Below are 576716 nucleotides of genomic sequence, written 5' to 3'. Positions count from 1 at the left end.
ATGCTAGATGAAGACTAATGGGAGTACCTGGAGGCAAAAAGACGTTCTTTTAGTGATACAATATTGAGAACATTTTGAGAACCGACTGTTCCGATAGACTGTAGAGTCTTCTCACTGCCACCAACATACATCTCGTGTAAGGGCTGCGAAGAAATTTAAGCGAAATCAGCGTTCATAGGCAAGCACTAAGACCGCCGATTTTCCATCGCTCAGTTTTCAGTTGGAACAGCAAAGAGAACGACTGGCAGCAGTAGATGGTATAATTCACCACGCTCCTTATGGTGGCTTGCGATTTAGGTATGTATGTGATTTCTGGCCTTCCCCAAGGTAGTGATACAGGCCTTCTGCTGTTCCTTATCCCTATAAACAACTTAGGAGTCGATCTGAGTAGCCCTCTTATATTGTTTGTAGATTATGCTATCGCTTATCGTCTAGTAACGCCATTAGAAAAAAAAATGCAAAACGATTGAGAAATGATGCCTGCATGGTACGAAAATTGGCAATTGGCACTAAATAATGAGAAGTGTGAGGTCACCCTCAAAGTGCTAAAAGGAACCAGTTAAACTTAGGTTACGCGGTAAATCAGTCTATTCTAAAGGCCGTGCATTCAACAACATACCTAGGAATTAGAATTACGAAAAGCTTAAATTGGAAAGAACAAATAGAAAATGTTGTGGGGAAGGCAAACCAAAACTACGTTTTATTGGCAGAACACTAGAAAATGTAACAGGTTTACTAAAGAGACTGCCTGCCCCACGCTTGTCCGTCCTCTTTTGAAGTACTGCTGCGTCGTCTGGGATCCTTACCAGAGAGGATTAACGGAGTACATCGAGAAAGATCAAAGAAAAGCAACATGTTTTGTATTATCGCGAAATAGGGGAGAGAGTATCACGGACGTGCTACAGAATTGGGAATGGACACTATTAAAACAAAGGCGTTTTTCGTTGCGGCGGAACCTTCTCATGAAATTTCAATCACCAACTTTCTTCGCCGAATGCGAAAATATTTTGTTGACGCCGACCTACATAGGAACAAACGATCAGAATAAAATAAGGAAATCAGAGCTCGCACACAAAGATGTAGGTGTTCATTTTTTCCGCGCTCTGTTCGAGACAGGAATAATAGAGAGTTATAGCGAACACGATTCGATGAACCTTCTGCCAGGCACTTAATTATGATTTGCACAGCATCCGTGTAAATGTAGATATATAGATAGAGATATAGATACAGCCTAATCTAGAAGTAAGGACTAAAAACATTTCGGTCAGACAAATTCAAACGTAGGCACTGGATGCACTGAAAGCGTGTGGACAAAATAATATGTTTAGTCGCTAGGCTTTGGACTTGTGTGTTACTCTCTAACACCTTCCCCTGTCTTGTGCTATCCTTTTCGAGAAAAGCTAAATGTTAATAGTAATAGATGCTGAAAGTCAATCAGAAGTGCTGCTGTAACCCATACGTATATATGATATGTATTATTTTAGTCTACACTGCATTTTCTGTACTATTTCATGTGGAGGCTATTTTCACCATGTATTTGTTAGTACAATTATTTACAGGTTCTCAATCCCAAACAGTTGACGTAACATCAGGTTCATCCACACGCAAGGTGTCGTTACGTACTTCCACAGTCTAGCAAAATCGCCGGAACCAAGTCAGCTGTTTTAGTAGCAACTACGTTATTAAACAGTCCATACAACAGCGCTGCTCTGTTAACCCAACAGGCAAACTATGCTGCTAGTGACATGGTTACGATACTGTCGCTCGAACACACAGCTGATAGATTCCTTAAAGAGGTTGTAGAAGAATTCTGTGATCAATTCAGGCACCACATATTAACATATTGTGTACGCTGGCTGAAACATCATCCTAAGTATCGCTTGTTTCACTTTTACCAATAAAATCGCTGCGTATCGATACGTATGGGAGGGCGTTGCACCTTGGTATACTTTTCAGGATTCGTCTTGTATTAGAAGTTTAATACATTTCCACATTCTATTTTTATATACAAAATTTCCAGTGTGGTGGTGAAATTGTGAATTCATACCAGCCAATGACCAACTCATTTTTTATGAGATGTTGATTCAACTCTCCCTAGTTTGTTGTTGTGATCTTCAGTCCTGAGACTGGTTTGATGCAGCTCTCCATGCTATTCTATCCTGTGCAAGCTTCTTCATCTCCCAGTAACTACTGCAACCTACATCCTTCTGAATCTGCATAGTGTATTCATCTCTTGGTCTCCCTCTACGATTTTTACCCTCCACGCTGCCCTCCAATGCTAAATTTGTGATCCCTTGATGCCTCAAAACATGTCCTACCAACCGATCCCTTCTTCTAGTCAAGTTGTGCCACAAACTTCTCCCCAATCCTATTCAATACCTCCTCATTAGTTACGTGATCTACCCACCTTATCTTCAGCATTCTTCTGTAGCACCACATTTCGAAAGCTTCTATTCTCTTCTTGTCCAAACTAGTTATCGTCCATGTTTCACTTCCATACATGGCTACACTCCATACAAATACTTTCAGAAACGACTTCCTGACACTTAAATCTATAGTCGACGTTAACAAATTTCTCTTCTTCAGAAACGATTTCCTTGCCATTGCCAGTCTACATTTTATATCCTCTCTACTTCGACCATCATCAGTTATTTTACTCCCTAAATAGCAAAACTCCTTTACTACTTTAAGTGTCTCATTTCCTAATATAATTCCCTCAGCATCACCCGATTTAATGTGACTACATTCCATTATCCTCGTTTTGCTTTTGTTGATGTTCATCTTATATCCTCCTTTCAAGACACTGTCCATTCCGTTCAACTGCTCTGCCAAGTCCTTTGCTGTCTCTGACAGAATTACAATGTCATCGGCGAACCTCAAAGTTTTTACTTCTTCTCCATGAATTTTAATACCTACTCCGAATTTTTCTTTTGTTTCCTTTCTTTTGTTTCCTTTTCTCACTAGTTAATAAAACCAAATCTTAGTTGAACAAGAGCAGCGAGATTAATAGTCATTGCTGTCATAACACAACGTAAAACTATGTTGTAATGATATCAGACGAAAGAGTTCAACGCTCGCTGTTTTCACAAAATAATAAGTAAATGATCTGCATCAGGGAGGATTGACGGAGAACATCGAAAAAGTTCGAAGAAGGGTAACTCGTTTTGTATTATCCTGAATAACGGAGAGAGTGCCACGGATATGATACACGAATTTGGGTGGCAGTAATTAAAAGAAAGGCTTTTTCGCCTCGGCAAGATCTTCTCATGAAATTTGAATCACCAACTTTCTCCTCAGAGTGTAAAAATATTTTTTTGGCACTCACCTGCATAGGGAGAAACGATGATCATAATAAAATGAGAGAAATTGGAGCTCACACGGAAAGATTTAAGTGTTCGTTCCTCCCATTTGCTGTTCGAGAGTGCAACAGTTGAAAAATAACTAAAAGGTGGTACGCTCTGCCAGGCACTTAATTGTGACTCGCAGGTTAACAATGTAGATCTTGATGTAGATGTGGATCTTGGACTTGGTCACTGCGCTCAAGGACGACGCTGACACAGTGAATTTGAATAATTGGATATTCAACAAGATATTATTTTTAATGGGTCATCTAACTAGGAAATGTTGTAGGACTAGTTAAAGGATCTTGAATTTTAAGCCAAGACTGCTCTGTATGTTTCACGAAACTAACAGTAAACTGTCAGAGAACAGAGTGGTCTGAAAATTAAATTAAACTGACCAATCACGGAGCTAACTCTTTGGGAGTTACTTAAGTTTACCTGATAGATTGCACGTTAACAAAACACTAAAATCTTCATCTGTGTAGCCGTGAATTAAGAGGTTAACAAATCCTAAATTAAGGGGTGACTATAAATCAAACGGGCAATACAGGTTGCAAATTATGAGCACACGAGTACGTGAGCTGTTCAGAATTTGGATCCCACAACAGTAATTATGAACTGACTTTCCCCCAAGAACACTAAAGAGTGCCGAACAGCACCAGACAGCCATTAGGACGCGATCCTTGAGAATTATTACGCCAGACGATAGCCAACTGCCGACTGTTTCTCTCTTCCCAAAAAATGGTTCATTTGGCTCTGAGCACTATGGGACTTAACATCTGTGGTCATCAGTCCCCTAGAACTTAGAACTACTTAAACCTAATTAACCTAAGGACATCACACACATCCATGCCCGAAGCAGGATTCGAACCTGCGACCGTAGCGGTCACGCGGTTCCAGACTGAAGCGCCTAGAACCGCACGGCCACAACGGCCGGCCTCTCTTCCCATCTCCGCATCCAAAACAACTCTAGACGGAGAGGACGACACAATGCTGTTGCCGTTGTAAAGGACGAGAACTGTTGAAAGAACAGGAGATAGCACATAAAACTTCCCTGCTTATGCGTACAAGATGCACATTTTTAAACACGAGGTTGGTACTGGGCCGAAAGAGTTTCTTTACGATTGGTCAGCCTTACGTACCAAGAACGCTAGAACGAAGCAGTTATATTAGCAGAACTCAGTTTTTACAGTGAACGTAGCGGACTCTCCCATGATTCTCAGTTTATGGTCTCTTGCATGATGTTGACGTTAGTACATAATGGCAAAAATGTAAAGCTCTGCTGTTCTCTGGGGACTGTGCACTGACGACAGGAGATGATTCCAAAAGCCATGGAGCAGGTCGCTATGTGCCTTCCGCCAAAACTTCCCATATTCTCAATGAGGCTCTGTTCAGCTAATAAGATTCAACGACTGCCTTCCGCATACAAAAGAGGCTATAGAGACTTTTCGGGAAACCCAACACTCCAGGGTGAAGGGCGTGAAGACAACCTTCCTAGGCACATTGCTCCATTATTCTAAAATTACCACGAAATGGTGGTAGAGAATTAATGAATATCGTAATTAATATCGCATTGCGACATGTGACAGTAATGTCAGAAAATGATGCCGTTCACTTTTTAAGTACTGCAGTCCTTTTCTGAAACTACAAAATTGCTCTTGAAAATTAAACCTTCTCCAAACGTAGAAACATTATCCAAGGTACAGCTGTGGAAAAATACTCTATTGAAAGTTGAGAGCAATGCAGTCGAGACTGTCTCTTCAAATCTGTTTAGTTATTGCTCTGTTGAGCACTAATAATCAGTAAGAGAAACCTAATCAAGCAGTAGTATTATCAGAAATCAGTTACAAGTGAAATACATTTTTAAACTAACACAAAATTCTATTTTAAAGACAGGTAACATTGTTAAGATATTAAAGAAACTCTGTTCATTAGCAAATATCACATGTCCCGTGGTAATAAAATTTATTTTCAAGATAAAACATGTTGCACGACTGATGAAGTATGGCCGTCTTTAGTGTTCATTCCTTCATATGATTCTAAAATCAGTCACTAGAATGAAGTACCGACCAAAATCAACATGTGTCCCGAGTTACACTATCCTCTAGGTACAACTGAAATACTGTTACGAGGGTACATGAAGCGTTACTGGTTGAGACGTTTGTTAGCAGTTGCCCGTCTGTTTTATGTGTGTGTTGGTAGAAGACTCAGGAGTTTGTGCGAGGAATATAAGTGCGGTTCAAACGCGCGTTCGGCCTGCCAGATTTAGGTTTTCCGTGGCTTTCCTAAATTACTCCAGGCAAATGCGAGGACAGTTCGTTTGATAATGGCACGGTCGATTTCCTTCCCCATTCTCAACACAATCCGAGCTTGTGCTCCGTCTCTATTGACCTCGATATCAGCAGGATGTTAAATAAAATCTTCCTTCCTTCCTTCCTTTGTTCGAAAATGTTGGAGAACTAAGGGAGACAAAGCCCCAAAATTCGGAGAGCGAAGACTTTTGGTCGGTAATCCAGAAAACCATATTTGAAAATATATATGGTTTGCTGTTTACTCTCGTTGACAGTATGTATGTGCACGAATTTCTTTTGTGGCCAAGCAAACACTAACCAAGTGCGCCAAAAGTTTATGACCAAGACGAATTATTCCCATATATCATCAAAAAATATCACAATTACCATGGTAAGCGTAATTTACACATAAAAGTAATTTTTTACGGTTTCTGATTCCTATGAACGTCTCTTTATCTACATCTCGAAATGTGTTGTGTTCTTCTAATCAACTATAATTTTCTGCAAATTTAATTAGCAATGATGTGGCTACTGCTGAGGCGATACATATTTTTTATCTGAAATGGCTTTTATTACATCTTAATGTTGTTATCTATCTTACGTAAATTCCGAATATATTAAGCTGATCTTTGAGTAATTCGAAGAGGTAAACTGACAGTGGTTTCTTTTATTAAATGCCTTTTAATAACAAAATATTCTGTATTTGGAAAAACCTTCGTTTTTAACATTTTTTGCGTTCTTGCAGCATTTACATGCGTTCTTCGTTCATCTGCAGTGATGCAAAATTTCCAATATTTTTCTTTTTTTGCATTTTCCCTCTTATACATTCGTATTTGGAATGTCTGCGTTTATTATTCTGTTCTTTTGTGTTTATTCAAATTTTATGTCGAATTATGGAGTAATGGAAAGTGTTCGGAAAATATGTGGGTCGTAGAGGATTTTCATTCGTGGAGCATTTGGACTTCAGTGAAAACTTCAAACCTGACAGACGAGTATTGACTAGAATTCAACATGTCAGAAAACGTCATATTTTAGTATTCCAGAGCAATTGTGGGAACATGCTTGGGTAAATATCAGCAGTTCAATCAGTGTGAATTTATATTCAGTGAACTCAGGGAACAGCCACAATCGCATGTTTTCAGTTACTCAAAGATTAGGCACCAGAGACCTTACTTCATTAGAGGCCTTCTCCCACTTTTAAAACTTTTGGGCAGACTCTCCTATTTGAAATGTACATTACTTTTATTATTACATTTTTTATGTGAACATGAACATATCTACGAGGCTTTTGTTTGCTTATGTGTGGGAGCTGTGTAGCGTTACAGCCAGTATAAAGCAATCACTGTGGCACACATCTGGGAGCAAATGTGAGTAGTGAATTACATCCATCGCAACTTATGAGTACACTGGGCTAATCCCAACCCTAGTATCATTTCTCTTCTACTATGTATTATAGGGGGCGACTACAAAGTTTCCGTCTTTGGGCGTTACTGCAGCGTGCGTTATCTACCGGAACGTCTTGGAATTCGAACATCACGGCCAATCGGAAAAATTGGGAAATTTGTGGTAAAGTATTATGGGACCAAACTGCTGAGGTCATCGGTCCTTAAGCCTACACGCTACTTAATGTAACTTAAACTAACTTACGATGTGGACAACACACACACCCATGCCCGACGGAAGACTCGAACCTCTGACGGGGGAAGTCGCACGGACCGTGACATGACGCCCAAGACCGCGTGGCTACCCCGCACACGGCCTATCGAGATTGCTGTTAAGCGTTCCTGCAATACTGCTGCTAGCCTTGGTCGAGATCCCACGACCGTCGTGCGAATATCAATTCGTTGGTCCTACTCAAGGGCATGCAGTATCTCAACGGCTCCACGCGACCAGCGCCCGAGAGGCAGAGGCATTATTTGCTCGGCAGTACTGGACTGCACAGCCAAGTCAGGTCCACTGAGCGACGAAATGGGCACTGTTGCAGTGAGACAGGTATCTGCATGGACAGTGCGACGATCTTGGGAACATCAAGGACTGTCAGCACTGTGACCTTTATTGTGGCATCCCTTGATGCAGCAGCATAGAGACGTGTGCCGGCAGTGGTACAGTCGACAATAGCAGCGGGCACAACGGTGGCACCACGCCCCATTCTCAGCTGCCCTTGTGTAGAGGCTCTAAGGAGAACGAACGTTGCCAGATTTCTTTCGACAATGGCATATGGAACCAGCCTTACCATATCGGTATAGGGTGCCATTGTGAACACAACACAATCACCTCTACTTTAGATTTGGAAATCATCTATTACATTTGCGTTGCGACAAGGCCGATGGCTGTGCTCTGTGCCCTATCCTCGAGATCTCCGTGACACTACAAGAAGATAACACAAGGCCGCATGTTTCCTGCGATGTCCTAATCAATACCATACAGACGGTTTTCGACTGTTGCCCTGGCCAACAGATTCTCCAGGAAAACATGTGATCAAGGATTACTGAGAGACTGGCACGCGACCACTCGTCAGTCACAACAATTGGTGGATTGTAGCTCAGAGCTGAAGCGGCATGCCCAGCTCTACGTGCAGGTTTCTGCACCCTGTGCACTCCCAAATCACCTAAAACTTGCAAGTTACCATTTAAATAGCTCTTTTCAATATTTAGTTTTGCCAGCGGCCTTTCCGCAGCGGTAACACCGATTCCCGTCGGATTAGCGAAGTTAAGCGCTGTCGGGCTTGGTTAGCACTTGGATGGGTGACCGTCTGCTCTGCCGAGCACTGCAAGCGGGGTGCACTCAGCTCTCGTGAGGAAAATTGAGGAGCTACCTGACTGAGAAGTAGCGGCACCGGTCATGAAAACTGACAATCTGCCCACGCACTCCTCCATAACCGCACCCGGTAAAATCTATAGACTGAGGAAGACACGGCGTTCGGTCAGTACCGTTAGGATCTCCCGAGACCTGTTCGAGCGGAGTTGGAGTCAGAATATTCAGTTTTACTATTGATATATTTAATTTAAATCTCGCAACCTGTTCTTGCTGTTGTAATGCAAAGATGATTCTGTACCCAGTATCGACTACGAACATTGCCATATTTGGAGGATTAGTCTGTGAGGCTTGGAGAAAGCACTCTCTGTGTGCTTCCAGTAGTACGGAGGAATGGGAACGCTGCCCGCTCACAGAGCACGTTGGGTCTTGGGTTCAGAGATCGATTTCTGTTCGGCGGTGCAGACAAGACGCGTATAGAGTCGAATACGGCATGTAGCTGAGTTGCCGCTTGGTGAAATGGTTTCAGGTAATTGAGTTTTGCATAGGCAACAAATATCTGCAATATTATACTGTCAATCAATCACGATGTACCTGCATTTCATGGTTTAATTAAAGTGACGATGCTAACTAGTTGTGACTACAGGGAGTGGATGTGAATTCCATGTGCCATTACCGACTCCTTCCCCTTTGTTAGAGTAGTACCTTCGAGGCACGCTACATAATATGTTCACAGTCAAAGAATCCGAAGAGTTTTATAGTCACTTCAGTTACTCTTCCCTTCATTTTAGCACTGTAAATGGTTTGTGATATTTTTGGAATACGTGTTTATTTATTGAACACGTATTTGGACTTAAACAGCCACGTGTTGCATGTTCATTGATAGGACGTGTATTATCATGTTAATTTGCTTTTATTAAGTCAATAATATGAAGTGATATCTAAACATTCTCCCTCATTGCAATTCCCCTGGTCACTTATTTGTTATTTAAATGCTTTGGCGTGATTTCCATTCTGCAGCCCTTATGCGATCGCGCGTTGCAAATCGCGGTCTTTGCCCCCAGTAGGTGTTACCGTTTCGTCAGACATTTGGCACTAAAGCTAGCAGCCACTATTTCGAATATATATATATATATATATATATATATATATATATATATATATATATATATATATATATATATATATATATATATTTGGTTCCGAGGAAGTGTACACGTGCTTGGAACATCTTGATTATAATTACACTACGGCTCATATCCATATCGCGTAACTGTGGGCTATAAGCCACGTTGCTAAACCATCCATTATTGCTAATATAGTACAGATGATTCATCAATTAAATTCACTTCCTTCTTGCTATGCCCGATACTTACTGCTGCTCTGTTGAAGTATCTCTGTTAACGCGTTGCAGTCACATTGCGTTTCAGAATTGTATGATTCGAAACTTTGTATACGAAACATCACAGCTTTTCAAATCAGGGCATGTTAGAATTTACGTGCACTAGTAATCAAACTTTAAACGGTGCAGGGATCTTACAAAAATGAATCACGTATTCTTATTACCATAGTGTACACATAAATACGTATCGGCGATCACAGACCCTGAAGATCACGCGTGTTCTAGTCAGACTGATAGACTACATCCATAATTAATTGCGTGGGTCAGAACTGTGTATACGAAAGGGCATAGCTTTCCAGATCAGTACATATTAGGATTTACGTTCACTTGAAAGAGTACTTTAAACGGAGTAGGAAGCTTTCAAAATTTAATCATGTATTCTTGTTGTTACAGTGTACACATAGGTAAATATCGGAGATCACGGACCCTGAAGATCGTGCGCCGACCTAATAGTTTATACTTCACGGTGTGTAGGTGTAATAATTAAAGTTTTGTTATTACTTTTGGTTTAACGGCCAGCAGTAAAAAAGTTTCACGTATTTCTGAACGGTGTAACAGTTCTTTCAAAATGACCACGTAGTTCCTCCCTATGTCATTATTCGTATAGTATCCTTCTTGTGATCTCGCAGTAGCGTTCTCGCTTTCCTGACCACGGGGTCAGGGATTTTCACCTGCCCCGAGACGACTGGGTGTTGTTGTGTCGTCTTCATCATCATCATTAATCCCCATTACGGTCGGAGGAAGGCAACGGCAAGCCACCTACATTAGGAGCTTGCCTAGTACGGCGGTGCGGGTCTCCCGCATCGTTCCCCTACGCTCTGTCAAGAAGCATGGGACTTTGTTTCCATCCTTCTGAAAGTACATAGATGTCAATAGAACACTGATTTCTAATACCCCCTCTTATTTGCACAACAATTCTACGAATTTCTTATATTGAGGGGAACGACTCCTGTATTCAAGATGGCCGAGGGGTTCAAGGCGCTTCAGTCTGGAACCATGCGACCGCTACGGTCGCAGGTTCGAATCCTGCCTCGGGCATGGATGTGTGTGATATCCTTAGGTTGGTTAGGATTAAGTAGTTCTAAGTTCTAGGAGACCGATGACCTCAGATGTTAAGTCCAATAGTGCTCAGAGCCATTTGAACCACTTTTATATAGAAGAAAATAATTCAAACATTTGACCTTGAACACAAATGGAGAAATCTGAAGCGGTATACATGTTAACAATCTTCTCATGCTTTTGGGCCACAGTTTTGTAATAATGTTTGAATGATATTTCCGTCATCCGACTGTCCAAACTTGGTTATTTTATATTACAAACAATATTTCTGCAAAATTGGAAATTTGTGGTAAGGACCACAACTGCTGGGGTCGTCGGTCCCTAGGCTTACGCACTACTTAATCTAAATTAAACTATCTTATGCTAAGGACAACACACACACACACCCATGCCCGAGGGAGGACTCGAACCGCCGACTGGTTGAGCCGCGCGAACCGTGACAAGACGCCCTAGACAGCACGGCTTCCCGCACGGCATTATTTCTGCCTTTAGCCATTATAAAGTACAGCAATGACGGGTACAATGGGACTTAAAGTGAACCTTATTAAGATCTCGTAATCTGGGTGTCCCAGTCAGTAGATAACTACAACACCACACAAATATGTGTCAGAAGGTAGGAAACAAGTGCTCAGTTATAGAAAAATTGAGCTACAGAATAAACATCAGTTGTTGTTGTTGTTGTTGTCGTTGTGGTCTTCAGTCCTGAGACTGGTTTGATGCAGCTCTCCATGCTACTCTATCCTGTGCAAGCTTCTTCATCTCCCAGTACCTACTGCAACCTACATCCTTCTGAATCTGCTTAGTGTATTCATCTCTTGGTCTCCCTCTACGATTTTTACCCTCCACGCTGCCCTCCAATGCTAAATTTGTGATCCCTTGATGCCTCAAAACATGTCCTACCAACCGATCCCTTCTTCTAGTCAAGTTGTGCTAAATGGTTCAAATGGCTCTGAGCACTATGGGACTTAACATCTGAGGTCATCAGTCCCCTAGAACTTAGAACTACTTAAACCTAACTAACCTAAGGACATCACACAACACCCAGCCATCACGAGGCAGAGAAAATCCCTGACCCCGCCGGGAATCGAACCCGGGAACCCGGGCGCTAAGTTGTGCCACAAACTTCTCTTCTCCCCAATCCTATTCAGTACCTCCTCATTAGTTGCGTGATCTACCCACCTCAACTTCAGCATTCTTCTGTAGCACCACATTTCGAAAGCTTCTATTCTCTTCTTGTCCAAACTGGTTATCGTCCATGTTTCACTTCCATACATGGCTACACTCCATACAAATACTTTCAGAAACGACTTCCTGACACTTAAATCTATACTCGATGTTAACAAATTTCTCTTCTTCAGAAACGATTTCCTTGCCATTGCCAGTCTACATTTTATATCCTCTCTACTTCGACCAGCATCAGTTATTTTGCTCCCCAAATAGCAAAACTCCTTTACTACTTTAAGTGTCTTATTCCCTAATCTAATACCCTCAACATCACCCGACTTAATTCGACTACATTCCATTATCCTCGTGTTGCTTTTGTTGATGTTCTTCTTATATCCGCCTTTCAAGACACAGTCCTTTCCATTCTACTGCTCTTCTAAGTCCCTTGCTGTCTCTGACAGAATTACAATGTCGTCGGCGAACCTCAAAGTTTTTATTTCTTCTCCATGGATTTTAATACCTAATCCGAATTTTTCTTGTGTTTCCTTTACTGCTTGCTCAATATACAGATTGAATAACATCGGGGATAGGCTACAACCTTGTCTCACTCCTTTCCCAACCACTGCTTCCCTTTCATGCCCCTCGACTCTTATAACTGCCATCTGGTTTCTGTACAAATTGTAAATAGCCTTCCGCTCCTTGTATTTTACCCCTGCCACCTTCAGAATTTGAAAGAGAGTATTCCAGTTAACGTTGTCAAAAGCTTTCTCTAAGTCTACAAATGCTAGAAACGTAGGTTTGCCTTTCCTTAATCTTTCTTCTAAGATAAGTCGTAAGGTCAGTATTTCCTCACGTGTTCCAGTATTTCTACGGAATCCAAACTGATCTTCTACGATTTCGGCTTCTACTAGTTTTTCCATTCGTCTGTAAAGAATTCGTGTTAGTATTTTGCAGCTGTGGCTTATTAAACTGGTAGTTCGGTAATTTTCACATCTGTCAACACCTGCTTTCTTTGGGATTGGAATTATTATATTCTTCTTGAAGTCTGAGGGTATTTCGCCTGTTTCACACATCTTGCTCACCAGATGGTAGAGTTTTGTCAGGACTAGCTCTCCCAAGGCCGTCAGTAGTTCCATTGGAATGTTGTCTACTCCGGGGCCCTTGTTTCGACTCAGGTACAATCGTCAAATGTGCAATGATTACAGTCTGAAAATATACTCAGTTTTCGTTTAGCGACTGTATTGATGTTTATTCCGTGTCTCAATTGTTCTATGGTTGGAAACCATGTTTCATATCTGTCTGCCATACATTTTTGTGAATTTGTTCTTACCTACACCCTGGGACACCCAATTTAACAGATCCTGACGACGACTTCACCTAACGTCTAATAATACCCAGCACTTGATAATGATGTAAGTCTGGAATCATGATTGTAATATAAAATAAAGAAGTCTGTGCAGTACAATGGCAGAAATATCATTGAGACAGTGTACTTATAAGTTAGCTAAGAAGTCTGACTCGAAATCAGCTTCCACCTCCACACACAGTGTATTCCTTACACACCGGCAGAGCGCTGTTGGAACAATTATATTACGATAATCGAAGACCTGTGTTAGTAACACCCTCTATTACACAGAGTGCCACCAATTACTGTCTGTGCTGTACGCCCGCTTTAATTTCATTCCATCGCCGCCGCTCACTGTGCACCAAGAAGTTCAATACCTTGGATTCGCTCCCATGTTAAAGCAGCGTCGGTACCAGCGTAGGCTCTTCCTAGCTACTGCACGTCGCATGTTAATTGCCTGCAATATACGCGACGCTGGTCTGCCGGACGCATGATACATTGGAGTGACGTATCTGTACCGCGCTGTGGGCCGCTCTGCTTGCGTATTTATACGGCCCTTGCTGATTTATGTTCCGCTTACTTTCTGGCGCTACATCGGCGACATTTATGAACGTCAGTGTAGCGCAAATTGGTAAGTTGCGTGCCTGCAGATTAGATGGTCACTAAGTAGCGCCAATGCACAACAATTCTTGCCTTTACTGCAGCCGACAATTCCACCGTACGCGTAGAAACTCTGAACCGCCTTGAGGAGCGGGCTTCTGTCGTAGTGGCGTTCATTTCCTACACTACTACCGGAAAAAGATTACGTCATCGCCCTCCTCTTCTATAATATGCTGGAACGGCGGGCTGCAGTTTGTACAACAGGTCGTATCATGTATACCTATTGTACACTGTAATTATGCAGGGTGAGTCACCTAACATTACCTGTGGATATATTTCGTAAACCACATCAAATACTGACGAATCGATTCCATAGACCGAACGTGAGGAGAGGGGCTAGTGTAATTGCTTAATACAAACCATAAAAAAATGCACGGAAGTATATTTTTTAACACAAACTGAAACGTCCCCTTTTTGAACAATTTTACACGACTGTGCTTAACTGACACACAGTATTTTTAGCGCAACGCAATCTGACTTTCAATAATCTCTACAAGAGAATGGCCCTGACTAACATTAACCTGTACTTTTCACAAATCACTTACCTCACAAAAATCTTGGTTACTCCCCCTACTGCAATACTGCAAGCGCCACTACTGCCAGCTAAATAAAGGATTCAAACTATGGAAGGCACTAACTACTGATAGGGATAGTTAGCAAATGAAAGATATTAATAGAGAACAAACAATGTATTTACCTTGATAGCATCATATATATATATATATATATATATATATATATATATATATATATATATATAGCAGTTCATGACAAATTTCAAAACTCCGCCATCTCTCTCCCCACATCCACCACTGCTGGCGGCTCACCTCCAACTGCGCAACGCTACGCGCTGTTCACAGCCAGCTGCCTAACACTACAATGGCGAGTATTACAACAATGCAAAACAGCCACAGACTGCACACAGCACAGCCAGTGATTTTCATACAGAGGTGGCGTTACCAATAAAAAAAACCTAAATAGCCTACTTACATAGTCCCCCAGTTCATGACAAATTTCAAAACTCTGCCATCTCTCTCCCCACATCCACCACTGCTGGCGGCTCACCTCCAACTGCGCAACGCTACGCGCTGTTCACAGCCAGCTGCCTAACACTACAATGGCGAGTATTACAACAATGCAAAACAGCCACAGACTGCACACAGCACAGCCAGTGATTTTCATACAGAGGTGGCGTTACCAATAAAAAAAACCTAAACAGCCTACTTACAAAACCTACGTTTTTTTAAATGGAACACCGTTAGTTTTGTTAGCACATCTGAACATATAAACAAATACGTAATCAGTCCAGTTTTTTGCATTGTAAAATGTTAATTACATCCGGAGATATTGTAACCTAAAGTTGACGCTTGAGTACCACTCCTCCGCTGTTCGATCGTGTGTATCGGAGAGCACCGAATTACGTAGGGATCCAAAGGGAACGGTGATGGACCTTAGGTACAGAAGAGACTGCAACAGCACATTACGTCCACATGCTAACACCTTTTTATTGGTCTTTTTCACCGACGCTCTTGTACATTACCATGAGGGGTGAGGTACACGTACACACGGGGTTTCCGTTTTCTATTACGGAGTGGAATAGAGTGTGTCCCGACATGTCAGGCCAATAGATGTTCAATGTGGTGGCCATCATTTGCAGCACACAATTGCAATCTCTGGCGTAATGAATGTCGTACACGCCGCAGTACATCTGGTGTAATGTCGCCGCAGGCTGCCACAATACGTCGTTTCGTATCCTCTGGGGTTGTAGGCACATCACGGTACACATCCTCCTTTAAAGTAGCTCACAGAAAGAAGTCCAGAGGTGTAAGATCAGGAGAACGGGCTGGCCAATTTATGCGTCCCCCACGTTCTATGAAACGCCCGTCGAACATCCTGTCAACGGTCAGTCTAGTGTTAATTGCGGAATGTGCAGGTGCACCATCATGCTGATACCACATACATCGAGGCGTTTCCAGTGGGACATTTTCGAGCAACGTTGGCAGATCATTCTGTAGAAACGCGATGTATGTTGCAGCTGTTTCGGCCCCTGCAATGAAGTGAGGACCAATGAGGTGGTCGCCAATGATTCTGCACCATACATTTACAGTCCACGGTCGCTGTCGCTCTACCTGTCTGAGCCAGCGAGGATTGTCCACGGACCAGTAATGAATGAACCGTACATTCACTGCCCAGTGGTTTGTGAAACCCGCTTCATCGGTAAACAGGTAGAACTGCAACGCATTCTCTGTTAATGCCCATTAACAGAATTGCACTCGATGATTAAAGTCATCACCATGTAATTGCTGATGTAGCGACACATGAAACTCGTGAAAGCGGTGACGATGCAGTATGCGCATGACACTACTTTGACTCAGTCCACCGGCTCTCGCAATGTCCCGTGTACTCATGTGTGGGTTCATGTCAACAGCAGCTAACACACCAACTGCACCCGCTTCTCCTGTGACGGGCCTGTTACGGACCCGTTTGCGTGCTACGACCATACCTGTTGCATACAGTTGGCGGTAGATGTTTTGCAATGAGCGGCACGTTGGATGCTCTCTGTCCGGGTACCGCTCTGCATACACCCTGCAGGCTTCAGCTTCATTTCTTCCACACTCGCCATAGATGAGTATCATCTCCGCCTTTTCAGAGTTCGAATACACCATGGTCACAGTTCCTACAACACTACACTATCACAGACGTCTGGTAACACGGTGTACTACAGCTGGTCTGCGTGCGGAGACTAATGCAGAATGACAATAGCAGCAAGCGCTACATGTGGACACTGCGACAGCTAGACCAAACCACAAAAGTGCACTACAGCCACACTCGTAAACACGGTCGTCATCGTAAACATGTCCCTGCAGATGCTGCTCATTGACCGTGGCCCGTGTTTGTTACAACACGCAACTGAACGTCGGAGGTTTCAGGCGTCAACTTTAGGTTACAATTTCTCCGGATGTAATTAACATTTTACAATGCAACAAACGGCACTGATTACGTATTTGTTTATATGTTCAGATGTGCTAACAAAACTAGCGTGGTTCCATTAAAAAAAAACTAGGTTTGTGTTAAAAAACACATTTTCGTGCCGGCCGAAGTGGCCGTGCGGTTCTAGGCGCTACAGTGTGGAGCCGAGCGACCACTACGGTCGCAGGTACGAATGCTGCCTCGGGCATGGATGTGTGATTTCGTTAGGTTAGTTAGGTTCAATTAGTTCTAAGTTCTAGGCGACTGATGACCTCAGAAGATAAGTCACCTAGTGCTCAGAGCCACTTGAACCATTTTTGAACATACTTCCGTGCATTTTTGTATGGTTTGTATTAAACAATTACACCAGCCCCTCTCCTCACGTTCGGTCTGTGGAATCGGTTCCTCAGTATTTGATGTGGTTTACGAAATATACCTAGCGGTAACGTTAGGTGACTCACCCTGTATATTGTCAGTCTCAAATGGTCTCTAAGAACTCCGTATACACGTCGTCGATTGCTTCAGGTTAAAACGCTTTTGTAAAATATAGCCTAAAATGTTACGTAATAAAGTTTGATCTGGTGGAACATAACAGACACTTTTGGTTACAACAGCAGAATTCTGATATGAATGCATGGTGTCTTTTTTTCAGACTTCTCCGAAAAACAGACACGACGCATTCATGTAATCGATTCGCCTAATGGGCAATGAATCCACAACCTTCAGTACATATGCATGTTTAAGTTCAACATCTGGCGGTAATCCAGAATTAGCGAGCATGGAGGACATGTACGAGGACAATGGATATGTGGCGCTAGATTGGAGTGTGGGTCGGTCAGGGAGTGTGCGAATTTGCGACGAACACTGCCCGGGTGGTTCAAAAATGGTTCAAATGGCTCTGAGCAACATGGGACTTAACATCTGAGGTCATCAGTCCCCTAGAACTTAGAACTACTTAAACCTAACCAACCTAAGGACATCACATACACCCATGTCCGAGGCAGGATCGGAACCTGCGACCGTAGCGCTCTTGTGGTTCCAGACTGTTGCGCCTAGAACCGCTCGGTCACTTCGGCCGGCCGGCCGGCCGGCCTGCCCAGGTGGTACAATGGTTAACGCAACTAGTTAGTAAACAAGATATCACGAGTTTGAGTCCCAGTCTGGCACACATTTTCAGTCGTCGCCGCTGATTCCACATGAAGTCACGATGCAGCTGACATCATTAGCTCCTTCCTTTTCTATTCCCTTCCGTTCCCTGCCGTACACTTCTGAACCCTTCCGTACCCTTCCCTTCCCTACCCTTCCCTTTCCTTTCCCTTTCCTTTTCTTTCCTTCCCTTACTTTCCCTTCTGCCCCGTCTGCTTTTACTTTACATAAGAAGAGTACTGGAAAGTCTACGTCTCTGTTCATAGCACTCATTCATTCACACAGAATGTAACGGGTGTAATCCCAGATATTTTTATTTGTAAGACCTTAACATGCACACAATTAATCCTACATTGATTGTTTTTCCTCTGTATCAAATTGTCTTCCCACTAACACGTTACAGACTTAGGAGCTGTTTTTTTTTTTTCTGCTCAGTCGTAACTGCACCTTTAAGTGGCTGCCAATACAGATTAACCGTTCTTGCATCCACACTTCCACACTTCAACACCTGATCTTCTGCCAGGGGAAAATGAGCAGTAATGCTTGCTCTTGCCACGTGCACTTGGAGGTGTGCCCGACCTAAAATCATACGACTTGTAACAGCTATAGTTATTAGTCTGCAAATAAAGTAAAAACTAATATAATGTTGTTTAGTACACTATCCTCAGTCATCATTAAAATTATCTGCTCTTACACCATTTATAAACTTTATTTATCGTATCAGTTCTCATCGTGAATTTCGAAATTCTCCCATGTGGTTTCCTTTGTAGAATTTATGTCTAGTAGTGCTACTGTATTTTGGAAGTTGGAACCACTACCTACTCGCAGTGATATCATAAGGTTTGTGGGAGATAGGCGACATGAACCAATCCCAACAAAGCTGACAGTAGACTTGATCAACTTTTGACACTCTTCTACGTAGAGGTATTTCAATCTAAAAATATGCTTCAGTTACTGCCAATCAGTTAAACGTCGATAAAGCTACGTTGATGACTCTCAGAATGTTGTATCTTAACAAAATCAGATTTCAGTTTCTTAATCCTCCGATGGAACGGAGTCATCTGATATACACTGTGTCCACAAATACACCCTATCAGTTCAGAAATTCAGAACTGGGGAACTCATACAGAGAGAGAGTCGCCGTTTGTTGTAAAATGTTTAGCAGCTCTCCAGGATTTTTTTTTGTTATGCCAGAATTATAGAAATCGTAGAACGTCAAATTAATAACCGAATTCTGCCCATTTCAGCATTGCAGCATCAACAGTTCTGATAGTTTCATTGATTCGTGCACGAAGGCTAACAATGACATTGGGTGATGGACCGCACAAAATGAAACAAGTGACATCGGGAAAAAACGATGGCAGTGAAAAGGAACCATCGCACCCATCCACGTCTCAGAAAATGTACTCTTCAGCATATCACCCACATTTAAACTCCATTGTGGGGGCTGCGTTGAAATGCAGCTTGAAACACAGGCGGCTCTATCTATTTCTTCGAAGTTCTTGAACCACCTCCTTACACTTGTTTTTTTCCGGTGGTGCCTTCCCACACCGGCGACGATAATTCTGCAGTACATTCGTAACAGATCCTGATTCTGCATTTCGATTTCTCCTGGTCTGTCGCCATTTAGATGGACTCAAAGCCAAAACAGCAACAAAGGGCAAAGGAAAATATTTTGAGAGCTGCTACATGTTTTACAACAAATTACTATTATCAGTCTCTAGCAGTCTCCATGTATTAATTTTCTGAAATGACAGCGGGACTCTGAGATGGGTACATCTAAATAACACTGCGTTTGATTTTGGTTTTTACATTTTTATGCTGATTTTTTATGTATATCTTAAGTCTTTCAAGCCCCCCTCGATTTAAGTTCAATCAGTGCATTATAAACACTGTTTGTAAGTGATAAAAACTAGCAAACTTTGAAGGAACCAGAGTGTAATGTGGGTGCGCTGATGTGCTATGCCACTGCCTTCAACTGAGTCCTTAAGTGACTTACTGTATCAGTTACAGGACATGAAGTAGGGAGGACATGTAGTGCAGACATACACCAACAAGAAATGCGTTTCCCAAAAAGGAGAAATTTTTTGACATCGAATACAAACTTACCTGGGGAGGGTACAGTAAGGAGTACATTCTTGTATGTAAGTGGAACGTGGACGATAATCTGTTCAGACAAGGAAAGAGTACAGCCTTTCTAAACTAGTGCTACAGAAGAATATTTAAAATTAAGTGGATAGATAAAAATAATGAGGAGGTACTGAGTGGAATTAACGGCGCAACTTGACGAAAAGAGGAAATCGGTTGATACGACATAACTTGAGGCATCATGAATTAGGTAATGGATGGAGGTCTGAAGGGTAAAAATTGCAGGGAGTGACAAAGGCCTGAATACGGAAGGATTCAAGTAGTTAGGCTGAGGTCAAGAGGCTTGTGCAGGACAGATGGCCGTGCAGAGCTGCAGCAAATCAGTCTTCGGAGTGAACACCACAATAACAACTTTACAGAAGCTCTCCTGCAGGAGAGAGCTTCTGTAAAGTTTGGAAGGTAGGAGAAGAGGTACTGGCGGAAGTAAAAGCTGTGACGACGGGGTGTGAGTCGTGCTTGGGTAGCTCAGTTGGTAGAGCAGTGTGGGATCCGTACCAGATATGGTTGATAAAAGAGAAAGGCAAAGGTCCCGATTTCGAGCCTCGGTCAGGCACACAGTTTTAATCTGCCAGGAAGTTTCATACCAGCGCACACTCCACTGCAGAGTAAAAATCTCATTCTGGAAACATCCCCCAGGCTGTGGCTAAGCCATGTCTCCGCAATATCCTTTCTTTCAGGAGTGCTAGTCCTGCAAGGTTCGCAGGAGAGCTTCTGTAAAGTCTGGAAGGTAGGAGACGAGGTACTGCCAGAAGTAAAGCTGTGAGGACGGGGCGTGAGTCGTACTTGGGTAGCTCAGTTGGTAGAGAACTTTCCCGCGAAAGGCAAAGGTCCCGAGTTCGAGTCTCGGTCCGGCACACAGTTTAATTCTGCCAGGAAGTTTCATCATTTTGAGCTTTTATTGCATTAATGTGGTATTTAGAGGTAATCACGCTGTAACAGCATGCGTTCTCAGAAATGATAAGTTCTCAAAGGTACATGTATCACATTGGAACAACCGAAACAAATGTTCAAACGTACCTACGTTCTGTATTTTAATTTAAAAATACCTTCCTGTTACCAACTGTTAGTCTAAAATGCTGAGCCATATGTGACTATTAGAGCGGCATCTATCACAAAGCGAAAAAAGTGGTCCAACTAAAACATTCATATTTCTGTACGTACTACACGAATATGTAATAAAAAATGAGGGTTCCTATTTTTAAAAACGCAGTTGATATCCGTTTGACCTATGGCAGCGCCATCTAACGGGCCAACATTAGCGCCATCTGGTTTCCCCCCTTAAAGCTAGACAAGTTTCGTTCTTTGTAGTTTTTTCGTTTGACGCTTATTTCGTGAGATCTTTGGCCCGGTCACTATCAATGGACCACCCTATATACAATTCCAATGCAAAGAAAACAATACAGTTCGTAAGTCACTGCTGCAACGTTCGGAGGACTGCTTGTCTTCCACTAGGGCTGCGACTAGAAGATGCGATGCTTGTATTTTGTTCGTGTAGAGGCCGCCCCTGTGTCGGTGTCGTCCTAGAGAGGGGTCCGTCAGCCTACCATTGGCTGACGTCGTCTCACAGCCCTCTCTGCTCTTCCATTCTTGACTGTCGTGCCGGCAGTTGACGTTGCGCCGGAACAGGAAGAACTAGGGTGCATTTACTTCTTGATGCAACAATTTACTAACAGTCGTATGATTTGTAGAAGTTTATTTTATTTTATGAACGTCTATGTGCTACCAGTTTCGCCATTACATTGATTCCATCTTCAGGCCCCACTCGTCATAGTCGTAAAATCGCTATACGCGGAAGGAGCCGTCTGATTGGATTCGTGAATCCATCGTCCTGCAACAGCTCTTGGTGGCCAGGCGACACAGACTGTGGGTAGAGTATCCTCAGAGTAAACGGCATACTACCTGATAACTTAAGTAAATCTCTGTTTCAATGGTCTTGCGTCTGCTTAGTGTTACTTATCATTATGTTGAGATTCGTCTAGTGTGTGCTATAGAATATGTAAGATATTTCAATGTCTGTGTTGTTAAGAAGAACGATCTACATCTGCATCTACATCCATACTCCGCAAGCCACCTGACGGTGTGTGGCGGAGGGTACCGTGAGTACCTCTATCGGTTCTCCCCTCTATTCCAGTCTCGTATTGTTCGTGGAAAGAAGGATTGTCAGTATGCTTCTGTGTGGGCTCTAATCTCTCTGATTTTATCCTCATGGTCTCTTCGCGAGATACAAGTAGGAGGGATCAATATACTGCTTGACTCTTTGGTGAAGGTATGTTCTCGAAACTTCAACAAAAGCCCGTATCGAGCATCTCTCCTGCAGAGTCTTCCACTGGAGTTTATCTATCATCTCCGTAACGCTTTCGCGACTACTGAATGATCCTGTAACGAAGCGCGCTGCTCTCCGTTGGATCTTCTCTATCTCTTCTATCAACCATATCTGGTACGGATCCCACACTGCTGAGCAGTATTCAAGCAGTGGGCGAACAAGAGTACTGTAACCTACTTCCTTTGTTTTCGGACTTAGGATTCTTCCAATGAATCTCACTCTGGCATCTGCTTTACCGACGATCAACTTTATATGATCATTCCATTTTAAATCACTCCTAATGCGTACTCTCACATAATTTATGGAATTAACTGCTTCAGTTGCTGACCTGCTATATTGTAACTAAATGATAAGGGATATTTCTTCCTATGTATTCGCAGCACATTACACTTGTCTACATTGAGATTCAATTGCCATTCTCTGCACCATGCGTCAATTCGCTGCAGATCCTCCTACATTTCAGTACAATTTTCCAATGTTACAACCTCTCGATATACCACAGCATCATCCACAAAAAGCCTCAGTGAACTTCCGATGTCATCCACAAGGTCATTTATGTATATTGTGAATAGCAACGGTCTTACGACACTCCACTACGGAACACCTAAAATCACTCTTACTTCGGAAGACTTCTCTCCATTGAGAATGACATGCTGCGTTCTGTTATCTAGGAACTCTTCAATCCAATCACACAATTGGTCTGATAGTCCATATGCTCTTCCTTTGTTCATTAAACGACTGTGGGGAACTGTATCGATCGCCTTGCGGAAGTCAAGAAACACGGCATCTACGTGTGAACCCGTGTCTATGGCCCTCTGAGTCTCGTGGACGAATAGCGCGATTTGGCTTTCACACGACCGTCTTTTTCGAAACCCATGCTGATTCCTTCATAGTAGATTTCTAGACTCCAGAAAAGTCATTATACTCGAACATAATACGTGTTCCAAAATTCAACAACTGATCGACGTTAGAGATATAGGTCTATAGTTCTGCACATCTGTTCGACGTCCCTTCTTGAAAACGGGGATGACCTAAGCCCTTTTCCAATCATTTGGAACGCTACGTTCTTCTAGAGACCTACGGTACACCGCTGCAAGAAGGGGGGGGGGGGGAGGTTCCTTCGTTTACTCTGTGTAAAATGGAACTGGTATCCCTTCAGGTCCAGCGGCCTTTCCTCTTTTGAGCGATTTTAATTGTTTCTCTATCTCTGTGTCGTCTATTTCTATATCTACCATTTTGTCATCTGTGTGACAATCTAAAGAAGGAACTACAGAGCAGTCTTCCTCTGTGAAGCAGCTTTGGAAAAAGACATTTAGTATTTCAGCCTTTAGTCTGTCATCCTCTGTTTCAGTACCATTTTGGTCACAGAGTGTCTGGACATTTTGTTTTGATCCACCTACCGCTTTGACATAAGACCAAAATTTCTTACGATTTTCTGCCAAGTCAGTACATAGAACTTTACTTTCTAATTCATTGAACGCCTTTCGCAAAGCCACACTCACACTACATTTCGCTTCGCGTAATTTTTGTTTGTCTGCAAGGCTTTGGCTATGTTTATGTTTGCTGTGAAGTTCCATTTGCTTCCGCAGCAGTTTTCTAACTTGGTTGTTGAACCACTGTGGCTCTTTTAAATCTCTTACGATCTTGCTTGGTACATACTCATCTAACGCATATTGTACGATGGTTTTGAACTTTGTCCACTGATCCTCAACGCTACCTGTACTTGAGACAAAACTTTTGTGTTGTGCCGTCGGGTACTCTGTAATCTGCTTTTTGTCACTTTTGCTAAACAGAAAAATCTTCCTACCTTTTTTAATATATTTATTTATGGCTGAAATCATCGATGCAGTAACGGTTATATGATCGCTGATTCCCTGTTCTGCGTTAACTGTTTCAAATAGTTCGGGTCTGTTTGTCACCAGAAGGACTAATATGTTATCGCCACGAGTCAGTTCTCTGTTTAACTGCTCAAGGCAATTTTCAGATAAAGCACTTAAAAAAATTTCACTGGATTCTTTGTCCCTGCCACCCGTTATGAACGTTTGAGTCTCCCAGTCTATATCCGGCAAATTAAAATCTCCACCCAGAACTATAACATGGTGGGGAAATCTAATCGAAATATTTTCCAAATTATCCTTCAAGTGCTCAGCCACAACAGTTGCTGAGCCAGGGGCCTATAGAGACATCCAATTACCATGTCTGAAACTACTTTAACCGTGAGCTTCACCCACGGCAGTATTCCTTGGAAATGCAAGCGTGTCTGAAGCATCAGGCACTTATGAAGGGACAGGAACCTATGAAAGAAGGAACAGGTACCCATGAAGGAAGAGGAACTTATGAAGGAGGGAACAGGCACTTATGAAGGAACATGCACTTAGGAAGGAATAGGCACTTTTGAAATACATCTGTACTGAACCGGGATTAGAACCCGAATTTCCTGCGTTAACCGCTTTGGTTATCTGTGCACGACCGACGAGACAGACCCAAAATTCCATACGTTCCTGCGTCCCAACCTTTACTCGTACACACATTATGCAATTCCCGTATAGGCTAAGACACTCTAATTGAAAGTCGCTGAGAAGAATTGGTGGATTAATACGATATTGTAGTGCATGGGTTATCAAAAGGATGATTTGATGTTCCTTCGGATCAGGCACTCCGGTGACTACAGCTGTTACGAAATACATGAAATGTGTTCGGACTGGCGAATACGAATAACCATAAGCTGTATTAGGGAATGACGACAGTGGACGGGAATTCCATAATATGTGTAAGAGTACAGGTTGTTGCGCAGGCACGACTATTTATGGACGTTTGGCCGTGAATCCTGTACGGATAATCAAAGCCGTTAAGCACCCGCTCGCGTAAAGCTGGAAATCGGGAGACCCAGACCGTCACTAATTTTCCTTCTAGTCATTTCCTTATACAGGTGATATTTGTTCGTATTAGCAACTGTAAATTTAATTTACTGTAGAAAATGCACGAGTTGGGTCATAGCGTACCAAATGCTTGTGCTGGTGGAGTTATGTTACCAGTAACTTTAATAACTCTAGATGTGCTAGAGTTATTTTGTGTGATGTGACCAAACTTGTTATTGATGGTTTTTGCCTCGTAGTTACTCTTTTGTGCTGCCTCGTGTTGAATGTGTGTGTGTGTGTGTGTGTGTGTGGTGGTACGTGCCGATCGGCAAATACTGAGAGGCTTTAAGGACGCCGTTCCTTCAGAGATTTGAGCTACGTTACTGAAGGTAGTTGTTTTAGGTGTTTTAGGGAAATGTCCTTGTTTTAAAAGCTATAGAAAAATTTTAATCGTGGCAATGCGTTGTCGTGTTCCACTACCATTGAATGCTCACAGTATTTTCGCCTGACTAATCTGCAACGTTTTCGTAAGTAGTGTGTTAGCTATAAAAGGCTGAGTTATATAAATAGTCTTCTGCTCCAGGGTAAACTGTTGTGTCTGCTCGCTTTCCGACCGCAGCCATTCAGCAGTTGCACCTTAGCGACGAGCGACCAGGAGGCAGATGTTACGAAGACAGCAGCAAACTATTTTTAGTTAAGGATTTAAGTAATGGTAAAATCTGCTCATCGGTCTACCAGTCAATATAACCTAGCCCTCCACTCTCAACCACGTACGTGATCCAAGGTCCAATATTTAACTCATCAGTTCGTTTTCAAAGCAGTAAGACGTTTGAAGTTGTTTCATACACGGTAATTGGTTTATTTAATGAGTCGTTTGTGCAGTAAAGGGTTACAGCTATTGAATAGTCCTGCAGCTGGGGATACGTATAGATGAAATGTATTCGCAGTTGCGAATATGGACAACCATCAGCTGTATAATGGCATGGAGACAATGAAAACTTATGCCGGACCACGACTCGAACGCTGATTTCCACCTTATCGCGAGCGATCTCCTTACCATTAGGCTATGCGCGAATGATTGTCGGCCAGTCCCAAACTGCTATTGTCGTCAACCACGTGTCTACAACATGTACTATTACATCCATTACAGCTGAAAGTTGTTTGCTCGCTTTCGGCGGGCTAATACGATAATGCAGTGCCTGTGTGTGATGTCCTTAGGTTAGTTAGGTTTAAGTAGTTCTAAGTTCTAGGGGACTGATGACCTTAGCAGGTAAGTCCCATAATGCTCAGAGCCATTTTTTTGCAGTGTCTGTGTTGTTCAGAAGTGCAATGGGAAGTTCCTTCGGACATGCATGCTCAAGGGAAAGGGACATTCACTTATAATGTCTTTCACGTACGGCAGTATACATAATGGACGAGCGAATGTAGGTTGTAGGCACATGGTTGACGACATCAGATAGTCTAATGTTACGCCGACCGCTCGTGATAAGCGGGATATGCGGGTTCGGTTCCCGATCCGCGACAAATTTTCATTGTCCTCATACCATTATACAGCTGATGGATGTCCATATTCGAAATGAAACCCCATTTCATGTATTTGCATAATGGCTGTGTTGGCAGTACTAGCTGTCCCTTCGGACATGCATGCACGTCCGAAGGAGCTTTGCATCGTTCTCCTGAACTAAATACACTCCTGGAAATGGAAAAAAGAACACATTGACACCGGTGTGTCAGACCCACCATACTTGCTCCGGACACTGCGAGAGGGCTGTTCAAGCAATGATCACACGCACGGCACAGCGGACACACCAGGAACCGCGGTGTTGGCCGTCGAATGGCGCTAGCTGCGCAGCATTTGTGCACCGCCGCCGGTGGTGTCAGCCAGTTTGCCGTGGCATACGGAGCTCCATCGCAGTCTTTAACACTGGTAGCATGCCGCGACAGCGTGGACGTGAACCGTATGTGCAGTTGACGGACTTTGAGCGAGGGCGTATAGGGGGCATGCGGGAGGCCGGGTGGACGTACCGCCGAATTGCTCAACACGTGGGGCCTGAGGTCTCCACAGTACATCGATGTTGTCGCCAGTGGTCGGCGGAAGGTGCACGTGCCCGTCGACCTGGGACCGGACCGCAGCGACGCACGGATGCACGCCAAGACCGTAGGATCCTACGCAGTGCCGTAGCGGACCGCACCGCCACTTCCCAGCAAATTAGGGACACTGTTGCTCCTGGGGTATCGGCGAGGACCATTCGCAACCGTCTCCATGAAGCTGGGCTACGGTCCCGCACACCGTTAGGCCGTCTTCCGCTCACGCCCCAACATCGTGCAGCCCGCCTCCAGTGGTGTCGCGACAGGCGTGAATGGAGGGACGAATGGAGACGTGTCGTCTTCAGCGATGAGAGTCGCTTCTGCCTTGGTGCCAATGATGGTCGTATGCGTGTTTGGCGCCGTGCAGGTGAGCGCCACAATCAGGACTGCATACGACCGAGGCACACAGGGCCAACACCCGGCATCATGGTGTGGGGAGCGATCTCCTACACTGGCCGTACACCACTGGTGATCGTCGAGGGGACACTGAATAGTGCACGGTACATCCAAACCGTCATCGAACCCATCGTTCTACCATTCCTAGACCGGCAAGGGAACTTACTGTTCCAACAGGACAATGCACGTCCGCATGTATCCCGTGCCACCCAACGTGCTCTAGAAGGTGTAAGTCAACTACCCTGGCCAGCAAGATCTCCGGATCTGTCCCCCATTGAGCATGTTTGGGACTGGATGAAGCGTCGTCTCACGCGGTCTGCACGTCCAGCACGAACGCTGGTCCAACTGAGGCGCCAGGTGGAAATGGCATGGCAAGCCGTTCCACAGGACTACATCCAGCATCTCTACGATCGTCTCCATGGGAGAATAGCAGCCTGCATTGCTGCGAAAGGTGGATATACACTGTACTAGTGCCGACATTGTGCATGCTCTGTTGCCTGTGTCTATGTGCCTGTGGTTCTGTCAGTGTGATCTTGTGATGTATCTGGCCCCAGGAATGTGTCAATAAAGTTTCCCCTTCCTGGGACAATGAATTCACGGTGTTCTTATTTCAATTTCCAGGAGTGTATATTGCAGTATCCTAAGAATACGCATTGTCATGCTATCTGGTAGGGCCATTTCACTTACTGTTAAGTGACAGTAACGTGATTTCAGCCACAAATATCTGAGAGGAAAAGCTTCCAGCGTTCTAGATTGTGGAGTTACGCATGATGGTTGAAAACGAGACTCAGCTAACTCTGAATATTCTCTACTTCGTCATGTTCCGCATATTTACTGTACTCTACGGGCGGTTGGGGCGTTGATTTGTGTGGACTGAGAAGAACTGTGATTCTCAGCGTGATGGACGTTTGAAAAAAGAAAAAAAAGGCCGCGGGGTGGGGGTGGGGGTGGGAGAGGTTTAAAAATAAAGGAAAGCCTGCGGGCCGTCAGAGGTAGTGGCTCGGACGCGTCGGCACTCTTTCAGCCATTCACGCGCGCGCAACTTCGCGCAGCGCATTTGCATGTGTGCACGCATTGTGCGCGGCGCGGCGCTGGCCGGGTGGCCGCGGGAACTCGTGTCCGCTGGAAGCTGTGCTCGCCGCCCGGCGACGCCATGCATTATGCATGTCACTCCGACCACCATTTGTCAATAATTTGTACATTAACTCGCGGGCCCTCGCGACCGATCTCGCCGCCGCTCCCCACGCCACGCCACGCTACCCGTAGGCGGGCGCTGTTTTGTTATTCATGCCCATCCACCCCGGCTCTCCGTACTCCCGGAGCCGCTGCGTTCTGTCGCCCCGTCCAGGACCCCTACCCCCTGACCAGTACACACGTGCAACTGGCCCAATTTGGCTAATAACGCGATCTAGGTCAGGGGGCAGGCATGTGTTACGTCCCTACATTGTTTGCCTCAGCAGTTGTGATGCGTGAACGCCCCAATAGTGCATCTCTGTTACTTTATCGATTTTTTTAAATGTTTTAATAGTCGAACAAGGCTTTTATTTCGTTTGTTGCCTCTGTAAACTCCCTACCGGACTTCGATATTATTCCGTTGTTGTTATGGCCTTCCATTCGACGACTGGTCTGATACAGCTCTCCACGCTAATCCATTTTGGGCAGGTCTCTTCATTTCTGTGTATCTACTGCTTCTGATATACATTTGCCTTTGTGTATTGATCCTGTAGCCACTATGAATCATGACACAAACGAATTAAAGACATTAGCTGCCACTGGGCATTGATTTAAATCAATGGGTAAAGTTGAAAATTTGTGCTCGTTCGGAATGTCCTACCTACTAGGAAGATGCCCTCATCGAAACGCCATTTTTTTTATTTCGCCAATCGACAGGAAAGGGGAACTAAAAAAAGGATCTATTTGCCACTGCCTCTTGTCTCTTAAAAAAAAAAGTGACATAGGCGCCTGTCTATGCCTATCCCAAAATGATTAACCTGGTCTTAAAAGGGGTAGGAAAGAAAGAACGTAGGGGACGAGAACACACAGAGGAGCGATGAAAATGAAGGGTGTTTTTAGGGGCTTTTTTCATTATGTTATTTCATTTTTTCATGTACGGGAATTCCATGAGTCTCTCGCACCTTCGAATGGTAGAACATTCAAATGTTTTTTCTCGAAAATTCTAAAGTAGATTCCGTTTATACTTTGTTCAGAGCGTCTTGTCGGAAAAATGAGCATCGGCATCTCAAGGCTGGACGTTCCAGCTGAAAGACGCTCCATAGAAAATTGGAAAAGAGCTACTTCTGTCTGGGCTGGGGTTGCGAACAAGTGCACAGGTACCCCTAATAACCGGTTCTAGGCGCTACAATCTCGAACCGCGCGACCGCTACGGTCGCAAGTTCGAATCCTGCCTCGGGCATGGATGTGTGTGCTGTCCTTAGGTTAGTTAGGTTTAAGTAGTTTTAAATCCTGGGGGACTGATGACCTCAGAACGTACATCTCATAGTGCTCAGACCCATTTCACCCTAATAACCCAGTTCCTGCTTCTGGTCGGGGCCAAAAATGTAGCACACCGCATTACCGCGTATCCGGTTCACAGCTGTGGCTGAGGAAGTCGGGATGAGGGATACAGTTAGCATGGAAGGTCACGGCCCTATAACGTCACTTCTTAAACACCACCACTGCTAAATCAATTAATTATCAATTTTCTCAAGGGAAACATTCATAAAACAGCTAAGAGACAATCAACACGTGGCCATCTTTCAAACAATACCAAAATATCACAGAAACCTTGCTTCTCAAGCAAGGTAACAAATTACAATTGCCCTAACGTTACTTTAAAGAGATGAGCCACAGAGATTTCAATACTTAAAGGAACAATAAATTACAATCGGGAAGTGATATAAAGAAATGTGGCACAGATCATTTATTTAAAGGAGCAATAATTTGCAATGTGAAAGTGATTTATGAAACGCTCACCAGTTCGTTAAAAACCCAAATAACAACAGCAACACAAAGCTACAGTTTAATACAATTCATTCCCAAGCAAATGAAAACAAAACATATTTTTAAAAATATATACATGAAACACAGTAAATGTTTACCAAACGGGCAGTGACGCCAGGCTGCCCAGGGCAAAAGGTGACTCAACTTAAAACGCCGGAAGCAGCAGACCATCCGTCCAAAACAACACCTAAACCCCGGGGGACAACCGGAGTCACTTCCCAATAGACGACACGTCACAGCTTCTGTGCAACGAAGCGGGACTTTGCGTCGCTCCCACACACCCCAGCTCGCAGAAAACTGGAACACAAACAGACTTCAGAAGACACGGCAAACACAAAGTAAACATCCATTAATGTAAGTTAAAAGATCAATAAAACAACAAATAAATGAAGGAGCAATGCTCTTTCACTAATACTGAGTGAGTGTATGCAAATAAATTCACGCGTATAAAATTCTACGTACAAATGATTGCCTTTTACAGAATACGAGCCTTTACTAATAACTGAATAAGTGCTTTCATTAGAAGTGACCCAAATTTAACGGCAATATATAAGGTATGTCGATTTGATGGCAATCAAAATACACTGAAAATCTCATGCAGACAATACATAAAGTTCTGGGTACTGTCCCAAAAAAAGAAAAAAAAATTTAACACACACACCTTCGAGCTAATCAGCTTCCTCATAGTAATCCAACCAGCGGATTTTTAAAAGGAAATAGTAGCTGCTTGTCTCCATGCGGTTACACACTCTGCCGGCTGCTTTAACTATATCAACACGTACATTAGGGTAACAAAGTAACAAGTACACACGCTGCAACGCAAATCGTTCAACGAAACGAAGGCACCAATATCATCTATACCTTCGATGGAGAGCGTTGTTCGAGATGGTGTCCAGGGATGGGTCTCTCCGAGAAAACAGGCACCAGAGCAATGCGACGAGCAGCGCCCGGAGCTGACATCAGGCAGGTCCACCAAAAACTCGCGAGGTAGACCCCCGGTACCGCTGCTAGCCGAGCACGCGTGTTTTCCTCTTTCGTCCACACAAGCACGTCCTTGCTACTCGTGACGAGTCCAACAAATGCTGTCAAATGGTTCAAATGGCTCTGAGCAGTATAGGACTGAACATCTTAGGTCATCAGTCCCCTAGAACCTAGAACTACTTAAACCTAACTAACCTAAGGACATCACACACATCCATGCCCGAGGCAGGATTCGAACCTGCGACCGTAGCGGTCGCGCGGTTCCGGACTGCAGCGCCTAGAACAACTGCTGTCCCGAGCGCGAAAGCATCCTCGAGATCACAACAGGGCATCTCCGGAACATGGATATATAAACAGTTAGATTCTGCCCTTTCCACTCCCCGAAAAATAAACAGAAGGCCACGCTCTTGCAGGCAGCCTGCGAAATATAGAAATTTGTTTGGGGTGGGGGTCGCAATCTCGAAAAAACTGGGCTGGACATAGGACGATGATCAGAGACATTACCGTCATTAGTGATGACTTGTAGCTTTTCCAGTACTTACGAGAGAGTTTAGGATTTTAGTAAGGACACACTGTCTTCCACCTTGACGAACGATGGTCTTGATGGCGGCCTAGCAGGCCACACGCGCGAAGATGGAACCAGTTCGGTATTAAATATCGCTCACAGCCGGCATGCACTCAGCGAAGTACTGGAGGTTTATGTGGTGTGATTCGGACAGTAATGCTTTTCCGTGAAATAGATTTACCCGTGGTCTAGGGGTAGCGTCTTTGATTAATTAAAAGCAACGGTGGTAACATTAAGAGTGCAACGGGAATTCCACTGTTAAATGCAGAAGAGAGAGCAGATAGGTGGAAAGAATACATTGAAAGCCTCTATGAGGGTGAAGATTTGTCTGATGTGATAGAAGAAGAAACAGGAGTCGATTTAGAAGAGATAGGGGATCCAGTATTAGAAACGGAATTTAAAAGAGCTTTGGAGGACTTACGGTCCAATAAGGCAGAAGGGATAGATAACATTCCATCACAATTTCTAAAATCATTGGGGGAAGTGGCAACAAAACGACTATTCACGTTGGTGTGTAGAATATATGAGTCTGTCGACATACCATCTGACTTTCGGAAAAGCATCATCCACACAATTCCGAAGACGGCAAGAGCTGACAAGTGCGAGAATTATCGCACAATCAGCTTAACAGCTCATGCATCGAAGCTGCTTACAAGAATAATATACAGAAGAATGGAAAAGAACATTGAGAATGCACTAGGTGACGATCAGTTTGGCTTTAGGTAAAGTAAAGGGACGAGAGAGGCAAATCTGACGTTACGGCTAATAATGGAAGCAAGGCCAAAGAAAAACCAAGACACTCTCATAGGATTTGTCGACCTGGAAAAAGCGTTCGACAATATAAAATGGTGCAAGCTGTTCGAGATTCTGAAAAAAGTAGGGGTAAGCTATAGGGTGAGATGGGTTATATACAATATGTACAACAACCAAGAGGGAATAATAAGAGTGGATGATCAAGAACGAAGTGCTCGTATTAAGAAGGGTGTAAGACAAGGCTGTAGCCTTTCGCCCCTACTCTTCAATCTGTACATCGAGGAAGCAATGATGGAAATAAAAGAAAGGTTCAGGAGTGGAATTAAAATACAAGGTGAAAGGATTTCAATGATACGATTTGCTGATGACATTGCTATCCTGAGTGAGTAGTAGAAATGAGAACAGCGAGAAACTTAACATCAGGAATGATGGTCACGAAGTCAATGAAGTTAAGGAATTCTGCTACCTAGGCAGTAAAATAACCAATGACGGGCGGAGCAAGGAGGACATCAAAAGCAGACTCGCTATGGCAAAATACGCATTTCTGGCCAAGAGAAGTCAACTAATATCAAATACCGGCCTTAATTTGAGGAAGAAATTTCTGATGATGTACGTCTGGAGTACAGCATTGTATGGTAGTGAAACATGGACTGTGGGAAAACCGGAACAGAAGAGAATCGAAGCATTTGAGATGTGGTGCTATAGACGAATGTTGAAAATTAGGTGGACTGATAAGGTAAGGAATGAGGAGGTTCTATGCAGAATCGAAGAGGAAAGGAATATGTGGAAAACACTGATAAGGAGAAGGGACAGGATGATAGGACATCTGCTAAGACATTAGGGAATGACTTCCATGGTACTAGAGGGAGCTGGCAAAAACTGTAGAGGAAGACAGAGATTTGAATACGTCGAGCAAACAATTGAGGACGTAGGTTGCAAGTGCTACTCTTAGATGAAGAGTTTGGCACAGTAGAGGAATTCTAGGCGGGCCGCATCAAACCAGTCAGTAGACTTATGACAAAAAAAAAAAAAAAAAAAATAAGGCGGCCCTGTGCTTGTTGACCTTGCGGAGTTATCCATTTGGGTATTGATGATTACATTTGGTTGGTTATTTTGCAGGAAGCACTATGCGTTTGTGAATGGTGTTTGCTCTTGAGATTTCACTTCTCATTAGTACTGTCTGATATGCTCTTTATTTGACCATTGGCAACTTTTATTACGCCGTTCTAAAATTAGTACCTAGTTCGGAATTAAACATAACTGTTCCCTACCTTAGCATTCTTGCCTCCTTGTTGAAGGTTTTCACAACTGAATGCTCATAAAGGGAAATAAATCGCTTATTTCATAATCATAATAATAATAATGAGTGTATGGCATTGGTGGCCAGGAGACCCCTCGCGAGGCGGTTCGGCAGCTGCTTCACAAGTTCTTTAACGCCACGATGGCAACTTGCGAATGAATGAGGATGAAATGACTATGAAACACACACAACACCCAGTCATCATGAGGAAATCCCTGACCCCGCCGGGAATCGAACCCGGGACCCCGTGCGCGAGAAGCGAGAACGCTACCGCAAGACCACGAGCCGCGGACGCTTCTTCTAGAAAAGTGCAGTTTCATTTAATAGTTAGATGTCTCTCTTAACTGAAAAGTGCTGTCGTGTACTGGCTGACGTGTGAATTTCGTGCTTCACTATTAACTTTTAAAGTTGGGCCTACCCCTGTTAAATTTATACTTAATAATACCTTATCCGTTTTGCGACTTATTTCATTACCTTTTAAAAGTAAGTTCGCATGTTGGCATAGGGAGCTTCATTCCTTTTGCTAATCAAGGGGACTTTACTTTTGCAACTCAAGGGTAAGAGCACTACAACGAAAAATACCGCACCTCACATCATCCTCAAACAATTACGCTAACAACTACACCACGAGCTGTGCACTTCGTAAGTTCTACGTGTAATACTGAAACATGATGTGCAACTGATCGGACACGTAAGGACTATAATAAGTCAGGCGATTGGTGGACTCTCATTTATTTGGAGAATTTTAAGGAAGTTGAAAGATTCAAACATTGTGAAAAATAGAAATAAAAATATAAATATCGTGAAAAATTTCGTTTTTTTTCAGAATACTTGCATGTCTGAACACATGAGTGACATATTCTTTGGCTTCCACAGTTGGTATTATTAAATACAGCTCAGAACATCTAGGTGTGGTGTCACCGCTAGACACCACACTTGCTAGGTGGTAGCTTAAATCGGCCGCGGTCCATTAGTACATGTCGGACCCGCGTGTCGCCACTGTCAGGATCGCAGACCGAGCGCCACCACAAGGCAGGTCTCGAGAGACGTACTAGCACTCGTCCCAGTTGTACGACGACTTTTCTAGCGACTACACTGACGAAGCCTTTCTCTCATTTGCCGAGAGACAGTTAGAATAGCCTTCAGCTAAGTTAATGGCTACGACCTAGCAAGGCGCCATTTGTACCATTGCATGTATCTCAAGATAGTCTCTTTTGTATCATCAAGAATGCGGTATACCAAAGGACGATATAAAAGTTAAGTGTTCTAGTAGCTACGTTCTTTTCTTTATCACATTCATTACGAATCCTGTTCCAGACTTCGCGCCAATCGGCGTGTGTGTACGTGTGCCCTGTCGGCTACCCGTCACTGTGGACTGGCTGCCTTGTCAGTCCACTACACTAGGCAAGCAACCGCAGTCATTAGCGGCAAGAATCGAGTCTTGGGGAGGGAGAATGGGTGTTGGATTTTAACAGAATGAGGATTCTTACTGTTAGATGAAAAGTGTATCTGATAAAACCTGCAGTGTCATGTCTTGCACGTCTGCGTGGACAGTGAACCAGATTTTCAAACAGAGAGAAAAAGCTTAATTTGCTGATGCAGCCTGACAGTAAGATGAGTAGGTAAATTGATGTGCAGTGATTTCTTTCAGCTCATCATTTTGCAGTGCAGGTAGAGCCGACTTATTCGTTACAAGGCAAGAATATATTGTGGTGCCAAAAAAATCTTTCCACAGAATTCTACTAACAGCGGTCATCATCAAAATGTCATGTAAATTCAACGAACGCGGTTTTATAACAGGGCACATATATAATCGTAACATTAAGTCATTGTGTGCTTGCTTTACAATAAAGTCATTGTGAGTATTCTAGTGAACCATTCTTCATTTTCAGTTTAAATTACAGTCGAAAACTTAATTTACAGAGATCCGTTCATGTTCAAAAGTAGGGTGGCAAAGGCGATTCTAGACCAGACATTGTAATCGGAAACTAGAAGTACTTGCTTCCTCAGTGCTAGCCACATATTTGGCTAACACGCAGTCTGTCATTAATAATTAAAAGCATGCCATATTCAAAGCATACTATTTTCAAAGAAACCGCATATAGAACACCAGTCTGACCGGTCTGAGTACTGCTAGGGTGTCTGTGATCCCCACCAAGATGAATTAAAGGAAGACATATAAGCAATTCAGAGGGTCCCTGCTACATTTCTTTTCAATAGGTAGCAACAACACGCAAGTATTATGCATATCTTCCCTGTAGGGAAACACTGCTGAGAAAATTTAAAGAACTGGCAATTGAAGTTAACTGCAGAAACATCCGAATGCCTTCAACGTATATCTGGTGTAAGGACCACGAAAGTAAAATAAGAGAAGCCGGTACTCATACGGAAGCATACAGAAAGTCGTTTCTTCCTTGCTCTATTTGCGAGTGGAACACGAAACGGTGTGGCTAGTTGTGGTGCAAGGAACTCTCCACTAAACAGGTGCTTGTGGAATATGTGTATACGTGTATATATTCCCTACGCTCTGATATTAGTTAAGTCTGCAGTTGGGAAGTATGTCAAATGCCTTCCAGATATACAGGAATATGGAAGCTGCCATCCACGGTTCATAGTATAAATATCATCTGGCAAAATGGCATGTTGAGTTTTGCGTGATCAATGCTTTTTATCCCTTCGATATATGTATATTTAATTTGTTTATGTATCTAATAATGTGTGTTAGAGCTTTTTTCACGGTCCAGTCGTAGGAATATTTATTTAATTTAAAGTTATTTAAATGTACATCGAGTATTTCGAATGTGTTTCATTATGTTTGTGTGGTGCGTTGGCTTGAAGACATGGAACGATCGCTATAGGCAGTCACAGCTCTCGTGAATGGGGAGACTGGATGGAAGAGGTAGATGAGTGCTGAAAAGTACGGGAGAGGTCACGGGAGTGAGTGCTGGACGCGGAGCAGCGACGGGGATGCACCATCGCGGGAGAGACTTGGAGAGTGTGGAGCGGTTTGCACGTGGTCGCGGGAGATAGAAGTATTTCGGAATGCCGACTTGTGCACTTGTGTGATTTCCATGGCTTCTGCAGTGAAGACGTAGTATGCGCTTAGAAGTGAATATCTGGCGAGCTATGTTGTTGTTCATAACTAATTACGTGAAGTAGGAATCTGTTGTTTCCCTGTTATTCAACTTATATTTTATTTAATTGTTGGACTATCGACACCAGTAAGTGTTTTCAGAAATATACCACGTTCTCAAAAGTACTTCTACCATCGTACTCACAATTTAAAGTCATTTAAAATAGTACCTGCAGATTATATTTCATTGCAATCTTTCATTTATAAAATACTATGTTGCATTAAAATTGCCGATTGATAGGTACCTTCGGCCATTCGATTCATGTGTATATTCATATTGTATGCTGTAGACTCAGCAGCATTTGGCTTGTAATGAGGCAACTACTTATCCCAGACCCTAGACAACGAAACCAGCCGAAACGTTTAATACACTCCTGGAAATGGAAAAAAGAACACATTGACACCGGTGTGTCAGACCCACCATACTTGCTCCGGACACTGCGAGAGGGCTGTACAAGCAATGATCACACGCACGGCACAGCGGACACACCAGGAACCGCGGTGTTGGCCGTCGAATGGCGCTAGCTGCGCAGCATTTGTGCACCGCCGCCGTCAGTGTCAGCCAGTTTGCCGTGGCATACGGAGCTCCATCGCAGTCTTTAACACTGGTAGCATGCCGCGACAGCGTGGACGTGAACTGTATGTGCAGTTGACGGACTTTGAGCGAGGGGGTATAGTGGGCATGCGGGAGGCCGGGTGGACGTACCGCCGAATTGCTCAACACGTGGGGCGTGAGGTCTCCACAGTACATCGATGTTGACGCCAATGGTCGGCGGAAGGTGCACGTGCCCGTCGACCTGGGACCGGACCGCAGCGACGCACGGATGCACGCCAAGACCGTAGGATCCTACGCAGTGCCGTAGGGGACCGCACCGCCACTTCCCAGCAAATTAGGGACACTGTTGCTCCTGGGGTATCGGCGAGGACCATTCGCAACCGTCTCCATGAAGCTGGGCTACGGTCCCGTCTTCCGCTCACGCCCCAACATCGTGCAGCCCGACTCCAGTGGTGTCGCGACAGGCGTGAATGGAGGGACGAATGGAGACGTGTCGTCTTCAGCGATGAGAGTCGCTTCTGCCTTGGTGCCAATGATGGTCGTATGCGTGTTTGGCGCCGTGCAGGTGAGCGCCACAATCAGGACTGCATACGACCGAGGCACACAGGGCCAACACCCGGCATCATGGTGTGGGGAGCGATCTCCTACACTGGCCGTACACCACTGGTGATCCTCGAGGGGACACTGAATAGTGCACGGTACATCCAAACCGTCATCGAACCCATCGTTCTACCATTCCTAGACCGGCAAGGGAACTTGCTGTTCCAACAGGACAATGCACGTCCGCATGTATCCCGTGCCACCCAACGTGCTCTAGAAGGTGTAAGTCAACTACCCTGGCCAGCAAGATCTCCGGATCTGTCCCCCATTGAGCATGTTTGGGACTGGATGAAGCGTCGTCTCACGCGGTCTGCACGTCCAGCACGAACGCTGGTCCAACTGAGGCGCCAGGTGGAAATGGCATGGCAAGCCGTTCCACAGGACTACATCGAGCATCTCTACGATCGTCTCCATGGGAGAATAGCAGCCTGCATTGCTGCGAAAGGTGGATATACACTGTACTAGTGCCGACAGTGTGCATGCTCTGTTGCCTGTGTCTATGTGCCTGTGGTTCTGTCAGTGTGATCATGTGATGTATCTGACCCCAGGAATGTGTCAATAAAGTTTCCCCTTCCTGGGACAATGAATTCACGGTGTTCTTATTTCAATTTCCAGGAGTGTATTTCAACTCTGAGTCTGAGGGTACGTAGTTGAGGGCCACCACATCATTTCATTTTATTCCGAACGCCCGCATGCACAGTGCTTAGAATTGTGCTCTACCACAAATATAGTTAAGTAGTTTTGACACACTACATATATGATGTCGTAACTGATAGGATTACCGGTAGTATTGAGAGCATCGTTATGAAAGTAAACATAAAGGAATGAGTTAGTAGAGTATCTGTGAGACTATGAATTCTCTTTGGTTTTTTATTTACTTAATTGTTTGTTTTGCACGTATTTAGAGCAGAACATCATATAGTGTTAGTCCATTGCTTTATATCATTAACAAATATAAATAGGTTTTAACAAATAATAAAAATGAGCTTATCACGTAACTTCTGCGCTATTATGGAGTCAAGGCAATCAGTTTAGATGCAGGTACAGTTTACACGAACTGACATAAAAACTATATATAATTATTGTTATAGCTTTGTTCTCAACAGAACATTCGTCATGATCAAAGGCAAGAGATTCCTGTTATTATTGATGAATGCGAAAGTTATTATGAATACCAGGAACTTGCTGTATATAACTTCGATGAAGTACCGAATCGAAGTGTGATATATATATATATATATATATATATATATATATATATATATATATATCCTCACCAAAAACGTTATATATATATATATATATATATATATATATATATATATATATATTATTTTACGTTTTTGGTGAGGAAATTGCGTTTTCTAGCACTATACAATAAATCTGTATTATTTCCTTTATTTCTGCTGCAACGTCCCCCTGTTTCTCGTTACAAATCAACAATTTTCGAATAAATACAGAATCAAATACTGACAAGTCCAGTTTTGCTATAAACATGGACAAGACAATTACTATATAGAACAAAAATGTCCCATCGGTTATGCAGCCTTTTATATATCCTCACTCAGTTTCTAGACGGATTATTGCTTCTGGTTTTTACGGCAATCTATTAACGCACTGAAAACACATGTAAAGAAAGTGATCTCTATGAGGTAACGCTTGATAGCTGCAACGTCCCCCTGTTTCTCGTTACAAATCAACAATTTTCGAATAAATACAGAATCAAATACTGACAAGTCCAGTTTTGCTATAAACATGGACAAGACAATTACTATATAGAACAAAAATGTCCCATCGGTTATGCAGCCTTTTATATATCCTCACTCAGTTTCTAGACGGATTATTGCTTCTGGTTTTTACGGCAATCTATTAACGCACTGAAAACACATGTAAAGAAAGTGATCTCTATGAGGTAACGCTTGATAGGTATGCAACGCACCTATCACACCGATAATGCAGGTATGAACGTAACTAACCAAAGCTACTAAGAAAATTATTGTAGTCTGCGCTTACGTATGATAGTCTACGGTAGTTTTACAACTCTAAATAGGACATTCCGTCGATTGCCGTTTTGTCTCCTGTTCGGTGCGATGCCGCCAGACTTCTCCTCCTATCACAATCCACGATAGATAGTCATCTCCACAATTCACGTAGTCTTCGGAAAGTTTCCTGCACAAAGGCTTCCGTTATTCCTTCTGGGCATCCGTCATGATTCTCGGAACCAACGTGATGCAGCGACGCAAACCATTATCAAGATCAACTGTGTAATACCCTGGCCACAATCGCTTTTGCTACCACTCAGATTGACAGTTCAGTCAGTCTTATGTGTTTTTCAGTCAAAATTGGATTGTGAATACGCTGTTTATAGCCAGTAGACTATGCAGTGCTCGGTCTACGGTCAACGAGAGGTTTCGCGTGTTCGCGTGTCCACTGTCACCATGTAATCTGCTTGTCAAACGTTTCGTTTTACTGGCATCAACATCATCATCCCCATACATTTTTTATATCTCTTGTGAATATGTGTCACTGCCTCTTTCTCATAATGCTGGAGCTCTGTAAAAGCACGTTGCTTCAGATGGACGTAAAGTGCTACGACAGCGTGACTTACAGAAACAAGTTGAATTACGTAAATCTGAAGTCAAGCAGGAGTAATGTCTGGATGCCCTACGCAAATAGTGCAGATGTAGAATAGAACAGAAGCTGAATTTATTAAAGTAAAGTTCGTGTATTTCTTTTGGACTGACCCTCTTGCTGTAAAGGATATGTAACTAAAGAAAGGCTTGGGAAATTCTTATAATTTTTTATAATTTGTCGCATAATTTAGATGCTACATTATCGAGAAAGCAGCTGGAAGATGCAGTACAGATTGAAGAGTTTAGAGGTTCAAAGAAATAAATGATGATGTAGGATGCAGAGTGCATGTATAGCTTAGCCCCATGTAGGAGAAGTTAGAGGACGCTGTCAATCGACAGAAACAGCAATAAAGGAAAATGCAGTGGCGTACAGTGGCTGGAGTGGTAGTTCCCAACTTGCCTCGATTTCCGTTAGGCCCCGTGTACACCGCTGACCCCTGGGTGGCCAGAGGACTGGGCCAGTCGTGTGCAGTGCCACGGGGGCACGGATTGATTACATGCCGTCATTAACGGGGCATTAGCGCCATAATGCGGATTGTAACATTCCGTTCCGAGTGCGCTAATGGTTATTAATGGCAAACGATCTATCGATCAGAAGGGAGGGGTGTGGTAGAGGCCAGTACTTTATTTTACGGCCGCGCAGAGGCTGACATCGGTTCTGCACGCAGCCTGAATAACGCGCCGGAGTACAGATCTGAACCAAAACATGCTACCGGGCTGTAAAACGAAGCGATGGAGGTCATTCGGGTTCTGTAAAATCTGTTGTTCACGCCAGTCCGGAATAGAAATCCCACAACTCAGCGGTTATAAGAGAGTGTTAGAGCACCTTATCGATTAACGCTGAAAGACGATAGACAGCACACAAAAAATTGTATATTTTGTTGTTACCTTTTTAACCTATGGCTTGCGTGTTAAAAACATGAGTGAGCTGCACTTAGCTTGATACGTAGCCGAACGGATCCTACTGACCTACATTTAGCTGTTGGTTTGCTTATAAGTCTTCAGGGCCTATAATCAGTTGTTCTTTGCTTTTCAGGCTCTGGATTCAACATGGACTAATAAGTATCGTTTGTGCTCCCTCACAGAATGTTGTGTTACAGTGATGCAAAGTGAAAATAGAAGGCTGTTTTTCTTATCTTGGATCATATACATCCTAATATGACCCATCCACACTGCAAGGTATCAACACATTCGAGAAGCAGAGATTCTTCGTCCTGTGGATGTTGGTGGGACTTAACATCTATGGTCACCAGTCCCATAGAACTTAGAACTACTTAAACCTAACTAACCTAAGGACATCACACAACACCCAGTCATCACGAGGCAGAGAAAATCCGTGACCCCGCCGGGAATCGATCCCGGGAACCCGGGCGCAGGAAGCGAGAACGCTACCGCACGACCACGAGCTGCGGACATACCTTGCAGAATTTTCGCCCGATGAAAGTAGTTAAATATACAGGGCGTTCGAAATTTCCTGTTACAAATTTCTAGCACTTGTAGAGGGGAGTGAGTAAGTAGTACTTTGAATAGTATCTCAAGTCCGGGAAACGTCATTCACCGACGCTATAGATCGTCTAAATTATAGGTGCCGACGCCTTTAAATGTACGTATATAACAGGTGATTCCGTGTTGATGTAGACGGATAAATGTATCAACTGGAGATAAGGGTCACGGTGGTTCTGAGCACTATGGGACTTAACATCTGTGGTCATTAGTCCCCTAGAACTTAGAATTACTTAAACCTAACTAACCTAAGGACTTCACACACATCCATGCCCGAGGCAGGATTCGAACCTGCGACCGTAGCAGTCGCGCGGTTCCGGACTGCGCGCCTAGAACCGCTAGATCACCAAGGCCGGAAATAAGGGTCACGGATTCGGGAACGAACGAGTAGAAAGTTACAAGCGAAAGCTACTCTGAGACCTCTGAAAGTGGATTGAATGACGGTACTGATGTTGCTAAGAATGTGGGGTACCCAACTTTCATAGATGGTAGTATGGACCATAACAAAAAAAAAAAAAGAAAGGATGGTAAACATGCGATCTAAAATCCATCCTGAGGAGCTGTAAACACTTGCTCATCTTCACTACTGCGAAACACATCTCCTCTATTGGACAAGTGCTCGTAGCTCTTAATTTATGTATTTTAAAACCCATGTTTACTAGACATTTTTGCTAGTTTTGGTCTGTACTATCGACCTCTGAAAGTTGCCTCCCCTACTATCTTACCAACAACGTTACCGGTACATTTATTTCACTGCCTGAGGTACCAGACCGATTTCCACTTATAACTTCCGACTCGTTTCTGGTGGAGGGATCCTTATCTCATACTGATACATTTTTCCTTCTCCATCGTCCTTAAAACTTGGGATCGTCATCAGTGAATCACCCTGCAAGTGCATACATCTACAGCCACCGGTACTTATCACTTCGTTGGATAATGTTTCCGGATGTGGGTTCCTTTTCAAAACGCCCCGTATTTTCTTATTCCAATATTAAACCACAGTATTCACTTTTTGTGCGCATTTCCTCACTTGATTCAAAATTGTACGTGCACTGGAGTTATCAGTTTGTGCACTTTGTTAGGAATCTGTACACCTTCATTTTCATATCGCATACATGCCTTATTTATAGTCGGGATCAATTCTAGGCTGGCCGGTTACTTACCATCGTCGTATTACTTCTGGCAGCGATAAAAGTAAAATTTGATCACTGCTATACCACAAAATTTAAAGGTTTCTGCGTATATTTAGCTGGAATGGTTGTTAAACATGTACTTTCGCCATTACTCTGCACTGTACTAGCATACTTACAGTTTCTGCATACTGCACTGCAATATCTGCCGCTCCTCCTTAACAGAGCGATGTCGCCGAAGCACACATGTTCCTTAATCTATGTCATCCAAGCATCTGTGACCCACACAGTCCTGTTTCGCTATGTGATGGCGCCCTTGTCGGCAAACTGATCATCGGTGGATCCACTTCAACTCTCTGTACGACTGAATCAGTGAAATGTTTTTGATAAAATTCTACAGATATACTTATACATGTGAGAAATGGTTCAAACGTCGAAGGTCTGTCACAACTGAGCACTGCTTTGTAACTACACTGAAGCGCAAGAGAAACTGATATAGGCTTACATATTCAAATACAGTGATATGTAAACAGGCAAAATACGGCGCTGCGATCGGCTACGCCAATATAAGAGAGCAAGTGTCTGGCCAGGGTGTTAGATTTGCTTCTGCTGTCACAATCACAGGTTATCAAGATTCAAAAACACTCTTAATTGCGTTTATTATTATTATTATACCACCAACCGGTTTCAACCCGCTTCTGGGCGTTTACACCATTGGTCGACTGCTGGTGGTGTCACTCCTGTCTACATAACGGCAGGAAACTATGCCTAATCAATGCGTTATGTAGACAGGAGTGACACCACCACCAGTCGACCAGTGGTGTAAACGCCCCGAAGATGACCGCCACGTCGGGTTGAAACCGGTTGGCGGTATAATAATAATAATAAATGCGATTAAGACTGTTTTTGAATTATTGATTAATCATACTAATCGCTGCTTCTCTCCACAACCATGTTGTCCAAAAAACAGGTTATCAAGATTGAACTGAGTTTGAACGTGCTGTTATAGTCGGTGCACGAGCGATGGGGACGCAGCATCTCCGAGATAACAATGAAGTGGGGATTCTCCCGTACGACCATTCCAAGAATGTACCGTGAAAATCAGGAATACAGTAAAATCTCCGATACCGCTGCGGCCAGAAGAAGATCCTGCAAGGACGGGACCAACGGCGACTAAAAGGAATAGTTCAACGCGACAAAAGTGCAACCCTTCCGCAAATTGCTGCAGATTTCAATGCTGGGACATCCGCAAGTGTCAGCGTGCACGCCATTCAATGAAACATCATCGATATGGGCTTTCTGAGCCAAGGCCCACTCGTGTACCCTTGATGACTGCACGACACAAAGCTTTACGCCTCACCTGGTCGCATCAACACCGACGTTGGACCGTTGATGACTGGAAAGATGTTGCCTGGTGGGAAGAGTCTCGTTTCAAATTGTATAGAGCGGATGGACGTGTAAGGTTATGGAGACAACCTCACGAATCCACGGAGCCTACATGTTAGCAGGGGAATGCTCAAGCTGAGGGGGCTGTGTAACGGTGTGGCGAGTGTGTGTTCCGCTGGCCACCAACTTCCCCAGACATGAACATTATTGAGCATATCTGGGATACCTTGCAGCGTGCTGTTCAGATCTCCACCCTGTCATACTCTCTCGGATTTATGGACAGCCCTGCAGAATTCATGGTGTCAGTTCCCAACAGGACTACTTCATATACTAGTCGACTCTACGCCACGTCGTGTTGCGGCGCTTCTGCGTGCTCGTGCGGGCCCTACACGATACTAGGCAGGTGTACCAATTGCCTTGGCTCATCAGTGTATAAGACAATCCAAAGTATATCCCTACCATGGGACTGGAAATATTTAATTCCACACAACTTACGTTTAAACCCCAGCTGTCTTTTAGCAACGACTTCCATAATCTTTGCAAATTCCAGTACATCGAGATAGCACAATAGTTAAAATTTGAGCAGCTCAGGAATTCACACCAAATTCACATGATGCTAGGTCTCCGTACACTTGACTTTGGGTTTACATACGTCGAGTCGTTGCTGTGAAATCTCATAAATCCTGCTGCGAGGTTCCACTGTACTTGGCCTGTTCTCTCAAAAATTGTTCATGACCAACTGCAGCTGAAGAAAGTTTAACTTGTTTCTCATCCACGGACATACTAAGTGCTTCGTGAATGCTGTGCCGTATGAAGGTAGTAACTGAACAAAACTGTGTGTATACACTGCGGCAAAAAAAACCACCGCAACAAGATAGAAAAATGAACATGCCACCTCCAGTTCTGAATACCTACGATGGTTGCCCAGAAGTAATGCATGGCAATTTCTTTTCTCAGCCGAGGACAATTCTGCGACTGCGGGACGTTACGTATGTATTATTCGAAGTCTTCTTAGTACGAGCGCCAAGTTCCCTTCTGACAGATAGCGTAGCTGAAGGACAGTTTCAAAATGGCTTCTGTAGCTGATGTACTTTACAAGCAACGTGCCGCCATTCAATTTCACATTGCAGGGAAAGAAACTGTAGGGAATATTCACAAGCGGCTGTGCAAGACCTACGAAGCATTTGCTGTCTACAGAAGTACAGTTAATCGCTGGGCACGGACGATGAGGTCATCAGAAGGCTGTTCGGGGGAGCTTCACGATTTTCAGCGGGCATCCACGAGTGTGACTCCTGACACAACTGATCTAGTCCGCTCGGACTTGCAATTGTAAGGGCCATTAAAGGATGTCTTTTGTAGAAAACATTTTGAGGACAATGAGCAGGTGACTGACACAGTGAAGCACTGGCTTCGCCACCAGGACAAGGACTAATACCTCGCTGGAGGAAGACCATAGAGCGGGATGGGTATTACGTGTTTAAATAGTGTGTGAAGATAAAACACTATTGTTTCGTGTGTGTAGTTCTCGTTATGTTCAATAAAGAATTACTAAAGAAAAAATTTTGGTGCATTTCTTTATGAGGAACCCTTGCACTTAACTTACTTGCGTCCGTCACACGTAAAGTTTATTTCACCTGTGACTGCCTATATATATCGACACGCCGTTAGACAGGATGTAACATACACGGAAGAGACTATACATAGACTCCAGCCAACTATGAATGTTACTACGTGCGCAATACTTCGTATGGTCAATGCGTTTGGGTGAAATAATGGCGCTAGACAATATTTTCAAAGTATGTATATTACTCCAGTTGATACAATAATTTTGTGAAGGATTACGCAAAGTGTACCATGACCTAGAATGCTCCAAAGATTTGGACGGTAATCGTAGCAAAATCGAACATAAAATAATACATGGCTTTTACTAATTTTAGAATGAGTGCTGCTATCCTTGTCTCGTTGAGAGCGCCGAACGACCCCCCACCACCACCACCCCCACCCCCACCCCCACCACCCATCCTCCCACACACACACACACACATCTACTGTGACGTTAAGGCGTCGCGAGTTCATTCAAACAACCTATTAATAAAACAAGCATTTTATACAATTGTTATTATATGTTCGTCGAAATTTACTAACTTCTTACAAGCAATATACGCTACTGACCACTCAAAATGAAACACTCTGAAGGAAGCATCCATATTAGGTGAAATTTGCAGCTTGCGTTTGCGGCTACGAAATATGCACGTGATAAGGATTTCAGAGCGGGCGGTCTCCACGTGCGCCAGTAGCTCCACCAAAGTGGGGAAAGTCAGCCGTGTGGACGTGCTGATGTTGTTCTTTTGTGTGGTTGTCTTGCGTAAGAGGGTTCAAAATGGTTGAAATGGCTCTGAGCACTATGGGACTTAACATCTATGGTCATCAGTCCCCTAGAACTTAGAACTACTTAAACCTAACTAACCTAAGGACATCACACAACACCCAGTCATCACGAGGCAGAGAAAATCCCTGACCCCGCCGGGAATCGAACCCGGGACCCCGTGCTCGGGAAGCGAGAACGCTACCGCGAGAAGAGGGTTCAATCTGTATCGTACAAGACAACGAGTATCTTTCGAGAACGTTTCTTTGAGTTCGACCAAGGAAGAATAGTTGCCTACAGCGATTGTGGATTATCCTGAAGAGAAATCGGTGATCGTGTCGAACGGATCCAAGCAACTGTGACGCGGATCTGTAATCGCTGGTTGCAGAAGCGGACGACGGGACCGATTGCACTCACCTGACTGCACCACTACGTGTGGTGACAGACATATTACGCGCTCGGCTGTGATGGATCACTCTGCCGCATGACGAACCTTGTCACAACAGATTTGGTCTGTTGCGCAACAAGCAGCGTCCGTGCGTACCGTCCGACGCCGTTTGCAGTAGAGTGGAGTGTCCGCAAGGCGTCCATTGCTGCGTTTATCACTGAGTCAACGTCAGAGGCGTTTGCGCCGGCTATAGCGCAGTCAGCGACGGACATGGACTACCGAGTGGAACGACATTGGTTCTACCGACGAATCCCTATTCTGCCGGCATCACCTCAATGGTCGGATTAGAATATGGAGCGTGCTGAACTGTAGCCTTATGCTTCGGCATACTGGTACTGCACCCGGTACTGTGGATTGGGTTGGTACTGTATTCCACTTGTAAGAGGTCCATGACTAAGGAATTTATTGTTAGTGCACTCGAGCGGATGTAATTTCGATGGATTGCTCACGCACTGCCTGCGATATGTAAGCTACAATAGAATCGCAGACCAGAGAGCACTGTCGGCAGCAGTAGTGGTAGTAGCTCGCAGTCGGACGGTTGGGCTAGTCGTGGAGAGTGATGGCGTTCCCTCAACGACGTAGTATAATGTAAAAGCATCCACGCGCATATGTAATTTGTAAAAACTGATTTTGTACTGCTGTTATATCAAGTACCATGTAAATGTTCTTAAAAATCTTTTAATAATAATCTTTCTTATAAAGATAACTTTTGACAGTCATTCATCTGAACTTAGAGATTTTGCTAATTTCTCCTATCCATGGTCATCCCTATTATCGAAAAGAAAAATCAGTTTTTTCTTTTTATACACAACAAATTTAGTGGTAGCATTGCATTGGACTACGTCAGAAAAATTTCTTATAGGAGCAGATATATACCGCGTTATCCGGAGACATCATTGAAGTAATAATTTTCAGTTTGTTCAGAATGATCTTTCAGGACCATGACGCAGCACTGCTGACGTCCAAAATTTACCAGTTTAAATTCACAGTCAGTTAATTATTGAAAGGTTATATGTGAGCCACAATTTTATTGAGAGGTTAGTCCCATTTTTATTGCGAGGTTACGGAAGTAAACCTGTTGGGAGGTTACACACTCCAGCAGCCTCCTAGTACTCATTGCCGTTACACTAACCAGCCAGCGTTACATCTCTGAAGCTTTGGAACCTGTTGTCCTCCCATACCTCTAGGCGTTTCCGACGATGCCACACCTGGTACGCAATTTTCAAGAGTTCTTCGTTGCCCCTCCGTGTTTGAAAGATCTCGCATATGAAAAACGTCTCGACGACGATTGCGGAACGAATGACCTGAGATAGACCATCCCCGATACTACAACGGATCAACTTTGGCCATATGTGGGAACAGCATGGGCTACTATACCGCAACAACACATCCAGATTCTCTTTGATCCAATGCCGAGGCGTGTGACAGCGGTTGCAGCCAGCAATAGCGGCAAAACTCAATTGCATCATCTTCTGCACTTCACATGGGGCTGTATTTTCAATCATGTGATCTTTGTTGAACGTGTTATCTCCCAAATCAATTTGGTTAATATGTCTGTGGTTCTTCTTGTTGCGTTTTGAATCGCCAGCACTGTATTTATAAATTAAGAATTTAATCAACACCTTAAGAGATCTTAGGTGCGAGTAGGGCTCGTTCTCTGACGGTTGCGAACAGGTTATTTATATCTTTAGTTCACCTATAGGTTTTGATGAGTGAGTTTGCGAGTGTCAAAATATGTGACATAACTGGCCATATCTTAATGTCTTACCTCACCAGGAGACCGTAAGACCTTAGTATTTGACATTAATTTCAACTTGGTATTCCTACAAGTAAGGGAGAAAACAGGGTACTAACAGACGAACTGACGGACAGCAAAGTGATCCTGCGTCGGTTCCGTTTTGCCGACGAGGTACGGAACACTAAAAAGGAGAACGAAAATTATGCTTGCTAGGAGTCAGATTTTTTTTTTCAAAATTTGTGCTGCAGTAACATCATAGTACAATGTGAAATGAAATGAGGTTCTCTAAGGCGCTACAGTCGTGGACTATGCGGCTGGTCCTGGCGGAGGTTCGAGTCCTTCCTCGGGCATGTCCTTCGGATAATTTAGGTTAAGTAGTGTGTAAGCTTAGGGACTGATGACCTTAGGAGTTAAGCCCGAGCGAGGTGGCGCAGTGGTTAGCACACTGGACTCGCATTCGGGAGGGCGACGGTTCAATCCCGTCTCCGGCCATCCTGATTTAGGTTTCCCGTGATTTCCATAAATCGCTTCAGGCAAATGCCGGGATGGTTCCTTTGAAAGGGCACGGCCGATTTCCTTCCCCATCCTTCCCTCACCCGAGCTTGCGCTCCGTCTCTAGTGACCTCGTTGTCGGCGGGACGTTAAACACTAATCTCCTCCTCCTCCTTAGGAGTTAAGTCCCATAAGATTTCACACACATTTCAACATTTTTGAAATGAAGTTCAAAGGTCGGTATTATCACTGTCAGTCTATCATGTTTTTTCGAACAGACTTACAGCCTTGAGAATTTCAGCCTTCAGTTGCAAGGTAAAATTTTATTAGTTCACCTAGGTTCCGATGCCAGTAGTGGTATCTTCTTCAGAACCTCTAAATTAACCCATACGGATATATATTACACATAGGAATACATCATCAATCCAACGATTTTATAATATAGAAAATCGTTGTACTTACATAAATTAAATTAAGGCCTACTTTGACGACCAAACGTTGGCCATGTCACAGAATAAAATTAAAACAGAATAATGACGCATTGTCATAAGATTATGTCTGTCAAAATTAAAAGCATTAAGATAAACGTAGACGGAGCTACCCCGGCCAGGAATAAGGGTCACACGTAAGCGACAAGGAAACTAGGCGTCGCGACCAGTTCCGCGGCGAGGCTCGGCCAGCGATCAAGCGCACGCGCAAGCGCTAGAGACAAGCTGTCTCAAAACTACCTAGAGCAAACGTAAATTGTAAACAAACTGTGACGGGAAGCAGTCCTACAAATGGACAAACCTACCTATTGGTACAGTACAATAAACAATTTACCTGATAACTAGCTACAAAGTCAGGGCATGTAAATTTACATTCAAATATTATAATAAGAGGGCGAAACCCCACTACAGTAACTAATAAATTAGCATGGGAAACATAGCCTTGACCCGGCCACCATCGTAGTTTGAAAAGCGACTCAATCGAGCTCTCATGTCCAGTAATTGTTCGTATCGAGAGTGGGCACAATAAAGACTTGTCCGAACATCTTGGAAACGTCCAATCATTTTGTCTCCAAGTCACTGGATTTACATAACTAGCAGACCCGCCAGGCACTGTGGTGTCACCGCCAGACACCACACTTGCTAGGTGGTAGCCTTTAAATCGGCCGCGGTCCGCTAGTATACGTCGGACCCACGTGTCGCCACTATCAGTGATTGCAGACCGAGCGCCGCCACACGGCAGGTCTAGAGAGACTTCCTAGCACTCGTCCCAGTTGTACAGCCGACTTTGCTAGCGATGGTTCACTGACAAATTACGCTCTCATTTGCCGAGACGATAGTTAGCACAGCCTTCAGCTACGTCATTTCCTACGACCTAGCAAGGCACCATTATGAATTGCTATTTATCTTGTGATGCATGTACTGTCAGACCGATGTTCACCAATTATGGATTAAAGTTAAGTATTCCAGAAGCTACGTACTGTTTTTGCTACTATAAAGACCTTGTCATTTTCCAGACCTCACGCCAGCCTGCGTGATCTTTAACGCGTGGCTTTCGGCTTCACCTCATAGTGGCTTGGCTGTCTTGCCAAGTCACAACAGTTGGCGACGAGGCCAATTCGCGTTCGTAACTATACTTTCTGATTTACTTGTGTAATGGCTTCGCCACAATCTCCAGATGTACTGTCCGAATTTTATCGCTTACAGAACCAGCAGACGCAGGCCTTGCTGGATGCCCTTGGACAGCTCGTCCAGGGTCAACGTGCAATGCAAACCGATGCGGCGGCAGCCGCTCCACCACTCCCGCAGCCACAACACGCAGTTACACCACCTTTTCGTCCTTTTGATGCGGCACTGGAAAGCTGGACGGAGTGGTCACGCCAATTTGGATTCCATCTCGCCGCCTACAGAATTCAAGGTAACGAGCGGCAGCCTTTTTTGTTGGCATCCGTCGGCGTCCAGACGTACCGTGTGATAGTGAAATTATTTCCCCGACGCGACGTAGCAACCCTGTCCTACGACGAAATTTTGTCTGCATGAGATGCATATTTCAAAGAATCAGTCAATGTAGTTGCAAAAAGGTATACCTTCTTTCGTACACAATGTACGGCAGGTCAGACTAATAGAGAGTGGGTTGCAACTTTGCAAGACCTTACTAGGGATTGTGCTTTTGAGTGTGAATGTGGACTCCCTTATTCAGATACTATGGTACGTGATGCAATTGCACAGAACGTTTCTGATGTTCGTATAAGGGAACAGATTTTGAAACTGGTCAGTCCCTCCCTTCAACAAGTGATGGACATATTGGATCGGCAGGACACACTTGACTTTGCTCAGGAATCATTTGCACCTTCGCCAGCCATGTGTCATGTTACCCGGCCCGCCGGGCGAGCTGCACGGAACAGTAAACAGCCCTCGCGCCCGTCCGCGCAGCTGCCACCAGGCTCTCCGCCACGTGTGCTGCGCAAGCAAGCAAATGCAGTGGTAAAATCACGCCCGCGGTGTGCTACTAGACATTCGCGTGAGAATTGCCCGTCACGCCAGGCTATTTGCTTCTTCTGTAATAAAAAAGGACATGTTCAAAGTGTTTGCCAGAAAAAGCTCAGCACGGACACTCACAACCATTCCAGGGCCTTTGCTTCGCGCCGGAATCGGAGTCGAACCAAGGATACTCAGGCTCGTGATCCTTCGCCCATGGAAATTCATGTAGTTCATTCCACTCCGCCCAGTGCCACTTTCTCTCTTAGTGACTGTGTTTGTCTCAAAAAATGGTTCAAATGGCTCTGAGCACTATGGGACTCAACTGCTGTGGTTATCAGTCCCCTAGAACTTAGAACTACTTAAACCTAACTAACCTAAGGACATCACACACATCCATGCCCGAGGCAGGATTCGAACCTGCGACCGTAGCAGTCGCACGGTTCCCGACTGCGCGCCTAGAACCGCGAGACCACCGCGGCCGGCGTGTTCGTCTCACAAAAAGTGTGCGTCGACATCGCCGGAAATCCTGTCATGTCGCAAGTGATTCTGTACCAGTGTCAGTTCACGTTCCACGAGACAGTCGCTCTTGTCGTCAACAGGACAATAAACTTTTTGTGGATTTGGACATTAATGGCACAGTGATACCGTTCCAGCTCGATACCGGAGCTGCAGTTTCACTGATCAATCAAGACACGTACCAACAGTTGGGCACACCTCCATTGCGTGCCGCAAATGTTAAGCTCAGTAGCTATTCCGGTCAGCATATCCCTGTATTAGGACAGTGCAACCATCTTGCAACATACAAGGGACAAACAAACCTTTTGTCATTTTACATCCTTCGTTCTTCTTCTGCTGTGAACTTGTTTGGTTTAGATTTATTTCAGTTGTTTAACTTGTCTATAGTCAATCAGGTCCTATCAGTGAACCAGACTGTGCCTTCTGCCAGTGTTTCTCGTCTATGTGAAGTGTTTGCAGACATTTTTGCACCGGGCCTTGGTTGCGCTAAGAACTATAAAGCACATTTGGAACTGAACGTAAACGCGCATCCAAAATTTTTCAGAGCACGCAATGTTCCCCACGCATTGCGTGATGAGGTCGCAAGAACATTAAACAATTTGGAATCACAATGTGTGATTGAATGTGTACAGGCTTCTAACTGGGCATCACCCTTAGTAATTTTCCGAAACCTTCCGGAAAATTGAGACTTTGTGTGGACTTCAAGGCAACAGTGAATCCCCAACTAGTGATTGCTACTTTTCCTTTACCCCGCCCGGAAGATCTTTTTGACAAACTGTGCCCGGGTAAATATTTTTCGAAGTTGGATCTAGCAGATGCGTCCTTGCAAATACCGGTGGACGAAGAATCCCAGCGCGTTTTGGTGGTTAACACGCATCTTGGTTTGTATCGATTCAAACGACTGCCATTCGGGTGTGCATCCGCCCCTGCATTGTTTCAGCAATATTTACAAACTGTTTGTTCGTCGGTCCCTACTGCAGCAAACTATCTGGACGATATTGTGATCTCCGGAAAGACGGAAGAAGAACATTTAGTCAATCTCAGAACATTATTTCAGGTCTTGCGACAAAATGGTCTTCGCTTGCGGAAGGACAAATGTGTGTTTTTTGCTCGTGACTTACCCTATCTGGGACATTTAATCAATTCCAAAGGCATACATCCCAGTCCCGAGCACCTCCATGCCATTCAAGACTTGCCTTCACCGCAGAATTTGAAGCAGCTACAGAGTGTGCTGGGAAAAATCAATTATTATCATCGCTATGTGCGCCACGCCTCTTCCATTTCAGCTCCGCATCATCGCTTACGCCGTAAAGGTGTTCCGTTCGTCTGGACGACGGAATGCGAACGCGCCTTTCGCCAGTTGCAATCGGCGTTGCTTTCCACTATTTGCCTTACGCCATTCGATCCCCAGAAACCCCTTTTGTCGATGGTGGATGCATCGGATTTCGGGATCGGTGCTGTGCTTGCGCACAAAGATGGTTCGCACGATCGCCCTATGGCCTTTGCGTCCAAATTGCTCTCGTCTGCGCAAAGAAATTATTCACAGATCGAGAAAGAAGCATTGGCTCTCGTATTTGGTGTTACTAAGTTTAATGATTTCTTGTATGGTCGTCAGTTTACCATCATCACAGACCACAAACCTTTGACGTCGCTTTTTCATCCGAACAAGCCTGTACCTCCGCGTACAGCGCAGACATTCATCCGCTGGTCTATTTTCCTCTCGCAGTACCGCTACGATATGTTGTATCGGTCCACTGCTAAGCACGGAAACGCCGATGCGTTGTCCCGTTTGCCTGTTGCTGAGGATAGAGCATTCGATATCTCCGAACTTACTTGCATGTTCATTGATTCGGAAACCGATGATGTGGTAGAATCGTTTCCGATTGATTTTCGTCGTGTAGCTACAGCCACAGCTGCTGACCCTGTCCTTGCTACCGTTTTGCATTTTGTTGCTACGCAATGGCCCTTGTCAAAGTTACGGATCGAGGATCCGTTGGTTCGCCGATTTTTTGCCCACAAGGAGAGACTTTTTGTACGACGTGGTGTTTTACTGTTGCGTTCTGATAATGATCAGTCCAGGGTCGTGGTCCCACGTTCGTTACAGTCCTCTGTCTTACAGCTTCTCCACCAAGGACATTGGGGTATAGTGCGCACGAAACAACTTGCTCGTCAGCACTGTACTTGGTTCGGAATCGATGCTGCGATTACGAATATGTGCTCTTCTTGCATGGCGTGTGCTGAACAACAATCCGCACCACCGCGGAAATTCTTTGCATGGCCGAAAGCCACTACCCCTTGGCAACGCTTACACATCGATTTTGCTGGTCCATTCTGGAATGCTCGATGGTTGGTTGTGGTAGATTCATTCAGTAATTTTCCTTCTGTTGTCCGGATGTCTTCCACGACGTCATCTGCCACCATCCAAGCGTTATCCGCTATCTTTTGTGTTGAAGGTCTTCCACAGACTATTGTTTCCGACAATGGCCCACAATTCATGTCCGCGGAATTTCAGTCATTCTGCAAGGCCAATGGTATTCAACATCTGACGTCCGCGCCGTTTTCGCCGCCGTCAAACGGTGCCGCTGAACGTTTGGTCAGGACTTTCAAGTCACAGATGTTGAAGTTGAAAGAGTCGCATTCTCGGGAGGACGCGTTATTGCTCTTTTTGTCTTCGTATCGCTCTCACCCCCGAGATGGTCGCTCGCCGGCTGAGTTGCTCCACGGTCGTCCTCATCGAACCTTGATGTCTTTGCTACATCCGCCGCATCAGGTTCCTGTGCAGCGGCAGACACCTGCTTTTGCTCCGGGCGACGTTGTCTACTATCGTAACTATCGAGGTTGACGGGGTTGGCTCGAAGGGCGCATTCTTTGCTGCCTCGGCCGCGCTATGTATCTGGTTTTGGGGGCCTCTGGTGAGGTGCGTCGGCATCTCAATCGGCTGCGCCTCTGTCGTCGCACGGGTTCTGCCGCTCCCCGTCTGCTTTCAGCGACGGTGCCGTCCGGTCAGCGCCCTGGGGACCCATCTACTGGCTCGCCTCAGCCCCAGGTGTTACCGACGCTGCCTTCCATTTTGCCCCATGGCGACGCGCCGCCGCCTGTTCTCCCGCCGGCGATGCCCACCGTGGACGAGTCGCTGCAACCGCCGGGCGCCTCCCTGGGTCACGCGCCGCCGATCGCTTCCCGTGACCAGTTGTCCTCCGCCATGGACCTCTTGCCCGCTCCGGACCACATGGCGTCTTCGTCCGTCGGGTGCCCCGACCAGATGGAGGTCGACCCTTCGGCCCCTCCTGTCTCTATACGGGCGCATACACCGCATGTTGGCGTGCACCCTGGACTAGGTTTTCAGGCGTTTCCTAGCTCCCCTCGGACCGAATGGCAGGGTGCGGGTGGCACAGCCTCGCCTGTTGTTAGGCTCCACACCTCGTCGCATACGTCAACATGAAGTCCTCCCCACGGCGGGCGGAAGCCTTATGCCACAACCGTTCGCCGATTTGCGGGGGAGGAATGTGGTGTCACCGCCAGACACCACACTTGCTGGGTGGTAGCCTTTAAATCGGCCGCGGTCCGCTAGTATACGTCGGACCCGCGTGTCGCCACTATCAGTGATTGCAGACCGAGCGCCGCCACACGGCAGGTCTAGAGAGACTTCCTAGCACTCGTCCCAGTTGTACAGCCGACTTTGCTAGCGATGGTTCACTGACAAATTACGCTCTCATTTGCCGAGACGATAGTTAGCATAGCCTTCAGCTACGTCATTTCCTACGACCTAGCAAGGCGCCATTATGAATTGCTATTTATCTTGTGATGCATGTACCGTCAGACCGATGTTAACCAATTATGGATTAAAGTTAAGTATTCCAGAAGCTACGTACTATTTTTGCTACTATAAAGACCTTGTCATTTTCCAGACCTCACGCCAGCCTGCGTCAGCTTTAACGCATGCCTTTCGGCTTCACCTCATAGTGGCTTGGCTGACTTGCCAAGTCACAACATGCACATATCTAGCCTTCTAAAGATACCAAGGGGGACTGTTGGTGATATGACTGTGAAGTGAAAACGTGAGAGGACAACCACAGTTAAGACAAGGCCAGGCAGACCCGTTATACTGGTTGATATGGACCATCGAGAATTGAGGAGGTTACTTCTAAAAGTTAGCATGAAGTCAAATGAAGGAATCGTCCATGAGTAGCGAAGTGCTACCAGCAATCCAGCTAGAACAATTGCTGTGGCTATGGAGTTAAAGACAGTGAGGTGCAATGGTCGATCAACTTCTCAGAAACCATACATTTATGCAGTCAAAGCCAAGCGAGGGTTGAGGTGTAACGACACTTCAGGTGTACGAGGTGCATTCAAGTTCTAAGGCTTCCGAATTCTTTTCTCCGGACTGGAAAGAGATAGAAACATGCGCATTGTTTGAAAAATGAGGCCGCGTTCATTGTCAATACGTCCCAGTGATGGCAGCAACATACGGCAGATGGAATTTTACCGCCAGCGGCGAGAATGAGAACTGTTTTAAATACTTAAAATGGCGACGTTTTCCTTACTTGAACAGCGTGCAATCATTCGTTTTCTGAATTTGCGTGGTGTGAAACCAATTGAAATTCATCGACAGTTGAAGGAGACATGTGGTGACGGAGTTACGGATGTGTCGAAAGTGCGTTCGTGGGTGCGACAGTTTAATGAAGGCAGAACATCATGTGACAACAAACCAAAACAACCTCGGGCTCGCACGAGCCGGTCTGACGACACGATCGAGAAAGTGGAGAGAATTGTTTTGAGGGATCGCCGAATGACTGTTGAACAGATCGCCTCCAGAGTTGGCATTTCTGTGGGTTCTGTGCACACAATCCTGCACGACGACCAGGTGGATGCCACGAATGCTGACGGACGACCACACGGCTGCCCGTGTGGCATGTTGCCGAGCAATGTTGACGCGCAACGACAGCACGAATGGGACTTTCTTTTCGTCGGTTATGACAATGGATGAGACGTGGATGCCATTTTTCAATCCAGAAACAAAGCGCCAGCCAGCTCAATGGAAGCACACAGATTCACCACCACCAAAAAAATTTCGGGTAACCGCCAGTGCTGAAAAAATGACGGTGTCCATGATCTGGGACAGCGAGGGAGTAATCCGTACCCATTGCGTTCCAAAGGGCACTACGGTTACAGGTGCATCCTACGAAAATGTTTTGAAGAACAAATTCCTTCCTGCACTGCAACAAAAACGTCCGGGAAGGGCTGCGTGTGTGCTGTTTCAGCGAGACAACGCACCCGCACATCGAGCTAACGTTACGCAACAGCTTCTTCGTGATAAAAACCTTGAAGTGATTCCTCGTGCTCCCTACTCACCTGACATGGCTCCTAGTGACTTTTGGCTTTTTCCAACAATGAAAGACACTCTCCGTGGCCGCACATTCACCAGCCGTGCTGCTATTGCCTCAGTGATTTTCCAGTGGTCAAAACAGACTCCTAAAGAAGCCTTCGCCGCTGCCATGGAATCATGGCGTCAGCGTGGTGAAAAATGTGTACGTCTGCAGCGCGATTACGTCGAGAAGTAACGCCAGTTTCATCGATTTCAGGCGAGTAGTTAATTAGAAAAAAAATCGGGGGCCTTAGAACTTGAATGCACCTCGTAAAGACGCTATAGGTGTAAAGATGCTTGCGGTGAAAAGAGCGAAGCCATAGGACATTGGATGACTAGATACGGGTAATGTGGTAAGCATTATCGAGATGTTCAGACAACTTGAGTGTCCGAGACGCAAGAGAAGATTTTCCGTGACGATGTGAATTACTGTTCAAGTTCATCATTGAAGTACAGAGACAGTGGTACGACTGCATAAGGGCGTTTTTCGTGGTTAGGGAGTGGTACACTCAAGAAGAGACTCAGTGCATCTTAGACAAATGTTTGCTGCATACGGTAGAGGGACAGTTCGGAGACGATGATTGTATCAGCAGGAGATCTCACCCTGTCATAAAGGACTTTTTGTGAAGCAATGGTTTGTGTGAAATGACCATCCTGTCGGCAATAACGTTCATGTATTTGTGGTCTAGCAATAGCGTCTTTGATCAGTAAACAAAACGTCCTAGGTCCCGGTTCCGAAATCCACTACAGTTGAATAACTGAAGAAGAATCATCGACGATGGTGGCCGATGACTTCCGCCTTAAGAAGTGACCGTCATTTAGGCAACGACAGAATGGAGGAGCAGAGAGCGGTTCAGGACACTCCCTTGCCCTTTAAATGGGGAACTGCCCCCGAAGGTGGAGAAATTAGCAATGATCCACAACATGAGGACGGAGACGGTAATGCAATCCACAGCATCAAACATAAATCCCATGACATGTGGCTTGTAAGTGAAAAAGCGTCGTGATGGTCTCTCTATTGCCAAAATATTCCGGACTAGTCCCCCATTCGGATTCCCGGAAGCGAACTACCAATGCGGAGGTGCCTATGAGAAAGAGATTGAATATCCATCAAAAGGATAATGTACGAGTCGGGGCGTGGAATGTCAGAAGTTTGAGCGTAATAGAGAACCTTTAAAATCTGGAAAGGGGATTCCTAAAGCTTAATCTACAAATAGTGGAGGTCATTTAAGTAAAACGCAAAGAAGACGGGCAATTTGTAATATTAACAACAGCAGAAAATGGTATAAGGGCACTAAGATTAGTTGTGAATAAGAAGGAAGGGCAGAGACTGAGTTGTGTGAATACTTCAGCGAAGAGGTGTTCTTATCAGAAATGGCAGCAAACCAGCATCGATAACAAGCCCTTGTAGCAAGCCGAAGATGAAGAGGTAATTCAGTGCGTAAAGGAAGATGAAAATATAATAGTCATGGGGGATTGAAATGCGGTTGTAGGGGAAGGATTAGAAGGAAGGGTTACCGGAGGATGTGGGATAGTTACTAGGAATGAGATGAAAGAAGAATAATTGAGTTTTGCAATAAATTTCAGCTAGTAAAAACTAATACTCCAATCAAAAACTACAAGAGTAACTAGACTTGGATAAGGCCGGGGGATACGGAAGATTTCAGTTGCATGACATTTTGGTCAGGGAGAGATTCCGAAAGGAGATATCAATTTTAAGTCGTAACCATGAGCAGAAATTGACAGTAGGGTCAAGTTTAAGAGACTAATCAGATTTGGGATACGGATGTACTAAGGAATGATGATATAAAAGTAAGGTTGTCTGAGGTTATACATACTGCTGTAAAGAATGCATAGTAGGCACTTCAGTTGAAGAAAAAATGGCAGTCACGTAAGTTGGAAACAAAATATGGAAAAAAGAAGGTAATTGAGAGGAACAGAAGCACTTGCAGTTTATCAGTGAAAGGAAATACAAAAATGTTCATGGAAACTTAGAAATACAGACATTCAAGTCACTTTGCAGTGGAGCGTAGATCATAACAAGAAAACTGAAATGAGATTTTCACTCTGCAGCGGAGTGTGCGCTGATATGAAACTTCCTTGCAGTCTAACACTACTCAGTTGGCAGAGCACTTGCCTGCGAAAGGCAAAGGTCCTGAGTCTGAGTTTTGGTCCGGCACACAATTTTAATCTGACAGGAAGTTTCATATCAACACACACTCCACTGCAGAGAAAAATCTCATCCTGGAAAAATCCCCCAGGCTGTTTCAAAGCCATGTCTCCGCAACATTATTTCTTCCAGGAGTGCTAGTTCTGCAAGTTTCGCAGGAGAACTTCTGTGAAGTTTGGAATGTAGGAGACGAGGTACTGACGGAAATAAAGCTGTGATGACGGGTAGTGAGCCGTGCTTGGGTAGCTCAATTGGTAGAGGAGTTTTCCGCAAAAGGCAAAGGTCAAGAGTTCGAGTTTCGGATGGGCACACAGTTTTAATTTTGCAGTAAGTATCAAAAATACAATCGATTTACTTTCGAAAATGCCACCTGCACCACGTTATGCCTTCTAAGACATAAGCATAAGATGCAACATGCAGATATAAGCTAACACATACGTAAGAAACAATATTATCCTCCTTTAATCATCTTTACAGGAACACTTGCTAATTGAAAAACGCCGAAACTAGCTCGTCGTGTAACTGGTATCACAAAGAGTTAAGAAATAAGTAGTACAGCAAAACTATTGTACCTAAAACGAAATATGTCATCCTTTCAACACTGTTTGAATGATTCAGCCTAATTTCTGTTTGTTAAGTAGGATTCAAACTAATTTCATGAAACTTAAGTATAAATAACGGAGCCGAGGGCTGTAAAATGAAAACCGCTGAAAGAATGTTTTGCATTGCCCATGGAAAAAGGTGTGGTCCCTATAAGACCGTTTAACTCCAAAACTTTCCGCTGAAGGAATACGGGCGCTTACCCACGGGACCATAGAACGAGGATACCCAAACGTCGACCGCCCACTGCACTCATTCGCGCTGAAAACAGTTTAAAAGGTTCTTCAAAAGTAGCGTCCACTGCAATCAGTCGTGCTGAAAACAGTTCAAAGGAATCTTCAAAAGAAAAGAAAAGGGGTGTAGCGCATTCCTAAACAGTGGGAGTAATGTGGCGAAAGGGAACTCATCGAAGAACGGCACAAGTATGAGGACAGCACTGGAAGGGTCACTATCGATTCAGGGAAGGACGGACGTAATTAGCCGGTGATGCACGGTCTGTAATGCCATTCCGCGTTATCAATGCCATTGTCCAGCACGTGGATGCCCTCTCTATTCAAGACTGGCGAGTTACGGTAGCCGCCATTGCCTCAGAGGTCGGACTGAGCGTCTGAAGTATTCACCCTGTCATGAAGGACAGATTGAAATTTCGCTAAGTGTGCGCCAAATGGGTGCCTCACAGTCTCCAACCAGAACAGGGAGCATTTCGAGTAGTACTCTAACATCCGGAACGCTATGTCAAGTAATTGGATAAGTTACTGTAACAAATGTTCGCTGGAGACGAGGCGTTATGTATCAGATTGAAGCCGAGTAAAAACGACTTTCTCCCGAGGAAACATAGAGAATCATCGTCACCCATAAAGCATTATATCCATTTTCTCTTCCTTTGGAGTCTCAGTTTCATTGTTTCGTCCACGACTGAGTGCAATGGACGGTCGATAAATACACAGACACAAGTGGTCGCAGTCTCGTCACGTATGTGTCGGCCCATGTCCCTCTAGCTGCAGGTCAGGGAGATAAGCGCTCTTATAGGGAACTCACGTTCTTCCAGTGGGAAATAAATTACAATCCTTTCAGCGATTTTCATTTTACAGCATGCTACTCGTTCCAATTCGAGTGCATCGTATATGTCCAGGATGGTTACAAGAACTAAGCAGTCACACTCACCGGCAAGATCACAACAACAACAAAAACTATCAACTGGCGATATTTTATTCGTATAGGTTGTACAGAGTTTCAGGGAGAGCATAAGGGAACAATTGACAGGCATGGGCGAAAGAAATACAGTAAAAAAGGAATAGGTAGCTTTGAGGGATGAAGTAGTGAAGGCAGCAGAGGATCAAGTAGGTAAAAAGACGAGGGCTACTAGAAATCTTTTGGTAACAGAAGAAATATTGAATTTAAATGACGAAAGGAGAAAATATAAAAATGCAGTAAATGAAGCAGGAAAAAGTAATACAAACGTCTCAAAAATGAGATCGACAGGAAGGGCAAAATGGCTAAGCAGCGATGGCTAGAGGACAAATGTAATGATGTAGAGGCTTATCTCACTAGGGGTAAGATAGATACTGCCTACAGGAAAATGAAAGAGACCTTTGGAGAGAAGAGAACCACTTGTATGAATATCACGAGCTCAGATGGGAACCCAGTTCTAAGCAAAGAAGGGAAAGCAGAAAGGTGGAAGGAGTATATATAGGATCTATACAAGGGCGAGGACAATACTATGGAGATGGAAGAGGATGTAGATGAAGATGAAATGGGAGATACTGCGCGAAGAGTTTGACAGAGCACTGACAGACCTGAGTCGAAACAAGGCCCCGGGAGTAGACAACATTCCATTACAACTACTGACAATCTTGGGAGAGCCAGTCCTGACAAAACTCAACCATCTGGTGAGCAAGATGTATGAGACAGGCGATATACCCTCAGACTTCAAGAACAAAATAATAATTCCAATCCCAAAGAAAACAGATGTTGACAGATGTGAAAATTACCGAACTATCAGTTTAATAAGTCACGGCTGCAAAATACTAACGTGAATTCTTTACAGACGAATGGAAAAACTAATAGAAAGCGACCTCGGGGAAGATCAGTTTGGATTCCGTAGAAATACTGGAACACGGGAGGCAATACTGACCCTACGACTTATCTTAGAAGCTAGATTAAGGAAAGGCAAACCTACGTTTCTAGCATTTGTAGACTTAGAGAAAGCTTTTGACAATGTTGACTGGAATACTCTCTTTCAAATTCTGAAGGTGGCAGGGGTAAAGTACAGGGAGCGAGAGGCTATTTACAATTTGTAGGCAAACCAAATGGTAGTTATAATAGTCGATGAACATGAAACGGAAGCAGTGGTTTGGAAGGGAGTGAGACAGGGTTGTAGTCTCTCCCCGGTGTTATTCAATCTGTATATTTAGCAAGCACTAAAGGAAGCAAAAGAAAAATTCGGAGTAGGAATTAAAATCCGTGGAGAAGAAATAATAACTTTGAGGTTCGCCGATAGCATTGTAATTCTGTTAGAGACAGCAAAGGACTTGGAAGAGCATTTGTACGAAATGGACAGTGCCTTGAAAGGAGCATATAAGACGACCATCAACAAAAGCAAAAGGAAGATAATATAATGTAGTCGCATTAAGTCGGGTGATGCTGAGAGAATTAGATTAGGAAATGAGACACTTAAAGTAGTATAGGACTTTTGCTATTTGGCGAGCAAAATAACTGACGATGGGCGAAGTAGAGAGGATATAAAATGTAGATTGGCAATGTTAAGGAAAGCGTTTCTGAGGTAGAGAAATTTGTTAACTTCGAGTATTGATTTAAGTGTCAGGAAGTCGTTTCTGAAAGTATTTGTATGGAGTGTAACCATGTATGGAAGTGAAATATGGACGATAAATAGTTTGGACAGGAAGAGAATAGAAGCTTTCGAAATGTGGTGCTACAGAAGAATGCTAAAGATTAGATATGTGGGACACATAACTAATGAGGAGGTATTTAATAGGATTGGGGAGAAGAGAAGTTTGTGGCACAACTTGACTAGAAGAGGGGATCGGTTGGTAGGACATGTTCTGTGGAATCAAGGGATCACCAGTTTAGTATTGGAGCTCAGCGTGGAGGGTAAAAATCGTACAGGGAGACCAAGAGATGAATATACTAATCAGATTCAGAAGGATGTAGGTTGCAGTAGGTACTGGGAGATGAAGAAGCTTGAACAGGATAGAGTAGCATGGAGTGCTGCATCAAACCAGTCTCAGGACGGAAGACCAAAGCAACAACAACAACAACAACAACATTACGCTAGCGGCCGGTCCTGCATGACACGGATAGCATTAAGTATCTCCAACCAGACGGCTTGACTGGCGTAGGTTATTTTGTTTGCGGGCCGTGAATAAAATTCTGATAACAACGTTAAGTACCTGAATATCTTCACTTTGATATAATTTACGAGATGTAAACAGGAAACGTGCATCGAGGCAAGAATGTTACGCGTTGCATATACAGTTGGCATTTGGACTGGCATATAATTGTTATGATGGGAGCACATTATGACGTAAGTAATATGCTTACAACCAAAGTAAGTATTGTATGTGAATCATGAGTGTACGTGTGTGTGACCGATTCAGTATGTAAGGAAGCTGGAAGAGGTGACACAAATAATAGAAGAATAGGAAAAAAGAACAGGCGTGCTGTACATGTTTAGCACATGTCGCAGTAATCTCCATGTGAAGCTTAGTACACACTGTGATGCATTGTTGAACCCTATTCCCGCAATTCTTAGTCGTGGACTCTTAGACGGACATCTTCGCTGTCCCTCACAAAGAATCGTATCCACACCCACATCAAGGAAAGCAGAAACCTGAAAGTTGAGTCATCGGCTGCGCTGCTGAAAAAATGTACAATATGTAAACGAAACAAAGTTGCTGAAGTACTTTTTCGCAAACCGCAACAACCACATATTCTGGATTCGTTTGTTTTTTCGCAATACAACACTTCTCAAACTATTGCAGGGGAATTATTGGTTCAAAGTATATAACTGTTTCAAAGTTTATCACATCGCAGCCTGATACTGAGGTTTTGCGTTACTGGCCATTACTTCCAAACTGAGTACATCACGTCCCATTATTCGTATAATTTGCAGTGAATTAAGAGCGTGATTTGGAAATAGTAACCTGAGGGAAGCAGATAGTGGTATTTAGATTAAAGTTCAGTCTTGATCACGTTATGTCTGTTTTAATGAGTAACCGGTTTCGGTTTTTTCTATAAAACCATCTTCAGACCCATTGGCTCCTTTGGGCTGGTAGGTGGAGCTCCCCTTGCTGCTGTGCAGTCAACTGATCAGTTGACTGCACAGCAGCAAGGGGAGCTCCACCTACCAGCCCAAAGGAGCCAATGGGTCTGAAGATGGTTTTATAGAAAAAACCGAAACCGGTTACTCATTAAAACAGACATAACGTGATCAAGACTGAACTTTAATCTAAATATAACAATTAATTGATCACTGTATTCCAGAAATGTTTACCAAAATTGTGAGATAGTGGTAGTCTGAAACTGTCCTCATATTTCGAAATACGTCCCTCAATCATCTATAGAAGTATTACGAAATCTTGTGTATTCATTCACAAGAAATTTCGAAATTCCATCCATCATTATATAGATGTAGATATAGAAGAAGATCCTGTCCATGTATTTATCTTTTTTAAAAGACTAAAATCTCTTTCTCACCAGTGGAGATTCTTTTACCATTCTTCTGTTTAATTTGAAAGTGTGCAAACAAATAATATGTTTCGTTCCAATATGCAGAGAATCGTGTTCGCGTCTATGTTTGTCTTAAACAAAGTAGAAAGCTGAAAGTTGAGTCATACTCTGCGCTGCTATAAAACATACTCTATGTAAACGAAGTAAAGTTGCATACCAAGCTCCGTATCACTTTATTCACAACAAATTGATGAAAATGGCTAGCCGGGATTCAATCCTTGAGCTTTTCGCTGTCTAGCCAGATTTTGTGAATTAATTTAATTCATTATTATTCAGATAGTCTGGACCAAATATTTGTAAATGTTGTACAAAAACCTTGCTCGTGAGTCAATGTATCTATTAGTTAAAAGCGTATCACTACCCCTACAACAGTCCCTGAGATTAGCCTGCACATACAGACCGACACGAGAAACCGACATCGATTTACATAGAGAGGGATATCAACGTATTGGGGAACTTCTCCGTCAACTTTTAGCCTCACCACTACTCCCATCCACTCCACCCCTTCTTATGTTCCAACAGCCACTCCTAACCCACAGATTTTAAGCACCAGAAACCTATTCATATACCACCACATCCCTACCTTCCGCATCGACCAACTTCTTCCCATCCAACAAGAGACTCCCTATCCCAGGGAAGATCCTTCCAGTCTTAGAGCCAGAAAAGTGCATCTTTTAAGTGCTATCAGTGCGTCAGCATAATGTTATACATGTTTCTAAATGTATCCTTATTGTCTTTCGTTTCATTATTACTGTTTATAACTACAAGTTGTCTCTTGTACACATGAAGACTTCCATTTTATTTCACCTTTGGTAAGTTTTAAACTCACTGTTAATATCTCATCTTCCCGTTTTTAGTTTTTCAACTGATTCAATTTTTTTCGTCATTTGGCTGAATAGTGGATTCACTGTACCGCTGTTAGTCTCCGCCCCCCCCCCCCCCCCCCCGCCCTCCCCAGCCTTCCACTGCCCATTGGCGGAGGAAAGGTAAAAATGCTGGGGATCTTATTGCACAGCAATCTATTCCCAGGCAAGTTGGGAGATGACGTTGGGGTATACACATCGTTACACGTAATTCTGTAAGACACACTACAGTTGATTCTATATATGTTACTGTTTCGAAACAGTGTTCCGTGAAGCTTATTGCAATATTTAGCAATTGTGCAGTTTCCAGAGAGTCTTCAAACAAGTATTGCCATGTCCTTCATAGCGAGCCGGCGGCCGGTGTTGCGTTGCGAAACCCATTAGGGCCCTGTCAGCCGGCACTCAGCGCTAATCATGCCGTGTCCGCTCGGTCGCTGCCCCACAACGCCTGCCCCACGACGCGGACCCAACAGTTCCTGCGGGGCCATGACACGTTCCGTGCTCCGCATACCGCCACGACGAGCTAGCACCGACTTACGCGGGGGATAGGAGCATTCCACTCCCTCACATCTCATACGTTCGTCGGATAAATACATTACTTCAGAAACCTAATGCAACGGTTTATGGATGTCCATCTTATTGCATGGACGTGGGTCATTAGCCGATGATTACACTACAGAGCCAAGAATCTGGTACATTTGCCTAATATCGTGTAGGACCACCGCGGCCACGAAGAACTGCCGTAACACGACGTGGCATGAACTCGACTTATGTCTGAAGTAGCGCCGGATGGAAATGACACCATGGAATCCTGCAGAGTGTGGCGTCTGTGTCTCATTGGAGTATACAGTACTCGCTGGTGATGGTTGTCCCAGTCGGTATGACGTGGAACGGCGTCCGTCGCTCACGACAACGCCACCCTGTAACTAGTGAGAGAACACAAACTCCTCGCCCGATTTGGTCATTTTTCAGATACCGTCTTTCGCAGCGCGTCAGAATGTGTAAGCGGCTCTTGCTTCATCATTTTATTATGTCCGGTTAGATAATGGATGTTGAATATTACTAACATAATGTCTTGAATCTTCAATTCATCACCCAAGTCGCGGTCACTTTACGGAATTGCGAGGATGTTAAATTGATAAGTTGTTATTCCGTCGTCAAGACGTCGCTACGTCGAGTGTTCAATAACTACAAGACGTAATTCCAGAGATAATATATACTTAAGCATTGCTCAGAATGCGTCGTTATCTTGGGACAAATCAATGACTGTTCACTGTCAAATAACCATGAATTCACTTTTCACTTCATAATATTATAAGAGTCAATTAATTTTCACTAACACACATGGTAATGTCTATTCAATTATGTAGACGACACGAAGAATTAAAGTTTGAATTCAATTTTATTGTTTCTTGTAGTTAATTGTCCCTATGTTGAGCACGCACACCGATTTCTCATTCAGGGAATTGCTTCCGTTTGCATCAGTAATCCTGTAGTTGACGACAATTTCTGATAACTCGGCGCAATTGTACGTTCTTCGTGTTTGCGATTGTTTTTTTACCTACTCCAGACTAATAATTGTTTTTCTGCCGGCGGTGTTTCTTTTTCAGTGCCCTTGTATGTCCGTGCTTATTCAGTATCCAGAAGGCTAAGTCCCATCACACATCTCACACGATTTAACTTCACCGCGAGTCTCAGTCACCCGTTACCTTGCTAACGGTAAAAATGACTTTGCTTTAGTATGACTTCTGAATAATACTTCAGTCTATATCGCAAAACTTTCAAACTTCCGATTATCTTGAAACGATCTAGTAGCGCTTACATGCTTGCTACGATCGCAATAGTAGTAGAGAGCGACTAGATAGCAACTGAAGCTAACATTTCCATTTCCGAGTTACGTTGCAGTCACATCGAACTTCCTTTTCGATGCGGCTACAACTCTCTTCTATGATAAATGTAATCTTTGGCCGGTTTACCATCTGGGCTTTAACCTTCGATATTCATTATTTTGCAATTCCTTCTTTGATGTTTTTGTTGCGTATCTTATCAGATTCTTTCATTCAGTCTCTATTTCATGATAAATATTATTATTCACATGACATTCCTTTTGATCAAATTATCACAAGTGTAAAATTTGTCGTCAGTAGCTGCCGTCACTGCCAGGCTGACTCCTACTTCTTTTACAACAAAGGGTTGTTTATTACGGTTTCTGTAATTGGCGTGCTACAAGAGCTGTCCATAAATCCGTAAGAGCTGTTCGAACAGCAAGTTGCAAGCTATCCCAGGAAAGCCCAATAATGTTCCTGACTTGGGAGTCTGGTGGCAAGCGGAAGTGTTGAAACTCATAAGAGTGTTCCTGGAGCCAATCTGTAGAAATTCTGGATTTGTGGGGTGACGCATTGTCCTACTAGAATTGTCCAAGCCCGTCAGAATGCCCAACGGACATGAATGGATGCAGGTGATCAGACAGGTTGGTTATGCACATGTCACCTGTAAGAGTCGTATCACTCCACCTGCACAATCCCCACACAATTACAGAGTCTCCACCAGCTTAAACAATCCCCTTCTGACAAGCAGGATCCGTGGATTCATTAGGTTGTCTTCACACCCGCGGAGGCCGAGCGGTTCTAGGCGCTTCAGTCCGGAACCGCGCTGCTGCTACAGTCGCAGGGTCGAATCCTGCCTCGGGCATGGATGTGTGTGATGTCCTTAAGTTAGTTAGGTTTAAGTAGTTTCAAAGCTAGGGGACTGATGACCTCAGATGTTAAGTCCCATAGTGCTTAGAGCCATTTGAACCATCTCCATACCCGTAAAAATCCATCGGCTCGATAGAATTTGAGACTCGTCCGACCAGGCAACATGTTTCCAGCCATCGACAGTCCAATGTCGGTGTTGATGGTCCCAGGCGAGATGCTAAGCTCTGTGTTCTGCAGTCATAATGAGTATACGAGTAGGTCCTCGGCTCCGAAAGCCCATTTCGATGATGTTTCGTTGAATAGCTCGCACGCTGACACTTTTTGATGGGCTAGCACTGAAATCTGGAGCAATTTGCAGAAGGGTTGCACTTCTCTCAAGTTGAACAATTCTCTTCAGTCGTCGTTGGTCCCGTTGTTGCAGGATCTTTTTCCGGCCGCAGCGATGTCGGAAGTTTGATGTTTTGCCGGATTTCTGATCTTCACTATATTCTCATGGGATGGTCGTACGGGAAAACCCCCATTTCATCTCTACCTCTGAAATGCTGTGTCCCATCGCTGGTTCATCGACTTTAACACCACGTTCAAACTCACTTAAATCTTGATAACCTCTCATTGTAGCAGCAGTGATCGAGCTAAAAACTACGCCAGACACTTGTTGTCTTACATCGGCGTATCCGACCGCAGCGCCATATTCAGCCTGTTCAGATATCTCTGTATTTGAATAAGCATTTCTATACTAGAGCCGGCCGTGGTGGCCGTGCGGTTCTAGGCGCTTCAGTCCGGAACCGCGTGACTGCTACGGTCGCAGGTTCGAATCCTGCCTCGGGCATGGATGTGTATGATGTGTTTAGGTTAGTTAGGTTTAAGTAGTTCTAAGTTCTAGGGGACTGATGACCTCAGATGTTAAGTCCCATAGTGCTCAGAGCCATTTGAATCATTTTGTTTCCACACTAGCGTCTTATTCGCTTCAGTGATAATGAGTAAAAGTACTACCACAGCTGTATCCTGTGAATGTCTTTATTCTATCACACGACTACTTTCTGTGACATGTTACCGCCGTCCTCAGCTAGCACCAATACCGATAGAGGATTTGATTTTTTGGCGCATTTACTGTGGGAGCCTTGTTACTAACACAGGAGTCTGTACTCGATACCGTGTTGTCTCCTGAAGGAAGATGGACCACGTGTGCTAGTAAAAAGAATGCCAGAATGCCACAGTAAATGCCCCAAAGAAAATTAAAGACTCTTTTGGCAGTGTCTGGGCCAGAGGATGGTGGTAGTGTGCCGCCGAAACTAGTTGTGTGATAAAGCCATTCTCAGGATACAGCCATGGTGGTACTTTCTTCATATAACTGCAAACACTTTCAGTGATAACTGTCCTATTCGTCGTCGTTAACTCACCAAAATATTTACTCAAATCCAACAGACGTCAAGCTAACGCCACGCAATACCATATCTGCACTTGAAGATCACGACGATGACATACTTCATGTATGCCATACTCAGATGAAACCAATCACTGATGATTAGATCCTGTGGAATTACAAATTTACGTACATTTTGGCTGGTACATGTCACTTGCTGTTCCAACTATCGGGGAATATTGGAAAATAACGCACAATAATTTAATTACCAAAAATTCTACATCATCAACGTTCTCAACACATTTCTCTCATCGTGGTACGAGTTTCAACATGCCCCGTTCGTAAAAGTTCGTTTGGTTGGAGTATAGCTATGTCCGGGCTGCAGATTTCACTTCCAGATCTGTCACAAAACGTTGACCGGACAGTACGGTGCTAGATCAAGACTTTGTGGTGGATGCTGGAATGCATCCCACCTAAATTTGGTGATTTTCTCACGAACGGGAGTAGCAACATGGGGACGGGCATTGACATGAAGATTGGCACCGTCTGCATTAATGTTGTGGCGTTGTCACGAAGTACACGACACAACGTAACCAAAGTTGCAGTATTCTTAGTGTTTAGCAAAGCTCCGAGATTCTGTCGGTTTGCAACTGTTACGGCCGGCCGCTCGGAGCGTCGCAAATTACATGATTCTGTTGGAAGAATGCACACCACCTCGAGACATTGCTACTGTCTATACAGGCGTCCCCATACACGCTACGCATGTGCCTGTAAATTTCACTTGGTTTGTGCCCTTTGACTCACGAATATCGATCCACAATTCGCTGCTCTCCACAAGTTGATGACAGTAACATGCGGGTAATATTTGTTTGGTAGTTCAAGCTTCTCTCACTTGAGCTGCATATGAAAGCAAAGTGCCCTCTGTATAAAATTTCGATATTGCAAGTGCTATATCAGGGAGGAATAAATTATTGTGCGTTACTTTCCGAGCCTCCCTCGTATTTCGAGACGGTTCGTGTGGGATTACGATCAAGTGATTTGGCGGGCCAGTTAATGGGCGATAAGGCGCGTGAGTGCTCTTCAAACCACAGGCAGATTATATCGGTTTGTTTTACTTGTTACTATTTCAGCGAGTGTGCTTCTGCGATGTTGTTTAAATTTGGTAGCCAGAATCACATTTACAACGCACGTCATTATAATTCAGCCTCTTACATGATTATTAAGGAATAATCAAATAAATGTACATGCTGTCCCGTTAAGTTCTTGATTTCACCTGGGAGTTTGCTTCTTGTTTTCTTCTGCGTGGTGATTCTAGCTGTTTATGAACATCTGTCTGTTTTGTCCACGTATCCTCGCTGTATTTATTAGTGCTTAAAGACATTACATGATTACAAAAGTCACTCATTCCTCAGGGTATATTCGAATGGTGGCTGACACCGTATTTCGGGCTTCACAATTTTTTTATGATAACGCGGCACCTTTCTTGTTTTTCCATGAGTACAGACCTGAATAGTTAATGTCATTCTTAAGCGACAAATTTGGCTCGAAACAAATAGCCTTTCTGAAATGTAATAATAAATTTGGGCAGAAGGTTGTAAGGCACCCCTTTTTAACAGATAAGACCGCATTTTATTTTATTTCCAGTTTTACTATTTCATTTATGTGAAGTGAATGTATCAGCGTTGCAGAACGTATGGAGTAAAGAGTGAGCGGAAGGTTGCCACACTTCCCAGCAGAGGCGGTCGGCCATCTTTCACCTTGAGAAGCAATGGGATGAGGTGCCGATAAAGAAATCGCTCGTGACGTCATCAAAGAGGTACGTAGGGACCGTTCAATCATTCTGGGGCAAATCAAGTAATATTTTGTGGTGTCACCGCCAGACACCACACTTCCTAGGTGGTAGCTTAAATCGGCCGCGGTCCATTGGTACATGTCGGACCAGCGTGTCGCCACGGTCAGGATCGCAGACCGAGCGCCACCACACGGCAGGTCTCGAGAGACGTACTAGCACTCGCCCCAGTTGTACGACGACTTTGCTAGCGACTACACTGACGAAGCCTTTCTCTCATTTGCCGAGAGAGAGTTAGAATAGCCTTCAGCTAAGTCCATGGCTACGACCTAGCAAGGCGCCATTAACCATTTCAAGATAGAGTCTCACTTGTATCATCAAGAATGCTGTATACAAATGATGGAATAAAGTTAAGTATTTCCGCAGCTACGTACTTTTCTTTATAGCATTCATTACGTATCCTGTTTCAGACCTAAACTGGCCTGCGTGAGCTGACGTGTGCCCTTTCGGCTTCCTCGCCTTGTCTAGACTGTCTTGTCTAGACACAACATATTTGGCGACTCGGATCAATCAGGATCTTGTTCTTTCTACTTGCTTTGCCCCAATTTACTTGTGTCATGGCTTCGCCACAGTCTCCAGATGTACTGTCCAAATTTTATCGCTTGCAGAATCAGCAGACGCAGGCGTTATTGGATGCCCTTGGACAGCTCGTCCAGGGTCAACGTGCACTGCAAAACGATGCGGCAGCCGCCGCTCCACCGCTACCGCAGCCAAAACATGTTGTTGCACCCCAGTTTCGTCCGTTTAACGCGGACGCGGAAACATGGACGGAGTGGTCACGACAATTTGGATTCCATCTCGCCGCCTACGGAATTCTAGGTAACGAGCGGCAGCCTCACTTATTGTCTTGTGTAGGGGTGCAAACGTACCGTGTGATAGTGAAATTGTTTCCCCGCCGCGACGTAGCAACTCTGTCCTACGAAGATATTTTGTCAGCGTTAGATGCCTATTTCAAAGAAACAGTAAATGTCGTTGCAAAAAGGTATACGTTCTTTCGTACAAAACGTGCGGCCGGTCAGACTAATAGGGAGTGGGTTGCAACTTTGCAAGGCCTTACTAGGGATGGTGCTTTTGAGTGTGAATGTGGACTCCCTTATTCAGATACAATGGTACGTGATGCAATAGCACAGAATGTTTCAGATGTTCGTATACGGGAACAGATTTTGAAACTAGTAAATCCCTCCCTTCAACAAGTGATAGACATATTAGATAGGCAAAACACACTTGACTTTGCTCAGGAATCGTTTGAAACTTCGCCTGCCGTGTGTCACATTAACCGGCCCGCCAAGCGCGCTGCACGGAACGCTAAACAGCCCTCGCGCACGTCCGCGCAGCCTCGGCCTAGCTCTCAAACACGTGTGCCGCGTAAGCATGCCAATGCAGTTCTGAAATCATGCCCGCGGTGTGCAACTAGACATTCACGTGACAATTGCCCGTCACGCCAAGCTATTTGCTTTTACTGTCATAAGAAAGGACATGTTCAAAGTGTCTGCCAGAAAAAGCTCAGATCAGACAATCACAACCATTCCAGGCCCTTTGCTTCGCGCCGGAATCGAACCAAGGACAATCAGGCTCGTGGACCTTCGCCCATGGACATTCATGTAGTTAATTCCACCCCGTCCAGTGCCACTTTCTCTAACAGTGACTGTGTTCGTCCCACACGTGAAAGTCGCTCCTGTCGTCAGCGGGACGATAAACTTTTTTTCGACTTGGACTTTGAAGGCAAAGTGATCCCATTCCAGCTTGATACCGGAGCTGCAGTTTCACTACTCAATCACGACACGTACAAACAACTGGGCAAACCTCTGTTGCGTGCCGCAAATGTTCAGCTCACTAGTTATTCAGGACAGCAGATCCCTGTGTTAGGACAGTGCACTCTTCTTGCAACGTACAAGGGACAAACAAAACTTGTGTCATTTTACGTCCTTCGTTCTTCTTCTGCTGTGAGCTTGTTTGGTTTAGATTTATTTCATTTGTTTAACTTGTCTATCGTAAATCGGGTCCTATCAGTGAATCAGACTGTGCCTTCCGCCAGTGTTTCTCGTCTTTGTGAAGAATTTGCAGAGATTTTTGCACCGGGCCTTGGTTGCGCTAAGAACTATGAAGCACATTTGGAACTGAAAGTAAACGTGCAACCGAAGTTTTTCAGAGCGCGCAATGTTCCCCACGCATTGCGTGATGCGGTCGCAAGAACATTACACGATTTAGAATCACAAGGTGTAATTGAACGTGTGCAGGCTTCTCTCTGGGCCTCACCCTTAGTAATTTTGCCAAAACCTTCCGGAAAACTGAGACTTTGCGTGGACTTCAAAGCTACAGTGAATCCACAACTTGTGACTGCAACTTTTCCTTTGCCCCGCCCGGAAGATCTTTTTGACAAACTGTGCCCAGGTACATACTTTTAGAAGTTGGACCTAGCAGATGCGTACTTGCAAATACCTGTGGACGAAGAATCCCAGCGCGTCTTGGTGGTTAACACGCATCTTGGTTTGTACCGATTCAAAAGACTGCCATTCGGGTGTGCATCCGCCCCTGCATTGTTTCAGCAATATTTACAAACTGTTTGTGCGTCGGTCCCTACTGCTGCGATTACGAATATGTGCTCTTCTTGCATGGCGTGTGCCGAACAACAATCCGCCCCGCCGCGGAAATTCTTTGCATGGCCGAAAGCCACTTCCCCTTGGCAACGCTTGCACATCAATTTTGCTGGTCCGTTCTGGAATGCTAAATGGTCGGTTGTGGTCGATTCTTTCAGTAATTTTCCTATTGTTGTCCGGAGGTCTTCCACAGACTATTGTTTCCGACAATGGCCCACAATTCATGTCCGCCGAATTTCAGTCATTCTGCAAGGCCAATGGTATTCAACATCTGACATCCGCGCCGTTTTCGCCTCAGTCAAACGGTGCCGCTGAACGATTGGTCCGGACTTTCAAGTCACAGATGTTGAAGTTGAAAGAATCGCATTCTCGGGAGGATGCGTTATTGCTCTTTTTGTCCTCGTATCGCTCTCAGCCCCGCGATGGTCGCTCGCCGGCTGAATTGCTCCACGGTCGACCTCATCGAACCTTGATGTCTTTGCTGCATCCGCTGCATCAGGTTCCTGTGCAGCGGCAGACTCCTGCTTTTGCTCCAGGTGACGTTGTATTCTATCGCAACTATCGAGGTTCACGGCGTTGGCTCGCAGGGCGCATTCTTCGCTGCCTCGGCCGCGCGATGTATTTGGTTTTGGGGGCCTCTGGTGAGGTGCGTCGGCATCTCAATCAGCTGCGCCTCTGCCGTCGCCTGGGTTCTGCCGCTCCCCGTCTGCTTTCAGCGACGGTGCCGTCCGGTCAGCGCCCTGGGGACCCATCTACTGGGTCGCCTCATCCCCAGGTGTTACCGACGATGCCTTCCATTTTGCCCCATGGCGACGCGCCGCTGCCGCCGCCGCCGCCTGTTCTCCCGCCGGCGCCGCCCGCAGTGGACGCTTCGCTGCAGCCGCCCAGCGCCTCCCTGGGTCGCGCGCCGCCGATCGCTTCCCGTGACCAGCTGTCCTCCGCCATGGAACTCTTGCCCGCTCCGGACCACATGGCGTCATCGCGCGTCGGATACCCCGACGCAATGGAGGTCGACCCTTCGGCCCCTCCTGTCTCATTATGGGCGCATACACCGCATGTTGACGTGCACCCTGGACTAGGTTTCCAGGCGTTTCCTAGCTCCCCTCGGACCGAATGGCCGGGTGCGGGTGGCACAGCCTCGCCTGTTGTTAGGCTCCCCACCTCATCGCATACGTCAACATGGGGCCCTCCCAACGGCGGGCGGAAGCCTTATCACACGACCGTTCGCCGATTTGCGGGGGAGGAATGTGGTGTCACCGCCAGACACCACACTTCCTAGGTGGTAGCTTAAATCGGCCGCGGTCCATTGGTACATGTCGGACCCGCGTGTCGCCACTGTCAGGATCGCAGACCGAGCGCCACCACACGGCAGGTCTCGAGAGACGTACTAGCACTCGCCCCAGTTGTACGACGACTTTGCTAGCGACTACACTGACGAAGCCTTTCTCTCATTTGCCGAGAGAGAGTTAGAATAGCCTTCAGCTAAGTCCATGGCTACGACCTAGCAAGGCGCCATTAACCATTTCAAGATAGAGTCTCACTTGTATCATCAAGAATGCTGTATACAAATGATGGAATAAAGTTAAGTATTTCCGCAGCTGCGTACTTTTCTTTAAAGCATTCATTACGTATCCTGTTTCAGACCTAAACTAGCCTGCGTGAGCTGACGCGTGCCCTTTCGGCTTCCTCGCCTTGTCTAGACTGTCTTGTCTAGACACAACATATTTATTGATAAATATTTGCTACCAAAAGTTGCCTTTAACCACTAAGACATAAGGAGACTACTGGGCATTAATACTGTCTTTCAGTAATTTTACAGTACTAGCGAACATTGATATTATACGCAAATGAATAACTTTGTCATAATCGTAGACGTACGATCTCAAAAATAATAATAATAATAATAATAATAAAAATGTTTCAAATGGCTCTAAGCACTATGGGACTTCCCCTAGACTTCCCATAGACTTAGAAGTACTTAAACCTAACTAACCTAAGGACATCACACACACATCCACGTCTGAGGCAGGATTCGAACCTGAAGCGGTTCCGGACTCAAGCCCCTAGAGCCGCTCGGCCACCGCGGCCGGCGTACTATCTCATACGAACTGTACCGGTTGTACGCTCAAGTTACAGACTGTGTGTCACAGCAGGCAGTTGGTGATAAGCAGACTTTCGATCTAGTCATGCGGTAGATCACGCTCTCGTAGCTTTAATAGTTAGCTTATAATCAGTGTGAACATGTACATTTTGCGGTGTTCCTTAAATAAACACACTATAGTGGCATCCACTATAAAATTATTTGCACAAGGAAACTTCCTCTCTCCTTACCTTGTCAGTCCACCTAATTTTTATCATTCTTCTGTAACGCCATATCTCTAATGCTTGGATTCTCTCCTTTCCCGGTTTTCCCACAGTTAGTGTTCCACTACCATACAATGTTGTGCTCCAAACGTACGTTCTCAGAAATTTATTAAAAAACTAGAAACCCGCCTCGATTCCGAAAAAAGCACCTAGTGTTAAGTTCCTCTCAGAAATTTCTTCCTTAAATTAAGTCCTACGTTTGATAATGGAAGACCTCCCTTGGTCGGGAATGCCCTTTTTGATAGTGCTAGTTTACTTTTTACGTCCTTGTTCCGTCCGTTGCAGGTTATTTTGCTGCCTAGATAGTAGAAATCTTTAACTTCATCTAATTCGTGATCACAAGTCCTGATGTTAAGTTTCTAGCTATTGTCATAATTCAGTAAACAGAAAAGATCCATAAATTAATTACAAGTGCTATATATTCACTATGGGGCAACGGCCTTGCCGCTGTGGATACACCGGTTCCCGTGAGATCACCGAAGTTAAGCACTGTCGGGCGTGCTCGGCACTTGTATGGGTGACCATCAAGGCCGCCATGCGCTGTTGCCATTTTTTGGGGTGCACTCAGCCTCGTGATGCCAATTGTGGAGCTACTCGACCGAATAGTAGCGGCTTCGGTCAAGAATACCATCATAACGACCGGGAGAGCGGTGTGCTGACCCCACGCCCCTCTTATCCGCATCCTCCACTTAGGATGACACGGCGGTCGGATGGTCCGGGTAGGCCACTCGTGGCCTGACGAGTGCTTTTCTTTATATTTTTACTGTAGTATTTCTCAGCAATAAGTCACCCCCCGGGAAAATCCTAGGAAAGTATTTTTTCCCATGTTCTCAGTTCTGCAGAACAGGGCGAGTGATTCTGACGCAATTTTTTTTCTTTGAATTTCTTAATAAAACAAACATATCTGAGATGTTCCATTGGACTCTGACTAGCTACTGTGCTTGTCTGGCCGTAAGCAAAAACTTTGATTTAGTTTAACGCCCTGCATTTTGCTCTGACGCATCTCAACATGGTACATGCTTGAGTTTACGCTCATTTTTAACACTCTTTCGGATTCCGGGGCAGTCCCCTCATCGTCCTTTCAGATTTCACCTCACAATCACGATCAGAATGTGCGCCGAGATTCCCGTGAGAGGTTAAGACGAGACAATGGGAGAGCTGTTCCCCGCGCGAGGCTGCCATACCACCGTCGACACACCCCGGCCCGCAGCTCAGAAATTAATTACCAGACCTGTCTGCGGGCGGACGCAGATTTCACGTCAGACTGCGGGCAGACGCTGATCGCTCAAGCTGCTCGACGGCTCCGAAAATAGTTAGGCGCTCCCCCTCCCTGGTGCACGCCACGGGCGGATATTCCAACCGGCAGAGCTCTATGATGAGACAGAGAAGACCCGAGGTCCCTGCTGCTTTGTATTGAATCTGGACAGGTATAGTTTTTACCCTATACTTTGAGAACCTTATTCCTGATCCATAACACTTCGAAAGTTGGGATTCTAAGCCGGTACTTAATAAAACTATGAAATATTATATTTATTAAAGAATGAAGTTTATTTACTACAACAATGTGTCCTCCAAATGCATGTTGAATGTACGTTTAGTTTCCAGTGCCACCTGTATAGTATCGTGCAGACTGTGGCAGCCTTCGCTCGCTCAACATCCAAGGAACTACGTTACCTGTAACATCTTGTAGTTCGGATTATAAATGAGGAAATAATAGTAATTTATTTCACCTGATGTAGTTGTGACGGATTGTTTTTCCTAACCTAATGATTAGGTGATATATATCGTAATTTCATCTAACTACAATATGTGAGAAGCAAAGTATTATTGATGTTGACATAAGCCTACTACAGGCTGAATGATCTTACACATATGATGATCCACAGATTTTACCGACAACTACACTTGCATTCAAAATTCATCTCATGGACAAACTGTTGTTCTAGTAAACTGTCATAGATGGAGAATACTGATTTACCTAACGTTATGGAGTACTGACATAAAATCGCAACGTCATAGGTGTTATAGAAAAAATAATAACGCGTTCTCAAAGTAGACGTGAAAACGCAACCTTCTCACTCCAGGTCACATTCAGCGACACTCACAGCAACGTGACAGTAAATGAACAAGTGCAGCAAACAACACGTAAATGTTTCGCTGGACTTAAATATGTGTGAAAAACTTGGTGCACCTTTTACAGCCTCTCATATACAAAGACCTTTAAATTGCTTTAGCTTTTGGCAACAACACCTGACATGTTGCAGCGAGCTGATGTCATTCGCCATTTAAGGATGTCATTCGTGGAAGACATTTTGAGGACAATGAGGAGGTAATTCACACAGGACAAGGATTGGATTCCAACAGGGCATACATGCCCTTCTTTCGCACTGGAGGAAGGCCATAGATTAAGCGGAAAAATAGGGTGTGTGGATAAAATACCATTCCTTCGTGTGTGTAATTCCTATAATGTTCAATAAAGAATTCTTGAAGAAAAAATGTGGTGCATAACTTTCCGGGCAACCCTTGTATTACGAAAATCCCTATCTGTGAACATGCCTTATGCTTTCATCGAGAATATATTTTAAGAGTTTATTCAGTCATCGTTGTTAACTAGTAAATAATGCAAATATAGTCATAAACTACGTAACAAGTAAAATTTCTAATGCAGATTCTGTTCAGAATGAGATTTTCACTATGCAGCAGAGTGTGCGCTGATACGAAAGTACTAAATGCAGAAATTATTTACATAATTTAAAATATTTGCTGAAAGAACCGTAATTGATGAAATGATACGATATTATGAGGCATTTTGGAAATAAGGACTGAATTTCTGACGAAAGTGTAGTGTCATTTTCTGGGAATTAGTGACGGAATTCCAATTTTGTTTGACCAATTTATTTTGGTGTTATTCAACAACAACATTTCAGAAAGGCGAGCAGTGTGGTAGTGATTGCGTCTTGAAGAAGAAGAGCTATAAGTGTATTGCATAACAGTATTAATTGTCTATTTCGCAATTTGTAGGTAGTTTTGTGACCTTGTGCGGTAAGGACCTCTTATACTTCTGTATGTTAACGGAAAACGCAAATTCATTGAGAACTAATGATGGGTGATTAAATATGGCTGCAGCAAGCAGATGCATAGAGAAAAAATTCTTTCTCCTGAATTCCCTGTACCATTAATTTAAAAGCTGTGACTGTCATAAATACAAGATGTCACTATACCCCATCAGTCCAGGAAGATTTCACACTAGATCAATAAAAATTAAAAAGAAAACCGTTAAGATGGAGATTTCAATGTCTCAGTTGTTACACATAGTTTCTCCCATTACTTGCGTAGACAACACAGAATGCTCATAAAACTTTTGGAACTGTTAGATAAGTCGTTGTTTAGGATGTTATTCAACTCTCGCATGTCACATCGGCTTTGAATGTACGCTATGTCGTCAAAGCTTTCACCCATTCTGAATGTTTCTGTAGCTTGTTGTTGTATGTTATGTTCATATTGATAACACCAGGTCTCGTCACATGTGATTTTTTCCAGAAAAGAATTGCATTTGATTCGCACTTCCATAAAATGAAGGCAGATGACCATGTGTCGTTGTTTTCGTTCGAGATTCAAAGTGTGTGGGACAAACTTTTCACAAGTTTTTCCTTCTTTAAAACGTTCTGGAGCATACCTTGAACACTTGATTGAGAAATGTGTCACCACTGCGATTTGTGACACAAGGAAGTTCGTACAATATGGACGTGTAACCACTACTTAATACTGCTTGCCGTTGGTGGGGAGGCTTACGTGCCTCAGCGATACAGATAGACGTACGGTAAGTGCAACCACAACGGTGGGGTATCTGTTAAGAGGCCAAACCAACGTGTGGTACCTGAAGAGGGGCAGCAGCATTTTCAGCAGTTGCAGGGTCTACTGTCTGGATGATTGACTGAACTGGCCTCGTAACACTAACCAAAACGGCCTTGCTGTGCTGGTACTGCGAACGGCTGAAAGCACGGGGAAGCTACAGCCGTAATTTTTCCTGAGGGCATGCAGTTTTACTTTATGTACAATGTTGATTTACAATTTCTACAGAAAACAGTGACAGTTATAACGGTCGAGGGGCATGAAAGGGAAGCAGTGCTTGGGAAGGGAGTGAGACTGTGTTGTAGCCTATCCTAAGATGTAATTCAATCTGTATATTGAGCAAGCAGCAAAGGAAACAAAAGCAAAGTTCGGAGTAGGAATCGAAGTCCATGGAGAAGAAAGAAAAACTTTGAGGTTCACCAATGACATTGTAATTCTGTCAGAGACAGCAAAGGACCTGGAAGAGCAGTTGAACGGAATGGACAGTGTCTTGAAAGGAGGATATAAGATGAACATCAACAAAATCAAAACGAGGATAATGGAATGTAGCCGAATTAAAAGCGAGTGGTGGTGAGGGAATTAGATTAGGAAACGAGACACTTAATATAGTAAATGAGTTTTTCTACTTGGGGAGCAAATTAACTGATGATGGTCGAAGTAGAGAGAATATAAAATTTAGACCGGCAATGGCAAGAAAAGCGTTTCTGAAGAAGAGAAATTTGTTAACATCAAGTATAGATTTAAGTGTCAGGAAGTCGTTTCTGAAAGTATTTGTGTGGAGTGTAGCCATGATTGGACGTGAAACGTGGACGATAAATAGTTTAGACAAGAAGAGAATGGAAGCTTTCGAAATGTGGTGCTACAGAAGAATGCTGAAAATTAGATGGGTAGATCACATAACCAATGAGGAGGTACTGAACAGAATTGGGGAGAAGGGAAATTTGTAGTACAACTTGACTATAAGATGGAATCGGTTGGTAGGACATGTTCTGGGGCATCAAGAGATCACCAATTTAGTGCCGGAAGCTGTAGCCGGGCGGTTCTAGGCGCTTCCGTCTGGATCCGCGCGACCGCTACGGTCGCAGGTTCGAATCCTTCCTCGGGCATGGATGTGTTTGATATCCTTAGGTTAGTTAGGTTTAAGTAGGTCTAAGTTCTAGGGGACTTATGACAGCTGTTAAGTCCCATAGTGCTCAGAGCCATTTGAACCATTTTGAACCAATTTAGTATTGGAGGGAAGCATGGAGGGTAAAAATAATAGAGGGAGACCAAGAGATGAATACACTAAGCATATTCCGACTGATGCACGTTGCAGTAGGTACTGGGAGATGAAGAAGCTTGTACAGGATAGAGTATCATAGAGAGCTGCATCAAACCAGTCTCTTGACTGAAGAGCACAGCAATAAACACTGCTTGCTAACAACTGACTTGTCCAATGTGCATACGTTGATAACAGTTGTTAAGTACTTCACTGACGTAGCTTAGTTGCCAGAAACAAAGTTAGACTCGGAACTTTTTCGACTCAAGATATATATTGTGGAGGTTAACATGAGTATTGCTTTGGAGCATTAGCCCCCAGTCACAGTTGGTTGGTTGGTTTGGGGAAGGAGACCAGACAGCGTGGTCATCGGTCTCATCGGAGTAGGGAAGGATGGGGAAGGAAGTCGGCCGTGCCCTTTCAGAGGAACCATCCCGGCATTTGCCTGGAGTGATTTAGGGAAATCACCCCAGTCACAGTAGTTTATGTCAGAACATAAAATGGACTTCGAAACAAGTGTAGCTTTTGATATTATGGAGAGTTAATTCCGATGGTAACTAAGGTGGTTGTAAGTTTTTGGTAAGTTTCTATGGGACCAAACCGCTGAGGTCATCGGTCCCTGGGCTTACACATCTACTTTTAACTAACTTACGCTAAGTACAACACACACACCCATTCCCGAGGGAGTATTCGAACCTCTGACGAGGGGAGCCACGCGAACCTTGTAAGAAGCCTAAGACCACGCGGCTGCCCGCGCGGCTCACTTAAAGCAAGTGCCATAGAAATACGTACAGTTACATCACATGTCGTAAGCTATAGTCAGTGATACTGTATTGTACAATATACAAGTTGTAAAAATGTATGTATATTTTTGCCACAAGATCGATTTCAACCAAACATGGTACACATATCCATTACTGTAACGTAGGCAAGAATCGCCGTGGGGCAAGCACCATATAACTACCATAGTTTAGGATCTACGACGTCATAAAATACTGAGATGAGTGAAAAACTGCCACATTGTACAAGACGTTTAAATGTATTACCTGTTTTTTGTTAATTTTATTCCAAACACATTTTGTAGACAGTATTCACATATGCCGCTAAATCTGTCTACAAAATTATATCGTTGTGTGACGTGCAGATCAGGAAATACGAGCTGATAAACACTGGGATAAGCGAAAATTGCTGCATCACTCACGACGTATGATTATTTTTTATGTTACTAACTCTATTTCCAACGTAGTTTGGTCCGTAATTCACATAAGCTGCTAAATGTACTCAAACAAACATAACATTGTGTGACACATAGTTCAACAGATTTAACGTCATAAACACTGAGATACGTGAATAAACTGCGCGTCATACATAAAGTTTTAGCAAATTTACTATTCACTAGGAAGTTACCCTAACATTCTAGTCAACTTAAGCAAATCCTTGATACTTGGCAGCGCTTTTGCCTGCTTTCAGGTGCAAAGGGCAAACGGCTACTGGCGAAAACGATAGCTGTCTCTAAAGCTACGACAGGCGTTGCTTAGAAACATTTACAATATTGCCATGCAGACACGTGAACCAGCTGTCCCGTTTTACAGATTATTTAATTAACTTGGATTCTGTGCTTGTATGTTTCTCCATGATGGAAATTCTTTGTACGATTGTTTCATGATTTCAAAGATGTTTTTACAAATACGGAAATGAAATGTTTTCGACACTTCACTACACAGGAGAGCTTCTGTCAAGTTTGGAAGGTAGGAGACGATGTACTGGCGGAAGTAGGGCTGTGAGGCTTGCTTGGGTTGCTCAGACAGTAGATCATTTGCCCGAGAAAGTGAAAGGTCCCTAGTTCGAGTCCCGGACCGGCATACAGTTTTAATCTGCCAGTAAGTTCCACTTCACTACACAGATCATTTCGTTTCTAACAGGAAATTAGGCCGGCCGAAGTGGCCGTGCGGTTGAAGGCGCTGCAGTCTGGAACCGCAAGACCGCTACGGTCGCAGGTTCGAATCCTGTCTCGGGCATGGATGTTTGTGATGTCCTTAGGTTAGTTAGGTTTAACTAGTTCTAAGTTCTAGGGGACTAATGACCTCAGCACTTGAGTCCCATAGCGCTCAGAGCCATTTGCACCATTTGAACCAGGAAATTAGCAAAATGAGTACCTAGGCAACGTGCTGTTTGTCGGCTAGCAGGAAAATAAACAAAAGCTCAAATTTAGCTCTGGAATTCATTTTAACGATAGCTTTTTGTATTATTCTCGCTTAGAACCACGCTTAGGCAGAAGGTAGCGCTGGCCGTCGTGGAAATGACGATGCAGTAAATTATTACAGACGTGAAAAGGTCACACGTGGCGACACCGATGCCCGGCAAGCCACAATTTATTCCCGGGACCGTAATTCTTGTCCTGCGGCTGACTTCAGTTAACCTTACATTTCCAGGTCTAACTTCTTGATGACATTCTTCAGTGGGAATAAATCATCCTGAAATCGTGGGTCTGAATGCGGTGGACGTCTTCCTCGGCGGTGGGCCCCACACCACGGCCGCAAGCGGTGACGGATGACCCCTGGCGGCCGCGCGTTAAAATTGCAGGGGCTTCCCCACCGCCGCCATTATGCGGCGAGCGTTTAAGCGCAGGGCCAGGGCTGACCGCCGCAGACTCGGCCTGCCTCGGCTCGTCTCGGCAGTTGTGCATGATTTACGGGCCGGCCGCGGCGATTATGCCTCATTGGGAGAGCCGCGTCTATTTCGAGGAGGTCCGCCGATTGCCGCCGGAGAAAGAATTTACGACGCGGTGAGCGGGTGCGGCGTTCGTGCGCGCACGCGATGTCACTCACGCTGGCCGCGTAAACTGACGTCCACTCCCTCCCTCCTCCAACCTCCCACCCCCCCACCGGAAGGGTAATTCCACCCCCTGCCGTAGCCGCAGTGACGCCTTCCTTCTTGGAAGGTACATCCATTACGTGTCTCACTGTCACACAAGGTCGAATGTTTCTGCTCTCATTTTCAGCTACACCTGGAGGAGTAACCTTCCCTTAGGCCGATGAACTTTTCTCCAGATTCTGCAGTTGGCTGCCTCTTTCAATATCGTAGTTGGAACATACTTGTCAAATTACGATAGGTTCATATTGTGTAGTTCAATACATACAGCAGGAGTATAGCCATGAGACAAATTTATTTTATTAATAAAGGAAGTGATACCATTCGTCCTTTGGATTTGCAGTTCAAGATAATTCTGAATATTTTGTGAATAAAGCGATCAAGATCGCTGTCAAAACTATCTGTATCACGCAGTTTTCGTTACTGCCATCATCAGATAATTGTAATTAAGGTGGGAGAAACGTAAAGAGTGGCAGACATTTGTCGTAAAACAACAACGTGGAAAAGACTGGAAATTGAAAACTCAATGAAATGTAAAAATATTAAATATTCTGAACATGTATCTGAAACAGTGTTAATGATTGGCTTCGCAGCCACAATGACGACATTATCGACAGATACGAAAAGACATTTCTGAAGTTCAGAAATAGGGTTATTAGTAATAAAAATAGTGTCAGCATTTAACAACTATGTGAAGCATATGTTTTACGATATAGTACCTAACAAAACGGACATTACTTTCGCGCAGGCCGAGAATTATTTGGTATATAAAGGCCTTATGTACAATTTACCATAGCAGCTTAATAAGGTTCCTGTAATTTGCAACATTATAATCGATCTTAAAGTTCGTATGGAATATCTTCGGTTAGATGAAGTCGATCAACTCAGATATGCACATGAAAGCAATAATATAATAGGTAAATAAATTGCTTTGCCACCTAACGTTCGTTCTGCCAAACTTGGTTTAGTAAAAAGTATTAATAGTAAGCTGAAAGACAATCATGTTTTAATTTCCAAAAGCCACAAGGGTAACAAAGTTGTTATTGCTTATACAGTGGAGTACACTGATAAGACTGTAAAGTTTTTGAAGGATAATGACATACCAGAGGCTATTGTAGCTCCAACTGTGGACCTACAAAAGCAGATTCGTCATGGTTTATTTAGTACAGAAAAGCTATTCAGCAAGTTTCAAAAACCGTGCCTCATAAATATGTATCCGAAGCCTCCCATACTTAGAAGTAATTCAAGCTGCATAAATAGAGTTACACGATTCGTCCATTTCTCACTGGGATAGGCAGTGTCCATCACACACTGAGTAGGCGTCTTCCTTACAAAATTAAGGATTCATTTCTATATGGAAATAACTTTCTGATAAAAACAGTGAAGATTTAATCAATAAAATTCAAATGAATCAGCGCACAGCTGACAGTGGGTTCATTTTTTTGATATTGGTAGCTTATAAACGAATTTTTCTGTGGGTACAACTATATCTCCGTAGAGACGTGTCTACTACAATATTAAAAAATGACTAAAATTCCGTTCGCTGAACTACTCAGTTTAATTAAAGGTGTTTCAAATATAATTACTTCACTTTCAACAGAAAAATGTACACTCAACCTTATGGTAGTGTGCTCGCTGATATTTTGGCCGATGTTTTCAACGCTCTTGAGACAAAAGTTATCAATTCCAGTCCGAAATTACGTCAGAAATTCGTTTTAAGTGCGATGTGTTGAGGATATTATCAATGCCTTCGACGGTATGATGACTAGTAGGAGTTTCTTTTCAATGCATTCAATGACTTCCATGGAAAAAATTGTTTTACGAAACAGCTTCAAAGTGAAATACGTGAACTCGATTTTCTGGATATAACAACTTTTATTGAAAATGATTTGTCAGTTTCAACATCTTCCGTAAATAAACATACTCAAAAAATGCCGTCCCTACTGATTCGACTCATCCAAAACGGCAAAAACTAGCGTGTTTTACTTACTTCACACACTGTACAGTCAGCAATGCTTTTATCTCTTGAAAATCATCAAAATGAGGTAAATGTGATTATCGAAGTAAATAGTTGACGTGACCAGGCATGGAAGATCATATCTTTAGTAAGAAAACTTTTAAAAAATGCTCAACGTCGAGAAACAACACTTCTTTCAGTAATACAATCGATGGTAGTAAATTCAAATCTATTACATTCTTGGTAAATAATTCTTACAGGATTAACAGTATTCTAGACAAAAATTATAACTATATTATTTCCTTCTCTACATATAATGGTTTAAAGAAATGCATTTGCATATAGTGAAATACAGGTGATTGGTTTTCCAATTCTAAAAATTGTCCTTCAATGTTTGCCCATGTTATGACATCGGTCAAATAACCAGACCTGTGAAGATAAGATGTGAGAGCATCTCTTAACGAAGAAAGAAATTTGTACATAATTCAGTGTTTGCCGCACATTTATTGATGCCAGTCAAACCCTCAAATACTAGAAAATTTGGACGACACAGTTATTTTGCATATAGAAATCAAAGGACGCAAGTTGGATCTTCTGGAAGAGCTAGAGATCTCCAAACGTCGAGAGCTCAGAGATGAAAATTTACTGAGTGACCAGCTGCATCTTGCCTGCAGACAGTTTTTCTGTAGGCTTCAAACCTATACTGTGCATAAAATTTACATACAGTTGCCGGTAGCGTTTGCGAGTTGCTCATATCTCAAAATTCTAATATGCATTATTTTTGCATATTTGTTCGTTTCCCCAGTTTTATATTTTGTGAAGATATTGATTGTACCCACTCACGTTACTGTATGTTTTTTGCTATACAACAACCCTTACACTACTCTCTTTCATCGTCACATGCATTTATCACAGTGTGCTCAAGCATTAACTTTATTTCTGTTGCTACGACAATGTACTTGTGGTTTGAAAAGGCTTTCAATGTACGTTACCATATGTTACTTTACACCATCGCCCTGTGAAATTCTTCATTTCTCGCTGTTCTCTCACAACTCCCGCCTACAATGCATCTCCTCCTATTGACCGTTTATGCAGGAAGCGGACGCGTAACCTACCTTGTTTCCGTGGTATTCAGGCTCTCTATTTCCTGTTAGTTGCCAAGCAGATCGCAAGAGGACCTAACATTTTACTTTATTGGTTGCAGTTGAGGATTTTAACTATTCTTACTTAACAAGCCTTGATCATAGGGGCTAGCATATTTAATAACGTATAAAATGATGTGCACTGACAACATATTTTCTTTGAAGAAATGAGAAATCCTTCATTATCTTGTGTTTTTCCAACGGTATGGCTCATTAAGTACTAGTTTCTATTCTTGTGATTATGTTTTACGATATTTGTGATATTCCTACACATTTGTGGGGATCTAGTCTCTGCAGGAAGCATAATTTTGACATATCTGATTCCGGGTTTGTAGCTATTGATGCTACATTGTCTTCAGGTTACACGTAAGATGGGTTTACATCTGTTAAAACCGTGGTCAGAGGTTTATTTACTTTACAAGTATTTTTAAAAGTACAATCACCAAAGCTTAGAATTTGCAGAACATGATTTTAATATTGACCCGCTCCTTGCTTTGCAAGTTCCAAGCCTCTTTGAAGACTGTTTTCTTCAAATAATTTTTTTTAAAATTTTTATCTCTTTTATTTATCAGCTTTGTACGTTAGCATTGTGCAACCAATGCCTGTTACTCTTCGGTTGCTCTCACTGTAACTGCAAGTATTTGATGATGACACTAGTCGAAACGGCGTGATAAAATAAAATTTCAATAGTTATCTAGACGGTTTGTCACAAAAATTTTAGTTACTGAGTCTGCAAACAATAGTCGGAAGATCAGATGATTGAAAGTAAGTCTCAGTGTATAAGGGGCACCAAACATAATTCCCAAAGATGCCACCACTGCAAAAACGATGGCTTCTCCCTGAATGGGTATGTAATCGTACTGAGCTTGGATGACCGATATGTTTATATCATTCCAAACCGCTGCAGATCTACAGTATCCTACCAAAAAATTTCTGAGTATTATTTTATTCCGTGTGTGTTTATTATTGTGTGTAACTGACGTCAACGTGTACCTATGGGGGTAGCTTCACCTAACAGCTGTAAACACAAAATGTGCGTTCGAACAGACAGTTGTGAGCTGGCAGTAGTACGTAGGAGACGTGCTACCGTTGTACATCAAGGTTGTAGTGTCGCAAATTACAGCGGAGCAACGTCTCTGAATCAGATGTTCAAGGTTTTCTTTAGAATGTTTTGCAGAAGAGAAAAAGGTTTGTAATGATACTACCGCACAACTTGATTCACGAACAAACACAACGACACAGGGATATCTGCCGGGACTTGATTGCAATGAAAACGCTGACAATTATTTCTGGAAGAAAAATATTGGAGATGAAGCGATTTGGTTTTATCAGTACGAACCGAACACAGAAGGCCAAACTACTCAAATTCACGCCAAGGGTCAAAACTTTCACCACACAACCTACAAGCAGTGACGATGCAGACGACAGGTTTTAACATCTGATCGGCCAGTCGACTGTCTTTCCGTTCAGTCGGGTTTTTCAGGCGAATGTAAAAACCAAATGAAAGTGTCTCTGCAGCCATGTCAGCTGAGTGAACGTTTCTCACTCACCCTGCGGGTCTGAGAGATATCACTTAACAGATAACAAACGGACACAAGTCTCTGACGGTTACGTCTGTTATACGAATTTTTTCAGTCAGTCCCTGGGTTTCAATTATCCACTTTACTCTTCCATCATTTTCGGTTGCACATGAACCATGACTAGAGTTTCCAAGTTTTTTAGAGACAACCAACGTATATAATTTCGAGAAGAGGTAAATGAAATGAATAATTCCAAAAATTTTAGTTTGTTTGGGAAAACGTCATTTTTCATGTTTCGTATTGAGTAACTTGAAAGGAGACTATTTTGTTTGCCATGAGGATTTTCGGGTAGTTTTGGCCATAAATGTGAATGAAGTTGCGAATTTGATAAATGTACTCAACCTCTGAATCATTATATTCTTTGGTCAGAGAGGTTACTAATGTTGATGAGAGTAGCATGTGTGTTAGACTGTCTGGCTACAAACTTGGTTTGAAACGGATGTAAGCTGCCTTGCCATGTAAAAGGAAATTTTGTAATAATGTGTTTTGAGGAAAAATTCTGAGGAATCGAGATGATATGATTGCAAGAATGACGAAGCCAATTTTAAGGTAATGCACTCTTCTACATCTGTAATTGTGTAGTTTCTTATTATCAGAATACTGTGTATGATTGAAGTTTGCTGCGGATATTTTATAGTAACTCACATTGACTTGTCTGGTAGTTGAAACAAGTGTCAAGGAAAGCAATTGCGTACAAGAGTATTATTAAGAAATATTTTTACTAACGTGTCAATGTGTAAGAACTTCATGGAAAGATATATTATTGTTATGAATGAAGCATAATTATACCTGGAGTCTCTATTCTCATTTAGCAATAGTTATGTTTAGTTCGTTTTCATTATTTACTTCCATGACTATGTGTGCATACTCGCATTGCACATCGCGAGTTGCGTGCTAAGGCATTATGAAAACTGGTATGATACCGTGTTCCACTCATATTGCAAGTGCGGCAAATGAAATTTGGTTTTGGGAAGTAAGACCAAGACGAGCGTTCTGTGCGCACAGTTATGCCTACAAATTTAATTATCATCAGAGTTCATGTTCGTTGTAAGGTACATTGATTCTCACAGTGTGTTTGTGCAAATAATATCAGTGTCAGTTCAGAGGCTTAATGCCTATAAAAGATTCCAGTAAGTGCTGTCTTGTGAGTTTTCAAGCAGTATTATCAGACTCTCAGATGCCTTACATTTAGTCTTGATTTGCTGTTCAATTGCAGTAATAGTGCTGGTTCAGTCATTTATTTGCAAGACCAAAGATAAAAATTGGCTACATTCACGGCCATCATTTAAATCTGAGTTAGTTTTTCAGTCAGATGGCTCATGTAAATTTCGTTGAAATCGGATTGCTTTCTCGCGGCCAGTTGCTTGATGAGCTGACTAGTCTCGATTTCGCGTCATGTAGCGTGATTTCAGATATTTCCGTTCAGAGCTAAATGTTCACGTGGTTCTGATGCTATTCATTCAGGTTTATATGTTTCGATGTCAAAATGGGTTGTACACATTTCTCAGATACTAACCTGAACTTAAAAACACAAGCTTAGAAGTTTAACATTAAACTTTCGAATTCTCAGCGGGTAATACTGGATACTGTACGAGCTACGAGCATCTACAGATGTGCTGAGGGCCACTTCATATGGGAGGAGGAGTACTATTTATATGCAGTTTGTTAATATTTACAGTCGTTTCCCTCAGTTGCTATTTCCTACAATGCTTTATCATAAAGATAATAAAAATTACGTCTTTTGTAACAGAAAAATTATGTTTCATCGTGAAGATAATAAAAATTCCGTCTTTTGCAAATGAACTTCTATCCTCGTATCAGGCATGTTTCGCCTACTCATATTAGACACCTTCTTTATTTATTCGTACATGTCTTGACGAGATTTGTCAAAATCTTTTCTTTAAACTTAGCTATTTCTATTTATAACAATATAGAATGTAAATAAAAAAACGTTCTGAAAAGTAAGTTCTGTGAATTGTTTTGTTCTACTCTCAACCTTGGTTAAGGTATCACGCGTCTTGCAAATTACACAGTCAACTTTCCCGCTTCGCTGACGCAAATTGCAACCGTCTTCCGCTAGAGGGCTCCGAATTTTAGAGAGTAACTTTGTGGTGTGTATCACAACTATGTCGGTGCGAGGAAAACTGCGTGCTGTAATCAAGTTTCTAACCGCAGTAAACTTGTCTCCAATTGATATCCATACGAGAATAAAAGCTGCGTTCGGTGAAGATAGTATTGACGCCAGTAATGAGTGACGGTGGGTTGTTGGTGCTCATAATGAAGCTAACTGTGGTGCTAATCTCAGTGTGAGTGTCAGATAGAGCTTGGAGAGTCGCCTGAACTTATAAAACACCTTCGAGGACTTTACTTTTGTAGTGTCGAAGCGGTGCGAGGAGAGGTGAATCTGTCACTCCGTCGCTAAATTCCAACTTTCTGAAGTGACGGTATCAACAAACTAGTCTCTCTTTGGAAGAAATGGGTTTGTCGCCAGGATGGCTATGTTGAGGAATAAATATGTAGACAAGATGAATAAATAGTGTTTTATTTGAACAGCTATAAGAGTTTTCACATAAAAGGAAGGGTGATATTTAAATAAAACTGCAAAATAATCATCACAAATCTCGTGTCAAAGTACGTATAATAAATCTTTTTATGTGTTATAAACCTCTGAAGATGCCTGAACATGAATAGGCGAAACATATATGGTAAAAGGAGACAAATTCAGTTGCAAGAGAAGGAATTTTTATTATCTTTATGATACTTACTTTCCGTGTCCGGAACTAGACTTCAGACTTCCAGAAATCAGCAGCCAATATGGCCTTGTCATTTGCGTCCCATAAGTCATTCATTGTGCAGGGCTGATCTAAATATGGACACATAAGCAGGTGTTAAGTGTCCTGGACACAACCACACAGACAAAGAATGTTCGCATTCTCTTTTAGGAAACCCCATTGCTGCAGGTTTGTCTTGCACTTTGCCACTTCTACCCTCACACGGTTTAGGGTTCTCCAGACTGTGTATGGTAGGTCTCCACCAGGCGCTAGTTCTTCTTTTACGTCTTTATAGGGGTTTCTCACGTCGATTTTCCACCTTTTCAAACGATTCTCTGCAGCCGACCCTTCCTGGGATCGGGTACGTGACAGGAAACTCTTCGTCGAACAAAGCCATCGGTCTGCAAGCTGGTGTCCATATAAAGGGTGACGAATGTCCTTTTCTTGCTCGGCTTTTTCGGCTTCGGCAGCGATGTCACGTCGTATGTTGGGCGGTGCGATCCCCATGATTAAGTACTTCTTGTGCACTGGGGTTGGCCTCAAGTATCCGGTAACAATCGGTGCCATTTCATTCACAGCGACATCAACTTTTCTCGCGTGTGTTGATGCAGACCATACTGGAGCGGCGTACTCCGCGGCTGACACACCGAGCGCATGAGCTGAAGTTCTCAGGGCTTTTCGGTTTGCACCCCATGATCCGCTGCTTAGCTTCCAAATGATGTTGTTTCTAGTTGAGACTTCTTCCTTTGTGGCATTACAATGATGTTTATAGGTCAGTGTGCGATCCAACGTGACACCAAGATATTTGGGCGTTCTTCAATGCTCGAGACGTTCATATTACATTTAATTCACGATTTGCCTCCCTGTTCTTGAAATGGAATGCAGAGACCTGCGTCTTGGAAGGGTTCAGCCTTACGGGGTTTGCCTCATAATACTGGGAGAGAGCTTCCAAGGTACTGGTTAATTTCTCCTCTACATCCATAAAATTGTTACCTTGGGCTGCAACTGCAGTGTCATCGGAATACATAAATTGGCGCGTGGTGTTTGGCACTGGTTGGTCAACCGCAATCGGGTGCACCCCAGGCAACGTTGATCTATCAGCGGCTTATCCTTCAACAACCGGAACGGACTTCTGAGAAAATCTTTATGACAAAACGTAACCTATATAAATACACACCCTCCTACTTCTCTTACACTTCCGGCAATTTGCGTGCGTGCCAACCAAGCGAGACGATGCGAAGCCACGCTTCTTGTCAGCCAGGATATCAGCCGTGTGCAGGAAGTAGCTGCTACCGAGCGTCTGTTTCTGTAACTGGCGGCTGCAGCCAGGGAACGATAGGCGCCACCTCTCCGTTACTCCTGCTCTCCTGGACGGCAGCGCAGATGAAGTAAGACGCTCCCAGCGACCCAGAAGGGCGCGCGCGAACGTGGATGGTGTCGTCAGACTGTTTATAGGGATGGAAAGCGAGAGACTGGCTTCAACTGTGAAGATGAAGTACCAAATGAGAGCAGTAGTTCTTCATGCCGGTGAAACACTGTACCTGCTACTTTTAAAGGCTGTAAAATGTAAACAAGTTTGCCGCGTGGATGAGTAACATTTCTGCTATAGTTGTCGATTACGTCATTCTTCTGCACAATACATTCATCTTCCACACAAAGAAATGGTTCAGTAAACGTTTAGCGTTTGGATCGAATGGTTTTTTAATTAATGGATATAATTACACCTTTTCAATCAAACAGATTGCAAACAGTTGCTGAAATTTCATAAAATTCCTCTCTTCTTTACGTTCCCATTCGAGAACTATCCCCAAGTTTTAGCCCCAACGATGCATACTTAATTAGTTAGTAACTTGTTAATTGCACCTACAGCATTTTAATCCACACCAATTTATCAGTCAGTTTTAAATGATGAAAGGAAAGATCAGTCTATTCAGTTCACAGTTAAATGAGCGCTCTACGGTATGTGTACCACAGTTGCATAAAACTGCTTAAATTCATACCATCAAAGTAGTGCTGACTGGTTTCACTCAAAAATATCAATGGGCGTATCAGTCGACTACAACACTAAATAGGCGTTATACTTGAAAGAACGATTGAATGTATGGTTCAACCCACAGAAAATCTGCAGAATGATTTCATTTGATAAGCAAAAATGAATAATTCAATTAGTATGCAAAATTACAACGGGATATGTCTACTGTTTCCATTCACAGACTGATTTCGCTCAAAAGAGTGAATGAATAGTCCAGACGCCTGAATCGGTTGTTTCCTTTCGCTTGCTCCCATAGACTCTTTTCACTCGGAATAATGAATGAACAATTCAACCACTACGTTTCAGTATAAAAGTACAACCAAATGACTCGCTTCCCGCGCCCGGGTTCCCGGGTTCGATTCCCGGCGGGGTCAGGGATTTTCTCTGCCTCGTGATGACTGGGTGTTGTGTGATGTCCTTAGGTCAGTTAGGTTCTAGGGGCCTGATGACCATAGATGTTAAGTCCCATAGTGCTCAGAGGCGTTTACAATCAAATGAGTCGATATTTTCAACAACCGACTGAATCGATTCTTTTCAGTCGGTTGTTCGCGCCACTACCCACAAGGAAGCCCATGTGGCAGAAAAGTTGAGGGACATTCCAAAGGAATTTTCTGAAATTTCGTATGGTTTTGTAAATTTTCTGTGCGTTATACTCGAGCAGGCGTGTGTGTGTGTGTGTGTGTGTGTGTGTGTGTGTGTGTGTGTGTGTGTGTGTGAAGGTATGTGGAACACCTAAAACATTAAAATCACCATATTCACGTTTTTCTACTTTTTTTTCATCCAGAGTGGAATCTTTGTGGACTGACAGGATAGGTGTAACATAATTCATAAATCGCTGCTCAGTTCAGTGTCTTGGTAATTCATGGATAGACATTTTAATGATCGATAGAGATGAAGAACGGAGTGATCAGAGCAACACATTCTATTTCAACATACGTCAGGAAAGAACGAGAAACTTCTTGCGTTATCTCGTTGAAAAATACGAGATGGTGGCCTCACCACTGGTCTCAACATGTCAGATGTGTAACGGCTAGTGTAGAGTCCGCACACGATACGGTGACCGATGCACAGTGACCAATGTTCGAAAGGGGAGGTCGGCGCTGTTTGCCAACATTCGGCTGGTCGGCCATGACAGAATTTAGGTGCACGCCCTTCAGTTTTTCTCAGACGATTTTACAGGAACTATATGGCAAAAAAATTCATTTTCGCTTTACTTGTAGCTTTATATAACAGGCTGATTATGAGATGCCCATCATTTCGTTAATGGTCATAGTTATTCTGATATTTAGGTGAAAGTAAGACACTGCGCGAGATTGGAAAAAGTTTATAATTAAAAATAGGGGTCGCTACGACTTTGTGTTCGGTGAATATTACATAATATGCTGCTGTGTATGAAATTCAGGCAACGTACTGAATTTTTCTTTAGATCTGGATGGAGGTCTCTATCTGTCACTAATCTCGAGACGATTGATCTTATGTAGCACGCTCATTTGCGATCGCTCCGTGCCAGCGATAAAGCCAGAGCGAAATACCCACCACATTCCGTGTGGTGTCACCGCCAGACACCACACTTGCTAGGTGGTAGCTTTAAATCGGCCGCGGTCCATTAGTACATGTCGGACCCGCGTGTCGCCACTGTCAGTGATCGCAGACCGAGCGCCACCACACGGCAGGTCTCGAGAGACGGACTAGCACTCGACCCAGTTGTACGGACGACTTAGCTAGCGATGCACACTGACGAAGCCACGCTCATTTGCAGAGCAGATAGTTAGAATAGCCTTCAGCTAAGTCAATGGCTACGACCTAGCAAGGCACCATTAGTATTACATTGCATGATCTACAGAGTCTCACTTGTATCGTCAAGAGCGATGTACAACAATGATGGATTAAAGTTAAGTATTCCAGCAGCTACGTACTTTTCTGTATAGCATTCATTACGTATCCTGTTTCAGACCTATCTCTAGCCTGCGTGAGTTTAACGCGTGCATTCGGCCTCCTCAACCAAGTAGTGTGCGTAGTGTTGGCTAACTGCTAACACTACATTCCGTATGTTTCATAAACGGTTTGAGATAATGAAATGAGATTTTAGAAAAAGATAGCACAGAAAGAAGAGAATATTTTTCGTGTGGGTATTATTCAAAGCTTCATTATCTATTGTGTTGTTCCACTAACTGAAGACTTTTTCGATGAAACGATGTAATTTTCAAGGGCCCCGATAGCTGCAGGAATGAGAAATGCTGTGCCTCTTGGAACGACATAAGTAATGATGGCTCAAATGGCTCTGAGCACTATGCGACTTAACTTCTAAGGTCATCAGTCGCCTAGAACTTAGAACTAATTAAACCTAAGTAACCTAAGGACATCACCCACATCCATGCCCGAGGCAGGATTCGAACCTGCGACCGCAGCGGTCGCACGGTTCCAGACTGATAAGTAATGATATTAGACGTTTATTTAGTACGGAGGATGTGCTTTTTCATAAGATACTGACCTTTCTTTTCCTCAGTTCCTCACTTAAAAGACTTAATCACTGTTTCAGAATACTCTCCCCTACCTTGCCATCTGCACATCTACCAGCCACAGTACTCTGAGCGAACTCCACAAGTGAGTGGCAATTGGAACCAGAGGTAACTAACTGTGTTGTGTAGTCCTTATATCTCCATACCTTCGCACTAGATGCTGGAGCCTTTTTGACAATGAATAATAGGAAGCTTGCAATGTTAGAGAGGTAAGACTATGTAAACTCCGCGTGTGTCGGGAGAAGAAGGAAGTTAAAACATGGAAACAACAGAAATTGGTAGTTTTTAATCAAAATTTCGCCACTTGTGACACTCCTCTGAAAGTTATAAATGAGTAACAAGTTAGATGAAAATAAATCGCTAACTTTTTGGCGGAATTCATGTTAGGTATTACTCAAAGCAGTGTTGACAATTCTTTCTGAATGGTCATCATGCAAGTGTGAGTGTGGAGGGGCCCGCTTAATATTTACAACAAATGTGTGTGTAGGCTTCAGTTTAGTATGGCACTTCCTCTCCAGCGCTCAGTATATCCACTGCATCTCCTCCCCACAGCACCACACCACTACCTCACGCCTACCCTGCCATCTGCGCATCTACCAACCACCTGACACTGCATGTGAGTGGAAATGTGAACCGGAGGTATCTGTATTGTGTACTCATTGTCACCCCATACTAATGCGCTTGATGCTGGAGCCCACTTGACAATGAATAATAGGAAGCTCGCAACATTTGTTCCCTTCAGAGCCTCTACACTCGTATGAACCCATCGTGAGGCTCTTACGAGAAAACGACGTGGCGGCACTCGTTGGTGAAATGTTATCTGTGGGCACGTCACAGTTGTTGCATCGAGTGGAGCAACATCAGCTTTCGCTGTGCTGACTGTGTAGCTCCAGGCGTCGTTGCTCTGCCTCTGTCGATAACTTAATGCAAACAATCCAATTTCACGACTTAACGCATGCGACGAGGATGCACACTCCCCCGTGGTCGAATGAACAATGAAGTCTGTCGCCTCACTGGTAGTCGGTGGTGCCGTTGAAATACACTCCTGGAAATTGAAATAAGAACACCGTGAATTCATTGTCCCAGGAAGGGGAAACTTTATTGACACATTCCTGGGGTCAGATACATCACATTATCACACTGACAGAACCACAGGCACATAGACACAGGCAACAGAGCATGCACAATGTCGGCATTAGTACAGTGTATATCCACCTTTCGCAGCAATGCAGGCTGCTATTCTCCCATGGAGACGATCGTAGAGATGCTGGATGTAGTCCTGTGGAACGGCTTGCCATGCCATTTCCACCTGGCGCCTCAGTTGGACCAGCGTTCGTGCTGGACGTGCAGACCGCGTGAGACGACGCTTCATCCAGTCCCAAACATGCTCAATGGGGGACAGATCCGGAGATCTTGCTGGCCAGGGTAGTTGACTTACACCTTCTAGAGCACGTTGGGTGGCACGGGATACATGCGGACGTGCATTGTCCTGTTGGAACAGCAAGTTCCCTTGCCGGTCTAGGAATGGTAGAACGATGGGTTCGATGACGGTTTGGATGTACCGTGCACTATTCAGTGTCCCCTCGACGATCACCAGTGGTGTACGGCCAGTGTAGGAGATCGCTCCCCACACCATGATGCCGGGTGTTGGTCCTGTGTGCCTCGGTCGTATGCAGTCCTGATTGTGGCGCTCACCTGCACGGCGCCAAACACGCATACGACCATCATTGGCATCAAGGCAGAAGCGACTCTCATCGCTGAAGACGACACGTCTCCATTCGTCCCTCCATTCACGCCTGTCGCGACACCACTGGAGGCGGGCTGCACGATGTTGGGGCGTGAGCGGAAGACGGCCTAACGGTGTGCGGGACCGTAGCCCAGCTTCATGGAGACGATTGCGAATGGTCCTCGCCGATACCCCAGGAGCAACAGTGTCCCTAATTTGCTGGGCAGTGGCGGTGCGGTCCCCTACGGCACTGCGTAGGATCCTACGGCCTTGGCGTGCATCCGTGCGTTGCTGCGGTCCGGTCCCAGGTCGACGGGCACGTGCACCTTCCGCCGACCACTGGCGACAACATCGATGTACTGTGGAGACCTCACGCCCCACGTGTTGAGCAATTCGGCGGTACGTCCACCCGGCCTCCCGCATGCCCACTATACGCCCTCGCTCAAAGTCCGTCAACTGCACATACGGTTCATGTCCACGCAGTCGCGGCATGCTACCAGTGTTAAAGACTGCGATGGAGCTCCGTATGCCACGGCAAACTGGCTGACACTGACGGCGGCGGTGCACAAATGCTGCGCAGCTAGCGCCATTCGACGGCCAACACCGCGGTTCCTGGTGTGTCCGCTGTGCCGTGCGTGTGATCATTGCTTGTACAGCCCTCTCGCAGTGTCCGGAGCAAGTATGGTGGGTCTGACACACCGGTGTCAATGTGTTCTTTTTTCCATTTCCAGGAGTGTACATCTAGCGAACAATAGATATGGAACAGTGGAAAGGTGTGCAGCGTGCCTTTGCTTCAAAATGGCTCTGAGCACTATGGGATTCAACTGCTGTGGTCGTAAGTCCCCTAGAACTTAGAACTACTTAAACCTAACTAACCTAAGGGCATCACACACATCCATGCCCGAGGCAGGATTCGAACCTGCGACCGTAGCGGTCGTGCGGTTCCAGACTGTAGCGCCTTTAACCGCTCAGCCACTCCGGTGCCTTTGCTAGAAGAACGTATTGCAAGAACAGAATTGTAGACGCTACGAGTCGAGAATTTGCGCGTCATTTCACCATCAGATGGTTAAATCTAGTTCCTCCAGTTCATGCAGTCAACATCTAGGTCATAGAGACTCCAAACCTCATGCATTGGAGACAATATCTAGGTTGTGCGAACTGCTTTCGAAAGAAGCTCACAACGCTCTGTTTGATTGCACGGGAAGACAATAGCTGTGTGTTTGGAGTGTGTGAATTAAAGTCCCTTCCTTACAAGCTGCAAATTTTTCAGCCGAACGCATGTTGTAAGGTGGCTATACTTCAGCATCTTACAAACACTTATCCACATACTTTTCCATGATCTATAACCACATTAGGTATTATTTGATAGGTAGTACATCGTGTATATGAATATTTGAATGAGACCGACATTGTTACATATGAATTGTAAATAATTGCTAACGCTTATTGCACGAAACATGACAGAGTCTCTTCATTATCATACTAGTACAGGTTGGAATGCCAGTGGAAATGAGCTGGCAAAACTGAAGCCTTGGGTTGAACACCTACACAGGTGCGTTGGTCCTGCTTAAACATAGGAAATGGCAAGACTGACGTCGTAGCACCTAAGCGCTGGAGCACAATAGAGTCGCGACCGGCCGGTTTTGGAGCCGAACCGGAAAGAATATACTTCGGAAACGCTCATATACGCTACTCCGCCAATGGATGTGGAAGAACTGGTAGCTTGTTCACACTGCTCTTGTTACTGTAGATGCATTTTTTGTGCCAAGAGACCAGAGCTGTATGATCCGGCGAGGTGCACATTGTTTGGACGGCGACGGAGGTCACTTCGAACATCTGTTGTTCTGAGGACATGTGGTCATTAATACAGACATTAATATTATCATTTGTTGCTAACGTGTGACGTGAAAGCGCTCATATCACATGTAGTATAAATGACAAGTAGATATTGTGATATATTACTGTGCTCTCATCTTTCGCATTTAGAAACTGACATTGTTTTTGTGGTTAATCTGTCCTATGACAGGTCATTAGCTTCAACTGTCAAATTCTTATTTGTCTAACCATGTATTTATTATGTTCAGCATTACAAAATATTGTAAATTTAGGATACACGTGCCCTAAGAAATGGTGTATGTTACAGAATAAAATGTCAGAATGAAATTAGCAAAAAAAAAAAAGGGCGCCCCAACCCAGGATCGAACCCTTGACCTCCTCCACACTAACCCAAAACTATATATATTGCACCAACGGCACAACACAGCTGATTTGTGCTGACAGAGCATTCACCACACATATGGTTACAGTGTTGCCAGACTGAAACTCCTTAAACTCCTTTTTCTGCCGGTTGTACCCGACAGACCAAATTTTGGGACGGTCCTCTGATAGTGACCAGGTCAGATATCCCACGAAATAAGCATCAAACGAAAAAAATACAAACAACAAAACTCGTCTAGCTTGAAGGGGGAAAGCAGATGGCGCTATAGTTCGCCCGCTAGATGGCGCTGCCATAGGTCAAACGGATATCAACTGCTAATTTTTTAAATACGAACCCCCATTTTTATTACATATTGTTGTGGTACATAAAGAAATATGAATGTTTTAGTTGGAACACATTTTTTGCTTTGTGTTACATGGCGCTGTAATAGTCAGAAATGTGTAAGTACGTGGTATCATGTATCATTCAGCCATTGTGGACGGTATTTCAAAAATGGCTCTGAGCACTATGGGACTCAACTTCTGAGGTCATTAGTCCCCTAGAACTTAGAACTAGTTAAACCTAACTAACCTAAGGACATCACAAACATCCATGCCCGAGGCAGGATTCGAACCTGCGACCGTAGCGGTCTTGCGGTTCCAGACTGCAGCGCCTTTAACCGCACGGCCACTTCGGCCGGCTGGACGGTATTTCCTTCGTGATACATTACCCGTGTTAAAATGGACCGTTTACCAATTGCGGAAAAGGTCGATGTCATGTTGATGTATGGCTATTGTGATCAAAATGCCCAACGGGCGTCTGCTATGTATGCTGCTCGAAATTCTGTACGACACCATCCAAGTGTCCGGACCGTCCGCCGGATAAAATGGTTCAAATGGCTCTGAGCACTATGGGACTTAACATCTTAGGTCATCAGTCCCCTAGAACTTAGAAGTAGTTAAACCTAACTAACCTAAGGACATCACACACATCCATGCCCGAGGCAGGATTCGAACCTGCGACCGTAGCAGACGCGCGGTTCCGGGTCCGCCGGATAGTTACGTTATTTAAGGAAACAGGAAGTTTTCAGCCACATGTGAAACGTCAACCACGACCTGCAACAAATGATGATGCCCAGGTCGGTGTTTTAGCTGCTGTCGCGGCTAATCCGCACATCACTAGCAGACAAGTTGCGCGAGCATCGGGAATCTCAAAAAAGGCGGTGTTGAGAATGCTACATCAACATCGATTGCAGCCGTACCATATTTCTATGCACCGGGAATTGCATGGCGACGACTTTGAACGTCGTGAACAGTTCTGCCACTGGGCACAAGAGAAATTACGGGACGCTGACAGATTTTTTGCACGCCTTCTATTTAGTGACGAAGCGTCGTTCACCAACAGCGGTAACGTAAACCGCGATGATATGCACTACTGGGCAACGGAAAATCCACGATGGCTGCGACAAGTGGAACATCAGCGACCTTGGCGGGTTAACGTATGGTGCGGCATTATGGGAGGAAGGATAATTGGTCCCAATTTTAACGATGACAATCTAAACGGTGCAATGTTTGCTGATTTCCTACGTAATGTTCTACCGATGTTACTACAGAATGTTTCACTGCATGACAGAATGGCAATGTACTTCCCGCATGATGGATGTCCGGCACATAGCTCGCGTGCGGTTGAAGCGGTATTGAATAGCATATTTCATGACTGATGGATTGGATCGTCGAAGCACCATATCATGGCCCGCACGTTCACCGGATCTGACGTCCCCGGATTTCTTTCAGCGGGGTAAGTTGAACGATATTTGCTATCGTGTCCCACCGACAACGCCTGACAACTCGCGTCAGCGCATTGTCTTTGCATGTGTGAACACGGCGGAAGGCGAACTACTCGCTGTTGAGAGGAATGTCGTTACACGTACTGCCAAATGCACTGAGGTTGACGGACATCATTTTGAGCATTTATTGCATTAATGTGGTATTTACTGGTAATCACGATGTAACAGCATGCGTTCTCAGAAATGATAAGTTCACAAAGGTACATGTATCATATTGGAACAAACGAAATAAAATGTTCAAACGTACCTACGTTTCGTATTTTAATTCAAAAAACCTACCTGTTACCAACTGTTCGTCTAAAATTGTGAGCCATATATTTGTGACTATTACAGCGCCATCTATCACAAAGCGAAAAAAGTAGTCCAACTAAAACATTCATATTTCTTTACGTACTACACGAATAGGTAATAAAAAATGATGGTTCCTATTTAAAAAACGCAGTTGATATCCGTTTTACCTACGGCAGCGCCATCTAGCGGGCCAACCATAGCGCCAGCTAGTTTCCCCCTTCAAGCTAGACAAGTTTCGTCCTTTGTAGTTTTTCCGTTTGACGCATATTTTGTGAGATATTTGGCCCGATAACAATCACTTGGCCACCCTGTATAGTTAAGGCTAACAGGCCATGACCTTCTTCTTCTGTGCAGATGCACACGCATTGTTCGAACTCTTACAGTACTCGGTCAGATTGTCTGCCGCAAATACTGAATGTAGTGGTAACGGGCACTACGAAGGTAGTATGTAGACATTAAGTTGGGGATGTGGGTCTCACGGGGAGAGTACAATCGATAAATCCCTGTAGTCGTACAATCCTCTGTCCCCTAGGTGGCTCAGCTGGATAGAGCGTGTTTCATACAAGCGGGGGATCCCGGGTTCAAGTCCCGGTCGGACCACACATTTTCAACAGTCTCCGTTGATGTACATCAACGCCTGTCGGCATCGGAGGATATTGATTTAATTATCACTTCTCGGGTTTCTTTTCAAGTCGTTGTCAGGAGTAAAAAACCACTGATTGCCGGGGCTGTTCCGTTTTCCACTTATACACCCACCACTGCAGTCTCAGGGACCCTTCATAGAGTGCCGAAACGACGGGGAAGATGAATTGGGCAACCCATAGCATCTCCGATCCGTAATGGGACCGACTGACGTCTTGTGGCGTGATGGACCGTCGCCACGTTTGAAACTGCCGCTCCCGCCTCCCTACAAGCATCAAGCGTCCGTCTTTGCTTCCTTTCGATATCCAAAGTCTACCTCCACTCCACACTAATTGTGTGTCCATGGTCGCTGTTAAAATTTTTGTTGTTTATCCTTATTTCAGGCGCTTTCTTTACAGCTAAATCCCAATATATTGACGCATAGACCAAGATTTCATGTTTCAGACTGTATTTTGTGTCCGTCTTCTAGCTAATACTCAGCTAGGGCTGATTTATTAACCTTCCTTTGTTCAATATCTCGCTTACGCTAGATACAATGCTCTACAACTGTGCGAATTGTCTGACCTACTTAGGTGCTTCCACATTCGAAAGGAATACCGTACACACCAGGCGTGTCTAGAGCTCCGTCATCTGTAACAGGGCGCAGCATACCTCGTATCAAGGGGACGGGCCGGAATACTGTCTCAGTCCCTGTCTCTGCAATACTCGTTCTAATTCGCTGCTTGTTGGCCGACGGTATGGCAGAAAAGCAGCCGGCTTAGCCTCTTCTGCCGATTCACAAGACGTATTCCTTCGGTGGCATCTGACAGTGTTTGTAACGTCTCTCTTGCTATAACCATTCTCTCCGTAGACGTGTCTTAGCTGATGCAATTCAGACTGTACCGTGATGCTGTATCAGGAAGGCATAATCAACGCACCTTAGGATATAAGAAAGCCGCAACGCCACAGAGTTTAGAGATCAATCGTTAGAGTGCACCATGCAGAAATTCTCAACTGTTAGGGCCAGTGGTGATCCCGTCGCTGTGCCATCCGTCATTTCATAATATTCGTTGCCACACAATAACTATGTCGTCATTATAATGTGACACAATATCTCGAAGATTCCAGTTGGGAACTACTGGGCCAAAGTATCCAGCGTGTAAAAAATGACACTAACATACACAAAAAAGCTGTGTTGAACACATTAGTACAAACAGGAAAAGTTATTTATGACGACGACCACCTACTGCTTGAATTGCAGTACTTGAGACACGTGATCAGAAAGAATGGTTATAGGAAAAGAGATATTGAAAAAGCTTTAAGGTGCCACCTGCGTCGTGGGTGGCTCGCGTCCCTGCCATCATGTATTTTACACCCCGTTTGTAACGTACTTCCACCTCACTACGTTAATTTAAATTACTACTGTCACTGAGTTGCTGCTTTGCCTCACCGTGAGCGGCGTTAGCAGCGCGTATCGGTATATCCCCTCTCGTATTATCTTTGCTCGACTGCTATTACTTCCCGGCTGTTGTTTGTCGTAAGGAGCCATTTCGGGGTGCGAGTTCGGATCTGTCAGTCAGTTGGAACGCGTCTGGAGCGCAGTCCGGACCTGCCAGTAGGCAGTTGCAGTGCGACACTAGTGCAGTTGGCTTGCAGCAGCAGTGAGGTCTATGTAGACATGGCTCGCCCGACCATTGCCGCCACGCGTCACTTGAGCCGGGCCACGGTCTTGGTGGATCGTCGGTCGATCTTCCTACCGGACGACGCGTTTTGGCTCGTCGATAGTTCATGAGTCGGCTTTGTGTGTGTGCATCGACTCCCGATTTGTCTTCGTGCATACTTATTTACTGATGGGCATCGTTCAAGTCTTTGTGCAAGTGTTTGTCAGGTTGTGTGTGTAGTTGGCTTTATTTCCTTTGAGAAGTTATCTTAAATGTTGTCGGCGTACTGCCTCTGAGAGGTCGGTCGTCTCACCGGACTACGTCTAACTGACTCCCGAGTGCCTCTGGGCCCCTTCATTTAACAGCTTTTGGAACTTGTGTCGGTACTTTCTTGTTGCAGGGATGCCGTTTAGCCAGTGGGTGTGTTTCCTCCGCATGGTCGGGTCCGAGGCAGTATTTCCGCCATCGTGTGTCTGGAAGTGAGGGGGAGACGCACCAGCAGTGCAGTCGCGACGGAGCAGCAGTAGCGGACGGACCAGCAGTGGTTCAAAAAATGGTTCAAATAGCTCTGAGCACTATGGGACTCAACATCTTAGGTCATAAGGCCCCTAGAACTTAGAACTACTTAAACCTAACTAACCTAAGGACATCACACACACCCATGCCCGAGGCAGGATTCGAACCTGCGACCGTAGCAGTCCCGCGGTTCCGGACTGCAGCGCCAGAACCGCTAGACCACCGCGGCCGGCCCAGCAGTGGTCGATCGGTAACTGCGGACCAGGGAACTTATCTCCGCGCGGTGCCGTCGGCTGGGTCCACTGTCTGTCCCTGCGCAGTGTCGGAGCGAGTGTGGAGCTGTCCGATCCCTACGAGCTTCGTGGTTCACCGACCCAGGACGTCAAAGCTGAGTATTGGTTTCAACTACCCAAGCCACTTGCATTCATGTTGTGTGGTTCATTTTGGTGGTTCACTGTTGGGGAGGTTTTCCAGTGAGCAACACCGAGTGTTTCTATTGCTGAAATTTAGCCGCCATGCGGTGCAGTTAACTATATTGGTTGACTACAATTCGAGTGCACCAGCGGAATTTTCTGCCTTGGGGCCGTTAGTATTCTGGTTACCTGCCCTGGCCACTGACGTAAATTCAGGCAGTGTTCATTTCTGATGAAGTTAACTATATTACCGTATTTCAAATTCAAGTGCTCCAGCGGAATTTTCTGCCTTGTGGTCGTTAGTGTTCCGGTTACCTGCCCTGGCCACTATCCTAATTTCAGGCAGCCTGCTTTCCTCACCTGTTGTCGCTGTCCAACATGGTGTGTAGTTTTGACAGCTAATAGGTACTTCATTGAGGATTATCACGTTCGTAACCTTTTGTGTTTTGAGTTCTCATTTACTGATTGGTGGCAAGCTCGTCGTTGTGTTTGATGGTCCGTGGCTGTCCCCTGGTTGGGGTGTTAAGTCCCATAATGCTCAGAGCCATTTGAACCATTTTGAACCCCTGGTTGGGTTCCGACGGATCAAGTGTTGTTAGGCTCACCACCAGTCTCACCTAAGTGAACGAGGGCAGGCCAATCTCCTTGGAGGGCTCTGAGTGCCGTTTTCTATATTATCCATGTCGCCGGTGTTTAAATGTCTGTTTATAATCTATCATAGCCAATGAATTAAAGATTCTTGTTTTTATTGGACTTTCTGTATTTCACAATTTGGTAAATCAGTTGCGGGCCTTAATCCACTTTAAACCTTATTCTTGAAATTACCCTTTAAGCAAAAACATTGCGGCCTTCTGCCTTAAAAAATTATGGTAATATATTTAAAAATTTTCAAATTTAATTCTGTCCCTCAGCCGCTTGTATTGCACCTTTCACATGTTTGTTCTATCTGCTTTTGCGCTCAGCCTGTCCAGCCTAGCTGTGATTCCATATATATTTTAATTATTTTATTTGATATTTTAACTGCATTTTTAATTTGTTGACTTTTAAGATTTCTTGTTTGGAGGCCATCAGCCGTGAAATAATTGCCTTTTTGAAACGTGTAGTTCTAAAGGTTCCGCTATGTGCCGTTTTCGTTTAAAGGTGTTTTTAAATGAAAATAAATTACAATTTTGAGTGAACCTGACAACACCTTATTTGGCCCTTTTCACAATCCTAATCATCTGTTCAGCCCCGCAGGTTTAGCGGGCGTATCGCCACCGAAGGAAAACGCTTTGTTCCAGCGCGTCCCCAAGATGCGAGGTCTGCTGCATCCTGTTAAAGAAGACGCATCTCTCCGTGTGCCTTTTGTGTGTGGTATCCCAAGTGAATGCGGCAGTTAGCACAGCTGCAAAAGGTTGTATCTAGCACAAGCGACGTATTAAACAAAGGGAGCTTGATAAGTCGTCAATAACTGATCATTTCCTGGGAAACGGACAAAATACACCGTCTGAAAACACGAGATTCTTGGCTCATGCGTCAACATATTGGGATTCCGCTACAAAGGAGGCGGCTGAGATTAGCATAAACAGGAACCAGGGGTACATACTTAGTAGGGCGTGGGGGAGGGATGGCTTTGAATATCGAAAGGGAGCGAAGACGGGTGCTTCATGCTTTTCGTGAGGCGGAAGCGGCAGCTTCAAAGGTGGCGCCTGTCCCTGGCGCCACCTGACGTCATTACGGCCCCCGGCGATGTCCCACGGCAGGCCGGAGCTGCCATGAGTACCACAAATCAGCTTAACGCATGTGTCTTTCCGGCCGTGTCTAGTTTGTGTCACATGCTGCAGTAGTACCTGTATAAGCGGAAAGCCCTACCAGGCCCGGCAGTCGCTGGTTCTGTACTCCTGACAGCGATAGCGGAGATAGCCACCGAAGACTCAAGAATTTTATTCGAACTGACGCGGTTTGAAAAGCGAGAAGATTTTATTCTGACATGCCGCCGCGAAAAACTCCGAGGACACAATACCTGCAGAGTCAGTCGAACGCCGAGTCGTCCTGTACACCACACCTCATCCCGATTTTGAAATCCCGCCACCTGCAGTGTACGGAACTGCTGTCGAAATGAGACTTTGTGGATGCAGCTTTCGTCACTTGAGGCATGCGGCGGCCAGAGACGAGGTCTTCTCGCTCGTAACAGTAGGGGGGAACTAGCCAATCTTTTGGGGCTAACTCTAGCGGTTGTGTGATATTCTTCCCCTGTTGTATCACTGAGGCGTGCAGTCACACATATAGAGGCTGTTGTGATGAGATCGGTCGGGCTGTCAGTATTCTTCCACTTATCGGAAGTGCTTGAAGTATTTTCCTCAGTTGATCGATAATTAGTGGATAGTGAATTAATATTCGGGAGGAGGACGGTTAAAATCCGCATCTGGCCATCCATATTTAGGTTCTGCGTTATTTCCGTACATCGCTCCAGCCTTCGAAAGAGCACGGCCGATTTCCCTCCCCCTCCTTGACACAATCCGAGTTTGTTTTTCGTCTCTAATGACATAGATGTCGGGACGTTAAACCCTGTCTCCCATTTTTCCTTCGACCGTTTGTGTAGTAAGTTGTTAATTGACTAAGCATCGGCTGTAGTGTTAGATTCTACCATCAGCAGTACCGGCTTGCTGACACCTGTAAGTTTTCACAGTGAGTTCAGTGTGTGTTCGTAGTCAGTCATGCATCTCATATACGGAAGTTAGTTTTGGCTCCATGTTGAGCGTTTCTGCAATGCCCTGTGGCTGATGTGTATTTCGTTTATGTTGTTTTTTACGCAAACAGTATGCAGGATTAGTTACTAATATCGATCGGTTTCATATTCACTAGTGAGCGTGTGGGTTCCATCTGTGTTTAGGCACCATGCTTATGGGAAATCCCTTCGGCTCGCTTTGCGTGTTTTACCCAGTGACGTGCAATGGCTAATAGGACAATAGCGTTCACTGGACGTGCGAATGGCCCGGACATATGAGCTTCGATTGTACTGACAGCTGTACACAGAGATCGTTTCGTTTTGACAATGTCATTGTGACTCTGAACTTCTTGCTTGTACTAGTGATTGCAACATTCCTGTAGCAAATTGACTCACCTGCAATGCAATCTGCACGAACAGGATGCTTCGGGAATTGGAACTCCTCTTGATTTGTTTTCTCAGCTGTCATATGTCTTTGTATTTCACGTAGAGACAATTGGCGAGAGCTATGTCCGAGATACCATCTTCACTGAAGAGCCAAAGAAACTAGTACACCAGCCTAATATAGTGTAGAGCCTCCGTGAGCACGTAGAAGTGGTGCAACACGACGTGGCATGGAATCGACTAATGTCTGAAGCAGTGCTGGAGGGAACTGACACCATGAATCTTCCAGGGCTGTCCATAAACCCATAAGAGTACGAGGGGGTGGAGATCTCGGCTGAGCAACACGTCGCTAGGCAGCCCAGTTACGCTCAATAATGTTAATGTCTGGGTCTTAGGTGGCCAACGGAAGTATTTAAACTCAGAAGAGGGGCCCATGGATTCATGAGGCTGTCTCTGTAGTGTTGGCAGAAGAGCCAACACCGTGTTGCTAGAGGAGGCCGAAATGCACGCGTTTAATTACACGCAGACTGGCGTGAGGTCTGGAACAGGACAATGTCTTGAGAATTGCAAATAAAGTACGTTGATGATGTAATATTAACTTTAATCCATAATTGGAGTACATCGCTCTTGATGATACAAAAGTATAATAACCTCAATATAACTGGTATTGGCGCCTTGCTAGGTCGTAGCAAATGACGTAGCTGAAGGCTATGCTAACTACCGTCTCGGCAAATGAGAGCGTATTTGTCAGTGAACCCTTGCTATGAACGTCGGCTGTACAACTGGGGTGAGTGCAAGGACGTCTCTCTAGACCTGCCGTGTGGTGGCGCTCGGTCTGCAATCACTGACAGTGGCGACACGCGGGTCCGACGTGTACTAATGGACCGCGGCCGATTTAAAGGCTACCACCTAGCAAGTGTGGTGTCTGGCGGTGACACCACACTCTCCATACTCGTACACGTCCATCCGCTCGATACCATTTGAAACGGGACTCGTCCGAGCAGGCAACATGTTTCCAGTTATCGGCAATCCAGTGTCGGTGTTGAAGGGCCCAGGCGAGACGTAAAACGTTGTTTCATGCAGTCATCAAGGGTACACGAGTGGGCCTTCGGCTCGAAAGCCCATGTCTATGATATTTCATTGAATGGTTCGCACACTTACACTTGTTGATGGCCCAGCATTGAACTCTGCAGCAATTTGCGGAAGTTTTGCACATCTGTCACGTCGAACGATTCTCTTCAGTCGTTGTTGGGCCCGTTCTTGCAGTATCTTTTTCCGGTGGCAGCGATGTCTGAGATTCGGTGTTTTAACGAATTCTTGATATTTACGGTAAACCCGTGAAATGGTCGTACGGGATAATTTGCAGCTACCTCGGAAATGCTGTGTCCCATCGCTCGTGCGCCGACTGTAACACCACGTTCAAACTCACTTAAATCTTGATGTAAATGTAGATGCCGTGTGGCTAGGGCCTCTCGTCGGGTAGAATGTTCGCCTGGTGCAAGTCTTTCGAGTTGACGCCACTTCGGCGACTTGCGTGTCGATGAGGATGAAATGGTGATAGTATGGGCAACACAACATCAAGTCCCTTAGCGGAGAAACTCTCTGACTCAGTCGGGAATCGAAGCCGGGCCGTTAGGTATGACATTCCGTCGCGCTGACCTCTCAGCTACCAGGGTCTGACACCTAAATCTTGATAACTTTCCATTGTAGCAGCAGTAACCGATCTAACAACTGCGCAAGACACCTGTTGTCTTAGGCAGGCGTTGCCGACTGCAGCGCCTTATTCCGCCTGTTTACAAATGTCCGTATTTGAATACCCATGTGTATGCCAGTCTCTTTGGCGCTGCAGTGTAATTAGCTAGCTGTGTTGTACGAAATTGTTTTTCTCTTTCTGTTTGTTCGACGAAGGCCCGTGCATTTATGTTTTCGCCTTGTACTGGTCTGAATTGGCTTTCAGTATTTTCGTCGTGTTTGGTATTAATTGTGCAAGGGTTGTATTGGTGTTTATCTGTTTAAGTTGTCGCCCTGTGTTGACCAGTTTGACGTGCATTCTGCTGGTTGGTTCAGAAGAACGATATCCATGCTGCTTGTGTTAGGTCAACTTCTTTTACTCTATTTAATTTTGTGTATTATAGGCACGGGTGAGTATTTTGAGTTGTTCCCTTGCTTTGCGTCTAAGAGTCAATGAACGTTTGTTCGTTGTCAAAGTTTTCCGCTGTCCTCAGTGGATATATTGATGGGTGCTGTGTTATAATGTTAGTTTTGATTAGGGTAGTGTCTCCTTGGTTATAGAGGGATTAAGTCCCCGCTATAATCTGAAAACATAGGCTAAGCTACGACTAGTGCTAATCACCATAACAGAATTATCACCCGATATTTTAGTATTATCTTGTGGTAAACGCCGACGGGCATAGTTTTAAGTGACGTTAACGGTGAGCGCTTTGGCTCATGTAGCTTGGGTGTACTCTGAGAGCGGCCGCTTCTGTCTCCTAATTTGTAGTGAAGTTCAGTACTAACTGGGAACGTAGAAGTGTCTGTATGTAACTTTTTGGTTGTGAGAGTCTGTTCCGTATGTAACTATTTTGTTGTTAACATGGTTTTTAGCAGTAGTGAGTGATGCCATCGCATTTCATATTTTGTGAGACCAGAAATTTTGAAGTCCCTTCTGAGTATTTATTCAGTAAATTTTTTTATAATTAAATGTTTCCCCGAGACACTTAAGTCACTTTTTATTATCTACGATAATGATTTAAGCAGACTGGATGAATTAAAATTTCCTCTGCGGCCGAGACTCGAACCCAGGTGTTCTTGTTTGATAGTCAGAAATGCTTTTTTTATCATTGGGTTTGGTCGTTGCGGACGTCACATGACATCCGTTAAAGTTCATTTCCACTGAGTTTTTTTATTACAGAGGCTAATCAGCTCTATGACCAAACACGCTGAGCTACCATGCCGTCAAAATTAAACCACCACAGCGCGGTGGTCAACTTTGCTGCACGATCTACCTAAGCTGAGTGTATCCGTGTTGACGATCTTGCTGCGGTGGTGTCATTTATGCATAGCTAGCAAGAAGAGACAGGTTCGAGTCCCGCCTGCAGTACAAATTGTAGTTCATTTTCTCTGCTTCAGTCATTACAGAATATTTTTGTTCAGAGTTAGAATACTGTTCGAGAGGATGCTATTAGAAGGTTTTATTTCTTAGTTTTAATAGGTTGTCAGCCAGTGGTGTTAGCTGAAGTGAGACACATTGGTTATACAGATCTCTGTTTCAGAGCTTCAGCTTTCCATTGGTTACATAACATAAGCAGTCGAAGAGCGCGTTCCGTCGTGGCTACCGGCGTCACAAAGGTCGAGATTGGAAGATTCTCACATTTGACGTCCACAATACTCCAATAACATCCGGGATTCCAAATTGACGTCGGATATGAAGACACGTTAATAATGTTTGAATTGGGAAAATAGGAAAGAGCTCAAAAATAAATTTATTTCAGCCCAACCTCCCTCAGCCTTAGACAACCAGTGGTACACTCACCGAACGCTTTTCCTGGTACTATTTGGACCACCTTGGGTATTCATTTGGTGATGTATACATGAACAGGTTGAGCGTTTTCATTAGGAAATAAGAACAATTCGAGAAAGGTAACGTGGGTCATGGGACTAGGTAAGATGACAGACTACTGCTGGAGTATCCACAGAGAAAAAGAACATGTCGTGGAAGAAACCACAGAAACGGTGTTTCACCTGCCTGATGGAGAACATGATTTAATTTATGTTTAATAATTTTGCTCGCAGTAATGAAATAATGCTACCAACAAGGAAGCTCAGTCGTTAAGAGCAGTGGCTTCAATCTCGATTCGACACACAATTTTAATCTGCCGAAAGTTTAAAAACCAGCGCTCGCTGAGCAGCAGAGCGAAGGATTCGTCTTAGAGACATTAAAAAATTTTGAAAGGAGTGACTAAAAAGTTTCGTTTCGACAGACTTGGGCGATCTATGACGTGGGCCTGGCAGGTGTTTTTTTTTTTTTTTTTTTTTTTTTTTTTTTTTGTAATATCCGTTTACCTCGCGCAGATCGTATCAGGCACGAGCGGCAGAGGGGCTGCAAGATGGTTGTAGGCGCTGACCGGCGACCGGTGGCCCTAAAGTGGGGGTGCGTGCGTGTTTAGAGGGTGGCCACCCCGCTTCATTTCCGTGACCGCCACGTGCTAAGGCCAGAGCGTTCCGTGCGGCCAGCGAGTCGCCACCGCCGGCAGATAACGCCGTTATGCGCGCGCGTGCCGCGGCCGCTGCGCCTGCAGCTAGGCCGTCCCGGCGAACGTCCGCCGCTGATGCCATCGTGGCTTGTTTATGGCGTGCTAAAACGCGCACAGGGACCGCTTCAATTTCGCTACGTTTCGCGTGGCGTGTAGTTAATAGGAGTGGTGAAGGGGGGGGGGGGAGGGGGGGGCGGGGGACGGGAGCAGGAAAAAGGAGGCAGACCTGAGCTGGTGGGGGAGCTGCGATAGCGAGTGCGTATTAAACCCCCTCTTTAAGGGCGTGCTTACCGGGAGTATGCTGCGCGTTAAGTAAATTTACGCGCAGCTAAAAGCCTTAGCCGAATTTTATAGTACGTCTCGTTGCCATGAATGTCACTTGGAGAGCTTTCGGAGGGGAAGATTTCTACCGAAGATTGGATGAATAGACTTGCATGGCGTGAGCATTCGTTACACGAGAGCGGCATTATTTACATTCTGTGTTTTTATCGTCGCTCCAGTGCGGTACAGTTTTTGGTTAACGGTTCTTTCTTCTACTGTATCTGCGGTGTACACGAGGGGTAAGCATAAAATCCGTCCAGCGCGTATACAGGATGACTCACCCATACCAATTAAATAATTCTGATATGGAAAGTGTTATTGGAGTTTTGTTTTCACAGAACTGATGTGAAACCTAAGTCCAGCAATTGTAGTTCATAAGCGGATTTTAATGATTACTAATTTAGAAGTTCACTAGAACCTAGAAAAAATATTGGTACTTAAACTTTCTGTGCCCCCATTTTTATTGTCAGTGGCCAATGATCCCTTAGAACTTGTGATTTCCCAAAAGAAATAAATGTTATAGTGATAATCAAAATCTTTTTGTCGCCTACAGATACGAGCCATTGGTTACACTTTTTTCTAACGTTATAGCACACCAGCGACACATATCTCATAAGACTTCGCTGTGAGTATTTTAAGTCAGTCGTGCTTTACATGTCTGTACCTACGTAGCGAGGTGGAGGTGAATAACAAGGATTATAAGAGGAACATAAATAATACTATCAAAATGACAGTGGGTCGGACGAGCAGGGTAGGGTGAAGAGAGGGAGGGAAAATGGGTAAGTGTAATGTAGTTTTCAATTACAACAGTACAATGACAGTACCTGTTCATCTCGGTGCAACCATTTCAACAACTTGCTGTCTGAAAATTATGGAATTAATCTGCAAGGATTTCATTTAACGTTTATCGACTGTCTCTGAAGGCCTCATTAAAATACTTTTGTGTGTACTGCCGTGTCATAAAATACTTAAAATAATGAAATAAAACGATATTTCGAGCAGCAAGGTACAGCGGTATTCTCCAGGGAGAGTAATTAGCTGGAGAACTGTTCCTTTAACAATTATCTTTTCTATAGGCCAGCGACATCATATTTATTAGACAAATAGCAATAGTGGCTATTAAGAGACAGGGAGTGACATGTAGCAGTCTGTTTCTAGGTTGCACGGCTTGCTAGCAATTGGCTCAATGCTGCTGTCGTGCAACAATCTGCGGGGAGCTGTGTTTTCTTGTTGTTTGTAGCGAAGAAACGACACAAGCTGTACTTACATAGTTTCTTCAGGTAGTCGCGGCAAAGTGTAATGAGGGCGCTGCACTGATTTCACATGCGGCCCGTCAGACTAGGACTGCTGACTGACAGAATGACGGGAGTCTGTAGTCGTATTCCTTATCGACTTTGCTAGGATGCTTCAGGATCTCGATTGCGTTTCTTGTATTCACGGCTGTCTTGCAAATATTTGTGCTGCTTCAAACTTCTTAGCCTGCATACATTCACGATGGTGCTCCGCTAGTGCTGTCTATTGAGCTGTGCTAACCGAGCGTACCACTTATCTCTGCTATGACTGCGCTAATAGGTCTTCGGTTTTCCCCTTTCTAAGCGGCACCACATTGGGATTTTCAGGGTTTTATTCCGCCCGCAGTGGATCCTACTAAATCCTGGATCTGAAAGCTTCTTTTCGGTGCACCCTGACGCGTTTGTCGCCTCGTTATCGTAGCACCGAGAGATGTTCTGTTATATAGGTTTCTGGTTCTGGCTCCCTACCAGATACAGTAGCTTTTTTCTCATTGTTTTACTGTCGTATCCGTTGGTTCAGGAAGTGTTAACACAGCGCCTTCAATTTTAGCTTGATATATTCTTATCACGGATGCGGTGGGTTCCTGTGGTCCTTATGCGTGGGATGAGAAACGTCTGATCCGCCTCCTGATGTGATTCGGCGTGTAGGAGCCATGTGGTATGGGACAATGCGGAGCGTCGCTTCAAGCAGTCATTAATTTATTTCATTGGCCTCTCTCTATGTGTCACGACGATGTTTAGCCGCTTGGACAGTACTGATGTCCATTCATCGCTGATCGTCTTTGACGGCAAATTTTCGACTATTCGAGATGCTTCCAGTCTTGTCAACCTACGTGTGCCTCCCTTGTTGGTTCCTTAAACTGCAGTTGCATAGCAGCTCTTTTTTGCGTGCAGCCGTGCCAGTGTGCATTTTTGTCGATTTTGTTCCAGTCTGTCACCGACAGTTTCGGCGACGTCGACAAATGATCCTGGATTAGCACTCAGTTGTTGGTATAGAAATTGCTACGGAGCTCGTGGATGCTTTCCTTCAACATAGCACGGCTGTACTGTTCGAAAGCGGCTTTCACTTCCCCGATACACAGAAGGATTCATATCCTGAGTTACTCCGAGACGGCTTGATGTCCCGGCATCTCTTGAGACACACAAAATCATTTAGAAGCTGCCGAGCGGTTCTAGTTGCTACAGTCCGGAGCCGCGCGACTGCTACGGTCGAAGATTCGAATCCTGCCTCGGGCATGGGTGTGTGTGATGTCCTTATGTAAGTTAGGTTTCAGTAGATCTAAGTTCTTGGGGACTGATGGCCTCAGATGTTAAGTCCCACAGTGCTCAGAGCCATTTGAACCATATAGAAGCTTTTCCTTCGACTTCTTCAGTTATTCCTACATCCCATTTTGCTAGTAAACTTTCAATACATGTTTATCACCGACATATTAACTTCTGCTCCTGTGACCGATGCCAATCTCATTAAAATCATCCCGTATGTGATGCTACGTTGTGCGACGAGTGGACGACATTTTCCACATTACGCCGTTTGGAGAAGCGCAGATGCTTAACTTCCATCAGCATATTAACAACTAGCAAAGAACATCTAGTTACAATCGAAGTCATGAATGTAGTGGCACAGTAACAGTTCAGTTCCGATCCTGGAGATGAAGAGCTACACAATTCCCAACTGCAAACTGTAGCATAAGGTCTACTGGAAATCTACACATTCCATCTTGTCACTAGACGCAGACTCTCATCGTCATCCGGCTCAGAAGTGTTCCTTCCTACACACGTCGATTACTCGTACCCACAGCCTCAGGGCTAAAAAATTTCAAACCAGAATCAGTTTGCGGAAACACGCATTCCAAAGCAACGCATACGACAATAACATCTACATCTACATCTACATCCATCTACATCCATACTACGCAAGCCACCTGACGGTGTGTGGCGGAGGGTACCTGAGTACCTCTATCGGTTCTCCCTTCTATTCCAGTCTCGTTCTCTATCGGTTCTCCCTTCTATTCCATTCTCGTTTTGTTAGTGGAAAGAAGGATTGTCGGTATGCCTCTGTGTGGGCTCTAATCTCTCTAATTTTATCCTCATGGTCTCTTCGCGAGATATACGTAACGAAACACGCTGCTCTCCGTTGGATCTTCTCTATCTCTTCTATCAGGAGGGAGGGAGGAGATTAGTGTTTGACGTCCCGTCGACAACGAGGTCATTAGAGACGGAGCGCAAGCTCGGGTGAGGGAAGGATGGGGAAGGAAATTGACCGTGCCCTTTGAAAGGAACCATCCCGGCATTTGCCTGAAATGATTTAGGGAAATCACGGAAAACCTAAATCAGGATGGCTGGAGACGGGATTGAACCGTCGTCCTCCCGAATGCGAGTCCAATGTGCTAACCACTGCGCCACCTCGCTCGGTTCTCTTCTATCAACCCTATGTGGTACGGATCCCACACTGCTGAGCAGTATTCAAGCAGTGGGTGAACAAGCGTACTATAACCTACTTCCTTTGTTTTCGGATTGCATATCCTTAGGATTCTTCCAATGAATCTCAGTCTGGCATCTGCTTTACCGACGCTCAACTTTATATGATCATTCCATTTTAAATGACTCCTAATGCGTACTGCCAGATAATTTATGGGCATTAACTGCTTCCAGTTGCTGACCTGCTATATTGTAGCTAAATGATAAGGGATGTTTCTTTCTATGTATTCGCAGCACATTACACTTGTCTACATTGAGATTCAATTGCCATTCGCTGCACCATGCGTCAATTTGCTGCAGATCCTCCTGCATTTCAGTACAATTTTCCATTGTTACAACCTCTCGATATACCTCAGCAACATCCGCAAAAAGCCTCAGTGAATTTCCGATGTCATCCAAAAGATCATTTATGTATATTGTGAATAGCAACGCTCCTACGAATCTCCCCTGCGGCACACCTGAAAAAGAAGATCTACTATTTTCTGCAGGTACTCAGATACAGGAAATGTTGTAGGAAAACAACTCTCCCTGGTGCACTTACCATAAGCCAAGGGTGCCAGTGATCGAGTTGTTCAAGTGTTCTGTCAAGGAGGAATCAAACCAATTTTCCAAAAAGGCTGCAGGATCTAGGATTTTGTTGGGTCCGCTAGGGATGCAGTAAAAAGTCTTCAACGCCGCAGTTAAATATATGGTACAATGCGAGGGTGACTGTGTGTACAGCGACGAACCCGGAAGGCCTGTTATCACAGCGCATCATAGTTAGAGCGCTATGTTCGTTTGTGGCGGTACAACAGATCGGCACTAACGGAGTACCTTCGCAATTGTGTGCAGGTTGGCAGAACTGATGAAGGACAGATATTTATACGAGAGCCGTGGATGCGCATTTGAAAAACACCAGGGTCAATCTAAACCCAGAAACAGCATGACAGCTCCGACAGGGAAGACTACTACAAACACCAGGTGCACTGGCTGCCAGGTTCCCGGTACGACAGGCAGACTGATGAGCAGGGCAGTCACCTTATCGGATACCTCCGCATACCTTCGCAACTGACTTAAAAATCTTAGTGTGCACAATTGGCATCGGTTCCAAGCCACGAAAAAGCAGGAAAACAAACCTGCAGGAAGTTAATCACTCATTCTCAGCGAATAGCCAATAGCCAGCAAACTGCACAGTCTACAAGCAGTCTCCTCCTTCTCTCCAAACACTCACCAACTTTAGTTCAGGACCTGCAAAACCTAAAGGCTGTGGTCTAATGACGCCTTTAGGAAATCTAAATACTGAAGCACCCACCCCACAGCTAAGTAGCCTTTGCCCATGGAACGCTGTCACGAGGCTGCCGAAACATCGGTTTATTTTAGTATCTTAAGTACTTTATGAGAGCCGGCCGGTGTGGCCGTGAGGTTCTAGGCGCTACAGTGTGGAACCGAGAGACCGCTACGGTCGCAGGTTCGAATACTGACTCGGGCATGGATGTGTGTGATGTCCTTAGGTTAGTTAGGTTTAATTAGTTCTAGGCGACTGATGACCTCAGAAGTTACGTCGCATAGTGCTCAGAGCCATTTGAACCATTTTTGAACTTTATGAGAGGACGTGGCAGTGCACCCATTCGATAATCAACATTACTCATAAATTGACTTTTCTTGAATCGAATGCAGCTGATTGTTGTTTTCATGTGCAGGTAATAGGTTCATCACTGACAATTTGTAGTATTTCTTCTAAATATGAGTGACGAATTTTGTCTCGTTAATGACCAAATAATTACAGTAGAATCTGAAGAGGTGTTTGAAACTAAGTACATGAACTGTATTCAGTATCAAAGTATATAATTTTTAAGCATCTGTGCATAAAAGCAAGAATAATACAGTCAACGGGAAACACTAGACAAACTTAAAAATTTCACAGGGACGAATCTCTGGGACTGGTCTATGTTTTCAGAAGCTTAGATTAAGTTTATATTTAGACATATCCAGTGAAATAAATGTCAGAATTTATTGAGTGTCGAGATTATTTGATACAATTATAAGAACTCGAAATGGAAAAACTAGCATTAAATAGATGAAAAAGAGATAGAAGTATAGCAGTCCCTAGAAGCTTTTATGCATCAGTGATAAACCCTGACACAGGAACGAAATATAATGATCTAGGCAATAGAAATGTGATTTGTCCACCCGACTTTAGGACTGTGTATCTCCTAATTCTGCACATTTTATAATTTATTTTAATATATACACTTAGAAAAAGGCCACTTACACAATTATAATATACTTTAAAATTCACAGTTCCTCTTGACTGTACAAAATATACAATTTTAGAAATATAGCGACAGTTTCTGTAGAATTATTTGTTGTTTTCAAGAAAATGCACAAGTGGCTCAGTGATGCTGTAAATAAATAATGCGGGTGGCTTAAGTCCTAAGGATTCCACTATTTTGCCGAATACCTTTCCACAATTTGCAGAGTAAATTTATCTCTACTTCCTGCATGAAATCGCAATCTCTTTAGAAAACATGTGCATTTATGGTCGAGCAATTCAGAAGCAGGTAGTATTCAAGAAGAAGGTAAGCTTTTTCTCGTTATTATTGCTGCAGCGTTCATCTCTCTGTACGAACGATCTATGCCTCTTATCCAACAATGATTAAATATCTTTGTTGTGCTGTCAATGATACGCCAACTTTGCTCATCGTTATATTTTTTTTCTTCTATGGTCTATATAGCTTTTTCTTTCTTTACCTCTTCTGCTACTTATATCATATATTTCTCTTGTTCCTCCTCACGTCAATTATATTCTTCTATAGGTATCATTATATCGGTACCGCTACTATATACTTCTGTCAGAATATGTTATACAACGTGAAATATCTAAACCACAACGTACATGCTACTCCTATACCCCTACACGAGGTGAATAAAATGTATTGAAAATACGACTGGTGTGGCTAGTTCGAATTCCACGTCTGAAGGAAGTTTTCATTCCCGCTGTTTGGCAGGCAAGGTGTTATTGTAAAGCTGTTTACCACTAGATTTGGCGTCCAAGTCTTGCTTTAAATTCTAAACCTCTGTGCACTATCTCATGACTTCCATCTCATGCCTTCTTGCTGGTGATCCATCTCTTGGAGGGGTACATTAAGGGGCTGGTTCGTTTTATGGTATTCGATAAGAATAGGCTGTATGCCGACAGTGTGTTTTAGCCTCTCCTTTCTCACATCACCATACAACCAAGAAACGACGTTACACTAGACGCCCAACGATCTCAGTCGCCTATATTCAACTCCTACATTTAACTCACAGCTCTGATAGAATGTTTGGAACGGGTCACCGTACGCAGTAGAAAAAGGCCATTACCGGTTAGGTGGCTTAACAATCTCATGAACGACACGTCCTCTCCTCCCAAATCGAAAATACTCTTTCTTTCTTTCTTATTGCTAATATTATTGTAACACTGTGTTCAACATAGTAATACATTACTGTACCTTTTCTCAATACGTCAACGTAATGAGTATGTAATGATATTTTTTTCATAGTTAATGGTATCTGAAACTCTTTTTAAATACACACTGCAATACTGAACACAATATAAATCTCGAAGCATGCTTGATTAGAAGTATGAAACTGCTTTAAAACCTTATCGGAAATTAGAAATGAAATAAAAGTGTTCTAAAGGGAATTAGTCAGTCTGTAGGTGCAATCCGACCAGAAAGTTCAATCTGCCCCTATGATTTGTAGTTACGTATCAAAGCCCAACTTCTGATAGGGTACGCGTACACTCACCTTCTCAGGAGACGGTTTTGCTAAGCGTTGATTGCACAACACAATCCTTCTGTCTAATTTGCTTTGTAGATCAGAAGCACAAGATGTAAACAGTTAAGACGGCTTCCTGCGCGAAGATCATCCTGTGGACAAACGGAGAAGTGAGCCAGTGACCTCCTTATCTCGGCCCCTGTGTAGCTAACCGAATAACGGAGGGAACGGGATTGGATTACCTGGCGGCGCGGCGCCTGTGATCCCCGCAGCCCTTAGCCCACAGCCCTCAGGCCTAACTAACTTTGGGCTCGCGCCGCGCTCAGCTGCACTGCGTCTCCAGAGCGCGACACGCGGCGGACCGCAAGGCGCCCCTTGCGCGTAGGCAGCCCAGCGGCACAGGCCGCTCTCTCACGCCGGCCGAGCTTCGAGCTGCAGAATAATCACGGCCCGGCCGCAGTGCTAATTTTATTACTCCGATTACTTTCCAGGACAAACTTAATTACGTTGTGACGCTCTTTTACCGCTGGCCGGGGAGCAGTAAACGCCGCGTATCGCACCTGTTTCGATGGCGGCTGAAGGGAGGGTGACGCAGAGGGAATAAAACACACGTAGATCACACGAGGTTAAAACAATACTGTAATAGTGCGTCATATTAATACAGGGCTTTGTAATTCTGATGAAGTCACTCATAAGCCGATACATTTCAAATCGATTGCATCAGGTGAGAACTGCTCTGAAAACTATAATCTAAAATTCTGCGTGAGAGTATTGGTTCTTATTTCACGTAACTAATACTTTCGGGCACAACTTTCTTCGTATAGTTAAAGTTTGTTTTAGAAATTGTTTGCAGGTGTACTGTCATGTATTTGAAGTTAGTAACTTTACAGATACTGTACTTCTTTATTTTTTTTTAATCTAATAAAGCGGTTCCAAGCTGTTGAGGTACCGCAAAGAACATGTGAAAATACCGCGACTTTGTTAAACAGTTTCACTTAAATGACGATGTTTCAATCATAATTAATTATTTAAAAGATCAATTGAACACATTTATAGGACTTGTAATCCTACACCTAGACAAAATCCTATTTTATTTTCGTAGTCCTCTTATGAAATGGAATCGTTTGATATAAAACATAACAACATTCTCTTTGATTTTTGTGTAACGATTTTTCTAGTGGTTTTTATTTCCATAAGCTTTTAGCCATTCCAGCTCATTTTCAACCCGATGAAATCAATTTATGAGAAACGCAATTTGCATGTGAACAGGCACTTTCAGTATCATTTGACTGCACTGAGTTATCTATATAATTAATTTTATTTCGGAGACCAAATACACAAACATTAATTAAGGTTTGGTTTGTTATTTGAAGTACTTTTGAGGACGTTTAAACAAGGGCAGAAAACGACCAGAAGGTAAGTAAATCCACGGGAGTTGTGAATTTAGGATTGTATGTTATTGGTTGGGGCCTGATGAAATGCCATTTCAGAACATCTATAGCTGGATCTCACTACGATTTAGTAACTTTTATTGTTTCTATATGGTTACAAACATTATTTTTGGTTAGATCAGACTATTTTATTCCCACTAAAGCATTAAATTAAGGAGAAAATGTATGTACGTAAAATGAAACCGTAGAAGTAAACAAAAAAAAAAGGGAAGGGAAATTTCATGTATTAACCAGTGCCAGTAAACCAGCAGTGTATACGATGGAAAATAATACCCTGAAAGTTGATGTAAATGAGAGGAATAGCAACAGAATATCATGGACAACCTCCAAAATGGGCCAATGTTTTTTGAAAAAACACAATAACAGATTGTAGTCTTATCAGTCGATTTTGTTTAATATCGAAATTGGACTGACCTGTTTGCTTGCACCAGGCTAGTGCAGTATTCGATTTAGTTCATCAGACCCTGAATTCTATATAAGGCAACGAGACAAAATAGTTGTATTTTTAGGAGGACACTGCATTAATGGTTTATCTTTATAGCACCTTCTTATAGCAATGAATGAGAATGAAGTGATGAAAAATTTGGGTTTCCAACATTTGGTTTTCAAATGAAAAATTGCATTAGACGTTTACAATATAGTGTAATTGCTTGATCCATGAAATTTCAGCTCTTGGCTTTACTCTTCAGATGGACTCAGAGTAGTGGTGGAATATCATTAGTACGCAGTCAGATTAACGTTTATGGCTCAATTAATGTATTTCATGCCTTCCAAAATAATTTTTCCCATGGGACTCTAAATTTGGTGGGGATCCCAGCCAGTCTGTATGATATACACTGAATGAAATGTCATTGTAACTTTAGCACCAGGAATAAAGTCTATACATAATCCATTGAGGTACAGTTAGGAAACCGTCACAGATTTGATAAACTGATTATTAATAGCAAAATATTTCTGAGTAGTATATTTGATCTGAAATCATCTTCGGTTCACAAAACAGCTACCTAACGTTACTTACCCAGATCTTACACATTAATTAAAATTTTCACAATGAGGTTTAATTTCTGTATAAATTTTACTTCCGTCGCAATGTTGGTTTTTGTGCCTCAGTTCCTGTGTATATTACTTGTACCATATTATCAACAAAGACATAACCCCAGTAATGATGGATTCTAGCGGTCATATAAGTAGACAGACCTCGTTGACTAACTCGTGTAATGTACGTTACTGTATAGTTTAACAAATAGTTTGAATGACTCTTCGTATGTGTAGAAACAATAACTCGAACAGCTTGAAAGCAGTTTGAGAATGTCGCTTAAAGCTAAAGGTTTACTACATTTTTTCGAAGACATATGTTAGAAAAGATCGTAAAAGAATAGAAAAAACTTGAAAGGAACGCATGTGCTATTATTGTATCATTTCAATTCAAGATCGATGCTTTCTCTGATTGAAAAAAGCGTTTATATGTCTTTCGGAGTGGCAAGAAGACTGCTGTGTTATAAGGTCAATGGTTGTTCCTTTACAGAATATGTGGACTTCGTGTGTACCATTAGCGTTATTATTCTCATATTTAAAAAGCTAATTCCATTATTTTTAGGATCAACAGTTTAAAGTTGTTATGCATGATATGAAAAATGAATAGGGATCACTAATTTTTTCAAATTTACATTGATGATCATTTTGGTATCGTCTACATATTTTTCGTAGCATACTACCTTTTTTTTACAAATCATGACAGTTAATTAAAAGTTTATTTTCCAAATTATCTAACAATATTTCAGCTAGTGTCGCTTCCAAGAAACAAGCCATGGCAACACTTCACTTTTATTTTTAAATTTTATTATCCAAAGAGAACTAACTGCAAAACCATAAAACCTACAGTAGTTAAGTAAGTTCTACAATTCGAGCTTGTCCGACCTTTTATTTCTTTTATTGTAACAGATTGTTTTTAATGAGTTTTACTGACTCAATCACAGGCACAGTTTTGTGTAAGTTAATTAGGTCTGGAGTAATAAATTTGGGTTTTCGTGGTGTGCTAACATTTCTGTTTAAAACAACATATGCATCCATATTCTTTATAGAATAACTATTAGTGAAGGTGTAACTCATATTAATACTGTTATTTAGATCGTTACTAAGTAGATTCCCATGACATCCTAAGTAGTTAACAATTGCGCAAATCATGTATGTAACTTAGGCTGTTGTCTTAATTTAGTTGCACTGGGGTTCACTGTGACACAAGATGTTTTCTCTGTTTTTGTGATAAGAAACCCACATTCACAGATAGCATTGGTAATAGCTGCTTGGAATGCATCATTGGGACCATATCCACTGTGGCTGTATAATTCTCGTTAAATAACTTCTAGGTTTTTTGAGTATAAGTATCTTATTTGATGAAACATGCTGGCAGATTAAAACTGTGTGCCAGACCGAGACTCGAACTCGGGACCTTTGCCTTTCCCGGGCAAGTGCTCTACCAACTGAGCTACCCAAACACGACTCACGCTCGGTCCACACAGCTTTACTTCTGCTAGCTCCTCGTCTCCTACCTTCCAAAGGCAAAGGTGCCGAGTTTGAGTTTCGGTCCGGAACACAGTTTTAATCTGCCAGGAAGTTCTATATAAGCGCACATTTCGCTGCAGAGTGAAAATCTCATTCTGGATCTTATTTGATAATCACTCTCTCCATGTACTTTTGAACCAAGTGCTCCACGACCACATAATTTTCGATTGACATCTTTTATACAATAAAATCTTCTCGATTTTCAACCAGCGTCAATTCCAATAAAATTCTTGATCTTTCGATGGGCAGTTCCGCCATCATCCTCAGGAATAAAGCTACTGACTGCCGGGGCTGGCACTATTTCCCGTTTATATACCTACGATTATGGCCGCTGGGACCAATCAGAGATGGTCCAACAGTTTCAACCTGGAATCGTCAAATTATTCCGTCATGTTCTAACGACAACGTACTTCTTGCATTGCAACGAATATTATCAAATTACGGATGGCACAGCAATGGGCTCACTATTGTCTCTAGCAGTCGCGAATTTCTTCATGGAGCACTTTTAGCAGACTCTGAACTGTGTAGTGTTGCGTCCATCTTGCTTCCTTAGGTACATCGATGACACCTTCCTGATACATCCTTACGGTGAAAATACCCTGTGGATCTCATGAAGTGTGTCCATTCCGATGTCAAATTTACCATCTGGACGGAGAAGGTAGGCTAACTACCGATTTTTAGTTTTTTAGCTGAGCGGAAGGCGGGAGTCCGGCTTTGTCAGTCAGTGTACAGGAAACCGACAGGCAGTAGTTTTCACCACCCTGTACACATGGAAGGGGTCTTGAACACGTTAATAGACAGAGCCAACGTTATTTCTGAATTGCAGCTTCAGTGAGAATGGCTACAGCAAAAGAGACATTGCAAAAGCTTTCAGGTATCACCGAAGAAGGCTTTGCTGCGATACTATGGGGCAACGAGCAGCAAGTCAGGACGAGTTCTGCAGAGACATGGATTGAGAGCAGTGTTCGGCTCGCCCGCAAGTTACGAGATATGTTGGGTCCTGCTGAAGATGACATAGCTCTTCGTGCGGCTGGTGTGTATGGTGTCCCTTGTGAGTGAGGCAGCATATGTATATAGGCCAGACAATTCGCACAGTTGCAGAGCGTTGTACCGAGCACCAGAAAATGGTTCAAACGGCTCTGAGCACTATGGGACTTAACATCTGTGGTCATCAGTCCCATAGAACTTAGAACTACTTAAACCTAACTAACCTAAGGACATCACACACATCCATGCCCGAGGCAGGATTCGAACCTGCGACCGTAGCACTCCCGCGGTTCCGGACTGAGTGCCTAGAACCGCGAGACCACCGCGGTCGGCCGGGCACAAGAGACATAGTTGAGCATTCACTCGTAAACGGACAAAAAATAGAATTTGAGAACACGAGTGTCTTGGCTCATGCGTCAACATTCTGAGACTCCATTATAAAAGATGCGGCTAGGATTACAAGGAACAGCAACAATTTCAAATAGGTTCCAGGGCTGCACACTGAGTAGGGCTTAGAGGCGGGCTTTGGATGTCGAAAGGAAGAAACGGCGGTCGCTTAACGCTTGTAGGGACGCGAGAATGACAGTTTCAAATGGGGCGCTAGGCCCTCGCGTCACCTGACGATGTCCCGCGACGGGCCACAGCTCCTATGAGCCGTCCACCGCGTCGTTTTGGCCCTCTCTGATTGGTACCAGCGGCCATAATCGTAGGTATATAAGCGGGAAATAGTGCCAGCTATGGCAGTCAGTAGTTTTACCCCCTTGAAGACGATTGCGGAGCTAGCTGTCGAAAGCTCAAGAAGCTTATTGGAATTTACGCTGCTTGACGACCGACAAGTTTTTATTGTATAGAAGATGTGAATCAGAAAATATGTGGGCATAAAGAGGTTACTTTCAGAGCAGATAAAGACAAAGTTGTGGTGATTACCAAAGAAGTTACTTAGACTGAAGAAACGTCGAAGTTGTCTGAGATACGGCTCCCAATGACACACTATGTGATCAAAAGCATCCGGACCCCTACCCACCCCCCCCCCCCCCCACCCCCCAAGAAAAATGTTTTCCATGTTAGGTGCATTGTTCTCCTATTTACTGCCAGGTACTCCATATCAACGACCTTAGTGTTCATTAACCATAGTGAGAGAGCAGAATGAGGCGCTCCGCGGAACTTACGGACTTGGAAAGTGGTCGGGTGGTTGGGTGTCACTTGTGTCAAAAGTCTGTAAGCAAGATTCTCACACTCCTAAACAACCCTAGGTCCACTATTTCCGGTGTGAGATTGAATAAGAAACGTAAAGGGACAGATAAATCACAAAAGCGAACAGGTTGACCTCGTCTGTTGACTGACACAGACCACCGACTACTGAAGAGTTTCGTAATGTGTAATAGGCAGACACCTATCCAGACCATCACAAAGGAATTCCAGTCTGCATCAGGATCCTTTGCAAGTGCTATGACAGTTAGGCGGGAGGTGAGAAAACTTGGATTTCATGGTCGAGCGGCTGCTCATGAGCCAAGCATCACGCTGGTAAGTACCAAAGGACGCCTCGCATGGTGTAAGGAGCGTAAACATTGGACGATTGAACAGTAGAAAGTCGTTGCGTGGAGTGATGAATCACGCTGCACAGTGTGGCGATGCGGTGGTTGGGTGTGGGTACGGCGAATGCTCGGTGAACGTCATCTGCCAGCATGGGTAGCGCCAACAGTAAAATTCGGAGGCGGTGGTATTAAGGTGTGGTCGTGTTTTTCATGGAGAGGGCTGGCACCCCTTGTTGTTTTGAGTGGCAGTATCACAGCACAGACCTACATTGAAGTTTTAGGCACCTTCTTGCTTCCCACTGTTGAAGAGCAATTCGAGGATGGCGAATGAATGTTTCAACACGATCGAGCACCTGTTCATAATGCACGGCCTGTGGCGGAGTGGTTACACGACAGTAACATCCCTGCAATGGACTGGCCTGCATAGGGTCCTGACCTTAATCCTATAGAACAATTCTGGAATGTTTTGGAACACCGACTTTGTACCGGGCCTCACCGACCGACATCGATATCACTCCTCAGTGTAGCACTCTGTCAAGAATGGACTGCCATTTCCCAAGAAACTTTCCAGCATCTGATTGAACGTGTGTCTACGAGAGTGGAAGCTGTCATCAAGGCTAAGGGTGTGCCAACATCATACTGAAATCCAGCATTACCGATGGAGGGCGCCACGAGCTTGTAAGTCATTTTCAGCAAGGTGCCTGGATGGTTTTAATCTCATAGTGTATATACCAGGCAGCTAATAAGCCGCTGGACCTGATGGGATACCAGTTCGGTTTTACACAGAATACGCGAAGGAACTTGCCCCCCTTCTTGCAGCGGTGTACCGTAGGTCTCTAGAAGAGCGTAGCGTTCCAAACGAATGGAAAAGGGCACAGGTCATAAACGTTTTCAAGAAGGGATGTCGAACAGATGTGCAGAACTGTAGACCTATATCTCTAACATCGACCAGTTGTAGAATTTTGGAACACCTATTATGTTGGGGTATAATGACTTTTCTGGAAACTAGGAATCAGAATGGGTTTCGAAAAAGACGATCGTGTGAAACCCAGCTCGCGCTATTCGTTCACGAGACTCAGAGGGCCATAGGCACGGCTTCCCAGGTAGATGCCGTGTTTCTTGACTTCCGCAAGGCGCTCGATACAGTTCCCCACATTCGTTTAATGAACAAAGTAAGAGCATATGGACTATCAGACCAATTGTGTGATTGGATTGAAGAGTTCCTAGATAACACAACGCAGCATGTCATTCTCAATGGAGAGAAGTGTTCCGAAGTAAGAGTGATTTCAGGTGTGCCGCAGGGGAGAGTCGTAGGACCGTTGCTATTCACAATATACATAAATGACCCTGTGGATGACATCAGAAGTTCACTGAGGCGTTTTGCGGATGATGCTGTGGTATATCGAGAGGTTTTAACAATGGAAAATTGTACTGAAATGCAGGATAATCTGCAGTGAATTGACGCATGGTGCAGGGAATGGCAATTGAATCTCAATGTAGACAAGTGTAATTTGCTGCGAACACATAGAAAGAAAGATCCCGTATCATTTAGCTACAATATAGCAGGTCAACATCTGGAAGCAGTTAATTCCATAAATTATCTGGGAGTAGGCATTAGGTGTGATTGAAAATGGAATGATCATATAAAGTTGATCGTCGGTAAAGCAGATACCAGATTGAGATTCATTAGAAGAATCCTAAGGAAATGCAATCCGAAAACAAAGGAAGTAGGTTACAGTACGCTTGTTCGCCCACTGTTTGAATACTGCTCAGCCGTGTGGGATCCGTACCAGATGGGGTTGATAGAAGAGATAGACAAGATCCAACGGAGAGCAGCGCGCTTCGTTACAGGATCATTTAGTAATCGCGAAAGCATTACGGAGATGATAGATAAACTCCAGCGGAAGACTCTGCAGGAGAGACGCTAAGTAGCTCCGTACGGGCTTTTGTTGAAGTTTCGAGAACATACCTTCACTGAGAAGTCAAGCAGTATATTGCTCCCTCCTCGTATATCTCGCGAAGAGACCATGAGGATAAAATCAGAGAGATTAGAGCCCACACAGAGGCAATACCGACAATCTTTCTTACCAGGAAGAATACGAGACTGGAATAGAAGGGAGAACCGATAGAGGTACACAAGGTACCCTCCGCCACACACCGTCAGGTGGCTTGCGGAGTATGGATGTAGATGTAGATGTAGATCCGTGGATGTGATTTTATTTTCACAGAAATATAAAAAAATCCTGTGGGATGGATTCCCAAGCCTTACAAATCTGTAGATTTTTGCTGCCTGGGCTGCTCTCAAACGCAAAATCGACGTTTTGGAAGCTCCCCCATGTCGCCTGCTGTTGTCACCCACAGCGGTCCGCTTCCCCTCGCCGCCAGTTACTGCTTCTCTTCGCCACCTGCAACTGTTGCCCGTCGCCCGTCATGCCTGTTGCCTGCCGCTGCCTTCTGCTGCCCATTGCCGCATGCTACTGTTGTCCATCGCCATCTGCAGGTGCCCATCACTGCCTGCTGTTGCCTATTGCCGCCTGTTGCTGGTGCCGGTCGCCGCTTACTTCTGGTGCTGTCGCCGCCAACGCTCGGTGCCTGACGCCAATTGCTGCTATTGGCTGTCGCCGACTGCTGCTGTCTGTCGCCACTGCCGCCTCTACCGCCGCTGTCGTCGTTCGTGAGTGTCGCGGTCGCTGTTGACGTAGCCGTCACCATCGCCCTGTCGCCATCCTGTTCTGTCCTCGTCTCACTGACATCTGGTTAGCCCCGTCTCCGTTTCCTCTCCCTGTCTCGTCGACACCTGTAACCCATCGCCCACTGCGCCATCACCCCCACAGAGCCTTCACCTTCACGTCCAAGTACCTCTGCCTCACACGACGGCCATGCTTTCCTTCATCTCCCGCTCCTACCAGTCCCATATCCCTCCTCCCAGGTCACCCTCCCAAAAAGACCCCCTCTCCCACGTTCCGAACTCGCCTCCATCTGCTCCATTAAGAAACTAACATCAATCAGCGTTCCTTCCGACCCCCATGGACACCAACACTCCACCTGCATCCTCACCCCCGCACTGTACACGCTCGTCCTGTCCCACTTAGATCCCAAATTCTTCGATGCCTGCCCCCCCAACCACAAATACGCAAATATGTCCCCAGTAGCGCTGTTGCTTAACTTATCCTTACAGAGACTCCATCCTTAACAGATACCCCTCTTCCTCTTTCCCAGTGTCAGATATGGCCCCCATGCATCTCTCACACCCTCACTTACCGCCTCCTCTCCCAACTTCAGTTATTTGCCACTTTCCAAGGTGATTCCACCCCTAATGTCCTTGCATCCCCCAACCTCCCTGGTCGTATCGCTATGGTAGTCCTAGACACTACTGGTAGCGACCACCTCCCAGTTACTCTCACTATCTCCTGGCCTATTGTCCACCCCCTGGTCCCAGCCCTGCTGCCCCAAAGATCGTCCATGACTACACAGTCTACTGTTCCTTCCTCTGCAACTGTGACTGGGATGCAGTCCTCTGCCACTGTCAATTACAATGACACATATGCAACCTCTTAACAGCAAAGAAACGCCAGGCCTAGTACCAGACATGTACACAACTCAACGCCACCGTCCCTATCAACTCCTTCAAGTACTGATCTGCCTTCCACCGCTCTTCTGGTAGCCATCCCACACCCCACATTACCTCCTTCTCCATAACAAGTGACCCTTCCCCTAAAACATCGTCCGGGATAACCATTTTGCTTCCCACCTCTCTGAGGTCTTCTCAATTCCCAACGATCCCCACTTTGATTACTCCGCCACTGTCCCACCAATCCCCCGCCCCCCTCCCCTCCAGTTTCCAGTACTGGGATCAGTTATCCCTCCCAGTTTTAAACACTCCTATTACAGCACGTAACATCAGACTCACACTTCACTCTAAACGCAACGCTGCTCCTGGTCATGACTGCATCACCTACTTCCACCTTGAAGGATCCCCTCTCTTTCCTGGCTGCCGTTGTTACCTTGTATAACATCATCCTCTTCACTGGCTTTTGCCCTGACCTTTGGAAGACTTTCCATGTCCTGTTGTTCCTCAGGCTCAGCAAACCCTCTTCTTACACCTCTTCCTATCGTCCCATCTACCTCATCTCTCTGTTCAGTAAGGTCTTCAAATCCATCCTTTCCTGCCAAATTCATAACCACGTCAACCAGCATCAACTGCATCAAGGAAAAGGAGAAGATGTGGAAGTAGGATAAATCTTATAGGAACATTGTGGGGGACAGGAGGCGATCAAGGACTTGGAGGGCTTTATAGGATCCAGATGGGGTGGAAATCGAGGTGACAATGGAACAAAAAATGGTTCAAATGGCTCTGAGCACTATGGGACTCAACTGCTGAGGTCATTAGTCCCCTAGAACTTAGAACTAGTTAAACCTAACCAACCTAAGGACATCACAAACATCCATGCCCGAGGCAGGATTCGAACCTGCGACCGTAGCGGTCTTGCGGTTCCAGACTGCAGCGCCTTTAACCGCACGGCCACTTCGGCCGGCGACAATGGAACAGAAAAGGTTGGGATCGATCAAGGATTTGTAGGTGTGTAGGATGATGGAAGCACGCAGTCCCAATGTCTGGCCAGAGAGGAGTTTCAGGAGGCAGTGTCTACTGCGGGCTTTGTGCTGTATTGCAAGTAGATGCGGAGTCCATGTGAGATGACAGTTCCGCATCTCGTGGTCGTGTGGTAGCGTTCTCGCTTCCCACGCCCGGGTTCCCGGGTTCGATTCCCGGCGGGGTCAGCGATTTTCTCTGCCTCGTGATGACTGGGTGTTGTGTGCTGTCCTTAGGTTAGTTAGGTTTAAGTAGTTCTAAGTTCTAGGGGACTGATGACCATAGATGTTAAGTCCCATAGTGCTCAGAGCCATTTGAACCATTTTTTTTTAGATGACAGTTGGGGATGAGAACAAGGTATTTCAGAGAAAGTGTAAGTTGGATACGATGACCATAAATGGTAAGGTAAAAGTCCTGCACCCACAAGGAGGTATGGTGTGCAGATCACACCCAAACCATGTACTTCACCCACAGACTTGAACCCCCTCACCCCCTGGTGTCTCCTATCCTGTCTACCCCCTGCCTTTAGTTGTGCCTTTACTGGTGTGTCCCACCCAACCAATGCGAGTTCCAGCGCTTACCCTCCCAGATAATAAGTTTCACCCTGATATCTACCCATCCTACCAACTCTAACCCCACCTCCCTCCCATACCCAGGGCTCCCTCTCCCCTCCCTTCCTTCCCCATGAGCGATTTTTCCTCACTCCAGTGCCCCTACCTTTCCGGTGAACCCCTTTTATGTCTTTGCACTCATGCGTTGCTTGCTTGCCCTCTCCCACACCAAACTCTCCTGCCCCTTGGTGCGCCACCTGACCCAAGTTTTTCATCCCACCCTCTCCAGCCCCCTCCCTGCTGCCCCCTCCTCATGCTTGTCTCCTGTCCTCTCAGGCCTCCCCTCTCTCTGCAGGCCCCTCTCATTTGCTGTCTCACTGCTTTAATCTTTGTCTTGTGAGCTACATCTATTACAGTCTTTTTGAAGTGACGTCATGCTGGTGTGAATTTTAATACTGTAACCTAGTTTTATCTCCTGCTTTTGACTTTAATCTGTTTTAAGTGCTCCGCACGTCACCAAATGTGTTTTTATCTTCGTGTGGGACTTTTTTACCTCTGTTCCACAACGACCATCTCCATGTTAGCGTATTTTTAAGCCCTATTGTCTCCTCCTCGTAATATTCTTATATCCCCCTTTTATCGCCTCCTTCTATGCTTTGTGACATCGTTTTTGATTCATGTAATGTCTCTCGGATGAAGAGCGACAGATTGTGCCACTGACAGCCCTCCCTTGTTCGTATGGGACAAGGGAATGAAATAAAAATAAAAAAGACAGCGCCAGCAGCTAGTAGTTTTACCTTAGACGATAATGGCGCACCTAGGCATTCGAAGCTTGAGAATTTTATTTTTTATTGACGTAGTTTGGAAACCGAGAAGATTTTAATCAATAATGCCGCTGAGCAAGATTCCGGGGACAGATATGTTTTATAGTTGGCTTATTAGAAATTTTAGGTTTTGATAATTCTTCCGATTTAATCTGTTCACACATTATTCTCGAAACCTTGCTGACTTTATGGTTACGTTTTGCAATGGAAATTCTGGTGCAATCTAGTGCTACCATAGCGTGTGCTGTTATCCTTTTCACGTTAGTTCCATTTAATTCAGGTGCAATATTATGTTTACATCCTTCTTCTATTAATTCTCCTTCGTCATAGCTAGAACAAATATTAGTAAGATTAACTGCTTTGTCATGAAATGTATAAGTGAGCCTAACTAGAAGTGGTTATTGGTCATTGGCTTGGAAAGAGGGTTAATCCTTTTCCTATGCCTTGGTCGGATAATGTATGCTTCATCGATAAAATCATTAAAACTTCAAGATTTAAGTCAGCACAAATATTTTCAATTATTTCCCTAAATTAAGGTGGGCAATATTCGACTGCTTTTTTAACAGTGCCTCCTTTTTCGTTTTACACATTCGTTTATCTCAAAGCCACTAAGTACTTCATTAACAAGAACACAGTGGGCCCTAAGTTGCGTTAGTTCCTAAACTATATAAGGAACGTCGACCTATGTGAACTGTGGTGACTACCTGCACTACCACACTATCAAATTACATAACTAATGAGAAAATGCACTTCTGTATCAAAAGAAATATTCAATTTTAACCCAACATTGTAACTATAAATTCTGAGTACCTTATGAAGAAAGTTAAAGGCCTCTCTTTTCCACACAGTGTAAAACTGGTATTATTTGTTATTAGAAGCTTATTTTCAACAATACCAGTCAATTAATGGCTCACTATGCTGGTGTCAAGATGTGCAAGCAGAAGACACAAGGCTGGCCCCCCTGACATCATGAGTTTTTCCTAAATCAATGCCTAACTTTTACATTGTGTCGTCCAACACTTGTTTAATTTCTTTCCATCAACTGCCGTAATACTAATGTTTGAACAATGACTAGCTTGGGAGGAGGAGACCTACTGGCAGGTGTTTCGTAAGAGGCATCAGGCCCCGCTGCCACCGGTTTCAGTTTCAGGACCGCATAACACCTCCTAGCCATAAGATCCGTCTACGTTGTTCCATACACATTAGCGTCACGTAACGGCAGGGTGATAAACTACAGCAGGTACGGTCCAGAGACGAGGTAATGCGTACTTAAGGCTAGCCAGCTCACCGCAGGCGGCGAGATTCTGCGAGCGGCGGCGATAAACACAGTTTTTCTTACAGTTTTATTATTTTCTTATACTCCCCTAATACGACCTCCCTCGGTTTACAGGCAGTTAGGACGTGTGTTATCTGATTATTTTCTGCAGTTGGGCTGTCCACAATAAACAAGAAGAACCTCTAGCGCCGTATCGTGGAGCTTTTTATGGTCACTAAAAACATCTTTCATTGGCTACGTGGGCGAAAAAAAAACGAATCGCCGTCATAAGAACTGAATTTAATTACAGAATCTCTGACAGACTTTTAAAACAGCAATCAAATTGCAGTCTGCTGTAGGTAATTTAAATCCGTTTCATGCACAAATTGGAAAGTCATTTACTTTAATAAAATGACGAACTGGCCGGATATGTTCGCATCGTGGCCAAATAATTCAATATGCCTTTACACAGAATCTAAATCAACGTTTCATGTGCACAGTAACTACCGCAGAAAAGAAGCGACGAAATATTAAAAACATCCAGCCTTTTTCTCTTTGAAACTTTGTTTCGTAGTACTGCTTTATAATAGGATAAATAAATAAGTACAAAATCACGGTATTGGGATTAAGTCGTTATGGAAGTTTTTCTGTCAAATACCTGTGAGAGACGCACAAAGCTGACGTCAAAATAAGCGAAATTAATTGGAAAAACATATATATCCAAAGTTCTGTCGATCAATCTGGAAGAAGCTAAATTTTATTAAGATAAATGTTTCTGCCTATATCTTTTCAGTAAATGAGAGAATACTGAAATAAAATTTTCTTTCATAAAAATTTGAATTAGTATTTAAGTTATGAGAGGGCAAATACATTACGATTATCAGTCCCATTACGTAACTTCAAAGTGCCTAATATGCCTACCGTTAGCCACAGAATTGCTAAAATTTAAAATGATTATTTTCGTTGAAACTTAGAATGAAAACTGCGTACAATTTTTATGCAGCTGTTCCTGCCAGGGCGTAAAATACATCGTTCGCAGTACTTCAATAATTGAACTTGGCTTCGAAAAGATGTGATTGTTGTCTTCTGCAGGAGATGTAAATTTTCTTTTTATAACAAGATTTATACTTTAAAAAGATTCGATCTGTGGCTATTGGCGTGTAATCGAATGTTCTAGTTAACGTAACGCTATCAAATTCTGCTGAACTACCAAGAGATTCATCTTAACATTTTTCAATAGGATACAGCATCACTCTTCTTGAAATAAAACAAGTTATTATCCACATCAATTATTATTCAGCTAATGAATTACACTAGTGGATTATAGCAGACGCTTATGTGCTTCGCTCAAGATACCGAAGGGAAGGAAACAATAGTTAGTAGTCGCTTTTTATCGTCCATTAAAGATATTAAGATATTGTACAGTTCACTGATACTAGATCAATCACATCCTTACTTTGATTTTCATAGAGTTACAATTCATGTTTGGAAAAATGATAAAACTAATAAGTAACACTGTCTAATGCAGTAGTCATAACCCAAAATTTTGCAGAGAAGTTTCTATGTCCATTTGGAGGCGTCACGTTACAAAAATACATCAACATGATCATCACTGGTCGGCAATACAATATCACTTTCACATGCGAGTTTTGTTTTCTTGGACAGGAAAATACTATCTTTCGTCATTCGAACTTTGGAAAGATCAGTTGCTCGGCGAGATCCTTTAGTAATTTAACAAAACAAGAAGTGTATCATTTGTACAGTTTTCGAGGTACAGCGTCATAACCATGTACTCTGTAGCAGTATATAGTGTCTAATAAAGCGTAATGGAGAAAGGAAGCAGTGCAAAGGATATAATTCGGTAGCTGAAATAATTATGGCTCCTCTCTCTTACGTGTGATTGTGGATTCTTAGTAGCCATTCCAGTTGATACGAAAGTAGACTTGGAGAAATTCTGGGTGACTATTGTAATAAGGTATGAGAGGAATGGGAAAGCGAGTAGTGACTGAGGACGTGTCCATTTCTAATTGCATCGAGGACTCCTGCAGTGACACATCCAAGGACATTAGGTTGCGTTACGCCAGGGACAGCTGTGGTCTGATACGTGTACTATGTCAAATCGGAGACAATGCTTAAAGTCATGGTTCTGCTGGATCTCTGCCAGTGATATACAACACAAGTTTAGGTCAGCGGTAATAATAAAAGAGGTGAAAGGTATGGTCTCTGTAGGTGAGAATGTCACAGGTGATTGGGCTATTCCAAAGCCACCCGGAATTTCTCCAAATCTACTTTAGTATCAACTGGAATCCACAATCACATGTAAGAGAGAGCAGCCACAATTATTTCACCTATAGAATGATATCCTTGGCACTCTTGGCAAGGGGGAGGGGTTATCTGTACAGCGGAGGGTATAGCAGGGTGTTTGGATGGTGTGATATGCCTGGAGGAAGGTGCCATTTTAAAATAAGTCATGGAAGTGGGTTTTGACAGTTCATGAGTGAGCAACCTTGTATTTTATTAAGAGGAACGGGTGTTAAGAGACAAGATGTATTGATGTTGGTAGACGAAATGAGTTATGAGTGGCTTTGTGTGGGTTAGTAGTAGAGAAGGTTTAGAGCAGCTAGAGCATGAAGTGGACACAGTTGTGGGAGGAGGTACGGTGAGTGTTCAGAAGGAACATGGAGCATGCAGCCAAGGATATTTGTTTAAGGATGTGTGGTAGTCAGAGTGGGTGGTTGTCTTGGAGTATGATCTACAGGAACCATACCTGCAGTGGTAAGAGGTGGGTGCATAGAGTTTTTGGGAAGAAAAGATTTACCATGGGACAGATTGGCACAATTAGCTCTGTTTTGGTAAGTTGGGGCATGACTTTACACTTAGAGGAATAGGGGGGTTGAGAAGCTGCCAGTTCTGCATCCAGGAGGGGAAGACAGGTTAGGGCACTGTTTACAGAAAGGAGTGGTTTTACAGTGCAGGCAAGTGGGTGGGTTTTGCAATCTGCTGTGAGGTGATCACTATTTCGGAGATAATTATGGAATAAATAGAACTGGGGATAGAATTTTCGGGGTCCGTGGCATATTAGGACTCCCTCTTTTAATACATGAATTATTGTGGAGGAATATTCAGTAAAATATGGATAGGATAGGTAAGGAAAAGGTCTTCATTGACGCAGATGTCTTTTATAATTTCTATATCAGCGTAAGGGCTCAACTCGGTTTCCACTTCCTCATGTGTGAGCTTAGGATTGCCCTTTGTGTAAAGGGTGGTGAGGGTGGCAGCATGTTGGGTGGATCAGTGTTGTTAGGTCTAGGGTGTGATGGAGAGAGGTTGGCTTTATGACTAAAGGTAAAGCAAGGAATTTCTTGGAGGCCAGTATGAGAGTTAAAAATTGGGACCTTATGAGGACTATTCTAGGTATTACTTGTTGTACTGTGTCGCTGAATACAGATTTGTCTGATTTAGTTCGGTTTTGGTATTTTTGCAAGCATTTTAAAAAATGGCTCTGAGCACTATGGGACTCAACTGCTGTGGTCATAAGTCCCCTAGAACTTAGAACTACTTAAACCTAACTAACCTAAGGACAGCACACAACACCCAGCCATCACGAGGCAGAGAAAATCCCTGACCCCGCCGGGAATCGAACCCGGGAACCCGGGCGTGGGGAAGCGAGAACGCTACCGCACGACCACGAGATGCGGGCGCGAGCATTTTAATTGAGAAGGTTAGTTGAGGAATGATATGTGGAGCAATGTAACGTTGTTGAGGCTTATGTGTGGGTGGTGTTGATCACTGCTGTGTAACTTGTTGATGGGATGCTTGGGGCTTCCTGTATTCATGTTGTTACCTGGCAGTTTATGATTCTTGATGTGGTTACTGGTGATTGGAGGCCGAAAGGAAACTGGTATGGAAATGTTGAAAGGGAGGGATAAGCTTTAGTGAAAGTTGTGGTTGGAGGGCGAGTTGTTAGCAGAGGAAAATGAATATAGAATGTGGCTGCGTTCCATGTGGTAACAGTGGCAGCGGGAGATGAGGTGGTGTACACGATTAATGTTATGGGGAAATCCATCATGGTAGATGCCAATGAGATCGACGAGCGGTGCAGACAGCATTCTAAGTGGTGAAGAGGCGACAGTGTAGTACATGATGGGAAGGTGGCCTCCAACAAGACATCGGTTTACAGTGGAGATGGTAGAATGGATTCGATGCGAAACACTCGGCGATGACGGCAAGGTGGGCGACTACAAGAGAGTGGTGAGCAGCAGGAGGATGAGATGTCACCAAGGTGATGTAGTGCAGCAATGCTGGCAGGACGAGGACATACAAGGGCGATGATACAGCGCTGATGACGGGAAGAAACGAACGGTGACAAACTCGAATGAAGCTGTTTTGCAGGTAATCAGTTCCACACCCAAGGAGTAGTCTTGGAAAAGTGCGAGTAGTTGCCTGTAGTCTTCCACTCCATGGATGTTCCCTATTCGTCTCTGCATACCACATCACATACCCACTATGTTGGTGGGCCTTGGTCACAAAATGTTGGGTCACTAGCGCATGCTCCACATTTAACTGTACAGAATAACTGTCAGAACACACACGGCATGTGGGAACACTGCCATTGGAGAAATAAGTAATGTTGGGGGCTGGGGAATGGGATAGGTAGTTTACAGCAATGCAGTCGTTACCACAATACAGAAACGGAGTGATTTACGTCCGAAACGGCATGATTATTGGCCTTTGGGCCAAGGGTGGAAGCATTTCCGAAACGGCTGGACTGTTGTAACCTCCCCCTCACTTATCGACCTTAATGACAGTGAAAAATTAAACCGCGTGTACCTAATGGAAATTTGGGAAAGCAATCGTCACCGAAGTTAATCTGTCGGTAAAGAGGGAGGAAAGGGTTACATCTAAATGAAAGGAAAAATGCAAATGAAACTGGTGGAAATTAATTTTGAAAAGGGGTAAAGTTAATAAAGAAAGTAAATGTGCGGCCATTACGTTAACAATTAACTAGTGGTAATTAGATATTTGAGATTTGGGGGAAATTACGGTCGCCAGTCCTAAGGACATTTACTATAGTAACTGAAAAAGAAAGGTTATTACACATATAATTAGTACTAGAAGCGTGGCAACTGAAGGTTGACACGTGTAGTGTGAAAATTGAAAGTTTGTCAGAAGTAATAAATTTCGCTACACTCTGGCTTAAATTAGCTCTAGAATTAATAAAACCGGAAAATCGAAAGTTAATTTAGTGACTGAAGTTAATAGTGAGCTTTCTTTCTGAATCACATCGAAATTCAGTAAAATACGGTTAGTCTTGGACTACCTCAACAATCATTTCAAAAGCAACTTGACTCTACGCAATTTAGAAATAAGAGATTTAACTTTGAACTTGAATTAAATTATTCTGAACAATTAACAACAGCAAAATTTTGTACGTACCAAGCTGAGCTGCCGTCACAGGTAAGCTAAAATACGGTAACAAAACTCGCACTCTTAATTTGTGCTTGTGTAATCTAAATATTGTAGCCAGCTATGAATACTTTAACTGAACTTTGAAATTAAAGCAGTGAAATCGAATTATGATGCTTTAATGCTGGCGTTTGAATTTCAACGACACTCGGGTTCATTTCGGAAAAGGAAGGGCCCTTGCTTGGCAATGCAATTAGGACAATGAGCAACAAAGGTTCATGCTAAGTTGCTGTAATTTTGTGATGCAACAATTTTAAAAGCTGAGGTCTGCCATACAGTTCTGAAACTTTACGTGCTTTTAGTCTTCCTTGTTGGTTGATTGAAGGTTTGAAGTGGCCGATCGAGGAGGTGGCGACAGTCACTCATTGTCGGCCGTCGCTGTTGCAGAAGCTGGATGATCGCGCGCCTTCTTCTCGACACGGTCACCAGGCGAAACGGGCTCTTGATGTGTGCCAGCTAATGCTTCCCGTCCGCGACACCGTGCTAGAAACTACCATAGCCAGTCGATCGCAATTACATGCTGCCAAACCCCGAAAGCCCGGCAACTTGCGGGAGCGTCACAAAACACACCTGCTCAATCGCACTACTCCAATCAGACCCCCTCTCTGCCCGCGCTCCACGCGGCAGAGTTAACACTACCAAAGATCCTACACACTTTCGTTCTTCACACGATCTATCGATGTATTCGTTCGATAGCATAGTTTTCCCTAGGCAAGACCCAGCGTAAAATACAAATAATATTTACAAAATAAACCAATTATACATCGACATAAATGCATATATATATATATATATATATATATATATATATATATATATATACAAATATTAAAACAATTACAATATGTAAAGACACAGAAATGTTATATCTTCAGGTAACAAAATAAGGAAAAAATTGTGGTACAATAGATGGAAATAGGAGGATATGCATTTCCGGCGTTACACTGTAAACCATTCACGTGCCGCTGTGGTTAAAGTATGCCTTGTATAACCAAACGGGGTGAACAAACTGGCGCGTCCAAAACCGGAACTTGGCAACTGTGGTGCACCATGGACGATAGACCGCAGGGATTAATCATGGCTGCGGTGACGTGTATGGACGGAGAGACGTGTGACTGTTTATTAACTGACCACCCAAATAAACCAAGGGGCTACCCACAATGTCTCCTCAAGGGTAGATCAGCGAACTTTGTAGCATATTGGCCCTATGCAGTGGGCGCCTGGCTCATGCACCCATGCTGACGGCTTTTGATTGGAGGCAAAGACTGGAATATGCACAACAGTTCCTGAACTGGACGTCCATTGAGTGACGTCAGGTGGCATTTTCAAATGATAGATGGCCGTTGGCGTATGACGTGAAATGTCCCAAAGCCAACACCCTGCAACAAACGGCCAGAGGGTGCAGGCCTGAGGAGGGATCTTATTCTTTTTGGTCTGGGGAATGCTTTTCTCTGGGAGACCTCATTATTGTAGAAAGCACATTGGATCAACACAGATCAATGCAGTTTGTTCTCCTTTGACAGGATAGCATCTACCAGCAAACCAATACAATGTATCTCACAGTACGCAATGTGTGTGCTTGGCTAGAAGAGTAGCACCAGGATGGGTTTACCGTACTCTCTTGGCCATCAAAATTCCCATATTTAAACCCAGTCGACAATGCGCTGCAGTCATGGGCTGTGCTGCTGGTCCCGGCGGAGGTTCCAGTCCTCCCTCGGGCATGGGTGTGTGTGTTTGTCCTTAGGATAAATTAGGTTAAGTAGTGTGTAAGCTTAGGGACTGATGACCTTAGCAGTTACGTCCCATACGATTTCACACACATTTGAACATTTGGGCAATGGGCGGAACGACCTCAGTCAGGCTGTTCACACCTTGGATCCGCAGCCGAAAAACCTAAGGCAGCACTGGGGTCGATACGGCTTTACATCCCCTTTAGTTTTCTCACTGGTCCGATGCTGTCCCCCACGAATCCCTCTCCTGTGCCAACCTATTCATCTCAAGTAGTAACTGAAACCTACGTAATCAATTATTTGCTGGATGTATTTCAGTCCGTATCTTTTTCCACTGTTCTTATCCTCTAGTACCATAGATATTACTCCCTGATATCTTAAGAGATGTCCTACCTTGGTGTCCCTTCTTCTTGTCGGTGTTTTCCATTTGTTTCTTTCCTCGCCGATTCTGTGGAGAACCTCCTCATTCCTTGCCTCATCAGTTAACCTAATTTTCAACATTCTTCTGTAGCACCACAGCTCAAAGGCTTCGATTCGCTTCTGTTCGGGTTTTCCCATAGTTCATGAATCTGCCGGCAGTGAGAGCGGGTCGCGAGTAGTGACTGGATAGCTCAGTCGATAAGACGTTCTTCTTGTCAGTGTTTTCCATTTGTTTCTTTCCTCGCCGATTCTGTGGAGAACCTCCTCATTCCTTACCTCATCAGTTAACCTAATTTTCAACATTCTTCTGTAGCACCACAGCTCAAAAGCTTCGATTCGCTTCTGTTCGGGTTTTCCCATAGTTCATGAATCTGCCAGCAGTGAGTGCGGGTCGCGAGTAGTAACTGATAGTTCTGTCGATAAGACGCAATTCCCCGCTATATGCTGTTCCGCACACCATTCTGAAAAAATTGCGCGAAACTTTGGTACATCAGTTTAAGAGACGGGACTGGAAATTCTTTGCGAAATTTTGGTATATATGTTTACGACATAACACCGTCTAAAATGATAAAGAATTTTATGCAAATTGTCATTGGTAGCGAAAGCCTACGAACTTACGTGACTGGAATGTTCTTAATTTGCAAAGTGAATGCAGCGAAAACTAGGTTAGACGGACCGTCCGGGTTGAAGCGTTATGCTGAGGGTAAATGTCATAAACTTCAGAAATTGGGAAACTTCAGCTATAGCGTGAGGTAACCTTTGAATATACAAAGACCATATCCTACAACATCAAGGTAGGGAATATTATTATTAATAGAGAAAACTGACTAGTAAGTATAAGACACATAATGAAAGGCGCGTCGGTAAAGATGGATTTACAAGCATTTCCAAGATACAGAGTTGGCCAAAAATGTTGAAACAGTGCAAGAAATGTAAGCTTCAACAAAGATACCGATGCTAGCCAAGCCCGCCCATTGCGCTGCTGTGTTTGACCACAAATGGCACCTGTGCAGTGTCTCCAGTGTATTACATGTATCTCTCGTAGTTACAAGAGTATTCTGTGTAATACATTGTGCCGGAGGTAAAGGAATGCGGACGTTGGCATATTGTTGGTGCTCGTATGATGGTTGCTGCCGTAACCGTTGTACCCGAGGTGTTTGTAGTCTCAAGAGGAACCATTTCAAAGATTTATACCGCATAGAGGTTAAGTGGAAAAAATCATGGGCTAAGTCACAACAAGGGAGGAACTCTGTGTAGAGTAACAGTGACGGACGGTCATTCAAGAGAACTCTGACGAAAAATAAGGGGACTACAGATGCAGAAGTTGCTGCAGAATTCAACGTCGCACACACGAACACTGCCAGCACCAAAACAACACGAAGGGATCTTCATAAGCAGGAAATTTCAGAACGAGCCTGAAATACAACTCCATACAACAGAGATGCAAGTGCACGTAACAGGAAAACGTGGTTCCAAAGCCATGAAATCAGAACTATGGAGCAATAAATGAGCGACATTTAGTCGGATGAGTCATTTTTGGCACTCTTTTCAAATTCTGGCCTTGTTTACAACCAAACAGTGAACACTGGTGTGGCCTCGGTGATGATTTGTGCGGCCACATAGTGATACTCCATGGGCGACGTGGTTCATGTGCAAGGTCGCACTACTGCCAAGGATCGTGCGACCATTTTGACTAATCAAGTCCATCCCATGGTACAATGTTGGTCCCCCAATAGCAACGCAGTGTTCCAAGAGGACAGGGCCGCTGCTCAAACAGCTCACTTTGTTTTGTGAGCACGATGCTGAACTGTCTGCGCTGGCCACCACAGGTTCCAGATCTCAAAACTACTGAGACTCTATGGCCTACTATGTAGAGACTGGCGAGTGATCGCTGTCCCCCCAGTTTGACCAATAACCTACATTATAAAGAAATACGATACTACTTCCTCACATTATATGTCAGAATTTACTGTTCACTCTAGACTATTAATGGAGGTGCTCCATGTACCGACCCTACTTTTGGGAACAACACATGCGTCTCTGCAATTAGATTTGGAAACTTTTTTAAATTTGTGGTAAAGACCTATGTCACCAAACTGCTGAGGTCATCGGTCCCTAGGCTTACACATTACTACTTAATCTAACTTAAACTAACTTACGCTAAAGAAAACACACACACCCATACCCGAGGGAGGACTCGAACTTCCGATGGGGGGAGCCACACGAACCGTGACAGGAAACATCAGACCTCGCGTGTAATTAGATGCGAATTCTTTCAAGCACATTCGGATCACGTCGGAAAGACAAGACAGTTCTTCAACCCTAACAAAGGAAGTGCTTTACACTTGACTTTTGAGATGAATCCAGTGAGAATAATCCGCAGGATTGAGGTCTGTGATCTTCGGGCTCAAGAAACAGGCCCGGCTGATCTATCGTTGTTGGAACATAGTGACGCATTTTTCTTATATCAGCATCAGAATGTGCCCGTGGCCCGTCATATGCATACCATATTCTCCAATGTTGCAAAGGGTGGAACTTCTTGGAGGAATGTGTGGTTCATTGAGGTGTTCACCTGTTACCCCTAACCACACGTTCAGTGACTAATATTACTGATGCAGACACATGTTCAGCAGTGGGCTTATATCAAATTGAGCACAATTAAATGGAACACTCAACCCTCTGAGTCGAAACAATATGAAAAAATTATTATTTTAAAATTTTTCAAATAATTTATCTTTATTATGATAGGAAGCAACGATTGGAAGAAGAAATTGGCTAAAAGTAAACCATCAGTTGTTTTAAGGGGGTGATAGCATTTTGGAAAATAACTGTTAAATTTTTCATAAAATTAATCTTTAATATGCAAGTGAGCATTGTATATAACACGAAATTCGCAGAAAGTAAACAATACGTTGTTCTGAGGAATTGGTTTTATGGTGTAACCGCTGGGACATGGTTTTCAACCGCCCATCATTTCATGTTGTATATTTGAAACCAAATTCTCATATTTCCTGGACAAACTTCCACCTTTCGAAACTTCCATATACTCTTAACGCATAAAAGAAGTTATAGTACTAAGTAATAAGGATAAAAACAGATGTTTCATTTCCATAATACTCACAAAAGTAGTAGTCATAACTCAACTTTACAGTAACTTAGATATACCTAACATCCACTGTCAATGACGTCCTGAATACGGCAACTATAAGAAAAATGCATGTCAAAGTCTCCTAGAACCACGTAGCGCCGATTGTTGCTTTGAACGCTGTGAGTGAGTGCGAGAACGCACGGCATTCGTAAAATACCTCAGTGTAGCACTAGGCTCGGACACAGGTACTTAAAATAATAATAATAGTAGTGTGAGGCGGAAATCACTGGTACTCCAAGGATTAATACAAAAGCTTACTTTTCTGCTGCCTTTGTTGTAACTAAGACAATATTTAATACTGACGTAAATGGCGACACGGAACACACATTTACCATTCACTAGTTTGAGGTTCGCCGATGACATTGTAATTCTGTCAGAGACAGCAAAGGACTTGGAAGTGCAGTTGAACGGAATGGACAGTGTCTTGAAAGGAGGATATAAGATGAACATCAATAAAAGCAAAGTGAGGATAATGGAATGTAGTCGAATTAAGTCGGGTGATGCTGAGGGAATTAGATTAGGAAATGAGACACTTAAAGTAGTAAAGGAGTTTTGCTATTTGGGGAGCAAAATGACTGATGCTGGTCGAAGTAGAGAGGATATAAAATGTAGACTGGCAATGGCAAGGAAAGCGTTTCTGAAGAAGAGAAACTTGTTAACATCGAGTATAGACTTAAGTGTCCGGAAGTCGTTTCTGAAAGTATTTGTATGGAGTGTAGCCATGTATGGAAGTGAAACATGGACGATAAACAGTTTGGACAATAAGAGAATAGAAGCTTTCGAAAAGTGGTGCTACAGAAGAATGCTGAAGATTAGATGGGTAGATCACATAAGTAATGAGGAGGCATTGAATAGAATTGGTGAGATGAGGAGTTTGTGGCAGAACTTGACAAGAAGAAGGGACCGGTTGGCAGGACGTTTTCTGAGGCATCCAGGGATTGGAGGGCAGTGTGGAGGGTAATAATCGTAGTGGGAGACCAAGAGATGAATACACTAAGCAGATTTAGAAGGATGTAGATTGCAGTAAGTACTGGGAGATGAACAAGCTTGCACATGACAGAGTAGCTTGGAGAGTTGCATCAAACCAGTTTCAGGACTGAAAACCACAACAACAACAACAGTTAGTCGATCCCTGTACTACTGGAGCGTTTTTCGCTTCTGTTATAGTAAACGTTTGTCCCGTGTCCGTTATCAACATTAAATGCTATGCACCCAGCAGTCAGTAAGTTCTTGGTGAAAAAGGAAGTGTACAAATTCAAAGGTTGAATTTTAATTAAAATATAGTGTTATTTAATCACATAGAAAATGTACTCGTTTTCTGCGCTAGATCGCACTGGCGATGCGACGCCGCGACTGAAGAAGGCGAGAAATTAAGCCCCAATACCAGCAATTAAGGCCGGCAGCACACACGAGCCCTGGCCTCCCGTCGCGCCTCATAATGCAGGAGACGGTCACAGCCGAGGGATTCCCCAAGTGCCTCCGGACAGAGGACTGCTCTTAAGGCGCACACCTCGCGCTCCATTATTGATCAGCAGGTGGCCGGCGGCCGGAGAGCGAGATCGGCAGTCGCGTCGCGACGCGGGCGAAGCGGTCTGTGTGCGTTGCTGCGGTAACGGAGGCCGGCCGGTATTGTGACCTCGCTTCATTATTACTGGAACTTCCACGGCGCTCTGCCATCCACGCAACCTTCGGAAAACCGTGCGATGACCACTAAGTTGCTCCCTTTTAGTACCATTCTGACTGACTCAGACATTCACAACCACAAAACGAAACATTAAAACATCTATTACGGATAAGGAAAATTATTCATAGAGGAAAAACGCTTTTGCTTTATGATTCCACGATCATTACGAATATCTTGTGAATAAAACTGCATAGATCGCTTAATAAATCTTATTAAGTATTAAGCTGTTTCATGTAAGGCCATTACCAGATACGAGGGACGTTCAATATGTAATGCTGCCATTTATTTTCAGAAAATTTGAAATTTGTCGCAGGACATCCTGGAATATTCTCCTTTAGCAACCATAGTTTAATAAAGTGCCGGTAAGTGGCTGTGCTATACGAAGCGTTCAAAATGGGCGTCTGTAACGGAAGTGGGTTCCCAGCGGAAAACGTGAGAATCGCATGTATTCATAGCGGTTTGCAGAATGCCTACGGAGAGTCGGTAGCGACCAAAAAGTACGATGAGTCATTGGGCGAGGAGTCTGTCATCATCGCAACAAGGACGAGTAAACATGTCGAATTGCCCACTTGCCGGCCTCCCGCAAACAGCTGTAACTCTTGCAACATTGAAACTTGCTTATACTCTCTTTCTAGGTAAGCAACGGATCATAGTCTAACACCTCACTGCACAACTGAACGTCTTCGTTGGTAGTGGTGGCATACCCATCCACCAGTTGGGGTACTCAAAGGTGTGTTCCCATTGGGCTCCTTGCAACCTAACAGTAGACCATAAACAGCAATCGCAGACGACTATGCGGAATTGCTTGCTCGTTACGCGTCTGATAGTAACAATTCCTTGTCGAACGTCATCATAGTTAATGAATTATGGGTTCATCACTTCGAACAGGAAACAAAACCGCAATCCATGGAGTGGCACCACGCCATCTGCATTATGAACAAAAAGTTCAAAGCCGCACCCTCAGCCTTCAAAGTTATCGGGACGGTCTTCTGGGATTCAGAAGCGGTTATTCTGTTTGATGTTCTCCCTCATGGTGTGTAGATCAACTACGAAATGTCTTATGCTATCCTCAAGAAACAAAATAACCGGTTTAGTATGATAGTCGCCACGAAAGTACAAAGGAAATTCTCCTCCTCCGTGACTACACCGTGCCTCACACAAGTCTGCACACACGAAAGTAGCTCACAATACTTCATTGGACTGCTCTTCCGCAACCACCTTACAGCCCGGATCTCGCACCTTCCAACTTCCATCTATTTGGCCCAATTAAAGATGCACTCCGGACGAAGCAATATGTGGATAATGGCGAGCTTATTGATGCTGCAAGGTGTCGTCTCCGACGTCGACCAGTAGAATGGCACCATGCCGGCATACACATTGTGGGGCGGCTGGTGGAAAATTTACTGTTGTATAAATGTTTTAATGTTGAAACATTTCACGGCCGATTAACCATATATGGGGCGGCGGTTAGAATTAATTGTTATATAAGTGTTCCTATTATTTATGCTGTTGTTTTGCTGTTCTCAACACTGGCTCTCTAACTACAATATTGGCAACCAGAGAGTGATTATCAAAACGTGAAGCCTGTAATTAGAATTCCTAGTGCCCACTTCATCTGAGAAATACACTTATAGCTACAGCTTATAGCTCTGAGAAATTAGGAGATTGTCTGGGATTCATAATCAAAAACGATTTTCTAAAAATAGTTCAGTATATTCTGAAAGTCACAGATAAAAAGAAAAGAATCCACACAATCTAACTAACAGAGCAGTTCAGAGTCTAATGCGCTGATGCAACTATAACTGTCCTAATTAAATGTTTAACTGGATGCACGCCATAATTTGATGATAATGTTCATCAAACGTCACGCTAAATAATGCTAGAATGTCTGTCCCGCGACGGCGCGTGAAAATACAACATACGCAAACTGAAGATCGATCATTAAAGTCATCCCAGAATTAACACTTCACTCGAAAATGATTTCATGGTTACGCGTATCCCGAGTAACTTAATACGGCATCCGAGGCTGTTTATAGCAATGATACCGACGCGACGCGACTCCCGACACAGATGGTGTGCTATTCAGCGTCTGGAGAGAACTGGGGCCTTGCTTCCTCGCGCAGCGTTCTTATATATAAAGCCGCGGTGCGGACTGCTGAGGGAAGGCCTGATCAAATCGGCTCTCCCAACTAGCCGCTGGTATAATAAAGCACCACTTTAAGTTACCGAATAAATCATAGCTTCTTTTGCTGATGGCCGATGAAGCTCTTAATTTAAATGTGCATTCAGCACACAGGTAAGTGATCATAATAAACGTTTGACGTGGCTAAGTTAAATATTTTGGGCGAGAGAATTAATTTAATTACACTGCACGCAGTAGACGAGCTCTGAACTTGCCCTTTGGAGATACGCTATCGCTATAGTTTTATAGTTATTCAAATGAAACTTCTCACATCTTTATGGTTATAGCGGATCTCCATTCTACTTAAATATAATCATCCTAGCCTTATTTATTAGCCTACTTAATCTATCTTGCTTCCTTAATTTTTAAGAGAAAAACCAGAAAATCATGAATTTCAACTAAAATCTTAATTTGTGACATCCAGAAAACTGTTTCTATTAAATAATTATGAAAAAAGAACTTAAATAGAAATTTTTAAGTCTCTAGCTCTTTTCTGTTGCGCCAATGATTTTTACAGAAAAAGTCCAAATTTCGAAAATGGTTAAAGTTATCGAACTGATATTCAACACACATTAATTTAGTATTACTCCTGACATGCTAGAAACATTTCAGGTTATTTACTTGATTTTAAAAGTATTGCGCAACATTTATGACGTCAGAGCTAGTTACAGCAGACTGGCTGGAACACAATGGAAACACTGATGTGAATTTATTACGGCGTGAGTAGGCTGCTTCCCTACAACATCCTGACAGTAAGGTGCCAGTACACCGCCGCACTGAACGAACGATGAGAAACATATAGTTTTATAGCCGAAAGAGTGGGGAATAATACGATGTGTTGGATCTTGAATAAAGTCAAGCTGCTTTCAGAAAAAAAAGTGTGTTGCGTTACTTATTGAGCCCCTGGTATCCTCAATTAAGAGAAGATAAAGATCGACAGGCCTGCCGGTGTGGCCGAGCGGTTCTACAGGTTTCAGTCCGGAACCGCGCTGCTGCTACGGCCGCAGGTTCGAATCCTGCCTCGGGCATGGATGTGTGTGATGACCTTAGGTTAATTAGGTTTAAATAGTTCTGAGTCTAGGGGACTGATGACCTCAGTTGCTAAGTCCCATAGTGCTCAGAGCCATTTGAATCATTTTTAAAGAGCGACAGGTGTTTGTTATACGACATCAAGCAAGAATAGATGTATTCGCTGACAATGAAACTTGCTTGGCTCGTTTTGAACCTTTTTGATGTCTGAGGAAGGCAGTAACAGAAATGACATGATAAATAAAGTAATTTTATCGAGAGAGCCTGTTTTATTAACAAAACAGCGCCAGTAACTAGGTCACTTTACTTCGACCCATACCTGCTCACCTTCTCTCCTCGCAAGCTATCACTCTGCACGTTATACTATTTTTATTGTCCTGTTCTTAGCTTTGTGCCGTTTCTGCAGTCAGGGGGGAGGTGGTACAGAAAGTATTTTAGATTCCGTTTATTTGCTCAAACTCGCAATTCTCGACGCTGAAAGAATATTAAATTCCGGTTCAGGTGAGACCGCCCACAACAGCGGCCTAATATTAAACCCCCAGTACATTTACTACAGCTTATTATATTTAAATTTTACTACCTGGACCTTTGAGCGTATCTGACTGCTTTGTAATGACAGTACTTCCTTGCACGTAACCTAAAGTTCAAATTCCCTCAGAGTAATTATAAATTCCAGAAAAAAAATGCTCCGCTCAGTTCTCGTAATTATCCTTCACATAAAATAAAAGTTTCCCTTGTAAGTAGGCTGTTTAAGTTTTTTTATTGGTAACGCCACCTCAGTATGAAAATCACTGGCTGTGCCGTGTACAGTCTGTGGCTGCTTTGCATTGTTGTAATGCTCGCCATTGTAGTGTTAGGCAGCTGGCTATGAACAACGCATAGCGTTGCGCAGTTGGAGGTGAGCCGCCAGCAGTGGTGGATGTGGGGAGAGAGATGGCGGAGTTTTGTAATTTGTCATGAACTGCTATATATATGATGATATCAAGGTAAATACATTGTTTGTTCTCTATTAATATCTTTCATTTGCTAACTATCCCTATCAGTAGTTAGTGCCTTCCATAGTTTGTATCTTTTATTTAGCTGGCAGTAGTGGCGCTCGCTGTATTGCAGTAGCTTGAGCAGCGAAGATTTTTGTGAGGTAAGTGATTTGTGAAAGGTATAGTTTAATGATAGTCAGGGCCATTCTTTTGTAGGGAATCTTGAAAGTCAGATTGCGTTGCGCTAAAAAATATTGTGTATCAGGTTAAGCACAGTCTAGTAAAATTGATAAAAGGGGACGTTTCATATGTCGACCCTTAGCCGAGGATACCTCACTGGAATCTTCAGATTTTTTTTTCTTGTAGTTTGTGTAATTAGTGCAGATTTTGTTTATTGCTAGCGCGTAATTGTAGAGAGAATCTCCTTTGTAGTTGCAGTCTTTCATTGTTGTACAGTAAAACAGGTGTGGCACGCATGTAGATTTGCACCAAGTATTTCGCAGCTGCAATTAACTAGATATTATTTTCAGTGTTATGTTAATGTGTTCTCTTATTTTTGCTCTTCAAATTGTGCTTTTCTGTGTTGTCGTGTGAAATACTGTGACAATAATGGCGTGTGAAAAACGTAATACTAGGCTCCAAAGTAAACTGCGAAATGACAGTGAAAACGAAAGCAGTGTGTTAGCGCCACCGAGTAATGAATTAACTGATGTTCAAAGTAATAATTTGGTAATTGTGCATAGGGAAATGGAGCGGGCGGCAAACAATGGCGTAGACAGTGAAACAATTAGTGAGCAGGGAAGCATTATCGATCGGTCGGTCGGCAACAGCTCGCCCCAGGAATCCGAAATGACAGGACACAAATTCGCAAATACTGTAGATTCAGGTTTTGGGTCATCACCGTTTTCTCAAGTAAGTCAAAACACATTTTCTGCTTGTCAAAATGTGAATGTTGCCGGTGCAAATGCACTGCCGAAAAGTGTAGAGAAACAGATTCCAGACACTAACACATTATTATTGCAATTAATGCAGCAAATGAAACAAAATCAGAGTCAAACACAGCAACAGTTAGACGCAATGGGACAAAATCTTCAAAAGTTAGTCACAACGCTTGAACAAAATCAGAAACAAATGGGAAAAAATCTTCAAAAGTTAGACACAATGGAACAACACCAGAGACAAACACAGCAACAGTTAGACGCAATGGAACAAAATCTTCAAAAGTTAGACACCACACTTGAACAAACACGTGAGGATTTAACTACTGAGTTACATCACATTGAATCGAAATGTCAAAAAGTCTGTAACGACGTAAAAACACAAATTTGTGAGTATTTTCAACCTATTTTTTCGCGGCATGAAAATGCACTACAGAATCACGAAGCAGCCATAAAAGAACTGCAAACTAGTGTTCATGAAAATCACGAGACCTTGCAAGCTAAATTTGACTCAGTTGCATCTACCGATTCGGTTACGCAACTTGCAAAAACTCAGGACAACTTGAAGGACACAGTAGATTCGATTTCAACACAAATGGACACTCTGAAACTTGGTTCAGAAAAACACACTGAGGAAATGTGTTCACTATCGGAGAAAGTAGCCGAACTTTCGGATCAGGTCACTAACTTATCTACAAAGGTAGATGATGATCTGAATGACACAAGACCTGTAGCCTTCACTGACACAGAAGAGTATGAACAAATTAGAAAATTCAAACAAAATCAAAATCAAATCAATACACAGTACAAAAGAGAAATCCGGGAAGTACAAGATCAATTGACGCAGGTAATACAAGAATTACATATTTCAGAGGACACTCGCGCTCCAGTACGGGAAGAGGGACATAGAAATACGGAACAACCACAAAATAATAACACAGGACATTTCGGAAATTATGAAAGAAATTGGCAAGGCGCATTGGATTTTGAGATGGAACCGCCGACACGACGTAGCAATGACCGATATGCTACTCGCCGACACGATGATTTTGACTATAAGCTGTTTATTACTACACGCAAATTTAAAACATTTAAGAATTCTGGCAACGACATTCATCCACAAGCGTGGCTCCATCAATTCTCTCATTGTTTTCCTCCCAACTGGTCATTAGAACACAGATTAGAATTTATGTGTGGCTATTTAGAGAATGAACCAGCTGTAAGAATGCGATCGGTCATTCACGATTGCCACAGTGAAGGAGAATTTTACCATGCCTTCTTCTCAGCATATTGGTCTCAAGCCACACAAGACCGAGTAAAACATGGCATCATAATAATGAAACATTTCGAACAATCTGAATTCTCCAGTCTTGCGAAATATTTTGAAGACATGTTGCACAAGAATCAGTACCTGTCAAACCCATACAGCCCCTCAGAACTAATCCGCATTTGCTTAATCAAATTACCTGAACATTTACGACATATTATTTTAGCAGGACGTTGCAAAGAAGACATTGAGGCTTTTCAGGGACTGTTACAAGAACTAGAAATCGACACAGACTGTCGCGGGATGCGAAAACAGGAAAACAATCACTACAGGTCACATCCGTCGGAATCCCGCGATGAAAGAAATAATAACTGGACACGACAAGGCTATTCTTACAACGCAAATCGTGACCAAAACAGACACCACCCGTATGACAACCGTTGGCAGAGTAAAAATAATTACAGAGAAAGATCGCATTTCCATAGTAATGACTATCACAGAGACAATGAGAGAAACATACATTATGGGAACCAGAACTATTATTATCAAGGGAGACAGAATACTTTCAGACGCAACAGTTCAGCGCACAGTTACGATTCAGGGAGAAATTCTCCACCACATGACCGACAAACAAGAAACTATGAAATCTACCGACATGACGACAGACGAGATAATCATAACGACAGACCTGAATTTCATCAGAACTGGCGGGATTCAAACAGAGCAGGGCATTTTCGACAACGTGAATTTGTAGAAGTTAGGTCTCCAAATCCCAGTAACGACGCGCGCCAACAAAGAGACAGACAATGACTCGCACAGCAGGCAGCCGCGTGCGCCCGCTGGCACCGAGAAAAATAACATAAGACGCTAGCCTTGAGAAAAATTTTAACATTCTTTACCGACGTATACCGCATGATAATTACGTTCAAGTTGAAACTCTGAGTACTGTGAAGAGTAAAGGTTTACACCACATTTCACATGTAAAACCGTTTATTGAAAGATAATCTGCTTTATAACTTAGTCTTTGCCATACAATGTTTCATTTCACGTTACTAGTATGCTTTGTCAGACTTAAGAAACTGTTAACATGCAACAATGTTTGAAGTTAAACATCCAGTCAAGAACCAAGAGAACTTATTTAAACAGAAATTACGAATGTATTGTTATAGTGAACAGACGACACAGTGTTGTATTTGTACATTCTTGCTTGTTAGCTGCATGATTACGTAACGACTATAAGGCTCACATATTTAGAACATTTACCAGTACTGTTAATGAGATTTCAATGCAATATTTTGGTTTATTTGAAAATACATTCTGAAATTAAAGTAGATACTAGATGACACAGAGGTTAGTTTATGTGACAGCTACACGATTTTATCACGATGCTACTAATGTGTGACACAATTCACCTTGTTGCTTTTGCGGTGTATCTGTTTTACATCTGCACAGTTTTTCTGAATTCTTCTGGAAAGTAAAACATGTTTTAGTAGTAACTTTTGTGGTATAGCTACAAGGAGGCAGCCTTTTCCGTAGCACAACAATACGTTACAACACAGTACTTTCCTGATCACGGTAAGGTACGTAATAACTAAGATATCTATACGCAAAGCATTTCACTTTTGTGTATCATGAGGTAAGTACATTGACTTCTGCAGAACTTAGCTTTCGGAGGACGATAACTACGACACTTCCACAGAATTATCTTACAACAAGACGCACATTTAGCGCTACAGGACACGTATTTGAGTGATTAATCTTATACTTAAAACACTTAATTACAAAGAAAGTTTTCCGTGATACATTTCATTCCATTGCTGTAATTTGTAACACCTGAGGGTATAATTACATTTATCCTCAGGGGGGTACACGCTTACTATGTGTACCATGTGTGTGGCAACCACAAGGAACCCTAGCTAATATGGTATTTGCTTATACAACTTTACACATCGGTACCATATTTCTCTAACACATAAATTACACAGCTATCCGATTATTTAACAAAGAAACAAACATTTATTTTACTGCATCAGTGACACATGTTTACGCAATTACACAGTTGGATAACTTCACACTTATGAAACTGTATTTTGTCTGTACTTTGTAAACTGTTCATATTTTTTCGGAACCATTGTGGTACTATGAGAGCTTTGAATGATGTATTTGGTATGGGATCATAATTTTTAAAGTGCGTTTGAGGTAGATGACACCATTGAAATGAGCAGAGAATTTTTTTTTTTAGGTTTTGATATTATTGCAGAAAGCTACGACGATTGAGAGATTTGACTGAGGTGTTATGATGTTATTTTTACGACGACGATGTGTATTATGCTGTTGAGATATGTTTATGATCAATAAGATGATGCTACCGTATATGAGGAATTTGATTATGCAACGGATTTCTAAGATGAAATATTGAAGACGTGTCGACGAATATGTATATGTGTAATAAAGTAAGGAATAATGAGTAGTGGTTAGGGGAAAAGGATGTTGGAAACCAAGAATCGTACTTTAAGAGTTATGAAATGTGTGTAAATGCGTGAATGTACCACAATGCCTACGGAAATTTTTCGGACACTGTTATATTCATACGATTTTGTTTCTACAGATTTGTAACTTGACCTATGAAATTTTTATATGAGACTGTCGCTGTAGCGAAAACTGCTGTCGTAAATATTTCGTTAAGAAAGGTAAGTGACCGTGAAGTAATTCGTTGTGAGCGGCCAGGTGTGCTAGTCGCCTTGAGAAAAAGCCATTAGTGTGTGGCGCAGGTGGAGAAGAAGAAAAAAAAAAGGGGAGGCCATTATCCTCGCTATTGACGTTCCTTTGTAGAAAGCATCGCAAATGCGACACGCTCATTACTTGGAAACATATCGTACTTTCTGATATTTACTGAAATGCCTAATGAAATGACAAGAAATAGTTTGTCTACACACCTCATTATGACTACTGTCTTTCTAGATGAGATATTTTTTTACTACTTATGAAATGCCACATGGCTATTGAACGATGTTCTTATGCTTTGCTTTGTACATAGTTGCTTATTTCATTTGATATCTAGCTTCCAGCTGTGTTGCAGCATGGGTTTTATAAAACAAAAAATCATTTGCTAATGTGAACACTTTCTGTCAACAGATCTATTAAATAATTATTTTATGACCCACATTCTTCGAAAAAGGAGCTCTTGGAATGGAAAGAACAATAAGAAGGGACTAATAACAGGAACTGCATACATAATTTTCTTTTCAACTACTTGGTAATTTTTTTTTTCGTAGAGTAAGTTTTTGTGATGCATCACTCTAGTGTTAAGATGTGACGTAAGTTTTAAACATGGCCATTTTTACTGTAATATTTTTTCTGCTTGAGCTATGTCATGTTTAGGTATAAGTTGCTGCTGTTTGTCAGGCATAATGTTACTGAATTTGACTTTGTATTACGCTGTTCAGCCAGTTTTACTACTGATTTATTTTTCTTGTTTGCTGTGCATTGCCTCTTATTAGTTGTAATGTTGAATTGCTTGGTAATTTAGATTTACTGTAGCTTGCTTTGCCAGCTTGAAATTTTTGTCATTGATGTTTGTGTTACTTGATTTGTTCTGCTGCATTGCCTCATCCCTTAGTTTAGCATCTGAGCTCAGTAGATTTAAGTTAGCTTAAGAGGGGGGTAGACTATATAAGGGAACAAGTTGTGATGAATTGGAAGAAATACATTGAAAATCTATAAGAAAATAGTTTGGCCAAAACAGTATTCTGAAAGAGGATATGAACCAAAAAAAGTAGGGTTTAGGGACAACAGGTATAGGTAGGATTTTCTTGGAAATAAATGATGAAGTAAGATAATGGAAAATAACTAATGAGGTAAGAAATATGTGAACATACACTCCCGGAAATTGAAATAAGAACACCGTGAATTCATTGTCCCAGCAAGGGGAAACTTTATTGACACATTCCTGGGGTCAGATACATCACATGATCACACTGACAGAACCACAGGCACATAGACACAGGCAACAGAGCATGCACAATGTCGGCACTAGTACAGTGTATATCCACCTTTCGCAGCAATGCAGGCTGCTGTTCTCCCATGGAGACGATCGTACAGATGCTGGATGTAGTCCTGTGGAACGGCTTACCATGCCATTTGCACCTGGCGCCTCAGTTGGACCAGCGTTCGTGCTGGACGTGCAGACCGCGTGAGACGACGCTTCATCCAGTCCCAAACATGCTCAATGGGGGACAGATCCGGAAGTCTTGCTGGCCAGGGTAGTTGACTTACACCTTCTAGAGCACGTTGGGTGGCACGGGATACATGCGGACGTGCATTGTCCTGTTGGAACAGCAAGTTCCCTTGCCGGTCTAGGAATAGTAGAACGATGGGTTCGATGACGGTTTGGATGTACCGTGCACTATTCAGTGTCCCCTCGACGATCACCAGTGGTGTACGGCCAGTGTAGGAGATCGCTCCCCACACCATGATGCCTGGTATTGGCCCTGTGTGCCTCGGTCGTATGCAGTCCTGATTGTGGCGCTCACCTGCACGGCGCCAAACACGCATACGACCATCATTGGCACCAAGGCAGAAGCGACTCTCATCGCTGAAGACGACAGGTCTCCATTCGTCCCTCCATTCATGCCTGTCGCGACACCACTGGAGGCGGGCTGCACGATGTTGGGGCGTGAGCGGAAGACGGCCTAACGGTGTGCGGGACCGTAGCCCAGCTTCATGGAGACGGTTGCGAATGGTCGTCGCCGATACCCCAGGAGCAACAGTGTCCCTAATTTGCTGGGAAGTGGCGGTGCGGTCCCCTACGGCACTGCGTAGGATCCTACAGTCTTGGCGTGCATCCGTGCGTCGCTGCGGTCCCGTCCCAGGTCGACGGGCACGTGCACCTTCCGCCGACCACTGGCGACAACATCGATGTACTGTGGAGACCTCACGCCCCACGTGTTGAGCAATTCGGCGGTACGTCCACCCGGCCTCCCGCATGTCCACCATATGCCCTCGCTCAAAGTCTGTCAACTGCACATACGGTTCACGTCCACACTGTCGCGGCATGCTACCAGTGTTAAAGACTGCGATGGAGCTCCGTATGCCACGGCAAACTGGCTGACACTGACGGCGGTGGTGCACAAATGCTGCGCAGCTAGCGCCATTCGACGGCCAACACCGCGGTTCCTGGTGTATATTTTTCTTCAAACCAATAGTCACAGTTCTTTCCTGTTCCACACTACTCTCTTCAAGCTATGAATCAGAACTAAAAATTATTGGATCACATTTGTGTCTTATTTTCAAATAAACGTTACACGCACACACACATACACATTGTGCCTCGTTTTTGCCTGTCTTTTAAAAATGTTCAATTCTATGGAAATTCACCATTAATTGTAATGAAGCGACTTGGCCTGGCGCAACATAGCAGTTAGTCAATCAGTTACACGTACACAAAACTGACTACACATAGTTTAATTTAATTTTGTCTTGATACCAGCTTGTGACTGCCTGACATGTTATGAAGGCCGGAGTGATATCGCCTGTTGTAACCACGCACGCAGTCCAGGTCGGGTGCTCTTACCTTCCCCAGCGCTTCCGAATACCGCATGGTGTCGTTACAAAATCTCTTTCTAGTACAGTTCTATAACAGATTAACACAAGATAAAACCACAATCACTTGTGATTTCGACCGAATTCTCAAGAAAGTATTCCATATATTCACCAACTTTCATCATTTATAACGGGAGTAAAATTAGCGAATTAACGGTCGTCGTTGATGAACAGCTGTTACAGCTGTTCTTGCAGCACATTTTATCTGTACTAGCTATATACTGTTTGAATTGCTGTTAGATAAAGTATGGGAAATTAAACATGAAAGGCAACAAGTACTATACGAAGAAAAGCGCAAGTGATAACACGTGATTGTTAAAATGATGGATCAGTGCACGAGGGCACTATAGAGACCAATATTCCGCTTTCAGTCTGGATGGGTGGGAGGGCGTTGAAACTTTTGGACCTCTCTATGGATCTGTTAACATCTGGCCCGGTCCCATTTGTAACGTGTTTCTTCTATAAATGGGTAACAAAATTTGACTCAGCGCTTCCTGTATCTTAGCACAGCGACAGTGCAGTCGACCTTAGAGTGAAGCAGAAAATTTCTAAGGCTTGCGGATCAAACAGTGATGAGCCGAAGCTTTGTAAAAACTTCCACAGGCGGGAATGAATAGCGCCTGGTCGCGTCGGGGATTACATGACGCGGTAGAGAAAATACGAGCACAAGGGTGTAACAGCCGAACTGCGATTTATTTTGTCTGCAGTCTCTCTGGCGTGCACCCGTGATCTGGGGTTAGCGTCTTTGACTATCATCCAGAACGTTCTGGGTCCAGAGTTCCCACCGAGCGTCTACTCAAATTATAAATAAAAATCATCACTAATAAGGGCCAAAGACTTCATTCAGGCAACACCCTTCTCAAAGAGGACGGAGGAGAGATCGGGGTTTCAGGACACTCTCTTGTCCTTTCGGTGGGAAAATACCAAAAAAAGGCGCAAGAATCAATGGAAATCTCTACAATAAAGATACGTAATGCGTATCCACAGGGCATACGTTCGCTAAATGAAAAAGTGTCATGATAACCTCCTCCCTCACCTCTCACCCCAGTGGCAAAACTTTCCGGACTAGTAACCTCTTCAGATCTCCGAGAGAGTACTGTCAAGTGGGAGGTGACCAAGAGGAAAAGACTCAATAGCCAACGAGAAAGTAACGTTCTACACGTCGGGGCGTGGAGCCAGTCGGTGTGGCCGAGCGGTTCTAGGCGCTTTAGACTGGAACCGCGCGTCCGCTACAGTCGCAGGTTCGAATCCTGCCTCGGGCATGGATGTGTGTGATGTCCTTAGGTTAGTTAGGTTTAAGTAGTTCTAAGTTCTAGATGTTAAGTCCCATAGTGCTCTGAGCCATTTGAACCATTTTTATTTTTTTTCGGGGCGTTGAATGTCAGAATTTTGAACGGTTTTGGGAAACTAGAAACCCGGATACGGTAAATGCTAAGGCTCATCTTAGAAATAATGGGAAACAGTGAAACGACATGGAAAGAAGACATGGATATCTGTTCAAACGAGCAGAGAGTAATATCACATATATCACCATCAACAATTTTATTTTTATTCACCTTCTCATTACTTACTGTAACTCAGCCGTTTCTTTCTCATTCCGTGATCCATAATCAGGTTCAAAATGGTTCAAATGGCTCTGAGCACTATGGGACTCAACTGCTGTGGTCATAAGTCCCCTAGAACTTAGACCTACTTAAACCTAACTAACCTAAGGACATCACACACACCCATGCCCGAGGCAGGATTCGAACCTGCGACCGTAGCGGTCGTGCGGTTCCAGACTGTAGCGCCTTTAACCGCTCGGCCACTCCGGCCGGCTCCATAATCAGGACCGGCTGACGTTTATACTGCCTGGCCAAGGCAGTAGTTGAAGAGTAGCGGTGGCTGTTTTCTATATACTCAATCAGTTAGTTAGTTACATGCTCCATGAATCATTTAGCACCATAGATCGTAATGATGTAGAACAAGCCATTTTACGATCACCTTGCAAACCTGGTTTGTACATACAGGGCTATTACAAATGATTGAAGCGATTTCATAAATTCACTGTAGCTCCATTCATTGAAATATGGTCACGACACACTACAGATACGTAGAAAAACTCATAAAGTTTTGTTCGGCTGAAGCCGAACTTCAGGTTTCTGCCGCCAGAGCGCTCGAGAGCGCAGTGAGACAAAATGGAGACAGGAGCCGAGAAAGCGTATGTCGTGCTTGAAATGCACTCACATCAGTCAGTCATAACAGTGCAACGACACTTCAGGACGAAGTTCAACAAAGATCCACCAACTGCTAACGCGATTCGGCGATGGTAAGCGCAGTTCAAAGCTTCTGGATGCCTCTGTAAGGGGAAATCAACGGGTCGGCCTGCAGTGAGCGAAGAAACGGTTGAACGCTTGCGGGCAAGTTTCACGCGTAGCCCGCGGAAGTCGACGAATAAAGCAAGCAGGGAGCTAAATGTACCACAGCCGACGGTTTGGAAAATGTTACGGAAAAGGCTAAAGCGGAAGCCTTACCGTTTACAATTGCTGCAAGCCCTGACACCCGATGACAAAGTCAAACGCTTTGAATTTTCGGCGCGGTTGCAACAGCTCATGGAAGAGGATGCGTTCAGTGCGAAACTTGTTTTCAGTGATGAAGCAACATTTTTTCTTAATGGTGAAGTGAACAGACACAATGTGCGAACTGGGCGGTAGAGAATCCTCACGCATTCGCGCAGCAAATTCGCAATTCAACAAAAGTTAACGTGTTTTGTGCAATCTCACGGTTTAAAGTTTACGGCCCCTTTTTCTTCTGCGTAAAACACGTTACAGGACACGTGTATCTGGACATGCTGGAAAATTGGCTCATGCCACAACTGGAGACCGACAGCGCCGACTTCATCTTTCAACAGGATGGTGCTCCACCGCACTTCCATCATGATGTTCGGCGTTTCTTAAACAGGAGATTGGAAAACCGATGGATCGGTCGTGGTGGAGATCATGATCAGCAATTTATGTCATGGCCTCCACACTCTCCCGACTTAACCCCATGCGATTTCTTTCTGTGGGGTTATGTGAAAGATTCAGTGTTTAAACCTCCTCTACCAAGAAACGTGCCAGAACTGCGAGCTCGCATCAACGATGCTTTCGAAGTCATTGATGGGGACATGCTGCGCCGAGTGTGGGAGGAACTTGATTATCGGCTTGATGTCTGCCGAATCACTAAAGGGGCACATATCGAACATTTGTGAATGCCCAAAAAAACTTTTTGAGTTTTTGTATGTGTGTGTGCAAAGCATTGTGAAAATATCTCAAATACTAAAGTTATTGTAGAGCTGTGAAATCGCTTCAATCATTTGTAATAACCCTGTACAGTTGCGTTCAGAATAATCCTAAGAACTGATTCAGATGTGTGTTAGTAATTCCTACCCACCACCTCATACATATCACAGTAACAGAAATTCTTCTGCTTAATATAATGAAGAGTCGAAGAGAAACTTTCTCAGTGTGTTAAGATTTTATTTTTAATGTGGAGTAATGAGTGCTACTTTTCCTTCTGTAAATGGTTCAAATGGCTCTGAGCACTGTGGGACTTAACTTCTGAGGTCATCAGTCCCCTAGAACTTTGAACTACTTACACCTAACTGACCTAAGGACTCACACATATCTATGCCCGAGGCAGGATTCCAAACTTCGACCGTAGCGGTCGCGCGGTTCCAGACTGAAGCGCCTAGAACCGTTTGCCCACTCCAGCCGGCTTTCCTTCTGATATTGTAATTATGTACCCCATTGTTCCTTTTGAACTGTAGTAGATTATATACAATGAACTTCATGAGGGACTAATTATAATGGGAAGCAGTAGTCAGACTACGCCACTCCCTAAAAAGGTGTCTTACAAGATGGTTGTGGGTGAGTAGCACATACCATTCGTACATCAAGTTTTTGCACAATGAAATCTTTCTTTCCTAAAGACGTGTTACCGCAGAATATCAGTCCATATGACGTTATTGCATGAAAATATGCAAGACATGTCAGCTTACTGATTTTCCTCTCCTCATGATCTGCAATGATTGTAAGCGCCAATGTAACTGAACTAAGTTGTTTCAGGAGATAAAAAATTTGTTTTCTCCAATTTCAGTCGCCATTAATACGCACCCCTAAGTACTTTGAAGTTTCCAACCTATTCAGTCACCATGCGTTACACGTACTATTTATGTAGTACCTCTAGATGTGCACAACTGCATATGTTCTGTCGTTTTACAAGGGTGAGTGAGACCATTCGCAGAAAACCAGTCAATGATAGTTTTAAGAACTGTGCTTACCATTTCGTCTATTTCTGTACGTATGCTTGGATTGATTACAATGCTAATGTCGTCATTAAAAAGAACTAATTCTGATGGTTGTATACTAGATGGAAGATCGTTTACATATTTGAAGAACAGTAGTGGACCAAGAATGAGCCTTGTGGAACCCAATACGTGATTTCACACCAGTCAGATGTCCCTGGACTACATTGGTTGATTTCTAAGTACAGCTTTCTGCTTTCTTTTGGTTAGATACGACATATCCATTGGTTGGTTACACCAGCAATTACATAAGATGTTAATTCATCTAGGAGAATACTGTGATTCACACTGTAAAATGCTTCAGAGAGTCCGCAGAAAATACCGATCGGTGCTATTTTTTTATTTAACAATTGTAAAATCTGGTGAGTGAACATGGAAATGGCATTCTTAGTAGATCAACCCTTCTGAAACTCAAACTATCATTTGCTAAGGATACTAGTGTTTCTGAGATGCTATTCTACGATGCATCATCTTCTAAAAAATTATGGAGAATGATGGCAGCAGTGCAACAGATCTTTAGTTATTGACACGTCTCTTATCATCTTTCTCAAAGAGGCGCTTAAGAATGACATATTCTAATCTCTCTGAAAAAATTCCTTGTGTTAGTAATGCTTTACATATGTCAGATAGGATTGAGCTTATTACAAGGTAACAAATTCTTATTAATCCATTGGAAATACCCTCAAAATTAGATGAGCTTTTATTTCTGAGAGAACATATAATTTTATTAATTTCATAAGATGATGTGGCACATTAGCTGACGAAATTTTATGAGAGTTATATTTTCAACAAACTGCTGTGATTTTATATAAGCCTGCTGGCTTTCGCGGCCGTTGTCACTGAAGTTAAAATCTTCTGGGTTATTAAGCCGTGTCATGTTTCTTCTAAAATGATCGACGTTCCGGCCCCTCTGCTGGGATCTTCCTCAGAATCTTCTGGTGTCATATCCATCCGATGAGGTATTATAATCACTTGTTCCGGTCTCTGTCATCCATCCACCTCTTACTAGATTCTCCTAGTTCACATTTTTCCATTCGACAGTTCTTTAATATTTTTTTTTACTCTGTTTTCTATTATTTCATTAATATAGCCCTTCCACCTCATTCTACTTTCTTCTGTTTTCTCAATATCTGAAATGAACTTTAAATCTGATTTCATTGTTTCATTCCTTATTTTAGTATAGCCCCGTACATATCACATGAACATCATCTCTGTTGCCTGTATAAGTGTTTCTTCTGTTTTTGTTATTGTCTATGATTCAGAACCATATAGAAGATTAGGTACAACCATAAATTTATAGAGTTTCGTTTGTGTTTCATTTCTTGTTATTCTTCCAAGAGTTCTTCCAATTCTTCCACAGAGAGTCTGAAAATTATTGGTCTCCTTCCCAATGTCTTTGCTATTGTTTAAACTAATATCATGTCCTACAAAACTGATGTAGGATACTTGTGCTAAAATTTCCTCATTTGTTATTATTTTTAAAGTGATTGGATTCTTTCCTTTGAATGTATTATCAAATAATCATTTTGGCTCACTTTATATACTGCTCTTTATGAAGTTCTGTTTCCTGTATAAATATCTGGCATTAGCGAATACTAATTTATGCTATGTCATATTTCAGTTGCTAACTGCATCACATACTTCAACTTCATAACTAGGGCAAGAATACATAAGCTAAATAATGTAAGTGTCAGACTACAATTTGATTTTTAAAATTTCATTCGCCACTTTTGAATTTGAACTTATAACTGTTTTGTTAAAAATGTACAGACTGCTCATAGTATTAATCAGGTGTTTAAGAAAACTAACTTGTATAATATTTTCCACAAATGGGTCTTTTTAACTTGTTGAAGACTTCCTGATAATCAATATAAGCTAAATGTGAGTTGAAGCTAGATTACCCATGTTTATCACAAATGTCTATGATGATAAATAGATTATCATTCATGAATGCTCTTTTCTGAAGCTTGATTGTGCTTCTGAAATCATTTCATTAGTGATGGTTTGCAATATTTGATTAAGAATTTCACTGTAATTTCTATACTCCACATTTAGTTAACTCATTCCCTTATAATTTCCTGCGTCTTTCATAGTGCCTTTAGGAAATCTAGAAATAACTTCAGCTGTTTTCCACTCTTGAGGTACAAAACTGTTCTTTATTTAAAAATGGGAGAAAACAACATTCTAAATGGTTTCCTCCATGTTTCATTAAGTGAACCTGAATTTCATCTAGCCAGTTGGCTTTGTTAGATGTATAGGTCTTCTTAACTATTTCATATCTGTTTGATATACAGACTTATCATCAGTTTTTATGATATAAATATCTTCACCGTCTCCATTATACCAGAACTTTCTGTAATGTTGTATCCATCAATTTTATATTATTGTATTAGTGTTTACAGTATTTTTATCCATTTTATTCATTGTTTTATAAGTTTAAAAACTGTATTGTCTCCATTGAATGTCATGTTCAGTTTTAGCCATGAATCCTTGCCAGCATTCACTATGGTATCTTTCTTAATTTAATTCATTTCATTTTTGTTTCTATATGTCCTGGAATTCCTTCATTTGTGTTTGTAAATGGCCTTTATATATATGCTTTAATATTGGAGAATACAACTGTATTCCGAATTTTCAAATCCTTAGTACCTTGTTAGCTATTTTCAACTTTGTTGATTTCAGTCTCTCATATTATTCATTAACAATTTCTTTCGCTAACCCATTTACAGTTCACATGTAGGTCTTTGAACATACAAATTCTTTATGGTTTCTTCTTGGGCAGATGAAATTTAGGCTTTCGAATTGTTTTGAAGGAAATTGGCATCAATCAGAGAATATATAATTACCTCTAAATACATTGATATATCGAATTTGAAAGCTTATTTTTATTAGCTGTTACATAATCAATTATTGTGTGTGAAACTGTAACATTGTAGATTTATTCATTTACTGATTTCTGTGGGTGGTATTTGCAAATTTTAACTCATTAAGTGTAGCAAAATGTGTTAATGATTTACGATTTTCATTTAAAGTTATTCAACCAAATGTGTTCACTGTATTCACTAGTGGCACTTTTCCGATTCTTACTGTCCAGTCCTCCAATATTAAAAAATAATCAGTTTTGTTATATTTATTTACTTCGTTTTGAAGTTCTTTGTAAAGTATTTCAGAAGCTTCACCTCTTCCTTCTTGAGGTGCATATACTCCTGTGACAAATAAATGTCCCCTACCATTCTAAATGTAGTACTCACTGTCCTTTCATTTATATACTCATAGGAATCTATCTTTATTTCGGCTTTCATGTGTTAGAATAACAACCTCAGCTCACTGCTCATTGTCCTTCTTTGACTCAACAGCTAAAATTTTGCAGAACAATTGGAATTGCTTTCACCCTTAATACTAAGGTGTAATTATTTAAATCTTTTGTTCTTCTCAGTTTCTTCTTCACATCTGCTATTATGACAATATTTATATTTATTTGTTTCAGATTTCCTGTAAGCTTTGATTCCTTTGTATTAAAAGTTCCTCTTATACGCTAGGTACCTACACATAAAACATCTTAAACATAAACTTATTTTCCTACATCATGGCCTTTCCATCAGCTCTAAGAATTATATGGCTTAATCTGTAGAAACTTATGAGAGCTAGCTACAAAATATATGTATCATACATCCTCCATATACTAACTCTTCTTCTTCCTGGAACATTTCTATTTTTGGTGTTAATTGCTCAGTCATTTGTTATACATCCTTCTGAATTGTATATCTTTCCATATCTGTGAATGAACTATGTCATCTTCCCTCAGACATACTTTTCCTTTATCCAGTGTTACAGAATCTGGAAGCAGCAGGAAATGAAGCTATGACTGTCGAAAATGCAGCTCATCAATAGTCAAGAAGCATAGAGTCATTAATGGTTAAAGAAATGCAGTGGTAGTACCCGACTGAAGTATAAGACATAGAACATTCGCATTGGCCACAACATTGAGAATTTCATCACTGCCACTTATAATACTTTATTTTATTAATAATAATAGGTGAGCCAGCACAAAATGCATTCAATTAGATGAATCTGAAAGGATTGCTGTTACATCTCCATTTAGAAGTCAAATATGTACAGGTGCGGTTTATAATAGGTTTAGGTTTAAAGATCCTAGTCATTTCTTGGATGCCTGTTCTTACATTTTCGAGAATGGAGTTTGTCAAATCAACAGCCTTCCTGAAGTCAATTTTTGTAACATGCAAGTTTCTCTCACCCGACTCAGGCGAAGAAAAGAAATGTATTTCGAGGTGAAGAACTTGTTTTTAATGAAAATCGTCATCAGTGATGATTCGTACACAACTAATGTTACTAATAAGCTTTTAATGAATCTTGAAATATTTCAAAAGAGAGATTCTGGCTGGGATTTAAGGAAACAGTTCAGTTGCATATGAACTTGGAAATAAGGCTTCTTATGCAGGAGTGTACACGAAACTACTCAAGCTGATGGTAGATAAACATGCATTAATAAATGATAAATCAGAAGATAATGCTTGTTTTAAGTGGTCAATTCTAGTAGGATAATATCCAGTAAACTAACATGAGACTGCGAGTGAGCGTATTGGTAATGTGAAATAAATTAAACTTTGCAAATATATCATACATGTTCACATATATGCAAAGAAGACAATGGAGTCTCTGTAAACGTCTACAGTAACAGTAGTCAGATTATGAACGGATGATTGTGGATGACAAGGGAGATGAGAGAGGTTTCTGAGTTGAATCCCTACACATCACAAAGCAGCATTGCAAGCGACATATAGATCTATTATTATTACAGATCACTATTACAGATATATGTTATTTCTATTGTATAGAATACTCGTTTTGGATACCACATAGTAGCACAACTGTTTACCGTGAGTCCATCGCAACTTGTAAACGTTTTCTGTGTTATTTGCATTCCAAAGAAAATTTAGATGCTGCTTTCGTTGACTGAACACAGTTTAAAGCAGTCAACAGTGCCATGCCCAATGTCAGGAACGAGTTTACAAAATTTACTAAGTTCAGAAACAAATTGAACTTATATAGGTTAAACATGATCATAGGGAGAGATCTGTTATTACTAAACAGGAAAAATTTTAAGCAGCCAAGGTCGAATGGTATTTTTTTTTCTCATTTCACATTGACCGGTTTTGACATAATCTTGCTGTCATCATTCGATTTATGGAATTTTTTTATCTTGTATACATGTCACGAATACAATGAGAGTCGGAAGTTTTCTCATTGTATTGATGGTATGTATGCATGTGAATAAGAAATTCTGATGATGAAAGGTACATTCTGCCGTATTTGGTCATTGAGAAGTAAAATAAAAATATCAAGCGGTCTTGAATGCAGAAAATTTACCTGTTTACCAAACTGGAGGTTCCCGTTGCCATTTATGCTGATACGAACTGCGTATTAGAACCAGTGCTAGTTTCAGTCATAGCGGTGGTTCTGATCAGTTATATTTCCGCACACCCTTCAGCATTCCTGCTACATAGTTTGTGGCTATGACGTTGGAAATCCCGACTGGCGCAACAATTGCGTGAAATGAGTCACGAAAATGCCATACATAGTTGCTGGGGTTTTATTACAAAATCAAAAGATGAGAATGAGATATGAGGAAGAATCAGCATTTCGCTCAGCCGAACTGTGCCATATTTAAGGATGATGTAAAGCACAGAGATCACTGCCATTTCACCGGCTAATACTCATGACAGCTGCCAAGTTGACTACAGACCTTACTGTACAGTCCGCACTTTATTCAACAATCTTGGGTTTTCCTAAGTTAAATCTGATGCCTACAAACATGAAAATGAATAACTCATTTACAGAGAGTAATTCAGGACGAACAAGAGGAGGAGATTAGTATTCAATGTTCAGTCGACAATGAGGTCATCAGACAAAGAGCACAAGATAGGAAAAGGGCAGGGTGTAGAAGGAAAGTGGACATGCCCTTTCGGAGTAACCATTCCAGCATTTGTCTTAAGCATTTTAGAGAGACAGTGGATAAAATAATCAGGATGGCCAGGTGTGGGTTTAAACTGTTGTACTCCCAAAAGTAATCCAGTGTTGCACCAAGAGGAGAGATGTAATATCAATTACACATTTACCAATTGACAAAATTTTTTGTGGTGCTGCCTTAAAAAAGTGCGTTTCTTACCTCAGATCTGAAGAGCTCAGGATAATGATGTAATATTTTCCCAAATATCAGGAGTTTAACTTAATCAGATATGTGTTTTCCCATGAATATTTGAAAAGCGAATTGTTTCTGCTAGATGATCACTATCCAGAATTGAAAAGTTTTCAACTCTTTTTTACAAGTGAAACTACTATAGAAGCCTAGTGCCAAAGCGATTGTTGTATTTGGAAAGTTTTCAGGTGTATATGATATGGACCATGCTCATTCCATTATTTTGTCAGGCTTGGAGTGGGATGCTCTGGAGAAAACTTCTAAAGACAAACTCGATCTCAGAACCGATATTCAATAATTCCAGTTTGCTGAAAGAGGCTTCCTTGCTCACAGGCTTCCACCAGCAGCAGTTATGATGAAACAATTTACGAATCTTACATCATTTATCTTGACGTGAAGAGCCTATGCTGCTGAGTGATTTCGCAGTATGTTTTGATAACCTGTTTGAATAGGTCCTTCTTGATGTGGATAAGGTACCTCACGCTTCCAACGTAAGAGATATTTTAGAAGTGGATCTTAAATACACCGAGCTTGCTCTCGTTTTTCATATACAATTCTCATTACGTCTTGAAGAAATGTCACCACATTAAAACACCGAAGAAATTAATATCAGCCTTGTATGATAAGAATAACTGTTTTTCATTACAGAAATATGAAGCAATACTTACAACATAAACTGGTTCTTAAAAGAAAGATTCATTGAATTTTATCGTCAAGGAGAGCTGTCTAGATGAAGCCATACATAGAGGTTAACCTGCAACAACGCATGAGAACAAGCAGTAATTCGAGAGGAACTTATCCAAACTAATGTATAATAGTGCGTCAGCAAAGACGACGCAAAATGTGTGAAAGATGCGGGACATGAGACAGTCAACTTTCTTAGTGTGAATATTTGTGCCATCTGCATAAATTGCTGAACCGAATTCTCAGAGGAGCATTAATATTAATGAAAATTTTGCGACCGCTGAACTGAGCAAGTTTAAAGTAGTCTTTGATAAACCCATTACAGGAGGAATTGTCATTTTGAATATTTGAAAAACCCTTCTATTACACTTTCATATGGATATATCTTAAACAGGTTTCCACCACATAATGTTAAACTGCGCCACACAGACAGTTAATCAAGACATACAGGTTTAAAATATCTACGAGTATGTCGGGGGTGATATGAACACAAGATTCGATACTCTGGAAATCCCGGCAAATGACAGGTGTGATATTCTACTGCTAAACCAGAAAGAGGCTCGTTTGATGAAAGACGATCTTGGTGGTGGAAACAAAATTATGGTCTGTAGACAGAGTGAAGTTGCATAATGAACAGAGTGAAACGTAAACAATGTTCTATTTCACAGACGACTACAGGAAACCAGTATTGGATTAGGTAGCACAAACAACTATGCAGTTCAAATGGTTCAAATGGCTCTGAGCACTATGCGACTTAACTTTTGAGGTCATCAGTCGAATAGAACTTAAACTAATTAAACCTAATTAACCTAAGGACATCACACACATCCATTCACGAGGCAGGATTCGAACCTGCGACCATAACGGTCGCTCGGTTCCAGACTGTAGCGCCTAGAACCGCACGGCCACCACGGACAGCCAACTATGCAGTACATGATTCACTGCAGCAGAATATTGTTTCTGCTAAGAGACAACATAAACGAGCTTTTCTGCACTAGACGACATATATCTCATACTTCTTTGTGAGATAAACACAGTGTCTTTGGGGTCAGTACTGGATAAGGTAAACGGGGTGGTCCTTTGATCGTGACCGGGCAAAGTATCTCACGAAATAAGCGTCAAACGAAAAAACTACAAAGACGAAACTTACTAGCTTGAATGGGGGAAAAGGATATCAACTTGGTTTTTTAAAATAGGAACCCCCATTTTTATTACATATTCGTGTAGTACGTAAAGATATATTAATGTCTTAGTTGGACCACTTTTTTCGCTTTGTAATAAATGGCGCTGTAATAGCCACAAACATAAGGCTCACAATTTTATACGAACAGTTGGTAACAGGTAGGTTTTTAAATCAGAATACAGAACGCAGGAACGTTTGAACATTTTATTTCGGTTGGTCCAATGTAATACATGTACCTTTGTGAACTTATCGATTATGAGACCGCATGCTGTTACAGCGTGATTACCAGTAAATACTACATTAATGCAATAAATGCTCAAAATGATGTCCGTCAACCTCAATGCATTTGGCAATACGTGTAACGACATTCCTCTCAACAGCGAGCAGTTCGCCTTCCGTAATGTTCACACATGCATTGACAATACGTTGACGCCTGTAGTCATGCGTTGTCAGTGGATCACGATAGCAAATATCCTTCAACTTTCCCCACAGAAAGAAATCCGGGGACGTCAGGTCCGGTGAACTTTCGGGCCATGTTATGGTGCTTCGACGACCTATCCGCTTGTCATGAAATATGCTATTCAATACCGCTTCAACCGCACTCGAGCTATGTGCCGCACATCCATCATGCTGGAAGTACATTGCCATTGTCATGCAGTGAAACATCTTGTAGTAACTTCGGTAGAACATTACGTAGGAAATCAGCATAAATTGCACCATTTAGAATGCCATCGATGAAATGGGGGCCAATTATCCCTCCTCCCATGGTGTCGCACCATACATTAACCCGCCAAGGTCGCTGATGTACCACTTGTCGCAGCCATCGTTTATTTTCCGTTGCCAAATAGTGCATATTATGCCGGTTTACGTTACCGCTGTTGTGAATGACGCTTCGTCGCTAAATAAAACGCGTGCAAAAAATGTGCCATCGTCCCGTAATTTCTCTTCTGCCCAGTGTCAGAACTATACACGACGTTCAAAGTCGTCGCCATGCAATTCCTGGTGCATAGAAATATGGAACGGGTGCAATCGATGTTAATGTAGCATTCTCAACACCGACGTTTTTCAGCTCCAAGATTCTCGTGCAATGCGTCTGCTACTGCGACAGCAGCTAAAATACCTACTTGGGCATTATCATTTGTTGACGTTTCACATGTGGCTAAACATTACCTGTTTCCTTAAATAACGTAGCTATCCGGCGAACGGTCCCGGCACTTGGATGATGTCGTCCAGGATACCGAGCAGCTTACATAGCACACGCCCATTGGTTATTTTGATCACAATAGCCATACATCAACATGATATCGACCTTTTCCGCAATTGGTAAACGGTACATTTTAACAAGGGCGATGTATCACGAAGCAAATACCGCCCGTACTGGCGGAATGTTACGTGATACCACGTCCTTATACGTTTGTGACTATACTGCGCCATCTATCACAAAGCGAAAAAAAGTGGTCCAACTAAAACATTCATATTTCTTTGCATACTGCACGAATAGGTAATAAAAATTGGGCTCCTACTTTAAAAAACGGAGTTGATATCCGTTTGACCTAAGGCAGCGCCACCTAACGGGCCAACCATAGCGCTATCTGATTTCCCCCTTGAAGCTAGACGAGTTTCGTTCTTTGTAGTTTTTTCGTTTGATGCTTATTTCGTGAGATATTTAATTTGGCCCAGTCACTATCAATGGACCACCCTGTATATATATATATATATATATATATATATATATATATATATATATATATATATATATATATATATCCAATGTACTTATATATATATATATATATATATATTGGAAACTTATATATAATTTGTTTGTGATTCAGTTATGTCCTGTTTAATTTCCCAGGTAATGAGTGTAGATATATTGAATATTGAATGTAAGAACTTCATACAATTTAGACTCTTAAATATCCCATTTTAATGCCTGTAATGTATGTAATGGGCTGTGTTGATACACAAAAGCGTCATGTGTAGAAAACTGGATGTACGATAACAGTGGACTTAATAACGTTGTTTTGAAATGTTACATCACTGTATGGATGTACATTATATGAAACATTTATTGTAAAATTTTTAATAAATTTAATCTGTAAAACACTCTGTGTCTGAGGTTTCTCCTTCCCTTCCTTGATGTTTGCATTTTTCTCACTCCTTTTCGGCAAGGTGATGAATTTTTTAAGGATCCTGATCCGTTTCCACAGCAAGTATATACATTTTTATGGACAAGTTGAAACTTTTGTAGCAGGCTGATATGTTGTCAGAAAAAGTTGACACTCTTTTTTGTGTATGTTGATACACTTTTTGAGGAGGCTGTTGCCATTCTGGAGCACAGTGATATATCTTTGTGGCAAGATGATACATTTTCAGGACAGGTTCATGCGCATTCAGGGTAAGTTGTTACATTCTTTTGGGATAAGCAGATATGTTTTTGGGCTAGTTGGTAAATATTTGGGAGGAAAATTTTGTGTGCATATGTGAATGTGTGTCTGTGCTACATAGTTTTTGATAAATAGTGTTGGGGAACCTTTGTACAAGGCACGTCTTAACAAAAACTATATATTGCACTCTGATTGGCTGAAAAACACTTTTTACCAGTACTATCTGCGTATCAAGTAAAGTGATTAGCTATTTAATTTCAATGGAATTAAATGTTTCCCAAGACATCATCTCTGTTTCGTTTTAATTTATGGTAGAAATACTACGTTGTGACTGGTTGTTTCATTTCAATGCTGGTTAAGAAATTTTCCACAACCACCATCTTACAATGTTAGTGCCATGATTGGCAGATTTATTTTTAATCGGTGCTAAAATGATATAGCGCGACCGCCATCGTTCATTTGTTTTAATGTTTAGTCAAAATGCTAAGCTGTAGTTAGTTGTTTCTTATTAATGTATGCCAAAAAATTTTCAAGTGACACTCTCTTGAATATTATAAGGGCTGTGGTCCGCTGTTTCACTTTCAGTAATTGCTAAAATTATTTCACAGCATCATAAACTTTGATATTTAAATTTATCACCAAGCACCACCTTGGTTCTTAAATTCCCCACCATCAGCGATCTTGATGATGTCATGCATCCTGCATGTAGGCAAACCCCTGCAGGCGAAGTGACAGATATCGTAGTGTTCTGGCATTCGCATAGCTATACTACTTCCACTTATGAATATCACTCCTAGATGCATTTACGCGTCTTGATGATATCTGGAGTGGCCTGTCTTAGCTGCCCCACTCTATATGCAAGATTACGACATCTGTTCTGATTTAAAATGGTAGCTACAATAAATGAAAATAATTACTTGCCTTGTGTGAGGTTGAATATCCTTTGGTGTTCTGCATGCAGGATGCCCAGCAACACTGCTTTCTTGTAATCATCAAACAATGCCCAAACTGGTCTTTTATCTGAGGACCCTGTGTTACCTGACTTCAGCAAATCTTCAATGTTTATTTCCGTGACTTTCCTCGTAACAGACAGTACATACCATAAGTCACTGAACCTTAGGACTTCTTTCTTGAAGCACAAACCTCAGCCCATTGACGGTTGGTTCTACCAAGCAACTGGGCGTTGAGTAGTCTTCTTATAAATCTGTGTCCAGCATGGCGGCTATTTGCCTAGGCGCGTTCTCAATAGGGGTTGCTGTGTCTTCATTCATAGATTGTAAAATTTCGTCGGTCCATTACACTTCGTTAGACACGCTGCACGCGCTCATCATAAGTTGTAAGTGCCGTAACTGACTAAAACAGCTATGTTTAAGGATTTTCTAACTTTGTTGGTACAGTAGTAAACCGTTTTTGACAGATAGGCCTCAAGGAACGCGTTACAACTGAAGTGCGTGTGCACAAAAATGTTGTAAGGGTGAGAACATCACTCGAACAGCAGTTCGCTATAGTCAATCACATTTGCGTTGATTCAAGTTTCAGTTAGGTACCACGCCGCTTCAGTACAAAATTATTGTGTTATACTACAATGTGGAGGTTATGCTGACGAACACTTTACAAACACAAACACAAACACACTTGCGTATATTCTGAAAGTGCTTCATCCAAAATACTCACTCACACTTCATATGTCCTAATGGAAGTTATATGATACGTAAGGTGCTTTGCCATAGATGCACACAAAAGAATCATGTGTTTACATAGCCGTTAAGAGTGGTAAAAGAAGGTAGACGATTTAATATTCAGAACTATTATGATACGTTCTCTATCACGTATTGAAATCTCCAATACTTGAACATCGAAAAATGAAGTGCCGACAACCTATGCCCTGTGTACCAAACACATTTCATGGTAGATACGACGTTTGAAAATGGAAACGTTTTGCGAAATCGCATGCTGGACACGGTCATGTTTACATGTTGCGTCTGGTTTGGAAATCAAAATATCGTTGTAACCAAGTCTGTAAATAAAGTTGTACTTTGAAATCGTTATTGCACCAACTTTCCTGTAAGGGTAACTATATAGTCGTCTGCCGCTGTTAGCAGAAAATTTGAGATAGGCTGCAAACTTTTAATTGCATCTCTTTGAATAATTACGACTACCGACTTCTCTTATTATATAGAATCTGTATTTGTTTAACGCTACACTTACAAGGAGAACGCTAACAGGTCGGAATGAAAGATGTAGAGCTAGATAGACATTTTTTGCGTAGAGAAAGTAATGGGAAAGTGGACATTCATAATGATGACGCCACTGCTTCATTTAACGATACGTCTACATGTGTACTCAAGGTATTCACACATAATTTTGATAGGGACAAATGCGGCTTGATGCGTTTAAGTTGCAGGTTTTGTAATGCAAAACTTTTGACATCAGAGGCTACTGTACGTGATACAACATTCACATTTTCATAAGCGAAGAGTTAATTTTCCTACATTGACACAAAATTTATTTTCCATCGCATTTCATTAAGGACGCGCTTTAAATGATCAAAAGAAAGAAGATAAAGAATTGTTTGAATAATGTTCGTAGCTAAAATAGAGCATTTTCTACGATCCGTTATGAGGACAAAATTTCAGACAAAGCTCCACGTAGAGTGTATCACTTTAAGATACACAAATTTTCTTATCTTCAGTCAGGTAGAATGAACTCTACATTTGTTATGCGCAATTATATATTTATGATGTAAGACACTGCTGTTTGCTATAGACTGAATTAAGAGTTTCATTAGTTGTGAAATACTGATGACAATGTAGTGTGTGAAACTGCTGTTGAATGAAAAACACTAATCCTTTTGTACATTCTTTCACTCCAATGAAATATTATTGTGCAAGTTTGTAATAAGAAAATAGAGATATTTGTGTGGTTATTACGGTTTATAAAATGTTTAGATCCTTAACGTTACAATAATGCAGTTCAAACTGATGTAGCCGCCATTTTTACCACAGTTGAAGGTGAACGCCACTCTAAATAAATATTGTGTGCTTTTTTAAAACAGCTTGTACAGTCAAAAACATCTCGCTAATAGATTCCTAACCGAATCCATTAGCATATCAATTGTCATTTCCTAGTAGGGATACTGGACAGTGAGTTAATTTGTTCCATAATACTCCAAGTACCTCCATTGCGAGAAACCTTAGAAGTAAAGTTACTTTGTTGCAATATGCATGCTATCACCTTTCTATTACATATAACTTCAGCCTTTTATATCATTCACAAAATTATTTTTGCAGCGGACAGTTGGTGTTTATGTAGATAGTGAAGGTGTGGCAACCCCATTTGATACTGCAAAATCAGTCTGTTCTTAGGTCAGAAATTTGTAATTACATAAATGATCACTTACTGTTAAACTTGAGTGATACTGAAAATATTGCAAGAAGAGCTATTTTGCCTTTTATTATTTAAAAGATTTCCAAGGAGTATGTATCGAAATTATTTGAACAGAATGTCCATTGTTCAACAATTCTATGAATCTACATTAACAGTTATAACAACTTGCAATCCTAATTGGCCAGAAATTGTTAACAATGTTTATCAAGATGAACCTCGTAATTTCTGACCAGATGTTACTGTAGGAGTATTCAAGGATAAAGTAGAAGAATTATTCAACGGAGAAATAACCAAATATATCTTTGGTAAAGATCAGGCTGTCATTTACAGAACTGAATTTCAAAAAATTGGGTTGGCACATGCCTGTATTTTAATCACTTACTGTGAAAGGGAGAAAATACAAGAAACTAGTGATACTGATAAATTCGTATGTGCAGAAGTTCCAGAAATTCGAACACACTGTAACCATACGAATATGTCGCGAAACATGTGGTACCTGGACCCCCTAATCAAATTTCTGTTTAATGTGAGAGATGGAAAATGCACCAAAACATTTCCTAAGGAATGCTGCGAAATCACATAACAATCAGTTAATGGATATCCACTGTACAAATGGAATGCTAATGGTGTCAGCGTTAATGTCGTGGACAATCACTGGAGAATCGTTACGTTGTACTTGAAAATTCATATTTACTTGTTAAATTTGATTTACATGTGAATGTTGAAGTTTGCACTTCAGTTAAAAGTGTTAAATACGTTTATACCTACGTATATAAAAGTGATGATGTGCAGCTACAAAAGCAGACAATGGAGGACCACATGGGAATGAAAAGGTTCAGATTGATGAAGTGAGAAATTTTTTTAATGTCAATTATGTCGGATTAGCTGAAGTGGTATAATGTATCCATGAATTTTCAAAGTATGTTCAGTCGGTCACAGTCATTAGGTTTGATATTACTTTACCATGTAGATCAAATGTTTACATCACAGTAGGATAAGAGCGGGGCGCAATTGAAAATATGAGAAAAATTATTATTGTTCTTTGCAGTAAATGAAATCGACCCATTGGCAAATGTTTACCATTACACTAATATTCATTTGCACTACGTTTGGATAGATGCTGAAAAAATGGAGGAAGGGAGTATATGATGGTGATTAAATTACTGCACTCATGTATGTAGTGCCTTCAAGAGACATAGAGCTCTTATATTATTCCATATATGTGGTCCAAAATCATTCAAAGATGTTAACACTGATAATGGAATTGTTTATAATACATTTACTGAAGCATTTCACTCTCGTGGTACTGTTCCAAATGAAAATGAATGTTGTGAATGTTGAAATGAAGCAAATTAACTGAATTCACCAAAGTGAGCCAAATGAGTCATTTATTTGGAGTAATTTGTGCAGTGCTTATACCAGCAGATGTTTTAGAATTGTGGCCATAATTTAGAATTTTTCCTTGCGGAGATTTCTGAAGGGATACAATGAAATAAATTCTTATAACAGAGAAGTATTAAAAATTGAATATATCTTGAATGATCATAATTTGATATGTCATTTACTTGAATTACCTGTTCCAACGTTAATACCAGAATTTTCTGACGTAGATATTTTAGATTGAATTCATGGGGAGTTACAATGTAGTGAATTTTTTGAAAGCACTAATAGTGAACAACACACTGCAACTGACCATATTGTTTCTGAAGTTTGGTACCATAACACTGGCTCACTTGTGTTTTGCATAACTGCTCATGCAGGTTGTGGTAAAACATTCACACACACTGCAATTATTCATAAATGAAATTCCCTGAATTTTTTTGTCTTGAAAAAGCCTTCTGTTGCATAATTTCACCTCCTGTAATCGGGGGCAGAACCCTGCACAGTACCTTTACTGCTCATTCCAGTTTTGCAAAATTGAATGCCCATTATAACATCAAAGAGAAGCTAAGGATAATATATGAACTGATGTTCATTGATTCTTCTTGATGATGTTTCCATGTGTACACTTCAAGTATTGAGATTTTGGGCATATTATTTAGAGATTAGTGTACTTGATGGTGTGCCATAATAAATAATTTGAGATAGGGAATGCAAAATTAATAATTACTATACAGCAGAGTTTTTGAATTCTCTGTCTGTAAATGGCTTACTGTCACACAAATTACAATTCAAAATTAACTCGTTATTATAAATATAAATACTAAAGAAGTATTTTAATGAAATTGCAATGAGTGTCAAATGCCTACTTAATAATGATATTTGTTGTCAATTCTTAACTGGAATCACACAAAATAAGAAAGTTTTCATTCCATGTGTACATATGACTTACATGGGCAGTTTTTCACCTTTTCAGTTTCAATTAGCACAGTTCCCAATTAGTCGTTTTGCCATTAATAAGTCACAAGAAGGAACATTCGAAAAGTTGGGAATTAATAAGATGACCAACATTTTTAGGCATTGTCAGTTATATGTTGCAACAAGTATATTAGATAATATATTACATAGTTGAAATTTTGTATTTGTGAACATAGTGGCCAAGAACATTTAGCGAATGTTGAAAGGATATTTACTGAAATTTTGTTTTTACTAATTTTTTATATCGTCAAATTGTAGACTAAAGTAATTTTTCCCTCATTTGTGTTTTTAATTCTCTCAGTCATCATATTTGCCGTTTCCTAATACCCTCCTGAAAGCATTCAGATAAGACCTAAAAATCTACGTAGTGTTCATGCAAGAACTAATAATCTGCATATGAATAAATTCCAATTATTTACATTTTAAAAAACTGAGGTTTGTTACTCTATAAACATACTTGATCGAATTACGACCACAGGCGATACTAGTACACACTGATTTGCTAGAGGCTACGGCGCACTGTTGTCTGACCATTATTTTAGTTATGAGATCCGCATATTCCAAGGAAGCTGCACAAAGTTACACTTTTATTTAGTTGTTGTACTGTCCAAAATTCCGGCCCGACACAGATGTTAACAGATATCGCAAGACCCTGCAAATTCACCTGAATTTAATTTCCATTTCTATAAGTTTCGGATACTCCGTGCTATGAACTTGCAATCCAGTTACTTGTCTGATCATATTACAGTGATATTACAGTGTTAGTGCTAGCCTGGCATATGGCCTGTTAATATGGGTGCGTTTGAATTGTTTCTGAGGTCAGTCACCTTGTGTTCACCAGATGTTACTCGAATGCACCTTTCTAAGATGAGCCAGACTCTGTTACACTATTAAAACGACATTAAAATCATATTTTCACTTTGTAGTAACGCCACCGTGCTTGTATAATGCACCGTCCATCCACACGTGTTATACCTGATTCACTTTGCGTCAGACTGGTGAAGCGTGGTCGGCGACAAAGCTTCAAATGAGTTTACAATACGTAGCTACGATAAACATTGTGAGTGCGAAATTTGAAATGTTCAGAAGTAAGAAAGCTACGTCGGAACGACAGTATGATTTCAAGCTTCTTCGCTGTTTTCAATTTTTTGTGTTATGAGCATTTAGATTAGGGAAACTACGAGAATATTTTTCCATATAAGAGCAGCATGTCAATTCCATGCCTTCCCCTCCCTCCCCTCCTTCCCCACCCCACCCCCCATGTACACAGAGACATTAGTCACCTTTGCTTGAACATTTTAAGTGCAGTGATCGTCGAAGTTTTGTCGTTTTGCTTTAAAAAATAATCATTGTTTAGCTTAAAGAATGTGCTATCTATGAAACTAAGTAGAAAGAAAGAAAATAAAAAATGTATGTTCCTTTTTCTTTTTAGTTTCAAAATGTATTTTTAAAATTCTGTAAGTAACAAATTATTTCACTTTCCATCGCAATACGTGGGAAAGAATACAAAATATATCATCTAATTTGGCCGCGTGGGATAGCCATTGGTCTATTGCGCCATGCCACGGTTCGCGCGTCTGCCCCCGTCGAGGTTCGAGTCCTCCCTCTGACATGGTTGTGCATGTTGTCCTTAGAGTAAGTTAGTTTAAGTACTGTGTAAACCTGGGGACCGAAGACCTCATCAGTTTGGTCCCACTGGAACTTCCCACAAATTTCCTAAATTATCTGATTTTATACTGGCATCTTTAATGTAAGACAGTGATTGAATGGATACGTTGTATATTGGGTGTGTAGAAACCTCGGCAGTAAGCAGTTATTTTCAGAAAACATCCAATGAAAAAAATTGAAAGCTGATAAATACGGTTAAAATTTTTGTGTGTGCAAGTGAAAAGAAGAATCGAATGTTTATCTGCAATACGAAAGAGATCTCATGCAATCGACTTGGGTTCGCTTACTGATGGCAGCACCAGTACAATTAAAATGGCACGCCACTCTGAAATGGCATCAGATGGAACCTTTCGCCCCAAACTGTGAGCTGCATGAGACTTATTCTTTATCTATATATAGAAATTTTAATAAAAATTTTGTAATTATATATACAGGTTAGATCACAACTAATAATGAAAACAGACACACCTGAAACTGGGCGATAGATACAAAAACATTCCAGAAAATAAGGATCATGAAAGCAGCTGTTGTATAGACAATTGTAAAAGTGTAGTTACAAACAGGAAATGACTTCGGTATGAAATACTGTCTAGAGCTATAAATGTTTTTGAACTGTTAACTTTCTTATAAGTCTTCATCGTACTGGACTCAAATTTCACCACCCATTGCATTCCTTGACCTTGCGGAACGCTGGTTGTTTTTTGAAACCTTATAAAGGCATTTGCTTGTAAATTGGAAACTGTATGTGCCAAAATCATTTCATAGCATTCGAAAAGCAAGTATTTTTATTACAATGTCTCCTATGTACTCCGATTGAGAATCACCTGTGTTATTTCACTTTTGAATACGAACACTATCTGTGTAAATGATTTTCAATCAGTTTGTTGCCAATTAATCTGAACTGAATCAATCTGTAAATGAAACTGAATACATATAATGGTTGTCATTAATAGTCAGAGTGGTTTTGTCATGGAACAATCATACGCAATGGCTACCTGTTGCACATCAAACTATGCCTTGTTGGCAAACTGCACCTACTGAATTGAAGTAAATTTAAGAAAAGAATACTGTTCCAGTTTTAGTCTCCATAGATTCGTTTAGGGCCTAAAACTGTTTCTTACCTCTGCAGTGGATAACCAGGAACTACTCTGTCTGCATACTGCAAGAACATGAAGTGCCAATTGGCATGTTCCTGAAAAAAAAATGACCATGCAGCACACTGCCTTATCTTACTTTATTATTATGCACCTTGTATGGTAAATTCGACTTTTATTGTCTTTCAAAATGCAGTTCGCAAAGCTGCAACTTCTACCAGTTTTACTTCCCTTTCATGTCCCTCGACTGCCATATGGTTTCTGTACAAATTGTAAATAGCCTTTCGCTACCTGTATTTAACCCCTGCCACCTTCAGAAAGTGAAAGCGAGTATTCCAGTCAACATTGTCAAAAGCTTTCTCTAAGTCCACAAATGCTAGAAACATAGATTTGCCTTTCCATAATCTATCTTCTAAGGTAAGTCGTAGGGTCAGTATTGCCTCACGTGTTCCAATATTTCTACGGAATCTGAACTGATCTTCCCCTAGGTCGGCTTCTACCAGTTTTTCCGTCCGACTCTAAAGAATTCACGTTAGTATTTTGCAGCCGTGGCTTATTAAACTGATATTTCCGTAATTTTCACATCTGTCAACACCTGCGTTGAAATTATTATTTTCTTCTTGAAGTCTGATGGTATTTTACCTGTCTCATACATTTTGCTCAACAGATGGTGGAGTTTTGTCGGGACTGTCTCCCCCAAGGCTGTCAGTAGTTCTAATGGAATGTTGTCTACTCCCGGGGCGTAGTTTCGACTTAGGTCTTTCAGTGCTCCGTCAAACTCTTCACGCAGTATCATATCTCCCATTTCATCTTCGTCTACATTCTCCTCCATGTCCATAAAACTGTCCTCAAGTACATCGCCCTTGTATAGACCCTCTATATACTCATTCCACCTATCTGCTTTCCCTTCTTTGCTTAGAACTGGATTTCCGTCTGAGATCTTGATATTCATACAATTGGTTCTCTTTTCTGCAAAGATCTCTTTAACCTTCCTGTAGGCAGTTTCTATCTTTCCCCTAGTGATATATGCCTCTACATCATTACATTTGTCCTCTAGCCATTCCTGCTTAGCCATTTTGCACTTCCTGTCGATCTCATTTTTGAGACGTTTGTGTACCTATTTGCCTGCTTCATTTACTGCATTTTTATATTTTCTCCTTTCAGCAATTAAATTCTATATTTTTTCTGTTACCCAAAGATTTCTACTAGCCCTCATCTTTTTACCTACTTGATCCTCTGCTGCCTTCAGTATTTCATCCCTCAAAGCTACACGTTCTTCTTCCACTGTATTTCGTTCCTCCATTCCTGTGAATTGTCCCCTTATGCTCTCCCTGAAACCCTGTACGACCTCTGGTTTAGTCAGTTTACTCATGTCCCATCTCCTTAAATTCCCACCTTTTTTTAGTTTCTTCAATTTTCATCTACAGCTCATAACCAATAGATTGTGCTAAGAGTCCACATCCGCCCCTGTAAATGCCTTACAATTTATGACCTGGTTCTTAAATCTCTGTCTTACCATTGTATAATCTATCTGATACCTTCTAGTATCTCCAGGCTTCTTTCATGATTCTTGAACCAAGTGTTATCTACGATAAAGTTATGCTTTGTGCAAAATTCTACCAGGCGGCTTCCTCTTTCATTTCTTACCCTCAATCCATACTCACCTACTATGTTTCCTTCTCTTCCTATCCCTACTATCGAGTTCCAGTCACCCATGACTATTAAATTTTCGTCTCCCTTCACTATCTGAATAATTTCTTTTATCTCATCATGCATTTAATCAATTTCTTCGTCATTTGCAGAGTTAGTAGGCATATATACTTGTACTACGGTAGTGGGCGTGGGCTTCGTGTCGATCTTGGCCACAATAATGCGTTCACTATGCTGTTTGTAGTAGCTTACCCGTACTGCTATTTTTTATTCATTATTAAACCTATTCTGCATTACATCTATTTGAATTTGTATTTATAACCCTGTAATTTACCTGACCAAAAGACTTGTTCCTCCTGCCACCCAACTTCACTAATCCCCACTATATCTAACTTTAACCTATCCATTTCCCTTTCTAAATTTTCTAACCTACCTGCCCGATTAAGGGATCTGACATTCCACGCTCCGATCCGTAGAACTCTAGTTTTCTTGCTCCTGATAACGATGTCCTCTTGAGTAGTCCCCGCCCGGAGATCCGATATTTTACCCAAGAGGACTTCATCATCATTTAACCATACAGTAAAGCATGAAACTTTCCGAAGAATCTTAAGGCAATGTTATTCATCCACGAACGAAGTGGCTTACAAGGCGGTTGTTCGGCCGATTCTTGAGTACTGTTCATCAAAGTGGAACCCGTACCAGGTAGGACTGACAAAAGAGGTAAAGAAGATTCGAAGAAGACCAGCGCTACGGAGATCACTACAGAGATGCTCAAAAAATTCCAGTGTCATGCGCTACAAGGCAGGCGCTGTGCATCACACAGATGTTTACTACTGAAATTTCGGGAGACTTCTTTCCCGGGAAGAGTCGGAAATCCTACTGCTTCCTCCAACATACATCTCGTAAAATGAACAGATAAAGAAAATAGTGACTTACCGAAAATCATTCTCCCCACGAACCATTCGCGAGTGGAACAGGGAATGGGTATCAGTTAGTTGCACTACAAATACACTTCGCCACACACTGTCAGGTGACTTGCGGAGTATTGAAGTCGATGAATAACGGGTCGTTTGAGGGCCCCAATCGGTTTTTGCTTTTGGTATCGTATATTTTCGTCCGTGTAAGGTTTTGCTGCTAATTACGAATACACCCCAAAAACAAATTCTATTATTGGGAATCTCTGGTGGCGAAGTGGACGAATGTGCCGCTTTGTCATTAAACCGGTCATGTTTGCAACAGACTTGTAATATGCTCTCCGAACCATGATGCTAGACATCTGATTCTGTGCGTTTTCGTTGTCTCAATAGTTCTTGAAAGTTTCTTAATCTCTTACTCGCTAATGTACCCGATTATTATAATGAAACTGACAGTGATCCGTGTGCTGTAGTTCGGACTGTATACATCGTATGGCACTGAAACATCGTAGGTAAGTTTATTAATCGGTACACTCATGAAGTAAGCTCTAAAATGGAAAATAGTTCCATTCCCTGTCACCAAGTGAAAGGTTCTGCAAACAGTCATAATATGATGTGGGTACAGGAAAAGGGGGGAAGCGGTCACACACAAGATTATTACCATATGGTCACAAGCCACAGCGTGTTATCGTTATGGTCTCCCTACTCAACAACATGCTGCATCTGTAAAATGAAATTGTCCACAGTTGCTCGCAATATATCCGGTGTAATCAGATCGATGTACTACTTCAGATCAGCAAGAGTCAGGATATATCACTCAGAGGCATGCTCTTACAGATATCTCCACCCCAGAAGTGGCGTGTCTTTAGGTCGGAGCATGTGGAAGGCTACACGTGTTGAAACTGCCTAGAGATTACGTGGTCATTGACGAAGATTTATAGAAGCAAGCTTTCACCTGCCAAACGACATTTGGTGTCACACTATCTCGCATGAAAGTAGTGATACGGACACAGCTGCGATCTTGCGAAGCTGGAATCACGTGTTACACGTTAAGGTCCTTACAATCTCCAGAAGTCACTGTACGAGGTGCGGCTAGAAAAAAACCGGACTGATGCTGGAAAAACATTTATTTACAATTATTTACAATTTCATGTTATCTCCTTCAATGTACTCTCCTCCTCGGTCTCTACACCGCTCCATACGAATTTTCCACTGTTCATAGCAATGCTGCAGATCATTTTCGGTAAGTCCATACATTACTTCCGTCGCTTTTTCTTTTACTGCTTCAACAGTCTCAAATCTAGTTCCTTTCAAAGCTGACTTGACTTTAGGGAAAAGAAAAAAGTCACAGGGGGCCAAATCAGGTGAGTAGGGTGGATGATCTAAGATGGGAATGTTGCGTTTTGCCAAAAACGTCTTCACTGACAACGCACTGTGAGCTGGGGCATTGTCTTGGTGAAGGATCCATGACTTTTTTCTCCACAAATCGTTCCGTTTTCTCCGTAATCGCTCACGTAGGGTAGCCAGGACGCTAATGTAGTAATGCTGATTCACTGTTTGTCCCTCTGGCACCCAATCAATGTGCACGATCCCTTTGATGTCAAAAAAAACAATCATCATTGCCTTGAATCACTGGTGTCTTCGCGGCCATCTTTAAATCGTTTAAACGACTCAAACACTTGTGTTCGCGATAAACAATCATCGCCGTACACTTGTTGTAACATTACAAACGTTTCACTTGCAGATTTTCCTAGTTTGAAACAAAATTTGATGTTAACACGCTGTTCTTTCTGTACACTCAACATTTTCCGACGCACAGACAAAACGTCAACTACTTAAAACAGACGCCACGGGCAGACTGAGTGCAGGAGGCAGATGAAACTCGAGCAGTAGGCGGAGCGAGAGTAACGTGACAGGCCACGCGACTTTCAGCCTTATTGCATTCGTTTTATTGTTTCACCAGCACTAGTCCGGTTTTTTTCTAGCCACACCTCGTATACGTAACAGGTTTAAGAATTGTCACGACCTTGAAGAAAAACTGACCGATAATGAAGGAGCCTGTGAAATGACGCTATACAATCACATAAGTTGAGTGCGGCGGGTGTTCCAGCACAACATGTGACGGGATAGAACCCCATACCCGACATTTCCGTCCATTCACGACATCGTGCAGAGTAAAATGGCCTCATCCGTGCCAAGAATACTCCCCGGCCAAATGTCAACGATTTTCATACGTGCCAAAAATCAAAGAGCAGTCAGGGAGTTGTACCCTATATTGGGCCTTCATTTGATGTACGTTATGCATCTACTAGGGATAGTTGTATAAAATGCGCCGCAAAATCTTTCGAACTGTTGACCAGGGGACAGACAATGCATGTCACACAATTCGAACGCTGGCTGCAAATTTGAGGCGTACGCTACACGGCCGGCTATAGCTAAAGCAACTTCAACATCTGCCCTGGGAGTGGCATGCTGCACCACCAAATTCTCAAGTTTCTTCAAATTTCACAATCGTATTCTTTAGCCAGTTTACTGACATGGGGCCCCTTCGGAAACGTTTTCATAAGCGACATGTCGCAATGCAGCGCTGTTGTTGCTACCATTCTGATAAAACAACTTTATCAGGAATGCATGGTCTTTCTTATTAATAGTCATCACGTTTCGAATGGAAAACTTCAGCTTCTTAGCCCTTTACACGAACAGTAACTTGACCAAAGAAATCAACACGCATCGCAAGGTGACAAATAGCATACCGCCGTCAAAACTGTAAAACATTTCATATTCTGAATGCTTACAGCGCCATACTTTCACTGGTGGCAGAAAATGAAACTATTATTGTTTTCAGCATACTCCGCCAGCACGCCGATTAATGAATATACCTACGAACTTTCACCGTCACGCAGTGTACACTGTAGCACTTGGAACACAGTCACTTTATAAGAATGCGTGGCGCCTATTCTTTCTGACACCAGACATTCATATAACTGACTCAGCTCGATGGGCAATGAATACACAGCCTTCAATGCGGATGCTCACTTACCTGCAATCTTCAGAACTACTCTGAAATTAGCGATAGTGGATGAAATAGATGGGGGCTGCAGGTATGAGTCAGCCGAGGAGTGTGCCGAGATAATCTACGTATTTGTGATAAACACAGTGTCTGGGTGGCGCAGTGGTTAACGGAACCACCTAGCAGTGGGAGACCCTGGTTTCGAGTCCCATTTCGGCAAGCATTTTCTTTCATCGACAATGATCCTGCATAAAGTCTTGATGCAGCAGATAAAATTAGTTTCTTCTACTCCCTTTCCTTTCTCTCCCCCCCCCCCTCCCCATTTTCGTAACACTCTGTATAATGCAGATTACACTGCATTCCGCCTCGATTCCGTTACCATTTACACTGCATTTCGGTCAGTGTTAGATACTAGTATTCAGTCTTCTTCATTTTCAGTCCATTTATTCTTCATCGTATTTTGGTCTTGCAGCTTTCAAGAACGTTCACCAGAATACTACTAAGTAACACAAATAGTTTTTAAAAAATGTAAATGATGATTCTTAACGTAAGTTGAATGTTTGGCTAAGAAGTTCACGTTAAGTTTGGGTGTGGTACAAGAATACTATTAACAGTAACAAGGGCGAGAACAGCCCATGCATCACACACCGTATGCAATGTGTTAAATAAAAAGTATTGAATATTATGAGCGATGGTAGTAGTCATGGAAACAGATCGAATAAACATGGGTCGGAGAAAGCATACTTTCTGAGATGGGAGATGCTGAAACACGTTTGTTGCAGATATGAGTACAGTCGTTAGTGTACGGTTATGTTAATAGTAACAACAGAGTGTTTTGACGTCTTAATGTATCCTAGAACTCCAGTTAAATATCAGAATTTTCCACTAAATTACTAACATGTCTGGGTAAGTATCATTGTGTTTTACTTACTGACTAGCACCGCCAGTGGGAGGCCTAAGATGGGGGAGCAAGTTCTACATTAATATAGGGGTTCCGCAAGGTAGCGTATTAGGACCAACACTGTTCCTGACATACATTAATGACTTTCCCAGTAGTTTAACTCATGATGAAAAAATTCTCTTCGCAATATTATAGTCCGGGGAAAACAAGAAAACTCCTTACCGAGAAAGCAAATGAAACTCTCAAGGAAGTTTATGATAGGTCAATAAGCAACAAAGTGACATTGAACATAAAGAAAAGTAATGCCATGAATTTCAGTGTGAATAGGCAAAATGGCAAATTTATTTGAACTTCATAATATTTGTGGAAATTCTTATAAATCCTTAACGTGTTTAAACCATACTGTACTGTAAAACTTGCGAAAGTAATTCCACTACGTTTCCACGACCAAAGCGCTGGACTGATTTCCATGAAATTTGGTATGAAGGTGGCTTGATCCCTGGGGTAGAATACAGGTTACATTAGACAGAAAAACATAAATAAGGTCGACACTTAAAAAATGTGAAGTAAGGAATGGAAGAAATTCTTTTATATAGGTGAACGTAAACCATGTTAAAAAATTATTAAATATGTGGCATAATGTACACCCTGTATAATGTATGGCTACTTCAGTAGCACGGTGAATGGATGCACGCATCGGCCACATCCGTCCGCATGCACCGCTCGATAGCAACACTGTATACATGCCCTTTCATCACTTGTTGTGATAGTTGTGGAGGGTGGGGGGGGGGGGGGGGGGGTAACATCTACGCATCGTGCTACGCTTACCCATACAGAAAGACACGGTAGAACAGTTGACGTTATTCCATGTACAGTACAGTAGTTGCTTACCGTTTCTCATCGTAACAAAACGACTCACATGCGAAAGTTGTCGAGGGGGAACAGCGGTTATGATACCCACACTCAGATTCCCTATTCCACCCTGACCGGTCCGCTGTAACAATCGACCTTAATCAGACAGAGACCGTCTGTAACTATTTACAAAATTAGCTGAAAGGCAGCGATTTACTTTGCGCTGTATGGAGCTCCAAGCCATATAAATACCAACGAATGGCTTCAGCTCGGTGTGGGATACCTGAAGAAACGTGAGGTCTCTTTTTGTCACAAACGATATTATCAAGTACAGAAGTGGTGTTGCATAGTATTACCACTATGTCCTCTGGTGTGAATCAGTTTATATCTGACGCGACACATTTCTATTGGCCTTAGGAGCCCCATCTCCTGCAGATGGAGGCAATACGTCTGGGATTCTGTGAACAATTCTGGAGAACGTCGATACCTTGGGAAGCCACGACTGCTTTCATTCAGAATTTCTAGAGCTGGGTCGTCCTCCCACAATTCACGCATATCGGTCGCAAATGAGTCCCATCCAGCATCGATGGCATACTTGATGTCTCTATAGAACAGGTCAGATCATCTGGTGGGTAACACAAGCAGATCTTTCTTTGTACATGTTGGTTTCTGTCCTCTTTTCCTGCAGTCGCAGTTTTGCAAGTAACGGTCTTTTGCGACTGTAATAAAACCCTTATTTACACGCGTTTCGCTTTATTTTAAAGCATCCTCAGTCGTTACTGTAACAATATGGTTTTTAATGATGAAGTCTTTTCGGGTTATCAGTCGAGTTAAGACGACACTTCTACTGAAGATACAAGTAGGAAACTTGTTGAAACGTTGCCGCTGAACGACGCCTTGACTTGGCTGATAGTCTGAGAAGTCATCATCACCCAATTTCCCCAAGCAAGTCTAAATTCGCAGATAAGGATTTTCTTGTAATTCTATTTGCTAGGTTCATATACAGTCATCATGTTTTAACTTACGACTATAAACAGTATTAAATTATTTTAGTTACTCGTGGTTTTTTTCTTGTCTGCTTCATTCTTAATGTTCTTCTAATCTCATGTACTATATTTTTGGCGACAACGTTTTCACTGAAACGAAATACATTTATGTTTTTATGTAGTTAGGTCCACGTCCAAGTCGCCATCTCGTATACATTGTTTTGATACTGAGCGTTGCGGTCTTTTGTTTTGTTTAGGTGGTAGTTCGAGCGTTTGTTGTTGCTTTCTCTCTCTCTGCGTGCGCTATTGTGTGTGTGTGTGTGTGTGTGTAATGGAAACTAACATGTCTTAACCACTGTGTATGGTTGGCTATGAGCACTATGCGACTTAACTTCTGAGGTCATTAGTCGCCTAGAACTTAGAACTAATTAAACCTAACTAACCTAAGGACATAACACACATCCATGCCCGAGGCAGGATTCGAACCTGCGACCGGAGCGGTCGCTCGGCTCCAGACTGTAGCGCCTAGAACCGCACGGCCACTGCGGCCGGCCACTGTGTATGTAATTAATAACTTTACTATGGTACAGTGGTCTATGTGATAGTATTTTTGTGGTTTCTAGTGGGTTTGTTCTTTACCTACTATGTGTTTCATTAGTTTAAGTAACGTTTAGTTGCTATAGTTTGTTCGGTTATTCATAAGTGCTTCTTTTCTGTGACTGCGTTTTGGATTTGGTAGTTTTCTTGTAGAGTTAGAAGATATTTCTTCTTACTGGATGTGTTTCTGGAATGGTAGGACGGTGGTTTTCTTTCCGGTGGTGTCCTGAAAACATTGAAATATGTCACTAGGCATCAACATTTGCAGGACATCTCCGATCAGGAAACCACCACGCAACCACAGGAACGGAAAATCTGTTGATACAGCATTACAGAAATTTACGGTATGATGGAGACATTGAAGAAGGTGATTCTATAAAAACTGATAATATCTGTGTGGATGAATTAGACATACAAGAATTAAAAACAGCGCTACATGTAAGAAAATGTAGAAAGGACATTGGCCTAGTTGGAATTAATGCTAAATTAATAAAAGACGGTAAAACCATTATACAGTTTTACTTTATCCATTTTTTGAATTTATTTTTTTTTTTTTTTGTTCGGAAGAATTATTCCGTGCCTGAAGAATGGGACTGAGTTAAAGCTACTGCTACTCATTTTAAAAAATGCAATAGAAAAGACGCGGGCAGTTTCTTACTTCGTTTTATTTATATGTTCAGTAAGTTAATGTAATGTTCAGCATTGGCAACAGATCGTTTCCAGGATTCACTAAGGCATCATTTTATTAAATTTTTGCAGTTAGCTACTTAAGCTGCAAACTGCATTGACGTTGATGCCGGCGGTTGCCAACTAAACAAAGCACTGATGACAACACTCAAATACGCTGTCTCCCCAGTTTTTCCAGTCTGCAATATCTGAAATATCCGTTTCCCAGGTGCTTTTAAGAACAGACAGTTTAGAGTGATTGCAAAACTTTGATGTATTTAAACAGCGACTGACAAGTAACTGTTAATGCGTTGTCAATCAATCCGAAATTTTAATTTCAATTTATACACATTGTAAGGTGATTCGTCTTGTCAGTTGATCAAATGGCATTGTCAAATGACATTTCTGTGAACAGAATAATAGGATATCGTACAGAGTCTATAATAGCCTCACAACTATAGTTTAAAAGCTAATTAACTTACCTCGTATTTATGTATGTGCCCCACTGAAGCTTAAAAACCTGGATATTTGCTAACAAATCTACATCATGTGCCTTGAACTGTTAAAAAAAAAAAGAACAATACACAATATATTTTCGGAGCAGATGACTTTATGACTCCTGAATAGTAAACATAAATGTTTTAGACACATATTAACGATCTTCGCGATTGTTATTGTCAACAAAACTGATTATCAGTGTGCAACAAACAGCGAGAAAGTACTATGGTTATGGAACTGAGTTTCGTTCTTATTTAAAATACGTGACAGGTCTTTTGGCAAAAAATATAATCTTTCATAAAAGCATGCATTTCGCGATATCTACGTTACATTAATTTATGCCACATCATTTTTCTCTCTTTGCAGGAAAACGAACTTTGCTTCAAGGGAAGATAAAAACCACGAAATTATGTTATTTTGGTGTATGTTAGAATTACAGATAAGATTGACATTTACTGCACAAAATGCATTAAAATTGAGACGTATAACTAAATAATTTATATTAATTTTTATTGTGAATTCAACATTCTGCAACATAAGTGTATCACGGTGATTATTCTTGACATGATCACACATTTTTAACAGAAATAAGAAAACAGGTGAATAATATATGAAAGAATACATTTTCAGTAGAATGGCAAAATAGTTGAAAGATAAAAAGTTCATATGCTTTCTAAAGAGTAATACCTTTTTTAAAAATAGAAATCTTTTCATAAACAGTGTTACACACTTTCCGTACATTTATCACTTTCCGTATTTGCTCTCCAAGAACTACTATAAAACCTTCTCTGTGTAACAGCGACAGTTCACTCAGGCACAAATCCCAAATGTATTGTGTATACAGAACAGTTTGAGGAAATTCTGTAAGTGGCTTCTTTTATTAAGTGGCTTCCTTTATCACATAAATAAAAAGATACGTTTTCGTTGTCGCACGCAGAGATTTCAGATCAGGAAAAAATTGTCTTACGTCAAACATGGTCATAATTCCAGTTGTCATTTTCAGTTCGAACGGAGATTAACTCGATATTATGTGATGGAGTTTTAATCAACTTTCCTCTCAGCTGAAATGCGGACCACTACCACTTACAGAATTCCTCAACATTTTCGCAGTGCGTTAACGTACTTAATGCATTCACAAAAGATGTGTCACTTTTTGAAGCAAGAGTCACATAAATACAACACGCCAGAAACTCCATCCTTTTGTGAAGAGTGTCGTGTCAAACATTCTCGCACAGCATTGTCTCTCGTCACTCAACATCATTTCATCCTCAATAGTCCTAAAACGTGTCGCTGATACTTTAGTGGCCCAATCACGTCCCTACAGCCACCACGAAGTAATACATCAGCGCCACGATGACTGCAGAGCCGCTGTTGACAGTCGATGTTCCTCTCACTGTAAGACATAAATACATATAAGAAAAGAGCAGACGGAACTTTGTGCGATGGCGCACAAGATGCGAAATTACAAAAATTATGGTCGTGCAACGCAGTTTGTAAACTAATATAACACAGTATTTTTGAAAACTGTTCTCGTGGAGCATGTCAGCCGTCTTGATCAAATATTTCAACACTGAATTAGAAAGTCTCGACCGCAATAAAATATTTATCTGCAACGGTAAGCGATTTCGGTCAAAATGTGACCGTCTTTACACGATATTATACCATAATGGCAGCCAATGACGTTCGTGAATCCACGATACCTGCTCAGTTCATAGCCACCGCCTGCCACCATGGTGTAGTATGACCTGAAGGTGGTCACATTTTGACCATAACCGGTTACCACTGCAGATAAATGTTTTGTTGCGGTCAAGGTTCTCATTAACTCAATTTTAAAATGATATAACACAGATTAATGAGTTAGTTTAGTAAATTATGGTGAAGAAGACTTAAATGAATGCCACAGATTAAATATTGTCAGAAAATGTAATCTAGTTAGAAGTATGAAAAAATAAAGCTTTTGACGTTTGAGAAACTTGGAGTTAGTCGAAAGGTGAGCCATGATTTGGTACTCGTATGTTTAGTGGTTTAATTCAACGAGCAAAACAATGGGATGGTGAGGGGCGAATGTTGAGGAATGAACCACTTTTCTTTTAGATCATCAGTCTGGCGACTGCTTTGATGCTTTTCCCTACCTCTTAGAATTCTATGCTAAGCGTTCCATACATCTACAATATGTTTTGTATACCCTGTTCTCTCTCTACAACTATTAGTTTTCTCCTCCATTGATTCTTGCAGCACCAGGTTAATAATGCAGGGATGCCAAGCACTTGACCTACTAGGTTGTCCCTTTCTTCTGCTACGGGCTCCCCGCAAAGTGCTTTCCTCCTATTTTTGAAGGGTATCTTCATTTCGTCCTTTTATATGTCCACTTAGTATTTATCACTATGTTATGGTACTACGTTTTACTATTATATCATCGTGTGCATCAGATGCACACTCTCAGGAACCTCTTCTTTATTTCCGAGGCACTATTAGATACCGTTAAAGCTCTTTTCTCGAAGAAGTTTTCTTCGCGAGTGTCACGCTATTTCTGTCTTTCTCGTCAGATTTTACTTTCCAGGTATGAGAATTCTCTCTTTTCTAGAACTTCTGTTCCGTTCCCGTTTTTGTGTTAAGAAAGTCGGTACTCACGATTGCACTGCTCTTCATTACTTTCGTCCATAAGCTACATTCAGTGCAACGTATGTTCTCCATTCCGTTAAACACGTCTGTCTGCAAACATCCGGCCAGAATTGCTACATAGTCCCCAAAACCTTAGGTCCGACGATGATATACGCGGAGTATTCTACTGTGGTCGCACTTGGTTCCATTAAGACTGTGCATTACTGTTTCTATTGGAACGTAGACTTTTCATATACATGCACATTCATACACCACATATTTCCTACGGTGCGTTCAACTGTTATTTTCTCCCTGCAGCATACTTATTATCATATCTAATATGCTATCGTATGTAATAATAAGTTACGGTGATTTATATGACAAATTTAGTTGGGACTCTGAACGGGACATTTTAAACACGGAGTAACACTGTAAGGAATTTTATTTACACTACTGGCCAGTAAAATTGCTACACCAAGAAGATGACGTGCTACAGACGCGAAATTTTACCGACAGGAAGAAGATGCTGTGATATGCAAATGATTAGCTTTTCAGAGAATTCACACAAGGTTGCCGCCACCCACAATGTGCTGACATGAGGAAAGTTTCCAACCGATTTCTCATACACAACAGCAGTTGACCGGCGTGGCCTGATAAAACTTTGTTGCGATGCCAGGTGCAAGGAGGAGAAATGCGTACCATCACGTTTCCGACTTCGATAAGGGTCTAATTGTAGCTTATCGCGATTGAGGTTTATCGTATCGCGACACGCCTGATCGCGTTGGTCGAGATCCAATGACTGTTAGCAGAATATGGAATCGGTGGGTTGAGGAGGGTAATACGGCGCGGCGTGCTGGATCCCAACGGCCTCTTATCACTAGCAGTGGAGATAACAGGCATCTTATCCGCATGGCTGTAACGGATCGTGCAGCCACGTCTCGATCCCTGAGTCAACAGATGGTGACGTTTGCAAGACAACAACCATCTGCACCAACAGTTCGACGACGTTTGCAGCAGCATGGACTATCAGCTCGGAGACCATGGCTGCGGTTACCCTTGACGCTGCATCACAGACAGGAGCGCCTGCGATGGTTCAAAAATGGCTCTGAGCACTATGGGACTCAACTGCTGAGGTTATTAGTCCCCTAGAACTTAGAACTAGTTAAACCTAACTAACCTAAGGACATCACAAACAGCCATGCCCGAGGCAGGATTCGAACCTGCGACCGTAGCGGTCTTGCGGTTCCAGACTGCAGCGCCTTTAACCGCACGGCCACTTCGGCCGGCTAGCCTGCGATGGTGTACTCAACGACGAACCTGGGTGCACGAATGTCAAAACGTCATTTTTTCGGATGAATCCAGTTTCTGTTTAGAGCATCATGATGGTCGCATCCGTGTTTGGCGACATCGCGGTGAACGCACATTGGCAGCGTGTGTTCATCATCGCCATACTGGCGTATCACCCGGCGTGATGGTATGGGCTGCCATTGGTTACACGTCTCGGTCACCTCTTGTTCGCTTTCACGGCAGTTTGAACAGTGGGCGTTACATTTCAGATGTGTTATGACCCGTGGCTCTACACTTCATTTGATCCCTGTGAAACCCTACATTTCAGCAGGATAATACGCGCCCGCATGTACGGGGGCTGTACGGGGCTTTCAGGATACAGAAATGTTGGACCGCTGCCCTGGCCAGCACATTCTCCAGATCTCTCAACAATTGAAAACTACTGGTCCATGGTGGCCGAGCAACTGGCTCGTCACAGTACGCCAGTCACTGCTGTTGATGTATTGTGGTATCGTGTTGAAGCTGCATGGGCAGCTGTACCTGTACACGCCATCCAAGCTCTGTTTGACTCAATGTCCAGGCGTATCAAGGCCGTTATTACGGCCAGATGTGGTTGTTCTGGGTACTGATTTCTCACGATCTATGCACCCAAATTGCGTGAAAATGTAATCACATGTCAGTTCTAGTATAATATATTTGTCCAATGAATACCCGTTTATCAACTGCATTTCTTCTTGGTGTAGCAATTTTAATGGCCAGTAGTGTAGCTTTTCAAACAAAATATGGTCCTCTTTCTGACACATTATCGTTATTTTCTTTTTGCAACATTTTCGCAATAACCATTCATTGAAGGAACTCCACAGCTGTTCGGTTGTCGACTTACATGTGTGCAAGAGAAGCCCATCTGGGAGCTTCCGATCTATAAAAACTCCAGACGATGATGCAGCTCCTGAAATACAGCTCATATGTAATAACTTTGTATGGAAAATGACAGTAAATTTGTTCGTCAGGACAATAAAACGCCCAGCTGGTATAAGAACGTAAGTAGTGGTCATTATTCGGGGCAGAATCTCGTTTAAGTGCCCTTTCGCATGGTTACATAGTGTTTCAGGTCCTTACCGAAGATCTCTAAGAAATATAGTCGTTTGTGAGTACTAATTATGTGAGTTCGGCAACGTTCAGGGAATAAATAACGATAGTAATATAAATTACATTATACACATTCTATGAAAGGAATATTCAATGATATTTACATCAGTAGATGTAGCTCCATCTAGGGCCCATGGGCATGGGGCCGCGGCTGATCGATGAAATGAAAGAATACTGTACCAACAGCCCTTATTTCGATATTGTTTTATTAGGCAACCAGTTTCGACTTTCCAGTCAAGTTATCTTGAGGCCTGTCACATGAATGACACCAAGTAACACTCTTGCATGTATAAGGAAAGGCACCAGTATTAGATTCTGGTTCTTTAATACCAGAACTTGGTGAACATGTGTCTTCACTATGTAATAGTGACAGATGTTATCACATGTTGATATTTATGTTGAATTTAATAGGTGCCACCCATGAGCAGGTGCTGATTCGCCTCACGTTGTAGCAATAACGATCAGTAGGCTGAAATTTGAGACAGTCGTCAGAAATTGTGAAGTAGAGCTATGAGCTACTGATGTACTGAAGATGCATTTGAAGTTCTCAAAAATTTATACATACCTTGATAATGAAGAGAACAACAGGCATTTCAGGTGAAGAGAAACGGACATATCTAAAAAGGGAAAACATTTCAGCTGGAAAGAATAATATAGATATAAGAAAACGACTGCGAAGCAACCATGGGTAACAGGAGAAATACTCCAGCTGATCGACATAAGATGGAAGTACAAACGCCTTCAAAGAAATTTACGAATACAGAAATGTAGGTCACTGAGAATGAAATAAATTGGTCGTGCTAGTAAGCCAAGACGAAATGGCTGCAGGAAAAATATGAAGAAATCGAGAAAAAATCGTCGTCGGAAGGACTAATTCAGCATACAGAAATTTCAAAACAATCTTCACAGAATTTACAGGAAACGGTGTGTATATTAAAGAGTGCCATGGGAATTCCACTGTTAAGTGCAGAAAAAAGAGCGGCTGTGTGGGATGAGTACATTGACGGCCTCTACTGTGCGGACTGCTAACCTGGTGACGTGATTGAGGAAGAAATAGGATACAATATGGAAGACGCAAGAGCTCCAGTATAGGAGTAAAAGTTTAATAGAACGTCGGAAGACTGACCATAAAATTCCGCACTAGAGACATATAACATTCCCAGATAATTTCTGAAATCATTGCGGGATGTGCCAACCAAGCAACTGCTCAAGTCTTTGCGTAGAATCTACCAATCTGGTGACGTACAGACTTTAGGAAAAATATCGTCCACACAATCCAGAAGATAGCAGTGGCATATAACCGAGGGAACTACCTCACAGTCAGCTTAACAGCTTGCGAATCTACGCTGCTGGCAGGAATAAAGTAGAAGAAAACGGAAAAGAAATTGGGGTTCTCTTAACTGGCGAATAGTTTGGCTTTCTGAAAGGTAAGGTCACGAGAGAACTAGTTCCGACGCTGCGATAGATAATGAAAGCCAGACCTGGGAAAAATCAAGACACATTCTAGGATTTGTCGAATTGGAAAAAGCGTTGGACAACATATAATGGTTCAAGATGTTTAAAATTATGGGTAAAATAGTGCAATAGCAAAGACGGAAAAGTAAAGATGGAAGATCAAGAGCGAAGTGCTCCGATTAAAAAGAGTATCAGGCAAGGTAATAATCTCTGGCTCCCACCGTTTAGTATATGCGTCCAAGGAAATAAAAGAATGGTTCTAAAGTGGATTTAAAATTCAGGTCCAAAGAATATAGTTGATAAGATTCACTGAAATGCTATCTTCAGTGAATGTGAAGAATACTCACAAGGCACGTTGAATTGGATGAAAAGTCTGATGAGACAGAACATGGATTGAGAAGAAAGAGAATAAAGATGAAAGCAATGAGGATGATGTGAGATGAGATTAATGATATATTTGCCAACGCAACTGGGAACCAGATAGCAAACGAAATTTAGGCATTTTGCTTGAAACAAAATAACCCTGACGAACCGAAGGAGAGCAAGAAGGGAAGAGACGGGAATAGGAGATGTTGAAAATTAGTTGGACTGATACCATAAGGAAAGAGGAGTTCTCCACAGAAACGGCACAGACCGAAACATACGGTTATCAGCGACAAGAATGACAGGATGTTAGAATATGTGGTAAGAGATTATAGAATAACATCCACCATACTAGAGGGAACTGTAGCGGATGACAGACACTGGAGTAGAAGTCATTGAAGAAGCAGGGTGCAAGTGCAAATCTGAGATGCAGGGGTGGGCATAAGAGAGAAATATGTAGCGGACCACATCGATGTAGTGGGAAAACTGAAATAAAACACTAGATAAGTAAAAAAGGAGGTGGTAGACAACAACGGACGCTGGCAGTCGATCGACTGTAAGTATGGTTGCTACAGAGATGCTGACTACTATGATCAGGTCCACATGTACATATAAACTCTAAGGACTATTACATAGTGTGTGGCCGGTGGTACCTACGACGAATTTTAGCGTGTTACTATCTTAAGCGTTAGCTTTTTTATTTTATTTATTTTTATTTTTATTTACTTTTATTTATTTATTTTAGAAACTGCTGGCGAATGCTTCCTCTCCTCTGCCAAACTGTTCCTCTTAAAGCAGCTCTTACACCCCAGTGTTCGACTATTCAAGGTGTTCCCCTACATGTTCCCATCATGTCTCCCTCTAGAACCACCGAAGTTATTCTCTGATATATTAAAATATGTCTTACTATCTTCCTCCTTTTAGTGTTATTGTTTTCCACAAATTCTGATCTCGTCGACCCCGCTAAGAAGCGCTTTGTTTCTTGTTTTATCGGATCATATATATTGATGAACCACAACATAATAAATAGTACCCATCGTGAGAATGAATGTTACCTTTTGTTGTCGTGGGCACGTGACGCCAAATCGAAAGTATGAAAGCAGAGCAGACATGAAAGCGACCTCAGTCTAGCAGCGATACAGATCGAAAACGGGAAATACACTGACATAATGGACTGTGGCAAAGATATTGGACGTCCACGATTCATTAGAAAGCCTGAAGGTCGGAGACTTGTCCATTATGTAAACCACAATTGACGGTGATATGTGGTAGATCTGACGACAGAGTTCAGTGCTTGTACTTGCACAAGTGATTCAGGGCACAGCGTTCAGGAGCTCCGTAGCAGACGAACCACACGCGTTTCCATGTCGACCAATTCAGAGGGCACTGGATTACCGAGAGTGGACCTTGCTTGATAAAAGTACATATACACTGGAAGGCTTTTCGTTGCGTGTTCGTATCGATTCGCTTTTTGAATGATAGGAAGTGAACACGTCGAATCATGTATCGGACGTAGGGAGACAGACACATTGCTGTTCATAATTTCCGCATAATTTCCTATGTTTCGTCAATGAAGTTAGCTGGTATTTTGTTTCGGTCACAGCTCATTAGGCTGAGCTGTCAGGTACCAGCACAGACTCGGAAATCTTGACACATGCAGACGAAACAGCCACATATTTGTGAGAACCATGGTTATGAGACTGAGCGACCCATTGGGTTCTCTACATTACCATCCCAAAGGTTACGACCGACGGTAACACAGGACTGCAAAAAAATATTTTTTGAAAGTTGTTTAAAATTTGATAACTGACTTTTAAGTACTTTTCACGGCTGATTTCAAAAATGCAGTCCATTTTTTATATAAGGTCAGGTTTTCTAACAAAAATGGAATATTTTTGGGGGTAATAACAAAATTTAAGCAATTTATCACATTCTTCCCAAAGTTATAAAATTTTATTTTATTTATAAAGCATGATCTAAACAACATTTGCAGTACACTTACATTTCTCTTTAAGCTCATAAGTCCTTATAACAACGTTGTCGCCTTATGTCGAAGCTTCTTTTATTGCTTTTCCGGCTTTGGACTCGTTGAGGATCATCTCTTTTTATCATACAGCAGTAGTCCGCTCTCATGTTGACGTTTCATCTTCCTTGATATCTTCTTTCCATTTCTTTGATGTCTTGGTGGAATCTTTGGCCCTGATATTCACTTACATCACCAAAGTTTGCAGGGAAGTACTCAAGATGTGAGTGGAGAAAATGAAATTTAATGCTCATGTTACAACCCAGCTTGTTAAAGTTGCCGAGAATGTCTGCGACGATTGTCTTGTACTTCCGATCTCTTTTGTTTCCTAGGAAACCAGTAACAACTAATTTAAAAGACGTCCATGCTGCCTTTTCTTTTGTTTCCATTTCGTCCACAAAGTTGGGATCTGTCATTAGTTTTCTAATGTTGGTCCGACAAAGATTCCTTCCTTTAGCTTTGCCTCGGATAGACCAGAAAACTGTCCACAAAGGTAACTGAAATACTCCCCTTTTTTGGCAATGCCTTAAAAAATTGTTTCATCGGCCTCAACTTAATGTGAAGTGGTGGAAGTAACACCTTTTTGGCATCCACAAGGCTTTTCCTTTCAACATTTTAACCCCCACCTGTAAGGTTTCTCTCAAGGGCTAAGCTTTTTTTATGTAGTGTTGTTTTCTGTCTCTACTGTCCCATTCACAGAGAAAGCAAGGGAACTTTGTATAGTCACTTTGTTCACCAAGCAGCATTGAAATCACTTTTAAATCACCACACAGTGTCCATTTGTGGTCTGAACAGCAGAGTTTGTTTGAAACCAGTTAAAGGTTTTCGTAGCATTCTTTTAAGTGAACCGAGTGTCCAACTGGTTTAGAGGCATACTTATTGACATTGTGTAGAAGTACTGCTTTAAGGCTTCTTTTTGAAGAATTAATAAAAAGATTCCACGCATCAGGAGCATATTCTGTTTTGAAACGTGCCATAAGCCCAGGAACATCACTACCTTCTTGACAGAAGAAAGATACAAACTCATTTCCCTGTCTCGATACCAATAAATGGATGTACTCGGAGCCAAAATATGATTACCTTTCAAGTAGACCCTAAATCAGTTTATGGAGATCCTAAAAACCAAAATACAAACTCACTAGAGTGCTGAAATATCGAAAAGCAAGCTAAAATTAGATGCGCAGTTTGTGAAATAACTGTACGTGATGGAATTTTTTCACTATTTTTACCGAAATTAGCGCTGAAAATACTATAAAAATCGCTTAATGAATTTGAAACAATCTTTATGTCGCAGACCTGTGAAACGAATTGCCAACAGCAACACGCAACGGAAGACCGGTGGACACCGTAAATGCTCCTTGGTCTCGATGTTCAGTGGGGAAGTCTCGGCTGGTCGAGTGAACCACGTTACTTGTTAGTCGTGTATGGATATGTCGTCATCCAGCCGAATGGCTGCTCTAAACATGCACTAAACTACGGACGCACGCCAGCGTCAGCAGTATTATGTTGTGGGAGCATTCACGTGGACTGCCATGGAAGCTGTGGTACTAATTGAAGGTAGCACGGCCCTTGCGGACCACATGAACATTATTACATCCCTCAATGCTTGATGTCTTCCACGACGGCGATGGCATCTACATCTACATCTACATTTATACTCCGCAAGCCACCCAACGGTGTGTGGCGGAGGGCACTTCACGTGCCACTGTCGTTACCTACCTTTCCTGTTCCAGTCGTGTATGGTTCGCGGGAAGAACGACTGCCGGAAAGCCTCCGTGCGCGCTCGAATCTCTCTAATTTTACATTCGTGATCTCCTCGTGAGGTATAAATAGGGGAAGCAATATATTCGATACCTTATCCAGAAACACACCCTCTCGAAACCTGGACAGCAAGCTACACCGCGATGCAGAGAGCCTCTCTTGCAGAGTCTGCCACTTGAGTTTGCTAAACATTTCCGTAACGCTATCACGCTTACCAAATAACCCCGTGACGAAACGCGCCGCTCTTCTATGAATCTTCTTTATCTGCTCTGTCAACCCGACCTGATGCGTATCCCACACTGATGAGCAGTACTCAAGTATAGGTCGAACGAGGGTTTTGTGAGCCACCTCCTTTGTTGATGGACTACATTTTCTAAGGAATCCCCCAATGAATCTCTACCTGGCACCCGCCTTACCAACTATTAATTTTATATGATCATTCCACTTCAAATCGTTCCGTACGCATACTCCCAGATATTTTACAGACGAAACTGCTACCAGTGTTTGTTCCGCTATCATATAATCATACAATAAAAGATCTTTCTTTCAATATGATAAGTGACCTCTCACAAAGCTAGAATCCTGTTAAAGTAGTTTCAGGAGCAGAGTAGTGAACTCTCGCTCATCTCGTGGCCATAAAGTTGCACTGATTTGAAATACCGGCTGTAAGTCATTTGAACTGCCCGATCCGTGAGCAGGCATCTGCTTCCACATACCTGTGCCGAGGACTTATCAGACCCATGCCACGCAGAATAGTTGCAGTACTGCTTTCCAGCACTCTATTAGGAAAGTGGTCTTAATGTTTTGCCTCATCAGTGAAGTTTTGATCAGCTTTTCGTAACACCAAATCTGAAAAACTTCAGTTCTTTATCTACCTCTTTTTCTCACAGTCCATGATTCGTTTCCGTTCAAAACTTTACTCACGTACAGTCTCAGAAATTTCATCCTAATACCTGAGTTTGCCGTTAGCAGATTTCCTTTGGTGAAAGAAGCCCTCTTTGCCTGCTTCTTGTATCCTCTTTATCTGCTCTGTCTGCGTTAGGTTTCTTCCATGGAAAATCAGTAATCATTCACTTTTTCAGCTACCAGGGGACTTCTGAACGTAATTGACACATAATTATCTAAATGTTACTGAATTCTGCAGTGCTTCATCGTGACACAGATATATTACGTCTTCAGAAAGAGATAGGAACGTTCTACAAATCGTCCAATTCCTCGACGATAGAAATCCGCCCATTGGCCACGGATTCACTCGAGAACCGCTGTGTGAATGTCTTCATCATTGCAAAAGCTGTTTTTTTCTCCAGATATTCTTGCAGTTTGCCGAAAAGACGAAGGTCGCGTGGTGCAAGATGTGGACTATATCGAGCATCAGCCCCACACACGTTTGTACGGCGTCGGTCAAATTCTTGGCACCATTTCACTACGGCTCATATGGTTCATATACGCCAAACTTTTACGGTGAATGTGTGCATTCTAGATGTTTTATCAACAAGAATCATGCTGTCCCGCCTACATCTGCTTTGCGGTACGTTTCTAGTTGCCACTTCAGTTCAGTCGAACACTGTAATACACCTGTTATCTGCACTGGAGCAGAGCTGTGAACGAAACCCAGAAATCGTGCTCTTCTGACAACGCGACATTCTTGTTGCGAAATGGTCTAGGGACGACGTGTGTAACGTACCTCCTGAATTTCCTACGTACGTGGTCAGCAATTTTTAAGTTATCCGCTAATCTGATTTCTGGTAGTCCACATTACTTTCGTCTTCCTATTGTCCGAATTATGTGCTCATTTTGTCAATTTCACACAACCGGTCTCAAACGTTTCCTCGCTGTCACTAAAATTAACAGTATCGGCGAATCTTATCACTCACATTCTTAAGTCTTTAATTTTATTACCGTCAATGAGTGGTTTTTAATTTTCGTCATTGCCTGTCTGACAGATTGAACTGTAGAGGAAACAGACTGCAAACTTCCTTTATATCCTTCTTAATCCGAAGACTTCTGTCTTCGACTTCTATAGTTATTTTTCCCCTTAGTTCTTGCACATATTTTATATTACCTCTATATACTATACTTTATACCCATTTTGCTGTAAACTTCTAACACCATTTTGCGTTGCGGGAAACATATTCTTCATCCTCAAATCGTGTGGAGTTTTCTTGAGTTTTCGTAGGTACTGTCCCCATTATCAGGCTCAACGTCAGAATTTTCTTCTCTTTACCATATCGTTATTTATCTTTTCCATTACTTTGTATATTATTCTTTTCTGCAACGTGGCTGCATGCTGTGTTGAGATGATTATACTACACTTCGCGCGTTGATCTGACTTTGATATCTTCAATATTGGTTGGGTGATAGTCTTCCGAGGGTCTGCTGTTAAGTTTCCAATATTATAGATTGTGCAAACTAAGGTGGTTAATCTTTTTCTTCCTCCTAACTCCAGTGATTTTAGAAATTCCGAAAGAATGTCATGCGTACCTTCTGAAAGTCTTCCAAAGCACTTTCCGCATTTGATGGTAATACTGGTTCCGCTATACTCTCCAAATAAACATCCGTTTCATTTTCAATCACTTCATTATATTCCTTCCACCTGTCAGTTCTTCCTGAATATTTGACAAATTAATGACCTTTATGACTTCAGTGTTGACGCTCAAGCTTTTAAGACCGCAGCCCGTGGCCTAGTGGCTGGCGCTGCTGCCTCTAGCTCACGGGGCCCAGGGTTCGATTCCCAGCCGGTTGGGTGATTTTCTCTGCCCGGGGACTGGGGATTTGTGTCGTCCTCACCATTCATGACAGTGGCTAAATTTGGTGGTGAAAAAATGGGACTGTACACAATTTGGGACTTCGTACGGGTGTTGATGATCGCGCAGTAGGGTGCCCCACAAACCAAACATCATCATCTGGCTTTTAATTTCACTGACAGCTTCTTTGACTTTCTACATATGCAGGAACTGTCATTCCGACATGGTCATCACAAGGATGGATTCAGCTTATAGAACAGCCAAAATAATTTTCGGTGAATTGAAGAGCCAGGATGTCTTCGCATTTTCCCAACAGCCATTTCGGTTTATCTTAGCAGTACGTCGGTATTTAACAAGGCAAAAATAACTCGCTATGACCTAATCGATGTTACCTTTCTCTTGTGACACCTACTGAGATGTACGACAGTGACAACATAATTGTCGCACACTCATTGAAATAACCGTTCTCTAACTTTACCCGGCAGGTTGTCCCTATATGGGCTGACCAGACAATACTAGTCTTCTGACTGGATATTTCCGGAGTGTAGATACATCAGCGGAGCACAGCAAAGGCGCCAGCAGCAGCAGATATTACCCTATACGCGGAAGATTTAGCTTAGTTTTACTTCTCAGGAGCTTCTTCGAAGAAGTTCCTTCCGATTCGCTCGCTCTGGTGTTGAATTGCGACCAGTGGCGGGGTTATGAGTGTCTGGGCGGTAGGCGAAGGTGGGTTCACCCCTCAAGGCTGTATCTTAACGCCTCCAACGCTAGTTTCAGGTACTGTCAACTGTAGCAAGTACATCTGAGTCAGAAGGGGCTCCTTGTCCACAGCGACTGGGGGCTGACGGCCTTAAAGGTCCGAACAAATTCCGACAATGGGATAGTTTGTGATTACGAGCACCAACGTTAGGCAGGTTGTAGAGCCTCTCAGAGAAAGAGATGGCAGGTCGGGAAGGAAGGTCAGTGCGAACACTATTTGCTTGTCGAGATGTGAAGGATGCTCTGCCGGCAGTGATTTGGCACACTGGCTCAAGTAAGCACAAATTATGACTCTCAGAGATTCCTACAGGCGATTGGCAGGCTTGATGAAGACGGTTAGCCTTATTCGCATTTCAGTCCTGGGTGAGAGCTAAGTTGAAGGCTTCAGGCAAACTCCCAGAAAATTCTCTGACCGAAACTTCATGGCAGATTAAAACTGTGTGCCGGACCGAGACTCGAACTCGGGCAAGTGCTCTACCAACTGAGCTACCCAAGCACGATTCACGCCCCGTCCTCACGGCTTTACTTCTGCCAGTACCTCGTCTCCTACCTTCCAAACTTTACAGAAGCTCTCGCGCAAACCTTGCAGAACTAGCGCTCCTGAAAGAAAGGCTATTGCGGAGACATGGCTTAGCCACAGCCTGGGGGATGTTTCCAGAATGATATTTTCACTCTGCAGCTGAGTGTGCGCTGATATGAAACTTCCTGACAGATTAAAACTGTGTGTCCGACCGAGACTCGAACTCAGGACATTTGCCTTTCGCGGGCAGATGTTCTACCAACTGAACTACCCATGCACGACTAACGCCCCGTCCTCATAGTGGTAGAGCACTTGCCCACGAAAGGCAAAGGTCCCGAGTTCGAGTCTCGGTCCAGCACACAGTTTGTATCTTCCAGGAAGTTTCATATCAGCGCACACTCCGCTGCAGAGTGAAAATCTCATTCCAATTCTGAGTCTATCTTGAACGCGTATTTCGCGATATCAACTACTGGGTGGAGAAATGTAGGGCCCTCGTTAACAGTTGCGGCTGCTGCGTAGCGGAGAACATGTGGTGTGACCATGTGGGTTTTTTAGGATGGGAAAACTCCTCCACAGGCTCCATAAGAAGCATTCTGATTTCAGACAGGAAGTAATACTGTCTCCATCAACAACGAGTCATTGGAGATCGAAGAAAGTAAACGTTAGTTAGTGTTAGTTAACTTCAGGGCCGTCTACAGAAAAGTTCCAGGCCAAATCTCGCTGAACAACGGTAACAATTGCCCTATAGCACAGAATCCAGATATTAACAGGAATACTCGTAAAATTCTAAATTCCTACTGAAATGTATATCGCAAATGTAGTCCGAACACTGGCGCTGTGTGCGTGCTCATGAAGTGAGACATATAGTAATAAGCAGAAAGGCTAGCGCAGATTACGAATGCGAAAAAAATTTGATGAAGGTAAGGGTTAAATGTGGGTCAGATATGGTCACACATCCTTTGTCATAAGAAATATCGTGGCGGAATATTTGAGTAGATACTTGGAAAATATGTCATGTAGATTTCCTGGTATGTTAGGGTAATAGGTGGAGGTTTCAGCGTAATAACTATAGGCTAGGAGATCCAAGTGATCCATGCAGGTACTGTGTACAGGGAATCATGTCAAATCTTTCTAACTGCCTTACCCGAAAATTGCCGGTAGCAGCTAATTAGATACGGCACTTGAAGGCAACATATTACATCCCATAGTCACGAAAGCCCAGACCTTTCGACTCAACCCAGATCGGAGAAATATTGATCATAATGCTGTTACAGCATCAGTTAGTAAGGATGTTAATAGGAATATAAAGAAAGGAAGGTAGATGTTTCTGCTTAGCAAGAGCGACAAGAAACAGATTTCAGATTACCTGAAGGCCAACAAGGGAATTTCGTCTCGAACACCGACTGTGCTGAGCATCAGTTGACAAAGTTCAAGATGATTTTACAACACACTTTACACAAAAAATATTCCAAGTAAAGTTAAAAGGAATGGAAAATGTTCGATAGTTGTATTAGAAAGCTGCTATAAAAGCAAAGACGGCTTCACTCCAAATATAAACGTAATAAAAATCCTCCCAGGCAAACAAAAATTGATCGAAGCTGAAAGTGACGCAAGAAGAGGCATGAGTCAAGCGTTCAACAAATCGTAAAGCAATCGTAAAGAAATCTATCAACAGAAGATCACGAAAACTTTTGGCCATGCGTTAGTAAACGGTTCGAGTCCATACCCTCATACACTCAGTGACAATAATAGAGTCGTAACGGCGAATGACATAGAGAAAGTTGAAATATTAACTCCTTTATCGAAACTGTTTTCTTGAGGAAGTTTGCACTGTAGCTCTTCCTTTAAAACGTCACATGAACGTCAAAATGACAGATATGAACATTAGTGCCGACAGATAAAAAGTAACCGAAATCGCTCAACGGAGAAAGGGGCACGAAACCTGACGGGAAACCAAAACGATTCTACATAAGGTACTAAAAATAAATGGCTCGTCTTCAAGCATCAGTGTGTCGTATCTCGCTGACGACATCATTATTAACCACAAATGCGTCACGAAGATGCCCAGCCAGCACCATAGACCGAAGAACAAGGGGCGTTCTGCATAGCTGTTTGGTTTTCTCTTAAAATACCGAGAGCGTACTTTCCAAAAAGAGTCAGACAATATACTGCGTCCACCTAAGCATACATAGTTTAAGATAAAATTGGAGGGATTGAGGAACGACTGGAAGATGAAAGTGGGGAAGTGCTTGTGGTGTACAAGTACCCTCCGCCACACACCGTGAGGTATCTCCGAGTATAGACGCAACTGTAGAATCCAAATTTCTTTAATAGGTCACTCGTTGTAACATTGCGCACTAAAACGAAGTTTTGGACTAAAATCTGCAGCACATACTACACTAAAGCGGCAAAGAAACAGGTAAATACTGAGGTATGTAAACGGACGCTGCGGTCTGCAACGCCTATATAAGAGGACAAGCGTCTGGGGTAGTTTTAGGTAGGATACTGCTGCTGCAGTGACAGGTAGCAGGATTCAAGTGAGTTTGAACGTGGTGTTATAGTCGGCCCACGAGCGATGGAACACAGCATCTTAGAGGTAGCGATGATATGGGGATTTTCCCGTACGACTATTAGACGAGTGTACCGTGAATATCAGGAATCCAGTAAAACATCAAATCTCCGGCACCAGTGCGGCCGGAAAAGGACGTGCAAGAACGGGATCAATGCGATTCAAGAGAATCGATCACGGTGACAGAAGTGAATCGTTCCTCCAATTGCTGCAGATTTCAATGCTTGGCCATCAACATGCATCAGTTTGCGAACTATTCAACAAAAAATCATCGACATGGGATTTCGGAGTCGAAGTCCCGCTCTTATACCCTTGATGTCTGCACAACAATGGACTCTTGATGACTGGAAACATGTTTCGTGGTCGAACGAGACTCGTTTTAAATTGTATAGGGCGGATAGACGTGTACGGGATGCAGACATCATAAATCCGTGAACCCTGCATGTCAGCAGGGGACTGTTGAAGCTGGTTGAGGCTTTTTAATGGTGTGGGGCGTGTGCAGTTGGAGGGATATTGGACCTCTGACACGACTAGATACAATTTTGACTTGTGACACGTACGTAAGCATCCTGTCTGTTCATTTGCATCCATTCGTGTACATTGCGCATTCCGACGGAGTTGGGCAATTCCACTAGCACATTACGACACCCTGCCCGTCCAAAATTGCTGCAGAGCGGCTCCAAGCACACGTTTCTGAGTTTAAACACTTCTGTTGACCAACAAACTCTCCAAGAATGAACATTATTGAGAACATCTGGGATGCCTTGCAACGTGCTGTTCAGAAAAGATCTCCACCCCCTCACACTTTTATGGATTTATGGACAGCCCTGCAGGATTCATGGTGTCAACTGAACACTGCTTTAAACATTAGTCGAATCCCTCTGCTTGCTCGCGGTGTCCCTTCACAATAATAAGCAGGTGTACCAGTTCTTTGGGTCTTCAGTGTATTACTCATTCCGGGAAGATCTCACGTGTCACAAAGTGATTGTTATTCCGTTTGTAATGGCTCCAGTTAATAAATCTGGTAAGTACAGCATATACAGGTATTCACGAAATTAAAGATAGCCAGTTTTTTTTCATACATTCGTATTACAGAGCACGAAAAAAATTAGGACACCTGTTTAGTGGTTTAAAATTCACTCAAGATCTATAGTGCATATGGAGCACATGAAATGATTGCATTTACGGACCAATTGCATAAACGGTTCTGTTGTATCAGGTATCGCCGGCCGCGGTGGTCTAGCGGTTCTAGGCGCTCAGTCCGGAACCGTGCGACTGCTACGGTCGCAGGTTCGAATCCTGCCTCGGTCATGGATGTGGGTGATGTCCTTAGGTTAGTTAGGTTTAAGTAGTTCTGAGTTCTAGGGGACTGATGACCTCAGCAGTTAAGTCCCATAGTGCTCAGAGCCACCTGGTTAGATCATTGCAGTTTGTGGAATTCAGAGTCTTGAGCACGGTCTGTAACGGGCGAGCTGTGTCCTTCAGACGTGCGTCATGACCATATGGCGTGACTGCAGCCTGTGAAAGTAGTGGAGAGGCGCTTACAGAATAGTTACATTCTCTGCAACTATAAAAATTAATAACTGATCTAGAAATAGCCTGAGGAACTTCATATTAGATACATAAACTTCTGTTCTGTAAAGGAACAATCTGTCAAAATTTGAAGTTATTAACTGTCATAATTTGGAAGTTACAAAAAAAAAGTCAGTAAAAAAGTAATTGTCCGACACTTAAAAAAACTATATATATATATATATATATATATATATATATATATGTGTGTGTGTGTGTGTGTGTGTGTGTGTGTGTGTGTGTGTGTGTTAACAGTTCACCAACTGTGACTATTTGAAAGGATATGATAACAGCTTCATAGTTTAGATTCAAATTTGGAAAGTTTTCATTTTAGAAAACCTTTCGTAATTTTGCTATAGTAATAACATTAAGAATTTTGAGTAGATATTTATGTTTTGTGTTAGGGTGTGAGTGTATGTGGGACATTCGCCAATATTAAATTTTCAGTTTGTAATTCTCTATAGGAACTTGCAAGTGTTCCAGCTTCGTATCGTGGGATCGAATCCACCAGTGGTTCCTCTACTAATGGATGACGGGTGTCCAAGCATGTCTGAATATGTAAGAGACAGCCAGAACTTTCGCGACTATGTAGTTAAATTCCATACGTAAAGTACAGCTTAAAGTTTATTTCATTTTATCTGTTTAACAAGAGAGTTTTGAGTTGCTTATTTTAATTACGTCAATGAGCTGAGAGCAGTGGTTGGTTCTTGCTAGACTTTGGCGCGAGCTGCGCTCTGAAAGTCAGTTCTGATTGTCCGTAATTCTGTACAGCCAATAAGAAATGAGACGGTTTGCCACCTAACGCATGAGATAGAGGTGCTTGTAGAGGCAGAGAGAGAGAGAGAGAAGAAGGAAGTGGTGGACTAGCTTTCGAAGGAGCCGTTCATGCTGAAAGTGTCCGTAGGCATTATGTGTAAAATGAAGTGATATTCTGACTTCCTCGTTTCGGTACAGTGATAAAGGTAGCTGGTGTTTACCATTAACTATTTGTGAAATTTTAAGAGTCGAGAGATATTTTGTTCTGGAGAAAATCGAGTGAGTAAACTTTGAACTAAAAGCGTGGCGGTACTAAGTACATTTTTTTCACTGGGTATTAATGGTGAGCAAAAACTTTATTTAAAGACAACCACTGAATGCCGAGTGCAAACGTAAATAGCAGTTTATTGACTGTGTTACTGTTCTGGCTGTTTGAGTGTGTCGAGGACTGTGAACAGGAACTTTAATGATTTGAACACATGTGGGCTGATGATCTTGCTTAATAGCAATAAACAAATCCTAATGCAAGTTTAAAAGAACCTTTGAAATTAGAAATTTGAACATCAGCCCATTTCCGATTTATTCTTTAGAGGTCACAAGACTATTTTCAGCTTTTTGTACTTATAGCGGCCTCCGATGTGTAGTTATGAAATCTCAGTCTCTTCAACACTGCTTTTCTGAGATCTCTTAAGTAGCTGCAGTCATGAGTTACGTGTGCAGATCTACATAAGTGTCGAGGTAGGTGGACAATTTATGTTGCAGAACCGCCGTCGATGTGCGACAGAGCGAGTAACGTCGCAAATACGACGATCGTGGTAGGTGTCTGTGCTGCGTGGACGTCCAGAACCTCGTCTACGGGTGTGAGAATGTTCACGTTGCACTACCGACGCAGCACGTCCAACTTTTGTGGCAGTTCTCTGAAAGGCCGTCCTACCGTTTGGAAGGTGATGATGTGAGCACTTTCAGACTCGCTCGGTTGGCTGTAGGAAGCAAGATTACGTCACTGTGGCATGGCTGCCTGCTTCCTTCACACGTCTGATCCGCACTGAGCCTTCCGCCTGTGAGCATTCCCTATGAATAGTAGACACAGATGACGCTGTGGCACCTATGGCACTACCGCATCTTTTGTTGGATGAATTTGAGACCATTATCAGTAAATCTGCTATCCCCTAGGTGGCATATACCTTAATCAGATCAAAATCGACGTCGCCTTTCCAGGTGTACTAACTTTTTCTTCCGGCAGTCTAAAAGTGAATGTATGTAAGTACGTTCTGTATCTTCTCCTAAACCACTGGATTGATTTCCACCATACTTGGTATACATGTCGCTTACTGTCTGGAAAGAACAACTCTGGGGTGAGAACCACTTCTCTCTCAGATGGGTAAGGGGGGAGCTGAAAAAAATCCGAATGCACGATGTGCAAGTAGCGAGATCACACTCATGATCATAAATTAAGGATACTGCTGATACATGGTGAAACAACGCTCTGATGGGTGGTTTGCTGTTTTACATCACCTCGGGGTTTGACCATGCGGTGTATTTGACCTGTGGTCATCGCGCGGTGGTGCTGTCATCAGTCCACATACGTAGAGGTGTGTTGGTGCATGTCAGAGTACGGCGCAGAGAGTAAGTGTGCAGACGTTTTCAGACGTTCTAATGGTGACTGAGTGCTGAAAATGGCTCAAAAAGCACATATTGATGACGTTATGAGGGGTAGAATACTAGAGCGACTGGAGGCTGGTCAAACGTAGCAGTCGTAGCACGCAGTCGTAGTGCAGTCCGTGTGCCGCAAAGTGTTATGATAACGATTCCAGCAGACAGGAAACGTGTCCAGGCGCTACAGTACGAGACGTCCACAGTGTACAACACCACAATAAGACCGATATCTCACCATCAGGGCCCGCAGACTGCCACGGATTACTGCACGTAGCCTTGCTCGGGACCTTACCGCAGCCACTAGAACAGCAGACAGCAGACAGGAAACGTGTCCAGGCGCTACAGTACGAGACGTCCACAGTGTACAACACCACAATAAGACCGATATCTCACCATGATGGCCCGCAGACGGCCACGGAGTACTGCACGTAGCCTTGCTCGGGACCTTACCGCAGCCACTAGAACAGTTGTCTCCAGACACGCAGTCTACAGACAACTGAACAGACATGGTTTATTCGCCCGGAGACCTGCAAAGTGCATTCCACTGACCCCTGGTCACAGGAGAGCCCGTAAAGACTGGTGTCAAGAACACAGTACCTGGTCATTGGAACAGTGGTCGCAGGTTATGTTCACGGACGATTCCAGGTATAGTCCGAACAGTGATTTTCGCCGAGTTTTCATCTGGCGTGAACCAGGAACCAGATACCAACCCCTTAAAGTCCTTGAAAGGGACCTGTGGTATGATGGTGTGTGTGTGGGGGGGGGGGGGGGGGATTATGACTGGTACACGTACACCCCTGCATGTCTTTAACAGAGGAGCTGTAACAGGTCAGGTGTCTTGGGACGTCATTTTACACCGGTACTTCCGCCTTTTCAGCGGTGCAATGGGTCCCACCTTCCTCCTGATGGATGATTGCTTGCGGTCCTACCGAGCTGCCATCGTGGAGGAGTACCTTCAAACAGATGATATCTGGCGAATAGAGTGGCCTGCATGTTCTGCAGACCTAATCCCCATCGATCACGTCTGGGATGCTCTCGGTTGACGTATCACTGCACGTCTTCAAACCCCTAGTACACTTCAGAAGCTCCGATAGCCACTGGTGCAAGAATGGGAGGCTATACCACAGTAGCTGCTCCACCACCTGATCCAGAGTATGCCAACCCGTTGTGATGGTGATCATATCCCATATTGATGTCGGGGTCCGTGGGCAGGAGACAGTGGCGTTTTGTAGCACATGTGTTTCGGGAAGGCTTTCTCAACTTATCACCAATACCATGGACTTACAGGTCTGTGTGGTGTGTGTTCCCTATGTTCCTATGCTATTATCGCCAGTTTTGTGTAGTGCCACGCTGTGTGGCACCAAATTCTGCAGTTATCCTTAATTCATGAGCGTTAGTGTATATTCATTCAATATTTGAGAACGTGAGCACTTGGTGACTTATAACCAAGTTTACACCTAACGTCCTACGTTTATGACACTTTTTTTTTTCTGGTGCCACCCACAAAAGAATAAGTTTATCGTTTATTGCCTTTATACTAGTACATCCAATGACGTTACATCTGGAGACGCCCTGGACAGCGGTAGGATACGAGACTGACTGTCGCTCACCCTACGACACGACAACCAGCAGTGATAGTCTGGGTGCCATTACTCTCATAGCAGTAGCCCTTTGATGGTCATCCACGGCACCCTTACAGCACAGTTGCACGTCGACCTTATTTTAAGCCCAGTTTTGTTGTCTTTGTTAGTAAACCATGCTGGGATTACATTTCAGCAACATAGTGCCCACCGGAACACGGCGAAAGTTTCTACTGTTTAACTCCGTGCTTGCCAAAGCCTACGTTGGCCAACAAGGTGATCTCTCGCCGGTTCAGTTGAGAACTTAGGAGCATTATGGGCAGGGAAATCTAATCAGTTCAGAATTCTGACGATGGAATGCGCCAGTTGGACAGAATTTGCCACGCCATCCCTCAGGAGAAAAATCCAGTAAGTCTATCAATCAATGTCAAGTCATATAACAACTTGCATGGGGGTCAGAGGTGAACCATTACTGACTTTCTCTATTTGTAAAACTTTCTCTTGAATAAATCATCTAAATTTTCTGTAATTCTAATCTTTTGTTTATGTGCATGTGTAATTTCCGTCGCCGGCCGGAGTGGCCGAGCGGTTCTAGGCGCTACAGTCTGGAACCGCGCGATCGCTACGGTCGCAGGTTCGAATCCTGCCTCGGGCATGGATGTGTGTGATGTCTTTAGGTTAGTTAGGTTTAAGTAGTTCTGAGTTCTAGGGGACTGATGACCTCAGCAGTTAAGTCCCATAGTGCTCAGAGCCATTTGTAATTTCCGTCCTATTCGTATAATTTCTTCTTATTGTTTCGGTTTTTATTTGTATTTATTTATTCGCTTATTTTTGTGCGTACATACCTGGACATCGTCAGGTATTCGGCTAGTTACAGTACAGAGTTGTTTTCAGGCAAAATACAAACACAAAAAGCAGAGAACTAATTTGGAATGGGTTACATGATAATTAATTATACGAAAATATTATGTGTGACCATCTGGGATATAGCAACGATAATTAGATGCATCAAACGTTGGACAAACTGATGAGCCAGAACATTACGAACACCTACCTAATAGCCCGTATTTCCACTTTTGGCACGTATAACAGAGGCGACGCGTTGTAGCATGGAAACAATGAGGCCTTGGCAGGTCTGGAGGTGGTTTCACCCTGGTTTTGTCACGAGCTGAAAACACGCCGCAGTACTTCTCGAACACCCGACATGTCATGCATTTCCGAAATGATTGTACCGAACCTCCGGCCACACAGTTTGCCCTTGGTGAAATTCAGATAGATCGAGCGCCTTCCCCATCCTACGCACGGACAACACTCTCACTGATACTAGATGCACCATACGTGTGTCTGGCTAGCAGTCATTCCTCACCAGTTGACTAGTGGTCTGGTGACTAGCATTGATACCTCTGGTTCACGGGGTCCCGGGTTCGATTCACGGCATGATTGAGGATTTTCTCTGCCTTCTGGGACTGAGTGCCTGTGTTGTCCTCATCATTTCATCATCATCGTCATCATCTTCATCACTGGTAACAGTGGCTAGATTGGACTGTGTAAAACTTGGACAGCGTAAAATTTGGGACTTTGTACGGGCGCTGATGATCGCGCAGTTGAGCGCCCCACAAAACAAATATCATCAAACAACAATCGCCTGGTCGGGTTTATATCGATATTAGGTCGATGGTCATAATGTTCTGGCTGATCACTGGGTATGTTGCTAGGGTACAATTGTGTTATCGTTAAAGATGAAAGAAACACACAAAATGTTTCTCAAAAATTGTCTAGCTTACGTGTACCTTAAGGATGCGTCAAATTTTCGGTAATGTTATAGCTTGATCATCTCCTTGTTACCCAAGTGTACAAGGTCGCCCATGATGAGGGATCATTGATATTGGGGGGAAATGAGAATGGTTCCTTGAAGCAAAAATTTCATGTAGAGATACTTTCCTTCAAACCGTTCTCCAGATAGGAACAGATTTCATCCAGATTACTTTGCCGATTGTGGGACTTCATACATATTTCTGATGGAATCGGGATGCGCTTCCGCCAGTACTACTTAATGATGCAACCACTTGGAATACATATTCCTGACAATCAACACTCGTAGTATAGATGAGGTTGGAAAAATTTGGAATTTCGATCTCCTGTTAACGAATGTCATGTGATGATAGTGGTAAGGTTCTTACGTTCTGTTATCGTGGAGGAACAAGGATTAAGTCAAAATTACTTGCATAGCTTGAAGATTTTCACGGGAGTGAATATTCCATTATGTTCATTAACCTCATCCAGATAATGTCTGCATTATACCAAGATATTTCAGCTAAAAACCATGCATATATCATCATGTGCGTCCTATCGTTAGTGTTTACTAGTGCGAGTTGCTCTGCTTGTACTGGCAACTGACCCACTGGCGCATGTGTGTAGATCTTCAAGCGGTCCATAGTGTAACTGCGGAGCGGTCGTGAGGCGCGTGGGTGTTATTATTCCCCTCAATTGATTTGCGCGCTCTCGGAGATAAGGCTCCATGGCCAAGTTAATCAAATACGTTGACGCTGGTCGTAGTTCAAGGCCGTCTTTCTGACCGAAACAAAAAGACGTGAGCACTGCTCGCGTAATCCAGCTGAATTTCGCAGCCCTTACGACCTTCCATCAAGTACATATCCACAGACTCTTTAGGAACAGAATCCTGAAATGTATTTGTCAATCATAGTCTTTTTCAGCTAATAATGGAGTATCCAGTGGTGATAAAATGCTGAGTTATGGAATCATTCTGAAATTACTGGGTTATGAAGGACACACGTAAGGTTCTTCGTTGCAGTGTAATTATATACGAGTAATCCTCTATATCTGGTACTTGAAAGAATCCTCTGCGTATAAGTCATTTATCCGGAACTATGCGTTTTACAATGATATAATTTTACAGGTATATTCAGTCGTAAATGAAGAAAAAATGGAAATGGAGTCCCATGCTACTTGACAGAACGTAGGGGAACGATGCGGGAGACCCTCACCGCCGTACTAGGGAAGATCCTAATGGAGGTGGGGTTTGCCGTTGCCTTCCTCCGCCCGTAATAGTGATGAATGTTGATGAAGACGACACAACATATCCAATCATCTCGGGGCAGGTGAAAATCCCTGACCTCCCCGGGAATCGAACCCAGGACGCCGTGCTCGGGAAGCGAGAACGCTACCGCGGGACCACGTACTGTCTGTTAAAGTAGCTGCCAACAGATTTAGTAATGAAGAAGTAATAAATCAAAATGTTATGCTTTTCGCTGAGGTTTTACAGCATGAACAGAGAAGACGCACTTAGCGATAAAGTTATTTCCTTTCATTACTTTGTGGCAGTTGCCAGGGAAGAAGTTTTCGAAATGGTTTGGAGTTAGATGTAAAGTTTGTTGGAAATCGCCGGTAATATTGGATGAGCATATTCAGGGGAACGTGCGCGCCGATAGTTACGCTGCTTCCAAATGTGTACACAGTTGATGATTTCGATACTTCACTTACTATGTTAAACCTTTAACGAAAGTTTATATATTTCAATGAGTAACTTAAGACAGCAGTTTCACTTTTTAAATTCGATAAATAATTTATATGTAACATGGTTGCCACAGAAAGCTGTTAAGTATGCTACTCTAATTTGGTCCAGGTGACGGGTTGACCATTTTAGACGTTAATAATAAGGATTTGTTATAAAGGTGACGAACGCTTGTATCTTACCTTAGAAAGAATGTCTGACCCACTGAGAAACGTTGCTGACACGACCAGACAAAAACATGAGCGTTTTCGTCAAATTTTCAACTTGTTAAATAACGACTCAGTACTGGACTGCTTAAATTTGAACGATTCTTGTACTGACTTTGGTAGTATTTCATACTGAAATCGGTGAGGGTTGGTAACCAGTCATGCGCAATTACCTCGTATCGCAAACGACTTGTACTGCATATCTTTCATTCCTGTGTTCTTGCTTCTGTGGCCATATACCGCACATGTTTAATTTTTCGTTATTAATAATGATGGAATAGACAAGAGAGTATAACAGAACTCCATTATCAATCATTCCACGTGTCAGTGCTCATAGCATTTGGTTGACAGTTCTCGAAATATGCCTATTTGAGGTGGCTGAAGTCCCAAGAACATTTTATTGATTGCCAAGGATAGACTTGGATCCTATTCCATCCTCTCTTGTCTCCATCTCCACTCCCACTATCTCTCCTATCTCCCATCTCATCTGTCATCTGTCACATATTATCTCCTCTCCTATCTCCTCATTTCCCATCTCATCTGTCTTCTTATCTCCTCATCTCCCACTTCCTCTCCTATCTCCTCATCCCATCTGCTCGTCTCTCATCTCCTCTATCTCCTGTCATCTGTCGACTCTCCTATCTCATCTTCTATATCTCGTATGTCATCTCATCTTCCTTATCTCAACTCCTCTCTCATCTCCTATATCCTGTTTCATATCTCATCTCATGTGCTGTGACATCTTATCTCACTCCATTCAACTCCTCTCTGATACCATTATCTTGTCTGGTGTCTCACATTTAATCTCGTGTACCACACCTCTCTATCTTATATCATTTCCTTTCCTCATCTATCTGATATCCTCTCTCATCTCCTATCGCATCTCCTTATCATCTCCTTTTTGATACCATCTCTTTAATCTCATCTGAACTGATCTCATCCCCACTCTTCTCGACTCCTCTCCTCTCCATTCCTCTCCTCTCTACTGAAGACAGAAATAATCGTGAGATAGAACGCGTAGAAGTAAAGCAGAAAGAAAAATATAACGTGGAACACTAAAATTTTCCTGCCTCGTATTTCATTGCGAGCACACGTGAGCTTACCGAGGAAGAGCGCCTCTCGCACGGTGTTGGGGGGCGGGGTGACCCTCTGCACGACGCTCTCGCTGTCGCCCTGCCACAGCACCGGTGCCACCTCCGCCACGCAGCGCAGCTTCATGGAGCCGGACACGAAATGCGCGCCCGACACCGCGAAACGCAGGCCCAGCGACGAAGACACCAGGCCGTGCGCGTGGCGCTGCGGCGGGTGCGCCTCCAGTCGCGGGTCGTCCCCCGGCACCTGCCACAACACGCCATTCCTGCCATGTAATTCGCATAATCATTGCAACCAAATCGCTCTCCATGACAGGGTAACTGTTTAAAATTTGGAAAGAAATTGAAGAAAGAAACACAAATGAAATTCTACAAAGTTATAGCTATACCTATTATTGTATGAGTGGGCTGTTCGAACAACAGACATTACAAAAAAGGAAAAATCACGTTCACAGTTGGAAGAGATGAAGTTCGTGAGAGATATAAGGGGTTATACTAAAATGGGTAAAATAAGGAATGAAACAGTAAGATCAGATTTCCAAATCTTCTCAGTTAATTTCATGACAGACCTGAAGAGAATGAAACAGATAGATGACAGAATGGTTGAAAATAGGTTGCAAAAAAGAAAATGAATTGTTGCCCGACTGGGTAGACCTTGGAAGGGGCTGATGGATGACATAGGCTGGAACAGGTAACTGCAACAGTAAAGAGTTGGAAGGAGATATTATGATGATTATGATAGTTCTTACGCTATGATATTCAGTCTGTAGTTTGGACCAAGCAGTATAGGATACTAGGGAGATATTTGGAACGAGAATTAGAGTGCAGAAAGAAGAAATGGAAATGTTGAGGTAGACCGATGTTGTTGTTGTTCAGGTCAAGTCTAAGGTCCTGGAAAATTAGTTGAACGGCAGGAATAGTTTTATAAAATGAACATCAAAAGTAAAACAAGGATAACAGAGTGTAGTTGAATTAAGGGAATTGATACTAGAGGAATTATATTAGAAACCGAGGAAGTAAAGGTAGAAGACATGTTTTGTTATTTGTGCAGCAAAACAAGTGATAATGGCAGCAGTATAAAAGGTGTAAACTGTAGATTTCTAGTAAAAAATGCTTTTTGAAAAATTGAATTATGTTAATACATCAAATAAAAATAAATGTTAGCAAGTATTTTCTGGAAGTATTTGTTAGATTGTAGTCTTGTACGGTCATGATACGTAGTAGACGAATGGTGTAGACAAGCAGAGAATAAATGGTTATGAAAAATGTTGCTATAGAAGATAAATATGGTTCCGAATGGAATAGGCCCACCCAATTTTCCTCTAGCGTCGTATTAACTCACATTCGGAAGAACGAAGGTTCAAATACCAGTACGGAATCCAGATTTAGGGTTTTCGTGATTTCTCTAGATCACACCAGGCAAAAGCCGGGTTAGTTCCTTTGAAAATAGCACCGTCGATTTCCTTCCCCATTCCTGAAACACTCCAAGATTGTGCTCGGTCCCTAATGCTTTGATGTCGCGGCATCGGATCCTAATCTTCTTTCATTTCCTCCTTTCTTCATTAGCTATTTGTTCTGTCTATCTGAGCTTCATAATTATTTCGCAACACCATACTTCAATAGTCCCTATTCTCTTCCTGTCTGAAGTCTACGTTTCATATCTGTACAAGGTTACACGTCTGACAAACACCAAACTAAAAGGCTTCCGTACACATAAATTTGTATACGAAATTAACAAATTTCTCCTTTTCAGAAACGCTGTTCTTGTTTATATCCTTTTTACGTTGACCATCCTCAATCATTTTGTTGCCCAAATAGCAAGCTTTTCGTACTACCTTAATCTCTAATTTTATACTCCAATATCCTCAGCATTGCCTGATTTATATCGACTACACTGCATTACTCTATTACTCTTGATTAATATAATTTATTTTCATCTGATTACATGTTTACAGGATGTGATTAGTCCTGTTCAACTGATCTACCAAACTGTTTCCCGTCTCTCACAGAATTATAATGTAATCGGAAAATCTATATAATTTTTATTCTACCTCTTCCTTAATTTTCCCTAGTGTTCTTTACAGCTTGATCGATAGACGGCCTAATCTATCTGACTCCCTTCTTGCCTCCTTTTCATGTCCTTGTAATCTTATGGCTACTGTCTGGTTTCTGTACAAGGTTTAGATGGCCATACACCCCATGTAACTTATCACTGATAAATGTTAAAGTCTGTACTCGAGTCAACATTGTCTAGGTTGTCCAGGTACAGCGGAAGTCAGTGATGCGGAATGTAAAGACGACAAGGGTATCTGGCCAGATGAGTACAGGGTAATATCAACAGCGCAGAAAATGTTACAACGGGAATAGAGTTCGTTGTGAATAGAAAGATAGTTCAGAAAGTGCGTTACCGTGAACAATTAAGTGATATGTTTGTTCTCATGAGTATCGACAGCATAAGAACAACCACAACAATTTTTCAGGTATATACGTCGATGACAAAAGCCGAAGACAAAGACACACAGAAAATACATGAGGATACTCAGCTCTTAATTCACTACGTATCTGGGATTGTAATGCGGCTGTAGGGGCAGGAGTACACGAAAGGGTTACTGGAGAATATGGCGTGCTAATAAGAACGAGAGAGGAGATAGACTAATTGAGTCCTGTAATAAATTTCAACTAGTAATAGCGAGTACTCTGTTGAAGAGTCACAAGAAGAGGGGATATACTTGGGAAAGCCTGGATATTCAGAAAGGGAAGATTACAGTTAGATTACATACTGGATTGTAAGGCGGAACCACGAGCACATTCAGACTCAAATAACGATTTATTACTGATGAAGTGTAGCCTGACGTTTAAGAGATTAATGAGGAAGAATCAGTGTGCAACGAAGTGGGATACGGAAGTGCTAAGGAATGAAGAGATTCGGTTGAAGCTATTTGAGGCTATAGATATTGCAATAAATAACACCTCAGCAGGCAGTTCAGTTGAGGAGGAATGGACATTTCTAAAACCCCGCCATCATAGAAGTGGGGAGGAAAAACATACGTTCAAAGAAGGGTAACTGTTAGGAAATCATTGTTAAGAGAAGAAATACTAAAAATGTACAAAACTTTTCAGGAATATTTAGGAAAACAGAAATATAAATCACTTAGCAATGAAACAAATAGGAAGTGCCAGGAATCTGAGGTGAAACTGCTATGTGAAAAATGTGAAGAAATCGAAAAAGGAATGATTGTTGGAAGGACTGACTCAGCATATAGAAAAGTGAAAACAATCTTCGGTGAAAGTTAGAACAATGGTGCTAACGTTAAGAGTGAAATGGGAAATCCACTATTGAACGCAGAGGAGAGAGAGCAGATAGGTGGAAAGAATACACTAAAAGCCTGTATGCGGGGGAAGACTTGTCTGATGTTGTGACAGAAGAAGAAACAGGAGTGGATAGGGAAGATATAGAGGATCCAGTATTAGAATCAGAATTTAAAAGCACTTTGGAAGATTTAAGATCGAAGAAGGCAGAAGGACGAATAACATTCCATCAGAATTTCTGAAATAATTGGGTGAAGTGACAATAAAACGACTATTCATTTTGATGGGAATAATATTTGATTCTCGCGATACACCATATGACTTTCGGCAAAACTTCGTCCACACGACTCTGCAGACTACAAGAACCGACAAATGCGAAAATTATAATTATATTAATACCTTCAGCTGCTGACGGGCGTTGATGATTATCAACGGGGACAGGTGAAGATGTGTGCCCCAACCGGGACTCGAATCCGGGATCTCCTGCTTCCTTGGCAGACGCTCTATCCATCTGAGCCACCGAGTACACATAGCAGAGCGCGACTGCAGGGAATATCTCGCCCACGCCTCATGCGAGACCCACATTCTCACCTTGTATGTCCACAAGCTACATTCGTAGTGCCTCACCCCAACACACTCATTACTCGTGGAAGACAGTCTTACCAAGTCCCGTAAGAGTTCGGGGAATATGTGTGCATTCGCACAGAAGAAGACGGTCATGGCCGGTATTGCCAGAAGTAAATATTTATATGGATATGGTGTCTATTCTTTTGGACAAGTCCGAAAGAACAGACACCATATCCATATAAGTGCGAAAATTATCGCACAATAAGCTTAACAGCTCAAGCATCCAACTAGCTGAGAGGAAGGGCACACAGAAGTATGGAAACGAAGACTGGCGCTGTGTCAGATGACCATCGGCTTGGCTTTATGAAAGATAAATGTACGAGGGACGAAGTTCTGATGTTGTGGTTGATACTGGAAGCAACCCTGAAGACAAATGAAGACATGTTAGCAGGCTTTGTCGACTTGGCAAAAGCGTTCGAAACTTCAAAATGGTGCAAAAGTTCGAATTTCTAAGCTAAATAGAGGTAAGCTATAGGGAAAGGCAGGTAATATGAAGTGCAACAACCAAGAGGGAACAATAATAGTGGAAGGCCAAGAGCGAAGTGACCAAATTAAAAAGGGTGTAAGACAGGGATGTAGTCTTCCGCCCCTACCGCTCATCGAAAAAGTGATGATGGAAATAAAAGGAAAGTTCAAGAGTGGGATTAAAATTCGAGGAATGAGGAAATCAAAAATAAGGTTTGCTTGTGACGTTGCTATCCTCAGTGAGAGTGAAGAAGAAATTACAGGATCTTCTATATGGAATGAACCGAAGAAAGACGAAATTAGTGAGAAGTAGCAGAAATGAGAACAGCGAGAAAACGTCAGGACGAGAGATCACGAAGCAGGTGATGTTAAGGAATGCTTCTACCTACGCAGCAAAATAACCCATGACTCTCGGAAGAAGGAGGACATAATAAGTAGACTAGCACTGACAAGAAGGGCATTCCCGGACGAGAGAAGCCTAATGTCAAACATAGGCCTTAATTTGACGAAGAAATTTCTGAGAATGCAGCATGGTGTGGCAGTGAAACCTGGACCGAGAGGAAACGGGAACAGAAAAGAATCGAAGCATGTGAGATGTAGTGCTGCACAAAGTTAGTGCATTGATAATGTACGGAGTGAGGAAATTCTCCAGAGAATCGGCGGGGAAAGGAATGTGTGGAAATCACTGACACAAAGAAGGTACATGGTGGTAGGCTAACTGTTAAACATCAGAGAATGCCATTGGGGCAAGATGGGGCTGTAGCGGTTAAAAGCTGTAGGGGAAGACAGAGATTGGAATATACCCAGCAAATAATTGAGGACGTAGTTTGGAAGTGCTGCTCAGGGTTGAGGAGGTGGGCGCAAGAGACGAATTAATGGCGGGCAGAAGACTGCAGACTCAAGAAAATAAAAAAATTTAAGTAATCTGATTTGAGTGTATAATTCCAGTGCTTACCTCTTTATCGTTGATGAACCACTTGATTACGGACGCTGGGTATGACCTTCCCGACGTGCAATTGAGGCTGATCTCGTCACCCACTTGGTACAGCCGTTCTTCTCCGAAGATGTGCGGCCCGTCCTTAGGAAGAGCTGGAGAGACACAAGTATTCTACAGTTGTTGACTGCTGCTGCCGATTGCTCAAGGGAATTCAGCAGCGTTAAGGTGGGTGAGCGCAGAGCGCGTCCGGTACTCACAGACGACCTCCATGTGCGCCTCCTGCTGGGCGGACGCGAACGACGGCGCCTCGGCCGACACCTCACACCGGTACTCGCCAGTCGACTTGAGGTTGACGCTGCGCAGCACCACCTGCTTGTCGTCCGACAGCTGGTTCTGCGGGAACATCAAACACAGTTCAGCCTTGTGGGCGTGGAACGGCTAACCTACGAACTATTCTGCACAGACTTTCTGTAGCTCGCAGGTTCGCCTCGCACTTAGAAGGCGGTTAGAGAGGACACCTGTCCGAAACTTCTCTACTGTCGCACCTGCACCCTGAAGTGCCCATCGCAGTGTACTTCTTTAAGTTGCAAGTGAGTGTGATGGCACTCCTGTTACAAAACTGTGACAGACGTAATTCTCCTATTCAGGAACAGACATGAAACCAATGCCCTTGAAGAAATACAACCATTTATGATACAGATTTAGTTACGACAGAGGGGGTTCGCAGTTTTCAACAATCCTCTTTTGTCATGATACATTTATATCTTAATCAGTACAACGTTTTTATCTATTTCATTTTAAACGTTGAACAGTCGTTGTTAATACATACTTACTTACGCCAAGACACGTTCATGTCATTTATCCATCCTTCTTACATCATCCTCAATTTTGCGCCTTCATACACCTCATTTTGAAAATTTCAGCTACATTTCATTCTGTAAATTATTCTGCTTTTATACGCACTAACGCTTTCATCTTCACTTATGCATTAGTTTATCAAATGGTTCAAATGGCTCTGGGCACTATGGGACATAACTTCTGAGGTCATCAGTCCCCTAGACGTTAAAACTACTTAAACCTAACTAACCTAAGGACATCGCACACATCCATGCCCGCTGCATGTCGTTGCGGTCGCGCGGTTCCAAACTGTAGCGCATAGAACCGCTCTGCCACTCAGGCCGGCAAGAGTTTATCGACAGACTCAAATTCTCACCCCATTTGTCCTTTTTTCTAGTAATTCTTTTAACTTATTTCACACTTTCTGTTACCTAATCTCCCACTTGTAGGCACTAAAACTGCACTGAATTTTACTTTTTTAATTAACATGCGAACCTTATTTCCAGTAGCATGCTATCTGTCGTTTCTAAGATAAAATACCGAATTTTTTTTCATATGATTTACGTTACGTAAATTCACAGATACTGTGATTATTACTATTATTATTATTTGAGTAATTATTTTATATTTTTAAGTATTGTCTGTTTGGTTTACTTAGTTAGTGAGTAATGATGAAATTTTTGTGGATGATTTTTAGATAACTCTCTCAATAATTTTTAGTTTCAAGCATTTTTACCGACGTGAAGGGTTCTATGATCTGTTCTTCGTAGACTTACAAAATGACATCCACTTCTTCCAATAGTTCACCACACAAAATGAATCGTTTTTGATAATTACCCAGCTCATTGAGGGAAAAAGGTAAGGAAGAAGAGAATGAGACTTTTCTCATGCTGTGCTGATCTTCTTGAGTGAATGTCGCACCTTTTTGGTGGATGAGCACTGCCTTCCTTCAAGAATGCTGTTCGATGAATGATCTTGCGATTAGAATAGTGTAATATATGAAGTAGCATGTAGTTGACGACTTTCGTGGTTAATATTCATGAACATAATAGGTTAAAATTATGTAAAAGATGTACTGTTCGTGGTGGAATTTTCGTGTTATTATGTTATGTGTTCGAGGACGCTAAAACAACTACGGTGGCCTGACAACTGTACAGTAACGGCAGCCTAGGAAGTTGGGCGCTGTATTCGCCGAACCGACAGCCAGACCACGCCAGAGGACGAAGTCGTCGGGCCAGCAGATCTGACACAGAATAAATTATAAAACCGTTAGTATGAAAAAGAACTTGTTACTATTGTAATTTTATTCAGTTCATGTCTGTATTCCATTGAAGTCAGTCATTTGATGGAAATGTATACCATACTATGTGTATTCTGAAAATTATCAATAAACCAACGGAGAAGATAATTAGTATGAAAAGAAAAAAAAACCTGCTGTTGGAGATTTTTATTTTCGAAGCTAAAAATGAGAGATAAGTGGTTAAATGATGCATAGCTAAGAAACATTAGAAAAACATATGATTGCTCAGTTTTTCTTCTCTTTTTTGCTTAAGTCGCGTTTAATTTGTTCTCATGATTGAGAGTGAGTTTTTCTGAAAAATGTGGGAATAGTTAAAGTTAATATGAAAATCTTTGACAGTTTTTGAAGTTGGTTGAAAGTTTAATACATAGTGATAAGTGAAATATTTTGACAGCTACGCTACGCGAATCAGAGATATGCTTAACGATTTGCGCGCTTCACTGTTAACTAGTATGCGCAAGCATCTCTGGTTGTCTTGACAACAGAAACTAACTGCAACATATTCGAATACGAAAAGCACCTGGGAACTGGTATTTCCAATTGAATCTATATGACAGAGTAAAAGATATTAGTGCTCGGTTGTCCTTTTCGAAAATACGAGCCGACAAAATATAGAGAATAATACTTCAGAAGAGACAACACTAAATATCGGCCAGTTCATTATAACTGACAGAACTGTCGGACTGATCTGTGGATAAATTTCTGTGGCTAGTACGTGTCCAGGTGTCCGTGCGTCGTAATACGACAGTGCAAAAAGAATAACTAGTCTGATATACACTCCTGGAAATTGAAATACGAACACCGTGAATTCATTGTCCCAGGAAGGGGAAACTTTATTGACACATTCCTGGGGTCAGATACATCACATGATCACACTGACAGAACCACAGGCACATAGACACAGGCAACAGAGCATGCACAATGTCGGCACTAGTACAGTGTATATCCACCTTTCGCAGCAATGCAGGCTGCTATTCTCCCATGGAGACGATCGTAGAGATGCTGGATGTAGTCCTGTGGAACGGCTTGCCATGCCATTTCCACCTGGCGCCTCAGTTGGACCAGCGTTCGTGCTGGGCGTGCGGACCGCGTGAGACGACGCTTCATCCAGTCCCAAACATGCTCAATGGGGGACAGATCCGGAGATCTTGCTGGCCAGGGTAGTTGACTTACACCTTCTAGAGCACGTTGGGTGGCACGGGATACATGCGGACGTGCATTGTCCTGTTGGAACAGCAAGTTCCCTTGCCGGTCTAGGAATGGTAGAACGATGGGTTCGATGACGATTTGGATGTACCGTGCACTATTCAGTGTCCCCTCGACGATCACCAGTGGTGTACGGCCAGTGTAGGAGATCGCTCCCCACACCATGATGCCGGGTGTTGGCCCTGTGTGCCTCGGTCGTATGCAGTCCTGATTGTGGCGCTCACCTGCACGGCGCCAAACACGCATACGACCATCATTGGCACCAAGGCAGAAGCGACTCTCATCGCTGAAGACGACACGTCTCCATTCGTCCCTCCATTCACGCCTGTCGCGACACCACTGGAGGCGGGCTGCACGATGCTGGGGCGCGAGCGGAAGACGGCCTAACGGTGTGCGGGACCGTAGCCCAGCTTCATGGAGACGGTTGCGAATGGTCCTCGCCGATACCCCAGGAGCAACAGTGTCCCTAATTTGCTGGGAAGTGGCGGTGCGGTCCCCTACGGCACTGCGTAGGATCCTACGGTCTTGGCGTGCATCCGTGCGTCGCTGCGGTCCGGTCCCAGGTCGACGAGCACGTGCACCTTCCGCCGACCACTGGCGACAACATCGATGTACTGTGGAGACCTCACGCCCCACGTGTTGAGCAATTCGGCGGTACGTCCACCCGGCCTCCCGCATGCTCACTATACGCCCTCGCTCAAAGTCCGTCAACTGCACATACGGTTCACGTCCACGCTGTCACGGCATGCTACCAGTGTTAAAGACTGCGATGGAGCTCCGTATGCCACGGCAAACTGGCTGACACTGACGGCGGCGGTGCACAAATGCTGCGCAGCTAGCGCCATTCGACGGCCAACACCGCGGTTCCTGGTGTGTCCGCTGTGCCGTGCGTGTGATCATTGCTTGTACAGCCCTCTCGCAGTGTCCGGAGCAAGTATGGTGGGTCTGACACACCGGTGTCAATGTGTTCTTTTTTTCATTTCCAGGAGTGTATTTTTCGAGAGTGACATTTCAACGCTAATGATCCTGATTGCAAAATGAAGTCATCTGAGTGCGTAATGAGGCATCAAACTCATCCAAGATTACAATAACAATTTGTTTTACAGACCTTTGATGGATAGCGTAAAATATACCGAACATAAATGAAATCATTTCTTAGGAAAGAATATTCACTATCAGTGGTTCCATAGAAGTTTAGCTAAAGACGCTTCTCTCTTATACAATTTTTCAGGATTATTAGTGGAAACAAATCTGTTTCACGTTACACATTTGACAAGAAATTCTGAGATTTTTTTTTTTTTTTTTTTTTTTTTTTGCCAAATTCAGTTCGGAAAGACAAACTGCCTGTTGATTTCTGTCTCACGTTCTTCGGCCGACGTTTGTATGATGGTTTATTGATGTTTCGCCAGCACTAGTAGCTGATATTTGTCAGAGCTTCACCCTCCATTGCCGATGGCTGAAGTCCAGCTCGTGGCCGTAAATTATACAGGGTGTCTCAGAAGGAATAGTCAACTTTCAAGGACATGATAGGAACGAATATTAGTAGTATAAAGGTCTACTGAACATGAGTTCTAAAATACATACTTCAAGTGCTGTCCCTGTTTTGGGAAGAGGTAGTATGGACTAAAACAAGAAAAAGTTGACTAGTAAACATTGGCTCTAAAATGTCTGCCTTAAGAGCTACGAGCATTTGTTCAGTAAAAAAAAAATCGTACAGCATTTCCCTTGTGGGGAATTTGACCGCCCGGTGCAAGTCTTTTGAGTTGACGCCATTTCGGCGACTTGTGCGTCACTGATGATGATATGATGATGACGCACACACCGACACGGCAGGGAATCAAACCCGTTTCCCTGAGATCGAGACTCAGCATGCTAATCTCAAGAACACGAGCTGCTGACACTTGTTCCGTAGAATACATGTGTTGTACGTTAACGAAGATGAACAAGTGCTCATAGTTCTTAAGGTGTTCATGTTAGAACCGTCGTTAACTGCACTATTTTTTTTCTTGTTTTGATCGATACTACCATCTCTCAAGAGATGCAATAGAAGAGATCTAAGATGAAGAGATGCTGTTAGCTCCCGAGCCATACATATTCGTTTCGGACGATCGTTCCTGCCATATCCCTGAACATTGACAAGTCCTCCTGGGACACCCTATATGTCCTTAACGTGCCAGTGTCTGATGGCTTTTCTCTGGTCATTACTGATGTGGCTCTTCCCTCACTATCTGAAACGGTCGTTCGCTGCAGAAAAATCACCGAACACACGTTAGCCGAAAACCCCGTGAAAGAAACCAAGAGTCAGTTTGCCAACAAGTGGTCACGAAAGCCTCAATAATTTTGTATTGCTTCGGAATGTTGTTTAAAAGTGCTGCGATGGCCTTGAAAATTGTGAACATAAATTTTTCTGGGAATAAAAAATTAAATTATGAATAAGGGTAGAGTTTACCACTTTTCAATAACGTTTCCAACACCAAGCCGTTTAGAGTTCACCCACAAGTTGTCCAGAATCTTTGCAAAGATCATTTTATAAATGACAGGACTAGGGGGCGGGAATAGCGAAATATCAGCTTACAGAGAGAACTACAAGCTAAGATGGACCCCAATGCACTTACTTTTGAATACATTGTGGTAGAAAACAGTGATCAGTGTTATTACTAACATTTAGTTTCAAAAACAGTCTTGATCACAAATTATTTATTCCGGTGACTAGTGAGTAGTGAGCAGTGATTTAACACTAGAAGGAGGTTCTTGCCCATTGGTCTGAATATTACCACACTTGTGGTCAAAACCGGTCACCGGAATAAATAATTTGTGATCAAGACTGTTTTTATAGTAAATATTACCCTAATGTACATTCTAGTAAGTGATATGCCCTTGTAAGATCAGGTGCTTCTTTTAAAAATGAAAACCTTATAGTCCTACACGTAAGTAAAACTTCAGCCTTAGTTATTATCTTCATTTACGTAGAAGACAGTGTTGTAAAACGAAGGAATGTTTTTGAAACATACCACATCGCACATGTAAAAAGGTTCTCAAGGTTCCAGCCGCGTCAAGTGGATAAAAACACACTGCACTCGGCTAGAAGCTCGAGATCAGCATACTGTGAAGCCATGTTTTCGTAACTCATATTAAAGTTTCTTGCCTGTGGCCATTAGTTTGTTTTCAGTTGATCTACATGTGCCACTTCTATATTTTACCTTCTTAATACTATACCCAAATAAGTTGCAGTGTAAAGACATTGCAAAAAGTTATAGAAAAAAGACGAGAGTTCAATAGGGAAACCCATTTCGCTTTTGTGGACTCTGAGAAAGCTTCCGATAATTCTAATAGGGAAATACTATGGAATATCATGGCTGAGCGAGGTTAACCATCTCACCCCATGAATGCTATTAAGATTCTACATACAAACATCGAAATTATTTTAGATGTTGGAAATATAACAAAGCCAATCAACACAAATGAAGGAGTAGGACAAGCATGCTCTATTTCTCCAACACACTTCAGTATTTACTCAAATAGAAAGTGTTGAAAATAAACACAGCTCTTATAGATCGTGACACTATACTAAATGCAATTTTATATGCAGATGACTAAATTATTATTACAGAAAATTAAGGTGACACTCAGTTAGCAGTCTATAAGATGCAGCAAATAGCCTCAGATTACAACCTAACATTGTCGGTACAAAAAACGAAAGTGATGGCATTTCAGAGCAGAGTACCAGTAAGGTCTAAAATAGTCTTGAATAATAAAATCTTGGAGCAAGTAAAGCATTTTAAATATCTAGAATGCGAGAGCGTATACGAATATAACCATGACATGGAACAAAATTAAACAAATTTATTTCAGTATGTGAAAGTATCGTAAAATGTTTGCAGAATAAAGCTATGAAAGAAAACCCGGTTGAAGTTTTATAAAAAATAGCAGTATGAACCCGTGCTTAAGGGAGTGAAGCATGGACATCAACAAGACACAAAGAATGTAGAATACAGGCTCAAGAAATGAGATTTATAAGGAGAATAGAAGGATGTACAGGGTAAGAACTAAAAAGGAATGAGTATATAAGGAAATATTTAGGAAAATAGGAGATAATAGAAGAAACATGTAGACCGATGGGTGAAGAAATGTTCCCCGTAAAGGCTGTAAATTATAAATACACTGCAAGTAAAGCTGTAAGAAGACCACGCAAAAGATTGTTACCGTAACAAACAATCTGCTTATTAAATAAAATGAAGAAGAAGAAGACAATGAACACTTTACCCGAGGAAACTCCATGATAATATTGCACGTCCGCGGGAATTTTAACGGCTGTAGTTTCTACTTGCTTCCAGTCGTTTGCAGCATCTACATACCAAGGCATTGTTGGCTTACATGATATAAAAGCTCTCTCCCCTGTCCCACCCTCCACCACCATCCCCACACGACCACAGAAAAATTACCTTGCCGCGGCAAGGTGCGTTTTAACATAAATCTAAGCATGCTGACGAAATACGAAGTGCAGTAGTTAGACATGTATGTGAAAACAACCTACAACAAAAGTCGAAATCTGTAATTCGAATACGCATTAAACTTGCGTAAAGGGTAAGCGTCTTTTTTATTAATCTTACGGAAACAGATCATTCAGTCATCCAGACTATTGCCCTTAATAGTAGTGTAAGGGTTGTTAGCTGTCTGCTGGTACCATATGTTAATTTGGCCTTGTTTTATGATAGCACTTTTTACTTTTTATTTACTTATTCAACGTTATCTCATAAGTCTGTACAGATTTTCAAACACACCGCATTAGTTTTACTCATAGTTGCTCAAGAAATGTCAATAATTTTAACACAATGAGATATAATAAAATGGTAGTAATAGCATAAAAATTTGTAATGAATAACGGTACTGACTAGGAACAAATATGTTGTAACAGCAGAACAAAACAGATGAAGCTAATAATAATATTAATTATAACAAAAATAACACTAAATAAATTTATACATGTTTGACAGTGATACTTGCTGTAATAGCGAGCCACGAGGGAAAGAAATTTAAACAGACAAAAGCCAACTAAGAATTCTGGGAAATGAGGAGGATCGGGCTGGAATGAAAGATTTTTACGCCGATAATCATTTGACAACGTTAACTGGAATAATCTCTTTCAAATTCTGAAGGTGGCAGGGGTAAAATACAAGGAGCGAAAGGCTATTTACAATTTGTACAGAAACCAGATGGCAGTTATAAGAGTCGAGGGGCATGAAAGGGAAGCAGTGGTTGGGAAAGGAGTGAGACAGGGTTGTAGCCTCTCCCCGATGTTATTCAATCTGTATATTGAGCAAGCACTAAAGGAAACAAAAGAAAAATTCGGAGTAGGTATTAAAATTCATGGAGAAGAAGTAAAACCTTTGAGGTTCGCCGATGACATTGTAATTCTGTCAGAGACAGCAAAGGACTTGGAAGAGCAGTTGAACGGAATGGACAGTGTCTAGAAAGGAGGATATAAGATGAACATCAACAAAAGCAAAACGAGGATAATGGAATGTAGTCAAATTAAATCGGGTGATGCTGAGGGGATTAGATTAGGAAATGAGACACTTACAGTAGTAAAGGAGTTTTGCTATTTAGGGAGAAAAATAACTGATAATGGTCGAAGTAGAGAGGATATAAAATGTAGACTGGCAATGGCAAGGAAATCGTTTCTGAAGAAGAGAAATTTGTTAGCATCGATTATAGATTTAAGTGTCAGGAAGTCGTTTCTGAAAGTTCAAGAAAGTGGTTCAAATGGCTCTGAGCACTATGGGACTCAACTGCTGAGGTCATAAGTCCCCTAGAACTTAGAACTACTTAAACCTAACTAACCTAAGGACAACACACACATCCATTCCCGAGGCAGGATTGGAACCTGCGACCGTAGCGGTCGCGCGGTTCCAGACTGTAGCGCCAGAACCGCTTGGCCACCAGCGGCCGGCGTTTCTGAAAGTATTTGTATGGAGTGTAGCCATGTATGGAAGTGAAACATGGACGATAACCAGTTTGGACAAGAAGAGAATAGAAGCTTTTGAAGTGTGGTGCTACAGAAGAATGCTGAAGATAAGGTGGGTAGATCACGTAACTAATGTGGAGGTATTGAATAGGATTGGGGAGAAGAGAAGTTTGTGGCACAACTTGACTAGAAGAAGGGATCGGTTGGTAGGACATGTTTTGAGGCATCAAGGGATCACAAATTTAGCATTGGAGGGCAGTGTGGAGGGTAAAAATCGTAGAGGGAGACCAAGAGATAAATACACTAAGCAGATTCAGAAGGATGTAGGTTGCAGTAGGTACTGGGAGATGAAGAAACTTGCACAGGATAGAGGAGCATGGAGAGCTGCATCAAACCAGTCTCAGGACTGAAGACCACAACAACAACAATCATAAAAAGAACTACACCCAAAAGACCCGACCGATCCACTACAAGTTGGATGGGTATGTTGCACACCATCAGCTGTACCAATGAATACATCTGCACGCACCGAGAGTAGTTGAGGCCGTAATGTCGTGCCCATTGGTTGATACAGCTTCACTTGACCATCCCAGGGATAATCACTGTGGCCAGACGACTAGCTGGACACTGGGTTGCATAGCTACACATGTACAATAAGGGTTACATCGTGCGACCTTGTGAGGCTGAGTGGCCGGCTTGTGGCCGAGCGGTTCTAGGCGCTTCAGTCTGGAACCGCGCGACCACTACGGTCGCAGGTTCGAATCCTGCCTTGGAAATTGATGTGTGTGATATCCCTAGCTTAGTTAGGTTCAAGTAGTTCTAGGGGACTGATGAACTCAGATCTTATGTCCCATAGTGCTCAGAGCCATTTGAACCATTTTTGAGGCTCAGTGGTCCTGTTGTCGTAATGTGCACCACATTGGTAGCACAGACACCATCATTCTTGTGCCTGTCGGCAGTGGATACAAGATGACTGGCATGCATGACGCGTAGGATCTGGACGTCCGATACACCCCAAAAGGAGGATCGACCTACTGATCGTCCACCGAACGCGAACAGATACAACGGTAACGATAGGAGCCATCCAGCGCTCTCTCCTGCCTTCTATACAACAGCGCGTAAGTGATAATACCATTGGAAGTTTGCTGCATAACGCAGGGCTCGTCGCACGCCAACCGTTACAATGTCGACCACTCACACCAGGGCATCGCTGCACTCGCCTCGCGTGTCATTGACAACTACGGAAACATAGCCCTGCAGACTGGCAGCAGGCAATCTTTAGTGACGAGTCTTACTTCTGTGGTGACTGGAGGTGGAGATTAAAATGTGTGTGTTCAAATGTTTGTGACTTCCTAAGGGACCAAATTGCTAAGGTCATCCATCTCTAGACTTACACACTACTTAAACTACCTTAAACTAACTTATGCTAATAACAACATACACACCCGTGCCCGAGGGAGGACTCGAATCTCCCGCTGGAGGGGCCACGCAATCCGTAACATGGCGGCTTAAACCGCGTGGAGGGGCCGCGACGTAGAGTGGAGAGCGCTACGAAAAGTGGTCTCACATCACACGTCCCGCCACCCTGGTGCTCGTTCACCGTTAGTGTCCCTAATGAGTTCCGTGACGGCTGCATAGTACTGCCATTCGTGAACGCCCTGTTCCAAAAGGACTATATCCGTCGTCATACCGCTGCCACCTCCCGAGAACGGCTTGCTGCTATCGACACGTTACCATAGGCAGCGCATTGCTCGATGCTTCCTCGATCGAGAATGTGTGCGATGCCGTGGAGTGTTCCATAAGGGCTCCACTTCAACCACCCAGTCTGAGGGGACTGCGCACTCAGTTGCAAGGATCATGGCAGCACACCCGAGACCTATACAACTGCATGCCGCGACATCTGGGCGCTTGTGTTCACAAATGTGGGTAGTGGGTGGGAGACAACGCCTTACTAACACCTACGTTTTGTGGCCGTGTAGTGCAGTGATTGTTGGTCCTTCAAAGGTTTTTCATTAAATTTCTTTCTTTGGCCTTTCGGTTACAAGGTCCATACTTCCAAAAACGCTTATCCAGGGTGTAAATTTTAAGTTGGAAAACCAGAATAACTAGAAAATAAGTTTCACACGAAAAAATGTGTAGTATCCAAAGGTGATCTTTCGAGGATGACATCTGCTAGTGCTAAAATTATCCCTGTGGTAGGGTGGGAGGCGACTTAAAATTTCAAACATTTGTTTTGATTCTTGGTAGTTGGCGCTGTAATTCAAGATAATCCATGTTCTCATTTTTGCGTAGAAAATTGTTACGGATAAATAGAAAATACTTATTTACTTCGTAAATTGTGATTCACTAAAACTAAAACTCTCCCTCTCTTCCCATAGGGTGGTGTTTCAGAGAGATGGATTTGAGTTTTACAAATGTTGAACCAAATATTAATCATCCGAATCAGTGGAAAAAATTAATATGTGGGTCAACTTTTGTGAAACACTAATTCCTCTCCCTCAAACACCACCATATGGGGAGAAAGGGAGAATTTTAGTTTTAGTGAATCAAAATTTATGAAGTAAATACACTACTGGCCATTAAAATTGCTACACTAAGAAGAAATGCAGATGATGAACGGGTATTCATTGGACAAATACATAATACTAGAACAGACATATGATTTCATTTTCAATCAAATTTAGGTGAATAGATCTTGAGAAATCAGTACCCAGAACAACCACCTCTGGCCGTAATAACGGCCTTGATACGAGTGGGCATTGAGTCAAACAGACCTTGGATGGCGTGTACAGGTACAGCTGCGCATGCAGATTCAACACGAGGCCACGGTTCATCAAGTGTAGTGACTGGCGTATTGTGACGAGCTAGTTAAAAAAATGCTTCAAACGGCTCTGAGCACTATGGGACTTAACATCTGTGGTCATCAGTCCCCTAGAAATTAGAACTACTTAAACCTAACTAACCTGAGGACATCACACACATCCATGCCCGAGGCAGGATTCGAACCTGCTACCGTAGGAGTCGCGCGGTTCCGGACTGAGCGGACGAGCTAGTTGCTCGGCCACCATTTACCAGACGTTTTCAATTGGTGAGAGATCGGGAGAATGTGCTGGCCAGGGCAGAAGTCGAACATTTTCTGTATCCCGAAAGGATACGTGCGGTCGTGCATTATCCTGCTGAAATGTAGGGTTTCGCAGGGATCGAATGTAGGGTAGAGCCATGGTTCGTAACACATCTGAAATGTAATGTCCACTGTTCAAAGTGCCGTCAATGCGAACAAGAGGTGACCGAGAGGTGTAAACAATGGCACCCCATACCATCACGCCTGGTGATACTCCAGTATGGCGATGACGAATACACACTTCCAACGTGCTTTCACAGCGATGTCGCCAAACACGGATGCGACCATCATGATGCTGTAAACAGAACCTTATATTATCCAAAAAATGACGTATTTCCATTCGTGCACCCAGTTTCGTCGTTGAGTTAACCAACGCAGGCGCTCCTGCCTGTGATGCAGCGACAAGGGTAACCGTAGCCATGGTCTCCGAGCTGATAGTCCATTCCGCTGCAAATGTAATCGAACAGTTCGTGCAGATGGTTGTTGTATTACAAACGCCCCCATCTGTTGACTCTGGGATCGAGACGTGGCTGCACAATCCGTTACAGCCATGCGTATAAGATACCTGTCATCTCAACTGCAAGTGATACGAGGCCTTTGGGATCCAGCACGGCGTTCCGTATTACCCTCCTGAACCCACCGATTCCATATTCTGCTAACAGTCATTCGATCTCGACCAACTCGAGCAGACCTTGGATGGCGTGTACAGGTAGGTACAGCTGCGCATGCAGCTTCAACACGATACCACAGTTCATCAAGAGTAGTGGCTGACGAATTGTGACGAGCTAGTTGCTCGGCCACCATTTACCAGACGTCTTCAATTCGTGAGAGATCGGGAGAACGTGCTGGATAGGGCAGCAGTCGAACATTTTCTGTATCCCAAAAGGCCCGTACAGGACCTGCAACGTGTGGTTGTGCATTATCGTGCTGAAATGTAGGGTTTCGCAGGGATCGAATGTAGGGTAGAGCCGGCCGAAGTGGCCGTGCGGTTAAAGGCGCTGCAGTCTGGAACCGCAAGACCGCTACGGTTGCAGGTTCGAATCCTGCCTCGGGCATGGATGTTTGTGATGTCCTTAGGTTAGTTAGGTTTAACTAGTTCTAAGTTCTAGGGGACTGATGACCTCAGCAGTTGAGTCCCATAGTGCTCAGAACCATTTGAACCATTTGTAGGGTAGAGCCATGGTTCGTAACACATCTGAAATGTAACGTCCACTGTTCCAAGTGCCGTCAATGCGAACAAGAGGTGACCGAGAGGTGTAAACAATGGCATCCCATACCATCACGCCTGGCGATACTACAGTATGGCGATGACGAATACACACTTCCAACGTGCTTTCACAGCGATGTCGCCAAACACGGATGCGACCATCATGATGCTGTAAACAGAACCTTATATTATCCAAAAAATGACATTTTCCATTCGTGCACCCAGTTTCGTCGTTGAGTTCACCAACGCAGGCGCTCCTGTCTGTAATGCAGCGACAAGGGTAACCGAACCCATGGTCCCCGAGCTGATAGTCCATGCCGCTGCAAATGTCATCGAACAGTTCGTGCAGATGGTTGTTGTATTATAAACGTCCCCATCTGTTGACTCAGCGATCGAGACGTGGCTGCACGATCCGTTACAGCCATGCGGATAAGATGCCTGTCATCCCGACTGCTAGTGATACGAGGCCGTTGGGATCCAGCACGGCGTTCCGTATTACCCTCCTGAACCCACCGATTCCATATTCTGCTAACAGCCATTGGATCTCGACCAACTCGAGCAGACCTTGGATGGCGTGTACAGTTAGGTACAGCTACGCATGCAGCTTCAACACGATACCACAGTTCATCAAGAGTAGTGACTGGCGTATTGTGACGAGCTAGTTGCCCGGCCACCATTTACCAGACGATTTCAATTGGAGAGAGATCGGGAAACTGTGCTGGCCATGTCGCGATACGATAAACCGCAATCGCGAAAGGGTACAATCCGACCTTTATCAAAGTCGGAAACGTGATGGTACTCATTTCTCCTTCTTACACGAGGCATCACAACAACGTTTCACCAGGCAACGACGGTCAACTGCTGTTTTTGTATGAGAAATCGGTAGGAAACTTTCCTCATGTCAGCACGTTGTAGGTGTCGCCACCGGCGCCAACCTTGTGTGATGTTCTGAAAAGCTAATCATTTGCATATCACAGCATCGTCCTCCTGTTGGTTAAATTTCGCGTCTGTAGCACGTCATCTTCGTGGTGTAGTAGTTTTAATGGCGGGTAGTGGAAGTACTTTTTATTTATCTGTAAACATTATCCACGTACAAATGAGAACATGGATTTCTTGAATTACAGTGCCAACCACCAAGAATCAAAACAGATGTTTAAGACAAACGGGGATTCCCGTTCGAAATTTTAAAGTTGATTTCCGCCCCACACTCAGGGGGTTGGGGTGGTGGGATAATTTTAGCACCAGCAGATGTCGCTCTCGAAAATAATCACCTTTGGAGTCTACACATTTTTTCGTGTGATGCTTCTTTTTCTAGTTACTCTGGATTGTCAACTGAAAAATTTCACCCTGGATAGTGCCAGAGAAACATAGTTGCAAAAAAGCGAAATAGCACAAAATTACGAAGTTAACATACAAACACACTCTTAAAGTAAAATAAAAGCGCAGTTATACAAACACCAGACAGTCGGCGGCAGTGATGACTATGACATTGGAGCAGAATTACAAACAGCAATATACATCAACATTATGACAAACATGCATATGCTCTTATGCTAAAAGACAAAACATGAACGGGCAAACACCGTATAATATATAATAAGTATAACAATGGCTGAAGTACAAAATTGCAAATACTATTACAAACCAATATGAGAAATGTAGCATACAGGCAGACGTACTTAACGTAAAAGAAAAACGAAGAATCTTAGACACAATACAACCAACGTTATGTACAACAGTGCCAGTAGAACAGTGACATAAGATGCAGAAGAGAGCAATAATCTACATCTGCATCTACGTACATACTCGGCAAGCCATCTGACGGTGTTTGGTGGACGGTACCTTGAGGACTTCTGTCGGTTCTCCCTTCTATTCCAGTCTCGTATTGTTCGTGGAAAGAAGGATTGTAGGTATGCCTCTGTGTGGGCTCTAATCTCTCTGATTTTATCCTCATGGTCTCTTCGCGAGATATACGTAGGAGGGAGCAATATACAGCTTGACTCTTCGGTGAAGGTATGTTCTCGAAACTTCAACAAAAGCCCGTACCGAGCTACTGAGCGTCTCTCCTGCAGAGTCCTCCACTGGAGTTTATCTATCATCTCCGTAACGCTTTCGCGATTACTAAATGATCCTGTGACGAAGCGCGCTGCTCTCCCTTGGATCTTCGCTATCTCTTCTATCAACCCTGTCTGGTACGGATCCCACACTGCTGAGCAGTATTCAAGCAGTGGGCGAACAAGTGTACTGTAACCTACTTCCTTTGTTTTCGGATTGCATTTCCTTAGGATTCTTCTAATGAATCTCAATCTGGCATCTGCTTTACCGACGATCAACTTTATATGATCATTTTAAATCTCTCCTAATGCGTACTCCCAGATAATTTATGGAATTAACTGAATAATGAAAGTTTAAAGAACAAATGGAAGTCTGTACACAAATTAAAACGCAAAATTACGCATGCGATTAAGAACCGCGCTGATGCCATATGAAAATGAAGATCTTGGCAACTCATAAATTGAATTTTGATACCGGTGGCATTCATATAGTCTGTGGGCAAGTTATATTTATCAAAACGGTAGAGAAAAGAGGAGCATTTGTGGGGAAGGGGTAAACTTTCCAACCAATTTCTTATACAAGTGTGATCGTTCAGTCATGTACTTGGAACATGCCAATACGATGTGGTTCTGATCCGCTACTCCCGTTGTGTCCTTATAGCAGTGTCCTGACGTGAAAATATTCAACCGATACAGGTGCACGGGGTAACACGCAAGTCATAGCCTTTTGCGAATGATAGAAGTCATGTGACGTCTACGAAGTTGCACCGAGGCAAAACATGGCCGCCAGACGACCGCCCTTAAGTGCTGAGGGACATGCCATTCACAGTTACAAGCGTGATAAGCAGCCTTTCGTATCGTCGATATGAAATCCTTATAGGGGACTTCAAAAAATGGCTCTGAGCACTATGTGACTTAACATCTGAGGTCTTCAGTCGCATAGAACTTTGAACTACTTAAACCTAACTAACCTAAGGAAAGCACACACATCAATGTAAGAGGCACGATTCGAACCTGCGACCGTAGTGGTCGCGTGGTTCCAGACTGAAGCGCCTAGAACCGCTGAGCCACAGCGGCTAACTTACAAGGGACTGTTGTTGGGCGTAACTGGCCTGCTGTAATACTCCTATTGCCAAGGCGGTCAACAGTTTCATTATCAAGAATGCCATTATGTCTAATCCGCAGTAATCTGAAGTGAATTTCAAAGGTCTGCGCATCTCTAGTGGCTGCTAAGACGTCAAGAACACATCTCTTGGTCTTTTTATGGAAAGCGGGATGCTGCAATTTTTGCAGCCCACTTTTAGAGTCTTTAAGTATCAGGAATAACGTGAATGTGTGGGTACTATAATGAATAGGTTCCCTGATAGCCAGTAGCTCCGTCATGTAGAGACAAGATTCAGGTGGACATGTAAGCATTTGGCAGACACCACCAGAAGGGCTAAAGAAGGCGTATCCCACATCACCTTCACATTTAGAACCGTCCTTATAGATATGAGCATATTGCGGTCATTGCATGCTGAGAAAATACTCCTCGTCGCGAGTGATGTTCTCCTTTCGAAATCCTTCAAAGCTGAATGTGTAACCACTTCATATGTGTAACCTGCCTACTTGCCAACAATGGTCGTAATCTGTCTTAAGCTTTTGGATGCAACTCTTTTGACGATCGCTGTACTTGTAACAAAATAACGAGCATGTACAAGACCGAATGCGCACGTTACTGTCGTTTTATTAGATGTGTCATTAACTGTCTTGTGAAGCTGGGGCTGTTATTCAGATCTCCGATGTAAATGTAGGAGGTCATTCGAGAGACAGGTCCCTGCTGCAGAAAAGGACATGGAGAAAGTGGCTGATTGATGGTGTGAGACAGAGATGACTTACCTCTGATGGTAAGTGACACATGGTACAGGGAATGGCAATTGAATCTCAATGCAGACAAGTGTGATGTGCTGAGAATACATTGAAAGAAAGATCCTTTATCATTTAGCTACAATTTAGCAGGTCAGCAACTGCAGGCAGGTAATTCCATAAATTATCTGGGAGTAGACATTAGGAGTGATTTAAAATGGAATGATCATATAAAGTTGATCGTCGGTAAAGCAGATGCCAGACTCAGATTCATTGGAAGAATCGTAAGGAAATGCAATCCGAAAACAAAGGAAGTAGGTTACAGTAACCTTGTTCGCCCACTGCTTGAATATTGCTCACCAGTGTGGGATCCGTAACAGATACGGTAGATAGAAGAGATAGAGAAGATCCAAGGGAGAGCAGTGCGCTTCGTTACAGGATCATTTAGTAATCGCGAAAGCGTTACAGAGATGATAGATACACTCAAGCGGAAGACTTTGCAGGAGAGACGCTCAATAGCTCGGTACGGGGTTTTGTTTGAAGTTTCGAGAACATACCTTCACCGAGGAGTCAAGCAGTATATTGCTCCCTCCTACGTATAACTCGTGAAGACACCGTGAGGACAAAATCAGAGAGCTTAGAGCCCACACAGAGGCATACCGACAATCTTTCTTTCCACGAACAATGTTTTTGTTGTGGTGTCTTCAGTCCTGAGACTGGTTTGATACAGCTCTCCATGCTACTCTATCCTGTGCAAGCTTCTTCATCTCCCAGTACCTACTGCAGCTTACATCCTGCTGAATCAGTTTAGTGTATTCATCTCTTGGTCTCCCATTACAATTTTTACCCTCCACGCTTCCCTCCAATACTAAATTGGTGATCCCTTGATGCCTCAGAACATATCCAACCAACCGATCCCTTCTTCTAATCAAGTTGTGCCACAAACGTCTCTTCTCCCCAATCCCATTCAATACCTCCTCATTAGTTATATGATCTACCCATCTAATCTTCAGCATTCTTCTGTAGCACCACATTTCGAAAGCTTCTCTTTAGTCCAAACTAGTTATCGTCCATGTTTCACTTCCATACATGGCTACGCTCCATACAAATACTTTCGGAAATGACTTCCTGACACTCAAATCTATACTCGATGTTAACAAATTTCTCTTCTTCAGAAACGCTTTCCTTGCCATTGCGTGTACATTTTACATCCTCTCTACTTCGACCATCATCAGTTATTTTGCTCCCCAAATAGCAAAACTCCTTTACTACTTTAAGTGTCTCATTTTCTAATCTAATTCCCTCAGCATCACCCGACTTAATTCGACTACATTCCATTATATATTCCATCATACCACGAACAATACGAAACTGGAATAGAAGGGAGAACCGATAGAGGTACTGAATGTACCCTCCGCCACACCCCGTCAGATGGCTTGCGGAGAATGGATGTAGATGTAGTTGCAGAATGGGTGTTTCTGCTGTGGTGTTTCCCAGACGGAGAAAAAGCGGATGGGGAGGGGTTGAGGGCGAGAGAGGGAGGCAGAGGGGAGAGGAGAAAGAGAAAGAGAAAGAGAGAGAGAGAGAGAGAGAGAGGAGGGGGGAGAGAGAGAGTTTATTTTGAAGTCAATCGACAAACCTTACAGGGGCACGGTCACCCTGATAATCTCTGGCCCCCTCCCCCATAAAAAAAGTTCTGTATCGGCCCCATATATGAGGGTCTGTATACGTTGTCACCCCTCCCATCTGTACAGTTGAGGCAGACAAGGCATCGCACCATGACGAGTGCCATGATTTGTGAGGGGTCTTCTTCAGAATGGCTACACATTTTTCTGGGAATTTTAGGCGAATCTTCCTTTTTTTCCTGTCAAGGAGGAATCGAATTAGTAGTGTAAAAGACAGGGTACTTACGTCGACTTTGACGCCGTCGATCTTGTAGCTGTGCTGCGGCGGGTGGGAGCGCGGCACGTATCGGTAGAACTCCTCGTCGTCCTTGTACCACTTGACGGAGTAGAGCGCGTCGTCCTCCAGGTCGTACAGGCACTGCAGCAGAGCCATGTCGCCGCGCACCTTGTACTGCGGCACGCTCAGCCGGCGCAGCTGCAGCGCGCCCGCCGCCGCCGCTGTGCAACACACGGGCACTCGCTGCATTAATGCCTCCACCACTAATGAGGGGGGCACAAGGGGCAGGGGGGGGGGGAGGCCGATAACTGCTGAGCGCGCGCTGCGTGCGCACTATAGGAGGGTGGCCATTAACGGTCTACCCGCCTGAGTAATGATGCAAGGATGGCAGCGTGTAACGAAACGACAGGTGTTGTTTACTGTCAACTCTGAGTGAATAAACTCCTCCCCGTGACTTTCTGCCGTGCGCCAGCTTGCTCAATGGGAATCATGCGATGTGCTGGGATGGAAGAGTGTATGTAACACTTGGATTCAACTGAATTTGCATGAGAGCTGCTCACACAAGTAACCCCTGCTCCCCTCCTGCCCTTAAACCATCACCTTATCATATGCACAATAGAGAAATGAACTCGGATTTTACAGTTTTAAACATGCTGTTACTCAGCAACCGTATACTAGTTCCAACATAAGATTACACAGCCAACCGGTTGCGTATAACTGGTAGGTACATTGACCTAGGTTTCGACACCTACTAGAGGTGTCTTCATAAGAATGAAATTATGATTAGTCGTAAAATTATATTGCTAAAATACAATAGTCAGAATATAGAGGAGAGCTAAATTCTAACCACTGCATTTTAACAATGTGATTTTACGATTGATCATAGTTTCATTCTGAGGAAGACGTCCCTAGCCGGTGTCGAAACCTAGATCAGTGTATCTACCAGTAATGTGGAATCTGTTGGCTGTGTAATCCTATACTCAACACTAATAGTATTAATAAAACGACCCGGTAGACATGTTGTAAGATGTCCATGAGTAAGGAATTTATTGCTAACGCACTCGAGCAGATGTAATTTCGATCGATTGCTCACGCGCTGCCCGCGATATGTAAGCTACAATAGTAAGCTACAATAGAATCGCAGACCAGAGAGCAGTGTCGGAAGCAGTAGTTGTAGTAGCTCGCAGTCGGGCGGTTGGGTCAGGTCGAGCTGTGTAGCTCACACAGAATACTTGTGTCCTTTATGGAATTGCCAAGGCCGGTCGTGGAGAACGATAGCCATGCCTGAGCGATGCAGTATAAGGTAAAAGCAAAAATTATTATTATTTATTGCCGCACGCATATGTAATTTGCAACAACTCATTTTGTACTATTGTTATATCAAAGTCACATATAAATAATTTTCAATAATAATTTTTCAATAATTATGTTTCTTATAGAGATAACTTTTGACAGTCATTCATCTGAATTTAAAGTTTTTACTAATTTCTCCTATCCATAGTCATGCTAATTATCGTAAATAAAATCAGTTTTTTTATACATAACAAAATCTAGTGGCCAGCATTGCACTGGGCTGTGCCAGAAAAAAAATTTCTTATAGGAGAAGATATATACGTGTTATCCCGCGACATAATTGACGTAATATTCTTCAGTTTATTAAGAATGACTTTTCAGGGCGATGACGCAGCATTGCTGATGTCTAGGTTTTCCAGTTTAGATTCACGGTCAGTTACTTATTGAAAGGTTATGTATGAGTCACATTTTCATTGGGAGGTTAGTCAGATTTTTATTTCGAGTTTGCGGATTTATCTGTTGGCAGGTTACAGTGTAATAACAACAGTTGCACACACGCTATAATTTAATGAAGTTAGTAACCAATCTCGATGGTAAAAAATTATAAAAATGGGCAGGATAATCAAATTTATCATCTGACTACTAAGTGAGAAATTAAGTATTTTATTTTATCTAATAAACATGTAAATATGCGATTCACTGAACATTGCTTTAATAGAACATGGGTACATAATAATGGTTTCTACAATAAGTTGTTAACATATTTTATTACGCCGTACCTACTCCGAAATACTGAACAAGTTAACCTATGATGAGTGGGTCGATCGACAGAGATAACGGTAGATCCCGACTGTGCTACAGAAGGGTGATCGGAAATAAGAACTCTGTGAAAAATCCACATGAAACATGGCGGGTACCGTGGCGCCAAAACGAGAGCATACGCTACTGGGGACGTCAGAGAAGAATTTCAGGTTCCTATTACGCCGGTGCTGAAATACTTTTCCACCGAGACGTCAGATAATGTGTAGACAGCTAACAGCAGGCGGATGGTGCACCCGCTGACATGTGCACTCCTGCGCTCTCTGATGTTCACTGACCACGGATATAACCCGATGAGATATATTCCGGAAAGATTCTAAACTACTGCCTGGATCACCGAGAGAGTCTTACTCCTACGTCTGTGCAGGAGTATCACCACGAGGACACACTATAAATACATCTATTCTTCTTGGAGGTCCAGAGTAGACTTCTCATCTAGTGCACAGCAAACCGACACTGAAAACTAGTGCTCCGCGACCCCACCATACTCAAAAGTTTCCATCTTAAGAGGCCGCATGGAAACTCGCCAACCACTGTCTCCAGTGGAATTCGAAAAATCCCACCAAGTTGTTTTGCAACCCTTTTTGTGCCCATCGTGGCCGTTTCCCCCAATTTTCAGTGGGGCTCTATGATGTCAAATCACGTATTCTTGAGCTGCCCAGTCAACTTCCTGCATTTCGCGGGACGCGCGAAAGCAGTTGTGAAAACCGCCGATAAAAAGCCAACAAAATGTCACTCGAATGCTAGGCGTCGGTGTGCGGTGCATTCCTGACTTCAAACCTCAGATTCCTAGAACATCTGTAAACAATACTAACACCTGGCGCCTGCCAAGTGAAGCGCAGACGGCAGACATAAATAAAACGTTTAACAATTTTTCTATAAAGTCGCACTTGGAGTCGCTTCTTTCCTAATACAATGGCAAGAACCGTAGCAGGTCGTCAGCACTGGAACCATCACACGCTATTGTCCATTCTCTCTCTACTTCTCAGAAAAGCCAGCCTGGCCTCACCTCTCGTTTTCCTGACATACTCAACACAGATGCCCCTCACTCACACAAGAAGGACAGACGAGTAAGCAATGTCCCAACACTAGTTGATTTATCAAGAATAAAAACCGGTTTCATTTACAGCAATAACTATTCTCGGCCCACCTGCCACTGAGACACATTAATGAAAAGATATCAAAACGAAAAAAAATTATAAAAATGAGAGGAAACAGGCCACAAGAGCTTTACAACCACCCCAACATTCTCGACTGGTGTGCCCATTCACCTAGCGAAAAAAATCCATGGCGTTACGTAAAATTAGCAAACTGATTGGAAGCATCTAGATCGCTTGGGACTCAAGTCTTACAGGGTTGTCTTCTTGAAACCAAATTTCTCCTGTATCACTATCGATGCATGTGTCAAAATGCAAAGACACGAGGTGTGATCAGAAAGTAACGGCAGTTTTCGTTTATCTTAAAAAAACCTTTTTCCATTCGTCAACATCAACTTCCTCCCCTTCATAGTAGTCCGCCTCAGATTTAATACACTTGTGCTAGCGCTCTTCCCAATCTTGGAAGCATTTCTTGTACTCACTCCTGTTACAGTGTTCAGCTGCTCCAGCGATTCTTTTTTTGTCACATGTGTGGTCTTCAACTTCGGAAATAGAAAGAACAAGCATGGGGCCATGTCCGGCAAAAACGGTGGCCGAAGCAATACAACTGTTCTGTTTTTTGCCAAAATATCACGAACAGTCGTTGAGGTGTGAGTGAGAGCATTATCGTGATGCAATTTTGCCACAATTCTGGTGCTTTTCCTCAGGCTGATTCACGCAAACGGCGCATAACTTCCAGGTAGTATTCTTTATTGACCGCACTACTATAAGGCAGGAAATCGTGATGCACTATCCCATTGTAATCGAAGAAAACAGTGGGAAAAAAGCTAAAAAAGCTTGACTTGTGATCGAATTTGTCAAACTGTTCTCGTTCATGGCTCTTCAAGACGTTTCCACTTGTATGAATGGGCCTTCATTTCGACGTCATATCCGTAAACCCATGTTTCGTCACCCGTTATAACCTTTAGAAATTCTGGAGCGTTGCCGACTCTATGAAGCAATTCCTGTGCGATGTCCCAACGATATCGTTTGTGGTTGAAAGTCAACAATTTCTAAACAAACTTTTGTGCTACACGTATCATGCCCAAAACATCAAAACAAATTTCTTGGCATGAGAAGCAGGATATGAGGAAATTGTTAGCAATTTCTCTGATGGTATTTCAGCGTTTTTCCACAACTTCTTCCACACTGTCGCCAGTAATTGGTGTGCTAGGGCGTAAAAGGCGATCGTCCAGTTCGACGTCTCCTCAATCCCGTCTGGAACGTTTATATCACTCATAAACTCTCGTCTGACTCATAGTAAATTCGCCAAAAGGCACAGTCAGCATTTCGAATGTGGTGCTGCATTTTATTCCATTACTCAAACAAAATTTAATACACATTCTTTGATCAATCTTTTTAGAAGGTAAACATTCTCCGAGCACTCGAAAACACGTATAGCCTTTCCGATCGTCAACAATAAACTAAATATTCAAAAGAGCTGAACATGGAGAAATACAAGATAAACATCTTTAAAAATCTTATGTATAAAGCTCAGGTAATTAAAACAATTCCAGCTACTTTTTAGTCACACGTCGTATTTCGACGTCAAATGCACAAGTCATCATTAGATGATACGTAATGACGTGCTATCGCGTTGTCTGTCAGGAGCAAGTTTTATATATGTCATTGATACCTAACCGGAAGATGACAGTGCGAAAATGTGTCATTTAAAAAGGTCATACAAAGGTTTCTCTCATCACACATATTAACAAATCATTGATAATGAGGTAAGTGGTAACGGGATAGAAGATCAACTATTGCCTAACGAAGAAAAGGCGACTGTTCCTTAAGAGATGCCTGAACGATTAATTTCCAATCAGTCGCTATATGGAAACCACAGGAAAAATCCGATGAATCTTGGCACAGATGCGTTGGACAGTGAGTCTAGAAAGCCCGTCTATCGCGTTTCATTGCACTTTGAAGTTCTGAACGTACACTGAGCGCGTAAGGATGCCGAGATTTTTGCCTGATTTCATGCAACCCAACATAATGTAGCTGTCACGCATTTCCTTCTTCATGACAATTTTCGGCCACACACAGCAGGGTCCATGAAGACGCTCCTGCTGCTTTTTCGATGGGGAGTGTTCGATCAGTCACCATACAGCACAGACGTGGCTCCCTCTGATTTTCGCATCTGCTCACATGAACCGCTGGCTATGAAGACAACATTTTACAGGGACAACAGGCTGCAGACTAACGTAGAGGCATGGCGGAAGTCGCATGCGGCTACCATGACGAGGGTATTAGGAAGTTGGTACAACGCTACGATATACATACACCAAAAAAAGGATTTTCAGTACTCGGTTCCGAGGGTTCCAGAACCCGTACAGAAAATTGTAATAGAGATCAACATAAACATCATTTCTGCCCTTTTTATTGCTCATGAAAAACGAACATTCCATGTTGTACCACCATACAGTGAGACCTTCAGAGGTGATGGTCCAGATTCCTGTACACACTGGTACCTCAAATACCCAGTAGCACGTCCTATTGCATTCATGCATGCCTCTATTCGACGTCGCATACTATTCACAACTTCATCAACGCACTGCCGATCCAGATTGTCCCACTCCTCATCGGCGATTCGGCGTAGATCCCTCAGATTGGTTCGTGGGTCACGTCGTCCATCAATAGCCCTTTTCGATCTACCCCAGGCATGTCGATAGGGTTCTTGTCTGGAGAACATTCTGGCCACTCTAGTCGAGCGTTGTCATTAACCTGAAGGAAGTCATTCATAAGATGTGCACGATGGGGCCGCGAATTGTCGTCCAAGAAGAAAAATCCCTTGCCAATATGCTGTCGATACGGTTGCATCATTGGTAAGAGGATGGAATTCACGCATCGTACAGCCGTTACGGCGCCTTTAATGACTACCAGCGACGTACATCAGCCCCATATAATGCCACCTCAAAATAGCAGGGAACCTCCACCGTGCTGCACTCGCTGGACAGTGTGTGTAAGACGTTTAGCCTATCTGGATTACCTCCAAACACGTCTCCGACGATTTTCTGGTTGAAGACATATGCGACAGTCATCGGTGAAGAGAACGTGATGCCAATCCTGAGCTGTCCATTCGGCATGTTGTTGTACCCATCTGTACGGCGCTGCATGGTGTATTGGTTGCAAAGATGGGCCTCGCCATGGACGTCGGGAGTGAAGTTGCGCAGCCAGCAGCTTACCGCGCACAGTTTGAGTCGTAACACTACGTCCTGTGGCTGCACGGAAAGCATTATTATTGCTGTCAGATTCACTCCGAGCCATAATCCATAGATAGTGGTCACAATGGTAGCCCTTCGACGGCTTGACTGAGGCATGTCATCGACAGTTCCTGTCCCTCTGTATCTCCCCCATGTCCGAAAAACGTCGCTGTGGTTCACTCCGAGACGCCTGGACACTTCCCTTGTTGAGAGCCTTTCCTGGCACAAAGTAACAATGAGGACGCGATCTAACCGCGGCATTGACAGCCTAGGCATGGTTGAACTACAGACAACGCGAGCCGTGTAGCCCCTTCGTCTAATAAGCGCTGCTCATGCACAGTTGTTTACATGTTTGGGCGGGTTTAGTGACATCTCTGAACAGTCAAAGGCATTTTGTCTGTGATACAATATCCACAGTCAACGTCAATCTTCAGGAGTTCTGGGAACTTATTTTGATGTGTGTATAGCTATGTTGGACCCGTCCTATGTAGGAAAGTAGCTGTAAGATGTAACTATCTATTGCAAATGAAACCTTTCCGATTTTCACTTTCCATTTAGCGACCGAGCAGTACCTACTTCCTCGACAACCATCGTTTACAGAATGTATGAAAAGGTAACGTCAGTCATCGAGGAGATGATAAACGACGTTATTTGCAACCGAAAAATATTAATACCATTTTCAGTACTCGTCACTACTTTGGAGCTACATATGTAACTTCAAAACGGGAAGTCAGTTTTTGATTTGTACGCCAATTTCAACACATTTCTCAAGTTATTTATTTTATTTTATTCATTTAATTCCTTTAATAATTACATTTATATGTGCAATGTACTTGACTAGTCTTAGTCCTATCGGAGTAGACACTAGAAATGTATCCCTCTCGCACGAATACAGCCTTCACAAATTCACCTGATCTCTCTCTACAATTTAGCAAATCTCTCCTGACGTGTCGCCGCTGTCGCCGCGTGATTCTATACAACGAGCTCTTCTCTCTTTGAAATCTCCTACCTGTGTACTTTCTCTTTGAGGAAACCTTGGATAACGAAGTCCGTTGGTGTCAGATCGGGGGACTGTGTTTGCCAAGAAACGGGACCGTCCCCTCCAACCCATGCAGGTGGAAAATGGTCGTCCAACCACTGTCGCACACGTAGTCGGAAATTTGCTCGAACATGCAATGCGAAAACAAAGGAAGTAGGTTACAGTACACTGCTTGAATACTTCTCACCGGTGTGGGATCCGTACCAGGTAGGGTTGATAGAAGAGATAGGGAAGCGGCGCGCTTCGTTAGAGGGTCATTTAGTAATCGCGAAAGCGTCACAGAGATGATAGATGAACTCCAGTGGGAGACTCTGCAGGAGAGACGCTCAGTAGCTCGGTACGGCCTTTGTTGAAGTTTCGAGAACATACCTTCATCGCGTAGTCTAGCAGTACATTGCTCCTTCCTATGTATATCTCGCGAAGTGGTCATGAGGATAAAATCAGAGAGATTAGAGTCCACACAGAGGCATACCGACAATATTTCTTTACACGAACAATACGAGACTGGAATAGAAGGGAGAACCGATAAATGTACTCAAGGTACCCTCTTCCAAACACCATCAGGAGGCTTGCGGAGTATTAATGTGTTGTCTGTAAGGGCCAATCGTCCAGTGTTTTATGGATGGCCTTGACACTGTACCATCGAAGATGCTTGCCCATACGTTAATACTGAATCTCGTTTGCAATGAGCTGCACTAGGATTCTCGTCAGCGTAGATGCGTTAATTGTATTTGTTCATAACACCATGTGTTCTGAACCCTGACTCTTCAGTACATAAGAAGTGGTTCACGAAATCTGGTTGGTCATTAATCATCTGTACTAACGACTGACTGTATGCGAGAAAATGTCTATGATCTTGCGGCTTTAATTCCTGCGCAAGGTCCAAGTGGTACAGATGGAAACCTTGCCGATGAAATATTCGCCAGACAGACGAGTGAGGGAGCTTATCACGTCACCCGAGACCCCTTGTACTGCTAGTCAGTTCTTCTAGACGGAGTGGCCGGGCGGTTCTAGGCGCTACAGTCTGGAGCCGACCGACCGCTACGGTCGCAGGTTCGAATCCTGCCTCGGGCATGGCTGTGTGTGATGTCCTTAGGTTAGTTAGGTTTAATTAGTTCTAAGTTCTAGGCGACTGATGACCTCAGAAGTTAAGTCGCATAGTGCTCAGAGCCATTTGAACCATTTTTCAGTTCTTCTACAACATCAACAACTTTTCACGATCTGGAGCACGTCCTGGTTGACCAGCATGATGTGTAGGTCGGAGGATTTCTGTATCCCCATGCGTTGGTAACGTGCTTGAAATACTCCTATCGACTCGATGGCATCGTTGCGATATTGTCTTTCGGCCGCGGCCTTGTTACCATTACAGAAACTGTAAACAATGTAGATGTCCCGATATTCCGCTTTAGTAAACATTGAGGTTGTTCAGGCAAGGACGTCACCTTTGCAACTGATCGTTTCAGCCGCTTCGTCGAGGAGCACACAGAGTTAAAAAAAGTAACACTGTATCAGTAACACTGAACGCTCTACTCAACTACAGAATCATACGCAAAAGCCAGCTAAGGAAACTCACACAATGGCTGGCAGTGTGCGATGTTAAATACGGCGTACAAACACACCATCTGTCAAACATGCAAACACGCCATCTACCAAACACTCCCTTTATCAGTTCCTCAGGGACTGAGCCCACCTTTCGTTACAACCTCTACAGATTACGCAGAATAAATTATTCCTCTTCTGATACAGTCTATTGTAGATCGTAGAAGCGATGGAGCGTTCGAAGGCACAGGAAAACGTCTATTTATAAAATAAAAGAAAATCAGTTGAACAGATGTCATGTTTATAAGCGTAAGTCGTTGAAGTCAGTGTATTTTAGCCTACATATGGGTATTTGCCTGTGATTCTGTTGTCCTTAAGGAAGCAAAATCGGCAGAATATAGTAGCATAATACAGAGAGCGTTTCACAGTACCGTTTCTCCTTAACGTAACATAATGTTACGTATTACGCACGAATAAATGAAAACACCCATTATTTCCCGATTTAGCGATTTATCGTTCAAATGGCTCTGAGCACTATGGGACATAACATCTCAGGTCATCAGTCCCCTAGAACTTAGAACTACTTAAACCTAACTAACCTAAGGACATCACACACATCCATGCCCGAGGAAGGATTCGAACCTGCGACCGTAGCGGTCACGCCTAGAACCGCTCGGCAACCAACGGCCGGCCGCGATTTATGGATCTGGAGCAAGCTAGATATAAATAATGTTACTTAAAATCCGTCTTGATTGTAAAAATTTTTTTTATTCATATGACCGGTTTCGGTTCATTCAGAACCATCTTCAGATCTGCTATTACAGTTACAGGACTAACCCGTCGAAATCCAGCAACTTTCACATGCTACGTCACATTGCTGTTATCCCATAAGACATTATGTCTATTTTTGCCTAGATAGGAATGACCACATAAAACTATCTGTAGGGAAGACGACAGAGTAGAATTCATTGCAAGTACCCTAAGCAACTGTAATTCGCCCAAGAAAGATATTAAGTATTCCTGGACATACTGAGACCCTTACAATGTTGCGCATAGAGATTATCGCAAGAAGAGCGATGCGTTTTGTCTGGTGTTCTTGTAGGAAGCTTGGAAGCGTCACGGAGATGTAGATCAGACGCCAGTGACATTCACTAGAAGAGAAGCTTTGTACATCGAAGAGAGATTTCCGTTAAAATCCCGCGATAAAAGTCAAGCAATACATAAAGTTATCCCTCACACATCTAGCGAAGTTATCTTGACTAGCAGAACAAGAGATATTTTATTTCATGCGATGTCTTATTGATAGTCATCAATCGCGACTGGAAAAAAGAGTGAGGAAATGATAGAGGTACAAGACGCAGCCACGCACTGTAAGGTAGCTTCAGGTTGTTGGCATCGCTTAGTACTTGGCATTCATCTTCAGAGTAATTCTGGTATTACGCTGCAAGATTTACCGTATAACGCCAGTATAAATTGATCTTCCTGCAGTGGTTTGAAACATCAAAGCACATTAAACACTCAGATAACCGCCGTGCTTCCATTTTTAGGGTTCCGTAACTCATTCCGTAACAACGAAACCCACACAGGATGACTTTATTGTCCGTCTGTAGTTCTGTCCATCCGACTGTTTGTCTTTCAGTGCATCCGAATGTTAAGAACCCATTTCCTGACGAACGGGTAGACTTATTAATTTCAATTGATGTCACTTATTAAGATCAATAGACCATTGTCAGTGTAAACATTTTAAGCATCTAAATCAATTCCACCCAAAGAAACGGCTATTTATGTTACACATTTTGATACTCGAAAGCTTCCGGTTGACCTAGAATCATGAAATTTGGCAAGTACTAAGGTTTCACAGTACAATGAAAGGAAAACATCCAAGATATCCTAATTTGTAATTATATAATACGAAAAAATATGTTGTGTCTTTTTTTATCTGTCTGTTTTTCTATCCATCTCTTACGGCCCTTTTTCTCTGGAACAGTTTTGCGTATCAAGTTCGAATTTATGTCACACACTAATGTCCATGGCCCCTTGGCGGAGTACTAATTTTAAGCTGCTATGTGAATGCAATCAAAAGATACGGCCAATTATGCCAAATGTTTTGATACTCCAAAACTCACTCGTCGAAACCTATTGAAATGTTACTTTACAAACAAGTAAAAAAGTAGCGCCACTTTAATTAATGCAGTATAATATTGCAAATAATTTTACATATGTAAGTATATTTGATATTAATTGAAAGAGACGATGTTCTAATGAGAAGGTGTATTTTTAATTATTCATGAATTATTTTGTGAAGACGTATGTGTAAGTTGAAATGTGTTACGAAAACTTAGTGAAACAAAACGTAATAAGTACCTTGGTTTGTGTAGTGATAAAATAAATCGGAACGCGAGGAGCTCTCTCAAGCTTGTCCTTCGCTATCGAGACAGATTGTGTGTTACTAGTACGCTTTTGTTGAATAATTATCTTAATTTGACCTTAATTAGCCGTGTTTCACTTGAAATACCTTTCCTTGCTATTCATGTTATATGTGATTTTTATGTGATTTTATTACTCATTACCTTAGTCCAGTTTCAGGCTGCATCGGAGAGATGTTGCTGACGAAATGTTTCGTGACAACTGTGGAACAATGTTAGTGTTCATTCGCCGTTTAATCAATCAGATTACATTTCATACGACACTGACACCATTTTTAGCGATATTTTTGTCTCATTAGAGAGTAAAATGTTTTTACCTGAACTACATAATATATAGATCGGTCATTGACCTCCAAACAGCGTCGACTACCAACGCACTCACCAGTATGGTGTAATGACGGCACTGGAAGGCAGAGTTCAACTTAATTAGAAAAGGGAATAAACTTTTTCTGCACCATGATTTATCATTTCAATAGTATTGCCTTCACCAGAGCAAGAAACATTCATGTAGCGTTCGCAAACAGTAATTACCAATTATTCAGTGCTTTCTTAAAAGTTATTTTACTAGCAGAGATAAAATCAAGAAGCGCCAAAGAGACTGGTATGGTCATGCGTATTCAAATACAGAGAGATGTAAACAGCCACAATACGGCGCTGCGGTCGGCACCGCTTTTATAGTCAGCGCACGAGAGATGGGACACAGTATCTCCGAGACAGCGGTGAGGTGAGAATTTTCCCGCACTACCATTTCACGAGAGTACCCTGACTATCAGGTATCCGGTAAAACATCAAATCTCTGACATCACTGCCGCCGGAAAAAGATCCTACAACAACGGGACAAGCGACCACTGAATGGAATCTTTCAACGTGACGGAAGTACAACCCTTCCGCAAACTGCTGCAGATTTCAATGCTGGGCCATAAAAAAGTGACAGCGTGCGAACCATTCAACGAAACATCATCGATATGGGATATCGGAGCCTAAGGCCCACTCGTGTACTCTTGACACGACACAATGCTTTACGCCTCGCCCGGGCACGTCAACACCGGCGTTGGCTTGTTGATGACTGGAAAAATATTAACTGGTCGGACGAGCCTCGTTTCAAATTGTATCGAGCGGATGGACATGTACGGATATGGAGACATCCTCATGAATCTATTGATCCTGCATGTCAGCAGGGGACTGTTCAAGCTGGTGGAGGTTCTGTAATGGTGTGGGGCGTGTGGAGTTGGAGTGATATGGGAATCGTGATACGTCTAGATACGACTCTGACAGGTGCCATGTACGTAAGCATCCTGTCTGATCTCCTGCAGTCCGACAGACTTGGGCAATTCCAGCAGTATAAAGGGACACCCAATAATTACTACAGTGGCTCCTTGATCACTCCTCTGAGTTAAACACTTTTGCTGGCCGCCAAAATACCCAGACATGAACATTATTCAGCGTATTTGGGATGCCTTGCAAGGTGCTGTTCAGAAGAGATCTCCAACCTGTCGTACTCGAACGGATTTATGGACAGCCCTGCACGATTCATAGTGTCAGTTCCCTCCAGCAGAGAAGAGTAAGTCCATGCCACGTCCTGTTGCGGCACTTTTGCGTGCTAGCGTGGGATCTACACGATATTAGGCAGGTGTACCAGTTTCTTTGGCTCTTCAGTGTAATATAATATATCATACGTTATTATTTTTATTTCTTAGCGCTTCACTATATAGTGTACTTTCCTTTGAGTTAGAATAATGAAATTTGGCAAGAAACAATGTTTCACACTGCAAGTAAAGTGAAAAATCCGAAATGGTCAGTTCATAATTGTATCACACGAAACAATATTTCTTTTATGACTTGTTATCCGAAATCAAACTTGAAATTAGAACGTTCTCGAAAGTCTTGGAATCCCTGGGCCCGATATCTTGGCAGTATCAATGTCGTTAACAGCAAAAGTCGTCAATATCCTCGATTCCCGGAATGGATAAACGGTCTGTAGACGTAATTAAGTTTGTACCGAACCCCCAGTGCGCTAGTCGTACTCGCATTTGGCCAATTTTTTTACTTGTAAAGGACCTTTGTTTGCTGTGAGATGGATCTATCAACTAAACGCCTCGTTGTTTGAAACAAACCTCTTTTCAAGCAGCAGATAAAATGTCGTCTCTTAATGTAGTAAATCCAATAATTAATGAGGAGTAGCAGACATGAGAAGAGCTATAACGGTGGCATGAAGATTGTGAACAGTGAACTAGACGAGCAAAAGCTGAGATATTCCTGGCCGAAAGAAGTCTGTTACTTTCAAATATTGGCTCTAACTTGGGGAAGATATTTTTGAGACTGTAATTTTGGAGTCGTTTGATGCGTGTGCGATAGAAGGATGTGAGAAATTAGGTGTACTGATGATATAAGGAATGAAAAGATTCTTCGCAGTATCGGTGAGATCAGGAACATGTCAGAAACATTAAAAATAAGTAGGAACAGAATGACTAAGGGACACATAAAGGTTAAAAGCAGTAGGTGAAGGAAAATATAGGGATATAATCGATAAATAATTGAGGACGTTGGGTGAAGTTTACTCTGAGATGAAAATGTTGGCACAATAGAGGAATTCGTGGTGTACCGAATCGAACCGGTCAGAAATCTGATGAACTACAATAAAAGTCGTGCCCCAAGTAGCAGCATATATTTCCATATTTCACACAGGGCAATGAATACATTTGCAATCGTGTCAAAGGGACTAACGAATGTGAAATACACTCATGTCCCGTCCTCCCTCTTCACGCATTTTTGCAAAACTAAGTCTTTATGTTTTCGAGATTTTTCTCCTTACATTGATATTTTAGATACGTTTTATGAACCCTGGCATTATAAGATACGGAGATAGTGTGCTTCGAGGATATCACACTCCAGGAGTACATACCAATGTAGCTTTCACTAAATCTTAACGCGTGCAAGAACAAAAATCAAGCCAAATACAAAAAGAGGATGTCTATTGCTCTCCAGGAATCTTATAACGAACCTCTAGGATGAGCTGATTTGCATCCCAAATGGGAGGCGATTGAATATAATTACGAATTTAATCTCGTTGGTTCTAATGCCGGCTCTGTTCGAATGAAGGGAACAGAAGTGAAAATGTAAAGCCTACTGAAACCAGCTCATGAATAGCAAAACTACTTCAGTCGCCGAAGACCGCTATTAGGCCTACTTGCAGTTTGCAACTTCAGCGTATCACAAATTAAACACTTACGAATTCCTGCAGAAAATAAGAATAAAACGTATTTTGCATATACTGGTGGCACTCAGTTCTATAAAATGGAACACGTATCTCTGACAACCGTCTGAATTCATCTTATGGTATTTTACATGTTTTTATAACAAGTACAGTTCACTGTAATTCGTTGCGTTACATTTCAATGAATATATAGTCTTCGGGGGGGGGGGGGGGTATAAGAGACAAAATACAAACCACTTATAATAAAGTACAATCCAGTGATTGACTGCATTACCACAAAACAGGAGAACAGCTGAATAACTAGGACTCTAGGCACTACGGACGAGCAGGGAAATCAAGGGAAATATGGGAGAGCCAGTAGTCCGTCACAAAGAAATAGTGTGTCGTGCATTAAACAAAACATTGCCTTACTAGTTTCCCTGCTGTGGTGAAAAAATTAACAGCAGGAAAGTTGGAGACATAACGTTTTAAACAGTTCATGCATTGCAAGGACATGGATAACACAAAATTTTAGCAGTGGCCCCTAAGAGAATCCAACTTCGAATTTCTATGAGGTGGTTAATAGAAACCACCGAAAATTTTAATCATGGTTTCTAGATGGCAATTTGAGTGACACGTCTCTGCAATTTTAAGAAAAAGTCATAACTATTATGCCACGTTATTTATACTATACGCCTCGTTTGACCAAACAAGAACAACAAATTTTAAATGGGATGTACTGGGTTTGGTTTCGAAAAACCATTTTTTCAAGATTTTCTTATTCTGCAGATTTAATCTGCAATGGTGTTACAAATTCGATCTTGATTGTAGCATTACAAATGTCTTTAGTAGTTAAAATGATTCACGCTTTACTCCCTAGGACGACTCTGTTTCATGGATTTGCGAAATGGTGACAGGGTCTCTTCTTCTCTCAAACCTGTAATAGACAATAAACTACACAATTTTCCAGTAGGAAATTGGGAATGGGCCACATCCAAAACAGCTATGTTGACAGGCTTCGCCAAATGCATCCCCTACTTTTTCTATTAGATTCTCCGATAAATTAGTTTCGTCTTACAACTGCTCAACGTATTCTTTGCATCTCTTCACCAAACAGCAATTTCCCCTTTTTGTCTTTGACTGTACCCGATTTCGTTGCTTTGAGCGTGTTAAAAATTTTATTTGCTTTTCTGCAAGCTATATCATTTCTTCCATTTCGCATATTTTCTTCCCACTTCTCCGTGTATTTCCTCAAGAGAACTCTCCTTTGATTTATTTACTTTTCTGTTGGCTAAACTCCTTAGTAAACACCTTTATAACATCTAAATGAACTAAAAATGTGTACGAAATTAGCGGATTTCTATTAGTTACTGGCTGATGCCTTTCTGCGTTCGCTAGTTCATTTACCGGTGTGCGAATTCGCATACTTAACGCTGCCAACTCTGAGACTGCAGACATCAGCGGATTTCAAGAGGAAAAATAAATTCGAGAGAGCGGAGGGAAATGCTCAAGATGACCGCCCCGCGACCCGGAGGTCGGCTAATCAGTCGCGAGCGGCGCGCAGCCCGGGACGTCAGCCGAGATTACGCTAATTAGCGGCGACAAAGCGGGCCGCCGGCTGAACGCGTTAATTACCGCCTCTTTGCATGCAACACTCGCGCCGCCACGCATTTATTATGGCCGCCGGGACGCCCGTGCTCAATGCACGGGGTGACGGCGGGTTACTCCGCCCAAGACCCGCTTCTGCACCTGCAGGAGGCCTTAAAGGCGACTCGCAGCCGTGTTCCCGATTTAACTCAGCATCTACTTGCGTTGACCAAGGAGAAACCTTCGCCGTTGTAAAGGTCTATAACAACTTTTGCCAGTTATTTTCACGTGCCTTACCTGACTGATGTTAATAGCTCCAGTTCCTCAAAACATTCGGTTTGGTGCGAACATTGTCTTTGTCGTAATGTTCTTACCCCCGGTTTTGGATGGTTTGGATCGAAATTAATGGAACTGTGCACGTCAAGAAGTTACATTTACGCATTTAAACTATATATGACGGTAGTGTCTGTTCCCGAAAGAACAGTTACCGTGGATGACCATGCAGCTTTGATAGAAATGAAATGATAATTAGATGGACACCCTAGCTGCAAACAGGCGTTGATGTACTTCATTGGGGACATGTTGAAAATGTGTGCCCCGACCGGGACTCGAATCCGGGATCTCCTGCTTACATGGCAGACGCTCTATCCATCTGAGCCACTGCGGGCACAGAGGATAGTGCGTCTGCAGCGACTTATCCCTTGCACGTTCCCCGTGAGATCCACACTCCCAACATGTCCACACCACTACATTCGTAGTGCGCCTAATAGGTGTTTGCCCATCATACTCATTACTCGTGGCAGATTAATCTACCAAGTCCCGTCAGAGTTCGGGCATAGCGAGTGCGTTCGCACAAGAAGGTCAATGGCCGTCATATATAGTTAAAATATGGCTTCCCGGCCATTGACCTTCTTGTGCGAACGCACACGCTATGCCCGAACTCGGACGGGACTTGGTAGATTAATCTGCCACGAGTAATGAGTATGATGGGCAAACATCTACACTCCTGGAAATGGAAAAAAGAACACATTGACACCGGTGTGTCAGACCCACCATACTTGCTCCGGACACTGCGAGAGGGCTGTACAAGCAATGATCACACGCACGGCACAGCGGACACACCAGGAACCGCGGTGTTGGCCGTCGAATGGCGCTAGCTGCGCAGCATTTGTGCACCGCCGCCGTCAGTGTCAGCCAGTTTGCCGTGGCATACGGAGCTCCATCGCAGTCTTTAACACTGGTAGCATGCCGCGACAGCGGGGACGTGAACCGTGTGTGCAGTTGACGGACTTTGAGCGAGGGCGTATAGTGGGCATGCGGGAGGCCGGGTGGACGTACCGCCGAATTGCTCAACACGTGGGGCGTGAGGTCTCCACAGTACATCTATGTTGTCGCCAGTGGTCGGCGGAAGGTGCACGTGCCCGTCGACCTGGGAACGGACCGCAGCGACGCACGGATGTACGCCAAGACCGTAGGATCCTACGCAGTGCCGTAGGGGACCGCACCGCCACTTCCCAGCAAATTAGGGACACTGTTGCTCCTGGGGTATCGGCGAGGACCATTCGCAACCGTCTCCATGAAGCTGGGCTACGGTCCCGCACACCGTTAGGCCGTCTTCCGCTCACGCCCCAACATCGTGCAGCCCGCCTCCAGTGGTGTCGCGACAGGCGTGAATGGAGGGACGAATGGAGACGTGTCGTCTTCAGCGATGAGAGTCGCTTCTGCCTTGGTGCCAATGATGGTCGTATGCGTGTTTGGCGCCGTGCAGGTGAGCGCCACAATCAGGACTGCATACGACCGAGGCACACAGGGCCAACACCCGGCATCATGGTGTGGGGAGCGATCTCCTACACTGGCCGTACACCACTGGTGATCGTCGAGGGGACACTGAATAGTGCACGGTACATCCAAACCGTCATCGAACCCATCGTTCTACCATTCCTAGACCGGCAAGGGAACTTGCTGTTCCAACAGGACAATGCACGTCCGCATGTATCCCGTGCCACCCAACGTGCTCTAGAAGGTGTAAGTCAACTACCCTGGTCAGCAAGATCTCCGGATCTGTCCCCCATTGAGCATGTTTGGGACTGGATGAAGCGTCGTCTCACGCGGTCTGCACGTCCAGCACGAACGCTGGTCCAACTGAGGCGCCAGGTGGAAATGGCACGGCAAGCCGTTCCACAGGACTACATCCTGCATCTCTACGATCGTCTCCATGGGAGAATAGCAGCCTGCATTGCTGCGAAAGGTGGATATACACTGTACTAGTGCCGACATTGTGCATGCTCTGTTGCCTGTGTCTATGTGCCTGTGGTTCTGTCAGTGTGATCATGTGATGTATCTGACCCCAGGAATGTGCCAATAAAGTTTCCCCTTCCTGGGACAATGAATTCACGGTGTTCTTATTTCAATTTCCAGGAGTGTATTAGGCGCACTACGAATGTAGTGGTGTGGACATGTTAGGAATGTGGATCTCACGGGGAGCGTGCAAGGGATAAGTCCCTGCAGACGCACTATGCTCTGTGCTCGCGGTGGCTCAGATGGATAGAGCGTCTGCCATGTAAGCAGGAGGTCCCGGGTTCGAGTCCCGGTCAGGGCACACATTTTCAACATGTTCCCAATGAAGTACATCAACGCCTATTTGCAGCTAGGGTGTCCATTTAATTATCATTTCATTTACGCATTTTGTGTAGTACCTCTGCACAATTACAGCTACAAACCTACTAACGTGGCTAAGTGTTCACATCAAATTCACAAAACTAGTGTCTTTATTTTCACCAGCTGCGACATAGTCGCGTATACAAACAGTGATCCAATACTGTCAAATGTTTTTTATTCCAGTCTTTGATCACAATATCAATTCTTTGGACGATGACCGGTTTCAGTCCGTAATGACCATCCTCAGTTCTACAATATACAAGTATACACTCCTAGTGAGCAGTGTGTCTTTCAACATAACACAGCAATACGTATGACAGTATACTATCATACAACCGGGGAAATGCACAGGTAAAATAAGGTAAAACGTACCTTTTTTACACCACGTCCTAAAGTGATAAGGCCATAACGGCATCGTCAAAACATGTAAATATAATCAGCACAGCATCGTCACATAGATCTAAAAGAAGGTGTAGAATAGGCCACATCGTCCACACAGTCGTTGTTGCAACTGGCTACTGGAGTACAATAACTACCAGAAATCTGTTTGCCTACATCCTCCCTAGATTTCATTATTGTGGGCTTAGATATAGTCATCATTTACGCAAAAAACATAATCTGATAAAAACACATTAGGTAAAACACATGTAGCAGACTTTTAAAATTGATAACTACCATGGAAACCAATTGTGATACATTAAAAGACGAATACAAGAGAATAGGTCCGAGTCTTTCTATGGCGAATTTACGGTCAACAATTAATATAAGTAAAGAAATTGCCTGTAGCAACATATAAATTGCCTATGAAAGATAAAATGTCTATATGACAGCTGAAGAAAACAGATCAATGATCAGCGCCCTCTGTTGGGTCGGCCGCCGGTATGTTATGTAGGCGCGCACCGATCGTAAGAACTTAACCACTAGATGGCTTTACATACATCGTGATATGTCTCCCACAGAAAACGTTTAAATCCCATTTCTATAATAGTTATAAATTTTAAAAGTCTGCTTCATGTATTTTACCTAATGTGTTTTTATTAGATTATGTTTTTGCGTAAATGATGACTATACCTAAGACCACAGTAGCGACATCTAGGAAAGATGTAGACAAACAGATTTTTGGTAGCAACTGTACATCAGTAGCCAGATGCAATAATGACTGTGTGGACAATTTGGCCTATTCTACACCTTATTTTAGATGTATGTGACGATGCTGTGTTGATTATATTTATATATTTTGACAATGCCGTTATAGCCTTATCACTTTAGGACATGGTGTAAAAAAGGTACTTTTTACCGTATTTTATCTGTACGTTTCCCTGGTTGTATAATAGTATATTGTGATACGTATTGCTGTATTATGTTGAAAGACAAACTGCTCAGTAGGTGTATACATTTGTATATCGTAGATCTGAGGATGGTCATTAGGGACTGAATCCGGTCGTCGTCTAAAGAACTGATATTGTTATCAAAGACTGGAATAAAAAACAGTAGTGGCTTTATTACTAAATTGAAGTCACTTCGACTCAACGATCCGGTCTTATTAGCAATGTTTGACGTCTTCTTAATCCTCACTGGGGTCCCTCTCGTAGATTCGTTGTCACTCATCAGCAGCAAATTCAAAGCTTATACAACAGCGCCATTTCATCACGCCCTTTCCTCAACCTACTTTTTATTCAGCAGTGGATTATTTGAGCAAATTGATGCTGTTGCCAGGGGTAGTCCTCTCTTCCTCCTCTTAGCAAACTTCTTTATGAAAGACTATAAGGAGAGAGAACTCTTTTCGGCAAAAAGTTCACAAAACGTCTTCTGGCGATGTGTGAATAAAGAAACGGTTCAATTGGCTCTGAGCGCTATGGGACTTTACATCTGACGTCATCAGTCCCCTACAACTTAGAACTACTTAAACCTAACTGACCTAAGGACATCAGAGACATCCATGCCTGGGGCAGGATTCGAACCTGCGATCGTAGCAGTCGCGCGGTTCCGGACTGAAGCGCCTAGAACCGCTCGGCCACAGCCGATGGCTGTGGGTAACCCTTTTGTATTGTAGGCCATGGTGAAGAAGAACTGTAACGCGTTTTGCAGCATCTGAATTCTGTCGACGAGAATATCAAATCTACGATGGAGATGGAGAAACGCGGCTGTCTGCTATTTCTGGTTGTCTTGGTCAGTCGGAAAGTGGATGGATCATTTGGGTATTCTGTTTAGAATAAGCCCACTCATAGAGACCGATATCTGCAGGCGTCTGGCTGCCTCCACCCACCACAAACTATGTGCGTCCTTCGAAAATTTATACCGAGCGAGCTGGTGCAGTGGTTAGCACACATCCGGGAGGACTATGGTTCAAGCCTGGGTTCGACCGTCCTCATACAGGTTTCCAATGACTTTATTAAACTGCTTTAGGCAAATGCCGGGATGATTCGTTTGAAAGGGCACTTCCGCTTTTATTTTCCATCCTGCCCCATCCGAACTCGTGCTCGTGCTCCGTCGCTAATAACCTTGATGTCGACTGGACGTCAAACACTAATCTCCTCTCCCCCCCTCCTCCTCCTCCTCCTCCTCCTCCTCCTCCTCGAAATTCACTTTACCGGGCACATGTAGTGCCCTATGGAGACAGCGTTGCAAAGGAGCTGGAACACCTTCAGTCAGTTTTCGGAGGTAATGTATATTCTCCACGCCAGATAAAGCACAGCTTTAAGGGAGAATAATCGCAAGCACCCACTAGATAAAGAGGAGAAGGAGCGCTTTAAGTCCGGGGCGTTCCTCCCGTACGTGGCAATAGTTTATCGAAATCAGGTAGAATATTAAGTTAAACATCATGTCAAAGTAATCCACAAATACTAGCGCTCTTTTCGATTCGGCAAAGGACGTTATGGAACTGCGGAAAGCTGGAATCTACAGAATACCTCGCCAGTTGGCAAAGCCTACATTGGTCAGACAACCATGCACGGTATGTGAAAGGTGCTTTGAACATGATCGACACACCCCCTTTCGCAGCCCAGTAAGTCAGCCATAATTGAGCTTTCTTCTCCACAGGACATTCCATAGATTATTCTGCCACGGAAACCTTGGCCTCACCGAGATCCTTCTGGGTTTCAGCTATTGAGGAATCAGTGGTTATATGTTTAGTGCAAGAACTTACTAATCGTGTCGGCGGATCCTCATTTCAGTTTACGTTCTGTCATTTACTGTGCCTTATCGTATGGACAAGCTTGAAATCACTAATTCGAAGCTTTACGGAAAGTCTGATGAGCGACAAGTAACGGGAAATGATGAAGGTGTTAGTGGTACCGATTGATTGTAAAGAAAGCTTCGCCCTTATATGGGATATTAATGATCCGGAAAATTCATTAGCTTTAGAGCAACTCGAGAATATCTCGGTGGACAAGAACAAGAACGAAGTGAAGGTGCTGCTCGCTCCAGTTATTCCACACCGTAGCGTGGCAACAATCAAATGACTTCCCATAATGGCCGGCCGCTGTGGTTCTAGGCGCTTCAGTCCGGAACCGCGCTGCTGCTACGGCCGCAGGTTCGAATTCTGGCTCGGGCATGGATGTGTGTCTTGTCCTTAGGTTAGCTAGGTTTAAGTAGTTCTGTCTAGGGGACTGATGACGTCAGATGTTAAGCCCCATAGTGCTTAGAGCAATTTTTTTCAATGAGGGTGTAATTGTTGCGTGTATTATTTCACAGGTTACGCACACTTCGAAATAAGCTCTTAACAAACAGCTAGCCGATAAGAAGAGAGTTGTGGCCGCACTGATAAACTAACATCTGTTTGAAGTTGAGTGCATCGTTACTTCTTAAAGCGAGGGAGACATGGTGTTCTAGAAAAGAAGAGTAACCAGTTTTATAAAGCAGTTGCCACTGTGGTAAGTGCCCTTGTCATTTTTTATGCAGAACATTTGTTCAGTATCAAGGATTTTTTGATATACAATTTCTTCTATGAAACGAAAAAGGTAACATTTTCTTTATAACACTAGTATTCGTGTGTGTCCCAAATGCTTGTTTCAGATAAATTCTCTGTGATTCATGATTCATTTTATTGTGTTGATGAGAACATAAGGTACAAACACATACATTCCTTAAGAATTTTAAGAATGCAAAATGACATGGTCATTGCATGACTCATACTTTTAATTAATTACTGCCGGTAAAAGGAACTTCAAATTTCATGTTTATGTGACAAAAATAAGTGGAAGGCGATTGCAAATAATAAACTAAGTTATCGTACTTCCAATCCCGTGTATTTTTAGCGGTAATTATTATGCAATATGAGAGTTTCGAAGTTTTAAAAAGGTGGTTTACGGGTAACGTATTCGAAAAATAATTGAAACGCCCTGTATCCCGTTTTCTGCCCCAGCCACTAATTACATTTTGCATAAAAGTGATCAGCTGCGGTGACCGAAGACTTCCCAAATAAGTCGTAGGCCTGGGTTTGCGAAGTGTTTGCCAAAGATGTTGGACGTGCGCTCAGAGTTTCAGGGCAGCCTCTTGCACTGGTGTGGGAAACTGTCCCCTGTAAGATGGATGAATCAGCAACGATCAACGGCGTGAGGATCCAAAAGCCAATGGAAACCACTGCCTTAAATATACAAGTTGTATATGTACAGGGAAAAATTTAGTGATGATCTCGCCAGTGACAAATGATACCGAATCAAACCTCCACTCGGGTCTCCTCATGGAACTACCGAGGGCAAGATAATCATGAGAAAAGTTTGAATAATCAACGAAAGTGTAACACAGCACGAGACGGAGCGAGAAAAGTAAAAAAATGCGAACATGGTAGGGAAGCTGCTAAACGAATGCAAAGGCTCAATCTAGATACATTGGGGGTCAGTGAAGTGAACTGGAATGAAAGAGGTATTACTGGCCAGTTGAATGAAAGAGGTATTACTGGCCAGTTGAATGAAAGAGGTATTACTGGCCAGTTGAAGTTCGAGTAATAGCAATAGCGGGACAAAATGGTATAACGAGAGTAGAATTCGCTATGATTAGGAAGACAGGGAAAAGAGTGAGTTACTGTAAATAGTTCTTTGATAAGGATGTTCTCATGAGAATCGACAGCAGCGAACGTCTACAATGATAGTTTAGGCATCCACGCAGACGTCGCAATCAGAAGATGAAGAGAGAGAGAGAAAGTTAGTGAGGATGTGAAAAAGATGAAAATGTATCGCAGGGGATTGGAATGCACTTGTAGTGGAAGAAGTAGAAGTAAGCGTTACAGAAGAATATGGACTTGGAAGTAGAAATGATAGACGAGAAAGTCTGGAAAAACCTAGGAAACAAGGTCAGGCAGAGATTCGAAAACCAGATGACTGTAAAGCGTGCGGGGAACAGATTCAGACTCGGATCACAATTAAATACTGATGAAGGAGAGACCGAAATTTAAGACGATCGCCAAGACGAATGAGTTCCCAAACAAGTGGGATACTGGAGTACTAAGAAATTATGAGATGCGTTTTAAGTACTCTGGGAAGATGGGAGGGCGTGGAAACCTTGGGTAGGAGATTAATACTGCAAATGATCGACGAAAGAGGGAACCACAGAAATGTTCAGCGAAAGACAGTAATAGAGCAATGTTGGTCACTTAGAAATGAGGGAAGAACGGCGAAGACAAGGCGGAATGGTCCTATGAAAAATGCAAAGAAATTTAAATAGAAATGGTCGTAGGAAGGACGTACTCAGCCCATAGAAACCTCAAAAACTAATAGGAAACTAAAAGGAAGGGCAGCAACATGAACAGGGTAATTGGAATTAATCTGTTCAACGCAGAAGACAGAGCGAGTTGGTGGAAAGAGGATACTGAATGCCTTTGCGAGGGACAGCACGTGTCTGGTGACATAACAGAAGATGTGGAAGTCAATGTAGAAGACATAGGGGATCCATCATAAGTCAGAGTTGATGAAGCTTCGGAAGACTGGCAGTTGGCTAAGCCGGAAGGAGTAGATATTTCTTCGCAATATCTAAAATGATTGGGTAGGTGGTCAATAGACGAATATGTATATAATCTGGTACATAGAATCTACGACACTGGAGATTTATCATCAGACGGTCGGAAAAATATCTTCCACATAATCATGGAGATAGCATGGGCTGGAAAGTGCGAGAACTATCGCATAGTCAGCTTAACTGCTTACGCACCCTAGTTGCTAACAAGAGTGTTACACAGAAGAATGGTTCAAATGGCTCTGAGCACTATGCGACTTAACTTCTGTGGTCATCAGTTGCCTAGAACTAATTAAACCTAACTAACCTAAGGACATCACACACATCCATGCCCGAGGCAGGATTCGAACCTGCGACCGTAGCGTTCACGCGGTTCCAGACTGAAGCGCCTTTAACCGCACGGCCACACCGGCCGGCACAGAAGAATGGAAAAGAACTTTAAAAATCTGTCGGACCAGTTTGGGTTTAGAAAGAATCATTTTACACTGAGGTGATATCCATGTATACAGATGGCGGTAGCAGCGCACACACAAGGTATAAAAGTGCAGGGCATTAGCGGCGTGTAACGCCGGAAATGCATATCCTCCTATTTCCATCTATTGTACTGTAAGTTTTTCCTTAATTTGTTACCTGAATATATGACATTTCTGTGCCTTTATATATTGTAATTGGTTTACTATTTGTATATATATATATATATATATGTATGCATTTATGTCGATGTATAATTGGTTTGTTTCGTAAATATTATTTGTATTTTTACGCTGGGTCTTGCCTAGGGAAAACTGCTATCGAACGATTACATCGATAGGTCGTGTGAAGAATCAAAGTGTGTAGGATCTTTGGTAGTGTTAACTCTGCCGCGTGGAGCGCAGGCAGGGCAGTTGTGGGTCTGGCTGGAGTAGCGAGTGGAGCAGGTGTGTGGTGTGACGCTCCCGCGAGTTGCCGCGCTTTTGGGGTTTAGCAGCATGTAATTGCGCTCGACTTGCTATGTTAGTTTCTGGCACGGTGTCGCGGACGGGAAGCATTAGCCGGCGCACATCAAGAGCCCGTTTCGTTTGGTGACCGTGTCGAGAAGAATGCGCGCCAACATCCAGCTTCTGCAACAGCGACGGCCGACAATGAGTGACCGTCGCCACCTCCTCGATCGACGGCTTCAAACCTTCAATCAACTAACAAGGAAGACTAAAAGCACGTAAACTTTCAGAACTGTATGGCAGACCTCAGCTTTTCAAATTGTTCCATTTGCCTCGCAAAATTACAGCAACTCAGCATGAACCTTTGTTGCTCATTGTCCCAATTGCATTACCAAGCAGGGTCCCTTCCTTTTCCGAAATGAAACCGAGTGTCGTTGAAATTCAGACGCCAGCATTAAAGTACTATCATTGCATTTCATTACTTTAGTTTCCAAGTGCAGTTAAAGCATAGCTGGCTACAATAGTTAGATTACACAAGCACAAATTAAGAGTGCGAGTTTTGTTAGCATATTTTAGCTTACCTGTGACTGCAGCTCAGCTTGGTACGTACTAAATTTTATTATTGTTAATTATTCAGAATCATTTAATTCAAGTTCAAAGTTAAATCTCTTGTTTCTAAATTGCGTAGAGTCAAGTTGCTTTTGAAATGATTGTTGAGGTAGTCCAAGACTAACCGTATTCTGCTGGATTTCGATGTGGTTCAGAAAGAAAGCTCACTATTAACTTCAGTCACTAAATTAACTTTCGATTTACCGGTTTTATTAATTCTTTTGCTAAATTAAGTCAGAGTGTAGCGAAATTTATTACTTCTGACAAACTTTCAGTTTTCACACTACACATGTCAACCTTCAGTTGCCACGTTTCTAGTGCTAATTATATGTGTAATAACCTTTCTTTTTCAGTTACTATAGTAATTGTCCTTAGGACTGGCGACCGTGATTTCCCCCAAATCTCAAATATCTAATTACCGCTAGTTAATTGTTGACGTAACGGCCGCACATTTACTTTCTTTATTAACTTTACCCCTTTTCAAAATTAATTTCCACCAGTTTCATTTGCATTTTTCCTTTCATATAGATGTAACCCTTTCCTCCCTCTTTACCGACAGATTAACTCCGGTGACGATTGCTTTCCCAAATTTCCCATTAGGTACACGCGGTTTAATTTTTCACTGTCATTAAGGTCGATAAGTGACGGGGAGGTTACACTAAGGACATCACACACATCCATGCCCGAGGCAGGATTCGAACCTGCGACCGTAGCGTTCACGCGGTTCCAGACTGAAGCGCCTTTAACCGCACGGCCACACCGGCCGGCACAGAAGAATGGAAAAGAACTTTAAAAATCTGTCGGACCAGTTTGGGTTTAGAAAGAATTATTTTACACTGAGGTGATATCCATGTATACAGATGGCGGTAGCAGCGCACACACAAGGTATAAAAGTGCAGGGCATTAGCGGAGCTGTCGTTTTTATTCAAGTGATTCATTTGGAAAGGTTTCCGACGTGATTTATGGCCGCACGGCGACAATTAACAGACGTCGATCTTGGAGCCAGACACATGGGACATTCCATTTCGGAAATTGTTTGGAAATTCAGTATTCTGCGATCCACAGTATCACCACTGTGTCAAGAATACCAAATTTCTGTCACTAAAAACCGGCGTTTGCGTAGAGTTGTCTGTGCTAGCAGACAAGCAAAATTGCTTGCGATAACCCAAGAAATTAATGTGGCACGTACGATAAACGTATCCGTTTATAAACTGCGGCGAAATCACTCGTTAATGAGCTATGGCAGCAGACGACGAACGCGAGTGCCTTTGTTATACAGTGCGACATCGACTGCAGCGCCTTTGCTGGGCTCGCGACCATGTCGGTTGGAGACTAGACTATTAGAAAACAGTGGCCTGATCAGATAAGTCACCATTTCAGCTGAAAAGAGCTGATGGTAGATTTCGGGAGTAGCGCAGACCCCATGAAGCCAAGGACGCAAACTGTCAACATGGACTGTGCAAACTGGTGGTGGCTCCATACGTGCATTGCATCCTATGGTCCAAATGAAGTGATCATTGATTGGAAATGGCTGTGTTTGGCCACTTGGAGATCATATTCAACCATTAATGTACTTCATGTTCTCAAACAACGATGGAATAATTATACAAGGCTATTACAAATCATTGAAGCGATTTCATAAATTCACTGTAGCTCCATTCATTGACATATGGTCACGACACACTACAGATACGTAGAAAAACTCATAAAGTTTTGTTCGGCTGAAGCCGCACTTCAGGTTTCTGCCGCAAGAGCGCTCGAGAGTGCAGTGACACAAAATGGCGACAGGAGCCGAGAATGCGTATGTCGTGCTTGAAATGCACTCACATCAGTCAGTCATAACAGTGCAACGACACTTCAGGACGAAGTTCAACAAAGATCCACCAACTGCTAACTCCATTCGGCGACGGTATGCGCAGTTTAAAGCTTCTGGATGCCTCTGTAAGGGGAAATCAACGGGCCGGCCTGCAGTGAGCGAAGAAACGGTTGAACGCGTGCGGGCAAGTTTTACGCGTAGCCCGCGGAAGTCGACGAATAAAGCAAGCAGGGAGCTAAACGTACCACAGCCGACGGTTTGGAAAATCTTACGAAAAAGGCTAAAGCAGAAGCCTTACCGTTTACAATTGTTACAAGCCCTGACACCCGATGACAAAGTCAAACGCTTTGAATTTTCGGCGCGGTTACAACAGCTCATGGAAGAGGATGCGTTAAGTGCGAAACTTGTTTTCAGTGATGAAGTGATGGGGTTATGTGAAAGATTCTGTGTTTAAACCTCCTCTACCAAGAAACGTGCCAGAACTGCGAGCTTGCATCAACGATGCTTTCGAACTCATTGATGGGGACATGCTGCGCCGAGTGTGGGACGAACTTGATTATCGGCTTGATGTCTGCCAAATCACTCAAGGGCACATATCGAACATTTGTGAATGCCTAAAAAAACTTTTTGAGGTTTTGTATGTATGTGCAAAGCATTGTGAAAATATCTCAAATAATAAAGCTATTGTAGAGCTGTGAAATCGCTTCAATCATTTGTAATAACCCTGTACACGACAATTCAGGATGTCGTCGGACCACGGTAGTTCGCAACTGGTTTGAAGAACATTCTCGACACTTCGAGCGAATAGTTAGGCACCCAGGTCGCCCGACATGAATCCAATCGAACACTTATCGGACATAACCGATAAGCCAGTCTGTGCACAAAATCATGCACTGCCAACCCTTTTACAATTATGGAAGGCTATAGAGGCAGCATGGTTCAGTATTTCCGGTGGTGCCTCCGAAGACTTGTTGGGTACATGCCAAGTCGAGTTGCTGTATTACGTCGGGCAAAATAAAGTCTGACACGTTAGTCTGCTGTTCTTTTTTTTTTTTTTTTTTTTTGTTTCTTACTAGTCCTCAGTCTTCCGACTGGTTTAAAGCGGTGTTTTCCCGGCTCGCAGCTCAACCGAGATTCTTCTTTTATGGGGGCATCAAGAAGCTTGTACATCGATGGACCAGGTGCGTTGAAAGTTTTATATTTGCTTACAATAAAATTTTATTGCTACTTTGCGGACATTAATTGACTTACCCACGTAGTAGCTGTCCCACGACTGATACTACAAAATACAAGTAATAAAGTGATGGTTTCAGGCAGAAACCACTCGTACTCACAGGGTTAAAGAGTCTTTGAAAGACTCACTTATCTCACAACCAACTTCCTATTCTCGGACATTTGTTAACTACTTACAGTGTGGCGCTTTCTCATTAGTTGTACAATTTTATTTTGTCGACGTGGTGATTAAAACTTCACATCCACATCTACATCTACTCGTACATAGACTCTCCGCAAGCCACCATACGGTGCGTGACGTTGGGTACCGTGTACCCCTACTAGTCATTTCTACTCGAAAATAGAGTGACGGAAAAATGGCTGTCTATATGCCTCCGTATGTGCCCTAATTTCCGGAATCTTATCTACATAGTCCTTATGCGCAATGTATGTTGGCAGCATTACAATCGTTCGGCAATCAGCTTGCAATTCTGGGTCACTAAATTTACTTGACAGTGTTTCACGATTATAATCTCGCCTTCCCTCGAGGGACTCCCATTTGAGTTCCCGAAGCGTATCCGTAACACTTACGTATAGTCAGAACCTACTGGTAACAAATTTAGCAGCCCACATCTGAACTGAAACTTCCTGGCAGATTAAAACTGTGTGCCGGACCGAGACTCGAACTCGGGACCTTTGCCTTTCGCGGGCAAGTGCTCTACCATCCGAGCTATCCAAGCGCGACTGACGCCCCGTCCTCACATATTTACTTCTGCCAGTATCTCGTCCCCTACCTTCCAAACTTTACAGAAGTCTGTCTCGGTCCGGCACACAGTTTTAATCTGCCAGGAAGTTTCATATCAGCGCACACTCCGCTGCAGAGTGAAAATCTCATTCTGGACACATCCTCCAGGCTGTCGCTAAGCCATGTCTCCGCAATATCCTTTATTCCAAGAGTGCTAGTTCTGCACGGTTCGCAGGAGAGCTTCTTTAAAGTTCGGAAGATAGGGGACGAGGTACTGGCAGAAGTAAAGCTGTGAGGAGGGGCGTGATTTGTGCTTGGGTAGCTCAGATGATAGAGCACTTGCCCACGAAACGAAAAGGTCCCGAGTTCGAGTCTAGGTCCGCCACACAGTTTTAATCTGCCAGGAAGTTTCATATCAGCGCACACTCCGCTGCAGAGTGAAAATTTCGTTCTGGACACCTCTGAATTGTTTCGATGTCTTCCTTCAATGCGACCTGGTACCGATCCCAAATACTCGAGCAGTACCCAAGTATGAGTCTCACCAGCACCTTATAAGCGGTCTCTCATTCCTAAAATTGTCCCAGTAAGCCGAATTCGACCATTCGCCTTCCCTGTCACAGGTCACTCGTGCTCGCTCCATGTGATATCGCTTTGCAACGTTGCTCCCAGATGTTTAAAACGCTAGACTGTGCCAAGGGGGACACTAGTAGTCCCCTTTCCGAAAATTACAAGTTTGTTCTTTCTATTCGTCCGCATTAACTTACATTTTTCCACATTTATAACTAGCTGCCATTCATCACAGCAACAAGAAAGCCATTTTCTTACAGTCACTCAGCTTTGACCCATTACTGTACACCACAGCACCATCAGCAAACAACTGCATTTCGCTGCCCACCCTGTCCGCCAAATCATTTATGCATACAGAGAACAACACTGGTCCAATAACACATCCCTGGGGCACTCCTGACAATGGCCTTGTCTCTGACGAACATTCGTCATCGAGGACAACATAATGGGTGCTTGAGACGTCTTCGAGCCACTCACGTATCTGTGAACCCATTCCCTGTGCTCGTACTTTTCTGAACAGCCTGCTGTGGGGTACCGCGTCAAGTACTTTCCGGAAATCTAGATATAACGAACATGTCTAGTGCCTTCATCAATAGTTCTGCAGTATACAGGGTGATTCAAAAAGAATACCACAACTTTAAAAATGTGTATTTAATGAAAGAAACATAATATAACCTTCTGTTATACATCATTACAAAGAGTATTTAAAAAGTTTTTTTTTTCACTCAAAAGCAAGTTCAGAGATGTTCAATATGGCCACACGAGCAATATCAACCCGATACTCCAACTCGTTCCACACTCTGTAGCATATCAGGCGTAACAGTTTGGATAGCTGCTGTTATTTCTCGTTTCAAATCATCAATGGTGGCTGGGAGAGGTGGCCGAAACACCATATCCTTAACATACCCCCATAAGAAAAAATCGCAGGGGGTAAGATCAGGGCTTCTTGGAGGCCAGTGATGAAGTGCTCCGTCACGGGCTGCCTGGCGGCCGATCCATCGTCTCGGGTAGTTGACGTTCAGGTAGTTACGGACAGATAAGTGCCAATGTGGTGGCGCTCCATCCTGCTGAAATATGAATTGTTGTGCTTCTTGTTCGAGCTGAGGAAACAGCCAATTCTCTAACATCTCCAGATACTGTAGTCCAGTTACAGTAGCACCTTCGAAGAAAAAGGGACCAAAAACTTTATTGGCTGAAATGTCACAGAAAACGTTCACCTTAGGCGAGTCACGTTCATACTGAGTTGTTTCCCGCGGATTCTCAGTGCCCCATATACAGACATTGTGACGGTTGACTTTCCCGTTAGTGTGGCTGCGAACAAATGCTTGCTGGATGCGTGCTACACTTTCATCACTCGTTCTCGGCCGTCCAGAAATTTTCCCTTTGCACAAACACCCATTCTCTGTAAACTGTTTATACCAACGTTTAATACACCACCTATCAGGAGGTTTAACACCATACTTCGTTCGAAATGCACGCTGAACAACTGTCGTCGATTCACTTCTGCCGTACTCAATAACACAAAAAGCTTTCTGTTGAGCGGTCGCCGTCTTAGCATCAACTGACGCTGACGCCTAGTCAACAGCGCCTCAAGCGAACAAATGTACAACTAAATGAAACTTTATAGCTTCCTTAATTCGCCGACAGATAGTGGTTAGCTCTGCCTTTTGTCGTTGCAGAGTTTTAAATTCCTAAATTTGTGGTATTCTTTTTGAATCACCCTGTATTATGTGATAAGAGCGCAAACTGAGTTTCGCGAGGGCCTCGTATTTTCATATCTACAGAATTTCCCGTAGTTACCTGTTAAATACAGATTGTTTCTGTATATAAGTCGTACGGACACGTGCGGAGACGAAACACTCTTTGCAGGAGCAGCTTCGGACAACGCGGCGGCGAGGCGAGGAGGTGCCCCGTCGGGCGGACCCCGGGGTTGCTCAGCTGGCCTACCATTGCCGCACCTGAGCGCCCACCTCCCGGTTCCCGGCTCGCTACTGTACGGCCGTATTAATCACTGGGCTTATCTCTCTCTCTCTTCGAAGCACCTGTTGATATATGTGCGGCAGCGTGCGTGCGTGCTCGCGAACCGCATTCCCGGAGAGGTTGCCCGCAGGCGCTGCCTCGCGGGGCGACGTGATAAATTCCTGTTTTCCGTGATGGCCGGTAACTCTCTTAGCAGCAACAGTTATCTGTGCCACTGGAGATGACGGCTGATTTACGAGCGCGTGGCCGTACCCAGCAAGCGTCCGTCAGGCGCTCGCAATGAGTAACGGCGAAGATCACTAAGGTTGATAGGAAGGAAATGGGCGCGATGCATGTACACTTGTTCTGAGCTGGGTCACATTTCCAACTAGGCTAGGAAAGTCTACGTTTCGTGTGCCGTGTTTCGAACACAATTGTCGCGTCAGAAATTTTCAAATGTCTTCCCATATAGTACCTTTTCACGTCCCAGCCCACGCTGTTCGTAGCAAAATGTAATGTCTGCCATACTACTTTAATTAAACACCCTTTGAGAATTAGAGTTTTGTGTTGAAAGGGAAACATGAATTTTTGAATGGGTTGCCGAGCTAGTTAATACAACTGTAACAATATGCTGTAGTATTGAGAACTGATCTTCCATTGTGCAGCAGAGCTGTCGCTGTTTGTAACTTCCCAGAAGATCAACATTAGGCAACGGAAGAAATGCTTCAATACATTCACGAAAGAAGAAAGTACAAAAAGTTCCGAAAAAGACAGGAATGCAGCAACATAAATTACACAGGATTGAAACAAATAGTGCCGAAGGACTAACTCAGACTGTAAAGAAATCAAAACAACATTAAATAAAATTAAAAACAAGACTGGCAACATTAAGAGTGTAATGGGAATTCCTCTATTAAATACGGAGGAAAGAGAGGATAGTACAAAAGAGTACAATGAAGGCCTCTATAGGGAGGACGACATATCCAATAAAGTGGCAAAAGAAGAAACCGGAGACGATAAGGAAGAGATAGGGGTCCAATATTAGAATCGAAATTTAAAACACCTTTGGAAGACTTAAGATCGAATAAGGAAGAAGAGATAGATAACATTCTATTTGGAATATCTGAAATCATGAGGGAAGTGGGAACCAATCGACTATTCACCTCTGTGTGTAAGATCCATGAGACTGGCGATATATCATTAGGGTTTCGGGAAAATATCATCCACAGAATTCCATAGATAGCAAGGTGATAACTGCAAAAACTATCTCTCAGTCAGCTTAACAGCTCATGTATCCAAATTGCTGGTGGCATAATTTACTGAGCAATTGAAAAGAGGATTGAAGGTGTGTTATGTAACGATGAGTTTGGCGTTAGGAAAGGTAAAGGCACCAAAGAGGCACTTTTAAAGCTGCGGTTGGTAATGGTAGCAAGATTGAAAAAAAATGGATTTGTCGTCCTACAAAAAGCGTTTATCAATGTAAAACTATGCAAGATGTCGGCAATCCTGAGAAAAATGGGGGTGAGCTATGGGGATAGATGGGTAACATACAATATATACAAGAACCAAAATCGAACAATAAGCTTGGAACTTCAAGAACAAAGTGCTTGGATTAAAAAGGGTGCACTCTTTCACCTCTAGTGTTCAATCTATACAATGAAAAAGGAAAGGCAGAAATAAAAGGAAGGTTAGAGAACGGGATTAAAATTCGGGGTGAGAAGATACGAATGATTTGTAGATTATGTAGCTATCCTCAGTGGAGGTGAAGGTCGTGCGGTAGCGTTCTCGCTTTCCACGCCCGGGTTCCCGGGTTCGATTCCCGGCGGGGTCAGGGATTTTCTCTGCCTCGTGATGGCTGGGTGTTGTGTGATGTCCTTAAGTTAGTTAGGTTTAAGTAGTTCTAAGTTCTAGGGGACTGATGACCGTAGATGTTAAGTCCCATAGTGCTCAGAGCCATTTGAAGGTGAAGGTGAACTACGGGCTCCGTTGAATAACTACAGAATATCAACTGAGGGTAAATGCAAGAAAGAGGAAAGTTGTGAGAATTAGCAGAAATGACAGTTTCTAGAAGCTTCTCAACTAAATTATTGATCACGAAGATAAGGAATTCTGCTACGTTGTAAGCAAAATAACCCATAATGGACAATGCCCAGACTGAGAAAGCTGACTAGCACAGGAAAGACGACGTTCGGGGCCAAAAAAGCCTTACTATTAAAAAATATAGCCCTTATTTTGGGGAAGGAATGCTTGGGACATGACGTTGTCTAGCAGTGAATCACGGACTGTGTAAAAGCTGGAACGGACGAGATCGAAATGTTTGAGATGTGGTTCTGCAGTAGAATTTTAGGGATTATGTGGACCGATTAGGTAAAGAATGACGAGGCTCTCTGCACACTCAACTAAGGAAGGAATATATTGGAAATATTGACAAGAAGGAGAAACAGGCTGACAGAAAATGTATTAAGACGTAAGAGAATACGTTTCATGACACTAGAGGAAGCTGTAGAGGGTATAAACTGTGCAGGAAGACTGAGGATGAAGAGTGCAAGTGGTATCCTGAGATGAAGACATTGGAGAGATTTCCACAGGAGAGGAATTCGTGGCGAGTCGCTTGAAACCGGTCGGAAGAATGAGGGCTGGTAAAAAAAGGAAAAAGGAAAGCAGACTGTAACTGTAAGCCGGACTCGAGACCAGTTCCAGTAAGAGAACCCTAACACACATATTGTACATCAAGTTTATTGTTAGGAGCATACCTTCCTAGAAGGCTCAACCAGTGTAAATGTAAATGCTGAATGGCACTGTTGGCTGTAATATCGAAGAGGGTGGGTTCATCCGCCTGTCGCAAAAGGGTGTTTTTCTACGGCCAGGTGGTACCTTTCCTTTCGGGAACGTGAGAGTAGTTACATATGTGTATTTGTAGATTGTAGGTGAGTGTAATACGTGCATCTGCGGTGTAACTTTTGTATCGAGCGATAATGATGATGAGCGTAGGGAACGATTGAAACCCGGTGCTGCCCACAATCTACTCCTCCGGAATACTACCACAGGAGGTTCCGAGCTAAACGCTTCCATCCGACGGACGGGTGACTACCAACACTGTCACATGCTCTCACTTCATGAGACGCTGCTGACACGTTTGGAATTTAGGCCAGGACGCTGTTACAAAGACTGGTTATCAGGAACCTTACACCACCACCTCTTCTCCGCTTGCTAACCAAATACAGGCAGTGAAAGCTACCCTCAGGATTCGAACCACCTTACCTCCAGGTCGAGCGCCACTCCAAAGGTGTGCGTAGGGACATCAGATACGGCAACGAATATGCCACAAATAAATTGCTTCCTCCTACATATATCTCGCGAAAATAACGTGAATGTAATCTTTAAGAGACCGGAGCTCTGCAGAAGCCTAATCAACAATTGTTCTTCCCACACACCATTCGCTACCGGAGCAGGAAACGGAGAAGTGCCAATGATAATGTTTGGTTCGTGGGGCGCTCAACTCCGCGGTCATCAGCGTCCGTACACAGCCCCAATTTTTTTCCCTTGTTTTTACAGTCCAATCTAGCCACTGTCACGAATGATGAGGATGAGCATGAGATGATGAGGACAACACAAACACCCAGTCAAGGTGCAGAGAAAACCCCCAACCCAGCCGGGAATCGAACCCGGGATCTCGTGATCCAAAGGTAGGAACGCTAGCCACTAGAAAACGAGCTCCGGACAGAAGCGACAATGCTACACTATTTGATCGAAAGTATCCGGACACCTGGCTGAAAAAGACAAGTTCGTGGTGCCCTCCATAGGTAAAGCTGGAATTAAATATGGTGTTGACCCACCCTTAGCCTCGATGACAGCTTCCACTCTCGCAGGCATACGTTCAGTCACGTACTGGAAGATTTCTTGGGCAATGGCAGCCATTCCTCGCGGAGTGTTGCACTGAGGAGATATACGATTTCTGTCAGTAGGCCTGCACGAAGTTGGCGTTCCAAAACATCCCAGGGGTGTTCTATAGGATTCAGGTCAGGACTCTGTGCAGGCTAGTCCATTACAGGGATGCTAATGTCGTGTAATCACTCAACCACAGGCTCGATCGTGTTGAAAGATACAATCGCCATCACCGAATTGCTCTTCAACAGTGGGAAGCAAGAAGGTGCTTAGAACATCAATATAGGCCTGTATTGTGATAGTACCACGCTAAACAACAAGGGATGCCAGCCCCCTCCATGAAAGCACGACCACAGTGTAACACCACCGCCTCCGAATTTTACTGTTGGCACTACACACGCTGGTAGATGACTTTCACCGGACATTCGCTATATCCACAACCTGCCATCGGACCGCCACGTTGTGTACCGTGATTCGTCACTCCACACAACGTTTTTCCACTGTTCAATCGTCCATTGTTCAAGCACCTTACGCCAAGCGAGGCGTCGTTTGGTGTTTACCGGCGTGTTGTATGGCTTATGAGCAGCCGCTCGACCACGAAATCCCAATTTTCTGGTCTCCCGCCAAACTGTCATAGTACTTGCAGTAGATCCTGATGCAATTTGTTTTCCTGTGTGATGGTCTAGACAGATGTCTTCCTATTACACATTACGACACTCTTCAATTGTTGGCGGGCTCTGCCAGTCAAAAGACGATGTTTGCCTGTACGGTTTTGCGCTGTGCGTGTACCGTCACGTTTCCGCTTCACTATCACATCGGAAACAGTGGGCTTAGGGATGTTTAGGAGTGTGGAAATCTCGCGTACAGACGTATGAGACAAGTGACACCCAATGACTATGCCACGTTCGACGTCCGTTAGTTCCGCGTAGCGCCCCATTCTGCTCTCTCACGATGTCTAATGACTACTGAGGTACTTTTGATCAGATAGTGTACATAAAGTACCCTCTGCCACATACCATAAGATAACTCCTGGAGCGTAGGAAGACAAAATATACTGTCATTTCAGAGTGCAGCGATTAAGTAACATTGAAAAGAAATAAAATCAATGGGAACAAAACAAATTGTGGCTAGAATGTCAAAAACAAGTGATGGTAAAAATGGACTGTAGTAGAGAAAATAATTTAGAACTTCCTTATTTCCAGCATGGTGGATGGCAATAGACAATAACTTGCTGTAATTCAATAACATTACAATACCGTCAAAGTCGCACAGAAACTTTTTTTTTCGGTGGCGGCCAGTTTAGTATCTTTTTAGTTCATTATCGAACCATCCACAATGCGTGTACACTGGCCACATTGCTTGTATGAGTAGATGAGTGCAAAATTCTGTTGCGTACGACTTTCATTGCTGCATGCATCAAAAAAATGTTACGCGAGCACTGAACGTCGTTAGTTGACAATTCAAATAAAACCGAACTTCTGAGCAATCTTGACGGTTTCGTAATTTGAATGAATAATTTATGAGTTTGTGAGATACGGGGAAACAGCTAGTGTTATTATGCAATACACACTGGTACCTTGGATATCTTTCTTCATTTTCTCTTTTCCCAAGCGTTTGTGCCGACTTGTACGGGGTCAGCCATTCCAGGATTCGGAAAATTTTCTTTTATTATTTAATTTTGTAACCAGATAGTCGCCCTGACGCAGTAGTCATCAAGTTAGTCCAAGGGAGGGAAGGCGTGTGGTCCATCTGACTGTGAATCATATAAACTTAGTCCTGTTTGTTATCGTATTTTAACGGCTGATTTAACGTGATCTCTTGGCCAGTATTTAGGGAACAGCCCATCATCTGCCTAAACGAGCCTGGGAAACTAAAATAAAAGACACTCATCAATCAATGGCCGTTAATCCGATTCGACTGGGGCTTCAGTCACCAACCCTGACTCGCAAACTAGTACTCTGTGCGTTACGCTACAGGAACAAGTCAGGATACAAGTGTAGGGTACCCTTACCACTAAAAGACAGTAAATGCACAGTTCGGAGACTGCCATCTCGTTGGCCTTCTTGAACGTTCGACAAGGAACTGTTTTACGCAAATAGGCGGGGAATTCCCTATTAGCCGGTGGCGCCTGGTTTGGCGCGGAAGAATAAGGGAAGAGCTGTGAGTAATGGTGACGGTCGGGTGTTTGAACAGAGCGTCGGACGAGTTTTATGTCGTTGGGGCAACAATTTTAAATAACACATAAGCCAGGGTGGACTCACATGTATCAAACCTAACAGCAGAAATGTGTGCTTTTTGAGGGGCTTCTCATGAAATTAATTATCATGGGTGTTCCTCTGGTTGTGCACAGGGCAAAGTAACCTACACCTGTTTCCTCAGTCGCATCTGGTGCCAGTCTGTCACCAGCATAGCCCTTGAAACTACGGCATGTCTCCTCAAATATAGACGCACCAAGTACGTCTCCTCCGACGAGATACTGTGAACTGTGTGGCGCCCGTAGCAGCTCAGCATGTGGCCATATACACTGGTCGCTGGCAGCTCAAAGTCCCCAAGAAACTCAAGGAGGAACACAGACTGAGAATCTCAGAGCGAACCAGTCGGGACAGCGTTCTAAAAAAAGCCAGTCAAGTTACACACTCTACACAGAGGCCACAGTACTTATACATAGGTTTGAGAAGCAAAGAGGAACACCTCTATCGACACGAGCCGTTACACAACTCAAATACGATATAGTATAAATATTTACTAGCTCTTTAGCGCCACCTGCATACAATTTGCTAGTAAAACTTTTATTACAATGCCAAAGTACGACTTTCTCGATTCTTCGTTAACTGTATGGAGGTGAAAAAGAAAACGAGAGTGTTAAGCTAACCCATCTACGCCCCTCCATATCCGCCTCTGGTGACTCCACCGAGCGAGGTGGCGCAGTGGTTAGACACTGGACTCGCATTCGGGAGGACGACGGTTCAGTCCCGCGTCCGGCCATCCTGATTTAGGTTTTCCGTGATTTCCATAAATCACTGCTGGCAAATGCCGGGATGGTTCCTCTGAAAGGGCACGACCGACTTCCTTCCCCATCCTTCCCTAATCCGATGAGACCGATGACCACGCTGTCTGGTCTCCTTCCCCAAAACCAACCAACCAACCTCTGGTGACTCCAGCCGGTTGCGATGCCACTACCCGAATTTACTGTATTATTATTAGGCCATTCGGCATCGGACTTCCGGAAAGCGGCTCTCGCGTGTCATAGGCTTGAATAGACACCTTATTGTGATCCAACTACTACACGGAGTTTTTGGGTGAAATAACGATAATGGCGCGTAACCAACATATTTTTATGTCTATATTTGATTATTAGTAGCACTGATAATCTCTCTGAAGTGACTGAACAGGGAGCACTTAATTCTGTATATTTGATATTGCCTAGCAGGAGGACATTATTCATTTAAAACACTACCACTGTCTGAAATCGTTTCACAATACATAAACACACATGATAAACACTTGAACTCGTTTAGGTTAATGTAAACTACACAACTTGTAATTACTGAATTCAATGTTATTGAGCTTGCTTTGTGCTGAAGGCACAATGTGTACTGTGGTGGCAGCAATTTCCTTGAACGCTTAATTAAAGAACAATATAGATCTGCTTGTCAATACAGTTACCGAAAACACTAATTGAGAATCACGTTGCTCGGACGGAACCGATTAAATTGTGACTATGGCAATGTACTGAACAGGCACCACATCGAGGTGGATAGTAAATAAGGTAGCATAGTACCTGGCATCTTCCATCCGTTCTTGAAGCGGCGTCTGCTGGCAATTTTGGCGTTAATTCCGACTATTTTCTCTTGCAGTATAGGTACGCCGATACTCACGCACCATAACTTTTCACTGACGTTGCAGCACATAGAAAACACTGGATATGGGGTATTAATGAACTATTTCCTTTATGTAATTGATTACACTATGGGAATGCAATTTAAACCATTAAATTATTCTTGCCTCCAAACTTCACACAGTGTAGAGAACTTGGTTTGAGTATTACACAAACTGATTCACAGAATATAAATGTACTGGTAATGGCGTCGGTATAACCACCACTGTTCATAATAATACTCCTGTAAGATAACTTCTAGTTCGTTGCTACCGAAGTGAGCTCACCAATGGACCTGATCAGTTGTTGAGATGCGGCTACTGTTCCCTTTACACCTCGCCCTTGGCACAAACAACTCGTCGCAATTGACGCACCATTGCACCATGCAGTGCCATGTACCCCAGTGCGGGAAACGGTACTATTTTGCGGCTCACAGCCCATCTCCGTCGAAATATCGCGTCTTACAAGCCTCAGTGTCCATTTAGCTTGTAGCCATACGATAAACGAAGTCCGTATCTGTTTTCAGCTCACTGTTCAAATCCTCGGGGATTCCCCCCCACACCTAAACATTATTTTACATTACGCCAAGTTCTCTATTTACAATTAAACATACCATAGCATTACAATATTCTATTAAAGTCATTTTCATATATTAAAGTAGTATTATATTTATATTTTTATTACATGTAACAATATTATTTAGTTTAATTCTTTTGTTATTTCGCTGTCAGAGTGCTGCACAAGCCAGACACTGTCTCCCACATACCGTTCTTTAATTTAGCTGCCACTTCCTCTTTGCCTTCGATTCTGGCCCACAGATGGCATAAGCGTCCACTTTCTCTACCGTTGCGCCTTGGTTATGCCTGGCCTTCACTAAATGGCACGTTGTCACATTACATGATGGAGGATGACATGGCGGCTGGTCGTTACCGTTGGGCCTTCATGGCCTGATCCTTTTTTTGTTCATCATAGCCCGGAGTGCTCATGCAGTCTATGCAGATGTGAGTGGGCGAGGCAGGTGAAACGACTTTAAGGAGAAATCAGTCGGCGCCCCTGTGATCCGCTGATGCAGGAAGTGCTCTTGGAGACGACCGCACGCCGCGAATTTTCCGCTGAGCCATCATCTCCAGCGAGCGGTCCTGATGAGCGGCAGATCGCGGGCCATCTCCCGCCTCTAGCCAGGTCAGCAACGTGCATCGTCTCGCCGTTCCTCCCCGACGCCTCATTCCGGCTAGATCATCCTCCGACTGGCTGTCAGGCGCGGAAATTCGGCGGAAGGGAGACATAGATCCGTAACGAAAGTAAGACGGCACGGGGGCGAGGCGATTAGCGTTCCTCTTCTTCTGGCGGCGCAAGTTGGCGAACCTGCCTCGAGGATGGCCGCCGGCTGCGAAATCGCTTTGAGCCGCCCGGATCAAAGCTGCCGATGCCGCGGAACACTGCGCCTTTACCTCCGCTCCACCCACCCCCTCTCCAACCCACATTCCCCCTTCCACCGTTCTCCTCCCAACCCACCCACCACCACCCGCGGCGCCGATTCCTTTCCGCTGCCGTGCCTCCTTCTCTACCTCTCAAACCCCATGGCTCTCGAATCGACAGGTTAACTTTATCCTCCTCGTCCTGGCGCGCCTGCATCTCGGTTTAATGTCCTCAGAGCAGAAATCGTGTCTACCTCAGACGGTGCTGCTTTCAGATTGCCGTGGTTTAGAGGCAAAACCATTCTACCGGGGCAAATTTATGCTACGATCCCATGCTGCATAGATTGGAAAGTGTGCCACGCACATTCGTACTCGCTTTCGTACATTAGCGGGTGTGACGCTATTAGTCGCTGGTCGTTGGTTGCTTACAAAGAGTCAAGAAATTACGAGACGTAGCTCAGTTGATCGTGGAAATCGGACCACAATAACTAGTCCTATAATGAATCTGGATTTTGCTGTTTCTTTGTCTTTAGAAATGACAGAACCAAAAGAATAACGGGAAAAACGGAGACGATGAGCTACGAGGTGGATTCTTAATAGTACACCAGGACACGATTCGAAGAATTTACGAATGCCTGAAGGCCGATTTCGAAACCGCACAAAAGAATTACAAACATTGGCTGCGGCTGGGCATTGATTTAAATCAATGGGGAAAGCTGACAATATGTGCCAGATGAGGATTCGAACCAGGGTCCCCATGTTACTTGGCAGATGCACTGACCACTGAGCAATCCAGAGATAGCGGGCAGTGGAACTCCACCGACTATCCTAGCACGGCCCCCGTCAGCCCCAAATTCTCAACTTATCCACACACTACCAGCGTAGTGCCCATTGGCCATTATCCTCACTACTCGCGGTATTTCGACGATTAGTTCGAGCCTTGTGTGCATCCATAAGGAATGTGTCTCAGAAATGATGGTCAATAATTCACTCACGGAAAGTACAGACCAAAAGTAGCTAAGAAGCTCCAATAAATATGGGTCCACAAATCAACCACTGCCGATGTATAACTGTAGCTCGGGCTGGAATCCAGCTGCAAAGGCCCCTGGATACGGCGGTATTTACATTGGTATGTCAAGGTTTGGGGTTGACTACCTGTTTGTTTGCGCATGCGCAACTGCTTCCCTTCCCCTTCTGTGCACCGTGAGTACCGGCCTCACTATCAGTTACGAACGCGAAGACATCATGGACAGAGGTTACACCAATGAAGAATACGCTGATATTCACTTCATGTATGGCAAAGCGAATGGCAGTGTCCTTGAAACTGCACGATTATATGAAGAAAATTTTCCTCTCTGCAGGCAGCCGGACAGGCGTACATTTAACCAGTTACATCAGTGCCATAGAGAAAGCTGGAGTTTTGCATACCACGTACCAGGAGGTCGACCCAAATCCATTATATCCAGTGTTAAGAAAAGGGTGTTATGCACTGTACGCGAACGTCCGAGTACTTAAGCAACGGAGATTACTACCCAAAAGCGTGTCCTGAGTCACAGCAATGTGTTGCGGATTCTACATCGACAAGTACTCAATCCATTTCATCTCCAGCGGGACCAAGCCCTCAAAAAGGCAGACCTTCCTCAAAAAAATGGTCAAATGGCTCTGAGCACTACGGCACTTAACATCTGAGGTCATCAGTCCCTTAGAACTTAGAACTACTTAAATCTAACCAAACTAAGGACATCACACACTTCCATGCCGCGGCAGGATTCGAACCTGCGACCGTAACAGTCGCGCGGTTCCGGACTGAAACGCTCGGCCACAGCGGCCGGCAGACCTTCCTCCTAGAGATAATTTCTGCCATCGGCTGCAACAACAGTGTACCATGAACCCTGTGTTTGTAAGCCTAGTATTCTGTTCACGGATGAGGCTGAATTTACGCGTGATGGTATTTTTGACTACATTAACGTTCATATTTGGGGTAATGTCAATCCCAACGCAACACACATATCAAGACATCATAATCCTTTTTCGTTGAACGTCTGGCCAGAACTGCTCGGAGACCGCGTAATTGGACCACACTTCCTACCACAGAGACTAACCCCACAGCAGTACAAGCGGTTTCTGCAAACTGTACTTCAAGACGTACTTAATGATGTCCCACTGAACCAACGCTGGAACACGTGGTTCGTGCATGACGGTGCTCCAGCACATTTTCATTTACGAGTGCGTCGGCTTTTAACTCGGATGTATGGTGAACATTGGATAGGTAGAGGAGGGCCTTATGCCGTGGCCTCCAAGGTTTCCGGTTATAAATCGCATTTGTTTTGTGTGGGGTCATGTGGAAAGCCTGATCTACACCACCGAGCTCAACTCTTTTGAGGAACTACGCTTGCGGATTGAATCAGACTTCCAGCATTTACAAGAGGATTCACAATACATTTTAGACACCAGTTCAGTGTTGCATTCAGAGGCACGGACAACTTTTCAAACACCAATACTAACATTCAGAGATGCCATTTTTGTTGTATCTCTTTGACCCATGTTTATTGGAGCTTTCGATACATATGGCCACTGTTCTATTTGAATATCTTTTGGGCCCTGTCTCATCCCTGGTTTCCAACCCAGATAATAATACGAGAGATGCAATAAGTGCGAAAGCGAAACGAAGTGACTGTACGGTACTTACCATCAGGAGGCTCGTAAAAGGGTCGGGGATTCTTATTCCAGAACGACAGTTACCGGAACACGGAGTGAAAACTCATTAACAGCTAAGAAACTTCCTGAAAAACCGACGAATATTCCGTTAGAGTTCCAAAAATAAGCATTTAAGAGACGGATATTATTGTTATTATTCCGTATATACAGGGTACTCTCATCAAACCACTGATTTCCGGTTACAGTCAACAGATCTCTGTCACATAATACCTGCTCTTCGCTTCATCATGTAAAGCGACTCAAAAAGTTCTGAGTTGATTTTTTTAAACTATTTCTGTTGTTTCGTTTCGGTCTGTAATTATTACCAGAAATGACTACTCCTCAAGAAAGAACCCAGTGCGTGATGTGGTACATGCAAACTAAATCACACTATGCTTTACAAAGAAATTTTCTGATGTCAATCGGAAAGGGAGCCACCAGACATTAGGACGAATAAAGCTTATTATAAACAGCCCTAGCCACTAGGAGTGTAAGCAAACAGATTGTAGGACAAAAAGCACATCTAATGAAAATGTAGAGGAAGTAGCTTAACAGATCATACGGCTGTGCATAAACCACTTCGGGTTCTCTCTTCAAAGTTCAAATTGCCCACGCATTGAAGCGAACGAGCTGCAGCTTCGCAACATATTTTCCATTGAGATATGCAGGCACGAGTAAAACCCCAACTCTCCAGAAATTTTTTATGCCAGACAAAGAAAACTTCCACACACATGGGAAGACAGCTCGGCGCAATGTTCGCGTAAGGAGTTCAGAAAACACACTCAGTTTTCGGGAACATCTCAGAAACAGCGTTAAAAGACAACATAAGTGGACCATTTTCCTTCATCGAGCGAACATGAACAGTAATCGTGTAACTGGATATGCTTCAGCAATTTAATATCCTTCAGCTTCTTCCACTCCAGGCGTATCTCATCTTCCAACACGATGGCGCACCACGGCACTGGAGATCACATGTTCATGACCTCCTGCACCGAACACTTTCACTGCGGTGATAAGGACGTTATGAACCAACAGAGTCGATACCACGATCTCCAGCCATAACACCTCTGGATTCTCCCTGTAGGGTTCTGCGGTAGACGCTGTGTACCTTACTTGCACTTAACCTTGGCGACCTCTCCAGAAGAACTGACGACCCAATAACCCCAATAACCAAAAAAAAAAAAAAAATGGCTCTGACCACTATGCGACTTAACTTCTGAGGTCATCAGTCGCCTAGAACTTAGAACTACTTAAACCTAACTAACCTAAGGACATCACACACATCCATGTCCGAGGCAGGATTCGAACCTGCTACCGTAGCAGTCGCGCGGTTAACCCCAATAACCCCTAAAACCCTAGGCATACCTTTGCTCACATTGGTTGAGATATATTCTAGACGCTTTACGGGTTACGAAAGGAGCCTATGAAGAAGTGTATTCATTTTCCTATGTTTCACAGTTCTATTTTCTATTGAATCTGGTAACCCGGGATGTTTCCTGTGGACGCCCTGTAGTAAATTTCTGCCACGATTGCGTTGTAGACAGTGTGTTGTGGAAACTGGGACCCTAAAATAACTGTAGACTCGAAACGCATATGATAGCGCCGTTACTAAATTCGCTCGGTGCTAAGAGTTTTAGTTTGCAGCATGATATCGTGGTATAAAAACAAATCATTTTAGATAGATATTTTTACTGAATGATTCGACGAAAGCGCATTTTATATATTGTCTTTATAGAAGTGGCTGAATCATTATGCCACTCACTTTACACCATTTTCATCCGGCGACAGAAGAACATACAGATGATTTCAGTCATTTTGAAATGAAAAATGAAGAAATATAAGTAATCAGTTGCATAGCACCTCAGAGAATTCTTCACCGACCCTCAATGTATTCCAGTTTCCTATGGGAACAGCTCACCTTTTTCTAACTTGTGTGGCAGGAAGATCAGTACTTACATTCAGCTTTAGAAAGATCAGTGGAGCCAACGATGTGCTGTAGTAAGGAACAGCAAATCATTGCCCACTTTTTTTCAAGAAAACGTTTTATCTGAAGAAATAAGACATGGTACTCCTCTATCCGGTCAGGCGTGGATTTTTATACTATTCAGCTGGTACTAATGTCTCAGACGACTAAACAAACTCATTAGTGGCTTCAGAATAGCATAATGAACAGAATAGTGTAAGAAATTAGTATTCCAAAGCAAAACCTCTGACTGCCCGTAACCGAATATCTTGCCAGATAGTATGCTAAACAATTAACAAAAGGCATTACAACAAAGGAAATTACTGAAATAATCCAAAAACTTGTGGCAAAAACAGGCCCCGGTCACAGATAAAATATTTGTGGAGAGTCTTGGTGCTGAGAATCTTACACATTTATTCTAATTCAGGTATTTCTCGTAGTTAAAAATGAAACAAAAGTTTCCTTTTTCTAGATGATTATTTCTTCTCTGAGGCAGTCGACGACGCGTAAAGTTATGACTAACTGAAACATCTTGTCCCTTTGAAAATTATAAATTTCCGCAGAGTTCTATCATCACCCTGCTAGGTTATAATCTGTCTGAAACAACAAAACTAGAAATCATCAAATTTTAGGTTAGCCAAGAGACTTTACTGTTCATCTTTCAGAGAGTTAATCACCTAGTTTTTTGTGAGAAAAAGATTAAATTGCGCTATTAGAGATCACTTAACGTAATTCAGTGTGACATTCCATGCTGGTAGTCCGTCGCTTTACGGTAGATTTCTTTTTCCTGCATTTGAACGATAACTTCAGTTTATTAGAAATTGTAACCGAATTTTAACTTTATTGCTTACAAATAACAAATTCATATATTAATGTTACGAGTGTTATATTAGTATAAGAATAGTATGGCTGTGACCAGAATAAAGCAAACATGAAGAATAACGTCTTTTGCTGATACATTCCATTCTGTTCGTTTGTTTCCAGGTACATTACCAAAGAGCAATGTTTACCAAAAAAATTATATCGCACGTTGCAGCGTCATACTTTGGTTCAATATTAACGTAGCAATTAAGCAGATAATTGAATACAGTTCGCTGAATTAGATTCTCATCACATGACAAAATCGCTTTAAATTTAATTATCCGAACAATCCTGCTTATTGCAGCCCTCCTGTCAGTTGTTTGTGGCTCACTTATTCTGTTCATTTACACACGAAGAAAATAAAAAATTTGCTGTTGACGGCGCTCCAGGCACCGTAATGATAATTCTTCTAATACATCGAAAATATTTGGCATTCAAGTCTAGATAACATGAAGCTTAGACATGAAAAGAATTTTTTATTTCAAAAAATCATTAGATTAATTTTTAACAGTGCGGAAGTGTTCTTCTAGATGACATCATTCATTTCAGCACATATTCATACAAGGCTATTTTACTTCACACAGTACTCCACAGTCGAACAATATACATTCTTTACCCAGGATCACGTAATCAATCGAAAAATTATGTTGTTCATAAACTGTACACAATATATTGCACGATTTCAAATATCTGCGCGCATTCTTTGTGGAATTATGCTTTGTATGAATGTTATTATTAGCAAAAATTTTCCATTCTATATGCACGCGGGAGAGATTGTTTAAATTTCGGTTTTTGTTTTCGCAACATCTGGTGTACTGATGGAATGTTGTAGATAGCCATCTCGATAACTCACATTCACGAAATATTTTGTAACATTTTACAGACAAATTCAGTTTATTCCAACGGAACGATGTCGGGTAGGAGTGAAACGCTGGAAACCAGGTTGAAATCCTCGTCGAAAGCGTTGGAATTGTGCCATATATTATTTCCTGACAACGCGCATTGAAAATATTGATATGGCTTCGTCAACAAAAGGTAGATATCTTGAGCTAGACACGTACGAACTGAGCAATTTCGTTGAATCTATCCACTGGAAATTCTAACGTTTGATGTATTTAAAAGCCGGAAAAAGACAGAGAAATGTCTGCCGATTAGTGACTTCGCTGCAGTCATTACTCCCCCACTATCTTGGGATACTGCCGAAAGCAATGCGTCCTTTATGATGGTAGAAACTGTTAACTTACAACTATTTGGAAAACTCTAAATCAGAGATCTCGGGCGTGTGATGAAAGGAGAAAGGAAAAATTTTCAAAATAATTATAACTCAATATTCATTCGCTGTCATTTGTTACAAAACTTAAAACATTATATTTTCTATTTACGGAAATTCTGTAACCAGAATATTTATAATATGGCTGTTTACAAATATCTATGGAAGCTGTTTTCAACGACACATAACCGCCACGGATCATACGACATCAGTAAGCAGGGAACTGATCAGTAGATTCCAAATTGGAAAAAGGTCTTCCAGCTATTTTGAAGGATCTACATGAGATCATGACGTCTCATCTGCAGATTGGCCAGTCTGAACATATGACCTGAATCTACCGGACAGCCGATTGTAGGGATACATGAAACGCGTTGGCTATGCTCCTATGCTTAGCGGAATTTTAGCAACTCCGAGCACTGTCCGTCATGAAGTACTGTGGAATTTGGCCTCAACGTATTAAATATAGCTCCTTGGTCGAAAAGAGAGCTCTGCAGTGTCCACAGCGAGCGAAGTTGCGCGTATACTAAACTGGCACGGATATTTTCAGATCTTCTACTTGCCTTTGGCGTAACAGTCGATCACAGAACGATAAGAAGTTCCGTACCAGCACATTCGTTCTCAACGAGATAGTGGGTGACCGACGTACGACCAATCAGATTCCGCGGTCAGTCGTCAGATTCCGCGGTGGCCCGCATCTCGTGGTCGTGCGGTAGCGTTCTCGCTTCCCACGCCCGGGTTCCCGGGTTCGATTCCCGGCGGGGTCAGGGATTTTCTCTGCCTCGTGATGGCTGGGTGTTGTGTGATGTCCTTAGATTAGTTAGGTTTAAGTAGTTCTAAGTTCTAGGGGACTGATGACCATAGATGTTAAGTCCCATAGTGCTCAGAGCCATTTGAACCATTTTTGATTCCGCGGTCAGTCGGGTACTAGAATTTACGCGTGTCATCGTGTCGATGGTATTCTGCGAGAACCTCGATAAGGGTTAACGATAGCTGTCGGTCATCTGCCATGTGTAACAACATGTTGGTAGGAGGGGTTGCAGTGAACTATCGCGAATAGTCCAGCGAATAGTCGGGCTACAGTACAGCCCATTAGTCAACATTTCATTGAAGGATGGCAGCCATACGACCTCCTCACTATATTGTATAGAAATCAACGCACTACATGCGTACCTCCGTTCACCACAAGCCAAACAGCACCGAGAATAACATGGGAACAAGGACACTACCATTGGAAATTAAATAAATGGAAACGATCGTCTGGGCTATTGAATCGCCATGCACGTTGGTACAAACCAGTGATACAGTACTAGTGTGTTGAAAACTACATCTTGCTATTCGTTATGATTACTAACAGGACACTATTCAAGCAGAAAATGGAGGTGTTTTCGCCTAGAGGATGGAAACGGAGAATTCCATTATCTCTCCAGAATGAGATTTGCACTCTGCAGCGGAGTGTGCGCTGATATGAAACTTCCTGGCAGATTAAAACTGTGTGCCCGACCGAGACTCGAACTCGTTTCCATTATCTCTCATTGGCGAAAGAGATAAGAAACTAATGGAAGATTATTTTCAAATGTTGGTTCGCCTTAACATATCATAGGCTATATTCAAAGAGACGCCGACCTTTGTGGCCGAGCGGTTCTAGGTGCTTCAGTCAGAAACCGCGCGACCGCTACGGCCGCAGGTGCGAATCCTGCCTCGGTCATGGATGTGTGTGATGTCCTTAGGTTAGTTAGATTTAAGTAGTTGTACGTTCTGGGGGACTGATGACCTCAGATGTTAAGTCTCATAGTGCTCAGAGCCATTTGAACTATCTGAACCATTCAAAGAGACAATGGGACTCTCTCATTACTGCTGAATTGTGTAACAATGGTTTCAACGATAATCCATGGAAAGAAGGGTCTTGACTGTCCTCGTTTTTATTGAGAATGCTTGAGACTTCATTAAGCGAGATATATTCTTTTTAGACCAATCTCCCGATGTACTGCGGTTGAGTGGTCTGAGATCATCATGGCTGGCTACCGCTTTCGGTACCTGTATAGATGGGTTTGTGACATCCGACTAAAAGAAGGTGCTTCCTATACGTTGGTAGACTGCTTATTCTAATTCAGTTAGTAACAATACTTAGACTATAGGAAGAATGACACTCCTACGTCTGTCACAAATGGCTGAAAGAGACTTAGACCATCCTTATGAGACGTCATGAAAAGAGAATGAAAACTAAGTCGACGTAGTCTTTAAGACAAGTCATAAAAAAGGAATGAAAATCCACTTCCTCTCTTACCCATCTTTAACTAACGTACTCTAGATCCAATTATCCTGACATCAGCGAAAAATTAAATTCTAACTGTCGATCTTCTTACCCTCCTTTTTAAGTCATCACGTTTCTGGCGGGTTTGATACATCGTGACACGAACGTCACTGCCAACCTCTTCATCTCAGAGCAGCTCTTGCACGCAAACTTGAAAGATTGTAACTCTAATTTGCTTTGCTGAATTGCGTAAGATTGTGACTTGAATTTGGTATGCTGAAATCGGGTGCTAATTAGACCATGAAAGCGGTTTAAAACTGTGAGCTGTCTTGTGAGGTTAACCGTGCGTTTACTGAGCCACTGTTTCACGACTGGGTAACTAGTCTAGGTTTACCACATTACCAATCAGACTATCATTGATTATAATCTTTTACAGTCATACAACAACCGGTAATATATCTATATAAAAAGGAGAATTTAAATAAAAAGAAAGAAATCAGTTTATATTTGCAAATTTATTTTAAAGATTGTTCATTGAAATTTCAGCATATTATACGTGAGTTATAACTGAGCTGGTGCCTTATTTACGATTGTGAGACTGTGAGATTGGAATATTACGGAACACATAAAATATCGAGTCAAGATTGGGAGACTGGATACAACACTGCATTCATAAAACAACACACAAAGAACATTGAAACGCATGCAAGAGAAAGTTAATCACTACAAACAGATTCAAATTTTTACCCAAAGAATTTCCGTTCGAAGCACAATCCTGTCCGTCATGTAATTACCACACACTGGTATACTAAATTCACATTAAATCTTTGTGAAATCTTCCCAAGAAGAATAGCTGATGGCTACTTTGGTGATTACACCACATGCTCCACGTGGTCAACTTGATTTACAGAAAGCGTATAACTCCACAATAATTTAGATAATAAAAATACATTCGATCGAAAAGCAAATTACAAAAGAAAAACCTCGAACTGGTTACTAACGTCTTACTACTAACCTGATGGGTCAAACAGTTATATAAGCACGTGGTACTGGTCTCACAAAGTACACGCCACGTGGGTTGAACATAAAGAAAAGTTGGTATATTCAAAATCTTTTCAAGACGATACGTTATAATCACACAAGCATTTGCCTTTAAGACTGATCTTACTTAGAGTTACTGACCAACACGTGGTTCCACTTTACTCACAAAGTAATAACAAAGCAACTACCGCCAATTAATCTGAACTGGACACGAGAATTACACTCCGCTGCAATTAAAGATAACCTTAGCTATTTTAAAGCTAACCCGAAATAAAATGATTAAATTCTCAGTTAACCTGAACTTAACAAATCCATTGTCCTATGGACTTAACAGACACGCGCTTGGCCGGAGATCTTACCACTTCAGACGCTCGCACCGCCAGACTGCAACTGCTGGACTGCCCTGCGCTACTACTGGACTCCAACTGCCCACTGCTCGGCTGCAACTCTCCAACTTCCAGACTCCCACTCAACTACCCAGCGTGCTCCTGAGAGTCGCTCACAAAGACAAACGGAAGGCGCCAGAGGGGCAGCTTCCTATACCAACATGACAGGGGACGGACCGGACCATACTAAGAATGGAAACCTCTCTGCTTTTAGGAACCGTAGCTACCTGTTTCAACGTTGGTCCTACTGTTCTCTAGCAGACAGCCTTGTCTGCTACCCTCAAGCATGCAGCTACAAACACATTTGATCATTCATCCTCTCACACAGAAGGGAAGGGGGATGACAGTATCTTATCATACACAGTATATAAAAGAAAGCGGATGTAGGTTCCGTATGAGACTGTGTGACATGAATTACATATAAGAATTACATATAAACTGTGCTTTAAAGTGTAGTAGTGTGAGAGATCGTTCTTGTTTACGTGTAAAAGTAACACGTTCCACTACTCAGTCTCCTCCCAGATAGTCAGAAACGCCACAGTAAATTTAGAAGAGGAATTTATTCCTTAAAAGACAACAAATTTGAGAAATTAAACATGAAAGGAATCCAACAGAGACCTTTCATAACCCCAACGCTCCGGGAAAAGACTGTGCAGGGAATTTTCTGGCCATGCTAGGACATTCCCAAGCAGGCTTCTCACACCCTACTTAAACCAAAAGTGTAAAGAAAAAGGCAAAAGGTCACCAGCTACTTGCTAAAACACAATAATTTCAAACATCTTTACAATCTACCAATTTCAAAGAGAGAAAAAAAAACACACAATCTGTGACACCTATTTAAAAGGTCGTGTAGACCTAAATCGGTCAGCAAGTAAAAACAATGGTTCCTGTGTCATTGATATGAAAACAATTTCTGGTTGTTACCCTTATGGAGTTCACCAGTATTTGCTCATTGCAAGAGCCAACTGATCACAGGCGAATTTATGACTGTTTATTAACAGGCAGAATTTATGAAAATAGCAAAGGTGCCACAGCAATTAAAAAAAAGAACATCAAATAACATCAGTATCATAAAGTAGAACATTACAATGCACAATTCGCAAAAGCAAAAAATCGACAAAAAAACATGTTTTACTAAGTGGTTATCGCAAAAAATTCTATATCTTATAAAACTAATAATCTGTAGGATTAACCTAACTATGTGGCACTAATTTAATCACTCTACAATATTTCAGTTATTTAGCAAACAATGAGCACTGTGTCATTATACTGAAAGTACAATAATTGTGTGATCGTTACCCTTAAGGGGTTCCTCACAATAAATATGCCCCATGCAAAGGCTAATCGATCACAGTCCAATGAGAATGAATAGCTATCTGACTCATAAAGGAAGCATTGCCACAGCAATGAATTTTCGAAACAAAATATCACAGATCCAATACCTAACACAAGAACAAACATTGATCAATAAAACAGTACAATAGTCAACATCTAAAACAAAACACCAATAAATAAAACACCTGCAAAATACAATAGTCAAAGTTTTAAAAAAAATATAGAACACCTGCAAAATACAAGAGTCAAAGTTTAATAAAGACCAATAAATCGAGTCCCTGCAAAACACACGAGTCAAAGTTTCTGTGACAGAAACACACGTATATGCATTGAACTAAGAACCGTATAATCACTGTTCACTGATACACTCACTAGTTCCACTGTTCCGTGGCACAATATAAGAGGTGGGGGAGTGGGTTCGTCGCCGCAGCTGTCAGTAGGGATTTTTTTGTCCATCTGTTGCGTGCGATCCCGCCGTCTCTGCCCTCTCATGAAGTTTCTCTTGTGTCACGTACATCTCGATTTTGTTCCATGTTTGTATTGTCAAATTCGTGTGGTATCCTCTATTGACATGCCAGGTTGATATTCCTGGGCAAGGATGACACTTCAATGGCTCTTCTTCGTGTCACCCTTAGCGACCAGAGAACATCTAACCATGAATTACTGTCGCTTGACAGTAGGCATCCGTCAGGAAATGTCGATAGGCGTCGTTGACGTCTGCAAGTTTCTTTGGACAGTACCTGTCAAAAGGCTCCACGCCCTTTGTGTTGTTACACCGCAGCCGTCTCGTCACGGTCGCGTGCGTGAGGTGCGTTGCCAGGAGATGGATTTCCGCGCGGTGGACCGCTCGCCCATCTCAGGTCATTCCCTTCAGCTAGGGTCGCGCGGGCGGCCGCCCATTAGCTGCAGGTATACGGGAAAGTGTTTGCGGCGTAGGGTCTTTTGTTGTCGGCCGCGCTCCCGAAGTGGCCTGGCTGACAGCGTGTCCCGCTGGGAAACCCGCCAGTTTACAACTAGCTGGCTGCTCCCGCTGTCTCTTAAGAGTTTTGCCGGTTCGCTTTCACGTTCACAACTGCATTCACAGAAATTTTTTTATCATCCTTATGTGATTACACAATGTCATACATAATACCACTTAGTATTGTCTTTCACAATTTTTAAGAACAAAGTTATATGAATCGACAATATAAAATTAAAAGTTAAATGACTTGACAATATAAAAAATAAAAGTGAAATGACTTTACAATGTAAAAATAAAAATTAAATGAACTGACAACATAATATTTAAATCCACATCACTAATGTGGTTCACTTGTGTTTTAATAAATCAAATGCCACTTATTAATCCACTAAAATGAATAGGGTTATGCCTTGCGCAAGTATAGGTTAGGAGAGCATGGGGTTCACATGTTATTTACACACACACATGCACACCTGTTGTCTATTCTACAAACTAACTACCCATAAACATGCATTACTCAAAATTCTACTTCTATCCACTACTAATTAATCCCACAAGCCACTTCAATGCTACTTCAACAAAGTGTTTACACCACTACAGAAATGTTCTAATTCGCCCTCTTCTTGACGCTCGCGGCATACGTCTTGTCACATGATAAATGGAGAACTTTCCTTAAACATACACAGTAAAAAGAAACAATGGTTATTTGCACGCAAAAACATTTATACCAGTTCGCACACCTGAAAAGAGACTCGCAATTATACATTTATCATACTCATACATTCACACATAAAACAGTAAGAAAATTTCACCTAAAATTACGTTATTACAAGAATTAATCACACAGATGGCTCTGAGAAGGTTAAATTATTTGCTTTATACAGGTTATATTACATTCTCTTACCCATTTTGCTTCGATTTCGTTCCTTCTTTACGTTACCTTTCGCCTTCAAATCAGTTATTTCGCCTGTGGTGGTTATTCTGGATTCATTTCTCATGAATGGCAAAATTGTGGTGACCTCTATTCTGTAAAACAGTCTCATCTTTACATATTTGAACTTACAACAGACACAAAAGATTCGAATCCTCTTGTAGTTTAAATGACAAATGTTTTGCTTCATCCTTATTACCTTAAACCAAGCTTTCCTTCGTTCCCATAATCAAAATTATTTAATCATCCTCTACCTTCAAGAGGGAAACTTCCTCAGTACAAACCATATAAGCTGCAGTGCATCCCGCACCAGCGAAAACAGTAGGCTGTAATGCTCACAGCATCAGCAAAACACATAAACGTCGCTTTTCTAGGACAAGTATTCACGCAGAATAATTTTTCAGGCTTTGGCTCAACATCAATTAAGACTACAAAAAGGATCCATATTTCCGTTCCATCCTCCATTTGCTGAAAAAAAAAAACTGCTCGTATTTGACTATCACAATAATATTTCAGGGCCACGTAAATTACACAAACCACAATTCTTCTTTCACCTTGAAGGGAATCAATCTACTTACGAAATCCACAGACATTACTTTACGTACTCAGCTATAAAGAACAAAAAAGACATATATCACCAATATTAACATATCATCGCATATTGGGAAGCCAATGGTTAAACAATCGTATTATCGCATCCTGTTTTCAAGATTCCAGATTTACTCATTCCTTTCTCAGAGTTCTCCTATCTTAAAATATTCATACAGCACGCATACTATAGTAAGAGATCCTCATTTATACTGACAGATATAGGATAGTAATAGGTAGATAGTAGCACTGAAAGCAGAAAATCGGAAACAAGGCTACTAACAGCTGGGGACCTGGGTTTGCCAGACCCATAATATCCACAGATCGGATATTCCCCTGAGTTTTTGCACTAATTCAGCAACGATCTTGCTTCTCTCAGGAGCAACTCTTTTCAATTGACACAAAAAAAAGCATTTCACTTGTTCACAAGGAAACCTTTTATCTTTACGTTTGAATCAAACTAAATCCTAATTGCACAAGGAAAGAAAACAAATTAACAACATCACTTCAATCAATCACATAAAAATATCTTTATCACTATATTTACCATCATATTATTCAAAATGCCTACGCCATAAATTTAAACTAATCAATTCTCTCTCCTCACCGTCCTCTCTACTTCTCACTGTCCTTTCTACTCAATGTATGGTTTTACGTTTGACACGTGGTGTAGCCCTTTTGATTTCTTCGATCGAAGAGTTTCCACTTCTATGGCGTTTTCATGGGGAATCCTCCTTATCCGATACGGGCCGCTAAAGAGATTAAAAAATTTCTTGCAGACACCTGACCGTTTGTTAGACAGCTTGTGTGATCTGATAAGAACTTTTTGTCCTACATGAAACACTGTTTTTCTCACGTGTTTCTTATACGCCTTGACTCTGGCTTCTGCTGCACGTTTGATGTTGCGTAAAGCTAAGTCAACAATTGCGTTCCGGCGTAGTCTCGGCTCTAGTGGCCAAGGCACCACCTCTTTGATTTTGCTTGGGGGCTCCTTGTTTTTTAGCACAGTGATTGGCGGAAGCTTTGTTGACGTATTAGGCAACTCATTAATTATATTCTGAAACCCTTTTAGGTGTATGTCCCACGATCGGTGATCACGACTGCAGTATAACCTACATAATTTTCCTAATTCACGCATAATACGCTCACTGGGGTTCGAGCTGGGGTGAAACAGAGATATATATATAGGTTTAATTCTTCTTCTTCGAAGCATCCGCTGCCAGTATTGCGATCTAAATTGTGGTCCATTATCTGAGATAACTCTTTTCACTCTCCCAACTTCATGCAGAAACTGCTTTGCAAATGCAGTTGCCACGGCCCTTCCTGTGGCTCGCTTCAACGGAGTCAGACACACAAACTTGGAGGTTAGCTCTACCGCTACGAAAACATATGCAAAACCTGATTTAGATCGTATTAGTGGCCCAAATAGATCCACGGCCGCGAGGTCACAAAGTCTGCTAGGTATTATCGGGTGCAAAGATGCAGCATAGGTCACTGTGGCCGCCTTTGCTCGCTGACAAGGTCCGCACACTCTAAGTACACCACGAATACGCCGTAGCATGTTATTAAAATAGCATGTCTCTTTCAGTTTTTCACAACATTTCTGTGCTCCGAAGTGACCATAACTCAAGTGTATGTACCATATAATTTTGTTTACGAGTTCCTCCGGAATCACCAACACCCATCTGGAGTCGTCCGGGGCTCGTTTCTTGAATAATATTCTGTTGCGGACTAAGTAGTACTGGCGTATTCCTACATTCTCCTTGTCCTCCCACTTCTTCTTTATATCTTTCAATACTGCGTCCTTATCCTGTTCGTCCGCTATACTCCCTAAAGAGGTGGTAACAAAATTCTCGAACGCTACATTCTGTAAGTATAGGATGCTAAAATTATTTTCACCGAGTTCCCTTTCTTCTGTGTGAACCAAACCTATAGGAATGCGCGATAAAGCGTCAGCAATTACATTTTTCTGTCCAGGAATGTATTCTACAGTGAAGTTATATTCCTGTAGGTATAGTGCCCAGCGTCCTAGTCTCCCATGCGTGATTTTTGTGCTCATCAGAAATTGGAGTGCACGATGGTCAGTGTACACCTTGGTGGTCCTTCCAAATAAGAAATACCTAAATTTTGAGAATGCCCAAACTATCGCGAGTGCTTCGAGTTCCGTCACGGAATAATTTTTTTCACATCGTGAGAGTACCCTGCTCCCAAACGAGATTGTTTTCCAAGTTGTAATATCATCATTTCCTTCCGTTTGAAACAGTACCGCACCTAATCCTGACAAGGAACTGTCCGTCATTAAACAGAATTCTTGTGTCAGGTCGGGATGCACGAGGATGGGAGCCTCTACCAATGCCTTTTTTAATTTATAAAATTCATCCTGTGCCTCTTGATCCCAGACCCACAAAGCGTTCTTCCCTGTTAGTCCACATAGACGGGGTGTACCAAGTACACTAAAATTTATAAATCGCTTATAAAAATTACACAGGCCTAAGAATGCTCGCAACTGTTTTTTATTTGTCGGCATTGCACACTCCGCTATCGCCGCAATTTTCTCCGGGTCAGGTTGTATTCCATTTGCTGAGACAATATGGCCTAAGAATTTTATGTTCTCTCGTCCGAACTGTGACTTATCTAAGTTGACTGTTACACCTGCCTTCTCAAAAACATCCAGTAGTCTGTTCAGAACGTCATTATGGTCCTCCCACGACTTTTCCGCAATTAATATGTCATCCACGTAAATTGTCACTCGCTGTTTCAAATCATCAGGTAAAATGCTATTTAATCCCCTTATAAAAGCAGCTGATGAGACGTTTAGTCCGAACGGGAGACGCCGGAATTGGAAACAATTTCCGTAACACAGGAACGCTGTATATAATCTGCAAGATGGGTGTAGCACGATTTGCCAAAAACTCGAACGGAGGTCGACAGATGATAGTACCTTTACCCCGTGGAAACGTTGTAAGAGTTCCTCAAGGCTCTCAGGCCTGTCCGTTTCCGACATGATAATTGTGTTTATCTGTCTCGAGTCTAGCACCAAACGAACTGAGTTGTCGCGTTTTGGCACGACAAGCAAAGGTGAGTTGTACGAGCTTACTGCCCGCTCAATTATTCCTTGTTCTAACATCTTGTTTATTTCCTCCTCCACCTGTGCTTTATACGCCACGGGAATAGGGTATGGTCTAACAGAAAACTTCTGATGGTCACGTACTCTGAATTGGTACATAAAACCCTTAATGGCCCCCGGAGTCTCAGAAAATACCCGTTCATGATTCCTAAGTAGGCAATACAATTTCTCCTTTTCCCTGTCCGTGGTTCTGACACCCGCGATGCTCTTTCTCAGTGCATCAGCAAAAGCAACATCTTTCCCCTGCTCACCAGACATAGAGCACGACTCACTTACATAGTTCACGAGTAGCTCCAGTTTGGGTTGCGACTCGGTTTGAGCTTGAAATTTTAGGCAACTAATTTCTGATTCGGCACGTAATATGCATTCATCAAATACTAAATTAATTTGCTGATCCCCAACTTGAACTGTCATTACTCCTCCACCCATGTCAATTACCGCATGGTGGGTATTCATGAAGTCATTGCCTAAAATCATTGCCACATTCAGCATTGGGAGCACATAGAAATTGTACTCAAACTCTCTTCCCTGGCAGGTAAAATTAAGCCGAGTCTGCCTTCGGATTTCTACGCTCTTACCGTAGATTGCGCCCTTCACCTTTATTCCTCGCACTTGAAAAACGGGCCAAGTCCCAGTCCCTTCGCATTTTTGAAATGCTGCCTCGCTCACTATCGAGAAAGGGCTTCCAGTGTCAATGATACACTTAAAACATATTTCGTTTACTGCAACTGTCACGACTGGATTTATTCCCGAAATTTTAGCACTCGTAGTTTCTTGCAACAGATCCTCTCTAATATCTTCCCTCTCTATATACCGTATGCACTCCTTTGCCATGTCGTTCATTGGTTCCGATTGGGCGCCTTCTGCGCTGATCGTTTGTCATTGCCGGTTTTGTTCATTTCCATTTGCTGGATTATGTCTAGGGTTAGCTGGCCGAATTTCAACATCATGAGGTGCTCCGCCTATAGTCCTATTCCCACCGTGTTCACCGTAGTATCGATTCTGGTTGCCGTAACTGTTCCGTTCACGATTCTGTCCACGTCCTCGATCATTTCTGTTGCTCCATCTGTGTTCGCGACTGTTACCCCAGTTTCTATACGGCCTGTCCCGATTATTGTTTCGTTCGCGTCGCGACGACCAGTCACGCCGTTGATTAGTAATACGGCCACGACTGCGATCGCGCTGCTGTGCCCCGTAATAACTTTGTGCCTGATTAGGCGGACATTCTGCTGTATTGTATTCCATCTCTTGGAGAAGCGTTTTAAACGTTTCCACGTCCTCTTTGCATCGTCCCGCAAGAATGACGTGCCGCAAGTGCATCGGCAATTTGGTGATGCATATCCTAATTAGTTCCGCAGGTCCGTATGGGTCGTACAAAAATTGATTTGCCTGCAGCATGTGGTCGAATAGGCGTGCAGGGCTGCCGAAACCAGACTGGTTCAAATTTGGCAGCATAATTATGCCATGTTTGACCCTATCTTGTGCCGCTTCCGACCAATAGGCGGAGAGAAAGGCTTGTCGAAACTCCCGAGTGGAGTTGCAGTGACGCGCTGCCGACCTCATACGACTTGCCGGTTCGCCTTCCAAATAGCCACACATATACTCTATTTTATGTGAACTTGCCCAGTCGGGAGGAAGACAGAACTCAAATTGCTCGAGCCATGCTCGTGGATGTATGCCTTTTTGAGAATTACGGAATATCTCAAATTTTCTTACCGTAAGGAAATGTTTGAAATCAAATCCCCGCATTTCCTCCTGGCGAGGCCCTTGAATGTTTCTATTTGTTTCATGTCTGCCCCTTAAATTACATTCTTCCCTGTCGTCACAATCTCCCTCGTGGCCGGAGTCCCTCTCTGCACTGTTCGTACGGCTATTTTTATTGCTATTGGCGAGTTCGGAATCACACGCCATGCGGTTTTCCAGATGCGCCACGCGTTCTTGTAAATCGCCTGTTACAGCTTTGTGTTGTCTGTTCACTTCAAACTGTCCCTTCTGGAATTTAAGAAGCGAACGCACTTCTTCGGTCTCTGCGGCCGCTACCTGTGTGATATTGTTCTCGCTTTCCGTCAGCTTCATTGTGCCTACAATGTCCGCTAATGCCGCGATCTTCTCATCTATTTGTCTCTTGTCCTCCGCCCCAGTCTGCTTCAATTGTTCGACCTGCAGTTCCAACGCGTGGATCGCTAAACTGTTGTCCGCTATTGTGTTGCTAACGGCCGTGGGACAATGCGTTTCAGCATCTTGGACCCTCGAGAGTACCTGCTGACGATCTCTTTGGCATTGTTCTCTCAGCTCTTGGAAATTCCTAAGTAGCCGTTCTTCGCTTTCTTTAGATTCCGCCTCGCCACACTGCTTGCTCTGTTCTAGGGCTTGCAGACGGTCATCGATTTGTTCAAATGTACGGCCTAATTCTTTCATAATATCGCTTTTTATTTCACTTGCCAGATTGTTTATTCTTTGTGAGATATCATCGGACACTCTCTGCATCGACTTGTCGACTTTATTTGTCTGCTGGATTAGTTTTTCGTCTATTTGTTCGCCTAGCTCTCGGATCGATTTCTCAGATTTTTGCGTCATTTGTTCGCCTAGCTCGCGGATCGATTTCTCAGATTTTTGCGTCATTTGTTCGCCTAGCTCGCGAATCGATTTTTCGGATGATTCTTTTTGTTCTCGGAACAATTCTTTATTTTGTTGCAATAAGGCTTTCATGAATTCCGCCAAATCAATTTGGTTAGTTGGAGGCGAATTAATTTCTGGCTCTGATGTGAGCCCGTTCGTGCTGTTTTGCATTTCGTCTGAAGTATTCCCCATTGCATTTTCGGAACCGCCCGACGCGTTAATATTGGAAATCAAATTATCCCCTTGGTCCATGTTGCTTAAGTTGTCGGACCGCTTACTTTTAGCTTGGTTACGTGTCAGCATTAGTGCAATTTACACCCAGTACGTAACACACTAATCACAATAAATGTGTCCCCCAAAAATTACGACAGTCACAAGAAAGATACCCAACCTAGTACGCAATTTTTCATACGCAAAACAAATTTTTATCTTTGTTCGAAACCGTGGAATTTACAAGCGAAGAGAAAAAAAAAAAAACAACACACATATATAGAACAAACAAATATAGAAAACAAAACAAGACAAACAACACAACGCCGCTCAACAACGCCGTGAATCTTTTGAACGTCTGCTCGGAAACAACGCAAAAGTTGTTTGAGCGCTGTAGGGAAAAAAAATTAAGATTATAACACGCTCGCAATCTAACGTCTCAGAGATTCCAGAGTCTAGCGGAATCACAGAACAGGGTCGCCATGTGAAAGATTGTAACTCTAATTTGCTTTGCTGAATTGCGTAAGATTGTGACTTGAATTTGGTATGCTGAAATCGGGTGCTAATTAGACCATGAAAGCGGTTTAAAACTGTGAGCTGTCTTGTGAGGTTAACCGTGCGTTTACTGAGCCACTGTTTCACGACTGGGTAACTAGTCTAGGTTTACCACATTACCAATCAGACTATCATTGATTATAATCTTTTACAGTCATACAACAACCGGTAATATATCTATATAAAAAGGAGAATTTAAATAAAAAGAAAGAAATCAGTTTATATTTGCAAATTTATTTTAAAGATTGTTCATTGAAATTTCAGCATATTATACGTGAGTTATAACTGAGCTGGTGCCTTATTTACGATTGTGAGACTGTGAGATTGGAATATTACGGAACACATAAAATATCGAGTCAAGATTGGGAGACTGGATACAACACTGCATTCATAAAACAACACACAAAGAACATTGAAACGCATGCAAGAGAAAGTTAATCACTACAAACAGATTCAAATTTTTACCCAAAGAATTTCCGTTCGAAGCACAATCCTGTCCGTCATGTAATTACCACACACTGGTATACTAAATTCACATTAAATCTTTGTGAAATCTTCCCAAGAAGAATAGCTGATGGCTACTTTGGTGATTACACCACATGCTCCACGTGGTCAACTTGATTTACAGAAAGCGTATAACTCCACAATAATTTAGATAATAAAAATACATTCGATCGAAAAGCAAATTACAAAAGAAAAACCTCGAACTGGTTACTAACGTCTTACTACTAACCTGATGGGTCAAACAGTTATATAAGCACGTGGTACTGGTCTCACAAAGTACACGCCACGTGGGTTGAACATAAAGAAAAGTTGGTATATTCAAAATCTTTTCAAGACGATACGTTATAATCACACAAGCATTTGCCTTTAAGACTGATCTTACTTAGAGTTACTGACCAACACGTGGTTCCACTTTACTCACAAAGTAATAACAAAGCAACTACCGCCAATTAATCTGAACTGGACACGAGAATTACACTCCGCTGCAATTAAAGATAACCTTAGCTATTTTAAAGCTAACCCGAAATAAAATGATTAAATTCTCAGTTAACCTGAACTTAACAAATCCATTGTCCTATGGACTTAACAGACACGCGCTTGGCCGGAGATCTTACCACTTCAGACGCTCGCACCGCCAGACTGCAACTGCTGGACTGCCCTGCGCTACTACTGGACTCCAACTGCCCACTGCTCGGCTGCAACTCTCCAACTTCCAGACTCCCACTCAACTACCCAGCGTGCTCCTGAGAGTCGCTCACAAAGACAAACGGAAGGCGCCAGAGGGGCAGCTTCCTATACCAACATGACAGGGGACGGACCGGACCATACTAAGAATGGAAACCTCTCTGCTTTTAGGAACCGTAGCTACCTGTTTCAACGTTGGTCCTACTGTTCTCTAGCAGACAGCCTTGTCTGCTACCCTCAAGCATGCAGCTACAAACACATTTGATCATTCATCCTCTCACACAGAAGGGAAGGGGGATGACAGTATCTTATCATACACAGTATATAAAAGAAAGCGGATGTAGGTTCCGTATGAGACTGTGTGACATGAATTACATATAAGAATTACATATAAACTGTGCTTTAAAGTGTAGTAGTGTGAGAGATCGTTCTTGTTTACGTGTAAAAGTAACACGTTCCACTACTCAGTCTCCTCCCAGATAGTCAGAAACGCCACAGTAAATTTAGAAGAGGAATTTATTCCTTAAAAGACAACAAATTTGAGAAATTAAACATGAAAGGAATCCAACAGAGACCTTTCAAACTCTATTATTATTTGATATTTTCCAGTCACTGCCCTTTCCCTATAGTTTCTACCGCCTTAGTACATGAAGCTATTCCGTGATGTCTTAATACATGCTCCATCATCCTGCCCTTTTATGTCTGTAAATTTTGTTAATCGTTGTATGTATCCCAATTTACTCAACTTATACTGGTGATCGTCTTTCGAAGTTTCTAATATCGATGTTGCATTTTGGTTTATGTCACCGACTTTTAAAAATTTAAATGAGAAATAAAACAGCTAAAATATTGTAAGTACTTTAGATATTGTTTAGCCATCACAATATAGCCCCTTCATAATTTCGCGTCTTGGCCAATGCCAATAATTAATGGGGCTTAGTGAAATGCTTCGAGTAACTTCGTCAGTAAACAATAGATCATATTACAATAAGTTATTCATTTCTCATATGAAGTATTTCTTACCTCTGGTATGTGTAATGACTTTACGCAAAAACTATGCGCACCACGGCATCATCTACAAATCACTGTTGCAAAAAGATCGTCGAGCTCAATATAGTGGAGAAAAATCCTCGAACGTGACACAGAAGTGACTACAGCATTCGCAATATTTTCAACTTCGACAATTTGTAGAAAAATTCTTTTTCACTTCTCGTGCGTCCAGCACTCAACAAATACGACACCCATTGTGCATGAAGCTCATTCATACTAGATCCTTCATCTAAAGTACTCCATACTCCTTCTAAAAATATTTATGTGTTATCTATTACACTCTTGGTTGGATGTCGGTTTTAATAATGCAATTTCCCTGGTGTCAACTTGTGTGTTTTGCATGTTAGAAACGTCATAAATGTGGGTCATCGTCATGAAAGTACAGCCCAATTTGAAATCATACACCCACGTTTGCCAAAAATTAATCAACAGCGCCTTCTACCCTTACATAGATTTGCTTTCGTAGCCCACCTTCCAGAACATCTTTTCCCTTCCACTCTCTCTCTCTATTCTGACATTTTTCTGTTTTGGCTTCTACTCTCTTTAAACTTTCCGCTACTTGTCTTCCTCGTGCTGTCGCGGCAGCTGCATATTGCACCACATTCCTCAACGTTGCCTTCCAGCGTCTGATCTTTGCGTCCATACATACAAGGTGCCAGGGGTATAAGTGCTGATTTTGTGATCACTGGTACCTTAACATGTCCCCACTTTAGTGTGTAAGCTGGTTTTTTTTTTTTTTTTTTTTTTTTTTTTTTTTTTTTTTTTTTTTTTTGCAGCTAGTAGTCTTCCCGCAAACACGTCACAAAATTTGATACCTTACGTTTTCTGCACGGTCGTAACTGCTCCACTACGGCTGTCAGTACGGACTATCTATTTTGCGTCCATGCATCTGCGCTTCAGCAGGTGACTTTCTACCCAGGAAAAATCAGTATTGATGGCTTGCTCTTTCCACGTGTATTTGGTTGTACTAAACAGCCTGAAAACATAATACTCCTAATAGCTGTAGTTGTTACTCTTCAAACAGCAATTGAATATGTAATGTTGTTCAGTGCACTGCCCTCAATTACCAATAAAAGTACCTGGACTCATAACATTAACACCTGGTAAATTCTTTTTATTGTATACTTCCCTGATCCTACAGGTAACAGACGTCTTATAGTTCACCCTCTCTAATATCCCCGTCTTGTTTCGGTTTCTTCCTATTGTATATTAGCCAAGGCATTTAAAATTGTCATCTGCCCGTAAAGCAATGAGCGTTAAAGCACCTGCTTTTGGGATGTGGAGGTGCGCAGGTCCCAGTTCGAATGACGAGGGTGGGAGTGCAGGTCAGCCTGGATATAGAGTTTAGGTGGTTTCCGACATCTGACTAGGTGAATATTTTTCTGGTACCGACATCCGACCTCAGATACATACTAAGCAAATTTTCAGAAAACTTTCTAACACTTATACTTGGAATGCACTCTAGAAGCTGACTGATGGGGTACACTGATTCCGCTTGCGAGAGGTGCACATTCAGCAGTAGCATTTAACATTGTACACTTTTTGCACGATGCCTTCTGATGTTTCCCAGTACGTAGTGGTGTTCAGTGTCTTTCTCTTGCAAGCGTTCCTCAGTCCAACCTTTCTGAATTTCTTAGGCTGGCGTGTTGTTTATTTCGTCTTCTTCCATCTCATTGTCGCTCACTCGTCATCAGCTGCGGACTAAAGGTGATTAAAATTAAGGATTTTGTGCAGTATTCAAAATTATTTAACCAAACGAAACAGCTACAATACAACTAAGTGATACATGCACGACTCAAGATTCGTCCTCATTTCAAATCTGGCAGAACCTGTAACCTTCTTCCAAACTTAAGAGAGTCTGCCTGCATTGTGCTGGTGTAGCATTCGTGGAACAGAGAATATCGTGAAGATACTGATTGACCACAGTGGATATGTTATTTTAAGAGCGAATTTTCAAGCTGTTAGGAATGTGGGTTGTTCCTGATAAAAATTACTGCCGTACCTAGATTGTAATCCGGAGAGCCGAAAGCTTTACCTGGAAAATTGCTGCTATAAATTATGTAGCAGCTGGGTAGAATGGAGTCACAAACAGAACATATTCCAAATGTTCCTGTGAGTTTCGTCAAACTAAATAAGGCATGAATATTTATTCAGTGCTACTGTACCTGTTATAGTTCTGGAAATTAAATATCTCCTGGAAGTCGAAAGAGTAGCCTCCCTTTCACGATCATGTATCTTTGCAGCGCACCAGAATTTTCGCTCTACATAGCAGGCGGTGTTTTGTAACATATTTTTGTGTTAGGCAAGGATCGATATCCGACATTCGATAACATCTGGCATGCCACATGAAACTGGCAACCCACACGCGGTCGGCGAAATTAAGCGTCGCGTGGCAACCAAAGTAAACGCAGGTTGAATAGAAAATACGAGCCGCGATGAGACCCTCTGCTGCGGGCAGCACAGGGAAAGCCAAACAGTGCACGGGCAGAATTTCTTTTCCAGTTGTTTGTCTTGCCTCAGCAACTATTCAGTCTCGTACTATATAATTAAAGAACCTCATGCCAGAGAGGATGGGCACAAATCGATTGTTCCTAGAACAGATTAGAGACAAAATTATAGAGCGAAACGAACTGCGCTTTTGTTCGTGGAGATAATGACGAAAGTTTTTCAGACCATCGAGTGTAGTTTAGCGCCGCTTTATTGTCAGTGCAGAGTGGATAGTAGGAATTTTACATTATTTAACTAATGTAGATTCCTAATGGCCCTAGTTAACCACTAATTTGTCATTTACAAAAAAATTCTACTGTGTCAAAATATGTAATTAAATCGTGACTGATTCATTAACATATGAGTTCCGGTACCTGTAGTGTTAAAGATGCAAATTCAGTATGGAGCCCCTGAAAGAACATTATAACTAGACCATTTAAGCCGTATTATAAAGTACTTTGGCGGTTGCTAATTTATTCATGATCATGACAGTCGAAAGGTAAAGTAGTTAATAAATTGAAAGTAAATCGTTCTTATGTGCCTGTGTGTTTGATTGTTGGTAGATTTAGTGGTTTTTACAGGTATGAACCGGTAGCTTATCGGATAACAGACCAAACATTGAAACCTTTGTAGTACGCTATCTTATTGGTCACACCATGTAGTCCACCACTTAGCAAGACTTCATCCTGAGGCAGTATTTTGTATGCCCAAAATACACCATCTTTTACAATATTTCCCTGTAACCACTGTCTTAATCAGTGAAACAGTGCGTTAAATTCCAGTACGCTCGTATAAGATCAACCACCTTTTAAAATACGTAACAGGAACAGGTGACATACAGAAATTAAGCACTTTCATAGCTTAATATTGTCTTAACTCAGCTAACATTGTCATAAACACTGAGAACCTGGCGTCACTTTGGAGGTTCGAAGGTTGGTGTACAACGCAACAGTATTAAAGCGTCACTTTTTCGGAACCCCTTAGTTGTCTCCCATTCCAACGCATAACTTAAAAATTTGTCTCAAATGTGCCTATAAAACTCCTTTAAAATAGCGCAAAAGCACGGCGCACGGTGACGTCACTCTCTGGCTAGGCGACGCTTCAAACGGCGATGCCGATATATGCAAATGGAGGTGCAGAGTTCAGAAGTTCATGTGACGTGCAAAGTGGATTAATTGTTTCGGCGTAACATCAAGCGCCAGCACGTGGGCATGGAACGTAACCGCAGAGAAGGCTGTAAGACGACGTCAGCCGACAGTGCGCTGACTAGACCGCACCACGACAGGAGCGACCTCTAACCGAAGAGAATATAAGCGCCGCTCCAGACAAACTCGGCCGCACTAATAGAGCCGCACTAGAAGAGAGGCAGTAGAAGACTGAAAGTTTACCGTCATACCTCCTTGCCTAGGGACGCCAGACGAAAGTTGATGTCGTCAAGCCCTGAATCAAAATTGCGCAACGGATACCTGGGGAGGGGAGCTTCAGAGCGTTACCTAGAGAGCGTGCCCTTTCTGTACGATACTAGGCAAGGGGCTGGAGGGCTCACACGCTGATGTGTGGGTCCCTGCATTCTTTAGCTTTTATTTTAAATAAATTCCTTTAACTTGACTTCTTCGTGATTTTTAAGGTATGTTAAAGATTGATGACAGTTGATTACCTATTTATTTTAAACATTATCACTCGACTTTACAGCGATTGCAGCAATTGTTTCAGTTTACAGACATTACAATTTTACAACGTATAGCTCGGGTATATTATATATTAATCTGCACGCACATTTCTACGGATAAGACGGAATTGCGTTGGCCAAATGTATACCACCAAAGTCTCCCAATATTTTACATAGGACATCCACTACGTGAGGAGGATAACAGGCAAACTGGGGACCAGGTACATTAACACAGGGGGTCAAATTTCCGAAATTAAACGAGAACCTTCATTTCCTTACACAATCCGAAGCTGGAAATAAAAGAACTAGTACAAATATTCAAATACCTCTCTTCCATGCTTGAACATTGAGACAGACGCACTGAGGGCACGTCTACTCACTTACCCGTCTTCTGTAACACTCCTGAATATGGCGGGCACCCGGAGGTCTTCCTGGGCCCCAGTGGAGAGGGTGGTCGAACCACTTGGCCGTGACCAACCTCTCCACCACAGATCATGTGACACCGGAAAGTCTTTGACTTTTACCTGCCTGTGCTGTCTCTCTGATCCCCTACCCAGGAGTAAGGTTGGCACTAGTATACTACAGAACTACTTCCCAACAAAGATTTGGCCACGCTTTACGGAAAGGTGTGAGGAGGATTAGGAAAGTTCATGTGCAGATTCACATTGACGTGCAAGAAATGAATAACACACTACGCATATAAATACGTATTATGAAGCCTGACACATTTCTTTCCACCCGTCCACATGGGTTCCGTTGTACCCGCGGCCGGCCGCGTCGTGTAATAAAATTGGCTGCGGAGCCGCCTCTGTTTCTATTTCCCGGTGTGAGCGAGCAGCGAAACCTGCTGCTTATAGAGCGGAAACTACTGTACCGTTTCAAGACGATCTAAAATACGAGGCGTCATCCTAAATGTTTAATTGGGACTTGTAAGGAAAGTGTATATAGCAAAGGACATTGATTATTTTGCATGTCGCCAATTGCTTGCGACACTTCATTGTAGAAACGCAATTTAAGTAATGTCAACTCAATTACTGTGATAACTCCATTAATATGATTTGCTTGTAAGTTGTCTAGCTATCCGAGAAAACAGCTTCCTAGGCACCCTATATTACACATGTTGGCACGATCCCACAGAATGATATCACATTGGCACAAAATTTCATCACAATTCGGTCCAACGCCGCCGTAGACCTGTACATGATAGGATGGTCTCTACAGCCTCTCTTGTCCACTTTTCAGTCTCCCAGTCTGCTCTTCGTAAAACTAATAATATAACTTTTGTGCAATGAATTCCATGTTGTACTTCTCGTTGAAGTGACTCTTAAATACCTCCCGTCATACTAGCAATCCAGTGCAACCTTACAAAATTTTTCCGGCAGTTCGATATTCTGAGAAAATCATTCAACTTATCCGAGCTGGTATCATCCAAATTTTCAGTGAAAAATGGTGATGCTTCGAAAATTAAATCCCTATCTCTTCATACAATCTAACATCTTCAAATTCTCTTGCGTATTGACTACAACAGAAACATAATGTGGGCTCTTCTTGCTCTCGATGAACTTTACTGCAGCCTCCTTAATATTATTCGAGTCTCCCTCTCCCCAAAGTCATTTTTCATTCAGGGATGGGAACGAATGACATGTTCCGAACGCCAGGCTCACTGAACATGTCTTTCAGTGCTACTTCTGATAAAAACAAACAACAATGGTTCAAATGGCTCTGAGCACTATGGGACTTAACGTCTCAGGTCATCAGTCCCCTAGAACTTAGAACTACTTAAACCTAACTCACCTAAGAACATCACACACATCCATGCCTGAGGCAGGATTCGAACCTGCGACCGTAGCAGTCGGGCGGTTCCAGACTGAAGCGCCTAGAATCGCTCGGCCACCAGCGGCCGGCACAACCAACAGACAAAGAGCTGGTCATAATAGCTATGTATGCGTAGATCTGTGTTTAAGCTGAATCAGGGTGCGATTTGTGCTTTTACCAGTGGCGGGGATGTCTTAGGGGGTTAGTAGAATTATATATGTTACTAGCTTGGACCGTGGTGTTACGCACGGTTAAACAGCTATTTATAAATAGATGTTGTTGTTGTGGTCTTCAGTCCTGAGACTGGTTTGGTGCACCTTTCCATGCTACTCTATCCTGTGCAAGCTTCTTCATCTCCCAGTACCTACTGCAACCTACATCCTTCTGAATCTGCTTAGTGCATTCATCTCTTGGTCTCCCTCTACGATTTTTACCCTCCACGCTACCCTCCAATGCTAAATTGGTGATCCCTTGATGCCTCAGAAGATGTCCTACCAACCGGTCCCTTCTCCTAGTCAAGTTGTGCCACAAACTTCTCTTCTCCCCAATCCTATTCAATACCTCCTCATTAGTTACGTGATCTACCCACCTTAACTTCAGCATTCTTCTGTAGCACCACATTTCGAAAGCTTCTATTCTCTTCTTGTCCAAACTGGTTATCGTCCATGTTTCACTTCCATACATGGCTACACTCCATACAAATACTTTCAGAAACGACTTCCTGACACTCAAATCTATACTCGATGTTAACAAATTTCTCTTCTTCAGAAACGATTTCCTTGCCATTGCCAGTCTACATTTTATACCCTCTCTACTTCGACCATCATCACTTATTTTACACCCTAAATAGCAAAGCTCCTTTACTACTTTAAGTATCTCATTTCCTAATCTAATTCCCTCAGCATCACCCGATTTAATTTGACTACATTCCATTATCCTCGTTTTGCCTTTGTTGATGTTCATCTTATATCCTTCTTTCAAGACACTGTCCATTCCGTTCAACTGCTCTTCCAAGTTCTTTGCTGTCTCTGACAGAATTACAACGTCATCGGCGAACCTCAAAGTTTTTACATCTTCTCCATGAATTTTAATACCTACTCCGAATTTTTCTTTTGTTTTCTTTACTGCTTGCTCAATATACAGATTGAATAACATCGGGGAGAGGCTACAACCCTGTCTCACTCCTTTCCCAACCACTGCTTCCCTTTCATACCCCTCGACTCTTATAACTGCCATCTGGTTTCTGTACAAATTGTAAATAGCCTTTCGCTCCCTGTATTTTACCCCTGCCACCTTCAGAATTTGAAAGAGAGTATTCCAGATAACGTTGTCAAAAGCTTTCTCTAAGTCTACAAATGCTAGAAACGTAGGTTTGCCTTTCCTTAATCTTTCTTCTAAGATAAGTCGTAAGGTTAGTATTGCCTCACGTGTTCCAACATTTCTACGGAATCCAAACTGATCTTCCCCGAGGTCCGCTTCTACCAGTTTTTCCATTCGTCTGTAAAGAATTCGCGTTAGTATTTGGCAGCTGTGACTTATTAAACTGATAGTTCGGTAATTTTCACATCTGTCAACACCTGCTTTCTTTGGGATTGGAATTATTATATTCTTCTTGGTCTGTGGGTATTTCGCCTGTCTCATACATCTTGCTCACCAGATGGTAGAGTTTTGTCATGACTGGCTCTCCCAAGGCCATCAGTAGTTCTAATGGAATGTTGTCTACTCCCGGGGCCTTGTTTCGACTCAGGTCTTTCAGTGCTCTGTCAAACTCTTCACGCAGTATCTTATTTCCCATTTCGTCTTCATCTACATCCTCTTCCATTTCCATAATATTATCCTCAAGTACATCGCCCTTGTATAAACCCTCTATATACTCCTACCACCTTTCTGCCTTCCCTTCTTTGCTTAGAACTGGGTTGCCATCTGAGCTCTTGATATTCATACAAGTGGTTCTCTTCTCTCCAAAGGTCTCTTTAGTTTTCCTGTAGGCAGTATCTATCTTACCCCTAGTGAGACAAGCCTCTACATCCTTACATTTGTCCTCTAGCCATCCATGCCTAGCCATTTTGCACTTCCTGTCGATCTCATTTTTGAGACGTTTGTATTCCTTTTTGCCTGCTTCATTTCCTGCATTTTTATATATTGTCCTTTCATCAATTAAATTCAATATTTCTTCTGTTACCCAAGGATTTCTATTAGCCCTCGTCTTTTTACCTACTTGATCCTCTGCTGCCTTCACTACTTCATCCCTCAGAGCTACCCATTCTTCTTCTACTGTATTTCATTCCCCCATTCCTGTCAATTGTTCCCTTATTCTCTCCCTGAAACTCTCTACAACCTCTGGTTCTTTCAGTTTATCCAGGTGCCATCTCCTTAAATTACCACACTTTTGCAGTTTCTTCAGTTTCAACCTGCAGTTCATAACCAATAGATTGTGGTCAGAATCCACATCTGCCCCTGGGAATGTCCTACAATTTAAAACCTGGTTCCTAAATCTCTGTCTTACCATTATATAACCTATCTGATACATTTTAGTATCTCCAGGATTCTTCCAGGTATACAGCCTCCTTTTATGATTCTTGAACCAAGTGTTAGCTATGATTAAGTTATGCTCTGTGCAAAATTCTACAAGGCGGCTTCCTCTTTCATTTCTTCCCCCCAATCCATATTCACCTACTATGTTTCCTTCTCTCCCTTTTCCTACTGACGAATTCTAGTCACGCATGACTATTAAATTTTCGTCTCCCTTCACTACCTGAATAATTTCTTTTATCTCGTCATACATTTCATCAATTTCTTCATCATCTGCAGAGCTAGTTGGCATATAAACTTGTACTACTGTAGTAGGCATGGGATTTGTGTCTATCTTGGCCAGAATAATGCGTTCACTATGCTGTTTGTAGTAGCTAACCCGCATTCCTATTTTTTTATTCATTATTAAACCTACTCCTGCATTACCCCTATTTGATTTTGTATTTATAACCCTGTAATCATCTGACCAAAAGTCTTGTTCCTCCTGCCACCGAACTTCAGTAATTCCCAGTATATCTAACTTTAACCTATCCATTTCCCTTTTTAAATTTTCTAACCTACCTGCCCGATTAAGGGATCTGACATTCCACGCTCTGATCCGTAGAATGCCAGTTTTCTTTCTCCTGATAACGACGTCCTCTTGAGTATTCCCCGCCAGGAGATCCGAATGGGGGACTATTTTACCTCCGGAATATTTTACCCAAGAGGACGCCATCATCATTTAGTCATACAGTAAAGCTGCATGTCCTCGGGAAAAATTACGGCTGTAGTTTCCCCTTGCTTTCAGCCGTTCGCAGTACCAGCACAGCAAGGCCGTTTTGGTTAATGTTACAAGGCCAGATCAGTCATTCATCCAGACTGTTGCCCCTGCAACTACTGAAAAGGCTGCTGCCCCTCTTCAGGAACCACATGTTTGTCTGGCCTCTCAACAGATACCCCTCCGTTGTGGTTGCACCTACGGTACGGCCATCTGTATCGCTGAGGCACGCAAGCCTCCCCACCAACGGCAAGGTCCATGGTTCATGGGGGGGTATAAATAGATGTTAATGCCGAAACTCACTATTGACGCGTATGCACTATCAGAAAAGCCATCCCTTGTTATATCTTTAAAAGTACATTATAAGTAAAGCTTATTTACAAAATCATACACATACGGGTACAGATATATTAGGGGAATTCAAAAAGTAGAGGCACATTTGTGAAAAGTTGTACTTATTCTGATGATAGAAAACTGAAACATATTAATAGTATTAATAGTAAGACTTATTGAAAACTTTCAGTGTTCGGCTCCATAAATTTAAATTATATGTAAAGTTTTACTCCAGTGCGTGGGAAATAAACATCCCAAGTAGGGATGCATAAACTAAAACCAGAGGAGGGGATAATCTGATGCAGAGGGGGGGAAATCCCCCCCCCGCATCCCCCCCCCCTTGCAAATCACACACTGAGCTGAATAGATCACATAAAAGGTCATCCAGAACGTTACGAACATATCTGTTAAAGCTGCATTTGCACTTCGGACTCTGAAGATGGAAATAACTCCGAAGCGCGTAACTTTATGATCACTAAGTCATTCTCCATCTGTTGCATGACTTTTATGTGACCTACCCAGCTTAACGACCGATCTAAGTATAACTGGCAGAATCGTCGCTAGCGTATGAGGTGACCTTTATTGTTCGTAGTAGTAGTTAGGACCACATGCAGGTACCTTAGAAGCGAAATTACACACGTAGTCTCACGCTAAGACAGCAGCGCAGTCAGAATGGCGCATTGCCATAAAGGGAGAGCACGGCTTGGATTTCCTGCAGATGCAGTTCGACTCCGATAATGATAACAGGTGCATCGCAGCGTCAGAGAGAAATGGTGGGGAAAACTGGAAAGACGCGGGGCAGGGCGAGTCTTGTGGGCAAAAGGAGTAAATTTCTCCCAGATTTAACTTTAAATTTTGGTGGTATATGCACCCAATGCAACGCTGCGTCCAGCTGTAGTGGCACTGTGCCGACAGTTTGATCCAGGCTGTACAGGCATGGGTGATGCCCCGATCGGGCAGTCTAGATTTTGCACAACGAAATTTCGACTGACAAGATGAAAGAACAACTGGAGTGGAACAAGATTATCCAACGATTTTTGAGTGGTCCAAGGGGCTTATTTATGGCGTTGAGGATCTGAAGTGCTGTTAAAACGTTCCGACCGCTGCTACCAAAACTTGGTGAGTCTGCTGATAAATAGTGTCATGTATGTGTATCACTTTGAAGTGTAGGGCAGCATTTAATGAAAGTTACGGCTTGCGATGGTAGTGCATAACTTACTTTTTTTCTAATCCTCTTGCACTAATCAGTTTGACCACTGACTTGAAATATCAACATCACATTAATAATTGCAGTGGTACAAGAAAAGGACTGTATGCAGTACTTTTGAAGATAAGGTGTCCTCGAAAGCACTTAAAGTTGATCAATGCTTTTCACGAAGATATGAAAGGTGCTGCGTTCTTCGACGGAAACACATCTGACCCGTTTTCTGTGAAAACAGGGGTTCGTCAATGCTGCGTATTGGCTCCCACTCTGTTCAATATCTTTTTCTCAGCACTCGTCAAAGTCGTTTTTGGTAAAACTAACCTGGGCATTCATCTGGATGTCAGAGCTGATGGGAAGCTCTATAACATTTCTCTACTCGGATCCTAGCGCTACCGAGAAGACTTGCTTGTAAACAGCCTTTTATTTGCCGACGATGCTGCATTTGTAGCGCATACTCAAGACGATCTGCAAGAGCTTGTGGATAGATTCTGTACTGCATGCAAGCTCTTCTCTATGTCTACAAAAGTAAGGAAGACGGTTGTCATGGCACAAGGATACACAGATCCGCCTGTCATCAAACTAGACGGCTCCTTGTTGAAGGTAGTCGATAAATTCTGGGGTGGCCGAGCGTTTCTAGGCGCTGGAGTCTGGAACCGCGCGACCACTACGGTCGCAGGTTCGAATCCTGCCTCGGGCACGGATGTCCTTAGGTTAGTTAGGTTTAAGTAGTTCTAAGTTCTAGGGGACTGTGACCTCAGAAGTTAAGTCCCATAGTACTCAGAGCCATTGGAACCGTTCTGATAAATTCTGTAGACGTGGTTCAATAATGACAGAATATCTCTCCCTGGATGACGAGATAAATACAAGAATAGGAAAGGCTGCCAGCACTTTTGGGAAGTTCCGCACACGAGCGTGGTACAATAAATATCTTACATTCCAGAATGATATTTTCACTCTGCAGCGGAGTGTGCGCTGATATGAAACTTCCTGGCAGATGAAGACTGTGTGCCCAACCGAGACTCGAACTCGGGACCTTTGCCTTTCGCGGGCAAGTGCTCTACCAACTGAGCTACCGAAGCACGACTCACGCCCGGTACTCACAGCTTTACTTCTGCCAGTACCTCGTCTCCTACCTTCCAAACTTTACAGAAGCTCTCCTGCGAACCTTGCAGAACTAGCACTCCTGAAAGAAAGGATATTGCGGAGACATGGCTTAGCCACAGCCTGGGGGATGTTTCCAGAATGAGATTTTCACTCTGCAGCGGAGTGTGCGCTGATATGAAACTTCCTGGCAGATTAAAACTGTGTGCCCGACCGAGACTCGAACTCGGGACCTTTGCCTTTCGCAATATCCTTTCTTTCGGGAGTGCTAGTTCTGCAAGGTTCGCAGGAGAGCTTCTGTAAAGTTTGGAAGGTAGGAGACGAGGTACTGGCAGAAGTAAAGCTGTGAGTACCGGGCGTGAGTCGTGCTTCGGTAGCTCAGTTGGTAGAGCACTTCCCCGCGAAAGGCAAAGGTCCCGAGCTCGAGTCTCGGTCGGGCACACAGTTTTAATCTGCCAGGAAGTTTAATATCTTACATTGTCGACAAAAATTTTTATGTATCAGGCGTGTGTGCTGAGTAATCCCGTGTATGGAGCTGAGACTTGGACGTCGTATGCCAAACAGGAACGAACCTTTCACCTGCGATGCTTACGGAGCATCTTGGGAATATCGTGGAAGGATTATGTGACAAATGATATGGCTCTGAAAACTGACAAACAACAGAGTATCACTGCCACGCTCAAGCAATGTCGTCTGCGGTGGTTAGGAGATCTGCATTGTATGGACCACTCCCGTCTGCCCCGGCGCACATTACTCAGTGAAATAGCAGTAGTAAAGAGACCTCGTGGAAGACCTTCACTATGCTTTAGGGTTTGCGTTAAGCGTGATATCTACGCATTTAACATTGACGGTGACAAGTGGGAACAAACTCGCTGACGATCGCAGCAAATGCAGGAAACTGACAGCAGATGAAAGCAAGATGCATGGCCAAGTACGGCTAAGCAACATAGATGCAAAACGATCTCGCAGACATGAGATTACGTCTAACCCTCCTGCTGGAGTGACTCATATTTGCCTTGCCAAGTCGGCTCTCGCGTTGCACTTCTGAACCACCAGTGAAAACGTCTCCAGGATGTAACTTGAATCTTCCGACAGGCAGCACCAGGCTATTATGTACAAAAATTAGGTTTGTTTAAGGTCTCTGTACAAAATAATTTCCCTTAAAAGTGAGAGTTAATGGAAAAATGAAACACAGTGGTACCTGCAGATATCAGGGGTACAAGGGAGAGAGAAAATTCTCGAAACTGCTAGTCGTGATATGCAGTAGAGTAGACAGGATAAAGTGTACTATAGCTTATGGAGTCATATGTATCGTTTAATTTACGAGACTCCTGTAGAGACGGAGAGAGTTTTGGCCGCTGCACTAGCAACTGAAGAGACACCAGGTCAGTTGGAGGGAGTGTATCAGAACATGCTTTGTGAATACATTGTCTGTAACAACTTTGGTGGTCGCCACATCGAGCCGTTGTTGAAAAGCATCTGTACTGTACTGCACGTATAGTATGCTGGGTTATTTTTTTGTTTGTCGTTATTTTCGAATAATTTAAACACGTAATGTTTAAGTGTTTTTACAAACAACTGTGCTTAACTGATAGATGGATGTTAACTACCGAATTGTTACCTAATAACTGCACTGCGCGGCGCCTGATTCAGTTCCTCAAGCAGAAATGGATGGCAGAAGTAAAGCTGTGAGTACCGGGCGTGAGTCGTGCTTCGGTAGCTCAGTTGGTAGAGCACTTGCCCGCGAAAGGCAAAGGTCCCGAGTTCGATTCTCGGTCGGGCACACAGTTTTAATCTGCCAGTAAGTTTCATATCAGCGCACACTCCGCTGCAGAGTGAAAATCTCATTCTGGAAACATCCCCCAGGCTGTGGCTAAGCCATGTCTCCGCTATATCCTTTCTTTCAGGAGTGCTAGTTCTGCAAGGTTCGCAGGAGAGCTTCCGTAAAGTTTGGAAGGTAGGAGACGAGATACTGGCAGAAGTAAAGCTGTGAGTACCGGGCGTGAGTCGTGCTTCGGTAGCTCAGTTGGTAGAGCACTTGCCCGCGAAAGGCAAACCTCCCGAGTTCGAGTCTCGGTCGGGCACACAGTTTTAATCTGCCAGGAAGTTTCATATCAGCGCACACTCCGCTGCAGAGTGAAAATCTCATTCAGGAGAAATGGATGAGTTAAGTATCTCAATTTGAAACAGTCGTAGAGTAAAAAAGTACGTTTTCGGACAGATGTTCCTATTTAAAATATTATGTACTCTTTCTCCTCTACAAGGCCTAGCAGTTTGTAACTGGAATTTCCGAACACCTTTATTAATTCGCTCACACGGGAAGTCTTGCTGTAGAAAAGAGCTACCACACCCGTTTGTTCAGAGAAGGTGCAGAAGTCCACAAACATGACAACGGATTCAACAAGGACTAGGAAAGGCTCAAGATGAACGGATCCTAGATTCCTCTGCTGCAGCGAACGACCTTCGCTGATAGGAAGGGGAGAACCACAGCGATAATGATCACAGAAAAGTCCTTGGACTTTGGCGAAGCAGGTACAAACAATTTGTGGCTGCCACAACCAAGGTCTGACAACGCCATCCACTTATACATTCCTCCGGGATCCACACTGGTCTTACCCGAGGTAAGCTCCTACCAGTTTTTTTCCAATTTACGCAGATAATTCCGGTCAGTATTTTGCTAGAATGAATAATGAAATTGGTGGTAATATTAATACTTGTCAATATCTACCTCATTTGGAAGTGTGTATATTTTTTTAAGTCATTAGTCTTACGACTGATTTGAGGGACCCGCCATGAATTACTCTCCTGCGCCAACTTCTTCATCTCACAGTAGCATAAACAACCTACATTCTCAACTATTCGCTGGATGTATTCCAACCTCTGTCTTCCTCTAAAATTTTACCCTCCGTAACTCCATATAGAACCATGCAAGTTATTCCTGACGTCATTAAAACATGTCCTACCATACTGCCGCTTCTTGTCGTCAGCGTTTTCCACATATTTCTTTCCTCGCAGATTCTGCAGAGAACCTCTATCAGTCCACCCGATTTTCAACATTTTTCCGTAGCACCAGACGCTTCAACTGCTTTTTCCCATTTTCACACACTTCACGTTCCATTACCGTACATTTCTATGCTCCAAACGTACATTCTCAGATATTTCCTGCTCAAATTAAGGTGTGTTTGATACCATATACGTCTCTTGGCAAGGAAGGACATTTTTGAAAGTGCTAGTCTGCTTTTTATATCCCACTATTCCGTCCGTCATGGGTTCTTTTTCTGAGTAGGTAGCAGAATTCCTTAACATCATCTACTTCGCAATCACCATTATTGATGTTAAGTTTCTTGCTGTTCTCATTTCTGCTGCTTCTCATTGCTTTCATCTTTCTTCGAGTTACTCTCAGTCGGTATTCTGTACTCGTGAGACTGTTGGTTCCATTCAGCAGAAACTGTAATTCTTCATTTTCATTAAGGGCAGCAGTATCATCAGCTAATCTAATTATTGATATCCTTCCACCTTCAATTTTCATCGCACATTTGAACCTTCCTTTTATTTTCGTCAATGGTTCTGCGGTGTACAGATAGAACTGTAGGAGCGAAAGACTGCATCCCTGTTTTTCACTCTTTTTAATCCACGAAATTCGTTCTTGGCCCTCCACTCTCATTGTTCCCTCTTGGTTCTTGTACATGTTATATATTAACCGTCTTTCCCTTTAGCTCATTGCTGTTTTTCTCAGAATTTAGAAAATCTTGAACCACTGGACATTGTCGAACGCTTTTTCGAGGTCGACAAATCTTAGGACCTAATCATGATTTTTTTCAGTCTTGCTCCCATTATCAAACGCTACGTCAGAACTGCCTCTGTTGTGCGTTTACCTTTCCTAAAGCCAAACTGATCACCATCTAACAAATCTTCATTTTTTCCAGTTTTCTGTATATTTTATTTAGGACAATTTGTTTATGAGCCTACTCGGAGCGTAAATGGTTGCGAAAGCATACTTGACCTATTAGAAACAAATAATCCTGGACAAATAGGGAGTATCATGACGAATACAGGGATAAGCGACCACAAGGCAGTTGCTGCTAGGCTGAGTACCGTAACAACCACAACCATCAAAAAGAAACGCAAACTACATCTATTTGAAACAGCTGCTAAAAATGCTCTTAACGTCTTTCTAAGAGACAGTCTCGACTCTTTCCGATGTGATCACGTAAGCGTAGAAAAGATGTGAAATGATTTCAAAGAGATAGTATCGACGGCAATTGAGAGATATATACCATATAAATTAATAAGTGGTGGTACCGATCCAACATGGTAAGCAAAACGGGTCAGATAGCCGTTGCAGAAGCAACGAAAAAACTTGCCAAATTTAAAAGAGGGCAAAATCCCGAAGTTTGGCCAAGTTTTGCAGAAGTTCGAAATACAGCGCGTGCTTCAATGCGAAATACTTTTAATAATTTCCACAACGAAACTGTTTTGGAATCTGGCAGAAAACCCAAAGAGGTTCTGGTAATATGAAAAACACACCAGTGGCAATCAATACCTTCCCTGCGCGATAACAACGAAGTCACTGATGACAGTACCACCAAAGCAGAGCTATTAAACACGGTTTTCCGAACCTCTTTCACCAAAGAAGACGAAGTAAATATTCCTGAACTCCAATCAAGAAAAACTGCGAAGATGAGAAACATAGAAGTAGATATCCTCGGTGTAGCAAAGCATCTTAAATCACTCAATAAAGACAAGGCTTCAGGTCCAGATGGTATACCAGTCAGGTTCCTTTCAGAGTGTGCAGATGCAATAGCTCCATATTTAGCAACTATATGTAACCGGTCGGTCACAGAAAGTTCCGCACCTAAAGACTGGAAAGTTGCTCAAGTCACATCAGTACCCAAAAAGGGAAATAGGAGTAGTTCGCCGAATTACAGGCTCATATCACTAACGTCGATTTGCAGTAGGGTTTTGGAACATACACTGTATTCGAACATTATGAAAACTACTTACTGACCCATCGTCAGCACTGATTCAGGAAATATCGTTCTTGCGGAACACAACTAGCTCTTTATGCTCATGAAGTAATGAGTTCTATCGACAGGGGATATTAAATTGACTCCATATTTTTAGATTTTCAGAAGGTTTTCGACACCGTTCCTCACAAGCGTCTTCAAACCAAACTGTGTGCCAATGGAATATCGCCTCAGTTGTGTGACTGGATTCGTGATTTCCTGTCAAAAAGGTCACGGTTCGTAGTAACAGACGGAAAGTCATCGAGTAAAACAGAAGTAATATCCGATGTTCCCCAAGGATGTGTTAGAGACCCTCTATTGTTCCTGATCTATATTAACGACGTAGGAGACAATCTGAGTAGTTCTCTTAGATTATTAGCAGATGGTGCCGTCATTTACTGTGTTGTAAAGTCATCAGATGACCAAAATGAATTGCGGAATGATTCCGATAAGATATCTGGGATGTGCGAAAAGTGGCAGTTGACCATGAATAAAGAAAACTGTGAAGTTATTCACATGAGTGCTAAAAGAAAAGCGCTAATTTTCGATTACACGATAAGTCACATAAATCTGAAGGCTGTAAATTCAACCAAATACTTAGTGATTACAATTACAAGTAACCTGAATTGGAACAATCACATAGATAATGTTGTGGGTAGAGCGAACCAAAGACTGTGATTCACTGGCAGCGCACTTAGAAGTACAACAGGTCTACTAAAGAGACTGCTTACACTACACTTGTCCGCCCTATTCTGGAGTATAGCTGTGCGGTGTGGGATCCGTATCAAGTGGGACTGACGGGTGATATTGAAAAAGTTCAAACAAGGGCGGCTCGTTTTGTATTATCGCGAAATAGGGGAGATAGTGCCAGAGACATGATACGTGGATTGGAGTGGCAATCATTAAAACAAAGGCGTTTTCGATGCGACGGGATCTTCTCATGAAATTGCAATCACCAGTTTTCTCCCCCGATTGCGGAAACATTCTGTTTGCACCCATCTACATAGAGAGAAATGATCCTCACGATAAAACAATAGATATCAGGACTCGCACAGAAAAAATTAAGGGCTCGCAGAGAAAAATTGAAGTGTTCGTTTTTCCCGGCGCGCCATTCGAGAGTGGAACGGTAGAGAGACAGCTTGAAGGTGGTTCATCGAACTCTCTCCCAGGCACTTAATTGTGTTGAGTGGTACTCAAGTAAATAAATTAGTGAAATCAAAGTGAACTAGAAATTAGAATATAAATGAAAAACTTGGTTTAGTTAAGAGAGTTACATACTCGCAAACAGCGAGCCGAACAGCAGAACAGAATCAACAATGACCGTGGAGTCAGCGAGTTCCACATAAGCGGGCGCTGTCGATTCAGCCGCCAGGGCATCGCCCGACCGGCTCTCGTGTTTCTCAGTCGTCGCGTGTGAGCAAAGGCCCTCGCCTACATTCCAAGAGCCAATGACCGACGTTAAGAAGATTATTCGAGAAGGTTTTCAACGTGACAGACGAGGCAATGACCGTGAAGTCGTTCACCTCGAGTAAACTGAAGTGAATAAATACGCAAGACGCAGTGGGCCAGAGAGATGCAGACGAAGACGGAGTCGAAGACGGAGACGGAGACGAGAGACGAAGAAGACGAAGAAGCGTAGCAGTAGTTTTCAGTCAGTTTCGGTGCTGAAGACCGTCATGTAAGAAGAGTCTGCATCATGCACAGACGAACCAAGTCCGCCGCTGTAATGGAATAGCAACCAGAAGCCGCGGCGCCAGAAGACAGAAGTTAAAAGGTATTTGAAGTCTGATTTTTACATACCCGGGTGACTCGTGAGGACGGGAAGGAGACGGCCTCACATCAGCAGTCACCTGTGAGCTGGGATGAAGACCTGACAGCCGAAGACTGGCAAGCGGGAGTCCGTGGTTCGAGTCCGGGACACTGGCCTTGCCCCGCCGCGCCGCTCCGCTGGTCGACGCACAACACACGCGGCCGCTTAGAGAAGAGAAACGCTGGGACGCCACATCCAAGGTATCACCAGCCGATGCACGACTTCGCTCGCAATAAGTAAACCGGCCACCTCGCGCTGCGCGTCTCCAGTCAACTGGGCCAGACGACGACACGAGATACACACCGCTACGCGTAATCAGACGCCGCCGCCGCCGCCGCCGCCGCTGCCGCTGCCGCTGCCGCAGCAGAAGACTTCACAAACGACACAGCTGCCGCTCTCCGAACCAGAATATTCCGTAAGATACAGTTGTACAAATCTTCAATAAAAGTTATTCTTAGGTAATAATGATGTTTCATTCGACCTCATACCCGAGCCAAGGAAGAACCCACCCTGCCCACATGTTGTTAAGTGAGAAAAGTTAATTTATTTAATATTTTTACCCTGACAGAATGCTTAGAATGCTCATCCTGACAATTGACAGCATCAAAAGAGAAAACCCAGTTACAATTAGTGACATAAGTGTCCCATTTAGTATCACAACTGTTATATTTGATGTCAGAAGCCGTTCAAGTTGTTACAATTGGTGTCAGAGAAAAAACCCTTGGCTCAATATGAGGTGTGAATGACAGTCACTGAAGGTCCACAGTTAGTATTGTTTAATGTGTGAAAGGATAGAGGTTTGCATAGCAGTCGTAATATTTTCTTTATTTAGAAGTGTATTTTCTCTCATAATTTTAAGAGTTTGTCGAAAATATTTAAACATCTTTTGAATTCAGTGTGGTAAGATTGTGTAACTAACAGTTTGTAAAATGATGACACGAAATCGTACAAAGTCAGAGTCAGCACCACAAGCGGTTTCTACTGATGAAGCTATTCAGAGCTTAGTTAATCAGATAGCACAGCTTAAAAATGATAACAACGCATTATTTAAACAGTTGAGTGAGGTTAGGCAAACCAGTTCAATCCCTCCCACCCTAGATTCCTCAGCAGCAGCCTTAGTAACTCCCTTTTCAGGTAAACCTGGCGAGGACATAACAGCCTTTTTTGATGATTTAGTAGCAGCTGCAAAATTAGGATCATGGTCAGATGAACAGCTCTTACAAATGACAAAGTTAAGATTGACAGGAGAGGCTAAAGCACACGTCTTATACCATGAAGAATTACGGAATGCTCCAACATTTGAGGAATTGAAGAAAGGATTGCTTAAACGTTTTCAAAAACAGAACAGCTGTAGATTTTATAGGGAACAGTTAAACATTATCACTCAGAGGCAAAACGAGTCGTTAGAAAGTTTTGTAGATAGGATTAGAAAAGTTAATATTAACACCTATCAGTTGACAACTAGTGATGAAGCAAATAAAGTTATTTTACAAGAGGCAGAAAATAGAGCTCTGGATACATTTTTACGTGGGTTACCTCCTGAAACGTCCCGTCGTGTCAGGGCAGAGTTTCCTAAAAATTTAGCGGAAGCTGTATCTGTGGCGACAGCTTTCGAAGAAATAGACATTGCCACCAGATACAAGGAGAAGCGAAATGTATTTTCAGCAGGAGTACGATGTTTTAGGTGCGATCGACAGGGCCATATAGCAAAAAACTGCAGACAACCTCAATGCACTAATTGTCAAAGAATAGGTCATACATTCAAGGAATGCAGGTCTAAGAAAGTTTTTGGAAATAGAAATCAGTTAAACTCAAACGGGAATGTCGGAGCCGCCGCCAGGCGTTCCCAATAAAATTTCATGCCATTAAGGCGAATGTGAAGGCGGAATGCTGGTTATCTGCTACCATACAGGATAAAGAGGCAAAGATACTAGTGGATACAGGCGCAAACGTATCAATAGTAAGTAATGAATGTATTGGAGAAAAGAAATATGACCCTCCAAGGTATAGATTGAGTGGAGTAGGAGGAGGTACAGTGAAGTCATTAGGATGTACATCATTGATTTTCTATATTCACGGTGTACAATTTCAAGAAGATGTAGAAGTGGTAACAAAGGTAACTGACGGGTACGACGCGATCCTAGGACTGGATTTCCTGAATAAACATCACGCTAAAATCGACCTCAGACAGCAAACTGTAGAACTTAGCGGAATAGTGTTTCAGCTAGGTGACACCGCTGCAAAGGGCCCTCTGCCGCAAGATTTCCCCAACCGGAAGGCGAAATCAACTATACTGCGTGCAACGTCCTTGAAGGTTGATTCGCGGGATCAGATACCATCTGGCTCAGGAAAACTTTTCTGGATGACCGTTGACCCCGAAGTACCTACAGATACAGTGTGTCTAATAGAGCCTTTAGAGGAAAATGAGGAATTAGATGTATCACATTGTTTTGTACGTAGAAGTGTTGTACGGGTTCAAGACGTTGAGGGAGAAAGAAAAGTACCGGTACATATTGACAACTTCGGAGTGGAGGACAAAGAGTTGCATAAGGGAATATTAGTAGCTACAGTGAGTACTTTTGAAGAAGAAGATTTCATTTGGTCAGATATTAATGATGGTCAGAAACCAGACGCCTATAAAACCGCATTACGCCAGAAGATTCAGCATTTGCAAGGAAAGGATAGAGACACGATAGAAGCAGTTTTAGTTGAGTTTGAAGATTTATTTAATGCAGAAGGTCCACTGCCAGCAACAGATATCACACAGCATAGGATCCCAATAGGAAATAGCCCCCCAGTTTATAGGAAGCCTTATAGAGTTGCGCATCACTTACAGCCAGTACTGGATGAATTTATAGAACAGCATCTAAAAGATGGAATTATAGAATATTCTGATTCGCCTTATAATTCAAATATCGTAATTATTCCAAAGAAGTCTCCCGACGGTACGAAACGATATAGATTTTGTTGTGACTACAGACACCTTAACAAACAAACTATCTCAGATGTTTATCCTCTTCCAAACATTACAGATATCATTGACAGTTTGGGTAACAGTAAATACTTTTCAACAATCGATCTACGTAGCGGATATCATCAATTGGAAGTTGCACCTGAAGATAGGCATAAAACAGCATTTTCTACCCCTGGAGGCCATTGGCAATTTAAAAGAATGCCTTTCGGTTTGAAAAATGCACCAGCAACTTTTCAAAGACTACTCGATGGAGTATTGCGAGGACTCAAAACTCAGCAATGTTGTGTATATCTAGACGATATTATTGTATTCTCCAAAGACATTAATGAACATGCTGTGCGTCTTCGTAATGTTTTCCAGAGACTTAGAAAAGCTAAATTAACATTAAATATGGAAAAATGTAGTTTTGCATTGACAGAGGTTACATACCTAGGGCATGTCATTAGTGAAAAAGGAATTAAAACAGATCCTCGATTAATTTCGGCAGTTAAGGACTTCCCAACACCACAACGCGTTAAGGAGGTACAAAGTTTCATTGGTCTTGCATCGTACTACCGAAAATATGTTCAAAATTTTGCTGAAATTGCCCGACCCTTAACCCAATTATTGAAAAAGGGTGCAAAATTTCATTGGTCTGAAGATTGTGAATCAGCATTTCAAACCCTTAAAGATAAGTTAACACACAGTCCAGTATTAGCCTACCCAGATTATAATAAAGAATTTATTTTATCCTGTGACGCAAGTGGTCATTCAGTAGGAGTTGTTTTGAGTCAGAATATTAATGGCGCGGAACACCCCATAGCCTACGCTTCGAGACAACTAACAACAGCAGAAAGAAATTATTCCACAACGGAGAAAGAATTGTTAAGTGTTATTTATGGTATCAAATACTTCAAATGCTACTTGTATGGTAGGAAATTCAAGGTCATTACAGACCACGCAGCTTTAAAATGGTTGCTTGGATTAAAGGATCCATCTAGTCGTCTTACCCGTTGGGCCCTATGTCTTTCCGAAATGGATTTCGAAGTTATTCATAAACCAGGCAAAAAACACACGAATGCAGATTGCCTAAGTCGGAAAATAGCACTTTTGGAAGCAACAGGCCGAGATACTGAGGACTGGAGAAAGGCACAAGATGAGGATACAGAATGCAAAAAATTCGCAACTCAAAAACAATTTTGCTTTGAAGATGGTGTGTTATGCCGTAAAACAAAACTTGGACCGCGAATTGTTGTTCCCCAACACCTTAGACAAGAAATAATGGCAGAGGCCCACGATCATATCCTTGCAGGACACGGTGGACAGCGGACAACCGAAAGACGTGTAGCAGAGCGATTTTGGTGGCAAAGCAGAAAGCAGGATGTTGCGCAGTACGTTCGTAATTGCATTGCGTGCGCACAACGAGCTGAACTTTCTCGTTCAAAAATACCCTTACAGAGGCTCCCCGAGGCTTCATGTCCATATCAAATCTGTGGAATCGATCTCTACGGGCCATTTCATAAAACACCTGCTGGTAATAAGTATGTCCTTACAATTATAGATCATTTTTCACGCTATCTAGCTATGGTGAGTCTCCCAGATCAGCAAGCAAATACAGTTGCCCAAGCTTTAGTTAACAACTGGATACTTAAATTTGGCGTACCTGAAGTTATTATCACAGATCAGGGATCTAATTTTATGTCTGAACTAATGAAACAGCTATGCCACTTACTAAAAATACGTAAATTACGCACAACTCCGTTACACCCTCAGTGCAACGGGCGCACAGAAAGAGTTCATCGGACAATTGGCAAGATGCTTAGTTATTATATTAACGAACAACATTCCAATTGGGATACGTATTTACCAATAATCGTGTCGGTATACAACGCCAAAACGCATGAAGCAACTGGCATGTCACCTTATGAAGTGGTCTATGGGAGAAAAATGCCGTCCCCTTTTGATGTAATCAGGCAGAAAAACGGAAAAGTCGGAGAAACAGTAAGAGATTTCAGCCGAATGATGAAGGATGTATGGAAAAAGGTTCAAAAATCTAATACAAAGGCTTTGGAACGACAGGAAAGATTAGGTAATACCCACGCTAAATATCCAAATTACAAAATCGGTCAGTGGGTTATGCTTTCAACTCCTTACGTTGCTAAAGGAAAAACGAAGAAATTTGTAACAAACTACAGAGGTCCTTATCAAATTATTGAGATCACGTCACCAGTCAACGTTAAATTGCAACTGCCCACCCGAACTACCATTGTCCATGCAAGTCGTTTAAAACCTTTTAAGGGCGCTCCAGATGTAATTCCTTCCACAATAGTGTCTGCTTTTCCGAAGGGTGGAGGAAGTACCCGAAAAGGAAAAAGAGTGGCCACGCCAGCACAACATACAGACATGGCACCATACAATCTTCGACCAAGAGTACGAATGTCCTAGTGGAATCTTAGTAGACTGTAGTATACATATGTAAATAATTAATAAATGATAATGGTTTATTTTTTAAGAAAGAAAAGTTGAACGTAGAAACATGTAGATCTTGTAGTTAACAATGTATTCCTTCATTTCTTTGTTTTTGTTTTTACTAGGTTGGTAGGTTCATAACCATGTTGTTTGCTTTTTTCAGAAGACGCCATGCAAGCATTTCCTACACAAAACCTGTCCTACCTCAATGACTCCCTTGACAGTTCCCTTCTGAAGTCATTAGATACGTTCATAAACTCACAGCAGGGCAAAATTGATGCCAATGTTATGATGCAACATGTTTTAAAATTAAAAGGTGAACACAAAACTAAAATTATAATGCTAGGAACGGGTATATCTGGAACCTTTGTGTTGGTGTTTCTACTTTGTACAGTTTTCTTTTATCTAAGACGAAAAAATAAGCCAAATAATAATATACCACTTCATCAAATCCCTGTTAATTGGATACCACACTCTTAACTGGTGTACTTCAGTTGTTACTTTTGAGCATTAGTGTATTAATTTTGTTCATTGTACTTCATTCTTTACTACACAGTCGTATGTTAAAGTAAACAATTCTGTAGAATAAATATTCATGCATTCATATAGGTTTGATTAAACAGGTGTTGCTATGTAACTTTCTGAGTGAATAATCTTTTTTTTTTTGTTTATTCATTGTCACCAAGGTTGGTTACACTTATTATGACCATTTATTTGTGAACTATGTGATTCATGACCGTACAGTGCTTTTGTAAAGTGATAAAGTGTTTTCCACATACTTAATGTGAAGCGTGTGTAATATTCTAAGTCGAGAGTTTTCATTGTTTGTGCTTTTGTCGTGTGAAGAGTGGAGGAATGTTGAGTGGTAAATTCGAGGGCGAATTTCTCCGAAGGGTGGAGGAATGTTGAGTGGTACTCAAGTAAATAAATTAGTGAAATCAAAGTGAACTAGAAATTAGAATATAAATGAAAAACTTGGTTTAGTTAAGAGAGTTACATACTCGCAAACAGCGAGCCGAACAGCAGAACAGAATAAACAATGACCGTGGAGTCAGCGAGTTCCACATAAGCGGGCGCTGTCGATTCAGCCGCCAGGGCATCGCCCGACCGGCTCTCGTGTTTCTCAGTCGTCGCGTGTGAGCAAAGGCCCTCGCCTACATTCCAAGAGCCAATGACCGACGTTAAGAAGATTATTCGAGAAGGTTTTCAACGTGACAGACGAGGCAATGACCGTGAAGTCGTTCACCTCGAGTAAACTGAAGTGAATAAATACGCAAGACGCAGTGGGCCAGAGAGATGCAGACGAAGACGGAGTCGAAGACGGAGACGGAGACGAGAGACGAAGAAGACGAAGAAGCGTAGCAGTAGTTTTCAGTCAGTTTCGGTGCTGAAGACCGTCATGTAAGAAGAGTCTGCATCATGCACAGACGAACCAAGTCCGCCGCTGTAATGGAATAGCAACCAGAAGCCGCGGCGCCAGAAGACAGAAGTTAAAAGGTATTTGAAGTCTGATTTTTACATACCCGGGTGACTCGTGAGGACGGGAAGGAGACGGCCTCACATCAGCAGTCACCTGTGAGCTGGGATGAAGACCTGACAGCCGAAGACTGGCAAGCGGGAGTCCGTGGTTCGAGTCCGGGACACTGGCCTTGCCCCGCCGCGCCGCTCCGCTGGTCGACGCACAACACACGCGGCCGCTTAGAGAAGAGAAACGCTGGGACGCCACATCCAAGGTATCACCAGCCGATGCACGACTTCGCTCGCAATAAGTAAACCGGCCACCTCGCGCTGCACGTCTCCAGTCAGCTGGGCCAGACGACGACACGAGATACACACCGCTACGCGTAATCAGACGCCGCCGCCGCCGCCGCCGCCGCTGCCGCTGCCGCTGCCGCAGCAGAAGACTTCACAAACGACACAGCTGCCGCTCTCCGAACCAGAATATTCCGTAAGATACAGTTGTACAAATCTTCAATAAAAGTTATTCTTAGGTAATAATGATGTTTCATTCGACCTCATACCCGAGCCAAGGAAGAACCCACCCTGCCCACATGTTGTTAAGTGAGAAAAGTTAATTTATTTAATATTTTTACCCTGACAGAATGCTTAGAATGCTCATCCTGACAATTGACAGCATCAAAAGAGAAAACCCAGTTACAATTAGTGACATAAGTGTCCCATTTAGTATCACAACTGTTATATTTGATGTCAGAAGCCGTTCAAGTTGTTACAATTGTGAATAGCAGAGTAATCACGTAGATACATGTAGATATTATTCTTGCCATAAACTTTGATGCTGAGAAAAATTTAACTATGTTGCTAGGTATTTATATACACCGTTTCAAAATGGTTCGGATGGCTTTAAGAACGATGGGACTTAACACCTGAGGTCATCAGTCCCCTATACTTAAAACTACTTAAACCCAACTAACCGAAGGACATCACACACATCCATGCCCGAGGCAGGATTCGAACCTGCGACCGTAGCAGCAGCGCGGTTCCGGACTGAAGCACCTAGAGCCACTCGGCCACAGCGGTCGGCTATACAGCTGTATGCTGTATATTTATGTAACATAGTTAAACAGAATTACACTCATACACTAAACTAAATAAAGAGTATAGATGAAAGACAAGCTAGTGATAAGGCTATGCTGGCAACACTACAAAACACAAGCCACAATACACGCTTAGAAGTATGAAAACAAACGGAAAACAAAAAACAAAAAAGTGTGTGAAATCTTATGGGGCTTGACTGCTAAGGTTCCTAAGCTTACACACTACAGCTAAATTATCCTAAGGACAAACACACACACCCATGCCCGGGGGAGGACTCGAACCTCCGCCGGGACGAGCCACACAGTCCATGACTAAACGGAAAACAGTGTGCGAAAATGTGTGCAGTGTAAAACGTAAAAATGCACACAATATTGCAGAGAAACTAGGAAGAAGACCACCACTATCAGTGCCTAAGGAAGAAAAACATCAACGATGAGCTAGCGAGAAATCAAGAGGAAATCACCATAAGTAAAGCCCAGGACATTGTTAACGAAATTTTCTCGATTTTAAAGCAAATCAAAATGTAAATAACTTAATTTATTACACACCACGGGTGGTAATATAGCTCAATAAAACTAAACGCGTCTGATTGTAACCTCCCCCACACTTATCGACCTAAATAACAGTGAAAAATTAAACCGCGTGTACCTAATGGAAATTTGGGAAAAGCAATCGTCACCGAAGTTAATTTGTCGGTAAAGAGGGAGGAAAGGGTTACATCTAAATGAAAGGAAAAATGCAAATGAAACTGGTGGAAATCAATTTTGAAAAGGGGTAAAGTTAATAAAGAAAGTAAATGTGCGGCCGTTACGTTAACAATTAACTAGCGGTAATTAGATATTTGAGATTTGGGGAAAATTACGGTCGCCAGTCCTATGGACAATTACTATAATAACTGAAAAAGAAAGGTTACTGCACATATAATTAGCCCTAAAAGCGTGGCAACTGAAGGTTGACACGTGTTGTGTGAAAACTGAATGTTTGTCTGAAGTAATAAATTTCGCTACACCCTGACTTAATTTAGCAAAAGAATTAATAAAACTGGAAAATTGAAAGTTAATTTAGTGACTGAAGTTAATAGTGAGCTTTCTTTCTGAAGCACATCGAAATTCAGTAAAATACGGTTAGTCTTGGACTACCTCAACAATCATTTCAAAAGCTACTTGAATCCACGCAATTTAGAAATAAGAGATTTAACTTTGAACTTGAACTAAATGATTCTAAACAATTAACAATAGTAAAATTTAGTACGCACCAAGCTGAGCTGCAGTCACAGGTAAGCTAAAATATGCTAACAAAACTCGCTCTCTTAATTTGTGCTCGTGTAATCTAAATATTGTAGCCAGCTATGAATACTTTAACTGAACTTTCAAATTAAAGCAGTGAAATTGAATTATATTATTTTAATGCTGGCGTTTGAATTTCAACGACACTCGGGTTCATTTCGGAAAAGGAAGGGACTCTGCTTGGCAATGCAATTGGGACAATGAGCAACAAAGGTTCATGCTAAGTTGCTGTAATTTTGTGATGCAACAATTTTAAAAGCTGAGGTCTGCCATACAGTTCTAAAAACTTTACGTGCTTCCAGTCTTCCTTGTTGGTTGATTGAAGGTTTGAAGCCGTCGATCGAGGAGGTGGCGACAGTCACTCATTGTCGGCCGTCGCTGTTGCAGAAGCTGGATGTTGGCGCGCCTTCTTCTCGACACGGTCACCAGGCGAAACGGGCTCTTGATGTGTGCCAGCTAATGCTTCCCATCCGCGACACCGTGCTAGAAACTATTATAGCCAGTCGAGCGCAATTACATGCTGCCAAACCCCGAAAGCGCGGCAACTCGCGGGAGCGTCACACAACACACCTGCTCACCCGCATTACTCCCACCAGACTCCCCTCTGCCCGCGCTCCACGCGGCAGAGTTAACACTACCAAAGATCCTAAACACTTTCGTTCTCCACACGACCTATCGACGTATTCGTTCGATAGCATAGTTTTCCCTAGGCAAGACCCAGCGTAAAATACAAATAATATTTACAAAACAAATATATAAAGACACAGAAATGTCATATCTTGAGGTAACAAAACAAGGAAAAAATTGTAGTACAATAGATGGAAATAGGAGGATCTGCATTTCCGGCGTTACATGGTGAAAAAAAAGAGGCATTTTTTGTAGTTGCAACGACAGAATGAGATTATCGTCAAGAATTGTAAAGCAACTACGGGCAATATGGCCACACATATGAAACATTATTATAATGATAACCTGTCTGCTAACCACGGCCGACATCCAAACTACCCGTTACTCTCATATTGGATGACAGACGAATATGAAGCCGCAGATGGCGTTTGCGCCTTCCTAAAACCTTCTCACTTCTGCAGCTGATCACGCTCCGCTGCGGTCTCTAGATCTGTTTGAGAAGAGTCAGACTGTAGCGGTGGTGGCGCTGGGGGGCGCCCCCCTCCCCCTTGCCAGCGTGGCAGCATTATTAAATCTTACCGCTGCCGTTCTCTGCCGCCCTCTGAGATCGCCTAGGGGCGGACTGCTGTCTGAATCGCACGCACTGCACACGCATTCCGCCTTACAGGAACCACGTAAGCTACACGATCGCGCGTTGTTGCCATTGTAGTGTGAGCAACATCAATTTCTAAACGGTTTTTAAGACTTCAAAACTTATCCTAGTGTGCACAATTCAAATTGCAATATCGGCGAGTTATTGTTTTGTAGGTAAGAAATCAGTTGTTTGTCTACTATACAAGTACAAACAAAAGGGCAGGAAAAGGACAATGATGAGGTCCCACAATACGAGGAGCGCAAGGAATGATGTGGGAGACCCGCACCGCCGTACTAGGCAAGGTCCTAGCGGAGGGGGTTCGCCATTGCCTTCCTCCGACCGTAATGGGGATGAATGATGATGATGATGAAGACGACACAACAACAGGCAGTCATCTCGAGGCAGAGAAATTTCCTGACCCCGACGGGAATCGAACTCGGGACCCCGTCCGCGGAAAGTGAGAACGCTACCGCAAGACCACAAGCTGCGGACAGAGGACAATGAAGCAAGCAGATAATCCTTCCACAGTACTGCAGCGATTCAATATTCTGGGCCAGCCCGGTGCCGGGGGCATGCCAACAGGGATTAGCTCGGTGGGCACGGCCAACAATGCAGGTTCATAAACGCTGGCACACCTCTAACGCTGCAGGTAGAGTAGACTAGCAATAAGTAGTAGATAAGTAAAACACCGGTAACCCAAAGACACAGCAAGTAATGCCCATAGTGAAAACTGGAACAATACCATATACTAGAACTACACTATTGGCCATTAAAATTGCTACACCAATAAGTAATGCAGATGATAAACGGGTATTCATTAGACAAACATATTATACTAGAACAGACATGTGATTACATTTTCACGCAATTTGGCGGAATAGATCCTGAGAAACCAGTCCCAGAACAACTACCTCTCGCCGTAATAACGGCCTTGATACGCCTGGGCATTGAGTCAACCAGAGCTTGGATGGCGAGTACAGTTACAGTCCATGTAGCTTCAACACGATACCACAGTTCATCAGGAGTAGTGACTGGCGTATTGTGACGAGCCAGTTGCTCGGCCACCATTGACCAGACATTTTCAATTGGTGAGAGATCTGGAGAATGTGCTGGCCAGGGCAGCAGTCGAACATTTTCTGTATCCAGAAAGGCCCGTACAGGGCCTGCAACATGCGGTCGTGCATTATCCTGCTGAAATGTAGGGTTTCGCAGGGATGGAATGAACGGTAGACCACGGGTCATAGCACATCTGAAATGTAACGTCCACTGTTCAAAGTGCCGTCAATGCGAACAAGAGGTGACCGAGACGTGTAACCAGTGGCACCCCATACCATCACGCCGGGTGATACGCCAGCATGGCGATGACGAATACACGCTTCCAAAGTGCGTTCACCGCGATGTCGCCAAACACTGATTCGACCATCATGATGCTGTAAACAGAACCTGGATTCATCCGTACAAATGACGTATTGCCATTCGTGCTCCCATGTTCGTCGTTGAGTACACCATCGCAGGCTCTCCTGTCTGTGATGCAGCGTCAAGGGTAACCGCAGCCATGGTCTCCGAGCCGATACTCCATGCTGCTGCAAACGTCATCGAACTGTTTGTGCAGATGGTTGTAGTCTTCCAAATGTCCCCATCTGTTGACTCAGGGATGGAGATGTGGCGGCACGATCCGTTACAGCCATGCGGATAAGATGCCTGTCATTTCGACTGCTAGTGATACAAGGCAGTCATTGGATCTGGACCAACGCGAGCAGCAATGCCGCGATAAGATAAACCGCAATCGCGATAGGCTACAATCCAACTTTTATCAAAGTCGTGATGGTACGCATTTCTCGTGCTTACACGAGGCATCACAACAAAGTTTCACCAGGCAACGCCGGTCAGCTGCTGTTTGTGTATGAGAAATTGGTTGGAAACGTTTCTCTTATCAGCACGTTGTAAGGTGTCGCCACCGGCGCCAACCTTGTGTGAATGCTCTGAAGTGCTAATCATTTGCATATCACAGCAGCTTCTTCCTGTCGATTGAATTTCGCATCTGTAGCACGTCATCTTCGTGGTGTAGCAATTTTAATGGCCATGTAGATAAGCTGCAGCAAGTGTAATTGTAATAAGCTTAAATTAGGCCCCATTAATGTATTAGGTAGTGAGGTAGTGGGTTATTTTGTATCATGTATTCGAAGAATAAAGATTAAAGGAAAAGCATATAATACTAATAAACATAACATCCCAGATGAGACATACTGGGTGCCCCATGAAGATTGGTCAATATGCAGGAACACGACAGGAATGATCCTTTGAAGTCTAGTATACATGTGATCTAAGGTGCACACCTTAAGATCTGTGCTTCCTTCTTTGTCTTCGATTGTGTGAAACAAATCTTTTCTATTGAAAATGCTTTGGTTTCTATATTTGTGGAGGTAGTATGGATCAAAATACGACAAAACTGTCTGGTAAACATGGGCTCTAAAACGAGCATCTTGTTACCGATGAGTACTTGTCCAGTAGAAGAGATGAACTTCACAGTAGCGATGATGATGTTTAATGGACATCGATGATAGAATTAGGTTAAGTTAGAAAAGAGACAACCTGCAAGTAGAATGTCTCAGCGGAAACAGCTATTAAACAGAATTGCTAAAAGAATGGTGAAACAAAAGCTTACTAATCTCCTTAAAGAAACAAAATTTTATGACAAAGATTAAGGCAGCACCGAAGCTAATGAAAAAAATAATAATAATAATTCGAGTAATGTAGCACTTAAGAAGAAATTTCGGAGACAGAAGGTATTAAAGCAGGAGTTAATACGATGAAAACGGCTATTTATCTCTCTAATTACATGCTAAACCAAACTAGAGACTCCTCTACTGCAATTAGCCAAAGGCGCTTTTTGCAAACAGAATGTGTAAACAAAAAGGGATGGCGGAAGCACTGGAAATAACTGGAAGAAAAATACGAAGAAAAATTTTTCTACCCGCTAAAGATCAAACAAAATAAAGGAAACGGCATATTTTTCTAAGAAAAATGCGTCTCCAGAGTAGATGATAATTTTTCCTGATACATTTGCCTCATACGAGGACTGTTCGGAAAGTAAGGTCCGACCGGTGCGAATTGAAAACCAGAGTGAAAATCAATTTCTTTTATTCGCAACAGTTAGCCACACCATTCAGCTGCCTCTCTAAATAGTCGCTGCTCCGACTTCGATATCTGTCGTGCCGTTGTACAAAGTTTCCAGCACCCTCGTCACAGAAAGCAGACACCAGTGCTTTATGCCAATTCTCTACGCTGGTCTGCCTTTCATTGATTGTGCCAAAATGTTGCCTTCATAGCCAGCGGTTCATGTGAGCAGAGATGAACAACGGAGGGATGCAATTAAGGGCTGTATTCTGGATGATCAAACACTTCCCTTCGAAAATGCTGCCAGAGCGTCTTCGTTGCCCCCTGCAGAATGAGGCTGAAAATTGTCTTGAAGAAAGAGAAGAATGACATTTATGTTATGTAGGCTGCATAGCCTCAGGCGAAATCTGTCATCAGGTCCACAAACTTGGTGGGAGACGCTCTTGTTTTAGACAGTACTACGTGATCATTTTGCGCTCTGAACCGAAAACAGCAACGTGAAGCGATTAACAGGCAAACTAAAGACACTGCCCAACGCATCTATACAATGTGACATCGGATTTTCTCAGCGGTTTCCATTTCGCACCCAATCGTACCTTACTTTTCGAATACGCCTCGTACTAATAACTGCTTGCTGTAGAGTAAAATAGTTTAAGGCTGAAAAGTAAGTGCCACATACCAGAAAAACCACCCAAATAGTGCAGCCCATAGATAAGCTGCAGTATCGTGCGATAATTGGTTCTTTTGCATCTGGACAGAAATAACGCTGGAACAATACGTGCTATGGAGTACCTTAAGATGGCACAATGGTTAGGCTGCGCTGGCGCTTCCAGTTCTGTCAGACAAGTCTGAAGGACCAAGAACATAGCAGCAAATATATCTGTAGGGAACTGGGAACCGCAAGACAAATGGGCTCGAAGGTGCGAGACGATAAAAAGTGAAAATTAATCTTGCTCAGTTTTCAATATCTTGCACGACATTACGAAATGTGACAAAGAACGCAGCCGCCCTCCTTATCAGGTAGGTGCTTGTAGCCGTTAAAAAAGTTATCAGAACTGAGACAGCAGCGGAAACGTTGCAGTTTTGTCAGGACAATTCTGATGACAACTTAAATCACCCAATGTCCTTGGATGACTGCTGGGCACATAGCCATGATCCCGATGTAACAGAACAATGCAAGCCGTCGATACATGTGGACTACCGCCAATAAAGGCGAAGGCCGAATCACCTTTGCAAAATGTTATGATAAGTATCTTTAGTTTTTCAGTGCCACGATGTGTAGCTAGCAGATGAAGTTCTTAAGGGACAAACCATCCCAGGAAGATATTCAATTCTCCTGACGAGGTTACGAGGCTGTCAAGATAAAAACTTAGTAGGAAACTGCCCAAGTAACTTTGAATCTCTACAGTCGGCTAAATGTGACTTTATTTGCACGCCAAGTCTGTTACCTCGATCATAAAAATAGTACCTCAAGGCAAGCAAACACCACCTGAGGTGAGTCAAAGGGATTGCCTAACCCCTAGGCGTTAGAGAAGACAAGACGTTGGATCTGTGTCACAGTTCCGGACAGGTACATATGTAACGTGTTCATCTGGCGTGTGGGTGGCACCGGGATGTTGCCGAACTGAGAGCGTCGTAGAAAGACCCCTTGCCGTTTTATTCACGCTGATCTTAACGCTGCAGTCTCCTTCCTCCGCCCCCCCCCCCTCCGCCCACACCCTCTGTGATCACGCCGTAGGGCGCAAAACAGGAGAGATTAACAGATCACGTTCAGAACTCGTCTAAATCGTTTCTAACAGTCCCTGGTGATACCAGGCTGTACAATAGAGCAAAAAACTGGTGTCATGCTTCAAAGGGGGCGATAATCTCTCGACATCCTCAGAATAGAGTTGAAAAGCCCAGGGTGTGTCACAAGTGTCGAACATTGCCAACTTCGTCCTGTTGTTCATCGCACTGCGAACAGTCGTTTTCGACTTCGTAATTTCTGAGTGTCAATGCCCTGTAAGTAGGCTGTTTAGGTTTTTATGTTGGTAACGCCACGTAGCGCTCTGTATGAAAATCGCTAACTGTGTTGTGTGCAGCCTGTGGCTGGTTGGACTCATTGTTGGATTATTCGCTTGTGTAGTGTTGGGCAGTTGGATGTGAAAAGCGTGTAGCGTTGGAGCACTTGGAGGTGAGCCGCCGGTAGTGGTGGATGTGGAGAGGGAGATGCCAGAGTTTTGAGAGGTTACTGTGAGCGGACGATCTGGACGTGTGTACGTCAGAAAAAGGAAATTTGTTTAATTGGATGTCACACACACACACACACACACACACACACACACACACACACACTTTTGAACACTATTAAGGTAAATACACTGTTTGTTCTTTATCAAAATCTTTCATTTTCTAACTATGCCTATCAGTAGTTAGTGCCTTCAGTAGTTAGAATCTTTTATTTAGCTGGCAATATTGGCGCTCGCTGTATTGCCGTAGTTCGACTAAGAAGATATATGTGAGATAAGTGATTCATGAATTTATAGGTTATTGCTAGTTAGATTGCGTTGCGCTAAAAATATTGTGTGTCAGTTTTGTGATGATCAGAATAATTGAAGAGAGAATTGTCTGAGTACGTTCAGTTTAGCTCAGCTGTTTGAAAATCAAATAACGTAAGAGTTTTTTCCAGGAATGTCATTCTTAATTTTCAAAGGGGACGTTTCAGCCCAAGCAAAGGGGTGATTTCATTTACGCCATTTACGCCACCTCCTGAGGCATTTTCTTGTCAGTTCTGGGCAGCGACGTGTCTGAAACGTTTTTGTCGGCCACCCATAAGAAAACTGCTTGATTTCATCCTTGGTGTTCTGACCTCCATCGTTGAGGGATGAAATGTGGGTAAGAGGCAGTGTGATGACTTTCTCGCTGTGTGAAACGTGCATGGTGACGTTGGGCACATTTTTGGTGAAATTTGGTGCCAATTTGAAGACGTTAACCCACATTACAGCTCACACGATTTTCTGCCCCCCCCCCTCTCTCTCTCTCTCTCTCTCTCTCTCTCTCTCTCTCTCTTGCGCAGTGTAGATTCAGAACAGTGGTTCCCATCGTTACAACTTCACGGAAGAATTTGGCCCTCTTAGATACATTCCTAAGATTTGCTGAAGAAACCACGGCAAAACCATAGGTTAACGGAATACATGCATTAATGTCACTACTGCAGACCTGAAGTTCAGACGGAGTGCCACATATGGTGCTTGTATTCTGTAACAATACGAGTATATAGACAATGTGGCAAAGAGGTGCTCGTAATTACTAGCGGGCTTTAGGATACAGACTCGAGAGTTAAAAGAAGGATTTCCCTGCTAGCTTGTTAAAAATTACTTTTTTCTCATACGTAATCACTGCTGCTTTTTTTGCTGGCTGTGATGTTACAGTAAGTCACTGACGTAAGTCATATCAAACTACTGTGAACTGTACATACTTTGCCACGGCATCAGCTACAATGACATGTATATTGATGGAAAACCACATTCTGTAACAAAACTGTGAATAGGAAAAAAAATACATTTTCATCGACTGAAATCGTTTTGAATCCGTAAGCAAAGTGTTGTCCATGTCATCAACAACGCAAAAGAACACCGTTAACTGTCTGGGGGTAGACTACATTTATAGTCTAGAAAAACAATCGTAATACTTCACTACAGGGAACAGTGTACTCGCAAACGAGTTGCAACGTAAAAGCTTTTATACTGGACGTGGAAAAACACTCAATACAGAGCGTGACACGGCTGACCTCTCCGGCCGTAGGCGGCGAGGGGATCACCCTCGGGCAACTGCGTGGGGCGCCCCTGTGTCCACCGGTGTCATGCGAAGCCCCACGTATGCTGTTTATCCGCCTAGAGCAGCGAGTGATCTGGTGTCATGCACCAGGTAGGTGCTGTCTTCTGTAGCTTCGGTTCTGGCCCTAACTCTTTGGTAAACGCTTGTTATCAATGTTTATTGTCATTTGTGAACAGAAAATATGTGACAAGGAAATAAAATCAACGCAGGTAACTAATTCACAGGTGTTTTCCAATTCCGGTGATGGATATTGTTTATTCATGTGCATGGAATGCAACAGGATAGGTTGTTGAGGTGGAGTAAGAATTTTTGTGTAAGTCCAGAGATTAGGAGTCTGTTAAAAAAATTTCGGAACATTCGTAATTTCTCGCCAGTGATGTGTTGGAGTGAAATGCGGTTGGCATCGCTGCACACTCCTTTGTCTACTGTGCGTAGCTGCGGGAAGTAACATTGTTGTTTGCCTGTTAGTTATTGTTCAGTGCTGTACTGAGTAGAAGGTTGTGTGGCACAGTTTACGAATTTCGAGATGGCAGAGTTAGAGGAGCAGCACTACTTCATTAAACTTTGCGTTAAACTCAAGAATCCTTGCACGGAGACACACGATGCAGGAGGTCTACAGTGACCAGTGCTTAAGCAGTACTTAGTTTTACGAATGGTTCATAAGGTTTTAAATGGTCTGAAGGAAGTTACAGACGATCCTCATTCAGGAAGCCCTTCGACGTCTACCGACTACGCTCATACCAGGAACCTCATTGAAAGTGTGCGTGCCAATAGAAGACTGACTGTCTGAGAGATAGCAGAAGAACGTAACGCTTCAGTTGCTTCATGTCATGATATCCTGACACAACGTCATGGAATGCATCGTGTTGCCGCCAGGTTCGTCCCATGTCTCATGAGTCACGATCCGAAGGACCTTCCACTCGCAATCTGTGAAGAGCTTTTGGATTGTGCAAATGAGACGTGAGTCTCCGCTTATAATGTTGAGACCAAGGTTCAACCTTCAAGAATTCTCGTTCGATCAAGCCAAATGTCAAAGCTACGCTGATAGTATGTTTTTTTTTTTGGCTTTGAAGGATTAGTTCATCATGAATTTGTACCACAGGGACAAACTGTTAATCGATTGTACTATCGAGACGTAATGCGACACCTGCGAGAAAGAATGATTCTGAAATGTGGCTCCTGCATCACGATAACGCACCTGCACACACATCGCTCTTGGGGTGTGACTACTGCACAAAACGAAGTCAATGTGCTGCCTAATCTCCCCTTCAGAATTTTCTATTTCCAAAGTTGAAAACCCCGTTGAAAGGACGAGGATTTGCAACAACAGGCGAAATAAAGCAAAATTCGCAGACGGAGCTCTCCGCGCTCCTCCTGAAGTGAAGGTAAGCGTAGAAAAATTTTGTGGATAAAGGTCAGGAATTTTTTTATGGACCTCGTATAAAAATTCCTCCATTAGCTGAAGCAGAAGGAGGTTTCAGCAACCAGTGACTAACAATTGCCTTAGGAAGTGACGCAACTCTACGTCCAGGAGAAAGCACTAGCGTACGTACGGAACAGTATATGGACATTCTTCGTTATAACATTTCGATGACTTCACACGGGGAAGAATTATCATCAAGCTGGAAGAATACCGAAGTGTGACGAATGTAACCTAGGTGTTTGATAATCTCACAGCATGGTTTCACGTACTTTGGAAGAGTTTCGAACAACAGTCAATACCTTCAGAAGGATATGAGGTGGTCAACCAGGGTCAACTACAGCAGCACATGACGGCTACATCTACATCTACATCTACATTTATACTCCGCAAGCAACCCAACGGTGTGTGGCGGAGGGCACTTTACGTGCCACTGTCATTACCTCCCTTTCCTGTTCCAGTCGCGTATGGTTCGCGGGAAGAACGACTGCCGGAAAGCCTCCGTGCGCTCTCGAATCTCTCAGATTTTACATTCGTGATCTCCTCGGGAGACATAAGTAGGGGGAAGCAATATGTTCGATACCTCATCCAGAAATGCACCCTCTCGAAACCTGGCCAGCATGCTACACCGCGATGCAGAGCGCCTCTCTTGCAGTCTGACACTTGAGTTTGCTAAACATCTCCGTAACGCTATCACGATTACCAATTAACCCTGTGGCGAAACGCGCCGCTCTTCTTTGGATCTTCTCCATCTCCTCTGTCAACCCGATCCCACACTGATGAGCAGTACTCAAGGATAGGTCGAACGAGTGTTTTGTAAGCCACCTCCTTTGTTGATGGACTACATTTTCTAAGGACTCTCCCAATGAATCTCAACCTGGCACCCACCTTACCAACAATTAATTTTATATGTTAATTCCACTTTAAATCGTTCCGTACGCAAACTCCCAGATATTTTACAGAAGTAACTGCTACCAGTCTTTGTTCCGCTATCATATAATCATACAATAAAGGATCCTTCTTTTTATGTATTCGCAATACATTACATTTGTTGATGTTAAGGGTCAATTGCCACTCCCTGCACCAAGTGCCTATCGGCTGCAGATCTTCCTGCATTTCGCTGCAATTTTCTATTACTGCAACTTCTCTGCATACTACAGCATCATCCGCGAAAAGCCGCATGGAATTTCCGACACTATCTACTTGGTCATTTATATATATTGTGAAAAGCTATGGTCCCATAACACTCCCCTGTGGCACGCCAGAGGTTACTTTAACGTCTGTAGACGTCTCTCCATTGAGAACAACATAGTGTGTTCTGTTTGCTAAAAACTCTTCAATCCAGCCAGACAGCTACATTATATACCAATGCAAAAAGGGACCCACGTCAAACAGCGGGTACAATTGCAACCACATTTAATAGGAATGCAAGGCATGCAATCTCATTCTCCAAAGGGGCGCGGTGAATACTTATGGGTGGTCTGTTTGACCGACGACCAGCACAACCGTTGACACCCGCACATCTGTGGCAACATTTACGACGGTTTCCAGATCACAGGGGTGGACCAACGAAGAGTTGGATAGCGCGCTCTCCTCGGATGAGAGCGAATCCTGCCTTAGTAGTGATTCTGGACGTCGGACTTACTCTCATGTGGTGGGAGTTGTGAATATGTAATGCAACCAGGAATATCGTCCAACATGATCCTTTTGGTGGTCCAAGTGCTATAGTATGGGAAATCATAATGTTGCATGGGGGTGCTGACATCCAGATCTTGGCTCATGGTACTCTCACCGGTTAAGGTTTTGTGACACTGTACTCCTTCCTGATGAACGTCTTTTCGCGGGTTACATTCGGCCCTAACTTCATTTTTACGGATAACAATGCACGGCCGCATTCAATAGTGCTGGTGCAGGAGCTCCTCGACTTAAATCCCACCGACCACGTGTGGGATGCAGTGAGAAGATGTATTGCCACACGTCGACGTGAAATAGTGTTCACCCAGCAGCTGCCAACCACGCTGTTGGATGAATTTAGTAAATATTCGAAAAATAAAGGTAATTTCTGTTTGTTTTTAGTAATTTAAGACTACAATGCGTTTAGACCCTGGTGTAATATGCTAATAGTGCCAACGCTGTTACATTTGTTGATCTAACTGCCGCCTTCGACACTGTGGAGGGAAGGCCTTATCTACAAATTTCTCCGCATCATACCCTGCAGAACAATGGCTCGACTGATTAACAGCATGCTAAGTGATCGGAAGTTGCAGGTAATCACTGGAAGCAACATAAGTAAGGAGAGGAAGCTGAACAACGGATTGCCTCAAGGATCAGTTCTTACACCCTTACTGTTCAACCTATATCTATCTGATCTACCTGACACTTCATCCAGAAAATACTGCTATGCTGATGACCTGGCTCTAGCCGTCAAACACCAGGAAATGAAGACAACAGAAGAGATTTTAGCCAATGACCTGTCTGCATTAGACAATTACTTCAAAATCTGGAGATTCCAACCCAGTGTGAGTAAAACAGAAGTGTGTTGCTTCCATCTAGATAACCAGTTGGCGAACGTAAAACTGGAGGTAAGTTTCAGAGGCAGAATTCTTCGTCACAACTGGAACCCAAAATATCTTGGTGTCATCCTGGATCGTACACTATGCTTCAAACAACACCTTCTTAACTTAGCTCAAAAGCTGAGGACTCGAAACAACCTCCTCCATAAGCTATGCGGAACTACCTGGGGATCTTCAGCAACCACCCTGCGAACTTCAGCTCTGGGCTTGGTATACTCAAGTGCTGAGTATTGTGCACCTGTTTGGATGAATAGTCATCATACAAGGCTTGTTGATACCCAGCTGAATACGACAATGCGCATAATATTTGGCACAATCAGATCTACTCCAGTTTATTGGCTTCCACTGTTAACCGGTATAATGCCTCCTGATCTACGCAGATGTACTGCCGCTATGAGAGAGTTCCACAAGATCTCCAGGAATTTTAACCAACCCGTGCACAGCGACCTGCCACTTTTAAATCGCAAGAGACTGAAATCATGTCATCCAACTCTGTGCGATGCTGCTGACATGGTTTCTAAGAATTTCAAACCTCTTGAAGAATGGAAAGGTCGGTGGGAAGCAGTGACAGATGTGCACCTGCATAACATCTTCTCAGGTACTAAACTTCCAAGTGGATTCGACTTACCACGCAAGACGTGGTCTACTCTCAACAGAATCCGTACCAGCCATGGGCGATGCAGGGATGCTCTCTTTAAGTGGAAGAAGCTGCCTGATCCAGCTTGTGACTGCGGGGCTCCATACCAGACTGTTCACCACATTGTCAGTGAATGCAGGATTCGAGCCTATCACGGCGCCAAAGAGGACTTCCTGCTAGCAACTCCAGGTGCAGTGCGCTGGATTGAAGGACTGGATATTCAGTTGTAAAGACAAACTTAGGTTTCTTGTGTGTCAATATGTACATATGTATATGTAATTTCATGATATGTCTGTATTAGCCATACGCTAAATAAAAGTGCCAACGCTATCGAATAAGTGATTGTTCATTTCATCATAGCAATACAGTGAAGTATTGTTTTTGATGTAGCACAGGGACTACATTTGGCACATTAAAGTGGCAATTATTTACTAACGTTAATAGTATTGACTTTTAACAAATTCTAACATTTTTATGAATCGCGCCAATTATTTTTTTAAATTCAGTATTTTAATCTTATTTTTGCGAAGAACAATGCACTGAAGGACAATATAAACTTTTCATTCACAAAATCTAAGCTCAAGATTGAGGAGAATAAGTCGTGGTCACTATAGGGTAATTATTGTCTTTGTACAAAACTGTCACGTCCGTTCGTCTCTTAGCGTATTTCTTTCTATTACCGTCTGCACTACACTGTCACATTTCATGGCCTTTGTTAATATTGGCAGTACTGTTTGTCCTTAAGTTTTTCTCACCAGTGTATTTTTCTTATCGTATTTTCGCCATCCCTACTCGAGATATACGATGGTAAATGAAGAATGGCTGGACTCGTCTCCGACGGCAGCTTCTCTAAATACACCCATCGGAATTTAAAGAGAATTAAATCATATTTCTTCCAAGTCTTCAGTTTTTAGTTCCACTGAGTAGTGCTAGTGCTGTCGTAGTTGCGCGTCTGTGAAATTCTTTCGCAGTCTGCTGTGTTGCTTACTTCATAGGTCCTCCAAACAGCGGATAAATACTCCAGGACTGGTCGCATAGTCTCTTCTATACATATTTTTCACAGATGAACTGTACTTTCACGACTCACTTCCAATTAGCACACGTCTACCAGTCACCTTCCATTATTCTGATTGTACATTATCGTCCCTGTTCATGAGTTGATGAGTTCCCATACTCCGAGGAGCGTGGGGGACGATGTGGGAGACCTGCACCGCTGTACTAGGCAAGGTCCTAGTGGAGGTGGTTTGCCATTGCCTTCCTCCGACCGTAATTGGGATGAATGATGATGATGAAGACGACACAACAACACACAGTTATCTCGAGGCAGGAAAACTCCCTGACCATCGCTTCTTAATTCTACCCCTTAGTCCTTCTCGGTGTGACGAGAGAAAGATGTTCACGACTAATACTGTAACCGGATACTTTTTTTTAAGGTAGCTAGGGAATCATTTTCCATTTATTCACATTTCAACACGGCTACCATTCATTGCACCAAAAGGAAATTCTGTCCAATCTTCCAGCATTTCCCAATCGCCCAACAGCTATCTCGACGGTTACCATTATTTTCGCCGAACACTCTTATTATATAACGACTCCTACGTAAGGTTATTCACAGGTACCTCCGCGGTTCCAGAGATGACCGTGCAATACTACGAGACACACAGAAAGGTGACACACATCAGTTGACAGGGTAGTTTTCCAAGTTTCGATTTGTAATGTGCACCACGCAAAGAGAACTACTAGGCGACGGCCTGGTCAGAAAATGACAGATAATGGAGGGTCGTAAGTGTTTTGTGTCCCCGAATTCGGCAAATGTGAGTCACAAGCTGCGACATGGTCGCGAATAAAACAGTGATCCGGATAAAAAAAAAGTCCATTACTTTACGTCTATGGTCACAAATTTTTGTCATCAGAAATCTGTAATGAGCATCTTCAGATCTGTTTTATCAAAATAAAGTCCTAATTTACTGGAGCCTTAGTGGTATCGTCAAATGTGCTGGTTCCGGTTTTTGTGTTTGACATTTGATGATACCACTATGTTTTTATAAAACACATTTGAAGATGGTCATTATAGAACAAAACCAGTAGTATGATGACAAAAATTTGTGACCATAGACATAACGTAAAGGAAATTTAAACGTGAGTCAGTTGTGAAAATTCAGCGACGTCTTCGTACCGTATGTCAGGCAACTGCTCCAAGGGACAAAAGAAGTCCTCGGGTGGTACGACTTGCCCCTTCTTCGGTCACCTGAATTCACTCCAAATGATTTTTTCTATGAAGTTATGTCAAAGATTCGATGTTCCTGCCTACACTGTCATTTAATGTGTATGACTTGCAAGGACGGATAATTAATTTAGCACTAATAAAGATTATGACATTTGGAACATATAAGGCAGGAGCTGATAATGACTTTTGCGCATCAGAATAGTGTCCGCTTTGAGCACCTGTAATGTGAGTTGAAAACGTGGGCTCTTCCCAGTGTTATATGTCTATTTTCTTTGTGTCTTGTAGTTTTCTCGCAGTAGTCTTCCGAAACACCAAAGGAGCTTAGGAGTGACCTACTATAATAAATATTTTCTGTTACAAAGGTTTAGGATGCTGCTAGCCGATGCTGGTGGAAGGTGAAGGTTGCAGCTCTCTGGCGTTGTTATGGATTTCGTGTAGCAGAGCTTAAAAGTGGACATTACACACTGCCGTGGTCTGTGAGATATGTGGGAAATGTTGTGTGTCCAGTAGCAGTGAATTATAAGCTACTGTATCATGATGGACTCTGTTTCTTTTGATGTGAACTGTTATCGGTCTGCCCAGCCACCTGTAATACAGAATTTAATTTATCGCTCGACTGGAATATAAAGTGGACAGCAAAATTGACTAAGGTATTGTGGAGATATCTGTATCTGTATCTGTATCTGTAGAGTGAACTGTTATAATGTTATTTCAACTTAGCAGAACAATTCCTCTCTTGAACAAATTGTGACATGACCATATTAGGTGGTGGTACTGACTGGCTATGGGCGAGTCTGTTATTTTGGAGATAAAGGGAAGCATCACCTTAGTTTCAGCATACCTACTGTACGTTTGTTTACTAAATTACTAGATTAAATATCTTTAATTAACGTCATTAATGTTTAGGTCATTACAGCTACGCGCATCCCCAGTTGCTTCCTGTGAAGTTTAAGATGGTTACTGGGTGATGCTAACATCTTTAGCAGATTTCCACTAATGTTAATCTGTCTTGGCTAGTTTAGGGATGGAGGATGTTGGGTCACATTTACGATAACGAGGCATGTTCAATATCATCTGTCTTCTGAAAGGTTTTGGGTCTGTTAAGATCTACTAAAGTTACCTTTTAATAAAGGGCTTAAATTTTTCTTAAAAAGATGGTGATAGTATTATTGGGATAAAATCACTTATGTTGTCATTTGGTTAAGTTTTTGTCTCTTCATGCCTATTCTGTACAAATTAAATTTTGGATTTAGCAAAAAACTTTTATGAATTGTGAGAGCGATAACTTTAAATGAAGGTGCTGCGATGTTCTTGCAAATAACTATGAAATATTAATGCAACCAGCCAACTAAGCAATTCCTTCTTAAACATTTATTTGTTCTAGCAGCACGAATATATTCTAGAAAATATTTCTCAGTTTTGCTGTTCTGAATTTTACACATTTATTCCGACAGGTTTCGGTTTACATCCATCATCCAAGCAAAAGCAACGAACAATACGACTTTTACATTCCAGACAATGCCACACTGCAGGCCATATTATGATACACATCATCAACGGTTGTCAGATCAGTGAAATAAGGCAGTCGTCTGTAGCGTGATGTATTAAACGTGAAAGTCGGTTTTTTTTTTCCCTGGCTAATCGTTCAAAACCGGAACCGGTCGGACTAAATGTGTAAAATTCAATACAAGAAAGTTAACACGCATTTTCTGAAGCAATTCCTGTTAGTTTTACTGGTATATTCTTTCGAGGATGCCTGAGTTTTCGATGTGGTAACAATGCACATTGACTATATTTGAGGTGGCGTTACGCTTTCTTAAGGCACACCCGACCAACCTTTCATTTCTATAGAATATTCGACATTCACTGTAGCGTACTAGATTCTGTTAATCTTAGATTCATCGAGTCAGTCACATATTTGTGAGAATAAACCTAATTATACTATCTTGTTTGGGCAGCAACAACATACAGCTGTGACGAACACTTCTGGAAATTTAGGAAGATATACCCCATGTCTTCACCTGCAAGCAGCGTTATTTACAATATGTGTATGAAACGAGCAGGATGTGTGTCACACGAATGGTTTTTCCTGAATCCACGATGATCCTTTGAGTTAATCTTGTTACCGATCTTTAACGATCCCACAGCAGACGGATATCAGTTAGCCCTCTTCTTACACTGTTTCAGAATCATATTTAGTCTACTGTGTGAGAGCGGCAAACACTACACGTTACGAGAGCAAGCAGAAATTATTCTCTTTAACGATCGTTCTCATGGCAATGGGTGAACGATAGCATAGCTGTATCTGAGATCACTGGCCGGACCAATGACAGCCAACGATCAAAACATTCAGTTCCCTATACAGACAATTCGTGGACACAGAACCCGGCACAGCCAACCGTGTATTGAAGGAGACCACTTACTCTTCAAGGATTGCAATTTGCAACATGTACGGTATCAGATAACTGTCTGGAAAATACAGGGTGATTCAAAAAGAATACCACAAATTTAGGAATTTAAAACTCTGCAACGACAAAAGGCAGAGCTAAGCACTATCTGTCGGCGAATTAAGGGAGCTATAAAGTTTCATTTAGTTGTACATTTGTTCGCTTGAGGCGCTGTTGACTAGGCGTCAGCGTCAGTTGATGCTAAGATGGCGACCACTCAACAGAAAGCTTTTTGTGTTATTCAGTACGGCAGAAGTGAATCGACGACAGTTGTTCAGCGTGCATTTCGAACGAATCCGCGGGAAACAACTCAGTATGAACGTGACTCGCCTAAGGTGAACGTTTTCTGTGCCATTTCAGCCAATAAAGTTTTTGGTCCCTTTTTCTTCGAAGGTGCTACTGTAACTGGACTACAGTATCTGGAGATGTTAGAGCATTGGCTGTTCCCACAGCTCGAACAAGAAGCACAACAATTCATATTTCAGCAGGATGGAGCGCCACCACATTGGCACTTATCTGTCCGTAACTACCTGAACGTCAACTACCCGAGGCGATGGATCGGCCGCCAGACAGCCCGTGACAGAGCACTTCATCACTGGCCTCCAAGAAGCCCTGATCTTACCCCCTGCGATTTTTTCTTATGGGGGTATATTAAGGATATGGTGTTTCGGCCACCTCTCCCAGCCACCATTGATGATTTGAAACGAGAAATAACAGCAGCTATCCAAACTGTTACGCCTGATATGCTACAGAGAGTGTGGAACGAGTTGGAGTATCGGGTTGATATTGCTCGTGTGTCTGGAGGGGGCCATATTGAACATCTCTGAACTTGTTTTTGAGTGAAAAAAAACCTTTTTAAATACTCTTTGTAATGATGTATAACAGAAGGTTATATTATGTTTCTTTCATTAAATACACATTTTTAAAGTTGTGGTATTCTTTTTGAATCACCCTGTATAGCTCTGAGAGTGCCCCGCGGAGGTTATTTAATGAGCAGCCTCTGTTCATAATTATGACGAAAATTAAACAGGACCACAAAAAAGGTCACGCAAGTGAAGATAAGCTAATACCGACTTTAAACTAGATTTCTTCATGTATGCCATTTTCAGCTGAAGCCGCGCTTTGATGACTATATGTCACTCAGCTAAATAACTGCCGGGATGTTGTTTCACCCGCAGTTACAACTGCGAGTCTAATTAAGTCCGTACGCACCAGCATAAAGCTTGGAGAATAGGCGCAGAGCAACTCCTAAGTGGAGGAAAGTGGTCTGACAACTTCGTTATCGATTTCATAAACAGAGGGCTTAATTAAGTGCGAGCGAGAGTGGAGGATAGACACAGCCTTTACCTAGGCTGGTCTACATAGTGTGCGTTCGTCTGATCTTCTACATCGCTGAGCGTCAGTGTAACGTCGCTGAGACAAATTCCTCTAATCCTTAGCTTTTAATTGCTGAATAAAGGTTTTTAAACACCACTCGGGGTATCAGGTTTTGTAGTCTGCATAGTCACCCGTGTTGTCCATTCTAATTTTAAGCTATTCAGCACACAAACCCTTATGAACATACGAGATATTTCGAAATAATGCGAGTCATGGAAGCAGATCTCACAAAGTTCTTCATTTCTGGCTGCAGCACATTCCTCCGAGATACTATCTCATTTTCTTCGTTTTAACAGTGTTGTACCAGCACTGTATTTTAATATACCATTTATAAATGCAGTGTAGCTGACGAAAATATTCAGCCTCATAGTATTGCGTAGCAAACACCGGTGCAGCTACTGAAGAACATATTAATCACTGAAACATGTTAATTTGAGCTTTAGTGCTATTATAATGGAGATTCGCTTTTTTCTGAAAATTCGACTTCGTTGCAGACCGGTTCCCAAGCAGGGAAAGTACATGAAATTCTCTTTTTCTCAGAACGCTTACGTAATAATTCCCCCTACAGTTTATACCGATTTATTTACTGCTCTTGGTTGTTACGACTACTGTTACATACACACAAATTCGTTAAAAACTTATTTTTAATTGTTGATGCCCCATGGTGTGCTTTTAAAGGTCACAGTATTTCGATTATCTGGTCATCAAGCGGTGTTGCCTATTTCAGAGGCGCCATACTATTCAATGAGAGGAAACATAGACACATACAGATATAAGATCATAACAGAACGTCCATTTCTTGTTGAGCTGATGTTCGGTTGAACTACATTTTCCCGGCCACTTTCCGAGCTCTGGTATAGGATATATGTAAACTGAAGGTGGAAGAGAAGAAAGGAAAGGAACTACTGCTGTCAGTTGCATCGAGACGTTACGCGAAATCAATGGCGACAAGTCAAAATGTATGCCAGACCGGAATTCAGACGCGGGACCTCCTGATTACTAGACAGGTGCGTTAACCATTGCGCCACCCAGGCCACAGTGTTTAGCGCAACTGCTGCACGGACAATGTCGGTACGCCTCACGGCCGACCAAGATTCCCACCGAGAAAAATCTGCAGGACATTCAATTTATTCCATGTTCGCTGCTCCCCCAGTGGGTCGGACGTATTTGTGCATCAGCACTGAAGAAGGTGGATCACTTAAGAAAGACAAGTCTTCCGCTCCAGATGGTATACCAATCAGGTTACTTTCAGAGCATACAGACACAATAGCGCCAATCATATACAACCGCTCACTTGACGAAAGGTCTGTTCCTAAAGACTGGAAAGTAGCACAGGTAACACCAATGTTCAAGAAAGGAAACAGGGGTAACCCATTGAATTACAGACCCATATCACTGACCTCAATTTGCAGTAGGGTTTTGGAGCATATACTGTACCGGAATATTATGAATCACCTTGAAGAAAATGACTTATTGAAACATAATCAACACGAATTCAGAAAATATCGTTCTTATGCAACACAGCTAGCTCTTTTTTCCAATGAAGTAATTAGTGTTGTCGACAACTGATTTCAGATCGATTCCGTATTCCTAGATTTCCAGAAGGCTTTTAATACCGTTCCTCACAGGTGACTATTATTCAAATTGCGTGCATATGGAGTATCGTCTCAGTTGTGTGACTGGTTTCGTGATTTCCTCTCAGAGAGGTCACAGTTCGTAGTGATAGACGGTAAATCATCGAGTAGAACAGAAGTGATATCTGGCGTACCGCAAGGTAGTGTCACAGGCCTTCTGCTGTTCTTGATTTACATAAATGATCTAGGTGATGATCTGAGCAGCCCCCTTAGATTGTTTGCAGATAACGATGTAATTTACCGTCTAGGAAAATCATCAGACGATCAACTCCAGTTACAAAATGATCTACAGAGAATTTCTGTATGTTGCGAAAAGTGGCAATTGCCACTAAACAAAGAAAAGTGCGAGGTCATCCTCATGGGTACTAAAAGAAATCCGATAAATTTTGGGTATACGATAAATGGCACAAATTTAATTGCTGTCAATTCCACTAAATACCTAGGGATTACTATTACGAGCAACTTAAACTGAAAAGACCACATAAATAATATTGTGGCGAAGGCGAGACAAAGACTGCGCTTTGTTGGCAGAACACTTAGACGATGCGACAAACCTACTAAAGAGACAGCCTACATTACACTTGACCGTCCTCTGCTGGAATATTGCTGCGCGGTGTGGGATCCTTACCAGGTAGGATTGACGGAGGATATCGAAAAAGTGCAAAGAAGGGCAGGTCGTTTCGTGTTATCGTGCAATAGGGGTGAGATTGTCACTGATATGATACGCGAGCTGGGGTGGCAGTCATTGAAACAAAGGAGGCTTTCTTTGCGGCGAGATCTATTTACGAAATTTCAATCACCAGCTTTCTCTTCCGAATGAGTAAATATTTTGTTGACACCCATCTACGTAGGGAGAAATGATCATCATAATAAAATAAGAGAAAGATTTAGGTGTTCCTTCTTCCCACGCGTCATTCGAGAATGCAATGGTAGAGAAATAGTATGAAAATGGTTCGATGAACCCTCTGCCAGGAACTTAAGTGTGAATTGCAGAGTAATCATGTAGATGTAGATTGCCCATATAGGCGAATCAGTCATATGAATGCATATCGTCTGTTCTTTCCGACATGTCCGAAAGAACAGATGCCACGATTTCATATGCTTGTATAGGTATTGGCTTTGTCAGCAATCATTGCTCAACAAGGTCGTCATCTATCACAGTATTCCAAAAGAGAATCGATTTCACCAGCTGTTGAGGGATGTCGCAATAAGCAGCGATGTTTAAGCTATCAGTGGAAGCCAGTATCTCTGACGAGGCCCTAACGATCAAACAAGCCCATAGAAAATGCAGTAAATCACTTCTAGAGTGCACTAAACGTCACGGACTTAGGGAGAGATTAGAAAAATGAAAACAGCATATATTGGGATCTGAAAGGAATTGCTATATATTTTGTGTACTTAATGAAATCTATTACAAATGCCAAAAGAAATGTATTGAAGAACTGTTTGTTATTTCGATATTGCACATTTTGCATTGAACCGCCTTGCTAAATCTAGTGGGGCTCAAAGCAAGTCTCCTTACATAGACGGTGACGTTAATTTAAAACAGCTAGCGTTTCAGAAATCGGTACAGACATGGCAGAATTAGACAATCAGAAGGAAGACATTAAGTAATATTCGAAGAAGAAACATGAAAAATCTATGACTTTCTTTCTTAGAACTGTCTATACAACTCAGAAACTTCATTATTACTTCAGGTAGACATGGGCTGTTTGCAGATTTTTAATATAAAGAATTTCCTAGGTTCGAGCGAGCTGTAGAATTACGTGTGTACAAAATACTTACACAGCTTTCAGACTGGACAAAAGGTGCAATTTTCGCTTACCAATAGACACAGTCCAAAATATTATCAATAACTGTGATATGAGTCTACTGGGGCACATTTGTATGTGGCGTCCGAATATTATAAACGATATATGTCTTACTGTGTACGACCGCAGACACAAAGATACTGCTCCTGGTCTGAGATTGTAGTGTTGGAGCAAGAGAGCAGTGGACGCATTGTTGTAGGTAGGTGTCTGTGGCTGAAAGAGGATGAAGTAGGCAGTTTCTGTGGTGTGCTTTGTGAAGCAAACAAGTATTGGATTAAGATAGATATGTCAATATTGTTGAACATGAAAGTAGAGGTCTTCATGTAAGCAAGATAAAGATGTTAAATAACTATGATTTTTGCTTTGCCAGCGCGTTAGTATAAACGATTTGGCTGATAATTTGTAATTGTTGAGTAACCCCATAATATACGTAAACTGATTTGCTGAAAGCTAGTTAGATATTTCGGTTTTGTAATGTTTCTATTATTTCTTAACAGAGCTACACGTAATTTGATGATTTGCATTTATGCTGGATTAGTGAGATTAGACAATACCGGCTGTATAAATGTCATTGTTCGTGAATCAAATTAGTAAATATGATAATTTTTTCCACCAACGTAACTTCAGTTGTTAGATAATTCTGCTAAAAAAATTCAGCACAATCAGTATCGCCTCCCTGTCCAGGTCATATACTTTTCAAAGAAGTTGGATTTTTTTAAATGTTCTGGTTTATCAGAAAAAGAATTTCATGTGCGTTTCAAGTATTAAGGCTAGCATTGCACACTGCTGAGCCTGTAGCTAGCATTCATATTTTATTTTATGAGAGACCAGAATACATCGCGTTACTCTGTTACCGCTGTAGAGGTAAAACAATTTAATTTATTTGTTACACGCAGAGGGACCAAAGTTATCAGTTTTGAACAGGGCCAGATGATTCGGTGTGTAAGGGGCTGAATGTATTTTGCAGTGACTGCATTTCTTTATTGGTATTGGGAGTTGCATTGTCCAATCAATTAGTGTAGAAGTTTGCTAACAGTAACACAGGGTAAGCACACCAGTTGCAGTTACATCACGCTACACAATAACTCGAGTTTAGTATCCATTCCACGTAATCATTAAAGTTTTATCTTTTGTAAAAGAACGTTACAAAAAGAACGTTTACTTAGTAAAAGAACGTTAGAACTGAAAATATTGATTTTTACAGTAAATGTTTAAAATATAAAATCATTGGCAGCCGAGGTCGAGTTTAAGTCATTATGAACTGCCTTCGACTTGACCGAGCTTCAGGGCACCTAACGAATAACAGTAGGGAACACATCAGTACTATGTACTACTGTAATGATCAGCATCAGCCTGAAAAAATGGTGGTACACCTCAGGTCTGCATGAACGTTACAGCCACATTGTGATATAATCGAATGTATCCAAATGACACTAGTGCTCACGGCAGTCATGAAGTTTACTAATTTGCGATAAAACTCGAACTCTTCAACCTATAAGCACCTAGGCGCTGTTTTGGCAGTTGCAGGAGCCAGATTACTATAAAAACAGTCGAGTGTTGCAAGAAACGGATATTCATCTGTAACACAGTCTGACAGCTAGCCGCAAGTACACGCCAGACAACCAAACGGATATCTACCTGCCAAAACCACCATAACAAACCTTCGAGTCTTTTGTTTCCAATAGAGGGAGACAACGTCAAGCTTAACCATTGACAGCATAATACACACATAACACGAAACTACGGTAATATGCTCAAATAAATAAATGAATCAATAAATAAACACAAAATAATTCGTTAGCGCGAGCAGATCACATGCACGACCATCCGTTATCTAACGTAGGCACGTCGCCGATACGGTAAATATTATATCGATCTAAAATAAGAGATGGTGATTAATATCTTGCACTGTCCGCGCTCATGTGGAATCCATAAACACCACTACATTTTTACTTATTGTTGCGCCATCAGATATAGTAGACCACAAAAGAAATTTCAAGTGAGGGTTGACAGCTGGCTTAAACCTAAAGATTAATAAATAATGGTAAAAACACAACATTTCTACCAAACAACACTGACAGTGACAGAAAAAACCGATTAGAAACTACTTGAAAGCTGCGAAGTATGAGGAGTTTTAAACTCGTCGTCGCCTGCTGGAACGCAATGAAAAGAACATTGGTTTCGCAGCGCAAGGGAATGTCTAACAAGTAAGCATAGTCATACTACAACTCGTGACTAATATTCTAATATTTTGCTTGAAAATCAATTTCTTAGCCACTCAGGTTCCTCATGTCTCCTAGGAAAGCAAGGTGATTGCTTTCTGCTTCAACAGAATTCAACACATTGTCTTCCGTGTCTTTAGAGTGAAAAACTGTCACGAATCTTCTAATGAAGAGGCTCCGATCGTCTTGTGAAATTACGAGCGAGTTGTCCTCTATGTATTTAAAAAGAAGAAAAGAAGGCGCACTACGAAGGAAGTATCCGGATGGGACGGAAATCGGCAGATATAATCTACATGTACGAACAAAAAATTTATTACAATAATAGAAAAACTGGACAATTTACTCAAAATAATGACCTTCATAAATTAAGGAAGTCAATAACGCTTTGGTCTACCTCTGGCCCTTATTCACGCAGTTATTCGGCTTGACACTGATTGATAGAGTTGTCGGATGTCCTTGTGAGGGATACAACGCGGAATTCTCTCCAACAGGCCCGTTACATCGTCAAAATCCTTAGCTGCCCGGAGGGCCCTGTCCATCTTGCCCCGAATGTTCTCCATTGGGGAGATGGTAAACAAGCAGTAGAAAGTCTCGCCGTGAGCGGGCGTGAATTAGCCGGCTGAAACGTGAACCCAGGATGGCTTGCCATGTAAGGCAACAAAACGCGGCGTACGATATCTTTGACTTACCGGCCAGATGGCGCTCAACTGTCACGTATTCATCCATCGGCCGCCATAGTTTACAATTTTGCGTTTTCCGTCGATACCTGTACGAATATCAATTTGAATAATTCCTCGTGGTACGTCCTCTCCCCTCCTCCCCCCGCCTCCCCCTCTTAAAATATATATTCATACAATAGTGTCTGATTAGCCGCAATGTTGCTGGCATGTTGCCTTGTTATAGCCGTGCCAGGTTAGTGGGCGCTGAGCAGTGTTGCGAGCTAAAAGCAAGGTAGCTGTTTGGCCGGCCGCAATGATCTCGCTAATTGGGAATGTAGTGGTGGTTTGAATAGGCTGTGTCGCCATGCGCTTATAGAAAAATATCCTGGTTCTGACTGTGCAAAAACTGAAGCTTCGAACATTCACAAAAGCCACTTCCAGACATGCTACAGAAAATTTAAAGACAATTGTTGAAATCGCAATAAAGAGACAAACTCACAAGGTTGTTGCTATGCATGTACAGTAACTGTTACTAAAGCTATTAATATTTATACTCAACGGTGTTAAGACTCGCCAGGATGACATGTGAAGGGCTTATTTCAATAGTGGTACGAGTCCATTACCTTCACTTTTCTGTCTATAATGCTTCTGAGATAGTTCAGCCGTGGACTATGCGCCTGGTCACGGCGGAGGTTCGAGTCCTCCCTTCGGGCATGGGTGTGTGTGTTTGTCCTTAGGATAATTTAGGTTAAGGATTGTCTAAGCTTAGGGACTGATGACCTTAGCAGTTAAGTCCCATCAGATTTCACACACATAAGATTTCACAGTGTTATTGAGCCAAACAAACAGAAAGAAAGGTTCATCTCTAGCAAGAAGCCATATGCTTGAATATTTGTGGTATCTCAACTGCAGATTTTTCAGTGCTCATTTAACTTTAGGACTCTGTATCTCAATATGAACAAAAATGAACTTGTACCACTACATGCTACAGAAAATTTAAGAACACTTGTTGAAATCTCAATAAAGAGAAAAACTCACAAATGTTGTTGCTATGCCTGTGTAGTCATTGTTACCAAAGCTATTAATATTTATACTCAATGGTGTTAAGGTTCGCCATGATGACATGTGGTTCAGATTCCACGTGTAACGGCACAAGTATTATTACGACCATAAATAATTTCCAACAAAATAACTTTCTTTCGTAATAACATTGTATTGTAAAAGATGGCAAAGTTTAAGCACATGTCTGGTCTCATGAGTAAGGAGAGGCGGCGTACAGCACGCCTATCTATATGACTACACCATCTAGTGGGCATAACAAGAGCTGATGTGAATGATGATAACGTAGCAAGTCACTGTAACGTGGTGCCGCGTCGTGGCTAGTGTTGCAACTAATGATGCTAAGGACGTTCAGAGACCATGTTTGTGAAATATGCAAATGTATATTCTTTCTTTTGCTTAAAAGGATTATGTTATCAAGACACAGTAAAGTTAGTTACTTTTCATTGTAAGGAGGCGTGGCCTTAGTAGTAATGAATATTCTGTAGGGAAATCCCCCTCGGTGTATTTTTGCGGCTATACCCTACATTTTTTTAGTTACTGTAGTTCCAGATCAGTATGAGAAGTGCCATTTCAGATCTGGTGACGTGAAGAAATTGTGTGTGTTGGTTGCTAACTGAACTAATTATCATAAGAGCCTTGGAGGTAAATAGTTGAACTCTACAGTTCTAAAAGAATAGCAGCTAAACAAATATGTCTAAATGTGAAAGAAGAAGTGGGGTCTGCTTTATTACAGAATGTAGGCCAGGTATATTGCGGAGTCATGTGATCTGCTAAACGTCAAGATATATGGTACTGTATGCTAGTGGGAAGCAAGAAGCAGTATTATTCACAGCCTCTGAGGTGCAAGCTGTGGAAATTTTTAGTAGCATTTTCGACTGAGGCTTGGACATAGCTCACTACGTGAGTGAGAGGCTTAAGTTTATTTTGGTATGTGTTTTTGTGTGATTCGGACTTCAAACAGCGAAGTGTTAGTTGACTTGCGAAACGACGCTCTATTAACTAATTTGAAAATGAGAATAATTGCTTGAGTTATTATAAAAGCAAACTCTTTTACAGTGTTATTATTTGTATATATATAAGACATTATCCCTTTGAGAGTGTCTTAACCTGATTAAGGCTTGCAGGTTACAAAAGCTTGTAGAAATCTGTTTATAAATATTTATCAGTTACTTAAATGAAGCTAATGCCTAAATTATAAAAGTTACATGTTTCTAAAAATGAATTTAAGAAGGTAGTATCGAAAGGTAATGTGAAACTCTTACTGTTCTTTAGAAGCACTGTGGTGGACTGCAGTTTACGAATACTCTCATTTAGTGTTTGTGTGATGAAATAATACTCCGCTTATTCAAAGTTAGGCTCTAGTGATAGTTCAAACATAAACTGTAATTTCTTGTCAAATGTTGAGAAGTGATATAAATAATTTCGGCTTTGGTATGAAACAAATCTTCATAACTGTACAGTTATAAAATCTGCCACAACAGTAAGCTAAGCATCTTCTATGCTTTGCAGACTAACAAATGTAATATTTCTATAATCGGCATGTATAAAGTGTCTTGGTAGTTATTTGTGTGTCAATGTATGTAGTATGCTCGTTAGGCACTAATGAACATAAATCGTTCATGTTAGTTAACCATTTGCCATCATCATCCCCTCAAAGGCAATTCCTATAGTCAGGTTTCCTCTACTTCCAACTTGCAGTAACTATTTATTTACGTAAAATTTCTCGTATGGTAGTGTGCAAATGCTTTCTAATATAGAGAGCAATCAGGAGTTTTAGTGCAGGACATCCACTGCATGTGATCGTCCGATTTCCAAGCACGGTCATTAGGGCAGTTAACATTCCTAATTAGGATATAACTTAAACGAACGGGGACATCGTACGTGCTACACTGCAGGTTCCCTTTCTCCGGTTGAGTAAATGGGGTTGGTTAGTGACGTGCAGGGTGCCAAAGTGTCGTCCAATTGAAAGCTTGCTCCAGGTTCAGTGGCCATTGGGCTACACGAAATTATTATCATTACTACTACTATAACACTTACATAAACATTGTTTATAGAATCAATACGAGAGGGTATTGATACACAACCTATACTTACGATGCACAGTTGGATAGGAAATAATGTCAGATAAAGAATGAGCAAGGTTCTATAATTTTGACCACGTACATAATTCTTAAAAACAATTTCTGTTTCATTCCGGAAATAATGTCAAAGTCAAGATTAATCTACATGTATGCTGGAGACTAACATCAGTGTAAGTATTTTGTCGCCCTATCTCAATTTCCTTCGGTCTCTTTACTGAAAATTTAGTAATTTAGTGTTAGTAAGATTACGATATGAGTAACGTAGTACTGGAGCAGCAAACTGAATGAAGGTGGGGACTAGTTTCTCGCCGTCCTATTTATAGTGTGTGACGTTTAAGTAAAGGCTGGTCATTCAGCGAGGCTTAACAGTTAATAATGTAATATCAGATGCCAAATTTACGAAAAGTGCGTATAATGTATATCTGAAATATGTTAAAGCTGTAATACGCACGACAGTAAGAATGTGATGTAGTTGTAGGGCGATCCATTGAATCTACTAGTCGGTGGCATTACCAAGTTTTCGATTTTTTGCTGTTCTTGTGTTGGTTGGTAAACTTGTTTTACAAGGTTTACGTGGCTGATGAGAAGCATGGGCTTAAGCTCGATACCACTTCGGGACTTAGAGATACTTTGGACTCTGAGTGCTAGTATGGCTGTCAGTGATTGAACTTCAGAAAAGGTGAATTTGTTACTTAATAAGGTCTTGAGTGAACTAACGAACTACATGAATTTGTTTATATTTAAATGAGCTAATGCACGGCTCTGTGCCTTCGTTGTAGCTTTCCTTTCTGCTCTGCTTAGTTCATCGCTTTTTTTTCTCTTGTTTCCCTACTATGCTGAAATAAAACCTTGTGTGAGGCTACTACCATTCGGAGCAACGTTTTCTCTGGAGATGAGTAAGTGGAAATTATTTGTGTGGTTCTCGGTTACGTTAGACATCGCGGTTATCCCTGAAACAACCGGATTGCGGTTATACCAGTTTGAACTGACTGTTAAAACCATTGAAAATAATTGGTTTGTGAACTAACTGATTTTTGGTTCTTATTTCTGATATTTCTAATAATAAACGTAGACTTCTAACAAAGACTGGAATGCTCTAATGAAGGTGAAGAACTAGGAAATCTCGATTGAAATGGGTTTGAAGTTGTGCCAGAAATCTGCCTCATTGTGTCCTACATAGATGATGAAGGTGAAGGAAATGAGGCTGGTGAAGGCGAGAGCGAAAGGTCACTCGTTGAACACCTGTCTGCATCGCTTCTTTTGGATAGTATCAATTTCTCACCGTGAAGGAACAACAGAATTAAGGGTTCAGTTATTTCCCCAAGTTTATAGCAAGTCAATAAAATTAGTCTTATATGAAATTCACCTTCTTTTCGAAAGAACAAGGAGGAAGTTTTCTCCTTATATGATGATATGATGTCACAAGTTTGTTATGCCTCATTCAGGTTTTAATCCTTCAAAGCAAATGCAGCATTGTACTCCACTGTTGCTGGACGTCGTAATGAACCCTAAAACTGGTGATGGTGTCAAGCTGCTATATAATCGACGTCCGAGGAACGCAGCGACGAACTACTGTATAGACCATGTCTGCATAAGTCTTGCATGCGGCACATGCACGCATATCATCTAATAGGCCGCATCACACGAGAGTTTCTATCACAACGCAGTATTTCAAAGCAATGGGAATCTTACGAATAAAGACAGGTTGTCTGTAAATTAATATTTATTTAAAAACCGAAAATTTTAGCACTTCTGCTGTATGAAATTGATAAGCAAGTTTTTTACCTGTTTATCATAAGAAAATGAAAAACCCTGTTATCAGTGGGATTAAACAAATACCGAAAAATACCGGTTATTCAGAGCTGGTATCGCCTTTACTCGGTCATTTTTCCTCATCCCTAGGTTACATCGTTTCCTATGGACTCAAACCTTTAATATGTCATTTATACTATTAATAACACTGTTATGGAAATGACAGAATGCTAGTCACCATATTTTGGAGATGGTGAGTCGCAGACAGACACTACGAAATGACTGCTAACATGTTAAACTTTCGGCCAAAGCGGCTTCGTCTGAATTAGACAACATACACATACACACATTCACGCAAACGCAACTCATACTCACATGACCTCTGTCGTCAGCAGCCGAGGCCACACCTACTCTATTCTATTAATCCATTAATTACCTTGTTAAAATTTTTCACTTCATTATATTAGCTAAATTAGGGTGCAATGCATTTACAAGGGCTTAAGGCAACACTGCAGAAATGAACCTCTGTTATAGAAATGAGACATATACAAATATGTACTCGATCTCTGGAGGGTAGATAGCTATAAACTGATCCAACTGGCCTCTAGTAGCGTTACACTCTTTTATGAAGTAAATAAAGAAACCCAATGAAACTCGAATGAAAACGGGCGCGAGTTTTTGGAACAACTGGGCACCCGGAATGCTGCCCCATGCTGCTTACGTGATTCTTACAATAGAATTGAGAAGAAATTAAGTATATAGTTACATTCTGATTATTTATCTATCATCCTCTTCACATATCCATTACATTATGAAGGTAGCTAGGGGTGTCGTACGAAAACAGTACTTTTTGCCTGTAGCAAGTCATCTAACTACCAAGTTTAATTGCTACTGTCCCACCACGGTTGTGATTACACTTCCATCTCAACACAAACAGGACTGATACGGCTATGTTACACGTACAACTACATGTGTAGTAAGTGTGACTGAAATTTCTTAGTGGTTTTCAGATCATTACTTAGATGCGACCTCATTCCCTCGTCTACCATCAGTCTCATCCATAGCAATGTCCTGGGCGTTCTCGTTCCCCGGAATTCGTGTATGAACCAAATATGGTTCAAATCAGTTTAGCATGCCGTCTGTTACCAAACACCTCCCTTCCTCTTCTTCGCATGATGTTAAATGTCATCGGATTTGCTGCCAATTAGTTTATCAACGCCAGATATTATTGCTCCATACAAACATAGTTTAGAATATCAGATCAAAAACTCTTCAGCCGTGTAAAATTTCCAAACTTATATTTTGTTGGGCAAGCAGTGTCGGAGGTATACCACATCTTCAGGCCCTCTGACCGCCAGTATCTGTAGATTTCTACTTGATACAGGTACCAGTCTTTGAATGCTGGCCCCTATTAGGACCGGAATCGAGGTTGGAATCTTTCAGGGGATCTCAAGGAGGTGAAATATATCGCCGAAACTGGTAACCTAATAAAATAACAGTTTGGAAATGTGACGGCTGAAAGCTGTTTCATTTGGCATTCGTTACGAATGTCGCCGCCAACAGGTCCCACAACGGCGAAAACATGGACATACACAAATTTAGTTTATTTTTACGTGCCACACCGTTCACAACTCATCTCATCCCAGCTGGTACCAGACGAGTCATATACCAACACAACGTTATGAGGGGTTCACTTGTACGTGGAGCCCGATTTTATAACATATTTCATAAAAAATGACATTAAATGGTTACCACATGTAGAAGAGATTGTATCTTTGACACCAGTGAACCAAAGATGTTGCCTGAGCGGCAGAATCTATTGTAAGTAGGGGCGCGCGAATCGCAGTAGCAGTTGCCATTGCACTCTGTTAAAGGTAGGATGTAAGATTTTAAGGTAGTGGCTAGCTGTGAGAATTTAGCTGTTGGCCTATGAACGCAGCATAAGGTAATGAAGCTTTGTATATTTAATTTTAGGTATGCAGAAAAGCAATGTGGATTTTGCTAATTCTAACGGTACCGTCCCTTGAATGTAGGAACCAAGTATCTTATATCAGATTTAATGTATAGATTGATTAGGTATACCCGATATGTAATATTTTGTAATACTGATACAGACAACTTAATTTTGGAATCTATTTTGTCAAACGTTATAAGACCGTTCGTCATGTAACTATCCAAGTATTGTTAACTACGTCAGTAAGTCAGAACTGTATAACAGTTGATAAGTTCACTGATTTTGAAGTTAACGCAAAATATTTTATATCAGATTTTGTGAAGGAGAAACCTTACTTTGAATACAAGTTTCAAACTGAACCATTCGGTCTTAGCATATCCCCTTATTAATACCTAATCCTCTTCCACATCGTGTTTATTTCAATCCAACGACTATTTTTTAAAGCAAACGATTTTTCAATCAGACTAAAAACAATTAATGTCCCAGATTCAAAGAAGTATTAATGCCTGTAACAGCTTTAATGCGGGCAGCACTGCACAGCGCTGAGCGAATATCCAAAATTATGCCAGAACATTTGCAAGGTTATTCATTTATCAACTTAACTACTGACATGGTTTTATGAAGCTATTTTACTGCCGGCATTGCACTTCGCTGAGCTAAGATTGAATATTGTGTGTGCTTACTGTGGAGAGAATATTACACGAAGATTACATCCGTTGCGACGCAAGAGCTAAGGAAAATGTATTTCATTGTTTATTTGCATAGGGAATTTTATCAGTCCATTGCACAGGGCCATAGAACTCCGTGTTCACGAGACTAAATTTCAAAGGGATTGATTTCATTGTAGGCATCATATACTTGTTTTCCAGATTAAGTTGTTTAATTTTTCTTCGGATTACAGTAAAACTGATTAAGCACACTATTTGCACAACAATACATCCCACAGTAAATTTGGATAACACAAAGTTATTTTTTTAAAGAACGTTACTCTTAGATATTAAAGAACGTTACAACGTATTTCCCAATAGTTCCCTGATACGTACTAAATACGGTACAAATTTCTCCAGTCGTCCCGGAGTTATGCTTGTGCACTAGTTGATCATAAGCGTACGGACACCGCTATGTAACGCAGAATTGACCGCTACACGTCAGAAGAGGTAGACTCACCACTATAAAATGACGTCGAGGGTGTTGTGTTATCCGTAAAGAAGCAGTAACAGCATAGTGGGTCAGTGAGAATGAAGGTTAGTCATTGGACGTTACCTGAGAATTAATTCATTCAGGAACATTTCAAGTTTGTTAAAGCTGCCTGCGTCGAGTATTGGTGTTATGAAGGAACATTCACTGCTAAACCAAGAACAGATACATCTTGTACTGACGAACGGGACTGTCGAGCATTACTGGTGCCAGCTATAAAAAATCGCATGAAATTAATGGAATAAATCACTAATAAACAGTAAGGTGCTACTACCAGTCTAGCTAGCACAACGACTGTGGAGTACAATAGTGGAGATGCTCCTCAAAGGCCACAAATTTCCAAAGTCAGTACTAAACGACGCTTATAGTTGCGTAAAGATTCGTGCCGCTGGACAGTGGATGACTGGAAGTGTTGAAACACGCTGTGTCCTGGAGCTATACGACGAAAGAGCTTGTCTTTGGAGAATGCCTGGAGAATGCTTTGTGCCATCTTGTGGTGTGCCAACAGTGAGGTATGGGGAAGGTGGTGTTGCGATATGTGCATGTTTTTCGTGGTTACTGTCTTGTATCCTTCTTCTGCTTAAGTAAATACTAAATTAGGAAGGATAAGAACAAGTTTTACACAACTATTTTTTTGCGAAGAGTAAGGAAACAGTTTGGATTTGATGATGGTATGAGCATGAAAAGGCAACCTGTCATAAAGCAGTCTGTGTGAGGCAACTGTTTGTGGACAACAATATTTCTGAAACACACTGGTCTGCGCAGAGTCCTGAACTGAGCCAATCAAACACCTTTGGGATGAGTTACAAAGTCGATTTCGTTCCAGCCCCCAGCGTCCATTTCCTCTACAGACATCCATACATCTCATGGGAAGTGATCCAAGTTCGACCCGTCAGAAAGGCGAACGGACACTTCCCGTATTATTAAGTACACTTCAGGTGACTGAGTCATGGGACAGCGACATTCACATATACAGACGGCAGTACTATCGCTTACTCAAGTTACAAAAGGGCAGCGCACTGGCGCAGCTGTCATTTGTACCCAGGTGATTCATATGATACTGTTTCCGACATCATCGTGGCCGAACGAAGGCATTTAATAGGCTCTTGAGCAGTGCGCGGGTCGTGTTCGTTCCATATCTCATTTGACATCCTGTTTTTACTGTACTACCACCTCGTTATGTTAATTTCAATTACTGGTGTCACTGAGTTGCCGCCTTGCTTGCCCGTGAGTGGCAGCAGCGGTGCTTATCGATGTAAGCCCTGGCGTGTTATCTTTGCTCACTGCTTTTACTTCCCGGCTGAAGTGTGTCCGGAGTTAGTTCTGATCTGCCAGTGAGTTTGGAGGTACTAGCAGTGCAGGACGGACCTGGCAGTGTTTGACTTAGGACGCGGCAGAAGTTCAGTCGGGGCGCGGATGCAGTGAGGTCCGGACAGCCATGACTCACCCGACGGTTGCCGATAAATATCACTTGAGTGCGGACCACCTTAGCTGGTCGTCGGTCGGTCGTCTTGTCGGGCGACGTGTATGTTGGCCGGCGATCGCTTATGGGTTGCCGACTCGTGATTCGTCCTTGTTATTGCACAGTCACTGTCGTTAGTATTGTCTAGTCCTTCGTGCAAGTGTTCGTGAAACTGTGTAGCTTGTGATGTCGACTGCTCAGTTATTTTAGTGCTGTCTCCGTGCTGATGTGTGGCAGTTGGTCGGTTGGTGTGGATCAGCCAGGAAATCTCCGCGCGGCGCAGTGGGCCGGGCCCGCTGGCGGTCTCTACGCAGTGTCTGAGTGTGTGGGAGCTGTTCCGATTGCTACGAGGTTCGTGGCTCACCGACCCAGGACATCAAAAAAATGGTTCAAATGGCTCTGAGCACTATGGGACCTAACAGCTACGGTCATCAGTCCCCTAGAACTTTGAAGTGTTGGCAGAAGAGCCAACACCGTGTTGCTAGAGGAGGCCGAAATGCACGCGTTTAATTACACGCAGACTGGCGTGAGGTCTGGAACAAGGTCAGAGAAATAAGACTAGCAAAACAGGAGGTAACTGGTAGAATACTTAACTTTAATCCAGAAGTGATGTACATCGGTCTGACGGTACAGACATCACAAGTTATATATCTATTGAATACGGCGCCTTGCTAGGTCGTAGCAAATGACGTAGCTGAAGGCTATGCTAACTATCGTCTCGGCAAATGAGAGCGTGATTGTCAGTGAACCATTCCTATGCACGTCGCCTGTACAACTGGGGCGAGTGCTAGTAAGTCTCTCTAGACCTGCCGTGTGGCGGCGCTCGGTCTGCGATCACTGACAGTGGCGACACGCGGGTCCGGCGTATACTAATGGACCGCGGCCGATTTAAAGGCTACCACCTAGCAAGTGTGGTGTCTGGCGGTGACACCACAAAATTAGTACTACTTAAACCTAACTAACCTAAGGACATCACACACATCCATGCCCGAGGCAGGATTCGAACCTGCGACCGTAGCAGTCGCGCGGCAGGACATCTAAGTTGAGTGGTGATTTGATTACCGAATTCAGTCCCTTCACATTGTGTCGTTGGTTTTCATGGTTGACTGTTGGGGGTATGCCCATGAGCAACAGCGATTGTTCGAGTTGGCGAAAGTTTGGCCACCATCCGGTGGAGTTTAACTGTATCTTGGTTATTTGATGTCTAAGTGCATCAGCGGAATTTTCTTCCTTGTGGCCGTCAGCGTTCCGGTTACTTGCCCTGGCCGCTGACGTAAAATTCAGGCAGTGTCCTTTTCTCACCGTGTTGTCGCTGTCCAACTCGTGTGTGTAGCTTGGACAGCTTATGCATTCTTGGTTGTGGGTGGCTACGCCTTTTACGTTTCGGCTTTGAGTTTCTTGTGTACTAGTCGGGTGGAAAGCAAGTCATCTTGTCAGTGGGTCCGCTAACTGTGTCTTGGTTGGGTTGCCGGAGGATCGGATATAATTGGGCCGACTACCTGTCTCCCCTAAGCGAACGTTAATAATTTCAAGTGCAGATCGACCCCCGGAAACTTCTGAGCGCCGCTTGCTGTGTTTCCTTTTCCTACTGGTATTTGCTTGTGTGTTTTAATGGCTCATAGCCGATGGTTTGAATTTGTATGCTTTTAGTTGGGTTAAATAATGGACCTTCAGCCGTTTTAAAATTGTAAGTTCCTTACTTGTTAAGTCTTGCATTGTTTTGGCCTTCAGCCTCATTTAAAATATTTTTTTCTGGATAAAGCCTTGGGCCTTTTGCCTTATGAAAATTCGGTGTAGTTGTGTTTTTCAGTCATGGGGTTTCAGCCATCTTAAAATTAAAATTCCTTACCTGTTGAGTCTTAGATTGTTTAGGCCTTCAGCCTGATTTAAAATATTTTTGGATAAAGCTTTGGGCCTTCTGCCTTTTGAAAATTTATTGTAGTTGTGTATTTCTATCATGGGCCTTCAGCCGTCTTAAAATGTAAATTCGTTACTTGTTAAATTTTAGATTGTTTGGACCTTCGTCCGCAGCTCGTGGTCGTGCGGTAGCGTTCTCGCTTCCCGCGCCCGGGTTCGATTCCCGGCGGGATCAGCGATTTTCTCTGCCTCGTGATGACTTGGTGTTGTGTGATGTCCTTAGGTTAGTTACATTTAAGTAGTTCTAAGTTCTAGGGGACTGATGACCATAGCTGTTAAGTCCCATAATGCTCAGAACCATTCTTTTTGTTTGGACCTTCACCTTATTGAAAAAAAATTATTTAACAATAAAGTCTTTGGCTTTGTGTGACATATTCAGTCGGTAGTTCAGCTCGGAAATTTGCGCTGTAATGTTTGGGCAACTAAGTAAAGTTACATGGGTTCGAGTGTAACTGACAGCCGCTGATTTTTGGCCCCTTTCTACAATTCCAGCTACCTGTTCTGCCCTGCGTATTTAACCAGGCGTTTCAACTCTGAACACGGAATGGTAGTTGGAGCTAGACACATGAGACGTCCCATTTAGGAAATCGTTAGGGAATTCCATTTTCTGAGATCCACAGTGTCAAGATGGTGCCGAGAGTACCAAATTTCAGGCACTATCACTCACCACGGATAACGCAATGACGGCCTCCACTTAACGAACGAGAGCAGCAGTGTTTGCGTAGAGTTGTCGGTGCTAACACAGAAGCAATATTGCATAAAATATTCTCAGAAATCAATGTGGGAATTACGACGAACGTAACATTAGGCCAATTTGTTGATACCTGGCGCCGCTAATGTGCTATCGCAGCAGACGACCTAAGCGTGTGCTTTTGCTAACACCACGACATCGCCGACAGGGCCTCTCAGGGCTCGTGACCATATGGGTTAGACGTCTGGTGAACTGTGGCCTGGTCAGATAAGTTCTGATTTCTGTTGGCAAGAGCTGATGGTACGGTTCGTTTAATGCACAGACCCTACGAAGCCGTCGATCCAGGTTGCCAGCAACGCAATGTGCAAGCTGGTGATGTCTCTATAATTATGTGGGCTGTGTTTACACGGAATGGACTGGGTCCACTGGTAGAACTGACCCAATCACTGACTGGAAATAATTATGTTCGCCCACGTGGAGACCGTTTGGAGCCATTCATAGGCTTCATCTTCCCAAACAACGATAGAATTTTTGTCGACGAAAAAGGGCCATCTCACTGGGTCACAGTTGTTCGAGACTGGTTTGAAGAACATTCTGGAGAATTCGAGCAAGTACTTTGGCCACCCAGACCGCGCTACATGAACTCCATTCAACATTTATGGGACGTAATTGAGAGGTCAATATATGGACAAAGTCTTGCAAGGGCAATACAGCCCTGATGGCTCTAGAGACATCAGGGCTGAGTATATTTGCAGACGACTTCCAACGACTTGTTGAGTCCCTGCCACGTTGGGTTGCTGCATTACATTGGGGGGACACGATATGACAGAGAGAGCGAGAGAGAGAGAGAGAGAGATTTAGGGACGTATGGAAATAGTTGTATGTCCACTATTGTGCTGAATGTATCAAAATTACTAAAAGACATTTGTCAACGCCTCGGAAGAAAACTACATCAGCCTCTGATATGATTAAAAAATGACCCAAAGCCTCAATGTGAATAGTTCGACCCAGAGCTGAACGTTTCACATAGTGAAACCAGACCCGCTCCTCAATACGTCTCAGTCATTACGTATACTTGGTGTACTGAAGTACCAAATGAGACAAGATGCCAAGCAGTGGGAATGAAATAACAGAATTGGGTCCATTTTATGTACTCCGCTCTTCACAGAGACAGCGTAGTGCTTATGTTAGTTTTTCGGAAAGAAGGTGTACAGAATATTTATACGCAGCAGTCAGTGGTAACACTTTCCAAGGAACAAAGTTTCACAAACGGACAATTACGAACCATTGCGCTCCGCCGAGTGTAAACTAATGCACAAGTAAATTATTAAAACTCACGGCTGAGCTAGATCATATTTCTGGGCGGGATCGATGGAACGTCGCTGGAGTTTAAATTAAATATTGCCGTAAAGCGGCAAGCTGGGTATCGAATTCCCATTAGGTAGTCTGCACTTGGGAGAACTCCCTGAGACGTGGTAAACAAGGGAAGCGTCTTTAAACCCTGAATTTCGTGTGCCGCCGAAGTTGAGTTGCCTACAAAAGAAGGCGACCTGGGGGATCGTAAATATTTAGTTAAAGCCTTATAGAAACAAAGATGTAACACTTCTTAATCCTTTACATTGTACCACATTTAATATTTATTTATTGCAGACTTTGGCTTGTCTGATATACAAAAACCGTCGAGAGATTTTCTACGGACAAATGATGACAGCTGCCATTTGCAGCATGAAAATGTATGTTGGCTAGTAATATACGCAGTTGTCACATTTATTAATCAAATGCGTGTGAAATATATGTATCCATAAATGCCAAATGCTTAGCGAATGTGTCGCCGAAATAGCGCACACGACCCTGGTGGTATCATATGTCAAAACTGAGCAATGAAGCATCGAGGAAATCAATGGCTCGTAGGTGGACTCGAACGTTCGATTCTTGCCTTAACGTACTTCGCGACGAAATCGGCTGCAAGTAACAGGTCAGTTACTGTAACAACCTGGTATGTCGGAGAGAGGCAACAGCCGTTTTGGCAGTACTACATTTGTGTTAGAGTTTCAGAAATTTGTCAAATAATTCTGAAAATCTTTCACGTGTGGAAACTTTATGGTCTCTATTGGGTGGCCCAAGTGGACAGTGAACAACTTAGAAAGTTCACAGAAATGGCAGTTTGATCGCAAAATGTTCGTAAGTAGTGAATGTTAAGTCTGTCATACGTACGATATATGGGGCAGTCAAACTGAAACCGAACACCTGCCGTAGTACACAGTCCGTGCGACAGGTGGACCCAGGGTCGTTAAGTTTCGGTATTGTCACCGTTTGGTTGTAGGGGAGCAGTGAAGTGCCACATCACACCTGCACGTAGTTGTTGGGTTTTGACTTAGGCTGTCGGCGTACTGGTCTAGGTTGTTCGTCAAGCTATCGACATGGAGGCTATCAAAGAAATGCTGTTGTGAGGTATGATTCGTTTCCGGGTCGATGAGGGTGCTGTAGAACGCAAAATTCATCGTCGCATGACCCTGATGTCTGTGCACGAGTGGCAAAAGAGATTACGGAAAGGGTGCACATCACTGCAAGACGATCCGGGCCCAGGGCAGCCCCATCGAGCCGTTACCCCTGATGTGATACGGCTGGATTGGTGGCCTTATCCGAGGAGATCGACGAATCGTGAAGGACGAAATTCGTGTTGAGGATGGTATTAGCCACGGTTCCGTACATGCCATCATCAAAGACCACTTGCATTACCTCAAAATTTGGACGCGGTGGGTGCCGCATCTTCTGAAGAATGGACAAGAGATTGACAGAACGGCGTCTGGTCTGAGTCCACAAGTAGCGGCAGGCATTTTTGTCCCGTACAGTCACAGGGGACGAAACGTGGTGCCACTGAACCCGAGGGCAAACGGTAAAGCCAACAGTGGAAACATACCAAATCTCCCCCGTCAAATAAATACAGAGCCCTTCACACAAGTTCCGATTCGGTCATGAAGGCCACCTCCTTCGACTGAATGGTTCGAGTTCATCGAGCGTGGAACCACCATGAATGCACAGCATTATGCAGACACTTCTCAGAAACTGCGATGCGCCATAAAGCCAGAACGCCCAGGCGTGCTGTCGGATGGAATCCTCCTGTTGCACGATAGCTCCCACTGTCACACCGCCACTATACGATGGTTATGAGACAGCGATTTGGTGTGAAAACAGTAGAGCAGTCTTAGTACAGCCCAGATCTTTCACCGTGTGATTTCCACGTGTTAGGCGACCTGAAGAAAGACTTCCGTGGACGTCTGTTTCAGTCCAACGAGGAAGTGCAAGAGTGGATGCGGTTGTGGATCCCACCGCGGTTGACCACGTTCCACGAAACAGGAACTGATCGTCTCGTCTGCAAGTGGAGTGAATGTCGTAACACATGCGGTGATCACTTTTGATGGAACCGTATCATTGGCCCTTTGTGGCGAGTGTTCGTAATTCATTTGACTGCCTCCGATAAATTTGATTTGTCTGCTCTCTGAAACAGGATATTCTGTTAATTCGGCATAACAAGTTAAGTATCAGACTATGGATCAAGCACCATAGCACAGCATTTGAAAAGTGACGTACGGTAGACTTTAATTTTGCCATTTCAGCAGGAAACAGCAAAGATGGAGGTACGGCTATATCTCTTGCAAATTTAGACTGCAATTATTACAGTTGAGGCTCATGAAATGGAAGCCGTAGTTGAGAAGGAAGGGAGAAAGACTTGTAGCCAATCCCAGAAGTTTACAGTTTTTACATGTAGCAAGCTGTCGGGGACAAGAAAAAAAATCTTTATAGTCTGTTCCTGAGAATTTAGTTTTGTCAGACACAGCAAAGGACTCACAATAGCAATTGAATCGAACGGATAAAATGTCTCGAAACGAGGCTACAGAATGTGAAATAATGAAATTAACACAAGGGAATGGAACATAGTCGAATTAAATCAGACGATGCTGACGGGACTACATTTGGAAATGCGGCACTGAAAGTAGTCAGTGAGGTTTGTTATTTGGTCAGAAAAATACTTCATGATAGCTTAAACAGAGGGGATATAAAACACTACCAGGAAAATAGTTTCTTGAATAGAAGAATCTGTTTACGCCGCCTATAACAGTAAATATTAGAGGTCTTTGCTTAATGAATTTTTCTGAAGTGTATGCTTATACGGAGGTGAAACGTGGGTGATAAACAGTTCAGACAATAGGAGGGATGTTTTTGAAATATTAGGCTATAGAATAATGCTTATAATTATATAGGGGTGAACAATGACTGATGCGGAGGTATTGAAATGACTCGAGAGAAAATAAATTTATGGTACAACCTGATTAAAGGAAGGTTTCGGTTGACAAAACGTATCATGAAGCATCAATGAAATGTAAATTTGATGAAACAAATTCGAACGGATCTAGATTACAATATTAAGCCGAGATGAAGGGACTCGTATAGGATAAAATTACCGTGTAGAGATCATCTAACCGGGTTTCGGACAGCAAACCACAACAACAGCAACAAAATATGCAGAGAAAGAGAGAAGAGAGAGAGAGAGAAGTGTGTGGTAGTAACTGTTCAGAAGCTTTGATTGTGAAAAGAGATAATGTTGATTGGAGTAATTATGGCCCATTAGTGTTAATGTTCATTTCGTGTAACCATGAACACCAAATCTTGCAGTTGTTACGTCGAAGAAGTAAGTTAGCAAGAGAAACGAAGGAAACTGAACAATAAAGCGTCATTCTTCCATTATAACACAGCAACATACTGCAATATTCCAGAAAATGTGAACGATAGAAACAATTTGTTTAAAGAAGTCAGCTCTAAAACTGATATGTGTTTCAGGCAGAGCATAGCCCGAAGGAAATGTAAAGAGTAACTGTCGTGTATTCTAGAACGAAAATTTTGCCTGATGTTTCCACCTTGTAATCTTGATGTATGAACAAATTTGTCGTGTAGCACATTTCAGCGAAATATTACTAGAGCTTACGTGTTACCTTGCAAGATAGAAATTTTACTAAAATAACAAAGCACCGAAAATTAGTAAATCTGCTCCAACATATTGATGTAGTTATCAAAGCGGAAGCAGATGCATCGGAAAAAATAACTACTCACACTGTGCCAGTATATCATCACGAAAGCTTTGACTAGATATTCCCTATCCATGACCTTGCGTGTCATAGTCTTCAGTGTACGTTTCTTCCCAGTCTACTGTGTTCTTGTTCTTGTTGTTGTTGAGAAATTTCTTTGCTACTTGCATCTGAATACACTCTATACGCTAATTCAGCATCTAAACAAGACATACAAAATTCGAGACGGAGGTATCAATGCCTTTTTGTGGATTGTCGTAGGGTGGTGTTACGCAGCCACTGTGACACACAATATCTCTTACAGTCGAATTTTTTGTAACGATATATAAAAAATTTGAAGTTTGTCGTCGTAGTTGCATTGAGTTTCACATTTACGTCTGAAAATAGTATTGATTCTATCTGATGTTGATTTTATTGTTTTACTTTGATTATTCTAACATAGGCGATTCTGTCTGATGTGGTTATTGCTAACTTGTTCGTGGTGATTTAAATTTAGAGAAAATGACTGTTGTGAATGGGATATGGGTGCACAAGTACTGGATAAGTTTTCAGAGGTATGTGCAACCAGATGTCCAAACTGCGGAGCGGCTGTGTCCCAGATGCTGATCCGATGGACAAGACATTAACGTGAATTCCCAATCACGCCCTTCAAACCACTGTAGCACGATTGTGGCCCTGTCACGCAGTTACCCTGCTGGACGACGCCATCATCGTTGGGTAAGTCTGCCCCCGTTTGCCGAGTGGTCAGCGCTGCGGAATGCTACGCCAAGGGGCCCGGGTTCGATTCTCGGCTGGGACAGGAGATTTTCTCCGCTCAGGGACTGAGTGTTGTGTTGTTCTCATCATCATTTCATCCCCATCTCCAACGCTCAAGTCGCCCAATGTGGCGTCGAATACAGTGAGTATGTGCCTTCGGCGGCCTAACTTCCCCGACTGGGGCCCACAATGCCGTACGCTAATTTCCATTTTACCGTTTGGTAAGACATCAATCACGATAGCATACAGGTTGTCTGCATTAATACTCATGCAATCCTCAGTCGTCGCAATGCCTTCGAAGGCCATTGAAAGCCCTAGTGAATGTCTCCTACAGCGCCCAACCTCCGCCGGACTGCGTTCGTGCAGCTGTAATTACACTGCTGGCCACCGTAAATGCAACACCAAGAACGACAAGAGGTAGCACAACAAAATTTATTTTGTAGATAACATGTTGACGAAGTATCAAATGATTACGTTTACAGACGTCTGTGACATGTGGTTCCTGCCAGAATCAGTAGCCAGAATAGCCGCCATTGTTGGAGATCACCGCTGCCACACGTCTCGGCATTGAGTCATAGAGACGTTGGATGTGTTCCTGGGGTACAGCAGCCCAAGCAGCTTCCACACGTTGCCAGAGATCATCTGGTGTGGCAGCTGGGGAAGTAATCTGGGTCACTCGTTGAGCAACCATGGACCACATGTTTTCTATCGGCGAAAGACCCGGAGAGTGAGCCGGCCAGGGAAGCAATTCAATCTGGTTATTGACGAAGAACCTTTGGACAATGCGTGCCACGTGTGGTCGCGCATTATCCTGTTGAAATATGGCTGTGGCCGAGCCCTGAAGGTAAGGAAGGACAACTGTCTCCAGCACCTCGGATATGTAGCGCCGGCTATTTAAAGTACCGGCAATGCGTACTAGAGGCGTGCGAGAGTAATATCCAATACCGCCCCATACCATAATACCCGGTGCAAGACCAGTGTGGCGGTGCATAATGCACCTGTCCAGCATCCTCTCTCCACGGTGTCTCCACACTCGAATCCGACCATCGTAGTGCTGCAGACAGAAGCGTGCCTCGTCAGTAAAGACAACGTCATTCCATTCTGCCGTCCACATCCGTCTGTCATCACACCATTGGCAACGGAGACGTCTGTGGTTCTGCGTCAATGGTAGACGAAGCAATGGACGTCTTGCGGACAGACCACTCTGCTGTAAACGGCGTCGCATGGTACTGGCAGACACTGGATGATGCGTTACAGACGCAATATGCTGTGCTATGGTTCGGGATGTCACTGAGCGATCCGTCACTGCCATGCTCCCAATTTGCCTATCAGCACGTGCAGTGGTGCACCGACGTGAATGCGATCGACCACGTCGGTCCGTCGTACCCTCCTGCATCCAACGGTAACATATCCGCATTACAGTTGTTTGGTTTCGTCCAACACGACTAGCGATTTCTCTGTATGATAATCCACAATCTTGGTAAGTCACTATCCTTCCTCTGTCGAACTCGAATACTTGATCAAAAGATGTTCGCTGTTGTCTACGAGGCATAACTGATCGTCTTGTGAAACAACCACAAGGTAAACACACGTGCCGAACGTACACTCGTCGAAATCGCCAAGCCTTAAATGGCGCTATGAGGTGGCGCCACAGGCGCGCGTGATGTGCGTCTGCGCTGAAATTCTAATCAGTTGCATATCTCATCGCTGCAAACCCATGGTGTAAATTTCACTTGATTCGGATGCTTCCTTCAGGGTGTTGGATTTACGGTGGCCAGCAGTGTATATCGAGCTGCAGTTCTTTTGGATTACAGCGTATCCGGAAACTACCATCGACTTGGTGCAACAAGAAACATTACTCACGTGGCCAGGTGATGTGTTTCCATTGACCCAATGACCAATATCGATAATCCTGGGCTGACAGCAATCTTAACAGATGATGTCGTTGGGTCAACATGGGAACACGCAGGAGTTCTCTCCTGCGGAGCCCCGTGTTTCAACAATGTGCTTGTAACAAGCACTGCACTCAGTCGTCAAATCTTCCACAATGGCTGCCTATCGTGTTTTTCGGTGCGGCCGAACTTCCGGCCTATACACTCAGTGACGAGGCGTGGATGTCTAAGACCTTTTCATCTACTCGTAGTTTGACCGACCTTCAACCACTTTGCGTAGCACCACACGAACAGTTGAAGGCCTTCGAAACGCACAGTCGCAGGTACTGGACCGTAAATATCTCCCCTTTGTCGATGTAGTTTATGTTAGTGGATTTCCTCATTTTCCATATTGAATCGTCGCTAGAACGATTCCCTATTCCTCTCTGCTCCTGTTGTATACTTCCATTATAGCACTATGAGCCAGAAACAGCAACAGGCGGCATTTAAGCTCATATGTTATGACATCAGTGTATCCGTGGTTGGTTTTTGTAGTATTATGTTTGCGTGGGATGACAATATGATATACAGCGTGACTGGCCTAAAACTTGCACCGTAAAGACTACGGAACGGGAAAGTGCCACAGAATGGGTTGGTAGTCAGAGGCTTTTACTATTTGCTAATAAACAGACTCTAACGATACGTACAAGGGAACCTCTCCATCGCACCCCCCTCAGATTTAGTTATAAGTTGGCACAGTGGATAGGCCTTGAAAAACTGAACACAGATCAATCGAGAAAACAGGAAGAAGGTGTGTGGAACTATGAAAAAAAAATAGTAAAATATACAAACTGAGTAGTCCATGCCAACATATGCAACATCAAGGACACTGGGAGTCAAGAAGCGCCGTGGTTAGCGAGAGCAGCAACGGAACGAGAGGTCCTGGGTTCAAGTCTTCCCTCGAGTGAAAAGTTTAATTTTTCATTTTCTGTTTATGTGACAAACTCTTATGTTTTCATCAGTTTTTTGGGAGTGATTATCACATCCACAGGAAAACCTAAATCGGACAAGGTAGAAGAATCTTTTTACCCACTCGCTAAATGTACAAGTTAGGTGGGTCGACAACATATTCCTGTCATGTGACGCACATGCCGCCACCAGTGTCGTATAGAATATATCAGACGTGTTTTCCCGTGGAGGAATCTGTTGACCTATGACCTTGCGATCAAATGTTTTCGGTTCCCATTGGAGAGGCACGTCCTTTCGTCTACTAATCGCACGGTTTTGCGGTGCGGTCGCAAAACACAGACACTAAACATATTGCAGTGAACAGAGACGTCAATGAACGAACGGACAAATCATAACTTTGCAAAAATAAAGAAAGTGAAATTTTCAGTCGAAGGAAGACTTGAACCCAGGACCTCTCGTTCAGCACCTACTCACGCTAACCACGGGACCACGGCGCTCCTAAGCGCGTATACTCCTTGATGTTGCCTATCTTGCGCATGGACTACTCAGTTTGTATATTTCACTAATTTTTTTCACTGTTCCACACAACTTCTTCCTGTTTTCTCGATTGATCTGTGTTCAGTTTTTCAAGGCCTATCCACTGTGCCAACTTATAACTAAATCTGAGGGGGTGCGATGGAGAGGTTCCCTTGTTAGAAAGTGCATTTTTGTGCAAACATAGACGTCTTTAAATGGCACAATGCCTATTAACATTAATAGGCTAAAAGTAAGGTAAATTAGAGTGTCAGTGGTATTTCTTGCAGGATTACAGTGCGAGTTTTTTTCGAGATATGTATTTTGAAAAGTTGCCACACCTACACTGGTTTGTGCTGTTCAACCTGCGTAGTTGGTTGGTACAATGTTGACATGTCTGGTTACAGTGTGCTTGCGTGTTCTCTGAGTGCATTGCGACTTGTTAGTCAGTCAGTGTGTCACATTCCAAGCCGCAGGTTGTGAGTGGGTGATCGGATTTACCAGGGCAGAAAAAGCGAACAGGCTCAAGGGGTATGGAGAGGGTAGGAAGAACATAGTTCGTTCTTGTACGGTGCATGCGGCAAGGTATCCCATTAGACGTCGAGCGTCTTGGCAACTATTTATCAATCTCTTCAACCAGTTACGTGAAAGTGGTAGGCAGTCATGGACTGTGCGGCTGGTCCCGGCGGAGGTTCGAGTCCTCCCTCGGGCATGGGTGTGTGTGTTTGTCCTTAGGAAAATTTAGGTTAAGTATTGTGTAAGCTTCGGGACTGATGACCTTAGCAGTTAAGTCCCATAAGATTTCACAAACATTTGAACATTTTTTTGAAACTTCCAGTCTAAGGGCTAGACTACGTAACAGAAGGAAACGAGTGACGACAGAAGAGAGAGAAATTAATGTTCTTGTTGCTGTTGCAGGTAATCCGCACGTTAGCTGCTACAGAATCTCAAGAGGATTTGACATGAATCAAGTACGTGTCCTACACATTCTCCTTAGCCATAGGTTTCCTCTCTCCCTGGAGAGCTGTATGGAAGCAATTATGAAAGTCTTGTTAACTTCTGTACATGGACGTTAAGATGGCTCCAGATATATCTTGTATCTTGTTTATTGAAGAAGCCACAAACACCAATCATGGCCATGTAAATCACTAAAATGTGCACTACTCATCTGCTGACAATCACCATTGGAACACCAGCGTCCGTGGAGTGTAAACGTGTAATGTCTGACAATGAGCCATCAGCTGATAGGCCCCTTTTACATAGACTGAGCGCTCAACACGGACAAGTATCGCAGCCTCCTAGCAGACCATCTTCTATGAATGCTAGAAGAGGTTCCTCTGCAGACTAGGAGGAACCAGTGGTAAAAATATGATGGCCTATTGTTCAAAAAGTACTACAGCATGTCTTCACAAATTGTTTCCAAATCGTTGGATTGGATGCAGAGGACCTGTACCTCGGCCGGCCCGTTCCACGGATATGACGCCTGCAGCTTTTTTCTGTGGGGACAGCTGAATGACGCTGTCTACGAGGATATGCAACTACGTATTAGTGGATCCTGGTCGGACGTCTCCTCTGAAATGCTAGCACGCGTGCAGCAGTCTTCCATCCCAAACTGGAATCGTGTATTGCCGCTGCCGGCGGTCGTTTAGAACACCTTAGATGGTCAATTTTCTCATTACGAATCACAATCCACATAACTACAGTGTGTTGTTGTTGCTGTTGTTCCTAAGTATGTGCTATTATAGGTATTGCACAAGTGTCGGTGTGGGAACTTTTCAAAAAACGTTAATCTCGCACTATAATCCTGCAGCAAAGGCCACTGACATTCTAATTTAACCTAATTTTAATTAGTTAATGTCAGTAGGCATTGGTCCTGTGGTGTCACCGCCAGACACCACACTTGCTAGGTGGTAGCCTTTAAATCGGCCGCGGTCCGTTAGTATACGTCGGACCCGCGTGTCGCCACTATCAGTGATTGCAGACCGAGCGCCGCCACACAGCAAGTCTGGAGAGACTTCCCAGCACTCGCCCCAGTTGTACAGCCGACTTTGCTAGCGATGGTTCACTGACAAATTACGCTCTCATTTGCCGAGACGATAGTTAGCATAGCCTTCAGCTACGTCATTTGCTACGACCTAGCAAGGCGCCATTATCATTTGCTATTTATCTTGTGATACATGTTCCGTCAAGACCGATGTTCACCAATTATGGATTAAAGTTAAGTATTCCAGAAGCTACGTACTTTATTTGCTAGTATTCATTACTTGTCCTGTTCCAGACCTCACGCCATCCAGCGTGAGCTTAAACGCGTGCCTTTCGGTCTCCCGTCCATTGTGGATTGGCTGTCTTGCCAGTCCACAACAGTTGGCGCCGAGGATTTTGCATTCGTATTTGCCATGATTTACTTGTGTCATGACTTCGTCACAATCTCCAGATGTACTGTCCGAATTTTATCGCTTGCAGAATCAGCAGACGCAGGCCTTATTGGATGCCCTTGGACAGCTCATCCAGGGTCAACGTGCAATGCAAAACGATGCGGCACCCGCCGCTCCACCGCTACCGCAGCCACAACACGCTGTTATCCAACTTTTCATCCGTTTGATGCTGCACTGGAAAGCTGGACGGAGTGGTCACGCCAATTTGGATTACATCTCGCCGCCTACAGAATTCAAGGTAACGAGCGGCAGCCTGTTTTGTTAGCATCCGTAGACGTCCAGACGTACCATGTGATAGTGAAATTATTTCCCCGCCGCAATGTAGCAACTCTGTCCTACGACGAAATTTTGTCTGCATTAGATGCATATTTCAAAGAATCAGTCAATGTAGTTGCAAAAAGGTATACCTTCTTTCGTACAAAACGTATGGCCGGTGAGACTAATCGGGCGTGGGTTGCAACCTTGCAAGGCCTTACTAGGGATTGTGCTTTTGAGTGTGAATGTGGACTCCCTTATTCAGATACTATGGTATGTGACGCTATTGCACAAAACGTTTCCGATGTTCGTATACGTGAACAGATTTTGAAACTGATCAATCCCTCCCTTCAACAAGTGATGGACATATTGGATCGGCAGGACACACTTGACTTTGCTCAGGAATCATCTGAAACTTCGCCAGCCGTGTGTCATGTTACCCGGCCCGCCGGGCGAGCAGCACTGAACAGTAAACAGCCCTCGCGCCCGTCCGCGCAGCTGCCACCAGGCTCTCCGCCACGTGTGCCGCGCAAGCAAGCAAATGCAGTGGTGAAATCATGCACGTGGTGTGCTACTAGACATTCGCGTGAGAATTGCCCATCACGCCAAGCTATTTGCTTTTTCTGTAATAAAAAAGTCCATGTTCAAAGAGTTTGCCAGAAAAAGCTTAGATCGGACACTCACAACCATTCCAGGCCCTTTGCTTCGCGCCGGAATCGGAATCGAACCAAGAATACTCAGGCTCGTGAACCTTCGCCCATGGAAATTCATGTAGTTCATTCCACTCCGCCCAGTGCCACTCTCTCTAACAGTGACTGTGTTCGTCCCACAAAAAGTGTGCGTCGACATCGCCGGAAATCCTGTCATGTCGCAAGTGATTCTGTACCAGTGTCAGTTCAAGTTGCACGAGACAGTCGCTCTTGTCGTCAGCAGGACAATAAACTTTTTGTAGACTTGGACATGATACCGTTCCAGCTCGATACCGGAGCTGCAGTTTCATTGATCAATCACGACATGTACAAACAGCTGGGCACACCTCCGTTGCGTGCCGCAAATGTTAAGCTCAGTAGCTATTCCGGTCAGCATATCCCTGTGTTAGGACAGTGCAGCCTTCTTGCAACATACAAGGGACAAACAAAACTTGTGTCATTGTACGTCCTTCTTTCTTCTTCTGTACTGAACTTGTTTGGTTTAGATTTATTTCAGTTGTTTAACTTGTCTAAAGTAAATCAGGTCCTCTCAGTGAACCAGACTGTGCCTTTAGCCAGTGTTTCTAGTCTATGTGAAGAATTTGCAGACATTTTTGCACCGGGCCTCGGTTGCGCTAAGAACTATAAAGCACATTTGGAACTGAAAGTAAACGCGCAACCGAAATTTTTCCGAGCGCGCAATGTTCCCCACGCATTGCGTGATGAGGTCGCAAAAACATTACACGATTTGGAATCACGAGGTGTGATTGAACGTGTGCAGGCTTCTCTCTGGGCATCACCCTTAGTAATTTTGCCAAAACCTTCCGGAAAATTGAGACTTTGTGTGGACTTCAAGGCAACAGTGAATCCCCAACTAGTGATTGCGACTTTTCCTTTACCCCGAACGGAAGATCTTTTTGACAAACTGTGCCCGGGTAAATATTTTTCGAAGTTGGACCTCGCAGATGCGTACTTGCAAATACTGGTGGACGAAGAATCCTAGCGCGTTTTGGTGGTTAACACGCATCTTGGTTTGTACCGATTCAAAAGACTGACATTCGGGTGTGCATCCGCCCCTGCATTGTTTCAACAATATTTGCAAACTGTTTGTGCGTCGGTCCCTACTGCAGCAAACTGTCTGGACGATATTGTGATCTCCGGAAAGACGGAAGAAGAACATTTAGCCAATCTCAGAACATTATTTCAGGTCTTGCGACAACATGGTCTTCGCTTGCGGAAGGACAAATGTGTGACTTAACATATCTGGGACATGTAATCAATGCCCAAGGCATACATCCCAGTCCAGAGCACCTCCGTGCCATACAAGACTTGCCTTCGCCGCAGAATTTGAAGCAGCTACAGAGTGTGCTGGGAAAAATCAATTATTATCATCACTATGTGCGCCACGCCTCTTCCATTTCAGCTCCGCTTCATCGCTTACGCCGTCAAGGTGTTCCGTTCGTCTGGACGACGGAATGCGAACGCGCCTTTCGCCAGTTGAAATCGGCGTTGCTTTCCAATACTTGCCTTACGCCATTCGATCCCCAGAAATCCCTTTTGTTGATGATAGATGCATCGGATTTTGGGATCGGTGCTGTGCTTGCGCACAAAGACGGATCGCACGATCGCCCTATTGCCTTTGCGTCCAAATTGCTCTCGTCTGCGCAAAGAAATTATTCACAGATCAAGAAAGAAGCATTGGCTCTCGTATTTGGTGTTACTAAGTTTCATGATTTCTTGTATGGTCGTCACTTTACCATCATCACAGACCACAAACCTCTGACATCGCTTTTTCATCCGAACAAGCCTGTGCCTCCACGTACAGCGCAGAAATTCATTCGCTGGTCAATTTTCCTCTCGCAATACCGCTACGATATCTTGCATCGGTCCACTGTTAAGGGGCTACGGAACGCCCTATACTTGCAATGTTAAAATAACGCTTATCAATTACATCTTTCCTCACGAAGTATTTGGGGTAGGAAGTTGAACTTTTTTCAGATTATTTATTGGAATATGGGCTACAACTTAACACAGGGATTTTACAAAATTTTAGTTCAGTTATTAAAGATGATTTTTTTTTTCAATTGTAATGAAAATTCACAACATTTTTTTTGCAATTTTTTATTTATATATTCAAAAATATACAGTTTTTTGGAAAAATACTGTGTTAAATTATGCAGAAGGTACTGTGTAACATTTACTGAATGTTTGAAACAAATATGTTTGGAAGATCCTTAGAAAACAAGTAATTAGTATGAGAAAATAAAAGTTTTGGGAATCGAGCGACAAAGATTGGATTAACTTTTTAGTGCATTCCAGGTCCATAGGACGGATTATCTTCATCCTCTGCAAACTCCTCCTCCAGCTTCCTCTTGTTCCTCCTCCTGTTTACTCTTCCTTGTATTTCTAGACTATTTACAGCCCTGTCTGCAGCCCGAAGGCGTTCCTTGTCTAAAGCAAGCATCGCTCGTACCATGTTAGAACCTACCTTCATTCCCATATTTCTAAATACCTTGCACCTTACAATGTTGCCATCATTGAAAGTCGCAACAGCATCATACACACCAAAGTGAAGTGTTTCTATTCCAACAAATACAATCTTGGGGATTCTCGACCATATAACACTATTTACACTTTCATTGGGGTTTTGAGTTTTTCCGTGAATACACTTTTTCAACAGTTCAGGTGCTGCTAAGTCTCTGAAAATAGGTTTTATCACCTCCATTATTGCATGAGGCAGACTATGATTATGAGTGTACAGTTCACCAGTTAGCAATCCTTTGTTATATTTACACCAACTGTCTTCTTCTTTGGGACACAAGCTATGTTGGGGATTTTCATCGTCTTTATTGTTTCCAGTAATAACACATACCTTTGGCTTTCCAACATTTCTCCTTTTCTTAAAAGCCTTCAGAGGATTTCTAATAACTTTACTTTTACTCATTATTATACTTCAACGAAACAGAGACTAAAGAAACAGAATTAATTACGAATATTTTCGAGATAACGACAGAGTAAATAAACATGAAACAATCGACAATCACACCAGCGATATATATTGAACCATCACAGGTTAGCCACAACACATACTTTATCTCACATCACTAAAATGTACCTGATGAACACGGACGTTAATAATAACACCATTTGACAGCAGTTTAACTGCGCCACAGTGGGTCACTCCTATGTAGAACACATTTAAAAAAAAATTAAAAATAGTTGTAGTCTTCGGAATTGAATAAATTATATATCTATTAAAAGGTAATAGTCTGCAGATTCAGAAAACGCAAAAAAGTAAAAATTGAACTTTTCATGATTTTGAGCCTTTCCGGAGCCCCTTAAGCACGGAAACGCCGATGCGTTGTCCCGTTTGCCTGTTGCTGAGGATAGAGCATTCGATTCCTCCGAACTTGCTTGCATGTTCATTGATTCGGAAACCGATGACGTGGTCGAATCGTTTCCTATTGATTTTCGTCGTGTAGCTACAGCCACAGCTGCTGACCCTGTCCTTGCTACCGTTTTGCGTTTTGTTGCCACGCAATGGCCCTTGTCAAAGTCACGGATCGAGGATCCGTTGGTTCGCCGATTTTTTGCTCACAAGGAGAGACTTTTTGTACGACGTGGTGTTTTACTGTTGCGTTCTCATAATGATCAGTCCAGGGTCGTGGTCCCACGTTCGTTACAGTACTCTGTCTTACGGCTTCTCCACCAAGGACATTGGAGTATAGTGAGAACGAAACAACTTGCTCGTCAGCACAGTACTTGGTTCGGAATCGATGCTGCGATTACGAATATGTGCTCTTCTTGCATGGCGTTTGCCGAACAACAATCCGCACCACCGCGGAAATTCTTTGCATGGCCGAAAGCCACTACCCCTTGGCAACGCTTACACATCGATTTTGCTGGTCCATTCTGGAATGCTCGATGGTTGGTTGTGGTAGATTCATACAGTAAGTTTCCTTTTGTTGTCCGGATGTCTTCCACGACGTCATCTGCCACCATCCAATCGTTATCTGCTATCTTTTGCATTGAAGGTCTTCCACAGACTATTGTTTCCGACAATGGCCCACAATTCATGTCCGCAGAATTTCAGTCATTCTGCAAGGCCAATGGTATTCAACATCTGACATCCACGCCGTTTTCGCCTCAGTCAAACGGTGCCGCTGAACGATTCGTCCGGACTTTCAAGTCACAGATGTTGAAGTTAAAAGAGTCGCATTCTCGGGAGGACGCGTTATTGCTCTTTTTGTCCTCGTATCGCTCTCAGCCCCGAGATGGTCGCTCGCCGGCTGAATTGCTCCACGGTCGTCCTCATCGAACCTTGATGTCTTCGCTACATCCGCCGCATCAGGTTCCTGTGCAGCGGCAGACACCTGCTTTTGCTCCAGGCGACGTTGTATACTATCGCAACTATCGAGGTTCACGGCGTTGGCTCGCAGGGCGCATTCTTCGCTGCCTCGGCCGCGCTATGGTTCTGGTTTTGGGGGCCTCTGGTGACGTGCGTCGGCATCTCAATCAGCAGCGCCTCTGTCGTCGCACGGGTTCTGCCGCTCCCCGTCTGCTTTCAGCGACGGTGCCGTCCGGTCGGCGCCCTGGGGACCCATCTACTGGCTCGCCTCATCCCCAGGTGTTGCCGACGCTGCCTTCCATTTTGCCCCATGGCGACGCGCCGCAGCCTGTTCTCCCGCCGGCGACGCCCGCAGTGGACGCGTCGCTGCAAACGCCGGGCGCCTCCCTGGGTCACGCGCCGCCGATCGCTTCCCGTGACCAGCTGTCCTTCGACATGGACTTCTTGCCCGCTCCGGACCACATGGCGTCTTCGCCCGTCGGGTGCCCCGCCCCGATGGAGGTCGACTCTTCGGCCCCTCCTGTCTCTCTACGGGCGCATACACCGCATGTTGGCGTGCACCCTGGACTAGGTTTTCAGGCGTTTCCTAGCTCCCCTCGGACCGAATGGCAGGGTGCGGGTGGCACAGCTTCGCCTGTTGTTAGGCTCCCCACCTCGTCGCATACGTCAACATGGGGTCCTCCCCACGGCGGGCGGAAGCCTTATAACACAACCGTACGCCGATTTTCGGGGGAGGAATGTGGTGTCACCGCCAGACACCACACTTGCTAGGTGGTAGCCTTTAAATCGGCCGCGGTCCGTTAGTATACGTCGGACCCGTGTGTCGCCACTATCAGTGATTGCAGACCGAGCGCCGCCACACGGCAGGTCTAGAGAGACTTCCTAGCACTCGCCCCAGTTGTACAGCCGACTTTGCTAGCGATGGTTCACTGACAAATTACGCTCTCATTTTCCGAGACGATAGTTAGCATAGCCTTCATCTACGTCATTTGCTACGACCTAGCAAGGCGCCATTATCATTTGCTATTTATCTTGTGATACATGTTCCGTCAAGACCGATGTTCACCAATTATGGATTAAAGTTAAGTATTCCAGAAGCTACGTACTTTATTTACTTGTATTCATTACTTGTCCTGTTCCAGACCTCACGCCATCCTGCGTGAGCTTAAACGCGTGCCCTTCGGTCCCTCGTCCATTGCGGATTAGCTGTCTTGCCAGTCCACAACAGGTCCATTGAAAATAGTGTATTTTTTTTAACAAAAAAGTATACATTCGAAGCAATATTACAATTTGTCGATTGTGATGGAAGCAGAAGAAATCACTTAAAATTTGAACCAGGTTTGGGACTCGTATTCGGGTCGTTTTGTTTGCTAAACGGGAACAGTAAGCAATAGACCACCGCAGCACTATTGCCAACAGAGTTTCGTATCTTCATCTCTTTTTCCCCCTTACATCGTAGATAAGGATGAGACTTAAATGCATCAGGGAATATTTAACTATAAGATTTATAAAATCTGTAGACTGGCTAACCATACGAGCCTCTGACCACCAATTAATTCTATGAAAAACGCACATCAGTATCAAGCCTCATTTCCTGGATATTTGCGGTGCACGTCTCAGGTGATTCACCTTGTGTGTACAGCGTGAGACAGCTAAAAACAAACAGATCCATCCTTCCATCCATCCATTCATCCATTCATCCGGAATACATCCAGGATGAACAAATATATCGAGGTGCGCTTTTCGTCATGTTATAGCTTGTTTTCAAACGTTACAAAAAAAAAAGTTCCAAGAAACTGGAAGTGTGGAGAATAAAATACGCTTAGGAATGAGAACAAAAATTGATGAAGGAAATTAAACTAACGTTTTAGTGGCAGTGACACACAACGAAAATATCACTAAGAGGAACGTAGGAGGCACAGACTGTTCAACCGAACGAGTGTTTGCGAATGCTGCATCCCATCGCATTTAATCCTCTTTATATTTCACTGCATATACAGCTTCGTTACAATGACCTCAAAAACTGGTTACAGTCGTCCATATGTTATCTACGAAAATTGCTAAGTGATGTGGGATATTTATGCAAAATTTTACGTGTGGAAAATCGTTTACGAACCATGGGCAAGTCAGTCTTCGCAATATGCACTAATCGTCAGTAAAAAATCTGCGCTGATTTAAACAACGCTCTTGGTATATCAACGTTTGATGTGTCTTTTTCGAGACCTGCGCAATTGGTTCTTGTTTTAATTATAGGAATTTAAATACACCCATGTATCTCGAATTCCTAAGTACGCTGCTGCCACAGTTATTGGAAGACGTTCCACTGGACGTAAGGCAGTTAGTGTGGTAAAAATATGCATCGTTATTCGAAACAACACAGGTAACGCAATATCGTAAACCTGACGGATTTCCCGTCCCATTCCGCAAATGTAATGACGCACCCTCTTGAAACAACCTTCGGAGAGCATTAGATCGGTCGTTGAGGAAACGAAAATTGGTCCGTACGCTCATCATCAAACTTAACAATTCTATGCTTTATATCTGTGACGAAAATTATAACAAGAGTCTATTACAGACACCTAGGACTCCCGAACGCATGAAATGTTTTACAACATGGACCTTTGCTACCGTTAACTCCAGATGACATTCCACGTGCGCTACTGTTTCTCCACAATTACTTTGTATCACCGCTCAAAGTCAACAAATTGAGCACATAGTATGATAGCCGTGATAATAAAAACACGACCTGTACCTGACAATATTATGATAAGGATAGTTGCTACTCACCACAAAACTGAGATTCTGAGTCGCAGATAGGGACAACAACAAGCCGGTCAAGCAAAGTTTCCGGGCAAACAAGCTTTCATCAGTATTACACAACACACACACACACACACACACACACACACACACATACATACATACACACAAATGACCACTGTCTCTGGTTGCCAAGGCCAGGCAACCGTACCTGAGTAACGTAAGGTTTTTGGTATAATAGGGCAGACGTTTGTGGAATCTCTTCTACAATACCGACGACGTTACAGTGGTTTGCGTGGCGGTTTGATCAAGTCCCATTCATGTTCTATTAGTCAAGTTCTCTTACTTGCTCCTTTCAGCAGGCGCAGAAGAAAGTATACAGTTCCGCTAAAATACAAATAAAAAAAATTGGGTGCCGTATTTCGGCAACAATAAACGATAATAATTAATTACGAATGTCAGAAAATTCGCCATATTCTCCGATATAACTTGGTGGATACCGTACTTCGATGTCTTTTTTCAATTTGAATACATCTACGATGACCTATCTGAGCTCCCTCCCACTGTGTATACATTCGAAGAAAATCGCAATTCCACGTATGTGGGGAATATACAAATGTGTTAATAGTTAACTGCTTTTCTCCTGAAGAAACGCATCTGTCGCTGAGTAAGCGTGTTGTGGTTACCGCATACGTTTTTGAAGGATGGAGGACAGGAAACAATATCTTTAACGTTATCAAGCTTTGTTTGCAGCCAACTGGTTATCGCGCAAGCAGCATTACGCACGCGTAATATCTAGCTTGAATCATAGCCTTGGGTGCAGCGACAGTAAAAACTTCATTTGGTTTTCTTTCTGCCAACTTCATAAGTAACTATAAAGTTCAAGAATTAACTGTCTGGGTTTTATCTAAAAGTAGAGCCAGGTAACAAGTTTAACAACTATCGTACGATAAGCTACTGAAATATGTTCATACAAGAATGTACCAGTAGGAAGTATCGTTGAAGAAAAGCTCTGCTAATAGAAATGGGTGTGCTTTCTTCACTGTCTACAGAATGTTAAATTTTAGAGATTTTTACTACTTCCTTATAGCCCGGGCACGAATTCCCTGGATTTCGGCTGTGTTATTATGAACTGGCTGGCTTATTTTCCGCTGTTTAGTTTCTGATGTCATGCGTTATATGTAAGTTATCCGCAAGCTTTGGGTCAAGGGTACAGTGGATTATATCTGAAATGCTGAAGTTTATAAACTGTCTGGACAACTCAGAATCCAAAGAGTGAAGAATTCCACATTCCATCGATTCACGATATGAGCATCGAGAGCGACGGTGCGTAAACGCAAACCAACTCACATACAATCGAAGTAATACAGCATCTTTACTTTGTCGAGTGCATAGAAAGAGTGTGCGACGTAAGACTACCGGAAGAGGAACATGTGGCCACTGTAAAATCATACCTCACGTTGATCAGAAGAAGTCGCACATAAATTTTAGATTCAGATTTGGATTAGAGATTTCCTAAGGGATCCTGACAAGAAAATTATATGCAAACCTTGTTTGGATCCTGTACTTCGATCTCAGTAACAAATTTTCCAACAAGGGTGGATAAACACAAATACCGTCTCTGATCACGATGCACAGTAAGTTAGGATAAATAACAGAGCATCGCAATATGGATACTCCTCAGTGGAAATCAGTTAGAATGTCTAATGACTCCAGGGCAAATGTTTTCAAGAATTTGTGACAGGAGATGGCATGGAATGTAATTTATAGTGAACGAAATGCTAATATGAAATTTAATCTATTCCATGGTTAATTCATACCATTATCTGAAAATAGCTCTCCGCATAAGCTAATCAGAAAGGACACTAATCTACCCATGTAAAAACCATGAATCATTAGAGGTATTTAAGTATCTTGTGGAAGGAAAAGGGATATTTATCTTTTAGCAAGAACAAGTACGGATCCTGTAGTAGTTGCACACTACAGAAATTACTCAATATTACTAAGAAATGTTATTTTAAAAAATCAAGAAACATGCACATAACGTCAGAAATCAGAACTTCCGATAGTACACTTAAGGTTATCTGGAATGTAGTGAAGCGAGAGACAGGACAGCCAGGTACAGAACAAGACAACGACACTACTGAACTGAATGGAAGGGCCATATATAATGAGACACAGGTATAAAATTAATTTAATAACTATTTTTAAACATAATAGAAAGCGTAGGAGCAAACAGTTCAAGAGAAAAATTACAGCAGTATGCTGAAAATGTAACATCCATAAAATTCTATCATCACCAACATTTCCCTCCTAAATTAAGAAAATAATACATTCTCTCAAAAATAAAAGCTCGTCTGATTTGGATGGTGCTTCTAGTAGAGTACTAAACATTTGTTACCATGTAATAATTCCAGTCTTATGTGATATATGTTATGCATCATTTACTCAAGGAATTTTTCCAGAAAGACAGAAATATACCTCTTTAAGAAAGGTGATAAGAGCGATGTCAATAACTACTGACCTGTTCCACTGCTTACATCATTCTCCAAAATTTTTGAGAAGATGATGGATTCTAGAATAGTATCTCACTTTAGCAACAACAGTATCCTTAGCAAATCACAGTCAGGATTTCAAAACGGTTGCTCTACGGAGACTGCCATTCACACGTTCACCCACAAGAATTTACCAGCATTAAATGGTAAAATAGCAGCAGTTAGAATTTTCTGCTCTCTTCCCAAGGCATTTGATTATGTGAATCACAGTATTCTCCTATATAAATTGAAGTTTCATGGGACTGCTGCTACAGTAACATCATATCTAACCAAGAGAATGCAGAAAGTTGTACTTAGCAACTAAAAGCAATGTAGTTCAGTGACATAATTGTGACAAGGGAGAAATCACATATGGGGCTCCGAAAGTTTCAGTCTTAGGATCACTGCTGATCCTCATGTATGTAAACGATATTCCGTCTAGTATACAACAAGCAGAATTATTTCTTTTTGCAGATGACACTAGTATTGTAACGAATACATACATACGTATAGAAACAGAAGAAACGGCAAACAAAGGTCTTAAAAGTATCACTGACTGGTTTTCTGAGACCGGTGTCCCCCTCAATTTTAAAAACACACAACATACCCAGTTCTGCGCATCTAAACTTACTACATCAGTGATGGGTGTAACATATGGTGATGAAATAATAACCAGGGTGGAAACTTCAAAATTCTGAGGGATCCATATCGATGAAACAATGAACTGAAAAAAAAAACACATTATGAAACTCCTTAAAAAATTTAGTTCAGCCACGTTTTCGCTTAGAATCATTGCAGATCTTGGGCAGAGAAAAATCGGTTTACATATTTTCATTCAATAATGTCATATGGAATAATGTTCTGGGGTAACTCGTCTTCAAGACAGAAATTCTTCATCGCGAAAAAACGTGCTGTAAGAATAATATGTGGTGCACAGCAGCAATCAACTTGTAGACATCTGTTTAATGAGTTGAGAATTCTGACTACTGTATATATGTACCTTCTTGAAGTTTGCTGTACATAACCCACTACATTTCAAAAGTAACAATGAGGTACATAATTACAATACCAGAATGAAAACTGACATTCGTTGCTCCACATTAAGGTTGTATTTAGAACAGGGGGTGCATAATGGTCCATCCAAAATCAATTACCCAGTGATACAAAATGTCAGACAGGTAGCAAAGTAAAGTTCTATAACAAACTGAGAAAGTTTCTCCTTGACAATTCATCTATTCCGTAGAAGATTTCTATTATTGTAGTAAGTAGGCTATGGTGGGTAGGAATTGCTGACTCACGTCTGTACATCTTTCTTCTTTAAAATAGTTAAGAGAAAACTTTGAAATGGTTGAGAATGTAACCGCACGTACAAACTAATTTGCGATATGAATGTGAAATAACTCGTTCCATATCATTACGATCTATCGTTCAAAATGATCCATGGAACGTGCAACTAACCACCTAACTAACTACAAAGTGTGTATGCCTTTTTATTTGAAACACATCCTGCTTATGATGTGTATTCCTCCGAACCGGTTAGTGAGTTGAACAAGTAATTAGAATTTCAATTTGAACATACTAATCTACTTGATAGTAATTAAAATCAGATTATTAAGGATGAGTTTTTCTATGACCTTATCATGAGGCTTTTCATTGGCGTTATCTACGACCATTACTTCATGTGAATGAATTTTATGGTATGCTGAAAGATCCATTCTCGTACATTACATGATGAACGTCTCTCCTCAAGGATGAAGGATTTCTTATCGAGGCGTTACTTAGAATCCGGCCGTGGTGGCCGAGCGATCCTTGGCCCTTCAGTCCGGAACCGCGTGACTGCTACTGTCGAAGGTTCGAATCCTGCATCAGGCATGGATGTGTGATGTCCTTGGGTTAGTTAGGTTTAAGTAGTTCTAAGTTCTAGGGGCTGATGACCTCAGACTTTAAGTCCTATAGTGCTCAGAGCCATTTGAACCATTTTTGTTACTTAGAAAAATATGCGTTCCACCTTGATAGGAAGAAGCCGTAAGTGGATGGAACGGCTTGAGGTAGATATCGAAGTATCACTTCAACCAAAACCTCGACCTTCGTGTTCTCAATGCGAATCCCTCGCTACACATTTTTCAGTAGGATGGTTCCAAACATCCGTCGCGAGGTATCACCATACAAATGAGTAACATTCTAGTTGTGTCTGAGAGTTTCGGTTCTTGGTTGCTGTGTATAGTATCAGATGAGCAGACGACAGTATAAAAAATAGTAGCAGCAAAAAGAAGAGTACCATCTGTTTAATGCTGATAGCTGTGTGATGCTTTTATGCTACACGGTAACAAATAGCACGTGACATATATGAACATCTTTTCCGATTTTGTTCTAAGTAATTATTCAATTATGCACACTTTCATTTCTGCAGTAACATCAAGCTGGAGGGTTGCCCATTGCCAGATGTTTTCCATATCTACTAATTCCCTAGTACACTACATCTTTCTTCAATATATTTCGTTTTTCAGTTCTACGTTTCACAAAGAACTGCAATCCATACGGAATTTTCCATTTAAGAAATACCCTTAATTTGCGCAATGCTTTCATATTTATATTTTACCACGATCTATCTTTTATCAAAGTGCTCTTCTCAGCACTCTTCAGACAGACCAAGGTATGAAGAACCGTAAGCTGAACTCTTCCCTAGTTGCATGGTTCATATGCCGATACGTCAACGCTGAAATTTTCTATGATTTACCCAAACCAGTGAAAGAGAGTACAAAAATGGCTCAGTCCCGCAATCTTTACCAGCTCTGAGTTCCGACGCCGTTGATCTATCGCCAAATCGCAAGATGTTAATCTCGAATAGTATTGATTCCTTCTGACATATAAGTTTGAATGTTTCATTTTTCTCTCTTTCTGCATAGTACATCAATCTTCTCTTACTTTTCCTTACTTTTCTTCCACCCTCTACCTCATGATTATAACTGGCTGTGATTCCTGTTACTTGAACTTCTTATATACGTTAATGGTCATTCCATCTTTGGTTGTTAATCCCAGTGCTTTTCGTCGTCTGAGTGATGGACAGACATTATTTTGGACACATGGTTGTGCTACACATTATGTGAGCTGTTTAACCACTTTCGTTTGTATTCGTGTGTGCGATGACTTGACATTGTATGTTTATCATTGTAGCCGTACTCCAAGAATCCTGCTTCTACGTGAATCCTACTTCTCCTGGTAAATTTTCTTTCTGCTGCCAGTGTTTCGTAAAGTTGATGTATCCAATACAGTAATCTTCACCATGGCTCGTTTCTTCTTTCATCATTTAGTCATTACCGGTTTGGTCTTTATGTAGCTGTTGCACTCTATAGTAACATTATAGCATTATGCAACGATATTCGTAGATGGTCGAATTGTACATTGGTAAATAACTGTGTTGAAAATGTGAGTACCTACTGCTGTGCAATGTACTACATAGATACATGAGCTACTGATGCTACTGAAATATTATCTGTCTGTGGAAAATGTAACTTTTTGGTATTGCTGTATTCTTTATTAAAAATATCCCACTCTGTGAAAACTGCGTCTCTTTGTTGACAACTGTTCATCGTGTTTTGTAAGTTCTTATTGACTCAGATTCTTCTACAACAGTAATTTCGATCCGCACTCTAGATCAAAAATATGGTTTATAATCTTAATAGCTCTTTTTTCCCTTACAAAATTGTCAGCCAGTGAGCCACCGGAATAAATTACGAGTTTATTCGTAACAAACATTGACTTACATTTCGGGTCAAATGTATTGTTCCAGTATATCTTCCTCTTGAAATTTGTAATACACCATTTAAGCTGGAATTCGCGTACTGCGATGAGAAAAAACCTACTGATACATTCTTCACGTACCTTAGTGTTGTTCTGCGACAGAAATAACAGCAGCGAAACTAAAGAGAAGTGAATGTAACTTAGCTGTTCCACTGCCTCCCGAAAAAAAAGACATCGTACGCCGTTTCTTGTAATTTTGAGACTAGACAAACGACCCGAAAACATCGTCTGTCTGAGACGTCTGTGCTGAATTTCGTAAACAGCAAGCGAAGTGTATTTTACGAACAAAACCTACTTGACATGACAATATCAGTTACCGGGTGACGTTTATTTTTGCTGAACTCGCTTTCAGCAGCGTCGTTGGCCTACAGTGTGAGCTCCCCTTCACAATTTCGTGTTTATCTTTCTGTTGCGTAAATATTAATACTCAGCTGCAAACGGGAGTTTAAACGAATTCTCGTGAACCCTATAAGAACAACAAAAATATTTTGAACGAAATCAAAATGAAATCATTCGAGAACTCGTGTTTATACTAACTGATGGACGTGGTTCGCAGAGGATTCAGGAAAGTTCGTAATATCTTCTACAAACAACGGAGATTCCACGCAAAGGAAAAGGAAGTCCATATACATGGAGACTTCAGAAAATAAGTTACAAGCTTTGACAGGAGGTTTCGACAATTGTTTGCAGAGAATTGACGAACACGTTGAAAAATAGTGTCATAGATGTGACACTTCGAAGTGTAGTGCAGCATTCAATAAAGGTTGCTTAGCCTGCCATGTGTAACGCCGGAAATGCATATCCTCCTATTTCCATCTATTGTACTATAAATTTGTTTTCCTTATTTTTGTTACCTGAATATATGACATTTCTGTGTCTTTACATATTGTAATTGTTTTACTATTTGTATATATATATATATATATATATATATATATATATATATATATATATATATATGCATTTATGTCGATGTATAATTGGTTTGTTTCGTAAATATTATTTGTATTTTTACGCTGGGTCTTGCCTAGGGAAAACTGCTATCGAACGATTACATCGATAGGTCGTGTGAAGAATCAAAGTGTGTAGGATCTTTTGTGGTGTTAACTCTGCCCCTTTTCAAAATTAATTTCCACCAGTTTCATTTGCATTTTTCCTTTCATTAAGATGTAACCCTTTCCTCCCTCTTTACCGACAAATTAACCTCGGTGACGATTGCTTTTGCCAAATTTCCATTAGGTACACGCGGTTTAATTTTTCACTGTCATTAAGGTCGATAAGTGAGGGGGGGGGGGTTACACATGGAAACGTTTAACTCACTGTTTGATGTCTTCGTAAATACACTACTGTCCGTAAGAAGCGGAACACTCAGAAGCAGTGGTCTGCAACACGCCACAATAAAACATTGTGTAGAACAACGGAGCGGTAATAAGTGATTTAAATGGCAGAGAGGTGGCGTCAACGTAGTCTCAGCAGCACCCTCTGTTGTGTGACCCGACAGGGCAGTGTTACGCGACGTTCAGTCGGTGCGGAGCCGTCATAAGAAGACATTTGTAGCTAAGTGCCACTACGGCTTCCCGACAACACAGTGTGGAACATCGGCATATGACTGCGATCGAACGAGCGGAAGGATTGGTCTCCAGGAGACGGGTCTTTCGTTCCGTGACGTTGCGACTGGTACGGTGCACCTGTTTCAACAGTGAGGTGTATGTGGAACTATTGGAGAGAAGATGGCCTTACGTAGAGCCGACAGGGTACCGGACGACAAAGTGTGACCACAGCAAGAGATAATCGACATCCTGTCGCTTTGCCTTAAGGGGCTCCGGAACGCCCTATACTTGCAATGTTAAAATAACGCTTATAAATTACATCTTTCCTCACAAAGTATTTGAGGTAGGAAGTTGAACTTTTTACAGATTATTTATTGGAGTATGAGCTACAACTTAACACAGGTATTTTACAAAATTTTAGTTCAGTTATTAAAGATGATTTTTTTTCAATTGTAATGAAAATTCACAACATTTTTTTGCAACTTTTTATTTATATATTCGAAAATATACAGTTTTTTGGAAAAAGGCTATGTTAAATTATGCAGAAGGTACTGTGTAACATTTACTAAAAGTTTGAAACAAATATGTTTGGAAGATCCTTAGAAAACATGTAATTAGTATGAGAAAATAAAAGTTTTGGGAATCGAGCGACAACGATTGGATTAACTTTTTAGTGCATTCCAGGTCCATAGGATGGATTATCTTCATCCTCTGCAAACTCCTCCTCCAGCTTCCTCTTGTTCCTCCTCCTGTTTACTCTTGCTTGTATTTCTAGACTCTTTACAGCCCTATCTGCAGCCCGAAGGCGTTCCTTGTCTAAAGCAAGCATCGCTCTTACCATGTTAGAACCTATCTTCATTCCCATATTTCTAAATACCTTTGGCTTTCCAACATTTCTCCTTTTCTCAAAAGCCTTCAGAGGATTTCTAATAACTTTACTTTTACTCATTATTATACTTCAACGAAACAGAGACTCAACAAACAGAATTAATTACGAATATTTTCGAGATAACGACAGAGTAAATAAACATGAAACAATCGACAATCACACCAGCGATATATATTGAACTATCACAGGTTAGCCACAACACATACTTTATCTCACATCTCTAAAATGTACCTGATGAACACGGACGTTAATAATAACACCATTTGACAGCAGTTTAACAGCGCCACAGTGGGTGACGCCCATGTAGAACACATTTCAAAAAAAAATTTAAAAATAGCTGTAGTCTTCGGAATTGAATAAATGATATATGTATTAAAAGGTAATAGTCTGCAGATTCAGAAAACGCAAAAAAGTAAAAATTTAACTTTTCATGATTTTGAGCCTTTCCGGAGCCTCTTAACGGACAGAACGGGTTGGTCCACAGTTTTGAAGCATCTTTGGAGCACTTCAGCGGGGTGGAATTGCCTGTGTGGACGGTACGACGCCGTTGCAGTTGGCAGTACTGATGGCACCCATGCCTTTGCTTCCTCTTCCATTGACCAGATCACCCCAACGCCGCAGAGAGCAATGGGCACGTGAACACCGGCACTGTCGTGCTGAGTGGCAAAATGTAGTGTTTTCGGCCGAATACCGCTTCAACTTGTCTTACAGTAGTAGCTACACTACTGGCCATTAAAATTGCTACACCAAGAAGAAATGTAGATAATAGACGGGTATTCATTGGACAAATATATCATACTTGAACTGACATGTCATTACATTTTCACGCAATTTGGAAGCATACATCCTGAGAAATCAGTACCCAGAACAACCACCTCTGGCCGTAATAACGGCCTTTACACGCCTGGGTATTGAGTCAAACAGAGCTTCGACGGCATGTACGGGTACAGCTGCCCATGCAGCTTCAACACGATACCACAGTTCATCAAGAGTAGTGACTGGCGTATTGTGACAAGCCAGTTGCTCGGTCACCATTGACCAGACGTTTTCAATTGGTCAGAGATATGGAGAATGTGCTGGCCAGGGCAGCAGTCGAACATTTGCTGTATCTAGAAAGGCCCGTACAGGAACTGCAACATGCGGTCGTGCATTATCCTGCTGAAATGTAGCTTTTCGCATGGATTGAATGAAGGGTAGAGCCACGGGTCGTAACACATCTGAAATGTAACGTCCACTGTTCAAAATGCCGTCAATGCCGTCAATGCGAACAAGAGGTGACCGAGACGTGTAACCAATGGCACCCCATACCATCACGCTGGATGATACGCCAGTATGGTGATGACGAACACACGCTTCCAATGTGCGTTCACCGCGATGTCGCCAAACACGGATACGACCATCATGATGCTGTGAACAGAGTATGGATTCATCCGAAAAATTATGTTTTGCCATTCGTGCACCCAGGTTCGTCGTTGAGTACACCATCGCAGGCGCTCCTGTCTGTGAGGCAGAGTCAGTGGTAACCGCAGCCATGGTCTCCGAGCTGATAGTGATACGAGGCCGTTGGGATTCAGCACGGCGTTCCGTATTACCCTCCTGAACCCACCGATTCCATATTCTGCTAACAGCCATTGGATCTCGACCAAGGCGAGCAGCAATGTCGCGATACGATAAACCGCAATTGCTATAGGCTACAATCCGACCCTTATCGAAGTCGGAAACGTGATGGTAGGCATTTCTCCTCCTTACACGAAGCTTCACAACAACATTTCACCAGACAATGCTGGTGCACTGCTGTTTGTGTACGAGAAATCGGTTTGAAACTTTCCTTATGTCAGCACGTTGTTGGTGTCGCCACCGGCGCCAACCTTGTGTGAATGCTCTGAAAAGCTAATCATTTGCATATCACAGCGTCTTCTTCCTGTAGGTTAAATTTCGCCTCTGTAGTACGCCATCTGCGTGGTGTAGCAATTTTAATGGCCAGTAGTGTATTTGCGCGTTTGACGCCGCTGTGCCGAACGCAGTCACGGAACGAGGTGGTGCAGTGGTTAGCATACTGGACTCGCATTCGGGCCATCCAGCCATCCAGATCAAAGTTTTCCGTAATTTACCCTAATAGCTCCTGGAAAATGGCGGGATGGTTCCTTTGAAAGCGCACGACCGATTTCCTTCCCCATCCTTGACAACATCCGAGCTCGTACTTTGTCTGTAACGACTTAATTGTCGACAGGACGTTAAACTCAATCTTCTTTCCCTCCTTCCGTGAACCCAGTTGGGCAGATACTTAAGCGTTACAGCGGACATTTATTTTTTTACTTTTGTTTATTCACACGCCAAGTTCCGTAGGACCAAATTCAAGAGCAAATCTCCCAGGTCATGGAACGTGTCAGTTCATGAAATTACAACATAAAAGTAATAACAGATAAAAAAAAAATGTTTACGAGCCCGAAAAATGTCAATCCATAAGTTTAAGTAAACGCAATCAACAATATAATAAGAATCATCTTAACGCTGAGATAATGGTTTGGGACGCCTGTTACATGCAATCTCTCCTCCTACGTCTTGAGAGAGATATGAACAGCTACTGCTTAATCAGGAAGGTTTTACTGCCGAGGCACTGCTCCTCCTGCAGGCAGTTCAACATGCGATATTTCAACAGGACAACGTACGGCCGCAAGTGGCGAGAAACGTGCGAGCCTTCTTCGAAGGACGACGAGTACCACTGCTTCCCTGGCCCGCCCGTTAGCCCGACATGTCGCACATCGAACATGTCTGAGATATGGTCAGCCAGCAAGTCTTTCGTTCAGGTACTCCTGTAACCACAGATGATGTTTTGTGGACGCGCCTACAAACCTTGTGGCAGAGTATTCCCCGGTAGTATATCCATGCGCTCCTTGATTCTATGCCATTACCTCTAGCGGCTCTGAGTGTAGTGCTTGGTGACGAAACTCCGTACTGAATTTCCACAGACACAGAGCATGTACAAGTCTGTAATGATAATCATTTGTCCAGTGTCATGTCCCTAATAGGTGGAATAAATTTCATTGTTTGGAAAGAAATAGTCGGCACTGGCTTTAGAATACTCCTTTTAAAAGTCACGACCGGTTTTTCGCGGCAAGAGAAGACGCATCCTCAGGTGATAAAGATTCTTTTCAACAATTCATCGCCAAAAGGTAACTGTCGTAGAGTCTCTTCCCGTTATTCATTCAAGTTGTAAATAAGTGACCCGCTATAAGTGGTAGTTCCCTTCGTTCTAAATACGGACTACCGCTTTTAGCGCGCTGTTTGTTTGCAACTTTGGCTGAGTGACGAGCAGTGGCTGTAGTGCAGTTACATTTCGGCAACGACTTTTTAAAAAGTGTCTTTATCACCTGGGAATGCATGTTCTATTGCCGGCCGCGGTGGTCTCGCGGTTCTAGGCGCGCAGTCCGGAACCGTGCGACTGCTACGGTCGCAGGTTCGAATCCTGCCTCGGGCATGGATGTGTGTGATGTCCTTAGGTTAGTTAGGTTTAAGTAGTTCTAAGTTCTAGGGGACTGATGACCACAGCAGTTGAGTCCCATAGTGCTCAGAGCCATTTGAACCATTTTTTTGAATGCATGTTCTATTGACGCGAAACTGGCCGTGACTCTTAATAAAAATGTGTTCTACTGCCAGTACGGGTTAGTTCTTTCAAAATGTGGAAATTTGGCTGTGGTTTCTGCAATTTGAAATAACATGCTCAAAACTTCATTGTAATCACATATCTCGGTCCTGGTATTTGAATTTTCTTCGAAACAGTAGAGTGTATATCGAAAAACGCGATTTTTTTTTTTTTTTTTTTTGCTGAAAGAGAGATTTCACCCCGCCGCCACATAAAAAATTTTCAGAATGTCATCTACTTCCACTTTATATACGCATACACTCGTAGACCTGGTACACCCCCTGTGTTACAAATGGTTCAGATGGTTAAAATAGTGACCACTGTTAATAAACTTATTGTTACGGAACACGACAACGATGGTTGCATCCACTTCCATTGCGTGAAGCAGCTTATTGCTACCTCATGGCAGCGGGATCCGGTGGCGAACTAGAGAACGCAACACTACTCGTAAATTATCATCCAGTGCATAACTGAAACAACGTCGAGCCTCTTCATGCTTGGCTCACTCTGAAGAAATGATATTTATACTGGAAGCCAGAAATTTGATGGAGCAACACGAGATTAATCTCCATGTACATTTTGACGTAAAAGACACCAACAGAATACGTTACAGATCCCAAAAACCATCGCCAGACCTTACATGTTAACGGTTCGAATTTCTTTCATTGTACTGTTATCAGGCGCCGAGAAATCCAGTCGTTTTCGGGTATTAGCCTATCACCTATCGGGCAGAATTCATGTGGGACAGGATGTAATTTTCTGCGTTACAGTCGCATCACCAGATTATTTGACACAAAGTATTTTACTTATTAGTTATACATCTCTGTTGTCCGATTTTAAATAGAAAGGCGTTGAATATAGCTCAGAAACGGATTATTTATAAACTGTATGTACATATTGGCTTCTTTTCTGTTTCTATGTGAGAAATCCACTCCTCAAAATTCGCAAAAGATACTCTATTACAGCCTTTGTAAAAACTCGTGAATATCTGCATGTTTCGTGCTACGATAGCTTGGAAAGTTAGCATATGTCGAAATTTTACGTCATACCTAACTTTAAAATAGTAGTTTGACATTGACTTCATTCCAGTTCTGTGCGCATTTATTCCATGACGGTTTATGAGCATCACGTGTATGTTTACTCTTAACAATTTCCTTTGAAGTTAAATTTCCGCACCAGCTGATGCATTTGAATTTGACACTAATATCGGTGACAAGTCATTCTCAGGTCGATAGTATGGCGTTCTAAGCAAATTCTGTGAAAAGTATGCTTATACACCCGCTGGATGAGTCGTGCGAATCCTAAACAAACCTTCCACGATGTGAGCAATTCTTCTTTCCAGTAAAATGTGTATGCCGCACGTTCAAGCCTCATTCTGTGTTTGTGGGCTGCATTGAAGATATTTGAATGTACATGTTTCAGTTATATTTTGTGACTTTTTATGGGCGTGCATAATACCAATGAGAAATACGACTAGTTGAAACGTAAAGTATTTTGGTTACCTCTGTGATCTGATATAGGTGATTACAAGCAGTATCAACTAACTATGACCCACATCAGATCTCTATTGGCTACAGAGTAATATTTACCATGTCGGCTGCACTGATAATAGAAGCCATTATTCCAGGCTATAGAATTATGAAAATGGCCTATGAGAGCAGAACTCTCATCACCATCTATATCGTTTGAAACCGTTCAATGAAACAGACTCAGAACACGTTATCGATAGAGTAACAGTGTATAGAAGAAAATACAACAGTACATGAACCAAATCTAGAAATGAAACCTGGAAGGTGCTCTGCATACTCAAAAAACATCCGTTATCAGGTGCATGATTATGAAACCGGAATTTGGTTGGAATAATTACACGTCTGTTGTTTGAAACTGATAAACAATATTTTATTCAAAGTAATCTCAACTGCTTTTAATAAATGTCTAACACCTCGGCAGGCTATGAATGCCACGCCCAAAAAACAGTTCTTCCTTTGAAGCGAACCAGTCAGCGAGCCATTTTCGTACATTTTCATACAAACTGAAGCGTTGTTGAGCGAGAGCGAGTCCCAGTGATGTAGGTAGATGATAATCGGACGGAGGCAAGTCTGGAGAATAAGCCGCATGACCTAGTATTTCCCAGCCGAATGCCACAACCGTTTCCCTGACCCGTTTTGCTGCTTGTGACGGGGGGTTTATCATGGAGCAATATGACTTTGTGTTGTCTTTTTCCATATTCCCGTCGTTTATCACGTAATGCTTGATTTAAATCTACCATTTGCTCTTGGTAGCGACCAGTGTTAACGGTTGCACCAGGTTTTAGCAGCTCATAATAGATGACATCCTTCTGATCCTACCAAACGCAGAGCATTGTCTTACTTCAAAAGCAGTGGATGTGGATGTCGATGGTTTGCCAGGATCATCCGTGATTTACAACGCTTAGGATTCTCAAAAAATATCCATTTTTCTTCACTTGTCACTATTCAATGGAGAAACGACATTCTTTCGTTTTTGGTGAGCGACATTTCACGATTGGTTTCGATTTGCTTGCTGTCTTTCATTCAGTTCATGTGGAACCCGTTTCCCACTTTCTGGCCCTTCCGCATAGCTTTCAACCGAAGAGAAACGTCTTTCGGCGTCACATTAAATTGTTCCGCGAGTTTCTGTTGAGGTTGAGTATCATCTTCATCCAATAGGGCCTGCAATTCGTTGTCTTCGAACTTTCTCGGTGGTCGTCGTTTCCCGCGTTCAAATTACCACTTTCGGATTCTTTTAACCACTCGAAACAGTACTTTGAGAAAATGGTTCAAATGGCTCTTAGCATTATTGGTCCCCTAGAACTTAGAACTACTTAAACCTAACTAATGTAAGGACATCACACACATCCATGCCCGAGGCAGGATTCGAACCTGCGACCGTAGCAGTCACGCGATTCAGGACTGAAGCGCCTAGAACCGCTCGTCCACAGCGGCTGGCAACACTGCTTTCCCAAGAGAATGTTCGCTGAAAGTTTCGACAAGCTTTCAATGCGATTCTACTGCAGTTTTCTTCAAATGATAACAGAATGCCAACACTGTCCGCAAATCGTAGTTCGTGGGCACAAAACTCGACACCTTTACGGGTTTGAAACAGATACCGATGTATGGAACTTGGGTTACTTTGTGTTGACATACTTCGTCAGCCGGTACAGCAAGCAGATGGCGCTGCAGACACGGTCTCACGGGCCATACACTGACGACTAGCACCATCTAAAGGCAAATTCCGGTTTCATACTTCTACATCTGGTATAACTACATCTACGTCCACATACACAAACCATTAAGCACTATGCGGAGGAGAGGGAGTTTGCATATATACACATATCGCTGTTTTTGCACGAGATGCACATTGGTGGTAGAAGAATCGTTCTGAAAGCAGTTGATGAAGATCTACAAATCCATCAGTAATGAAGTTCAGAGGACTGAATAAGGGAGACAACGGCCAATCTAATATCTAATTAGAGCATACGTACAAAATAAAGAAATGAAACACTTAATTGAGGGTGAGACATGACACATGCAGTAGAACGTGGCCGATTACATTATCAGCGGCACAGAGGCTTAGATGTTCCTGTTGCGGTCCTAATAATGAGTTACTAACTTAATTCAGAATGATATGACTGTCGGAATTAGCAAGCAACAATCAAGAAATCTTCGACTAACTAACGAATGTCGAACGGCCTCCTGCCTCCTGGTGTCTCAACGTGATGCCTAAATAACATGAATATGTGTTCTCGAGGGTGACAGTACCAGCCGCGGGAACAAATGTTGACGGCAGAAGAACTCGGGTTCTGCACCTACATCGACATCTATACGACTGCTCAGCAGTTCACAATTCTGCTTGGCAGAGGGTTATTCGAACCACCTTCAAGCAATTTCTCTACCGTTCCATTCTCGAACAGCTCGTGGGGAAAAGGAGCACATAAATCCTCTTGTTTTGCGATGATGGTCATTTCTCCCTATGGAGTAAGCGCCAACAAAATATTTTCACATTCTCAGGAGAAAGTTTCAGATTGAAATTTCATAACAAGATCCTGCCGCAACAAGAGACACCTTTACTATAGTGATTGCCACCCCAATCCGCGTATCATATCCGTGGCGCCTGTAACCTTCCCCTTCCTAACTGGCCTAATGGATTGGGATATAACTGACCATGATTGCATATGTCCAACGGAATGAAATTTTACGTAAGTAACGCTATAGTTACCGAAGGAAAATAACACCGCTTAGTTTAATTTGACTACATTCCATTATCCTCGTTTTGCTTTTGTTGATGTTCATCTTATATCCTCCTTTCAAGACACTGTCCATTCCGTTCAACTGCTCTTCCAAGTCCTTTGCTGCCTCTGACAGAATTACAATGTCATCGGCGAACCTCAATGTTTTTATTTCTTCTCCATGAATTTTAATACCTACTCCGAATTCTTCTTTTGTTTCATTTACTGCTTGCTCAATATACAGATTGAACAACATCGGGGAGAGGCTACAACCCTGTCTTACTCCCTTACCAACCACTGCTTCTCTTTCATGTTCCTCGACTCTTATAACTGCCATCTGGTTTCTGTACAAATTGTAAATAGCCTTTCGCTCCCTGTATTTTACCCCTGCCACCTTCAGAATTTGAAAGAGAGTATTCCAGTCAACATTGTCAAAAGCTTTCTCTAAGTCTACAAATGCTAGAAACGTAGGTTTGCCTTTCCTTAATCTTTCTTCTAAGATAAGTCGTAAGGTCAGTATTGCCTCACGTGTTCCAATATTTCTACGGAATCCAAACTGATCTTCCCCGAGGTTGGCTTCTACTAGTTTTTCCATTCGTCTGTAAAGAATTCGTGTTAGTATTTTGCAGCTGTGACTTATTAAACTGATAGTTCGGTAATTTTCACATCTGTCAACACCTGCTTTCTTTGGGATTGGAATTATTATATTCTTCTTGAAGTCTGAGGGTATTTCGCCTGTTTTATACATCTTGCTCACCAGATGGTAGAGTTTTGTCAGGACTGGCTCTCCCAAGGCCGTCAGTAGTTCCAATGGAATGTTGTCTACTCCGGGGGCCTTGTTTCGACTCAGGTCTTTCAGTGCTCTGTCAAACTCTTCACGCAGTATCATATCTCCCATTTCATCTTCATCTACATCCTCTTCCATTTCCATAATATTGTCCTCAAGTACATCGCCCTTGTATAGACCCTCTATATACTCCTTCCACCTTTCTGCTTTCCCTTCTTATTCTAAATTACTAAATGTAAAAAGTAAAATTAAATGGAGTTACTGGTTAAATAAGTGTAACTAAAACATTGTTATGTATAAAAAATTAGTTCCAGTAACGTCAGCGTAACGTAGCGCAAACTCCACTCCGTCTTCAGGCCACGAGTGGCCTACCGGGACCATCCGACCGCCGTGTCATCCTCAGAGGAGGATGCGGATAGGAGGGTCGTGGTGTCAGCACGCCGCTCTCCCGGCCGTTATGATGGCATTCTTGACCGAAGCCGCTACTATTCGGTCGAGTAGCTCCTCAATTGGCACCACCAGGCTGAGTGCACCCCGAGAAATGGCAACCGCGCATGGCGACAGGATGGTCACCCATCCAATTGCCAGCCACGCCCAACAGCGCTTAACTTCGGTGATCTCACGGGAACCGGTGTATCCACTGCGGCAAGGCCGTTGCCAAAATTTAGAAAAGGGCAGGCAATTTACTTCTGATTACTGAAAGACTAAATTGAATTCCCTTTAAGCAAATGAACAACTGATTTTACTTTCAATATAACAACAATAAAATACATACAAAGCCGGCAGAAGTCACTCGCTCAGCGAAATACGGAATAAATCAAACTGTGCACTCTTAATTTGAGCTGTATGTTTGGTTATTAGTTTAGCCAGTGAAATTTTACGTTACTTCACGTGAATGAAGTTAATACTCAGAACTGCAAATTAGTTAAGCTTCTGTTACGCAATACAAGAACGAATAGTTACTGAGGCAGAAAATTTAGACTGAAACTGGTTATTAGCAAACACACAATACTGTCACAAAAATGTTAATCGGTTTTCATAGTTTTACGACTGGATAGGACAACGAAAACAAAGGTGTCCTACAAGTGCCAACTATTCCAGGTTATTATTCAGGTTAGTCTTACTCTGTGAAAGAAATGCCTCTTGGTAATGGCTATATAAGTTTACAATTTTCTCTTGACAGTCTTACGATGTTGTAGCTGGCGCAATCATAGCTGCACACCACGTCTGTGGGAGCGCCCGGCAAACACTTCCGCACTCTTTCATGACTCAACTTGCTCTGCTTCCTCTCTGCTCTCAAATCGTCAGAAGCTCTCCATAGCAAGGATAAACAACAGTACAGCTACTGCCATTCAGTCGTTGTTATCGATACATTTAAGTAAAGTTCTGTTGGATATTACCCAGCAATTTATAATACTTTCATTATAATGACAATCTACATCTACATCCATACTCCGCAAGCCACCTGACGCTGTGTGGCGGAGGGTACCTTGAGTACCTCTATCGGTTCTCCCTTCTATTCCAGTCTCGTATTGTTCGTAGAAAGAAGGACTGTCGGTATTTCTCTGTGTGGGCTCTAACCTCTCTGATTTTATCGCCGTGGTCTCTTCGCGAGATATACGTAGCAGGGAGCAATATACTGCTTGACTCCTCGGTGAAGGTATGTTCTCGAAACTTCAACAAAAGCCCGTACCGAGTTACTGATCGTCTCTCCTGCAGAGTCTTCCACTGGAGTTCATCTGTCATCTCCGTAACACTTCCGCGATTACTAAATGATCGTGTAACTAAGTGCGCTGCACTCCGTTGGATCTTATCTATCTCTTCTATCTACCCTATCTGGTACGGATTCTACACTGGTGAACAGTATTCAAACAGTGGACGAACAAGTGTACTGTAACCTAGTTCCTTTGTTTTCGGATTGCATTGCTTTAGGATTCTTCCATGAATCTCAGTCTGGCATCTGCTTTACCGACGATCAACTTTATATGATCGTTCCATTTGAAATCACTCCTAATGCCTACTCCCAGATAATTTATGTAATTAACTGCTTCCAGTTGCTGACCTGCTATATTGTAAATAAATGATAAGGGATCTTTTTTTCTATGTATCCGCAGCACATTACACTTGTCTACATTGAGATTCAGTCGCCATTCCCTGCACCATGCGTCAATTCGCTGCAGATCCTCCTGGATTTCAGTACAATTTTCCATTGTTACAACCTCTCGATATAACACATCATCATCCGCAAAAAGCCTCAGTGAACTTCCGATGTTATCCACAAGGTCATTTATGTATATTGTGAATAGCAACGGTCCTACGACACTCCCCTGCGGCACACCAGAAATCACTCTTACTTCGGAAGACTTCTCTCCATTGAGAATGACATGCTGTGTTCTGCTGTCTAGGGACTCTTCAATCCAATCACACAATTGGTCTGATAGTCTTTATGCTCTTACTTTGTGCATTAAACGACTGTGGGAAACTGTATCGACCGCCTTGTGGAAGTCAAGAAACACAGCATCTACCTGGGAACTCGTGTCTATGGCCCTCTGAGTCTCGTGGACGAATAGCGCGAGCTGGGTTTCACACGATCGTCTTTTTCGAAACCCATGCTGATTCCTACAGAGTAGATTTCTATTCTCCAGAAGAGTCATTACACTCGAACATAATACGTGTTCCAAAATTCTTCAACTGATCGACGTTAGAGATATAGGTCTACAGTTTTGCACATCTGTTCGACGTCCCTTCTTGAAAACGGGGATGACCTGTGCCCTTTTCCAATCCTTTGGAACGCTACGCTACCTAAACAATCGGTTACATGCAATCAGAAATAGGTATTAAGTATAGTTTCTGTAATAAAGCTTACAAATTCACAGTCAGAAGTGCAGCACATACTATCAACGGATATTAAACGGCGAAATTTTTTTTATGGTGCAGAAGGTATTTTATCTGCATTTTCGGTGTTACACTCTCTCGCCCAGTTCGTGATAACAGAAAAAAAGCTGCCTTCTTTGGACTTTTTCGATATCGTCCGTCAACCCAGTCTGATGCGGATCCCACCCAGCACAGCAATAGTGCAGAAGAGGGGGTAGAAGTATAATCAAAGCAATCCGTCCAGGAAGGGCATATGTATGGACAGTCGAGGCCCTAGTTTTGGCGAAGAAAGACTATGATGCAGTGTTCCTTCGCACGAGAAAATGTGTAACGTACGTGTGCGGGTTGTGACACATGATGACGACATATGGAAGTTTGGGTCTGGTTATGGTTCGTTCGCGGACAGCGGAAGCGGTGAACGAGACCGCTCGCGTAAAACGGGAAATCCGGTTCCGTGTTCCGATCCGGTAGCAGTTGCCTTTCTCATCATTCCAATACACAGCCGATGGTGGTTCATACTGGCAGTTGCGAATACATTACCTGTATTTCTTGGCAGACGTGGTCGCTGCAGTGGATTGCATTGCACTTCTTAATAATAACACAGACGCTGCTAGTTCATAAATACAATATTTGCATCTGGACCACAAGCAATCCGCCTACTGCGATGGAAGAAGAACGGGACCGCTCGAAAGTGAATGTGTGGTGTTGTTTGATTTATCGAATTGTGGGACCAGTTATGTTTGTCCGCCCAATAGCTGAATGGTCAGCGTGAGGGACTGCCGTCCTAAGGGGCCCAATTCTATTCCCGGCTGAGTCGATGGTTTCCTCGGCTCAGGGACTGGGCGTTGTGTTGTCTTCATCATCATTTCATCCTCAATCCGGTGCGAGGTCGCCCAATATGGCGTCTAATGTAATAAGACCTGCACCAAGGCGGCCGGACCTGCCCCGTAAGGGGCCTCCCGGCCACTGACGCTAAATGCTCATTTCCACTTTACCGGTTATTCCTCAGGAGAAACAGTTAACTGTAACAGTTAAATTGATTTGCTGAAGTTGTTCTCGAGAAAAAGACTGACCACCAAGACACAGTCGTTCTGCAACAAGACAGTGCACCGCAACGTTGGGCTCAGTCTGTGCGCGATGTTCTAGTCCAGGTGTTTCCAGATCGTCGGATTGGCAGGAGTCCCTAAGCTTCTAGGTTACCTGACATTATACCGATTGACTTCTTTCAATGGGGTACGTGAAGGGCAGAGTCTACACAGACAGACGAGTGACACTGGTGAAATGGCACATCGTCTGCGAAGTAGTCATGGTTCTGCCTACGAAATCATCCACTACAGCATGGGTTTCATTGTCTGTGCAATATGGATACTGAAACAGGTCACAGTGTTGAATAACCAAAGGCGTTTGGACATCTCCAAAACATTTGGATCACTATCGTTACAAACGTGATGGCTTATTAGATAAAATCAGCACTGGTGAGGAAACGCGGATCCACCATTTCCATCCGGCAGCGTATGGCGGACTACGAAATGGAAACATCCACCATCGCCCAGCAGGAAAAATTTAACAGCCAGCTATCCATAGGAAAACTGATGCTTACCGCTTTTCGGGACGCACAAGGCCCAGTATTGGAACATTATCAGAAATGTGGCAAAATAATTAACAATGTACCTTACAGCGAGATGCTTCCTGACGGGCTAAAGCTGCAGTTCGAAGCAAACGCCGATGACTACTTTCGAAAGGTGCAATGTTCCAGAATGAGATTTTCACTCTGCAGCGGAGTGTGCACTGATATGAAACTTTATGGCAGATTAAAACTGCGTGTCGGACCGAGACTCGAACTCGGGACCTTTGCCTTTCGCGGGCAAGTGCTCTATCTGAGCTACCCAAGCACGACTCACGGCCCATCTTCACAGCTTTACTTCTGCTAGTACCTCGTCTCGTGCCTTCCACATTTTACAGAAGCTCTCCTGCGAACCTGGAGGAGAGGTTCTGTAAAGTTTGGAAGGTAGGAGACGAGGTACTGACAGAAGTAAAGCTGTGAGGACCGGGCGTGAGTCGTGCTTGGGTAGCTCAGATGGTAGAGCACTTGCCCGTGAAAGGCTAAATTCCCGAGTTCGAGTCTCGGCCCGGCAAACAGTTTTAATCCGCCAGGAAGTTTCAGGTGTAAAGTTGTCGAACGACAATGCCCGTCCACGTGCTGCTGCCCACACTGCTGAAACGCTCCGGGAAATGAGGTCTGAAGTAATGGCTCTCCTCCGGATGGTCCCGATCTTTTTTCATCCTACGAGGACTTGTTTGTCCCACTGAAAGAGGCATTAGAGAGCTGTCTATTGATCTCGGGCAAAGTAGTGAAGACGCGATGCGTAGGCAACTCGCTGCGCAGTCGAAAAAGGTCTTTTCTGATGATACCAGGAAGCTTGTGTAGCGATGGATAAGTGCATTAGAAAGTAATGGGGCTAAATTGGAATATTAATGTACGTGTCCTATTTGCATTGCAGTAAATGGTATAGGTACACTGCGGATAATTTTGGACCAACCGTTCTAGTTTGCGTGCTATAACACTTTGAAGTTTTTACCGTAACTTTTCAGACACCCTGCAGTTTTCTACCGACATGAAGCCTGTTGAGTTAGGTGATGTTTGAAGTCTGCACAGTACTGGAAAGGGTAAGGAAATGTCTGCATTAATAAACCGACCCCGTGTAAACATTCCGACTTCCGCTCCGGAACTTGCGAAGTAGGGAGTGTGTTCTACAAGGAGCCGCGCTAATTGTGCACTCCCCGCAGATGGAGCGGAGCAACTTTTAGGCGAATTCGGCTAAGACCGGCGCGGCCAGAATGAAGTTATTGCGAAATGCAGCAGCAGGCAGTGAGCGGCCGGCAAGTTGTGGGTTCTGGCTGGGGGCGCTGCAGCCGCCCCCGCGTTCCTCGCAAGAGCCGCCGCCTCCAGCGAGACCGCAACAATTCCGCGGCTTTAACAAGGCGCGTGCGTGCCCCGGGCGCCGGATGAGGCCATTCAAATTGGCGCCGGCGCTCAACTTGGCGCAGCAACATCCGCCGCCGGGCCCCGGGCGTCGCGCGGCGCAGACTCCACCGCCGCCGCCCCCGCCGCCGCCGCCGCCGCTGCCAAGCTATTCAGTTATCACGTTCGACAAACTTAGTTGCGCCAACTTCCCGGCATGAATAATTTGCCACTCTTCCGTTCGTTACGACGCTTCGACTCATCGTGGCACTGGCCCTTTTAGGCCGTCGCAGAGTTCTGCTCGCGGGTCTGGGATCAAGTGCGTTCGTCTCGTAAGAGGTGCCGTGCCGACCTCTACTAACGGCCGTGGAGTGCTTCACACCACGAGCACCCTGACCGAACGCTGTAGCTTGTGGGATACACTGATTAATATCTCGTTCTTATGCAGGCTTATTTCGGGCGGAGTGGCCGAGAGGTTCTAGGCGCTACATTCTGGAACCGCACGATCGCTACGGTCGCAGGTTCAAATCCTGCCTCGGACATGGATGTGTGTGATGTCCTTAGGTTAGTTAGGTTTTAGTAATTCTAAGTTCTAGGGAACTGATGACCTCGGAAGACAAGTCCCATAGTGCTCAGAGCCATTTGAACCATTTGCAGGCTCATTTTTAGTGAAGAAGAAGCTACGAGGATTGCCCAGAAAGTAATGCACCACGTTTTTTTCTTTCTTTCAACAATTCTTTATTGAACATAAATAGAATTACACACACGAAAGAAAGGTGTTTTATCTACACACCCTATTTACCCACGTAATCTCCATCCCGCAATATGGCCTTCCTCCAGCGTGAAATAAGGGCGTGTATGTCCGGTCGGTACCAATTAGAGTCCAGCGTGACAGAGTAAGCAAGCACAAAATACGAGGTCGGATTGAGGGAGGACATAGAAGCAATTCAGAGGCGGGCTGCTAGATTTGCTACTGGTAGGTTTGATCATCACGCGAGTGTTACGGAAATGCTTCAGGAACTCGGGTGGGAGTCTCTAGAGGAAAGGAGGCGTTCTTTTCGTGAATCGCTACTGAGGAAATTTAGAGAACCAGCATTTGAAGCTGACTGCAGTACAATTTTACTGCCGCCAACTTACATTTCGCAGAAAGACCACAAAGATAAGAGAGATTAGGTCTCGTACAGAGGCATATAGGCAGTTATTTTTCCCTCGTTCTGTTTGGGAGTGGGATAGGGAGAGAAGATGCTAGTTGTGGTACGACGTACCCTCCGCCACGCACCGTATGGTGGATTGCGGAGTATGTATGTAGATGTAGTTGTAGATGTAGATGGGGCGAGCACACCCTAACAGGAGAGGCTGCCCGCACTAGTTCTAGTGACCGAGCATAGAAGCCTTGACCGAATACGTAGCACATAACTTCAAACACATTACCCGTGTTATTATCTGTGTGAGACCGTAGCCAGTACGGCCTTATCATTTGTGGTGTCTCACTCTCCCTGTAATCATGCAGCGCGAGGAAGCCAGTACAGTAAGACGTAAGACTGAAACCAATGTTTACACACTGAAGAAACGGGAAGGTCTAAAAAGCCAAGTATGGAGTACATTTCTGTTGGTTGTAGACGTAAACAGTGCGCCTACTGGGTACGTATCGTGCATAAACTGCTCCACATTATTGTGTTTCCAGTCGGGAACCACTCATTTAAAGAAACACAGTTGCAAGAAACCTCACAAAGACACAGCTCCTTCAGGCATACCGGCAGTAATAAAAAATAGTATTACAGCGAAGTGTGTTGCAATGCGTGCTAAAGATATGAGACCTTTTAATGCCGTTCCCGGTGAAGATTTCAGAGAACTAGGGCAAGAATTAATGCATGTAGGTGCCCATTATGGAGAAGTTAACGTGGCAGATGTCATGCCACATCCCTCCACTACAAGCAGACATGTCAAAGAATAAGCTGATGCAATACTAAACAGCATAATGCCTTCTGTCATTGCGGAAGTTATTAATAAAACATCTGCTGCGACAGTTGATATGTGGACTGATTCGCTTAATCAGGTGCATTATTTGACGCTTACTTTAACACAGATTGCTCTCTGGTGAACAGTGTTTTATTTACAACAAAATTCTCGGACGTTAAGAAGACGGGAGTAAATATTATGAAAGAAATTGAAGAGAGGATGGCTGATTGGGACATTTCGCTGTACGTGTTGCACTCTTTTGCTTTTGTCTCCAACCAGGGTACCAATGTAATAAATGCTTTGGGAATTCACGAGAGGATTCCTTGTGCTGCTCACTGTATAAACACAGCATTTAGCCATCCTTTCGATGGAGATAACTTCTTGTTAAATCATGCCCCGAACATCGCATCAACAACAAATACTGCAAAGTGCATTGTGAGGTACATTAAGAAAAGTGGCGTCTGCTCGTCTTTGAAATCGTCGTTGAAACAAGTGGTCTGCACACGCTGGAACAGCTTGTACACTATGCTGGAATCCATACACACTCAGTATAACGAAGTTGATGTTTTGCTGATGGAAAAGGACTCCGCTTACATATTGCAAGCAAATGATAATGAGATTTCAGGAAAAATTGCGTCTTTTCTGAGGCCACAGATGAATTTAAGGCGAAAAAGAACCGACAATCCAGTTAGTTCTTCTTTGGTTTCACAAACTGTAACCAATTTGCAGTGTAAATGACACTGATTGTCAGGTAAGTAATTACTGCAGTTAAAAGCACTGTTTCATTATCATACGCGATAGATTTATAATGAACTAACGTAACTGATGTGTACTAACAGATATGTATTTTTTAACAGGAGGTAGAAAGGACTAAAATTCGAGCGTTGACTTTCGTTTGTGAGTAGATTCTGATCACTTCCAGACTCAAAATTGCTACGTCTCTTTGGGCGTCTTTCCGTGATCTTAATATGCTTGAAATAAATGAAAAGTAGGAAATTATTAGCAATGTGCGACAAATGTGTGCTACTTACGCAAGTACAACATGCAAACATTAACATAATCGTTTTTGCATAGTTAGTGGATAGTGTATTATAAAGAAACGGTAATGTTATAATTTGTATAATATTTCACTAACGTAAAACACCTCGTTTTTAGGGGAACGTTTCGATGATTTCCACATCAGTTCTGTATTACGTGTCTATTTTGTTTATTATCATAGATCCTTCAAGTACTGTGTCATCACCACACATATAAAGAAAGCGTTTCAAGGAATGGAGGAACAACAGATCATCCGCAGTAGATGAAGTAGATCTGTACATTTTAATGCACCCCGCAGATGATGATGACATCTTAAAGCGGTGGAGCAGACATGAAACAGATCTGCCAGGTCTAGCTGCAGTTGCAAGACGTATTTTATGTACCCCAGCAACAAGCGCACCTAGTGAAAGTAAAGCCGGCATGTTACTATTAAATCGCCACAGCCAATTAAATCCGGAACGCGTTAATGATCTGCTGCTGATCAACAATAACTATAATTTTGCATCTGTTGCAAGCAAGTGCAAAGTATGACAAGTTACGTCTGTATATGTGTAATGTTCTTTGCATGTTTTCTTTATGAAGGCGGTTGTCTTCTAGATTACAGGGACAGTACTTATTTAACGTTTCCTTTTAACGAAAGGAAAAATATATCTTCTGTTTGGAAATGAGACTCGTCTTATATCCGTGATTCTATTGAAATATCGTGTTACTTTCCGAGTGTTTTGCGAATTTAGCTGTGTCACGTACCCATTCTTGGAAACGTTACTTTTGTATTAAAAGGGAGAGAGAGAGAGAGAGAAAGAGAGAGAGACAGAGATAAATACATTGTGTGTGTGTGTGTGTGTGTGTGTGTGTGTGTGTGTGAGCGAGAGAGAGAGAGAGAGAGAGAGAGAGAAAGAGATGTTGGATTTGTGCAGCACAGTGCTGCGAGCCGGGGCGAGGCGAGGTGAGGTGTCAGCGGTGACCGGTCACGCTCTCTTATCCGCGTGTCCGGAATCCGAACAACAGACATGGGGCCAGTACGTGGCCGAGCCGAGTCGTGTGGAGCCTGACACGAGCGGCTCGGTCACCCCGTCAACAGGCGAGCAGTGACCGGTCAAACATTGAGCATTGCAGCACTCTAGTACCAATCCTGGTCCTGGTGGTGGTGACAATGCTTCGCTGTGTGAATGACATCATTATCGTCCTCAATATATCTTCCACAAATGGCATCGTTTTATGGCCAAAAAAAGTGGAAGTCCGAGGGGGCTAAATCAAAGGTTTAGGGGTGATGGGGGGACCCTGTCCTACAATGTTTTTCGATGTGTTTCGCAGTCCTCAGACTTACGTTAGACCCTGGGTTATGGTGCTGCAGCAAAACGTCTCCTGGTTTGCTGTGGCGCCGAAGTCGCCGGAAGTGCGTCTTGATTTTTGTTAATGTGTTGACATTTGCTTTGGAGTCAACGGTACCGCCTTTCGGAATTACATAAATGAGAATCACATCTTCATAGTCCCAGAACACGGTGAGCCTGACTTCATCGGCGGAAGCAGTTGCGTTGAATTTCTTCTTTTGTGGAGCTCCACCGAGCCGCCTTCTGATGACCTCACCCTCCGTGCCAAGCGACTAACTATACCCAGCGACTAAGCATGTGCTCCATAGACTTCACACAAGTGTTTTTGAATATTCCCCACAGTTTCTTTGTCTGCAGTGAGAAATTAAATGACGGCACGTTGCTTATAATGTAGATCACCTACATATACTATGTTAAAACTGTCTTGCAGCATCTGTATCTGCCGGTCGGGGTGGCCGAGCGGTTCTAGGCGCTTCAGTCAGTAACCGCGCGACCGCTACGGTCGCAGGTTCGAATCCTGCCTCGGGCATCGATGTGTGTGATGTCCTTAGGTTAGTTAGGTTTAAGTAGTTCTAAGTTCTAGGGGACTGATGACCTTAGATGTTAAGTCCCATAGTGCTCAGAGCCATTTGAACCATCTCTATCTGTCGGAAGTGACGCAAACTTGGCACGCTTACTCAGGAGAGTTCAAATAATACATACTTAGTGTTTTACATTCGTAGAATTGTTTTCGGCTGAGAAAAAAATGCGGTGCCTTACTTTCTGGCCAACCCTCGTATTTCGGCGAGGCACGTTCAGAAACTAGGTCTACTGTGATAGCAACTGCTATATCAGAGATCTACGCAAAATGTTGCGGCAACCCCTCGGGCATCCATGCCACATCATCGCGAGCTCTCCATGTCGCAGCCTCGACCAGACCACGGGCAGCGATACCATCTCTGGTGAAGGCCGCCACTCCGAGGGACGTAGACGCGTCCGCACAACGTGTGACAAGGAAACTGTTTCACCAGTAATCGGCCACAGGCAGCTGTACGTTGAGGTGACAAAAGTTATGGGACACCTAATACCGTGTCGGAGCTTTTTCTACCTGGCGCAGTCCAGCAACTTGAAGTCGTATGGACTCGACAAGTCGTAAGTCCCCTGCAGAAATATTGAGCCATGTTACCTCTATAGCAGTTTGCGACTGCGAAAGTGTTGATCATCAGGATTTTGTGCACCAGCTAACCTCTCAACTATATCCCGTAAATGTTTAGTGGGTTTCATGTCGGTCGATCTGGATGACCACATAATTTGCTCGAACTGTCCAGAATATTCTTCAAGCCAGTCGCGAACAACTGTAGCCCAGTGACATAGCACATTGTCATCCATAAAAATGTGAAGTACACGAAGGGTTGCAAACTGTCTCCTAGTAGCTAAACATAACCATATCCAGCCAATGATTCGTTCAGTTGGATTAGATGATCCAGTCCATTCCACGTAAGCAGCCTACACCATTATGGAACCACCACCAGCATGCACAGTGCCTTGTTGAGAATTCGTTCCACGGCTTCGTGGTATCTGCGCCGCACTCGAATCCTATCAACAGCTCTTACCAACTGAAGTCGTGACCCGCCTGACCAGGTCGTGGTTTTCGAGTCGTCTAGCGTCCAACCGGTAACGTCATGAGCCCAGGACAGACGCTGCAGGCGGTGTGGTGGTGTTACCAAGGGCACACGCATCGGTCGACTGCTGCCACAGCCCATTAACGCCCAATTTTGACGCACTGTCCTAACTCATACGTTCGTCGTGCGCGCAACATTGATTCCCGATGTTATTTCATAAAGTCTTGCTTGCCTAATAGCTCTGACTATGGAAACGCAGCTCCTCTCGATCGTTACGTGAAGGCTATCGGCCGCTGTCAGATCCGTGGTAATAGGCAACGTCTGAAGCTTGGTATTCTCGGCACACTCTTGAAACTGCGGATGTGGGAATATTGAAATCCCAAACCATTGGCCGGCCGAGGTGGCCGTGCGGTTAAAGGCGCTGCAGTCTGGAACCGCAAGACCGCTACGGTCGCAGGTTCGAATCCTGCCTCGGGCATGGATGTTTGTGATGTTCTTAGGTTAGTTAGGTTTAACTAGTTCTAAGTTCTAGGGGACTAATAACCTCAGCAGTTGAGTCCCATAGTGCTCAGAGCCATTTGAACCATTTTGAACCCAAACCATTTTTCCAAATGGAATGCCCATGCGTCTAGATCGAACTTCCATTCCTCGTTCAGAGTATGTTAATTATCGTCGTGCAGCTATAATCACGTCGAAAACGTTTCACATGAATCGCCTGAATACGAATGACATCTCTGTCAGTGCACTGTCCTCTTACATCTCGTGTACGTGATACCACTGTCATCTGTAGGCCTAAATGTGCTTATAGCTATCCCTTGACTTTTTTCACCTTTGTGTATAATCGCATCCACGAAATCAATCTGTAAATCTGAATTGTCAACAAAAACTATTTTCGACAAGCTCTCCCAAATGCAACTCAGGACGCTCTCGAAGCACAGCTTAGGGACCGACGTCCCAGTTCTCAGCTTTCATCAGTGCTTCCTCTGTGGACTTAGACTGATTTAAGGACAGACTTTTCTGGGCCTGTACTGCAGATAAACACGACGTTATTCTTGAGCATTATATCCCTGCAAGTGTATTTTCCTATGAAGCTCCTAGCAGTGTTATATTGTATGTTAACCGGGGACCTAGAAACGACGGAGAGGTTCCGTCCCCGCCGCAGCCGCAGTGGTCCATAACCCCACGACGACTACCGCAGTCCACTTCACCCCTCCGCCGCCCCACAACGAACCCAGGGTTACAAAATTGTTGAGGCTTTCGTGGCCACTTGTTGACAAACTGCCTATTGGCTTCTGTCTCGGGTTCTTCGGCCGACGTTCATCTAATGATTTTTCTGACGTTTCGCCAGCACGAGTGGCTGGCATTGTCAAAGCTTCACCCTCCATTGCCGGTGGTGAACTGGAGCCGAGCTCGCGGGCGCAGGCTATATGTACCTGGCGCGCCAACGTCCGAGGGCTTCTCCGCGGTCATTTCCGGTGCGGTTCTCCTCTTGCTACCTGCGACGGTCGTTCGCTTCAGTACGGGAAGCCAGGATCCGTTGACCTTAAGGCTTTCCTCTTTCTTGTTCAAACTGTTCGCGTGTTTTTGTATTTCTACAGCTTCTCTGAACAAGCGCGTGTGACAGTCAACGGATCCTGGCTTCCCGTACTGCAGCGAACGACCGTCGCAGGTAGCAAGAGGAGAACCGCACCGGAAATGGCCGCGGAGAAGCCCTCGGACGTTGGCGCGCCAGGTACATATAGCCTGCGCCCGCGAGCTCGGCTCCAGTTCACCACCGGCAATGGAGGGTGAAGCTTTGACAATGCCAGCCACTCGTGCTGGCGAAACGTCAGAAAAATCATTAGATGAACGTCGGCCGAAGAACCCGAGACAGAAGCCAATAGGCAGTTTGTGAACCCAGGGTTATTGTGCGGTTCGGCCCGCGGTGGACCCCTCAGGGAACGTCTCACACCAGACGAGTGTAGCCCCTATGTTTGCATGGTAGAGTAATGGTGCTGTACGCGTACGTGGAGAACTTCGCCGACATAGTGTAGCTGAGGCGGAATAAGGGGAACCAGCCCACATTCGCCGAGGCAGATGGAAAACCGCCTAAAAACCTCAGACTGGCCGGTTCACTGGACCTCGGCACAAATCCTCCAGGCGGATTCGTGCCGGGGCCCAGGCGCTCCTTCCCGCCCGGAAAGCCGTGCGTTAGACCGCACGGCCAACCGTGCGGGCCCTAGCAGTGTTACTACGTACTATTAATAGCCGGGCGACTTTAGTCTCAGTGAGACGCTGTATTTTATGGCTTTTGTTCTTATTGCCAAAGCGGACGTATTTGTTATGAATAAGCGTATTAAAACTTGATCACTGTTTTCTCTGTGTTCCTGTGAGAGACACTTGAATAACGGGCTGTGATTCTTGTTTCGTTTTTTGGCAGCACTGAGTGGTAGAGAGGACTTCCCTGACAAGTGCGAGAATCTCAGGAACGCGGTACTCTGTAGTTGCAAGAAAGACGTCGCTAAGGAATCCCGCCACTGTAGTCATGTGCTGTGATCCGCGTCCTAGTCCCTAGAAGAGAAACACCTACTGAAAACATTTCGCCAATCAAAACGGTTTCCGGCGAAGCTGCTAATCAACAAACCGAGTTTATTCAACAGTTGTAGGGAGTGTAACGGAGGCTGAAATAATGTTCTTGGCGACCAGAGGAGTGGGAGACCTTTCGGTTTAGCTTATGAGTTTGTGCAAAAAAAAAAAAAAAAAGGAAAAAAAGATGAAGGAATCTGTTCGTGAAGACCGCCGATTTACAGTGTACAAAATATCTGCGATGTTTCCACAACTATGCAGAACTCTCTTATACGAGAAACTCGGAGAAACGTTGACATAAGGGAAACTACGCAAAATGTGTTCGAAAACAGTTTACACAGCAGCGTAACAAAAATCCGGTCAGTAGCGCCCACGAGTTTCTTGAGCAACTTGAAATGAAACGTGAGTAATTTCTGAGCTGTATTGTGACTGAAAATGAAACGTGGGAGGCTCATTACACGCCTGAGACACAAAGACAGTCGCCACTGTGGTGGCACACCAATTCTCCATGTGCCTTAAAAATTCAAACCCGCAATTTCGGGAACAAAATCATGGCCTAATGGTTTGGAACCGAAAAGATGTCATTTGGTCGAATTTCTGCCTCACGGGGAAACAATCAGTGCACAACGAACCTGTGAGATCTTAAAAAACTAAAAGAAAAATACATTCAAAACAAAAGGTGCGGAATGCTAACAAGACGAATGTATTTTTTTCACTCACTTGGTTAGGACGTTGTGCCTTCACATTATCATCTTTTCACCCTGTGGAAGGGATACATAGGTGGAATTAAATTTTCAACCGAGTAACAGATGCAGAAATAGGTTCTGAAATGGTGGAAGGAGCTGGTGGGAGAGTTCTTCGAGGAAGGCATAAAGAGACTTGTGCCGCGGACGACATGCACTCATCGGGTTGGAAATTATGTGGAAAATATTTGACAAGTGTATCAGCAATATCTTGTAATTTTTTCAAACGCGTATTTTTCAAAAATATATGAAAAATCTAGTGCACTTAATTTCTGATCACACCTCGTACAAACGCTATGTGACTATAGCGCAGTCATACTTTGTCAGCGCTGCTACGAAAATAGCATCTCTGCCGCAGCAGTTATGAAAAGTTTTAGTACCCCGTATGGACCAAAACCATCGGAATCGCAGTTTTGGATACTGGTTGCGACTACTGGCCTGTTTACGCAATGCCAGCCGAGTCGGCAGAGCATCGCAATATAGGCGACACAACAAACGAACAGTGCTACCGCAGGAGTGACACACTTCTGAGCGACGGACTGGTTGTAGCGTATCTGGTTGCAGGTGGTACATCGGCACAACAAATAAGCACCTAACCAGTATAAACAGTCATCATTACTAACCAGTGGGACCCCAGTCCGTCAGCACCTACTACAAGGAGAGGGAAATGCCACGAGTTGGAACGACATACACTCCTGGAAATTGAAATAAGAACACCGTGAATTCATTGTCCCAGGAAGGGGAAACTTTATTGACACATTCCTGGGGTCAGATACATCACATGATCACACTGACAGAACCACAGGCACATAGACACAGGCAACAGAGCATGCACAATGTCGGCACTAGTGCAGTGTATATCCACCTTTCGCAGCAATGCAGGCTGCTATTCTCCCATGGAGACGATCGTAGAGATGCTGGATGTTCCGGCTTGCCATGCCATTTCCACCTGGTGCCTCAGTTGGACCAGCGTTCGTGCTGGACGTGCAGACCGCGTGAGACGACGCTTCATCCAGTCCCAAACATGCTCAATGGGGGACAGATCCGGAGATCTTGCTGGCCAGGGTAGTTGACTTACACCTTCTAGAGCACGTTGGGTGGCACGGGATACATGCGGACGTGCATTGTCCTGTTGGAACAGCAAGTTCCCTTGCCGGTCTTGGAATGGTAGAACGATGGGTTCGATGACGGTTTGGATGTACCGTGCACTATTCAGTGTCCCCTCGACGATCACCAGTGGTGTACGGCCAGTGTAGGAGATCGCTCCCCACACCATGATGCCGGGTGTTGGGCCAGTGTGCCTCGGTCGTATGCAGTCCTGATTGTGGCGCTCACCTGCACGGCGCCAAACACGCATACGACCATCATTGGCACCAAGGCAGAAGCGACTCTCATCGCTGAAGACGACACGTCTCCATTCGTCCCTCCATTCACGCCTGTCGCGACACCACTGGAGGCCGGCTGCACGATGTTGGGGCGTGAGCGGAAGACGGCCTAACGGTGTGCGGGACCGTAGCCCAGCTTCATGGAGACGGTTGCGAACAGTGTCCCTAATTTGCTGGGAAGTGGCGGTGCGGTCCCCTACGGCACTGCGTAGTATCCTACGGTCTTGGCGTGCATCCGTGCGTCGCTGCGGTCCGGTCCCAGGTCGACGGGCACGTGCACCTTCCGCCGACCACTGGCGACAACATCGATGTACTGTGGAGACCTCACGCCCCACGTGTTGAGCAATTCGGCGGTACGTCCACCCGGCCTCCCGCATGCCCACTATACGCCCTCGCTCAAAGTCCGTCAACTGCACATACGGTTCACGTCCACGCTGTCGCGGCATGCTACCAGTGTTAAAGAGTGCGATGGAGCTCCGTATGTCACGGCAAACTGGTTGACACTGACGGCGGCGGTGCACAAATGCTGCGCAGCTAGCGCCATTCGACGGCCAACACCGCGGTTCCTGGTGTGTCCGCTGTGCCGTGCGTGTGATCATTGCTTGTACAGCCCTCTCGCAGTGTCCGGAGCAAGTATGGTGGGTCTGACACACCGGTGTCAATGTGTTCTTTTTTCCATTTCCAGGAGTGTAGTTATGAAAGCAGCTACCGCCAGATCAGTGTTAACCAGCGTCACCCCGACTGCAGGCTTTGAGTCTGCCGTCTTCGACGTGGTGTCATCCCTCTGGTGAGGCGCATTTCAGCTCACTCCAACCACAGCAAACTTCAGCCCTCGAGGGCAGCTGATCGACACCAGAGTGGTGGTGTCGCTTGCCCTCCTACGCTGGTGTGGGTGTCCTGCTGCTGTGTGTGTTTACTCGTAAGGGCGAGTACCTTATCTAATGGCTGAAATACCCTTCAAGAATTACAGCTGGCCCCCGCGCCAGCTAGCAGCCCTTGCACCAAGCAGTTATGCTGTGCATAGCCGGTGCACGTGCAGCCGCGCCGGCGTCAGCATTCCACCGCGTGTTCACCTCTAGCCGCCTGCTGACCTCAGCGGTCCTCCGCATGCTGTCCTCACCACTCACACAGGTGGCAGGTGGGAGGGGTTCCCCGGGGGGGGAGGGGGAGAGGGGGGGGGGGTTCCGCAGGTGCACAGCAGCGCTTGTAACTTGAGTCTGAATAAAATGTTTGACTACAGAGGCTGTTTTCTTGTCTTACCAACGGCCAACATCTTGACAATTAACCACTGCCGCATACTCACCGTAGAGGCCATCCACCTCGGGCCACTAAACTGCTAAAGACTGTATACAATACGCTTCTCCGTCCTGCTCTGGTGTGTTGCTGTGCGTTGAGGGAACTTTACCAGATAGGAATAACGGATGACATGAAAAAATTCAAAGAGGGCAGATTGTAATATATTGTCGCAAAGCAGCGGTGAGAATTTCATTGATATGATATGGGATTTGGGGTCGCATTAAAACAGTGGTGTTTTTCTTTGTGGCGAGAAAATTTCAGTTTCCGACGTGAATGTGAAATTATTTTGTTGACGGCGACCTACATAGAGACAAATATTCATCGTATAATGTAATAAAAATCAGAGCCCGCACGGAAGGATTTAAGTGTTCATTTTTCTCTCAAGCTGTTCGGGAGCGGAAAGGTAGAGACATGGTCTGAAGGTGTTTCGATGATCCCTCTGCCAAATTAGTCTTGTATATCTAGATGGTGTGAATACTTGGTAGCTATAATATACGTCTAACGTTAGTGGAAATTTTCATGGGGATTTCGCAACACACATTAACCACAAGACATGCACGTGGAGCTTATCGTTACCTCAGTTCTCTTAGACTGATAAGATTTTATGCTTAGCAGATATGATAATTCAGTGCAGGTGGCGGTATGTAATTTTGTATTATAGTCGTGTATTTGTCAAGATCGCTATGTTAATACAATTACTGGATTACTAGTTTGGGCAATATGTATAGCCGTCCTCGTATCCACCAAACCTAGCAGCTATAGTTACACCATTGTTATGTAATTGTGCAGTGGTAATCATACCACTGTCATGTAACTATGACTCCCTGGTTTTATGGATCTGAGGATGGCAATACACATCGCCGAAACGGGTAACCCAGTAGCTATGTTTACATACTGAACTTGGCAAATAAATTGGTTTTCAACTGGCGACAACAATACATGCTTAAATGTTATTTTATCTAGGTTGGATCTTGTGAACTCTGCGGTCGCTAATGTCAGTTGGTGACTGACACAACCAGCCACAAATAATTTTTAAATGTTTTTTCTTAGTCCATAACAGGTTTTGGGATTCAGGTGGCTAATATTTTTCGTTACATAGGTCTTTGGTCTTTTGTCGTCTGCATACTGCACAACAATATTGGAGATTTTAGTGCCGTTTTTCACTTGTTTACTCAGATATTCTTGGGGAGTGTAGAGCAGACAACATGTTGTTTACCAAAACATGTATGTAAAGAAAAATATTAGTCATTTTAATATGGGCATGATAGCGAGAAACCAGTTATGGTACTAAGATAAAACGTTTAAAAAGTTTTTGTGGCTGGTTGCGTCATTAAGCAACATGATAAGGTATTATATAGCATGAGGGGAATGGGAATATCATGCCGATAAACCGATCAGACGGCTGCAATGTTTGCTGTAGAATGAGTAGTGACGAGACCGACTGACGACAACGGCATGGAGAGCACCTTCGAGAAGGAATGCGCTACGAAAGCACCTTAGGGTTGTTAGACTGGCTCTAATGAACTGAAGGCTGTCAGAAGCTGAAACCCGAGCACATTACAGGAAGAGCGTCGCCACGATATGTCGGGAGCAGATTAGTGGCAGCTCAGTTCAAATCCACCAGTTGCTTTGCGTCGTTTACTGCTGATACCAAACCGCAAGCAACGCAGACTTCTGTGAACTAAAGCCAGCGTGATGTGGGATATTCAGTGGCATTCTGTGGTGTTTAGCGGTGAATCCCTGAAAGATCACAGGAGACTGCGATTCTCAATATTCGCCGGTGTGGGGCGAAAATGGGAAATCCTTATGCCAAAATATTCGTGACCGTGTCAGAAAAAGGCATCTTCAGCTAGGGTAATGCAGGACCGTACGCTCACTTCAGACCAGCAACCCCATGAGGAAATCACATTACTCTGTTCTGTTACCCCCAGGACGCAATGGGAAGAAGCCTACTTTCATAACAGTCTACAACCAGCACGCTTCATGAACTGAACCACGTGTTTACGCGTGGCGAGAAATTTCTCAAGACGGCAAGCGGACGCTGTTTCTTTCCAAGTCACAACCCTTGTAAAAGTATATTCGTACCAGTGCTGGTCACGCATTATGTCGAAGTTGACAATGGACATCAGTTCCGAATGTAAAGAATTTTAAACATTTACTACCAGTATTTCGTCAGAGTCGCCGCACCAACTTTTCCCTCACTGTAGTTTACCGGCAGTCTTGTCGGTGAAAACGTCGTGCAACTTTCAATCAACTTTCACTAAATCAAGGAATCTTAGTTCAGAATAGTTGGCACATTAGTGATTATACATGTGGTCTTATTATGGTTCCGTACCCTCAATCGTTAATTCAGAACCCTCGCAATATCACTTTGTTGTCAGTGAGTCTGTTCATCTATGCTTCTTATTTAAGCTTCTAATTCTATGTAGTCAACAGATATGGCCACGTAGTCCCGCCTATTTCGGTGCAGGCAAACTACATCATCAAAACCTATAGATAAGCCTGTTGCATGGAGGGTCGTGAGTTCAAAACACACCAGAACCATAAAATTTTAATTTCTGTATTCGGTTCGAGTACATTCTAGAAGTATCCACAAATGGCAAGAATCATTGTACTGGAATGTTCTGTAGCTGTATATATACCGTATGTGTTCTGGCCGGAAGAAGTTCGCTCCGCGCTCTTGTATGCGCAAGTGTTGAATAAACCTTCGTTAAGTGAAGTTACTGTTCGTTATTCATCTACTTACAACTTCTCGTACGTGACACTGTTCTGGGGAAGACGCTGGGTATTGGAACTTACGATACCGCACAAAGTCGCAAAATAATGACGACACAGTGGCTCCCATCAGGCCACGACAGAGCCACCGTTCATGTGGCGAGAAATCCGAGATCGAGCCATATTCAACAGATCGTAATCTATCGGAGACAGAAGAAGGAGAGGACGTTACGATTACAGTATCTTTGTGCCACCATATGAGACATCCTTCGAGGTTCTCTGGTGACGATGACCAAGATCCTAACAAGTGGCTTAAGGTATATGACCGTATAGCCAAATTCAACAAATGGGATGACACCATGTGTTTGGCTAACGTATTTTTGTACTTGGAGGGCCCTGCCAAGCAATGGTATGAGAACAACGAGGAGAAGTTCACAAGCTGGGAAGTATTCCTGTCGGAACTGCGCAAGTATTTCGGCGACACACAACGACAGAAGTACAAAGCTGAAGATAAATTAAAGTGCGGGACACAGTGTCAAAGCGAAACGACAGCATCCTACATTCAAGACGTATTGGATATGCGTAAAATAGTGGATCCTGGAATGAAGGAGGAAGATAAGGTTGCACATGGGTCTTGCTGAGAACATGTATCAAGCCCTAGCCCTGGTGGAGGTATCGACAGCAGACTACTTTATAAAATGGTGCCAGTATAACGAGACAATGCATCAAAAAAGAATTACACGCAAGAAGTTTGAACGGCTTCCAAATGTCGTATCGATGTCTGTGATGGCGTAAGAAACTGATTTCACAAGTGTTCTTCGTCAGATAGTAAATTCAGCAGACATTTGGATTGCACGGCGAATAAAAATCCGAGAGGCTTCAAGAGGTTATAAGGGAGGAAGTGGAACAGACATTGAACCCAATCTCTCGTCCTTCACTTCCCTTTAAAACGGTAAAAAAGTCTAGACCCAGGCGAAATTATTTTCCTACAATGCCGCATGAGGAACCTGTTTGGCCACCAAGGAAGATTGGCATCTTCAGGACCCAGGATAACCCACCAGTATGTTTACACTGCGGACGACCTGGACATTTTGTGCGTTATTGTCAAGAAAGGCGGCGGATATTTGATGACTCCCGCGCCAGAAGACAGCAGACACATCTTAGCCGACGCCAACTCCGGAACGACGAAGATGAACAAGAAGATGTGGGTGCAGGACGACGTAGGTCACCATCGCCGCAAGCTAGCCGCTGGGGAGGACGCTCCACAATACGCCGATCGAAGTCTCCATCGGCGTTTGGAAACTCCAACCAATCACCTAGCTGCCGCAACCTGGAAAACCAAAGGGTGCGACCTTCCTTGGCGGTGAGGCCGCCGAAGAGAAAAACCCTTCTCCATCGATCACTACAAAAATGATAGGAAACTACGTCGTTATCCTCATGGATGGCAGACCAGCCCAAGCTCTTGTGGGCACTGGAGCATCATATTCAGTCATTTCGGAGAAGTACCGTCGCCATTTGCAGAAAACCGTATTCGCCGACGGCAAAACATCTCTGTACAAGGTAGCTAATGGGAAATACGTAAAACCTACAGGAAGATGTGTATTTGTGTGAATATAAGTGGCCATACACAGCCCTTAGAATTCATCGTCTTGCAAGAGTGCAGTTATGATGTCATTCTCGGAAGGGACGTTATGAAAGCTTCTCAGGCAATTATAGATTGTGGTTGCTCGAAGATTATGCTAGACGAGATGAGATACTGTGGACAGGAAGATGCGCATCCGAGTGTGTGGAGACTATGTGTGCTGGATGAAGTGATCATTCCTGCAGTCAGCGCTGGGGAGGTAACTGTCGTGTGTCATGCCATACATCAACCCATGAATCTTGTAGTGGAATGTAAGAGAAGCGTACCACTGAAGAATAACTTGGTCATCCCAGCCTCATTCGTCTCGTTTAAGAACGGAGTCGGTGAATTGTGGACAGTTGACTGTTGCCGAGAACCACAGATCTTTCCAAGACTCATGTGCGTAGCAAACGCTGAGCAGTTAATCGCAGTACATCTGAGCGTCATAAAAACCTCCCATGCCGAGTCTGTGGGCGAAATTAGCGCAACCACTACAAGATCTTCTAGCTTAACTCCACTCGCTGCAGGCTCTAGAAAACGATCGCCGAAGGTATGAATCGAGCCACCGCCCTGTTGTCTGCCAGACTCGTGTGGATCTTCATTCCTGTTCGGAAGGTTGGTTTCTCTGAGAGGCTCCTCAGGCGCTACTTAGGACCTTATAAGGTTGTAAGACAGTTGTCTGATGTTACTTATGAAGTTGAAGATTTCGACCCCGACAAAAGACGACAAAAGATCAGAGATACGGTCCTCGTCCTTCGAATGAATCTTTATAAGGATCCTGCAACCCAGGGAAAATTCGAAGCTCCAGCGACTGGCAACAAGCTGAAAGGTGAGGAAGAACGTAGTGGCAAGGGAAGTTCTAAGAAGGTCACCGCCAGGGTGAACATCAGTCATCGGGAGTCGGAGTATGCAGGACCGATGGCTCGTTCCCGGACTAGGACGACGCAACACCGAGAACGTGTTCTCTTAAGGAGGGAGGAACGTCGCAAAAGAGGCTGAGCTGAGTAGTACAGCCGTCGTAGTGAAGTGGTAATGATATTAGACGGTTTCATGGAGAGTCATGAGTTCAAAACTCACCTGAAGTGTAAAACTTTAATTTCCATATTCGATTCGAGTACATTCTAGAAGTATCCACAGATGGAAGGAATCATTGTACTGGAATGTTCTGTAGCTGTATGTATGCCGTATGTATTGTGGCCGGAGGCAGCGCGCTCCGCTTGTATGTGCAAGCACTGAATAAACCTTCGTTAAGTGAAGGTAGTGTTCGTCATAAATTTACTTACACTCTATATATCATTTAGTTTTTACGGGACCATCAGAGGGCGACTAATACTCGCAGTTCTCCCTTCGTTTTCTCTTTCTTGCTCTTTCTATTTATTTGTTTTATCAACACGTTTCGCCTTATTTTAAGGCTTCTTCAGTGGTCACAGTAAGAATACGTATTTTTTTAGTACAAATCTGTGTGCCTAGATCAAAAGCAATTATCATGTTTAAAAAATGGCTCTGAGCACTATGCGACTTAACTTAGAAGTAATTAAACCTAACTAACCTAAGGACATCACACACATCCATGCCCGAGGCAGGATTCGAACCTGCGACCGTAGCGGTCGCTCAGTTCCAGACCGTAGCGCCCAGAACCTCACTGCCACTCCGGCCGGCATCATGTTTTAAATTACCACTAATAAAAATTAGTAAATTACTCACGTTACACTGTAATGCTAATAATTTAAAACATGGGAGCAGATTCTAACAAAAACATTGCTGTTACAGTGACCTTTGAAGATTCTATAAGATAGAGAAATGCGTACGGCCAAATAAGACTTCTAGTACAGTCACAACAGACGGGACATAACTTGTATTACAATTCGGATTATGTATGACACGGAAGAAAGATTTCGGTTTAATGTTTCGTTGATGACGAGGTCATTAGAGACAGAGTACAAACTAGGATTGGAGAACGATAAGTAAGGATGTCAAACCGTGCGACTTCAATGCCAATATTCACCACAAGTGATCAACGGAAATTACGGATAACCTTAGGAGGTCCTTGAAAGGTTACGTAGGTCGCAGAACGCCCGTTGCTGACAAAATACCGTTACGCAGATCGTGAACACGACAGGGCGACGCCGGATACAACAATACAGGTTTCTGCGACTACGCCATCCAGAAAAATCAGTGGTATCTGGACAAACGTTGGAAAGCATTGCACTCAACGTCACCTCTATCACAGACAAAGCTAATGATATACGGGGTGTTTCAAAAATGATTTTACAGACACTGGGGCCATGTTCCTCACACCAATACATGAAAAGGTTTATACTGTATAAGCATAGGTCTGAAAATCGTTCGTTTTCCAATTATTCATGAAAGCTGTTTTTCATTAGTCTTCCAGGTAGGCCCTACAACCCAACAGTTTCAATGCACACGTTCGAGTCATTGTATTCTATATGGCGTGCTACTAGGGAGAGTTATAAACGTTCGTCATTTGTCTGTCTTCGACGTGTTCATTGTGTACATGTACCACAGGCTCCATTCTAATGGGTCAGGATATTTATCTTGTGAGCAGTCAAACACGATTTTTATGTATGGCCATGCGTAAGGTATTGGCCACTTGGCTGCACGGCTGTATCAGGAGGCGTTACCAGACCGAGATACACCACCTATTGCTCGTACGCCTGACCGGGAAGAGCACATTCTACGGCTGTTGAGAAGAATCGGGAATTAGCGCAAGGCAAGTGGAGTGCGGTCCATCTCAGCACGGGGGATGCTTCACGAGCAGTCCATGTATCACTATCAGGACCTTAAGCCTACCGATCAGTCCCCACGGTAGAACTTCTGGCGTTGGTTAGTTCCACAAACTGCCAATACATTGTTATGTTTATAAATCAGGCAACTTTTAGAGGAGGTTTAATAAATATCCACATCTGACACATATGAGACAATCGCAATCTTCAAGCTAAAGTATAGGCTAGACATAAGTATCAGTTTAAGATTAATGTGTGGAATTCAGGATGACTGTTGTACAGGGACTTCATTGTAAACATCCACTGAGAGCAAAATGTGCACCTGCTAATAAGAAGAAACGTGTGTTTTATGCGTGATGGAGCCTCACGACTTCTCAGTGTTGGAGGTGCACTAGCTGGTATCTACCGTGACATATGGATGGATAGAGGAGAACCAGTTTCATGACCTGCACATTCCTCCAACCTCAACCCTTTGGGGAATATCATCTCTGGCGGCACCTTAAGCAATTACTCTGTGCAGCAAACCGCCCAATTCCAGAAATTCCTCATCGTCATGGAAGATTGCGAAACCGTTTGAGGCCGTCAGAGAGTATTCGAAAGGATGTGACAGTCCTTTGCGTCATTCGATGAGTGCATACGTGCCTAGAAGCAAAATGAGGGCATTTCGACAATTTATTTGGACATTGTGCGTCGATGAGCTCAAATCACTTAAATTGTAAATTTTCATTAAACACTCGAAGACCAAGGTTTTTCATACATATGTTTATATTAACATATTGTCCCCAAAGTGACTAACAATACATTTGAAACCCTCTCCATAGGGAACTGTAATAACGATGTTACAGAGATCAATGTATCTGACAACTCTACAAATAAATATAGTGGTTTGCAGCAGAGCACAGTGCAGAAAGCGGTCATTGCCAGTTTGAAGTGTGTGTCTCGCAGACGTTCACAGAAACCACACTGAGATCAGTGGACGAGGAGCGTTCTGGCGAGAGCGCAACTATTTGACAGTACGGGAAGCCCGAAAACGTTATACCCACGGAAAACCTAAATGTGAATGGACAGACGGGGATTTGAACTGCTGGCTTCCTCAAGACGATTACAATGTATCAGCCGGTGCATCAATTTGCTGAGTGATTTTGTATGACCTGCAAAGCTGACCTCGCTAACAAATGTGAGGACTTGGACGACGAAAGATACACCACTGTATGTACTAGTCCAAAAGAATAACGGTCTGGACTGTGGAGATTATAAGAGTTGCTCAGTTCGAGCTTTGAGGTCCATGGGGTTTGTTCATCTTACGTAATTTAGAGGGTGCACTTTTTGAAGTCGCGTATCGATCGCACATTAAGTTCTAACTCGCCTCATTCAAGTGACACAGCTAAATATTAATAAAAATAAAAGGGAAGGTAGCATCTGTGAATTACATTAGCACTTCCTACAATGTCATACTCCCGCATCCTCCACATCGTCCTCCAGGGTAGAGAGGAATGTCCCGCTAATTTGAAGCTTTGGATATGTGAGAGAGGTGTTATCATTTTCTGGTTCTCATACATCGCACAATCAATGCCATGGATACGCCAATAGTACATCTCACCAGTGAGCTGTGCTAACATAGTGGTGAGGCAGTCTACGATGGGTTTTTAGTTACCAAAAGATATCATGCTAGCCACGGAAGGCAGTTTCGTACAGCACACTACACTTCCTCTCCCCTGCCCCTTGTTTCACTTAAGGGTAGCTCTTACGACGAAAGTCCTCAGTATCTTGTTGGATATTGGAAAATATAAAGAAATCAAAAAGAAATTATTGTCGGAAGGACTGACTCGGCATACAGAAACGTCAAAACAACCATAGGTGAAGTTAAAATCAAGTGTGTTAACGTTAAGAGTGTAATGGGAAACTCGCTGTTTAATGCAGAGGAGAGACAGATAGGTGAAAAGACTGCTCTGAAGGTGGGAAGATTTGTCTCATGAGACAGAAGAAGAGACAGTGTGAATGGCCGAAAGAAGCTGCCTACAGGAATTGTGAAACGAACCCTGTCGTCCAGGACTGCATGCCACAAAGCACGCAGATTCACCACGAGATGGGGAAACTCTATTGTCTACTGGGGCCTAAGCGCTGTAGTGTGCAAGTGAGACAGGCGAGGACCTACGTCACAGGGAAACCGAGAAGAAGGCTTTTGTGGCCAAGGAGACGTATCAGTGTTAAATATGGCGGAACTAAGATCGGCCATTAAGATAAACACTTATGAAAACTTATTTAATTCTGTAGTAGTGCAGGGAATCAAGCAACAGCAATTTTAATCTACCATCCTTCATACATTTTCATGGTGATCCCAATAAAACTTGAACATCGACCATATCTATAATAGTTTAGGATTTACTGTTAATGTGAAATTCAGAAGTTTTGTAACAAAGACCTGAATGCTAAAATCTGAACGCTTTAGTCGACCGTAACGAACTACATTTCATATAGAAGCGCATCATTAAAATGACAAACATTGTAAGTATCAACTCTGTAACTTTATTTGTTTAAAAGATACAGTAAATTTAAATTATCAGTATTTTCAGTTAAGCATCAGATCATCATTTCGTCCACACACAACACATTGAACGATGACAGCATGACACCGTAACTGAATCATTAGGTAACAGAATATTCGGTTAGTGCATAATAGTTACTTTTGTTCTTTATTTATTTATCAGAAAGCACATTGGTGCAAGGGTACTCGCCGTGACATTCAAAGTTAAGAAGGAAATTGTATTGGTTTTATATAAAAGAATTTAACCTTCATTATGTAATGGATATTATTGTTACTTTATTTAGAACGTGAAAGTGGTCAAGCCTTGATTATTTAAATATGTTAAAATGTAAAGTAATGTAGAATAAGCTGTAGCCAATCGGATGGAAGGTTTCAGGAAAGGGAAGTACGTTAGTCAGTTGAGCGAAGATGTTCGGCGCTCGGGAAACGCGGTCAGAGTCGGGCAGAGGGGTTAGTTCCGGTCTAGACATCAAAGAGTACAGTGCGGCTGGAAACGCCAAAGGGTACAGTTTGGATTGAGACACGAAAACGGACATTCTGTCTTTAGCCAGCTAGGAAGTGAAACGACTTAGAGAATGTCACGTTGTGTGGTATCGCAGGACTTAGTCCCTGAGCGGTGGGCAGCCGTGCTCCTGGTGTGAACTCTAACTTTTCGCATAGTTAACGAGGTGGAGTATCGAACTTGTAATTCGCGGTGAGATTGTCAATGACGGAACTGTGTCAAATGGACGAGTGTAACAGTAACAGTAACTCTAAATTCGCTATTAGTTTGCTTTCTGAATAAACATTATTCTAAGCAAATCGCAACTGTGTGGCCTACATCATTTATGGGTCGTTAATTTAGTTCCAGATATTATTATTACTGTTATTATATGTTATGTTAACTTTGTAGTTCCCAAACTAGCGTCTACTTTAGGGTGTGTAATGCGACACGTGCGGCTCAACCCCTGGACGAGTTTGAGCCAAGACATTTGGACGAAGAGGAACCGCATGTGAGACCGAACATCTATGGGATGTTAGCTCGCAACGTGAGTCGATGTACATTAGACAGGGGTCCAGAATAAGATTTAGGATTTAAAACAGCTTTGAAGACGTAATATCAAATAAGGTGGGAGAGATAGATAACATTCCATCAGCATTTCTAAAATCATTGGGGGAAGTGGCAACAAAACGACTGTTCACGTTGGTGTGTAGAATGTATGAGTCTGGCGATATACCCTCCGACTTTTGGAAAAGTATCATCCATTCAATTCCGAAGACTGCAAGAGCCGACAAGTACGAGATTTATCGCACAATCAGTTTATAAGCTCATGCATCCAAGTTAGTGAGGACAAGAATAATATGCAGAAGAATGGAAAAGAAAATTGAGGGTGTGTTAGATGACGATCAGTCTGGCTTTAGGTAGTTGTGACGTTGCTATTGGTAATGGAAGCAAGACTTTAGAAAAATCAAGACACGTTCAAAGCGTCCGACAATGTAAACTGGTGCAAGATGTTCGGAATTCTGAAGAAAATAGGAGTAAGCTATATGGAGACACGGATATCATCGTGTACAAGAGCCAAGAGGCAGTAATAAGAATCGAAGGACAGGAAAGAAGTGCTCAGATTAAAAATGGTGTAAGAGAGAGATGCAGTTCTTCTCCCCAGCTGTTGAATCTATAAATCGAAGAAGCAATGATGGAAATAAAAGAAAGGTTCAGGAGTAGAATTAAAATGCAAGGTGAAAGGATATCCACGATATGATTTGCTGATGGCATTGCCAACCTCAGTGAAAACGGAGAAGACTTACAGGATCTGCTGAACGAAATGAAGAATCTGATGAGTACAGATTATGGATAGAGATTAAATCGAAGAAAGAGGCAAGTAACGAGAATTAGCTGAAATAAGAAGAGCAAGAAACTTAACATCATGGTAGATGGTCAGGAAGTAGATGAACTTATGGAATTCTGCTACCTAGGCAGTAAAATGAGCAATGATGGACGGAGCAAGGACATCAAAAGCAGGCTAGAACTGACAAAAAAGGCCATCCTGGCCAAGAAAAGTCTACTGGTACCAAACATAGGTCTTAATGTGAGGTAGAAATTTATGAGAGTATGAGTGTGTACGTTTGGAGCACAGCATTGTGTGGTTGTGAAACAAGAACTTTGGGCAAACAGGAACACAAGAGAATTGAAGCATTTGAGATATGTTGCTACGGCAGAATGCTGAAAATTAGTTGGACTGATAAGTTAAGGAATGACGAGGCTCTATGCAGAATCGGAGAGGAAAGGAATACGTAGAAAACAATCAAGGAGAATGATGGTAGGACATTTGTTAAGACATCAAGGAATATCTTTCTTGGCATCAGAGGGTACCGTAAAGGGTAGAAACTGAGAGACTGGAATACATCTAGCAAATAACTGAGGACGTAGATCTGAAGTCCTACTCCGAGATGAAGAACTTGTATTCTCTTCTTTTCCAGCGTTCACTCAATTCACTATGAACTACCAGTCAATGCAGTGATCAATACAACTATACGGTTACCAAAACTTTCTACCTCACGTCGACGTCTATGCATGCGTTGTTTGGCATTCAAGCTCGCAAAGTAATTTCACGTCTTCTGTGAAGAAGCCGGTGAATGGTTTATGCTGAGAGAGGTACGAAGTTCTGACCTGACACTCATTCACAAGCAAGGAAGCTAGAAGTACAGTGTCTCTTCAACCTATAGGTCGCTGGAGATAAAGTTCTTAGTTTACAGTCACGTAAGACGTAACTAATGAGGAGGTATTGAATAGGATTGGGGAGAAGTTTGTGGCACAACTTGACTAGAAGAAGGGATCGGTTGGTAGGACATGTTTTGAGGCATCAAGGGATCACAAATTTAGCATTGGAGGACAGCGTGGAGGGTAAAAATCGTAGAGGGAGACCAAGAGATCAATACACTAAGCAGATTCAGAAGGATGTAGGTTGCAGTAGGTACTGGGAGATGAAGAAGCTTGCACAGGATGGAGTAGCATGGAGAGCTGCATCAAACCAGTCTCAGGACTGAAGACCACAACAACAACAAGACTAATTTGGCTGCATCCTATTCCGATGAATCATTACGTCCTTATATACGTTTCGTACGCAGTTGTGCAGTGTATTCCGGAGCGTGTTTTGTGCAAATGCTATTATTTTTCTGTCATATTTTATGTGCATTCTTAGCAGTCGAAAAGCTATACATCTCTCTGTAAGTTTCCTAATCTTTATCTTATTATCATTACATTTAGGCAACGTATACGAGGCTGTCAGAAAAACAGTCATACAGACTCCTGCTAATATCATTTCTCTGAATGTATCCAGCAGCGTTTTAAAACAGCACTCTCGTATTTCCTCCCACTACAGATTACCTAGCATCTCCGTTATAACTTTGTATTGGCTTTATCTACTTGTTGCCATAGTAACAATGCGCGTCTGAAATCGTACAATGTCTGGTGTCACTAATATCACCCGAGTACACTAGAGCTGTCCTCAGTAGTGTATACGGTTTCCTTTACAGATGGCACCTCTGCTGTCAGCTTCATGTGTTACCAAAACTCACGACATTTTACCTCTAATATCTCAATCGGACACTGTTAGGCATTTTACTCTCTTTAGCGAGAATTTTCTGCCGTTGGTACCTTTTTAAAGGACATCTAGCGTTCGTTACAGCAAACTCAGAATTTTGTTGCTTTCTTGATTTCCTTACGGTCGTCCAGATTAGAGGCTTTTAGTAGACGTCATCAGTCTAATAAAGTTCCTGCCACCATCTGATAATGCGTTTATGTGTATTCAGAATATTAACAGTACGCTTCCTTGGGGCGAACCTGACGTTACCTTTCTTTCTATTGAATATTTTCCGTCCATTGTGAAGTCCTGCTTTATATTAGTCATTCTTCTATGGCAGTCTGTTATCGGGAAAGTTACTCTATCGCACAGTGCGTCGGTTGTTCATCGACAATACGGTGCGGTATCGAATACCTCTTTGAAATCTCTGAAGACAAAATCTAAGTCTTAACCTTCGTTCGTGTGTGCAAACTAAGCTCGCTGGAAAAAAAGTTAGCCATCCCTAGATAAACCATTACAAGCACCATTTAATACCGTATAATTAGGTCCCTGGAATTGATAGCTGCCTGGGTTTCGTTAGCAAGTGAGTGCACAAGTCGTGCTGGTACGTCGCATCCATGCTAGTCCACTTCCTGAGGATATGATCGTGCAATTTCACCAAATTGCACGGATACTAGTGTCTGTGTTTTACACGCTGTTCCAGCATGTCTCACAAACTTTCTATGGGTTTCCAGTTAGCGATTTGGCAGATCAATCGAGATGTTATAGGATGAGTGACTGTTCAGAAAATCAATGACATACTCTTCCAGCCTGATGAATTCTCTCATGGTCTTGAAAAATATGGCATCAATAATGCATTCACCAAGCAAACATTTGCAGGCAACACCTGATCTGATCCTCCAGAATGTTGAAATAAGTACCCTGATTCAATTTAATGTTTACCTCAGTAAGTGGGCCCAGTTGATGATAAGAAAAACGATCACAAGTACACATCCGGCTTGAACCTGACCTTGCACACAATCCTAATGAAATGCTCCTTGTGGCCATTGGTGCACTCTACGGCGTGTGTCATTTGAATATAGACAAAAACGTGATTCGTCAGCGCACATTACGTCCGCCAATCAATTGCTGTCCACGTTCGACCATTTGTGGCCCACTGAAGACGCGGAGCTTTATGTGCCCGTGCGAGCAGTGACACCTTGCACGGTGACCAACTGCAGATGTTCATTCCATGCAGTTCCCGTCGCAATGTTCTCTAGCTAACAGGTGGGGACAGATGTTCGCCGGCTGTTGTGACCGAACTGTTCTAGGCGCTTCAGTCCGGAGCCGAGCTGCTGCTACGGTCGCAGATTCGACTCCTGCCTCGGTCGTGGATGTGTGTGATGTCCTTAGGTTAGTTAGAATTAAGTAGTTCTAACTCTAGGGGACTGATGACCTCAGATGTAAAGTTCCATTGTGCTCAGAGCCATTTGAACCATTTGATAGATGTTCATTCGCTGCCTGCAGAAATTATTTTCCGGTTTGGAAGGGATTTGCGTTCAGAAGCTGTAAAATGGTTCTCCAGTATTAAATTTTCACTGTGCAGCGGAGTGTGTGCTGATATGAAACTTTCAGTCCCTCTCAGTCATGGCCTATTTCCCACCAAAAGTCTGACGTCGTGTTTCCTGGTCACGTGTGTTATGGCGCTGCTCGTACAAATATTGAATAGCCCGCCGCGAAAGTTGTACAATTTCAGCAAGTTCACAAACAACACGCCCATGGGCACGGACAAACACGATCGTCCCTTTTTGACACTCTGTCACGTCCATACGACTACAATTAACCATCTTTGCGTACAACGTCCGCTTGAAAAAACAATGTCTGACTGATAGCTATTTCCTTATGCTATCGTAGAGGCAATGCGTGAACGATTAAGCTCGTGGTTCGATTCATCTGTCTTTGTGCACAGGGGTGACTATAATTTTTTTCCGATGACCTTATGATGGGCGTAAATAGGTTTTATTTTGTTATTTCGGGTGGTGGTGAGGGGAGGGGGTTTAGGATGGAAGCCTTTTTTTCCCCAGGAACATTAGGACGTTCGAAGCTTAAAATATTGTCTTGGATCCTGAAACAAACGGACGTTAACGAAGTCGGTCTGAAATTATGTGCCAACCAAGAATTAGGATATAAAGAATATCGAAATTTTTTGACCCGAGCGAGGGCGTGGAAATATGTGGTTAAGTAGTGGAAATGACTTCACCAGTCATTAGTTTTTCAGTCCGAAAATATACTGGCATAACATTACATTCCTTTTGGCAACATTTATATACTCTGAAATGGCACCTGGACTGAATAGATAATTTTAGAAGTGGCTTTACAGTCCCGTTTACATTATTTTCATTTAGAATTTTCCTTGTCTCAGCAGATAAATATCCCGGAAATTCCAAACAAAAATTCAAGCAGCTGTTACGCTCTTTCCCTGATAGTACACGATGAAAGTATAACACAAAATTTGCTGCAACCATATACCGGATTCTTTGACACAAGTGAAACAAATTCAGTTAATTACAATGGTACATAACTATCGCGACTGCTGGGATGATTCTTGCTAATGGAACTCTACTGGCTTCTTGTTACCCTTCATCGAAGAGTTTCTAATGCATATTCTTCATCTGACGACGTGCCCAGTTTAAAACCAGCGGTAAACTTACGATACTGAAGTATCCAGGACATAGCGTCTGCCCTTCTTATCATAAGGGTTACACAGAAATTCTCGTTTGGGAATCCCAATTCATGCATCGTAGACGACTCAATAGGAATTATGAACTAAGGCCTCTATTGTTATTCAAGGCTTAAAAAGTTAAAAGTTACCGGATAACATTCGAATCCAACAGTAAAGCCATAGTTTCACTATTTCTAGCTGTGAGTTATAAACTGCAGTTGGCTACTGAAGATGTCTCTCGCACTTGGTAACGAAACACTAGGAACTAGTTTTCCATATCAGCGACCACGTCTCAGTCTGGAAGTCAGAACCGCGGTAATCACTGGTCCGTGAAGGTGCCACACTGCACTCAATTTAGATGGAAGCACGTTTGAGTGCTAGTCCGAAAATCCTAGTGCACAAACTCCGTGCTTCTTCACGAACTTCGCGTTCCTCCATTCCGCTAGTTAGTGATCTACTATTCACTGGTCCGACTGCATAGTCAATGTAAGTAATCTTTCCTTTCCTCAAGTGCAGGTCTGGTAAAATGGTTACTTCAAGACTCCAATAGCAGATGAAGCCAAGAGCTAATGAAGAATCGGAATGACAAACAATCTGTAGATGCAAAATGCCACTCACCTGTCTTTAGTGATTTTTAGTGACATCGTTCAAGGTGAGATGTGGCATATGTGAGCACGGTACTTCGTCACACTATAATGTTGCAGTAGCTCCAGGTAGTATTTACTAATTACAGTCTTCATTTCTGTACACTTGTTTTCATGATACTATGAAATCCTACCGCTTTCATACTGGCAAGAATTTATGTAATGTCCGCGTTAACATTATTTCTGCAAACCACGTTAAGAATACCATTGGCTTCTTGCACGCTCCTAAAGAAAATGGTTCAAATGGCTCTGAGCACTATGGGACTCAACTGCTGTGGTCATAAGTCCCCTAGAACTTAGAACTACTTAAACCTAACTAACCTAAGGACTGCACACAACACCCAGCCATCACGAGGCAGAGAAAATCCCTGACCCCGCCGGGAATCGAACCCGGGAACCCGGGCGTGGGAAGCGAGAACGCTACCGCACGACCACGAGATGCGGGCTCACGCTCCTAAAGCTTTTCTGCAAAAGCTACATTTTTAAGTTTTTAAACAGAGTGACGAATAAAGCTAATAAGTGTTGAACCTTTGAAGAAACTGTACGGTAGATGTAAGAACAACTGGTGTGGGGTTACATAACCTACTGCACACAAATAAGATACGTACGCAGTATTCTCGCGTGCTCTTTACTGGAAATCACTCAGCGAAAGATCAAGAAAATTATAATTTCCCCTTCATTAAATGCTTATAAAATTCTTAAAATCACTGTGCATCCATGTACACGAAAGAGAGAAACACGACTATGGATGCAATTTAAACAAATCCATTCTGCGTCAGGAGAATCAATTGCTGGTCTTCATCAAATACTCCGTTCTACTTACAACTGAACCTCCTACTTACAGAATTCACCGTTAAGAATACCGACATTTACGTATCTCACATAGCAACACCGCTGTCTGTAGAGAAATAGAAATTCTGCTTGCGTGTGAACTGAACTTCTAATGAAAAGCAGGTCCTTCCCTTAACATTCAAAGAAAATGCTAGCTCATCCATCTCGCAAGACCTTTTATGCGTATTATTGTACGAAATGGGATGCACGCACACAGACGCACACGCACGCACACGCACACACACACACACACACACACACACACACACACACAAAGAGAGAGAGAGAGAGAGAGAGAGAGAGAGACAGACAGACAGAGAGAGAGAGACAGAGAGAGAAGAGAGAGAGAGAGAGAGCGAGAGAGAGACAGAAACAGAGACAGACAAAGTAGTCGGAGAAATTGAGAACTATATAAGAATCCACTGAGAGTGGAGAGTTATCTCTACGAAATTAGCCGCTGGAAATGTTACGTACACGTTATGACTGCAGTCAAGGATATGTCGCTCCCGGAGAGGTGAATCTTAAAAATTCTTTGTTGTGACTCTTTCTATAACATTTCTATGAGTAGCTTCTTCACAGAGAATCATTAACAGTTTAGACGCTTGCATTGTTAGCGGAAATGTTGATGTTCTTTGTCGAATGGTAAGAAAAGGGAAATAGAGAAACGATGATTGGACAGAGACGATCGGCGACTCTACTCATAGAGCTCTACTTCAGATGAACTGTAACGATTTAGTACGTCAGACGTGCCATTTTCTTGAAACTGGGGAAAATCTGTCATTATGACTCGACCGAGGTTTTAACCCTGCCCGTCAACGGTAGGAAAAATTAGCGCTAGCCACTGCACGTCATTGTTCGGAAGCAATGTCGTAGCAAATGAACAGCGAATGTTAATAGGCTAACAGCAGTACGAGAAATGGCAAGTTTTGTCAGATACGCACTGTGAAAGAAAGAAAATTAAGTTGATAAGGAACTGTCGTTCTGGTAGGGCGCAATAGCGTACGTTTTAGTTAGCGTATTAAGAGTTGGAAAACCGAAGGACGAAGGGCTGGAATTTAATATACCGTGGTGACGAAGTCATTAGGGGTGGATTAGGAGTTCAGTTCGACAACGGCAGTTTTACTTCCGAATAGTAACCGTTCCCAGCTATTATCGGTTGCTACCCTATGGTCATTATCACAGACACCGTCTGTCGTCACATGCTTACACTGCAGCTTTTCTGGCAACGTCTCTATTTCGGATTAAGGTTGTTTAGAGACAGGGAAGATGACTATCTGATGAAGACCATAGGGCTGAAACCGAAAACATCTATGTAAATTAAACCTGACTGTGGATGTGAGTAAAACGTCTAGACAAATGCTAATAACTGCTGCTGCTGTGCCGTCTTGTGCAAAAAGAAATATAAGAGATTAGTTTGTAGGTATTCGCCTCTAGTAATTAATGGTAATTACAGGTCATATAAATCGGAATTGCTTCACGGGATTTGAACCTCACTGTCCCCGAATGTGAGTCCAGCACCTCAACTGGTTCAACGTTTCACTCGTTGCGGAATTGGAAGAAATGAAGGACAAGTACTCATTGTTTAATCAACAAAAGCTTTTAATTGTGCACATTTCAGTTTAGGTTTCACCGTGACTGTTACTGATACGGTATGAAACAACGAGTTTACGCTTATGAGCCGCTGTTTATTTACATCCACAGCGCGTTTCAAAGGTATAAATCTCCCTCGTCAGGTGGATTTACACGTGTTAATAGCACATGCGTGCGTTGTGTTACGACTATGGTGAAACTTGCAGCACTGTCTCCAGTGGTCGCAGGCTGCTTTCTTTGTCGTAAAACATCACATATAAAGTGCCACACTTCTTTTATTTGCAAAGTGTGACAGTTTATATATGATGTGTGACGATTGGAGACAGTGCTGAATGTTAACCCGACACAGTCGCGACACATATAAATCCAATGATGCTGATCTACACCTTCGAATCGCATTGTCGATGTCAGTGAACAGTTACTGGTAACAGTAAACTTGTTGTTTAATTCGATAACAGTGCTTACGCTGTGGACTGTTTCATGATATGTAATATGATTTGCTACGATGAGAAGTAGCACTGAGTCAGTTTTGTGTGAATATTTCCCGATGCGACTTCGAACCTAATGTAGCAGATATCGACTTAAACACTGAAAACCAATATATCATTGAATTCAGCTCATTTACTGAATTACTGTGGTATACGACACTTTTGAAAGTCAGGAAATTTCCATTAAATTTGTTCAGTTAGAGCAGATTTTCTGAAATACTTTATTGGAGAACGATTAGTCCGTGTGCTTGAAAGTAAACGGAAATAAAGCTCTGTGACAGTAAAAGTTTCAGTTGATAGTGGAAACGTGCTCGGATTGTCAAATTGGTTGTCAGCTAATAAGCATAAGCAAGAGATTTAGGTTCAGTTCCCCACCCGGCACAAGTGTCCTCTCGTCACGGTAGATTACCATCTAATAGATACATACTAGATCTATAGATAGTAGATTTATCAAGATCTAGTTCGTAGTTCAAATAGAATATCGACAAGACAAAGTAACTGTAATAGTCTCTAAGAGTCGTCAGTACAACAGTGATTAGAGGCTACAAATGATTCTCATTTTTCGATAAATCTTCATTTAATTTTGATACCTAAGATGATTCGTTCTAGCATTAAACTCTAAGGCTGGACTCTAGTTAGTGTATGATTATAGAGTGATCAACATCAGCAACTGCCGATGCTAATTGCGTTCATTAGACCTTTTAGAGCCTTTCAAGTGGGAAAGGTAGACGAACAAACCTATCAAACGCTAACAATGAACCACGACAATGGCTCAGAGTGGGAATAGGGCAGAGTACTGTTACTTACCGTACACGGCAACCAGGAGACCGGCGGTCAGAAGAGGAAGTGGGCCCGTGGTCATATTGGCAGTCTCGTCATCACTCGGGTACACGGTGTCCTGGAAGAAGGGCCCCCACTTTGCGGTGGTCCCCGGCTCACACCATCTGCGGCCCCCACACCAGTCCGCCTGTCTCAAACTTCTTTATCGCTCGACCGTGCCGAGGTCAAGACCAGCAGCTTGACACTGCGTGTCCGCCGAGGACGTCGTTGTCGTGCCAACTGCCACTTGGTTCTTTTGCGGAGCAACTGTTTTGGGGTTACTGTAGATTCGCAGCGTCCTGGGTGGATAGTATGGGTGGGCTCCTCAGGTCGAAGACCGCCTGCGTCGGAGCGTCGGCGTCGTGCGTGCGGTGCGTGGGCGTCGGGCAGCGTCCGTCTCGCAGAGCGGTGCCACACTGACTGCCGACCGAGCGTCGTGTCGCGCGCGCCGCGCTCGCACCCGGCCTCAGGTCGGCGCATGCGCACTCGGCTCCGGCGCGGCAGCCCGGGGCAAAAGCTGATTGTTGGTCGCCGGCTCGCGCGTTCGCCTATTAACAGCTGAGGACCATCTTCCGCATGAGGGAACACTCACTTACTGTTCAACGCCCCCCCCCCCCCCTTCTTTGGCTCAACAACCGGAAGTTCGCTAATTTAATGCTCACTACTTGTCATCTAATGACCACTGGAGACAACTACGAGATATAAGCCATTTCTGTCGCATTTCAAATAGTACCTCTGTGCTGTTTAGGAGGCCTTACGGCATCCTAGAGGTCATGATAATAGATGTGAAGTCATCACAAAACAGTTATTCAAGCAATATTGGGGAAATTCAGTCCAGTTGGCAGCCGTGTGATTACTGACACATGTTTTGAAGCATCATATCGCACTTTAAAGGTCTTAAATTTTTTTACTTTTCAATACATCATGGCAGTGACAGTGATCAATGTCTTACAAATATTTACTATCAAAAACAGTCTTGATCACAATTTATCTACTACGGTGACCGGTTTGTTGCTGCTCAATAGTACATCGTCTGACGTGACAAACTTTGCCACACCACTTTTGCAACGACTTCTTTAGAAAGAACCCTGCTGCCACATATTTGCACTGGCGTTTATCCTCACCATGGCAACCACTAGTTTGCCTGTCGACTTTACAACAAATTCAGTGCAAAGAAGCCTGCTGCCTCATCTTTGGAACGGCGTCTAACTTGACCATGGCAACCAGTGGTTTCAAACTGTTCACTAACAGGCCTTGAGAGGGCAACCCATGTACTGTCGGAACGAAGTTCATTTATCTTACATGTTTAAATATTTTTAACGCTTCTTAATTGACAATATCTGTTAAATAAGCTAAGTTTAGTGTGTGTTTGTTTTTAGTTCTTGACAATGTCCTTTTAACTAAGAAATTTTACATTTTCATTCGACTTATAACTCATTGGTTAGTAATGACATCATACCGTCAGAAGTGGGCGAAGCCTCCATTACATATAGTAAGACGTGCACTGGTTTCTCCAGTAGTGAATCTCCAGCAGAAGGAGGTTCTTATTCATTGGTAATTCATCTTTTTATAGCTTTATAACTTAATGTATTTTCTTTAATGTATGTAGCCCTCTAATTAAAGCTTTGTATATGACTTGTAGGTCTGAAGATGACCACAGTAGTGGTCGAAACCGCTCACCGTAATAAATAAATAGTGATCAAGACTGTTTTTGATAATAAATATTTTAAAATTTTTTCTATGCCATTAGGCCTCGTCACCACTTAAAAACAAGTTTCAGACGTACATTGTCAACTCAAACCGTAAAACTTAAAACATCACAAGTCGGTGCATCCACGGTTTCCAAGGTACAGTTGCAAAAACGAAATACGTGGCAAAAATCACACGATTGACAACTTGGCTCAATGTCATTAATATTGATAGATGTCGTGGCCCAAAATATTTCCCTTCTACTTTGAAACACATGAACACAAAAAATTTAAGAGGTACTGAAATGAAACCTTCAAGTGGTATACTGTATCCGCTGTGTGACAAGAATCTAAATACTGTAGAATTCCATAATGAAGTGATAACTGATTTTTATCTTATTTACTGAATTACGTGTAATTTTACTATAGGTTCAAAAATGTTCAAATGTGTGTGAATTCCTATGGGACCAAACTGCGGAGATCATCGGTTCCTAGACTTACACACTACTTGAACTAAGTTAAGCCAAGAACAACACACACACACACCCAAGCCCGAGGGAGGACTCGAACCTTCGATGGGAGGGCCACGCAGTCCGTGACATAGCGCCTCAAACCACGCGGCCACTGACTGCGGCACTTCAGGTACACGGCACCCTTCAAAATAAAAGGTCAACCAAATTTTACTGTTTCGAACGTTAGCTAGTTAAAGGAATAAAGCGGGAATATACATCAATTTCTGATTTTGCGTATTAAAAATAATATTTTTAGGAGTTAATTTTTTCTCCTAGTCATTTAAGAAAACATTTACATGCTCTAATTTAAAGTGTTTGACAAATTGTTGAATAACTACGTTCACTGTAGACGCAAGCACTCTATTATAACTCATGCAAAATTCTGTTTCTGTAGCATTGATACTGAATGAGATAATGACACCTAAATATGATAAGACGTTGATTATCGACACTGAAACGAAGGATTGGCACGTCTTCTGAATGATAACGTGTATAAATATTTCAACTCCAGAGTGTTCTTGATTCTGAGTGTTCTTTCATCTTCTTTAGCATTTTTCTTTCTTTTGGTCCATTTCTGGCCTCCTTCGTCATGTTAAAATTTATTCCTGAAATTCAAGTTAACTGTAATAGGTTGTACTAGCTACACTGACTTATCAAGCCGGCCGGGGTAAACGAGCGGTTCTAGGCGCTACAGTCTGGAACCGCGCGACCGCTACGGTCGCAGGTTCGAATCCTGCCTCAGGCATGGATGTGTGTGCTGTCCTTAGGTTAGTTCGGCTTAAGTAGTTCCAAGTTCTAGGGGATTGATGACCTCATAAGTTTAGTCCCATAGTGCTCAGAGCCATTTGAACCATTTTTTTTTTTTTTGACTTACGAAAATTTCTGCCCGACCGGGACTCGTAACCTGATTTTCCGCTCATTAGGAGCAATCGCGTTACCACTTAGGCTATCTGAGCACGTCCTTCGGACCGAGTCAAACTTCCATATAACATACCCATGTACAAATAACTTTATAAGTCGGGCAACCGCAGGTAAAACAACTTGTACACTGTGACGGACAATTAAATAATTTGGAATCAGAGATAGTGAAGTAGTCTACATTAAAACTGAGTGAAGGTCTAAATCCGCAATAGCTGCTTAGGATGTTCACTATATGACGAGCGGTTTCTTGCACAGTAGGTATTTCTTCATTGTTATATCCACCTATAGATTAAGACTGCGTAAGTGAAAGCACTAGTAGTCAGCATAAGCTACCGAACAAAGTAGACAGTGAAGCGAAGTACTTCAAAAAACTAATATTTCGTCTACCATGGATTATAAGGTACAATTGCGCGTAAAAACATGTCGCCGCGCGTGGTATCCAAGCGGTGTAGCCGCACGGTCTAGGGGGCCTTGCCACGGTTCGCGTGGCTGCCCACATCAGAGGTTCGAGTTCTCCCTCGGGCATGTGTGTGTGTGCCGTCCTTAGCGCAAGTTCATGTTGGATTAAGTAGTGTGTCAGCCTAGGGACCGATGACCTCAGCTATTTGGTCCCATAGGAACTTACCACAAATTTAAAAAAAAAGAAAAAAACCTCACGCCTCGGTAAAGCCTTGGATGAACCTGATCTGAACCATGCATGATCTACATCTAGTCTCCATCAGAGACAATGGTATCATAAGGAGTGCCCCAGTGTGATAGGACCTCTGTTTGTAGACAAGATGGGCAGCAATCTGCGGTTGTTTGATGATGATGCCATGATGTCGAAGTTGACTGTCTGTAGAAGAGGCAAGACGACCGAAACAAAATTTCCAGTTGGTTTCATGAATGACAGCTTGCCCTAAATGTGGAAAAATATAAGTTAATGGGCATTGGTAGGAAGAAGGAACCTGTAATGTTCGGATAGAGTCTTGTTACTGTCCTGCTTGGCACAGCCAAGTCGTTTAAATATCTACGCGCAACGTTGCAAAACGATATGAGGTGGATCGAGCAGATGAAAAATATGGTAGGGAAGGCAAGTGGTCGACTTCGGTTTACTGGGAGAATTTTAGTAAAGAGTTGTTCACCTCTAAAAGAGACCACACTAAGGACGGCGGGGCCAACTATTCTTGACTACTGCTGGAGTGATTGGGATCCATAGCAGGTCAGATTGAAGGAAGACATCGAAGCAATTCAGAAGCGGTTGGGTACGTTTGTTACCGGTATATTCGAACAACACGTAAGTGTTAACGGAGATGCTTGGTGAACTTCGTGAATCCCTGGTGGGAAGGCGACGTTCTTTTCAAGAAACGCTATTGAGAAAATTTAGAGAACGGGCATTTCAGGCTGACTGTCGAACGATTCTACTAGCACCCATATATATCACGCTTAAGGACTTCGAAGATAAGATACAAGAAGTTATGGCTCGCTCATAAGAAGGCGTACAGGGAGTCGTTTTCGCCTCGCTCTATTTTCGGGTGGAACGGGAGGGGAAATGACAAGTAGTAGTACATGGTACCCTCAGTCACGCACCGTACGGTGGCTTGCGGAATACCTATGTGTGTGTACATGTAGAGCTATGCGTTATCACTAATACATCTCCCAAAAACCGTCAAAAGACCGGCCAGAACATCACTTGACAATCCACGTACGAGAGCGTAAAACCTGTGAGCACAAAACATTGCACAATGAACTTAATTTAAATTAAAACACAGATCGCGGTGTCGGTAGATTATAAAAGAGAAGAAACCTAACAACGTCAAAAACCGAGTGAGAAACGAAAAATTAAAAGACACACAATCTTTTGGAGTCATCAACATACTAAAATAGATTGGTATGCGTCAAATAGAACTACAAGATACACACTCTGATTACTGTGAAGCCAAGTACTAGGTACAAACCAAATTAAAAGGACGCGCAGATTGGACCTTGGGAATGGCAGTAACATAATGGATCTCAGTGATAAATAACAATCCAATAGAAGAGACAGAAAATATTAACCATTTCAATTACGAGAAGCGAGATAAAATTAAAATTACTTAAAGCTAAAACAAATTGAAACACAAATAATATCACATACATACATTTATACACACAATAAAAACGTTTAAAGACTGTTTTAATGTAATGGCGAACATTAACATGAAGAATTATTAAACTATTTCGTCTATCGTCCTCGTCCACCATCCTCACTTTCCACGGTTGTGGATTACACCACATTAAAGTACTAGTGCAAAGTTGTTTGTTTCACATGCATTCTGCTCTTTTAGCAGTGCTTTGTAACAGTTAATGGCTTAGTTTACTCGTCGTGAGACTTTAGCGATGCGGTCCCCGCCGGTATCATTCTAAAGAAGGGTGTTCATTTCATGCTCAGACTAAGAAAGAGCATTCGACAAGTTTTTTGCAATTAGTTGTTGGCACACAGCAGGTTCTAGCTCTTCATCACGTGCTCGTTCTGTTTCTAACTGGTTCAATTCCTTGTCTGAAAGAGGTTCTCTGTCAGCATTTAGAAGGACTATCAAACAACCATTCTCCAAATCTTCAAAACCAAGATGGCTTCCTAAGCTTAGTATGTCTTGTCGAATATCAGAAACAGAATGAACCCCAAATTCATTAGTTTCTTATGCATTACGGCCAATTTTTTTTCCAAACTGGCTACGATGTGATTGAATTTAATCCCTTCCACGATTCGCTACGTTGTCTACTGCATATCTAAAGTTGTTTCTTTTCTTTTCAAAACTGTCCTATTATAGCTTCACCATCGATTTCGTGTATAAGTTTATGAATGGTTTTGGGTAAACAATAAGGCTTCAAAGTGACTATTGCAATCTGATCCATTGTACTCTCGTATTTTTGGGAAGATATCCAGTGTCCACCCACCAGATCAGATAATTGTGATAAATAACCGGGTGCCCTCGAGCTTATCTAAAATACGTGTTGCTTCAGCTACTGTCATTAATTTTTTTTCTTATGGGTAAAAGTAATTTTTAAAGCAGCCTTGGAAAAGAATTTTAGTCACCCACATTTCTTGTTGGACCTTCGAATGATGGGAAATTGTTTCTTGTTCAGTCGTTTAAAACAACGTGTGTTTTCGGAAAAGTATACTACAAGTTAATTTAGCTTAAAATCACCACGGAACAAAGTTAATCACTCTTTTGACACCATATATCCACATTAAGACTTTTCTTATTTAGAAACGTAAGTTCTGTCTCGTTCACAACGAAAACTTGTTCAAGTAACTGTTCGCCAGTTTCACAGTTCTCTTCAAAATGTTGTGGTGCTTCAGCATCTGCACTAGCTCTTCCACCTTTCATTTTTAAATTGTGCAAGTCGTGGCTATTTTGAAATTTTCATACCAACTTTGGCTTCCTGAAATTTATGTTTTTCATTGACTCATTACCATCTCCCTTCTGTAATTTTTCAGAAACACTTTTAGCCTTTTCTTGGATAATCATTTGACTCACTGTCATCCTTCATTGGTTATTGTGGTCAATCCACGTGTCTAACAATTTTTCCGTTTTTTCCCATTACCTACGTCTTTGGAAAGTTTATTTAAAAACTCTTAAATGTGCAGCAGATAACGGATGCAGTATGCTTACTTGTTTTCTATTCCGAATACTCTGAACACTAGACTTCGATAGTGTCATTGGCCTAAAAATGTTAACAATTTTTTCAACACCTTCTATGTGTCACAAAACTTGTAGTTTGATCTCTAGCTTGACAGACATTTGGTGTTTTTAATTAATATCAATATTCAATTTTGTGACATTTTTCCGAAAAAGGGAATGATTACGTTTGAAAGAATTAACGACTTCATTAATTCTTTAGCGAAAGTATAGTCTTTCTAAGTCATACACACCATATATTCTTACAATTCAGCAAATAAAACAGGAACTAAGATGTCCAGCTACTGAATCATAACAGAACAATCAAGTGATAGCACCGTAAATAAAGTGCTGATAAAGGCAAAATATAGCATAGCCACCTGAAGGGAGAAACTGAAACTAAACAGAGCATCACTATTGGCCGTTTAACGAAAAATTTTGAGCCCTAAATAGAAATAGTACCTTAATCTAAAAAGTACATTGTAGCGAAGTCCCATGTAAAAGTGTAACATCACGAAACGCTTCGTAGAAAAATTTGTTTCTCTCCTAAGAACTAAAGAATAACAAAACACTGTAACGCAGTGAAAAATCTGTAATTATTATGTAACGCAAATGTTATACAGAAAAGCAAACTACATTACAGGCCACTGAACTTGTTTCACAAATAGAAAGAAGCGAAAGGCATACGATACAATGGAAACAGTGTCTCGCTTAGTTGTATTAGACAAACCACATCCCAAGTAAAAAAAGAGTGAATGCTTAACTGTGTGCCTTACGACAATGGTAACGAAATACAGCGTTAAATTTCAGTCCATGCTGAGAGAGCAACGGTTCTGGTCTGTCATTAGTTCACAATTTCAGTCACAAAACGTGTTATAACTCAACTAAAAGCCTAAGAATGATATCTGCCGAAAACGTAACGTGTAGTGATCACAAAGCTACATCATTGGAGATGTCAACATCATGTAACCACACACTTTGAAAATATTCAGGGGGAGTTTTCTAAATGGAGAAAATCTGCAAGAAACGATATGAGAGAGAGTAAGGGAGCAAACGAGTCATATGGACACATGGTTGGAAATGCGTTTCATGGGAGGTAGACCCATCTGAAGGTGAAGATAAGAGATATTTGACAGTGTAGAGTTCAGTTATTAAAAGAGCACGTGGGAACACACCAGGTAAGTGTTAATATTTTTTCTGTAATAGCTATTTAGCCCTGCACTCAAGAGGGCAGTGAGCCGGGTTGCCCTCACGCTGCAGTCACACTAGCTTTCGTACCGCCGAAGGCACGTCTTCGACAGGCGATGGTGGGGAAAGCCGTAGGAACTGCAGATATGCCGCGCCTGTGAAATGCTGTGGAAAGATATCTCCTCACATACACTGAGGTTCTAGCGGTGCTATTGGTTGACTGACACCATACCGTATCTCACACATGGGTGCTGTGAAGGTTGACGATGCCATCGCCCATAGAGGAGGCCTTATTTGTGAATATAATGTTTGACAGAAACACCTGCAACGCTGTCACCTGTCCAACGAACCAGCGAGAAAACCGTCGCTGCAGAGGCACGTCTACAGGCAATAAGGCCTGCACCTGTTGTAATTAGTAACTATGGAAAATTTTCCACCCAGTCCTCTGGCAACCCCATGTTGGATAGTCACCTGCCTGGTCCCTTATACCGCAGTCACCATAGGAAAACCATCCTTATATTTCTGAGGGCGCAGCTGAGCTTTCGACAAACCCCTGTGGATGTCAGAATGATTCACAACAGCTGGAATAGCCGATAGCCAGATCGCTTCCCACGGACTCTTTTTCTTTCGACTGGTTTGATGCGGCCGGCCACGAATTCCTCTCATGTGCCGGGCGCATATGCGTTAAATAAAAGGTACCGTACAACAGATGACTAATATGACAGAGGCGGTCCTAGAAAACTTGAGACATGACTATAGCATCGCACAAAAGGCTTCAAGCCTTCATAAGAGACCGTCTCCAGTCCTTCCACTCTGAATAGACCGTATGTGGTTTGAATTCAAATAAATAGTATCGACGGCTGTTGAGAGACATATACCAAACAAATTAATAAGAGATTGTACTGATATCCTGTGGTACACTAAGCAAGTATTGTATTGTATGGAATTGGGGACCTAGAAACGACGGAGAGGCTTCGTCCCCGCCGTAGCCGGCAGCGGTACACAACCTCACAACAGGCTACAGCAGTCCACTCACCTCACAACCGCCCCACACCGAAGTCAGAGTTATTGTGCTGTTCGGCCCCCAGTGGAACCCCCGGGAACGTCTCACACCGGACGAATGTGACGCCAATAATTTTGTGGTAGAGTAATTGTGGTGTACGTGTACGTGGAGAAAGTGTTTCCTCAGCAATCGCCGACATAGTGTACCTGAGGCGGAATAAGGGGAACCAGCCCGCATTCCCCGAGGCAGATGGAAAACCGCCTTGAAACCATCCACAGACTGGATGCCACACCGGGCCTCGACACCAATCCGCCGAGCGAATTCGTGCCGCCAACCGGCACGCCTTCCCGCCCGGAAAGTAGTGCGTCAGACCGCACGGCTAACCGGGCGGGCAGTAAGCAAGTAACACCACCATTGCAGAAGCAATGAAAATTTGCACAAGCTCTAATGTAGCGCGAACTTAAATGTGAGATCACTTTTTCCATAATGAAACTCTGCCCCGAAATCCGGCAGAAAGTCCAAAGAGGTTCTGGTCGTATGTAAAGCACACCAGCAGAAAGACGCAATCAGTACCTTCACTGCGCGATAAAAGTAGTGATGTTACTGGTAACTATGCCACGAAAGCAGAGATACTAAATACGGTTTTCCGAAATTCTTTCACGACAGAAAATGAAGTAAATATTCCAGAATTTGAATCTAGAACAATTTCCAACACGAGTAACTTACAAGTAAATGTAGCAAAGCGGCATGAAACATTAAAAGCGAGGCCTCCGGTCCTGACTGTATACCAGTCAGATTTTCTCGGAGTACGCTGGTACAGTAGCTCCGTATTTAGCAATCACATAGAATCGATCTCTCGTTGAAAAATCCTTACCTAAAGAGTGGGAAGTTACACAAGTCACACCAATACCCAAGAAACGACTGCGGCCCTTTGGTGCAGAGCCGGGTGGAGGGTCTGAATCAGAGGCTCAGACGGTTTTGCGACCGTGTTGGCTGCAGATTCCTTGACTTGCGCCATAGGGTGGTGGGGTTTCGGGTTCCGCTGCATAGGTCAGGAGTTCACTACACTCAGCTGGCGGCTACACGGGTAGCGGAGGCTGTGTGGCGTGCACTGGGCGGTTTTTTAGGTTAGAAGGCCTCGGGAAAGTACGGGGTGGGCTGCAATCTCAAAGGGTGCATGGCAAATACAGGACGTGCTTGTATCAAGGAACAGTCGGAATTGTAGTTGTAAATTGTTGTAGTTGTGCTGGGAAAGTCCCTGAGCTTCAAGCGCTAATAGAAAGCGCAGAAGCTGAAATCGTTATAGGTACAGAAAGCTGGCTAAAGCCTGAAATAAGTTCTGCAGAAATTTTTACGAAGTCTCAGACGGTGTTCAGGAAAGATAGATTAGGCAGAATTGGTGTTGGAGTGTTTGTGTCTGTCAGTAGTGGTCTATCTTGTAGTGAAGTCGAAGTAGATACTCCCTGAGAATTGGTATGGGTGGAGGTTATACTTAACAGCCGAACTAAGTTAATAATTGGCTCCTTCTACCGACCCCCAGACTCCGATGATATGGTTGCGGAACAGTTCAGAGAGTCTCGTAACAAATAAATACCCCACACATAAGGTTGTAGTTGGTGGGGACTTCAACCTTCCCTCGATATGTTGGCAAAAATACTTGTTCAAAACCGGTTGTAGGCAGAAAACATCTTCCGAGATTGTCCTAAATGCTTTCTCCGAAAATTATATCGAGCAGTTAGTCCACGACCCCACGCGAATTGTAAATGGTTGCGAAAACACACTTGACCTCTAAGCCACAAACAATCCAGAGCTAATAGAGAGCATCATGACTCATACAGGGATTAGTGATCACAAGGTCGTTGTAGCTAGGCTCAATACCGTTTCTACCAAATCCACCAGAAACAAACGCAAAATAATTTTATTTAAAAAAGCGGATAAAGTGTCACTAGAAGCCTTCCTAAGAGACAATCTCCATTCCTTCCGAGCTGACTATGCAAATGTAGACGAGATGTGGCTCAAATTCAAAGATATAGTAGCAACAGCAATTGAGAGATTCATACTTCATAAATTGGTAAGAGATGGAACTGATCCCCCGTGGTACACAAAACAGGTCCGAACCTTGTTGCAGAGGCAACGGAAGAAGCATGCGAAGTTCAGAAGAACGCGAAATCCCGAAGATTGGCTAAAATTTACAGATGCGCGAAACTTGGCACGGACTTCAATGCGAGATGCCTTTAATAGGTTCCACAACGAAACATTTTCTCTAAATTTGGTAGAAAATCCGAAGAAATTCCGGTCGTATGTAAAGTACACAAGCGGTAAGACGCAGTCAATACCTTCGCTGCGCAGTGCCGATGGTACTGTTACCGACGACTGTGCCGCTAAAGCGGAGTTATTGAACGCAGTTTTCCGAAATTCCTTCACCAGGGAAGACGAATGGAATATTCCAGAATTTGAAACACGAACAGCTGCTAGCATGAGTTTCTTAGAAGTAGATACCTTAGGGGTTGCGAAACAACTCAAATCGCTTGATACGGGCAAGTCCTCAGGTCCAGATTGTATACCGATTAGGTTCCTTTCAGATGACGCTGATACAATAGCTCCCTACTTAGCAATCATATACAACCTCTCGCTCACCGATAGATCTGTACCTACAGATTGGAAAATTGCGCAGGTTGCACCAATGTTTGAGAAGGGTAGTAGGAGTAATCCATCTAACTACAGACCTATATCACTGACGTCGTTTTGCAGAATGGTTTTGGAGCATATACTGTATTCAAACATTATGAATCACCTCGAAGGGAACGATCTATTGATACGTAATCAGCATGGTTTCAGAAAACATCGTTCTTGTGCAACGCAGATTGCTCTTTATTCGCACGAAGTAATGGCCGCTATCGACAGGGGATCTCAAGTTGATTCCGTATTTCTAGAATGCCGGAAAGCTTTTGGCACCGTTCCTCACAAGCGACTACTAATCAAGCTGCGGGCCTATGGGGTATCGTCTCAGTTGTGCGACTGGATTCGTGATTTCCTGTCAGGAAGGTCTCAGTTCGTAGTAATAGACGGCAAATCATCGAGTAAAACTGAAGTGATATCAGGTGTTCCCCAGGGAAGCGTCCTGGGACCTCTGCTGTTCCTGATCTATATAAATGACCTAGGTAACAATCTGAGCAGTTCTCTTAGGTTGTTCGCAGATGATGCTGTAATTTACCGTCTAGTAAGGTCATCCGAAGACCAGTATCATTTGCAAAGCGATTTAGAAAAGTTTGCTGCATGGAGTGGCAGGTGGCAGTTGACGCTAAATAACGAAAAGTGTGAGGTGATCCACATGAGTTCCAAAAGAAATCTGTTGGAATTCGATTACTCGATAAATAGTACAATTCTCAAGGTTGTCAATTCAACTAAGTACCTGGGTGTTAAAATTACGAACAACATCAGTTGGAAAGACCACATAGATAATATTGTGGGGAAGGCGAGCCAAAGGTTGCGTTTCATTGGCAGGACCTTTAGAAGATGCAACAAGTCCACTAAAGAGACGGCTTACACTACACTCGTTCGTCCTCTATTAGAATATTGCTGCGCCGTGTGGGATCCTTACCAGGTGGGATTGACGGAGGACATCGAAAGGGTGCAAAAAAGGGCAACTCCTTTTGTATTATCACGTAGTAGGGGAGAGAGTGTGGCAGATATGATACGAGAATTGGGATGGAAGTCATTGCAGCAAAGACGTTTTTCGTCGCGGCGAGATCTATTTACGAAATATCAGTCACCATCTTTCTCTTCCGAATGCGAAAATATTTTGTTGAGCCCAACCTACATGGGTAGGAATGATCATCAAAATAAAATAAGAGAAATCAGGGCTCGAACAGAAAGGTTCAGGTGTTCGTTTTTCCCACGCGCTGTTCGGGAGTGGAATGGTAGAGAGATAGTATGATTGTGGTTCGACGAACCCTCTGCCAAGCACTTAAATGTGAATTGCAGAGTAGTCATGTAGATGTAGATGTAGATGTAGAAGGAAAAAGAAGTAATCCTCTGATTTACCGAAATCGCTGACGTCGATTTGCAGTAGGATTTTGAAACATATACTATGTTCGAACATCATGTGTTACCTCGAAGACAACAGGGATGCTGAAAAGTCGTTCTTGTGAAACATAACTAGCTCCTTATTCTTACAAAATAATGAGTGCTTTTGACAGGGGTGTCAAATTGATCCCAAATTTTTGATTTCCAGATGAGCTGTTGACATTGTACATCACAAGCGACTTCTAATCAAATTGCATGGCTGTCCTCTTCCATCTCAGTTGAGTGACTGGATTCGTGATTTTCTGTCAGGAAAGTCACAGTTCATAATAACAGACCCAAAGTCACCGAGTAGAGCAGAAGTAATAGCTAGAGCTCCCCAAGGAAGTGTTACGGGCCCTCTGCTGTTCGTGTTCTACATAAACGATGTAGATTGTCTGCAGATGATGCTGTGATTTAACGAAGTCATCAGATGACCAAAACAAACTGCAAAACGATTTAGGCAGGATATCTGTACGGCGCAAAAAAATAGCAACTGGCTTTAAACAATGAAAAGCGTAAAGTCTTCCATAAGGGTACCAAAAGAAATCCGATAAATTTCGACAACATTAATATGAAGGCCGCAAGTTGAACTAAATGCGTAGTTATTGCAATTAAGAGTAACTAAACTTGGAAAGATTGCATAGATGATACTGTATTATGGGTAAAGCAAACCAAAGACTTCTAGTTATTGGCAGAACACTGAGAAAATGCAACAGGTCTACCGATGAGACTGCCTACGCTATGCTTGTACGTCTCTTCTGGAGTACTGTTGAGCGGTGTGGGATCCGCATCAGATAGGACCGATGGAGGACATCGAAAAAGCTCGCACGGAGGGATTTAAGTGTTTGTTTCTTCCGCGCGCCGTTCGACAACGTGACAGTAGAGAAACAGCTCGAAAATGGTTCGATGAACGCCCAGCCAGACGTTAATTATGAATTGCAAGGTAATCACTTAGATGTAAATGTAACAAACAGGATGATCATCTGACTACGAAATGAAACAATAGTCCAAATTAATCCCTGTTTATTCTAAATTTCCGTGCTAATGAACAACGTTATTATTACAGGACCCCTTCGATCACAAGAAACTCAGAAAATAAGAAAATTGACTTTTGCTGACATAAGACAGTACTGATCTCACTGAATACGTCAAGTGAACGAGATGAAACCCCTATCTACGAGTGAATTACAGAAAGATAAGTACGCAACGGCCACACAGTGTTTGCCTGAATCCGCCAGGAGAGTGGAAAATTACACATGGAGACAGCATTACTGATCTAGGCGTGAACGAAACTTCGCTCACTCAGGCATAGCGTAAGATGCGCGGAATGTATATGGTCCTGAAACGAGCCTGCAAAAGGGATGGTAATTCTCACGTCCTGATCACCGAAGCTGCTATTTCTCACCATAACGGTATTCTGCACTCATTGGTGCACAGAGCGGCAAGTGCCATGATGTGCTCCATACTGCAACACATCAGCTCTCTAGTTGATCTCCTGGTGCAGTGTATTGCGTCGCACCTCCGGAGCCAGACTCAACGTCTTCTCTTCACAATCACCGACAAAGTGTTCTCCACTATTACCCGCTTCTTCCTCCTGACACAATTCGAGAGCACCGATGAAAATGCCTCTCCAACATTCTGGCCTTCTAGCAAAAGCCTTACAACATTAACCAATCGTTCCACTCCGACACATGGACTTCTTACAGAATGCTGAGTTATTGTCCCAGTCATCAGCTAAGTTTTCTACTTCACCCTCTACTCTCACATCGAGTTACACCACCAACATTCGCCGATATGATAATGTTAGTGCTTCATACTCCCAGCTAGGGTGGCTGCGGCTGGACAAATTGCGTGACTACTACACTCTATGTCTACTTCACCGACTCCTCGTCGCGCAAGCACCCCAGTATCTTGCTTCAGAGATTAAACACCTTTCATGCCATCATAATCGAAACACGAGGTCACTCTTATTTTGTATCCTAACTGTGCCCACTCTCAAAACCAAAACTTTTGCAAACTACTTCTCAGTTGCCGCTGTCCGTCTCTGGAACAAACTGCTCCTTACCTTGCACAAAATTCCATCCCCCGCTGTTTTTAAGAAGAAGTTGAAGCATTTCCTGCTATCTTCCTTGTAACGTTTTCCACAAAATTAATGTACAAGGCCAATCCTCTCCTCTGTAAATAGGAAAGCTAGTGTCTCCTATCTTGCTCCTTTCTCTTCTTCCACTTCATCTATCTCTACTAACCAAGCAATCTTCTTTTCCTTTATATTTCGTTAATTATGTTACGTCATGTCTCTGTTCTTCTCCTCCCTTTACCATTAGTCTGCCTCATACTCCCTGCTGCTAGCACCCCTATCTAAAATATGTCTCTTTCATAATGTCTAATAATAATAGTGCTTATCATCTACGAATATAAACTCTATATCTATGTATTTTTTCCAAATGTGCCTTTGTAATTGTTTATTTCACTCTTTGTACTAGATGTAGTTTAACATGCCTACTAAAACATATGAATGTAAAATAAGTGGAATGCCTGGTTAGATGTAAGAGAGGGTCTGATGGCCCTAATTTAGCCAGGTTAAATAAATAAATAAATAAATGTCCCGACTTCTCCTTCTCCTCCACTTTTTTAATGTTTACTTACGAGGAGCCCTCTTACAATTTTTTTGGTCAGAGAGAGTTCACCACACTTAAATTGATGCCAGAAAATCTGTCCATCGCTGTACGAAGAGAAAGGAATTCCTGTCCACAATGCACCTACGTTGTTGCTCACGGAATACTATGATCTTTATCTATTACTAACTTCCACTCCTGGAGCATTCTCAGAAGGTGACTTGTCACCACAAAACAAAGTTCCTTTTAAATTTAATTTGAATGAATAGCACTGCTAGTAAAAATTACGATTCAGTCCGAGGGCAGGTATTCGTCATGATACGTTGCACTACATCTGTGAATGTAGCCGTGAATCTCATATTACGCAGAGCACATTGTGCTACAAACTGTAGGAATGCGCTAAACAATACTGAGCCGTCGTCCGGTGTGTGTCTTATCGCCTCGCCTTATCTCGTCGCTCTCTCCTCTGAAAGGCGATATGCCACTTTCAGGGAGGCCGTACATAACACGAAGTCACTGGCCTGTGCTTATATACCCAGCCTGGCTTGTCACATACCAAGCTAAATATTACATACAAAACAGCCACTAGTAAAGAGAAGGAATTAATACCAAAGTACGAAGCTTAATCCTGGCAATCACTGCTGTCACGAATTACAAGCATTAAATATTTTACTGACTGACGGAAACAGATTTCAGATCGTAATGACGTTAAACAGTTATAGATAATACATGAGGCCTGCCATTTCAGCCAAGGATTGACATGTGTCACTTTGAAGTCGGTGTACCTCCCTAGGTATGTCTGTATGACATTATGTTGCTCCATGTCCTCTTGTTTCTCTGCAGTGTGTCCCCATTAAGCAAATTCACCCCGTAAAATCCTCTTTAGCCTGGAATTGCAGCAACAGCTTGTAAAAGGAAATAATCAGTTAGCCAGGTCGAGGCACAGCAGTTGTTCAACTTGCATGTCGCAAAAGAACTAAAGCATGACACTAGATTCCCAAAAGGAATAAAACATCGAGGGAAACCGACAACAATACTAAGGTTCGCAAGAATTAAGGAAAACTTGTAATTGCAGAATGTTTTTTTCTTCACTCTGCATTACAGTGTGCACTGATTTCAAGCTTTCCGGCAGATTAAAAGTGTGTCTAACCGGGACTAGAACTTGGGAACTTGCCTAGAGTGGGCAATTCTGTTAGCGACATTTTGCAATGGAAAATAATATTAATGTAATCTGGTTTCGCAGAACAGAGCGGAACAGATTGTGAAAAAGGGGCCATGGTCAATTACTGTTAGTTACATAAGAACACACAAAACTTTATTCCTCAAACCAACTCACAGCTTTCTCTTTAAAACAATAAACATCAATTCACGGCTGAGGGCCCAACTAACTTCTCCAGAATAAGTTTAAATGACTGCTTTTGAAACACCAGGATTTAAAGTGACGGCTCAAGTCCTTATTTCGGCAAAATTACAATTTCTCGGCTAAAGGCCGATATAATATTTCAGATTCAGATAAGGAAATTCTTTAAAAGCCAAGCATTTACAAATTCGTACTAAAGGCCATATTAAGGAAAATTCAAGTTAATTCTTCGGTTACAGGACCAATAAGAAAATTTATTTACTCAATAAAAGAGGGGCTTCAAAGATAAGTTTTACACAGTACAACAGAAAAGCATCTTAAGGAAACTTGAAGTATCTTGTCGGCTGAAGGCCTAAATACTGACTCAAGAATAATTAAAGACAACCTTCAGATAAACATTCACAGAACACGACTGAAGGCCGATTCAAGAATTCAAGATAATTAAAGAGAAACCTTACAGACAAGGGTTTACATATTAAAGCCAGAGATTCTGAAACAAACTCGGCTGAAGGCCTAAATACAGAGCAACAAGAATTTTAAATGGAACACGGCTGAAGGTCATATACTAAACATAAAACAGACAATATTAATACATGGCTGAAGGCCTGGCACAGTAATCTGCGACCAAATAAAATGACAATCACAAACAACAGCAGTGGTGCTCAGAAGTGTTCGAAGGGTCGGCCTGAGGAGGTCCATTAAAGGCGTAGTGTTATGGGACAGGCAGTCAAGGCTTAAGGTCAGATAAGAGAAGGCAGCACAATCTAGGGACGGTTCACGAACGACCGACAATCTGACCGATTTCCGACCGTCAGATCCAACTGCACAAATAATAGAAAAATCGGCCGATGACGAGTAAACCAAGATATCTATAACTTCGGACACGACCTCACCAAGATCAAGGCATCGAACACCGCTCAAGACAAGCTTAGAAGAATACAGAAAACGCAAGTCACACCTGTCAAGTCACTGCGGAAGAGGGCTGCGGGTTCTAGGCAACAACACACACCAATAGTTATCACACGCATAACGCTTGAGGAAACAACAATCAACAAATAACGAACAAATCGTAACAGTGGAGTTTTAAGAACAGGTAACTAATTACTGAATTTGAGGATCCTGCTTCGGAAGAAAGCGAAAAGTAGCTCACACAGCTAGCTCCTGCAAATGCAACAGAGCCTGCCCACCACCAAAAGCCCGGCCTGGCTTCGCGGTGTGGAGACTACTTCGCTGCTCAGTTCCAACGAACCAACGAGGTCCAACCACATCCCGACTCGGAAAATGGTGTTCGTCCTGAGGATTCAATACGTCGAAGAGTGACACGACCGGCCGAGCAAACGACCAACGGCAGCCGACTTTCGCCAACAGCTGTCCCGGCGAATACTAACACCACACGGACCCGACCCTTACTGGCTGCCAACTCTTCGCCGACTGATACTGCTGTGAGTGCTCAGCAGACCACATGTCGGCATCCTACGACCAGCCGACGGACCGACCAACGGCCTTCCGTCTGCGTCGACCACGGTCCCGGCGCGTACCTGCACCGCGCGGATCTGCCTGCTACTGACTGACAACTCGTCCAACAGCCGAGTAACGACGAACCCAACTCAGTCCACAACCCAAACGCGACTGAGACTGAGAGCCGACTGACCAACATGCGACTGTCTGTCTTCCGAGTTACTCTGCCGACTCGCTGCACCGACTCAGTCGACCGACTCCGCCTGTCCCTGTCAGAGCAGACTTTATGTGTACAAACTGAGAGGTCAGCAAGGTGTATATTATTTATGCACATCTAGGACGTATGACAGTCAGAATTTTCTGTATCTCATTTGAAGTAACTTTGGATCAATTTTGGAAGACACTTGCTTGGTACGGAACCATTCTGCAAATAGCGTCTGAAAAATGAACCGGAAGTAAGTATTTTAATGTAGACAACAAGGTGAAGAGTGCTGGAATTAACTTACAGAAACGTATCCCGTCATATGTATACTGTTGTATCCTGCCTAGTTGTCAAAGATAGGGGTCAAGGAAGCCTGCTTCTCGGATCGCTAGACAACAAATGAAGCAAATCGTATTAAAGAGCTTTATTACCAAATGAATCAATTACAATATTTAACTTTGAGAACTACAGATGAGTCGCAAGCAAAGGGCCACATGCAATACAATCAATGTCCTTCAGTATAACGATTCCAATACAAGTGAAGTAACACAGTGGATGCTTCTATCCAGGTCGCCGGTCTTGGCGCTTGCCGCTACCAGTCGGGAGCGGAGCTTATGTTCTCTTCAGAGGCCGCTGCTGTCGCGTTATCGCCCTAGAGAGGGGTCGGTCTGCGTGCTATTGGCTAACGTCTCCTTCACATCCCTCTGCGCTCTATCGCTTCCGACTGGCGTGCCGCGCTTGCTTTGCGCCGGAACATATACATTCAGGGATTTAAGGTCTTAGTAATATTCGACGGCCAACCCCGCACCTGTGCCATTTGCGGATCATTTAAAATCAGCATGTACAAAACTTAACAACTTGAGTGGAAACATCCGTGCCCACACAGGAAACCTACATTACTTCTCAACACATGCCACTATCGGTACACGAGCACATACTGAGGGACAACGGGAACCTTTACTGGAAGCTCCAGTGCACAAAACTACTTTAACAGCGAGCACTGACGCCCTTCCTGCTGACAAAGTAACAGATATTTCTGGGAAACTTAATGCCTTCATCCTAGTGGGACCTGGAGAAAGGGTACACCTCTCTGGCTGTTGTTACCAAGCACACTCCGGAGGAACCCGAAAAGAAACAAAACATACACTATTGGCCATTAAAATTGCTACATCAAGAAGAAATGCCGATGATAAACGGGTATTCATTGGACAAATATATTATACTATAACTGACATGTGATTATATTTTCACGCAATTTGGGTGCATAGATCCTGAGAAATCAGTACCCAGAACAACCACCTCTGGCCGTAATAACGGCCTTGATACGCCTGGGCATTGAGTCAAACACAGCTTGGATGGCATGTACAGGTACAGCTGACCATGCAGCTTCAACATGATACCACAGTTCATCAAGAGTTGTGACTGGCGTATTATGTCGAGCCAGTTGCTCGGCCACCATTAACCAAACGTTTTCAGTTGGTGAGAGATCTGGAGAATGTGCTGGACAGGGCAGCAGTTGAACAATTTCTGTATCCAGAAAGGCCCGTAAAAGACCTGCAACATGCGGTCGTGGATTAACCTGCTGAAATGTAGGGTTTCGCAGGGATAGAATGAAGGATACAGCCACAGTCGTAAAACATCGGAAATGTAATGTCCACTGTTCAAAGTGCAGTCAATGCGAACAACAGGTGACCTAGACGTGTACCCAATGGCACCCCATACCACTAAAAAGAACGAAACTTGTCTAGCTTGAAGGGGGAAACCAGATGGCGCTATGGTTGATCCGCTAGGTGGTGCTTTCATACGTCAAACGGATTTCAACTGCGTTTTTTTAAGCACGAAGCGAGTCAGGACCACAGCGTACCACCCAGTGGCAAACGATTCAGTTGAGCATATGTGCCGCCAGCTCAAAGCATCGCTGCAATGCCACGATTCACAACCGTTTTCACACGGCAGTGGTTTTCGGAAGCCGCGTTCATTATTAGAGAGGAGAGTTTTGGCCTCCAAAAATGTCATAATACGCGAGCACAAAACATATTCGAAAATTCACGACGGGTGATACGCCAGTATGGCTATGACGAATACACGCTTCCAATGTGCGTTCACCGCGATGTCGCCGCCGTTGGATAAGCAGCTGCCAGCAGCAAGTCGTATACTCCTAGCTCACTTATTTGTTACACAGTGTGGCCTGAGCTCCCAGTTGGTGCACATCGACAACGCAGAAAGATACGTATATAGCTTCTTTTCTCTGTTTACTTCGTAGATTCTTACTTAAATTGCGTGTGAGTTTCATATAGGAGGTGTAATTTCGAGTTTTAGTTACTGTAATCGTAAATTCAGGCAGATTGTAACGCAGTCGTTAGGCACTTGTACAGGTTAGTTCATACATTCTTTGCGTGTTTCCCTTGCGTTATCTAGGCACGGACTCGTGTTTCAGTAACTGTTGTTCAACATAGATTAGAATGGACAGGGACTGTGATTGCTGTGTTCGGATGAGGGCTGAGTTGGTATCCCTTCGCTCACAGCTGCAGGCCGCGCTGACCTCGGTCGCGCATCTTGAGGCTGTTGCCAATGGGCACCACTGTGGGGAGCCGGACTTGGGTATCACGGGGATGTCAACCTCGTCCCGTCTGTCCCCAGATCGGTCTGCCGCTGTGATTGCCCCGGTTGCTGTCCGCAGTGGGGCTGATCCCTCGCCTGTGGTTGATTGGGAGGTCGTTCCAAGGCGTGGCAGGGAGCGAAAGACGTCCACCCGGAGGCTGATCAGAAAGCCTCCCCGGTGCGTCTGACAAACCGGTTTCAGGTACTGTCTCTGGCTGAGCCAGATGCAGCTGCCTGCCCTGTTTCAGAGGATCATTCTCAGCCTTCACGGTTCGGGCAATCGCAGAGGGTGGGCTTATTGGTAGTTGGGAGCTCCAATGTTAGGTGCGTAATGGGGTCCCTTAGGGATATGGCGGCTAAGGAGGGGAAGAAATCCAGTGTGCACTCCGTGTGTGTGCCGGTTGGAGTCATTCCTGATGTGGAAAGGGTCCTTCCGGATGCCATGAAGAGCACAGGGTGCACCCAGCTGCAGGTGGTGGCACATGTCGGCACTAATGACGTGTGTCGCTTTGGATCTCAGGAAATTCTCTCTGGATTCCAGCGGCTGTCTGATTTGGTGAAGGCTGCCTGTCTTGCTTACGAGATGAAGGCAGACCTCAGCATCTGCAGCATCGTTGACAGAACCGACTGCGGACCTTTGGTGCAGAGCCGGGTGAAGGGTCTGAATCAGAGGCTCAGACGGTTTTGCGACCTTGTTGGCTGCAGATTCCTTGACTTGCGCCATAGGGTGGTGGGGTTTCGGGTTCCGCTGAATAGGTCAGGAGTTCACTACACTCAGCTGGCGGCTACACGGGTAGCGGAGGCTGTGAGGCGTGGACTGGGCGGTTTTTTAGGTTAGAAGGCCTCGGGAAAGTACAGGGTGGGCTACAATCTCAAAGGGTACATGGCAAATACAGGACGTGCTAGGATCAAGGAACAGTCGGAATTGTAAATTGTTGTAATTGTACTGCGAAAGTCCCTGAGTTTCAAGCGATAATAGAAAGCACAGAAGCTGAAATCGTTATAGGTACAGAAAGCTGGCAAAAGTCTGAAATAAGTTCTGCAGAAATTTTTACGAAGTCTCAGACGGTGTTCAGGAAAGATAGATTAGGCAGAATTGGTGGTGCAATGTTTGTGTCTGTCGGTAGTGAGTTATCTTGTAGTGAAGTAGAAGTAGATACTCCCTGAGAATTGGTATGGGTGGAGGTTATACTTAACAGCCGAACTAAGTTAATAATGGGCTCCTTCTACGGACCCCCAGACTCCGATGACATACTTGCTGAACAGTTCAGAGAAAATTTGAGTCTCGTAAAAAATAAATAACCCACTCATACGGTTATAGTTAGTGGGGACTTCAACCTTCCCTCGAAATGTTGGCAAAAATTCTTGTTCAAAACCGGTTGTAGGCAGAAAACATCTTCCGAGATTGTCCTAAATGCTTTCTCCAAAAATTATTTACAGCAGTTAGTCCACGAACCCACGCGAATTGTAAATGGTTGCGAAAACACACTTGATCTCTTAGCCACAAACAATCCAGATCTAATAGAGAGCATCATGACTGATACAGGAATTAGTGATCACAAGGTCGTTGTAGCTAGGCTCAATACCGTTTCTTCCAAATCCACCAGAAACAAACGCAAAATAATTTTATTTAAAAAAAGCGGATGAAGTGTCACTAGAAGCCTTCCTAAGAGATAATCTCCATTCCTCCGAACTGACTATGCAAAAGTACTCCAGATGTGGCTCAAATTCAAATCTATAGTAGCAACAGCAATTGAGAGATTCATACCTCATAAAGTGGCTAGAGATGGAACTGATCTCCCATGGTACACAAAACAGGTCCGAACGCTGTTGCAGAGGCAACGGAAAAAGCATGCGAATTTCAGAAGAACGCGAAATCCCGAAGATTGGCTGAAATTTACAGACGCGCGAAATTTGGCACGGACTTCAATGCGAGATGCCTCTAATACGTTCCACAACGAGACATTGTCTCGAAATTTGGTAGAAAATCCGAAGAAATTCTGGTCGTATGTAAAGTACACAAGTGGCAAGACGCAGTCAATACATTCGTTGCTCAGTGCCGATGGTACTGCTACCGACGACTGTGCCCCTAAAGCGGAGTTATTGAACGCAGTTTTCCGAAATTCCTTCACCAGGGAAGACGAATGGAATATTCCAGAATTTGAAACACGAACAGCTGCTAGCATGAGTCTCTTAGAAGTAGATGCCTTAGGGGTTGTGAAGCAACAAAAATCGCTTGATACGGGCAAGTCTTCAGGTCCAGATTGTATACCAATTAGGTTCCTTTCAGATGGCGCTGATGCAATAGCTCCCTACTTCACAATCATATACAACTGCTCGCTCACCGATATATCTGTACCTACAGATTGGATGGCTCTGAGCACTATGGGACTCAACTGCTGAGGTCATTAGTCCCCTAGAACTTAGAACTAGTTAAACCTAACTAACCTAAGGACATCACAAACATCCATGCCCGAGGCAGGATTCGAACCTGCGACCGTAGCGGTACAGATTGGAAAATTGCGCAGGTCGCACCAGTATTTAAAAAGAGTAGTAGGAGTAATCCATCGAACTACAGACCTATATGATTGACGACGGTTTGCAGTAGGGTTTTGGAGCAAATACTGTATTCAAACATTATGAATCACTTCGAAGGGAACGATCTATTGATACGTAATCAGCGGCAAATCATCGAGTAAAACTGAAGTGAGATCGGGTGTTCCCCAGGGAAGCGTCCTGGGACCTCTGCTGTTCCTGATCTATATAAATGACCTGGGTGACAATCTGAGTAGTTTTCTTAGGTTATTCGCAGATGATGCTGTAATTTACCGTCTAGTAAGGTCATCCGAAGACCAGTATCAGTTGCAAAGCGATTTAGAAAAGATTGCGGTATGGTGTGGCATGTGGCAGTTGACGCTAAATAACGATAAGTGAGAGGCGATCCACTTGAGTTCCAAAAGAAATCCGTTGGAATTCGTTTACTCGATAAATAGTACAATTCTCAAGGCTGTCAATTCAACTAAGTACCTGGGTGTTAAAATTACGAACAACTTCAGTTGGATAGACCACATAGATAATATTGTGGGGAAGGCGAGCCAAAGGTTGGGTTTCATTGGCAGGACACTTAGAAGATGCAACAAGTCCACTAAAGGGACAACTTACACTACACTCGTTCGTCCTCTGTTTGAATATTGCTGCGCGGTGTGGGATCCTTACCAGGTGGGATTGACGGAGGACATCGAAAGGGTGCAAAAAAGGGCAGCTCGTTTTGTATTATCACGTAGTAGGGGAGAGAGTGTGGCAGATATGATACGCGAGTTGGGATGGAAGTCATTAAAGCAAAGACGTTTTTCGTCGAGGCGAGATCTATTTACGAAGTTTTAGTCACCAACTTTCTCTTACGAATGCGAAAATATTTTGTTGAGCCCAACCTACATAGGTAGGAATGATCATCAAAATAAAATAAGAGAAATCAGAGCTCGAACAGAAAGGTTTAGGTGTTCGTTTTTCCCGCGCGTTGTTCGGGAGTGGAATGGTAGAGAGATAGTATGATTGTGGTTCGATGACCCTCTGCAAGCTCTTAAATGTCTGTTGTAGAGTAATCACGTAGATGTAGAAACAGGGATGCGACCATCATGATGCTGTAAATAGAAGTGGATTCATCCGGAAATATGACGTTTTGCCATTCGTGCGCCCAGGTTCGTCGTTTAGTACATCATCGCAGGCGGTTCTGTCTGTGATGCAGCGTCAAGGGTAACCGTAGCCATGGTCTCCGAGCTGATAGTCCATGCCGCTGCAAATGTCATCGAACAGTTCGTGCAGATGGTTGTTGTGTTACAAACGCCCCCATCTGTTGACTCTGGGATCGAGACGTGGCTGCACGATCCGTTACAGCCATGCGTATAAGATACCTGTCATCTCAACTGCAAGTTATACGAGGCCGTTGGGATCCAGCACGGCGTTCCGTATTACCCTCCTGAACCCACCGATTCCATATTCTGCTAACAGTCATTGGATCTCGACCAACGCGAGCAGCATTGTCGCGATACGATGAACCGCAATCGCGATAGGCTACAATCCGACCTTTATCAAAGTCGGAAATGTGATGGTACGCATTTCTGCTCCCTACCCGAGGCATCACAACAACGTTTCACCAGGCAACTGCTGTTTGTGTATGAGTAATCGGTTGGAAACTTTCCTCGTGTCAGCACGTTGTAGATGTCGCCATCGGCGCCAACTTTGTGTGAATGCTCTGAAAAGGCAATCATTTTCATATCACAGTATCTTCTTCCCGTCGGTTAAACTTCGCGTATGTAGCACGTCATCTTCGTGGTGTACCAATTTTAATGGCCAGTAGCGTATCTGCCAGACTGCGTACTGACACACCTCACGAGCCTCAAATACAACTAACAACTAGACTACCGTGCCAACATCGAAAGATGTCACAGCAACACACGAGGTCACAACCATGAGCGAACTGAAAGCACACCACAGGTATCTGAAGGACCATAACGGCATGCGCGCGACAAAACACTCGAAGAGCTACAAGACCTAGACGATAAATTACGAATGTTAGAAAGGGTGGGTTAAGTCAGACGGACATAAGGACATGAGGCACGACCAACTCGTTGCAATGAACGTCGACGGGGAGGAAACCAAGAAAATTGAAACGACTGGCTCCAGTGCATTACTTTCGATTGATTTGATCTGGCTTGTTCTATTGATTGCAAATTTGCTGTTGTTTGGCTTTGGGCGATTTTGTGCAAGAGAAACCAATACATCTGTCTGCTCGAATATAACATGAAATTAGCCCTGTTTTATAACGTTTTTTACAAAGGTGCAACCTGATTAAATCTTGAGCTTTACGATTAATTTCTCTAATTAAAAAAAGTGATCCCTTTGCGTTCATGACCTGCCTAATAATGCTGTTGATGAAATCCCTTCGCAATCCCAGCTCCGTCTCTGATGACCTCGCTCTCAACGGGACGTTAAACTCCAATATCCCCTCCCTCCCTTGTCAGACTGAGCAGGGACGAGCCCATTGTTGGCCAGGACATTTAGTAGCTCCTTGGCGTTAATACAGCCCGGCTTCTGTACTTCTGCTGTGTAAGCAATATGCAGCCGTACCAGGCAGGTGAGAGAGGTGTTGTTGGTTTGCGTACTACATGGCCTGAGTGGCGATTCTTGCTCAGCAAAGCCAATTTTGTTGTTTCATGCGGAAGAATGCCTAGCTGGGCTCTGTTTGTCCCACCTCTGAAGCTTCTTGTGTTAACGCGTTCGTGATGCCTCCTTAAAAGAAGCCGTGGGGCAACAACAGAAAGGGAACAATTGAGAAATGGTTTCTTGATGTTGAGAGGGAAATTTGTTGAACTTGTGAAAACACATGGACTGTTGATGTCGGGATTCTATTTTGAGGGGACAAAGGTTCTGCGGCTGTTTTCCAAGCGTTTTGACGAGATTTAGGTATTTTACCCAATGGTTCAAATGGCTCTAAGCACTTTGGGACTTAACATCTGTGGTCATCAGTCCCCTAGACTATTTAAACTATTTAAACCTAACTAACCTAAGAACATCACACACATCCATGCCCGAGGCAGGATTCGAACCTGGGACCGTAGCAGCAAAGCTGTTCAAGGATTTGAAAGTTTTGGTACAATTTTGGAGGAATACCGATGAACACTGATACATAATAGAAGACAGAAAATCTAGACAGAACTTGATTGAAATGGAACTGCTTTGTAGTGGTCACCAGTAACAAAAATGAAACTGTTAAATGAAATATTGAAGGAGACCAGGATGTAGTAATTAAGGTAGGACCGAAGATGGTTCGTAGACTGAAAGGAGGTTCACAAAAATCAGATTACGAAGAGTGACATCGGAAGTCAGAAATTAAGTCAAGAGGATGTACAAACAGTAAAAATAAGAACTGAATAAGAAACATGTAAAGAAATTGAGCCTTATTTAATTAAAGCAAAAATCGACGTTGTGGATTCAAAATGTTCATACACTCTTGTTATTACGAACTTTCCATTTTTCACTGTCGACTTTTGTTATTCCCATTCGGTTTTTGTAGATATAGAATACTGTCATTTCTCTGAACTGCAGCCTAACTTCTGCCAAGACTGTGGACTTGTTATTCAAGCTTCGTTGTCGAATGCTTTTGCTGTGTCCACCATTGGATCTCATAATTATTCGTCTGTCCATTACGACTAGCTTGTCTCGTACATTTTCATTTTCTGGAACCACATAGATCTTCTTCCGGAACCTCTTCGTCTTTTACTATTCTGCATATTTAGTGGAACCATAGGTTTCACATCCATTCTCTCGTGCCGTCAATATCGAAGAAAAATTATCCTGTACGGAATTCTGATAGTAAATTATAATAGCAACATTCACGCGACCATCTCTGATTGTATGGAACATTCTTGAGTTGGGGGGAGAGATGGGACTGGACGAGGAGGTTACGACAAAAGTAGGACTTGAACAGAATGGTCAGGCAGTTACGTTCTTTCACATTGCAAGAAGCGGAACATGTCATCTGATTTAAAGAACGTAGTTTCGTATCTCTGGGAATGCAACTATATGTTGATCATTAACAACGTTAACTTTTACATTAATATTACTGCATACCCATAAGCGCGGGTGCTCGCTCACACCCACCCCACTTGTATACATATCATCTGGCACAAAACTGCTGTTTGATAGAGCTGACTGTAGGTAAATTGTCTTTTTTTTTTTTGTCCTGAACACACTGTACACCATAATACCTTTAAGCAGATGATTCTGTCTTTCTTGGATGGATAACAATGTTACATTCATACCAGTTCCCAAATTCTGCGCCTTCAGTTTAGGCGAAGTTCTACTGTCCTTCGGTGTCATGTGAAAGAGGTATTAGTGTTGACGTAACATTTAATGGCCCGTTAACAAGTTTACGGCTAGTCTGTGCCTTTACTGCCCATGTCTTGCACACACGGCCCATTACGATCTGCGAATTGGCGATAAGACACATTCTTGTCAAGAGTGGAACACCAGCCTTTATTCTAAATTTATGAGTCGCTCACAAAGTGCTCTTTGGCATTAATAATGCATACGGATGCACTTAGAAATCTGACATGTGGTGGATAACGAGGAACAAATCGTAACTTAGCTTATAAGCTCTTTATATGCAGAACCACCTCCGCCCTTCAAACGGTGCTGATCAGACAACGAACACCCTATCGATCTGTAATTCTAACTGCGTTTTTGTATATATTACGAAGTGGTCTGAATTTTGGAGTGAATTTCATTATTCACATTCTATTTTCACGATCAGTATTTTCGCATATGACTCGAGCATAACATGTAGCGGAAACGGTATAAGAGCTTAACTAAAATCTGGTAACAATATTGGTAGTATCTACAGGATATTTTAGGTGTAATTATTTCGATAGGTACTAAACGCGAGCAGTGTATGACAGGAAACAGAAAATGTTTTTGGCGAATTATGTAACACGGAAATCGCGAATGTGTGGAATAACCTTTGAGGTACATAAGGCGTTGTCCAACTGCATTTCTCCACAAAGCTCCACATCAGATGCCCGTTCGTAGATTAGTCCGCAAAACAAACTTGTCGCCACATGTACTCAAGTTAATTCACATACGATCATGAAAGAAAATCTTCTATATGGTGTTAAAATTATCTGCTAGCGCGGCTTATATTGCGAGCTTCTGTTCGAACTGGACATTTGCCTTAATGATTTCACGTACCATTGTGTTTACAGGTGTTAATAGGTTGGTTTATTTGAGGAAGGAGACCAGACAGCGATGTCATCGGTCTCATCGGATTAGGGAAGAACGGGGAAGGAAGTCGGCCGTGCCCTTTGAAAGGAACCATCCCGGCATTTGCCTGGAGCGATTTAGGGAAATCACGGAAAACCTAAATCGGGATGGCCGGACGCGGGATTTAACCGTCGTCCTCCCGAATGCGAGTACAGTGTCTAACCACTGCGCCACCTCGCTCGGTCAGGTGTTAATAATTCACGTAACTTCATTGAATATTTTGTTAAACCACAATAATTTTATTCCCCAAGAAATAAATAAAGCAACGTTATTAAAGAACATTGTTCTTACTGAGAGCAGATATTCGTCACATTAGGCAAGCAACGCCTTGTCTTTGCCTCTGCAAAGAGCAGCGAACCAGGAAGTACTGTTGTTGCTCGACGTTTCAGCACGAAGCGGACATTCGTAGATCTTCATACATATGTAGCCCTTTCTAATCCATTGCCATCAGATCTTCTGTATATTTTGACACACCTGGTTAGATCAATGCAGTTTGTGGAATTCAGAGTCTTCGATCTCAAAATTTTCTTTATCGTATGTCCGGTTTCAATACATTAAATTATCATCAGAATTGTAACTATATATCATCCTAAATTAGTTAACAAAAAATTTGCCGGCAGTGATGTTTTGCTTCCGATCGTATGTGATTATCACTGTCTTTCTTTTCATATAATTTAAATTTACCTATCATGACTATAGGTTTTTATGTTTTGTTTGCGAGTTTAAAAAGGCAGACAAATATGTTGATTATCTCAAGGATCGAAACACGTCACAAAATAAAAAACAAATTTTGTTGTTAAAGAGTGTTTTAAGTCTCAAAAATTGTAAACAATGGTTTTCTGTAGACTTCATTATCTGTTGTAGTCTGGTAATAGTTTGACGAAGTTCAGAGCCGGATAATTTGCAATATTAAGTTTAGTAACTATGTGCAGAGCGCTGATGAAACCTTAATTTTTCATGTCATTGTAAAAGATCGTAGAAGACGTGCCACTCAAGACGAACGTCGTAAAAATTACTCTTATTTGATTAAAAACATACTGTTCAATTAATTATTGATAATTTCTGGCATTTTATCGATTCCTACTTGAATTCTTATAATATTTTCGTCTTATGGGTCAGCCCCCATTTTCAATGATACGACTATTTCTATTTTTGGTTGAACCATCGGAACCATAAATTATTATTGAAATTACGTGGAGTTATATGAGAAATGTCACGCCAGACCATCTGAATGACTTTTGTTTCCAGCTCCTCTGCTCTGCCTTCAGAAGGTGCACAGGAACTTCAATATGGGGCTTAAAGATACATAGAGGTATGGAAAATACAAATACAATAAACAACGTTCTAACCTTGCGTTTATAATTTAGATTCATCACGACGATAAAATTTTGAAGGCAAGCAGTATTTTGAACAAAATCAAGGATTATCAACATACCGACTTGATACAATTTTTGCATTTTTAGGTGGAACTGAATCAAATTGGGGATAACCACACACTGTACACACTAAGAAAAATGAGAATGAGGAATGTAATTATGTTCGCAAGATCCTTGGCTGTAGAAAGTCGTTGGATTCGACAGCTGTGGAGAAAGGAACATTGACGGACAATTCCTTTATGTCTGCCGTGTCGAAGGATGTTCAGGAGGGTGTTTATGGTTGCCTCTTAAAGAAGGAACGACAAAGCAGACATTGCAGAATATTGCTGTACCAGCACTCCTGTGAGACTTTCTGTGGCAATAAATGACTCGACCACGATGTAAATGTTCTCTTTGAATCGACACTTCCTTCTACAACTAAGTATACGAGTCTAAAAACGTTCAGAGTAATCAAACCATTGTTTTTGATTGCATCTTGAATATTTTCCGATTGCATTTTCAATATACACCGGGCTGTCTTATACGCGATGCTCACCGTCTGAGCCATCCAAGAATGACGCAGAAACATTATTTTCTCTAGTAACCCTCTTCTGCTTTAGTATACTCGATAGATATAGATAGAAAGCAAGTCTTCCGGTCCAGATGGTATACCAATCAGGTTCCTTTCAGAGTATGCAGACACAATAACGCCTCTCTTAGGAATCATATACAACAGCTCACTTGACGAAAGATCTGTTCACAAAGACTGGAAAGCAGCACAGGTCGCACCAACATTCAAGAAAGGAAATAGGAGTAACCCATTGAATTAAAAACCCATATCACTGAACTAAATTTCCAGTAGGATTTTGGAGCATATACTGTAGTCGAACATTATGAATCACCTTAAAGAAAATGAGTTATTGATAGGTAACCAACACGGATTCAGAAAAATCGTTCTTGTGCAACACAGCTAGCTCTTTATTGCCATGAAGTTACAGATGCTGTCGACAAGCGATCTCAGATCTATTCCATATTCCTAGATTTCCAGAAGGTTTTTGATATCGTTCCTCACAAGCGACTATTAATCATATTGCGTGCATGTGGAGTATCGTCTCAGTTGTGTGACTGGATTCGTGATTTCCTCTCAGACTGGTCATAGTTCGTAGTGACAGACGGTAAATCTTCGAGTAGAACAGAAGTGATATCTGGCGTTCCGCAAGGTAGTATGATAGGCCATCTGCTGTTCCTGATTTACATAAATGATCTAGGTGATAATCTGAGCAGCCCTCTTAGTGTGTTTGCAAATGGCGCTGTAATTTACCGTCTAGTAAAATCATCAGATGATTAATTCCAATGACAAAATGATCTAGAGAGAATTTCTGTATGGTGCGAAAAGTGGCAATTGGCACTATACAGTGAAAAGTGCTGTGTCATCCACATGGGTACTCAAAGAAATCCGCTAAATTTTGGGTATACGATAAATCGCACATATCTAAGGGCTGTCAATTCGACTAAGTACCTAGGAATTACAAATACGAGCAACTTAAATTGGAAAGACTACATAGATAATATTGTGGTGAAGGCTAAACAAAGACAGCGCTTTGTTGGCAGAACACTTAGAAGATGCGACAAACGCACTAAAGAGACAGCCTACATTACACTTGTCCGTCCTCTGCTGGAATATTGCTGCGCGGTGTGGGATTCTTACCAGGTAGGTGCAAAAAAGGGCAGCTCGTTTCCTGTTATCGCGCAATAGGGGTGAGAGTGTCACTGATATGATAAGTGAGTTGGGGTAGTCACTGAAACGAAGGCGGTTTTTCTTTGCGGCTAGATGTATTTACGAAATTTCAGTCACCAACTTCCTTCCGAATGCGAAAATATTTTGTTGACGTCCACCTACGTAGGGAGAAATGATCATCATTCTAATATAAGAGAAATGAGAGCACGAACGGAAAGATTTAGGTGTTCCTTTTTCCCACGCACCACTCGAGAGTGGAATGGCAGAGAAGTGGTATGAAAATGGGTCGATGAACCCTCTGCCATTTACGTAAGTGTGAATTGCAGAGTAACCATGTAGATGTAGACGTGGATGTGGATGTAGATATTGATGTATACCTCATTCTGCTTATTACTGATTTATTACTTCGTAATTTTAGTACTTTCGGTTGTCATTTGCAAGCACTCTAATACTACTATCTGTTGATGGGTCTTCGTGCTAGCGAGACTACTGGGGAACTAGTTCTCCTTGTCCAGACGCACTCTGAACTTCCAATTCCCTGTAGCCTCGCAGCTCTTGCAGACGCCTGGAATCCCAGCGTTAATTCTTCAATAGCAGCTCGTTTAACTCCGGTTTCGCTGCAGTCAATCCTCCGCCGAGTTGAGCAACAAGCTGGAAAGGGAGATATTTTAGTAACGAGCCTGGCAGCTCGAAATGCTGTCGCAACTTGGAATCCTCTTAAATCCGAATGCAACGCGGCGAATTAGGGCAGAAATTCACAAACAGTCCCGCAAGAAGGCGCCGTGTCCTTTGCTATAAATACAGCCCTCTTGCCTCACGGTTTCATTCACGAGAAACAGAGCGTGGTAAGTGGATTCTTTTCTACTACAACGTTATCGCCAACCAAATGACAACAAAGGGAGTATCACTGGAAGTCTAATAAACTGATTTCGGTTTACAGTCGCTTCTCCTTACGAACTGGAGTTCTAAAATGTGGCAGGACGTTAAAGGAATATAAAAGAGAGCAAGGATGCTTATGAGACCTATAGCACTTTATTCCGAGATCTCAAAGATAATAAAAGAGAATGTAAAGGTAACAGCAGTGGCGACGAAATGCTTCTGGTGAAATTATATTCAAACTTACCATATTGCAAATACTTCACACATAGTGTATGATCACACACAAAAACACGCTGTATGTAACTTATGAATGACTAAACGAATGGCATTCAGTCATGTACAGATTAATCAGTCTACACTACTGGCCATTAAAATTGCTACACCACGATGATGACGTGCTACAGACGCGAAATTTAACCGACAGGAAAAAGATGCTGCCATATGCAATATATTAGCTTTTCAGAGCATTCACACAAGGTTGGCGCCGGTGGCGACACCTACAACGTGGTGACCTGAGGAAAGTTTCCAACCGATTTCTCATACACAAACAGCAGTTGACCGGCGTTGCCTGGTGAAACGTTGTTGCGATGCCTCGTGTAAGGAGGAGAAATGCGTACCATCACGTTTCCGACTCTGATAAAGGTCGGATAGTAGCCTATCGTGATTGCGGTTTATCGTATTGCGACATTGCTGGTCGCGTTGGTCGAGATCCAATGACTGTTAGCAGAATATGGAATCGGTGCGTTCAGGAGGGTTATACGGAACGCCGTGGTGGATCCCAACGGCCTTGTATCACTAGCAGTCGAGAAGACAGGCATCTTATCCGCATGGCAGTAACGGATTGTGCAGCCACGTCTCGATCCCTAAGTCAACAGATGGGGACGTTTGCAAGACAATAACCATGTGCACGAACAGTTCGACGAAGTTTGCAGCAGCATGGACTATCAGCTCGGAGACCATGGCTGCGCTTACCCTTGACGCTGCATCACAGACAGGAGCGCCAGCGATGCTGTAGACAACGGGCACCTGAGTGCACGAATGGCTAAACGTCGTTTTTTCGGATGAATCCAATGTTCTGTTAACAGCATCATGATGGTCGCATCCGTGTTTGGCGACATCGCGTTGAACGAACATTGGAAGCGTTTATTCGTCATCGCCATACTGGCGTATCACCCGGCGTGATGGTATGTGGTGCCATTGGTGACACGTCTCGGTCACCTCTTGCTCGCATTGAACAGTGAACGTTCCATTTCAGATGTTATGACCCGTGGCTCTACCCTTCATTCGATGGCTGAGAAACCCTACATTTCAGCAGGATAATGCACGACCGCATGTTGTAGGTCCTTTACGAGCTGTTCTGGATACAGAAAATGTTCGACTGCTGCCCTGGCCGGCACATTCTCCCGATCTCTCACCAACTGAAAACGTCTGATCAATGGTGGCCGAGCAACAGGCTCCTCACAATACGCCAGTCACTATTCTTGGTGAACTGTGGCATCGTGTTGAAGCTGCATGGGCAGCTGTATCTGTACACGCCATCCAACCTTTGTTTGACAAAATGCCCAGGCGTATCAAGGCCGTTATTACGGCCAGAGGTGGTTGTTCTGGGTACTAATTTCCCGGGATCTATGCACCCAAATTGCGTGAAAATGTAATCAAATGTCAGTTCCAGTATAATATATTTGTCCAATGAATACCCGTTTATCATCTGCATTTCTTCTTGGTGTAGCAATTTTAATGGCCAGTAATGTATGTCTCACCTAATTAACAACTCAAATAAAACAAAAAGGAGTAGGAACATGAAATCAATGATCAGCACATTATCATACTAAAGTAAATTAAGAACGTACACATTCCATTCTAATATTATAAAAAAACGATATGATGTTTGTTAACTTTTGACGACCAAACGGCTGAACCGATTTTGATGAAATTTTGTATGGAGATAGCTTTAGCGCGAGGAAGAGCACAGGCTACATTACGAAGTGTGTAATGTAAGTTACTTCTTGATTTGAAGAATATAAGGCGAATTACAGGAAAATGTCTTGGTAACATCCAAGAATGATTGCTTATCCAATTCTTGGGGGCCAAACGATACCTATCGAACGTGCGATCCTAAATCGATCATGCGACTCTGGTGGCGGGCGCTATGATCAATTATTTGTGATCGTCATTTTTATATGTTTTTTGTCGATCCCTTAGGTGTTCCAAATTAAATACTTCCGCGAATTATTTCTGAGTTTCTAGGGAATCCCAGACCATTTATGTCGGCTGTGTTCTTCACGTTTCTTCGGCGGATTCTCTCACATGGAAAAATCTAATTCCATGGTTATCCAGCGTAGAAAATTGTTTGACTTTTTGTCGCAAATATGGAGTGCTACCGGACGGGGAAACGAGGGACTGTGTAGACTGTGAAAGTGTGAAGTGCATAAAACTCCGTAAGAACAGTTTCGAAGCTGAAATACGCTAAAATTTCATTGCGGGCAGTGCGGAAAACGAACGGGTATCAGTAAGAACACATGGTTCAACTCTTCCCAATTACCCATCCAGACCAGGGTAATTCTTGTATCTTGCTGGTTTAGAGACTACACCTTGCAAGAAACAGCCTCGGAAACTGAGTTAGCTGCTAATACCGCCTGCGATTAATTTGCATAGAAGTATGTTACGTGTTAGTGACGAACGACAGTGTACCGATCGGTGGACCGAGTAAAGTTTTTGAAGTGGCCTAATCTCACATAGCAAGTAGCAAGAACCAGAGACGACGACCTTTAAAGAGCGAAATTGATTATATTTGGATATTTGGTGGAATACAAAGAGAGTCCCGGAAGTGTGTCGCTGTCAGAGTATTGTCAAATGGTTCAAATGGCTCTGAGCACTATGCGACTTAACATCTGAGGTCATCAGTCGCCTAGAACGTAGAACTAATTAAACCTAACTAATCTAAGGACATCACACACATCCTTGCCCGAAGCAGGATTCGAACCTGCGACCGTAGCGGTCGCCCGGCTCCAGACTGTAGCTCCTAGAACCGCACGGCCACTCTGGCCGGCTCAGAGTATTGTTCAGAGACTAGGTCACCTTACTGTGTCTGACAAAGCACTTCATACCGCCTGGTAGTAAAGTCATTACAGACGGGTTTCAGTCGTACAAGACACTCAAAGCAGAAGGATTCCACCACGAGTTCGTCAACCACTCTGTTGAGTTCGTGTCATCGGAAGACCCCAGTGTGCACACGCAGAACATCGAGCGGCTGTGCAAATCTCCATTAAAAGAGAAAGGCGTCCAGGACAGAGAGACGAACTATACTTCCAGAATGAGATTTTCACTCTGCAGCGGAGTGTGCGCTGATATGAAACTTCCTGGCAGATTAAAACTGTGTGCCCGACCGAGACTCGAACTCGGGAGAGCTTCGCAGGAGAGCTTCTGTAAAGTTTGGAAGGTAGGAGACGATGTACTGGCGGAAGTAAAGCTGTGAGTACCGGGCGTGAGTCGTGCTTCGGTACTCAGATGGTAGAGCACTTTCCCGCGAAAGGCAAAGGTTCCGAGTTTGAGTCTCGGTCGGGCACACAGTTTTAATCTGCCAGGAAGTTTCACGAACTATACTTGTTTCATTACCTCTCTTTCCACAACTTGCGTTTGGATGAAAAAGTTAGCGCATGCGATACTCTACCCATATTCTTGCGTGAAATTGGCAGAGTTTACCCAGGCTATGGCAAAAAGGGCATTGATCCCGTAGCGTACATATCACATGGACTTTCACATGAAGACAACACCGACGACGAGTAAGGTAAGTCGTTTGCTTTCTAATTACAAATATTTTTGTAACGCTCTTCTTTTGTCGTAGCTGTGGTGACCACCGTAAACATACTCACAGAGACCGCCACCAGAGTCACATGATCGATTTAGGATCGCACGTTCGATACGTATAGTTTGGACACCGCGACTTCGATAGGCAATTATTCTTGGCAATTGCCAATGTCTATTCTTTAAAAAAACCACTTATTCTTTGAATTATTAAGTTTATCGCATTTCTTATGGTCTACAGAATACGAATCAACGTGATTAATATAAACGTAGTGCAACTCTTAAAGCGTTTAATCTATATTTCCATACTAATAGCATGAATGCGAAACTGAGTCTGTCGATTATGTTTTCACAGTTAAACCGCTGAACGTATTTTTATGAAATTAGATATGGAGACAGCGTTAACGACGATCATACGTAGCTTTAGAAAGTAAAAAATAAAGAAAAGTTGACTTCCTAAGAAAATAAAGTTGGAAATGGGAAACCTTTTTTACGTCAGAGAAGATAAACCATACTAAACATTATTAAATTTGTTGAATAATGCACACTTTGCTTATCATATAGCTACTTCAAGGGCACAACGCATAGATGCACGTATTGCCGTTTCGCGTTTTTGAGAAATTGGGGGCGGGAGAGGCATGGTGGAGGGGTGGATTGGGCACCGCACCTGCTGGTATGCGAGCACAGCCACGCGTAACAGCCATTTCGGTTGTAATTCGCACTGTTCAATTAGATTACAGAATAATGTAATAAGCATGAATTGCAAGTCCAGATAACGCAAATATCGGTATATAACAACAGAACAAGTGTAAAAATGTATGTAATGAAAACTCACACGAAATCAATTACACAATCTAAGTAAATCAACAGATACATTAAAATTATAACTATTAATCGCATTATCAAGAGTTCCTATTTGTATTGTGAGTCATTTGAAACAATTACTGACGGCATTTTGTAATAAACATTATTTATACTGTGTCCTCCAGAAGATAAGGCGAGCAGATAATGACTACGTTTTGCATTCGCCTCATGACAGGCAAATAGTTCCCAGATTGACATCCATCCACCAAATGTGGATATTAGCAAACTCAAGGATCCAATCAGCCAGTTAGTCGGTCAGTACCTCAAGGATAGTACCTCAATGCATTACAGCCTCTCAGAGGGTGTCTGAGGGCTTACCTACCGTCTCCGCCAAGCACAGCCAAATTTGACATTAGACAAATCGAGGTACATCGTTAATGGACCTAGCACTACGCCAGTCCTTCAAGATAGATCAGTGCAAGCTACAGTTCATGTATATTGCCAAGAACAACCTTCAAACTCAAGTGAAGTGTTGTAGCACCCATTCAATAAATCATTACAAACTGTTGTTGGTCTGTGTGGCTGTTCATTTTTGCCAGTAGTTGTTGGCTAAACCCATTGGCTCCTGTGATATAGCAGTGTAGTTGCAGCGTGCAAGCAAGCTACTCAAAACGGAAACTGCTGCCACATTGATATGTTTGAAGCCAAGTGCATTCGTTGAACGGAGAGTTTCATTTTGTTTCTGTTAGTATACCATTCAACAATGTTTTGTAACGCAGTGACGTTCAGATTTAAGAAGTCCTTTATTTGTTGTAGTGTGAACGTTAATGGAAATTTTCACTGTGCTTTTCAGTAGTTTCATATTGTCGTCCTCTGCCTTCTACAAGATTCCGATATCAATTATAAATTGTGTTAATGATACTTGAAACGGATCGTGGAGTATTTGCTTATTTGTTGATCGCATCATAAGCTAGCAACCAACACAGATACACTAAATTTAAACAAGAAGAAAATATAAAGACAACAAATTCTCGATAACTTCAGCCCAAATTATCACGCCACCAAGAACACTGATGTCACGAGACAGGGCGCAGGTGACGCTGTAAGAAGTGCAATGAGACCTAAACAGTCCTGTATTTACATGATACAACCGTATCTAAAAGCGAACTCATTACTAAGGCTTATTACATATTACGCTGGAACGGATTTGGCTGAAAGATTGTCAGGTCTTATACGTTTTTGTATATCCACGGAGGATTCGTTCTTCTGGTATTAACCATCATCGTAGAATCTGCTTTCTAGCACACCAACTTTTGTTGGAAGTTTCAAATCAACACGATGATTTAGTTTAGTGGTTAGGAGTCAACTATTATAGGTATAACGTAGAAAATGAAAAAAACTCGACTTTGTGAGGTTTTTAACGATTCCCTTCTCAACTGCTTGACTGCCGGCTATACAAAAACGTAACTGTACGTTTACGCGTGCTCTGACTGGTTTTCTGTTTATTTGTGACTTAATAAGTTTCAATTATTGTCTGAGAACCGTAAAAGTAGAAGCGCTCTACAGTCGAGCGGTTGACATCATCATACATGACATAATTGGAAAATGCCGGTTATTTGACAGTTCAAAACCATTACGTAACTGAGCGAGTGGGCGCTGTTATTGCAGGCATATAAATAAGGAAGTACACTAGAATTTTCACGAAAACCTGAAAATGAAACAGTTACATGTGTGCTGGATGTTACTATTGCTGACTTGATGCTACAGAGCTTAGGGCGAACTTGTTCACTGCAGAATTTGGCACTATCGCTCATTAGTGTTATCAGAGGCAAATGTGATAGGTAAAGTAGAAAAAGCCGGATTACACCTGTTAAATGAAACTTCTGTTCATTAATTTCAGATACTCGCATATTCATTTTACTCGTGATGCTGCACAACTGAGTGTATTTTAGTGGCACAGCCGTGTGCATCACGAAATATGTTTAAAGGAAATCAAATGCTGATGTCACAACGCGAAGAGGTTGTAGCAACATACATGATCGCCTGCTGAGAATGATTGTATGGTGCACGTATTGGCAGTTGAGCCTCAACATAAACTAATTTAATATATTGCAAGTAAATAGGCAGAAAAATCCATTATTGTATGATTACAACATTGCAGAACCCTCTCTGGTATTCATTAATTGTTTGGGAGAAATGTTTGATTTGTAATAGTATGCACCTGTACATCAATATCGGTACCACTGAAAAAAAACAGAAGTACCAGAACCGCAGAGTTTGAGATGTGGTACAATAGAAATTTTGTTGCGGTTAAGCGATTTCAATCAAATGTTGTATTCTCATTTTTATAATTGTCAGAAAAGCGTTAGAGTAACGCTTTAGGGAATCTAGATATCAAAATCACCCCCTGAAAGGTCACAGTACCGGAACGTCATTTACTACAATTTAAGCTGTGTTCAGGAGTATGTGTACGGAGGGGCTTGAGGCGCAATGACCACGTAAAATGAACTTCAGCTAAGGCAGATGTCAGACAAATTCATTGGAAGTATCCTCAGAAAGTGTAATTCACAGCCGGCCGCTGTGGTCGAGCGGGTCTAGGCGCTTCAGTCCAGAACCGCGCTGCTGCTACGGTCGCAGGTTCGAATCCTGCTTCGGGCATGGATGTGTGTGATGTCCTTAGGTTAGTTAGGTTTAAGTAGTTCTAAGTCTAGGGAACTGATGATCTCAGATGCTATGTCCCATAGTGCTTAGAGCCATTTGAACCGTTCTTTTGTAATCCACGTGCAGAGGAAATAGCTTACAAAACACCTGTTTGGCCCGTACTTGAAGACTGCTCTTCATCTGGGAGCTGCACCAGACACGTCTGATAGAGGAAATAGAGAAGATCCAAAGGAGCGCATCTTGTTTCGTCACAGGTACATTTAGTAAGTGCGACAGCATCACGAAGATGTTCACACAATTAGAGGGGACGATTTATAAATTATCGAGGCCAGGAATCGGTCGTCCTTTTTTGTGCAGGTTTTATTTACCAAATCAGATTTACGGCTAGGCACTAGCCGAAATCTGGATTTGCCAAATAAAACCTCCAAAAAAGGACTGATTTCTCGGCTCTATAATTTATAAATCGTATCACAGTCGCTGCCTGCACCCACTTTCCTAATGGAAGGTAACTAAATACAGGGGAAGAGGCTACGAGAGAGATGTTCTGCCACACAGTGTGATGTACTGTCAAAATACCGAGTAGAATCAACCAATACACTGCTTCCTATTAAACACAACTTGCGAAAAGAGCGTGAATTTAGAGTTACAAAGACTCGAGCTCCCACGGATGCTTACCAGCAACTACTCTTCCTGCGCATCAGTTAAAACTAGAACAGGAAAAGGATGAAGTGACGTATTTAGTTCCGTGTGCCGAAGAACGTAGTACTGTGTCAATCGGAGAAAGTTTTCAGCATATTGAATGTGTTCATCAGAGGAAGAGAGAACAGTTTGTCGAATGAAAAATATCGATATTCCCATCATGTAATTCATATAGATCACTGAAATAAACAAAGTACAGTAAGCAGCTTCTACTGTGCTCCATTGCCTGAATGTATCAAGACAGAAAACTGAAAAACGAGTTACATCTGTTTGCAGTAGAGTTTCATAACACTAGGTCAAAAGTACAGACTGCACGCCGACCGGAGTGGCCGAGCGGTTCAATGCGCTTCAGTCTGGAACCGCGCGACCGCTACGGTAGCAGGTTCGAATCCTGCCTCGGCCATGGATGTATGTGGTGTCCTTAGGTCAGTTAGGTTTAAGTAGTTCTAAGTTCCAGGGGACTGATGACCTCAGATGTTAAGTCCCATAGTGCTCAGAACCATTTGAACCATTTCACAGACTGCACAACGACGATTTCAGTGGCGAAATTGTATTATCTCTGAATTCGGTTCATCTACCTTAATATCAACTGACTTTTTTAAATTTTCCTAATTGAAAAATATTTCACTAGGTAGGAAGGAATATCGATAGAGGAGGTGAACGCCTCCATATCGGAGAGCCTCACAAGAAACAATTGACTCATCCGACTGGATTAAAAATTTCATGCTCACGTTGTTGAGGGCATTATGGTAGAAGGAGATCTGAAACTCTTCCAGTTCTGTTTTTTTTTTTTTTAAAGATCTGAGGGTCAGTGACACCAACTAACTAAAGCAGTGCGACGCAAATATCAAAACAAATAAAAGAAATTCGCCTTTGAAAATAAGAATACCGACGAATATGAAGTATGAAAATATTATTAACTTATGACCACATTCTTTGGTAGGTTAATGTATAGTGCACTAAGATTCTAACTGACAAGTGGTTCAGGGATACCCTCTGAGTATTTTGGTTTCGTTCTTATCGTTTGTAAGACTATTCACTGCAATTACCTTTGTTTCTGTGGAAATGCCTTCACGACACAAACGGATGCTGTATTTCTCCTACGTTCCTTTGTACGAGTGCAAAAGTACTGTGGTTTGCCGCCGTTGTGGGCACAGCACGGCATAATTATATCGTCTTCGTTCCATTCTTACCTTGCATTCAGTGAACTCATACCCGTGGTGCATTACGGCCACCTCTTCACAAGTAAATACTACTGTGTATCAAACTTATCGCACAAAACAGAATCCTAGGCAGAAACCGAGCTGCAATGAATGCAGCGAGTTATTGAAAGTATTACTGTTGACAATATCAGGTACCATGAGGGAATGGAAACAAGGCACACAGCGCATACCGTCGACCTTGGCACTGTTTTGCACTATTTTTAGTGCAGTACAGACACAAAGATAATTGGTATAAGAAACCAAACGAGCAATAGCCAAGGTATTCCTAAACAATCTGGGCAAGCTTGTCTGTGGAATTGACGTACACCCCATATTTATTTTAATTCATTATTTATTAACAAAGTAAATATAAATTTACGAATATTAAACTATATATATATATATATATATATATATATAGTAATTAAATCATATATATACACTCCTGGAAATGGAAAAAAGAACACATTGACACCGGTGTGTCAGACCCACCATACTTGCTCCGGACACTGCGAGAGGGCTGTACAAGCAATGATCACACGCACGGCACAGCGGACACACCAGGAACCGCGGTGTTGGCCGTCGAATGGCGCTAGCTGCGCAGCATTTGTGCACCGCCGCCGTCAGTGTCAGCCAGTTTGCCGTGGCATACGGAGCTCCATCGCAGTCTTTAACACTGGTAGCATGCCGCGACTCGTGGACGTGACCCGTATGTGCAGTTGACGGACTTTCAGCGAGGGCGTATAGTGGGCATGCGGGAGGCCGGGTGGACGTACCGCCGAATTGCTCAACACGTGGGGCGTGAGGTCTCCACAGTACATCGATGTTGTCGCCAGTGGTCGGCGGGAGGTGCACGTGCCCGTCGACCTGGGACCGGACCGCAGCGACGCACGGATGCACGCCAAGACCGTAGGATCCTACGCTGTGCCGTAGGGGACCGCACCGCCACTTCCCAGCAAATTAGGGACACTGTTGCTCCTGGGGTATCGGCGAGGACCATTCGCAACCGTCTCCATGAAGCTGGGCTACGGTCTCGCACACCGTTAGGCCGTCTTCCGCTCACGCCCCAACATCGTGCAGCCCGCCTCCAGTGGTGTCGCGACAGGCGTGAATGGAGGGACGAATGGAGACGTGTCGTCTTCAGCGATGAGAGTCGCTTCTGCCTTGGTGCCAATGATGGTCGTATGCGTGTTTGGCGCCGTGCAGGTGAGCGCCACAATCAGGACTGCATACGACCGAGGCACACAGGGCCAACACCCGACATCATGGTGTGGGGAGCGATCTCCTACACTGGCCGTACACCACTGGTGATCGTCGAGGGGACGCTGAATAGTGCACGGTACATCCAAACCGTCATCGAACCCATCGTTCTACCATTCCTAGACCGGCAAGGGAACTTGCTGTTCCAACACGACAATGCACGTCCGCATGTATCCCGTGCCACCCAACGTGCTCTAGAAGGTGTAAGTCAACTACCCTGGCCAGCACGATCTCCGGATCTGTCCCCCATTGAGCATGTTTGGGACTGGATGAAGCGTCATCTCACGCGGTCTGCACGTCCAGCACGAACGCTGGCCCAACTGAGGCGCCAGGTGGAAATGGCATGGCAAGCCGTTCCACAGGACTACATCCAGCATCTCTACGATCGTCTCCATGGGAGAATAGCAGCCTGCATTGCTGCGAAAGGTGGATATACACTGTACTAGTGCCGACATTGTGCATGCTCTGTTGCCTGTGTCTATGTGCCTGTGGTTCTGTCAGTGTGATCATGTGATGTATCTGACCCCAGGAATGTGTCAATAAAGTTTCCCCTTCCTGGGACAATGACTTCACGGTGTTCTTATTTCAATTTCCAGGAGTGTATATATGATTTAATTACTGTTTGTATGGAATGACGACTATTCACAATAAATTAAAATTTAACACAAAAATACGAAAGATCAAATAGAAAACAAAATACCTTTTTATTTGCAGAGTTGGAACAGTATTGGTGTAGATAGCAGGTTTCAGTTAGCCAAAAAGGGATTCCACATATCTGTATGAAGTTGGGAAGTTTTAATTTATTTTCATAAGACGGGCAATCAATTATATGAAAACGTTTTATGTTTCAGTATTGGTTTATTAACGTTTTACTTTGTAAATAAATAAGAGCTTCAAATGAAAGTTACGAAAATGCTTGTCGGGAGATTAGAGCCACGGACGTTAGAGTTTCAATCTTGTTGCATACGAATATGTTATGAAGACGGTGACGTTTCAAGCTCGCAAATTTTCTACTCGTCAAAGGCGATTTTTTTTTAGAACTGTGTCGTACTGCTCATAGGAAATTAATGTCCGGGCAATAGGTTTCAAATCCGATGAACACAAAAAAATGGAAGACGGCCAGTAAAATTATTTACCCACATACTTATCAATCCACCCAGACACAATTCGAACCCATCCCTAACCACATCATGATGATATATGGATCAAGACCCAGTCTTTGTAGTTCAGAAATGTTATCTTGTCAGCTGTCCGTTAGCGAGAACGTTAACACCAGTGAAGATCGTAATCCTTGAGGTCGAACTCGTGGTAAACACGACGCTGTGTGGCACTCGTCCTTCGTGCGTGAGGAAGTTTCGCAAACACTCCAAACGGCTTCCAAGCCAGCAGTCTACACAAACACACACACACACACACACAAATACACACACACTCACACACACATACTTGGCTATAGTCACATTAACTACACTCAGGAAATGTTATCGCTGCTCTCTTGACTTATGATGACCGCTAGCGACCTTCCATTGGAAACACGACGTTGGTTTGCTGAGTGGGACAGACACGGAATGTTGTTTGCACGCAAATATTGATCGCTTCATCCCGACGGTACGGAATATTTCTCCTGAGTTATGTACTGCGTCATGTGTTTGTAGGTGGAGAAGATCAGCCAATAGATCAGTAACTTGTGCTGCTGTTACGAATGATACCAGTGACAGTAATCCAATATATAATTTGATTTTTCTGTTCTCACCGATGCAACGACAGATACAGCTGTCCACAGTGATTAATCTCCTGTGATGAACCACTCTCGTAGAAACTCTAACGTAATTTTTTCTCCTATTTATCTGCCACAGCTGCACTTGCAGCTTTACTTTTTTGGATGAAAAACATTTTGCTTTTAACGGACTATGGACGCTTGCTCAAGACATGCACACACCAGTCCTCAAGCAAACTAAACCATTGATAAAGGGCGTTACGACAGCCAACAAGTAAATCTAAAATGTCGGAATGGGGTGAAATTAATTTGGATCAAGGGCCACACTAACAATAAGTCTTATGAAATGGATGATGATCCAGAGAAAACTGCAGCTAAAAATGGCACATTTGAAAACTTCTCGCTACCAACATCAGACAAGAACACTACATTATAAAGAGGAGAAAGACTTTAAAGGGAAGATGAGTATCAGTTACTGATACGCAGTACAGGAAAGTATTATGGATAAATAACGCCGCACAGTTGCTTCGCAAAGTTAATGCAGACAAAAAGTTTAAGTCTTACATAATTCGCATGCGATTTAATCATCGATCGTTCCCCAGCCGTCTTCACCGAATACATGTTATATATAACACTTGATGTGAATGTAATGGAGGAATAATGGGGTTAAGAATCACACTTTTTTCGAATGGAAGCTTTATGCAAACCAGTTAACAGATTTCGTCGTACAGTTACTTAAATCCCGTTTAGCATTGCCAACTAATGGAGCAGCTATCCTTCATAAAAGTAATAAAATAATTTTAAAACAAATTACGAAAATTTTAAATAAATATGAAACATACCCTGTTAAATCTTGTAAACTACCTAAAATACTGAGATAGGGTTGCGAGGAGTTAAACCCAAAATGCATCTCGAAAGAAAAGGTTGTCATTTTGTTCCTTGATCCGATGATTTTATTCACAAAAAATGTTATGAAGTGGAAAGTGTCAGTAATGCAAAGAGTATGTATCAATATCAGCACTTAGACCCATAACAGCCTGATATACATATACGAATGCGACATGCGAGTATGTTCTCACTATAAGGAAAAATTCTGACACTTGTTTTGGAAAGATCGAAAAAAAACGAGAAACTCCTAGTAAATAAAAATTTTAACAGTGCATCATCCAAAACTAATGTTCCGAAACCAATTAGACGAAGCGTACATCACAAATGCGCTTCAGTTCATTTACTCTTGCCTAATAAACGCTCCAACTTCCGACTAAGACAAGGCTTAGAACTGACAGAATCATCCCAGTATCTGATTCCCCAATGCAAAAGTAGAATGAAATAAGTAAGAAATATACAACAGCAAAATTATGAATGAAAAAACAGCAAAGTTTTTAATAACAGGCTCGAAACAGAATAGGCGTATGGCTAGTTTTACGGTCAACAGAAATAAAAGACTCATAATCTGCTTAAACTAAAAAACGATACGTTAGTTTTCTCATAATAGTTATTCGACTGTCGAAAATTTCTACATATTATGCTGAATTAAAAGAGACAGATAGTTTGCCATCGAATTTTTGTACGTCGTCCATAAAAGAGATCAACGTACAATTTACCTTATAGCAGTTGTTAATATTTCCAGTTTTATAAAAAGGTGACTGTAATGTATGTCTGTGAACTCCATACACAATTAGTTTGTTTTGCGCAAAGAATACTTTTTGCCTATGTGGGAAGTTACCCGAGATATCATACTGTAAGGCAGCAGTAAGTAAAATGATCAGACTATATCATCTTGCTGTTTTCTATGTTCCCACGGCTGGCAATTGTTCCTACGTCTAAAGTAGCTGAACTTTTTGCTTTTATATTTAAAGTAGCTGAACCCATCGTTTTTAGTAGGTTTATGTTTTGATTTTTCCTGTTTACTGCTTCATTATTAGGCATTAGTTCTCTGTAGCCTAGTTATTATTTGGTGGTAGTGCACTGTATTAATAGTAGAATGGGAATTACTGAAGGTAAAATAATGGAATACTTGTAATTTTTCATTAATAATCTAGCCTATTTTAGTAAAACCATGTAACAACTTGAACCCCGGGCAGGACAATGAGGTAATGTTGCTTATAACCTGTACAAAAGGACTTATTCTTCCCAAATCAAGGAACAAAAGGATAGATGATTAACCGAGACAAGAACAGCAATGGGCCAATGAATGCATCCTGTGAACGCACTTTGTGTTTTATCGCAAGCAGCCGATACGGCCTTCCTACATGTTTCAATCGAGCTTCTAAGTGAAGCTTCCCACATTCTCTGTCTGAAATAGCAACTAAATTAGGCACGAGTTTAAGTCTTTATTTCATAAATCTTGATTGCTCAAATAGAATATCATGACTAAAACAGTGAAATACATTTAATGAGCAGCATAAGACCACAATAGTGATGAATTATGAGTAAAATGTTATTGTCAAAGGTGATAAGTATAATTAGCTGATTCTGTTTAGTGCTAATCATGAAATGGAAACTAATACAGTACACCGTTGCTAAACAGACAGGTGGCAATCTTCGAGACTAAAATCTTCATGTGCATCCCACCCCAGAACATCGGAGCGTGAGCAGGATGTCTGGGAAACATTGCCCTCTCTCACGATTTTCTGACCAGATGATGGAAAGACAGAATAGCCTTCGAAGATAGTGTATTCTCAGTTAATAGCTAAGTCAAATGCGCGGTCCTCGTGAGTGACATTTATAAATTTTCAATATTCCTATTGTGAACTGGTCTTCACATTTGGAAGTTGCACGAAAGCTATGTTCTGTGTCTGACAGTTTCCTTCCTTAAACAAGTTTTGAACATTTACAGTCCTGTCTTCCTCAGATGCGTGTAATATTACGGTGTATTGATAATATTTACTTATGGACCGTCTGACAGCAACTGAATAAAACACAATTTTAGTGCCATACGCGTTCCGCCTTTATTTTCTGCAATGCATCATCAGTGGCCTGGAATATGCACATATGTTTGCTATTTAATTTACATTTCTTTCACTGTAGCTATAGGTTAGAAGCAGTTAAGGTGGTTGGTATTTTCTATTAAGTAGTAATGTTTTGAACTGTACTTACAGGTTGCGTGGACAATTTCTTACATATTACGCTCCTGTTGCATTTCTGGTGTTATTCTTCTTCTTATGAATGCCAATTTGCGGTTTTTTTCCCAACATTCTACAGAACTATGAACTGAACGCTTGTTTCAATGCAATATTTTGGTTTTTGTTGCCGACTGCCAGATGTTTTTGCCAAAGATTGAATGTTATTGCCAAACTTTCGAGTATAATTATTGAAGTATCTGTGGTCTGTCAGTGTATGTAGTTGTGTGTGTGTTTGTGTATGTGTGCGTTTGTGTATGGTTGCGATTTTGTTTGTTGTTGTTGTGGTCTTCAGTCAAGAGGTTTGATGCAGCTCTCCATGCTACACTATCCTGTGCAAGCTTCTTCATTTCCTAGTAACTACTGGACCCTACATCCTTCTGAATCTACTTAGTGCATTAATTCATCTCTTGGACTCCCTGAACGATTTTTACCCTCCACGCTGCCCTCCAATGCTAAACTGATGATCCCTTGATTCCTCATAATATGTCCTACCAACCGATCCCTTCTTCTAGACAATTTGTTCCAGAAATTCCTCTTCTCCCCAATTCTTTTCTGTACCTCTCATAGTTACATGATCTAACCCTCTAATCTTCAGCATTCTCCTGTAGCACCACATTTCGAGAGCTTCTATTCTCTTCTTGTCTAAACTATTTGTCGTGCACGTTTCACATCCATACATGGCTACACTCCATACAAATACTTTCAGTAAAGACTTCCTGACACTTAAATCTAACTCGATGTTAACAAATTTCTCTTCTTCAGAAACGCTTTCCTTGCCATTGCCATTGTACATTTTACATCCTCTCTACTTCGACCATCATCAGTTATTTTGCTCCCAAAATAGCAAAACACACCTACTACTTTAAGTGTCTCATCTATTTCCTTCAGCAGCACCTGATTTAATATGACTACATTCTATTACCCTCATTATGCTTTTGTTGATGTTCATTTTATATCCTCCTTTCAAGACACTGTCCATTCCGTTCAACTGCTCTTCCATGTCCTTTGCTGACTGTGACAGAATTACAATGTCATCGGCAAACATGAAAGATTTTATTCCTTCTCCGTGGATTTTAATTCCTATTCCATATTTTTCTTTTGTTTCCTTTACTGCTTGCTCAATATATAGATTGAATAACATCGGCGATAGGCTACGACTCTGTATCATGCCCTTCCCACCCACTGCTTCCCTTTCATGCCCCTCGACTCTTTTAACTGCCATCTGGTTTCTGTACCAATTAGAAATAGCCTTCCGCTCCCTGTATTTGAGCCCTCTCACCTACAGAATTTGAAAGAGAATATTCAACTCAACAAAGTCAAAAGCTTTCTCTAAGTCTACAAATACTAGAAACGTAGGTTTGCCTTTACTTAATGTATCTTCTGAGATAAGTCGTAGGTACAGTACTGTCTCACGTGATCCTACATTTCTACGGAATCCAAACTGATTGTCCCCAAGGTTGGCTTCTACCATTTTTTGCAGTCGAGTCAGTGTTTTGCAGCCGTGAGTTATTAAACTGATGGTTCGCTAATTTTCACAGCTGTCAACACCTGCTTTCTTAGGTGATGGAATTACTATATTCTTCTTGAGGTCTGAGGGTATTTCGCCCATTTCATACGTCTTGTTCACCAGACGGTAGAGTTCTGTCAGGGCTGCCTCTCCCAAGACTATCAGTAGTTGTAATGAAATATTGTGTACTCCCGGGGCGTTGCTTCGACTTAGATCTTTCAGTGCTCTCTCAAATTCTTCACGTAATATCATATCCCCCATTTCATCTTCACCTACGTCCTCTTTCTTTTCTACGATAACAACCTCAAATACATCACCCTTGCATAGACCCTCTTTATACTCCTTCCTATTTTCTGCTTTCCCTTTTTTGCTTAGAACTGGTTTTCCATTAGAGCTCTTGATATTCATAAAAGTGGTTCGCTCTTCTCCAAAGATCTCTTTAATTTTCCTGTAAGCTGTATCTATCTTACCTCTAGTGATATATGCCTCTACATCCTCACATTTGTCCACTAGCCAGCCCTGCTTAGTCATTTTGCACTTCCTGTCAATGTCATTTCTGAGACGTTTGTATTAATTTTTGCCTGCTTCATTTACCGCATTTTTTATATTTTCTCTTTCCATCAATTAGATTCAATATCTCTTCTGTTATACAAGTATTTTTACAAGCCCTCGTCTTTTTACCTACTTGATTCTCCGCTGTCATCACTATTTCATCTCTGAAATCTAACTATTATTCTTCTACTGCATTATCTCCCAATTCTTGTCAGTAGCTCTCTAATGCTCTTTCCGAAACTCTCTACAACCTCTCGTTCTTTCTGTTTATCCAGGCCCCATCTCCTTAAATTCTCAACTTTTTGCAGTTTCGTCAGTTTTAATCTGCAGTTCATAACCAATAGATTGTGGTCAGAATCCACATCTGCCCCTGGAAAAGTCTTACAATTTAAAACCTGGTTCCTAGATCTCTGTCTTACCATTATATAATCTATCTGAAACCTTCCAGTGTCTCCAGGCCAGTTGCCGCAGAAAATATTTTAATTTGTCCTGTATACCACAAGTTACATAGATTAATATATAATTTGTAGTATAAAAGATAAATTAAAATATTTTCTGCTGCAATCACTTTTTGTTTCCTTCAGCGACGCATTTAGACAGTATACACTCGCTTTCTCGAGTGGAAATACACATCAGATTAAAATTTCGTTTTCTGGATGTAGCCACTTATCTGCCGAACTATAATTCCAAGGATATTACTGTGAAAAGAATAATAAGGGTCGTTACAAAAACACATTTGTACCACGGAATAGCACACAGGCAGAAAGGAAAAACAAATCTATTTCGTAGATTATACATGATAAACATTCCTATGTTCTAAACAGCGAACAACAATAGCTGGTTGACGGAGGGTGTCTTATGAAACGTGCATAATGATATTCATGAATCATCAGCGGAGCCTGTAGCATAGGGCAGTTAATTGGACAGCCGACCACTGTGCGCTGCTGGATGACGTAATTACGTGGTCTTGCATTTAGGGCAGCCGTGCTCTGCCACCCACTGTCCCGAGCGTAGGCAGGCGACAGATCGGACAATGCCGTTGCCCGGAAACGAGCGCTGGACCGCGTGTGATCGGAGGAGGGGCAGCGGAGGAGGAGGCAGTGATGCGGTACAGTGTGATGGGGGTGGGAGTTGGGGGCTGAGGGAGGCCAGGAGGCCGGGGCGGCCTGGGCGGTCAATTAGGCGCGCTCGGACGTCCCTCCCCCACACCAGAGGCGCCGCCGCTTCCTGGTGATTAGCGTCCAAGTGGCCAGCACCATGAAACACGCACTCTGACACTGTCCATAGCCAGGCAGTACAAAGGACGCCGCAAGATGTATCGCATCCTGGTCGTAATGGCAGGGTAGGATCAGATCTTAATGAATAAGCAATACACGTTAAAACGACTTTACGACTTAATCTGAAGAATAATTAGAATCTGTCTTCGAGAGCCTTTTGGCATCGGCACAGGTCGAGACTGACGTCTACATTTCCGGGAGTTCATCCACCGTTGGTCACGTACCGCACAAGTATAGGTCGCATCATTCAAGGTGTGTCCCCATCTGAAATCGGTCTCGATGCTAGGTCTCTATACTAAGCTTGAAGCATCAGCTCACTACAGTACAATAATCAGTGATATTTAGTCTCGATATCAAACGACTGAAAGCCGTGTACACACAAGAGTTAGACATGAATTTTAAGAGCGAGTGAGGTGGCGCAGTGTTTAGCACACTGGACTCGAACTTGGGAGGACGACGATTCTAAGCCAGCCGCCGTGACCGAGCGGTTCTAGGCGCTGCAGTCCGGAACCGCGCTGCTACCATGGTCGCAGGTTCGAATCCTGCCTCGGGCATGGATGTGTGTGATGTCCTTATGTTAGTTAGGTTGAAGTAGTTCTAAGTCTAGGGGGCTGATGACCTCATATGTTAAGTCCCATAGTGCTTAGAGCCATTTTAACCATTTTGAACGGTCCAAACCCGCATCCGAACACCCTGTTCAGCTTTACCGTCATTTCCCTAAATCGCGTCGGACACATCCCCTGATGAAACCTCTGAAAGGGCACGGCCGACTTCCTTCCGCATCCTTCCTTAATTCTATGGGACCAATGGCCTCGCTGGTTGGTCCACTCCCCCAAATCAACCCCCTATCAGCCCCCAAAGTCTTAAGCATCACCTTTAAAATATCAAGCTGACACCATGGCAAACCAACTGTCTGCGATGGTAATAGTAATAGACGCTGAGTTCGTGGAACTCAAAACACAATTAAGGACATCATTCTCATCATCACTGTATAGTCATCATCATCATCTTCTTCTTCTTCTTCATGGATTAGGCCTTTTGTCCTGTTTCGCTTCACAACTGTTTAACGTTTCTCTTTGTTATATGGTTACATAGCATTACAACTTTAGTTATCCGTTTATTAGACGTAAGTTGGACTTAGTCTGTAGTTCAGTTGTAATTTTTTGTTAAATATCGGTGTTTCGCTTATGGTGCAGTAATCAATACCTCCCACAAAGTCTACGAACTTCATCTCTGATGATACGATTTGTCGAAATCGAGATGATGTTTGGGTCCAACTTTCAGTACCATATAACAACAGAGGCTGTTAGTTCATCAAGTCTGATAAATTTTTTTCACCATAGTTTACGTTTTAATACACGTTGTACTGTTCCACAGAAACTTCTCGATCTGGACAGTGTAACCTCCCCCCAAAAAAATTAAAAGTACAACATTCACACTCAGCGCAATCTCCCAACAGATAAATATAATTATGTAGCCTAATTCACATTCAGTGCAACCTCCCCACGGAAAATTTCCGCAACCTACCAATAACACAATGTGAACAATCTCTGAACAAAACTGTGGCTCACTTATAACCTTTCAATAATTGACTGTGAATTTAAACTGCTAAATTTGGACGTCAGCAGTGCTGCGTCATGGGCCTGAAAGATCATTCTGAATAAAAAAATGAAAATTCGTACCTCAATAAAGTCGCCGGATAACGCGTATATATCTGCTCCTATAAGAAATTTTTGTGGCACAGCTCAGTGCAATGCTGGCCAATCGATTTGTCATGTATAAAAAGAAACAACTGATTTTTATTTACAATAATCGGGATGACCATGGATTGGAGAAATTAGTAAATTCTTTCAATTGAGATGAGTGATTGTCAAAAGTTACTTTTTATAAGAAAGATTATTATTAAGAGATTTTTTTAGAAACATTTACATGGGACTTGATATAACAATACTACATATGCGTGAGGCTGCTTTTACCTTATCTACAACGCTCAGGCTCCGCCATCGCTCCCACGACCGGCCCAGCCAACTCCATACTCACGACTGCTCGCTAGCAACAACTTACTCCTACTACTACACAGTTCCTACTGCAGTCAACACTGCTCTTTGGTCTCAGATTCTCTTATAGCTTACATATCGCAGGCAGCGCGTGAGCAATCCATCGAAATTACATCTGCTCGAATGCGCTAGCAACAAATTCCTTAATCATGGACCTCTTACATCAGTTTAAACTTTGTCTCTTTTAACTTCGGGAATTTAAAATTGCACTCTTGATATTCCTTGTAGGATTATTAGTCCCTCTATTACTATTATGGGCCCAGTCCTTGAAATTCCATCATTTTTATCTGTCGGTATTTTCATTCCCTACTTAGCAAGAGTTTAACTTTTGCACTAAGAAGCTTTTTCTGAAGTTTTCCTATTATAAGCTGATTAAAATCAAACAGTAGCGTCATTGAATTAAAATGATCAATTCTTAATGTGCAATCAACCAATTATGAATGGTATCATCAATATAAAGGCAGAAAACAGTGGAGGACGGTGGTCAGCCCAGCCTAAATCCTTGGTTTGTTCCATTCCGTACAGTACGGATCCTTACGTTATTACTGTCGCATAATGACTGAATTGCCTTTATCAGATTTGCTCGAACTCCTGTTCACTTTACTGATGCCCACAGCGTTTTCCTTGGTACCTTGTCAAACCCTGTAGTAAACGATAAAATCATTGTATGTTGGTAATTTGAATTCTCTTCTATTCTCAGTTACTTGTGCCAAGAAGTGAAAATACGATCAGAATGTGATCTACCCTGTATGAAAGCATTGTATACTGAAATACATATTGCTTCCACTGTTGCTATTAATCTTTTGTATACAAGTTTGGCATGCGGTCTTTTAAAGGAATATAGCAGGATTTTCCCTAGATAGATGGCACATTGTGATTTACCTCCTTTCTCGTAAATAGTGCACACCAAAGCCTTGTTCCCTTCGTATTACACATGTTCGCTCATCGACAAACATTCATACAACTTAAAAGTCCATGCTCTAGTTGAGCAGATGTATATTTAATCAACTCAGTATTTATGTTATCAGTGATAGTGTACACCAAGCACAGATCAGTTTTCAGTACCTTTCACGACATTCTGAATATGAGAAAAGTTGCTTCTAGTTGCATGATTGCTCATAACCACCCATCTGAGGGAGTTGCAATTATATGACGACTTGTTTCGACGAATAATGAGCATGGGCGAGTGCTGGGTATATATTATGATCCCAATACAAATTAGCAAAGTGAGCAAAGAAAACTCTTGAATTGACAGCCGCTGGAGATCGAGGAAAAACAGACATCCCAAATGTGGATTACAGGTGTGTTTTAGAACTGCCACGGTGTCGAAGTAAAATACTGTGCTCGAATTGGGGAAGCCGTCACAAGGGCATACCCCTGAAATCACCTGACGAGTTTACAGAAGGCTGTTACAGGAAAAGAGCGTGTCTTTGCTCCAGCATAAGGCAACAGATCCTTCTGCACTAGATACAATCACACATGCTGCTTCGTTGGGTTTGCAAATATTGGCTAACCTCCCACGCCCCTCCACATCCCTCATAGTGTTACAATAACTACTGTGTGAGTTCATCTTTTTGTTTGCGAAGAAACAGTTGTGGAGTAGACTTTTCCAGGATGACAGCGGAGTCGTTTCTGAGGTACAACGTTTCCTGAGCAGCCAAGATTCTGACTCTCACTCCAAAGTCTACACCAGCATTTGTAAAAATGTTTAACTTTGAATGGTGCCTATGTAAAGTAAGATAAGAGATGGGATTAGACGGGGTTGTGTGATGTAGAGATAGACTACTTCACAAAAGCAGAGAGGTCATTGTTTCCGCAACAGAACACAGTAAACGTATTTATCAATACATTATTGCCCATGTTTCCAGTTATCATTAACATTCAGCTCTTTGTATTACTATCAGCTACTTTGATGGCAGTTTATGGATTTGAGATACACTTATTTTCGCATCAGTGGGAAGAGGGGATTATAATTTTGGATGTACCACTCTTTTTGATTAAGAAATACGGATATGACGTCGGGGATATTGTCTTTGAATCTTAAGCTTCATTATTTCCCACTTATGTTATACAGGTTGTACGATATAGCTGCATCGCTATGGCCATGTGAGCAGTGCTGAGCAAAGAGATCATTTCTTAAGTCCCTTGTGTTGAGTTGTTCCACAACTGGAGGAAAAATCGCCGAAACCAGATTACTCCCCTTTCACGGTGATCTCGCCATGAGCGAGTTCGTGCATTGATGGAAATAGCTACTTACGACCTTTTTTCAGAATTCTGTGCCACTGATCTTGATGAAGCCGTTGTTTAAGCGAATTTGAGCGTCTGACCAATCGGAATTACCATTTGATATAAATTAAATACCAAAACCGCAAGTCATCAAATCGCCTTTGGAGATATTTCCCGTATTGTCAAACCTGCTCGGAGATGTGTTGCTGCATTTTTCTCCCTATCTCCCTTTAGAAGATCAGACCCACTACCAAATCCCAGAGTGCTGCTACAGTTGCGAATCAGTTACATTATCACAGTGCTGTTTACATTCACTTATTCACTTGTACTCGTAATGATAGTTCCTGCCCTGTGTGTCCTTTGTGCACTTTGTGTTGGTATAAGCTGGCACCAGCACACCATGTGGCAAAGAGGTTGCGTTGCGAGACGATAGGTAGGGGCCACAACAGACTTGCAAGAAACGTGCCGCAACGCCCTCTCGGTAGGCACTATTTAGATAGCCGCTGCGGACTGGAGGGCGAGTCTGTTGCAGTATGTCGCACCGAATAAATTCCAGTGTCATCACTTATAGCACAGCGGCAATCGCAGTAGCTTTTAGCTCCACCGCTAACGCAGAGACAGGCAGCACATAACAACCCTAACTGTGTACATAGCGGAGTTTGTACTTCACCAGCAGTGAGGCTGACATGGAGTATGCAGAGAGCTTGTCCCACAGCGACGATTTTGAGATAAGTAATTTTCTATTCTTGTGAATAAAGAACCAAGTTAATATATGTGTGCAATGTGTGTTATAGAAAGAGGGTACCAGCCACCAAACAACATTCTATCCTTGCTTCCCATGGTACAGCTCTACAGAGACGACATAAAACACTGCCACACAATGTACATGTACTGATACACTCATAACTACTTAAATCTTAGGGATAACGCACTTGGTCGGTAGCTATGTGAGGGACTGGACGTTAGGGGGATTTGGCTGTTCCCTGCCGTCTATAGACAATGTTACACAAATGAGGACGAGGATTAAAGGGGTATCCGAAGATAAAATTCTGATTAATATGCCTCTGTCCTGTTATCTGTTGCGATAAAGCTGGATATGGAGCAATATCTCCTCCACGCTAATGCTACTTTTGCTGGGTGGCGAAAACTCGTCCAGAGAACTGAGGAGCGTTGGACCCAAGGTATCACTCAAAAATATCAGGTTCCTACTTCCTATACCGTACTACTTCCATAGGATTCTTGGACAGATAAGGCAGTGCATATTTAGATTTCGAGTCTACATTGCTACTGGAGCCGAAAATTAGATCCGGGGATGTAGCATTTTGTACCGTCCACTAGTATACTGCTGTCCCGTAACTCCAAGCATTCTGCATCATTTGCACTTCCCAGTGCGCAGCGTGAAGCGATTATAACAGGATAATATGGATTACTACAACAGGATAACAGAGTAATATACTGAGTATACCCAGTGAGGCCCTGCCTCATCGAAGTAAGATTGAATTACGAGGAAATTCCGGTCCCACTAGAAACAATTCTTTCTCGCACATTCCTGTGATGGTCTGAATCACCATGGAAAGACATACCGTACAGTGCTCTCTCTCAAATTGTCGCAGCTTGTCTGCTGATATCGACGAATTTCTATTCCTATCTGGTGGAATGTGCTAAATTTCCTTTGTCTTAATATGTACAAGCTTTCCATTAGTTCGCCATTTCGCAGGATGAGGATGAATGATGTAAAACTCATATCTGGCACTGGTACTCGCCGAAGGCAAATGTAGTGGCATATGGACTACAATCACACGCGTAATAAAGAATGATCATCTCCTATCATGTACAGTTCATCACGAAAAGTCTTCCAAATAATTAAACCAACAAAAACAGTTAATCCAAATGAACAACATAGACGATACACCCCAAATAGCTGTAAAACACTCAAAAAATTAAAGTCATCGACACATTATAGCTTGTAAACTACCATCTTAAGCAACATATACACAAATAGAAACAAAACTACTTCTCCATCCCTACATCAATCGTTCCACATATTATTATTCCTTCATATGTTCAAAATAGTTCAAATGGCTGTGAACACTATGGGACTTAACATATGAGGTCATGAGTCCCCTAGAACGTAGAACTACTTAAACCTAACTAACCTAAGGACATCACATACATCCATGCCGAGGCGCCATTCGAACCTGCGACTGTAGTGGTCGTGCGGTTCCAGACTGAAGCGCCTAGAACCGCTCGGCCACATCGTCCGGCCCTTTATATGTAAAAAGGCTCTAAAATTTCTAATATATTGGCCCTTCCTCCTACGTAGCCTTAACTCTAGGACATGATTCATACGGTGTTGTGTACGGGCGCTGTCTGCTCTACCTTCTGAAGCATCTTCCACTTCCTTCCTCCTCTGCCTATGTTTGGGTTCTGGTCTCTATAATGGCGGTAAAGAGTCAAGCACGCCCTGAAGGCAGTGTATGAACCCATTGTGGACTTAAGAAGCTGTAGCTTTACGTCACTGGTGACGTCTTTTCAATTACTTGATGTGCATCCTGGTAACAAGTGTAGAATTTCCTTGTCTTCGCCTTCGGCGTGTAGAGGCTTGTTAACGTCACCCACTTTCTCAAAGTCCTTCACAGTAGCAGGAAGCCATCTCTGGAATAACCTCTGACATTATATTTGATAAGTGAAGACCGTATCCAGCTTCAGAAGACATTTAATGACATATTTACTAAAGAAACAATAAAAGTTATCATTGTCCCTGTATGCACTCGTTACCATTGTACATCCAACAGGCACATCCTCATATTTTAGTACCTTAGCTGATGCTGTCTCATCAAATCAAGAAGTAGCTGTATTGGGAAACATTTATCCTGTACACCTATAAATTGTTTTTATATTTCCTGCCGTCATTATTTTTATTATACTGATTATAATAATTATTATTACTATTATCATTATTGCTTTTACTGTTATCACTACTAGTGGCAGCAGTTGCTGTAGTACAAGTGGTGCCAGTATTAAATTTATTTGTCCATAGTCAGTATTATATACTCCCATTGTCACTTCCGGCAGTCACTTGTTTTTAATATTTTTATTATATTAATTTTTTTATTTCTTAGGTAAATAATATGCCAAAAGCTAATGTATCAGTAAAACCCTAGTTTCATGTAACAGAGGACCTTATGGCTCTAATCATAACATGTCAAATAAATAAATAAGCAAAAAAATTTTTCCCGTTCAGTACTGAAGTAACTTCACCTTCTGCTGTCTCGTCTGTTCTGTGTGTTTGAGTGCCTTCACACTGGCTTTCCACGTCCTCTTTACATGTACACCAAAAGCACTGCTCATCCACATGTTGTTCCATGGTTCTGCAGTTCCTTTGACTTGACAAAACATCATCATGAGCCAGTCTGTATACATCCTCATGCATCATTGGTGGAACTGCAACAGGAGTACTGAGATTTATTTCCTTACGTAAAACTTCAGTGTACACAATCAGCTGCAGTTGTGTTTTGCAAACACACTCCTGGAAATTGAAATAAGAACACCATGAATTCATTGTCCCAGGAAGGGGAAACTTTATTGACACATTCCTGGGGTCAGATACATCACATGATCACACTGACAGAACCACAGGCATATTGACACAGGCAACAGAGCATGCACAATGTCGGCACCAGTACAGTGTATATCCACCTTTCGCAGCAATGCAGGCTGCTGTTCTCCCATGGAGACGATCGTAGAGATGCTGGATGTAGTCCTGTGGAACGGCTTGCCATGCCATTTCCACCTGGCGCCTCAGTTGGACCAGCGTTCGTGCTGGACGTGCAGACCGCGTGAGACGACGCTTCATCCAGTCCCAAACATGCTCAATGGGGGACAGATCCGGAGATCTTGCTGGCCAGGGTAGTTGACTTACACCTTCTAGAGCACGTTGGGTGGCACGGGATACATGCGGACGTGCATTGTCCTGTTGGAACAGCAAGTTCCCTTGCCGGTCTAGGAATGGTAGAACGATGGGTTCGATGACGGTTTGGATGTACCGTGCACTATTCAGTGTCCCCTCGACGATCACCAGTGGTGTACGGCCAGTGTAGGAGATCGCTCCCCACACCTTGATGCCGGGTGTTGGCCCTGTGTGCCTCGGTCGTATGCAGTCCTGATTGTGGCGCTCACCTGCACGGCGCCAAACACGCATACGACCATCATTGGCACCAAGGCAGAAGCGACTCTCATCGCTGAAGACGACACGTCTCCATTCGTCCCTCCATTCACGCCTGTCGCGACACCACTGGAGGCGGGCTGCACGATGTTGGGGCGTGAGCGGAAGACGGCCTAACGGTGTGCGGGACCGTAGCCCAGCTTCATGGAGACGGTTGCGAATGGTCCTCGCCGATACCCCAGGAGCAACAGTGTCCCTAATTTGCTGGGAAGTGGCGGTGCGGTCCCCTACGTCACTGCGTAGGATCCTACGGTCTTGGCGTGCATCCGTGCGTCGCTGCGGTCCGGTCCCAGGTCGACGGGCACGTGTACCTTCCGCCGACCACTGGCGACAACATCGATGTACTGTGGAGACCTCACGCCCCACGTGTTGAGCAATTCGGCGGTACGTCCACCCGGCCTCCCGCATGCCCACTATACGCCCTCGCTCAAAGTCCGTCAACTGCACATACGGTTCACGTCCACGCTGTCGCGGCATGCTACCAGTGTTAAAGACTGCGATGGAGCTCCGTATGCCACGGCAAACTGGCTGACACTGACGGCGGCGGTGCACAAATGCTGCGCAGCTAGCGCCATTCGACGGCCAACACCGCGGTTCCTGGTGTGTCCGCTGTGCCGGGCATGTGATCATTGCTTGTACAGCCCTCTCGCAGTGTCCGGAGCAAGTGTGGTGGGTCTGACACACCGGTGTCAATGTGTTCTTTTTTCCATTTCCAGGAGTGTAGTTTACAGTCCCTATCAACTAATGGCACTTCCTGCCACTCCACAATGGTGTGACCCACTCTCTGCAACTGACAGACCTTCCTACTGAAGTTATCTAGATTCCGATGGTTCTGGCCAGGTCAATGGATTATCTGAAAATAGAATTCGCTAAGTTTCAATGCCCAACCATTTAATTAGTGATGGGTCTTTCAACCCATGTATCCACTTCAATACCGCATAATCTCTTATTACCTTAAATTTTGTATCATATATGTAACATTAAAAGTACGTTGCACTACATATGAGGCTTAGCGTTTAGTTCTCCATATCAGAACAATACCTTTGCACTTTATTCAACTGCGTGAGCCATAGACATAGACACTCTAATCGATTTAATTCTTGTCTTAAAACAGAGTGTAGCACGTGATTATGTCATAAGAAAAAAAGTCCTTCCCATAAATTGGGAAATTAACACTGGACTTGTGGTAAACAATTCCTTTAATTGTATGAACACATGCTAACACTCTGATATCAATCGGAATCCTACATCATATTTTTAATATGCAAGAAGCAGACCTGTTCCGGTAAGTTTTGTGACAAACCTCTTTCTACACTAATTCGCTAAGCCCAAGAATTGCTATAGTTCCTGCTCCATATGAGAAGTGCAGGATACTATACAGGCTTCACTGTCTAAACTCAGTCATAACTAATCACATGACCCAAATACCATATTTCTTGTAGTACAAAGAGACACATTCCTGTACTTAGTATGAAGTGCAGTGCATGAAACATCTTAATCATTTCTAATCATAGCACATGTCGTTACAGATCCTTCGCACAGATAAGAATATTATCAAAATATACCATACACTGCCTCAGTTTTAACCCTCACAAAACTCCATCCTAGAAATGCTAAAATATTGCATTTGTTTTCTTCAATCGAAATGGCATACGATGATACTGGTAGTCCTGAAGGAATGCTAAAAGACGTCTTTGGTTGACCACTGCTCCCACATCTCATGTCAGCCACTCCACAGATCAATGGTGAAGAAGTATCTGCACTTTCCCAAATAGTTCAAGGTGTCCTTTATATTCGGTATTTGATAGGCGTACATAATTGTACAGCTATGAAGATATCAGCAGTCACAGCACAACTGATAGGGTTTGGTTCCATCTGTACTTTTTTCATACAACTACTACTAATGCTTCGCAAGGACTGGTACTATCCTCAATAATGTCGTCCAGTAAATGTTACTTAATCAGTGTGGGTCATGAGGTACACACGACAGTTTATGATGCACTGATATTTCATTTCCAGATGGAATTCGGTGTTGTGTTACCACGGAAAGAATCACAAGGTAAATAGGTCCTCAAATACTAATAGCAAATCCTTCATCCTAATTATTCCGTTCCTTCTAAATGACTTACTTTCTCCCATAATGCAGTTAGTTTTACTTGCTTCTGATTAGGGTCGAAGCTTATACCAACCAGATCATATTCTTCTGAAACCTCCAAACTGGCGAGCAACAAACCATTAGATAAGTCCATGTCTGCTGCTACAGAGTTACCTGTTCAGACTGCACCTGTTTACCATCTATGGGGGTGAAGCAAATATAAACAGAACTTTAATTTTTCAAAAACTGAATTCACTGAAAAACAAAAATCAGTTACAGTTTATTTCTTCACACAATTTCTCACTTTGAAAATATATTTTCCCCAGCAAGGAGGAAAGTTTTTACTGTATCATCGTACAATGAAGGTGATTGAAACAGGAGCCAATTGCATATGCCCTCGTCGTCTTCAGATCGGTAACCTCGTAGGGATACCTTAAGCGGTCCTAGCAAGTGGAAATCGCAGGGTGATAGGTTTGGGCTGTAAGGTGGAAGACGAAGTTTAGTTCAGTGCATTTCCCGTAATTTGGAGACCATTAGAGCCGCAGTATAGAGCCTGGCTTTGTCATTGAGGAGGATGACCTGTAGAATCGGTTGGTAATGTCTCTTGCGGCGATTTGTTTACCTCATCTTCTTCAACAACCATCACTACTACGCAGCGCTGAATGTGCATTACTCATGCAATAAATAAATAGGAAACGCGACTCGCCAGTCGAAAAGAAACGGTTGATAACGTTTCCAGCTGATAGTCGAGTCTTGGCTTTCACTGGGGCTCCCTCCCCTTTCAAGCCTGCTCTTTATTGGCTTCTTTGGATTCGAGGCTGCAGTGGTGGATCCACGTTTCGTGGGCAAGTGTACGCCGGACAGTTGGCGGATGTAGCAACGGGCCAGATGGGAGGGAAGTTGGAGAGCAGGCTTCGAACCAAAGGCCCCTTGGAGACGCCCAAAGACCGGTTGAGGTTATCCTGGCGGTGACCCTCATGTGGTGGTTCTGCCTCTGGCCCCTTAATCATCAGATCTAGCAGCGGCGTGCGCAGCAGTAAATAGCTCATTCAGCCAGATATAGACGAAGCTGCTTGACTGACAAGGGACATAAGCTGGCATGGAATATGCCTCGGCGCTGGTAGTAATCAAAGACAAGTATCCTGCCAGTTCTTGGCGGAACGTACAAGATTTATAGCAGATCTGCCCAACTCGTTATAGCCAGGCTCCGCCATCGGTCATGAAGGGAAATGAGGCAGTGCAGGAGCTCGCAATGGCATGAGGTAATTCAGGTCGCCACTGCGACATATTTCTGTAATAACTAAAGGAAACCTATATGCAAGATAACGTTCTCTCTTATTTGTATTAATTGATGGTTCAAATGGCTCTAAGCACTATGTGTCTTAACGTCTGAGGTCATCAGTCCCCTAGACTTAGAACTACTAAAACATAACTAACCCAAGGACATCACACACATCCATACCCGAGGCAGGATTCGAACCTGCGACCGTAACAGCAGCACGGTTACGGAATGAAGCGTATTAATTGACATCGGTTACTAAGTATTCTCTCTTCTTAAGAATTTTCATTACCCTGGTTTACCAACGACCCCAAAACATACTGATGCTTTATGCAAGAGATGAAATAAGCTATTATTTATTTGCTTATTGATGCTGTGCGCACTTGCAGTAAATATTTCTGGTATTTTATCTTCAGATTGGACATTTCGAATTTCATGATGCTTGTCTGAAATTTTTGCATTGCGTAAGTCTATCTAGCATTTTGGATGTGGTGCTACAGAAGAATGTTGGAAGTCAGGTGGGGTGAAAAGGTTAGAAAGCAGGAGAATCTAGGCCAAATCTGAGAGGAAAGCAATATACCGGAAACACTGACGAGAAGAAGGGACAGGGTAGTAGGATAAGATGTCGGGAAAAGCGTGCATGGTATTACAGGGACCAGTAGAGGATAAAAACTGTAGTGGAAGACAGTTTGGTATACATCCAGCAACTAAATGAGGACGCAAGTTACAAGTGCTGTTCTAAGATGAAAAGTTCGGCACGTGAGAGGAATTCATGGCGGGCTGCACGAAATCAGTCAGAAGACTGATGACAAAAAAAATTCCATTACTAAGTGTTATCAGTACACTACTGTGGTCTGACGTATTTTCCTCATATTTTCAGTTTGTTTTAAAGTTATTTTAGTGTTGTTTACAGCTGTACACGTGCATTTACCTCCCTTGATAAATTAACACTAGAACGGTGAAGTTTCTGACGTTCCCAAAACGACGGAAAGTGGTCATTTTGACCCCACATAAAATATTTTCATATTTGACTTAAACAGGTACTTTTTTAGTGTTCATTAATCCATACTTTATTTCAAGAAATCATAAAAATTAGTTACAATTTTAAAATATAATTACTAATTTATTTGAGCAGTAACTCATACAAATTTATTGCTGCTTCAGCTAACAAGTTTCTTAACTGTATATTTTAATTTATTAACTATTAATACAACTTTCTGGACACATTTAGTATTTCTGTCCATTTCTCTCTCATAAGTTTTTTAGAAACAGCTCTGTATTACTTTTCATTCAACTCATTTGAAGCTGCTAGATGCACTTGGCACAGGTGATTTCCGTTTTACGTGCAAATTTTCCGCACATGGCTTTGTGGACCTTACGCAATTTTCTCTGGTCTTGTTTTGCAGAGCCCGATTTGGCACATCCTCCGCTTTCTAGGTGATTTTAGTCCCATAACCTCTTCCTCTGCCTGATGTGCTTGCTGTTTAGTTCCCTTCAGTTCATTCGGCAGCTTAAGTACGAACTTCTACCTTTCCATTTTCTTGTTCGTTACTACGTTATAGATGACCCATGCGTTTATTACCGCCATCTCCAATATGTTGTAGAAGACATGCATTGGTCGTCTCCTACATGCCTTCATCGTAGTATGTATAAGGGCCATTTGATCAGCCATGTTCACCCTATACTTCGTTGCATTGTAGAATGTTACGGTTTCAGTTTTTTTTTCTTTCTTTCCTTGGTTATTGCTACTTCAGTACGCAGCATAATAAGAATAATGGCATTTTTATTCTTCTTTCCTTCGTATACAGGGGCGCAGTCTGTGTTGCTACTTCTGTACAGTATTGTGGTGTAGTGTATTTCAGCATTCGGCTTCCTTACTTCATCGGGGATTTCACGGTGGATCTTGTTCATTGTACCAACTAACGAAATTTTCTTTTCTTTGAGTTTTGTAGAAAGTTGAAGAGACGTAAATAAGTTGTCAGTGATCACATCTCTTCCTTGGCTTACAAATGGCTCCATGAAACGCAGAACGATGTACTCTCCAAGTGGTTGTTTGTCTCTATGCGTGTTCTCTTTGCCGAGGTGTGGGGAAGCATTACACATTTTCTTTGTCGTTACATCAACAGCCGACCAGAATTTGAGACAGTATTTGTCTGATTTGTTGGACATGAATTGAGCAACCCTGCATCTTGCTTTGTATGGTAACAGTTGCTCGTCAGTGGTTTTATTTTCTCCAGAGTGGTAAGCGCGAATACTGTTTTCCCCAAATTTCAGATACAAAAGCTAATTTGTTGGCTGCCAGGTGTTCAGCCCGGGATGATTTTGTATCAAAACGAAGAAATCTCAGAAGCTCCTGAGACCTCTCCCTTGGCATAATGTTCTTGATAAAAGTAGGCCCCCAAGAGTGCGACCAGAGATCATCCACACACATATCTTTTGTACAGAACACACCCAGAACATACTTGATGGCTATCAGTTTCTTCAGTTCCTCAAGTGACCTAGTCCAGTCATCGTTTTTTAGTACTTTTCGAGCATGACGTAGCATTGCTTCATCAACGATAAGATGGAAAGCACTGATGACAGAGCTGTCTTCTCGTTGGCAAGCATAAGCAGTGGGTTTTCCTCTCTCCTTCAGAACATTCACAGCTGACTGCCTTCCAGAAGACGAATAATTTCCAATCTCCCACACGCTTCCATCCTTTGCAGACGCTTCCAACTTAACCTGCTGTGGTGAAAGAGGTGGTGATTGACGTATATCGGCCTCTGAATCCTCTTCCACTAATCGTCCCTCGTTGACAATGTCTTCATCTTCACTTGTGACATGTACGTAACCATCATCTTCATTAGTAAAGTCAGTTTCCGATTCAACTTCGGAATTCACTAACTGATGTAACACTTCTTCATCAGAAAGTCCAAGCTGACGATACATGTTCGAAAAGGTGTTTCACAGACAAAGACTGACTGAGCGACACAACGTAAGCTGTGGCAGAATGGAACGTAAACGTGCAAAGTTGCAACAATGAGGAGCAACTGCTCTGGGTTACTGCTCACTTGTACCACTGTATTGTTGGATAATTTACTTATATTCAGAAGAGAAATTACAGTGGGGTTAAATTGGTGTACTGAATGAAATGGTGAAGAAAATGAAAATATTTTGTAAACACTAAAACGTTTTCAAAAACAGGAAAAAAAAATTAGGAAAGTCATATAATTTCATTAACGAAGTAAATAAATTGGATAAGACAATGAACGAAAAACGTACGACAGGGGGATTTTGACCCCTTACACTGTCTAGTGTTAAGCGATTTTGCTGTCTTTGCCTTTAACTTTGAATTGTATTTGTAGCATCCGTTTTGTACTGCGAATGACATTGCATTAAATCAAAACTGTTTTCCAATACAAGTGTTCTTCCTTGCTTATTAATGTTACACTGATAGACAACAGAATTACATAGACTTAATTTTATCTGACGGTTTGATGTTAAATTTTGCATGATGTACAATGCGTAACGTAGCATTTTTATCTTTCTCTATGACAGTCACTTAGGATACATGGAAACTGAGATGCAACAGATTTACATTCATTGTTTAAATTAAAACTGACTAAGATTCACACTGCCGTTTTAGAGACTGGGCTCCGTAACATAGGGTTATGTACTTAATACTTTTATTTGTATTGAAATGAACAACATGATGAACGTAAATTTTATTGTCATTGACGTCACCTATATTTACACGTTGTTTTACTTCACATCAACATGGTACGCTTTGGCCATTTATTTTTCATTTCATCTACAGTGTTCATGAATATGTTAACATGAGCTACATATACTCCAATAATTTCGCTTGGGTCACTGAGTCTAAGCACATACGAATGTTTTCAATGTTTATTATGTTAAGATACAAAATTTTCTCTATCTATTGCCTTTTCTTTCTCCTCTATTTATTTTTATAGCTCTTTGTGTCTCTCCAAATACCAAGTGGTTATTATTAAAGTAAAGCTACTCGTGAATGTCCGTTGTGGGCTGCAATTACCGTATGACAGCGAAACTTGGTAGATATGGTAATGCATTAATGATGAAACGATTCAGGCTGGAAAACAAATTAGTTCTAATTGTGGCCCACAAGTGCAAACTTGGCTCTGAACACTGTTTGTTTGAGGGTATTGCATCCACGCTGTCTTTCGACAAGCCATGATGCTCGTGAACAGTATGGCTACCGAGCGCTGTCAATGAAACTATTTTATGTGAACAGCAGCAGTTGTAGTGCGGTGTGAAGAGGATGGTCTATCGAGAGGCCCGATTTGTTAAATGGTTTAAAGAAGATGGCAATGAACTTCGAAAGTAGGTGAACTTTGTGTGACATCTGGAGGAGGAAGGCGTCCTCTATCTGTGGAAGTTATGGACGAGGTTCGTATAACTTACCATGTAGCACGTGTCCCGGGTACTGCTGGTGCTCGTGTGTGTTGTGAGAATTGGCAAGCCGGCGGAAGTGGCCCAGTGGTTCTAGGCGCTACAGTCTGGATCCGCGCGACCGCTACGGTCGCAGGTTCGAATCCTGCCTCGGGCATGGATGTGTGTGATGTCCTTAGGTTGGTTAGGTTTAAGTAGTTCTAAGTTCTAGGGGACTGATCACCTGGGAAGTTAAGTCCTATAGTGCTCAGAGCCATTAGAATTGGCCCTCTCATGGTCAACAGTAGGGAAAGCTTTGCGGTCTATGTAACCCGTACAAGATCCAGACAATGCAACAACAGAACCTAATGATCCACAGAAACGTTGTGAACGTGCTCTTCCGTTCATTCCATTGATAACATGTGTCTGGGCGATATTTTCTTGAGTAACAAGGTAGAGGGCGCAGCGAATGAGCAGAACTGCCGAATCTGGGCTATTGTTGAACCGCGTGTTGTGCACGAGGAGCCATTGCTCGCCGTATGGGAATGTGTGGTGTGGATTCACAAGCACCATTATTCTCATTCCGTTTTTATTTAAAGGGAATACACCCACAGCGAGTGTAAAGTGCACCGTGATGTCTGCACGTTATAGAGACCTCTTTGTACAGCACCTGATCCCTGGTTTGCTAGAGCGTACTGTGTGGAAAACAATGTTTTCATGAAATATGGGGCAACACCGCATGTCGCTTGCCGACTGAAATTTCTGCTTAATGCAACCGTCCACGAACGTGTTATCGCCAGATGTCCTCCAGTCGCGTGGCCTGCAAGATCACCTGAGTCCATGTGACTTTTGGTTCCGTGGGTGTCTAAATGATCGTGTTTAACAGGGACGCTTTCAGTCTCTACACGATCTGAAGGCCAGTGTACAGGAACACATTTCTGAGATTCCACCGGAACTGCTGTGAGCAGCTGTTGGTCACGTCATTTCGGACCCAGCCTCTCGTCGACATGTTCGGTGCTCATATTGAATAAATTGCGTAAGCGGTGGTAAATGAAAAAATCCACACTACGCTTTCCTCACTTCTTTGACCTTTTCTGCCCACGTCCCATTTCTAAGCCACTACAATGTAAACGTTTGTAAGCCAGCTGGACTGTCCCCATACCTCCCGGCCTTTTCGTATATACCTACTTCTTGAATAATTTTTGAACAGTGCATCTGCTGTTACTAGCTGAAAATTGTTGTAGAACTGAATGTCATTCTCCTCTCTCGTTTCTACTTCTTCTTCTCCGTTTCACTGATCACAGGTCCTGTAGACCGCGCGCTGTATCCATGAGCTGTTTCCATCTTCATCTATCTCCAGCTGTATTTCTCCATCCTGCGGGAATTGCTAATGCTGCGACGTCCTTCTCTAGGTCATCTTTCCACCGTGTGAGACGTTGACTCAGTGATCTTATTGCTTGGAGGGTGCCCTCAAATCCCTTCTTACGAATTCTGTTGGTTTCCATTCTAGCCACATGCCCAGCCCAATCGAGTCTTCTACTTTCTAATTTCTTTACAATAGTGAGTTGCTTCGTTAACTAATAAATTTCAGTGTTCTTTCGAACTCTCCAGGTGCCATTGTCCAACACAGGTTCCTCATTTCCACTGCCAGCTTCTTCTTTCTTTTCTATTAGTCTTCAGCCCTGAGGTTGGTTTGCAGCAGAGCGCCATGCCTCTCTTCTGTCTGCCTTCCTCTTCATTTCCACGTATGTGTTACTTCCAATGTCATTCATGATCTGTTGCATGTATGGTATCCCTGGTCACCCCCGCCGATTCCTTCCCTCAACAGCTCCTTCTGCTATTGTTCCAATGATGTTGTTGTGTCGTAGGATGTTTCCTACAAGTTTGCCTCTTCTTGTCTGGATGTGCCTCCACAGAGATCTCGTTTTCTGTACTCTTCTAAGCACCTCTTCATTTGCTACTTTGTTTCTCCAGCTGTTCTTCATCATCCTTCTATAGCATCGCATCTCCAGGGCCTCTAGCCGTCTTCTTTCTTCTCTTCCAATTGTCCAAGTTCCACATCCGTATAGGGCCACACTCCAAATGAAACCTTTCATGATACGTTTCCTTATTTTCCGACTGCCAGCTTACCAACACAATATTATCCCGTAATTTATTCTATTTCTTCTGTCACTCCCCAGTGATGGTTGAATCACCGTCTTCATTTACCCGTATATGTCATCATACACTTCCTCTATCTCTTCATTTTCTGCTTGTGATGTCGACTTGTACAACTGTTGTTGAAGTTGTTCTGACGTTTGTTCTTTCGACAAGAGCTGTTCGCAGTAAAGCACTTTCTGTCCAATGTTCATATTCGTAATTAATCCTGTGCCCGTTACACAGTTTTCTGCTGCTGTTGTTATTACTAAATACTCTTTCCAAAATGTTTATTTCTACATTCTCAGAATTTTTGCTCCTGTGAAGGCAAATTTTTATACAAGCAGACGTATTTTGATTGGGAATGAATTCTTTGACTGTGTTTATCTGCACTGTATGTCCTCCTTGATGCTTATGCGTTATCCTGCTTTAAAGGTACCAGAATTCCTTAACTTCGTCTACTTCGTGGCCACCAGTTTCAATGTCAAGTTCTCGCTACTATCATTTCTACTACTCCAAATCACTTCCGTGTTTCGTTTCAATCCATATTCTGTACTCGTTAGTATGTTCACTCCATTCATCAATTTACATAATTCATCTTCTGAGGACAGTAATTTCGGCTGCGAATCTTGTCACTGATAATCTTTCACCCTGAATTTTAGTCTCACTTTTACACCTTTCTTTTACTTATGTCTTTGCTTCTTCGACGTATAGGCTGAATAGCAAAGGCCACAAACTGCATCCCTGCCTTATGGAAGAGAAAATTGACCGTCCTTTTAATCCATTTAATCCGTTTTCAATCCTAGCACTTCGTTCTTGGTCTTTCAGTGTTATCGTTCTCAAATCTTGAACATATCTTACGTCGCCCTGAATGAAACCAGCAGGCTGATCACAGTCTGTCTGAGGCCAACGTCAATACAGAAGCTGTGTACACTTGCAGGTATAGCCCCACCCGATATAAGACGCGAGATAGCTGCCAGCAGCGAGAGGCGAAAGGTCTGCAATAACCCGGCCCACCTCTTGCACAAGCATCAGCCACCACCACTTCGACTGAAGTCCAGGAAGAACCTTCTACAGTCTTCTTCCCAATAGACATAGATCAAAGTATAGTCAGGTTTGAACTGTGGGGAAAAAGACATCCCGTCCATCCAGAGCGAGACTTAATTGAAGAAACTCTTCCACCTGGTCACCAAGAAGGATGGTGCACTTGGAAGTCCTCGAACAGACTGCGTTCCCGAGTTACAAGAACGAGGGACCACTTGAAGAGTCCGCAGCTCGTGGTCGTGTGGTAGCGTTCTCGCTTCCCGCGCCCGGGTTCCCGGGTTCGATTCCCGGCGGGGTCTGGGATTTTCTCTTCCTCGTGATGACTGGGTGTTGTGTGATGTCCTTAGGGTAGTTAGGATTAAGTAGTTCTAAGTTCTAGGGGACTGATGACCATCGATGTTAAGTCCCATATAGCTCAGAGCCATTTTCAACCACTCGAAGTAATGGGGTATCGCACAAGGCGGAGACACATTGGGTGAGTGTGCAGATGAACAAACTACAAGCCATTTCGTGAAGTGTCGTCTCTGCCCATACTGTTGTACAGGACTGGAACTGGCCTTGATTTACAGCAACGCAGTCAATGTTGCCAAATACTGGACACAACTAGTGTAAATGTGTTTATTACGTAAAAATTGATTTCTTACTCCTGTGAGTGTTACGTAAATATAGATTTCTTACCATTGCGTGGTAATAAATGTGGATTTCTTACTATTTTTTCACTATGTGTTCATTTTATTATGTTTATTTGTCTTTGCCGGCCGCGGTGGCCAAGCGGTTCTAGGTGCTTCAGTCCGAACCGCGTGGCCGCTACGGTCGCAGGTTCGAATCCTGCCTCGGGCATGGATGTGTGTGATGTCCTTAGGTTAGTTAGATTGAAGTAGTTCTAAGTTCTAGGTGACTGATGACCTCAGATGTTAAGTCCCATAGTGCTCAGAGCCATTTCAACCATATTTGTCTTTCAATTACTCGTGCACATAAATATTTATATTTTTAAATCGGCACAGCCTGTGTCCCGGTATTTTTGACACGAATAAATAATAACTCTCACTTTACTTAGAATTTCGAACGTTTTGCCTCATTTCACAGTGGTGAAAGCTTTTTTTAGATCGACAAATCCTATGAGCCTATGTTCATTTTTCTACAGCCTCGCTTTACTTATCAGTCACCATATCCCTCATGATCCCTGATGTCTTTACCTTTCCGAACACCAAACTGACCGTCATCTAACAGACCCTCAGCTTTAAGTTCGATTCTTCTGTATATTATTCTAGACACCAAATAGCATGGATGAGCCGTTAAGCTGAATTGGTGACGGTTCTCACAGTGATCTGCTACTGATATCTTCGGGATTGTGCGGATGATATTTTTCGGAAAGTCTTATGGAATTTATCCAAAACACACCGAAATATACGCCATCTTCTATGTAAAAAATCGGTAGTGATCATAGTTTCGTTTCAAATGTCAAATTGGCGATGTACGTTTGAGGGAAATAAATTTCGTGCGAGGGTTTGAAACAAAACACAACGGTGCTTGGTGCTGGAGAGCTAAGAAAAACATTGGCCCACGTAGCCGACCGGAGCGATGTCTCTGCCCGGCAGGGACCGAACGTAAACAAAACACGCCGGGAGCAGGTAGTCGCTGCAAAAGCAAGCCAGCCGCTCGCTTGCTGCCCCGACGCTTTCATTGCCCTCTGCTGGCGGAACGGTCGGATAGGCGAGCGCGCCCGCGTTCCAATACGTTCACAGTGGGGGCGCGGCCGACCGTGCTCCAGCGGACGCTGGCGCAGCGGGGACTCCAGGCACGCAGTAGGCGTCCTCGTCTGACAGTGCCTCCGGCGCCATTGGCGTGCCGCGCAGTTAACTGGAGGGCGCCTGCGACTCTGGGGAAGCTATGAGTGTCGGCCACAAAGGGACGGGCATCGCCACAATCGCGTCCTCGGTACAAACAGGGGAGCCCTGCCGCCGCGGTCCAGCTGCAAATTAGATTCCCGCCAACGAGAATCCGCGACCGAAAGCCAAACAGTGGCCGCCGCCATGCCAAAACAGAGACCCCACACCCACAAACGTGTGGTCAGCGGTGGCTGTCAGGCAGTTCCTTGTAAGCCGATAAGCAGGAATTTCTGTGGTGCTCAAAGGCTTCAGGTAAAGCACGTCGATTTCGACAGTGGTATGAGTATGTGGAGCTATTCGTAAATGGACTGGTACTAGGTGGTTACAATTCAAGTCCAACTACTTACGGAGTTCCAGTGTGGACTGTATTTATCGCATGGTACTGAAACTGGGTAGATATGCTAATGCGTTAACACGGAGTCGATTTTCACTGGAACAAAGTTCTTTTCAATTTTTGCCACCAGGTCACATTCTGGCCCTTTACAGCATCTCGTCGACGGCCTTTCTGCTCATGTTGAACAAATTGAGTAAGTGGTAGATAGTAATGAAATCAACATTATGCGTATGGTTCAAATGGCTCTGAGCAGTATGGGACTCAATATCTCAGGTCATGAGTCCCCTAAAACTTAGAACTACTTAAACCTAACCAACCTAAGAACATCACACACACCCATGCCCGAGGCAGGATTTGAACCTGCGACCGTAGCGGTCGCGCGGTTCCAGACTGAAGCGCCTAGAACCGATCGCCCACAATGGCCGGCCATTATGCGTATGTCACGTGTTTCATGTTTTCTTCCCACATCCCTTTCCTAATCCGCTACATGTGGAAATATCTCTACAAGTCTTTCTTGCCTTCACAGCGCCAGATTCGCACCTGCTGTCTTAAATTGGAACAACATTTTTCCAATATAAATCGATTCGGCATTAATGCATTAGCATATCCACCGCGTTTCGCTGCCATACGATAAATACAGTCGACAATTGACGTGCGGGTGCAGCTGCACTTTAATTACAACCATCTGTTAGAAGCGAACTACATGATTGCCTGTGCAAACATTCTAAAGAAACAACAAATTTACTATTAACTTTCGCTCACTTCTTTGTTTACAAAGGGATGTGATGTTGTACGTGATGTAGCAGGGTACAAATTTAACCTGTGGTCACTCGAGACAGTGCCACACTTTATTCCTAAGTCTTTGACACTACACATACCTATCATATGAATTCACAAAAATGGAAATTCAAACATCTGAAACTTTTAGTAAAAATAAAAAAAAGGAAATTGTAATTGGTAGCAATAAATCTGTTGTTTAAATCGAGAATAATGTGTTTTCTCTTGCTGTGCCATAGCTATTATTTTACGTAACTTCTCCCAAGTATTAGTCTAGTCCCAGTAGCTGATGAACCTTAAGTGGATACTTCGTCTGTAAACAATGATAAGGGACAGTCGATGAGAAACAGAGTTATTGCATGTAAAACATGGTATGTGATGTACTAGCTTCATGTTAGCTAATAGCTCCACGTAGGCATGGGATAAACCGACCGGTTACAATAAACATAGGTAGTTTTCGGTACTTGGTGAATCTCGATTATAGCGGTTATTATTTACTGGTAACCGGTAGTGAAATCTATCTTGGTACTATGGGAGTGGCCAACAATTTTTGGTTTTCAAATAAAACCTTTCTAAAAAATGAGTTTCGTAGACTTTGTACATTTTGTCAGTAAAACACCAGTTGTATTCAAATCCTCATTATAACATACAGATATATAGCTCACTGAAACCTAGGTTTTTCATTCATATAGAAGCTGATTATATTTCTGTTTTTTTCTGAAATGCATGTTGTTGCGACAGTAATAATTAAAAACGTAAGAATTCCTTCGCGGAGATCTTCTGTGAAGTTTCGAAGGTAAGGTACGAGGTACTGGACGTAGTAAAGCTGTGATTAGGGGATGTGAGTTGTGCTTGGGTAGCTCAGACGGTGGAGCACTTGCTCGTGAAAGGCAAGGATCCCGAGTTCGGTTCTCGGTCCGGCACACAGTTTTAATCTGCCAGGAAGTTTATATTAGCACACTCTCCGCTGCAGAGTGTAAATTTCATTCTAGTTGATCTCCTGCCTGTACCTACATAGGTGTTCAAAATTAAAGCAACAAACGGAAATTTTGCACGGTCTAGTTTGTTTTGCTACAAAACAGTACAAACAGGTGATATTAAAGTAGAAACGATGTAAAGAATGCAGAACGTAAACAACTGCAACATGCATAATGGAAGACAAAGATGTTCTTCGTTTCTTCCAACTTTACAGATTTGCACACACACTGTGACAACTGGTTAATATGCTCACGAGGGAACCTCCCCATCGCACCCCCCTCAGATTTAGTTATAAGTTGGCATAGAGGACAGGCCTTGAAAAACTGAACACAGGTCAATCGAAAAAACAGGAAGAAGTTGTGTGGAACTATGGAAAAAATAAGTAAAATATACAAACTGAGTAGTCCATGTGCAAGATAAGCAACATCAAGCACAGCGTTAGCTCAGGAGCGCCGTGGTCCGGTGGTTAGCGTGAGCAACTGCCGAACGAGAGGTCCTTGGTTCAAGTCTTCCTTCGGGTGAAAATTTTACTTCATTTATTTTCGCAAAGTTATGATCTGTCAGTTCGTTCATTGACGTCTCTGTTCACTGTAATAAGTTTAGTGTCTGTGTTTTGCGACCGCACCGCAAAACCGTGCGATTAGTAGACGAAAGGACGTGCCTCTCCAATGGGAACCGAAAACATTTGATCGCAAGGTCATAGGTCAACCGATTCCTCCACAGGAAAACACGTCTGATATATTCTATACGACACTGGTGACGGCATGTGCGTCACATGACAGGAATATGTTGTCGACCCACCTAACTTGTACACTTGGCGAATGGGTAAAAAGATTCTTCTTCCTTGCCCGATTTAGGTTTTCTTGTGGATGTGATAACTCCCAAAAAAGTGATGAAAACATAAGAGTTTGTCACATAAACTGCAACAAATAAATGCAACAGTTTCACAGTCACACAGTTTTCCCTGTGCTCTGTCAAAACATATGTTTGTAACGTTTTCCAATTTTTTCCGTGTGTAGACCGTCAAATCCTGAATATGTCCAAGCAAATCTGAACATGTCCTGGAATGTTCGAGAGAGAAGTTGATTGTGTGAGTGCCTGAACTTTGATAATTGACACACGTTAATTGCTAGAAAATAAAAAAGTTAAAATTTTTACTCGAAGGAAAACTTGAACCAAAGTCCTTTCGTTCCGCAGTTTATTACGCTAACCACAAGACCACGGCGCTCGTCAGTTCATCGTGTCCATGATGTTGCTTATGTTACACATCGACTACTCAATTTGTATATTTTGCTTATTTTTTTCATAGTTCGACAAAACTTCTTCCTATTTTCTCGATTGATCTGTGTTCAGTTTTTCAAGGCCTATCCACTGTGCCAACTTATAACTAAATCTGAGGGGGGTGCGATGGGGAGGTTCCCTTGTCAGTACAGGATGTGACCAACTCTGGCAAAAATACGAACATGACAACGACAGGGCACTCCCTAAATGATGTCATTAATCTCATGCTGAGGCAATAACGCCCGATCCTCTGCAGAGCTGCTCGCCTATCTTGGAGACTGGTTGGTGGAAGCTGAAGTGACGCAGCCCATCTCCCCACGCATCCCAGACGTGCTTTATGGGATTGAAATCGGGAGAGCGAGCAGGCCACGCCATGAGTTAAATATCTTCCTTTTTGAAGAGAACATCAACGGCTCGTGCTCTATGACATCGGGCGTTATCGTCCATCAATACAAAGTCAGGACCCACAGCACTTCGCAACAACATCAAGTGAGGTCCCAACGTCTCGTCACGATAACTGACAGCAGTTAGACCTTGCCGGTTCACCTGTACAATTTTGTGAAGAGGTCTTGGAGCTGTCAACACAATCCCTGCCCAGACCGTTAGGGATCCTCCTCAAAATCAGTCTCTTCCCATATTGTTCGGATCTCGAAATGGAGTTCCACGTTCACTTAAGACGCGAATCCGGAGAGAATCACTCTCCAGACCAAATCGGAACTCGTGTGTGAAAGTAACATTGGCCCACTGTTCGACTGTCTAGGTAGCATGCTAAAGACACCAGACGTTCCCTTCTGTGAAGACGCGGCAGAGGTGCACATACAGCAGATCTCCGAAATAAAAGCTACTCTGCCGAAGCCTTCTGTACACCTTTTCCCTCGATACAACAGTCCGCAGCTCGTGGTCGTGCGGTAGCGTTCTCGCTTCCGGCGCCGGGGTTCCCGGGTTCGATTCCCGGCGGGGTCAGAGATTTTCTCTGCCTCGTGATGACTGGGTGTTGTGTGATGTCCTTAGGTTAGTTAGGTTTAAGTAGTTCTAAGTTCTAGGGGACTGATGACCAAAGATGTTAAGTCCCATAGTGCTCAGATCCATTTGAACCATTTTTCGATACAACACTCCTATGGCCCTCCACCGCAGAGAGTCTGGTAGGCGTCTTCTCTGTGCCATACTGCACCGTATGTGACAGTGTACACAGCAATTGTGGATGCGGGACTACCTGGCAAACACTACCCCGTTTGATAGGTGCCTTGACATTATCGTTGACATGGTTGTCCGTAGACTGGAATTACACCTTCCGTGCAGAATACGATCGTGCAGATATCTGTTGACAGTTTGTATGATTATTCTGTTAATTAGACACGAATCGGGGAAATATAAGTCTGTTGCTTTAATTTTGGACCCCATTGTGCTTAATATGCCTGCATCTGCTTCTAAACCTTGGACATCTTAATACGAAAAACTGAATTCTCGAACGCCAGTTTTCATCGATAAGCACTGACCATTCGTACTGGCCCAATAATGGTATGGACATCGATTGTAACATGATCTCTGAGCATAGCTTTAAAAGTTTAGAATTCTCGGGTGTAACTGGTGAACGGAATGAGTAAGGAGTGTAAAATATGGACTGACAGTAAATCGAATAAAGATGAAAGTAATGAGAAATACAGAAATGAGAACAATGAGAAATTACACATAAGAATTGGTGAATACGAAGTGGATGAAGTTATGCAATTCTGCTACCTAGGCAGCAAAATAACGAATGGCGGACAGAGCAAGGAGGACACAAAGCACACACTAGGACTGAGAAAAAGAGCATTTCTGACCAAGATAAGTCTAATAGTACCAATCATAGACCTTAATTTGAAGAAGAAATGTACGTTGGGAGCGCGGCATTGCATGGTAGTGAAATGTAGACTGTGGAAAAACCGGAAAAGAATATACTCGAAGCATTTGAGATGTGGTGCTACAGAAGAATATTGAAAATTAGATGGACTGATAAGGTAAGGAATTAGGCGGTATTCCGCAGTATGGGTAAGGAAAGGAATATTTGGGAAACAGTGACAAGGAGAAGGGACAGGATGGTAGGGCGTCTGTTAAGACATCATGGAATAACTTGCATGGTAAGAGAGAGAGCTGTAAAGACTAAAAATTGTAGAGGAAGACAGAGACTAGTACACATCCAGCAAATAATTGAGGACGAAGGTTGATAGTGCTATTCGAGATGAGATTGATACAGGAATTCTTGGTTCATGGTGAGCCGTAACAAACCAGTCAGAAGAACGAAGGCTCAAAAATAAAAATACTTGTCACTTTTTTGTAGCATTCAGCACCTCATTAGTTTTTGACAGAAGCTCTGGTTGATGAATGGACAAAATTTTGTTTATCTATTTTTCTGGATACTTTGAATGTGTGTACCATGAAACGTGTAATGTAAAAGTGTGAGAAAGTTTTAGAATTTGTCTATCTTGGTCCAATGTGTTTGGTTATTGCTGAAATAATAGCAACAAAAAACTACAAGCAAGATAAAGATTCTGAATACGTTTATGAGCGTAAATGTGAATACGTCCTTAAATAAATAGAACAATAATTCAAACTATACAATGAACATCAGGGCGCAAAGGATTTCATAAGGCTATCAACAATAATATTTGTTGTAGTTGCGTTCTCCTCCTGTGTGATGTTGAAAGTAGCCTGTTAGTAGTGGCTAGAGAAATTCCCAGTCGTAGCGCCCTGGATGTTTCCTTGTAGGACCCTGTCGAGAACTCCCTTCATGTTAGTTTTAGTTTCCTAACATAGCATTTGGGAGAAAGATGGTGGTCACTTTTATGAAAACCTATGCAGCGATACCTTCCACATCAGCAACAGTAACTTTCTGTTTTGTTTCGCGGGAAATTATGTTGTTTCATGATGGTATTTCCGGGAGGATGCTATTCGTAAGGAGTTGTACTGCTCCTGCCGATTTATTTTTTTGTCTGACGCAGAATAGATAGTGGACTTGGGTTATCTGGAGCCTCAGACTAGAAGCACGCATATAAATATACCAAGGTGTTACTACACTATATTCTGAATTCCAACCTTACCTCCAAATAACGAGGTGACTTAATAATAAAAATACATGCTCCCGCTTTCTTTATTTGTGCTAATCAAATCCCATACATTTTATTGCTGCACAAAAATTTACTGGTGAATTCCAAATTTTGCTTCACAACGCCGCTATTTTGCTCGAGAAAGCGAAACATATTCTGATGACAGTCATATCTTAAATGATCCTCCGTCTAATATGCAGTAATCAGAATTAGTTCTTTTCACGGATGACATTACTTTTTCAATCAATTCAAGTATACATAGAGCAGCAGGAGAAATGGTAAACAACGTTCTTAAAAGTGTCACTGACTAATTTCCTGCGATTGGTATTACCCTCTACTTTAAAAAGACACAACATATTCATATATGCACATCTAATAAACTGGATGCAAACTTCAGGGTTTTTCGGTGTCCATATTGATTTGAATTTAAAATGTAAAAAGCACAGTTTGGAACTCCTACAACATCTTAGATCAGTCACATTTTCACTTAGAATCGTTGCAAATCTCAGGTAGAGAGAAATCACTAAGTTGACATGTTACGCGTATTTTCATTCCAAAATGTCATATGGAATAATGTTCAGGAGCAACTCATCTTTAAAAAAAAGAATATGATTCCAGTTACCGAAGTTGATTTAAGTACACAATAAAATACAGCACAAATAAACAGACGACAGATTTTTACCCGTTGTTAGAATCATTTGGCCCCAACGACCAGGAATGTCTATGACAGGCTTCCAGTATTATTTGCTTCACTATGATGTATACAGTTGTGCTTTCTTTCCTCTATAGTCACTTTCCTATCCTTAATTTAGTCAATGATAGAGAATTGTCTTTCCCCTTACTCCAGCTAGAGTTTCCATCCCCATGATGCACTCTGCCCATTGCTTTTGCTGTCAGGTTCCATGCTAGCGTGCTACCGACATCACCACAGCTGATTGGAGATTAGCTTCGAAACTTTATTTGTTATTGGTATTACGTCGGTTTATTTATCATTTGCTTTTTTTTTACGTATTGTGCTCCTTATGGGCTCTCACATTCTCGTTTATGCCTTATGACAACTACCGTTGTGCAAGGCTTTGCTTTATTATTTTATCGTACTTTTACGCCCTCCATAAGACCAGCCTCAGCATACGCATGCAATTAGCTCATTAGCTCCAGTGCTGGTATGGTGTCGGCAATTGTTGTTTGGCTTTATTATACCATTTTCGTACAGGCACTGTGAACTTCATCTTTTGTAACAATGGATTCATTATTCCACTGAATATTGTCCTTGTATTTTTATGGCCACAACAATATCGCTGCTGCATCTTATTTTTGACACTCGTGAATAATGGGATAGTTATATACCTCTTAATTTTTAAAAGTTTTGAACTTTTCGTTCTAAACTTTGAATATTCTTATCTAACTTCTAAATATAATTTCTTTTGTGCATCTGGCTACAGGTTATTTCAATAAATACAAACACAGTAGCTGCAGATGCATAAAATACTAAGAACTGGGCACCTGCTGCCGACAGCATCTTGCCGAAATAAATATCGGAATTTAAACATGACTGAAGCTGAGAAAGTATCATAAATTTAGAATATTATTTCACTATCATTCAGTATTTCATAATGAATCTTGCTGCCAGTTTTCCCCGGCCCAGTAGTTCTGATGTTTCGCACCAAGTACACAGCAGCATAATAATCAACCATAAGGTGGCCCTCATTGTTCTACGCGCCTAAGGCTGACACTGTGACGGCCAAAGCATGAATACGAGAATGTCTAGGAAACCAATTCGCCTATACAGGTGACTGTTGAAGAAATGTCATTTCAGTCGCGATCTAAGCGCCCGTGATTGCAAAAAATGTTTTTGAAATTGTCTATTCTCAGGCACATTCATATCCTGGTTTCAAACGCCACTGCTCATCTTCAGACCTAAAGGTTAGGGAAGAAAAGAAAACAACTAAAAACGTTGCTATTTAGCTTACGTAGAAATTAAAACATGCTATATAGTTAGAACCAAGCGCGACTTGAGCATGTAAATTTCACAGAACTAACTGTGGGTTACTACTTTCATGTACGGATAAATAATTTTTAATCCTTATTTGCAATTACTAAAAATGTGTGTTCACTTCACCATACGTGTTTCGTTTTATTGATTTGAAACATGGGCAGTTCAGTGGAATCAAACTTATTTACAATGTTGGCTTATTTTCTAGGTCCAAAAACAGTTTTCTAGAAAAGATGTTTTCACAGACATCCACATAGGTCTGGAAGTGTCGTCTGCTCACAGATGTTAAGAGACATTCCTGTGTTTAGCCTAATTTCACGTTGAATTGTAACAGTATACACGGCTTGACATGAAATACACAGAGTGAAAAATAAATACATAAGGATTATATAATCTTAGCTTGTGAAGCAACGAGTAGTTCTCAGTCAAATATGAGAATTTGGCTACGACTGTCTCCGCAGCTCGTCGGCAACTCAGGGAATAAGGAGTTATCCAGTAACGACATTTAACGTAAGCGCAACATAAAATGACGCCATGAGTTACACCAGAGAATATAACGCTTGTTAATGAGCACTTTAGAAACAACGCTGCAGCACTGAAACAACTGTTTCTGGAAAGCTGTTATTGTGGAACGTCGTATAAGGCGACCTCTGCGGTCTACGTTGTAACTATGCCACTCCGTCCGCACAACCCAATTCGACAAAAGCACAGAGTAGGGAGCAGCACAAAGGTGAATCGCAGGTAGCGTGGGTGGGACCTCAAAGACACGGGGGCACCTGCGACGTGTATTCTGCTCAGAGTATAGGCAAATTAGATTCGCCACACTAACGGCCTCAGTCTGCGCAGTCCTTCTTTGTACTGGAGTACCACTAATTCATCATCTCCATGGCAAATGACCACTTCCCTTTCCGTGTGCCGCGCTCGCTTTCCTCGCTTTCTACTCTGGTCACAAAACATATACAATAGAATGCCAGCAGATGGAGGCTCCGCAAGGAAGCACATTTTTCTGGGGTGTAACACTAGTCTGGGTGGAAGAGGCATTACTCTTCAGGTTCGGATGAAGTATCCCTCCAGTTCTTTTGTGCCAAATTCTTCATCTCTGAATAGCACTTACACCCAACGCCTTTTTTTATTTGTTGGGTGTACTCCACTTTTCTTCCCCTACAGTTTTTGCCCACTGTGGATCCATCTACAGCCATGGGAATTATCCCTGTCTTTTTAAAAACACCTATCACCTTTCATCTCCTTTCAGTCAGTGGTTCCGTTGCATTTATTCCCTAGTCGATTAAGCTGGCGACTACTTCGTTTAGTATCCTGGAGTGGGCATGGGACGGTTGACGTCAGCAGTTTCCAGACTCATTCGATGCATCCAACCATCACTTCGCCTCCTCGTTCAGCCTCTTCATCTCAGATGCTCACCAACACAAAAAACACTACCGCGTATCCGTTAAGTATGTTTCCACCTCAATGCCCCCTTGTAGTGTTTGCACTCTACAGCTCGATCTAGTGCCACGGAAGTTATTACCTTATTTCATAACACCTGTCCTCTCATTCCGTCTCTCCTTCTAATCCATTATACCACATTTTCCTTTCTTCCATGATTCTGCCGACGAGCTGCCTGATTTCTTATCTTGAACGTCAACTTAGTTTTTGAGCATGCATCTGTAACACCACATGTCAAACGCTTTGATTCCCTTCTTTTGCAGTTTTCCCATTCAGTTCAGTGTTCCGGACGTGCATTCTCAAAAATGTCTTCCTCGGATTAAGATGTCTTATCAAACCGATATAGTGGGGGACAGGGAAGTGAAGTGGGAAGAAGATAAGGATTTCTAGTCAAACGAAAATAGGGTAGCAGCAGAACATGGTAAACTGGAGTAGGACTGTTTATGATGAGGAAATTATGGCAGAGTGAAGAGTTCAGTGATACGGTTGTTCTCACCAGATCAGACAGCAAATCAACGCCGACAACGATACTTCAGGTATACTGTTTTATCCACCTTTAGGAACATATATCAAAGCACCAAGCAGCAGAAGGGGAGACAAAGAAGGTCTAAGAGAATTATGGAAGGGTATTACAGTAAGGAAAGGGAAATGAAAGTGTAACAACCTCTGATGATTGGAAAGCGGTTGTACGGGAGGAACAGAAGAAAAGCTTACCTGATAAAATTGGCTCGGCATTAGGAATGAGAAAGGAGAATGACTTCGGCAATAAATTTCAGATGGTAGCAGCGAATACTCTGTTTAAGAATCAGAAAAGGAGTATTTAAACTTGGAAAAGGCCTAGAGACACAAGAAGGTTCTATCATGGTTGGACAGAAAAAATAGACAGTGTACCCAAGAGCATATGTAGACTCAGATCAAATCTTGGTAATGATGAAGAGGAGACTGATGTTTAAGAGAATCGTATGGAAAATTCAGTGTGAGAGAAAATGGGATACTGAAGTACTGAGGAACTGTAAAACGCATTTTAGTTCGCAACTGACGTGGATACTGCGATAAGGAATACCAGAGAAGGCAGTATAGTTGAAGAGGAGTGGACGTCTCTAAAATTTGCAATCACAGCTGTTGGAACGATAAACACAGGTATTAGGAAGGCAACTGCGAAGAAACCTCGCGTAACAGGAGAAATTCTTAAAAAAGAAGGGCATACAAAAATTTTCAGATAAAGACAGTGATACAGAAATCTAAAGCAAATAGTAATGTTAGAAATAGGAAGTGCAGGGTATCCAAGGCAAAGTGGGTGCAGGAAATATGTAAAGAAATCAACAAAGAAGTCATCATCGGGAGGACTGACTCAGCATACAGAAAAGCCAAAATAATCTTCGGTGAATTTAAAAGCAAAGGTGGCAAGTGAGATGCAAAGTTCACTTTTGAACGCAGAGGAGAGCCCAGATGTGCGAAAAGTGTACACTGAAGGTCTCAGTGAGGAGAAGTACTTGTCTGATGACGTGACAGAAGAAGAAACAAGAATCGACAGGGACGAGATGGGGATCATATATTGGAGTAAGAGTTTAGAAACTTGTGGAAGACTTAAGATCATGTAACGAAAAAGGGGATAGATAGCATTCCAACGGTATTTTTAAAATTCCGGGGGTACGTGTCAACCAAGTGACTGTTCAACTTGGTGTGTAGAATCTAACAAAATGGCTCTGAGCACTATGGGACTTAACATCTTAGGTCATCAGTCCCCTAGAACTTAGAACTACTTAAACCTAACTAACCTAAGGACATCACACACATCCATCCCCGAGGCAGGATTCGAACCTGCGACCGTAGCAGTCAAGCGGTTCCGGACCGAGCGCCTAGAACCGCGATAGAATCTAACAGACCGGCTACATACCATTAGACTTTCGCAAAGTTCCGAAGGTAGCGAGGGCAGAGAAGTAGGAGAACTACTGCACAGTCGGAATAACAGCTCATGAATCCAAGTTGCCGAGAAGAAAACTGAGGACCTTTCAGATAACCATCATTTTGGTTTTAGGAAATCTTAAGGCACCACAAAAATAGTTCTTACGTTCGTCTTAACAATGGGAGTAAGACTGAAAAATAATTAAGATCTTGAAAAACCGTTCGACAGTATAAAATGGTGAAAGACGTACGAAATTCTGAGAAACATCGGAGTCAGCAATAGGGAAAGACGTGTAACATATAATATGTACAAGAACCAAGAGAGAAAAATGAGACCCATTCACACACCACATCACAGCCGTTCACAACATCGTGACTAATGACCTTTTTCTGTCTGTTGCTACAGTAATAGGTGAACCAATTGTGAGCTACTCCCCGTATTCCGTAATGGTCCAACTTCTGGAGCAATATTTTGTGACCAACTCAATAAAACACCTTAGTTGAATCAAAAAAATTTACATAGCGTTCGAAAACTTTGTTTAACCCATGAAGTTCCTCACAGAGAAAAGAGTATATAGCATTTTCCGTTGTTAAAAGACTTCTAAAGCCGAACTGTATATTTGATAGCAAATCGTATGATAAAAAATGATCAATTATTCTTACATACACAGCCTTTTCAATAACTTTAGCAAAGGATGATGGCATATAAATAGGTCTAAAATTGTCTACACTATAATTTTCTCCCGTTTTTATAAAGTGGCTTTAATACTGAGTACTTTAATCCTATAGAAACTGAACATTCCCAAAGGAAAAATCACAAATATGACTAAATACAGGGCTAACATGTGCAGCACAGTACTTTAATATTGTGCTAGGCACTCCATCATATCCATGAGAGTCCTCAGTCTTTAGTGATTTAATTGTTGACTCAATCTTTCCCTTGTCTCTATCACAAAGGAGTATTTCAGACATAAATCTCGGAAAGGTATTCGTCACGAGAGTTATATGATTCCCTCTAGAAACTAAATTTTTATTTAATGCACCAGCAGTAACAGAAATATTTTTACTACGAACTGACTTTATATCGTTGACCTTGTGCTGCTGATCAGACACTTCCTTCACAACTGATCATAAGGCTGTAATTATATCCAGTGAATTAGCTATTTTTTGCATACAACATACTCTTTGCCTTCCTAATAACGTTTTTAAGCACCTCAAAATACTGTTTGAAATGGGCTACTGTAGCTTGATTGTGACTACTTCTAACATTTTTGTATAGTTCCCACTTTGATCTACATGATATCCTTATCCCATTAGTCAGCCACCCAGGCTGACTATTGCTGCTAGTATCCCGTTTAGAATGCTCTAATGGAAAGCAACTCTGCAAAAGCATGAGAAATGGGTTAAGGAAAGCATTAAAATGGTTAAAATGGCTCTGAGCACTATGGGACTTATCATCTGAGGTCATCAGTCCCCTATAACTTAGAACTGCTTAAACCTAATTAACCTAAGGACTTCACACACATCCATGCCAGAGGCAGGATTCTAACCTGCGACCGTACCAGTCGAGCGGTTCCGGACTGAAGCGCCTAGAATCACTCAGCCACCGTGGCCGGCAGGAAAGCATTATATTTATCATCTATGCTTTCAGCACTATAAACACCCTGCCACTCTTGTTGCTTGAGAAGGTTTAAAAAACTCTCTATTGCTGTTGGATTAACTTCCCTACACAGTTTGCAATTATATGTGACATTTGTTTGAGTACAAAAGCCTTTTAGTGTTAAAATCTGTACATCATGGCCTGACAAGCCTTTCACCCTTCTGCTAACAGCAAAAGTGATATTTAACAATTGTAAGCTACTTAGTATTTATTTGGAAAAACTAATGAACTGTCTAGAGCCAGCGAATAAATTCCAACCACGGCAAATTAATAACGCCAATCATAACTCTAAAGCACCTGACAGAAGTGACATAACTAAACATATTAAGAGACTTAAAAACAATTTTGATTGTACATTGATACGCTGTCTGGTATTCTATCAGGGGCTTCACGTTGGATACGTGATGCAGCCCTCTCGATTTCTTTGTTCGTAGGGTCTGGAATGGTAACAAAACTGGAAAAAGCACAACACCTCTCTAACTGTGAGAGAAGAACACCTAAATTAATCGGACAGACTAAAAGAAACTACGAAAATGCGCAACGTTTGGAATCGAAAAAGATTTCCAGAAGAACAATAAAAGAAACTTTTATAAAACATTCAAAACAAAACTAATTGGTTAACAACCTCAAATTCATTGCTTCAGAATTGAAAATGGCAGTTTGGCTCATAACAACCAGGAAAATTGTAAGGTACTTAGTATTTATTTGGAAAAAATATTGAACTGTCTAGAGCCAGCGAATAAATTACAACCACGGCAAATTAATAACACCAACCATAACTCCAAAGCACCTGACGGAAGTGACATAACTAAACATATTAAGAGACTTAAAAACAATAAAGCATCCAGAGAAGACGGTATAATCGCAGAATTACTAAAATCAGCTGGCCCTAACACTATAAAAGAGATCTCTCAACTAATATGACATATCTGGCAATCTGAGAAAATACCCGAGGACTGGAAAACTGCCCTAATTCATCCATTGCATAAAGAAGAGAATAGGACCGATGTTAATAATTACCAAGGAATCTCTCTCGTCCCAGTCACATACAAAATTCTCTCCCACTGTTTACGAGCACAAGAACAGTTAGAACATAAAAACACATACTGTAAGGAACAAATTCTTGCTTCAAAACTAATCCTCAGACGCTTAAGGATTTGTACGTACATTTGTGGAGTTCAAACAGGCTTACGACTCAGTTCATCGTGAATCTCTTTTCCACATTTTAAAGGAACGAGGGCTAGATAATAAAAAATCTAACACTGATTAAGGGTACGTTAACCGCCACTAGGTCTAAAGTTAAATTCATGGGAGAGATTTCTGAACTATTTGGAATAAAGACTGGTGCTAGACAGGGAGATGGACTCTCTCCATTACTGTTTAACCGTGTTTTGGAAAAGGTAATTACAGAATGGCGAGAGCAAAAGTCGATTGCAAATATAGACCAATCAATCAAGTTAGGTAGAAGTGATATTAGAGTAGATTTCCTCGCCTTTCCAGATGATCTGGCAGTTTTAACTAGGCATGTTACCATAGCTCAAAACCAAATTGAAATTCTTAAAGAAGTTTCGGAAAAGGTAGGACTACAAATATCATTCGAAAAAACGGAGCCGGCCGAAGTGGCCGTGCGGTTAAAGGCGCTGCAGTCTGGAACCGCAAGACCGCTACGGTCGCAGGTTCGAATCCTGCCTCGGGCATGGTTGTTTGTGATGTCCTTAGGTTAGTTAGGTTTAACTAGTTCTAAGTTCTAGGGGACTAATGACCTCAGCAGTTGAGTCCCATAGTGCTCAGAGCCATTTGAACCATTTTTTGAAAAAACGGAATTCATCACAAACAACTAACAACCACCAAAGTCTTTGAACATGAAGTATGGAAAAATAAAAAAGGGTATCTCAGTTGAAATACTTGGGGGAAATCGTACAAGAAAACAGTCTGGAAAAAGCTGCAATTGAAGTTCGTGGTCAAATGATGGCAACTGCATTCAGATTAACACAAAATATTTATAGTAAAAAATCATATCTAAATTCAGTAAACTTAGATATTACAGCACTATAATCAAACCTAAGAGTATGTATGGAGCAAGAACTTTAAGTTTAAATAGGAGGAGGTATATTAAAGAAATTCAAAAGAAAGAAAGAAAGATTATTAGGAAAATATTAGACCCCAAAATTACTGATGGAGAAACTATAGGCTGAGAAGGAAATAGAAGAATACACAGACATACATGTGACCTGAGAAAATGAAGACCTAAATTCTATGGACACACTAAAAGAAAGGCACCTACTAGGTTGACAAAACAAATTGTAGAATTCTACAAAAGCAGAAGTAAGGCTAAAACTGAGCCTATGAAATGGATTGCTGCGATTGAGGAGGATTTTAAAGCAGCCAGTATAACTCAGGCAGACCTTACAGATAGGGAAACATTCAGATAAAAGGTATTTGATTGGAAAGTTGGTCAGAAGGAAATTAGAAAACGGACTGGAACACCGTGGTCTGATGAAGGAAGGGGACTTTATTCTGAAAGAATGAAACAAATTTGGGCAGATATAAAGGTCAACGATCAAACGTGACATTGACGGATTGTACCCCGTGTGGTCGTACTGGGCCCATACGTGAATAAAAAAAATAAAATATGAATTTTCATATCGCAAATGACTGCGGGGAAAGTGCACTCGTTACTTTGATGCAATATTGTGCAGTCTAGTGGTAACATGTATATGCATATCCCATAGATATAAACAATATACCGGATTATTTCCAAGTTCGGTGAAAATAAAGCAACGACTGTTTCAAGAGATTATGTAGACACGACCAGTTACTCACTGGGCTGCTTTTTTAAAGTGTGTCTTTGCCTTGTGCCCCTGGCTGTGCAGTCCAATCGCCGGCCAAACACACTATACCCGCAGCCACACACATGCATGTGGGCAGTGTCAACTCAGCCATAAGCGCGCCGTGTCGCTCTGCTGCGCAAATGCGTCATTTTACGCCATTTAAAAATCAATTTTCCTGTGCGACGCAGCGTGCTGTCCGGGTTGCAGCTACTGCTGGGGTCTGTACTCGCGTGGCTGCAGGCCTCTGCATGAAGATGAGATTAATCAACCTGTTCGGAAAAAACAAGAGTGGGGCTTGACGTCCTGTCGAATTCTAGGTCATTAGTACCTCGAACTGGGGTAATACGAGGAAAATATTCAGTCGTATACTGTGCAGTGGAACTGTGAAAATGTGATTTCCCATCAATGTGGGTTGGAAACAAGAACACACTGCCAAACACCCTGTCGCGACCATGGGTACATTACCGAATTCACTCCCAATACAGATGCGATTCTAACTTGGTCTCGTAATCACAGTGCAGAAGATCTGACGTGATGACTGATTAAGAATGAAAGTATGGAGCACACCCCTATTCGAAAAAGAGCCGACTACATCAATAAACACATCAATAATGGAGGTCACACCGTTGAACAAAGTAAAAAGACACTGAAGTATATGGTAATTGTGACTTGATTACTTACTATTGTACCAGGAAACAACTCTCAGTCAATCAATTAACATCAGACACCTAAATACTCACAGGGCACGTACAATATGGAGCACTAAGAAACTGACGGCGAGTGACGGAGATAATGTCTAATGATGGACAATGGCGTTTGGCAACAGAACGAGGCAGATTACCTTAGTGGCTACATGGAAACGTTGTTAGTGCCAATGCGATTATAACTATAAGTTGCTGTCTTAATTCCGGTGGACCTGATGGTAGCAACTACCAAGTAACAAGATTATTAACGGTTTCCCTGACTGGCCGCCTTCCTTTTGTTGACCTTCGGGTACCTGTAGCGCTCAGTTGGTGTCAACATAGCGCCTGAATGGCAGGACCTCGTATTCAGAAGACTGACCGAACAAACCACTGACACCTGTTTTGACAGCTGACAAAGCAGTGAGGCAGAGCTCTTATTCTGAGGGTTATTTAAAATCACGCATTTCAAAGAAACTGTCCGTCAACACAAAGTGTTGAAACTTTTCATTTCAACATCTGCATAATTTTGGACAGGCTGCTCAGCTGAGCTAGGTTCCAGACATTGGTTTCTTGTAACGGCGGGAACTGCTTCTCTGGAGCCCCTATAGTGAACTTTTCGTACCAGTCCTGTTGTCCCCATCTGGACAAACAATAACACATTTCTGTCATTGGAACACGTACTTTTAGTAAGTAAAGTTGGTTCGTCTTAAAAATATTTTGAGCTGTAGCATTTGAATCAAGTGGTTTACAAAATAAAATATTTATCTTATAACTTCATCATGGACAAGAAAACATGCTTGGGTTTTCAGCCCACGTTTATAATGACTTTCAGATAATATTGATGGAGTCTTTTTTTTTTTTTTGTGCATTGCAGCAGAAGCAGAAATATTACACGCAGGGTGAAGTTGTTTAAATCTTCAATATTTAACTAAAGAGAAATAGCGATCGTACTGACTAAATCAGGGCTTAACAACTGGCCGGATTTGAGCGCGAGTACTCGCGTGTGCTCAGGCACGTGCTCGCGAGTAGGTGCAAGGTCGTGGAGTAGGTAGGGAGGGGAGGGTGGGGAAATGCGCGCGCACCTTTGAATAGGGCCGCAGCGTGCCTATTGAATTCGCGCCAACTGTGTAACGTTTAAAGTACTACGATCAGCTCTAACAGTCACTTCGCTGCTTAAGAATCGTGTCAAGTCGCCGTTGTGTAACCCCAACCATGATTTCGCAGTTCAACCCCCATTGGGAGGAATTGTATCTGTTTACAGAAAAAGATGGTGTTGCAAAATGTTTAGTATGTAACAAAACGTTGAATTCTTTTAGGAAATTTAATTTGCAGTGACATTATATGTCGTACCACGCGAAAGACTACGGAAGTGGAAAATGTGATGGATCAGATCGTGCACAGGAAGTTATTAAACTTAAAAGGAAGCTATCCGAAGAAGATCTGGACGACGAAGAAAAATCAACTGAGGCAGCTCTCAGAGTGAGTTAAAAAATTACTTTGCTTTTAGCAAAATCCCTGCGTCCCTTCACTGATGGCGATTTAATAAAAGAATGTTTGGTAGTTGCAGCGGAACATTTGTGTCCTTCTCAAGTTGAACAGTTTCGAATTGAGCCATTACCTAACATGACCATTATGCGTCGCATACAGGACATGGCAGACGACGTCCAGAGCCAGCTTGCAAATAGCTGTAAAGATTTTATGGCGTATTCTCTAGCTCTGGACGAAAGTGCTGATATCACTGGAATAGCGCAGCTTGCCATATTTATTAGAGGTGTTAATAGAGATCTTCAGGTGAGGGAGAAGCTCCTCGATGTAGTAGCCATGAAGAACACTACAACCGGAGGTGATGTTTTAAGTAGTGTTGAAGAAAGTGTTGAAAATATAGCATTGTCGTGGAATTCTTTAGTTTCGGTGTCTACAGACGGTGCACCAGCGATGACAGGGAAAAATCAGGTTTCGTTGCTCTGTTGAAAGAGAAAATGCAAAAACTGACCGTGCCGAATGAAATAAGGGGCGTTCACTGTGTGATCCACCAGGAAAACTTATGTGCAAAGAGTATCACTCTAAAAATGTGATGAGTGTTATTGATCGTACAACCAATTATATAACGAAGCATGGGCTACAACACAGGTAATTTAAAAGCTTTCTTGAGGATGTAGAAAGCCAGTATGGTAGCCTGCCTTATTACAGCGAGGTCCGCTGGCTTAGTCGTGGCGAATTATTAAATAGATTTTTTTGCCTATTAGATGAGATAAATATGTTCATGGAAATAAATAACATGTGTGTTCCTGAATTGAAAGAGCCTTCATGGAAATGTGATCTCGCGTTCTTAGCAGATTTAACTAGCCATCTGAATGCTTTGAACATTTCACTACAAGGTAAAGATCTGCTAATTACTCATTTCATAGATCGAATACGAGCTTTAAAAATGAAATTGACACTTTTGGTGAGTCAGCTAGAAACAGGAAATCTAGCTCATTTTCCTAAATTATCATCCATGCAAGATGTTCACAAAGACTGTGAACGTTATTCACATAGTTTAGTTGCCCTTAAGGAAGAATTTGATCAACGCTTTCAAGATCTGACAGCGCTAGACAGTGATTTTGATCTGTTCTCCTCTCCATATTCAGCGAATATTGAAGAGATTCGTCCTGAGCTGCAACTAGAAATTATTGACCTGCAGTGTGACAGAGAATACAGAGACAAATTTCAGAACAAGAAAAACATTTTGGAATTCTAAAGACACTTCCCTCAGGATAGATTTCCTGGTTTGCACAAACTGGCAGCTACAATAATATCAATGTTCGGTTCCACATATGTTTGTGAACAACTGTTCTCTGCAATGAAATGTAACAAGACGCGCCTGAGAAACGCTTTGTCTGATCGAAATTTAAACTGCACGCTGCGCCTACAATGCACAAGAACAATTACTCCGAACATAGCCGCAATTGTAAAGGGCAAAAAGTACAAGATAACCGAGAATCCCACACTTCAGTGACACCTTTTATTGTGTAACAGTTCACAAATTAATACGAATGTAGAGGCATACACTAAGCTAATAAAATTATGTGGCACGTGTACATTCTCCTTTATTAGTTTCATTTGTCGCAGTAATAATTCGTGAGTGATATCCCTGCAGGTGGCAGCGGATTTACATTGACTGGCGGCAGCTGTTGTGTGCCCCACGTGACTCCCCCCACTCTCCGCTCTGGTCCGGTAGTGGGGGTAGCGTGCTCGCGCTGCTCCGTGCTCGCGCCTTGCTGCTCACAGCTTGCTCCGCGAGCACGTATGTTGTGAAGCCCTGGACTAAATCAAGATTTCGTACGGCTGTTTTCCAGTCGCCATAGCTGACTAGGATCGAAAATCCCCTTCAGGCCTTAACAAGTAAACAACAATGATAAAACAGTTTCCGAAATTCAGTTTTCGTCGTCCTGGAGATTTGTCGCATGTATACATAGTGACTGCACAGTGATTACTGCAACACCACACGATGGCACACAGCTTAAGGTAGCAGTATTTGCAAAGCAACTCGAAACCTTTTGAACGAACACCAAGACCCGATCAGAAAATGGCCAACGGAAAACAAGATGAATCACTCACGGCCGTGGCAGAGAAAACTATTAAAGGGAGGCATAGGGAGGGTATAATTTGACCCAATATTTGTGGTTCAAATGGCTCTGAGAAGGGAACCTCCCCATCGCACCCCCCTCAGATTTAGTTATAAGTTTTCACAGTGGATAGGCATTGAAAAACTGAACACAGATCAATCGAGAAAACAGGAAGAAGTTTTGTAGAACTGTGAAAAAAATAAGCAAAATATACAAACTGAGTAGTCCATGCGGAAGATAGACAACATCAAGGAACAACGTGAGCTCAGGAGCGCCGTGGTCCCGTGGTTAGCGTGAGCATCTGTGAAACGAGAGGTCCTTGGTTCGAGTTTTCCCTGGAGTGAAAAGCTAAATTTTTTATTTTCAGACAATTATTGTCTGTCCGTCATCACTTTTTTGGGAGTCATTATCACATCCACAAGAAAACCTAAATCGGGCGAGGTAGAAGAATCTTTTTACCCATTCGCCAAGTGTACAAGTTAGGTGGGTCGACAACATATTCCTGTCATGTGACGCACATGCCGTCACTAGTGTCGTATAGAATATATCAGACGTGTCTTCCTGTGGAGGAATCGGTTGACCTATGACCTTGCGATCAACTGTTTTCGGTTCCCATTGGAGCGGCACGTCCTTTCGTCTACTAATTACACAGTTTTGCAGTGCGGTCGCAAAACACACACACTAAACTTATTACAGTGAACAGAGACGTCAATGAACGAACGGACAGATCATAACTTTGCGAAAATATAGAAAGTAAACTTTTCACTCGAGGAAAGACTTGAACCAAGGACCTTGCGTTCCGCGGCTTCTCACGCTAACCACGGGACCACGCCGCTCTTGAGCCTACACCCTCCTTGATGTTGCCTATCTTGCGCATGGACTATTCAGCCTGTATATTTTGCTTATTTTTTTCATAGTTCCACACAATTTCTTCCTGTTTTCTCGATTGATCTGTGTTCAGTTTTTCAAGGCCTATCCACTGTGCTAACTTATAACTAAATCTGAGGGGGGTGCGATGGGGAGGTTTCCTTGTGAGCACTATGCGACTTAACTTCTGAGGTCATCAGTCGCCTAGAACTTAGAAGTAATTGAACCTAACTAACCTAAGGACATCACATACATCGACGCCCGAGGCAGGATTCGCACCTGCGACCGTAGCGGTCACCCGGCTCCAGACTGTAGCGCCTAGAACCGCACGGCCACTCCGGCCGGCCCAATGTTTGTGATAAACTTATTATTTAACGTTATACAGATGCTGGTTTATTTCAGTTTTTTCATTGTCATTTTACTGTAAACATAAGATAACGTAAAAGAATAGTTCTACGTACATCAGACGCATTTTGTTTACTTATATGAGTAACACATGAAATGCCTTTGCGTACCCCGAGTGGTACCCGCACCACTGCCTGGGAATCCCTGCATCGATGAATCGGAAACACCTCTCCTTCCATTACAAACGCATAGCGGCTCCATTTGTCTCCGTGGCACCCTTGGGAGAAGGGACATAGTGGGATCGCTGCGTTTTCCGCAAATGCGATGGTGTCAATTGATACATTGGTTTCAAATAACAATACACAGAGGTGGAATTAACAAAGCAGAAATCTAAGGATTAACATGTCCATTCTCGATCACACCCAAAGGTGTAGTTTGCGTATGGACGTTTAATTAAACGCTCGCGAGACGTGTATTAATAAGACAGCACTGTGCTGCTTTGCCTCATTTCAGAGAGATATTTTCAAGTACGGTGGTAGCTGGTATGTCATTACTGTTTTGATGATTCGTCATCAGCAATAAAAATGGAGATGGTTCATGTGGCTTATGTACCCTCGAGATGGAAGAGTCGATGGAAAGTGGATGCTGGAAGCGATGTAAATTTAATCCAAAGTGTTTAAATATCAGAACACGAATGGCAAAAGTGTCGTTTACAGAACTATTCGACAGATAACATGACTCAGTTGACGACTTCCATTCTTTCACAGCGTACTGCAATTATGGCGTCAGTTTTAAATGCCTCTAGCTAGAACTGAAGCTTTACATGGTAAAAATACGACAGAGCTTCACCATGTTTGTATGGTGTTTGGAGTAGTCGGTGGATCGAAGTTGAGTTTATCGTTAAGTGTAATCGATTTCGTAGTGTTCGTGTGAGCATAGACGTCGATTCAGAGTGCTGGAAGATCTAAAAAGTCAACACATGAAATTGCGACAGCTGATCTTTAATAAAGCCATCGTTCCACATCTCTGGAGCGTTATCAGACCACAGTCATGCCAGAATTTCGAATGCTGACTGAAGATTTACAAAATTTCCCTACTACGTGAGCACTAAACGACGTTAGAAAAGACTGTGACTTCGGCTTTCCTAAAACAAAGATGTATCATTATGGTCAAACCGTCACGATTGTCATTGTGCTTGTTGATGAAACGCGGTTTAGAGGTGTTATCTCAGTTTAAAGAGCGAGCTAGTCTTCTTTTCCACAACCAATACGATTTAGACAGTGTAAGTGCTGCCACTGGTGTCAGATTGGTCCTTTAGATCCTCTCTTGGCTTTCATAAGTACGAGTCTTTTAGGTCGAACTCTAGTTAAATAACAAAAATGGTTCCAGTGGCTCTGAGCACTATGGGACTTAAAATCTGAGTCCCCTAGAACTTAGAACTACTTAAACCTAACTAGCCTAAGGACATCACTCACATCCATGCCCGAGGCAGGATTCGAACCTGCGACCGTAGCGGTCGAGCGCTTTCAGACTGTAGTGCCTAGAACCGTTCGGCCACCCCGGCCGGCCAGTTAAATAACAGTAACTGTTGTTGTTAAGACCTTCACTATGAAGACTTTTTGATGCAGACAGCCACGCTAATCTATCTTGTGCAAGTGCATTAGTAATTATACTTACATTCACTGATACATGTTTATCTTAGTCATACCAAGTACTGCATATACAATTTATAACCTCACATTTCTTTTCTTTAGCATATAAAGTAAGAACAGGGGACAAAATTGTGCCTTTTTCTTGAAGGCCGTGATTTGGTACGGTACTGCTGGAGGGGGCTACAGACTAAAGTAGCGGTTCCGGCCGAGACTGCAGCCATCTTATTTGCTTATTTTCACGAGAAGCCGTTTGGGAGGCATTCAAGACCCTATAAATCAACAGAGGTGGTTCGTGAAACTTGTCTTTAAAGGGATTCAACGCGAAAACATGGCATGGTCAAATCAGGGCCTGTTGGCCTCTTGTGCGACGAAGAAACAGTGAGATACGATATACGAATAGTATTGTATAGTACTGTACGGAACTGGGGACCTAGAAACGACGGAGAGGCTTCGTCCCCGCTGTAGCCCTCAGTGGTTCATGGTCCATAGCCCCACAACAGGCTACATCAGTCCACTCACCCCACCGCCGCCCCACACCGAATCCAGGGTCATTTCGCGGTTCGGCCCCTAGTGGAACCCCCCACCCCCCTACGGGAACGTCTCACACTAGACGAGTGTAACCACAATGTTTGCGTTGTAGAGTAATTATGGTGTACGCATACGTGGAGACCTGTTTGCGCAGCAATCGCCGACATAGTGTAATTTAGGCGGAGTAAGGGGAACCAGGCCGCATTCGGCGAGGCAGATGGAAACCACCTTAAAAACCATCCACAGACTCGCCGGCACACTGGACTTCGACACGAACCCGCCGAGCGGATTCGTGCTGTGGCCCTCTCCTCACCTGCTGGCAGGGAACAGCTAAGTATTCGTATTTATGGACGCTTTAGCTGTTCATTTAACTGTTCGCTACCTATCCTGCAACCGGGAAAACATCAGTTTGTCACTGGAATCGTGTTTTTGTTAAATCTGCGCACTGGCGGTTGGTGGCTTTTGACAACGCAGCCGCGATTAATTACGGAACGTTGTAACCGCTTTTGATCTGCATGGACGTGAGGCATTGCAGGTCCTCACCCTATTACCCAGATTCTTCGTTTGGTGAGACGTTGAAAACGAATCCGCTGTCCACCACCATCACTATCAAGCCAGATTGGATGAAATGTAGTCATGACTCATGTATGTCTTCAGTCTCGTGTTACTGTGGTCTCTTCCTCGATATCTCCAGGGACATCGGGGAAGAATAAAGGGAAACCCGGCGCAGAAATGTGGTCAAGACGTCAAGTCGCAGATCAGGATGTAGAAGCTAAGTCTGTAGATATTTAATGAGAGAAATAAGAAGTATTGCCTATCTGTGTTTCCTTATTAGGCGATAAAGTAGTTTCACCTCTCAGTCTTATGACAGAGACATCAGACCCATTTTCCTTACAAGTTTTCCAGTTATCAGAAAAAAAAGTTAAAGAATAAAGGGACAGGGGGAAACTACAGACCAGCAACAGACTCAGCATCCCAAATAAATTGATATACTGATCATTTAAACAAATTAAGAGAGAAGTAGTGTTGTTACATAATTATAACAAAATCAACTTACAACTTAGGACTTCTTGACACGCTGTCAGCCGTAGGACAATAAAAATTAAATAGCAAAATTGTAAGGAACAAATGATAGCTCGTCAAAACACTAGAGAGTCTTATTTGGAACTGAAATGTCTCCTGGAGTAGGATATCGCGGCAGTAGGTATTAGAGCCACGAGGAGCTACGGATATGAACGCGAAGAAAGGGGCAACGTGACAAAGCTTACCGCATCAGCATTGATGAACTCGCTGTTCCGGCTGCTCGCGGCTGAAGGGTTCTAATCGCATAATAAAAACGACCGAACTACTCACGACCATTGTAACCCGGAGCATTCCTACTAAAAATGACTGAATCTGGAGAAGGTCTGTCCCAAGGTGATGGAAGCCAGCACATGTACAGTAATATGGCGGCAATTCCCACACTACTACAAGCAGTTATCTTACACCGACCAAGAAATTCAACGCAACATGCCCAGGGAACGTCTCTCTGTGATCTTGTTAAGCTCGGACGGAGCCTCGCAGTGATAGAGAAAATCAGGAGGCGGCAGGAGGGGTGGCTCTCCTTCCTGGAGTTTAAGTTCTGCACCCTTCCACGGCGCAAACGCAGTGGACATGGACGAATCAGCGTCTCTACACTATGGTGTCTCTGCAACCGAAATTTGAAAATAACGGATCCGAATTTAGAATTATTTCCAATTAGTGCATCAACTGACATTAATTTTATTGCCTTTCTATGAGGGTTGCACAGAAAGTAATGCACCGCATTTTTTTTCTCAGCCGAAAACAATTCTACGAATGCGAAACGTTACGTATGTATTATATTACACTCATGCTCATAAATTAAGAATAACTGCAGAATGTGGTGTCACACAACGTGGCACTACACAAAACTGGCGCTAATGGCATAGGCACACCGGCCAGGGTGGCCGAGCGGTTCTAGGCGCTACAGTCTGGAACTGCGCGACCGCTACGGTCGCAGGTTCGAATCCTGCCTCGGGCGTGGATGTGTGTGATGTCCTTAGGTTAGTTAGGTTTACGTAGTTCTGAGTTCTAGGGGACTGATGACCTCAGAAGTTAAGTCCCATAGTGCTCATAGCCATTTGAACCAATAGCATAGGCACATAGGGAACACACACGACACAGATCTGTAATTCCAAGGTATTGGTGATCAGTTGAGATGTGCTACAAAACGCCAATGTTTCCTGCGCATATACCACGACATGAATATGGGATATGATCACCATGCACATATAAACAGGCCGCACATCAGGTTGGCATACTCGGGATCATGTGGTCGAGCAGCTGCTGGGGTATAGCCTCCCATTCTTGCACCAGTGCTTGTCGTAGCTCCTGAAGTGTTGTAGGGGTTTGAAGACGAGCAGCGATACGTCGACCGAGAGCGTCCCGGACGTGCTCGATGGGGTTTAGGTCTTGAGAACAGGCAGGCCACTGAATTCGCCTGATATCTTCTGTGGGATATCTAGGTGGGGCCGTGAGTTATCATCCATCAGGAAGAAGGTTGGACGCACTGCACCCCTGGAAAGGCGGACATACTGGTGCAAAATGAGGTCCCGATACACCTGACCTGTTACAGTTCCTCTGTCAAAGACACGCAGGGGTGTACGTGCACAAATCTTAATCCCACCCCATTCCATAAAACTGCGGCCTCCATACAGGCCCCTTTCAAGGACATTAAGGGCTTGATATCTGGTTTTTGATTCACGCCAGATGAAAACCGGGTGAGAATCACTGTTCAGACTATACCTGGACTCGTCCGTGAACATAACCTGGGACCACGTTTCCAATGACCATGTACTGTGTTCTTGACACCAGGCTTTACGGGCTCTCCTGTAACCAGGCGTCAGTGGAATGCACCTTGCAGGTCTCCGGGTGAATAAACCATGTCTGTTCAGTCGTCTGTAGTATGTGTGTCTGGAGACAACTTCTCCAGCAGCTTCAGTAAGGCCCCGAGCAAGACTATCTGCAGTGCTCCGTGGCCGTTTGCTGGCACTGATGATGAGATATCGATCTTCTTGTGGTGTTGTACACTGTGATCGTCCCGTACTGTAGTGCCTGGACACATTTACTGTCTGCTAGAATCGTTGCCATAATCTTGAAATCACACGTTGTGGCACGCGGAGGGCCCGTTCTATGACCTGCTGCGTCTGACCAGCCTTCAGTCGCCCTAGTATTCTACCCCCCATAACGTCATCAATATGTGTTCTTTGATCCATTTTCAACACACATTCACCATTAGGACGTGTGAGAACGTCTGCACACTTAGTCGCTGCACCATACTCTCACATACACCAAAACACCTCTGCGTATGTGGACTGCTGCAAGCGCCACCGTGCAACGACCGCAGGTCAAATGCACCGCAATCCGGCCGCCAAGCGTTATTTCACCATGTATGAGCATTATCCTTAATTTATGATCACGAGTGTATTTGAAGTCTCCTGAGGCAGCGTGCCAAGTTTCCATCACTTCCGACAGACAGCGAAGCTGCTGAGCAGTTTGAAACTGGCGTCTGTAGTTGATGTACGTTACAAGAAACGTGGCGTCATTGAATTTCACACTGCAGAGAAAGAAAGCGTGGGGAATACTCACAAACACTTGTGCAAAGTCTACGGAGCACCTGTTGTCGACAGGAGTACCATTAGTCGCTGGGCACGGACGGTGTGCTCATCAGAGGACGGTTGAGCGGAGCTCCTCGATTTGCAGCGGTCGGGGAGACCATCCACAGCTGTCACACCTGACGTGTTGCAGCGAGCTGATGTTGTCATTCGAGAGGACAGACGCATTACGACTCAGCAGTTGGTGCTGCATCTGTCAATCACCAAAGGAAGTGGACACAGTGAAGCTCTGGCTCCACCGCCAGCACAAGGGTTGGTACCGACAGTGCATACACGTACTTGTTACGCCACAGAACAGGATGGAGACTGCGTGGAAAAATAGGGTGTGTAGATAAAACACCATTCTTTCGTGTGTGTAATTCTCATTTTGTTCAATGAAGAACTGTTGAAGAAAAAGGACGCGGTGCATTACTAATATTTTCTGGAATACCCTCATAATTAAGCAACATGTTCGTGATTACCATCGGCGAGATCGTGTTTATCTATATACACTCCTGGAAATTGAAATAAGAACACCGTGAATTCATTGTCCCAGGAGGGGGAAACTTTATTGACACATTCCTGGGGTCAGATACATCACATGATCACACTGACAGAACCACAGGCACATAGACACAGGCCACAGAGCATGCACAATGTCGGCACTAGTACAGTATATATCCACCTTTCGCAGCAATGCAGGCTGCTATTCTCCCATGGAGACGATCGTAGAGATGCTGGATGTAGTCTTGTGGAACGGCTTGCCACGTCATTTCCACCTGGCGCCTCAGTTGGACCAGCGTTCGTGCTGGACGTGCAGACCGCGTGAGACGACGCTTCATCCAGTCCCAAACATGCTCAATGGGGGACAGATCCGGAGATCTTGCTGGCCAGGGTAGTTGACTTACACCTTCTAGAGCACGTTGGGTGGCACGGGATACATGCGGACGTGCATTGTCCTGTTGGAACAGCAAGTTCCCTTGCCGGTCTAGGAATGGTAGAACGATGGGTTCGATGACGGTTTGGATGTACCGTGCACTATTCAGTGTCCCCTCGACCATCACCAGTGGTGTACGGCCAGTGTAGGAGATCGCTCCCCACACCATGATGTCGGGTGTTGGCCCTGTGTGCCTCGGTCGTATGCAGTCCTGATTGTGGCGCTCACCTGTACGGCGCCAAACACGCATACGACCATCATTGGCACCAAGGCAGAAGCGACTCTCATCGCTGAAGACGACACGTCTCCATTCGTCCCTCCATTCACGCCTGTCGCGACACCACTGGAGGCGGGCTGCACGATGTTGGGGCGTGAGCGGAAGACGGCCTAACGGTGTGCGGGACCGCAGCCCAGCTTCATGGAGACGGTTGCGAACAGCGTCCCTAATTTGGTGGGAAGTGGCGGTGCGGTCCCCTACGGCACTGCGTAGGATCCTACGGTCTTGGCGTGCATCCGTGCATCGCTGCGGTCCGGTCCCAGGTCGACGGACACGTGCACCTTCCGCCGACCACTGGCGACAACATCGATGTACTGTGGAGACCTCACGCTCCACGTGTTGAGCAATTCGGCGGTACGTCCACCCGGCCTCCCCCATGCCCACTATACGCCCTCGCTCAAAGTCCGTCAACTGCACATACGGTTCACGTCCACGCTGTCGCGGCATGCTACCAGTGTTAAAGACTGCGATGGAGCTCCGTATGCCACGGCAAACTGGCTGACACTGACGGCGGTGGTGCACAAATGCTGCGCAGCTAGCGCCATTCGACAGCCAACACCGCGGTTCCTGGTGTGTCCGCTGTGCCGTGCGTGTGATCATTGCTTGTACAGCCCTCTCGCAGTGTCCGGAGCAAGTATGGTGGGTCTGACACACCGGTGTCAATGTGTTCTTTTTTCCATTTCCAGGAGTGTAGTATGAATCTGAAACAGAAAACACATTTAAAGCAAAAATTTTAAAAAGAAAAAGAACGTAGTGCCATGAAGGAATTATCCAAATGGGACGTAAATTCAGTTTCAGAGAAACTGCATGGTTTATTCAAGAGGAAGAGCTTCACAAATTGATGGAGTCGATATGCGCTGGTCCACGTCTGGCTCTTACGGGGGACGTTATTCGGCTTGGCTGTGATACAATTGTGTATATCCTCCTGAGGGATGCCGTTCCAAACTATGGCTCTGAACACTATGGGACTCAACTTCTGAGGTCATCAGTCCCCTAGGACTTAGAACTACTTAAACCTAACCAACCTAAGGACATCACACACATCCATGCCCGAGGCAGGATTCGAACCTGCGACCGTAGCAGTCGCGTTATGATGGTCAAAGTAGGGTTTGGCAAGGGCGAAGATAACCAGTAGAAACCCTGTGGGAGGGCTTCACATTGCTGAAATGTAGGCCAATGATGGCCTGACATGTAAGACAAGACAACGGGGCGTTGAGCATCATATCCCTGTGCTGTAAGGGTGCTGCGATGACCACCAGAGGGGTCCTGCTATGAAAAGAAATGACAGCTCAGACCGTAAAGATGGCGACAGTCAAGTTGATACCCCACTGTTGAACGGGGCGTCTCCTGACACGTCTTCGCTGGTTGTAACCGGTTGTCATTTTGAGTAAAGTGCTGGCGGATAAAGCTATTTTGTGATCGCATGCAAGTTGATAACGTATCTTACTGTCTTCTCAGGCCCAGAGTGGTAAACAGAAATTCTACACAACTATCAATTTTGGCTCTGCAATACCGCTAATGTTAGGTGTGGATCATCTCAAATTAATTAGAAATTCTGCTGCGACATAACAAGAGTACACAATCAGATATGAATGAAAGTTTGGGATTTTTTTTCTAAAATGACAACACAGCCTCTCCCTTTTTCATTCTACATTTAATTTATCACTGCTTTCAGGGTTCAAGTGATACAAGCAAGTTCAATTACTTTCAACTCTCAACAAAATAATTAACATTTAGACATTGAATTTGAGGTTATTAAATCCTTATATCTATATATGAGAATGTTATAAGTAGTAAAACAATTAAATCTTGATCAGTGAAATTTATATCTACATTGTCGTAGCTGTTCAATGGACTAAGTTGGTGGAGAATGAAATTTTATCTTTTAAACTAATCAAACTCTCATGTACTCAGTGGAGGGTATGTTAGTATTCAACTCTTGAAATTATATGTTCAAAGGGTACGCAGGTTGGAGTGAGAAAACTCTCGACTCAACATTTAATGTCGCCTAATGCGCGTTGGTACATTACCAATCGGGAACTGCGCCAGCGTCGACTCTGCGCTGGATCTGAAACGCTAATTCCCTACTGTGGCCTTGACTGAATCATTCAGTCTCAACTTTCCTACGTTCCGTAGAACGTTAAATTTTCCCTAATCTAAATAATGGGTGTTGCACACTCGCTAAGGAATGGAGCGGTGTGCACAATGCTCTGCCCTCAAACATTCCCAGAGGAATATGAACTACTGCTTTACGTCTGTCGCCATGATACGTGAAGCTTACCGCCCTCACGTCGCAGACGAAAAAGTCTCATCGTCTTCGCTATTTTTCCAAACATAGGTGTGGCCTGCTGCGAGACGAGAGAGCTCTGTTAATTTAGTTCTCAAAAATGCTTTTATATAACGTGACTCTCCCCACGGTGGCTCTTCTACGTCACACAGTATGGCTTCAGCCAACCGCTTCCTCGTTATAGGTGAAATTTTATTTTTCTTGCCGGGTCGCCGGTAGCTTTGTTAATGCTGTCTAGCCACTTACCCACGGTCTAGGCTCTGTTTATTTAAAAGCTATTATATTGTTCTCGCCTTATTTCTTTCTGGACTGCAGCTGTGCCTCGTTTTGGTAATGTTAACTTGTGTTTCCAAATGTCATTAGCCAAGTGTACAGTCTCCCTCCAAACTGCGTTAACTTTATCTCATTTATGCACGCCCCTGCCATTGTAAGGGTAGATATTGTTTTCTTATTTGGTGCATGAGATTATTACAATTGCTTCCTGTTAACCGCATGGAGTTATTTTCTGGGGATTTTATTCTGTATCGTACTTACGAAGCTCATGTAAGGTCCGAAAAACGCAGATGCCTTACATGGTTATCGGGATTCAGTTGGAAGAGGGACAGTTGATTACTGCAGTCAATGAGACTGCAGGCCAAGGACGTGCCTGGAAATGCCACAGACAGCCTAATGACTGCTTGCATAAGGGCCAAAGCCGGACCAATGCGTTACTGACTTCCTCAATTTTTTAAGCTCTTGAATAAATCATCCAATTTTTCTGAAATTGTAATGATTTCTTTGACTATACATGTACATGACATTCACCTTTTCGTCCCATCAGATGATTCTTCGGTGGTACGATGTTTTATTGGTGTATAATCATCATTTCATTAAACTGTCATTGCCTGTAAGATCCAGACAGGACAGCCGTTGACACTTCTTCATGTAATTTATACATGTCAGAAAAGTCTCTTGTTGCAAAATTTTTTGGCCACTGATAAGGTTGCACAATAGGACATGGGTAAGATCTTGTGGCGAATCCAGGTATTTGATCCAATTTTGAGATTCATTGCCCTGGTAAGGGTCGTTTTTATTTGCTGGCAAGAGCGAGAGAATGAAGGTCTAATCTTTCACATACTGAACTAGCACAAGGAAGATGAAAAGGGAATTCTCGGAGATCAGACTGATCTGGATCTCTATGGTAGGTTTTGTACTGAGACAGTGAATTATAATCTTTGGTGCTACGTACACTTTATGGCAGTGTGTTAGACCACAAATGTGGTAGGAACATTCTGAAGTGTTCATTACGCTGGACATGTACTCTGTTATGACGATTTCGAATCGAGAACCGTACTTGAGCTGACTCGGTTATTCTGTTTAATCTTATCTTGTGGTCCAGAGAAGGACAATGTACATCATGCCTCCTGCTAATGTTTATTTATTTATTTATTTATTGTTCCGTGGGAACAAATTAAGGAGAAGTCTCCATATTCATGGAACGAGTCAATACATGAAATTATAACACGATATTAGAAACAGATAAAATGAAATATAAAAAAAAATCTTCAGGTGACAAGTCGTAAGTTTAAATAAAGAAAATCAACAATGTAACGCTGGAATTTGCTTAATTTTTTAGCTCTTCGAGTAGCTCCTCGACAGAATTGAAGGAGTGAGCCATGAGGAAACCAGTTTAGACTTAAAAGAGTTTGGGCTACTGCTAAGATTTATGAGTTCTTGTGGTAGCTTATTGAAAGTGGATGCAGCATAATACTGCACTCCTTTCTGCACAAGAGTCAAGGAAGTGCATTCCACATGCAGATTGGATTTCTGCCTAGTATTAACTGAGTGAAAGCTGATAAATCTTGGGAACAGGCTAATATTGCTAACAACAAACGACATTAAAGAAAATATATACTGTGAGGGTAATGTGAGAATTCCCAGACTATTGAATAGGGTTCGACAAGAGGTTCTCGAACTTACACCACATATAGCTCGAACAGCCAGTTTTTGAGCCAAAATTACCCTATTTGAATCAGAAGAATTACCCCAAAAAATAATACCATACGACATAAGCGTATGAAAATATGCGAAGTAGACTACTTTTCGTGTTGAAGTGTCACTTATTTCAGAAACTGTTCTAATGGTAAATAAAGCAGCATTTAGTTTCTGAACAAGATCCTGGACATGGGCTTTCCACAACAGCTTACTATCCATCCGAACGCCTAGAAACTTGAACTGTCCGTCTCGATTATAATACGCCCATTCTGTCTGATCAGTTATTGTCGAATTGTGAGTTAGAAACTGTAAAAACTGAGTCTTACTGTGATTTAGCATCAAATTATTTTCCACAAGCCACGAACTTATTCCATTAACTACATTATTTGATACTGTTTCAATATTACACACAAGATACTTCACTATCAAGCTGGTGTCATCAGCGAACAGAATCATTTTTGAATCACCTGTAACACTAGAAGGTATATCATTTATATAAATAAGAAACAGCAGTGGCCCCAGAACCGACCCTTGGAGAACGCCCCACTTAACAGTACCCCATTGGGACTGAACATCACTACCACTCTCAATATTGCGGAGAATTACCTTCTGTTTTCTGTTCTTAAAGTAAGAGGCGAACCAATTGTAAGCTACTCCCCTTACTTCATAATGGTCCAACTTCTGCAGTAATATTTTGTGGTCAACACAGTCAAAAGCCTTCGTTAAATCAAAGAAAACACCTAGCGTTCGCAACCTTTTATTTAATCCGTCCAAAACCTCACAGAGAAAAGAGAATATAGCATTTTCAGTTGTTAAACCATTTCTAAAACCAAACTGAACATTTGACAGCAAATTATGTGAATTTAAGTGCTCCAGTAACCTTGTATATACAACTTTCTCGATAACTTTAGCAAACACCGATGGCATAGAAATAGGTCTAAAATTGTCAACACTATCAATGTCTTCTTTTTTATAAAGTGGCTTAACTACCGAGTACTTTAATCGGCCAGGAAACCGACCACTCCTAAAGGAAAAGTTACAGATATGGCTAAGTACTGGACTAACATACATAGAACAATACTTCAGTATTCTGCTAGGTTCCCTGTCATATCCATGAGAGTTCTTGGTCTTTAGTGATTTAATTATTAACTCAATCTCCCTCTTGTCAGTATCATGGAGGAGCATTTCAGGTAACAGTCTCGGAACACTTTTTTCTAAGAGCGCTATATGATTCCCTGTTGGGACTAGGTTTCTATTTAGTTCATCTGCTATATTAAGAAAGTGATTATTAAATACTGTACATGTACGTGACCTATCAGTAACACGGACATTCCCACTACGCACTGATTCTATACCCTCGACCAGTCTCTGCAGACCAGCCACTTCCTTTACGACTGACCATATGGTTTTAATTTTATCCTGAGACTTAGCTATTCTATCTGCATACCACATACTTTTTGCCTTCCTAATAACATTTTAAGCACCTTACAATACTGTTTGTAATGGGCTGCTGCATTTAGATTTTGACCGTTTCTAACGTTTTGATATGATTGCCACTTTGCTCTACAAGATATTCTTATCCCTCTAGTCAGCAACCCAGGCTGCCTGTTTGTGCTAGTACCCTGTTTTGAACGTTCTAACGGAAAGCAACTTTCAAAGAGCACGAGAAAAGTCTTGAGAAAAGCATTATATTTATCGTCTACTGTATCAGCGCTATAAACATCTTGACACTCTTGTTCCTTGATAAGGTTTACAAAGGTCTCTATAGCAACTGGATCAGCTTTCCTAAACAGCTGATGACTATATTTAACACGCGTTGCAGCACAAAAATCTTTTAGAGTTAAAATTTGTGCATCATGATGTGAAAGGCCATTCACCTTTTTTCTAACAGAATGCCCTTCTAGTAATGAAGAATGAACATAAATGTTGTCTATGGTTGTTCTACTGTTCCCTTGCACTCTCGTTGGAAAGAATACGCTTTGCATAAGATTATATGAATTAAGGAGGTCTACCAGCATCCTCTTCCTTGCACAATCACTTATACAATTAATATTGAAGTCACCACATATAACTAACTTTTTGTATTTCCTATAAAGTGGACCAAGAACCTCCTCTAGCTTTAGAAAAAATGTTGTGAAATCGGAGTCTGGGGATCTATAAATAACAACAGTTAGAAGTTTAGCTCCGTTAAATTTAACCACACCTGCACAATATTCAAACACCTTTTCAGTGCAGTACTTTGAAACATCAATTGACTCATATGGGATGCCGTTTTTCACATACATCGCTACTCACCCACACCGCAAAGAGCTCCTCGAAAAGCTGCCAGCCAACCTATATCCTGGTAAAGGAAGCCTCTGAAATATCTCCTTATTTAAGAAGTGTTCAGATATACCAATAATTTCAGAGTCAACATCTATAAGCAGTTCACTACCTTTATCTCTAATACCTTGCATATTTTGATGAAATATACTAATTCCCTCATAAATTGGATACCTAAGCTTTGTCAAAAGTGGTTCCTTTGTTAGAGAGACTTCCCTTAAGCAGGAATACCTATCAGTTGACTTCAATCTAAAAAAGGTGCAGCTCTAACACCCACTACTGCAGGAATTTTCCCATGAGTGTTCCCACCAACCACACTTATGCTGTCACCTATAAGCTTTGCCAACCTCCCCTTCCCATACCTGTTGAGGATCAGGCCATGTCTAGTGAAACCCGTCCTGCTGATTGACTCCACCGACACCACTGAAATGTGACCCATGCTTTCTGTCATCAGCGCACCCCCAAGTCTCATGTTATTACACCTGACGGCTGTATTACGACGTGGTGTTGACACTGTAACGTGGCCAGTTGACACTGTTCACTAACATATTTCAGAGATTGGTATGCAAATTACCTTGATCAAACAGTCGTTCAGTAGACTCCTTTGTAATTGCATATCTCTATTAGCATTGCCGGGCGCTGTTTGTCCCTTCATTTCTGCCTTTCTTATGTAGCCGGTGGTGGTTTGGAGCCTAGAAGGTTCACGGGATGGATGCCCGAGATTACAGTCTCTGTTAAGATGATTTTTCCGCTATTTAACTGTAACACCCCATCAGTAGGTGTAGTGAGTCTGCCATTTTCGTTCCCCCCAGTCCGCTCAGCAGGAGAGATGAGGAATGCACACACCTTTTTCGAAGGAAACCAGGATTTCCAAATAAGAGATATCTAAGCGAGAGTGCTTCACTCCGGGAACCTGACTGTTCGTTACGAAATGTCGGAATAAGTTCAGTTTAAACCTTAGAACGCTGCCTCCTGATGGGCTCACGCTGTCATTTTCAGCAGTTCTTGCGCATTAGTATTGTGCTTACATGCAGACGTTCTCATTCCTGAATTTTAGAATCACGTCATATGGTGTGAGAAGACTCCCGGGGCTCACGACCCGCCTCTGATCTCTTTGCTGAGGTACATTGTACAGAACAGAGTAAGAGACAGTTCAACGCCGTTACGGATGTTTCATTCGTCGTAACTCGATATCTCCGCCTTCGTTGGGTGACTGTTTCCAGTTCTGGCAGCAGGATACCTCATATTCAGACGGTTCTCAGAGGAAACATCCGGCCTTAGGTCTTCATAATGTAAAGCCTTCTGCTCAGGATTCGTAAAGTACCCACCTAAGTGGAGGTGACTGATGACAGGAGCCTTGCTGCCACTGTGACAATGTCTCTATTCAAACACTAAGTACAGAAAGAGCTCTGAAAGCACATCTTCCAACCGCTGCTGCAGCCAGCCTGTTTATGTACGCACTGGCTGACTGGTAAGATGGCACATCGTCGCACTCGCCGAAACAGTTTAGAAACGTAAGTCACACCCTTCAAGAGGCGATCTTAAAGTCATGCATCCAGCTTGCTGCTCTCAATACGCATTTTGGCAATCTCATGGTGTTCACTACTATCTTTCCGTGTACTTTATACGCTTAATTAACAACTTACGCATCCAACTGCCGTGTCTGCGAATTATTAACACAATTCCATTTGATTCTCCCTACCAACCTGTGCCAAGGTTACACTTTGTGCTGTGTTCCCTTTTCAGATTATCAGTGATACTTGCTATGGCGTTAGTGGTATATTTCATGTCCAAAGTCAATTAATACATTTTTAATAGTGTCCATTTGGTTCCATTCATAGGTAGACTGTTCCTCTTACTATTAGTAGGTGTACATAAACGCTGCGGTACCCATGTGTTTCATGCTCGATTGCACCACGCCTATTAATATTCATTTAGATAACACAATTTCCTTTACACGAAGATGTCCTTTGTTTTTAATTAATTTGCATGAACATCTGGGGTGGTTACTCATTCGGTTGAGAACGAGAATTTGGTTTTGCCTATCCTAGTTGTATGCTCTGACCACAACCGATGCCTCATAACACCTGCAGCACTTTAGAAGGACCTGTAAAGCCGAAATTAACCAATCGTGCGAAAAGTAATAAAGTAAATATTTGTTACTTAATCACAGCCGAGCTGTACCCAATATCATTCAAAAATTCATGGCTGCTGTAACCTACATGAAGGAAATGAAAAATAAATTATCACTTACGTCGAAGAACTGATGAAAAGAGACACATATACTTCTGTACAATATCGTTAGGTTTAACATAAAGCGTTTTAACCATCAGTAACGCCCTGTCCAATAGAAAAACGTAGAACAGTTCAATTAACGAAGAAAACATTTCAACAAAGAGTCAGAAAATACAGTCTGTATCACAATTTCTATTTTTAGGCTTCTAGCAGTGTTAGAAGGAATGTAGTAGATTCAGTTATGATAAGGAACAGACTTACCGAAATGAAAAAAATATGATTGATAAATGAATAGTATCCTAAACTCACCAAGTTCGGATTTTTCATTCTGTTTACACTCTATAAATGTTCCATGAGTGCTCCTCTGGTCACATGACAAACATTGAGTCGGGAGCCAAAAATGTTCAAATGTGTGTGAAATCCTATGGGACTTAACTGCTAAGGTCATCAGTCCGTAAAGTGACACAACACTTAACCTAAATTATCCTAAGGACAAACACACACACCCATGCCCGAGGGAGGACTCGAACCTCCGCCAGGACCAGCCGCACAGTCCATGGCTGCAGCGCCTTAGACCACTCAGCTAATACCGCGCGGCAGTTGGTAGCCAATTTCATGCCATACTTTATGCAGTAACATTCTGTCACTGTCATAATATCTTCGTTGATGAGTTCTCTGAGCTGTTCCAGTGCTCTTGGCGGTGGACGTACGTAACCACAGTCTTAATGGAACCGCAAAAGGAACAAGTCACACCCAGTTAAGACGGGCGACATGGGGGCCCAAGAGACAAGGGAGGACAGCCACACAATTTTTAGCACTACTCTCACTCCACCGACGCAGAAATCCGTCGTTTAGGCAGCGCCGAACATCGATGCTCCACTGATGGGTGCCCTGTCTTGTTGAAAAATAAAATTCGTGGAATTAGCAGACAGTTGGGGAAATAACCACCGCTGCAACTTCCCGAGATAACACGTCATAATCTCCTTATACAAGGAAAACGGCCCTCACAGCTTGGTATGTGACACGGCACAGAAAGCATTAACCTTCGGTGAATCTCGTTCACGCACTCATGAGGATTTTCAGTGCCCCACACTCTCACATTACGGGACATAACCTTTGCAGGTAAATGGAAGATTGCTTCGTCGCTGAACATCAGTCTGGAGTCGAAGGGTTCATTCTGAAGTGCTTCCTACAGTGTGATGCAAATTAATGACGTCAGCCATTATATTTCAGTGTAAAGTTTTGCACGAGCTGCAGACGGTATGTAAGCGCCGTCGAAAATTCTTCCACTCAGTTTGCTTCGGTATTCCCAGTTCGTGGCTTGTGCGGACTGTTGATTCTTTTGGACACTCTAGGACACTTTTCATCATCCTGCAAACCTGTGGATTTGGGACAGCTCGTCGACGGGTATGTGTGTCCTTAAACTATCGATACCAACGCACAATACTATCCTTACGTGGCGGTTCTTTACATAAATCCTCTTGTATACATGTTGCACTGTTGTAATACATAAACACGTCACATATTAGAAAACACAGGAACTCTTTTCTTGTTTCGTCGTCATTTTGTCAATGCACTGCACTCGTGATGTCAGCTGGTGGGCACAAGACAAAACCGGTGAGTTTATGTTTCTGTTTATGCACCAGCCATATTTGTACATGAAAAACTTCGGAAAATTTAGACATTTGAAAACAAATGCATTGCTTATGGTAGTAAAGCTTTTTTCAAGTGGTTATCTGCAGCCGATAAATGTTCGAAAAAAAACGTTTTTTTGTGCTAAAGGCTGTACAGCTTCAATTACTCACTACTATCTTCACGAGAGACACGAGGGTGAGTCAAATGAAAACCTTAAATTTGTATTGACAAATCGAAATTTCGCGCCGTTATCCTGTAAGTTGGTAAGCGTACTACAAACAGTGTGCAGAATGGCCTGTAGGTGGCAGCATAGTGCAGATGCACTCTTACCGTCGCAGTAGCAGTATAAAGATGGCCGACCCACTTGCGACTTGCACCAGGGAAGGAACAGCGTCCTGTTATTCGGTTTTTGCATAGTGAAGGTGTGAAACCTATTGAAATTCATCGACGAATGAAAGTTAAGTACGGTAACGCATGTTTGTCGCAGCAGCAAGTCTATGAATAGAGTAGGATGTTCGCAAATGGTGTGACTTCAGTGGAAGATGCTCCTCGTCCAGGTCTGGCACAACGAGTTGTGACTCCACAGAACATTGCAGCAGTTGAAGCCATAGTGAAGGAAAACCGCCGTGTGATAGTGAATGAAATTGCAACATGTTTACAGATTAGTCATGGGTCAGCCCACCACGTTGTGGCCTGCCAGTGTGGCCGAGCGGTTCTAGGCGCTTCAGTCTGGAACCGCGCGACTGCTACGGTCGCAGTTTCGAATCCTGCCTCGGGCATGGATGTTTGTAGTGTCCTTAGGTTAGTTACGTTTAAGTAGTTCTAAGTTCTAGGGGACTGATGACCTCAGATGTTAAGTCCCATAGTGCTCAGAGCCATTTGAACCATTTTTGAACCACGTTGTGCATGATGTACTCCAGTTTCACAAAGTGTCTGGAAGATGGGTGCCATGGCAGCTGACTCCTGAAATGAGAGTACGACGTGTTGATGCTTGTGAAGAACTTCTTCGGCGCTTTGAACGAGAAGGTGATGGCTTCCTTGCAAGAATCGTTACTGGGGACGAAACCTGGGTTCATTTACACCAACCGGAAACGAAGAGAGCGAGCAAGGAATGGCGCCAATCCTCATCACCAAAACCAAAGAAGTTTCGAACAGAACCATCAGCAGGGAAGGTTATGCTGACTCTCTTTTGGGACGAAAAAGACATCATTTTTGAAGATTACATGCCTAGTAGGACCACTGTCACCACTGCATCATACACAGATCTCCTAAAAAGTTATCTGCGGCCTGCTATCATATCAAAGCGACGTGTATTGCTGTCAGTAGGTGTCCTTTTCCAACATGACAAATGCAAGGCTCCACACTGCCAGTACAACAGTTCCAACAATCACAACCTGCATTTTGAGTTCCTTCCTCATCACCATACTCACCAGATCTTTCCTCAAGTGATTTCCAAATGTTGGGACCACTCAAAGATGCAATGGGAGGAAGTTCCGTTCTGATGAAGAGGTACGCCACGCGGTGCATGAATTGTTGCGCGGACTACCAAAAGAAATTTTTATAAAGGAATTTATGCACTTTGTAAGGGCTGGAGGACTTGCATCGAGCAAGAGGGCGATTATGTTGAAAAGTGATACAGCTTTGTACCACTTCTGCACAATAAACAATGTTTAAAAATATTTAAGGTTTTCATTTGACTCACCCTCGTAATAACGTACATTAGTTGGTCAAAAATTCATCTGCTGTATTTTACAAGTACCAAAACGGCTACAGCATAAACGAAACTGTACAGCTGTTGGCACAAAAAGATTTTCTCCTTACACCTATAGTAGCCTTGTACTTCCCCCTGCAGCTTCCTCGCTTACACTCACCCTGCAGGCTGGGAGCAACGGAAGAGGAGCGTCTGGGATGTGGTCCGGCACCTGCACGTACCGTCGACGGCTGCGCCAGTAGCGCTCCCGCCGCGCCTCGCAGTGCCGGTGTTAATTTGGGAGGGTGCCGGAAATTTGCCGGCGGGGCGAGTCTGGTGCGCCTCGCCTGCCGTCTTGAGCGGCGCCTGAATATTTCAGGGCCCAGGAGAGCCGAGCGGGCGGCGCGCCGCTACCTCGCTGCCTGCCTGCCAGCCGGGGCTGCCTACCTACCAGGCGGCTCCCAGAACTCGCAGGCCCGGACTGCGTAGGCGGCGCAGCAGACTTGCGTGCTCGGACCGGGACCCGCGCATTAATCATTGAACACCAATTACTCTTCGCCGGGTTAAAAATTCTGTTTCGCGCAGCTAAATATCAACAGGTAAACCGCACGCTCTATCAGCTCACACTGTGTGATGGGAAAAGTTAAACAGAGCCAAACCGCATAAATTTTGTCTCCTAATTTATATATTTATTTTTTAGTAATTCTCATTGACAGTTAAGCATGAAGCTATAACAAAAGAGCATGTTGCGATTCTTGAACGTAAAAGTAAATTCATTAAAGAACACATAACGTTGGCATCTATCTCCGTATGTTTTCTATGTTAGGTCAGATTATGTTAGATCTGTGCAATGCTTTTACAATTACGCAAAATCATATCGAAGGCAAAGTCTTTCGACAGAGTAAAAAGTAATAACCAGCTGTTGTTAATAATGCTACTTATTAAGAACAAATATTGCCATTACTTCTGTTTTTAATAAAGCAAAAACAAAAGTAATGGCATGCGACAAAGAAGGTCAAGAGAAAGTCCAAGTTCATGTAGGCAATGAACTGCTTGAACAAGTTGATAAATTTACTTATCTGGGCAGTAATATTACCAGGGATGGAAGGAGCAAGGCAGAAGTGAGAAGTAGAATAGCTCAAGCAAAGGCTGCTTTTAACAAGAAGAAAAACATATTAACATATAAGAGCATCAGCCTTGAAATCAGGAAAAGATTTATGAAATCATATGTGTGGAGTGTGGCATGCTATGGGTTTGAAACATGGACACTCGGGACAGAGGAAGACCAGAAGCTAAATTCTTTTGAAATGTGGTGCTATAGACGCATGCTCAAAATAAAATGGATCGACAAGGTCACAAACGAAGTGGTTCTGGAAAGAGCAGGTGAGAAGAGACGCTTCTGGAGTTTCATTGTTAAAAGAAGAGTGCAATTTACAGGCCATCTATTAAGACATAAAGGACTTCTGAACACAATCATTGAGGGATGTGTCGAGGGAAAGAGACCAAGAGGAAGACCACGACTGAGGTACATGGATCAAATCGTGAAAGATGTGGGATGTAACACCTATAAAGAAATGAAGAGAAAAGCTGAAAGACGCACAGAATGGAGACAAGCTGCCATTGTAGCTGTTGCAAACCAATCCTTGGATTGACCACTATAGAAGAAGAAGAAGAACTATGCCGAACCGATAGGTGGATCCTCAGAAGGCTGTCGACGTATAAAATTACCTTGTGACGTCTCCGTCATGTTCAGTGATTATGGCATTGTAGATGCTGGAGCCAACAGTCAAAAAACGATGTGGGGAAAATGCCGTGTTGTTTTTATAAAAATACTTAATACTGAATTATAATAAGGTAAAATGCTTTCTAAGAAACGGTTAGATGACCTCCAACTACTGCAACATTCTGGAAAAGGTAGCGTGATGAATCATCTCGAGAATATACGTAGAAATATACATCCATAAAAGCATAGTACAACATCACCTTCTCAATGAACAATCTAAGTAAACCGATTAGCATTTCTACAAATATCGTTCGGATTCTTTCTACTTTGAGACGTGGGTGTGGTGTTCACTTTGAAACATAAGCGAACACCATTCCCATCGACAATAATAAAATCCAGTCATTTCCATGACGCAAAATAAAACATCCTACTGATTCATGCAAGACACTTTCTGAAGTGAATGTTTAAACTAAATTAGATTTCCAACAAGCATTCACTATTTTAAAATAGTTTTAATATAAAATATCTATGACAATACTAACTGTTAGTAGGCTGTCATATCTGCCTCCATAAAACGTGTGTATACGGAGCTCATTTTTGTCTTCCACAGAATTTCACAGAACATTTATTGCCACAATATTTTTATGGTTAACTGGTTTTCTTTACTTATTTACATTGTTGTGGTCATCAGTCCAAACACTGACTTGATGCAGCTCTCCATGCTACTCTATCCTGCGCAAGCCTCTTCATCTCCAATTAACTAATGCAACTTACATCTTTCTTAATAGGCTTACCCTATTGACCTTGTGGTCTCCCTCTACGACTTTTATCCCCGAAACTTCCCTCCAGCACTAAATTGTTGAGCTCTTGATGTCTCGAAATGTGCCCTAGGAACCGATCCCTTCTTTTAGTCAAGTTGTGCAGTTCTTTCAGTACCTCGTCATGAGTTATGTGAGCTGCCCATCTAATCTTCAGCATCCCTCTGTAATACTGCATTTTCAAACCTTCTATTCTCTTTTTGTCTAAACTGTTGCACGTCCATGTCACCTGATTTAGTTTGACTGCATTCTAATATCTTATATCCTCTTTTTCAAGACACTGTCGATTCCACTTAACTGCTCTTCCATGCCGTTAGCTGTCTCTGACAGAACTATGATGTCATCGGCAAGCCTGAAAGATTTTATTTCTTCTAATGTGTTCCTTTTCCCTCTTCCAATCATATCCCGCCTAATGCTCCCTCTGAAACATTCAACAACCTACGGTTCTTTCAACATACCCAGGTACCATCGTTTTCCAGCATGAAGGTGCACCACCACTCCGAGGACTGCGCGTTTTTAAGAAACTGAATGTAACCTTCCGAGAATGGATGAGGTGGAATAATTTTTCGTCTATCTCGTTCGCTAGACATACATGCCTCTGTTTTTTCTATGGGATAATGTTAACGATAATGTACGAGACACCATACCTATCGAACACAGGACTACTGGTGCCATTGATGGCGCCCGGTAATTTAGCGGATGCGGGATCCAATAACCGTCGGGCCACGAAATCTTACCGTCTGCCTTTAATCTAGCATTCATCACTCAATGATGTGAAGGTTTGTCAGTAGCCACACGTGATTCCTATTCCACGTTAACTGTACGTAGCCTTTCCCCTATTAGATAACTATCAGTAAACCCAAGATTGCTTAAATCATTAAACTCTCATATATAAAACAGCCTCAAACTTCTGATTGCAAATGAGTTAATGTGTGAAATATTAGAGTTTAAGCATGTGAGTGAGGAAAAACGAATACAAAGTTTGAAACTATATTTAAAGTTTTTGAAAGACATTAAGTGCTCTCATTATCAGACAGTGGATGACAATATTCTGAGTACTTTGCGCTCCGTTTCAATGTTTATGAAATATCTCCTGAACCATGTGTCGCAGAATGATATGACTCAGTGACGTATTTCGTCATCCTCTACGATACGTGTTGCAAATGCAGTATGTAGATATAAAATGTCATAGGATAACTATAATACCGTGTAGGATCTTCTTTTGCGCCCGCATCTCGTGGTGGTGCGGTAGCGTTCTCGCTTCCCACGCCCGGGTTCCCGGGTTCGATTCCCGGCGGGGTCAGGAATTTTCTCTGCCTCGTGATGGCTGGGTGTTGTGTGCTGTCCTTAGGTTACTTAGGTTTAAGTAGTTCTAAGTTCTAGGGGACTTATGACCACAGCAGTTGAGTCCCATAGTGCTCAGAGCCATTTGAACCATTTTTTTTTCTTCTTTTGCCCCTTGTAGTTCAGAACATCGACGTGACTTGAACTCAATAAGACGTAGGAAGTCACCTGCAGAAATAACTCCCCACATTGCCTCTGCAGACGTCCACAATTACGAAAGTGTAGCTGGTGCAGGGTTTTGTACACTAACTGTCCTATATATTGTGTCCCATAAATGTTCTGTGAGATCCATGTCGGACGATCTGGTTGGACAAATCATTCGTTCTAAATGTTCAGAATCAAATCAAATCAAATCAAATCAATCCTGGATAATTGTGGCGCAGTGACATGGCGCATTGTCATCAATAAAAATTCCATGGTCGTCTGGAAGCATGAAGTCCACGAATGGCTGCAAATGATCTCCAAGTAGGCGAAAATAACCACTTTCAGTCAATGATCAGTTCTGCTGGACCTGAGAGCCCAGTCTGTTCCATTTAAACACAGCACACAACATTTTGTAACCACAACCAGCTTGCACAGTGCATGGATGACAAACTGTGTCCGTGGGTTCGTGGGATCTGCGCCGCACTCGAACCGGAAAACACTGACAACTCCTAAGTGCGTCTCTTTATTATGCTACTGATTTCGATCCAGAAGCTTATTGTCAAGCCACAGAGTATAATGTTACGTGAATATATCATAGGCTTATCACTCTTCTGCTTCAGTTAATGTATAGTACAAAACCCTACCACATTACTAAAGAGCTTTATTATTTATTAGTACCCATAAGTTTGCTGAAATAATAAGAACGTGTAATCGAAATATTCTGAACATACGAAAACTAAGAGTGAGAAATCATAGACATCAGAAACACAAATATATTCCGCCCCGTTGGATCCTCTCCGCTTTTAGTGCTGCCACATCGATTCACCGTCGTCCACCAAGCAGCCTGCCCCCTCAACCCCTTCTGCGTGGAACGTCCAGGATGTATGGATATTTGCTCTTGCACAATTGTTTGCTGAACTTGAAGCAAGCTTGGCATTGGTTCTTCTGACGTAATCGTTGCTTGTCTTATCACTTGGCTGGGGCTTGGGAATCGTCAGGTCCTCGTGATGACTGGGTGTTGTGTGATGTCCTTAGGTTAGTTAGGTTTAAGTAGTTCTAAGTTCTAGAGGACTGATGACCATAGATGTTAAGTCCCATAGTCGTCAGAGCCATTGGAACCATTTTTTGAATCGTCAGGTGGCACATATTTTGGCCTCTGTCTGTCTTTCTGTCTGTCTCTCTCTCTGTCTATCTATCTATCTATCTTTCTATCTATCTATCTATCTATCTATCTATCTATCTATCTATCTATCTATCTGTCTATGAGTCAATTGAAACCACTATGGGTTTTTCTTCCTAGCGTGTTTCCCTTCCACGCTTGTCTCACCGAACCACCGAATAATGTGGCTGAAATGGCGGCTTGATAACGTTTGACTGGAGTATAACATGGGTACGTCGTTTTAAAACATTTCGACCAAATCAGGTCGGGCCATGTCCGGTTTCTGGAGATGTGTCCAGTCAAGACATCTCTGGTCGTAACTAAGTTTTAAACATTGACAAAGTGTCTATCTATATTGTCACAGACGTCAAGTGTACGAGATGTCCGCAGGGACTCGGATATACCCTTACCGAATACACTTCCTCACCGGACGCACCAGTGTCAGACTTGTAAACAGTGCCAAGTACGGTATACCCAATGGAGCGCCTGTGACTATTTGCCCTTGTGATTCGTTATAGCCGCCTTCAAGGTCCTTTCAACCACGCCATTTCTCTGTGGGTGGTAGCTTGGTATAAGTTTGAGGGCGTTACTGCTGCATACGTGCAATGTAGCGTGACTCCGAAGCGTGTATGTAAGTACCGAAATGTATGCAAGGGAATAGTGTGGCATTCATGTCCTTAGGAAGAGAAAGAGATGTAAGATGCAGTTAGGTTGGACAGACACATAATCATTTGTGCGCTAGCAAAGGATCTCAACATCAGCTTCGTTAGCGTGCAACACATCATCCTGCAGGAGATACGCTGCCTTAAGGTCTGCAACCATTGGATACTCTAAGAGCTGAATGTCGCACAAAAAGCGAACCGAATGGCTGTTTGCCTGAAGGACCTGGTGTGTTTCAGTATTGAAGGTAACACGTTCCTCGAGCGCATTTTTGGAGACAACGAAAGTTGGTGCCAGCACTGGGAACCGTAGTCGAAAGCTTAGAAGGTGCAGTTGCGTCATCCGTCGTCCCCTATTCCGAGAAGTTCAAGAGCCAGCCGTCTACTGGGAAGGTGATCCTCACACTGTTCTTTGATTATCAGGCTCCATTGCTTACTGAAATCAGGGGCCCCAGCATAGAGGGGATGGTACTGCTCAGAGCTACGGAATTACGGAGCGCAATTAACGCGAAATGTCCGGGAAAGCGGAGACAATGGCTCCTGCTTTTTCGTGATAACGCACGTCTCTTGCTCGCAATACGAGTAATAGGAACAGCCTGTTCTCAACTTGTAAACCGATCAATAACTATAAACAAGGTGCAGAATCAACTGACGATGCTAGCTGCCCCATCATGTCAATATGTGTGTGCATAAATCCTCCGCAACTGTCGGAAAATGTCCCCTATAGGGGTTGGCCACAAAGCCACAGTACTGCTTTGGCAGACTAAACATTCCCATGTCCATATTTTAAAACCTCAATTTACACCGGACCACACGAAACGCTTTGTCATTAGTCGTGTGCTGTTTCTTATACCAGGATGTGTCAAATTATGAACAATACGAAATGCTTTCCTGCACTAGGTAGCCAGTACAAAAGGGAGATGTCTTCCCGTAGAGACGTCACACTAAATGTTCAGACTCGGAATAGGGGACGGCAGTTGGACTTGTGAGACACTAGCCTTGCCATTTGAGAGAAAATCTTAGAATTGTGTGTCGTTGCCTTGTACAGTACCTACATTGCTATAACTCATAATCATTTTATTTGCTTCTGTGGGCAACACGTCAGTAAACGGGGAGCCACTCGTGAAGTCAAACCTGTGTCTGATGAACCATTGATACAGAGCGGTGTGGATGAATTTTCGACGAAGGCTGCTTGTATCACACTGTCTCCTCCCATTTTCGACTAATTCATACGTTTGAACTTCATTTCTGTAAACCTGGTATTGTGTCCGTAAAACTGGATTCGTCACTATGGCTACTTTTCAGCTATTGCTGTTAATGCGCACTAAAAAACTTTGTAGAGTATTAAATTTCTTTACTCATTAACAGCGTCGGTATCTTGGCCGAGAGTACTCAAATGTTCAAATGTGCGTCAATTCCTAAGGGACCACACTGCTGAGGTCATCAGTCCCGAGACTTACACTCAACGTAAACTAACTTATGCACAGAACAACACATAAACTCATTTTCGAGAAAGGACGCGAACCTTCGGAGGGAGGCGTCGCGCAATTCGTGGCATGGCGCCTCAAACCACGCGGTCACTCTGTGCAGCCCGGGAGTACTGAATCAAAGAATTTACTCACAATAAACTAAAGCTAAGGATAAACCAAAGAATTTACTCAGGATAAACTAAAGCTAAGGGTAAATCATCCGAGATATCAGAAACTCAACTATTCTCGCTACGTTGGAACCTGTCTGCTTTCATTGCTATCCCATCGATTCATCGTCATCCGCCATATGCTCAGTGCGCTAAATAATGAGGCAGAATGGGTTCAAGAATGAATCAATTGGATCTTTAAATGTATTCTAAACGGGAGTTGTGATTAAGTGAAACCACATTCCCAGCTCAGTATGGCTGTGAAATGAGCACTGACTAACCAACGTCCTGAATTAACTGTTCATAAAGCATCGAATCCATCTCGTGCTACAGGCGTGATTCGATCTTGTCTCCACATTCACAGTAGATAAAGGACAGAGGGGGATAGCACAACTTTACTTAGGTAAGTGTCGACTACAGGCTCAGTTAAGTATCTACAGCTCCATAAAGAGCTACAAATACATTAACAAAGAGGCTCATAAAATTATAAAGGTAAAAACTCACTGTAACAGGAGGCCAGTGTGTTCGGATGTCACAGTGTTGTTGCTGGAGTGGTAGATAACGCACGGTCAATCACGTATGTAATCCGGGGACACAAAATGAAGAAATAAGCTACTTAACTGGTGGCGAGTAAGAGCGATACTAAAGATGGCACACAGCAATAAATCGTAGCAGATTGCCCCAGGCGCGGCATGGAGGTACTGCCATTGTAATTCCGGATGATCTCATTGTCGCAGTTAGGGAGCAGCTACATCCTTCACTGATTCAATATTCATGTTCCCGCGGTGTCATGACTCGTCCATTAACTTTAGGCACGCAGCTGCATAAATTCCACTTCTTCTTCTAATTGGGAACTCGATGCATCACTGCAAGCTAGACTGTGGCAATACTTGATGCAAGTTTATTAAAGAAAGCACAGGATTCCATGCCTTATCCAAGCTGACATCGTTATCGCTCTTAAGGGGCTCCGGAACGCCCTATACTTGCAGTGTTAAAATAACGCTTATAAATTACATCTTTCCTCACAAAGTATTTGAGGTAGGAAGTTGAACTTTTTACAGATTATTTATTGGAATATGGGCTACAACTTAACTCAGGGATTTTACAAAATTTTAGTTCAGTTATTAAAGATGATTTTTTTTCAATTGTAATGAAAATTCACAACATTTTTTTGCAATTTTTTATTTATATATTCAAAGATATACAGTTTTTTGGAAAAACGCTGTGTTAAATTATGCAGAAGGTACTGTGTAACATTTACTGAAAGTTTGAAACAAATATGTTTGCAAGATCCTTAGAAAACATGTAATTAGTATGAGAAAATAAAAGTTTTGGGAATCGAGCGACAAAGATTGGATTAACTTTTTAGTGCATTCCAGGTCCATAGGATGGATTATCTTCATCCTCTGCAAACTCCTCCTCCAGCTTCCTCTTGTTCCTCCTCCTGTTTACTCTTGCTTGTATTTCTAGACTCTTTACAGCCCTGTCTGCAGCCCGAAGGCGTTCCTTGTGTAAAGCAAGCATCGCTCTTACCATGTTAGAACCTATCTTCATTCCCATATTTCTAAATACCTTGCACCTTACAATGTTTCCATCATTGAAAGTCGCAACAGCATCATACACACCAAAGTGAAGTGTTTCTATTCCAACAAATACAGTCTTGGGGATTCTCGACCATATAACACTATTTACACTTTCATTGGGGTTTTGAGTTTTTCCGTGAATACACTTTTTCAACAGTTCAGGTGCTGCTAAGTCTCTGAAAATAGGTTTTATCACCTCCATTATTGCATGAGGCAGACTATGCTTATGAGTGTACACTTCACCAGTTAGCAATCCTTTGTTATATTTACACCAACTGTCTTCTTCTTTGGGACACAAGCTATGTTGGGGATTTTCACCGTCTTTATTGTTTACAGTAATAACACATACCTTTGGCTTTCCAACATTTCTCCTTTTCTTAAAAGCCTTCAGAGGATTTCTAATAACTTTACTTTTACTCATTATTATACTTCAACAAAACAGAGACTCAAGAAACAGAATTAATTACGAATATTTTCGAGATAACGACAGAGTAAATAAAAATGAAACAATCGACAATCACACCAGCGATATATATTGAACCATCACAGGTTAGCCACAACACATGCTTTATCTCACATCACTAAAATGTACCTGATGTACACGGACGTTAATAATAACACCATTTGACAGCAGTTTAACAGCGCCACAGTGGGTCACGCCCATGTAGAACACATTTCAAAAAAAATTTAAAAATAGTTGTAGTCTTCGGAATTGAATAAATTATGTATCTATTAAAAGGTAATAGTCTGCAGATTCAGAAAACGCAAGAAAGTAAAAATTGAACTTTTCATGATTTTGAGCCTTTCCGGAGCCCCTAATTAATTCGTCGCCTAAAGAATTTCAACCGCTGAAGTCGAAACAAGAATTTCGTCATTTTCGTACAGTAGTATCAATACTGTGCTTTTCCACAGCCATTTCTTATGATGAAACAGCTGGGTATACCTACGGTGTTCCATGCTTCTTTCATGAGAGAGTCGGCAGGCAAATGTGTGAAAGGCTGTACTCACAACGTAAAGCCCACACCTCCGGAACATCAAATCATCTTTATCGTAACCCAAAAGCACTAATTTTTTCGGTGGAGAGCGAAAAACCATCTTTTCACCGTGGTTGCAGAGGCTCTGTCTGTTTCCTACGATAAGCTATCCACATATTTCAGGGCAACCATGGAGTTAAATCTTTCTGTCTCTTTCTCTGCATTTCTTAGCCCCACGTTTTTTTTTTCATTCGTAACGCATTATGTACTTGCCGTGGAGAACACCCTAAGGTGGTGGTGGTTAGTGTTTAACGTCCCGTCGACAGCGAGGACATTAGAGACGGAGCGCAAGCTCGGGTTAGGGAAGGATTGGGAAGGAAATCGGCCGTGCCCTTTCAAAGGAACCATCCCGGCATTTGCCTGAAACGATTTACGGAAATCACGGAAAACCTAAATCAGGATGGCTGGAGACGGGATTGAACCGCCGTCCTCCCGAATGCGAGTCCAAGGTGCTAACCACTGCGCCACCTCGCTCGGTCGAACACCCTAAGGCTTTAACCATTCTCATTAAGTATGGAATCTCATGTTTCAGACTGCTTTCGTCATCAGTGACGTGCACTCTATGAATCAAAGTTCTGAGGGCACTCTGGGAAGGATGGTGCCGGCCGGTGTGGCCATGCGGTTCTAAGCGCGTCAGTTTGGAACCGCGTGACCGCTAGGGTCGCAGGTTCGAATCCTGCCTCGGGCATGGATGTGTGTGATGTCCTTAGGTTAGTTAGGTTTAAGTGGTTCTAAGTTCTAGGGGACTGATGACCTCAGTAGTTAAGTTCCATAGTGCTCAGAGCCGTTTGAAACATT

General features: G+C 42.9%; 1 protein-coding gene and 1 pseudogene across 1 annotated transcript; both read right to left on the bottom strand.

Annotated features, from left to right (window-relative positions):
• Positions 1-194624: 194624 nt before the first annotated feature.
• Positions 194625-452254, bottom strand: LOC126234571 (uncharacterized). Its single transcript, XM_049943279.1, has 6 exons — positions 451836-452254; positions 246540-246751; positions 227351-227486; positions 227112-227245; positions 221768-222002; positions 194625-195524 (listed from the first exon to the last, which is right to left on the bottom strand). Exons 1-6 carry the CDS (start codon positions 451888-451890, stop codon positions 195442-195444), a joined length of 855 nt encoding a protein of 284 aa, XP_049799236.1. The 5' UTR covers positions 451891-452254; the 3' UTR covers positions 194625-195441.
• On the bottom strand, positions 414375-414491 carry LOC126212739 (5S ribosomal RNA; annotated as a pseudogene).
• Positions 452255-576716: the final 124462 nt, after the last annotated feature.

This window comes from Schistocerca nitens, chromosome 1, assembly GCF_023898315.1.
Source record: "Schistocerca nitens isolate TAMUIC-IGC-003100 chromosome 1, iqSchNite1.1, whole genome shotgun sequence".
Classification (NCBI taxonomy): Eukaryota; Metazoa; Arthropoda; class Insecta; order Orthoptera; family Acrididae; genus Schistocerca; species Schistocerca nitens.
Note: the sequence above shows the minus strand (reverse complement) of the source record. Positions and strands in the feature narration are given on the sequence as shown.

Coding starts and splice junctions, on each gene's coding strand:
- LOC126234571 (XM_049943279.1), bottom strand. CDS start 451,890: ATGACCACGGGCCCACTTCCTCTTCTGACCGCCGGTCTCCTGGTTGCC. Junction 222,003..227,111: donor GGTTCATCAACGATAAAGAG/GTAAGCACTGGA, acceptor GTGTTGTGGCAG/GTGCCGGGGGACGACCCGCG. Junction 195,525..221,767: donor GCGAGAGGCGCTCTTCCTCG/GTAAGCTCACGT, acceptor TATGTCTTACAG/TGAGAGGAACATCGACTGTC.